This window comes from Triturus cristatus, chromosome 4_2 (genome assembly GCF_964204655.1).
Source record: "Triturus cristatus chromosome 4_2, aTriCri1.1, whole genome shotgun sequence".
Classification (NCBI taxonomy): domain Eukaryota; kingdom Metazoa; phylum Chordata; class Amphibia; order Caudata; family Salamandridae; genus Triturus; species Triturus cristatus.
The window spans coordinates 812,811,880-813,388,595 of NC_140586.1; the positions used below are offsets into that span (position 1 = coordinate 812,811,880).

General features: G+C 45.0%; 1 protein-coding gene across 2 annotated transcripts; it reads left to right on the forward strand.

Moving 5' to 3' along the window:
- Positions 1-39,051: 39,051 nt before the first annotated feature.
- PIK3R3 (phosphoinositide-3-kinase regulatory subunit 3) lies at positions 39,052-450,140 on the forward strand. 2 transcript variants are annotated; one of them, XM_085602758.1, is made up of 11 exons: positions 39,052-39,109; positions 178,332-178,503; positions 424,214-424,322; positions 425,491-425,589; positions 427,197-427,377; positions 429,337-429,462; positions 432,482-432,624; positions 433,095-433,271; positions 435,069-435,143; positions 436,696-436,866; positions 440,704-450,140. In XM_085602758.1, exons 1-11 carry the CDS (start codon positions 39,065-39,067, stop codon positions 440,900-440,902), a joined length of 1,497 nt encoding a protein of 498 aa, XP_085458884.1. In that variant the 5' UTR covers positions 39,052-39,064; the 3' UTR covers positions 440,903-450,140. The 2 variants fall into 2 exon arrangements, with proteins under 2 accessions (XP_085458884.1, XP_085458885.1); XM_085602759.1 differs by lacking the exons at positions 39,052-39,109; positions 178,332-178,503 and adding an exon at positions 407,285-407,951.
- The last annotated feature ends 126,576 nt before the right edge of the window (positions 450,141-576,716 follow it).

The following is a 576,716-nucleotide window of genomic DNA, read 5'->3' on the forward strand; positions in this document are numbered from 1 at the left end:
ATTAGAAATTAATCAAACTCACGTGGCAAATTTGCTCCACTCGAAGAAATTTTAATGGACAAAATTTGCATACAGACATTTATTTATCAGCTTTAGCAACATGCTTATTATACGTGGTAATTTCTAGTTGGGACGAACATAATGAAAATATTTGGGGCTCTACCCAACGTTTCCTACAGTACATGAAGTGCACTCAGCAATGCCTCCTTCCAGCACGTTTTAGAGCTGTTTAAACATCTCCAACGAAGTAGCAGCGCTACCTGGAGTACGACTTCCACCTTAGTGCTGTGGTTAGTTTATCAAAAAAAGTTAAACCGTGCTGTGGGAAAAACACAGAAAAGTGGCTATGAATATTTCATGCTCGTGGTTAAGTGTATGCTCAAAAACAGTCACACTCGTGCATAAACTGTGTGGGCAAACGGTTTAATTACAACTGTGTAGTGTGGTTAATTTGCAGAATTTCTCACTTTGTGAAGAAGTATGTACTTCCCAAATTTGACCAAAGAGGACTTAGTTTCCATTTGTGTCCACAAAATAAGCTCCCAGAGAATTTTGCATTTTTTGGAGATATGTGATGTATCCCATAACCACTGTTACCGTCAACATGTTTCTGCTTTGTGGCTCGATTGAGTCCGTGGCTTTCATCAGGACGGGCATACGGAATCCTAATGAGGCAATGTGCTTTGCCTCCAAACCAGAGTGACCTAACTAATCTCGCTTTCCAATATCTGTGGATAGACAAGAATATCCTTACCATTCCATATTCTACATGTAGGGAATGCATCACAATGCTTGCATATTTGAAAGCATGCAAAACTCGCATGCTTCATGGTTTTGTGGCACTTCACACGTGAGGTAAAATCATGTCATAATTACAGTTGTGAGACCAGCTCACAAACTCACCTCAATGATGGTTCTTCTACGCCCCATGGAAGAAGGGCACGGGGACCCTTGTAGTCACACTCTAAAACGGAATGAAAAGGAGGGGTAAAGCTTTTAGTGTGTAGCATACACGTTCATCCACATTCATACATATCCAGGGATATTATGTCCCTCTGATCAATCAACCCCTTACTTCGTCCCTTACGATAAGCCTAGATGCATCTGCTCCTTCCTCCCGATGTATGTGGAGTGGAGCGGAGAGAGCGTTTTTATGCTGACAGAGACTCACAATCAGCAGGGAATTGGTTGCACCTGCAAGGGGAAGAGCTGTCATTCCTAAAACCGGAGCTATCTCCATAAGGGGTGGTCACTGTGTCACTATGTCATGTGACTCAAGGGCACTTCCTGGTGAAGGTTCATGGGAGTTGTAGTTTTGGGTATCGTAGTGGATACCCAACATCCAGAATTGTGCTAAATCTCGGTGCAATTGGTCTGAAAAGGCGAGTACCCAAAGGGGTCGTACATTAGATGCACATTCGCCGTACTTGTGTAATGTAAATTAATAATTTACAAATTGATGGGGTAATACCATAACGCCCGATCTAGAACGAAATATACCAGTAAGTGGCTGATCTCAGGGGCTGGCAAGTTTTTAATAATTATATTTCAGTCACTTTATATATATATATTATATATGAGGCACAATAACCTTTGTTTTGAATTAATATATCAGACCTACGTGTGTGAAGTCTGGGCGTGTTATAAGTGTGTACACACACACATATATTGAGATGAGTCATGTGAGCTGTAACCATGGAATCTCATTGATTAATCTCTTTTCTCATGATCTCAGGCGATACATCCATCTTTGCTCGCGAATCAGAAGTTTCTTCTGGAGGTCAGGGGTGTTGGTGCTTACTTTTTCTAAGACCACCCATGTGAGGTCCATATCTCTGTGTTTTAACTCGAGGTAATGGCGTGTCAGTTTAGTGTTAGTTCGTTTGCAGTGTATTGTATTCCTTTGTTCATTAATGCACGTGTGGTCATTCCAACTATAAAATAAGACACATAGACAGGTAATCAAATAGACAACATGTTCGCTGTTGCAATTGGTCAATTGTTTTAGAACCCATGGTCTTCCTGTCTTTATATCCACCTCTTTGGTTATTTTAGTGAGCTGGCATGACACACAGTTATCGCATGGATAGTGACCCACAGGTGCTTGTGTATCCCACAGTGTTGTTTGTGAAGGGTCTTGTGACGGTGGTGTCTTAGTGTGTACCAGTTCAGCTCAGAATTTGGTATTTCTCATAAATGCAAATGGGAGGAGACCATTGTTTATTTCCAACATTTAATATCTTTCAGTTCTTCTGATAATGGCTTGGACTTTATTCGAGATAGGAGTGTATGTGGTCACACACACCACTCTATCTGTATTTGGTTATATATGACTTTCCAACAGTACTTCCCTATTGTTATTCCATGCTACCTTCTTAGCTTTTCTCACCGCCTTTCTTGGGTAGTGACTGGCTACTAGTTTTTGTTCCAAAGTATTGGCCTGTGTGTCAAACGTCTCCAATGAGGAGCAAATTTGTCTGACTCTTAAAAATTGACCCACAAGTAAGTGTTGACGTAATGCTCTCAGATTGAAACTCTCATACACGAGTAGGCTCTTCGTATCTGTTGTCTTATTGTGGACCTTAGTTCTAATGCCTCCCTGATCAATAGTTATTACCAGATCCAGAAACACTGCTTCTTTCTTACACACAGTGTGTGTGAATTTCAAGTGTCTGTCTCTGGTATGGACTCATTCTGCAAATTCAACGGCTAGTTGTTCACTGCCATACCGTATTATTAATACAACATGGATGTATCTACGCCACAATTTAATGTGGTCTTTGTATGGATTTTCCTCAGTGAATATATGGTCTGACTCAAAATGATGTACACACAGGCAAGCCATACTGGGGGCGAAGGTACACCCCATCGAAGTTTCTCGTACTTGGTGATAAATCACCCCCTCAAATTCAAAGAAGCTCTAGGTTGGTGCCAATTCCACACATTCCATGATGAAGTGTCTAGGGGTCAGGAAGTCCCCCTCATTTCCTGCTAGACTGTGTTCCACTAATTCGAGAGTGCGGTTTTGGGGAATACTTGTATACAATGATTAGATGTCCATCATGATCATCAAGTCATCGGGGTGGGGAGCTCCATGTCTTGGATAAGACATAGGACGTCCATAGTATCTTGCAGGTATGAAATGGACGTTTTTACTAATGGTTTCAGAAACCAGTCAAAGAATTGTGATAAAGGTTCTAGGAGTGACCAAATTCCTGATATTATCAGTCTGCTAGGTGGTGACAGTCTATTCTTATGGATCTTTGGAAGCGTATAAAACCTTGGAGTTCTTATTTTTTCCGCAATCAAGAATTCTGCTACATGTTTGGTAATCAAGTCCTGGATCAGTGCTTCTTCTACTATGGATTTTATTTTATTAGTAAGTCTTGGAGTGGGGTCAAACGGGAGAATCTCATAGCTCTCCCCATCTGATAGTAAAAGAAGGCATTGGGTGTTGTACATGGTTTTGCTCTTTTCCACTATCGCACCCCCTTTGTCAGCTGGCATTATAACCCGTCAGTATTCTTTTCAAGAGATTCTAGGGCATATTTTTCATTCTTGCTAAGGTTCTGGAATATCCTCTGGTTGTGGCACTCAATTCAGTCTGCTTTTTTCAGTACTGCTTGTTCAAATGCCAGTATTTCACAGGATATGGCCTGTGTGGGTGGTACAAATGTCGATTTCCTCCTTCATCCAAAGTTTTTTTCTTTTTCCACAGTATCATCATGATTTTCAAAGTGCTGTAATTTGAAATGTATGAAGAATTGGGCCAACTCTGTGGGTAGGGTGAATAAATCACTCTCTGGGGTTGGAACAAAGCCTAACCCTTTAGAAAGTACTTCCATCTCCATATCTGTTAACCCGTTCGACGCTTGTGATGGAGCGGTTCCGTCACGTGCGTCGGTTGCGCTGTGCGCATGACGGAACCGCTCCGTCATGGCCCCGCCCGCGCACGGAATCTTCAGCGCGGCACGGAAATCCGCGCCGCGCTGAAGGGGTTAAGGTTGTGTTGCTTAGATTTACTATAATGGAGGGTCTCTGCTCGTGGATGGGGTTGTCTCCTTCCCTTTGCTCCTTGTGGCCATCTGGGTTGGTTGCTGGTCCCCCACTGTATCCTGGGGGCCTGTCTGTTTCGTTTTTGTCTTCCTCTTCCTCAGCCTCTGTATAAAAAAGGAGGGCCTTGGTGAAAGGGAAACCCCTGGGGATTCGTTGGAAAGGATTGGGGCCATTACCCATAGGGTACCATTGGTAGGTTCGTAGGGGGGTCTGGGTAATATGTTCTAGGTGGCCCACTATGTCCTCCTTCATGGCTGCTATTACTACTCCTATCATCCCCTGAGCTAAAGGTCCAATCCAATGGTGTAGGTCTATATTTGGACTCACGTCTCTAGGGGAGTGGGGACTGAGGTTTTTCATAGTGTTCCTCAGTCCCATACGAGAATACTTTCTCGAGCCTGAATTTCTGCACATCCTTTTTGAGTTCATCAATTTGGATTGTGTCAAATATTCTCTGTATTGGGAGCGGTCTGCATTTATTTCTTCTAGTTTTTCGTAAATACAGAGATGTGAACTGCAGTCTTTAGTTTATTCTCACTGGTCTGTATTTAAATTAGCAGTAAGTCTGCTAGTTTCTTCGCCGTGCTGATAATCAACACCAGTCAGTCTTTTGTACACTTCCATGCAATGAACAACCAGTTTTTTCTGAACTCTTTGTTTTTCAGAAAAATACGTGGTTCGTTTGTGACTATGAGCCCTCTAAGGGCGCTGTTCTTCCTTAGGTACTCATAAATGCACGGTGTAGTGTGGCTCGGATTTGTTCCTTCTTAATTGTGGTCAGTGTTTCCCATTCATCAGAACTCATCAAGGTTTGCGTGACCACTGAATCGGATAGCAGGGAAGGCGCTTTTCGAATCTCTGCTATCGCTGATTCATCGAATGATAATTCATTGGCTTCCTCCATAGTGACTAAAATCTCTAATGTCCCCAGAATTCGGGAATATCAACTAATGATGGGGTGAATATATTCTGACCTTTCAGACTCGCCTGGATTCTTAACACTATCGTTTTGCTTAGAATTCCCCAATTTCTGTTCCTACAGCCATCAGCTGTACTATCAAATAAGCACACTCCCTTTCAATTTGCCCATCCAAGCAATGGAGACTGTCCCATTCAACATGGATGGGAAATTAGGCTGTAGAGGCTTGCCTTACCCTGCTGTCGTGGCAGTGGCAGTGGCGAAACGCAATGGCAGCTGCTCAGCTGCATCATCTTCATTCCCTGCTGCCAGAAGTCCCTTCCTCAAACTTCCGGCAGTGGGGAACCACGAACAGAGTGGGTCGAATCAGAAAGACTAGCAAGGCAGGGCTTCTTGTTAAAATCTTATTTTAACTTCAGGTTTGTTTTATTTTTTAAACGACACCAGCTTCACAGTTCTAGAAGCTGGCAAAGTTTATAAACAATTTTGGAAAGTTACAAGATTGCCAACTTTTGCACAAGAATATTAATCCACTGTGTCATTGTTTTTTTAATTTACAGAGCATTGCAGCTACAAGTGTGGCTCCACACAGCTAGTAATTTGCCCTTGAAGGATGCCCGATGCCGGCTTGTGTCCCAATGAGTAGGATGTTGGTTGGTGCTAACATATATGCGAGCAGCCATGTTGTTTGTAGATTGCCTTCCTCACCTGTTTTACTCGTCCCAGTCCTCACAGCACGAGCTCCGTGTGAACACGGTATAGAATCCAACTATACTGCTAAATTTAAATTTAGTCCTTGCCAACATGGCTGCCACAGCCACTTTCTGGGCTGTGATCTATAAAGGAGAGGCACTTCCGGGTAGCCAAGCATAATAAAGACTAGATATTTTCGTTTTTGCTAGATGAATGTATACATACTGCAGGAGGGAGGGAATTTTAGATATGCGAGGAAGACTAGGACTCGGAGTGATGAAGATTAACAGTAAATGATCCCAGCACTAATGGAGAAATATTCCAGCTGTATCACTAAGATAGTCTAGTGGGATAATGGCACAAACATGTGTCATGGAAACAATATAGAGAGGTTGCGTAGCTGTGTGGAGTCATCAGGAGGTTGTTGGAGCATAAGTGCTTTATCAAAAACTTGGCTTTGCGTGTGTGTGAGATGGCACAATTAAAGTGGGCTGATGCTCTTGTACTGGTGGTGGATTACCACATAGCCACCAGGATATCCAGCTAATGTATCTAATAGGACAGAAAATAACACATGTTCAATAGTCTGTAGATCATTGTTACAAAAGGTGCATATTCTTTCCTTTCAAACTACATTCTACCATGCATCCATCACAGTTACCAGCACACATCTACGTAGCATTATAAAACTTACCACCCTGTGTTCCAGGTGCCAATTCAAATTCACTTAAGGAGCTGCTGCCTGACATGATTGAATAACACAATGAAAATAAGATTTTGCCCTATATATATCTAATTCTCCATGGAGCAATTTTTAATGGTATGTTTATGAAACCCACCTCGCTATATAGTGCACCACAATGGGGGTACACTGTGCAGAGCGGTTAAATAGACCCTTATTGGTTTACAGAGGCTAAAGTAGATAATACTAACGCTCTATTTTGTGGCGGTGTGGGCGAGCAGTGAGGCTTATCAGAGGGTAGTGCTAAGCATTTGATGTGCTCACAGACGCAATAAATGGAACATACACTCAATAATAAAGTCATGACTAAGGGTGGGCGTAGTGGGCGTAGTGGGGCTACGTGAAGCAGCGCGTAGTGTGCCCAAATCTACGCACACTACATGCTTCGCGTAGCCCCCACTACGCGCCACCCGCCTCCCGCCTGCCCTCCCGCCTCCCACCTGCCCTCCTTTTAAATCAAACCTGCATTTTAAAATAAATACCAAGTAAAGAAACTTACCCGGAGCGCCGCGTCTCCAGGGCTCCCTCTTCATTATTTCCGACGTCTTCTAACAAATGCACATGCGCGAACGCCCGCGCATGCGCATTTCTCAAAAGAAATGTGCATGCGCGGGCATCCGCGCATGCGCATTTGTTAGAAGACGTCGGAAATAATGAAGAGGGAGCCCTGGAGACGCGGCGCTCCAGGTAAGTTTCTTTACTTGGTATTTATTTTAAAATGCAGGTTTGATTTAAAAGGCGGGAGGCGGGTGGCGGCGGCAGGCAGCTACGCTTCGCCCTGGGTGTGCGTAGCGCTAGCCTGCTTCGCCTACTTCGAAAACTGCGATGCAGGCAGCGCTACGTACACTACGTGGGCGAAGCGTAGTGTCTCGCCCAGGGTTAGTCATGACCGATTTATAGAAAAATAGCAAGTGTTTTTATATTTATTTTGAACCAGGAACTTCAGTTACAGGTAAGCATGTAGTAATGTTTCAGCAATACGCAAGGTAAGTACAAGCAATATGCAGTTGTGCGCAATTAAGCACAATGTTATCCTTTGGAGAAAGCATAGGATTCTCTGGCATGGCAGGCGGTGGCGATCCGCCAGACATCATAATAGACCCCTATGTATTCTTGCATTGTGTGCTAGTAATGTTATTTATCTTAGGTTTAGAAAAAGAGCCACTATCTCCTTATACTTTTCTAAAAGTCTTTTGGATTTTTACATTTTACTGCATCAGTTATTTTTACCCAGATATTATCAGAGATACATTTTTTTGGGATTCTTGCCGACCTAGTTCTTCTTCTTTTTAAGCGAGAGATCCATTTATTACGTTCCCTAGAATAAAAGGTGAATTGCCTACTTTGAGTGTGGTTAATACGCTTATTAAAACACTCAATTTATTAAACTTATTAGACTGCCTTATGGGTTTTTGCACAGGCTACCTGCCAAATTCAGGGTTACCCTCACAAATGTTCCCATTCGCTCCTCAAATACATATATGGATAACCAATCCAGTCTTGCATGGGACCATCCACTATTTACCTGAGACCACTGATTATGAAAGAGGGGATGCTATTGCATTTCTTGGTCAGGTGTGTTGAGGAGTCTGTATCTAAGTGGCTCCAGGCCTCCCAGAAGGAGCTGAGGACTGCCTGGTTCAATCTGCATCTATAGAGGACATGAAGCTGGAGATTTCAGATAGGGCGGAGTCAACATCGTTTGATGTGCAGGAGGAATAGTCCTAAGGAAATAGCTCACCATATAGTTACTTTTATAACTAATAAAAATGTGGTGAGAGAGTGATGTTGCCTCCTAACTTATGTCTTGATATCAAAGAGTGCTGTATTTACCATCACCAACTTAGACTGAAAAACTGGAAGAAAGGTGGTTATGGTTAAGAAGACCACCTGCAACTCCCACAGTTTGAGGCGGTGGGCCACATATGCTCTGTCCCATCAAGTACTTATGGTACAATTCCTAGACTCCCTAAAATCTGTAGTCAGATAAGTTGCTCCCGATTGAATCTTGTGAATTAGGGCGGAGATATGGCTTAGTCACTAGAACTGCTGACTTGGAAACCTCTGGCCCCAGGTTCAAATCCCAGCCTTGGCGCTTAGCTCAACATCGTGTAATTTTGGGCAAATTACTTCATCTCCCTGTATGTGAAATGTATTTGTGTAATCCCCACTTAATGGACCTAATCTTGTAGCTCATTTCCCAAACCCCATTTATGCACATCGCTTTGTTGCTTCCCAGCTAGGTTTGTGCTACATAGATACCAATGCACAACACGCAGCATCGGAAAAAACACACTGATCATCCTGTTAGGAGCTTTTGACCATCAAGGTTGTTAGTACCACAAAATCTTTGTCAGAATAATGTTTGACATAATTATTCAGCCCTGAATATCATCTACCAAAACATTGCAAGTTTGGGGTTAGTGATATAAAATCTACTGACAATGTAAATTATATTTAGGAGAAATTACTTATGTTAGACACCATTCCTGTATGAATATTCTTTCCTCAAGAGATGTTAACAGGTGGGAAGGCCATGATACACTTGGATGGATAGTCCCGCATCTGATTACAGCGCTCTGTAAGGTGAAACTACAGGAATCACATGTGAGTCTTGACATGTGGAAACAGGCCTACGTGGAATTCATTTATATATTTAAAGATTTCCATAGCACGGTCCTTGTTGACATCAGGGCACTTTACACTTCACTACAGTTAATACTCAATATTGAGTGAAAACAAGACTTACAAACACCGGGCGGCATCATGTTGTTGGTGTAGTGATAATAGTGGTTTCATATAGGAGTGTTCTGTAAATACGACATAGGGAGTGGTTTTCTCTCCTGCATAAATACAATTAATAGGGGATAATATGAGTCTCTTTAGAAGGATCTTATCAGATGGCGATTGTCCTACTGTTTGTTAAACTTTACTTCTAAGGGTTCAGCAAGATAATGCCCTGACACAGGACTTAGTGGGGAGGGGATACAAGAACAGATGTAATTGTATTTACAATGCAGTGTAGATGTGGCATTTTCTTAAATCCTTGTGGAATTCGGAGTTGTTGTAGTTAAGACTAGTATATGTGAAGTGCCTAGAGGCAAGGCACAGGATAGTCATAGTGTTTTTCATGTGTAAGATCCCTCAGACATCTGGGGGTCTGCAGCTATTGGGCAAGTTTTGATGGACAAGTGTCTGTTTAGGAAGTATTTATCCAATCCCTAAAGTATGAAGGAGATTTCCTGAGCTGCTGTTCCATATTCTTCCTGTGCGCCAGAGAAGGGTTGGCACAGTATTTATTTGGTTATAAAATTTCAGGAATTCTAGCAAGAGGTTGTCTTTGTTTCTTGAGTTTCTTTGCTCTCCTGGGAGTGTGGGTTTATGCACGAGTACTGAGAGTTTGGATGCAGAGTTTTGATTGTGGTGCAAAAGCTTTTTAGTAAGCGTCCCCTTTTCATTGGTGTCTGTTTAAGGACTCTGTTGGTGCAGGTGGTGTCCTCTGTCCCTTTTCTGCTGGAGACTAGTCTAAGCATCCCCTTCCCTTGGTAGCAGTTTTAGTGGTCTGTGGTGCAGGTGGTGTCCTCTGTCCCTTTGCTGTTGGAGACTAGTCTAAGCGTCCCCTTCCCTTGGTAGCTGTTTTAGTGCTCTGTGGTGTGTGGTGTCCTCTGTCCCTTTGCTGTTGGAGACTAGTCTAAGCGTCCCCTTCCCTTGGTAGCTGTTTTAGTGCTCTGTGGTGCATGTGGTGTCCTCAGTCCCTTTGCTGTTGGAGACTAGTCTAAGCGTCCCCTTTCGCTGGCAGCTTTTCAAGTGGTCCGTGGGGGTGGGTTGTGTCCTCTGTCCCTTTGCTACTAGAGACAAGTCTAAGCGTCCCCTTCTATTGGTGTTTGTTTTAGCACTCTGTGGGGGCAGGTGGCATCCTCTGTCCTTTTTGTTGGAGACTAGTTTAAGCATCCCTTTCCATTAATGTCTGTTTTCGAGCTCTGTTGGTGCAGGTGGTGTCCTCTGTCCCTTTGCTGTTGGTGTCTAGTCTAAGCGTCATCATTCCATTGGTGTCTGTTTTAGTGCTCAGTGGTGTGGGTAGTGTCCTCTGCCTCGTTGCTGTAGGAGATTAGTCTAAGCATCATCTTTCCATTGGTAGCTGTTTTAGTGGTCTATGGGTGCAGGTGGTGTCCTCTGTCCCTTTGCTGCTGGAGACTAGTCGAAGCGTCCCCTTCCATTGGTAGCTGTTTTAGTGCTCTGTGGTGTGGGTGGTGTCCTCTGTCCCTTTGCTGCTAGAGACTAGTCGAAGCGTCCCCTTCCATTGGTAGCTGTTTTAGTGCTCTGTGGTGTGGGTGGTGTCCTCTGTCCCTTTGCTGCTGGAGACTAGTCTAAGCGTCCCCTTCGATTGGTAGCTGGTTTAGTGCTCTGTGGTGTGTGGTGTCCTCTGTTCCTTTGCTGTTGGAGACTAGTCTTAGCATCATCTTTCCATTGGTAGCAGTTTTAGTGGTCTGTGGGTGCAGGTGGTGTCCTCTGTCCCTTTGCTACTGGAGACTAGTCTAAGCGTCCCCTTTCGCTGGTAGATTTTCTAGTGGTCTGTGGGTGGTGTCCTCTGTCCCTTTGCTACTGGAGACAAGTCTAAGCATCCCCTTCTATTGGTGTTTGTTTTAGCACTCTGTGGGGTCAGGTGGTGTCCTCTGTCCTTTTTGTTGGAGACTAGTTTAAGCGGCCCTTTCCATTAATGTCTGTTTTCGAGCTCTGTTGGTGCAGGTGGTGTCCTTTGCTGTTGGAGTCTAGTCTAAGCGTCATCATTCCATTGGTGTCTGTTTTAGTGCTCTGTGGTGTGGGTGGTGTCCTCTGCCCCGTTGCTGTAGGAGATTAGGCTAAGCATCATCTTTCCATTGGTAGCTGTTTTAGTGGTCTGTGGGTGCAGGTGGTGTCTTCTGTCCCTTTGCTGCTGGAGACTAGTCTAAGCGTCCCCTTCCATTGGTAACTGTTTTAGTGCTGTGTGGTGTGGGTGGTGCCCTCTGTCCCTTTGCTGCTGGAGACTAGTCTAAACATCCCCTTCCATTGGTAGCTGTTTTAGTGCTCTGTGGTGCAGGTGGTGTCCTCTGTCCCTTTTCTGCTGGAGACTAGTATAACCGTCCCCTTTCACTGCTAGCTGTTTTAGTGCTCTGTGGTGTGTGGTGTCCTCTGTCCCTTTGCTGTAGGAGTCAAGTCTAAGCATCATCATTCCATTGGTAGCTGTTTTAGTGCTCTGTGGTACAGGTGGTGTCCTCCGGCCTTATTGCTGTTGGAGACTAATCTAACCGTCACCTTTCACTGCTAGCTGTTTTAGTGCTCTGTGGTGTGGGTGGTGTCCTCTGTCCCTTTGCTGCTAGAGACTAGTCTATGCGTCATCTTTCCTTTGGTAGCTGTTTTAATGCTCTTTGTGTGGAAGGTGTGCTCTGTTGGGTGGTGTGCTTTATCCCTTTGCTGTTGGAGACTATTCTAGCTGCTGGCTCGGACTACCTTCAGGGGTAAGGTTTTATTTCAGTAAGCCCGTGGATCGGGCAAACCCAGAGAATACAAAGAATTTATTAATCTTTCAATTATTTTAGATTACCAATGGAGTTGTTGCTATGGAGAATTTGTCACTAAGTAATACATGTGACATTTTATTGAGATTTGAGCCCCAAAGATGACCCCAGCAACTTCACTTTGTATACAGTAGTGGATGGGCCCAAGTGGGGTTGAGTTATAGACCCGGTTATAGGCTGGCGGGGTGTTTGTAGTGGGGGTAATGAGTATGGCTTCCGGATACCTAGGGTTGAGTGAGAGCAAGTGATTAGAGCCTCTTGTCTGATGTTTCCAGGCCTTTCTTTCAGGCCACGGTCCTAATGTTTTGGAAAGAATTTTAGACTAAGCTGAGTGGTGTCTTCATATTGGTAATCGATTCAGCTCTTTGTTTAGGGGTTCAACATCCAGATTCAAAAGTGAAGGGGCCAGGGTGGGAGCCTGGGGTACTCCATGGGCAGCATGTTTGGGAGAGGAAGGGATTTCCCCAATCTGCACTGTGTTGGTGCTAACCTTAAGGTGAGATCTGCACCAATTTAATGACAAGTCACATCTGCGCCCTTAGTGAGCCCTGGTCAAGCAAAGAACTGGACATCGAAGCTCTATGGGACCCTCTATTTCTGTCAGTCACCGGCTGAAGTAAAAAAAACTACCTTCCTATCGACCACAGACTCGAACTGCAAAACAATGTCACCAGAAGTCCCTTTGGTGACACAGGGACCAAGAGACTGGTGCACAACTGATGTTTGCCATTGGTGTTCTGGGTCTAAATGATTTATTTTATTTCAGCGGAATAACTAATGCATTTCCACGTACTTTTAAAATTACATTGTCGGTTTTTTATTGCTTTTTCCCTGAATAAAAGTGCAATATAAACTGTTGGATAAAATACCCTGTTGATTTTTATTATGCTCTGTCCAGTGAGATCCCACACCTGTTTAACGACCTCTGCAGCCTTTTCCATGGCACTTAGAGACAGATTTTCAAAAAAAGGCACGCAATGTAGCGCAGCCCCCAAAGAGACTGTGTCGCGTGACAGGGAGGAAGCAGGAGAGTGCCATATCTGCAGAGATTCGGCTCTCTCCTTCCCTCCCCCTAACGCTGGCGCTGATTTCATCTGCCGTGCACCAGGCACACACCTTAGTGCCACAGCGCTAGAGTGTTTGCCCGAGTCTAGGAGACGTTTGGTTCAGGAAGGATACAAACTACCATACCTAGACAAGTTCAAACACGTTTCCCACTGTGCAAGAGTGCTGCACAGTGCAGCACGAACATTTATCCTCTTAACGCGTTTTCAGATGGCGTTAACTTTTGGCGCTAAACCCGGTCTGCAAGGGGTTTTGCGTCAAAAAGCATTGGTGGGAGCGTGGGAACACCCATGTACCACCCATGCAACACCCCTTTGGCGCCAAGTAACGCAAAGCAATGCTTCACGCTGGTTTGCGTTACTTTTAGGGTACTTTCCATCGCAAAACTTGCGCTGGAATGTAAATTGGTAAAAAAACATTTTGTGCTGGTCAGCGTCAATTTTGTTATGCTAACCCAGCGCAAAATGTTAGAAAATCTTCCCCTTAGAGCCCTGGTGCCATTGAACCTTAGATGGGTTGTGGATGTGGAGAGTCTGGTGCTCTCAAAGCCTGCGACGTGACCAGCCTTGGCTGCACCTACCGCGAGAGGCTCCACAGTGGGAACACAGGTTTGACCCTACTGCTTGTTATCCCACACATGCGTGTGCGTGCACACACACACCTGCACCTCCCCCACACACAGACACGCTCTCACATTTGCACACACTCAAACACACACGCGTGCACACACGTGCACATACACACACGCACACATACAGACGGACACAAAACACATTTTTTATGAGTAATCACTGCAGAAGTGCATCACCAGCCCTCTAACCACACTATGGACGCTGTGCCAGGACCCCACGCATCCTGTTTACATCTTCTACAACACACACAGCTTCCGTGCTGTGCCTCTGCTGCTCCAAGATACAGCTGGGCCACACACTGGCACATCCTCAATGCCCTCACCAGCCAACGTCATCTCACCTACACACATCCCCACAGCCCCCCATGTATGCTTCCGCGAGTACGACCGCAGCCCCGATGTATGCTTCCGCGAGTAGGTAAGGAGTGGTCCCAGACCACATCAGTGCTAGTCAGGGCATTAAGTGGGCCGGGTCTCACCGGGTCTGAGCACCGGCAGTTTCTTTAAGCGGGCCTCGAAACGGGTCTCTATCGGGCTCTGTTTAGAGCCCTGGCACCTGAGGTCCGTTTTCTTTTTCCCGGACTGCATTGACAGCAGGACATCGATGTGCGCGTGGTGGGCGTTGCAGGGGAAGGGAAATCCTTTAAAGAGTAATTTTCTCTCTGGATTTCCCTTCTCTTCTTGAAACTGGGGAGCAGCAACATTGTCGGGGTGTCACCAGGGCTTTAAGTGGAAGTTTTTTCAGTATTATATACAAGCCATAGTTGCTGCTTATTTATCTTATGCAACTAGCAACCATTGACAATGCCAATAGTCCTGACTTGTTGAAGGTATGATGTGACTTGCTGTATCATATATCTGGACGCAATGACAGGAACAGCAAATACAAAGGCACACTGTGCTAAACACCGATTTGTAGCTTACGTGTTTTAAGCCACGCCCATAATTACATTGACCACGCCCCTTTGAGAGACCCCCCCAGTTTGTTCATCCCACTAGCCCTCGTGCTAGTAATTAATAAATCCTATCATTGACACTACTTTGTGGCTGTCAGCCGAGCAGTCACCTAGGGTAAGATAGATGCCTCACCTACGAGAAGCGACATACCCCGCAGAATACACTTTAAAGCAGGGCTTTAAGTGGGCCGGGTCTGTCCGGGTCTGAGCACCGGCAGTTTTTTTTTGGGGCCCTCGAAACGGGTCTCTATCGGGCTCTATTTTCGTGGCTACTAAAGGTAGTCCGTTCTTTATTTTTTATTTTTTTCGGACCCGTTTTGAGGGCCCAAAAAAAAAACTGCCGGTGCTCAGACTCTGCCCACTGTTGCTGCACTCATGGGCGTAGGAAGTGTGGGGGACGCGGGGGGGATATATCCCCCCCAGATTTTGGAGTGGGGGGGACACGGGGGACAAGGGTGGGGGGGACGAGGGGGACAAAGGAATTTCCCCTCTCCCTTCTGTTATCACAGGGCCATTAGCACGTGAAAGCACTACCTAATGGCCCTGCACTTGACCTGCCTGGAGTCAGAGGCCACCCGCCCTCTGCCTTTTGTTATGCTGCAGGAAGGCTCAGCCGTTCTGGGAAGGGCAGAGAACGGAGAAAAAATAAACGCTGTCTCTTTTCCTTCATGGCAAGGACCGTGTCCACTACTCCTGACCTGCCTCTGGCGGCTGCCCTCCTCTCTTTATTCCTCCATCTCTTTCTGTCTCTGTCTCGCTCCTGCTTACGTGCTGATTTCAAGAGGCAGCTCTTAAGGTACTCTCTCTTGCCTCTCCTTTTCTTTATTTGTTCCCCTGTGAAATTGATCCAAAAAAGGCTGAACACTTTGGCTGTAAATGTCCTCATTTTCTGACCGTTTTCGATTTAAAAGAAAAACCTCGGAATGGAGAGAAAAAATAGTTAAATACCTAAATAAAGCAATACAGAGTGGACAGCAGACAGGCCAGACTGTTATTTACACCCACACACATTAGCGCCACTTTACAGAGTTTGCCAGTGAAAGCGCTAGTTTCTTTTTATCTTCTTTCTTTGAACAACATTGTTTTCCCAGGGTGGGTAAATGCGCCATTCCTAAAGGGACTGCAATACCTGGTTGATGGGTAGAGTGGAAACGTTTAATATGATCGTTTCCAACTTTTTAATTATTTTAGCTTATAAAATGCGGCTCTGTGTTTGGGGATGTGGTCTTTTTTAAACCAAACTGCATACATTTTGAAAGGATATAAGCAATGGACATTGAAAGGGGTCCCTTCCTGGTCCAGTAGCCATGTCTTGAACTTTTCAGGCAAAATCACTTACTGATTTCTGAATAATGAGTTTAAAACCGTTAATGTAACCATGTTTTTTTTCTGATTACAGTTCGCATGCTTTGCTTATTCATGCATTCCCTATGAGTGTTTGCTTTTTCCAGGGTGTTATTCCTTTTTTTTCAGGCAGCATTTTACTGTTGCTTAGTGCATAATTTGAATTTAGTCGCAGCACAATTGAGTTGTGCTGAAGGCAGTGCGAGTTTCTCTCGGTGGGGCAGTATGGTGTTCAGTGTGGGAGAGAATGTGGCACTCTGGCCAGAGCTGCTGAATTTGGAACTGGAGAACCATGTTCAGACATTCATGACCAGTTCACCATACCACACTCCTGACAGAGCTTATTCCGATGCTACACCTTAGAAGGCCCGATAGACCTTAGAAACCCAGGTGTCTTAGCACCCGCAGGTGGACCTGTCCACCACAATCCATACTGCAGTTCAATTCCATGTATTCTTTACATGTTTTTTAAAGTGTTTGGTATTTTTATGGGTTATACTTAATAAATATCCCTTTTTGCCTATTTTATTATCCTTTGCTGGATGCGACTTCATGATTTTCTTAAGCACACAGTGCTAGTTATTTTGATTTAGACCACGCCCCTACTCGGATAGGCCACGCCCCTTCAAGACATTAACCACGCCCCTTTTAGAGCACCCCCAGGTTTTTTTTCCCACTTAAAGCACTGCTTTAAAGTATTTGGCTGCATTCCCCCCCCCCCCCTCCCCCACACCACCACCCCTCTGCAAGGAGGATGACACCTGGCACCTGCCTCGTTCGACACAACGTGTTGCATCTGGAATTCACTCTTTCTTCTTCCTCCTTGTATGCCCTCCCTAAGCGGCCCGAGGTGACCCTGGGTGGAATGCAGCGCTTTACAAGAAAACATAAATAAGTAAACAGGCACTTAAAATGTGTTCCACGCGGGAAGGGGTGGGCGAGGTGGGGCAAGGAAGGGGCAGTGGAGCAAAGAACTGCGAGCAAGAAAATCACATTACCAGATTCATCAGGGCACGCTGCAAAAAGTGAGCACAACTTCGCTCGGCTTGAAGTTCGACGCGGAGGCTTTGATGTGGCAGCGCGCGCCGCTCAGGAGAATATTGCCTGGTAACTTTTGGCGGTTCTTTTGTTAATTGGGCACTCGGTATTCAGCCGGGGATAGCTTTCCAAAAACATTTCTAGGAACTGCTACATAACATAGTAGCTAATCTTAGAAGTGTTTCTTCGCTGACAGCATCTGCAACACTTCATTACCGAATTACAAAGAAGGCTTGTTTTTAACTATGATTTTGAATGGTTTTTTGTGCGGCCAGCACGCTCCTCTCTGGCTGTGTTCCAAAGAGAGCTCTGGTGGGAGGCGGGCCCTCGCTTTTCTTGCGGCCCCATCGCTTGCACTTCGCATGCCTTCTGCACTTTCAGTCCGTTTTAGGAGTGACCTTTTCTTACGCATATACATGGGTTGCATTGCGAGAGGGGTAATGCACGCACTCGTGACACCCATCATTAATTGAACCTGGAAGGGAGTCTGCACTTCAACAAACACACAAAAAAGGGGGGAGGGGGGTCTGAGAATAGGTGTTGTGTACAGGGGCAGGCTTAAGCCAAGCCTGTAGTGGGCAACGAAGAGAGCTGCATTTAGTCATCTATTTAAATGTGTTTTTTTCCTTCGTATTTGGTGTCTTACGTGAAATGGCACCCTAGGCGGCCGCCTTCTTCATCCACCCCTTCTTGAGCATAGGTCAAGAAGCCGGTGACGTCCTGATGGTTACTGTTACTCAATTTACTGAGTTTGGAAGGGTGAAAAGCGGAGTCTGCCTTGTCAGAATTCAAACTTGTGACCTTCGGATCACTACATGTGTCAGCAGCGAGGGTTACGTCCACCCCGTATTGGTGTCTCAGGTGTCGTTATCTCCCTGTTCTAGTGTCTGGGCCTCCATGTTCCGGCATCTGTCTACCATGTTCTTGCTGGGTGTGTTATTGGTCACATGTGCAGGTGCCAGGGGGTGTAGATGAACCTGGGTGCAGGTGTCAGTATGTGGGGTTGCCACTCTCTGCTGATGATGTGCAGGTCCCCGAGTGTGGTAGTGCCACTTGGTTAGGTGCCAGTAATGCCAAAGGGGAAAGCGAGGTGCACAGGGGATCAGAGATCACCACCAGAGCCGCCCCAAAGAACAAACAATAAAGGAAAGGGAAGGCTTTTCATTACCTAACCAGGGCTCTCTGAGAATGCAGTCACATGACCATGACTGGCCAATCGATGGCCTCCAATAGCAAAGGGAGCTCAGAGTGGTGAGAGGAGCAGAAGGGGCAAAAGAGTAAGGCAAAGAGATCCAGGGGTCAGAGGTCACCATCAGGGGTTTCGCTTAGAACAGGAAGAGAAGACAGTGTTTTAAATCTAGACCGTGACAAGTACCCCCCAAAACCCCTATAGCTGTCTTCTGAGACGCGCTAAAAGCAGTGGTAAGAGGAGAATTCATAGCAATTGCAGCCTCAAATAATAAGATGTGCAGGGAGGAGGGAGAGCTCCTGACGCAACAGTCACAGGAGCTAGAACGCATACCCCAGAGAACTGGGGCCCGAGAGTCTGGAGTCAACTTGAAGCCGTGCATTCCCAGTTAGCAGCGCTAAACATTGATAGAGCAGAGTACGCGGCGCTCAATCTACGACACAATTTCAATACAGGCGGGGACAGAGCTGGGAGGTTATTGTCTCATAGACTAAGAACACAGAGGCAGGCATCCACTATCGCCTCCACTGGAGAGGAGATGGTTACAGCCCAGTAAATCGCCAAAACATTCCACCAATATTATGCAGAACTTTATCCAGCACAAGATCTTTCCCCGCAAGCCCAGGCTCAGTATCTTCAGGGAATCCCCACCTTCACAATCACTGCCGACCAAGCTGAGGACATCGATTTCCCTATTAGAATTGAGAGGTAATTTCAGCCATTTCCAAGCTTAAACCACTGAAATCCCCAGGTCCAGATAAGTTTTCCGGATTGTTTTACAAAACCTTCTGCCCCATACTGGCCCCTATCCTCCGTAGAGTTCACAGTGCTATAGGGACATCATCTGTCCTCCCTAAATCGATGCTAGGTGCTTCAGTGATTGTAATACCCCAAGATGGGAAAGAGAAGTGGCAATGTACTTCGCATAGGCCCATCTCCATCCTTAATGTCGATTTAAAGTTATTCATGGGCATCCTAGCATCTCGCTTGTCGCCTCTCCTGCCCGGATTGATCGACTCCAACCAAGCAGGTTTTGTCCCCAACCACCAATGCGCGGACAACACCAAGCGCATACTCCGCATAATCGATAAAGCCCAACCTTTCGACACTGAACGTATGCTTCTGTCAATAGACGCTGAGAAAGCGTTCAACAGGGTCAACTGGACATATTTAAAGGCGATGCTGCAGCACTTTGGGTTCCCCGAGAGATTCATAGCTTGGGTTTTCAGCAGATACCCTAGTCCAGATGCCACTGTCCGGGTAAATGGTCATACCTCCTCCCACGTTTCTTATATGGAGAGGCACACACCAGGGCTGCCCCCTCTCCCACCTGCTCTTTGCCAGTTACATGGAGCCAATGGCTCAACGAATCTGTGATAACCCGCTCGTCTCAGGTATTCACACTGGTGGGGGATACACACACGCTTAGTCTCTATGCAGATGGTGTAATAGTGACATTAGAAAACCCTCAGGCCTCCCTCCAGGCTATGTTGTCTGAATTGGAACGATTCACCCAAGCAGCTGGTTTACTATTGGATGGCCGGCATCAAGGGCTTTGTGGAATGGTCGCACTCAGCTTTTCATAGACAGGGCGCTGGCAGGGCAGTCGCTATGGCAGATACCTTTCCTGCCGAAGTGGCTAGGTCAAGGAATCTGTATCTCTCGTTTGTAACGCGAGCCCCTCTAAAGGCTTGGGATAGAATAGCAGAGAAACTGAATCTCACCCCCTTCCCATCCCCCTTGACTCCTATTGTAGAAAACACTTCCTTCCCCCGGGGATGGATGCAAAGGCCTTTACATGGTGGACAAGGGAGGGAAGTAGATCGATTGGACACCTCTTCGATGAAAAGGGCCCGCTTGGTTTTGAAGATCTCCGAAACCAACAGGGTCTCCCTGAATCAGAACGATTTCGCTATCAACAAATAAGACACTGGGTCATGCACTCTAGTATCCGCCTGCTGACACAGCAACACCTTACCGCATTTGAGAAGTGGCTATTATCCAGATCTAACAATGCCCACCTTAAATCGCAGAAATACCGCTTAATTAGACAGGCCCCAACATCTCATAAGTCGCCGAGACAAAAGAGATGGAAACTAGAATTAGAACGTATACTTACCCAACGAGAATGGGAGGACATCTACAGCAGAGCTATGCACACTGTGCTTAACTTGGCCAGTGTAGAGACCGCCACTAAGATAACAACTTATTGGTACTTCACTCCTGTCAGACTCCACAAAGGCAACCCAACAAAAGACCCCGTGTGCTGGCGTAGATGTGGCTTACCTGGCACTCTGACACACATATTGTAGGATTGCCCTCAATTAAAGCCCTACCTGGTGCAGGTACTCCAGGAGATAGATACTCACTTCGACACTGAACTGCCCCAGTTCCCAGCATACATCCTCCTAGGCTTACCGAACGCCCTCATGTTCCCTCTTATATCATGCAGGGGGCGTCAAATAGCACTGGCCTTGTGGACGTCCCTCCAAAACATCCTCACACATTAGCCGTCTGCCCACCCACATGGGATGGTTGCATCGGATGTGGCACATTCTTGGCATGGAGCAGATTACTTTCACTTACTGATAAGAGTGCCTCATTCCCTGCCCTTTGGAATACCTTTTTATGGCTACTCTCCTCTGAATTAAAGGAATTCACTAGCCCTAAATATTTGAGACTACTGAGCCTCACTGACCAGATGCAGACGGTCCCTCAGGATGCGACATAACAGGTCCAGCGGCTATACAGCCAGGGGGAGGGGGAGAGAGGAGGGGAGGGATTTTGGGGAGGGGGGAAGATTTGGGGGTTGTTCAGTAAATAAGCTTTACCGCCTCTTCCACGTTGTGGATGTAACAATGCAGACTTTAGCATTGAGGTGATATTTGTTGAAAGCATAAATTCAATAAAGAAATTTTAAACATAAACAGCTTGTCTGAGGCACAGACGTGCTTCACGGCAAGGCCGCAGGGAGGGCGGGCTGTTGAGCAGAACAAAACAAGTAGTGTGCGACACTAACCTATATGGTCCATTGTGAAATAATGCAGTTAACATGTGTAGTCTCCTGGGTGTGACCAAACCAGCAAAAGGATGGACAAATGTAAGCTATAAGCCAATGAAAACAAAGGTCTTTTGAAAAGCACATGAATGAGCCAATCAAAAGCGATGGGCATGCTGAAAGCCCATACACTGGATATAGCATACCTCCCAGAGCAGCGCATGTGCATTGCTAGGCTTGATCTAAAAACATAGTATGCGGGCATTGTTGTCACCCCATCCTTTAAAGGAACAAATATCATAATGCCACAGATGGTGCCCTGTAATTTTGATCTCAGGGAGTGTATGAAATGATCCGTTGGACCATTGCTTTTCGAGTTTCCAATGTTTCCAGCATGCAAAAGCTATCAAATGTGGAAACCTGGCATGTGCGCAATTCTTATCACCTGCCTTCTGAAGATATTGACTTATCTCCGCTTTGTGACCGTAAAATGCTCAAAAGATCTTTGTGCACTTCATTGCACATCGCCAGGGACGGGTATTCCTTTTCCCATTTGAAGAGTTCCTTCGCAAAATCAAAACTTGTTAGGCGTGGTCTTCAGGAGCTTCTTTGGGAATCCCAGGGTGGAAAATCCTTCTTAGGGTTCACACGGTGTGCTGGGGTAAATGACATAATGACACGAGCAGACACATATGTACTTAAACTATTTCCCCAGGGCAGTGTAATGTACCACCCCAAGATAATGACGGGGTGGTATAGTTGTTGGCACCCACCTGCGTTCGATTTTTGGTTTGTCCCAGCGCAACGCGCATGCCGCGGATAAAAGCACTGGGCAGTGACTGAACAAGTCAGTTACACGCCAGCAACAAACCATATTGGTGTCCTGTCTGCAATTATTTAGTGGAACACATGTTGGCCTAGAGGCAGACACAATACAACACTGACGATGAGGCTGGTACTCATCCTGCGCCCTGCTCACTATGCGGCATGTGATCGCAGCTACACGACAACCCGCCGGCAGCTTCCAGTGATGATGGTGCTGAGGCCTGATGCGTGACCGCCTCCCCCGCTAAAGAATCAACCAACAGTGCACAGTAAGTGTGGCACCGGTGCTCAACGGCACACTCTAACACATGTAGGGGAATTCAAATAAATAAAACAAAATTAAATAAAACAAAAAAACAATTAACGCCGCGAAAGAAGGACCCTCTCATAAAGGAGCATTTCCTGACTTCACACTCTTACATGGAGCATTGCCTGATTTCAATCCACCATCAGCCCAGTATGTAGCTCCAGGGCTATAGTAATTCTCAGGCCTGAAACATATGAGAAGGGGAAGTGACCTTCCAACTACACAACAAAGTGTGCACACCACGCTAGATCACTCCACGAATCAGACAGTGCCACAAGGGAAACTAGGCCGTACATGCCAATGAAAGACTGGCCGGCTGCAACACTCTAGTGAATCCAGTGGCAAGACGCTAGAATGGGTTTACACAATCACCAGGACTGCATACCATCCCTCGGCCAGGTGGCTGTACCACACACCCCTGAGGTGACAGGGTGACAGTGCTTGTCCCGCAAGCCATGCACACTCGCCCCAACAGCAAATCACACAAGAGCCAACCATGAATCAGCACGCATCAGTGACATCATGGCCACAATCCCTGCCATAGAGCCATTTGTCATTGAAGGTGTACCCTCATCACAGGTGCCCCAGTGTAAAGACTGGGTGGAACACCTCCAGTTCTACTTCGAACATGCCAATATAGCAGTTGGGCAGCGTCATGCATTCCTGCTACATTTAGGGGTCAAATGCATCCACTGAATTTATAAAGCCCTGGTAGAGGCGAACTCCAAATCGCACGCAACGCTGATCAGAGCTCTGAATGCACATTTTGAGCCCATGGAAAATAGGGACTACGAAAGGTTTTTCTTTAGACAAGCCCGCAAGAGCCCAAAGAATAGCTTGATACTTTCCATGGCGGGCTCAAAGAACTTGTGAACACGTGCTGCTTTCACGACAAGCAAGAAGAAATACGAGTCCAAATAATCCAACGAAGCTCATCGGCCAGACTCCATAAGTCCGGGAAATCGCTCCAAGGTGTTCTGACCCTTGAAAGATCAAAAGAACTATCCAAAGCAGGAGCATCTCATAGAGGCTGCCTACCACAGGACTGTTAAGACTGAACCTGTTAATGTCATCCAATAGCGCAGCAACACGGAGACCCAGAAACGACTGCCGGAAGCTAAAAAATAATATGGATATTGTGGAGGACCATCCCACAGGCCGAATAAGTGCCTCCGACAAAGGCAGGCAGTGCACAGCCTGTGGCACATACAACCATTTGCCAAAGTCTGCAGGTCTTTGAAAACAAAAGCCCTTGAAGGAAACCGTTCAAGCTGTAACAGAGACCCAGAGCCAGCCAAAGGACATGGACGATGACATGGCAAAATACACAGTCCACTCTGTCTTTGCATTCAGGCTGGCCCGCTCTACGAGCTGCCCGCTTCCTCAGTACCAGATACAAGTAGGACCTCACACAGTCACCACAACAAGCAACTCAGGAGCCTCTCTGGACCTCATGTCTGCCGATACCTTCCATGCATTGGCAAAACCCCCCGTCTGGAGAAGGCCAAAATAAAAGTACTTGCGTACAACTAGTTGCCCCCCTGTCCCATGCTTGGGAGTTTCAAGTTGTCGTGCTTCACGGAGAAGTGAGCATAGGCACCACCATTCACGTGACAGATGGAGGACATGCCATGCAAGTCAACGGTCACAAAGCAGAAACTCTGGAATTAATCTGGACTTAATCTCTTGTGCATTCGGAGTGCAATCGAAGAGTTGTCGAACATCGTCGAGGAGTATGCAGGAGTGTATCAAGGGATCAGTTGCTTAAAAGGCAAATAGGTGTGACAGTCCATTCAACCAGTGGCTCTGCGTCACAGTTACATAGCTTTCCATCTCAGACCGCAAGTAGAGGAAGAACTGAAAAAGCTTGAACGAGCAGGCATCATCGAGAAGGTGAACATCCCCACATCGTAGGTATCCCCAATCGTCAAGAAGCAAAAACAACCTGGGGAGGTCCACATCCCTGTGGATATTTGGCTCCTAATTGTTGCAATCGAACAGGGACGCCATCTGGCACCCACGGTTGACGATATCATTGGAGAACTCAATGGAGCGAAGTGCTTCTCAAAGGTCGACCTTTGCTCTAGATACCCCATCTACCGCTGCAACCAGAATCAAGCCACATAATGACATTCTCAACCCATGTCGTCCTCAGGAGATACCGTTGCCTCAATTTTGGGATATCCAGTGCTGCTGAGGTATTTTCTAAATACCATTCAGGAAAGGCTCACCGGTCTGCCAGGGGTTATCAATGTCAGCGATGAATTCTTGATTTTCGACAGTTCCAATGAGAGAACACCATGCATACCTGCGAGGCGTCCTCTGAATAATCCAACTCTGAAGAATCCAAGACTCAGGGCTAATTTTCCATCGGGAGAAGCGTACGTTTTTAAAACAAAAGATCAGTTTCCTCAGCTATACATTCTCAGCTGATGGAGTGGTGCCTCACCCAGAGAAAGTATGTGATGTGCAGGAGGCCCAAACCCCACCAATATGTCTGAGGTATGAAGTTTTCTGGGAATGGTGAACTATTGTGTGAGGTTCATACCTGACGTCACAGGCCTTACCCAGCTCCTATGGTAAGTCACAAAGACCACAACCCTGTGGAAGTGGGGTACTGCAAGGAAGAAGCCTTTCAACAGACAAAGGGAGCTCTGTCATCGGACACCACGCTGTCCTATTTCGATCCACTGAAACCGACGAACATTGCATTTGACCCGAGCCCAAAAGGTGCTGGAGCCGTTCTCACCCAACAGCAAGGTGCCTGGACCACCGTAGCTATGCCAGAAGGTCTCTCATTACAACAGCACAACAACATTCGCAGATTGAGCGGGAAGCCTTCGCCATACATTGGGCCTTCAGGCATTTTCACTTATACGTCTGGTGGCCACAGAAGGGTGTCTATACTGACCACAAACCCCTCATACCTCTGTTCTAGGGCTCAGCATCCAAATCACCACCTTGCATTGAGAAATAGATGCTTCAATAACCAGATTACGATTACTGCTGGGATACACGAAGCCCCTTCAAAAGAAGGTTCGCAAGTTGGTTGCCATGGGTCTACTTCTGGTGAAACGTAGACGGATGCGGTGCCCTGTACCCACTATTGTAGAAAGGAAAGTGATATGGTCTATTGCAACACCCAGTCAGATGTTTATAATGAATTGCTTCCACCTCGTAGCCGTCCGAAAAGTTTCTGGGGCCTCTTTACACACTACCAACAAACACGTCAGGAACCGGCTGTTGATTAGATCTGAGGCTCAATGCACTGCTACTGTTGTTTGCTAGGGGTCCGCCTAGGCACACTATAGGAGTGATGACACTGCCTGACGCAGATTAGGGTTCGCCTCTCGAAATACTTCTCTGCAATTGCCTGCAAATTCTACACGCACTGTTCAGTATTTTATGTTTATGCACTTTGTTTTATGCTATTGCTTCTCAATGTCCAATCTACCTATGGTGATTTATGACAATGGTGATCTGTTTCCTTTTTTTTCTTTCTTTATTGTTAGGATTGTTTTTTCTTTCATTGTTTGAATAATCAATAAAAACATTAAAAAAAAAAAAAAAACTGAGTACGATTTCTGGGATGAATACCAGCCGGGTGCAAACAATCCAGCAGACTACCTCGCCCATCACCCCCGCGCTGCCACTCAGTAGGAAGCCGAAGAGGCAGAGGGAAACTGAAGACTACGTCTGTTATAGTGCAGAGAAGTCAAGGCCACTCCTGCTGTTCTACGATGTAATACTTCTGACCACCAAGACCCACCAATGTCTACAGCTGGCCACAGCAACGACTCAATCGGGGAGATGGCACATGCTAAAGGAACACCTATCCCAGAGGACCTGTAAGGCAAAAGTGATTTTAGAATCCCTGTTCAATGTACACCTCAAACTAACGACTGACACCAGTGGCTGCCTGCGAAGAGGACCCTGCCTAGTAATACCATCCAGCCTAACAGACCAAGTTATGCAACTTGCCCACAATGACCACCAAGGCATAGTCAAGACCAAGAACAGGCTCTGAACTGAAGTCTGGTTCCCCGGTATGGATGAGATGGTGGAGGAAGCAGTGCGGTCTTACCAAAGGTGCCAAGTTTCTGGATCTCCCGAAGCACCAGCGCCAATCCTCACAGAGTCTGGCCGCCAGCAGCCCTGGGAGTGGGCCATTTTGGATTTTGGTCTTCTCCCTTATTATAGATTTGTTAGCCGCATGAATCATCCCTGATGGGATCTCCTAGCGCTTTGACGGGTGATATGCCTTAGTCTTAATCAAAGACCACACCGTATATCCGGAGATTGAACTTGTGGAGTCCCAAACAGTCTCTGATATCTCAAAATAGGAGAAGATGATTGACACCCAGGGCCTCATGAAAGAATTAAAGTCAGACAATGGGCCTCCATTTCAAAGCCAAGAATTTGCCGATTACATCCCGTTATGTGGTACCCACCACTGCAAGATAACTCCCTTCTGGCCACAAGCCAGGGGAGAAGTGGAGCGCTTTATGCACACATTGAACACAGTGATCTACATTGACTATGCTGATCAATAACCCATGAAAAGAATATTGACAGACCCCACACTTCACCACTGGCCAAGCCCCAGGACACGCCAGCATGGGACAGGTAGTGACCGACACCATCCCTCACCACCACCCAGGGTGGACGCCCGACCCCATCAACGATGCTAGGGTTCCTCACAGAAGGAGAGAAATAAACAATCGACCTCTAATATCCAGCCTGGTGACTTGGTATTTATAAATGACCAATATCCAGGAATCACGTTCAGACTGCCTTTAGAGTATCACCCTTGGGTCATCATCAGGCGAAGAGGCACTATGATCACATCCCGTAGACGAGGTGAAGAAATCACCCGTAACATCTCTTTCTTCAAAAAAACCATAGGAGAATTCCAGAAGGCCACCTCCTCCACCGGTCATACCCCAATGACAAAGGACGATGCATGGGTAACCTCATCACACCCAAGCAGATGACTCCGACAGTCCAGACAGAGCAAGATCGAGTCCGATTACTTCAGAGGAGTCACTGAGGGCAACTCTGCAGCAACTCAGAACTCATCAAGCCGAAGTGACCATGTGGGACACCACCTAAGAGACAATCCGGTGCCCTCTGCCCGTTTGAAGGATTTCCTAGTGTGAACACTCGATGGTCTAGGAGCCATCCTTAGAAGAATGACACACTATCTCAATCTGGTAAACTATTTGCAATGTGTTTGTGGTGGGGAAACACCACCCTGTTCCAAAGTTGTTGTTTGTTGTGTTTTATTAAAGTTGGGGAGGAATGTAATGTACCACCTCCGAGATTATGACGGAATGTTCTAGTTGTTGGCACCTGCGGTTTTTGGTATGTCTCAGCGCGTGCCACGAATGAAAGCACAGGGGCATGGCTGAACAAGTCAGTCGTACACCAGCATCAAACCATATCGGTATCCCGTCTGCAATTATTTAGTTTAACACGTGTTGACCTAGAGTCAGGCACAACAGGACACGCAGCACCTGTACATGTTTGAGCACTTCATACACTAACGAGCAGACAGTAGACAACTATGGCAGGGGCTGAATATACACACAAGTACACCGTGGACCAGTTCCTGAACTAAGTACACAAGCAAGCACATGCTGCACTAATTCCGAAGATGAGGAGCACCCACACTTGTACAAAGCGGGACATTTCACAAGGTAAGTGCTACTCACAAGTACAGTTTGGAAACTAAGTTAGCAGAAAACACAGAGTGCAGGTCTTGTAGCTTCCTGAGCTAAGATCTTGGTCAAGAAAGACTTCCTTGAATGCCACTTCGTCTTACATTCTCGAATATTTCAGAGATTTATTGTGGAATCTTGATTTGTTTTGGGAGAGGACGTTCCAGGGGTTTACAAAAAATTCAGTTTTTTTCCGGGTAAAATCATTTTAACACTACATGTGACAAAATGAATGTACAGTTGATAAGCCAAAATAAAAACTCTTTGTAGCAAAAATGTAAGTGATAAGGCCGTAAGGGCAGAGCGCGTAACTAGCAGGCGATGTAGCCAGCCTCTTGCACTGAGTACTCACTCTGGTGAGTGCATGAGCAGCTCTCAAGAGGCAGACCCTATTGTATTGTATTCCAGGCCACTGGAATTATTCACGTGGCAAGAAAAGGCAAATTATGCAACATAATGTGGCACATTTTGTGATTGTATAACTTCAAAATGTTGTACTTTTTCACGTTAACACTGCTTGGCCACGTCATTAGCACTAGTTTAGCATCTGAATACAGCAAAGACAGCAAAGAACTCTTCAGCATCATCAAGGAGTTCGCCCAACCCACCAGCGAGTCTACTGACATTCCTCCCTCACAAGACCTCTGCAACAAACTCAGCACCTTCTTCCACCACTAAATCAAGAACATCTACATCAACTTCGACGAAGACAACAAACACACTGAACCCTCACCAACCACCCCTGACACCCTGAAGCCAACGACTGACAGCTGGACAGCCCTCACCACCAAAGACACACTGAAGACGATGAAGTCAATCCACCCCGGGGCCCCCATGGACCCCTGCCCCCACCACATCTTCAACACAGCCGCCGACACCATCCCACTCATGCTTCTCTACACCATCAATCGCTCCCTGACAAACGCCTCCTTCTCCAACGACTGGAAACAAGCCGAGATCAACCCTCTCCTGAAGAAGCCCTCGGCGGACCCCACAGACCCCAAAAACTACAGACCCATCTCCCTGCTCCCGTTCCCAGTGAAAGTCATTGAGAAAGCCATCAAGAGCCAACTCGCCACCTTCATCGAAGAGCACAACATCCTCGACTCCTCCCAATCCGGCTTCAAAAAAAACCACAACACAGAAACCGCCCTCCTCGCCGCAACAGATGACATCCGTTCCCTCCTGGACAGAGGAGAAACAGTAGCCCTCATCCTACTCTACCTCTCAGCGGCCTTCGACATAGTCTCCCACTGCACCCTAACACGCAGACTCCATGATGCAGGGATCCGGACAAGGCCCCCGACTGGATCCACACTTTCCTCTCCGGCAGAACGCAGCGGGTCAGACTCCCTCGTTTCCTCTCGGACCTTACACCAACCACCTGCGGAGTCTCCCAGGGATCCTCCCTCAGCCCCACACTCTTCAACGTCAACATGGCTCCGCTGGCCCCCATCTTCAGGACCCACGGACTCAACATTGTTTCATACGCAGATGACTACCAACTCACAATCTCCCTATCCAACGATCCCAACGCAGCAAAACACAATTTTCAAAAAGGCATGGAAGCCGTCGCCAAATGGATGAAAAGCATCTCCCTACAACTCAACACTGACAAAACAGAAGTGCTCATTATGGGCCCACACCCTGATGCCTGGAACGACACCTGGTGGCCCCCCGCCCTCAGAAGCCCACCCACCCCCATGGACCACGCACTCAAACTTGGAATCATCCTGGACTCCGAGCTCAAAATGGACCACCAGATCAACTCTGTTGCATCCTCCTGCTTCCGCTCCTTCCGCCTCCTACGTAAGACCTTCAAATGGATCCTCCTCGAGCACAGAAAGACCATCACTCACTCCCTCGTCACCAGCAGACTAGACTACGGCAACGCACTCTACGGCAGTATAAACAAAACCGTCACCCGCAAGCTACAAAACATCCAGAACGCTGCCGCAAGACTGGTCCTCAACCTGCCAAGACACTGCCATATCTCCCAGCATCTGCGCACACTCCACTGGCTCCCCATCAAGGCTAGAATCACCTTCAAGATTCTCACGCACGCACACAATGCCCTCCAAAACACCGGTTCGGCATACCTGAACAGCCGACTCAAATTCCACGCACCCCAAAGGACCCTACGATCAGTCCAGCTCTCCTACTCCGTGGTCCCCCAAGCCAGAAAGACCAGATCGGGAGGCTGTCGGGAGGCCGCTCCTTCTCCTTCCTCGTGGCCAGAGCATGGAATGCCCTGTCGCTCCACCTCAAACAGACATCACTCCCCATCTTCACGAGAAACCTCAAAACTTGGCTCTTCGACAGACCCCCTCCTTGATGGACTGGAACCTGCACCTCCCCTCTTCCCCAGCGCCTTGAGACCCTTACGGGTGAGTAGTCACGCATAACTAAACACATGATTGATTGATTGACTTCCACTGCAGCACACAGGTTGCTGCGATTTTAGTAATTTCTGATCTGTTTGACCTAGAATTATTTTTTGTTGTTAAAATCTGCACTTTCGGCAACAGATGATGGATTATGTGATAAATGCAGCAAATCAATGATAATGCTGAAAACACCACAGCCACAGAATAGCAAAACTCCAGTGGCCTTGATCATATTGTACTGTAGCACATGTTTAGATTTTCATACCTGTGGTGTACTCCACCCCACTGCCAAGGTCAGTCAGGGAAGAGGCTACCTAGTGCATGGTTGAGAGCGTGGCCTAAGTGAAAAGTGGTGAGTGTCATGCGGGAAGGTTGGAAGGATGTTCCAGTCTTGGGGCCCCTAGTGTCAGTCGGTCCGGTGGCTATGCGGAAACTAGAGCAGTGCTTGGTGATACACACCATCTCTTGTTTGTCCGAAGATACACGTTTGGAGCCAGCTTCTTGCATGAACCTGTGTCGGAAAACTTGCGTAGATGACAGGGTCTGCTGCTTGTAAACAGCCATCTTCTTAAAACTGTCTAGAATTCCAGATGTTGTGAAAGTTGCTTTAGAACCTGGGATAGAGTTGTAGAGACCCGCTGTGTGCACCACAAAGGTTACACCATCGATGTAGGACTTACCGAAGCTAGCGATAATGGGAAGTGGACCAGTCTGGATCTGGGGTTCATTCATGGTGCTGGCTGCTGAGTTTGTGATGTAAGAAAACTGATCTAGCACAATGGATGGCCCAGTGACACAGAACACCTTGAAGGAAATATGCTGGACCACATGCAGCCGACGGAAGTCTTGAAGGCGGTGGCAATGTGACGTGAAGTGATCCTCTGGGTGGAGGTGTGCAGCTTAAGGCCGTGTCCCTGACTCCAGATTCATGTAGACGAATCTGAATGGCATCATTCATGATGGTATGAGAAGCAGCAGGCTGGTCCAGGAATATTAGAGCTGTTCTTCGGCCTTTATTGAGAATCCAGCATCACTGGACCACCGCACCAAGGAAGCTGATTCCGTTCTGTGCAAGGGCCTGCAGCCCATTTGGGCAGGGTGAAGAACTGACTGATGACATACTTCCAAAATCTTTTGAGTCGAAATCAAAGTAGTGAATTTGACCTGTAATCAGTGCTTTAAATGGGCAGGTACTATCAGCATTTGCAAGGGATATAGTCCCCGCACCTCTCAGCACTCCTCCAGTGCTTTTAATGCACTTCTCAGCATCAAACAGTACTCTGGGACAAGGAGTACCTGCACTTTTATATTCGCATTTTAAGTGCTGCCTGTAATTACTGAAAGTGTGTGGGCTCTCCAGAAGCTTTTCTGGGTCGGGGATAACCACTTACATGCTTCAAGTTGATGGAACACAAGCTTAGAAACTGCTGACTAGCTTATAAGATTCACTGGACAGGGGAGTACATAAATGAAACATAACACAGATCACGTTAGAAATTCAATTTGACCACTTACAAACTGTTGCTGCTGGGCCCTGTGGTGGGCAGTAGCGCCTGCTACCGGACAGGGGTGGTGGGGTGAAAATTGCAAGGTGGGGGGGGGGGGGGAGAGGAATGTAATAAAAAGAAACAGGACTTACCTTTAACGGCTGGCCGCTGCCTCTCCTCCATCCTCTTCTTCTTCCTGTACCGGCGGGCGGAAGCAGGAAGCACCCGAGCAGACAGGCTCCCCTGAACCAATCGCTGCAATGCTACGTTGTGTTTGGTCTGAGCGCTGTGGATCAGCGCTCAGACTAGAACAGGGAGCCTGTGCATGTTCCTAACCCAACTGTGTAATGCAGACTGGTAGGAACATGCAAAGTGTGCATGATCTGTATGGTCGGCCCAAGGGGGCCGGCCAAACAGTTCATGTGCACTTAGGGAGTGCACACCACTCCTCCCCTGCTCCAGCCAGCCTAGCCCCATCACTGACTGCAATAGGAAAAATAAAATGATAATAAAGATAAGCAGGGCTTTAAGTGGACCAGGTCTTGCCAGTGCTGAGCACGGGTAGTTCTGAAAAACAGGTGCTGTAGGCGGGTCCCTATCGGCCTCGCCATTTCTGCCTTCATCCTCAGGTTGCAAAAGAAAATCTTAACTCTGCAGCAGTACCACTGCTCAAAGACTTTGATGTTACTTCAAAGAGAATCGTTTTAGTTCTTTCACGGTCTCATCATTTCAGAACTGAAACATTTTCAATGCAATATACAAAAAAGCCATAGTTGTTGCTTATTTATTATATGCAACTAACAACCATTGACAAAGCAATAGCCCTTGCTTGTTGTAGGTGTAATGTTACTTGTATTTTATAACTGGATGCAATGACAGAGGCAGAAAAATACCAGTGGGACGGCACACTATGCGAAACACAGATTTTTCGTTTACGTGTTAAGCCACACCCTAAATTATATCGGCCACGCCCTTTGAGAGACTCCCAGTTTTTTCACCCCACTTAAAGCCCTGATGATACGCTATTATCATTTTATTTTTTCTTTTGAGCAGTGAGGCGACTCCATTGGTGGTGGGATATGGATTTTTGGACTAGGACCCCTGTCTATTTTGCAAAAACAAACAAGGAAGGATTCTACTGGTTGAATAAAAAATATCACACAAAACCAACAGACCCACTTGACACCTTCACAAACAACTTTCGACATATAAGAACCAGTTCCTGTGGTGTTGCGGTCTAGTTGACGGCACGCTAGGCGTGACGTCACCGGACTTCCGGCGGCGGCCATCTTAGGGTCGCATTAGCGCGCCGATTCAAACAGCGGACGGAGCTCCGTGCCGGCGCTCCTGCTGGAGTTGAGAAACGAGAGAATAAACCCCTCAACAATACTAACGGCCCTTGTCATTTGTGGGGGGACAACATTACATAAGGAAAGGGGCAACATTACAATGGCGACGAGGAGGTGAAACGGCCCAGTGCTGCCTCCAGGGTGAGTGCCTCGTGGTCTGCAAACCAACGACGCCCACAGTCTACACCCCTGACCAGCAGGAGCGCGGCAGTGTCGCGGAGAGAGGAGGAGAGAGCGCAGCCAGTCAGACGGACCACTCCTGAGCCCGATCCCGGACCGCGACAACCCTACAGCGTGGAACCGCACCGGGAAGAGTCCACGTGGTGAGGCGCTCGCACGCATCGTGGCGGGGGTCACAGGACGACACGCGAGCGGCGGCACCACAGACCGAGACGACGACCCGGACGCAGGGAGCCCCGACAGCACCCAGGGGTCGAGAGGCTCGAGTCCAAGACCGCGGCGGACGGCGGCAAGGGGTAAGATGAATGCCACATCGACTGGACTGCCGAACCCGATACCCTTCCTCACGAAAGCAGGGGTCCCGGACATGCCTTGGGAGGATTGGAAGCCGTACTTCTTGAATTTCTTGTTCGCTCTGGAGGAAGAAAGCGTCGCTGAGTTCTCGAGCACGCGCAGGAGGAGGATACTGCTACACCACTTGGGCCCTGCAGGTCAGAGGGTTTGCGACGATCTAGTGAAGGTGGTGCGGCCCGCGGCGGATGATGATGTGTTTCAGCACGCGATCGACGACATGGATGCTCATTATCGCCCGACCGTGTGTGTAGCCGTCGACAGGTACAACTTCTACCACAGAGCGCAACAAAAAGGAGAGACGATTGACCAGTATGTAGCGGCGTTACAGAAGCTGGCCCTAACGTGCAAATTCGGAGCCTTCCAGGAAGAGTTGATCAGGGACCAAATAGTAATGCACGCAGCGAACGCGTCCATCCAGGATAAGCTGTGGGCTAACGGAGACGAACCCCTCAATACGGTGGTAGCCATGGTGAAGAAGGCAGAAATGTCCAAGAGATGCGCGGAGACAGCAAAGAAGGACCGATACCCAGAACAAGCAGTGTGCAGGATAGAAGACCGGAAGGGCCACGAGAGACAGACGACGGCGGAACAACACAACACACGCCAACACAGGAAGCCCATGACCCGGGGCGCGAAACAGCAGACGCAGGGACAAGGGAGCACCAACGGGTGCTACAGATGCGGCAGTGAAAGGCATGCCGCCAACGACAAAGGGTGCCCAGCGTTCCGGGCTAAGTGCACGTACTGCGGGCTGATGGGGCATTATGAAAGAGTATGCCGGAGGAAGACGCCAAGGCAGCAAGTGAAGTACGTGGCGCAGGAGATGACCAAGGAGGAAGAGCAAGAAGGGCAGGAGGACGACGAAGAGATCCTGATGATAGATGACCAGATCTTGGGGATCGACGGCGCGGTCGACAAGAAACCGAGGTGCGCCATGACCATTGGGGGCGTAGGAGTCACCATGGTCGCTGACTCAGGCTCCCCCTACACGATCATAAAGAGGAAGATATGGGAGGAAGATTTTGCACCTGTCGTGACACACCGACTGCGCCCCATGGACATCCACCCGGTGACATTCACAGGGGAACCCATACCCATGGTAGGGTATTGCCCCCTAACGTTCGATTTCATGGGCAGGACGTGTGAAGGAAAACTGTACGTGGCGGAAAAGGGGCCATCTGTGTTAGGATGGAAGGATCAAGGGAAGCTGAGTATAAAGCTGAACCCAGGAGGCCGCATACAAGTGCTCATGATGGAGGACGACCCCAAAGTGGGAGCAAGGCAGTGGAAGGAGGAGTTCCCCGAAGTTTTCAGAGACGACATAGGGAGGCTAACAAAATTCACGCACAAAATAAACCTCAAAGAAGGAGCCCGACCGGTGTCCCACAAAGTGCGAAACATCCCGTTCCGCACCAGGGAGGCAGTACAAGAGGAACTGCAGAGGTTGGAGGACAACGGGATCATCGAAGCCATCGATAATGCGGAATGGTTGGCCCCCTTGGTCGTGGCGCAGAAGCCGAACGGGAAGGTGAGACTATGTGTGGACCTCAGGGAACTCAACAAGAACATTGTCGTGGACAAGTTCCCCCTTCCCCGCATCAATGAGATGTTAGCTAAGACCAAGGGCGCTAAGTGGTTCTCCACGGTGGACTTAACGTCTGCGTATCACCAGATCGCACTCCACAAATCGTGCAACCACCTCACATCATTCATTACACCTTTCGGGTGCTACAAGTTCCTACGGATGCCGTTCGGGCTCGCCTCGGCAGCGGCGGTCTTCCAAAAATTGATGTACCGTCTGTTCAACAAGATGGAAGGAATCCAGTTCTTCCAGGACGATATTTTGGTGATGGGCGCCTCTACGGACGAACACGACCGGAGACTAGCGGGTGTCTTGACAGTACTGGAACAAAACGGGCTTACGGCCCAGTGGGACAAGTGCAAGTTCGGGCTGGAGAAGGTCACGTACCTGGGGCACGAAATCAGTCAGGAGGGCATAAAACCCAAGGCATCCAACGTAGCAGCCATCAGAGATGCACCCACGCCCACCAGCAAGGAGGAGGTACGGACATTCCTAGGGATGGCTGAGTTCTACAGCAAGTTCGTATCCCACTTTGCGTCGAAGACACACCACCTGAGGTCGATCCTGAAGGAGAAGACGGCGTTCTCATGGAAGGAGGAACAAGAGAGAGAGTTCGAGGAGGTGAAGAGAGAAATTTGTGACGCCATACCCATCCAAGGGTTTGACCCAACGGCTCCCACGACCCTGACCACGGACGCAAGCGACCGAGGCCTTGGAGCAGTGCTTACTCAACAGTCGGCACGAGGAGTGACGGCGACAATCAGTTTCGCGTCCCGCACGCTGGCCGACAATGAACGCAAATTCAGCGTGATTGAAAAGGAAATGCTGGCGGTCGTGTGGGCAGTGGAAAGATTCCGGCAGTTCCTGTGGGGAGGACGGTTCCTCCTACGAATTGACCACAAACCCCTGGTTAAAGTGCTCACGTCCAACGGCCACGAGCACGCTACGCCAAGAATTGCTAAGATGACACTGCGACTCCTCGACTACGTGTACGACGTAGAGTACATTCCAGGCACCAGGAACCGTGTGGCGGACTACCTGAGCAGGGCGGCGGCAAAGGAACCGGCAGAGGCGCAAGACGCAGAGAATTGGGCCGAGTACGCAGTGGCGTTCATGAGCGATCACGAAAGAGCAATCAGCAAGCAGGAATGGGAAGAAGAATATGGGTCCGATGAGAAGGTGAAGGCAGTCAAAACATACGTGACACAAGGGTGGCCGGAGAAGAGGTTGCTCGGAGAAGAACTAAAACAGTACTGGGAAGTCAGGGAAGAACTGTCGCTTGGAGACAACCCGTGTTTCCTGTTTCGAGGCAACAAGGTAGTACCCCCGATGGCGCTGAGACCTAGAGTGGTAGCTCTTGCCCACGAAGGACATTTGGGCATCGTGAAAACGAAGGGAAGAGTGAAGGAGGACTATTGGTGGCCAGGGTTGGACCTCGCAGTGGAAAGACATGTCAGAACGTGTGAGCAATGCAACAACGCAGACAAGACGCAGAAAGTGCTACGCCCGCCGTTGGGATGTTTCGACTTCCCGGAAAACCCGTGGGAAGAGATTTCCATAGATGTTCTAGGTCCCATACAAGACGCCAATGGCAACCAGAAGTACATCACCGTGGTCGTGGACAGGTACTCGAAGTGGCCAGAAGTCCATGTAGATGAAAACGCGGAGACAGATACCATCCTGGGATTCCTCACGGAGGTGTTCATCAGAGAAGGGATCCCCAAAGGAATCCTCAGCGACAACGGCCCACAGTTCACATCTACAAAGTGGGAGGCCTTCATGGACAGGAACGGGATAACGGTCAGGCGCACGCCAGTCTACCACCCGGCTGGGAACGGAGCAGTCGAGAGATTCAACAGGGTGATAATGGGGTCAGTGCAAGCGGCAATCGGGCAGGGAGCAAGCTGGGAGAAAGAACTCAAGCGCATGCTATGGGCGTACCGGATAACTCCCTCGTCCACAGGCTACAGCCCGTTCCGCATTCTGAGAGGAAGAGAGCCGTTCACCCGAGACAATGTAGCCTGGAAGAGGCTCACGGTACAGAGTCATTGGTCACCGGCAGTGGTGCGCAGGAACTTGGAGAAAGCACAAGCCGTATACATGAACTACTATGACGCAAGGCATAACACCAAGGAAGCTGCCTTGGAGAGAGGAGAGTGGGTGAGGGTGAAACTGCCAACACCGGGGAGGAAAGGGGACAGCAAATTCACGCCCCCCTTCCAAGTGGTGGAACCCTATTCCACATCAGCCTTACTAAGTGATGGGAAGATTTGGGCACAAGACCGGATGGCAAGGTGCACCAGGACCAAGGAGACTGAGCTGGACAGCGAGGCAGGAGCCGGGGCCACACCGGCGGGGAAAGGCGAAAGTAGGAGTCCAGTGGGAGACGCGGGGAGCGTTCCCAAGGGGCCCTGGAGTCCGGGAGGAGGCGAAGTCGAGACTCCGGGACTGGGTGACCGGGAGACAGAGTTAGGAGGAGTTGCGCCCCAAGAAGCGAGTGGGACAGCGGATCCGAGTGGAGGGAGCAATACCCCTACCGCAGGCGCAGGGAGCAGGAGGACACGCTGCGGAAGAAGAATAATGCTCCCTCGAAGGTTCGAGGAGTTCAGCCTAGACCACAAATAAGACTGTTCTATTATTAGGAGGGACATTGACTGTTGTGTTATAAAGGAGGGAGATGTGGTGTTGCGGTCTAGTTGACGGCACGCTAGGCGTGACGTCACCGGACTTCCGGCGGCGGCCATCTTAGGGTCGCATTAGCGCGCCGATTCAAACAGCGGACGGAGCTCCGTGCCGGCGCTCCTGCTGGAGTTGAGAAACGAGAGAATAAACCCCTCAACAATACTAACGGCCCTTGTCATTTGTGGGGGGACAACATTACATAAGGAAAGGGGCAACATTACAGTTCCTACCTCCCACTAGATTTTCCTCCCTGGAACAGGGTTTTCTAATGGTAATCCTCGTCGCCGCCCCCTCTCGCGCAGACCCTGCAGTTCTCGCGTGGGTTGAACACAGTCATATTGTATCGAGTTCTCATATCCCTCCTCTATCACACCAACACCCGCTTCGGTCTGGTGCTTGCACCCGCTGGTATGTGTACCAAGGGACCTGCCATTGACTTCCATTAAGGGTTAATTTGCTAGTGGAGGGGGTCACCAGAAATGTTATTCACATACATACGGCGCACATCCCACGTACACACATGTACGTGCACACACGTGCATGCACAGAAATTAGCACACACGTCACGTGCATGCATGCATTCACACACATCCAAGAACACAAACACACAAACGTAAACATACACTCACGTGCACACAGATGCAGACACACAAAAGTACACATACACGTGCATGAACGCACACACAAGTACGCACACGAAGGCACGCACACACTCACACCCAAGCGCACGCTGTGCAGCGCGAGTTAATTTATAATTGGTGCATCTGAAGGAGCCTGGCGGCGCAAGGCAGCCGGTGTGTGATGTGGCTGCTGTAATAGCCCGGTGCTGTGTGCCTGCAGCCACACGGTAATGAACACTCTAGAGGAGAACTCGGTGCCCTCCGAAGGCTGGCAGCCGCCCTGACCACCAGCCGGCTCGTCCAAGGCCTGCACACACTCAAAGACAAATCTCGCACCTGTGGGGCACAGCGTGTACCGCGGATCGCGCCACGCCAGCAGGACGCCATGCTGTCATGCCTTCCTTCAGCAAATATCAAGCGTGTTGATCAGGTTGGTTGGTTGGTTCAAGTGACGCAGCCGCGCTCTCCAGCTCCCAGAATGCACTCTGCCGGTGAATGAAAGTCTAGAACCTTCTACTTGGCACCCTCCTGGGCCTGGCATGGGGTGATTGGCCTTCCCATAGCTGCGTGCGTGCACCTGCTTTTCAGCGTTACTAGTTTTCAGCTTTCTGCAGCACCCTGACGTCAGCAGCCGCTGGGATTGTGCTGAGACACTGAATTACCATGTCAGCCCTGTTTCATAATATTTGAGAAGATATACATTGTCTAAAAATAATCCAGGGAGGGGGGAACGGGAAATATATAGGCCACTTGGAAAATGCACTTTCCCAAATATTCTAGGGTTGGATTTAGAACAGTAAATACGCCTCCCTCCTATGCATCTGCAAAGCCTATGCTGTCCTAATACAGCTACTGAAAACAGCACTATTTTCCAGTCAACTGCACTCAGCATGCTGGGACTTGTAGTTTCAATGTTCAGCGAGTACCCGCACCGTAGTGGTACTCTTTGCCTGAAAGCCCAGACTCGCCTAAGGCACCCTCGTGGTTGGGGGCGGGAGAGATCTGTGGCGAACCCGTCAGCCTAGAAATCCAACCCTGGCGCTTCTTTGATGTCACTGCTGCAGGGGCGCGATATCTTCTTTGGCTCGAAGTCTGGTAAGATAAAATCAGTGGGTTGATGCAATGTTCGGAAATCTTCCTGTATTCTGCAGGTCACGTGTCTGAACAATTGCACGAGTGACTCAGCTTTTCTTCCCCTCCAGACTGATGATAGGTGTACTATTGAATTGGTTAATAATAGCATTTGTTTTTTCGGTTGTAGGAAGTGAGATCAGCGGGGTGCCCTATTTCAAAGGCCTACGAAATTATAATAATGGCTTTAAAGTGCACCTGATGCACCGCTTTGCACCTGGCAAGCAAATATAAATAGAATTTCCTCGTAGATGAAACTTTGTGGCTCCCACATTGGCAGGCAGCTTGTCATTTTAAGAGTTGTGCATGTGCGGGGTAGGAGGCCGAGCAGACTGGAGGAAGGGAAGTGATATGGCTGACTTAAGGTAGCCCCTCCTGTGACCAGTTCCAAATGGTTTCTGCTGGATCCGGTTACAGACATATGGAGTTTGAAACATCAACTGAACTTCTGGACAGAAAAAATGATTATAGTTACAACGTGCAATTGATTTTTAGTGCGAAATTCGTAAACATTCATTTTTGTACCAGTAGAATTCCCTCTATTAGGTCTCGCCTGGCGAAAGCAGCGCATGCCCTGCCCTCGCCATGCGAGAGCCTTTTGCAATAAATTCTCCCTAGGGCTTACATGCATGCGTCTGCATGGACAAAGATGGCTGCTCTCGCCATTTGTCCAAAGCAAACAGCATGCGCGTGTCCGTACGGACTGTGGACAGTCCAACGCCATCTTGAGAAGCTTTCGTTGTCATAGCAATGAAAATGCCGCTTCGCATATGCAGCTTGTTTTGGTTATCCATTTCTAATTTCGATCCCAATATGGCATTCTTCAGAAGACAGACACCATCAGGAGAAATTCAGAATAGACATCTACAAACACTACACCGAGCAATAGAATTAACACGTCCGGAGGACATCTAATGTGCATGCAAAGTTCCAAAGCACTTAAGAATAAGCAGCGAGTTAGTCCTCTTCTTCGTATGGATGTTGATACGTGTACACCCAACCTAACATGGATGATACCTGAGTTTGGAGCTCTTGTTTTGCATTCTAGCAGTTAGTCGTTCGGTCATATGTTCTCCTTGTGACGTAATCACGCCCCGTAACAGCTGGAACGATCAGTTCACTTAAAGAGATAGTGTGCTCTTTGTGTGGCTGTCGGCGCTCCAGTGACACGCTGCGGTGTGTTGTCCTTTTAACTCTCCCCTCCTGGTCCTGATCACTACAGTTGTGGGCTCCAGGCGTTGGGATCGTTGTATTCCTCCTTCTCGGAGGCGGCTGGGGTGGCGGCTGCTGCGTCACCGGTCCTGCCTGTCCCACTCTCTTAGCACTGCTGCTGGCAGCCATGCCGTCTGCCTGCCCTATGCGGGCAGTGGAGGAGCGACCGCCGGACTTGCTTCCTGGGCTCGGTCGCAGCCATGATCCGCAGCTTAGTAACTGGGCTGACCAGTGGCAACAGCAGTACAAGCAGCCTGAGCGCCAAAACACAAGCTGCCCCTGCCAACCGAGGATGCGGCAACCGAGCCCTGATGAACGACTTAGGTATATTCCTGCAGGGGCTTCTGGCCGTGGTGGCGTTCAGCACCCTCATGTGTAAGTATCTCATGGGTGTGAGTGAATGCTGGGAGCATAGGGAATGTCTGCTGGAAGGTACATTACCTCTAGGACAGTATTGACTGTGTGCCTTGGTGGCCAACACAATACACTTCATTGGCATGACAGGTCTACTTTATTGGCGTGGCAAGTCTTGCCATATTTACTATATAACAATGTATTAAGTCACATAGCATACCCAGCCCTCTAATATGAAAGCGTAGCATGCAAGAAGAAGCTCAGCATCCTTGTGTGAACACGGGGTGCATTTGAGTTTTATTGAATACATATGCTAGCAGAAATGCTTCACACCTCACTGTCACCTGAACAGTTTGGGGGGTTGCCTTTGTAGTAGTTTATGTAAATGTGCTTGGCGATTGTAGCAACAAGGCATACATATTACAGCTGTGTTATGCAAATGACATACTTGTATGCTGCTTATTCTCTGATGAGCAAAATGAACATGATTGTTTGCCAGAGAAAGTAAATGGAAGGAAACGGTCAGTTGTGGGATCTGATCATCATCGTGTCTGATTTCTTATCTAACTTGAAAGGAGAGAAGTGGTGTCGTGAAAGTTACCTCCTTTTTTTTTCCCCTTCACGTAAATAAGAATCTAATACAACCTGTATTGGTGGAAAATGTAGAACTCGGTCTAACTAATACCCTTTCTTTCATTGGTGCTCAAAAACCTACCCCGGTGTTTGTAAATCAAATTAGTGGTATCTGGCCCACAAGTAACCGACTGCTTGCATCGCACTATTAACTTGTTCTGGTCTGTGGGACTCAGCGCTTCTCTCTAGTAGTCTGGGCCTGATCCTCTCCCTCACCAAGAACCCCCTCACCGCCAAATCCAACCTCCACCAGGGAATGAAGGCCGTTGCAGACTGGATGGAGGACAGCCGCCTCAAACTGAACACAGTCAAGACGGAAATCCTCATCCTCGGGTCCAACCCCTCCGCTTGGGACGACTCTTGGTGGCCCACGTCACTGGGGTCCCCCCCGGCCCTCACCGACCACGCACGCAACCTGGGAGTCATCCTCGACTCGAAACTCTCCATGGCCAAACAAGTCAACGCAGTCTCCTCCACCTGTTTCAACACCCTCCGCATGCTCCGCAAGATCTACAGATGGATCCCGACAAACACGTGGAAAACAGTCACCCAGGCCCTAGTCAGCAACAGACTCGACTACGGAAACGCCCTCTACGCCGGAGCCTCGTACAAGCTCATCAACAGACTACAGAGAATCTAGAACGCCTCGTCACGCCTGATCCTCGACGTCCCACGCCACGACCACATCACCCCCCCACCTGAGGAGCCTGCACTGGCTCCCCGTCGACAAAAGATTCTCCTTCAAGCTCCTGATCCACGCACACAAGGCACTCCACAAAACCGGCCCAGCCTATCTCAACAGTCGACTCTCCTTCTTCTACGTACCCAACAGGAAACTCCGCTCCGCTGACTACGCCCTGGCCACGGTCAACCACACATCCGGAGAACTACTTCCGGAGGCAGATTCTTCTCCCATCGCGCCACCAAGACCTGGAACACCCTCCCCCTCTACCTACGACAAACCGAAGACCTGCTGACCTTCAGGAGACAACTAAAGACCTGGCTCTTCGACCAATAGCAGCAGCTCACCCCCCCGCCCCCCCCAGCGCCTTGAAACCCTCACGGGTATATTGTGCGCTTTACAAATTATGTGATTGATTGATTGATTGATTGATTGGGTCAAAAGGTATTAGTTGATTTATTTTCGGTTGTGCTGTCTTTTTCTTTTCGGGGTTTCTCTGGCTGGTAACCAGCCTCTCTCTTCACTTCTCATGTCCTCTGATTTTCTTCTGATCTGCTCAGCATCTCCGGTTCCTTGCTCGCATTTGTTGTTCGCCTGTTCTGCTGCACCTCCAATTCCTTTGACCCCTCCAGTGTTCTTTTTCTCGGCCATACTACCTTTGATCCGCGGCTCCTCTAATGCACAGTTCTAACTCTTTGCCCCCTCCAAAGTACTTATGCTCTGCCATGCCATGTTCTTCTCTGCCCTTTCTTTTCTGATTTGTTTTGGGTTCGAAATTCTTTACTCGCCTGGGCATAGTCCATCCCGTGTTATTGGTAGGATGCACACCTCATCCCATATGAGCAGAGGAGACTGTAGGAACAGGCCATGACCCGTTAAATTACCACCAACTAGCTCTTCCTAATAAAGTAGTGTATTGGTAAAGTTGCCCAAAAGTCACAACAGTGTGAATGTTCCTTCTTTCATCCTCACAATGCAGTGCTCCCCCTTTGAGCAGCTTTCAAAAAGAACAAGCATTGGCATAGCCAATAGGTCTCGCTTTTGGGACCTTATAAGCATTTAGTTATGCAGCACAATATCCTTGGTGCAACAACATCAACCGTTACATGGCTAAACACTTATAAGGTCTCCAAGGTGAGACCTATTGGCTATGCCAATGCTTGTTTTTCTTGCTGGTGGCGTGTCCATTGTCCAAACCCAGCATCTGTCAACCGGATCCCCTGAGAACTATTTGCCACTGGTGCATTGCAATATCCACCAAGAGGTGCCATTTCACCTCTCGGCAATACGTGCTTAGATTGTATTGTAGCATTAATATAGCGCTTTATATCCCTGTGTAGGGCACAGAAGCACATTTTCGCCAGCACACCACACTATGAGTAGCTATTGTATTAGCTGTGATGCTGTGTAGCAAAAGAAGCGTGTTGGTGTGATGCATGAGTGACCAGAGAGCTGATTTATCTTGTTTTGGAGCGCAGCGCCTAGAAGGTCATCAGGAAGGAGGTGTGAGAGATGTATGTACACATTACAAATATTGTTTGAACTACTAGAGGTGGGCGAGCCACTGAAAGCTCAAGCCAGTGTCGAGCCTGAAGCCTGGCTCTAGCTCAGCTCTAAGTCCTGCAGGAACATCGAGCCCATACAAGCCAAGCTCTGATATGGCTTCTGTCTGCCTCCCTCTACCCAGGATGTGGCGTTACAGCCAGAGCTGGCAACTTTGGAACTGGGGAACCAGGTTAGAGTCTTGGTTTGGGCTCAACATCCTGTGATTCGGGCAAATCAGTAAATCTTCCCATGTCCATAAATATGAATGTGTTTTTTGTGTAACCAGTGGCATAGCACAAAATAATTCCCCCCCCTCTCCCTGCAGAATGTGATGAAGGGCCCCCGAGTCTCCCCTATCTCACAGATATTCATTGGTCTTGGGCTGAAGGTTTCGGGGGCCCCCTGAAGAGTTGGGGGTCCCTCTGCAATGCTGAGGCTGCAGGGTCCTGCGTTACACACCTGGTAATGTAAATGGCGTTCCAAGTTTGTAAAAATGACAGAAAAATACACAGTGGTAAAAACAAGCCCTGACCTAAGAAAAAAACAGATAGATGCCCATTCACTGACTGATTTGCACAAAGAGGGTAAAACAAAGCGCTACCATATAAAAGGATAGAGAAGCAGATATCCATCTAGTGGCTGATTTGCAGCAGCGGCTCCTCCACTGAGGCGGAGGAGTTTCTCCCTACTGCTCTGGAGCAAGTGAAAAAGGAAAAATAAAATGATAACACATTGTTATAATAATTTTATTTTTCTATCTTTGCTCAGCTGGTTAGGGGCAGGGCGGGGCTGGCCTGTGTCAGAGGATCAGAGGGAGTAGTGGTGCCACTCTCCTAAGTGCACTTGAATGTTTGGCCAGCCATCTCGGGCCGGCCAAACCGTCATGCGCACTTTGCATGTTCTTCACCCAGGCTGCATGACAGCCTGGCTGGAGAATATGCCCAGGCTCCCACTCCATCTCTGAGCGCCGAGCCACGACGCTCTGACCAATCATAACGCTTCTATAAGCAGCGTCCTTATTGGCTAAGGGAGTCTGGAAGCCTGGGTGCCTCCTGTTCCTGCTTGCGACCCTAGAGTCCTGGAAGCAGGTGAAGAGGGCCGAGAGGCGGTGGCGATGGCACACAGGTGTTTTTTTTTTATTCTCTCCCCCAGTCCGCCATCCCCCCGCAACCCACCCCTCCACTGCCGTTAAGTAGTAGCAACCACTACTGCTGATTTGTACAGAGGAAACCAGAAAGCCTCCATAAATCGACATTTATCCTCTTAAACTGTGTGATTTTAGGCAAATATTTTATTTCACCAAAACTATTTTTCCTTCATTATTGCATATGAAAGCAAACATGTGTTCAGAATACCAGTTATATAAAAACTTTTAGTGTTTTATTTAATAGAACTGTAATATTGCTCTATATTAATCTGGGCCCGGTCCAGGGATTGCATGATAATTGTCTCCTAGTTCTCTAATGGTTCATGTTTAAAAACTATCCCTTTTAACAAGTACTTCTCAGTGCGGTGCTATAATGTGGCATATTAATGTCAGAGCTTCAACATTCGAGAGAATGCCACTTTTTTGAATATCTGGAGAGACTTTATCCTACTTTATGTGACGTTTGTTGTATGATTTACATAGCAAACATTATCAGCGCCTGGCTCATGCTGGGGCTTAAAGATCCAAACTAGACCCTTGGCTCGGCTCCCCACCTCTAATATCTACAGCAGCACATGGGCAGCTACACAGAACCAACTTAGCCAGCGGGCAGCAGGGTGCTGTATAGATAGCTCCTCTCAAGATCAGGGCCTTCGTGAAAAGCTATATTATGTTAATATGGGAATATGACACATTACAGTGCTACAGGGTCTGGGGGATTTTAGATTGTGAGTTGTGCTGTAACCTTGCGCTGCATGTGTTTTTTTCCCTACAAGTTCCTCAAGATGAAGCATTCAAAACGGTTTGGAGTGAGGGAAAGTGTGTGGAATTTCACTTGTGTTGCACAAGGTGGCCAGTTGTGAATTTTGTGCACGTACTTGCTCAAGTAGCAATTTTATGAGGGTCTGCGGAGGAGGGGTGTCGTTGTCTCGCTTGAGATGGGCGATTGAGCCCCTAAATGTCTACTTTCATTAAAGGTGTGTCAGGGACAAAAGTATGGAAAACATAACACTAATGTTCTGTGGTATATATGTTATTTTTTGGGTGGGCTCATGCCCTCACAGTGCAAGGAGTGGGGCTTTCGAAGGCGTTGGCGGGGACGGGGCTGGGTATGCTTTCGAAAGACTTCGGCCCTCATTTATCAGAGGGTTGCATCACGTTTACACCATGCAACGTGGTACATGCGTGACACAAACCTCTAAGTCAGATTTTTGAAGCCACGCAAAGCCACTTTGTGTGACACTGAGTGGCTTCAAATATCCGGAGTGACACAACACAGCTCAAATCGCTGCGTTGCGTTACTCTGCCCTGGGTAAGTGTTCCATGGGTGTTGTGGGGTGTTCCCACACAACTCCCATGGATTTTTGACGCATCCCTATATTTACAAAAACTTGTAAACCTGGGAATGCGCCAAAAGCTTACACCTTCCCAGAGGAGGCGTAACGAGGAGAAATATTCCTCCTCATTTCTTCCTCTCTGCAGCACGCATAGAAAGAGGAATAGGCCTCCCAGGATTGTTTTTGTGTAGGAAGGTGCCCTTTCCTGCACAAAAACAATCCTGCATGCAACGCAGGCACCGTTGCACCATAGTGCAAGAGTGCTTGCGTTAGCACTAGATTGCCAAAAGGGTGCCAGCGCAGGGAAAAGACAGGAATGCGTCATTTTGACTTAAATACTGCACATTCCCACTCCTGCCATTTCACTGTCACACAGTGCAGCGCAGCACGGTGACTCGCCGCGCTGCACTGTTTGACTTCCTCATAAATGAGGCCCCTCATTTGTAAATTGTTGCTGTAGCAGTGAGTTGCACAAAATGATGGAGTTCCTGCAGAATGTATTGACGGCCCCTAAGCCTCCCATATCTTATAGACATTCATTGGTCTTGGCCTGAATTAGGGACCCCTGAAGGGTGGGGGGGCGTGAGATTTGGTCCCCCCTCGAAAAGGGGCTGCAGTGGCTTCTGGGCTGTAGATTACTAACTGCATGCAGCAGGTGGTCTCTTCTGAGAATTGTTTCTAAGGAGAAATAATTGTTATTGTTGAAGCAGTTACAGCAGAGAGATAATCTTAGAAAAAAGCTGGACACATTCCACAGTTAAAATAGTCGGTCTGTCAATGTTCCTAGTGGTTAAACTGACAGCTATGGAATGTTTTGTCCCGGCTCCTCCGTTTGGCTAAAATCGGTGATGGTAGTCAAACCACTTTAGTGCTATATCATTAGAGACCATTCAGTATCTTTTCATGGAAATGTCTCATGTATTTTGTTCTGCACTTTAGAGAAAAAAAGTTTGCAGGGAAAAGAGCATTATGATCTCAGAAAAGGACAAAATATATAAATATGAACAGTCAATTAGAAGTACATTTAGACAAAAAGGCAGCTCTTACAAGAGCAAGATAAGAAACAAATTAGATGAGGAGAACTTTCCAGAGAAGAAGTAAGAGATGGCAGACATGATAAGAGATAAGAGAGACAACACAGGGTGGTACATAGGAAGACATCCTTTGACAAAGAGTGCACCACGTAACCCAAGAGCAGATACAAGATGTGATGGGAAGGGAAGCATGGAGACATTGGTGGGCCTGAGGAAGTCACACAAAAAGAAAAGATGGCTCTTAGAATACTAGAGGCGAACATACGAGTCAGACCTCGAGCCAGATCCTGGAAGTAAATAAGGGACACCAACAGCACCTGATGGAGGTACTGCATGTGCTCCCTGCTGACCTGGCTGAACAGAACTATGCAGAGGTTAGACAAAGACTGTGTAGCGTACGTGGCTCACTTATGGTAGTGGGGGTCGAGCTCATCTATGATAGCAAGGGTCGAGATCACCTATAGTAGCGGGGGTCAAGCTCACTTACAATAGTCGGGGTCGAGCTCATCTATAGTAGCGAGCGTCGAGATCACCTATGGTAGCGGGGATCAAGCTCGCCTCACATACGATAGTGGGGGTCGAGCTCATCTATGGTAGCTGTGGTCGAGCTCACCTATGGAAGCGGGAGTCAAGCTCACTTACAATAGTGGGGGTCGAGCTCACTTATGATAGTGGGGGTCGAGCTCATCTATGGTAGCTGTGGTCAAGCTCACTTATGGAAGCGGGGGTCAAGCTCACTTGTGATAGTGGGGGCCGAGCTTATCTATGGTAGTGGTGGTCAAGCTCACTTACAGTAGTGGAGGTCAAGCTCACACACGGTAGCTGGAGTCGAGCTCACCAATGGAAGTGGGGGTCGAGCTCATCTATGGTAGCGGGGGTCCAGCTCACTTACAGTAGGGGGTTTGAGCTCATGCTTGTAGCGGGGGGTCGAGCTCATCAATGGTACCAGAGGTTGAGTTCATCTATGGAAGTCGGGTCGAGCTCATGTATATAACGGGGGTCAAGCTCACCTACGGTAGTGGGGTCAGGCTCACCTAAGATAGCAGGGATCAAGCTTGTCTATAATAGTGGGGGTTGAGCTCGTCTATGGTAGCAGGGGTCGAGCTCACCTATGGTAGTGGGGGTCGAGCACCTCCAAGGCCTAAGCTCTCTAGCTGGTGGTCGAGGTTTGCAGCAGGCACAGTATAGGGCATTTGAATGTCCAGCCAGATAGTTTTCTTCACAAAAGAATGTGTCTATTAATACAGAACACAAACACTGTACAGTACAAAATAAGGCAAACAGATGGAAATCAGAAGTCTATAAGTATAACCGTTATTGAAATATGACCCCATCAGGAAACGAAAGGCTAGAAGCACATAGGCACCAATGGGCACAGTGTTATTTTGTGTGCACTATGCTTACTAATGGCAGTTCAACAGCACAACAGCAGGGGCAAAGTGCATGCTGAAATGAGGCAATGACATGCTGTCTTTTTGCAAGCTGGCGCTGAAGACATGTGTGCTTTGGGGCCCAAATGCAGCGTGTAGACGCATGAGTGAGGTTAGGCGCCTCACTACTGATTCCTCAGATAGACTATTGACATCATTGGAAGGGATGGACTATGTGCCCATCATAGTCCCATCTTCCAGCAGTGGAGAACACCAATGACGACAAACCCGGGACACTGCTAAAGTATATACAAGGATTCCCACAGCTGGCTCCAGGAGGTGTCACCCCATCTGATTGGCAGCCTAAGCTCCCAGGCTAAGGACAGAAGGAGGCAAGTCTTACACTAAGTGGGACTATTCCCCAGCTCAGAGTACACAAGTGAAGCAAGGTCCCTACAAAATAAATTTATATAAGGGGTACACAACATTCACCAAGGAAGAAAATATTGAGAACCCACATTCCAACCAGGACCTTTTGCTAGTTTGAAGGGGCTTGGAGGAGGCAATGACCCCATCTTGGGTAGCTGGTCCTCATGATTCTTGGTAGAGTGACACAGCTGTCTACTATACAGGCACACACAGGCTCCCCGGATTACACCGATGGTTAGCAGCAAATAGACAAGCAAGGAGGGCACCTTCTGCTGACCTAGCCAAGACTCCTCAATTCCTCCAGTACGAGACTTCACAGACCATGACAGAGCAGCCACCAACTTTACCACCGGCTATGGAACCCTGCGTCTGCCTGGACATAGACTTATGGGCAGGGTCGAACTGGGACAGAAAATTGGCCCGGGCACCAAAATAAAAGTGGCACTTTTAGTGAAGTAGAAAGCTAAAAAAGTGGCCCATGTTTTCAAATCGGGGCAGTTTTTAACTTATAAAGATGCTCTGTATAAGTGTTTTGCAAGGTCGCTGCATGGATTTGATCTTGCTGCAGGTAAAGTTTATTATAATACTAGAGAAATTAACAATAAAAACCATCCCAGCAGAAAATAAAACAATACACAAACAGCCAGAAAACAGGCCCATACACTAACCTGTCAGGCCAGCCTATCGTTCACTGCCCCATTGCCCTATAGGCCAGCCCGACCCTGCTGCTTGGTGCTTTACCCAAGTGATGGATACTGGGTCTGCCTTTCTGTGTCAGAACTTCTGCTTGGCAGCATCATACTGTCATTATTGTAATATCTTGTCGACTGAACTATTTACGATAAAAGGAGGCTTAACTCATAAAACATAAGCCTTTATGTATCCTCAAACTAAAATAACTCTATTTAGTATTAAGAAAATTATATTGCATGATCCTAACATCCAATATATAGGATTAAGAGCAGCTATTACATGCATCGCGTTTCAATGAAAAATAGATGGGGTAAAGTGAAAGAACTATGGATACACAAGACCACTTGACTACTTGTCTCATCAGCAGCGCAATATAAAATGATGAGGCTCCCCTACAGAATGTGAAGAGTGGCCCAAAGTCTCCCATATCTCACAGATACTCATTGGTCATAGGTGAATTGGGGCCCTCGCAAAGGGTTGGGGGACATCTGAAAGGTTTGGGACACCCCCCCCCCTGCATTGCACTGCACTCGTTAAAGCCCCTGTGTCTCTTCCACTCTGCCCATGTTAGTTACCACTGCCAGGTCACAGACTGTTTCTTGTCCTTGCCATATCAGAGATGATCAGATCCAACAAACCTGCTTAAGTTCTTGTCTGCTAATGTATCCCATAAGCCCTGCAACACTCAGCTTGCTCCTGAACTAGCTGTCAGCACACTACCAGAGGACAAGACCCGACCACGCTATGCCAGGCCCAGCAGCAGCTATTAAGCTTGAGTTGCATTGTCTCCGCCTTTCTGTCGCATCTCTACCAGTCTCCTCGTAAACTCATCGGGTCGATGTGAGTACTGAATATAGGACTCACTTGCATCCACTCTGGTCCCTCTTTAATACTGGAGCCGTGATTCCTGAGGTCAACCCATATTATGCTGTCGCTGCAGCTCTTCCGAACAGGCCATCCGGCAGCCAACCTCAGAAGATCCCCTATTACAGACAAGCAAGCCTACACAGACCCTACCTCTTAAGATTGGAATTAATCTGAACCCCTAAGTCCTTTTGGGATGTCAGCATCGGAGGAAAGTGATGAATAGCCAGTGTTGATTAACCAAGGACCAAGGTCCCCTAGCATACACCATTGAACACAAAGAGTGCTGGGCATAGCAGTGGAGTCTGAAATGAATGGATGTGGCCCTTGTTAGGTCCCCTGGAGTGGGGCTTCATGAATAAAACCCAAGAAGACAACCCCAACCCGGTCAACTGTAGATTTGCTTATATTTCAATTAAAAAACACTGACACTTCTTTATTTGTGTCAGGTGTATACCTATTGTAAAACTATAGTTCCTTTCTTTTACATCCGACATGAACTTCATCAACAGTCCCAACGAATATCACTTATTTCCAGCGGCGGCTCCTCAGCAATGGCAGAGGAGCGCCGCCCCACTCAGTGCCAGCAAATTTAAAACAAAACGATGTTCTTGCATCGTTTTATTTTGCATTTTCCGGCTCTTAGCTAACGGTGTAGGGAGGGGGCAGGGCTGTGGCATGAGACGAGGGAGGGGGAGTGCTACGAGCAATCCACTCCCTAATTGTTCATGTGTGTTTGGCCAGCCGTCTCAGGCCGACCAAAACACACATGCGCACTTAGGTTTCTCCAGTCTGACTGTATTGAGCAGCCAGGCTGGAGAAACCCCCACAGACTCCCTGGCCTGAGCGGAGCATCTTTCTAGCCTGCTCCAGCCAATCCCTGCACTGCTATGCAGCAGGGGGATTGGATGGGAGTCTTTCCCAGGGGCAGCTGGGATCCAGGAAGAGGAAAGACGGCGCGATGCGACACTGGAGGTGGACAGCAGCTAAAGGTAAGGTTTTTAAAAAATCAATTTTTTCTAAATTTCTAACACCTCCCTTATTTCCACATCTTAACATCACATAGGATACCGGGGGGCATTCTTTGATTACCTGTCAGAAAAAAAGTCAGGAAGTAGTTAATACAGCCGACCCACACAAATGAATTAAATAGATCTGAGGACTGTTCGCAACAAGGAAATATCCACAAATGTCAGTGAAGGTGGAAAGCATCTGCAGTGTGCATTGTTGGGAAGGAACAGATTAACATTGGAGCCACATTCGCCATGACTGAACAATTTGATGTGAAGCCGGTTTAAAATTAATAAAGGGGCCAATGTCCTGATGAAGATCTCATTAGAATGAACACCGCAACACAGATGTCGAAACGCAACGCGTCACAAAAAGAGATACAAAGCATATTTTGAGGAGTTTTTTTCTTGAATCAGGAGATAGTCAAATCTAACAGAAACTATTATAATACACATACAAGTGTAACAGACTCTTCTATAGATTGATACTTTCCTGTAGCCTCATGGGGATTGATTGATTGATTGATTGATTGACATCACATGTCTGCAAATACTGTGTTATCTAAATATGTTGTCACTGGAACCATCTCAGTAATGTTTCCTGTAATCTTATTAAAGTAAGGTTGAGTGAATAAGTGGTTTTCTTAGGTACTGTTGATGATTCTCGTGCTGATGTAGAAGAAAGCAAAATAGTCAATATTAAACAGATATGCACTTGACGCAAAAAACAAGTGTCAGGTGATTTTTTAAACTGAAACAGTCAAGAATCTATGGTTAACCGGGGGAGTTTATTTTCTTCGAGTCCATAGCAGAGGGGCATCCCCCCAAGATAGTGGCCACAGTTATCTTATTTAAGACCCTGATGTATGAACCCCAAATCAGATGAGATCACATTGTTTGACTGCTCCAACGAGAAGAGCAACTCATCACAACACTAGAGAAAACTGGCACTTGTCATGGAAGTCGAGATCCCACAAAGAAAGCACAATGACACACTTCACAAGCAAGTAAAATACTATTCAGACTTCATTAGAAAGAAGAGACTTGGGGGCATATTATCAAGAAACGGCGTTAAAATTATCGCCGCTTTAGCGGCAGAAAACTGCCGCTAAAGTGGCGATAATGAGCTTGATAATATGCCGCAGAGAATTCCAATAGAAGTCCATGTTCTGGTGTCAACATGGGCTTCAATGGGAATTCTCTGCGGCATATTATCAAGCCCATTATCGTCGCATAAGCTGCAGTTTTCTGACGCTAAAGCGGCGATAATTTTAACGCAGTGCTTGATAATATGCCCCTTGGTATCGACATGGCTGGCGCTCATCTGTCAGCACCACCACCACCACCACTAGACAGGTGGGATATCTGGCCACGGCCTGGCGTTCGCATCCCTGAAGCACTCGCCCATGTGCTCTATCGATCAGGCTGTGTGAGAACCACCAAATCAAGGCCTCCTGCCGGATCTCAAACGTGGCACAGCATCCCGCCTTATGAAAGTCATCAAAGGGTTGTGGTCCCCAGGCTAGATCTGCTTTATTTTATTTTTTTTAACGTTTTATATAGCGCTTGCTTGACCCGTGGGTATCAGTGTCACCCCGAGTGGGACGTGTATGCTCAGACATGAGTCCCGTGCTCGCCATGCCACTGGAATCAAGCTATCCTGGCTGAAGAGGGGTGAAACCCCAAGACCGGTCCTAGGATGCTTGGTTCCAGTCCAGGGAGGACCTGGCTTGGCAGTTCGGGCTGGACTGTTCCCATAGGGCACAGGGTCAAGACTGATTTGCATGTGGCTGGGTTCAAACTGGAATGGCATGGTGAGCAAAAAAACGATGGATTTAGGCCCAGATCTCTGTACTGGGGTGAATGTATGACATTGTTCTGCATTCTGTCCATCAACAGTTCTTTTTGCATTTGTCAGAGCACTTTACATACACAAAGGAAAGAAAATTGCATTACATAGCAGGACATAAGGAAGCATAAGGATATAAGCAAAACATAATAATCAGGTGTACAGTGAACGGGGGGGGGGGGAAATATGTAGGTGGTTGAAACAGTCAAATAACCACCTATCCTTGATGGTCAGGTGAGAGGGGAGTCAACTATTTTTCTTTAGCAGGTTATCTGCTAAACATGTGAGATGCTCTCCAGTGCCAGAGCAGTGTTGTCTCCTAGGCTAGGATGCTGATTCACATAGGCTACAAATAAACCACCGGGACACAGGAGACCACTGGATCTAGCTCACCTGGTTCTTTCATGAGACCTGTAGGAGTACAAAGCTCCAAGCAGTAGTTTTACTTTTCTCTGAAGTGGAAAAGGCTTAAAAAAAAGGTCTCAAATGTCAGCACTCAAAAGGGACCTTAAAATAAGGCCTCATTGAAAAGGGGAGATGTTTCCACAAGTCATGCATGCTGAAGCCCTATGCCAGACCCTTCCACACACTTGTTCAGAGGTCCAACCAGTGTGGTTTTTCCAAAGATTCTAGTGGCACTCTTGAGTTTAAGCACTGCAGCTGCATTCATGGTTATGACGTCACCTCTTCCCTCTGCAGCTAGAATATACGTTTGACAGCCAGACACAAGGGTCAGAGGTCAATCCATTGGAAGATTTCAAGCTTTCAGAAATGAAGCAGACACAAAACCTGGCCCATCTTGATAACATATGTAACAGCTTCTCAGCCCTTCAATGCTACTAGCCGCAGGGTGAGTGGACAGGTTCACACCTTCTACCCCTCCCCCTCCAAAATATTACCCCATGACCAAAAACCGAAGAAGGGACGAAGCCTGGGACACTCGCCACTAATGCCACATAGTTCCCGTAAAAGATTTACCAGCCTTTCTGGGAGAATGTAGTCTCGGGTCGAGGGGGGTATGCCAGGGGCTTGTGGGAGAGGGGCCCTAGCTTTGTTGGGGGTGGGGATGGAGGGGGGGCTAAGCGAGTACGGGGGATGCGACAGAAACATCATGAGATGGGCTGGCAGGTTTAAGGGATGCGGGCGGGTCACTTAAACCTGATCCGAGAGGGCAGTGTCTGGGTCACTGCCCACAGGCATTTCATTCATTGCCGCAGTGAGTCAGAACAGCTTCCAAGGCGGAGAGAGGGACTTTCCATTTCCACTCAGACGTGAACGGATGCATGTATGTCTTCTAAGTTAAAAAGAGGCCATGCGTAATGTAAACACTTTCCCACACGTCTAAATCATGACTTCCGCTGTAACAGAATGTGCACACCTGCTCATCCTCAGATCAGCCTATTTGCAAACGTGCTCGAATGCAAATATTAAACATATGCAGCGCATTGAAGGGTTAGTGAGCAACGCTGAGGAGTGAAACACTTGTGCGGCATTCTTTACCAACTTCACCGCATAACACTGGCTGCTGGTGCATCAGACTGGTGGAGGTCAGCCCCTCCCGTCAATCGCCTCACCGTGCATCACCCACAGCTCACAGTTTTGCACTATACACGACTGTCAGTTGCCTTTAGTGGCCACTGCGTGTGTGTGAAGTGAGACCAGGGACCTTTGACCTGACCGGGGTGTTTGTCAGTCCTCAAGGCACTGAGTCGTGAACCACGGCGCTGCTGCTCGCAGAGTGCGGAGCTGGACGCGGGGTGCCAGGTTTTAGCTGGACATAGAATCCGTCCAATGCTTGTTACTGACATCTCCCGCGTGGCCCCCATCAACCACTGACCACTGGGCCTTGCCCAGTTCGGTTCATCCTCACCCCCTCTTGTGCTGCAGTGTCCTCGGGGGCTTGACAGAAATCTGCAGGTCACAGGGTGTGGCGCGTGCATGTGCTCCAGGCCTCGTGCCCCGCTAGCGCCCACTCGGGGTACTGTGGCAGCTGCCCAGCACCCCCGGGGTAGAGAGGGAGGGCGCCGCCTTAGTACCGATATATGAGAGAGAGAGAGAGAGAGAGAGAGAGAGAGAGGCGTAGGGGCAAGCCTGGCATGTATGCGCATGCATGCATGCGTGGGTGTCTCTAGCCCTGCGCCCGGACATGTAATGTAGCCGTGTGAGTGGCTATCTGGGGATTACGTAGGAAGTCGCTAAAAATGAAAGGGTGAAGTTAGGGATACAACATTACCCTGGTGACCAGAAACGTGATAGACAAAATCGTATATTTTAATTAAAATGCCACTCGATATTTCGGGTCAAAATGCAATTACTTTCTGAGAATTGATATTGGAAGTCAAAAATAATCTATTTTCAGAGAAAGACAAGTTGTTGTTTGGTCTCAAATGAGCATTTGCTAAAAAATGAAAAGCTGTTATTTCGGAGTGAAAGCATGTATTTTCTGAACATTACAAGCGGAAATTTTGGGATAAAATCAGGGTATTTCCAAGATATTTCCAGCTGGTTTCCCAATAATTATTATGCTCGTAGGGGGGCACGCGCTGCTGATCTTTTTGGCATCAGTTCCTTTGTGCTTGTGCTTGGGGGCACAATCTTGCAGCTGTGGTATTTCTTTGAGTCTTTTTTCCTAAATAATGGAATACAGTTCCTATGTATACTGACATGTTTTATTATTGTACTTCTGCTGTAATTGTTCCGTTGACGCGTTTGTATGACTTTACCACGCATGCCTTTACCATACAGCCCTTACCATGCCTTTACCACGCAGATGTCTTCCTTACCTCTATGCCCCCTTTTTAATTTACTCCTAACCTTTCTTTACCACTACCAACCCCCAAACCCTAAAATTACCCTTACCACCCTTTACCATCACCCACCCTAACCCCTAAAACTACCATGAACACACTCTAACCACTACTGACCATACCCTAAAATTACCCTTACTGCCCCAAAACCATAAAATTACCCTTACCACCCTTTACCAGTATCCACTGCCAAACTCTCAAATTACCCTTACCACCCTTCACCACTACCATTGCCTAAGTCCTAAAATGACCCCTTACCATCTTTTACCACTATCCATTGCTAAACTCTAATTATTACCCTTACCATCCTATACCATCATCCTTGCCTAAGTCTTAAAATTACCCATACCACCGTTTATCTCTACCCACCACTAAACCCCCAAACCCTAATTTTGAAACCCTAAATATTGCCTTGCCATTTGCTGCGATTGTATGACTTTACAACACATGCCTTTATCACACATGCCTTTATCATGCAGTCTTTACCAAACATGCCTTTATCACACAGCCTTTAGCACACGTCTTTATCACGCAGCCTGTACCACACATGCCTTTATCACGCAGCCTTTACCACACATGCCTTTAACACGCAGCCTTTACTATGCATGCCTTCACCATGCCCCCTTTTAATATAGTCCTAACTTTTCTTTAACACTTCCCACCCCAAACCCTCACTGAGCTGACACCGTGGAATTATGCCACTGTAGTTTATTCTTCAAAAACAAAAACCTTTGAGGCGATTCGGCGGCAAGCCATCTTGTTCACAATAGCGGGCCCCATTGAATGTGATCATTAAATGCATAGTCGCCACTAGCGGTTGTCACAGCAACCGTTTGTCATAATGAAAATAAAAGTTTAGCCAGCTCAAAACCACATGTCAATAAACAATACAATCAAATACGTTGATAAATTCTCAGCGTATGAAAAATAAATAAAAATTATAATAGCAAAATATTCCAAAGGTAAAAAAGAGAGAAGAGAAGAAAGAAAGACTTAGTGACAGTCGGCTCTTGCCGTACGTAGCCCCTGTGGGTGAGGGGTAATTAGGTGAGCCGAGTATCTACAGAGTACTTGAAAAGGTGAAGCAGCTTGAAAAAGCCCTACTTTATTAGCGTTATAATATTGCTTGGGCCAGCTCACAAGTTCCAAAAAGTGAAAATAATAGGGAGAGGTCAATTCCCCTGGGCGCGTGTTGCAAATGCTAGTGAAATAGTTAAGATAGGCCATGATATAGCGCTTACGAGGGTAGGGCCATGCAGTGAAGTCCCAGTGGGCTAATATGACTAATCACTATATACAAATGTTATATTAATATAACAGGAGGATGCCAAAACTCTTACGAGCGCATTATAAATGCTCATAAAATGGTTAGGGTAAACCAAAGTGTAGCGCATGCGAGGGAAGGAGCCACGGAATACAGACCAAGTGGGCAAAAAAGGCTGACACCTAGATATATCTCATAGATAATTCTAGAAATATAAAAAATATACATACTCTCGACCCACAAATGATTACCAAAGGAATTCAAAGAAAATCTATTGTGTGACTAAAAGAGGGGATGTGCACTATTTACAAAGCCCGGAGTGGTCCAGAGAGCGAAAAAGAGTGTGCAAAACGAAATTACAGATGCACTGATAGCGCTTCATCTGCATTCATCCTAAATGGAATCTTTGAGTTCATCATCAGAATGTGTCTGGATTCAAGTCTCCTAAGCGACAATTGTCTGTTTCCACCCCTCGGGTTCTTAGGGATGGAGTCAATTCCAAAATACGCGAAATTCTTCACATTACCACCATGGCAGGAGTTGATGTGTCTAGCGACAGGATAACTAGGGTCATCGTTGGTGATTGCACGTAGGTGTTGTAAGATTCTTACGTGTACAGGGTGTATGGTACTATCTACGTAACTTTTATTGCAGGTGCATTGTAAAATGTACACCGCCAAGTCACTCCTGCAGGTAAAGCTGCCACGGATTACAAAAGGTACTTTAAGCCAGTCAGTCTCTTTCTTCACCTTTGGTGCATTGCGGACAAGTTCGCTGCACATTGACTTGGCTCTTCTAAATGTGATTGGTGGAACTCTCGCTATTTTAGAGCCAATCACTGGGTCGCTTTTAATGATTTTCCAATTCTTGTAGAGAAGTTTACGCAAATTAGTGTAATATATAGAATAGCTTGTAATGAGCCTAGGCGTGCCAATCTGTGGTGCTCTTTGTTTCTTTTTCTTGTTGATGATACTAAAGAGCATATCTTCTCTCTTTGTTTGTGAAGTTTTAGGCTGAGCTTTAACGAGTGTTTCCTGACTGTACCCACGTGCTCTAAGCCTTTTAAATAAATCATTCTGGGCATCACTCAGACTCTCTGCAGTGCTACAGTTACGCTTCATATGGAGGCATTCCGCATATGGAATGCTCTCCTTCAGTATTGTCGGATGGAAGCTGCTTGAATGGAAAATCAAATTTCCCGACATTGGCTTCCTATAGGTTCTGGAGTGTAACTGTTTGTCTTACACAAATATTTCCAAATCAAGAAAATGTACGGATTGCGCGCTCAAAGTACAGGTAAATGATAGGTTCAAACTGTTTTCATTTAGCTCTAATGCAAATCTGTATGCTGATTCCTGAGACCCCTGCCACAGAATAAACAAACCGTCGATGTATCTGATATACAGAATAACATTTTCAAGCATTTCTCAGCTGTGTTTAGTTATGAGCACCTGCTCCTCCCACCAGCCCATATGCAGATTTGCATAGCTCGGGGCGAAGCAGGTGCCTGTGGCTGTGCCTTGTAGCTGTTTACATGTCAATTGATCAAAAATTAAAATATTGTTATCAAGGCATCACTCCGCCATTTGCAGTAACATGTTTGTTTGTTGATGCAGGGTCATCATTGGTCTTTTACCCAAGTAATGTGCTAATGCTCTCAGGCCATCTGCGTGTTTGATGCTAGTATACAATGCGCTAACATCAAGTCATGAGCACAAATTGATCTTCCCATGTAATGTTGTAAATCTTCCTCCGGAAATCCCCAGTGTCCCTGATGTATGAGAGTTCCAGACCTACTCCTGAAGGAAATATATACACTTACCATGAGTGATAAACGAATCTGTGTGGTAATGGCACACATGGTAAAGACTGCATTGCAAAGCCATTGCTTGGTAAAGGCTGTTTCCCACTGATGCTCTAAGTTTGTAAGATCAGCGTCCCTCTCTGGTCTGGAACCTTAAGCCCCTAGTTATCTGGATTGCAAAAGTCTTCCGTAAAAATAGGAGAAAACATGGCAAAAGGGAAGAACAAAATTGATGGAGCACTTAAATATCTCCAACATGTCTGTCAGCATCAGCAAAACCTACACAGTCCTTCCATAGTGGGCACATCTTTAGGCTTTTTCTGCAAAATAGCAATTATAGATTCATGATGATTTATTTTGCTCTTTGTTCAGACAAAAGAGAATTAACACTGCCATTTTTCGGTGTGGTAGCCAAAACAGCAGTCGTGGCTGGCATGGCTCGTGGGTGGGAGTAGGGGGGAGTTGCGTGGGGAGGGGGGATTACGCTGGAGTTTAATTTAATTTTAAAAAAGTAGACTTACCTTTCCGCTGGCCAGGTCCCACATCATCTTGCCTCCTGCTTCTGCCGGAGGCAGGAAAGCAGGAACAGTAAGCAGGCAGCCAGGCTTCCTCTGGACCCTCCCCTAAGCCAATCACAATGCTTTAAGCAGCGTTGTGATTGGTGGGGACGCCCCCCCAGCCAGGGCTTACAGGGAGGCCATGTTCTCCATGCAGCCTGCATGGAGAAGATTAGAGTGTTCATGTCTGGTTTGGGCAGCCCCAGAGGGCCGACCAAACAGTCATTGCTCCCTCAGGAGTGGGCACAACACTCCTCCCCTGCCCTGGCTGCTCGCAGAGCAAATCTGCCCACCTACCCGCAACCAAACATAAAATGGTAATAACTGAAAGTTATTACCATTTTATGTTTCTGCTTCTCGCACTGCGAGAAAGCAGTGGGGCGACACTCCTCCGCCCTAGTGGAGGAGCCGCCCCTGCAAAACAGCAAGAAGACAAGGACAAATATTTTGCTATGAAAGTGCATTATTTTTGCTATGGCCTATTTATTGTTCACATTCCAGTTCTGCTCATTGACATGTTCTCTCGTGTGGTATCCTGATTCGTGGCCTCGGCTGAGCATGAGCCTGGTGGGGTCCATTGGTCTATGATAACTAATGGCTTGTGCTTAATAAACCTTTACTCAGTGACTGCAAGGAGTAATTTCCTAGGGACACACGCCCTGATGTATGCACAACACGCTGGCATGTTAGTATGATTATGTTTTTACATGTTGTTTGAATCAAAACATCTGTATATTTCAAGATCAATTCATTAGGCAACAAAAGGAACTGCAATGGGGACCTGCTCTGCCTACAGCTTTGCAACCTTTTCACAGGCTGTTGGAAGGAGCAGGTGACCTGGTTCACCACCTTTGATGAGCACCCCAGTCAGATGGTTTTATGAGTCCATTTAATCGATTGCCTTTTTGTTATTGTGGATGGCAGTGAAACTTCTGCATTAAGATTTGTACATTGTTTAAATACCAGTAATTTTAACTTGATACTTGTGAGAAGTTGGCCTGGTATGTGCTCTTCACTAGTTAAAGTGACCACCTGGTACCAGGCCAAGCAACCCTTATGGTGTGGTTGTAAGTCAACCTTTTCGGACTAGCTGCCCTAGTGGTAGCGTAGGCTAAGCAGTCTTTGAGGCTAAACTCGTTAAAGCGTGTTAAGCAAGCTGTTTTACCCTATGTAACCCCCCTTTATACCAATGAAAGGACACCACACAGATATATATTCAAAATATATATGTATTTATTACTCAAAGTATCCCCTAGACTCTTTATGAGCACAGGAGCACAAATCGTTAAACAAGACAGTGTTATAATATACAGAAGTTGCACTTTATATGGATAGGCCCTGGTGGCCGATCAAACCATATACTAAAATAGCGGTATAAGTACCACGAACAGGAAAGGGAAAAGGCCTAGGGCCTCTAGAATCGCTGGGCCTACAAGGAGCTAACTTCAGTTAGTGACCAGGAGGTCCACGGGTCGCGTGTGCAGTGAGGAAAGTTACACGCGTGCTCCCAAAGGTTTTCAATGGGTGCGTAAAAGTTCAAAAGTTACTTCTAGAAGGGTCTTCTGGATGGACTACGAACTTAAGACTTAAAACACAGACACTAGAGATGTTTCTCTACACTTGGGCACCGGAGTGCCAGCTTTACCTCCCCCACAGGAAGCGGGTGCATAGGTCTCGAAGTGCGTCGGGTTTCGTCTATCTGTTCAATGGAGCCTGATGACAAAGATGCTGCAGGCGGCCGGTCCAGAAGAGATGCGGTGGATCCAAGAGTGGATCGGAGTTGTAGAAGACCTGAAAGCAGAGGGGACAGTGTTCACAGTCACTAGCCAGTGACCGGCGTGGCACCAGGTAGGTACCAGGCGATGTCGGGTGCAAACAGGTGATGAGGTGTAGCTTGTCTCCGCAGCCACATGGTCCCTGAAGGTCAACGACGTCCAGGAGTCGGTTCACGAGCTGTCGCACGCAGGCTCTCGCTGTCGGCGGTGTCGGCGACTCGAAAGAAGCAAACAAGCCTTGGCAAAGGCAGGAGTCGTGGAAAGTAAAGACAGCTGATTGTTCTGACCCGCAAGGTCAGAGGGGCTGCTCCTTTGGAGAGCAGCTGGGGCCAGTCTGGAGCAACCAGACCAGTGTCGTTGATTTCAAGGTTCATCGCCAAAATGGCCACTAGCCAACGGGCCAGGGACCGGGCAGGCGCGTCGAGATGCAAAGTGCAGAGGGGCCCCACGCAGATCGTGGAGATGCTGGAGGGCTCACCTTTGGTGCAGATGCTGCTCGGATGTTGGGCTTCTCAGGACCCAAAGCACAACTTGGAAGGAGCCTCTGTTGTCGCGCTTGCAGCTTGTCGTGGGTCTTTCAAGATGGCTGGCTCCACGTGTCTCGGTGCCTCCACGGGTGTGGATCGGGCTGTGAGAGGTCTGGAGGTCCAGGTCTTGTCGGGCTCTGGGCTCGGGCTCCAGCGGGAGGCGGCGGCAAAGCAGACGTCGAATAGCTGGTTGGTGCTTGCGTTAGCAAGATGGTCACTCCCTGACCATAGGGGAGATTTCCTTCTGTCCTCTGTGCAGCAGAGCATCGAAGTTCCCGTCTTCTTCTTGTGGTTAAGTTGATTCCAGGATGTCTGAAGTCTTAGGACACAGCTCCTACCTTTAAGCAGATTCTAGGGGCCGGACTACCTGCTAGGTCCCTCCCTAAGGGTGGGACCAGGAAGGGGGGTGGTTACACCCCCAATCCTTTGTCCAGCTCGCCCCAGGTCCGGGGCTGGTGTGCCCCAGGACCGGTTTGAACTGGCATATGCACCGAGGCTCCTTGTGAGCCTCAGGCATGTCTGATTCCATTCAAGCCCTACCTGACCAATACACAAAATCCTGTCTGGGGTGGTGCACGCACCTCCCCTGGCAGGAAACCCTTTGTCCACGTCTCCCAAGCTGGAAGGACTCCCAGCAGCAGGAGGGCAGACTTGTGTCTGTGGCGGCAGCATCCATTTTGTGGAGCTGAGGCTATGTCTGATTTTACCCGGGTTTCAGGTACTGTACATGTCGTGTCCCTCTAGAAGGGTGGAATGCTAACCCCGTCGTCAGGATTGGCGAGGGGTTAGTATTCCAATTCGTATGACACCTTACTCGACATGTTTTGATAAAGCCAAACCAAAGATAGCATTTAACCGTGAGGTTCATAATGCACTTAAGAGTATATGGTATGACGATATCTGGAAACGGTAGAAGGAAGTTGTTCCAACCACTGCAGACAGGCTCAGCTCATGCCAGAGCACCATCTCACATGGAACCAAGCACTCTGCCTTCAGGATTGTTAAGGCCTGCCATAGGAGTGACTTATAGGTTAACATGTGTCCCATTTAAGGTTAGGTATAGGTATACTACACCTAAGTAAGAGGTGGTTACACCAACTTACCCCAGCTGAGTGATCAGCCAGTTGTGTCAAATTGCTAGGCCAGGCCAGGGGTGGCATAATACATGCTTCAGCCCCTGGTAGGCCTTAGATACACCAATGCCCTGGGTACCTAGTGTACACTGGTACAGGGGCTCACAGGGTGATCCAATCCCAATTGGTTATGTACCTAGGGTACATGGAGTCCATTTTAAAGAGAGAGCAGATAGGCTGAGATCCTGAATGGCAGGATCTCAGGCCAACTAAGTCGAAAAACCAGCTAGACACTAGGCAAAACATTGGGGGTAACCATAGTCAGATATCCACCTTCCTACAATACTGTTAACTAATATTCAAAGATCTAAGATTAAAAATCTAGACATAATAGGGAAAATACATAATGAGGAAATTGTGACATCATTATATCATGAAACCACCAGAGGTAACAGCTTCTTGAATGTATGTAATGGACATCAACCTACCCTTAAGTGGAGCATTCTATAGCAGAAACTCCTACGTGGGCCCAAAAACATTACCATTGATTAATCCTTTAGCAAAGAGAAACAGTTAATGTACACACGTTTTCATGAGAGGATACCCAAATAAAGTTCTGAACAAAGCATTAGCAAAGACTCAAGACACTACACAAGGCAGATTGCTATATAAACACAAATAACAGAAAGATACAGAGAATAAGGTGAAACTACGCAGTACACCTAATGTGAAATCTAGCACTACACAGACACTCCTAAGAAAACACTGAGATGTACTTAAGAGTGATCTAGTTATACATCCAGACCTACCCATTACTGCTTTGCCAACTAATCTTAAGGCAAAATCATCAAAAGACTATCTGGTACGAAATAAGTTATCAGATGAAGGAGACCCCTCTAGGGGTAATCAATGGCCAAGGTTTCTTTTTTTTTTGTTCTGCAGTTTTGTATAACACAAACTCGACCTGAAGGTATTAGAGTGCTTTACATGAGCATCAGTTACATTACAGACAGACAAATTCATTATTTTTTTTAGGCACAAGTCGATTAAGAGATTTGCCCAGAATCACAGGATGCCTGAGCCTCCTGCCAGACTCGAACTTGGTTCCCCAGCTTCAAAGTTGGCCGCTCTGGCCGTTAATCCACATCCTCTTGTAAAAACTGTAAAGCATGCAAACACAGTAAGGAGACAAAAGAGTTTCATTATCCAATGATTTGGGAGAAAAGACGATCAACAAATTCATAACGTACATCAGATTATACTTACCATGTTATGAGGATTTGTAGAGCACACTTAACACCCAAGGGGTATCCAGGTGCTACTACAATTTATGTGTTGACATGTCCCAGCCTTAAATTGGTATATTGGCAGCATTATATTTTCAGTAGAGCAAAATAAGAATTTTAGAATATTTGAGGGCTATAGCCTATTAGGAAGAAAGGCAGAAGCTGCCCAGTAGCCAGACATTTTGCCGACTACCATAGCAGCAATTCTGACCTTGCTGAGTGTTGTGGAACTGATAGGGTTGTACGTCAGTCAAGAGCTAGTGATAGAGTTTCCCAGGCATGGAAATTAGAGCCTAGATATGTTATTGATTTAAAGATCAAATTTCTAGGAGGTTTCAACCTCAATGAAGACTTAATTCTATATTTAGAATTGTTTATACTCTTGCCTCATAGAATCTAGCAAAATATTTTTATTGCTCTTAAATACTTCATCATTTTCACTGGGGGTAGGCAAAATGTTATTTCCACCCACGCAAATGACAGAATTTAGCGACTCCTCTTAACTATTGTAACGCGAAGTTCTGTCCAAATTCCAACAATCGCCGCGTGGCATAATTTTTACCCCCAAGGCACCAAATAAGGTAGCACGAGCAAGATTAAGCGTCCCCCCAACGCAATTTTCTAATGTGGGCTGTTGCGGTCATGGCACTTTCTTGAGGAGATTTACTGCCGCACAAGAAGATCGTCTACTCGAGTGGCAGCAAAATCAACTTGAATGGCCGCACGGTTTTGCGCACTGCTTGGTGCCGTTCGCGCTGATTTCTCAGCGCTGCTCGTGCTACTGGTACTAAATTGCAGCACAACATGCATATTTTCTGCCTGTTGGTGGAACTCTGTGGAACCTCGGGGAGTTTATATGTAACTCTGCGGAATTCCGTAGACTGAAACTCCACAAGTTCCATCCACCCCTAACTTTCACCTGTTTTTATTGGAGAGGGATCAATTGTGGAATTTAATTATCGCTACAGCTAAGATTTCAAGAGATTATATCATCTTATTGCTCCATGATAGTATAAGGCTATTTATGTTATTGAAATGTTGATAACATGCCCGCTGCCCAAAATCTATGATTATCTTCAGTTCTGCGCATGTTGTGGTCATTACTGTATAGTGTACTATTAAAATATGTCCAGGTGCGATCTAGACGAAAATGACTTTGCCTACTTGAGCTTTATTCAAACTTTAGAAAATCACCTAGGGTGATAAACTATTTCTCTCAATACCTACTAATGAACATTTGACCATTTTGCTGAAATTCAATAGTAAATACAATTAATGTTCCAGTAGATCTCTTTCTGTTGTGGATTATTTGCACTATTTGCCCTTTCTCTTGTCAATGTTGTTCATGACATATGAATGGCAATTAGGTATGTATTGACATATGATATGATGTCATATATAGAAGAAATTTACTGGTTGGTGAGTATGTGTGACCAATTAGATCGAGACATATTTGAATACTGGAATTTGCTAAGTGATTGAACTAGGAATACCCCGCTCAGTAAGCTTATGTTCAGCTAACGCCAAGACACCTATGGGTAGATGTGCGCTATATAAGTCTGTATAACATAACAATATTGTCCTGTAGCGCATGTTGGATTTAAGTATTTTGTCTATGTTTAATTATCTATTTAGCCCTTTCCATATAGTTGAACTTGAAATAGTAGCAGGACTAAAGTTTTGAGACCGTGCTAAAGGTTCTGATGGGAACCAAAATGCATTAGTATTGCCATCTGGACTTTGAAAATGAAGCATCACCTCAGGGTGCAACAGAAGGATTTGTTCTGCCCATGGATGTTGTAACTATTCGGGCACTTGCGCAATGCACCTACTCCATGAGGGACACCCGCCTTGAAGCAAATCTTCGGTATATCTTGATATATATTTGCATATATAATTATTTATGCTATGGCAGTGAAACTAAATCAGACCCAATAACAGGTTATTTAGAGCAACTTTACAAATAAACACACTTTGCTACATTTATTACTACAGTGGCATGGTCGAATTTGAATGTATTACCATAGTGCAGCAAAATTTACATTACAAAAAAAGCGTTCTACTACCTCGCAGATTTCATGTAACAATTACTTTACACATGAACCAGCATCTCATCAAAGTTATTTTATTATACTGCACAAATTTAACGCCTTGCATCCTGGTTTCCTTTAAATATTTTTGTTAAAATAGGTACTCATTAGGTCTCGCCTGACCCAGCGCATGCGCTGGCCTGGCGAGACATTTTGTGAGGGCTCCAAAAAGTGCTACCAGGCCAGCCTAGAGCTACAGTGCATGTGCGCGGGCGCGCGCGTCGCGCTTTACTGCGATTACTTTCACTTTTGCGGCCGCACAGCCGCTTTGATGTTCTCCGTGAGGCTTTAATAGATTGCAGCAGTTAAAACAAGCATTGGCATAGCCAATAGGTATCGCTTTTGGGACATTATAGGTGTTTAGATATGCAACTGTTGCATGGCTAAACACTTATAAGGTCCCAAAGGCGAGACCTATTGGCTATGCCAATGCTTGTTTTTTTTGGAGCCTAGGACATATTTGTAGTTATCAAACTGTGACCCAGAACAAGACAGAGAAAGGAAGCAAAGCAGGAAATGATGAGGGAGAGAAAGACAAAAAATAACTGTGACAGTAGGAGCAAGAAAGGATGATAAGGAACCTGCATGAGTAAGATACATTTGCAGCAAGAATGTGCTGGTGAAAGAAAGGAGCATGAGGTGGAACCACAAATATACACCCTTAGTATTTGGTAGTCCTGGCATGTAGCAGAGGCACCTGTGGGCTTCTGATAAAAATGTGGCCCCTGGCAGTTATTCTTTTAAAAATTAAGCACTGGTGATGCCTGCTCACTGCAATGCATTTAGCTGTCATACTGGGCACAGACCATATGTAACAGATCCAGAGGTCTCATCATTGTAGATGTGCAGCCACCCTGCCTTTCTGGAGCCCCACAGGTATCAGATAGTGATGTCTCCCCATTGGAAGGTGGAAAGCTGCTATACTTTACAGATAAGCACGTCTCTTGACTGCAGACTTGCAGCCGCCCTGCTATGGATGCCTCCCCACTGCAAGGCATGAAGCTGCCCTTGCTCCTCTGAAGCCTATAGGTACCATATAGAGATGTCTCCCCACTGTAAAGTGTGCAGTCACCCTGCTCCTCAGGAGCTCATAGGTACCAGATAGAGGCGTCTCACCGTTGCGAGGTGTGCATCTGTCCATAGGTACCAGATAGAGATGTCTCCCCACTGTAAAGTGTGCAGTCACCCTGCTCCTCAGGAGCTCATAGGTACCAGATAGAGGTGTCTCACAAGGTGTGCATTTGCCTTGCTCGTCTAGAGCCCATAGGAACCAGCTGGGGGTGCCATCCATTGCTAGATGGGCAGCTTCCATGCACCTCTAAAGCTCATAGCTACTGGATAAAGTGTCTCCCCAGTGCAGATGTACAGCTATCCTATTCTTCTAGTGCTCTTAGCTTTCAGAAAGGGATGTCTCTTTGCTGCAATGAAATGTAAAACAAAAGAGAGAGACTCCTCGCACCAAGGGACAGGGTTCCACTAACAAAAGAATCTAAAAGACTTCTCTCAGTATGAAAATCACACAAAACACTCAAACTTCACTGTACATACACCCAACATACAATTAAGTACACTACACCCAAATACGTTTAGAAAAATAAATATGGCTTTAATCCTTTCATAAATTAATTTCACGATAAATTTCAAAAAACATATTTATGACTGAACCACATATGCATAACATAAAATAAAAATACAAGAACATGAGGGAGAACAGCTCGGACAAAATGGTTAATCTTAAAAAAACAGCATATCTGCTTAGCGTCTCAACAGGTGTCCATGAATTAATTAGATCTCATATAAAGACCCCTGAGCACTGCAGATTCTGCTTTACTTATCCATCAACACGTTTCGGTGCACACTATGATCAACAAACACCTTCTTCAGGTCTACGAAAATCCCTCCTCCTCAATATTTTCGTATGCCATCTTTAAAAGGAAAACATCAATCAATTAAAAGACATAAAATAAACTGCCATATAATCTATACAAAACATCAAAACAAAATTCCACATTCATTGAAAAATATATACATAAAAACACAGAACACCACTTAGAAAATTATCTTCAAGCCCATAGTAACCAGATAGAGATGTTTTTCCATTGTAAGGCGGGCAGCTGTCAAAATGAGGAGATAAGGATGTTTCCTGACTGCAGGCCTACTGCCACCCTGCTACTGTGGAACCAGTGGGTACCAGATATCGATGCCTCCCCACTGCAACGTGTGAAGCTGCTCTTGCAACTCTGAAGCCTATAAGTACCAGTTAGAGATGTCTCCTCACTGCAAAGTGTGCATTCACCACGCTCCTCAGAGCCCATAGGTACCACATAGAGATGTCTGCCTATAGCATGGGGCGCAGTCACAATAGTTCTCTGTGTCCTATTGGTAACAGATAGGGATGCCTCCCACCACTGTAGGCGTGCAGGCACCCTGCTTCTCTGGAGCCCTAAGTTACCAGAAATAGATGTGTCCTCATTGCAAATTGTATAGATGGTGCCTTTCTCCTCTGGAACCCATAGGTGCCAGATGGAGACATCTCCCCATTGTTGGTTATACCAGTTAGAGATATCTCCCCGTTGTACAGTATACCAGATGGAGATGTATCCCCATTGTAGGTTATACCAGTTAGAGATGTCTCCCTGTTGTACGGTATAGCAGATGGAGATGTCTGGCCGTTGTAGGGTATACCAGTTGGAGATGTTTCCCCGTTGTAGGGTATACCAGATGGAGACGTCTCCCCATTGTAGGGTATACCAGATGGAGATGTCTCCCCGTTGTAGGGTATGCCAGATGGAGATGTCTCCCCATTGTAGGGTATACTAGATGGAGATGTCTCCCCGTTGTACAGTATACCAGATGAAGATGTATCCCCGCTGTAGAGTATACCAAATGGAGATGTCTCCCCATTGTACGTTATACCAGATAGAGCTGTATCCCCGTTGTAGAGTATATCAGATGGAGATATCTCCCTGTTGTATGGTATACCAGATGGAGATGTCTCCCCATTGTACAGTATACCAGATAAAGATGTATCCCCGTTGTAGAGTATATCAGATGGAGATGTCTCCCTGTTGTATGATATACCAGATGGAGATGTATCCCCGTTGTAGAGTATATCAGATGGAGATATCTCCCTGTTGTATGGTATACCAAATGGAGATGTCTCCCCATTTTACGGTATACCAGATAGAGATGTATCCCCGTTGTAGAGTATATCAGATGGAGATGTCTCCCTTTTGTATGGTATACCAGATGGAGATGTATCCCCTTTGTAGAGTATATCAGATGGAGATGTCTCCCTGTTGTATGGTATACCAGATGGAGATGTATCCCCGCTGTAGAGTATACCAAATTGAGATGTCTCCCCATTGTACGGTATACCAGATAGAGATGTATCCCCGTTGTAGAGTATATCAGATGGAGATGTCTCCCTGTTGTATGATATACCAGATGGAGATGTATCCCCTTTGTAGAGTATATCAGATGGAGATGTCTCCCTGTTGTATGGTATACCAGATGGAGATGTATACCCGCTGTAGAGTATACCAAATGGAGATGTCTCCCCATTGTACGGTATACCAGATAAAGATGTATCCCCGTTGTAGAGTATATCAGATGGAGATATCTCCCTGTTGTATGGTATACCAGATGGAGATGTCTCCCCATTGTACGGTATACCAGATAGAGATGTATCCCCGTTGTAGAGTATATCAGATGGAGATGTCTCCCTTTTGTATGGTATACCAGATGGAGATGTATCCCCGTTGTAGAGTATATCAGATGGAGATGTCTCCCTTTTGTATGGTATACCAAATGGAGATGTCTCCCCAATGTACGGTATACCAGATAGAGATGTATCCCCGTTGTAGAGTATATCAGATGGAGATGTCTCCCTTTTGTATGGTATACCAGATAGAGATGTATCCCCATTGTAGAGTATATCAGATGGAGATGTCTCCCTTTTGTATGGTATACCAAATGGAGACGTCTCCACATTGTACGGTATACCAGATAGAGATGTATCCCCGTTGTAGAGTATATCAGATGGAGATGTCTCCCTGTTGTATGGTATACCAGATGGAGATGTATCCCCGCTGTAGAGTATACCAAATGGAGATGTCTCCCCATTGTACGGTATACCAGATAGAGATGTATCCCCGTTGTAGAGTATATCAGATGGAGATGTCTCCCTGTTGTATGATATACCAGATGGAGATGTATCCCCATTGTAGAGTATATCAGATGGAGATGTCTCCCTGTTGTATGGTATACCAGATGGAGATGTATCCCCGCTGTAGAGTATACCAAATGGAGATGTCTCCCCATTGTATGGTATACCAGATGGAGATGTTTCCCCGTTGTAGAGTATATCAGATGGAGATGTATCCCCGTTGTAGAGTATATCAGATGGAGATATCTCCCTGTTGTATGGTATACGAAATGGAGATGTCTCCCCATTGTACGGTATACCAGATGGAGATGTATCCCCGTTGTAGAGTATATCAGATGGAGATGTCTCCCTGTTGTATGGTATGCCAGATGGAGATGTCTCCCCATTGTACGGAATACCAGATGGAGGTGTATCCCCGTTGTAGAGTATATCAGATGGAGATGTCTCCCTGGTGTACGGTATACCAGATGGAGATGTATCCCCGTTGTAGAGTATATCAGATGGAGATGTCTCCCTGTTGTACGGTATATCAGATGGAGATGTATCCCCATTGTAGAGTATATCAGATGGAGATGTCTCCCTGTTGTATGGTATACCAGATGGAGATGTTTCCCAAGTTGTGGGGTATACCAGATGGAGATGTCTCCCCGTTGTAAGGTATCATATGGGGATGCCTCCGAAATTGCAATGTGTGTAGATGGTGCCCGACTCCTTTGAAGTCAATAGATATCACAAAGGGATGATTCCCTGGTGCAAAGCGTGCAGCCGACCTTTTGCCTGGAGTCTGCAGGTACCATATTGGGATGTGTTCCATTGCAAGGTGTGCAGATGCCGCCCTGCTCCTCTGAAGCCCATATGTACCATATAGGGATGCCTCCCATTGCAAGGTGTGCAGATGCCGCGCTGCTCCTCTGGAGCCCATAGGCACCATATAGGGATGCCTCCCATTGCAAGGTGTGCAGATGCCGCGCTGCTCCTCTGGAGCCCATAGGTACCATATAGGGATGCCTCCTTGTTGAAGGCGTGCAGGGTTGCTTAGATGTATTTGCAAATGTCTTACCCATAATTACACCAGCAGTGTTTGTGTCCCGGCTTTCGCTGCTTGCTCAGCTGATCCACCGGCCAAGAGAAACAAAAGGACCGCGAACCACATAAAGTGCTCAGTTCCACGCGAGGCAGTCCAGGAGGGATGGGATTTTCGGGGGAAAGTCAATCTTTGTTGAATTCGGCTGGTCCTATTTACACAGCTGGCCGCTAAGCTTTGCGCTTCACAAGATCAGCTAAATATGCCGTGTGAGGCTCATCTCTTCATACAAGAATGTAGGGACAATGTATCTCCATCCCCTACAGCCCGAGCTGCCCTTACTAACGCTCCCCACTCCCTGGATTCAGAGCAGGTTCAATAACAGGGACCCTGAGTCCCTCAAGGCAGGAAAGAACATGTGGACTTTGGGAAGGGCCTAGAATTACAGTCACCCCAATGCTATTAAGTTGCAACATATTCATGTTCACTCTATATTAAGAAAGAATAAGAAAAATGCCGCACATGATCCTATATGACTCATTAAGGAAAAGCAAAAATATTACAGGGAACAGGTAGGATAATTGGATGCTAAATCCCCGTTGGGAGTTTTCTACATGGGAGGTTGTCTAGTGGTGTCCCAGTGGTTGCCTTCATGCTTTGCTGTCTTGCTACTGACCAAATCACGACTGATTCTACCTCAAGGCGCTATCAGGGAGTCACCTAAGGCATCACCAGCAGGGGGTGCCAGGCTGCCTCTAGAGGCATTAAGTATGGTCCCATTACCAGTTGAGGGGGAGAAATCCTTCTGTGTGAGGAGCCGGGTGTGTGGTTGCCACATAGACTATGCTGTTCCTAGTCCTTCGTCAGTATTGTTTGCTGAGAATTACTGAGAGTTGTAATTTAGTTTTTTAGACTGGCATTCCTGATGACAATAATCACTGCTGCTTGACTGAGCGTCACACCAAACCCTGTTTATTCCCTTTCCGTGTACAGATTGTCTTCCAGTGAAAACATACCCGGCTGTCATTCCCACATTGGTAATAGTTTTGTCCATAACTTCTGCCCAGATTCTGCAGCCTCTTGCCCACATTTACACACCTCCTGCAGACTCCTCCACTTCGCCATCTTTGTGTTTGGTTCAGAACGTGACCAGAGGCAGTAGGAGTAAAACTGCAGCGAAACATGCCACATGATGAATTTGCCTTCAGATAGCTTTCACTCACGGATTCGCATTTTTTCACGTTATTTCCGCCAGGAAGAATTTTGTGGGTTTTCCAAAATGTTGAAGTCTCCTTGCACTCCCTCCAGAAGCGGCAGTAATTCGAGCAGGGGGGCAGGTGTTTCACACATGCACACTCCCTGACTCACGCACATCCATTTACATGCACACACTCACCCATTCACAGCACACACTCACAAATATACAAATATTCATACATGCACAGGCACACACCAAACACTTAAAACATGAAAAATTCCAGGCCTCTGGCAGGGACATTCGGTGGTGGCAGGGAAGCCTCGTAGATCCTAAAGATGGGGCTTCTGCTTCCTCTCATTGGCTCCCCTTGTTATTCTTAAGCCAATGAGAGGAGGCAGAATTTTCTCACTTGTCATGGAGTAGGATTGGGTGAGTGAGACTGCTGACCCCATCCCACTCCGTGACGAGGCCCTGGAAACTTCAGGGTTTAAAACAGAGGCTCCCAGGTCCGAAACTATCAGTGATGCCCCCCTCGTCATCAAGGCTGGGACCACCAAGCGTTTTTCCAGGGTGAGAAGGTCACTCCCACAGTGCTGTGACATCTTCAGCCCAGCAAAGTTCAGCTCAGTCTGCCAAGCGCTTGCACATTTACCGCATATACAGCTCCTGGTTGCTTCACCTGAACCAGAAAAGTGTCCGCCAGGCTGACCTTTGCTCAGCCTGGCAGACACTCTTGACGTCGGGGGGAAAAAGTGGGGGTGGTGAGGCCTCTCCCTCTTGAAGAATGGGCCGCCACTGTCTCCCTCTCCCCAACACATACTGGAGAAGCACCGTGTACTGATAGCATTATTTCTGCTTTTTGCTGATGAAAAAAATGTAGAAAAGGTGCTTTACCGCAATTTTTCATTTTCTACATTTTGCAAAACAAAAACATTGTGTAGGCATACTAACGCCATTACCCTACCTCCAACTTCACCTGTTTCCTCTCATTGGTATTTAAAGATTTGTTCCACAGATCTGCAGACTCTCAGATCCTTTTATGTTTCGGAAGACGGCCTGCCAGAACAGCGGAGGATTCCTGGCAGACAACTCCCGTCAACGTTGGGATCTCTCTACCTTCAAAGTAGCCAAGGCAGTGCCAGGTTTGTTGAGCTCGCTTGGCAACATTTTTTGTTTTTCAAGTGGGAGTTTGTTTCTGAGGAACAAAAAATCAATGACCATGACCTGCATGGAGTTTGCTCCCTGAGTGTTGTTTAGTGGCACAACCAAAAACTTGAAGGGGGCCCCCAGCAGAATGTGAAGGACCCCTGAGTTTCCCATATCCCACAGATATTCCTTGGCCTTTGACTGAAGGGGGCCCCCCTCACAGGTTAGGGGACCCATCAAGGTCTGAGGGCCCCCTGCACCGCACAGGCCTGCGTTACGCCCCTGGTGTTGTGGCTGTTGGTTGATTTCCCTAATAGGGACTGCCATGCCTTGTATAGCAGACCAGGGCAGGGAAATCCAGGGATGGTTGACCCTCCCTGAGCAGAGCGCGGAGATCCATTGGCGGAAGGGTCGTGAAGTCAGAAGTTTTCAGTCGTGGAGGCAGCTATGGCTCTGATGAAGGCAACCTTGTGATTCGCTCACCTCGAAATGGGGCTGAAGAACAACCAATTTGGCGAATGGGCATCTGCCTGTTTTTGGCCTTTGCCCAGCAATCGTTAAACCTATAATGACCCGCACTGTGTATTGGTTTGGTTTGGACAATAACAAAACAATTATTCATCTCCTCCCTCCACGATAATAAGAGTGTTTGATGCACCAATGGCAGGGCAGCCATCTACTCACTAACATCCTTCTCTTGATACAACAATAACAATCCACATTTGTAAAGCGCGAACAATCACCCGTAAGGTTCTCAAGGCGCTGGGGGGCCGTCAGGAAGATTAAGCAAGCGATTGCCCAGAGTCACATGGTGCTGGGCTAATCTGGCGATCGAACCGTGATCCCCAGATTCCGGAGTCAGTCATCCTGGCCGCGGCGCCGCACCTCTTGATGCCTCCAAGTTAGTTTCAAAAGTCCAGCCACAATGACACCACTTTTTACTTACATTATATTTTCTGTGGACGCGCACAGCCCTCTGGGTGCGCGTTCACCAGAACTCTGACTAATATTGTTGACCTCAGCAGCAAATAAGATGCTCCTGAGGCGTTGAGTGTAGACCAAGAAGTCAACCCTTGATCACTTGGAAGCAAACAGTGTTTTATTTCACTTCAGCTTTCCTATTCTGTTAAATTGTTGACTATGGGTAACTCAACTGCAAAGATTCAGCAATTGCAAGAAAAGTGAGTGATATAAAACTTGCAACGGATTTCACATCTACTCATAACGTAACTTTGTAATAGAGGCAGGTCAGCTACCAGGTAAAAACAGACAACGACCTTTATTGACTCCTGATTTCTCCTAAAGGGAAGCATTGCATTTCAACTGTACTATTAATGTAACTTTATAGAAGAGGTAACTCAGCTACCAGGTAACAAAGAAAGTGCCCTTTTTTTCATTCTTGACTTCCTTTTATGAGAACCCCTAAAGATATTTTCAGAGGCGCTTTGAGAACTCCTCCCAGGGTCGGTTTGAGTGCGGTCTTTACAAATAACTTATCGGTTTAAAAGCACCTACTGCTGAGTTCCTTTTTTGTCCAGCAGTTTTCAGGCAACAATACAAATGTTAAGATAACTCTTATGATTAAGGTTCATGCTGGAGAAAGATCTTTTGTATACTCATCATAAAGTAGTGCAGATGAGTAATATGCCTGCTGCAAAGATTGTGTACCATGCAGATCACAGAACTGTATTTTATGTGGATGGCTCAGTGGGTTACTGCTTTTGTCACAGAAATCCTTTTGTTACTTGCAGTTCATAAGTTCCAATCCTAATACAGCGCAGTGATCTGTGAACTGTCACTAAGGCGCTGCAAGCATACTGCATGGTATAGGTTAGAACATTATGTTTCCCCCCAGTCGTTCATTATCCTAATGATGCTAAAAAGGGTTCATTTGAGTAGAAATCAGTGCTTAATTTGAGCTAGAGGTTTCCAGTGCTCAGCACCGGCACTTAATTGTCAACACTGTCTCTTATAACAGTCTGCCACATAGTGGCGCTGTTTGTTGAATTTAGAGACAAGCACAACAGTTGTTTATTACTTCTTTGTACATTTTAAATTACTAATACCTGCCACCTAAGCAGTTCTTTTAGGTTTGGAGGCTGAAATGATCTGGACTGTCAAACTTTTAGGAATCTCATAGTATTTGTTTTGGTGCCAACATTCAATCAATCAATCAATCAATCAGGGGATTGTATAGCGCTGCTACTCACCCTTGAGGGCTGCACTATTGTGGGTAATGGGTGTTGAAAGCAGCAGTAGCCTCTTGGCAAGAGTTCTAGCATTTATTTTTTTTACAAATTAAGCGCTGGTAGAAATACATTCTTGTTAGTAGAGCCAACAACATTGGTACGTATTAAATCCTGAGTTTGTGCTTCTCCAGACCAAGCACTCTTAAAACATACTACCTACACGTATGGAAGATGTGATTCCTTCACCTTCTAATTCTCATTATCTGGGCAAAATGTTCTATACACTGATTTATAAAGGTATGCATACGTAAGCAGAAGATCCCTTAGGAAAACCAGAGGACAAGAAAGGTAGTGGCTGTGAAGTGAAACATTAAAAAAAAGACTTTTAGATTCGACCACACCCATATGTGATTTTGAAATTGGTAGCCAATATCTTAGGTCATATCTTTCCCTTCAATAGCCAACATAGACGATTCCCCCAATCTTATACATGTACCTTGGGTCCACTCATGCAATTGATCGGTGGCAGCAGGAAAATGTGGTTAAACATCTTTTTCTGCAATGAAGATGAGGTTTGATGCCTTTGTGAGAAGGCTATGCCTCTATGACATCTAGTGGCGAATGCCATCTACTCAAGGCATCAAAAACCATTGCTCCTTGCATTTCTTCTACAAGACCTCAATATATGGACCACCAATGAGGTGACTCCCAAACTAAGACTGAGACCAAACCAAACAATTGGCTTTGATGTTGTTTTAATGTAAATCATTTCCTAAACCAATTGTTATTAACACAGCACATGTTCTGCAATCAAGCAGATGGAATTTCCAGCCAACTGTGGTCTCCTTTAGTAAGACGGGCTTGATCCCATGAGTAGGGAGGTTTACCAAGAGCAGGGTAGATACCGGGGACTGGTCTCATACAAGAGAGAAAAGATGGCCACATATCTACAAGGTACTGACTTTACCATAGATTCGGCAAGAACAGTGGCTAAACTTTCAGAAACAGACAAGGGCGGAAGATAGCAGACTTTTGGCGAAAGAAAGGGACAAATAGGTATATTTTTTGTAAGGTAAACCTTCCCACTCTTAGGACACCGCTAAAGAGACCATTCGGGTAGCCTGGGCAGATAAAAGAAAGCAGATTAGATACTTTTGTAGAGCACATCTGGAAATGAGTGACTACTTAGCAGTAATGTTCATTAGCCCAAGTCCTATGTTTCTTATCACCGCCCTGTTACACTGATAGGATGACTGGGATGAGGAAATGTGGCAGGCAAGTAACTACCATTACTCCAAGCCTTACTCGTCGCATTCTTCTTACTCATTGTAATGGAAGGATCCGTTTGAGAAGAGAGACAAGGGGGAAGGAATATTTGAAGACCATGTGAAGGTGGCTAATGCTGTTGATGTGACTATGTCTCATTACAAAGTGACTTATGCAAATATAGCACCTGCCTTCTTTTTTTTTCTCCAACTCTCCTGTCCTAACAGACATTGATCACATTTTCTATATTTGGCCTGTGGATTGTTCTCTGCAGGCTTAATTGTTTGCTTTGTCAGCAAAGATCTGAAAGTCTGAGGTGCAAGATGCAAAACGCTAAGCTGCAGGGTATTGAGATATTTGCCTACGTATCCTTCACTCCTATACCATTGTATCAGGAGAATTCGACAGAAATGGCAGTGAAACCAGCTCAGACCTGTTTCAAGGCTTTGCAGAAATGCTGGGATGTCTCATTGCTTCATCTGCAGTTTTGCATGTAAAACTGTAAGAGGGTAATTCAGAACCTGTTCAGCAGGTTTCCAAAAGGCTTGGGCAGTGGAAGCACCACTAGACATTTCCCGCATTCACAGTACCTGAGGTCCAGGACAGGGAAATTATTTATGTCTTGTTGAAACTTTAATTACATCAGTAGAGTGCCCGAATTTTTCATTATGCTAAATTCATGACATTTCCTCAAAATTGCGCAATATGAAATTTTGCGAAATTCTTTCTTTGCTAGCGTGCATCTTGCTTTAAAAAAGTATTGCAAGATCCTAGCAGAGGAGCAGTAGTGCGTTACCTGTTTTCCTTCGACTGGCCACTTTTCAGGTCCTACTTTTCTCTTTTTGTTTAAACACTCTACGAGAGTGTGTTTGTTTTTTGCAGCTGTCTCCCTGTGTACTTCTTCCCTCTCCATGGTCCTCTTTCTCGCACTCTCTAGGTTGCTGCTCTTGCTTCCTCTCCAGCCACCCTTCCCTGCCCTTTTTGCTTCCCCTCCACCCCATTGTCCATTTGTTCCTTCAGCCCTGCTCTCCCACCGTCCATTGTCTGTTTGCTGCTTCCCCATCCACACTTGCCAACGATTTTCTGTGTGCTTTCCCAACCTCTCCTGCCCCCCCTCCAATGTCCGTGTTCTTCCCCATCCCCTCCCACCTTCTGCTGTCCATGTGCTTCTTCAGCCCCTCCTGCCAAGCCTCTATTGTCTGTGTGCTTCCCCATCTCCTCCTACTGGCCCATTGTTGTCAGTGTGCTTCCCCAGCCCCTCCTGCCCACCCTCCATTGTGTGCGTGCTTCCTCATCCCCCCCACCGTCCACTGTCCATGTGCTTCCCCAGCCCCTCCTGCCCACCCTCCATTGTCTGTGTGCTCCCTCATCCGCTCCCACTGTCCAGGTGCTTGCCCAGCCTCTCCTGTCCATCGTCTATTGTTTGTGTTCTTCCCTATCCCCTCCTACTGGCCCTTCATTGTCTGTGTGCTTCCCTAGTTCCTCTTACTGGCCCTTTGTTGTCTGTGTGCTTCCCCAGCCCCTCCAGCCCACCCTCCATTGCAGCTTGCTTCTTCATCTTCTGCCACCCACCCTCTATTGTCAGCTGGCTTTCCCAACCCTTGGGCTTGTTCTTCATTGTCAGATTGCCTCCCTAGCCCCTCCCGCCCATCTTCTGCTGTCCATTTCCTTCAGATCTCTACTGTCCGTTTGCTTTCCTTGCACCCCTCACCCACTCTCCAATTCCCGTTTCCTTCTCCAGCCCCCCACCCATCCACCATTTTCATCCCCAGACTCTCCCGTCCACTCTCCGCTAGCGTTTGTCTCGTCAGCCCCTCCCGCCACCCTCTGGTGTCCATGTGCTTCCCCATTGTCTCTCATGTGTCCTCTCACCCGCCTGCATCCTGCTCTAGCCCTGTTTCCACCTGGCCCAACTCACTCACCAATTTGCCTGTTTCTTTTTGTACAAAAGAAGGGCAGGGCACTAGCACTGGCCATGACATAGCACATTTTCCAAATAATGTTTAGCCATGCTGCACAGTAGCCTCGCCACTGTACAGCATGGCTAAAAAAAACATTGCCCATAACAATAACGATCATAGGCGAGAGCTATTGGCTTTGCCAGGGCTTGTTAAGCAATGCAAGGTACCATATATACTTAAAATGCTCGCTTTCCCACTAATTTCCCTGAGTAATTCCTTGTTTAAGAACCAGTGTGGGCACCCAGATTTTAATTAGAGACTTACAAAAGCTTCTGAGTAGCCTTTCTCCATTCCAAGTATCTCTTTTCCTTATAGGCCTTTTATATGCATAATTTTCAACTCTAGAAAACCAAAGATGGCAGAAAGTCTGTGGACCTTGTGCAGTATCATACCACATGGCAAACACTGCCTTAAGTATGTATAATTTTTATAAGACTGATTTATGTGTACAGGGACCCAATCCACGAAGCACAGGAGAGCTAAAGTGGTCGCTGCTGCAGGTGTCACAAAGCTCACTCTTGAGCTTGGTCTGGCTTATCAAATGCTGAGGAGTGCTAGAATTTTCTGCTTTGTAGGTAATACAACGTGCTTTGAGAGCAGCCCTCGGTGTGAAATCCCGTTCCGCTTGCGGAGTTTATGGAGTTGCTGCACTGAGTTCCGAAAAAAACTAAAGAGCGGAACAGAGTTTTTCCCCGCTCACGCTTGCGAGCGAGGATAATCTTACTCCAGACCACCTCCTGGCGATATTTCTCATTGCGGGTGGTCGCGAATAGTCACTACTGCAAACGTTGAGAAACTTTCCGTTCGCGTTGTGGAAGATGCCGCTCGAGTAGAACTTCTACTCGAGCGGCAGAAAGAAGCAGTACCCTCTTGTACTGTTCTTAGTTCTATTTGTGCTTATTTTACAGCGTGGGACAAACGCCCGGCGCTAAAAATTAGCGTGAACGGCATGATGTAACGTACTCTGTCGCTTGCAGAACTCTGTATAGTGTGGCGTAATTTTTGGGTCACTTCGCAGAGTGGAGCTCCGCCCGTGGCCTATTTGAGAGTGATCCCGGCTGGGAACATTTCTACCTTATCACATTATCCGAGCACTCCTTCCTCCCAGCTCCCACCAGCGAGTTCCACGTCAGTATCTGAGGAGGATCACTGCATGCTCACTTAGACAAAACTGGTTATTTGCTGCCACATAAGATTTCGCCATGACTGTTGGCCAGAGTCATGGGCACTTGAATTACCCAATTCTGAAGCTGTCCTTTCCGCATAATCATTGCGTCACCGCAGTTGCTGCTTAATCCACCATCTGCTGTATTATTTGCTGATTCAACAGAAACAATATTTATAGCTCAAACGTTTCAAAAGTTACTTAAAGCAGCGCAACACGTAGTTGCCGTGCAGTGGAAAGCCTTTGTAAAGGTTGACCTTTGAGTTGCTAGTTGCTCTTTTCGGGTGTTGGGTGCTAATGAGGTGAAGCTTTTGCCCAGACGATCGTAACGTGTGCTGAAAAGATAGAAATAAATAAAAAAATATATTGCCACAGAATCTGCCGGAATATGCCGTATGATTAATTTGCCTTTTCTCGCTCCATATTTTAATCATCCCTGAGGCATAATTTGGTGCTCCATGGTTCTACCATCGCGTGACTATAGCAAATCCAAGATGGCGTACCTAGTAGATTCCCCAGGGGCTGCGTCACTTGCCTACCCAGAAACAATCTTTGCAAGTGCTCCAAGAATCAGTTCTTATTGGTGATGGTCCTTCGGATCATGCCACTCACGTCCGAGGACTTGGTTGCCATTCATGAAGCCGTTGGCTACATTGTCAGAGGCGGATTACGCAGCTAGCGGCCCTCTCTACCTTGGGCTTCGATGCAGGTGATGACGCGGCTGCTTCCATCTTCCTCCCTCTGCTGTTGCAGCCCTTTTAATGTCTGCGGTGAGGTGAGTGGTACCCACGGGGGCGCCATTTTGAGGCGCTCACCGACATAAAGCTGCCTTGCCCTCCCAGGTTAATCCGCGCGCAGTGAAATAGCCCCAGCAGCAGGGAAAGGCTGCAGAGCTTCTCAAGTGTGTAATGGGATGGTAAGCGACCGAGGCAATGGATGTTCAGAAGGAGAAAAGCAATGCCTAAACAACATCAATCACCTGGGCCAATCACATCCTTCCAGTGGGCAATATTTCAAGCGCTCGGATCAGTCTATAAAGCAATAAGACTGCAGGCACGGCGTTATTGTGAGATATTGCCTCACCTGGAGCATGCAGCCACGAGGCCAATCCAGGCACCGCAGTTAATCATGGCGGCAGAAGCCGGGGAGGGAAAAGAGTTTTCAGCACCGCCATAGATCAGTTGCATTAGTTCCTTTAGCAGCGCATTCTGCCTGCTTTAATGTATTTGTGGCTCAGGAGCCAACAGTTCACTCCGAGTTTTAGTCGCATCTCTTCCTCATTGTACCGTTGTGTAGTTGTGGATTGTATCGCTGCTGAGTGCATGCTCACATTCTTGTGTTTGGTTGCTCCTCTGAAGTTTAGTGTGTGTTTGTATGTGTGTGTGTGTGTGTCTGTCTATCAATCTCTATGTCTGTGTCTGTCACAATTGGGTTAGGTTGTTGTGTTTCTGGACTTCAGACTTTCAGACTTTATGTGAACCAGCTGTGGAATAACTACTCTCTCAGAGGTTCATATCCAGGGCCGTCTTAACAGCATTAGAGGCCCCGGGCAAAGCAGTGCACTGGGCCCTGCCGACACAACCACTCACAGGAATAAAGGTGTTTAACAGAAAATTAGTGTTACATTCTGGTCTGCGTTGGGCCCCTATGCTCGTGGGCCCCCCGGGCAACTGCCCAGCATTTCCATGTGTTAAGACGGCACTGCATATAACCCATAGATCAGCCATCTCTGAGTTCAGTGTGTCTGTGGGTTGCCTGACTGTGCAGCTGCTGCCGAGGTGGCTTTTTAACATGCATTCTGTTTGCATTTGAGCTAGTGATGCAGCTGTGGTTAACAGGTCTATCTGAGTTGCTGTGTGCATGTAGGCAACATGTGTAGTATAAGTTGATCTGCCTCTCTAAGATCAGTGAACCTGCTGGTTGCCTTGTTGTGCTGCTTTGGGTAAGCTCCCTCTTTCACATTAATTGTGTTTGCATATGGCGCACTCACGTTTTGATGGTTTAACTAGCTCTTTAAGATGCAGTGCATGTGTACATAGTTGGTCAAGTTACGATGGTGGAGCCATGGTATGCTTGCACGTGGTCATGTGCTTTGCAACTTCTCTTATGGATCAGTGTTATTGCATTTCACTTAGTTTTGCAGTAGTGACTGAGTTGACTCTCTAAGGCCAGTGCTCTCGCAGGTCATTTAGTTGTGTAGCTGTGGTTAAGCTGTCTCTTTGACGTTTATTGTGTTTGCATACGGTCCAGTTGTGCAGTTACGTGATCTTTTTCTTTGTGGCGGTGTGTTTGCGTGTGAACCAGTTGTGCGGAGGCAGTTGAGCTGTCCCTCGGAACGCAGCGTGTTTGCAGGTTGCCTAGCTGTACAGTTGTAGTTAAGTAGTCTCTTTTAGATTCCTTTGGTTGCATATAGTTCAGTCCTGCTTTGCTGGTTGTTTTGTCTCTTTGAAGCAGAGCAGTTTGTACATTGCACCATTGTAGTGCATCTGTTCCTCTGAATACTGGTTTGCTTACCTGTGGTGTAGTTGCTATTGATGTGTCACTTTGGGATCAGGGTGTTCACACATGACCCAGCTGGGTCGTTATTGTTGCACTGTCTTTGAGATCGATGCTTGATTATGGGTGAGTTTTACAGCGGTGGTTGTGTTGTATACCTGAGGCTCAGTGCACGTTCATGTGCCCCTTGTTCAGTATTTGTTGGTCTGTCTCTATGACCTCAATGTGTTTGAACATGGTCCAGTCGTACAGTATTTGAGATCTCTTTGAGAGCCTGCATGTTTCCACAGGGTCTTGTTTTGCAGTTGTGGTTCAACTGTCCCTCTGATGCCCAATGGGAATTAATGTATGTCTATATAGCATTGTTTTGTGATTGCTTTTTAACTGTCTCTTGAAAGTCAATGCTTTCTTCCGACCAAGTGTGCAAGAGTGACCAAGCTGTCTCTCTGAATATCCTCGTGTATGTAACCCAGAAGTTCTGAATGAGTTTGTATGTGTTCCAGATGTGCAGATGTTGAGCCATTTCTCTGACGGCAGTGGATACGAAGTGCAATAGACATTCAGTTAATCTGATTTTCATGGACTTTGCACATGGCCCACTATTGCCGTTGTGGCTTGGCTGTCTTTTTCAGTGCTTCTGTACGTGGTCTACTGGCACAGGTAACCTCTGTGATTCAGGGATTCTATTTTCAAGTAGCCCAGTTGTGCCCTAGTAGTTGCACTCTGAATTTGCATGTGGTGCAGTGTTTGCTCAACTACCTACGAGGCTAATGTGTTTGCATGTGACCCAGTTTGTTGGTGAACTAGCTTTCCAGTGTGGTATTGTGTGGTCCACTTTTTTAGCACTAGTTATCTGAGATGAGTATGTTTGCATTTGGTCAAATATTAATTGAGCTAGTTCACTGAGGTTAAAATATTTAGGCATGGTCAAGTTTTTGTGGAGCTTACTCTCTGAGGTTAGTTTGTTTGTATATAGCCCTGTTTGTTCAGTTAGCTCGCTGAGCCTTATTCGTTCGCAAGTGGCCCAGTTTTTGTTGAGCTAGCTCTTTGACATTTACATATTTACAAGTGGCACAGTTGTTTTGAACTAGGGCTCCAGGGTTGGTGTGTGCATGTGACTCCGTTTTTGTTGATGTTGATCTAACTCTATCACGTCAATGTGTTTTCATGTGGCCCAGTTTTTGTTGAACTAGCTGTCCGAGGTAAGTGTGGTTGAATGTGGGCAGTTTTTGTGGGACCAGCTGTCTGAGGTCAGTGTGTTTGCACGTGGCCTGGTTTTTGTTGAGCTAGCTCTCTGAGATCCATCTGTTTTCCTGTTGCATGGTTTTTGTTGAGCTAGCTCTCTGAGATCCGTCTGTTTTCATGTGGCCCCGTTTTTGTTGAGCTAGCTCTCTGAGGTCAGAGTGTTTGCATGTAGCCAGTTTTTGTTGAGTTCAGCTCTCTGAGGTCAGTGTGTTTGCATATAGCTCAGTTTTTATTGAGCTAGCTTTCTGAGGTCAGTGTGTTTGCATGCAGCCTAGTTTTTGTTGAGCTAGCTCTCTGAATTCAGCGTGTTTGCATGTAGCCCCGTTTTTGTTGAGCTAGCTCTCTGAGGACAGTGTGTTTGCCTGTAGCCCAGTTTTTTTGAGCTATCTCGCTGATGTCTGTGTGTTTACATGTAGCCTAGTGTTTGATGAGCTTAGCTCTCTGAGGTCAGTTGTTTGCATATAGCCCAGTTTAAATGAGGACAGTGTGTATGCATGTAGCCCTTCTTTTGTGTGTGTGTTTGCATGTTGCACAGTTTTTGTTAAGCTTGCTCTATGTGGTCAGTGTGTTTGCATGTATCCTAGTTTTGGTTGAGCTAGCTCTCTGAGATCCATCTGCTTTCATATAGCTCAGTTTTTGTTGGGCTAGCTTTCTGAGACACATCTGTTTTCATGTGCCCCGTTTTTGTTGTGCTTGCTGTTAGAGGTCAGTGTGCTTGCATGTAGCTCAGTGTTTGTTGAGCGTAGCTCCCTGAGGACAGTGTGTTTGCATGTTGCCCAGTGTTTGTTAAGCTAGCTGTCTGAGGTCAGAGAGTTTGCTTGTAGCCCAGTTTTTGTTGAGCTTAGCTCTCTGACGTCAGTGTGTTTGCATGTAACTTAGTTTTTGTTGAGATAGCTCCCTGTGAACAGTGTGTTTGTTTGTAGCCCAGTTTCTGTTAAGCTAGCTCTGTGAAGCCAGTGTGTTTGCATGTAGCAGTTTTTGTTGAGTTTATCTCTCTGAGGTCAATGTGTTTGGATGTAGGCCAGTGTCTGCTGAGCTAGCGCTCTGAGGTCAGTGTATTTGCATGTAGCCCAGGTTTGTTGAGTTTAGCTCTCTGATGTCAGCGTGTTTGCACGTAGCTCAGTTTTTGTTGAGCTAGCTCTCTGAGCTCATTGCATTTGCATGCAGTTCAGATTTTGATGAGCTAGCTCTTTGAGGTCAGTTTGTTTGCATGTTGCCCAGTTTTTGTTGTGCCTATCTCTCTGAGTTCAGTGTTTGCATGTAGCCCAGTTTGTGTTGAGCTAGTCCCCTGAAGACATTGTGTTTGCATGTTGCCAAGTTTTTGTTGCGCCTATCTCTCTGAGGTCAGTGTGTTTGCATGTAGCCCAGCTTTTGTTGAGCTAGCTCCCTGAAGACATTGTGTTTGCATGTTGCCCAGTTTTTGTTGTGCCCATCTCTTTGAGTTCAGTGTGTTTGCATGTAGCCCAGTTTTTGTTGAGCGTAGATCCCTGAGTTCAGTGTGTTTGCAATGCATGTAGCCCAGTTGTTGTTGAGCGTAGATCCCTGATTTCAGTGTGTTTGCATGTCGCCCAGTTTATGTTTAGCTAGCTCTTTGAGGTCAGTTTGCTTGCATGTTGCCCAGTTTTTGTTGCGCCTATCTCTCTGAGGTTAGTGTGTTTGCATGTAGCCCAGTTTCTGTTGCGCCTGTCTCTCTGAGTTCAGTGTGTTTGCATGTAGCCCAGTTGTTGTTGAGCCTATCTCTCTGAGGTCAGTGTGTTTGCATGTAGCCCAGTTTTTGTTGAGCTACCTTCCTGAAGACATTGTGTTTGCATGTTGCCCAGTTTCTGTTTTGCCTATCTCTCTGAGGTCAGTGTGTTTGCATGTAGCCCAGCTTTTGTTGAGCTAGCTCCCTGTAGACATTGTGTTTGCATGTTGCCCAGTTTTTGTTGTGCCCATCTCTTTGAGTTCAGTGTGTTTGCATGTAGCCCAGTTTTTGTTGAGCGTAGATCCCTGAGTTCAGTGTGTTTGCAATGCATGTAGCCCAGTTGTTGTTGAGCGTAGATCCCTGAGTTCAGTGTGTTTGCATGTCGCCCAGTTTATGTTTAGCTAGCTCTTTGAGGTCAGTTTGCTTGCATGTTGCCCAGTTTTTGTTGCGCCTATCTCTCTGAGGTTAGTGTGTTTGCATGTAGCCCAGTTTCTGTGGCGCCTGTCTGTCTGAGTTCAGTGTGTTTGCATGTAGCCCAGTTTTTGTTGAGCCTATCTCTCTGAGGTCAGTGTGTTTGCATGTAGCCCAGTTTTTGTTGAGCTACCTTCCTGAAGACATTGTGTTTGCATGTTGCCCAGTTTCTGTTTTGCCTATCTCTCTGAGGTCAGTGTGTTTGCATGTAGCCCAGCTTTTGTTGAGCTAGCTCCCTGTAGACATTGTGTTTGCATGTTGCTCCGTTTTTGTTGCGCCTATCTCTCTGAGATCAGTTTTTTTGCATGTTGACCAGTTTTTGTTCAGCTAGCTCCCTGAAGACATTGCGTTTGCATGTAGCAGTTTTAGATGAGCTAGCTCTCTGAGGTCAGTGTCTTTGCATGTATCTCAGTTTCAGTTGAACGTAGCTCTCTGAGGTTCGTGTGTTAGTATGTAGCCTAGTTGTTGTTGCGCCTATCTCTCTGAGGTTAGTGTGGTTGCATGTAGCCCAGTTTTTGATGAGCTAGCTCTCTGAGGTCGGTGTGTTTGCATGTAGCCTTGTTGTTGTTGCGCCTATCTCTTTGAGGTCAGTGTGTTTGCATGTAGCCCAGTGTTTGTTGAGCTAGCTCCCTGAAGACATTGTGTTTGTATGTAGTAGTTTTAGATGAGCTATCTCTCTGAGGTCAGTGTGTTTGCATGTAGCCCAGTTTTTGATGAGCTAGCTCTCTGAGGTCAGTGTGTTTGTATGTAGCCTAGTTGTTGTTGCGCCTATCTCTTTGAGGTCAGTGTGTTTGCATGTAGCCCAGTTTTGTTGAGCTAGCTCTCTGAGGTCAGTGTGTTTGCATGTAGCCCAATTTTGGATGAGTTTAACTCCCTGAGGAGTGTGTTTGCATGTGGCTTCAGATGCTGCTATACTGACTCTTTGTATACTGACCTAATCAGTGTGTTAGCATGTAGTTCTCTTTCTGAGGTTAGTATATGATTTTGTGACCCAGATCTCCGAATATATTTAGTTTTTGTTATCCCTAGCGTTGCATGTGGCCAGTTGCAACTGAAGTTATCGTATTTATGTGTGGCCTGGTTGAATGTAAATGATGCTGAGGATTTTCCCACTGACCCATAAACATCCATCACTTTTTAATGCACTATGCTTACTCAGCCATTTTTGGAATCTATCTGTATACAGGTCAACCCAGACAAATGGTACTCCTTCCTCTCGAAGTTTTCTCAAATACTTTTTTGCACGTAGGATCTTTAATGGGCACTGATATGCCACACTAACCTCAAGCTGAATTTAGTGCCTGCCAGAGCCACACACAAATCAGACTGAGAGAGGCACCCTCTGGTAAGCAAGAGTCTGCACAGAAAGTTAACTCAATTAAAATGAATGCTGTGCCATGTGGACGTCATGTGCAAAAATTGTCCCTATGCTCCTCAGAATCCTAGCTTTCAGATGAGCCATCTTGTGGCCCTCTGATAAATCAACAGGCTGAGCATGAATAGACTGCAAGGACTCAGACGGGGTTCGGTCCGCAACACAGCACTGAAACCGCACTCCTGACAGTAACTGAGGAGCTTAAGATGCTGCTGGACAAGTGAGGGTCAGCCGCCATCATTCTCCTCGATCTTAATGCGGCGTTTGATACAGTAGATCACAGAATCCTTATTTAAAGAATTTGTGAAGCTGGAATAAAAGATGATGCTCTGAATTGGCTCACTTCATTTTTAGAGGACAGGACGTTTCAGGTTTGTGAAAAAAAACCTGTTATCCGGACACTTTCCCCCTGAAGTGCTCTGCACTAAGTCCCACAGTTTTTCACCTTCACATGCGTCCGCTGGTGGAGATTTTCCTTGAATTGGAGCAGTCAATTGTTTCCTAGGCAGACGACACACACCTGGTTTTCTCCCTCTCACACGGGCAGGGACCACAATCTCAACAACTTGGTACTTGCTCGTAAAAAGTTGCTGGTTGGATGGCGAGCTGCTGCCTAAAGCTCAATTTGGACAAGATGGAGGACATGTTACTGAGCAACAATATGAATTTCAAGACAATGCTAGGATGTCTGGACTGTCTAGGTACAGCACCAGCCTAGAATACCCCCATAAAAAGCTTAGGGATGTGGCTTGAAAAAGGATGCTTAATGGAAGAACAAGCTTAGTCTGGGCGGCGAACTACGCTCCACTCACGGCATTTGCGGAGTTTTCCGCACTTCGCATTTCGCTGAGCTCGCGGAGTTCTGAAAAACTCTGCTTCTCGTAGTGGAGTTTTTTTCCATGCTCACGTTCGTCAACGTCATGTTGGCGAGCACGAGCAAGGAAGATCCACCTCCCGGCGAGATCTTTCCTCGTTTGCGATCATCAACATCAAGTTGGCGAGCGTGGAAAATCAACCTCCTGGCGAGATTTTTCAAACCAGGCAGTCAGATTTCTCATTGGGAGTGGTCGCGTATGCTCCGCTCAGGCTTAGTACAATTATGAAAATTTACCGCCAGCTGCTGGGGTCTTCTTAGAATACTCTGGAAAATTATAGATATGCTTCCCCTTCTCTCTAGAAGGATTGTGGTTCAGACTTTAATACTTTCACACCTGGACTATGGGAACTCCTTATACCTAGGGGCTCCACGATATGTGACCAGGGGGAAATAACCTTTACATTGCAGTCATTACATCACACTACCTTTACAACGCAGTCATTACAACGCAACATCCTTTACATCGCATGTCATTACAACGCAGCCATTACATCGCAAGTCACTTCAACGCATGTCATTACAATGCATGTCACTACAACGCATGCCATTACAACGCAATGTAAGGTAAGTAATGGGGAATAGTAATTTGTACCCCTACACTATCCAACACTTACCCTACTGTTGACCTAAAAGTTATATGCGTTGTAATGGTATGCGTTGTAATGGTATGCGTTGTAATGGAATGCGTTGTAAATGTAGTTTCTAAAAATGCATTGTGATGGAATGCGATGTAAAATCATGCATTGTAATGGATGTTACGATTTAAAAACTGCGTTGTAAAGGCATGCGTTGTAACGTCATACATTTGTGACCAGGTTACAAGTCATCCAAAATGTGACAGCTTGGCTTCTGTTTAATGTTCCAAGACATATCGAAGCTGAGAATTCCCTGGCTTCCCATTGAGCAGTGGGTGAAGTTCAAGGTTCTATGTTCATTGTTCATAGTAGAGTGCAGTGGCGCAGAGTGGAGTAGCCCAAAGTGGAGTGGCCAGAGTGGAGTGGCGCAGAGTGGAGTGGCGCAGAGTGGAGTGGCGCAGAGTGGAGTGGTGCAGAGTGGAGTGGCACAGAGTGGAGTGGCACTAAGTAGAGTGGCATAGAGTAGTGTAGAGTGCAGTGGCATAGAGTGCAGTGCCGTAGAGTGGCATAGAGTCGTGCATAGTGGAGTGGTGTAGAGTTGAGTGATACAGAGGGCAGTGGTGCAGAGTAGAGTCGAGTGGCATAGAGTGCAGAGTAGAGTTGAGTGGTATTACAGTGCAGTGGCATAGTGTGGTGCAGAGTAGAGTATATGTAGTAACCAAGCTGATCAGTGTTGAGTTAAGTGGTTTATTTAGGGCTACATGGTAGAAAGAGATGGACAGGACCGACTCAAACAACAGCTCCAATACAACTGAATACTCCTAGCAGGGTTGCTAGGAGCAGCATAACATTCTAAGAACAATGAGTAACATAACATTCCCAACAGAGATATCACAGAAGATATTACATACCTTCCTTTCTTCTAACAAAAAAATAAATACAACAACCCCCCACAAAAATTAAGATCTATACCTGCCAGGTTTAACAATTGACCTAGAGCTCCGTGTAACCTCGATCTGGTCACTATGAGAAGCTTTAGAACACTCACCAGAACGAGATGAGACTTTGGAACGAACCTTGACATCTCTGTTGAGGTTCCACCAATGACCACTTTTGACTTTAACAGCATTTCCAACAATTTTGAGAACTTCGACGGGCTCACTGAATTTACTGTCACCCTTTCTAATGTGGACAGGAGATTTCACTTTGACCATGTCACCAACATTAAGAGAAGAAAACTTCCCAGCCTTCTTTGCATCGTACCACATTTTTTGTTTGGATTGAGTTACAGACATATTTTCCATAAAAGTAGACATTAATCTCAACATATCAGAATCAGATTTCACCCATTTAGTCATCCAACCAGGCCTGAAATTGGTGCTGGCCTTTCTTCCCCATAGCAATTGAAATGGACAAATCTTTGTGGAACTGTGAGGTATAGTTCTATAGAACCAAATGATACTGTCAAGAGCCCTTTGAACAGCGTAGTTTCGTGCCCTTGCCCATCTGACACACTCTCCAATCACCGAGTCATCCTTTCCACAATCCCATTGGACTGGGGATGGTATAAAGACATTTTTTTGTGCTTAACCCCAGATTCCAAAAGAAAAGTTTGAAATTCATGACTGACAAATTGTGTTCCATTATCTGAGACCAGAATTACTGGGCAACATTCTCTCAGCCACACTTCCGTCAAGAATTGGATAATGCACTTGGTGCGGGCTTCTTTAACAAGCTTCACTTCGGGCCATTTAGACGCATAGTACATGAGGACTAAAATGAAACAGAAACCACCTTGAAGACAATCCTAAGGCCCCATGATATCTATACCCAGTTTCACCCAGGGCCCCTTTGGACACTCAATAGCTAACATCGGAGGGACAGACACCTTGAGACATTTATCAGCCGCACCACGAATACAGCAACCCAAAACAACATCTTCAATTTCAGAGTCCATTCTAGGCCACCAGTAAGTATCACAAATTCGGTGCTTTGTGAGAGTACATCTAAGATCACCCTCGTGAGCCCTTTGTATTATCTCATTACGGAAATGATGAGGTGGTACAAACTTATCACCCCTAAGGAGAAAGTTTGTCTTGTACCTTCCAGAACTGCTGAACTAGGGATGACACAGACTTTTTACCAGGCCAGCCATTAATCACATGACAGCAAACTTCTTGAAGTATACAGTCAACCTCCATAGCTCGCATCCATTCATTCTCTGAGCACAGATTCTTGCTGGGTATTTCCATCGCTGCCACCAAGCAATCATCGCAATCTTCACTAGAAAAATCATGCAAATTAACATCTTCAAGATGCTCAGACTTGGCAGGGAACCGGGCCAAAAAATCAGCTCGTCCATTGCTACCCCCTGAGATATGTTTGACGTCAAATTGATACTGAAGAAGCTTCTAAACCATCTGCAAAATCCTAGGAGTGGAGCATTTACTCATGCCACCCCCAAGGATGTTGACCAAAGGTTTACGGTCAGTCTGTAACAGAAAACGTTTTCCCCAAATGTAAGATCGAAACTTTTTGATGGCCCATGTACAAGCCAACAGCTCTCTTTCTATGACAGAGTACTGAACCTCTGCCGACCTCAGAACTCTAGATGCAAAACGCACTGTATTTTCTAAACCATTATCTGACTGGGTCAACATGGCACCAAACCCTACTTGGCTGGCGTCTACTGTGACACAACAGGGTAAGGTGGTATCAAAGGGCTTAATTGCAGAAACTCATCTCAAAGCATTTTTGATGACATCAAAAGCAGCATCACAGTCACCACACCATTCAAACTTCACTCCTTTTTTAAGAAGGTTGCTTATTGGCCTCACGATAGAGGCAACATTAGAGACAAATCTCGAATAATATTCACACAAGCCTAGCAGAGATTTGACCCTTGACTTATCCACAGGTGCCGGGGCATCCATGATAGCTGTCAACAAACCAGGTTTAGGGCTAATACCATCACTTGAAATCACATGACCTAAATATTCAACTTTGGGGCGTAATAATTCATGTTTCTTCCTTTAGCAGTACCCCATATTTTCTAAATAGAGAAAGAACTTTATCCAGGATTGCATTGTGAGAATCAATGTCTTTACCAAAAATCAAAACGTCGTCTTGAAAGATCAAAACCCCGTCCACTTCTTTGAGAATGTTAGCCATTATCCTTTGAAAAACTGAGGCCTCCGATCCAAGCCCAAAAGGCATGTGGCAATAGCGGAAAGTGCCTAAGGGAGAGATAAAGGCAGTCAAGTGTCGAGATTCGGGATCCAGCTCCACCTGGTGGTATGCACTGGCCAAGTCTGACTTCGTGAAATAGCAAGTACCTTTGGTAGAAGCGAGCAAGTCACTTATTTTAGGCAAGGGGTGTGAGTCTATCCAGATTTCCTTATTTAAGGATCTCAAATCCACACAGACTCAAAGCCCCCCCCCCCCACTCCCCTTTATCTTGCGACGATCAAAGGGGAAAGCCACAGAGAGGACTCTGTAGGTACAATAATTCCCTTAGAGCAGAGCCTTTTGAGTTCTTTGTCTAGATCATGTATAACACTAAATGGTACTCCTCTGATCTTGTGTTTGATTGGCATAGCCCCATCCTTCACAATTATTTTATGCTTCAAACCTTTTATTTTGCCTAGAACTTTTCCAAAAACATCAGGGAATTTGTCTTTCCAAACTTGACTCAACTCCTCATTCCCAACCACTAAGACCTGTTCTTTGGCCCCAAGTTTGAGGATCATGCCGAAGAGGCCTTGGTGAAACCACCCCAAAATGTTAAGATCTTTAACAGCAACGTATACTTTACCCCTGATCCTACTATCCTTAAGTTTAAGTTCTTCCTCAAATAAACCTAATAATTCAATTCTTCGTCCTTCATATGCCACAGGTGACCTATCAGGAGAAAACAGAATCTGCGAACCCTTCCAAACTTCCTCAAATAACTTCTGTGTAATCATCGTTATTTTAGCTCCAGAGTCTACTAATAATTTGATGGTATGATGACCCACACCAATATCAACAATAGGATCCACGCAGGATGAAGGATTCCCCTCAATCACACCTTGAGAACAACATGTGGTGTCATACTTATCATCAGTGACAACAGAAATAATTTCGGAATCTGAGTCATCCTCAGATTCAATAGTGCAGACTGCTGTTTTTTTTAAATACTTCTTCTTGAGACAAATGTTGGCAAAATATCCCATTTTCTTGCAGTAATTGCACATCACTTAAAAAGCAGGACATTTTGATCCTCTGAGATGCCAGGGATTACCACATCTCAAACACATATTATTACCATTACCTCTATTGGCACTAGCATTTTGAGGTTTGAGCTTTGAAGAGACGTTTGAATTGACAATGGGGTTCACCCGTTACTTGGAATTATTAACATTGACCACATTTACCACATAATTAAGCTTTTCATCTAGTTCTTTCAAATAAACCATGGAGATCTCTATGCTCTTGGCAATCTTAATGGTTTCATCTAAAGAAGGGTCACCCATGCTCAAGAGCTTTTGCCTAATGTTCTTGTCTTTGCATTGGCAGACAAATTGGTCCCTGATCAACTTGTCAGAAAAATTCTCAAATTTGCAATCAGCTGCAAGTCTGCGTAAAACTGAGATATAGGAATCAACATCTTCGGATTCAGTTTGCTTCCTTTTAAAGAATTTGTGTCTTAAAACCATTAGACTTGGCTGTTTGTCGAATCTATGTTTTAATTTCAACACCGCCTGTTGATATTCGTCGACATCTTCAGATTCTTCTTGTGTCAAGGGTGGCAAATGTTTGAAGATTGACCTTCCTATAAATCCCAAAGAATGTAGTAAAATAAATTTTTTCGTTTCTGCCGCATAACGAGAAGCACCCATGGTGCTTAAGTATGTCTCAAAAGCATCAAGCCAAATTTCCCAACGAACTGTGGGCTCACCTGGAGAATCTAAATATGCAGATGGAGGATTGATGGATTGCATGATGCACATTGTTGCTTATTTTTGTGTACAAGAAGTGTATCACTAAGGATGTGACAAAAAAATGAGATGGTGTACACACATCAACTTAGAAGAAAGTAGAATGGTGTGTGCATCACCGTGATGAACATGAAAACTGTTGAGTTGAGTAACAATAAAGTTTTTTTGAGTTTTTTTAACAACAAAAAATAAAATTGTAGAAGATTGTTTAAACTGGGCAAGAAGAGATTTAAAGTACTGTTGCAGCAGGACGCTGTTTGAACGGGTGTGTATCACTGCGTGACACACAATACAGAAGACGTTAATATACAGAAAAAGTGAAAACAAGGATGTTATAACCCATGTGTGTGTATCACTGTTGTAGTGGCAGTGTGCGCAACACCTCCAAACTTGTGAGCAAGGTGTGTGTCTCACCAATATACATGGGCTACACACAATGCTTAAAACATGTGCATAGAAACTGTCGAGTAGTGGAACAATAAAGTGTTCTTTTGTTTTAAATTTGTTGAAAACAAAGTTAAAGTGCAGCAGAAACGAAGATGTGCAGAAACGATGCAGCCGAATGCTGTATGAAAAGACAAGAGGTGTGTGTATCACCGCGTGACACACTGTAGCAGAGAACCCCAAGCAAGTTGAAGTGAAGAAATTGGACCCAAACCAAGATGGCCGCTGAGGCGTAGCGTAGCGTGGGTACGTCGTCAGTACGCTACCAACACCACGTCAGGCAGACTGAAGAGGAGAATAGTCGCGCGGAGAAATGCTCTTGATGGCGAAAAGGAACGTCAGGGCAGGACAACATGCTAGGTGAGGATGCGTTGAGTGTGCATGAGCTCGTGCTCGTAGAAGGTAATATTTTCTTTTGAAAAGAAAAATGCCGGTAGAGTGGCAAGTGCGGGGCAAGGCCGGGAGCAAGCGGAAAACACAAAAATAGAGCGTAGGGCGTGGGACCAGTATCAAGGAAAGAAAGCAACCGCCCTACCTTGTCAGATGGCACACACAAGGGAAAATCGGGGTTCTCTGCTCTCCACTTTGGGTGATTGCACCAGGAGTTCGCATGTAAGGAGAAGACCAAATCTGTTGCTTCACACTCAGGACACCTGTAATCCACCTTTGGATATATTGGTTGAAGAGACTTGCTTGTAGAAAGAGTTGTTTCTTGAGAAAGCACGCAAAGGTAGAATGACCATGTAGCCTTCACTCGTCGCCAATAAATCTGTAGTAACCACGCTGGTCAGTGTTGAGTTAAGTGGTTTATTTAAGGCTACATGGTAGAAAGAGATGGACAGGACCGACTCAAACAGCAGCTCCAATACAACTGAATACTCCTAGCAGGGTTGCTAGGAGCAGCATAACATTCTAAGAACAATGAGTAACACAACATTCCCAACAGAGATATCACAGATATCACAGAAGATATTACAGTATAGTGCCGTAGAGTGCAGTGGCGTAGAGTGGAGCAACATAGAGTGGAGTAGAGCAGAGTAGAGTGGCGTAGAATTCAGGGGCGGAGAGTGCAGTGTTGCAGGGTAGAGTGTCAGAGTGCAGTTGTGTAGAGTGGAGTAGAGTGGTGAAGAGAGCAGTGGCATAGAGTACAGTGATGCAGAATATAGTGCAGTGGCATAGAGTGCATTGGAGTAGCGTGCAGTGGTTAGGAGTGGAGTAGTGTGGCGTAGAGTGCAGTGGTATAGAGTAGATTGTTTCAGAGTAGAGTGGAGTGATGCAGGGTAGAGTGCAGTTGCCTCGTGTGGCATAGGGTGTAATGGCATAGAGTGGATTTGTGTAGAGTAAAAGAGCATAGAGTTGAGTGTTACAGAGTAAAGTGCATTGGCTAGAGTGCTGTATTGCAGAGTGGTGTAGATCGGAGGTATGCAGATTAGAGTGGTGTGGCCTAGACTGGACTTGAGCGGTGTAGCGTGCAGGGGCTATGAGTGCAGAGGTGTAGAATAGAGTAGTGAAGAGTGGCTTGGCATAGACTAGAGTAGTACAGGGTAGAGAAGAGAGGCATAGAGTGCAGTGGTGTAGAGTGCAGTGGAGTGGTGCAGAGTCCAGTGGTGCAGAGTAGAGTACAGTAGTGTGGAGTGGTGCGGAGTAGAGTGGAGTGGAGTGGCGTAGTGTGGAGTATTCATGGAGTGGTAACAGACTGCCATTACAGACTAAACATTTTTTATTGAAATGACAATTACATTTTCACATACATACAGTTTTACTAATAAAACTATACAGTATACATACAAAAATGTGTGGCAATTGCTTCGCCTAGTGCAATGATGTGTTTTGATCATAGTAAAGTATTTGTTTCCATCACACTCAAGAAATAGCAAAAATGTGCTTCTTACTGATATATTCTGAAATACTTACACAGTTCATTTTAATGTTGTTGTGTGCAAGAAAAAAACTCTTTACTGCCCCATTATGTAGAAAGATTGTCACATACATGCTCTCACTTTGAAGTCAGAGAAAAAAAGAGTAAACACGCGCCCTCGGAAGACAGCGTCTGACATTTGACCTCGGTCTTTGAATGCAGAGCAAATGTGACGAGATAAGAACAAGATTTACAGGCCTGTTTACAGAAAGGGAGCACTTGGAGGGATACTGTAAATAATGTTTGGGCAAGGGAATGGATGACCTCAAGTTGGACAGCCTAAAACTAGCAAGAAAGTAAGAAAGTGAGAGTTACAAACCACAAAGCCAATGCCAATGGCAAGCAATGGGCAGAATGCATTCCTAGGTCAACTTTCTGAATGTCTCCAAGATGTCTTTAGCAAACCAGGCAGCTATGCTGTCTGGTAGGCTGTGGCCTAATAAGTGGGCGGGCCCCAGCTATTTTACACCAGTCCACTGCAGCTTGCACCACTCACTTGTCTCCTTAGGCTGAAGGTTTGAGTTGTAGTATTATAATTTCTTTAAGGTACTTTCACTAGCTAAATACACCACTAACGAACTCTTCAAAAAGATATATACATAGCACCACCATGTGGTGGATTCTCATAAACGCATGTTGGTGTTGGCAAATAAGTGGCGGTGCCGACCACCAAACACCGGGAACAAATTAATCATTGACAGAGGAATAGCAGTTTCCCTATTAGGGTCTTCTTTCTAGGGCTGACCTTTTCTCGGACAGTGGCCCGGGCAAATCTACATCAGGTGCCCGGTTAAATCATCCACCACCACTCCTTCCCCATCTGCCCCTCCCATGGGTGATCCTAGTGGGGGGGCTTTTGTGCTCACAGGCCATGTCCTAGCTGAATACCTCAGAGCAGTGACACTCCCATGAACACACATTTGTACCCGGTCACCTCACCTCAATCACCTATTCAGTTGTTAAACTGGAGGTGAGAGTCCCTGGAAAGGGGCTGTAGGAGAAGGAAGCGGGGACTGGTGGTCTCTAATAAAACATTTATTCGAGGCAGCTCACAGCTCAGAAGGTCAGCTACCTGTGCGCCCCTAGAACTGTAGAAGCCATGGGCCTGGGCCCAGCTTGCCCATGCCAAAAGCCTTCCTTCCATGCTTTGACTCTGACTTGGAGAGACAGTATATCATTTTTTACACATCAGGCACTCACCTCCAGTCTGCCAATGAAGCAATGCACTGGAGCAATGCAGGATTCAGAAGAGTGTGCCCATTTGATCATCAGCGCCCTGATGCTCTTGCAGACAGAGATGGGGATTTACTGGGCGATTAATAGAGCAAGTGCAGGACAAATCTGTGGCAGAAGTAAAGCCAAAGAATGCCTTGTTCTTAGTTCAGTTCATTTGGCCACAATTCTGGGGTCGAATAAGGATCAACTCTTGGTTTCACTGGTAGGCAAAAAATCACCACTATTGATACCGAATCCAAGGGGGTGCTAGAAGGCACACATTTATACTTCATGGTAAGGAATGCTTTATTTTTTGAAGATAATACTCAGAAGCCATAGGTGAGGCGATGGATTCCAGGAGATCATAGGTAAGATTATTGCAACCTCAGAGATAGAGCTTTTCAAGTTAGCTGCTGAATCAGGGGCTGTCAGCTTTCAATGGTCTTGTGGAACAGATGCATTTTAAATCTCTCCTGGATTTCACAGTAGTCATTTTTGAAGAGGAGTACAGGGTGAAACTTCCAGAAGGAGGGGTCTGCTGTACATAGTGTCCCGCCCCCCAAAAATAGTATTTTGCTAGGAGGACAAAGAGTCTGTTTTTAAAGGTGACCTTAGACATCATGAGACATCATGGCCATCTCTATGGTGTCAACAGGCTCAGAGGTAGGACTATGCATATTCATGGAGAACCTTGTGCTGAAAGCAGAGGCACTTGACCTTAACCAACTCTTCACCCACCAGCCAGAGAAGGGGCATCAGTGCCAGTAGGATGTGGTATACACCATTTGAACTGATGATGTGGCTGGTGGTATAGTATTGTGCACTGACAAGCTGGCTACTGCTATGACAGGGGTGAGCCATTGAAGCAGGCGTGACTGAGCTAGAATTTGCAGGGAGAAGGAGGTGGCTTTTGGCAGTGTGGGTAGCATTTTACTGTACTGATACTTTTTTTATGTCTGTGAATTTCTGTGATGAGTTATCCATACATTATCTCTAATGGTTGACAGTTTCTACAGGCATTATGAAATGTTTCAGGACAGAAAATTCTTTTACCGCCCACCTGCTCTAATCTCTTCATCGTTCCAGCTCAATATCAATCCAAGGGTCTCATGTAAAAGGTGTTTTGCTGTTGCACAGCCTGCAGGTCTAAAACATAAATGGTTTACAGTGTTCCAAAGCCCTTTTATGAGTAAAAAAAAGTTTTCCCATCTTATAAAATTGCTTTTTCAACCCATTATGAATCATAAATAGGCAGAGGCGTGAAAGGGGTGTTCCTCGTTTGACAGTCGCAATGAAAAGTACTAATACTGTGCCACTGCAATTGCAGTTGAAAACACTTACTAATGTGATGGTATCTGATTTACAAAGAAGAAGCTGTCCCTATGGGACATATTCTTCACATTAGGAGTCATGTTGGCAGTGTCCGGCGAGAGCAGACAGTTGTCCACAGGACCACTGAACGCTCCTCACAAGTGTTTCCAAACAGGAAAGCTATATTTTTAAAAGCAGCCCTTGTCCCTTCAATGGACACAGGCTTTTTTAAAAAATGTTTTCCATTTGGGAAAACAAGGGCAAGGTTGGTAGTTTCTGGTTCCTGTAGGACACCATCCCTGCATTTGCATCCATTAGCAAGAGATGCAAATTATGGGCTGCCTAATTAATATATTCATCAGGCAGGCCATTTTGCAACCGTCTCCGACTCGACTTATTGTAATGCAACCTATAAATATATAGGTTGCATCACAAAATGACAGGTAAGTTATAATAGGTTTGTGTAGTTTACTCCCACTGTTTGCTAACTAACTGTAGATCCATCTTAGACGACATCTTCCAGACCATTGAATAAGATGACCCTGGCCTCCTGATATTACTGGACCTCTTAGTTGTCTTTGACACGATCATTCACTCCACCCTCATCCTGAAGTCTGAAAAGGGATTTACTGACAATTTCCTTCACTGATTCTCCTCCTGCTTATCTTGCCCACACAAGTCTGTTCACATGGGCACCTCCTGGTCCCAGAATTGTTTTATCACCTGTGGAGATCCTGAAGGTTCCACCTGATCCCCCCCCTTCATCTTCATCATCTGAATGAAGGCTTTTGGTGAGCTGCTTTCAGATAACATCAACATTTACCAAAACAATGACATACAGTTCCACTTGAGGAACTTCTACTTCAGACATCCAATGCCTCAAATACTGCCTGCACCTGACCTACATCTGGATGTCCAGATCCTCCCTGAAGCTGACCTCACCAAAATAAATTCCATGCAATTTGCAGAGAGCAACACACAAACATTAGTCAAACCTGGCTCAACAGCATAAACCTGTATAGACTCAAACCCCAACTTTTACCCAACGCCAAGTCCCTAGGATTCAACCTGGACATTGATCTTGCATTCAAGAAACCCACCTCCAAGAAAACTCTGTTGGCCTGATATCTGCTCTCCATTTCTCCATTAAAGCAATTCATGAACTGCTGTCCAGGCCCTTGTGCACTTGCATCTGGATCTACAACCAGACTGCGCACTCCCCCTTTAATATCTATATTACTCAGCAAGCCAATATTTTGAAGAAATAGGATCAAATCACTTCCAAACTGATTGGCACCTCACCGGCTCCCATTGCCGGCCACACTATCTTCAAAACGAGCTGCATCATTTACAAAGCTGACACAACCAGCACCCTACTTACCTTGAAGACAAGCTCTCCACCTGTGGTGGCTTTTGTCGCAACCACAGCTAGGACACCATCAGACTGAAGAAAAGAAGTGTAACAAAGAAAAAAGAAGGCAGCAGGCCTTTTCTGTCTATGCACCCAGGATCTGGGAAGGAATCCATGTATTCCTCAGGAGTGCCACAACCCTGCTCCATTTTAGGAAAGTGCTGTAGTCGCACCCTTTTAAAGAACACTACATCGTGATGCAGTAATCGTACACTGTCGGTCTTAGAAAAGAGGTACCTCTCCAATCACACATCGACTGTGTCTTCGCTTTTGTCCCTTTATAGCGCTTTCCCTTGTTGTCTAATTTCAAAGAGCCTGCCTTTCTATCTCTACCTCTCTAAGTCTTCCTTCTTTTTACATCTGCCTTCTTCCATCAGGAGAGGGGGGAATTTACAAGTTTTATGTGCATTGTGTAGTGAGTATCCATTCCAGCATGATAGAGAGAAGATGTGTAGATGCACACTCAGGTAAATATAGTAAATGCTTGTAACACAATACCACACAAATTAAACTATGGCCAACCCTGTCCTTATTTTGTCTTAGGAAAACCCTGAACTATGGCACAGCTCACTCTGTGATACACTGTTTCTTTCAACACATGTAGACAGGGTGGGCTTTCATGAACCACACGCTTTTCCGGGAGTTAACAAAAGATGGCCTTATGGCTCAGGGGTACCAACCTGTAACCACCCCTCTTTGGGTACACTTGCCCCCTCTGAGGTTAAAGCATGGAGTACAAAGCGTCTCGGGATTTGAACAATGGCGCGTATAACGTGAGAGAATGATGTCACCTTCTATAGCCTTCGCTGGCCTAAGGAAATGCTGGAGTAACAAAGCACAACGGACCTATCAGCTGGGGGCCCGTTGGGATCGGGTTGTAATAGGCATTCATTGGCTTTGCCAAGCAGATGGCAGCCTACAGTCTCAGAAAAACTTACGGCTGGTCAGGCAGTCTCCATTAGTGTAGCAGCAGCACAAGTAGGACCCAAGTCAGAGTGGAACATCAGCAGCAGATCAGCACTTTGCAAAGATCCTCTCAGAAACCCCTGGCAGTACTGTCCGAAGGCAGTCCTGACCGAAGGCTCCGATAAGCCCTCTCCTTCACGAAGGAGGTCCATCCTGGAGAAAGAGAGCTGATCCAAAGGACATAATAGTGGCATCACGTAGCACGCTGGGTGTGCCTCACTGGCTCTCTTCAGTAAAGATCTCCTGGACCTTTCTGATGTGCATATGGGTGAGGGGCTGTGCTGACTCCTCAACTGACCTCATGCTAGGAGGTCAGTTGTGCTGCTCTCTGTGACGCCAGCATGTCCTTGTGGCCAGGGGCAGCGGTAGGCTATTGGAGGTCTGTATCGGAGGATGCAGCATGGGGCATTGCCCAACGCTTGGTGCCCTGGGCGCTCTAAGCCCTACCAGGCAGCCTCACCTGCAAATAATCTGCATGAGCAAGCAGTTGAGTTGGCAACCTTATGGTTGGATGCAAACTGCTAGCCCAGGCGGTTACAGAGGTCGCAGTGGCTGCAGGGTGGTGTAGTACCCTGCAAGAGAGAAAATATCCATTCTGGCTTGGTGCACCCGTATAGACGAATGAATCCCAAAAGACCAGACATAGAACTTTGAAACCTTTATTTGCAATTCTGACAGAGTCTTAGCAGCTTATCCTCTGGAGGCTAGAAATATAAAAAATCCTACCCTATTGCTAAACAATGTTAGTACAGCAAATCTTGTCTCCAAGAATGCTTTTAGCTGAGCCACCAAAACATACTAGACGCATAGTTCTACCTTTTTTGTGTTGGGTAGTCCACGTGAAGACCAGCGTGCCATTTATCTGCCCCCATTAACTTTAAGCATGATTTCCTCTGCTCTGTGGTGGTCTGGCAGCAGGCATGTTAGAGACATTGCGTCCATGGTGGCTCTTCTCAATTCAGTTTCTCAGCCACGTCCTGTGGGCTCCTTCTTCTCTGACATATTGTAGTTCCATATCAGCCCACTTCCTTTTGTTTGTTATTGCCATTGATGTTGGGTTGTGTTTGTGGTCACATGTTGTATTAGTTTCTGTGCCCCTTATTCCTTCATCACTTCTCATCCTTTACCCGCCACCCCACTACGTAGTCAGTGTCGCTGCCTCTTGGTGAGCACAGCATTTTTTCTGTGCTCCTTGACTCCCCTGTCGCCGACCATCATACACTCTGCATGTCGGCTGTACTTCCTATGCTGCAGGCACTATGTTGTATCAGTGGTTGAACGTTGTTATGTTTTGAAGGAAGGTGCTCATTTCCCTACTGCTCTCCTGTCACCCCACAACATCCATAACAAACTTGAGGGATGATTTATATTTTGACAGCTGGTTTTTACTCCATTCAGAGTCATTTTGTTACATGGCCCGAGGGAGTAACCGCCTGATAAATTTTGAGGTGTCCATCAGCCCAATGGACATTTCAACCGTTGACAGGAAATGTCATCAAGGTGGTTCCTGCCAATGTATTAGAACTTTGCTGTACAGCTCCGTTGAATATGATGGAGCCATACAGCAAAGTTTCAAAAGTGTTTTTATTTTCAAAAACAAAAACCCAAAGTAGGTTTTGTTTTGGAAAATTAAAAAATCAATTCCAACCTCGCTGTGGGAGTCATCTTACATGGCGAGGGGGGCATTTTTAGTTTTTGGATGCCACTTAACGCTAGCGTTTTCCTGGCGGTGATGTGCAAAAAGAAATATGCTGTATGGGAGGGTGGATTATAGCCATTTCTCAGACGGTTCCTTCTCCATTGAGCTGTCGAAGAGACTTGGCAACAGAAGAGACGGAGTAGTCTCCACCATTGCCAAACTGACCCACCCGCATCTAAACTCAGTGGGTAGCCCATTATGTTGGTGGTAGGCATACTCTGTCACCGTTGCGATGGAATATGCTTACGACCAACATAAATCAGGCTCTTAACTTCTGGGAAACAAAGTGGCATAACGGCCAGTGCTGTCGACTTTGGCACTGGGAAACCAGGTTCAAGTCTCAGTGTCAGCCCAACATCCTGAGATTCCGGGCAATCTCCATGTGCCTACAAACAAACAAATAAAATGTGTCCTCATGTAAAGTGAGATACCGTCGCGCTCATACTATTAGACCTCAGCGCGGCGTTCAACACAATTTCCCATCCCATACTAATCAACACACTGAGGTCTCTGGGCATTTGTGGCTCAGCCTTGGATTGGATTATCTCCTTTTTGGACGACCGTACATTTCAGATCTTCTCTGCCATGGATAGTTCCAACACCCACCCATCACCCTATGGGGTAGCCCAGGGCTCCATACTCAGTCTGTTGCTTTTTAACTTGTATATCAGACCTTTAGCTGACATAACCGAACAGGCTGGCCTGACTCTTTTTACCTACGCTGACGATTCTCAGATCATTTTCTCTCTTTCACACAATGACCCTTGCTCAACATCCTGCCTTAAATTGGGTCTTAGGAGAATTGCAACATGGATGAACCAAAACCACCTGAAACTTAACGGTGATAAAACAGAGGTCTTAATCCTTGGTAAGGAGAAAGATCTCTGGGGCCTGCTTCATTGGCCTGCCGAGATGGGTGCCCTCCCGCGGCCTTCCAGCCATGTCCGAAACTTGGGCGTGTATATTGATGATTCTTTGACCATGCATCATCAAGCAGTCAAGGTCACAGCCGTGTGTTTCACAAACCTAAAATGGCTTAGGAAGATCATCTGGATGTTGCCAAATGCCACCCAAAAAACAGTGGTCCATGCCCTCATCACCTCACGGTTGGACTATGGAAATGTCCTTTTTCTAGGCGCAAATAGGGCTGTGACCCGCAGACTACAGCTGGTACAGAACTCTCTAGCAAGACTACTGTGCAGGGTTCCCTACTACTTCCCTACTACTGTGCCACTCCCATTTGTGGCTATCTCCGGGACCTACATTGGTTCAGGGTTGAAAACCGCATAAAGTTCAAAGCCCTGAGCTATATGTTTAAGATCAAAAGGGGTTCAGCACCACAATATCTGCAATCTCTTGTTTGCCCATATGTTCCCACTCGTCATCTTCGATCTACAACTCTTGAAAAATTCACGGTGCCCAGGTTCAAACTCACGAGGATGGGTGGAAGGTCCTTTTCGCAACTTGGCCCGACCCTCTGAAATACTCTTCCTTTCACTATCCGCAAAGAAACCATTTATACCAGCTTCCGCAGATCTCTGAAGACCTGGTTATTCAACCAGTAATCTCATCTCACCACCATTTTTGCACCCAGTCCGTCCAGGCACCGGGAAACCCTTTTTGGGTAGCTGTTGCGCCCTACAAATTCAACGAATAAATAAATAATAAATAAAGTGCTACTATACCTTCGGGTCAAGTACGTGCGCTTAAAAACTGCAAAAACGCTGCCCATCTACAGCCCACCGACTGTTTAACTGGCAGTTCAGAGAAGATAGAGATTGAGGACAGCCTACTTCTTTCAAAGCCCGAAAACAAGTCTTTGTGGAGGTTTTTGTTAGTTTAATCTGTTCACCAAGGGATTCTCCTTTCGGTCCTCCCCGCTGTGTCCCCTTGCTGCCGCTTTTCGTTTGCCCTATGTTTCCCCATTGTCGGTTTTCAGTTTTTTCCTTCTTTACTCCCCTAGTGTCTCACCCCAGTCCTCTCGCTCTATATTCCTCACCTCACTGCCTTGCACAGTCTCTTTACTTCTTCTCACATCCTGTAATCAACCATTCTCCCTGCTTGACCCTAGGCAAGGTCTCAGCACAGATCTCAAAGTCAAGAATTTGCAGGAGTGTTTGGTCCAACACCCACTGGTTCACGCAAGTAAAGTCAATGTGACCATTGAGACTAGCCAGAGTAAGACTGTGTTCCAAAAAGGGAAACTCACTCTCAACCAATGAGAAAGTACTTCAAGGAGTGGGATTCCCATCTAGTAATTGTAAATGTATTTATATAGCGATTACTACCCCATACGAGGTGTTGAAGGGGTGTGGGTTTGCACCAAGTAAAGGACTTATACAAAATGGGTAAGACCAAGGAGTCAGGCCCTCAGCCAAAGAGTGAGAGTGCTCCAAGAAAAAAGACACACTCAGTAAGTGACATTGTGCTCCAAGAGGTGAAACTCAAACTTAGGGCCTCATTACGATGTTGGCCTAAAAGCTTCCGCCTGACAGTCTGAATGTCCTAGACTCGATTGGTTTACAATCCTCCCAAACGATTGCGATGTTCGCGGTCAGATTATGAACAAAAGTAACCGTACGGCTGACCAATGTTGAGCACATCAAATCCAATCAGTATACAAATTCGTAGTAGGTGCAAGAGCACGTCCAGAGCAAGCCGTACTTGTGCTCTACTGGAAACCAGATATACAAACTTTAAAACAAAAGGACGGTGCACCAAAGAAAAGTCTTTTCAGATATTCCAATTGTTGTTCTTTTATTCTTATTCAACTCTTAGATACATCAGACTCAGCCAACGCGTTTCGTTCTTTACGAACTTCATCAGGGCTGTGAATAAACATAAATACAAACATATATATGTATAAAACACGTTAAATACAACATAAAACACAACATACTTCTAATACATAAACAATGACGTTACTATATTTTTATAAACAAATAATAAAACTAAGGAAAAAGCAACATAGAACATATGACATAAGTTTCACATATAAGTACATTACAGACAATATAATCAATATTTCGACATATTAGTCAAATTAACATACATAACAAAAGTTAAAACTTTCAAAAGACCACATGTATATCCTGCCTGAGTATATATGCAGTCCGATACCCTGGGCAGAAAGTTCATTTTAATATTAATATGTTAAGGAACCTCATCTATAAATGAGATATTAAATTTCTAATAGACAAAATCTTTTATAGGCACTAAATATCTAAAATTAATATGATTAACACCCGTATTAGGAAAAGTTTTTTTAAAATATATTGCAATTGTTACCATGGATAGTTTTTTTATATATAAAACGTCGACCTTCCGGAATTTCAAAAAACGGTCAACTTTCAATTGGTATGCTTTTTCATAAGGAATGTCATGTGAACTGGTAAGGGTGAATTATAAAATTATTATAGCCTCTTTTGGGCATGAGAGATTACAATAAAAGGAAAAACACGGATAGCAGGATGTTTCCATAGAAAAACGAGAATCACCTTACCTCTCCAGGTAGTTGAAAGGTATATATCTATGTAAACCACCGATTATTTCAATTAGAAATCGGACTCTTAATTTGGTCCATAGACTGCATGAGTAAAATTGAATCAACACTGTTGTTGTATATTTAAGACCATTGTGTAGGCTCCATTTTTCTAAAAACCAAACGAAAAATATCATAAACACCTATTCTTAATCTCATATCATTTCAAGAACACCCATTCTTAAAATAAAATTCCTAAACTTAGCATTCTGACCCACTATTAATAGATTAATCACGTAACGGTAGTAAAATACCACATATTAGTGACATTACAGGGGGCTATTAATTACGACAACCTATATCATCCACCATGTGTTTATCTACAGCCTAAAAACAAATACTATTGTATAACGTATATGTCTGTTAGGACCAGCAAAGGCAAAAACCATGTTCCTAATATTTAGCAAAACAGTAGTGTGCGACATATTATAGGCTGTAAGTATTCCTATTCGCTTATTCCATCTTTTTAGGATTTTTCTGAAATTATACTTAGAGGTAGAAAAGTCATCGGTTATTCCTAATGCTAGTTTTATAGCCAAACTGGAGTGTTATTTATCAGAAGTGTGCAATGAGTAAATTCACCCCATATTAACTCCAAGAAGTCCTCTAATTCCCGCCAAAACAACCAAAAATATCTATGAGCGGTACCTATCATGTAAAGAGACGTGACCCCAATAATATACACAGAACACCTATCTTAACCATTTTGCATAGTCCCAGGGATATCACTGTAGCTTGTTATTTTCTAAGCAAACTGCCTCCTTCTCGTCATACCTTGCAAACGGGCGCTTCCTCAAGTTAGCGGCGAAACCATGTCTCATTGGTCCAGCCTCTTAAATAAGCACACCCCTCATATCACGTGAGGGAACCCGGAAGAATTTGGAACCATTGAACAATGTTAAAACACACTCTACAAATGTATGGGCGCCATTATGGAGTGGTATACGGGTTTGGTTAACCAATAAAGCTTTATAACAAACAGAATGAGCATAACGTACTATCTAGGTTTAAGGGTAGGCCCATTTTTTTTAAAGTTTATAAAGAGTGTATAGGGTAAAATTATTTCGAGAGGAATTGAGTGGACGCCTCGGAAATATTTAGAGCGACGTTGCGATATTAAGACGGGGTTCCCAAAAACATATGCGCCATTTTGGTATAAAAGGTTTAGTAAACAAATAGATTTTCCAATAAATAAGAGGGCATGCCGTTTTATCTATACTAAAACTGAGGCCCATTTTTTATTAATTACAAAAGGAGTAATGTGGACGCCTCGGAAATATTTAGGATGATGTTACAATATTAAGACGGGGTTCCTGAACATATAAACGCCATTTTAGAATGGTATAAAGGTTTGGTATAAAGGTTTGGTAAACCGATAGGTTTTCCAATAAACAAATGGGCATACCGTTTTATCTATGCTAGAACTAAGGCCCATTTTTAATTAATTACAAAAGGAGTAATGTAGATGCCTCGCAAATATTCAGGATGATGTCACAGTATTAAGACGGGGTTCCTGAACATATAAGCGCCATTTTGAAATGGTGTAAAGGTTTGGTAAACCGATAAAACTTTCTAATAACCATATGGGCATACCGTTCTATCTATGTTGAAGGTGAGGCCCATTTTTAATTAATTACAAAAGGTGTAAGAGGTAAAATTAATTCAAAAAAATTATTGTAAATGCCTCTCATAATAAATGGGCGACATTTGTGAGCAGAAACCACCATATGATAATTATTAATGTTGGTATGATTTCATACCTGGTACAAACCGATATTAGATTAAAAAAATCAATTTCATAAAAAGTAATCATATGTTTGATATGAGAATTTTTGCCATAGATGTTCAGTACAAAGGGGGGGGGAGAGAGAAGGGGAGAAAAAACAGATATATTAAGATCAAAAATCAGCCAAACATAAAGAAACGAGTGGAATATGCAAATGCATGTAGTCATTCATTCAGCGCTTTCTTTAGTCAGGCCATATAAAAAAAGTTTTTTTAGGACGAGTTAGTAAGCCAAACAGACCTATGATACAATGAAAGCCAGTGATACTGAGATTTGCTCGAATCTGAAATATTGAAGACCAGCCATATAGGGCAGACAAGTCTAGTGATACAAGAGGATTTGAAGAACTTTATATTGACCAACGTAAAGTGCAGTATGGTATCAAAAACACATAAATATTGTATATCACATTGCCATAGATGTTCAACGCATTGTTAGCAAGGATATTATACATCCCGAAATTAGAAACAAAAATCCAAAAGACTTTTTTAAGGGGACCTAGTAGGTTATTCATTATAACCCCCCAGGTGTCATCAGCTATAGGAAGTAATGCATTTCCCCATCTGTGTTATGTCCCAGACTGGTAGCTCTTAAACGACAGATCCATTTCGATTCTTTCTGTCTAAGCAACAGATCCCTGTTGCCACCTCTCTTAGGTGCCGGAACATGTTCGATAGCATGAAACCAAAAGCTTATATCCTCGGGATGTTCCCTGGCATAGTGGTTGGTAATCGGGTATCTGGTGTCATTGGCTTTTATTGCCCTTCTATATTCTTGAATTCTGAGCTTTAGGCTACGGATGGTACTACCAACATAAATCATGCCGCATCTACATCGCAGAACGTACACCACATGGGTCGTATTGCAGTTTATGAAGTTCTCAATCATAAACTGTCTCGAACTATTGAAGCAAAAAGTAAGAGTTTTATTTTTCCCCAACGGACAGACATTATACATTCCGCAGGTGAAAAATCCTTTAGGCTTGTTTGGCAACCAAGTTTGCATTTTTTGGGGAGTAGTTACGTAGCTGGGACATAGTGTTCTTTTTAGAGACGTACCCTTTCTATATGTAATAGACGGTTTCTTATCAATCACATCTCTCAAGCCTGGGACTCCCATCAAAAGGTGCCAATGTTTTCTAAAGATGTTGAAGATAGTGCTGCTATAGGAAGTATACTGAGTTATAAACCTGGCTCTGGTATTGATGACAGGCCTTTTTTGTTTCTCCTGGAGTGTGATGTCCCTCCTCATCTTGTTGATCCTTAGTTCAGCTTTGTTCAAAATAGTCTGATCATATCCCCTTTTAGAGAATCTATTCTTAATATCACTGATATGTGTATGGAACATCTCTTCCTCGCTGCAATTCCGCCTAACCCGTACCATTTAGCCAAAAGGGATATTGTTCTTGACAGAATGGGGGTGTGCACTGGTTGCATGTAACACGGCGTTACATGCAGTCTCCTTCCTGTATAATGTACTATGTATCTGTCCTTGTTTAATATAAAATTGAACGTCTAGAAAATTAATGCGTTCTTTATGATACATCATGGTGAATTTGACATTATACATGTTGGTATTCAAAAAAGATACATATTGATTAAGTTGGTCAATGGAACCAGACCAGAGGCAGATCACGTCATCAATATACCTCCCCCAGTACACGATGTCGTTGGTCCAGGGGGAGGCATCTCTGCTCCAGGCATGCTCCCTCTCGAACCAACCCATGAAAAGGCAGGCGTAAGAGGGAGCAAACCTGGAACCCATCGCCGTACCGTGTATTTGCTGGAACCATTTACCATCAAAAAGAAAAAAGTTATTGTCAAGAATGATGTTGATCATTGAGACAATCATCTCATTATAGTCGTAGAAATTTGCATCGTCTCTATCCAGGAAGGATTGGATGGCTTTAATACCAAAGGTCTTATTTATGCAGGTATAAAGACTCTCTACGTCTAGAGTTACAAACATCAGATCCTCAGACCAGTCAAAATCTTTAAATTTCATTAGAATGTCCTTGCTGTCCCTTACATATGATGGTAAATTAGGGACATATTTTTGTAGCTTCAGGTCAACAAATTCTGACATTTTCTCCGTCGGTGAGCACACCCCGGAGATAATTGGTCTACCCGGTGGGAATTGCCCCCCCTTATGCACCTTTGGCAATACATAGATGCATGGAAAATTTGGGCAATTGACCCACATAAATCGGCATTCATCCTCACTGAGGAGACCAGATTCCCTCCATTCCAATAGTTTAGCATTGATCTTCATTGTACTATGGGGAATAGGATTGTCATTAATCTTTCGATAGTGTACCTCATTACCAAGTTGTCTAGCTATCTCCTGCATGTAGTCTTCATGATTCATAAGAACAATGATCCCGCCTTTATCGGCTTCCCTTATAACAATACTGGTGTCCTTATTCAACCTCATAAGGGCTGATCTTTCTGCCGCTGTAATGTTGTTAGCTGACTTGGGAGTAAATCTTTGAGGAGTTTACATATTGTACAACTCCTCTGTAACCTTATCATGAAAGTCATCGATGTTGTGATGATAGGAGTGTGTGGGTATAAATTTCGATTTGGGACGTAGTCCACTATCAATACTTGCGTTGTGACAAATGTCAAGATCCTCAAAGACCGTGGTGATATTTACCTCATTCTCTGGATTCAGAGAAAGAAGACAGTGTATGTCACGCACTTCTCGTATGGTGTGTGTACCCCCACTTTGAATATCCATATCACCCCCCGGCTCATGAGGTCTTGTCGCAAAGAAATCCTTAAGTTTTAGTGTCCTAGTGAATTTAAAAAGATCAATGTGTAGGTTTGCAAAGTCACCACCTTGTGTAGGACAGAAATTAAGACCCTTACTCAATACGTTTTTTTCATCATCATCCAAGATTTTATTTGAGAGATTTATGATTTTCAAATCAGTATTCACATTTTGACAGGTCATGGGATCCCCTGTAGTTTCAAGTCCACCCCTGGCTACTTCTTCAATTTGGGCACTGCACCTGATTTGTTTGTCAAGCCTCCCCTTTTGGCTATTCTTTGATTGCCTCCCTCCCCGCCTCTTTTTGTTAGGTCTCTTTTTTGTTGGAGGCCGTTGCTTATCCTGAGGTTGGCCAATTCTTTTTGGAAGGACAAGGCCCCTTCTTCTAAAGGGACATCAGGTAATACATGGCTTGATGTAAAACTACCTAGTGAAGATAGAGATAGGTTGCTGTTAGAGCCTGTTTCCTCACTTATATCTCTATCATCCCTTGTTCTTTTTTTGATCATATCCTCAGTTCCTTGTAACCCATCAAACTTTTTGGCAAAAGTGTATATTCTGCCATTTTGGTAGTCCTTATCATCCCTTCTTATTTTACTTAGTTTTTTGTTCTTCAGATATAATTGGTGATCATCCATCACTTGTTTTAATATCAAGTAATTTTTGCCAATCAGGTCTTTCTCAGTCATATTGTTAATTTCCTTTTCCAAAATCTCGATCTCTGCCTGTAACTTCTCCCCTTTCTCTGCAGCGTGTCTCACCAATATTTTCATCATCGTTGTAGATGCACCCTCCAGATTACATTCCCATTCCTTAAGTAAATCTCCGCTTAGATCTTCAAAGGTCGGGAAAATTAGGATACGGAGTCCCCTTGGAATTTTACCATTCTTCATGTACTGTTCCAAGGTGACTCCGTCCCACCATCTGCTTAACTCTTGCTTACGTAATTTCTCTAATTTTACAAACAGTGCTTTAAGGCTCACAGTGACTGTATTAGTTACAGTTGTTGTGTTTTTAGAGACACTAGTCCCAAAGAGATCCAGAGCTAACTCCTCACGTCCATCCTGAAATCTAGGCATGATATCTAAGGGTATAAAGCCCTCAACTTTGATTAGTATTAATGAAATAACAAACGGAAAAGAGTGCAAAACGGTCAATCAAATAGAATATGAAGAAAAGTAACCGTACGGCTGACCAATGTTGAGCACATCAAATCCAATCAGTATACAAATTCGTAGTAGGTGCAAGAGCACGTCCAGAGCAAGCCGTACTTGTGCTCTACTGGAAACCAGATATACAAACTTTAAAACAAAAGGACGGTGCACCAAAGAAAAGTCTTTTCAGATATTCCAATTGTTGTTCTTTTATTCTTATTCAACTCTTAGATACATCAGACTCAGCCAACGCGTTTCGTTCTTTACGAACTTCGTCAGGGCTGTGAATAAATATAAATACAAACATATATATGTATAAAACACGTTAAATACAACATAAAACACAACATACTTCTAATACATAAACAATGACGTTACTATATTTTTATAAACAAATAATAAAACTAAGGAAAAAGCAACATAGAACATATGACATAAGTTTCACATATAAGTACATTACAGACAATATAATCAATATTTCGACATATTAGTCAAATTCACATACATAACAAAAGTTAAAACTTTCAAAAGACCACATGTATATCCTGCCTGAGTATATATGCAGTCCGATACCCTGGGCAGAAAGTTCATTTTAATATTAATATGTTAAGGAACCTCATCTATAAATGAGATATTAAATTTCTAATAGACAAAATCTTTCATAGGCACTAACTATCTAAAATTAATATGATTAACACCCGTATTAGGAAAACTTTTTTAAAAATATATTGCAATTCTTACCATGGATAGTTTTTTTATATATAAAACGTCGACCTTCCGGAATTTCAAAAAACGGTCAACTTTCAATTGGTATGCTTTTTCATAAGGAATGTCATGTGACCTGGTAAGGGTGAATTATAAAATTATTATAGCCTCTTTTGGGCATGAGAGATTACAATAAAAGGAAAAACACGGATAGCAGGATGTTTCCATAGAAAAACGAGAATCACCTTACCTCTCCAGGTAGTTGAAAGGTATATATCTATGTAAACCACCGATTATTTCAATTAGAAATTGGACTCTTAATTTGGTCCATAGACTGCATGAGTAAAATTGAATCAACACTGTTGTTGTATATTTAAGACCATTGTGTAGGCTCCATTTTTCTAAAAACCAAACGAAAAATATCATAAACACCTATTCTTAATCTCATATCATTTCAAGAACACCCATTCTTAAAATAAAATTCCTAAACTTAGCATTCTGACCCACTATTAATAGATTAATCACGTAACGGTAGTAAAATACCACATATTAGTGACATTACAGGGGGCTATTAATTACGACAACCTATATCATCCACCATGTGTTTATCTACAGCCTAAAAACAAATACTATTGTATAACGTATATGTCTGTTAGGACCAGCAAAGGCAAAAACCATGTTCCTAATATTTAGCAAAACAGTAGTGTGCGACATATTATAGGCTGTAAGTATTCCTATTCGCTTATTCCATCTTTTTAGGATTTTTCTGAAATTATACTTAGAGGTAGAAAAGTCATCGGTTATTCCTAATGCTAGTTTTATAGCCAAACTGGAGTGTTATTTATCAGAAGTGTGCAATGAGTAAATTCACCCCATATTAACTCCAAGAAGTCCTCTAATTCCCACCAAAACAACCAAAAATATCTATGAGCAGTACCTATCATGTAAAGAGACGTGACCCCAATAATATACACAGAACACCTATCTTAACCATTTTGCATAGTCCCAGGGATATCACTGTAGCTTGTTATTTTCTAAGCAAACTGCCTCCTTCTCGTCATACCTTGCAAACGGGCGCTTCCTCAAGTTAGCGGCGAAACCATGTCTCATTGGTCCAGCCTCTTAAATAAGCACACCCCTCATATCACGTGAGGGAACCCGGAAGAATTTGGAACCATTGAACAATGTTAAAACACACTCTACAAATGAATGGGCGCCATTATGGAGTGGTATACGGGTTTGGTTAACCAATAAAGCTTTATAACAAACAGAATGAGCATAACGTACTATCTAGGTTTAAGGGTAGGCCCATTTTTTAAAAAGTTTATAAAGAGTGTATAGGGTAAAATTATTTCGAGAGGAATTGAGTGGACGCCTCGGAAATATTTAGAGCGACGTTGCGATATTAAGACGGGGTTCCCGAAAACATATGCGCCATTTTGGTATAAAAGGTTTAGTAAACCAATAGATTTTCCAATAAATTAGAGGGCATGCCGTTTTATCTATACTAAAACTGAGGCCCATTTTTTATTAATTACAAAAGGAGTAATGTGGACGCCTCGGAAATATTTAGGATGATGTTACAATATTAAGACGGGGTTCCTGAACATATAAACGCCATTTTAGAATGGTATAAAGGTTTGGTATAAAGGTTTGGTAAACCGATAGGTTTTCCAATAAACAAATGGGCATACCGTTTTATCTATGCTAGAACTAAGGCCCATTTTTAATTAATTACAAAAGGAGTAATGTAGATGCCTCGCAAATATTTAGGATGATGTCACAGTATTAAGACGGGGTTCCTGAACATATAAGCGCCATTTTGAAATGGTGTAAAGGTTTGGTAAACCGATAGAACTTTCTAATAACCAGATCAGCATACCGTTCTATCTATGTTGAAGGTGAGGTCCATTTTTAATTAATTACAAAAGGTGTAAGAGGTAAAATTAATTCAAAAAAATTATTGTAAATGCCTCTCATAATAAATGGGCGACATTTGTGAGCAGAAACCACCATATGATAATTATTAATGTTGGTATGATTTCATACCTGGTACAAACCGATATTAGATTAAAAAAATCAATTTCATAAAAAGTAATCATATGTTTGATATGAGAATTTTTGCCATAGATGTTCAGTACAAAGGGGGGGGGGGGAGAGAAGGGGAGAAAAAACAGACATATTAAGATCAAAAATCAGCCAAACATAAAGAAACGAGTGGAATATGCAAATGCATGTAGTCATTCATTCAGCGCTTTCTTTAGTCAGGCCATATAAAAAAAGTTTTTTTAGGACGAGTTAGTAAGCCAAACAGACCTATGATACAATGAAAGCCAGTGATACTGAGATTTGCTCGAATCTGAAATATTGAAGACCAGCCATATAGGGCAGACAAGTCTAGTGATACAAGAGGATTTGTAGAACTTTATATTGACCAATGTAAAGTGCAGTATGGTTTCAAAAACTCATAAATATTGTATATCACATTGCCATAGATGTTCAACGCATTGTTAGCAAGGATATTATACATCCCGAAATTAGAAACAAAAATCCAAAAGACTTTTAAGGGGACCTAGTAGGTTATTCATTATAACCCCCCAGGTGTCATCAGCTATAGGAAGTAATGCATTTCCCCATCTGTGTTATGTCCCAGACTGGTAGCTCTTAAACGACAGATCCATTTCGATTCTTTCTGTCTAAGCAACAGATCCCTGTTGCCACCTCTCTTAGGTGCCGGAACATGTTCGATAGCATGAAACCAAAAGCTTATATCCTCGGGATGTTCCCTGGCATAGTGGTTGGTAATCGGGTATCTGGTGTCATTGGTTTTTATTGCCCTTCTATGTTCTTGAATTCTGAGCTTTAGGCTACGGATGGTACTACCAACATAAATCATGCCGCATCTACATCCCAGAACGTACACCACATGGGTCGTATTGCAGTTTATGAAGTTCTCAATCATAAACTGTCTCGAACTATTGAAGCAAAAAGTAAGAGTTTTATTTTTCCCCAACGGACAGACATTACACATTCCGCAGGTGAAAAATCCTTTAGGCTTGTTTGGCAACCAAGTTTGCATTTTTTGGGGAGTAGTTACGTAGCTGGGACATAGTGTTCTTTTTAGAGACGTACCCTTTCTATATGTAATAGACGGTTTCTTATCAATCACATCTCTCAAGCCTGGGACTCCCATCAAAAGGTGCCAATGTTTTCTAAAGATGTTGAAGATAGTGCTGCTATAGGAAGTATACTGAGTTATAAACCTGGCTCTGGTATTGATGACAGGCCTTTTTTGTTTCTCCTGGAGTGTGATGTCCCTACTCATCTTGTTGATCCTTAGTTCAGCTTTGTTCAAAATAGTCTGATCATATCCCCTTTTAGAGAATCTATTCTTAATATCACTGATATGTGTATGGAACATCTCTTCCTCGCTGCAATTCCGCCTAACCCGTACCATTTCGCCAAAAGGGATATTGTTCTTGACAGAATGGGGGTGTGCACTGGTTGCATGTAACACGGCGTTACATGCAGTCTCCTTCCTGTATAATGTACTATGTATCTGTCCTTGTTTAATATAAAATTGAACGTCTAGAAAATTAATGCGTTCTTTATGATACATCATGGTGAATTTGACATTATACATGTTGGTATTCAAAAAAGATACATATTGATTAAGTTGGTCAATGGAACCAGACCAGAGGCAGATCACGTCATCAATATACCTCCCCCAGTACACGATGTCGTTGGTCCAGGGGGAGGCATCTCTGCTCCAGGCATGCTCCCTCTCGAACCAACCCATGAAAAGGCAGGCGTAAGAGGGAGCAAACCTGGAACCCATCGCCGTACCGTGTGTATTTGCTGGAACCATTTACCATCAAAAAGAAAAAAGTTATTGTCAAGAATGATGTTGATCATTGAGACAATCATCTCATTATAGTCGTAGAAATTTGCATCGTCTCTATCCAGGAAGGATTGGATGGCTTTAATACCAAAGGTCTTATTTATGCAGGTATAAAGACTCTCTACGTCTAGAGTTACAAACATCAGATCCTCAGACCAGTCAAAATCTTTAAATTTCATTAGAATGTCCTTGCTGTCCCTTACATATGATGGTAAATTAGGGACATATTTTTGTAGCTTCAGGTCAACAAATTCTGACATTTTCTCCGTCGGTGAGCCCACCCCGGAGATAATTGGTCTACCCGGTGGGAATTGCCCCCCCTTATGCACCTTTGGCAATACATAGATGCATGGAAAATTTGGGCAATTGACCCACATAAATCGGCATTCATCCTCACTGAGGAGACCAGATTCCCTCCATTCCAATAGTTTGGCATTGATCTTCATTGTACTATGGGGAATAGGATTGTCATTAATCTTTCGATAGTGTACCTCATTACCAAGTTGTCTAGCTATCTCCTGCATGTAGTCTTCATGATTCATAAGAACAATGTTCCCGCCTTTATCGGCTTCCCTTATAACAATACTGGTGTCCTTATTCAACCTCATAAGGGCTGATCTTTCTGCCGCTGTAATGTTGTTAGCTGACTTGGGAGTAAATCTTTGAGGAGTTTCCATATTTTACAACTCCTCTGTAACCTTATCATGAAAGTCATCGATGTTGTGATGATAGGAGTGTGTGGGTATAAATTTCGATTTGGGACGTAGTCCACTATCAATACTTGCGTTGTGACAAATGTCAAGATCCTCAAAGACCGTGGTGATATTTACCTCATTCTCTGGATTCAGAGAAAGAAGACAGTGTATGTCACGCACTTCTCGTATGGTGTGTGTACCCCCACTTTGAATATCCATATCACCCCCCGGCTCATGAGGTCTTGTCGCAAAGAAATCCTTAAGTTTTAGTGTCCTAGTGAATTTAAAAAGATCAATGTGTAGGTTTGCAAAGTCACCACCTTGTGTAGGACAGAAATTAAGACCCTTACTCAATACGTTTTTTTCATCATCATCCAAGATTTTATTTGAGAGATTTATGATTTTCAAATCAGTATTCACATTTTGACAGGTCATGGGATCCCCTGTAGTTTCAAGTCCACCCCAGGCTACTTCTTCAATTTGGGCACTGCACCTGATTTGTTTGTCAAGCCTCCCCTTTTGGCTATTCTTTGATCACCTCCCTCCCCGCCTCTTTTTGTTAGGTCTCTTTTTTGTTGGAGGCGGTTGCTTATCCTGAGGTTGGCCAATTCTTTTTGGAAGGACGAGGCCCCTTCTTCTAAAGGGACATCAGGTAATACATGGCTTGATGTAGAACTACCTAGTGAAGATAGAGATAGGTTGCTGTTAGAGCCTGTTTCCTCACTTATATCTCTTTCATCCCTTGTTCTTTTTTTGATCATATCCTCAGTTCCTTGTAACCCATCAAACTTTTTGGCAAAAGTGTATATTCTGCCATTTTGGTAGTCCTTATCATCCCTTCTTATTTTACTTAGTTTTTTGTTCTTCAGATATAATTGGTGATCATCCATCACTTTTTTTAATATCAAGTAATTTTTCTCAATCAATCCGAATTGGTTCCCACTGGCTCTCGGAGAAGTCATGTCAGTCGGAACCACATCGTGCAGCTCTACAGACAGCGTTTCCGACTGACCGATTATGATGTCTATTTCCAACAGCCTTTCCGAGTCGGCCTGTGTGACACGAAAGGGCTGTCAGAAAGTGACTATGGGGGCCTCTAGCACGGCGCCCTTCATCCTCGGCCTCCGGTTGGGGGCCGAGGGGGTACCTAAGGGGCCCCCCCCCCTGTAAATCCCTGCACTGTGTGACTGGCACCGTTGGGTGCCTGCCACAGGGTGCAGGGTTTTACACACACTCTCATTTCCTCATAGGAGCCAGTGTTGTTGTTGGTAGCACGGGCTCCCATAGGGAACAATGGGACTCTGACCGAACAGTGTTCGGTTTCATCGTAATCAGCTGGGCAGAACCGCCGACCGCAAGTTGGTTGGTTCCCAAATCTTAGACGATGTCGAGCGGCTGCTTCCTCAACGTGAATAAAAGTTTCTCAACATGAGCGGTAGCGACCACCCGCGTTGAGAAATCTTGCCGGGAGGTGGTCTGGAGAAAGATTTTTCTTGCTCATGCTCACCAACTCAAAGTCGGCGGGCGAGTAAATAACTAAGCTCCGCTGAGTTTTTAGGAGCTCCATGCGCTATAAGGAGCACGGAGTGGGAAAAACTCTGCAAGTGGATCGGAATTTCACACCCAGGCTAAATAAAAAATAAGTGCAATGTGCTTATAAAAGGGAGACTCATAGCCGTAAGTATGACTGGGCCTGAAGGGGAGGGACTTGTATCCAATTAGTGAGGCTGTATCTGTTCACATCTGGTGTCTCTCGGTCCCTCGCACAATCTCTGTGTCCCCTCTCCCTTTGGTATCTGCTGCTTGCATCTGTGCTAACTTGTTACCCTGTACTGTGGCTTTCCTCTCTGGGCAGCCCTTGCAGGTTCTCATTGTGTCAGCTTCTGCTTCCACAGGCAGGGTTTGGGAGCACCGGAAATAGATGCAGTACCATAAGTAGCAGAAGAATTTAATATCATTTTATTTTACATGGCTTTCCCAACCTCTGTCAGCATGAACTCTCTCTTTTATAGTCTTCATTGTCTTTAGCTTTCTCTTCTAATTTATTTGAAGGTTTTTTTACATTTATTTTGTTGTTATAGTGCTTTTATTTTCCTAATTTCAATATGATATCATTATTGTGCCGTGCCCTATCACTCCTTAGTGATCTTAGGGTTCTATTGAATGAAACGCTTCCTCCTCCATGCACATGAGAATTCACAGCCAGATTCCAAAGAGAGTTCTCTCAAAAACAGACACATCGGTGACAGCATCAAAAAGTCCATCTAATCTCATCTGCGAGGACTGGACTCGTGCCAGGTTTTCAAGATAACCCCTGGAAATGGGCATTCGATAAGATTCAGTGTTTGTCAGTTTATCTCATGTGGATATCGATCATGAAAATCAGGCAGAGGGCCAGCCCCTGCTGGACCGTGGGTGGACAGCACTGATTTAAGGTCGGTAGGCGCCAAAATCCCCATGAGAAGGCTCATCTTTTAGGCGCCTATTTGAAACATTTGTTGTGGTGTTTTCTGATCAGTTAAAAGGGCTGTCGACCTGTCTCGAATACCCATGCCAGGGGTTTAGCTAGACCTTTTGAAGCCCGTGGCCGTCCCAGCCTTTGCCACCCCGCAGCGGCCATAAGAGCGGAGGGGCTGATGGCTAAATGAATCCTGTGTTTGCTGCCCCACGCGGCCACAGGTAAGAGCAGGGGGGAGGCTGCCGTCCCCCAAAACTTGTGCCTGCCCGGGGCAGACCGCCCCCCCTTGCTACACCACTGGCCTACGCCTTAGCCAATCGTCTTAGTCAGTCAGCAGTGGGAAGACAGCCCTGCCACTCGCTCCCTGGACGTGTTTTGTGTTAGATCTTCATGTCCTGGAGGCAAACAGAAACATTTGGTTCCTGGCAGTCCCCAAAGTTCTAACTTGGGCATCTCGGGTGGGGCATGAGAGTCCAGGACCACCAGCAGGTCAGTACCCATCCCGCCAGCCCAGTGTCTCCATGAATGCAATCTCTTCCGCTGTTATAAGAAAAAGGGCCCCGCCCCGAAGTGCGGGTGACGCCAAAACAGGAGCCCTGGAAAGCAGCACTCTGATTTTCTTTAGTTATATTTTGTGTAGATATAATTTGGCCATAAAGAGTATTCTCGTGTTAGATGTTGAGGGATGTGCTCCATTGCTGCATGTCTGCTCTTACCAAAGAACTCCGCCCTTGCGGGCATTTAAACACGCGTGGGGAGATCATGAATTACCCCACTTCAGTTGAGAGTACCTCATCCCCTCCTCTTGTTGTCTTCAGAGCCTGGCACTTGTCTTGCAAATACAGTCAAGGTCAATGATGTCATGTAGTTCCATATGAATTTGCTACATCTGTCACATAATTCATCATCTTATATATACTCTGGTGAGATCTACAAAACAGCAAAGGGGTCGCATATTGCAAAGAATAATATGTGTAGAATGAAATGCATCTCCTGACACTTCCCAAAGGAGAATATGTAACATTTAACCTAATAAGCCCTGTATGCACACATCATACCTGGGTATGTTTCCCTGAAAGCTCTGACATCCCTAACAGATGGAGGGAGGGAATTGTTATCGTCATCAACATGAAGCAAAAACCTACACATTTAAATATATTTCCAACTTGGAAACAAATAATGACCTCTTTGTCATTAAGGGCCTGGTTTCATAGCTGAAGACTGCAAATTGTTTTCTTTGCTCACAAGAACACTGCCACCTACTTTCCTCACTCCCCCAGTTAAACAATGATTGCCAATGCACTGTGTACATGGCCACCCAAAAATGTTTATTGTCATGCAAATTTCACATTGCCCCCATAATGCAAATATTGCAACACCCTATTCCCATTGGTCCTTGAAGTTTGGCATACCAGGGTCGACAATGCAATGTTTGTTTCCATTAACATGACAGTTATGCACACATTGTTCTGACACTTTCTATATTGCGCATTGATAATTTTTTTGCCAGTCTAATGTTGTCTTTCTATTGTATACATTACAAGCCAGCTTCTATATTACTCACAGAGATTGCCCTTATCAGACTTACACTGGCACCCGCACGCAAAGTATCGCAAGCTATAGACCGCCATCAAATGCCATGCACTGCTATGAATTGCAAGGATTGCCATCACATTGCACCTATTGCCATCTTATTCCAGGAGCTGCCATCATATGCACAGTTAGTTACCATCACACACCATATACTGCATCATATACCAGGTAATTCCCATCACCTACTGAATTTTTCCAGCCTGTTTCCGGGAGAGCACCACTTTTCATGGCTTCATTTTATTTTTAAGTTTTCTATCGGGCACTATCAATCAATCAATCAGCATTTTTAAATCGCGTCACTATCACCCCTATGGGTATCTGGGCACTGAGGCGGCTGCATTTGCATCAAAGAGCCAGGTCTTGAGTCTCTTTCTGCAACCCACCAGGGAGTGGACCGTGCGGATGTGGCGGTCATTCCAGGCTTTGGCGGCGGTGTAGGAGATGGAGCGGCCCCTGCAGCGGGCACGACGAACGGGGCAACTATCAACAGAAAGCATATGAGCGCTGTTCAAGTTAACAATTATTACACGCAACATCAGGGAAATCCTCATTCTTCAGTGAATAAGGAAAACCCACATCAAAAAATGGCAGGTGTTCCTATTATAGATCAGATATTGCAATTAAAGTCCAGGTATTGCATTCCTATTTGAGGTATTCTTATCTTAAGCGCAGAAAAACACCCATTCTAACATACAAAGTATTCCTAGCTTTCGCAAACAATTGCTATCATATGTATAGTATCGCTGTTGTATGGCTGGTATCATACAGCAGGAATCTGCCTCACACGGTAGGTGTCTGCCTCTTAAATTACATATTTCCATCATAATCCTGCATACTTCAAACATGCACATGCAGACTTAAACACACATACAGTTATCACACAGAGTTACATAAAGACAAGATCAAGGACACATACACACATGTACATACCCATGCTTGCCCATGTATACACACACACAAGCACACAAGATCATGAAAACACACACACACTTAAATACAGAGACAACCACACCACCATGCTTGCCCACAAATTCACCTCCTTCTTCATCAGTCACATGATGTCGCCGAAGGATGCTCTTCTTCTGCCAGTGCACTTCTCTTCTGTTATCTAGAGATGTGATGGGGCGTCTTATTGGTGAGACCAGGATTTCTAATCAGGAACATATTCTCCTACGCTAACAAAAAACAACTCATACTCTCCCTCCCAGACAACACGCCCACATAAGAAACAAGTTCACTTCCTGCATGACCGAAGTTGCTAACTGGATGAAAGCCAACTGCCTGAAGCAGAAAACCAACAAAAAAAAGTAGTGATCTTTGGAAAGAACACTTTGCCATGGGACTCCAACTAGTGGCTGACGAAACTTGGACCTACTCCCCCACCCACCACCAATACCACTGACTGGGGAATTATCATTGACAGCAAACTGGACATGAACACACAAGACAACTCCATCAATGTATCCTGTTTCCACACCGTAAAGATGCTGAGGAAGATCTTCAAATGGCTCCCAAACAACATTAGAAAACCCGTCACTCACGCCCTAGTCACCAGCCGGTTGGACTAGAGGAACACCCTATATAATGGGATCATCAAGCAACTCGCCAGAAGACTACAAACCATCCAGAACCTGGAAGCCAGATTCATCCTCAACATCCCACACAGAACTAACATCACACAACACCTCAGGGATGACAACTGACTCTCAATACACAAATGTGCTTGTTTCAAACACCTCACCCCCATATCCAAGGTAGGCCACAGCTTAGGCCCTCTTACCTGCACAGTTGCATCTCCTTTTAGCAACCACCCAGGCACCTCCTTTCCACAGGACTCCTACTCGCAGACATCCCACGCGTCCATAGAACCAGATCAGGAGGAGGAGCATTCTCTTACATCACTCCTAGGGTGTGGGACGACTTCCCACTTCACATCAGAGCCTCCTCCTTCTTCCTGAAACATCCACAGGATTCGAAACAAATCTATACAGGAAAAGTACTGATAGGAATAATACTCTTCACTATCAAAGCTTTCATCCTCCACCTCTCAAGCAACATCTTCCTTATTCACAAATGCTCCGAATAAAGAGAATTGTATCCAACCCGGACAAATCCATTCATCAACTCAACCAACTCGTACAAAGATTCAAATCCCGTGGCTACCCTGATCAAGTACTACAAAAGGCTCAAGAAAGATCAACCAGTAAAAATCGTGATGAACTTCTTGCCATTCAACCCAAACCCATCAAAAATCAAATCACGGTAGTATCCAAATATTCTACCGTTAGTCTCAACTACAAACGAATCATAAAAAAGCATTGGCAATTACTTAAATTGGAGCAGGAGTTCAACCACATTTTCGACCAAGAACCAATTTTTGCTTACACAAGAAATAAAAACATAGGTGAAATACTCAATCAACCAAACCAACCCTTTTCAAATTCATCATTCAAAGGAACCATTCCTTGTTTAAACTGCAACAGCTGCAACAATGTCATGAAAGGTGATTATATCACTCACCCAATGAAAGGGCACAAAATCAGAATCAAAACCACGGCGACCTGCGACACCTCTAATGTTGTATATATGCTCAAATGCCCTTGCGGCAAAGTATACGTCGGGCAGACCGAAAGGAAGATCAAAATCAGACTGAATGAACATAAGTCTAATATCAGGACCAAACAACAAAAATCATCGGTTGCACAACACTTTTTGGAAGCCGGGCATAACATCAGCCAATTGAAATTTTGTATTCTAGAGACTGTTGCTAAAATTCAAGGAAGAGACAATCACAACTTTCTTCTTAACCCCTTGCATGCCCGCCCCTTTCCCCGCCCAGTGCCGCGCCTTCCATTAGCGGGCGGAGTTCATGACGAGCTGGACTCGTCATGGGCACAGCGCCACCGCAGCCCATGACGAGTCCAGCTCGTCATGGGCACTGAAGGGGTTAAAAGAGAGAACCATTGGATATATTTGTTGAACTCGATGAAACCTGATGGTTTAAATGACCGCACAGAATTTTTATGTTACCTGTAATTGTTCTAAGTACCATTGATCTTTAATGTCGTTTACATTTTTTGTATAGTCACCAATTGCCTTGCTTCTAACATGCAGTTTTTTCATATTCTCTTTATATTATTGTATATAGAATTATCCTTAACATCATCTATATTGACGTTTCTGTTCTCTCATGTTAACATGTGAAAATGTGTTGAAATACCTTAACATAGTATTAACATGCATTCCAATATCATTTTTGAGGTCCCTTAGACTTGCGTTTAATAACTCCTCACTGTGATCACTAACCCTTCTCAGTTCGTTAGATTAGTCCTTCTTTGGTTGCCTGCAATCCAACATCCGTCCTATTTCTATGTGCACTTTTTTCATCACGTCACACGCCGTTAGCTTTTTAACTTCCGCCTCAAATTCTGATTCACAACCACCACCACGTTCGTGATCGAACGCGAGAGCACGCACCTTCGTTTTCCACACTGGGTAAGAATAACTTTTATCACCATTTTAGAATGCTTTCACGCTTCTTACTAACTTCATCACCGTACGTAAACTTTGATATAAACCACACCGCCGTTACCGATAAAATCGTTTCCACTTGAAATCACGTTTAAATCCTCCAATAGTCGTAATATCACGTTGATTTAATCGTTGTCATTTACTTTTGGCTGCTGAAACAGCTCCCCATAATCCTCACGAGCATGGAATCGCTTGCGCATAATTTTTTTTACTTTAACTACACCCATACACGTTACATCTTATCGGTTTTTAATTACTTTTTTTCACTTTTGTCCGTCTTTTTAACACACGAGTAACTAGTAGACCTCATACATAGCGCTTATCGTCATCTTTATTGTTTTTCTAGAGTTCCCCTGATGAAGGCTTATGCCGAAATGCATTGGGATTATATAATTAATGCCATAATCTTCGTAATGCGTTTGAAGTGAAAAAAAACGCTCATGATGAATTTCAAATAACAAATAAAGTTTTTCAACACTTAACATTGAAGAATCAAGTACAATCTTTCGAAACCCATTTTTGAGGACAAGTTACGCGCCTGGGGGACACACCCCATGTTGTTGGGGGGTGCTTTTCTACACACACACAAGCACACAAGATCATGAAAACACACACACACTTAAATACAGAGACAACCACACCACCATGCTTGCCCACAAATTCACCTCCTTCTTCATCAGTCACATGATGTCGCCGAAGGATGCTCTTCTTCTGCCAGTGCACTTCTCTTCTGTTATCTAGAGATGTGATGGGGCGTCTTATTGGTGAGACCAGGATTTCTAATCAGGAACATATTCTCCTACGCTAACAAAAAACAACTCATACTCTCCCTCCCAGACAACACGCCCACATAAGAAACAAGTTCACCTCCTGCATGACCGAAGTTGCTAACTGGATGAAAGCCAACTGTCTGAAGCAGAAAACCAACAAAAAAAAGTAGTGACCTTTGGAAAGAACACTTTGCCATGGGACTCCAACTAGTGGCTGACGAAACTTGGACCTACTCCCCCACCCACCACCAATACCACTGACTGGGGAATTATCATTGACAGCAAACTGGACATGAACACACAAGACAACTCCATCAATGTATCCTGTTTCCACACCGTAAAGATGCTGAGGAAGATCTTCAAATGGCTCCCAAACAACATTAGAAAACCCGTCACTCACGCCCTAGTCACCAGCCGGTTGGACTAGAGGAACACCCTATATAATGGGATCATCAAGCAACTCGCCAGAAGACTACAAACCATCCAGAACCTGGAAGCCAGATTCATCCTCAACATCCCACACAGAACTAACATCACACAACACCTCAGGGATGACAACTGACTCTCAATACACAAATGTGCTTGTTTCAAACACCTCACCCCCATATCCAAGGTACGCCACAGCTTAGGCCCTCTTACCTGCACAGTTGCATCTCCTTTTAGCAACCACCCAGGCACCTCCTTTCCACAGGACTCCTACTCGCAGACATCCCACGCGTCCATAGAACCAGATCAGGAGGAGGAGCATTCTCTTACATCACTCCTAGGGTGTGGGACGACTTCCCACTTCACATCAGAGCCTCCTCCTTCTTCCTGAATTCCACAAGAGGCTGAAGACCTGGCTTTTTAATTACTAAGCTACTTTTGGAAGGGTCAGGAACCCACACCGGCGCAGCACCAGCACAGGTGATAGTGACCTTTACAAATACATATAACCTAACATAACACCTGCTGTACTTCTCCTCACTTGTTTCTGAGCCCAGGAAAAGGCAGTACCATGACGGACATGGGATACACAACCGTTCCGCTGAACCTAACAAAGCCACTGCGATTCTCCTGCTTGGCCATGCTTGGGAGCAGCTGGAAAGGCAGCACAGCAACTCTAGGTCCCCTCCACATACAAACTTTAGTAAATCCTAATCCACAATCTATAATTCATCGGTGCTATTAGTCCATCATGTGCCCTGTTTAAAATGCATAGTTGGTTGCTGACACCTTATGCCATTAGGTGTGATCACATATGAAAACCACAATGTTCCTTGTCGCTTTTATAGAAATGATGAAAGAAGCCATGTATATGTTCTTCAAGATAAGTATTTACTGGGCACAAACGTCTTCAGGGCTAATATTGCGCTACAAAGATGTTTATCTTGACAGACTCATTTGCAATGTCACACCCTGCCTTGTATTTCCTTACTCCTTACTCTATCATTAAATATTAAATATGTTTTCTCAAACACAACACCCCATTACAGGTCCAATTCTTAATTGTTTGGTCCCATTTTTAAAAAATAATTTTCTTCAAGATGTTTAAAAAAAAAAGAATCATTGTTTTTCCTGCCAAACTTTCCCCGAATTTCAAACATCAAACTAGGGGGCATATCAGCAACAAACGGCGAAAATTATCGCTAAGCGCACCTAGCGCTATAATAATTATCGCCGGCTAGCGTGGATTTTTATCGCTGAGATAGCGTGCTATTAGCAACACATCTCAAAAACGATAAAAATCCTAGCGCTAACTGCCTAACGTGAGATTATCGCTGGAAACCCAGCGATAATCTCACAAAATGTGGCGTTAGCTTGTTGATAGGGCCCCACAAACTTAGCCATGATATCCACCTTCCATAGGATATCATGGCTAAGTCAGTCCTGTAGCAGGCGTAAGGAAAGTAGCGATAACAGAGGTTATCGCTACTTTTCTTGCCGCTATGCTTCATAGCGTGGGGCTTGATGATAGGAGAATTGTCGCTTAGCGACATTTCTCCTGTCATGTCAGGTCAGGAACGCCCACTTTACATCTCATTAGAGATGCAAAGCTGGGCGTTAAGATTTCGTGCGCTAATGCAAGGTTTCACGCGTTATCGTGACCTTGCTAATTAGGCGATAAAATTATCGCCGCTTTTCGGCCAAAAACGGCCGCAAAAGCGTCGATAATTTTCTATCACCGCCTTGTAAATATGCCCCTTGAATAGCTGACAGCTTGCATTAACCTTTTTTTGACAGTGTCAGAGAGGATTAGGAGGATTTTAGTTTCGCATTTGTTCATCCAGAACAAGTTTGCACCCTTACACTTTCTGATCCAATCCTTGAAGAACATGTGTAGAAGAGCACAGCATTCATCTGAGATACCATAATTTGGGGGGTGCATAGAGCTTAAATTGAGGGGTGCTTGGCAGTGGGGATCACAAGCACTCATTTTGGGGGGGGGCAGCACTTATTTTTCCGCATCAGCCATTTGCCGAGAGCAAGAGAGGGAAAAACACACAAAGCAGAAATACGGAGGAACAGAAAGACGGACAGCCGCTACAAAGAGAAGGCAGGGACCGCAAGAGTGAGATAAAGGGTCAGGGAGTGTCTGGTAGTTGATCAGAAAGGCATGAGGTGGATTTAGGACTACGCAGCCTTGGCATTGCACCATCTGCAGGCTTCCGAGCTGAGCTTTGGGCATGGCACTCATCCTTTTACAAAGTAAACACTGGGGCATTGACTTCCTTTAGAATTTCAAAGTTTTGTATATTTCCCTTGTGGAATAATCAGCTCTTTCTATTCTATTCGAGAGGCAACCCTCTTCAAATATCGATTTTTTTTTACTCCCTCGCGTCATTTTGTAAGTAAAGCAAGTGCGCATTTGATTGATTTCTTGGCACATTCGTTGCAGTTTTCTTAAATTCCCTTTCATGTGTCATTGAGTACTATTTATTCTGCTTGTTTTTACTTTTTTGTCAATTTTCATGATTTTAGGGGCGTATTAATCCGCAAAGTTAGAAATAACATTTTTGTGCTTTTTTTCTATTTTGTATGGCTCTTTAACTCGATCAAGACGGTTCTCTCTCGGGAATTCCTTAGTTTCTGCGGGGTTCTTTTTTACATTTTTATCCATATTGCTTTCCTATTCGATTTTGGACTATTTTTCTGGCTCACAAGATGAGCCTAAAATGTGCTGCTTTGTGGTGGGGCAGGATGCTGCTCTGCCCCTTGTGTGCTTCTTTCTTTTCCATTATGTGCTATTAGTCAATCCAGGATGTGTCCTTTTCTGTGTGTGTACGTGACAGATAGAAGCCCATTTCCTGTAATCTCTTCCACATGTTGGTTACTCAATGGTCACCAATATCACAAAACCTCCTATTGAATCACCCAGGACTAGCTGATCATGGGGCATCCAGGCATTACTCTACCTCACATTGTTTAACCCTTTGTTGGCCAATGTATTTATTTATTTGCAGAGTTGTATATAGCGCTGGCTAGACCCGGAGGTATCAGAGCGCTTTACATAGAGGTGAGCAAAAGTTACAATAGTTACATATGAGTATAAAAAATAAATAGGAAAGGGTGGAATACAAGACAACAGCAAATGATTAGCCAGTGATGGTTAATATATAAAGGACAATAGTAAAGAAGTGGTAAAATAAATGCAGGAAAACGGTGTACAAAGGGGTGGAGGGGGAAGGGGAAAGAGGTTGAAGAAGGCATTAACTCAAAAAGAGTCCCGCAAAACCTGTAATTAAAAAGGAGAATATCAGGGTCCCAATCAGGTCATGTGGGTAGAGCCTTGATCAGGTCGGGATCACGGCAGCGCAGCATCAAGGGCCGGCAACCCTCACCGAGAAGGAGAGACCAGGCTGCAGAGAGGGACAGTAGATGGTGAACAAAATGGCTGTCACATACCAAACTATCCCCACCGATACGATGTCTGCGATGTTCAAGATAGGAGTTCACCATAAGGCACAAAATTAGGTTGCCGGGCGAGTCCGAGGCCAGGTTTGCGGTGATCTAGAGAATGCTCGCCATCGCCGAGATGTATGAAAACAGCTGACCAGGATTGAGTTAGGATCTCATAAGGCTTGACCAACACATGTTCAAACGAGTGTATCCTTCATGAGTTACATTTATGAAGGACCAAACTGGACTTCTGCCTAGGCCAGAAAGAGACTAACCTCATGGGCTTCGGGGTATACCTAAAGACGGAACTCTTTGAGCTGAAATCAGGCAGAAAATGTGCAATGCCGTAGATGCTGGGTGAGAAAGATGCTCATATTAGCTGATTGGACTCGAATGATCTCTGAGACTTTCATCTTGCCGTAGATGTTTAGTGCTCTATTTTGTGGTCCCACGGTGATATGAAGTGTCCAAAATAGAAGCATGAAATTATAACAACCGTTGTAGACATATGGCCCTACCAGACACAAACATCTGGATTAGTCATTTGAAGATAAGTGCGGCAAATGTCCTCTCTAAGAAGAGTGAGGAACTCCACGTGTAGCTGAATAGAAGGATGGATCAGTGACTAAGTCACAGTTACCCCGTGGGCACATCAGATGCCAACCCCATCAGTTCTGGCTTGAATGGGGTGCATAGGACAACACACTCAATTGGGTACAGGCTAAAGACAACAAGCATTAGCAGTGTCCATAGGCCTGGTCATAACTGAAAGTGTGACTGCTGACTTTAGACACTCAATAAGCCATCATACATGCACTTTATCATTCATTCCTTGTATTCATGCATCCATTCATCCACCTTCTGATGTCTTCTTGCATTCACTCACTTCCCCAGCCATAATAACTCAAACACACAGATTTCACAAGCAAATGCAAGATACATTTAAAAAAGAAAAGAAAAAAAACATGCTGCTCTTAAATGTGTCAGATGCATGCCTGCAATACAAAATAAAATGCAACATAGCAGCAGGTGTTTGTCTTGTAATGGTATTGTACATAGCGATCATTGTTTCAAGGTTACAAGGCCGCCTCATTTACAGGCAATGTGTGGGCTATCTTGGAACCACAAAACAATGATACATTATAGACAATACCATTCCAAGATGGACACCCAGATTAGAAGCTGTAGCTGTGTTGGCTGCGGCACACAGCAGCTGAAAGGAATATTATGCAGGTGGCTTGGTAGTGCTCTACGGGGAACCGAATTATGCCCCCAAAAACACAAACAAAATAATAAAGGAAAAGGAAAGAATTTTAAGGGGACCTATATAAGGAGAACATGCAAATGTAGAGGACTGGCTCAACAGGCCTAGTTCTGAAGCATACTCATTTTTTCATGGATGTGCACATGCGATCAGGGAAAATGCAATAACTCACAGGCCAAAAGAGCCAATAGCTGAAGTGGGCTGAACCATTGCACCATGCTCTATACTGTCAGGGATGGAAGGAGAGTGTGAATGATATTCAAACAGACCAATAGTAGAAGAGGGCTGTGCTGAAGCCCCTCTATGTATGTACATATAGAAAGTAGATAGCTAAAATTGTCAGGACTCCCTAGGAGGGTCTAACATGGATTATCAGAATGCAATTCATTACATTTCCCCCCTCACCATCTCCCCCACCACCCAGGATTCGTCAAAGGGGGAAATCAACAACAAAATCCTTGCCTACTAAGGTAATTTCAGTTGTTAATTAATTGGGAGGAAGTGAATTATTAGTTGGGGTGGATAGTAGTCCATCATAAATAATAAAGTCACTAACTTGTTAGGTCTGGTCAAATATTTCAGTAATTTAAACTGAAGCTCAACCCCTAGTAGCTATGTAGGCAGGCTTAACTTAACAACAATTAGTAAGGCCTCTCAAATTACCAAAACAGTTTCAAAAAGTTAAAAACATAACTCAATAAAAATCCCACTCTGACTTATAAAAATAGAGAGCATTTTAATTAACAGAATGACATAAAAATGACAAGAATCCAATAGGGAGAGCTGGCGATCTGATTTTTCTTTAAGATTCAAGAGACAACAGTGAAGAACCAATGGTAGTCAATGGTCACAGTAGATCGGGACATAGGCACGATTTGAGGCCCACCACAATTGAGCGTTTTATGTTATGTTACTTACTTATTAAGCGCACGTCTACCCTGGGGTGTCTTGGCGCTGACTTCGACTGAGCATGAAAGGGAGCCTAATTGTTAAAAAGCCAAGTTTTGAGCTCCTTCTTGAAGGAGAACAACATGGGCATAGCTCTGATGTGAGGGGTTTTCCAAAGCTTGGCAGTTCCTGTAATAAAGCTTCTTCCTCCCCAGTTCACTTTACGGAATCTGGGAACCATCATTAGTTTGTTCCCTGAGGAACACAGCTGTCTGCTGGGGAAATACCACTCAAAGAAAGACTTCAAGAAAACAGGGCAAATATTGTGTAGAGCTTTGTAAGCAGTGCAGAAAACCTTAGATTTGATACAGCTTCTCATTGGAAGCCAATGAAATTGCTGAATTTCCTTGGAAACAGATTAAAGTTTTTGGGATACCTTAGGGAACGTGGGTCGGATACACCAAGTAGATTGGCCCTGCTATGCCCTGGAAGTAGGGAAGTTCAAAAACATTTCTAAGTTCCAAACTTTGTCAAATTTATTTTTGTTTAAATCGTTTTTATTAACCTTTTTTTGTGTGTTTGTTTTGCACATGGATCAGTAAAACATTACAGTCAAAGCAGCACTCATGTAGTAGCGGGAAAGAAAGGGGGGGGGAGTGAGAATTAATTGCCAGTAGTAAGGTACACTTAGGCTAGCAATGACATGACAAATCAAATTCCGGGTGTGTTAATACAACCAAGCTTATGGCCATCTCTCGAGAAAGAACAAAGCGGTGATGCTAATTCTATACATCAGGTGGTACGTGAGTAGTACAGGAACAGTGCAGTTCAAACATAAACTGGTACATAGGGTACAACAAAATGAGGACAACAAAAGCAAAGGAAGGGTAGGGAAGAGTCATGTAAGACCTGCCGCCATATCTAAATTCGCTAGGGGGCCTCAGACACCTCCAAGACACAGTAGTAGCAGGAATCCGTGGCACAGAGGCGGTGACTGTCTGAGTGCCAGTGTTATGCCATATTTATGTCAGTGGGGGGGAGAGGAAAAGGGGGGGCTACTCTGTGTGATGCTCCTCTGTGAAGCAATTGGGGATCCCGTGCCCGTGTCTTCCCCCGAAAGTTTGGAAACCATCGCATCCCATTGAGGAGTCAGAGGGAACATACGAATGCCAAGCAAGTCCTCCCTGTGCAGTACCGCACCCTCCACCCTCGCCCAGTTGAGTAGGGACCTGCGCCAAGCAAGGGGATGCGGCGGTAGGGGGGACTTCCACCGCCTGGTAAGCAAGCCTTTGGCCGTTACCAGACCAAGGTCTAAAAACCGTGTGGCCGCTCTGTATTTCTTGTTTCTGCTGAAGAGATGTAACACATGTGCTTCCCAGGTCGGGGGAACGGTGCGGGAGGTGCAGCTGATGAGAGTAGTGGTCACAGTAGTCCAATAGACAGCCAGGACTGGGCACCCCTAAAGCATATGTACTAGGTCAGCATCCGATTGCCGGCAGCGGGGACAAGCCGCATCTGTGCGGAGGAAATACCTGTTGATGCAGGCAGGGGTAAGGTAGGCCTGATGGAGTATGAAAAATTGTATCTGTCGAAATCGTTGATTCCAGGGAATGCGGGCCGGACCGCCACGAGCAGCCAGCCATTCCTTATCCGTAAACGCAACCCAATGCCCCCTCCCAGTGGAGTCGAAGTCGGGTGAGATCTGCTTCCGTGTGCTGTCGAAGTGAAGATGTGAACCAGCGCGTAAGATGTTTCCCTCTTCCCATCACATGAAGATACTGCAGTGTGTGATGTATGGGAGGTTACTGAGCCAGCACACCCTATTTGGACGTTAACGTAGCTATGAGTGTTCTGTGTAGTAAGAACTGCCCAGGATGTATATTCTCCCCTGCTACAAGTTCCTGGAAGGGAATGAGGGCGCCCTCTTGAAAGAGGTCCCCCACATCCTGTATCCCCTCCGAGGTCCAGTGATGTAACTCCGCCGCCGTCATGTAGGTGTCCTCCTGTGGAGTTCCCAATAGCAGGATGGCGGGTGCGTATGGGATGGTGGTCCTAGTGAGGAATAGACACCTACAGAAACATTTGTACGCTATAGTGAGGAGAAAAGTATCTGGGGGTCTAAGTGTGGAGCAAGGGTGAAAAATCTGGAGGAGGGTTTTCAGTGATAGCGGCGGTTGTATAGAGGCCGTATCTAGCAGGTAACGGGAGGACATCCACCTGGCAATCCATTGCAGCTGGTAGGCCAAGTAGTAGTGTTCGAAATTGGGCACCGCAAGGCCGCCCAACTCAGTAGGTAGGTAAAGTTTTCCCATGGATAATCTATGGCGTGAGGCTCCCCATATAAAATCCCGCACTACACTTTCCGATTGCGTAAAGAAGGGGGGCGAGATGATGAGGGGCATGGTGGCAAAGTAATAGAGAAGACGGGGGAGAACCACCAACTTAACCAAGGCAATTCTGCCAGAGATTGCCAGAACCCCATCTGAGACCGAATCGCCGTGGTAGCGCGGACAACGTTTCCATCAAAGAGGTCATCCTTGGCTCGATAAACCTGGACCCCTAGGTAACGAAAAGGATCAGTGCACCAGGCCACTGGTGCCCCCCCGTGTGGGTAGCCCGGATCAGGGCCGTTCCCTAAGAACGGGGAGAGTATGGACTTTGTCGGGTTGATGTGTAGTCCGGAGGCTCGCGCAGAAAGGCTAAGGGCTCGATCAAGGGAAGGGGGAATAGCATGAAGGTCCCTGGCATATATTTCGCTGTATGTCATCCGCGTACAGCTAAATGGTGTGCATGCCATCTCCTAGTTCGATCCACATATATAAGTGCGTGTGGACATGAGCCGCCAGCGGCTCCACCGCTAATGCAAAAAGAAGCAGGGACAACGGGCATCCCTGCCGTGTCCCACTTCGTACCCGGACCGGATCTAAAATATATGTGCCTGTCCGAACCCGGACCGAAGGATTATTGTATAACAACTGTATTAAGCCGAGGAGGTAGGGACCAACTCCAAAACGTGTCAGGGCACCAAATAGGAAATTCCAGGCCAGGGAGTCGAAGGCCTTCTCAAGGTCTAACACCATGCAACTGGAGCGTGGCCAGACGGTTGGGGCATATTCCGCGACCCGAAAGTAGAGGTGTAGGTTCAGGGCTGTACTACGCTGTGGAACAAATCCATTCTGGTCAGAATGTACCAGTTCAGGGACTAGTGGAGCTAGCTGGTTGGCCAAGACCTTCGCCAGGATCTTATAAACCGAATTCAATATAGCAATCGGCCGTTAGGAGCCAGGAGACGTGGGGTCCTTACCAGGTTTCAATAAGGACACCACATTAGCCGTACTCATGGATGGGGGCAACGTCCCTTCCGAGACTGCCTCCAGGAATACCGAGTGCAGTTGCGGTACCAAATGTTCCATGTAAGTTTTGAAAAATTCAGTTGGGAGTTCGTCTGGTCCCGGAGTTTTACCCGAGGACAAGGCACGCAATGCGTCCCGTATTTCTTCCTCTGCTATAGAAGCGTCCAGTTCCAGGGTCTGGTCCAATGTCAGAGTAGGTAACTCCACAGTGTGCAGGAAGGAACCCACGTCGCAAGCGTTACCTGTCAGGAGGGTGTCGTAGAGGCGGGTGTAGTGTTCAGTCATAAGTGCCTGAATGTCTACCTGAGTGTTGCGTTCTCAGCCGAGGTCATCAAGGAGGAAATGTATGGGCCGCTGGGGATGTTCCTGTCTAATCAAGTAGGCCAGTAGTCTCCCGGCTTTATCTGCGGTCGAATGGGAGCGGGTCGAGTGTGCCAAATAGTTATGGCAGCGCAGGCGGTCTAGAAGTGTCTCCCGCTCGGCGTGGGCAGCATCGAGGTGCTGCTGTCGTGTCGGGTCGATGACAACTTGCGACTCGAGCTGGAGCAACCAGTCCTCAATGCGGGTCAGTGACGTGTCCAACTGCCTTTCGAATGCTCCAAGTCTGACCCAGACAATGGCCCCTGACCACCACTTTAAAAGCCTCCCACTCAGTGAGGATCGAGTCTGTGGAACTGGTGTTAAGTGCAAAGTAGTTGGCTATTGTAGACTCCAGTGAGCCTCGGAAGGGGGGGTCCTCCAAAGCTGCAGTCTGTAGGCGCCAGGTCGGAACCGGAGGAGGTGACGCTCCCAGACCAGGCGCATCAACAAGGGATTATGATCGGAGTGTTTCCGACCAAGATAGTCCGTCGCTTGTATCAAGGGGAGGAGGGCTGCGGATGCGAGTACACGGTCAAGGCGCACATGTAGCTTATGGACTGGGGAATAAAATGAGTATACTCTGGGGTGAGGATGTCGTTCCCGCCAAACATCGGAAAGGGCCCAATTACCTAACCATGTGTTTAAAAGGCGAGCATTGGAGGAGGCTGTAGTACTTGTGAGGGGGGGGGAAGGAGCGACCAAGGGAGACATTGAGTACTGCATTAAAAACCCCCCAGGAGCCACGGCATGTCTCTCCATCGGAGCAAAATCTCTGAGAGATCACTCAGGAAGGTGCCCTGGGCAACATTGGGGGCATATAGGGAACCCAATAATATCGGTTGGCCGTTCAGTCTGCCGCTTATCAGGACATATTGCCCCATTGGGTCTGTCAGAACCTCCTTTCCTTCCCATGGAACCCCTGCCTTAACCCATATCATCACCCCTCTTGCCATGGATGAGTAATTGGTGCTGCATATCTGGCCTGCCAGCGTCGGCGTAATTGGTGCTGTATATCTGGCCACGCCAGCGTCGGCGCAGGTGGGCAGCTTCCAAGGCTGCCAGATGTGTCTCCTGCAAAAATGCAATACTCGTCTTATGATGCTGCAAATAGGCATAAATGGCGTATCGCTTAGAAGGTGTCTGGATGCCCTTGACATTCCAAGTAAGGACGTTAAGGTCTGTCATCAAGGCAACTAACGTTAATGCGCCCAATCTGGATACTGCGGGGCCCCCCACGAGGGGAGCTCCCGTGGATGGGGAGGACGGGGAGGCGGCAGGTCTGTGGGGCTGGCAACTCATACAGGGGAAGAAAAACAATAAGATGAGGTCGTAAGCAACCTTGCAACAGTAAAAGAGCGGAACCCCAACATGAGGAACTGCCCAAACAATCATGCCAAGTCATGGCTACGGAACTGTCGTCGTTGATTGACTTTGGGGGGGGAGAGGAGAGTGCGACCAACGAACGAGAAGAATCAGTGTAAGGACCATCCCCTGTAAATTACCTCAGTGGAGCAGGATACGAGGCATCGTAGAAATACCATGGTGTTTTAACAAGCCTAGAGGTCAAAATTCAATTTAATGTCAGGATGTCGGGGAGAGAAGGGAACCTGTAGAAGGAAGTAAACATTGCATAATCTGTCCCCTTCAAATATCCCCAGAAAGCATGCGAAAAATGGGGAGGGGCATCATATAAAATGCAAGTAACAAACAAATTGGTCATGGATTCCTGCGGCAGTCTTATCGGAATGTAAATCAAATGTCAAATAATGCCATCCGAAGTCTGTAGGGTGACACCCTGGAGCGGGGGAAAATCTGCATCTAAGGACCACTCCGGTGTGGAATCGGGAGCTCCGGACCTGGGCGGAGGTGTAGCAGAGCCGACCGGAGACGGAGATCTGGAGGGCCGGAGGGCTGCCATCGCTCGCAGGGCTCCTTGACGTTCCAATCTGATTTGGTCGGGACTGGGGGTGGTCAATGCATGTCCCATGGTCTTGGCCTTGCCCCCTCTGCGTCGACCTCCTCAAGGACGTTCGCGAGGCCGAGACTCATCAGATGATTTGGGTGCCGACGCCAGGCCCTGTTCCTCAAGCCAGTCCCATGTTTCAGCGGGAGAGTCAAAGTATTTTGTAGAGCCATCCTTGACAACGTGCAGACGGGCCGGGAAGAGCAAGGAGTAGCGAAGATCCAGGTCACGAAGCTGCTTTTTGACGGCAGGGAAGGTGGCTCGTCTCTTTTGTACCTGTGCCGTATAATCAGGAAAGAGAGAGACTGAGATGTTTTTCACCTTAGGGCCGGGGTATTTGCTTAGCTCTCGTAGTATAGCGTCTCTGTTCCTGAAGTTCATGACTCAGAATAGGAAGGGCCGAGGGCAGGCCGCAGGAGGGAGCCTGCGAGCAGGTATGCGGTGGGCACGCTCCACCATGAATTGTGGAGAGAGTGAACCGGGAGGCATGAGCTCCTTCATCCAGGTCTCTGTGAGGGTCTCTGGGTCCTGCCCCTCCGTCCCTTCAGGAAGATTAACTGCGCGCACATTATTTCGACGTGAGTGACCTTCCGCATCATCCACCTTGTCCTCCAGGGTGCAAACTCGGTCCAATAGATCTTGGAGTGCAGACGAGCAATTCTGAGACCGGGGCCAGAGATCTGCTAGTGCAGTTTCCGCCTCGCGAAGTCGGTCTGAAAGTTTATGTTGGTCGGCCCGAAGGAGTGTGAAATCTGAGGTGATAGTGTCCATGCCGCCTTCCAAGGATGAGCGGGTCAGATCCAGGGCACTGCCAATGCGCTCCACTGCTGCCAGTACAGAGTCCAGTTTGGTGGCAATGTCAGGTGGATTAATCGCAGTCGTCGATCCGGAGATCGCGGGTGACGCCCTAGTCTGGCTCCCAGGATGCACATCACGAGAGGGGTTGTTGCGTAGGCGGCCCATAACAATCTGCTGCGTGCTCTTCATAGGAAATGAGGCTGGGCCGCTAGGTCTCCGCGATGTCCTCAAGTCAGAAGCTTCGCCTGGGACCAAGAGTAGACTCTTCAAAATGCTTGTCTCCCACCAACGCGCAATGTGCCCCTCCGCACGGTCAGTGACCACAGGAGCCCTCCAGAAGACAAAGCTCCCTCCACAGTAGACCCAGCAGAGGAGCAGCCCTGTGAAGAGCGTATGTGTCTGCGTGCGCCGGGCGACGCCCCGGCCGATAGCTAGCAAACAGTGGTGGGTAAGATGTCTTCAGTCTCAGACCCGTCTCCATGGTCCCCGCTCACGATACGGGACCCTCCATTGGCAGTACGCAGCAGGCCGCCACCACCACCACGTGTCAGGTGGAATAGCCGGAGAAGTTAGGGCTCCCACAGGTATGACCAGCGCCGGACTCCACCACTTTCCAGCGCACCCTCAGGTGCACACCTTAAAGGCCAGACCTGGCGTACTGCGGGCGTCTAGCACACCGAAGAGGGACTCACAATGGGTGAACCAACCCGCGGCAGCAAGAAGCCCGCGATTCCAGGGTAACAAAGGGCCCCAAATCTGACCGGCCCCCGAGGCTTCCCACAACAAGGCCAGCTCCCCAGCAATTCCCACGCAGACACTCCGTCATGGAGAGCGCACTGCTGGGTGTGGACCCAGAAATGAAGGATGGCTTGCCACAGGGCCACGTCCCCCTTCAGTTCACCGCCGGAACGCGGAAGGGGCCACCGCCAGCCACACAGGAGGGTGCGATCACTCCAGGGGGGGAAGGGTAGTGTTGGGTGCCAATAACAGTATCGGGCGCAGCAGGGGTATGAGTGAGGCCGCCTCCCTGGGCCCGCAGCAAGTGCAGTGCCACAGTCCCAGCCCCGAGCAGATGAGGGCCCCTGGGTCCAATCGACCCCCGTGGACCCCGAACCCATGTAGCCGCCGCAACTTAATGGCATCCAATGGGGCCATTGCTCGCTCCCAGGCAGCAGGGTCACTCCGTGTAAGCAGACCTTGCAGGGGCCTCAGGCCCGATCGGCCTCCGGGGCCCGCACCACCCACCAGGCGTACAGGGACAGCAGCGATACGAACTAGCAGGGGTCCCTAGGCCCGACAAACCCCCGTGGCCCCCTACCTCCACCAGCAGGCACCTCTTTTCACCCCTCGTAGGCCTATCTTGGCTGGGAAGGCCCCACCGGCTGGTTCCAGCGTTGTGTCAGTGGCCTCTGCTGCAGCAGCTCACGCCGCCGGATCCGGGCTCCCCACACAGCCAGCTCTCGAGCAGCTACCCTCGGCCAGAAGAAATCGCAGTGCGCCCCCCGCGGCACCACCAGGGTAGAAGGCGGCAGCACCAGGCAGTCACGGGAGCATTGCAGGGGCACCTCTTACTCGGAGGCAGTAGAACCATCAGGCGTGGGTCAGCTGCGCGGCCACGCGACCAGGCCCAGGCCTCCGCAGCTCCCAGGGCCGTCGAGAGGCGATTTCAGGGCTCGGGGAACCCTCCTTTGGCGGCGTGCTCTCAAGCAGGCATGACAGGTAAGCACAGGGGTCGGATAGAGCCCCAAGACAGCAGGATGCCCAGGATAATCAGGGAATGAGGCGTGGAACGTTAGCAGGACACGTCCGCCATCTTCAGCGCCTGGCCACGACCCCCAATCTATGTCAATTTTCAAAATAATTCTCTGCACAGGACAAACCTGACATTAAATGTAATGACATTGGGTGTTGGTCAGATACTTTTTGAATTCAGTCCCCTTGGGGCTCTGGAGCTCCGGAACAAAAGTGTTGAAAAAGTGTACAAACTTATTTTGGTGCCCAAACAACCACAGAAGCACACTTCCAAGGCTCACAGAACCTCAGGGGAGAACGTAGAGACTCTCTGAGTGTTAGGCAGAGGGCAACAGCAAAATCCAGTCCAGGTCCAGTTGCTTCTGTCAGCTGGGATTCTTTACAGGAATGTCCTCTTCAGATTTTAATGTTCCTAAAGCCAGCTTTGTGATCCATTAAGATCTTTCCATTCTTGAATTTCAAGTGAAAGGGGCTCTGTCCTTCTCAAGTCCATTTCATTGGTCACAGATGACAAGTTCAGCAACTTCTGTCCACCTGGTAACCTTTCACAAGCTCAGTAGTGTTCTAATGGGATACCTTGAGGTGCCACATTTATGCCTGTTACTAGCTAGTGGGTGGGGATAACTCCAGGGCACTTCCTAACCAATGAAGTAAAACTTCCTGAGGGCAACCATGCCAACTTTTTTAGTAGTTGCCTTACTGCAAACAGTCCCATAATGCCAAGTGCATTTTGAAGATGGCGAAAGTCTTCAGACACACTAAATGTGTGCTCTTAAGGTGTGTATGGGAGTATAGTAGGGAAATCAACACTGTTCTCCAAAAACTAACACTGAAATTCAGTTTGAAGCAGTCACTGTACCTTCAACAAACCCAGCGACAGAAAGCTGGTGGAAAAAAAGCAGTGTCCTTCAGCAACCAGAAAGGGAAAACACAAGAATTTTCTTGGCATTCTGGTCTCTCTTTTTCAAGTGTGCCCCAAGTCTTACATGTGGTTTAACAGACCTGCCAAGCTGATTTGAAAGTGTGCTGTTCGTAGGATGCCCACAGCTCCCACTATTAATATCCAATCAAGTTGAGATGAGTCATGTCTGCCCATTCAGGTTACCCTCTTTTGTGCTCTTAGGAGGCATTACATGCCTCTTTCACACCTATTTTCGAGTTGTGATTGGAACAGGCTTATGCTAATTAGACTTCTGACAGTTCAGTATGGTAAAGGGTAACTTTCTAAAAGTAACTTTTCCTTAATATTCATATAAAAATAATATTATACATAATAAAAAATTCACTTCACAGTTGAATTGGATCATTAATGATTATTAAGATAGTGGTTTAATTACTTTTCCAGTTTGTTCATATTTTAATCATTAATCTTTTTTTCTCCATGGGACTCCTAGGCCTGCCACAGTGAAAATAGCCGTTAGGACCTTGTTACTGTAGGGACATAGTAACATTAATTTTTTACATGTCCCACTTTCAAATACCATGCAGCCCACCCTGCAAGGCTTACATAAGGCTGACTTATTAATATTTAATAGGGATGTTTTCCACTGTTAACTTGGGTTATATTTAAAATGTCACTCTGCAGGTTTTACACTGCAGAAGTCCGCTACAATGGTAGGCCTGAAGCCATGCTTTCCTTTGCTACACTAGTGGATGACACAATAAGTGCTGCAGTTCACAAGTGCCATTTAGCTTTATATGCCATGGGCGCTGTTTCTACACCATCTATCATAGCCTTATAGGAGGGTTAAATAGATCAGGCAGGGATTAGCACCTTTCTATATGTTTTAGGGGTTAGTATAAAGTGCTATATTCACCAATCAGTTATCTTGGCAGTAAGAAGCATGACTAAGAAAACAGTGTGGTTTGGAAGGAAACCATCAGGTTGTCACAGACTTCTTGAAATATAAGTTGTAAGGTTAAAGTGGATACACGTCCCTAGGGAGTGGTCTGCACAGCTGGCTACCTGAACTGAGAAAGCTTCTCTATGAGTAATACATTCCTTGTTGTGAGAAATATCAACTGCAGGTCTGAATCAGAACACAAATTTTGGCCAGTTTGTCGACTTTCATCTTTTTTCTAAGAATAAGGAAATGACTAAGCCAGCCATATTACCGGTTGGTAAATTGAATACCATTACATTCAGTAATAGTGGCATCTGTTGTTTGTAGTACTTAAAAACAGCAAGAGTGTAGTATTATGAGCTGTAAAAAATGACATATTATTTATATCTGGAATGGATTCATATATAAAATTACTATAATCCTTAGAGCACAGAAGGGCTCATGAGTTCAATGGTCTCATTGCAGAAAGCGAGTGCCTAAAATATTTGTAGAATACTGGAATCAGCAGAGTAATGTGTTTCAAAGAAGAAAGAAAGCAAATTTATTCACTATCTCAGGTACTGCACTTAGAAAAATCTCGATCAAACCTAATACATGGTGAGCGACTGGGAGCAGACAATGTGCTTGCAATAAATCCTTTGAGGCAGGAAAAAAAGAGCGCCTTGAAGCAGCTATAGCAGGGGGTGTTGTGCTACATACAAACAAAATAAAGTATAAATGGGTTTTATGAGTATGTAGCTCAGATAAAGCTTAATGTATTACAGGCATACCTTACATGGCCCAAATGTCTATATATATATATTTATATATATATATATATATTATCTACTGGCGGTCGCCGGTAGATAGTTATAGTTAGGACCGTGTATCCATAGGAAATCCGCAACATTCTATTTGGAATAACTTTGGCGCCGGTTGACGAATCCTCGCGAAATTTTCAAAATAGGTGGGGCGCTCCGCTCCGCTCCTACCCTGAAAGTCTCGGGGGGATTCGTCAAGCGGGGGCTGAGAAAAAAGGGGGTTCCAAAACGCATTTTCCCCATGCAATTTTCCATAGGGACCTTTAGTCCAAGGTACAGCCCGAACGGCTGAACAGAATTACTTGAAATTTGGCAGAGAGGTAGTCCTCAGGTCAGGGATGTGCCTTTTGCAGGTCTGGTGTCAATCTGTTCAGTAGTTCCTGAGAAAATCAAAAGTAAAATCATATATATATGTGGGCGGAGCCTAACCACACATCTCATCCTGAGATCTGATTGGCTGTCAGCACTTCATCCAAGAAGTGTTGGCAGCCATCTTGGGACCAATATACATGATAGCACCTCATTAAAAAGCATTGCAGTTAATATAAGGTTTTAAGACTTTAGTTACATTATAAATCATTTGTTGATGGTACCATACTCATTTTAGGAATTGTGGTATGTTCTTAGGTGATTTCACCATGTGAAAAAGCCTTCTGCTGGGATATCATGATTGAGAGAAAAATATTTTCTCATGCTTTTCCCACAGAGGTTTGGAAGGTGATCTATAAGCTAAACTGAGAGCTTATTTTCTGTAAATTCACATTATCTTTCTCAGTCATGTGAGAATGAAGTCTGACATTCTCAGTAAAACATGTACATCCAACAAGGGCAGAGACTGTCAGTTGATTCCTTTGTGTTCTACTGCAGCTTCCCAGAGTGTTCCAAAGAACAACTAGAGCGCTAACAGTCCTACTTATGATAAACGTATGGCACACCTGAAGCCATCTTGCTTGGATTAAAGTGGTAACTCTTAAAACATTTAATTTAAAAAGGAACAAAATGAGGGGGTTCATTTTTCCATAAAAAGTATGATTAGTGCTGCAGAAAGAAAAATTAGGGCACATTTTGAGTGACTTCTCAAATCCTCTTCTATTTCATTAAAAAATTCTGACATGCAGACTGAAACATGCACTTTCAATACCAGCAGCAGTTTTCCCTGGTGAGCAGTAGCTTTACTACAGTGATCTAATGAGCAAAAAGAGTGCTAACATTCTGAATTTATGGCAAATGTGTGACACATCTGAATGCCTTTGGAATCAAAGTAAAAAACGGAAAGTATTTCCTACTGAGGAGACTGCAGTAAATGAGGAAATTAGGAAACTTCATAACAAATAAGTCTGCCAAGATGGCCACCAGAGACGAAAGAGCCCAAATGTAGCCCAAATATCACCCAGATGTAGCCCAAGTATAGCCCAATGACAGAATGTCCCAGAGTGTTCTTAAAAACAACTAGAGCGCTTACTGTCTTCATTATGACAAAAGTATGGCACACCTGAAGCCATCTTGATTGGAATAAACTGGTAACACTTAAAACATTTAATTTAAAAAGGAACACAATGAGGGGGTTCATTTTGCCATAGAAATTATGATTAATGCTGAAGAAAGAAAATGAGGGCACATTTTGAGTGACTTCTCAAATCCTCTTCTATTTCATTAAAAAATTCTGACATGCAGACTGAAACATGCACTTTTAATACCAGGAGCAGACTTCCATGGTGAACAGTAGTTTTACTACAGTGATCTAATGAGCAACTAGAGTGCTAACATTCTGAATTTATGGCAAATGTGTGACACATCTGAATGCCTTTGGAATCAAAGTAAAAAACGGAAAGTATTTCCTACTGAGGAGACTGCAGTAAATGAGGAAATTAGGAAACTTCATAACAAATAAGTCTGCCAAGATGGCCACCAGAGACAAAAGAGCCCAAATGTAGCCCAAATATCACCCAGATGTAGCCCAAGTATAGCCCAATGACAGAATGTCCCAGAGTGTTCTTAAAAACAACTAGAGCGCTTACTGTCTTCATTATGACAAAAGTATGGCACACCTGAAGCCATCTTGATTGGAATAAACTGGTAACACTTAAAACATTTAATTTAAAAAGGAACACAATGAGGGGGTTCATTTTGCCATAGAAATTATGATTAATGCTGAAGAAAGAAAATGAGGGCACATTTTGAGTGACTTCTAAAATCCTCTTCTATTTCATTAAAAAATTCTGACATGCAGACTGAAACATGCACTTTCAATACCAGCAGCAGTTTTCCCTGGTGAGCAGTAGCTTTACTACAGTGATCTAATGAGCAAAAAGAGTGCTAACATTCTGAATTTATGGCAAATGTGTGACACATCTGAATGCCTTTGGAATCAAAGTAAAAAACGGAAAGTATTTCCTACTGAGGAGACTGCAGTAAATGAGGAAATTAGGAAATTTCATAACAAATAAGTCTGCCAAGATGGCCACCAGAGACAAAAGAGCCCAAATGTAGCCCAAATATCACCCAGATGTAGCCCAAGTATAGCCCAATGACAGAATGTCCCAGAGTGTTCTTAAAAACAACTAGAGCGCTTACTGTCTTCATTATGACAAAAGTATGGCACACCTGAAGCCATCTTGATTGGAATAAACTGGTAACACTTAAAACATTTAATTTAAAAAGGAACACAATGAGGGGGTTCATTTTGCCATAGAAATTATGATTAATGCTGAAGAAAGAAAATGAGGGCACATTTTGAGTGACTTCTCAAATCCTCTTCTATTTCATTAAAAAATTCTGACATGCAGACTGAAACATGCACTTTTAATACCAGGAGCAGACTTCCATGGTGAACAGTAGTTTTACTACAGTGATCTAATGAGCAACTAGAGTGCTAACATTCAGAATTTATGGCAAATGTGTGACATATCTGAATACCTTCATGATGGAATCAAAGTAAACAACTGAAAGCATTTCCTACTGAGGAGACTGCAGTACATGAGGAAATTAGGAAACTTCATAACAAATAAATCTCCCAAGATGGCCACCGGAGACAAAAGAGCCCAAATGTAGCCCAAAATCACCCAGATGTAGCCCAAATATAGCCCAATGACAGAAGTGTGCAAAACACTTATTATTTTGTGTTTTTGCAGTGTTATATAGTGCAGACTTGTCAGGTATTGGAGTGCTTTACATGAGCATTGGTTACATCACACAAGAACAAATTCATTTTGGTTGTAGACATGGGGAGACTAAGTGATTTGACCAGAATCACAGAATGTCGAGCTGAAGCAGAAACTCCAACCTGGTTCCCCAGTTGCAAAGTCTGCAGTTCTGTGCAACATTTAATCAAGTGGTCAACTGGATAAAAAAACATAAAGGTAACAAATAATTTAAAAGTGCTTTCTCGCTATTTGAAAACTCAGAAAATATGTCCTTATTTTAGTCTTTTAGAGCACTAACCATAATTTTGATGCCAATAAGACCCTCTCATATATGTAATTTCTAAAGGAAATGCTCTAGGTATTACAGTTTTGATTACATCAAGATGACGTCAGGCGTTCCACACTTTTGTAATAAATATAGAATGTTAGCAATCTATTTGTTCATTAGGATACTGTTGAGAGGCAGAGGCCAGGGGCACGGACTCTGAAAATTGAAGGCAGGTAGGAGGGTGCAAAGGCAACAATTTAACCACACTGAGCAGGCAGGAAGGGCCGTGGCAGCACAACAGACTATGGAGGGCAGTGGAAAGGGGGGCAGGGGCAACAAACCAACAATACAGGACTTGCAAGAGAGGCTGTGGCAATGTAATAGACCATTGTGGACAGAAGGAAGAGGCAATGGTAGTACAACCATACATGCCAACAGACCCGATTCAGCCAGGAAACGTCCAATGTTTTTAAGCTCAAATGGGCTTTATTTTATCTGTCTCCTGTCTACAATCTCCTCTTTTTCAATGTAACTCAAAGGGGAAAATCAATACCCCAGTTTTTTTTCAAAATTTGCCTCTTACCAAGTTCAAAATGTTCGCAAGTATGGTACATTGGATCATGGAAGGAAATGGGGTAGGGACATGGACTTGGATAACAGAGGACAGGAGGGACATGGAGAGGTGCACCAAACTGACCCTGCAGGGCAGGCATCAGGGTTTGCAGCAGCACAATACACCACACAGGGCATGCGGGACGGGAGTGCAGCACAACAATCCATAGAAAGCAAGAGGGAGGGGACAGGACCATGCACATGGACAACAGAGAACAGAGGGGCAAGAGGTAGGACCATAATGGAAAGACAGGAGAGAAAGCTGCAGCATAACAGACCATAAAGGGCAGGAGGGATGGATCAGGGGCATTACAATGGAACAGACAAGCCAGGAGGAAGGGAGTAGGGGTCTGCACATGTAAACAGAGGACTGGGGGCAAGGGGGCAGGGCAGGAGCAGCAAGATAGCCATGGAGGTCAGGCAGGATGGGCACTAGAAGCAAGACACACCATGAAGAGCAACAGTGAGACTGTGATGGCATACACACAGACCATGCAGGGAAGGTGGGAGGGGTTCAGGGGCAGCTAACTGACCACACAGGGAAGGTGGGAGGAGCCATGGCAGCACAGAAGACCATGCATGGCAAGTGGGAGGGTTAGTGGTAGCACAATGGCTATGATGGGCAAGAAGGAGGGTGCAGGGACATGCACAAAGGACGATGGAGGATAGAAGGGAGGGTCAGGACCTGTGCACAGACAAGAAAGTTGAGGGGAAGGGGCCTTACAACAGACCGCATGGGGCAGGCAGGAGGAGCAGTTGCAGCACAACAGACCAGGGAGGGCAGAAGGGTGTGGCAGTACAATGGACCATGTAGGACAGGAGGAAGAGGATAGGGGCATGGCATGTGGACAGGCAGGGTGGAGGTGGCAGGGACAGGTTACAGTCATCTGACAATGCTAGGCAGGTGGAAGGGGAGTGGCAGCTCAACAGAACACTCAGAGTAGATAGGAGTGGCAGGTCCATGGAACATGGTGGGCAAAAAGGATGGAGCAGGGGCATACACAAAGACATCGGAGGGCAGGGGGAAGGAGAATAGGGGCAGCAAGCTAAGCACAGAGTTTAAGCAGGAGGTCAATGATGGGGCATAGAATTGGGCAATGGAGGGCAGGAGGAGTGGACTGGTACATCATACTAAATTGAGGACAGTGGCAGCACATCAGACCATGCATGGCAGGAGGGAGGAGGCTAGTCCATGGATTCACACAACAGAGGATAGGGAGGAGGGGGATGGGGCAGCAAGCTAACTGTTCAGAGAAGGCGGGTATTAGGAACTTTATTGTTTTTAAAACGTGTGTCTGTGCGAACTACTTAAAATATGAACAAGTATGCAGCATAATCTCACTTTTATTCAGGAAGAAGAGGACGTTTGTGACTGTGACTCCGGGCTCACTTGGCAGAAACACCCCCTGACCCTCCACCCCCATCGCAAAATGTAATGCCCGTGAAAAGGGTAGGTGAACACAGTGTTATATAGAACATAGTCCTGAGAGCACGATTGAAAATGAAAACTAGATATAGTGTATGGTATAAACTATGCACCAAAAAGTGTGATATAAGATGAACCGGGCGTGAAATATAATATGCAATACATTGTGCGCAATGACAGATTCAATGGAGAGCGTGAGATAGCACAGGCACTAGTGCGTGCTATGCGAAATGCGCCTTGGAGTGTAATATGCACAGGGCAGTGTTGTGTAACCTAACTAGTCTCTAAAGTTGTAATATAATGTGCTGGGGAGTGTAACGTTGCATATGCACTGTGACAAAGATATGGATCCCAGATTGTAATATGTATGGCATAGCACTGTGCGTTATAACATAGGCATCGAGGAAGGCACGTTAGGTGGGGCAATATAACCCGTGCGAAGACAAGTGTGGCATGACATATTCACGGGGTGGTGTTACAGTGCACATGAGCTAGAGAGTGTCATAGCATATACACTAGCTAGTGGAATACAACACAGAGGTGTGTGGCACTCAGCAGGCAATGGTGGGTGTAACACAGCATTAGGCTCTGCCAGGAGCGCGCTGTGACTCTCAAGTGATGTTCGTCCCCTTTCCAGAGAGTAAAATACAAAATATTACACATCCGGCAGTGGATGTGTGTTTTATTAACCGTGAGGGGGGTTTCTTGCATAGTTTTGGTCGAATTTTTGTCGAATCCCCTTTGAATGGCTTAGTGTGCATGTGTATTAAATGTGCCCGTCAATAGCTACCCATGTTTGTATAAATAAACGACAAGGGTGTCTACCGGGATTAGGCACGGTAGGGCATCAGACATGTCAGAGCTTCACTAGTGGTGTAAATACATTCCACGTGGATTCATTGTATGCATAGTCGCCTTTTAATGAATATCATGCAAATCGTCATGGTGATGGGTACGTACGGTTTGTCCAGCATGTCCTAGGTGTGTCTATAAATATATATTTTTTAAAAATAATAAAAAACAGTGGCCGGCCCTTGGGATTGGGGTCAAAAAAATATAATTAGGAGACAGGCCCTGGGGGATGGGGTCATCAGGGCCAATAAATTAGAATAAGAAGAGGAACCACACAGCCCCCCTTCTTAAAAAATTAAAATAAATAAAAGACTGGCATCGTGCCGGAGGCCACGCCCCCTCCTTGCAGCACTCTGCAAACGCGCCCCCTGGCGAGTTGTAAGTTGGGGAATTAATTCCTCTTCAATACTGAGGGTCCCTGAGGGCCAACTAGCCCAACAGGCATCTCCAGTATGCACCAGGGAGCTGCGCTGCAGACAGGTGTTCTGAGGCCAAGCCCCTTTTTACACCTCTCTGCAACGCAGATCTGTGGCGCTTACTGGAGGTACCTAGTGGTCTAGTTTGACCCTAGGGACCCTTAGGATTCAAGGGGACTTAATCTCTCAACTTAGAACAGCCACAGGGTGCGTTTACACAGTGGTGAAGGAAGGGGACGGGGCCTGAGGTGACGTGTGCAAACACGCACTATGGCACGTTTTAAATTGGGGATATAATTTTCCTTCAATACTGAGGGCCCCTGGGGGCTAACTAGCCCACCAAGTGCTTCCAGTAAGCGCCACTGAGCTGCATTGCAGAGAGGTGGTCCAGGCCGTGCCACTTTTTACACCTCTCTGCAACGCAGCTCTGTGGCACTTACTGGAGGTACCTAGTTGGCTAGTTGGACCCTAGGGACCCTCAGAATTCCAGTGAACTTAATCTCCCAACAAAAAACGGACACAGGGCGTGTTTACACAGTGGTGAAGGGAGGGGACGGGGCCTGAGTTAACGTGTGCAAAAACGCCCTGTGGCCTGTTTTAAGAGGTAGTTTTAATCCCCCTGCCCTATTATATACTAGGGGCTTACAGAGGAGGTCATGCTAATCACAGGGGGACCCCAACGCATAATGTTCCCTAGTGTATGTAGGTGTTTTCACTGTATTCTAAGTGTCTTTTAACATAGCACTGGCTCTAGGACTGGTTAGTCAGACTCAGTTACCACCAGTAGCCGTCTGAAAAAGTTGAGGTTACAGGATGATTTTGCAACAAGGCTTCTTTCTGCTCTTCTTTTTGTTCTTTCTGCACGTTATCCTTCTTCCTGCACTTTTCTTCGTCTTTGAGGACTTCTGGTGCTTCTTTCTGCCCTTCTTTTTTTTCTTTCTGTGCATTTTTTCTTCTTTCTTCACATGTCCTATCTCTGTAGGCATAGTTACAAATTAGCATTTAAAAAACCTTTGAAATTCACAGAAAAAACCATAGGTTTCAGGCACGTTATAGTTAGGAATTAGCATTTAAAAAACCTCAGAAATTCACTGAAAAAACCATAGGTTTCAGGGGTGTTATAGTTAGCTGGACTTTTCACTTGTACAAAACCATTGAAATTCCCCCGTTATAGTTAGTTCAGCTAACTATAACTCGCGCGCCCGCAATGCACTGCTGATGACGTCACGTTTTACATCACTCATGACATGGTCAGTGACATCACTCATGACATCACTGATGACATCTCAAATGACATCACTGATGACATCACTGATGACATCATCCTTGTGATAGAGTGGCAGACCTCCTCTCACCCTAATATAACCTTTGATACACACATTCAAAAATAGAGACTACACTTTTCAAAACAATGGACATACCAATACCAGTTACAACAACCTCTTCAGTAATTCTAAGATCCACATACACATCCACTCATTCACCAACAGTCCTATACAGTCACTCATACATGTATTCACTCATCATATGTACTCATACACCTATACATCCTGTTACACAATGCCACTCATCCATAGAGTTACTCACACACATAGTCACTCATGCTAATAAAGAATCAAACATCCATTTACTTGCATATACAGTTATACACACACCAGCACACTTACTTTTACAGAAACTTACACATACTTAGTCTTTTTAACAATCACTTATAGAAACACATACTTATTCATACAGGAACTCTTTCAATCTCTCACTCTCACATATACTCACTTATATACACCAATAGTCACATATACTAGTTTAAAACATATGTAGTTACTCATAAAGACACTATTGAGACAGTCATTCACTCACTAACACACCCATACACACACTCATCCACCCATACAGTCCTACACACATGCTGTCTTCAACACATACAAAGAGTGAGTCACTCATTCATGCACCTATGCACTACGTAATACCCCCCACCGAACCATGCAGACACTCAGACTGATACTCAAAAAACCAACTAATAACCTATATAGACACCCATGTAGCTACTCACCAACCCATGCAGCCACTTATACACAAAGTGAGAGGCTGATACAGATATTTACACATTTAAACATTACTCACTAAGCCATGTATTCACTATGATACACTTAATCAGTCAGTTACACAATCAATTTTTCAAAAACAAATCATCCATTTAGACACTTATATACCCATTTATTCTTCCATCGACCTTGAGATATACATATATAAAACATATTTAATTTTCAGAAAAACACACATTCACTGGATGATGTCATCAGTGATGTCATTTGAGATGTCATCAGTGATGTCATGAGTGATGTCACTGACCATGTCATGAGTGATGTAATATGTGACGTCATCAGCAGTGCATTGCGGGCGCGCGAGTTATAGTTAGCTGAACCAACTATAACGGGGGAATTTCAATGGTTTTGTACAAGTGAAAAGTCCAGCTAACTATAACACCCCAGAAACCTATGGTTTTTTCAGTGAATATATATATATATATATATATATATATATATATATATATATATATATATATATATATATATATATATATATATGTGTGTGTATTCCTTTTCACATATAAGCACACAAGTGCATGTAATTAATGCCTATAAGAAAGTTCAACGAGTTAAGCAGTTACTGCCAAGATCTGTTTTCAATCTTCAGATACAGGCACAGATCCCATCTGGGCTGGCTCAGCATTTCCTCCTCCTAAGGTCAACAAGTGGAGTATCATTAACTGGGACAACAGCAACACCAGTTGTTTACAGCATTATACAATGCCAAAACACTGCTATATCAAATCCCTTAGAGTATATACAATAGGGCCTGTACATGTTCATCAATGCAACAGACTGCTGAAGGCCTGGTTTGTCCACTGTTGATGTGGAAGCCATGAGGTTTCCTTCTCCAGTGGCCCCCAGTGGTGCAGCCTCTCCACTTCTCTATCTTTGAGAAGGGCCCCATGATGGAGCCTTTCTGTTCCAGTGTTACCGGGAGTGTGAAACCTCCTTCGTCCTCTCCTTCGGTGTGAAAGGCAATGGACAATGGTTTCTCCTCTCCAGCACACTAGCAATAGGAAGCCCCAGCCACCAATCTACCTTAGCTCTGAAATCAGAAGGCCAGGGTGATAGGATGCATCCACCACACTGCACAGCTTCTTTGGAGACCAGACAGAGCTGTACGAACAAATGAACATACCCCATCTTCCAACAGTTCTCATTAATAGCACTGCACATTCATTTGGCCTTCATTAGGCACTTTGGGTCACATGCATCATGCATTTTAGCCGTCGCAAAGGATCGGGCTGTTTGCAACCGGTAAAATGCATTTTGGTATGTATGAATTCCAATTTGTGATTCAGTAATCGTAATTTGGAATTGTGAAGACATACTGATTCGGTATTAGGTAGGGGCGTGTTTAGGGCGTCCCTTCCTAATACCAAATCGCACCCGTATGTAGGAATGTTTTGTGACTGAAATGTGGTAGCAAAACATTGGCATTTACCACCTGCTTCAAGTTGGTGGTAACACATTCGCAAATGGAAAGGGATCCCCCAGGGATCTCTTCCGCTATGGGAATGGTAGCAAAAACGTTTTTTCAGAGCTGGCAGTGGTTCCACTGACCACTGCCTGCTCTTAAAAAATGAAAAGAAAACTTTTCATTTTTCTTTTTTAAATACAACCAGTTTTTCTTTAAGGAAAACAGGCTGCATTAAAAAAAAATGATTGCTTTATTTAAAAGCAATCACCGACATGGTGGTCTACTAATCCTAGCCAACCACCATCCCTGTGATTTTAGCGATTCCCAATGGTTTGCAAATTGCGACTTACCTCATTATTATTCATGAGGTTGGTCGATTTGCGACCCACTATGAATCATTAAGCGACACTCATGGAGTTTCATACATTAGGAATAGCAGTTACCTATTTGCGATTCACAGAAAATCGCAATTAGGTGATCGCTTTTTCCAATATTCGTACATGTGGTCCTGAGTTATGAACCTAGAGCAGAGGTCTTCAATCTGTGGGGCGCGACCCGCAGGGGGGCCCTGGAGTCCACATTCCCCAGCTTCACTTGTCCCTGCAATCCAAAAGGTTTGCTTTCCTTTTGTAAAAAGACAGCTGTCCTGGGACAGCACATTTAGATCATTATCAGCTGCTTGCCTGAATGAAATGCAAATCAGTTAATCTGCAAGTGTAAAAGATGAACAGTTCCGGCTTTGATTGATCAAAAACGCCAAGGTTTGTGATGACAAAAAAACAAATCTTTGAGTGGAAGTGGAAAGAGTTAATTAGGCTGGGAAGTGCTTGCTTGTCATTTGAACTGAATTTACACAGCCCTTAATACCCCTAAAGATGTGTTGAAGGGACCGTTATGTTAAAAATAAAACTGCATTACATACGCTCTAGTATTACTAAAAGCTACATTTTGGAAGCACCATTTTATAGTAAAACTACTTGCCCTTTTTGCAGCGTTCTAGCTGATTCTGTGTGTAATGCAAGAATAAAACAATGACTTGCATATTCACAGTGCTTTCTGTCACAGGCTGGGACCTCGTTGCACTGAAAATACACATCACTATTCTCCACTGTGCCAATCCAGATATAATTCCTTGGCTCTCTCAATGTACTGCAGTTCATTTCCCACTGAGTAACAACTTTTTTATTTACTTTTCATTTACGCTTCCCATTATTTTATATGTAGATAGCTGATGGTGAAAGACCTAAAATACCTACAGAATATTGTGGTGCTTATTTATGAGAGGCTTACATCGCCAGAGCATCACTTTTTTTGATGGTCCCATGGCGCAAGCGTCCCAACCATACCTATGAGGCGGGGCAAAGTCACCCTGCATGGCTGTGCATGGCCTCATTGATATAGAGTAAGACAAAACAGAGCAAGTCACTGCGTTGCTGTCAAGGAGGTGTTCCACAGGCTGTGCGTTGGCTTCCCACGCAACACCCATGGATTTTGATGCTACCCCATATTTCCAAAATCACGTAAACCTGAGGCAGCTCCAAAAACAGTCTCCTCCCCAGGGGAGGCATAATGAGGAGAAATGTTTTCCTTTCTCCTCCTTTTCTTCTTTCCGTGTGTGCTGCATTCTGCAGCTCACATAGAAAGAGGAAAATGTCTCTTGGGATTGTTTTTGTGACGAAAGGTGCCCCTTCCTGTACAGAAACAACCCTGCCTATGTTGGTGCTAGGAAGCAATTTGTGCACCAACGCAAGGGAAAAGGATAAGAATGCACCGTATTTCATAAATACGATGCATTCCTGCCCTTTCACATTGGCATAGGGCAGCGCAGCAAGAAGACTTACGGCACTGCCCTACGCCAATTCCTAATAAAGGAGACCATTTGTTTTTAGCTGCACCCCCACGCTCACTGACCTTTGATTTGCTAAACACTGTTTAATATTATTTCCCCACCGTAAAAAGTACTTGCTGGGGGGATTGGGGGCTTCCATGGTTGTCGGTGATGAGGAGTACCAGGTTCTAGAAAAAAAATTCAGAACGGGGTCCTTACATCTAAAAACGTTTGACAAGGGAGTCTCTGCATCACAACGTTTGAAGACCTCTGACCTAGAGTAACACTGCAGAGCATACAGTTCAACAACATGAATGAAAAAGTGTCCTTGATAAAATACAGAGCCCAGGAAGGATAACAGCACAAACACTCAACATTGATTAGTGCTACATAGCTTTTGATATGTCTAACGTTTGTGATTTCATTTCTTCTACCCGTGAGCATAACTCTTCTAAATCCGTATGAGAAGGGATTCAAATGTGTAGAACAAAAGATTTTCTCACCTAAGACAGCAACAAGGTACCCAGGCCTATTAATGGGAGCGCTCGCCACGCCCACGACTGAGGCACAGAGCGGGAACCAGAGAAGCCATCTCTGAAAGATGGCTTCCCTACTGAAATCTACACAACAGTCTTACTTGGGGTGTAAGCTATATATGTATGTAATTGTAAACGCATGCTAATGTGTGTCAAAAAGGTACTTTTGTAATATAGTAGTTTATTTCTTTCACTACTGATGGAGCACTCATTTTACACAAAAAGAAATTCTGTCGACATAAAAAAAAGAACCGACTAATATTACAGTGTATTTATACACCTATTCAGATAGTATTCTAAGTAAGCATTTTGATATCCGGCAGAATGCGTTACCCTTTGGAGGGGAGCCTTTGTTTCAAGATGGCTTCTGTGTTCACCAAATAAATAGTCCCTGCTAGATTCTGAAAACAATGTACTCCACCCATTGCAACAGAAGCACTCCCTCCGACGAGGAGCAAAACACTCGTCAGTGAGAAAACAATACTTCACAGGGCTGATCCAGGAGGTGGTTGATCCAGAGTCCACGCAAAGGCTGAAGACAGCTGAGCCAATACAGTCAATGGCCGAACAGAATTTACCAAAGCCCAGTCTCTGGGTTTTTCTAAAGCAAAATGTCTTGGGTGTGCCAGACCTAAAATGTTACTGATTAGTTCTGCAAGAAAAATGATACAGTTGCGAAACCCGGTCTGTACTGGATTCGCAACGGGGGTTGGGACCTAGGGTTTCCACTTAGCTCTGTGTTTTCAGTATACCATTTATTTCTTGTTCTCTGCTCTTCTGTGACAAATTGTTGTAATGAAGTGTGTGAGTTCAAGACAACAATTCTCAGAACACCTGAGGTTGTCAGGAACAGCACATGGTCTCTTCGTGACATGGACTTAGCTTGCAACCCTAAAAGGCCGGGTGGGGGTGGGGGGAGGAGAATTGTTACCTGTCCACATGGAAGGAGCCCAGATTGAGTGCCTTGGTCTTAAATAAACTGATATTGATGATTGATAACAAACTGCTACTTCCATGAGTTTCATGTAGCCTGTGAGAGTCCATGTGTGCTGCGTTCATTAGGGACTGTGGTAAGGGGCCACTCACTATGATTAGTGCCCTGTGCATTAAAATTAGCCTTTTCTGAAGTGTGTTACTGGATTTGCCCTACCAATGCTGTCGAAAGGTGCATACATATATAAATGTTGGAATTATTGCTTACATACGTATGCGCAACTAACCATAAATAACTTTATGTTAATCATGAGCCTCCCTCTGCCCTCTGCGTGTGTCTTATCTCATGACCTCTTCTCTAGACCAATTCGGAAACATGTCCACCTCTTCCACTGTACATTGGTCCAACAACGCCATCAGCTGCTTCCAGTGACATAGTAAACCACAAGGCAGAGTGCAAAGTATGTGTGACGATCACCGAAAGTCTAAGATGACTTCGTGGAGACATAATGCTTGTCACCTTTTATCTAGCATTTTATTTTGGTACAGCTAGCATGAAATAGATCGTTTTTCGAAAAGGAACATGTTTTTTGAGAGCAATAATGGCATAATGGTAGTAAAAAGAGAAAATAATTGATTGGTCTGTTGCCTATGCTGGGTTGCAGTGAAGACATGTTTAGTTGTGTTAAAGAAGCACATTTTGCCCGTGTAAGAGGGTTTTGAAGCTACTTTCTGCAAGGTGCAGCTAAAAGTGGGCCTTCTTTTAATTAGAAAGCCCAGGTTGCATTTTCCTTTCATGACTAGGGTGCTAATTAAACAAAGAGCCAGGGTAAAGAACCGTAATTTACTGTCAAACGTAGAGACTAATTTAGCTGGTTTCATCGGACCGGGCCGAGACTAGCACCCCATAGGATAAAACTCATTATTAACAGAATTATGTAGTTTCTGCAAATTAGGAAATTGCATAAGTGACACCTGTCTCTTTAAATATGGACTTCGAAGTCACTGTCCTGTGCATGAAAACAACCCAAACTTGCAATATAATGGGACGTATACATTCAGGGGCCGCATGCTGCCCTCCTGACCTTTACATGGCCGCCTGGTCAACAGCAGAACTGGGCTGCTGTCCACTCCTCTCAGCACTAACTTTCACAAGATGGTAAATAAACAGGCAAGCATTTATTCAAAGGTTAATGGAAGGAAACACAGTAACTGGGGTCTCCTGCATCGCTTAACTTTAGGAGCACCTGCATTTTAAAAGATATTTTGCGGCAAAAGTGTTAAAGTTCAAAGCCTAATCGAAAGTCATATAGTGTTTTTCATTAACATGCAGAGCTGTTTCAATTTAGTACATCAGATTATATCAGTGAATTGAAAAGTCTTTTTTCAAACATGAATTCAGAAACATTCATCCCCCCCATCCCTCGCCCCTCCCGCCACCTCCTCCCTGGCAATAATAGTTTATTAGTCAAACACAGGAGAAGGTTTTGTGCAGCGCACATCCTGAAGTCATGGATTTCAAGGTCCTCATATGTGATAATGAATAAAAGTAGGGGAAGTGAAATAACCAAATTGTGTGATCCTAGGCAATTGTTGTAAGTGGAGAAGCCGGGGTGAATCCCACGTTTTAGGTTTCATATTGTGGGATTCAGTGGCTGGATGTATGTGCCTCGCTTCCGTTACACCCACCTTACCACCAACCCCTCCCCAACCTCGACCGCCACTCTGCTTGTATCAATGCAACCCTCGGTCACATCACACACCAAACTTTGTTTTTTAAAACAGTCATTTTATTGAAACAAAAACAAGCTTCATCATGGTTACTTGAGGTAGGTACAGAATCGGAGAGGCAGGCAGTGCAAAAGTTACATAGCGCTGCGTATATGTCCACAAAGACAATTCATATCACAATTACCCTCCCAGGAAACCCTACATAACAATCATATCCCACCCCCAGAATACACCCCCCCCCCCAGCCTCTAGTTGAGCCCCCTGTATTTAACCCAACGCGTCCCAAATCTTCGCTCCTTTCCGAGGGCAACTCCGACTCTGGTAGATCACACGCTCTACCCCATAGCAGCGGTCTAGGTCCTTCTTCCAAACCGCGACTATAGGAGGTGCGCACGCCCCACACACCAAACTTTTAAGCCCCTGGAAAAAAAAATGCGAGTACCCATGACGTATCTCATGAGTAGCATTGGGCTGAAAGATGAGGAAACTAATTCATTCATTACTTTCTTGATGTAGTTCCCATAACCTTTGCTTATGCACATATTTTGCAGTAGGACCTGGTTCAGTGAGCCATCGAATAGTAAAATTAATTAAGATTTGCGGGATTTGCGCAATTAATTTGTATGAGTATGATTTACATGTAATGGGGGCCAGTGGAAATCATCCCAATGCCTGTTGGTCATTCTCCCCCCCCCCCCCCCCCCCAGGCTAGATTCCAATGATCAGTGTCTCCATGAGGCCAATCCCGATAGACAGCCTCAGAAGGGCGGCCCTTAAAATTGCAATAGGAGAGGTTCATGTGAGTATGCAACTTGGTGATTTGATAACATAGGTTTAGAGCCTATAGGGCCAGTGGGTCGATGTTTGCATGTAAGGAAGCAAAGCGCGCGACTGAAGGTTTTTATATATAGCCGCGTCCTCTTTAAATTGAGTCTGCATAAAAATGGCTGATTTTGGGATTTTTTTTCACGCCATCAGGAAAGTTGTCTGAGAGTAAGAAAAAAATATCTGCTGACGGTTAGAATCTCCCAAGAAAAAGTGCAGCAAAGCAGGCACAGGGGAGTCGGATTTCCCCCCAAACCCTGGAAACCTTTGACTGAGCAAAATCTCAGCTGTAAATATATTTAGATTCCATCTCCCCAGACTGCACCCCTGGACCCCCGTCCTCATTTCTGTCTCTATGCAACAAAAGGTGATGTTCAGGCGTGCAGATGCCACCTGCCTGCCATGCGGGGATTCCGGGCACCGATGCATCGTGCCATCAGACCTCGAGTTTGCACCTTGCAGGCAGGCTCTGCAGCGAGTGAAGATCACTTAAGAGGCCCAAAACTCCTCAATGTGTCGGTCATAGGAACACCACATGCCACCTTTCAGGAACCTGCACCAGTCACAGATCCACATGCCACTTCAGATTCTGTGATCATTGGAACAATAATAAACGCCTAGACTAGACTGCTCGGGCACAGAGCGGTGTGGATTCTGCATGGGCTAGCCATGAAACTCAAGCTATGGTGTTGCATTGTGGACTTCATATGGTGCTTCTTATAGGGCCATGATGCACTCCCTTTCACTTCGGATTCTTCGTGCCTTTTGTAATGTAAGGTTGAAAGGGCGTGCGTTGCAATTTGGCTATTGTGGAGATATTGTGTGGTGTGTTAGGTTCACACATTTGCTCCAACATGGTGTGGCAAACTGGTAGCTGCGTGTATTTTTTGAGAAGTGTAAGATGAGATGGAATTGCTCACGTGGGAGCACAATATATTTTTTTCTTTTAAAGGTCTCTATTTTGGTAGTGTGTGGAAGGGAAGTGACAGTTTATTAGCGCTCTCCAAAATGAAAGGGACTTGTAATTTCTTCTGATGGTGGCAGACATGGAGTTCCACTACTTTGCTTTCTGAACAGAGGTGAGTCAGCAAGTTCAAGACTTTTTGGAGAAAGAAATGGTCAAATGTGGGGCTATCCTAGAACATAGCAATCCTGCTTGGCGATGGGTGTGGAGAACATGTTGAAGGAGGAGTCCAGTGTCACCAGTGTCATGGATAGTTCGATGCGAGATGCGCAGTGCTTGAAGGGGGTGTGGGTCTGGTTGGGTAGAAGCTGTCTGGGACCTGAGCTCTAGGTTCTCTGTAGCAGGTCTTCCTCAGTGTCCGTCACTTGGCATAATCGAAAGGAGATAGTACTAAGATGATGGCCACTTGAACTGTCTGTGCCAAAAGTAGGTAAGAGGAAAACTCGGCACAGGCATCTCATGGTGCCGACGCTTTATCTGGAAGCTTGGTAGGATGTGAAACAAGTGTTAGCTGGTAAAACAAGGAAGATAATCTGCAAATGCTCGGCAGCGCCACCCCAGGAAGACCCCGCTTGGTGGTTTTAGCTCCCTATCCAAGGTCCCTGGGGTCTCCAGCAGCGACAGCACAGCGGCACTTTCTGGGCAGCAAGTGAAGGGTGGAGAAAGACACTTGAAGACATGGTGCCTGGGGTGAGCAGAGAAACAACGTAGTAGAGATGGCTCTGGTAACTGGAAAACATTGAGTGATAGTGTCTGCCTAGGATAGATGTCGCAGAACAAACTCCATACACCGTGACCCATCCATTACCTGGCTGGGTGCCCTTGGAAACGTTGCACTATTTGCAGCAGATCACACCATTTATAGAGCTGCACAAATAATATGCTTCATGCCCCAACATACTACCTAGAGGCATATCACTTCATGCATACCAACTAGACTGCTCACGGCATGAAGACCACGCCCCTTCCAACCGTTGAATACTATGTCACGTCCCCTGGTTGACATCTCCAATCTTACTCAGCAGGCCTGACTATTGAACATTCTCTCTCGTGATCACTGTCAATACCCGCATTCATTTATCATCACTTTCCTATTACAGCATACGCCTTTTTGACGAAAATCCTCAGATTCTTGGACCTTGTGTTTTCAGCACTGGAACAGCCCACGCCATTATGAGCAAACCACCAGTGAGATGCACCCTCTAGCAAGTGTCTCGCTGCAGTTGGGTGACGTCATGCAGGATGCATATTGGTCGGCCATCTTGTTTTTTTTAATGACTTTTAGTCAGGCTACAAAATATGTATTCATTGTGTCTAATAGCTAAGTCAAACTCATCAAACATAATTGATAAATGTCCAGAAAATAAATGAAAGTGTAAAATAATCATGCCTTGACCGTCCTGAAATGCAACTGTAATCACAGGCATGCTGAAAGGGAACCACTGTGAATGACGTCAGAAGACAGCGACAAACGCTGCTATCAAAATAGCCACTATTAATAATGGTTCCCAGATCTACCCACAGACAATGCACTGAGGGTCCAGGCCTGCGGGAGGTCCACGACGAATGTCGGTCTTGGCTGGGTCCAGGGGAAATCTACCTGCATAATGCCCAAGAAGCAGCCAGAAGCATACCACCGGGTTTGATCTATAGAGCAGCAAAATTGAACGCAATCATTTTCCATGCGCACACACACAGAAAGTTAAATAATATCTCACAATACATCAGCCTTACTCCTTCAGTAGTTCTGGAAGGATCTATGGACACATCTCTGCAAGGAGCATCGTATCCACAAATAAGGGCTGCCCATCGCCTCGCCTGTGGTGCCGCAGCTGTTCCCTATCCTGTGTGCAGTCTCACACTTTATTGACCCCACATATACAGTCCTGTAGTGCTCCCCAGCTAAGGGCATTATTCAAAGTTTGGTCGTTATAGATATTCTGTCGCGAGAAGATCTATACCGCCAAGACTGTGGTCCGCCCACCAAATTTATATGCGGGTGGTCCTTAGGTTTATTTATGGCGTAGACTACTACGTTTCAGCCGTGATTAAACCTCTCCAGTGGCCCAACGGTAGAACTTTAATTCCACCCACCTAATTCAGATGGCACGAATTAGAGGTTAGTAGTCATTGCCCGTCACCGACATGAAAACCATGGTGGCAAGGGATAGTGAAAACTGCTAAATCCTCCCCTCGCCACCCATGGCGAGGAGAGCATTTTCTTTTTCATTTTCAAAAAGAAAATCCTACTTGGGGATTTTTTTAAAATTTAAAAAGAAAAGAGCGTGGTGCACTCATCTGTATTGTTGGCGGAGCTGTTGGCGGAGCTGTACACCATAAACAGCATTGGCAGGAAACGTGTCCGGGGCGCCTGCCGATGCGTGGCGGTCATTTCTACATTTGGCGGACGGCACCTCTGTGAGGGCGATGGAGTAATTTACTGATGGAGAAACAGCCTGCCAACCAAAAAACAAATCAGGCCCTGAGTTTTTCTTTATAAATAGCCAGACATGCATACATATCCCTCGACAGGACTTTATTTGTAAAAATATAAGTACCAGGGCCCAAAGTATTCTCCCAGCCGGCACCACCTGCAGCTGCTGCCAGTGCTGACAAATGGCATGTCCAGCCTTACCTGCTATCACACTTACACAGTGGGACATTTTGGCTATCACACGTCACCCCAAGTTGTAGGGATGGACTGTAAGGTTGTAAAGTATTGCTTTTGAATACATTGAATTGATAAACACTTGTGCTGTCACATACACAGAGAGCAGCAACATATGGTGCACTCACCTGAATGGGTACCGGTGTCTAAAAATAAGTGCAGGTGCCGAGCACCGAAAATCCCCGGCACTGCCTTCGATTCTCGCAGCTTCCAAAGGGTCTGTTCTTACCTATTGTGGTGGCTCCATTGTGCAGACTGACAAACGGTGCCTAATGCGGAGGGAGTTTTCTCACAGTGAATCAGGGCTATTTTTTATTTTATTTTCCAGGAAAAATCTTATGCCTTACATAGGGAAGTGGGATCACTGGTGCCGCATACAGGACTCTGGATCTAAGGTTTCAGATGGCGGGAACGGCCAAGGCTGCACCGTTGGAAATCTGGCACTTTTTTGCTCTCTAAATCGGGCAGGAGAAGTGTGAGTTTGCTGCTGCAGGCACATCCACCAGGTGGGCCCATACCAGTGAATATCTACCCATCCATTTACTCTTTGCTGCTACTTAGCTTCTTGCAGGTAGGCTATGGGTCTTGCAGCCCCGGGTCTTTGCTGGTCAGCATTACTACTCTCCAATTTTAAGGGCTACACATTTTTCACAGCGTGGGTAACCTTTTACCACCCAGCCCACCCATTGCCAATAGCTGACTTCAGGGACATGAAACTTGACCCTGATAGCATGTGATGTTCCTCCTTCGATTAAGCCACCTTTTGCTGGCGACCTTGCAGTTTATGAAGTTGCTACTTTTACCTGGGGCTCAGTTGTGCAAGGTACCATAGCGGGTTGCCTTTAAGCCCTGGAGGTAAAATATGCAAGTTAGCCAAATGAGAGGTCCTTAAGCTTTGAAAGTAGGGCAAGGTCAAACTGCAAGATGCCTTTACTCCCTGGGGGTAAGTTGTGCAACACAGAAGAGTAAGAAGCTTTTTGTCTATGAAGGTAAAATGTACAAGGTAATAGAGTGAGATGTCTTTAGGCCCTGGGGGTAAAATGTGAAAGATACCTGAGAGATGTCTTTAGGCCCAAAGGTTAAAACGTGTACGGTAACTGAATGAGATTCTACTAACTCCCAGCGGTCGGGTGCGCAAGGCACCAGCGAGAGATGTGTTCGGGCCCTTAGGGTAAAACGTGTAAGGTAACTGAATGAGATTCCATTAACCCCCAGTGGTAGGGTGTGCAAGGCACCAGCGAGAGATGTGTTCGGGCCCTTAGGGTAAAACGTGTAAGGTAACTGAATGAGATTCCATTAACCTCCAGTGGTAGTGTGTGCAAGGCACCAGCGAGAGATGTGTTCGGGCCCTTAGGGTAAAACGTGTAAGGTAACTCAATGAGATTCTACTAACTCCCAGTGGTAGGGTGTGCAAGGCACCAGCGAGAGATGTGTTCGGGCCCTTAGGGTAAAACGTGTAAGGTAACTCAATGAGATTCTCATACTAACTCCCAGTGGTAGGGTGCGCAAGGCACCAGCGAGAGATGTCTTCGGGCCCTTAGGGTGAAACGTGTAAGGTAACTCAATGAGATTCCACTAACTCCCAGTGGTAAGGTGCGCAAGGCACCAGCGAGAGATGTCTTCGGGCCCTAAAGGTAGAATGTGAAAGATGACAAAGAGAGAGGCCTTTAGGCACTGGAGGTAAGACGTGAAAGTGCTGTGCTTTTGATCAGACGTGAAAGTGGTGTACTTTTGATCAGACGTGAAAGTGCTGTGCTTTGGAACGTGCCCTCGGGGTCCCCCCGATGGTTATATTCTCACAATCCCTGCGCCTTTCCATAGATTAAGAACGTCAGCACCACGGACAGCTACAAGTCAATCGTGGTGCGGGAAGTATTTAGGGCAACCGTGGGACATAACAGAGCGTTGCGCCGTCCTTTTCTACAGAGGAGCCAGGCTATAAGGATCACCAACACTACCTATAAAGAAGCACTGGTCCATATAGGATGGGCTGTTCCTTTTGGTGAGCTTCAGAGGAGCGGTGCCATTAATCTAAAGTGTAATAAAAGGTATGAACATTTGCTGTCCAGCCATTGAAGTCCATCTATAGAGTCCTGGGCTAGCTGGCATGAAACGCAGAACGACCTGTGGGGCTGGTGGGTGTTCTTAGCAGCCTAAAGCATCTGTTGAAAAAAGCGTACTAACACTCACTCAATAGGGAATGGGGAGGACTTTCCTTCTCTTTGGGCTAGCCCGTAGCTGTGAGGGACACAGTCAAACTCGTATTTGATTGGTAGAGACTAAGGCTGATGCTTACTGGCTGGTCTGCTGCCCCTGCTTAGTAAAAAGCCCAAGAGCCGTTGTAATAAGGGACTGACCACAGCGCTGACCTTGTGATCCAACCTCAACTGTGACAAAGCGTCACACATCAATAAGACAACCTAAACAGCGACTAAAAAACTCAAAGTGAATGTGGAGTAATGAGGCTATCGCCTCGGTATCCAAAAACTCACCACTGTCAGATGGAATCTGACAGACGAAAACAAGACACACGGATGGAATAAGGGACTGTTCTGGTGATCAGAAAAGGTCTAAAGGTTCCACAAGGCCCAGTGTGCACTTAGACGGATTGATTACAGACGGATGGTGCCAGGTTGAATATCCGAAGGTCGGGCAGGAGCAGGGATGAAAGTTCTTGCATAGCAAGGAAAGCTGTGCCATACTGATATGTTCAAATTTACCTGGCGTGCCACGTGTTGTCGTTTCAGTAAACTCGACAATCTTCTATGAAAATACTGCATGTTCTCATCATCATCATCATCATCATCATCATCAGGCTTGGGCAATACATTTGCAATATTGCCTAAAATTCTGCATTACTCAGCAAGAGACATTTTCTGCTTGAACCAGTCGCCTTATGATATCTCATGTAATTTATTTTATGCAAGATTTTTCCTAAAATGGAAAAATCAAGTGAGATGTCAACAAAAATATAATTTTTCAAAGTCCATAAAGTTTTGGGAAATTTTCATGAACAAAATTACATAATTTCACACACTAATAATCCTCATAAATTGATTTCCGACAAATCCCAGAAAACCAATTGTCATGCTACAACAATGCAAAACACAACACAAGATGCAATAAAAATACGCATTAAAATACAAACCGTCTGTCTTAATGAAATATAAATATACAGAGCCGCGGCCCATGCAAGTAAGAGCGTTGGGGCGGTGGGGCCGGGTGGGGGTGATTTTGACAGACTACGACAAGGGAAAATTAATTATTTATTTAATTTCCCCTCCTGGTCGTCTGTCAAAATCCGCCCTACCGCTCTTACCTGCACAGGCCGCGGCTGAATATACATACCTTTTCCTATAACGGAGTTAATAGGTACCAACTGAAATTCCAGTAAGGTGTCTCACAAAATGCAAATGCAACTAGCAAGTAAATAATACAATAGGATATACATTCATAAAGCAGTGCGCATCCGTTAACAAGAGCAACAACTTGCCACAATTTCAACTCAGTGCTTTTCTTCGTCATGTTGCCAATACAGTAAATACCTACTGCTGACTTCACTGCTCTAACGCCAAGCTGTTGGTAAATTGATACGATCTATTTGCGGCTGGGATTTAGATATGCTGAATGTTAGATCTGGCATCCAAGGCGTGGTTTCCCCCTACTTTTTGCCTTCAGACCTCCTGTTTTTGCTACCTTTGTTTTAGTTGGCCTTAGGACTCTGTGCACTTTACCACTGCTAACCATGCTAAAGTGCTTGTGTTGTCCCCTTAAAACATGGCTACATGTGCCCAGGGCCTGTAAATTAAATGCTTCTAGTGGGTCTGCAGCGCTGATTGTGCCACCCACTTAAGTGGCCCTTCAAACATGTCTCAGGCCTGCCATTACAGAGCCTGTGTGGGCAGTTTTAAGCTGCTATTTCGACCTGACTAAATAAACCTTTTGCCTGGCCCAAACCTTCCTTTTTAACACATATGAGTCACCCCTAGGGTAGGCCTTGCTCTTCGCACCACGCCGACTACCACCTGCGACACTCTCCTTGCGTTTAACGACCCTTTAACGCAAACAAGACTTAAGGTAGAAAAACTAAGAATGTAAAACTTCAGCGGGACTAATCTGGGACTGTATATGATCCATCGTGGTTGGCCTGAACTTTTGACTTTGACCCTGTCCACAACAACCAGATAGCTGCAGTTGGCGCTTTCTGCTTTTAGGTGCTATTTTACAGTTTATTCTTTAAAAATTCATTACTCCAGTTCTACTGATTGGATTTTTGTAGTTTTAGTCTTGTTTTATGTATTAAATTCGGATCTGTTTTTCTAATCTGGTTTGGGATATTTTTTGTACAGTGTTTTCGCTGTTTTACTGTATGAAGTGTTGCACATACTTTACACATTGCCTCTAAGTTAAGCCTGACTGGTCTGTGCCAAGCTACCAGGGGTTGAGCACCGTTTAGCATGCGGTTTGCTTGTGCCTTACTCTGACTAGTATTGTGGTTGCTGCTTGAAAGGGGCTCACACCACAAACAACCAGTAACACAATTTGAACCATTAATGATCAGTGGTGAGGAGTAGCCTAGTGCCATACAATGATATGATGTACACGAACATTCCATATCTAACACACAGTCTCGTTTTTTGGCGTTTTTGGTTTTAAATTCATTCCTACTCACCTGACTGGTTGTGTCTGTGACCTCACCTGCAAAGATGGAGTTTGAACTTGCCATCCTGCTGAGTTACACTGTGGCTCAGCTCAAGGAGTTTTACCAGGAGAGGGGGCTGCCCGCTAAAAGGAACACCAAGAAGGTGGAGCTCCAAAGGACCTTGAGGGCATGGCCAGAGGTCTACCAGTTGCTGGAAATGGCCCTTTTTGCAGGGTCATCCCTGAACTTTTTGCCTTCCTCCTAGTCTTTTTTCTGACATGGTGTTGGTGGTTTTAGGACTCTGGGCACTTTAGCACTGCTGTCCAGTGGTAAGTGTGTGTGCTCTCTGTGGTAAACATGGTAGGATTGGTCTACACCTGTTTGGCTAATTTAATTCACCTATTAGTCCCCAGTAATGTGGTATTGCATATACCCGGGGCCAGTGAATTAAATGCTACTGGTAGGCTTGCAGTGCTGATTGCGCCACCCACCAAAGTAGCCTTTCAAATCTGTCTCAGGCCACTGCCATTGCAGGGCCTCCGCGTGCAGTTTACTGCCGCTGTGACGTGGCACAAAAAGTGGGTACCACATCTGTGACTCCCCTTTTACTACATATCAGTCACCCATAAGGTAGGCCCTAGCTAGCCCCATGGGCAGGGTGCAATATAGGTAAAAGGTAGGACATGTGCCTTAACTGTGTGGCATGTCCTGGTAGTGACAAATAGCCATTTTGGTTTCTCACTACTATGAGGCTGCCCTCTCATAGGAATGCATTGGGGATTCCCTGATAAATTGTTCAGTGGTAATTCCTGATCTGAGAGGAGTAGAGTGGTCAAGTTTGGTATGTTTGGAATAGTGGTAAAAAAGGCTGTGCAATGGCGTTCGCAGATTTATTATCACTATTTTAGAAATGCCACTTTTAGAAGTGGGCATTTCTGTGTGCTATGTGTCTTTGTACCTGCCTGATGTGTATTGCATGTCTGGCTCTGGAGTGGTAGGGGCTGGGTGAGTCATCACTAGGCTGAATAGGCCAATCTGCATTGGGAGTGGTGGGAGGAGTAGCCCCTGGGACTGAATGGGACTATGCCTGCCTTCCACAATGCTGGCTCTGCCCTCCTGTGGTGTGTCTAGGGCCAGGGCCTACACTGACCAAGGGGGGGGGTGCTGCACCTTTAGAGGAAGGTGTGAGTGCCCCCAGAACTTGCGCAGAGCCCTGTGGCAGGGGGAGAACAAAGACACTAAGGGGTACAAGTATTGGGGCTGTGACCCCATGAAAAGTTGCTGTTGGGAACTTGCTTGGAACAGAAGACTGCGTGGGACCAGGAGGAACTGCCATGGAACTGGGCTGCAGGATGTGCTGACCTGCTGCCTTTCTGTGGTCAGGGGGAACCTACCACTCTGCCTAAAGAAATCTGTGTGCCGGCCTCCTGGGGACACTTTGCTGGTGTGCCCCTGTGGTCCCCCATGACTTTGTGGCTTGCCCTACATGATTGGTGACAGCGCATGGGGAGCGCTGGTATGCTCCTCCTTTCATCTTTAAACAAATTGTCTGTAGAGCGCTTTATTTTAAAGAGGTGTGGAGCGCTTTTCTGGAGGAGCTGAGGAGTGCCCTATCTTTTCGCCCAGCGCCTCTCATACAGTCTGGCGCATGAGGAGTGCTGTATTTCCTCCGATGGTGGAGAGGAGGGCTGCCCAGTGTACGTGTTGGCACATCCCCCTGCTCAGGCCGAGAAGGGAGGACAGAAGTCCGACAGAGACTTCGCTCTGTGAAGCAGAGCATTAAGCCGGCGGAAGTCAGGCGACTGTGGCCTGACTGCAGGTGGGGCATCATGCCCCGGGAAAGGAAGCCAGGCAGTTGAAGCCTGATTGAGGGCGGGGCCAAAGAAGGCAGAGCCAACAGGAGACTTCGCTCCGTACTCTGCCGGGCCGTAGCATTTGAAACGGAGAGAGCAGAGGGACCGGCGAAGGCAGGGAAGTCTCTGCGACTAGAGGACACCCCCTCCAAGAGAGAGAAAGCCTGGTGGGGAGGTGAGTTCCCCAGAGAAGAAGCCTCGTCGACGAGACTCCGCCCGTGTTTGCAGCACCAAGGAGGCTGATGGAGTCCTTTCCCCTGACGGCGTCCTTCGATTGGTGTGGACCACCCATTGGGAGACAGAGTTAGTCCTCTCCCTCATTTTTGGAGAAGGGGGGGCGCCATTCCGTGCACGGGTGGCCAGACGCAGGGAAAGCCTCAACAGAGGTCCCGGCCCAGCTGGGCCGGGGCAGTCTCCAGCGAGGGAGATAGGGTGAGCGGTACTTATTAGTGGCGTTGGGAAGGTGCGTGTTGTTCCCCCCGCACCAGCTGGCTGCCTTGGTAACCTAGCATGTGGGTACAGGTCGCATGCCCCCGCAAGGGACAGAGGGGAGACCGAATTGCGGTCCAGGTGCCTGTTTAGTTGAGGCAATGGCCTGGTGGGGGCACAAAAATGTCCAACTCAGTACAGGTGACATGGGCTTTTCTAGACACCCTACTGGAGGGGTGTAATAGGTTATACTGCTATAGTTCATGCCCTAATGTGATTAGGTTTTGATATTACGTTGCCAATAAGGATTACAAATGTGTGCACCCTACAAGTATTCATTCTGGTGCGCTGTTGATGTGATGTGGTGTGCTACAGTGCACAGTTGATAATGCTGGTTGCTCCTAACAGGTGGTTCTAAGTGTATCGTTACCAGTAATTTCTGGTCGGCCTAATGATTTATGCACAATGTGGTTATCCTGAATGTGATGCATAATGTGTTAACGCCTAATGCCTTAGAATCGCTTATGAGATGTATACTGTGACCAGTATTCACTATGGTGTCCTGTTGCAGATTATGTTTTGCATAATAATGTGCTAAGTGCAATGTTGCCAGTAGTTACTGGTCATTTTCACTAATTCTGTGAGTTGTGATGGTTTTGACAGAGGCCCAATTGGCACTGTCATGTATATAATCCCCTGTAAAGTACTACCTAGTGCCAGTTGGCACAGTGTATATATGTGATTGTGTTCTAATGTGTCTTGGATAATACAAAGGCTGTTTTGATATAACCTTGTGTGGAGTTTCTTTGTGGTGTGCCTAGTGTGTCGCTGCTGTTGTGTGTGTGTGTTGCGCAAACGCTTTACACATTGCCTATGGTATAAGCCTGACTGCTCGTGCCAAGCTACCAAGGGGGTGAGCAGGGGCTATGTTCGGTGTGTAACTTCCTTGCCCTGACTAGAGTGGTGGTTTTTGCCTGACTTAGGCGCAAGCCATAGCCAACCAGAATTCCCCATTTCTAACACCAGTCACAACAGATGACCAGGAGGAAGAGGAAGATGAGGAAGGATCAGAGCGGAACGCAGCCTGTTGAGCAAGGGGTAACCTACTTCCGGGATTGAAAATCGCCTCCCGTGCTGGGTATGTTCTATTGCAACCTGTCCCAGATGGAGGAAAAGAGACTGGTCGTGGAGGCAGAACTAAAGAGATTGGCCATGGCCATGAACACAGGGAACTGGCCTTGGAGGAAAGAATTACCTTGGAGAGTTTGGCTCATGAGAGGAGTCTTGGAGATAAACATCAAGGCCCGACAGGCAGAGTCCAGCAGTGATGGTGGCAGCATTTCTTCAGTGCCCTCTGGAGACAAAAGGGTCCATATTCTTAAAGGTCTGATGCCTGATTTTGTGGTGGGAGATGATATTGACAAGTGGTTTGAGGCTTATGAGATTGTCTTACAGCTGCACAAGATCCCTGAAGAGAACTGGGGGGGCTAGTCTGTGGAGGCATATCCAAGCAAGGGGTGGAACACTCTACTGGTCCATGAGAAGAAAGGCAGGACGAGGTATCCCTCCTGAAGGATGCCCTAATAAGGAAATATATTCTTACCCCAGAGAAGTACAGGAAGAAGTTCAGGGACAGCCAGAAGCTGCCCCAGCAGTCCTGGGTGGATTTTGTAGATTCATTTTGCAAGACACTGGATGGTTGGGTGGAGGGCAGTGAGGTTAATGATTAGAAAGGGCAGGATGATCTGTCTGCAGAACAGCACATGTTCAGTAATTGTTTTCCGGAGCAGCCCCCAACACTTGATTGATAGTAAGCTCACTTACCCCAGGCAGCTAGCTAAGGAGGCAGACTGCTGGTTCAGCACCAGGGTCCATAAGAAGGTATCCGGGGGGTCACCACAAGGGTGGACAGGGTCCCCATTAGAAGAAGGGAGAGGGGGGACAGACATAAAAGCAAGGAGTTCTCTAAAGGGCTCCAAACTAATTCCATGGGTCAGGATTTTCATCCCCCATCTGAGAAAAAAAGAGATGGTTTCTTGATAGTAAGTCTTCAAGGAAGGAACCCCCTAAGTGCTATAAGTGCCAACAGGAAGGGCACTTCAAGGGGGGTGCCAAGTGTCCCAAGCGGGCACAGCCCCGACTGATGCACATTCACTTGGGTTGGCTAGTGTAGCCCTTAGGGAGGAGACTGTCTCAGTTAGTGGGGCGGGGGGCAAATTTATCTGTGGCCAGCTTCATCCTGAACTCAATAATAGCTGCCAGATCTGGGATCTACCTGGATCCCCCATATTTCCATCACTGGGCTCGGCTCACTTTCGACTTGGGAGTCCAGGAGGACGTCGGACCGAGCCAAAGCTAGGTATATGCCTTGAGCCAGGTTCCACTCTTGGCTCACGCCCTTCTAACAGAACCCCACATTCCTGTCCACAACCCTCACCTGTGCCACAGCAAGTGCAGGATAGCCCTACTCTGCAGCCTTGGGAGCCACTGGGAGGCATTGTGTCCTAGTGGCCCAGCGCCCTAAAGAAGCCGTACAGAGCCCGACTAGCAGGAATGAGTCTTATGTGCTTCGATCAAAAACATCAGATATAATGATGTAATGCAAAATTTCAATAATGCTGACTGCCACAGGTTTGCAGCTTCGAATGACTGCAACTAACAGGTGTAAAGATTATTCCAACTTAATAGTACTGCTCTTTTACTTCTCGGAAAGATGAAAGGCTGCGCAGGCCCTGTCAGCATTCGAACTTGTATATGCCAATTGCCTACATTTCAGCAGTGTTCAACTCGCTGAGCTACACCTCCCTCCGCAACCAACTACAGGGTGGCAGTGAAACTAGATCTCAGGATGACTTGTTTTCTATTCGAACCTGGATCAGAAATAATATACCCAAGACTAGAAACAGCAATGCGTCACATACCACTCTCCGGGCCTGCGCACAAGTGCAGGTGGTATTTGCTGCACCGCTTTAGAATTCTCATGACGAAGATTCCACCCCGAGTGCAGAGACTCCACACTGCTTCAAAATTCTCATTGCGAAGATTCCACCCCAAGTGCACAGACTCCACCACGGCTGGGGGGGCCTCTGCCACCTGCGCACGAGGCCCTTTGGGAATCAGGCCCTGAATATTTTCCCTTCAATGGGGAATAACATGCAGATTTTTGGTGTTTAGGACAACAAACTCGGTAAGTAAATAGTGTGCCTTTTTTCTCCATAAATGTAGGCAGGGTTAACCCACAGAAATGTCACGGAGGGTAGGCACTTTATTGCACCCAGTAATTAGCAGTGTGATAAACTTCGCACCACCCTGCGCATACAGGTGTTTGGCCAAGGATCACAGTTTACCAGGGCTCAAGCATTCATGCCCTCAGAAGCACCGCCATGCACCTACCCAGGTCGTTTGGCAGGGCATGGAATCCATCGCCCACTCATGTCAACAATGCACCACTTAGGAGGTGATGCAGTCTCACTCGTGTGAGTCAGGCCGGAGGGTAGTGCGCGAAAACACCGTCACTGTGAAAACCTACACTTCCCTCCCTCAGGAGGAAGTCGGAGGCCTCCCAACCCTCCCTCCCACCTATCCTCCTCCTTGTAGCCCGAGAACTGCAGGTATGTGTCTGTCCACTCGAAGGTAAAGCGCCAAGAAGCCAAATAATTGCTGAACGATGCTGTGTGCAGAAAAGTTTATAACAAAACATAGCAAGGGAGCAGATGGAGAAGAAAAGGCGCCCTGGGCATCTCGGATAAGCCCACATTTTTTTTTTATTTAATCGGAAAAGGCTGTTATCCACGGCAGAGCCGCGCTTTGGGGCGCAGATACAGACGGCTGCCTGTGGAGATGCGCCGGCGCAGCAGGCGGTTCGCTGCGCCCCAGACATCAATACACAAGACAGCCAGGAGCTACATTGCCTCATTAAGGGAATTTTACAGCGCGCGGGGAGGGGAGGTCGCATTGCAGCTAAGGGATGACATCATCTCTGTCGCTGGCAAAAAAAAAAGATAAGGAACCGAAATAGCACTCTCCATCTCCAGGAATCACGTGACGGCAGGAGGAGGGGGCCTTGCCGCCTCCTCCCTCGCCTCCGTGCATTAGCTAATGGAGCCCGCGCGCACCGTGTAACCTGCTCGCGCCAGGGCCCGGCGCATTCACCCAGACAGGCAGCAGACTTACTGCTACTGCCGGGGCGGGCTGGGTTCGGGAAAGTAGGCCTGCGGCTGAGGTGGGCTGAGAAGGGGGCGGGGGCAAGCCGACCTGCTATGAGCACCTTTCAAAGCAGGAAGTGGGCGTAGAACATACGCTTTGGGGCACAATGTTAATTTGAGAGAAGATGGGATTCAACTCTATTCCTAGCAACCTGACACGTGACTGACATTGTGTGACCCTGGGCAAATACACCTCACCTGCGTGTGCGCTTCGACCCTTATCAGTCCCAAGGTGGGTGCTCAGCACAGGCAACATGTTGGCTCTGAAATAACACGACCAGCGGCCCTGAGCAGCCACTAGGGATCGTGAGCGGAGGCAGTTTGGTATGGTTTTTGTACATGCGCCACTCTCCTCGCTCAATCGTTCACCCTCAGTCAGTGCATGGCAAATCAAGTAATGATAGTGAGCATTTATACAACTCACTTCACAAACTTTCCGGCTTTTGCTATTATTATTTGCCCAACTCTTTGTAACTCATTTTATCGACATTGATAAGGATAAAATGCTGAGTCACCGATTGCATTTGAAACTGGTGCATTCCGATTCCTGCAGCATGTGGGCAATGCCCTGAGCTACAAGTTGCCTTTTCTTCCCTTCTGGTAAGATTTTCTTTGCATTATTCCTACTGAAGTAGTAGATGAAAGTAGTTCAGTTTGTAGCGTTTGCATGCCAAGCAGCCAAGCATACGAAGGCTTGTGTCACCAGATAAAATCCATGTCACCCTGGTGCAGACTCCAATCACGGATCTTTCTTCAACAAGATACCACCGTCACACCTGAAAACAACTCCTTGCTAACGATCAAGGCCAGAGGCAGTGGTGTCGTAGTGATGTGGAGCCATGCTACCCCTAACAGCCAGAACTTTAAGTGGGATGGAAAAAACGGGGGGAGGTGTGGGTCCCTCAAAGGGGCGTGGTCAGTGTGAGTAAGGGCGTGGCTTAAAGACACATAAACTAAAAATCTGTGTTTAGCATAGTGTGCCACCCGACTTGTATTTTGCTGTTCCTGTCATTGTGTCCAGATATATGATACAACAAGGCACGTCATACCTACAAGTCAGGCCTATAGGCTTTGTCAATGGATGCTAGTTGCATAAGATAAATAAACAGCAACTATGGCTTGTATATAATATTGAAAAAACTTCCACTTAAAGCCCTGGTGACACCAGGACAATGTTGCTGCTCCTGAGTTTCAAGAAGAGAAGGGAAATCCAGAGAGAAAATGACTCTCTTTAAAGGATTTCTCTTCCTTTTCAACGCCCATCGATGTGCCTGCAGTAAAAAAAAAAAAAAAACGGACCGCCCGTGCCAGGGCACAAAACCGAGCCCGATAGAGACGAGACCCCTTTCAAGGCCCTCTTAAAAAACACTGCCGGTGCTCAGACCCGTTGAGACCCGGCCCACTTAAAGCCCTGCTAACAGCAACATGGCCTCCAAGGTCAGGTGACTTCATCTAAATGCACACCCACTGCTTCTTGTCCTTTTCTCTTTCGGTTTGATTACATATTTGACTGACATAAGACTGAGGGCTTGTTTGCCCAATACATGTTATGTGTGAGTGGAAAGTGTTTTTCCAATTTACTCCAACCACATGTGGGAGCTCAGGCACTATTTAAAAAAATTATTTTTATAGCAGCTTTAGACGTGTTAAACATGGAAAGCCCAATATTGCTGGAAAAAGACCATGAAGCCAGTTGTACCTGCGTCTAATCCTGCTTAGGCCCGCAGTGCACCAGAGATGGTGGAGCCGGGTCTCACCTACAGCGGAAGGGTCAGGGAGAGGGGTCTCATGCCTCACTGTGAAGATGAAACTCATAGCAGCCCTGTGCAACTTACCCATCGGGCTATGCAGTATTTACTGTGAGGCGAAGGTACTTTCTCTTCCCATAAAAGGTAAGCATTGATCCGGACGTTACATCATTGCATCTGTTGGTTGGCTTTTGCATTCTGGGTCTTGCCCCACACATTACATCTCTGTGAAGCCTCTGACTGCTCACCCTCGCCTGAGTCCATGCTGGAAAGAGTTGTACTTGGTCCAGAGCCACAGTGGGACGGATCCCAGGACACCAGTGGGAAATGACCACAGTCACCACGGCTCTGTCTGCCCCGAGGCCTCCTGAAGGGATCTAAGAGCATCTTTTCAATGTAGCCGCAATAACACAACACAGCTAGAAAACCGTGTGGATTTTCTACAGTCTCTGAATTGACATGACTTATTTTTGTATAGCTCTTAATACCAAATATTTACAATTTGTTAATGACCAATGTTACTAGTACATAATTTAATGGCACTCAATTTATCAACCTCAAGTTTGTAAGGTTGGAAGACTCAGTTGCGCTCGACAGGTTTTTAACACGTGACCTGCAAGTCCAGGCAGATCTCTGAAGCGATATCTGGGAGAATATATCATTTAAAAAAAAAAATGTGTTGCAGTTTTATATAGTCGACCTTGACCCGAATCCAATGAGGTATCAGAGCGCTTTTACATAGCACCAGTTACGTTACACGAGGACACAGATTTATTTTTTGTTAGGCACAGGGAGATTAAGTGCTTTGCCCAGAATCACAGGATGTTCAGTGTCATTGCCAAGACTCGAACCCAGTTCCCCAGGTATGAGGTCGAGCACCCTAGCCCTTAGGCCAACTCCTCTCCCCTAATTGGCATTGTATTCCAGCAATATATTAATATAATATTAATTCTATAAAACAGCTATCTTGTTCACATTTTAAAAGGAGCCAGGAAGTACTGAATAGTCATACATCACTGTAATTTCTGCTAAAGATTGTATGGTGGCTTTCTACATTCTCCTCTTTCCTGATGAAGGCCATGCCAGTGGTTTGATATGGGGGCCGAAACGAATGTCATCTTTTGTATGCAAATTTAACCTGCATATGTAAGGAAGAAAAATGCATGATGTAACTATTTTGCTGCTTTTGTGAACTGATCCAACAGCCATCTGTTCTCGATAAGCATTTCAGGTTCATGTTTCTCCAAAGCAGCTCTTTCTGTTGGCTCACTTTGTAGTTTTTACCACCACTGTACTTTGCGCTTGATAACTTTTAGGTTTATGTTTCACCAAAGCTTTTTGTTGCACTGTATTTCACATTAAATGTATTTTAATGGATTACCTATTATTATGGGTTAATTAAAAAAAAATCCTTTTAGAGATAGTCTACTTGGATCATTCACGGCTGCACAATTGACGGGAACTTCCAAATGTGTCCAGGAGTTGTTGAAAGTCTTTATGCATTGATTAATTTTACGGACATTCTTTGATTCAGGGCATATCACTTTATCTCCCTGTGCCTTAAAAAAGAGAACAAAAGGAATGTGTCCTGGTGTGGTGTCATTGGTGCTCATGTAAAGCGCTCCAGTACCTTCAGGTTGGGTTCACACTATATAAAACTGCAAGAAAAAACCCCACACACTCCCTACCCATACAAGTTTATTGATTATCAGCACTGCATGGTGTCCTAGAAGCTGCCTTAGAAGGGTTGCCCCCAGCTGCCATGCACAGACACATCTGGGGTGTGCATGAGGACACCCTGCACATAAATGCTGTACGTGCCCGCAGGCCCCACACCGTCCCGCCTTGATTCTGTGCAGCACAGTGTTTCCCGGGGACAACAGTATACAACTCAACTCTGTGGGGGTGCAAGTGATTCACAACTGTGCTTGCACTCAGTGGGATGGAGTGTTCCATGCTACCTTCTGTGCTTTTATTGTTGTCCCTCCTTGCTTTCCCAGCTCCTGATTCTGTGGCGGGCATGTCGAGTATTCATGGACAAACTTCTGCGGCTGCTGTTCTTTCTGCTTGCCCACTTCTTTTGGACTCTTTGCTCAGTTCAAGCGTTTGCGAATCTATCTACACACCGGCTACAAGTCAGTGCCTCTTGTGACTCGGAAAACGTCAACGCAGGTCAGTGTTTTGTATATATGGAGACGTGTGTAGACACAGCAGGCATGCATCCCCCCCACGTGCACACATAAAGAAGTTTGTCCTCACTTTAAACAGTTAAACCCATTGAGCCCTGAACTGGGACATGTGCATGCATGTTTAGAGTGTTGGTCAAAAGGGCATTTCTGGTTTGTAGAGGTATTGTTTTTTTTTTTTTTACTTTCCAGTTCTCGGTCAGTGTCCCTCACCTTTATTCACTCACTAGAGTAGACACCATTAAAAAGTCATAAAATGTGGCCCTCGGCTCATCACAGAGTAGCTATGTCAGGGAGTCTTGGGTACTGCCTTACCATCATGCGGCCTATAGGACCATCACAAGACAAGATTTTTTGAGGGGGAGAGGAGGTAGCCTTACGGCTAGAACGCTCGACTTCGAAGTTGGGGAACCAGGTTCGAGTCTCGGCAATAACGCTCAACAACCTGTGATTCTGGCAAATCATTTGATCTCCCCGTGCCTCACAAAAATGAATGTGTCCATCTGTAACGAAACTGGTGCTCCCCGATGTCTCGGGTCTAGTTCGCGTTAAATGAGTATAGGTAGGTAGTGGAAGGTGGCGGAGCAGTTGTTGGTACCGCCTCCCCTGAAGTTACCATGTGCCACTCACGTGCCCTGTACCTAGGCACTGTTCTTTGCCCTTCATATCCTCTTTGGGTGTAACAGGGTGAATAACATAGCAGGGTCTGCCAACTATAAGAAACCACAATGGCGACAAGACGGAAGCAGCGTCCCTGATACTGGAAAGAGTCGCAGCTCCGGTGCTGTCCCCCATCTGGATGAAGTATAAGTAGAGTTGCTGGCCAGAATCTTGGGAGCGGGCTAAATGGGGGCTCTATCTTCATTTCTAGCAGATAGAGGAGTTTGTGGTGTACCCCAATACTCCTTCTATCACACCCCCTTAATTAAAACAGAAAGGCATCATTACAGTGCTTGAAACACAGGGCACCACTCCCAAGGGGAACTGGGATGGTGGGATGCTGATCTGCCCGTACTGCGTGGATCGTGAGATCTTCTGCGTCCGACGGCAGATTCCACTAACACTAGATCCTAAAAGCGTGTTAAATGATATGAAGAAGATGAAATAAGCTGAAAAGAAGGAACTGGAAATTAAAATTCCATTCATGTCCAAACGTTCCACTTCTCTCAAAGGCTCCACAACGGTTTTTGTTTTCATTCTGGAATTTGCAGTCGTGATGTTATAATGGGATCAAAGGAACTATAAATCCCAGAATGCAAAGGAAAAACAAAATCCTGGACTGCAAGAGCTACTAACTCATGGAACAGGGAAACTTCAGAGCTCTAATGGTGTCTTTTTCAAGGACGCGCTGCACACAATACAGAGTGGTGGATGCAAACACCTGTCAGGGGCAACACCTTTGCGGCTTGACTGTACTTGGAACAGCCCCTAGCACGTGCCCTTCAAAGATCCTGTACAAGTGTCTGGAGTGCATTCTACAGTCACCAGAGACCTGTTTGGAAGCAAAATACTAACCAAACCTGTTTAAGCTGCTTGGGCTTCTAGCATCCCTAGGCCTGTCCAACACAAGGTTACCTCTGCTTGGCATGTCGGAAGGTGTGTAGTTCATCACAGATCACTGTGCTCTTTTGTGTCCTCGCAGCTGTGTTGATGAGTCACTCATTCAGAAAGCTTCCACTAAGTGTCTCCTCCAAGAATCACATTTGACGTCCATCCCATCCTGTAACAAGCATTGGCATAGCCATTAGGTCTCACCTTTGGGTCCTTATAAGTGTTTAGCCATGCAACAGTTGCATAACTAAATACTTATAAGGTCCAAAAAGCGAGACCTATTGGCTATGCCAAGCGGCCGTGTGGCCGCGAAAGTGATCGCGATCAAACATCAAAGCGGCCGTGCGGCCGCAAAAGTGAAAGTAATCGCGGCGCCCACGCCCGCGCACTGTAGCTCTAGGCTGGCCTGGTAGCACTCTTTGGAGCCCTCTCAATAAGTCTCGCCAGACCAGCGCATGCGCTGGGTCAGGCGAGACCTAAAAAGGGGCCTTGGAATGGCATTTTGAAGACGACGTACCTTGTAATCAGTCATGACTTGCCTCCTGTATCTCCGAGATGTAGCCCTTCAGAGCCAGTTCCTTGTACTTGCATTGGGCTCAAACTAAGCCTTGCAGTCTAGCCCAAGGAAAGATTGTGACCAGAACCAGGACTTCAGGATGCTGTTCCTCTCATGGCTGGTAAGGAGCCTGGGATGTACCGAAGCCTGCTGCTGTCCTGCCTGGAAGACTGGGAGTTCAGGTGCCCTGGAGAGAAAAGGACCGGCCCTGACGCGGAGCCCAAGAAGAAGGCCCAGGAAACGGAAGCCAGGATGGTGGGCGCCTCAGGAGGAAGAGCCATCCCTGGACCCAAGAGGTCCTACAGCACAGCTGGACTGACCCGAACCCAAAAGACAGTTCATGACAACGGCCAAGGTGTTATTTGAGAGAGAAAGTTTGAATGACAAATATTGGGAACTAAATTTAATTTACAAAAATGAAATAATGTCCCACTGGATCCAGATTTTCTGTTTTTAACCCAAATGGTGCAACATTTTTGGCACAGTATTTATGACACAATATTTTTGGCAGACAATATTCTGGTACCAAATCATCAGCAATTTGAGACCACCTTGTGGAAGCCTGTATCACCCTTTCCCATCCTGAGAGGGGCTCGGTAGTTTTTCCTTTTCACCTTAAGTCATGTTGTCCTGAAGGTGGCTTGTCACATTGATCCCTGAACCATATGAAGCACCTGCGACCTGTGCTTCCAGAGATGCTCTGTTTGAAGGTGCAGCTGGACCCTAACTCCAAACCAGTGCTTCTCCCAGGTACCTGTAGAGCCACAGTTTTTACTGCCCTCCCTTAGTGAAAAAGTCTGACTGTTCACTAAGGGAGACACAGGTCCCTAAAGCTTGCAACCCCCAGGGAGGCTACCTTAGGCACCCTTTCAGCAGCAGGAGCTCCACATATGAACATTGACGTTTGGAACAAGTTACAATTGTAAAAGATCTCCCCAAAACTGAGTTGTTGCCCCTGTCACTGATCAGTGGTGGAACTCTGACAGGCCAGTTGACTTTGGGCTAGTTTCTTTTGCTTGCCAAAATTCTCAGTTTTGTGAACTGGGAAACCAAGTTTACTTCTTTCTGGTCAGATCTGGGGTGTTTGAGAGGTTTTACTGATTCTCACCTGTCTACGCTCACAACCACTGAGTTGTCCCACCATGAAGCCTGGGCTGACAAGAAATTATCAAGAAGTGGCCACATATAGCACCCTTTATACATTTGTAATATGTCTAGCGCCTAGAAAAATTGCTAACTATGGACAAAGTAAATAACGGAGACCAGAAGATGTCCAGAGACTGCAGACACCTGGTGATCTTCAGCCCGTAGACGTACATTGCTCACGCGCCCCAGTGTTAAGCACATTGCAATGCCCTGCTACATAGGCCCTGTTAGTACAAATGGTGCTGTATTTTTACCCACGAGGAGCCAGAGTTGCTATTTTCAGGGTCTATCATGTATTTTACTGTTGAGCATTTTCTTGCCGTAAATTAAGATCTACACCCCTTAAAAGATATATCTGCAACTCGACGATGACCTTCAGTGAGTGTTTTTACTTTGCATGACACGGTATCTGAGAGGGTAAGAATCAGCTCCTTGATTAAACCTCAAATGCTTGACCACCCTACCCCGTGGAGAACCAAGACTCGAATAAAACTCCTGGCTCACCGTGAACTGTGAAAGAGCCAAGGACCCTCAACACTTAATGAAAATGCCGGTTCCTCACCCGAGAACTGCTCAATACCTATGAACTGCCCCAGGACCTCTAGAACAGGCCTGACACTGGTGGAAGACAGACAGGAAGTCGATTTACTAACTATCCTCTCAATATTTTTGAAGGCGCCCTTTTGGCTGCCAGAATCATAATGGATAAGGGCCCAAGAGTAGTCGACCCGCCGCCACAACAGTACGGTCCAGGGTCCCACATACCTCTGTCTTGATGTTCCTCTACCACAGGTGGCCCATCCAGAAATGTATTAGTTGCCAGTGGCTCATTAAGGCTATTGGAGATGGCTACCTTCATGACAGCGCCGCAACTGGGTACCAAATTGCCTCAAATGGCCTTGTTGCGTGGGGTAAAGAGAGCACTCAAAAAGCACGCTGCCATTTTTCAATTTTGGTTTCCAAAACCTTTGCACTGCAAGTCTTGCTTATACTGCTGCCCTACCGGAGCACGACGCTAGTCACGCTTAATCCTACGAATGCACCATTAAAGTGACAATACCAATGGGAACAGTTTGTCGAAACTGGTTTTTGGTGGTTAAAGAGGGCACCAACCAGGCCGGTGTGCAATTGCTGCCTTGATGTTTGAACTCCACACTTTAAGCACTTTACCGTCCATCAAAATGTTATTATGTTATGTTATATTGATTTGTGTAGCGCAACTATCACCCGAGAGAATATCCAGGCACTTAGGCAGGTGTGTAGGTTTGTGGTCCCCAAAACTGGGGTGCTATGCAATTGAGGGGAACACTTTTCTATGTGAATCAACGGATCATCTATTCTGATCCCATTAGGGTTGGATCACTTCTTTGTGACAGGAGGATGACCGCTGAAGACTACTGCCTGGTGGCTCTGTGGATGATGACTTGTTTAAGTCCTTATGAGTGTATGAGGATGCTTCTATGAGTAATCTCAATCCCGCTCAGGCCCCCTCTCTACACCGCTCACAGACGAATCCCACAACCCATTCACTAATGATACCTTTGACTCTCACTGCCTGTGGTCTTGATGTGGGGCCCATTTTCATCTACCTTGCTGCCTCTATGAGTGCAGGTCCCCTATCACAAGAAAAAGCACCTCCCATGCTTTCTCCCTGGACCGTGTGGGAACATGTATAAGAATAATGAGATCCAGCATGTCTAATGCCCTGGAGCCAGGGGCAGCATAATAATGTTATATCTATTAAGGACAGAAGGCGCTCAGAGCCATTGCATGATCACAATGTCCCCCACACCTCCCTCTGGGTACAAACGGTGTCTATGCGGTAGCAGACTTGTCATGTTACATAGTTTCTACAAGTTTCCCTATATATGGAGTAGGAAGTAGGCAGTAAATGACATCAAAGGCAAAGAGGTTGACACCATCTTGGATTGGGAGTATCAAGCAACAAACACCAGGAATATGACTATCTTGGAAAGAAATAGCTTTAAGACTAGCCATGTCCACTGCTCCAGGAGAATGGTATTTTCCAGATTTAGTGAGCATGTTTGGCAAACTTCCTTACCCCCATGCTTCCAGGCTTCACCAGTCATTTCCTTACCATAACACTGCACACTATACACGGGTCAACTCTCTGGTTGACTGTGGCTATGGAAAGGCTTCCATTATCTGGTCAGAAGGAAAGAAGACTTTTCATCACCCATGGAGTGCAAGGGCCTAAAACACGCAGACTTCTCTAACATGGACGCAAGGCCAAGCAAGCACTCTTGAGTCGAGCCCCAGATGTAACGCATATTGATTTACTTTGTAAGGATGGACCCTTAATGTTGGCGGCCAGTGTTGTGGACGAATGGCGGGCGGGGGAGGGCAAAGGAGTCGCGGGACCGCAAAATAATATTTTTTTTAAAAGCCGGAACTGCAGCTGGCCGTGTCACGCTCTTCTGCTCCTCTTCTTGCAGGCACAGGCTCCCCGACTGCCCTGCGGCCAATCCTGACGCTGCTCTCATTCATGAGAGCTGCTTCAGGATTGGCCTGAGCACCCTTGATTTGCGCTCCCAGACAGAATGGGAGCCGGTGCCTGCTCTCTCCAAACCAGCAACGCAGCTGGGTTGGAGAGAGCTTGAATGTGCATGACGGTTTGCCCGGCTGCGCACTGACGACCGTGCACTCCCACACCTCCTGTCATGCCCTTGGCCCCGCCCCCCAGACCCGTCAGAAAAGGAAAAATAAAATGATAATAAAACATGTTGACAGGAGGAGCCGCTGCTGACCCTTAAAAAACGTACTCAGCAATAAAGAGCAAAACTGCAATTTTGGCCAGAGGGGTAAAGCTTGGGTGAAACTATTTCCAGTTAGGGTCAGGTGTAACATACGTGCTTATTGATGCAGGAGAGCTGTCTTGCCCGCTGAAGAGAGCCACTGGTGTTCTCCCGGGGGATTGTGGAGGACGATTGAAATACTATGATACTTTGCTGACAAAAGTGAGAATGATAAGGAGTGGATTTCCTGGGTGATAAATTCCAAAAGGACAGAAATGTATTAAGCTAAAATATAGCTATGAGAACTACCATACGGAGGGCCTAAACTGAATGTTCCTCAACTAATAAAAGGCAGAGCAGGTGAGACTGTGAAATGGTATAAAAATAGTGTAAGTTAATAATCAGCTCCAAAAACCAAACAAGGATCCATTGGAAATGGGCTCCTATTGCATATCATTCTTGATAAATATAAACTATAAAATTCTAGTCAGGGTACTGGTAATGATAATATCGAGCGTCCTACCTGACTTGATCCATCATCTATCCGGACCAGTCGGGGTTTGTACCTGGCAGAAACACCTCGCCTAATATCAGGTGGTTATACTAGCTAATAAACAACTAATTACTGAAGTGAAGTCAATCAGCTGTAGCCTCCATAGATATGGAAAAGGACTTTGTCACTCTTGGATGAAATAATTTATTATTTCTATTGGAAGAAATAGGATTTAGAGGCCGATTCCGATCCGGGTCGGAAGGGCACCAAACGCGATCCGGACAGAAAAACTACGAGCCGTATGCGTGTTTTCCGGCCGACTCGTACAGCTGTACGAGCGAGCAAGTACGATGTGAGCTACATGAAATTCACAGACCGAGTCGTTTCCGGGTCCAAACCGCTTCGTACGTCTCGGTCGTAAGCTAATCGTGGCGTGCAATGGATGCGATTCACGACCGAGCCAGTACGATGCACTCATCGGACAGCCTGTGCGAGCCGGAGTGTCCGGCTCGCAAATCTTCCGGGTGGTTGCCTTTGGGGGTCCGCATCGGACCCCCTGTCACCCGCAGCCCTACGACTCGGACACAGGGGGAGACCCATGGGTCTCCCCAACACAGACATGTACGGTGCGGATGGCACCGACGCGTACCCACTGTAGGGGGCGCACTTGTCTGCGACGGACCCATTCAGTGAATGGAAGCCCATGTACGCGTCGTTGACTTCTATGGGAGTCTGACTGAACCGAGTCCGGCAGCATACAGCTGCTTCGTACTCGCTCGGTCGGACTGCAGGACTCCGTCTCGGTCGGAAAACACTCCGGATCCGGCTCGGTCGGAGTGCTTTAAAACCCGGATCGTAATCAGCACCTTAGTGGTGAAATTGCCACACTGATAAAGCAGCTGTACGCTGAACTGACGGTGCATGTCTCTAATGGCAAAATAATATCAGAGGCACAGGGGTGCATAGAGGAACTAGATAGGGATACCCACTCTCTCCCCTGCTTTTTAGGTCTCACCTAGGCAAGTTCTTCCACCCTCTATTGACCACCCACCCTATGTATAAAGTATGCACAATTACTTGACTATAAAAAGCGCGTGTGAGTCCACAGACCTCGGTCCTGTGCCCACACTCTTCCCGGCAGCTCTGCTGTGCTCTGCGCCCCTTCTGAGGCCAGCCCCCTCCGTTGCAGGGTTCAAAGCTACCCTGATTCAGGTTTTTCGCTGTTGTGCACTATGTGGCTTATTTTAAGTTTATTTTAGGCTGATTGTGCCTGCTGCTGTTTGTTTTCATTTTGCTTGCTCTGTCCATTGCTGTGTACTGTTTTCTGGCTTACTGGTTTCCCTCCGCTCCCGCCGCAGACACGTGACCCCTCCCCCTACATCCCGATTCCGCCTCCCAGCTCCACGTCTCTTGCCCCTCCCCTTCATAATGGCGGCCACTGCGCAGTTGCGCAGCGGACGATGCACAGCCAGCGCGTCGCAGGTGCGCCTAAGGCAAGCCCATCTGCGCCCGTCCGCGACCCGGCAGCGACCAGCGCCAGGACCCCTGGTTCTCCTAGACCCCACCGCTATGACGCAACTGCCCTCCACGCACTCAACCCCAGAAGACATGCCGACTGCGCGAGATCCTCGCCGAGCACCACCCACGGGCAGTTCTCGTGCAGACCCTGCTGCAGATCCTTCACCATCGACAACGCTCCCACGACTGCCGAGGGAACGCCCGATGCACACACCACCGAAACCCTGACTTGCATCCTTCTCAACGTGCGCTCCCTGCACCGACACGCCGTAGAGATTTGGGACCTGATCGATACCCTCTCGCCCGATGTCACCTTTTTCACGGAAACCTGGACCAACGCTGTAGGAAGGTGGAATCTGACTGCTTGGTTATCCCCACTTTTTGCCTGGTGTTTTGCTGGTTTCGACTCAGTTTGACTGGGGTCCTGCTAATCAAGACCCCAGTCTATCTGCTTTCCCCCTAAAATGGATTGCATGTACTTTAGGTACACCACAGATTGGATTCTGGGGTACCCTTATAAGTCCCTAGTATATGGTATACTATGTACCTAGGGCATAGGTACCCCAGAGGCCTCTCGGGCTGCAGAATCTATTATGCCACCCCTGGGAGACCATTTAAAATGACACAACAGGTCTGCTACAGCAGCCTGTGTAAGGTGGTGAATGCACCCCTCACTTAGATATAGGTTCCCTATATCTATCCATATCACTGCACATCTAAACCTATCAGTCTCCCCTATGGCAGGCCTTATCAATTCTGAAGGCAGGGTGCTGGGTTTTATGTGAGAGGGGTGCCCATGCATGAGCAGAGCCCCTCTGCAGCCCTCGGAACATTTATTCCGGGTTTGTTTGTGATGCAGACAAACCATATACTCTTAAATGCATTCTAACCTCGCGGTAAATGCTAGCTTTGGAATGGCTGCATGGAAACATGTCATGTTTGGTGTCAAACACCTTGGATTCATACCTCCACACCAGTAACTGGTGTGGGAGGTATGTTTCCACCCTACTAGAGGGAGAACCATGACTTCACCGGTACACCCGGTACCAGCTTCACAGACCCTGGCATCACAAAATGGATGCTGCCAGCCACAGACACGAGTCTGCCCTCCTGCTGCTGGATGAAACTCCGGCAGGGGAGGCCTGGACAATAGGGTTCCTGTCACAGGGAGGTGTGACCACCTCCCAGACAGGCTTTAGTGTATTGGGGCTGGGTGGGTGCATTGATGTCTGCACTGGGGGCACATTTGGTGTCCCTGTGCATAGTCCAGCTCAAACCGGTTGTAGAGGCTACCAGCCCTTGCTCTGGAGTGAAAGTGGACAAAGGATATGGGTGTAGCCACCCCTCTGTCCTGACCCTCCCATAGGTGGGTCCCCAGAGTTTGTTCCACCCCTTCCTTGGGTATAAAGTAGGAACCCCTGACTGCAGGACTTTAGATTTACCTGGACGAAACTCTGCTACAGAATCCCAGAACTTCTACTATCTACACGACGTTGGATGACCGAAGAATCTCCCTTGAAGTAAAGGTGTTACTCCCCTGCAAGGCAGGCACCAAAGACGCATCTGTCCAGTTTGCAACTACGCAGCTCCTGAAGGACTCCGAAGACTTTGTAACACACAAGGTAGATTTCCAAGCTTCCCTGAGGCCGATCCGTGCTCTCAGTAATCTTGAGATCCAAAGCCCTTGTGGGGACCGTGAAACTCGAACCCCTGGACACCATGCACATTTGCAGCAGCATATGCTTCTTGACAATCCCTGAGGCTGTGCTTTGGGCTGCTTGTAGTCCAGACCCCGAGCAGTGATTCCACCAAAGATTACTGGCCTTCACTCCTTGAGTGACCCGTGGGCTGGTATTTAGTGATTCCTCTCGAGGTCCCTTCGCGATCCCTTGTCCATCAACTTGTGGGTCCCTGGGAAGGGTACTTTGACTTTCAATGGGCTTTCCTGGTTGCCCCAGACGTGCCCTGACTCTCCATCGCTTGGGGAATCCACAGGACCTTGCTGGTCTACACCGAAGCCATTTAATTCTCACCGCGTGGGTTGCCGTTACCAAGGCTTGTTGGTCTCCAATCCGGACACCGACCCCCCAGCACTCTACATCCTTCATGGCAGAGCTTGCCTGCAGACTGTGGTCATCGTCGACGCCTCCTGGTCTCCGTGGCAGTGGAATCAAGCTTCACCTAATCGCACATGAAACACCCGACATCGGTGGGCATTCGTCTATCGTGCTCCTGGTCACTGGCAAGTGACCCAGACTCTGTCCCCTCTCCTTTCAGGTTCTTCACATCTTCGATCCAGGCTTGGATCACACCAGACACTTTTCCTTTCCACGGCAGCAGCACTTTGTCGCAACTCTCCATTGAAGACAGCGAAGATTCCGGACACCATTTGACATCTATGCACCCGGCTCGCCTGGGTTAGGTAATACGAGTACTCCAGTGCTCACGTGGGTGCTGGCCTTAGAACCTTCTAAGTCTGAAAGGGTTTGCTCCAAGTCCTCTCCTAAGTGTCCTTAATCTCTAAAATTCCAACCGCTACTTTCCCATAGGATTGTACGGAGCTCGAGGCTGTGTTTTCACACTGCACGCGTCCCCGTGGGTCCCCTGTGTAACTACCTTGGGTGGTTCCTTGGGGTCCCAGCGATTCTACGTGCTCTAGGCACTGTGTCTAGTCAAGTCATAGTTCTTATACCACTTTCTTAATATATGGTTTGGTCTCTCCCTGGGGCCCATTGTATATTGTGCCATTTACTGTCGTTTAAGAACTGTATTATTGTGTGCCTTGCTCTCTCATCTCATAAATAGGTTAGTAGAGAGTGTTTAGTAATAACTACATATATTTTATATATATATATATATATACCTTGTGTGGATCTCCTTTCATTTAGTAATTCAAGAGGTTATAATCTGGTAAACCAAGCTGCTTTACATTCCTCCAAGACTTAGCCTGAAGGCTGCTCTCCATAGCTACCACTAGGATAGCTTTCAAAAAAGGTGGTCTTTAAACCTTTCATCAATAAGGGTTGTTTAGACTGGTGCAAGGTGCCCACTATAACTAGTGGACAGCATATACCAGGCCAACTTCTCACAAACACCACCTCCGGTCCCGACATCGCCACCGCCATCCCAGATGGCTACAAGATCCAGAGAAGGGACCGCCCGCACCGCCCAGGAGGAGGACTTGCCATCGTACACAAGACCCCCCTCCGACTCTCCACATCCAGCACGAGTGATCCCCACTCCAACACAGAACACCTCCACTTCAGATCCAAACAAGCCCCAGGACCTCGCGACACGGCACCCTCATCTACAGACCACCAGAACCTCGTACCCACCTCTCATCTATCATCGCCGAGCATCTCACACCATCACCTCCACGGACTACATTCTACTCGGGGACCTGAACTTCCACCTCGACAACGGCAACGACCTTGACTTCACCACTCTGCTCGCCAACCTAGGGTTGAAGCAGCTGGTCAACACGCCCACCCACATATCAGGCCACACCCTCGACCCCATCTTCGCAAGAGGAACAAAAATCAGCTTCTGCCACACCACCCAGCACCTCTGGACTGACCACCACTGCATCCACTTCACTTTCAACACCACCATCACACCCAAACCCACCCTGCGCCCGCCAAGACGGAACTGGAGAAAGCTCACAGAGGAGCACCTCAACACCACCCTCTGTCAAAACCCCCCCATCGCCACGACCAACGCCAACTCCGCAGCTAGGAAATTTCACTGCTGGGTCTCCTGCTGCGTAGACAAGCTTGCACCGCTCCGCCCCCCGCCCAACAACACCCGCTGAAAGCCGCCTGGTTCACCGCTGAACTTCAAGAAGCCAGACGCTCCTGCATACACCTTGAGAAAACCTGGCGAAACCTGAAAACCACAGAAGCACAGAACAACCACGAGCGCCCTGAAGGAATACCACCAGCGCATAACGGACACAAAATTAATCTTCATAAGAGACAAAGTCCAGACCAACATGACCAATGCCAAGGAACTGTTCAACATCATACAGCAGTTCGCAAAGCCCACCTGCGAAGCCACAGACGTCACACCTTCCCAGGAACTCTGCGACAAACTCAGCTCCTACTTCCATTTGAAGATCAAGGCCCTCTACGACAACTTCAGCGAATCAACTACGAACACCACCACCCCACCCACCGCCGCCGACAAGCCGACCATACGTCTTGGGATCCCGCTACCGTCGAACTCATCACCGTGACCATGAAGAAAACACACTCAAGAGCCTCTACGTACCCCTGCCCTCTGCACATCTTCCACAGGGCCGCCACCGCCATCGCACCCGTACTAGGACGCACTGTCAACGCCTCCCTCAGATCAGGCATCTGTCCAGACGACTGGAAACGGACGGAGGTGAAACCCCTCCTCAAGAAACCAACGGCCGATCCAACAGACCTGAAGAACTACCGGCCCATCTCTCTCCTTCCCTTTGCGGCCAAAGTCACAGAGAGACTCGTGAAAGCCCAGCTGACTGCCTTCATAGAAGAGAACTCCATCCTGGACACCTCCCAGTCTGCATTTCGCAGCAACCACAGCACAGAGACCCCCCTCCTCGCTGCCACCACCAACATCCCCATGCTGCTAGATCAAGGACACACAGCTACCCTCATCTTTCCAGACCTTTCCACAGCTTTCGACACAGTCTCACACCAAACTCTCGCAGCCAGACTACACGACGCGGGAATACAAGGAGCCGCCTTCCAATAGATCCAATCCTTCCTCTCCGGCAGAACCCAGAGGATCCGACTCCCTCCCTTCCTCTCCAAACAGACGAAAAATCAACTGCGGAGTACCCCAAAGGTCTTCACTCACCCCCACGCTCTTCAACATCTACACGGCTCCCCTCGCCGCCATCGTCAGACAGCATGGGCTCAGCATCATATCCTACGCCGATGACACCCAGCTCATCCTCTTACCCACGAAGAATCCTGAAGACACCAGACTCTGCTTCCAGGAAGGAATGAAGAACGTGGCGACCTGGAGGAAGGACAGCTGCTTGAAACTAAAGTCAGAAAAGAGACCGAGGTCCTCATCCTCGGCCCCTGCACCTCTACCTGGAACAACACCTGGTGGCCCTCGGGAGCCCACCCACCCCTATAGACCACGCTCGGAACCTCGGCATCATCCTTGACTACTCCCTCTCCATGAACCGCCAGATCAACGCCGTCGCCTCCAACAGTTTCAACTGCCTTCGCATCCTCTGTAAGATCTTCAAATGGATCCCCCCCGACTGCAGAAGGACCGTCACCCATGCACTCATTACAAGCAGACTAGACTACGGCAATGCCCTCTACACCGGAATCAACAACACTCTTCTACACAAACTCCAAACCATCCAGAACTCTGCAGCCAGACTCGTCCTCGGGACAACGTGCCACGAGCACATGACACAACACCTACGAGGCCTCCACTGGCTCCCCTTCGAGAAGAGGGTTACCTTTAAACTACTCACCCACTCCTACAAATCCCTCAACATCGGACCCAAATACCTCAACGAGAGAGTATCCCTCCATATACCCAAGAGGAACCTCCGCTCCGCCGACCTCGCCCTAGCAGAGATCCCCCGCATCCGCAGAAACAGAACCGGCGGAAGAGCTTTCTCCTGCATCGCAGCAAAAACCTGGAACGAGCTCCCGTTGAACATAAGACGCTCCCCGACCCTGCACACGTTCAGGAAGGACCTCAAGACCTGGCTCTTCGACTGATCCAGAGCCGCCATCCCCCCCCCCCCAGTGCTTGAGACCCTCATGGGTGAGTAGCGTGCTTTATAAACCCTTAATTGATTGATTGATTGATTGATTGCTAAAATGAAATATGTTGATAATGCTTAACATTCCTGAATTCATGTTATGTACCTCAGGAGGATGAAGGTCTGATTTGCCTCATTCGGGATAAGAATGTTATCTGCAGGCTTTAAAGTGATCTCCGCAGTGTAAACTTAACCCCTTGGGCTATCTAGTGAGCTGTAAAGCCACAGCTGTGGTCGAAGAGTGTACAGGTTGAGTGGTGCAAGAAAGTCCTTCTATGAAACGCTGTTATTGGCAGTATGCCCTGTAGAGGCTAGGAAGAGGCCTGCCACCCAGACAGAAGCAGAGAGAGGAATGTTTTGAGTTACCAGAATCGGGGAGTGCTTTTGTAGAGGGCTGTCTTACTAGAATGCCTTAGTATTATTCGTTTGTGGGTTTGGAAACGCAGACATGACCGAGGGGTTCCAGAACGCCTTCCGTAGGCTGGGAGTTCGCATGAATGAAGGGGCGGTTACCACTGATCTCCATTTGTTTACAATTCATTCCAGGTTTGGGCCTAGCCCTCAACTTCCAGCCCTCTCTGATCATGTTGAACCGATACTTCGACAAGCGTCGCCCCTTGGCCAACGGGCTTGCGGTGGCCGGCAGCCTCGTGTTCCCCTGCACCCTGTCACCACTGGGACAGCTGCTCGAGTACCACTACAAAACACACAAGATGATGGACGGATTGTTGCACATTGGCAAAACATTCACCCCCAGTCACAGATCTAGGTTTAATCCATCGTTATTTTGCTCACCACGCCACCCCAGTTCAGACATGGCCCCATGCAAATCAGTCTTGACCCTGTGCCTCATGGGAACAGTCCAGCCCGAACTGCCAAGCCATCTCTTCACTGGACCGGAATCAAGCATCCTAGGACCAGTTTCGGGGTTTCACCCCTCTTCAGCCAGGATAGCTTGACTCCAGTGGCGTAGTGAGCACGGGACCCACGTCTGGGCATACCCTTCCCACATAGGGCGAACAGCAAAACACACAAGATGATGGACGGAATGTTGCACATTGGCAAAACATTCACCCCCCGTCACTGATCTGGGTTTAATCCATCATTATTTTGCTATATTTGTTATATTTGTTAAACACCGAAACCGGTCCTAGGATGCTTGGTTCCAGTCCAGGGAGGACCTGACTTGGCAGTTCGGACTGGACTGTTCCCATGAGGCACATGGTCAAGACTGATTTGCATATGGCTGGGTTCAAACTGGAATGGCATGGTGAGCAAAAAAACGATGGATATGGGCCAGATCTCTGTACTGGGGTGAATGTATGACATTGTACTGCATTCTGTCCATCAACTGTTGTTTTTGCATTTGTCACCCCGAGTGGGACGGGTATGCTCAGACGTGAGTCCCGTGCTCTCCATGCCACTGGAATCAAGTTAGATTGGCTGAAGAGGGGTGAAACCCCGAAACCGGTCTTAGGATGCTTGGTTCCAGTGCAGGGAGGACCTGGCTTGGCACTTCGGGCTGGACTGTTCCCATGAGACACAGGGTCCAGACTGATTTGCATATGGCTAGGTTCAAACTGGATTGGCATGGTGAGCAAAAAGACGATGGATTTGGCCCAGATCTCTGTACTTGGGTGAGTGTATGACATTGTTCTGCATTCTGTCAATCAACTGTTGTTTTTGCATTTGTCACCCCGAGTGGGACGGGTATGCTCAGACGTGAGACCTGTGCTCTCTATGCCACTGGAATCAAGCTATCCTGGCTGAAGAGTGGTGAAACCCTGTAGGAGAGTAGGGTCTGCTATCCTATGGTCACCCCACATTTTTGCTTTTTGCTTCACTGGTTTTTGACATATTGAGGCTGTGGGCCTGCTAATCAGACCCCCAGCCCGCTGTTCTCTCTACTAAATTGACACTATGCACTCTAGGTGCATAACCAATTGGAACTAGATCACCCTGTGAGCCCCCTGTACCAGTGCACACTAGGTACCCAGGGCATTGGTATATCTAAGGCCTACCAGGGGCTGAAGCATGTATTATGCCACCCCTGGCCTGGACTAACAATTTGACACAACTGGCTGATCACTCAGCTGGGGTAAGTTGGTGTAACCACCTCTTACTGCATTATGAACCTCGTGGTTAAATGCTATCTTTGGTTTGGCTTTATCAAAACATGTCGAGTAAGGTGTCATACGAATTGGAATACTAACCCCTCGCCAATTCTGGCGACGGGGTTAGCATTCCACCCTTCTAGAGGGACACGACATGTACAGCACCTGAAACCCGGGTAAAATCAGACATAGCCTCAGCTCCACAAAATGGACGCTGCCACCACAGACACAAGTCTGCCCTCCTGCTGCTGGGAGTCCTTCCAGCTTGGGAGACGTGGACAAAGGGTTTCCTGCCAGGGGAGGTGCGTGCACCACCCCAGACAGGATTTTGTGTATTGGTCAGGTAGGGCTTGAATAGAATCAGACATGCCTGAGGCTCACAAGGAGCGTCGGTGCATATGCCAGTTCAAACCGGTCCTGGGGCACACCAGCCCTGGACCTGGGGCGAGCTGGACAAAGGATTGGGGGTGTAACCACCCCCCTTCCTGGTCCCACCCTTAGGGAGAGACCTAGCAGGTAGTCCGGCCCCTAGAATCCGCTTAAAGGTAGGAGCTGTGTCCTAAGACTTCAGACATCCTGGAATCAACTTACAACAAAGAAGAAGACGGGAACTTCGACGCTCTTCTGCACAGAGGACAGAAGGAAATCTCCCCTATGGTCAGGGAGTCACCATCTTGCTAACGCAAGCACCATCCAGCAACTCGACGTCTGCTTTGCCGCCGCCTCCTGCCGGAGCCCGAGCCCAGAGCCCGACAAGACCTGGACCTCCAGACCTCTCACAGCCCGATCCACAGTCCCTGCAAAGAAGGAACCCGTGGAGGCACCGAGACACGTGGAGCCAGCCATTTTGAAAGCTCCACGACAAGCTGCAAGCGCGACAACAGAGGCTCCCTCCAAGTTGTGCTTTTGGTCCTGAGAAGCCCAACATCCGAGCAGCATCTACACCAAAGGTGAGCCCTCCAGCATCTCCACGATCTGCGTGGGGCCCCTCTGCACTTTGCATCTCGACGCGCCTGCCCGGTCCCTGGCCCGTTGGCTAGTGGCCATTTTGGCGACCTACTTTGAAAACTACGATGCTGGTCTGGTTGCTCCAGACTGGCCCCTGCTGCCCTCCAAAGGAGCAGCCCCTCTGACCTTGCTGGTCAGAACCACAAGCTTTCTTCGATTCCTACGACTCCTGCTTTTGCCAAGGCTTGTTTGCTTCCTTCGAGTCGCCGACACCGCCGACAGTGAGAGCCTGCGTGGGACAGCTCGTGAACCGACTCCTGGACGTCGTCAACCTTCAGGGACCACGTGGCTGCAGAGACAAGCTACACCTCTTTGCCTGTTTGCACCCGACATCGCCTGGTACCTACCTGGTGCCACGCCGGTCACTGGCTAGTGACTGTGAACACTGTCCCCTCTGCTTACAGGTCTTCTACAACTCCGATCCACCCTTGAATCCACTGCATCTCTTCTGGACCGACCGCCTGCAGCATCTTTGTCATCAGGCTCCATTGAACAGATAGACGAAACCCGACGCACTTCGAGACCTATGCACCCGCTTCCTGTGGGCGAGGTAAAGCTGGCACTCCGGTGCCCAAGTGTAGAGAAACATCTCTAGTGTCTGTGTTTTAAGTCTTAAGTTCGTAGTCCATCCAGAAGACCCCTTTAGCAGTAACTTTTGAACTTTTACGCACCCATTGAAAACCTATGGGAGCCCGCGTGTAACTTTCCTCACTGCACACGCGACCCGTGGACCTCCTGGTCACTAACTGAAGTTAGCTCCTTGTAGGCCCAGCGATTCTAGAGGCCCTAGGCCTTTTCCCTTTCCTGTTCGTGGTACTTATACCACTATTTTAGTATATGGTTCGAGCGGCCACCAGGGCCTATCCATATAAAGTGCAACTTCTGTATATTGTAATACTTTCTTGTTTAACGATTTGTGCTCCTGTGCTCATAAAGAGTCTAGGGGATACTCTGAGTAATAAATACATATATATTTTGAATATATATCTGTGTGGTGTCCTTTCATTGGTATAAAGGGGGTTACATATGTAAAACAGCTTGCTTTACTTGCCAAAACGAGTTTAGCCTGAAAGACTGCTTAGCCTACGCTACCACTAGGGCAGCTGGTCCGAAAAGGTTGACTTACAACCACACCATAAGGGTTGCTTGGCATGGTACAAGGTGGTCACTTTAACTAGTGAACAGCATATACCAGGCCAACTTCTCACAAACCCCGAAACCGGTCCTAGGATGCTTGGTTCCAGTCCAGGGAGGACCTGGCTTGGCAGTTCGGGCTGGACGGTTTCCATGAGGCACAGGGTCAAGACTGATTTGCATATGGCTGGGTTCAAACTGGAATGGCATGGTGAGCAAAAAAAAGATGGATTTGGCCCAGATCTCTGTACTGGGGTGAATGTATGACATTGTTCTGCATTATGTCCATCAACTGTTGTTTTTGCGAATACCACTACGGCTGGCGGGTGGCTTTCTAATCCTCGGGAGCTGCTGCTCAACTGCTATGTGTTGTCTTTCCCAATCCGCTGACTAACTCCTGGGTATTGAAAACATGTTATCTGCCATAGATTTTGGAGAGAAGTGGCTGCGCACGTGCATTAGCATGCACGTCACATACGTTCAATGCCAGCATACCACGCTGCCTACAATATGCCAGGAATTATTATCTGTAGGCCTACACCTGCATTATGCTACGGTGGGCACAACCACCATGGGTGATCATGTGGGAGCCAAGGATGTCTCTAATACGTCAAGAAGTAACGAAGTGGTGCAAAAGATGCCTACAATATCTATGAATGGTCGCATTTATGCCAGGGTGAACCACATGCCACAGTTTGGCACCATGGCGTAATGGATGCCAACAATATGCCAGTAATTAGCTCCATACTGCCACAATTAGCATTATGTCCTAGGTGGGCACACAGGATGCACATGACACATCACAAATGATCTCCATTCTGTAAGGGCCATTGTTACTCAGAAATAGGAACTACCACCATTGTGTCAGACAACAATGTTACCAGGGACGAGCAATGGGCCGCTTCCCGCTTACTCTCACTGACTCTCTGGCTGACTGACCATTGGGACAGGTAGATAGAAGTTGCCAGCATTAAAAGGACAAAAAAAAACTCAAGACATTATTTATTGTTAATACTTTTTGAATATGGTCGTTCAGTTGTACATAATGCTTTCTTGGTCATATATAAGGTAACAAAAATGCTTCTGACACTTCTTTATTATAACTTTTCAGCATGCTGCAGTCTTCTGTACAGCACAGCTTAAAGACACAGGCAAAGTCAGTATCTCTGGCTAAACACTTATAAGGTCCCAAAGGCGAGACATTTTGGCTATGCCGATGCTTGTTGCACCGGTCGTGGAGCCCTTGGCTGTCACTCAGAGAAGACAAGAGATGTGTGTCCTCCTGTCCCTTAAAAACCTGAATGATGACCTGCTCACGCTTCTTGGGCAGCTGGACTGTTTTGTTTTGCTCTCTAGATTTAAAGTTGTCTATTCCCTCGAAATAACTGGGCATTGTCCTGCCTGTTACCTGGTCTGCCCCTGCTGTGGGCCGACAGAACCGTTAGATGTTTAGGGCTACAGATATTTCATGAAACGAAGACATGATAGAAGGCAAGGTACTCAAACTCATAGGCGCTGCTGGGGCATCCCTACAGTTTTGGAACAAGTTACCACTTTCTACAACTGGCAGAGTTGCACTTTTAAAGATGAATATTCTGTCCTGACTCCTATATTTTTATTTGCAAACATGCCAGTAATAATATGCAAGGACTTATTCAGTATTATTGTTAGAACTGGCATGGGGTGGCAGTAGAAATATAACAGTGCTCCCGAAACTACAGCTGCCCATACAGAAGGGAGGTCCCAACAATCCAGATCTTGAGAACTCCTATATAGCCTCGCAGCTGCACTGGGTGGCTCCATGACACAATGGCCCTACGGCAGGAGAACCTGAAGTTATAAGTGGCACTGATCAGAATGGGTATGTCATGCCAGCAGCATTGAGAAGTGGCACTTCTGACCAAACCCAACCTAAAGGTATGGCAGTAGCTCAACCAAGCACAGAAATCTCCTTGGTACCCTGAATTTAGCAGACTTGGACCGGTAATCAATACAGCAATCTGGCTCAGAGCCGCCATAATTAACATCAGAGATCTGTTTGCGGAACAGAAACTTCAAAGAAGCTATCTGGAAATGCGGCAATGCAGAGCTGATACAACACAAAGCACTGCAAATAGTGCTGACACCAGAAGACATAACCATGTTATACTGCACCATCACTTGACAAACTAAAGCCAACATTTACATGCTGCAAGAGAGGTGGGTACCAGACATGAATATTTACTGACAATGCGTGTGCATCGATCTTCGAATACACCCAAAAAAACTCTAGGAACACGAGGTTCAAGCTTCAGGGGTCACATCCAACACCACGCAGTCTGCAGAAAGTATATTTAGATGTGGCACACCATAGATTGCGAAAACACAAAACTAGAGGCCAGATTCATAGAGCTAGTGTTACTGATAGCCAAGCGTCAAATCTTCAGGGCCAGAAAATGTCCACACGCACCCCAGCTGGGCACCTGGCCGACAGAAGTAAAAGCGACGCTCCAACAACCACAAAAAGCAAGCACAGAGACCAACAGATATGGGATGAAGCGTTGCTAGCTCTGTAAAGCAAGAGCAACGGAGGGCTCCAGAGCACCAGTAGAAGCCAAACCCGCCTCATTCAACAAGAGTCCTTACCCTGCACAACCACGTCAACCACAAGGTACAAAATGTCCATGGTGGAGATCCGGTGACCATGGAACTCACGCTGGACCACACCGACTGTCCTACACATTCACATACGTATGTGACGTCGACCAGCTCAGCACAGGCGAGCGAAGCAAAATGCACTAAAGATGACCTCTGTGGACTAACAGTTGTGAGGTCTGTTTATTGTTTAGGCAAGTTTTATATTCCAAACTAAGAGCGCCGTTGTACTGAAACACACAAGACCAAGAGTGCGCCAAATGGAACAGGGTTGCTGATGTTCGCAGAATGAATAAAGAACAAAATAGTGCAAATTAGGAACCACTTAGGATTGCAAAATTGGGCCAATCCCTGGGGACCGACCGCCCCTCACAGTACCTGCTGATATTTTCCACCATGGACACTTGGTAGGTAGTGTAGGACATCTTCGTAGCTGGACTTTTGGCGGTTTTTACCAAAGGCTGAGTTACGAATGACATTGTCTGATATGGCTCCAGCATTTACACTGGCACTGATCCCACTGTTGATATATTTGAGATATTTTCTGGAATCAGTGGACTTTACGTTACTACCCCAAATCAGGCCTAAAATGTAAAAGTTGATTGTACCTTTAATGTAAGCTAATGTAAGCGATAGTCTTTCTTGCAGATTATGGCTATTTCTAATTGTACAGTCCAAACCTTTGAGATTTAATCATTTGTATGTCACTAGCATGTTTTAGTTGCAGAATTTTCAGTGGGTTCCGTTTTGTTGGGGTTGAGGACAGACTCTTTAAAAAAGGCCTAATTGGGTGTGGCGAGGCCGGATCCCACTGGGAGCTGCCCACACCAATGCTCCACCTCACAAACACCTTCTTATAGATTTTACGAAAGGGGTGATTCTTAGGTGAATCTTGTAAATTCCCTTGAGCACGCGGTCAAGCTGGCAGTTTGCAATCTGGCTACGTCGTCATTGAGGCTGGGTGTAAGTTGAACACCTTCCCGGCCAATGGAAGTTGCTTTAGTTCCTTTGGTGGCAAAGTCCAACAATGCAAGAGCTGCTAGCCTGTAATGGGAAAATAGAGCTTTTCACAAAGACTCCTGTGGAGTACTTGCACTCCGCGAGCACTGAGCCTCAAAAACTACAAATATCTGTTACAGCTCATGGTGCCACCACCCTGTGCATACTGAAGCCATAAACACAAGCCTACGGCATTAATATTGGGGGAGGGAATGTGGCCTAATGGCTAGAGCGGTAGACCTCGAAGCTGGGGGACCAGGTTCAAGTCTCAGCAGGGACGCTCAACATAATATGATTCTGGGCAAATCATTTAATCTCCCTGTGCCTAACAGAAATAAATATGTCCATTGGTAACGCAACTGGTGCTCATGTAAATCGCTCTGATACCTTCAGGTAGAGTTTGCACTTTATAAAACTCCCCCCCCCCCCCCCCCCCCCAAAAAAAAAGTAATGCAGTGGATGTGTCCAGGCGAGACTCGCTTCTCCCTTATTGTGGTGCCCTTGTTACAGTAGAAAGCTGGTACTTCTTGGCACCAGAGAAGGTGCAACTATCACCCAGTAGTCACATCAGTGTGTCTGCTCCTGCAGCACTGTAGGCAAGGTGCCTCAACATCTTCAGTCACCCTTACAAGGACTGTTCCACTCTTGAGCCAAGGTATGGCCTCAGAAACATTTCCGACCGACTAATTACGATAGAACGTAACCGTTCGGTCTTTCTGACTCGATTACGACCGGCATTCAGAGACTCCGAGTCGGTCAGAGCCAAATCATACAGGTCTATGGACCACGTTTCCGACCAATGCATTACGATGTCGGATTCGGATTCGGACAGCCTTTCAAAATCGGTCAGTCCGACACGAAACAGCTGTCAGAAACTGACTTCTGGGGCCCATAGCAGGCCTCCCTTCACCCAGCGGCATCTGGTTGGGGCCCTTGGGGGTACCCATGGGACCCCTCTTTCCAACCATGCACAGTGTGGCAGGCACCATGAGGTGCCTGGGACAGGGTGCAAGGTTTTCCGCAACCACCCCAGTTTTCATTGGGAGCCTGTGTTGTCGGTCAGAACACAGGCTCCCATTGAAGTCAATGGGAGCCCGACCGAACGGTGTTCGGAAACATCGTAATCGGTCAGTGTGACTCGCCGAACCCGAGTCGGTCAGAACTGATTCCCACGCGGAGTCGGCCAGAATGCTTTCCGACCGACATTGTAATGATGCCCTTTTGTGTAGTCTAGTCCAGGGCTTTTTTAGTTATTGGATTTGGACCTCTCAATTTGAGAGGCAATCCCACCTGTTGCATAAAGTTTTTTTTATGTTATTCCTAAGCTTCACTTTGATGAGTATTTTGTCACAAGCCCTTGTTTAAGCCCCACCTGTCTCCTGGGGTATGTCTGCTCTTGCATCGATAGATATGAAGCTGTCCCACTTCCATTGCCTCCATTCTTCGAGATAACCTGGGTGTAAATTCTTGGCCTCCATGAATATTATGTACGCTACAAGCCTTACTCATCTGGCTAGGCTGTCTTCACACTGTTTCTGATCGATCTTAAAACATCTTGGCCTCAAGAATTAGACACAATGCTCCAATTTGCCACCTCACCAGTGATTTAATAGAGGTAACAAAAGCTTCTATTTCGGCAAGTCCCAGATAGCCCTTTGCACCTAATCTTATGCTAGCTCTTCTCACTGCCTTGCCCCTCTCTGAGAAGAATGTACTACAGAGGAGAGCAGTCCAGGGGACAGCAAATGTTTCTATAAGATATACCACCCACCTGCGTTCGCATTTTTGCATCTTCATGGCAGTAAGCCACGGGCAGAGAGGGATCACACCATTAATCCAGAGCCACATTGGTGGACATTACAGCAGACATTTTAGCCTGTTTCCAACAACCCAAATCACTTCTCCTTGGTGCTATGTGGGAGGGGCTGTGCGGTGCCCTTCTGTGTTCCTTGAGCAGGTGGCAAGAGAGAGTCTCTGGGTCCTTTGTGGCCCGAGTGTGACTTTCAGAGGCTTCCTGGGTAACACTGCAAAATCAACCAAGAGATGGAAAAAAGATGGTTCTTCTATATTACAGACTTCATAATGTCAGTATGGCATTTGGCACTGATAGAGGAAGGAACCTGGTCATATTTTCATAGAATACCCACCAACACACATACAGTGTTGTACGTTGCACTCCACTTGAGCAGTATGTTAATGTTAATGTTAATTGCATTTGTAGAGCGCTACTGTTACCCGCAGGTGTCCATGGCGCTGAAGTGAAGAACCTACCGGAGGAACACAGATTGTGCATTAAGCGACCTAATTTATAAAGAGCCACGTTTTTAAGACCTTCCTAAAGGCCATCAAGTTAGTCATGTGTCTCAGATAAGGTGGGAGGGTGTTCCAAGCCATAGGTGCCTTGGCAACACAACTTCTGCTGCCCCAGTTAGCTTTTTTCATCCGGGGCATTATCACTAATTTGGCATCAGATGATCGGAGTGCTCTTTTTGGCGAGTACCAACGGAAGTGTTGTTTTAAAAATTCAGGTCCTGTTCCCTGCAGCACCTTGAAGGCCAGGCACAGGGCCTTGAAGTGGGTGCGCTTCCTGACAGGCAGCCAATGAAGGTTTTTGATTGAGCCTGTGATTGATGCATATTTAGGAGTTCCTGTAAGGAGTCTGGCGTCTGCGTTCTGCAGAATTTGTAGTTTATTCATTGATCCTTCTTGTAGCTTGAGATAAAGACTGTTGCAATAGTCTAGTCTGGACATTACTAATGCAGTGACCACCGTTTGTTGAGCATCTTTGGGAAGTAGAGGCATTCTTTTTTTTACAAGATCTGAGGGTGAAAGACACGGAGGATGCCACTGAATTCACCTGGTCCTTGAAACTAAGTACGTCATCAATCCAGATTGTATGCACTGCCGCTGGGATTTTCCGTTAAAGGAACATGATGATTGGACTTCTGTAATAGCTGTCAACTGGCAATGAATGGTCACCTTGGCGACCACCCAATGGGGTCCTACCACTCATTCTATAATATGAGAGCATGCTTTCAGTATCACCGTTTGGATATAAACTGCTTCATTTGTAGGAATACCGCACATTTGATGTTCTTGTACTCTTCATTTTCATCAGGGCAAGTGACAAACCACCATACATAGGAAATGAAAATACCGATTAGTCATAAATGTGCCCATTAATATATTTGGGGCAGTTTCTGATCAACGGGCTACGTTTCTCAAACCGAGGTTTCCTCTGACCAGAACAAATGAGTCCAAATAGGAAATACTGGCTCACACTCAAGCTACCTGTCTTTTTTTTAAGATTAATAGGATTTTATTGAGGTTAAATACAATGAACTAAATATTAAAGTATCAACATAGAATTGCTGTCACAAAATGACAATTATTAATTCTGATTTCAGGAAAATTATAATATTATAAGCAAATTAGGTTTCTATAAAATAAAAATCCTAATTGTTGTCAACATTATTTCTTGTCTTAGACAGATGGTCTAAAACAAGAAATTATTTTGAAATATTTGATCTTTGGATGTTGTGGAATTTTCTTTTCCTTCCCTGCTCGATCGAACAAGTCCTTTCATTGTCTCCTTGATATTCGCTGTAGTTTCTGTCCCATTTCTGCTGGTGAGTTTGTTTCATTAGCGGGATCCTCTGCTACGCGTGTATCGCTCTCGCACACTGGTACTTTCGTGTGCTGATAAGGCGGGATTGTATGTCAAATGTCCAATCCTGCGCCCTTGCACCGGAGGAGTTATCTTTCTAAAACACCCTGCACCTCCCAGGCCACGCTCGTCCCCGGTGGCTTCCATCCGCCTCTCGCCTTCTCGAACCTTCGTCTAAGATTACCGCGACAGCGCGAGGTCACGGTGGCCTTCAGCCCTCCGAGACCTTTGAGGGCTTCTGGAACAATCAGCAGTGAAACCAGACCAAAACCCCGGCAGCCCTTCCAGGGCCGGAGCCAGCCCGGCGTGGAGGGGGTGCCAGGGAGGCTTGTGTGTCGCTCCTTGGCGGAAGGCCACGGCTTGGATGTGCGCAGCAGCCGTCCAGCTCGGAGGTTCCTATGGTTTCTGGGACAAAACCCAAAGAATGGAAACAAAGGGACATTTTTCACTGGACCCAAAATTTATGCAAAAAAAAAATGCTTGCTGTGTTTCTGGTTGTTTTTCTTTTTGTGTTGGCGCTTATTATGTTGCTATAACGCAAGGCGGGTTAGCATCTGCGTTTCTTGTTGCATTTTTCGGACTTTTACCAGCGTGCAGCTCTTGGGGTGGGAGGTGGGGTGATGCTTTCAGTGCACTATCTTGCATCTTATATTTTGTTTAAAATATATCAACTTACACCAATTAGTTTCCTGTTAACATTCTTTTAATACATATTTGGAGGTATACTGTATTACTTTTGCTGTCATACCAACAAAATAACACACCCACAAAAGGCGAGATGATAACATTATGAATTCAGTTAGATTGTAAAAGGGCCCAACTAGCTGCCAAACTTTGGGAGTGGGACACGTGAAAGTACGGACCCCACTCGGGTCCCAGTCACCACTTGGGTGGGAAGACCCACTTTAGCCAGATGGCTCCTTATAGAAAGGGCCAGTGGAATTATGCTGCAGGTGAGAAACAAATGATGTGACAGGATTCACTAAATTATGCTGCAAGAATAGGCAAAGTATATGGCATGATGTGGCACATGTTGTGATAGTATTACTTTAATATTTTATCATTTTTAAGTCTCGCCTATGCAGTGCTTGCGCTGTCTCTTCGACACATGCTGTATTCAACATATGGGCATAAAGCTACGCCCACTTTCTGCCCATCTCCTTAATTGGCTCCTGTCACTGCCCTTTGTAAATAGTGGCTTTTCATTGGTCAATAGGCTTAATAGTCCCTCCTTAGTACCGCCTTATATCTTCTTGCAACCTACCATGAGGACACAACCCCCTATGTGTTGTTACTCCCTAGGTTTTAATTACTGCCTCAGATCACTATTTTCTCACAGGGCTTCAGGCAGCACACAGGCTTAGTCCTAATCAAGGCTGGCAGTGATTACTTTACTCACTAGCACATCTCACGTTTATATGAGACCTTTTATAAATTACCCTTCATCAGCTCCACACAGAGTATAACGTAATCCGGAAGTAATATAATCATTATTTTGTCACATTTCAAAGCCACTAACTGTATGTATGGACATAGCTATTTGAATGTACTCTTGGTACTGTCTTGAATGCAATGCATTATGGGTAGGGTGGATTTACCATATCTTCTGCAGAGTACAGTGCCATGTGTGACCAAAAGAGGGCCCATGAGACCGCTTTTGGCCACATATGGTACTGCACCCTGCAACATGGCTTAATAAAAAACACTGTAATTTATAATGCCAATAACTCCATATCAGGCAGATCAAAATTATTTACTAACAATGCAGCAACACGTATCGCGCAGTGGAAGACCCTTTGCAAAGGTTGGCCCGTTACCTTTAAGTTGCTTGTTGCTATATTTGGGGGTCAGTAATGCAGGCCTCGCTATCTACGCTATCTTTCTTGAAAAGAGAAAGAAAAGGAAGCTGAAGAGCTGATCTGGTAGCAGGCATTGTGACGTCACAACTCAAATGTAATAAACTATTCCAGTAGAGTAGTGGTGTCATCCTCTTTTTACAGGTGAGTTGTGAGGTCACAACTAGACTGTAATGATGAAGTTAGAGGCAGGATTTATGGGAGGTTTCCAGGCTTCCTAGAACTGTATATAAAATAGCTTAAGGTACCTGTAACTAGGTGTAGTAGGGCTCATTGAAACAAAAGAGTGCACAATAGGTGCGTGCACTTCTTGGATCTTCTAAAGTGGCTTGTTACGCAGTTTTATAAATCATATTGTGGTCTGCTTAAAACCCCAGAAGTTCCGTATCATCCTATCCACAGAAGTGTTCTAACATTTGAGTCACTCCTCGTGTATAGCCCAATTTCCTTTAGTCTAGTAATCCCTCTGGCCCCGGTTTAAATCTTTTAAAATTTATTTTTCAACTATTTCTTCCCCCAAAAAAGAGCCAACCAAGGGGCTAAACCCATCAGTTCCAGGTGATTACAGTAAGTTACAGTTGACGCACTGTGCAGGACTTTCAGTGGGCGCTTTACCTGCAGCTCATGGGGCGGAGGCAGATAGGACTGCACCAGGGATCCGATTCTGACCAGGTTGCCCAAGGACATCTGCTAGAGAGGCTGGCAGAGGGGCTCTCAATGCAGGAACAACTTCTGTCATGGATTTTGTGGGTCCACTTTTACTGTAGAACCGGCCACCAGGGTCAGACCGGGTTGAAAAAGAGGGCTGGGTACCAAAATATAAGGGGCTTCCATTAGTTAATCAGACAGCTAAAAAAGTGGCCCAAGTTTGCAAATTGGCGCAGTTTTGAACGTGTAAAGACACTGTATGTATGGTACAAGGTATGGGAGACTGCATGCATTTGTGCTTGCTGCAGGCAATGTTTGTGGTAATGTCTGGGAAATCAACTGTAAACCTGGCCGAGCAGACCATAAAATAGGCAAACAAACAGCCAAAAAATCGGTCCACACACTGACCTGTCAGACCAGCCAATCGGACACTGCCTGATTGCCCGGTAGAGTAGTTGAATCCACAGAATAGGGATGTGGGCAGCACAAATATGATGGGTTTTTATATCCTAAAGTTTAAGCAGGTTGGCACTTCTTGGCCTACTAGCTGATGTAATAGGGATAGGTTAGGGGGATAAGATGGTTCCGACCATGACTCTAAAAATGTGTACCCTGCATTGATGTAAACAACTGTAAACATTTACGAGTTGAAAATAATGTGTGTTGAGTTAACAATATTGTGTGTTGAAAAGATAATTAAAGTAATTTTTGTTCAAAGTTGTTTGGTAATTAAAAACGACCTGAGATTGTGACTCTCTAAACCACACATCCTTGTCTATGATACAGGCGTGGCCAGCGTCGGATTGGTAACACGGGCAGTGCCCGAGGGGCCGGAGTTCGAGTTACAGCTGTGGGCTGCTTTTTTGAGTAGTCTGGGGTCCGACTTGGGCGGTGTCTCTGTTGTTCAGATACAGCCAGCGGCCCAGTGGTTGAGTGGCCTTCCTGGAAGCAGATGGGTGCTCATCACCTCCCTTGTATCAACAGGCAGATGTGTCACTCCCTTATTCTTGCTGGGCCGGCTCATTAATGTATGCATACTGAGCGGGGCAGGGGGCCTGAACAAAAGTGGCCTCACTTGTTTTCAGGTGTGTTTCACCAGTGTAAACTAATCCGTGCATTTTTTTTTTACCCTCCCCCTTTTTAAAAAAAAAACAAATTTCGCCGAAGCAGTGTTTTTAGGAAAGGCAATATGCAAATGTGGGCCACTTTTTTTTGCGTGACCAGGCCGATTTCTAATCCCAATCCAACCCTGGGCGTGGCTTCCAACCATTGATACCCGCCCCTGCTTTGTAACCTTCAGATCACCAGTTTAAATCGTGACTAATTATTCTTCAAGCGCCAAGACACAGTTCTTCTTGGTGGAGTGTGGTTCTTTAATGGTTGACATGTTTCAACTATATTTGCTTAATCAGTTCTTATTCACAGGCAGAGAGATTTGGAACCCTCCACATGTCCCTTATGAGAATAAAGTCAACATTGTAACACATAATTGTGTAGCGAGCCACATCTTCGTAATAAACTAAGGGCCTGTGAAAAGGATCCACTATGTGAGGTTTTAAGTGGCCCAGTAAAGCAAGGGTGTCCATTTTAGGTCCAAACAAGTCAAGTCCATGCCAGATTTTGAGGATGAATTTACAGAAAATACATGCATCCTATAATCTCTGTATAAAATCCCATCTCCAATTTTCTTATTAAAGGCGAGTTATCACACATTTAATTGCTGGTAATAAGGGAATGGTGCAGCCACTCAATTGTAAGAGTTCTGACTTCACAAAGCCTGCTGCCAGGAACAGCAACAAAGGTGAAAGGCAGGTCCTGGATCATAATTGCAGTCACAAATTAAACAAGGAAACCTGTAAATGGCTTTTCTTTCTTCCCATACCTTTTGATAAAATGAAAAGCGGTCAGCAGAAAGGAGATATTTTTGGCAACCGGTTTATTTTTTTCCACGCCACCACCCCATGTTTCAATGCACCATTTTTTAAAATCTGATTTTCATGAAACTGATCCTGACATCTTTTGGTAGAAAAACACTAACTAACCACCTTTTGGTGTGTTAAGTTTCTCAGAACCTGCTTTTATTCTTTGTGTCTGAAATGAACATCAAAGAGCAAGACACCAAGGATTGAAACAGTTTGTAGGCAGGGTGAGGGTTTCACCATATATTATAAGAAATAAAATACCCTCTGCTATACATTAGAAAATATATTGCATGTCATCTCAGAGTAGCATGACTTTAGAAAGGAAAACTTCCTTCTCCCTCCTTCCTGCATATGGTTGTGGTACTCCTCAGTGACTTGCATTAATTATCCTTCGATGTATGATAAGGGGTACATTATCCCATATATAAAGAATCAAAATAAGATTCATGTACATGGTAAGTTGTTAGCCTGGAAATCTGGCATAAAGCCAGGCCTCCTGGTCCTGTGCTACAAAACCGTACTATAGAGTGACAAAGCTAAAGGATGAGTTCAAGTAAAACATCACAGAGCTCTGTCTTGCAGTAGTAGGTGGAACTCTGTCTCTTATTATACATGATCTCTTTCATTTCCCATTTCAATGCCTGCTATCATTCTCACTCTGAGACCACTTATATTCCATTTGGCAGATGTTAAAAATACAAGTGCAGTCTGTACCTGGAAATGAAACAAACCAAAAAGCACCCTGGGTTTTGCAGCAAGAACATTCATAAAGCAGTTTCCCATAGATGCTTTCAATGGCCGGCTTCAAAATGCCAGGAACCTCCAGCAGTGTACCTTTAGGTGAAAACAAATACAAAAAACACAACCATTGTTCCTTAAATGTTTCCTTATTAGCTAATGACTATGAGCCGTCAAAAAAAGGTCACATAAAGGAACCTGAAAACTGAGTGCTCCAGTGATTACCTGCTTATGTGACAGCAGCTATTGTTCACAGTGCCAGCTTTGACAGAGGGATTGTGGTGCTGGAACTCACTTTAAAAGGTTATACAGGCTACCTCTGATGTCACAAGTAGCGTGAATAAATGAAAGAATATTAAGGAAATGTGATGCCTATGTCAGTACTCTGAGGGGCCTATTAAGGGAAGTTTGGAGTACTTGAAAGAGTAATCCTGGAATACTACTTTAAATGCCTTTGTGAATTGGCCTCAAAATATACAAAATGGGGAAAATCGGAATATTCATGCACTATTATTACAAGTAGAAAGGACTGTGCACTCTTTGTACTTTTACTGATAGGAAGTTGGATGTTTTGGGCTGATTCACAAAGTTGTGTATGACTACGTCAAAGAGTACAACTGTAGTGCTACTTTTTGTACTCCTAAATCGTTTTGTGAATCAGCCCTTATGGATTTTATAACTATTACCTTAACATTAAGGGACTATATACAAAAATAAACTTACACGTGAGTAAATCTACACATGAAAGTTTACTTTTACACTTTTGAGTAACTTCACTACTTTTGGCTATACACCATCTACCTGTGTAAAGTTTCACAAAAGTGTAGACTTACATGTCTCGACCTCCTAAAACTGGGGATGAAGTCAGATTTCCAAGGGTGAGATACTACAGAAAAAGGGAGCAGTAGTTAGCCCAGCAGTACACATGGCCAACCACTAATAATACAAAACCCTCCCTTAGAGAATAATAGAGAAAATAGAACCCCAAAGGAAATAATGTTAAATTAAAATAATTTATTTTGACTTTTTAAAAATATATAAAACTTAAATTGAATGTAAAATCAATATATCTATGTATACCTATACATACATATATTTATTTTTATATATAGATACATTAAAAATAAATATTTTAATAATATTTTTAAATAATTTTTATAATTTAAAATAAATGTCATGTTCATTTTTTAATTAAAAAAAAAGTCCTGAATTTCTATCAATTTGATACATTAACTGTAATTTTTAATGCATACAAAGTAAATACATATTGTACTTTAGACAGAATGTTTCCAAATAAATCTTTAAAAACAAATTTCTACATAACCTAATATATTTAAAATAATGTAATAACTATGTAAACATTAAGATAATACTTTAATGTTATTACGTGTAACTTTTCACATGTAGGCAGAGGATTTTGGCACCCGGGACGGAGATCTCCACTCCACATGCGAAGGTACAGTGAAAACTGTAAAAGTTTAATGAACTTTAAAACTAATAGACAACATATTTTATTTTAAATACTATTTTTAGATAACTGTATATGTATATTTCAATTGTAGATGAATATAAATGGTTACAGCATTAATAATTTAATTAAAATGTAAAATATAAATATTTTGAATAGATTAAATTAAAATTATGTTTTGAAGTTTAATTTATAAAACAAATCCAAATTAAACTAAGCAAATATTTTTCTATTATGCATTAAAAAAATTAAAATTGATGTTTAGAATTAACTGGAAGTATTATAATCGGATTGTAACGAAAATTACTTTTACATACAATTTTAAATGTACAAAATAAACTATGTTAAATTTAAATAAAAAATATGTTTTATTTTTAGATTCTTTAACACTTAATTAAATGTATTTATATTTTAAACTAGATTAAATATTTTAGTTTAATTTAACACTGTTGTCTATTGAGTTTTATTTTAAGTTCCTTCCTCCATTATATTCTATGGGAGTGTGCTGCATTACCAATGGTTGGCCATATGTGGCACTGTAGTTACACCCGGTCTGTGCTGGAGTACATTCATGCCTGCTTTGGGTCCTTTTTTGGCTGCCAGACACAGAAAAAGATAGGCAAGACGAAGCAAGAACCTCCCCACGCAGGTTTGGGAATAGCATTTTGTAGTACGTGAGTGGTACTGTTTTAATGCTACTAACATACTACCAAATGCAGTTTGTTAATAGGCTCCTAAATCTTACCATCTCTCTGTTTGGAAGTGCTGAACATTTTGATCAAACAATGGCTGAACATTGTGTTCTGGTCTGTGAAAGCAAATGACTGACACCAATGTGGCCTGCTAGCGATGTTGCCTTGCCTGACGGACTGCATGCTGGAGCTTGGAAGTAAGTTCCTAATAATTGCGAGTATATGTGCATGTATGGCAGGTGGACATTATCCTACTTGGTGAGATTTAGGTGTGAAGGCCAGAGATGTGCTTCTCTATCACTGTGAACCTGATAGTGACTAAATGTGCTGGGGTCACAGTGAGGTGCAATAAATTGTACAGTTGTTGCACACATGTCATTTAACTCCTCTTAGGTCAAACTTTAGGAATGACCATATATTTAAGGCTCCCCGTTTTCCGCTTTTACTGATTTTTACAGATGAATTCGGACAGAAAAGAATGTGTTTTTTGTCTGCAAACTGTATCTGTTGTGATAAGTTATACAAAAATAGAAACATTAAAAGAGGTGACTGTGTTCATTTTAAGATCTGATCTATTTCTAAAAACTGCTTTTCTAAAGAGGATTGAACGTATTAGGTTCAGGTGGGTGTGATGGCTCTGATTCTAAGTCCTACTCGAATTTTGGTGCCAAATTGCCCATTATGGTCTGCATGATTTGCAAGCAGCTTTTGATTCCACAAGGCCACTGTATATCTTCTCACCCTTTCCTCTGGACTTGGGTTGCTTGCTGGCGAGATAGTTTAAATATTTATGGGCACATGAACAGAAAATCAGCTCTCAGCCAATGAAATGGATCTTCAAATCTACCAGAGCCCGAAGTAACATGGGTTACCATACTTTCTGTTATCTGAAATAGTGATATGCCTTTAAGCAATACCAGTAATTACTATTGCCAGACTTTTGTTTTGCCACCAAATTAGATCTCACTTGCAGTGCCATATGTTCTTCATGCAGTGAGAACTTAGGGCCATATGTACAAAGCATTTTTCCGGTCGCAAAGCGGGCGATTCCCAGAATCACCCTTTGTGAAATGCTATTTGCAATATAGAAAGCCCAAAATGCGATTCGGTAACTTGTTACCGAATCGCAATCTGGGTTTTGGGATTTGATGTTTGTAAGGGGTATGTTTAGGGCGTCCCTTCCAAATACAGAATCAAAATTGGTATGTACAAATGTTTTGGGACTGAAATGCGTTCACAAAAGATTTGCACTTTACCACCAACTCACAGTTGGTTGTAATGCATTCGCAAATTTGAAGAGGTCCCCACGGGACCTCTTCCCCTTTGTGAATGTCGGGAAAATGTTTTGAAAGAGCAGGCAGTGGTCTCTCGGACCACTACCTGTTCTTTAAAAATGAAAATAAAGTGTTTCTTTTTTTATTGTTGAAACGCATCCCGTTTTCCTTTAAGGAAAACAGGTTGCAGTTCCACAAAAAAAAGCCTTTATTAAAACGCAATCACAGACATGGTGGTCTACTGACGCCATCAGGCCACCATCCCTGTGATGGCTGCGATTCCTCAGGGCTGCAAATTGCAAGCTACCTCATCAATATTCATGAGGTAGGTTAATTTGCAACCCAATAGGAATCACAAGTATGAAACAAAAAGTGTCATACATAAGGAATAGCGATTCGGATGAAATCACTGTGTGGAAATCTCTATTACAATTTTTTGTACTTATTGCCCTTAATTCCCCACCAACCCTTAGATAACAGCTAATGCTGGTCCATTTACCCACTATGAATTTCAAATTTTACTCCCTAATCCCAGCTCCCTGATCTACCCGCATTAAAAATTGTAGTCTAGAGATTTTCATTTTTTAATTTTTGTTCTTGGATCATTAGAGAAGTAGGTTAGCTAGGGTAGACCTTGCTGATCCGGGCCGATTTTATCTGAACGGCATTTAAAAAAATAGCGGATGTGTTGCAGTGATGATGTAATATTTCAGGAACCATGACACATATATACTTCATTTTGGTGTCAAAACATAGGATTGGGGGTCAAGTAATCTTATAGAGACAGAAGAAAATACCTCCTCAGAGCATTCCTTCTGCCATTTTCCAAAATGGCGGCTATAATCGAAGAAGACGAGACATATATAGAAATGAAACAAATAATAATGGTTTTGAATCCTTTCATGCATACCCCAAACAATTTTTATCCTCTTCCATGCTCATGACGTCTCCCGGCCGTCATGAGTCACGATGGGCGTGTGCGGACGACGGCCGGGAGATGTCATGACCACGCCCAGGAATGGAATGTCCAGCACTGCGGCAGCGCTGCGGCGGAATTTGCGCCGCAGCGAAGAGGTTAAGAGTTGAATATGAAGAAAAAAAATAATGTTTAGCACTCTTGTTTTAGGCACATTTTCACAATTCACTTTATTTATTTGTTTTGGCAATTGCTCGTGGCACATTTGCAGAATGTTAAACATTTAAGAAAAGCATATCTTTCTGTAGCAAAGGTTTTGCACATAGATGTATGTGTAAGTTCTATGGGTAGAGGCTTTAGAAATGTCATAGGTTTTAACACCCCATCAATATCTTCCCTACCGAATTCACACGGCTCTATCTCTACATATACATGATCCAAAACATTTAGACATCTTCTGATCAAGTAGAATGCTCTTATAATGTGTCCACTCACAGAATATGATGTCAGTGGAAGGTCACTTAGCGGGACTGTACTCTTGAACTCAGCATACCAAAGATCATCAAATGTGTGACAGTCAGAACTTGTTTTACACAAACATACAAGGTATTTTTTTTCTATGCTTTTAAAGTCACATTCATATTCTGTCTCAGCAAATTCTTTTAGAAACTTCACAGGTTTAGCAGTGAGAGATTCAAGATTTGTTCCAATTTTGCTTATAGTGTCAGCACCCGTGAGAATATGTGCCATGATAAGAACACTGGGCATCTCTGGGTCAAGCTTCTTGTACAGTATATGAAGCACGATTAACTGTCTTCTCTCTCCTGTTTCATAACATATCCATAACTCTGACAATCCTTGGCTTATGAACATTGCAACAAATCTAAGTAGCATGATAATACCATCTGTGCCATTTGACAGTACAATGACTCGATTGGAACCATTTCGTACAGCCCACTCAACATGTGGCACAACACGAAGGCGAGCCTCCCCTAATTTGCTGTTAAGTTCTTGAACAATAAGGCTCGTACCTTTTGAATATATCTCTCATTCCACTTGAAATAATTGAAAATTCAGTGTTCACTAAACCATCAGCAATTTTTGGAAAGTTAACATCTCCAAGTACTTTGTTTGATGTTGATTACCAGAATTCATCAAGTTGCACAGATATAGGTGTCGCATTTGTGATACACGCAAGGTCAATTGTTTCACTTGTAGACATTAGTCTGATTCTCTCACATTCTTTTACAGATGGTTCAAGAAAACTGTCAAAGATAATGTACAGTTCTTGCAAGGTACACACTGACTTTGATATCTGTAGAACAGCCTAAACGACTTCTCCGAAGTTTGGCATGGATGAAATCTTGACCATTCGCAATTGTGACATATAGTCCAGCAGTTTTCAATGAGGACACTTTTTTCGAATTTAAATTCTTCAGGTGAAAGGTTTTTTTGAGCTCTTGTACAAGGACATCTAGTAGATGTGTCTTTATATCGTTATCGACCTATTGTTTGGTCACGTGTAGTAGCACAGGCTTAGTCATTTCAAAAGGAAAGGGGTTTCCTTGCTGCTGCATGGAATGAAGAAGGCTGTCAATATGTTTATTAAAATGTTACCCTCTCTTTCCCACAATTTCATGGTGAGGAACAGTTTCATGACGGTCCTTTATTATGAATTTGTCATCACTATGAAAACATTGCGAATAGAAAGGACTTCATGGTAAACTAGTTCCATTGAGCAATATATTCACTTTAACGAGTTTGACCGACAATTCCCTTGCAGCTTTTTTGTGATCTCTGGATCAATTGTTTCAGTTTCAAAGATGGAGCCACGCATTGATGCTTTCCTCTCTGTCTTTCACCACAAAATGTCTGTGGATGAATTTTCTGTAGAGGTATGGTTTTTCCACCATTAGCTTCTTCACGCTTTCCAAATACCAGGACCCATATCTGAGGTACTTTATGCAATCGAATTCGCAAAACACAGTAATCAGCCTTCGCATGCTGCTCCCAATCACCTTCCCAATCAGCATGTGCCAAGTTTTTCACTACAGCTATCTTGTGTAAAACATATCCCCAGTACTTGCAAAGTTTAGATTTTTCTTCACATTCTTTGACAAACTCTATGAACTTGGTTTTCAGGTTTTCTGATTTTGAACTGAGTGTATTGAACATTGTCCGGCTTTGTATTATATCTTTTGAATGAAGTGCACCATGTGACTTGTTCACTTCTAAAATAAGATATACAAAACCTAATTTGTCATTCATCTTCCAGAAAGCATTCCAACACAATGTTTCTACAGCCTCAGATATGATGAGTGTTGGAAATGGCCCTTTTTGCAGGGTTAGCCCCAAACTTTTTGCTTCTTCCTCCTATTTTTTCCTGACCTGTTTGTGTTGGTTTTAGAACTCTGGGCACTTTACCACTGCTAATCAGTGCTAAAGTGCATATGCTCTCTGTGTAAATTGTGTTATGGATTGGTGTTTCCATGATTGGATATTTTATTTACTTGTTAGTCCCTAGTAAAGTGCACTGAGTGTGCCAGGGCATCATCAATGTTATCACCTTCTGTTCCAAACTCAAGAACTTTATATTGTAACAGTTTTGCTTTGCTGATATTAAACAATGATGTAAAAAATGTTAAGGCGACACCAGGCAGTCTTGTTGACTCCCATGATTTGTGTAGCTCTGGGGCATCACAAAATTTGTCATTAAGTCATTGGGGAGAGGAGTTGGCCTAACGGCTAGGGCGGTCGACCTCGGAATTGGGGAACCGAGTTCGAGTCTCAGCAGGGACACGCAACATCCTGTGATTCTGGACAAATCACGTAATCTCCCCGTGCCTAACAAAAATGAATGTGTCCTCATGTAACGCAACTGGTACTCGTGTAAAGCGCTCTGATACCCGATACTTTTGGGTCAGGTTCTTGCAATATAAAGCTCCGTTAAAAAAAAATGTCCAAAATCTAAATCTTTCAGGACGTTTCTTAAAATGGTTCCTGCTGATTTTACTGCATCCTTTGATGTTATTTTGGCAGCAAGAACATTTAGGAGTCGAATCAGCTGAGAACACCGTAAGTGGCGCATTCTTTTAGTTAGAATGACAAAAACGAATTCTGTCATTTTACATTCTCACCAGAAAAATCTTAATTTTATTATTATGGATCAATGCAGTTTCATCAATACATTATTTCTCGGCTCTCACTGAGTGTTAACCTTTAGCCAACTCTCAAGCTTGGCTTTAAAACTTAATTTGCGTTTTCAAAAAGTACAAACGTAACTGAAGGCTGGCGTTTATGTTGCTGCTAGGAGCTCATTGTACATTCATATTTTCGAAAGTATGCACTCGTGCAGTTCGGGTGGGCACACAAATCCACAGCAAATACATTCACCTCCCTGTTTAGATCAGCTACTTGGTTGAAAACTTCATCTTGAAAGAAACTAGCTGCAGATAAAAACATGTTTGTCCTTTGAGGCTCACATACCCTGTACTTTGTTGTTTCGTTAATCCCTTTGGCCATTGTTCTGGCAAAACCAGAGATACACATTGAAGATTCTCTGCTTTCTGATTAGTTGCTGGAGGTGGACGAGGGGTAGCCATCGATCTTCTAAGTGGAAAGGCATTGGGATTGGTTATTGTTGCCTTCTCAGAAGACTCGGATCCTTGTTGTGATTCACTGGTTTCTGCTATTTTTTGACACATTTTACATTGTATACTACTTGTAGCACTTGTTATTACAATGCTAAAATATTTGGTCCTCTTCACCTATCAGTTTTAATCTTTGTGATCTTCGTATTGACGTATTTCTGCAGCATCTCGAACTCTCCTTTGTCCAGCCGCAGTTGATGTTAGCTTTTCTTTCGGATTAGTTTGGCATATGACACATTTTTCTTTGGTGAACGAGTCCTCAGATTTTGTAGTTAGCAACACTCAGTCAGGAGGTAAAGATCCTCTGCTGCCGCCTGCTTCGCTCATGTTTATGAATTTGAATCAACAGAAAACCTGAAACAAAAACAATATTAAAATAAATTACCAATAGATGGCTAAAACACGTTATTATAGAGCCGCCATTTTGAAACATGGCGAAAGGGTTGCTCTGAGAAGTTATTATTGTCCATATAAGACTACCTGACCCCCAAAATTAAGTGAATAGGTCTCATGGTTCCTGAAATATTAAATCATCAGTGCAAAACATCCGCCATTTCGATAATGTTGTCTAGAAAAATTTGGCCCGCATTAACAATGTCTACCCAAGCTAAATTACTTCTCTAATGATATAAAAAACAAATCAGAATGAAAATCTCTGTACAACAATGTTTTTATGGAGGAATGTCAAGGGACCAGGACTATCAACGTCAAAGTGAAACTTTAAGTTGGCAGTTGTGGTGTGTGCAGCATTGCGGTGCCTCTTGTCAGGTGTAGAAGGGATGTAATCCGACGTGTTGACAACTGTCACATTTGACAACATATGTGGTGCTAAATGCAATGCATAAGGCGACCTTTGCCATGCATGTTGTAAAGTTACCATATGCTGACCAATGCCTATATTGAAAGGTAGTTAAGGCAGCCAACAGATGCAGCGGCGGTCGGCACAGGTAAATGCGGTGAGGCTGTGGGGCGGGGCGGGGTGAGAGGGGGGAAGTCGACAGAAGATGGAATAGGTATAATTAAATAAATAAATAATACCTATTTCGTCGTCTGTCAGCTTCCCCCCTACAGTGCCGTGCCCTACCCTGCCCCACTGTGCTTACCTGTGCCGGCCTCCATTGAACAGATGGCCACTGACATGAATGATAAAAGGTTGCTTGATGGCTGGTTCACCAACTGTTGCACTATCACAGTGACTTTCAGTCACCTTACAGAGAAGACAGTGCACTTTGGAAGGCCTGTTATTTGTCTTAACATGCATGATATAGGGCCATTTATTGTCCAAACACTAGATGCCTATTCTGCGTTGTTTTATCTATATGGGATCCTGGGGCAGGACCGCCTTGCTGCCAAGTGAGTCTAGGAAGAGGAGCCTGTTGCATCAGAAATGCCTGCAGTGGTCAAACAGGTCAGAAAGTACAGGAGAGCATTTGCTACCCACCTGTCCCCAGGTGGACACGGTCCTCATCCTCCCTACTCGTCAGATGTAAGAGTCATTGGTACCAGCACCTGGAAGCATCAGAGGAGATGGAGCTCAAAAGAGGGTGAAAGGGTCCAGAAGGGGGTGGGTAAATGGAATTCATTGACGCCCATTCGGCAACCCTGGCATATATTTGAGCTGATACTCTTCCCAGCTACCTGCAAATTCGAGCGGCACAGAGATATATTGCTAGTACCTTAGCATTTAATCACGAAAAAGAAGCAGGCAAATGAGTGACAAGGAAAGCCTTCCAATAGTAAAGAATAGGATGGGCTCCTAGCCAGTCTATGTTCTTGGTAAGCTAAAATATGGCTTTCTACATAGAGCACATGTGCTGTATAGAAGACTCAACCTAAAAATGAAAGTCAAATTCGGTGTTACTTAATGTTAAAGGTGGTTGCACATAGCACAATAATCAGTTTGTGCAGCTTTATAGCACTATTGACAGTTCGGGTGCCTTTAACACAGATCAGAGTTTTCCACCGCAGACCAGAGGGTTATGTGCATGTGATTAGGGGTGGAAGAAGTCACAGAATTTGACTCAGCAGAATTCGTGGAGTTACATAAAAACTCTGTAAGATTCCACTGACTTTCGCCAGGTGGCAGAAATAGGCAAGTCATTCAAGTTGATTTTGTTGCTGCTCAAGTAGATTTTCCACTCGAGCGGCAGGCTGATATCTGTGAATGGTCACAACTGCCCCAGTTACCAGATGGCCTTCTAGTGACCGTAAATCCCTCAAGACGATGCCAAATTTCACTTGTCAACTTAACATTCTGGAGCAACAAATAAGAAATAAATTCAGCCATGCAGCGATTGGCGGAATTTGGTCGCATCTCTGTGATACAAGAGTAGCACCAAGTTGCCAAAATTCCACCAATTCCGCTGGCGGAACTAAATATTTCGGCCTCCCCTACATGTGATGACTTCCTATCAGTATTTTGTTTAGATTAATTTATCAGCTGTGTAGTAGTGTCCTATTCAACTGTTGGTGTATTCTCATTCTATTTGTTTGGATTCAAAGTTGTAAAATGTATTATGCTGTAATGCAAGTGTTAACCGTACATAGATAGAGGGTTCCCTTCATTCTGCGATCAATACCTATTGTGTAGAGCTATTTTCAGCTTCTACTGTGCTGTGGTCACTGGCGGCCCTCAACATTTTGAACAGGTGCAGCACTGAGGCTGAGACTTGCGCAGCACCTGATGTGCATGCATTCAAAACCTTTTTAAAGAGGCTGCCACCTGTGCGCCTGTATATAGAGCAATGTTACTTAGGCTGTGGTTGGGCTGCTCCAAATCATTATGACCTACTTTTCTATATGTGGAAAACCTGAGACTTTCAAGAAGGTGACATGGAATATCACCTTAGTGAGAATAGTGTCAGCACTCACAATACACTCACCCATCCACCTATTGAGTCTCCTCAGTGAAATAAGCACCCGCTCCAGGAGTTACATAAAAACTCACCCATCTACCTATTGAGTCCCCTCGGTGAATTTAGCACCCGCTCCAGAGATCTGTCTCTAACCTGCATTCACACATCCCTTAATTGTACATGTTCAGTGAGTGATGAAAGCTTATACTAGTCTGCCCTGCTGAATCTGTCCTACTGAGAATCGAAAGCATAATTTGCTGCTGCCGTCCTGTACCAATTCTACGAGGAAGCAAAACGTGCACTGCTGCCGCCTGCTTTGTACTGTCCTGTGATGGGGAAAGCTTGCATTGCTTGCAATACCTATATTTGTCCTCTGCAGGAGGAAAGCTTAGACCATTTCTGACCATGGGGTACCTGTTTTGTGAAGAAGGGATGTTTCCACTGTTGAATGAAGGTGCTTCCATTCCTTATGAAGGAAAAAAGGATATATAGCATGCATTTTCGTAGCATGCTGTATGAACAGGGACTTTTCAACAATTATTGTAATTGTATTTGGATTGAAAAGGATAGAGGAGGGATAGAAGAGGGAAGGGTTTGCATTTATATAGTGCTTGCTACCCCCTGATAAGGTGTTGAAGCGCTTCTCTGTGAGCAGCACGCTACTCCGGAACCAAAAAAGGATTAGTGGGAATTAGTATAGGGAAATGTGCAATTAATTGAGCGGTGCGCATGTTAGTCTGTTATTTGGATTGAAATAGAAAAGTGTAGGGATAGAAGAGGGAATGGTCTAGGAAGTTTTTGGGGGAAGTTCATAGCAGTAGACGGAGGTTTGAGATGAGTATAGCAGAGGTGGAGGCGGTTGTGTCTGAGAGAAGGTTTAGAAAGGCTTGTTTGGGAGATCTGAATAGTAAAAGAGGTATGAAATGATGCACGGAGGGGTAGAGGAGGGAAGAGTCTAGAAAGTTTTTTTTTTGAGGATCAAAGTAGTAGAATGGGGTTTGGGATGAATGAGAGAGTGGAGGTAGAGGATATATTGAGAGAGGTATAGGGTTAGAAATAGGGTAGTGCATTGGAAAGAATAGTAGAATGAGGCTTGAGATGAGTCAGAGAGTTGAGAGGTATAGAGTGAGAAATAGGGTAGTACATTGGAGAGAGTAATAGAATGAGGTTTGAGATGAGTCAGAGTGGAGGTAGAGGATATATTGCAAGAGGTATAGGTTGAGGTACAGGGTAGTGCATTGGAGATGCTCAATTAGAAGCAATTTAATAAATATAAAGATACATAAGTACATGGAAGGTATATATGTCTAGGGAAGGTAATATATGTAGATTTAAGTTGTATTTAATAAACTCAGACTTTCCAGTGTTGCTGGACTTTACGTAATTCTTTTTTTGTTGTTGTAATTCAATAGTGAAGCAATTGTAGATAAGTAGTGATGATAAAAGATATTGGGCCAGATGTACAATCGTTTTTTGTGGTCTCAAGCAGGAAATCGGTCCGTTTGCGACCACAAAATTGTGTCTAGATCTGTACTGGATGTTAGCTGTGTTTTTAAGTTTCACAAATTGAGTTTGTTCCATGGTCGATAGGTGTATGCACATTTGGTGGATTAGGTGTTTTGCTTTGTGTTGTTTTATGTTGGAATGCAAGGAAATGGTGGTTTGACCATGTGACTGGAGTCATTGTTTGAAAGATAACTAGTTCTGTATATGCAAATATGACATATAGGATGTGTCCAGTGAAGTGTGCGGGTTTGTGAACGATCTAGGCCAGTGATGATTGTTTTCAGATAGGGCATATTAGGTTTGTCAAACCAAATGTTTAGGTCACCCAAAATGCATAAGTTGGAGTGTAGTATTATAAGGTTTGAAACTGTTTCTAGAAGTGTGTCTGGGAATGTTGCAGCTAGGTAGAGGGCTGTAAAGGAGCAGGAAGTTACAGGAAGAAGATCGTGTAGGGTTGCATCTGGTGAAGAGGGCCTCGCAACCTTGTTTAAAGACGTCGTCCACTTTAGTGATATTTAATGTTTGCTTGAACACAGCAGCTAGACCCCCTCCTCTTTTGTCTATACGATTTTGGGTGATAGTTTGATAGCCTAGAGAAACAGCTTCATGCAAGACTGGAGCCATATTATTTTCCAACCATGATTCAGTTATGAAGAGTAAGTCAGATTATGTGTCAGTGAGAAGGTCGTAGATCTCATGCTTGTTTTTTTAGAGTGATTGAACATTTATTAGTAGACAGTTTAGAGAATGTGCTTTGGTGATAGTGTGACTTTGTTTCATAGTAGAGTGAGCAGTATTTTGTGGGCTTGCAGCAGGTGTGTCCTTAGTGGTGGTATTACTTGTATGAGGATAGCAATAGTGTAGCTGTTCTGTAACGTTTTCCTCATCTAGCAGACTAAGAAGGCATTTTGATGGGCCTGCATGGGTAGGTGGTGGAGATTGAGTTTAGGGGTGATTTGGTGAGCTGTGTTGTTTTTGTAGAGTAGCCTTGTTGTGCAGTAAACATGGAGTTGTGAGGTGTATCATGTTGCTTATTTTGTTTGCGTCTGTTTAGGTCAAAAGGTGTATGAGTTAGGAGGTGGTGGTGCAGCATGTGGGCCAAGTTGCAAGGTTCTAAATTGTCCAATGGATGAGAGGTGGTTAAAAGAGAGTTTCAGTGTTGCAGTATATTTCTTAGGTGTGGAGGAAGAGAGAAAGCTTGGCATTGGAGTTTTTTATGGTGTGTATTATTTGTGCAGTCAGGTACATGGGAGTGGGTATATGTTTCTAATTTGTGATGGAAAGTATTATGAGGTACTGTGTGTGAGATATTTTGTTGTGCTGGGGTGTGTGCTATGTTTTGTTTTTGTGAAGTAGTGAAAGGAGGCGATGATGTATTTGTTTTCTGAGATGGATTTGTATGTAAGGTATTGTTGGTGAGTGTAAGCTGCAAGGTATAGGGGGTGGTGATGTGTTTTGGAAAAGAGTGTATGTGGTGTGTGAGGGGTGATGAACAAGAGTTAATATTGTTTGTTTTAGATGTGATTTCTAAAAGAGGTAATATGTGTGGTTCATAGGAGTGTTAGTGTCGTTTGGTTGTGTTATTGTGGTAAAAAGAAGATGAGGGTGTTGGTAGATTTTTGGCTCTCCTTTTCTGGTCGATTAGAGACAATGGATGCCTGAGGAGATGTCTCCGTCCCTTTCAGACCAGTCGGCGGTCAAAAACCTTGGCATCCACATTGATAGCGCCCTCTCTATGAGGCCCCAAGTCCAGTCCTTAGTGGGCATTTGTTTTAGCTAAGAGTTCCTTCCTCTTCTTTCATTCAGTGCCAGGAAAACAGTGGTCCAGGCTCTTGTGACTTCCAGACTAGACTACGCAAACATGTTGTACCTGGGCCTTCCAGGCTATCTCCTCTAGCGCCTTCAAGTGGTTCAGAATGTTGCGGTCAGATTGGTCCTTAAACCCTGGGCGCACATTGCCCCCCATCTTAAAGCATTACACTGGCTCCCGATGAATATGAGGGTCAAGTTTAAGGCCCTGGTTACGTTCTTCAAAGCTCTCCACGGTAAGAGAGCGGCTATCTCAGAGCAAAAGTCAGTCACTACATGCCTGCAGATCCCTGATGTCCTCCTCCTTGGGCTTGGCTTGCATCCCCAGAGTACGCCTGACCCGAATAGGGGGCAGATCTTCCGGGTTTTTGGGAGCTCAAGCATGGAATCAATTACTGGCTGCTCTCAGATCCACAGCGGACCTGACAGGTTTTAAGAAACATTTTAAAACCTGGCTTTTCCAGGGCTAGGCATGCTTGTTAGGTCCTGTTGGCATCAGTTGATCAGCGCCGGGACAGTCTTGTTGAGTAGCTGTGCGCTCTATAAATGCGTTTCATTCATTCATTCATTCATAAAAAGATGGAAAGCTGAGTATAGGTTTGTTGGTGACAAAAAGGGGTCTGTTAGGAGTAATTAGAGCAGAGAGTGTGTATCTGTATGGGATATAGTTAGGTATTGTGTGGATTTGGGTTATCTTCGTGATGAGTGGATTAGTTAGTGATATAGGATAGAGTGGTGATTTGTGTGTAAGTGAAGGTGCAAATGTGTGTTAGTTGTGGTAGAAGGGTGTAAAGGTGTGGTTTGTAGGGTTTTGTAGTGGGTGCTGAGACAATGAAATGTGTGTAGGGTCAGTTTGTAGTAAATGAGTAGAGTGCATTTGCTGTGAGTGTGTTAATCTGGTTGTGGATGGGGTAGGGTGGGTGCTTATGAATGTGAAAATGGGCAGTATCTTTTGTCCTAGGCCCAACCAGTCCCAAACAAGCAGCTGCCCTTTCCTCTCCGCCCTTAGTCTCGACCCTGACCTTAAATAGCCCTAGTGGTCAGGTGACTCCTTCGGCCAATGAGAACCCTAACCAATCACGCAACTAGCCCTAGGACCAATAGGAGAACAGGCCTTTACTGCTAATCACAGCCCTAGTCATAATAGCCAATCAGAAACCAAACCCTAAGCCCTAGTTGCAATCGAAACCATAGCCCAGGCACCAAACTAAACACCCTAAACCTATCCACCAATCAGACCTCCAACCCTAATCCCTACATCCATTAGAATCACTGACCCAGGGACCAATCAGACCCCTAGACTTATTATCCAATCAGAGCACTAACCTTAGGCCCAATAGAAAAAACAGATGCAGTCACCAATCAGTGCACAGATGTAACATCCAATAGCAGCTTACATAGGGGTGTGTGTGACCTCAAGCACAGGCTGCTGGGCAGGGGCCTGGGAGCTGCTCCTCAATTCAGAATCTTCTTGGAGACACACAGGCTCAATCCACACTCTGGAGTTCTGTGGGTAAGGGCCTAAACTAGGCCTCTAACAATACTGCTTTTCCAACACAAACAACTCACTCTCCTAGCCAAAACCTGAGTGCTACAACCACTTTTCAAACACAGTTTAAACACTAAGAGCAGATTACTGCAGTCTCAGAGCACACTCTGTTTAGCCTCTGAGGTATACTACATCTGTTTCTTGAGGAGGGTTTAATTATGTTTCACTCACTTGCTGAGACAAAAGGGAGCTGGGGTGGATTGCTTACACACGGGTCTGAGCACAAATTAGGAGAGAAACTAGGATGGAAAATCAGGCAGTCACAGGCAAGTGAAAATCAACAGATTTTGAACTAAAAGAGCCCACACACAAGTGAAATTTAAGCAGTAACGGGCAGGTGCAAAACAACAGATTTTGAAACTACACAGCTCACTCTCCCTAGTAGGCGATACCTAAAAATCTATTTTACTAACATGGATAATTACAATTTTTGGGTGAGAGGTATGAGGAAAAAAGGTAGCCAGTGTGATGAAACCAATTGGGCTCCATCTTATTCACATGAATAACCAATCACATTGTGCATAGGGAAGTGTATGGCAAATGTGAAAGTACCACAGTAACACTTAAAGGTGATATCAACAATTCAGTAGGATGGGTGGAGTCCTGGTAGGCGGCAGGGGTAAACACACTGGGTGCACCGTTTCAAGACGGGATACCTACATGAAGAGAATGGGCTCCCAGCAGGGCAATTTTCAGCTCATGTTAGTTTACTGGCTGCCCTAGAGATTTTGTGGAGCATAACAGTCACTAAACTTGATGAGCATCCCCTGATCCATACCCTATTTATAATAGGTAGTGGGCGCAAACTCATCACATGATTCGGTCATGCCTTGGTGTATGCCACACATTGTGGAATGCAAAGTTCAAGTATATTCAGCATAATATCCTTCACAGGGCTTACCTCACCCCAGAGATGTTACATCAAATGTTTGGGTCATCCTCTAACTGTCCCAGTTGTCAACAATAGAGGACAGACATTGTGCATATGTTCTGGGGATGCCCAGGGGTGCAACACCATGGGAAGCAGTCTCTGCGGTACTGTTGGAGGTGACCAGTCACTAAGACGTGTGCACCCTAGAAGGCTCTCTTTTGGGACTGTTTAAGCGCTCAAAAGCTATACAAGCGACAAACAAGTTAATAGATCTAGCACTGCTAATAAACGTAGACTCATTGCTATGTATTGGAAAGCCAAGATGTTGGCCAGTAAACACTCACTGGTGTGGGGCAACATAAGTGGGGACGTGCAGAGAGTGTGGCTTTTAGAAGGGTACAAAATTGTGGTTTGCAGAAATATCCCATAGTGGCAGATTGGGAAGTGCTCTTAACAGACTTTCAAGCCTACAGCAAAGATTTTGAGTAGTTGGAACTGACCTTCATAGTTACAAGTACACACTCCTCCCTATGGGGTCTTCATGACCATGCTCCTCTCCAACTAATACTGGGTTATACTTCTATGGGTGTGGTTGTCCTTCCATTGTACGTCATGATGCTCTTGCGAGTGGTCGAAGGAGTGCTCGCTGACACCCCCAGTTCTATGACTAAGCTTTAAGAGTAACACTATACCTGTGGGTGGGGAGAGACTTTATATCAATGATTGTGTATGCCTGTAATGAGCTGCTGTCACTGCTTTTCCTTTTCTTGGTTTCTTGTTTTTTTTCTTCTGTTTTTCTCAACTGTATAATACACGAGCTAACGAGTCCTCACAATCTCTGTGCTGTGTAATGTCAATATCAGTCATGGGAAGAACACTCTCTACATGTACATTTATTCTGTTGTTGATATGCTACATCTGATGGTGCTGTTGAAAAATGCAAATACAAAATTGGTTTTAAAAAAAAGGTGATACCAACAATCCCAAACAAAGTGCTCATTTCAAACATCTTACACATGTCTCAGGTAAACAAGCATTGGCATAGCCAATAGGTCTTGCTTTTGGGACCTTATAAGTGTTTAACCATGCAGCACTTGATGTTGTTGCACCAAGGATATTGTGCTGGATAACTAAACACTTATGAGGTCCCAAAGGCGAGACCTATTGGCTATGCCAATGATTGTTTACACTTCTTCTGGCAACACTGCCTGATTCACTGAGGTGTCTGCTGCTTGTATTCTTGCATAGAACGGTAAAAATCAGTTTGATATAATTAAGATGTAAATGGGAGGGCTGCATCCTATCTCCATAAACCAGCAGATCGCTGCTTCGAGTTTCAGCTAAGCATTTTATCTGGTACAGTTTCATATGTTCAGGACCAAGAAGATGGGTAATATATTTGTCAAGTGTCTCATTAAAACTTTGGATGTCCCAGTAAGGCATCAGCGTCAACGACTTTTGTTCCACCTAGGGAATGCATCATTAAATAAATAAATAAACTTTCCCATCTATGGCTGGGCGGCCTGCCCTAAATGGTTGGACTGAAAGCTGTGGAACTGTGAGACATGATTTCTGCTCCAGCGTCCTCTCTCGAACCGGCACCATACATGTCAAAGTTGGAAGCACATATTCTCAAAACGAGAGTATAGCGCTATACAGGGCACTCTGCGCCTTGACGCACGGAGGACTGAGCGCTTTACAGATACCCACCTCGGGCACTCCCGGTTTTACAATAGTTAAGCACTGCATGCTATGGGAAATATCACTCTTCTCCAGTGATGCTAAGTGGTTTGAGGGAGGGAGTTGTGGGGGCAGGTTGAAGTTAGGGAGAAGAGGGAGATAAGAGATTGTAGGGAAAGGAGATGAACCGAAGAGATAAAGAGTGTGGACAATGCAGAGACAATGGAAGGATGGAGGGAAAAAGATGCCAGATGAGAGAGTGTCAGATAGATATCGGAGAAGTGACGGAGACAGGGGAGGAGGGGCCAATGCACAGGAGACAGGAGATGGACAAGAGGCACCTGGTCAGAGTGGGAGAAACAAAGAAAACGATACAGAGGGTGCAGGAGAGAGAGCGGAAGGAGAAGTAACAAGTCGGATAGACAGAGAGAGGTGGCAATGCGGAGGGATGGAGAGAAGAGGACGACAGAGCAGAATCCAAAGAGAAAGGGATAGAGAAGGTGCGAAGACACTGCGAAGACACTGCGGAGAGCGGTGGACAGGGTGAGAAAGGGGCAAAACGACAGGGGGAGAGCAAAGCCACGGAGATATCAAGGCAGAGCACGATATGGGGAGAGTGAGAAGACATTGACAGAGAATAAGGCAGAAGAAAGAGGGAGCAACGCAGGTGAAATATGCAAGACACACGGATGAGAAGCACCGGAGCAGACAAAATAAAAGAGGCAGGAAGAGACAAAGACGGCAAGTGATGGGTGGACATCGGTACGAGAAGAGAGAGATGAATATACAGAACTAGCAGGAAGGACAGGCAGAAGAGAGGACGCGAACGAGGGAAACAAAGATAGAGAGAGCACGGACACTATGGCCGTAGCAAAACTGTAATGCATGTTAGGGGTAGAGGGCTGGAAGTAAACCTAGAGTTACAGATCTGTCTTATAATTCACATTTATAGGGGCAATGATCATCAGCCGTTTTGCTTACCTCCTCCAGAACGTGATGGTAGGTCCGCCCTAAAGGGAAGGAGTCTAGGAGGCTGAGCACACACCCATGGAAAGAGGTGGGGTCTCATGGAGAAGGGAAGTCGCACAAGTTGGTCGTTTTGTAAAGCAGCGACCAATGTGTTCCGCCCTTACCTCACGTTCTGTGCGTGAAACCTCTTCTGGTACGCTGACGTCGCGTGTTGGCGTCACTATTTTTATTTCTGTGACGTGACGCTCAGGGTTTTAATGGCGGGAGTATATGACCGAGGTGCACTTATTTTGCTGGAAAGCGTGGATCGTGCTGGCAAGAGCACCCAGTGCCGCCGGCTGGTAGAGGCGCTGGTTTCTGTGGGAAGGAGCACTGATTTACATTTCCTATATAAAATCAATTATAACGTATGTTTAATTTAAAAAAAAAAACACTTAAAAAATGTAAACAACTTATGGCAGATATATTCCTTGGGTGACGATCTTAAGGGAGAGATAAAAGAGAGGGGAGACTTGGCGAGATGGACATACGCAGAGAAAAAAGACAAGTGGAAGACAAATGCCCCGCTTGAAAGTGGTGCGCGCGAGTGCCCGCCGCGGCAAAAGTGAAAGCAGCGCGTTTGAACATATTTGAACATATGTTTCCAATTAACGCGAGACGTGGTGGGAGAGGGGCGGAGAAGTGTTCAGAGAGCAAGCGAAAGGAAAGCCAGATGGCGCCTGATCGGGCGCTGAAAGCTGGCGGCTGTGTGCGTGCATGCGCGCGTAACCGCAAGCGCTAGGCCAGCAAAAGCATGTGGTAGCACTTTTAAAAGCCCACACACTAAATGTCTCGCAGAGCAGCGCATGCGCTGGCTCAGGCGAGACCTAAAAATGGTAGGTCTTCCATCACACTGCCAGTGTATGGGGAAGCAGTGAATGGTGCCGCTGTGACAGGCAAACTGACCTATGGTGCAGCGCAGATCCGGGTGCTTGTAGTCCTGAGGAACGTCTATCCCAAAAGGGCAATATTTGAAAGTGTTGATGGAAAAGAGAAGCAGGGACCATTGTTCTATTTCTTTTTAATCTTGTGGCAGGGAGACACTAGTAAAACATTTTTATCTCTCTTGCACACAATCTTAATGTAAGTGTGGGAGTAAGGCAACTTAAAAACTAGAGAAACCATAACTAGAAGACTATACAACTAGGGGGCATTAGTTCTTTTGAATGTTTGCAGTGATAGTTGTGGAACCCACTGATAAACCATACAAAACAAGGGAGGTGGGATCCATAATCCTATAGGAGTGAATGAATGTAAGGTAATTCTCTCTATTGGAGGTTTGGCTCTTTCATTCCAGGTGCTTTGTGCTTCCTGTTTGTTTGTGTGTTTATTGAGAGTGTGCAACAGTCCTTTAACTCCTCTCACTGACTCTTTAGTGTGTTAGCACCTATCCTGTAGGAGTTGGGAGACTCGTGTGATGCTCCTCCTGCCACAGACACCTGCCCATTACATATTCTTGTGTTATGGAATGCTTTGCTGCTACTCTCCATGTTTTTCCTTTATTGTGTCCTGAAACTTGGTATAAAACTTTCCACTTCACAGTTCTCATTTTAATGCATGATGTGAATGAAAGAGTGACCCCAACAAAATATGTAAGCAGACTTTAGTTTTGGTTTTATGATACAAGCCATTTGGGTAGATGACTTTGTAACATTTTAAAACATACCTGACAAGTGGCTCCATTTCATGTATGACACCGTCTGCCAGTTTTGGCATTTTAGCCAACATCACTTTGCATTCTGGGGCTCTGAACCTGTAAGGTGTTAAGGCAAAAATACAAGCCCCAACAGTGCAATCTGCTGCTGGCTGAAAAGTGAGTAATGGCGGAAATGTCACAGTGCACTACACAGACTTTGAAAATGCAAAATAAAATCTAGTTTCTGACTCACTGCCTTTTTTCCTTGAGAGTTACACAGCCCAGAGGTGAGAAGGCAGTCATGGCCTTTGGAATGTAAATAGGAACAGCTCATTGCTAAAGGGCTAACATTAACACTCCTTGGCGGGGTGGTGGTGCGGGTGCGGGGAAGGGGGGGAAATGGCATGCTAAAAAGACATTGTTTCCTAGAACAATGCGATCAGCAGAGACAGTAGGAAAAGGAAAACAGCGCGCTGGCATCTCTTCCCGAGCGCTGTCTGTGACCCCATCTTGAAATGGTGCAGCACGTGCTACAGGTGCTGTCCTGCGAGGACCACCACTGGCTGCAGCTGTGCTCCTTTCTATTAATGCATGTCTTGTTATCAGCATCCTTTCATGTTTGGCCCTTTGCCTCAATGCGCTACGTCACAAACCGAGCAGGCTCAAATCATGTTGGTAAGGAATGCGCTTCCCCTATACTTCTTGTATCTCTTGCTGTTCCCTCTCTGACAAGGAGGGCACTGTAGGACATTTGCATTTGATATATGTACATATTTGTCAATATGCTCTTTGAACATTTTGATTCACCAGTCTCCGTGCCGGTACCTATAGGATAGTTTCGGATCTCAAGCATGTTGTGTTGTTTTTTCTCAGACCTGACAACGTTTCTGCCATTGCTCCTACTCAGTTGTTGTACCCAGAAAATTCTCCTAGTATTTGTGAAATGCATATTGTTGTGCGTTCCCATAGCTCTCACAAATATACACCGGGCAGAACTCAAATCTCATTCATGAACTCTTTATGTAATACATTGCTCACATTCAGTCGTCGCTCAGGGAACCACTTTTTTATGATGTCTTGCTGTTCACCTTGCTAGTATCAAGAGAATGGCCTGTTCTGTTTTGCCTTCTAATATAAGTCTCATAAACCTGGGTTTCACATTGTCTCTGTTGTGAGAGGCAGTGCTTTCTGGATAATCCCTGTGGCTCCTAATTGTTATACTCATGGGTTTGTTGTCGGTGCCTCATCAATTCCCTGCACCATTGCTGACATACAAGCATTTTGTTTATTTAATCCAAGAGCACATGAAAGTGTAATACAACTCTTAATTCATGATTTTTTTTCTGAAAAGATACTTTTTGACTACTATAGAAAGCAGCATGATATATGGGGCCTCATGTAGGTAAATACATTTTACCGGTTCTTAAATACCGAGCCGTACCGAATCGGTAAATTAGAACCGGTAAGTTATATGTAGGTAAAAATTCGGTAACAGTTACCGATTCGGTAACAGTCGGTAAATACGAATCGGAATTCACCGATTCGGTAAATACCGAGGTGAAAATTACCGAATCGGAAAATACCGAGGTGGTATCTACCGAATCGGAAAATACCGAGGTGGTATCTACCGAATCGGAAAATACCGAATCGGTACGTACGGATTCGGTAAATAACATCACATGACTTGACGAAACAGCTAATCCTGTGCAACGACAGCCCACCCAACCAGGAACTGCCCACACCCAGGCAGGTGTACACAATTAGCCGAAGTGGCCACACCCAGGCAGGTGTACATAATTAGCCGACCCTGGAGAGGCTTGGAGTGCAGAGGAGAGGCAGGGAGCAGTTGCATGTGCGAGCGGGAAACGAACAGCATGTCCAGCCAGAGCACACAGAAAGACGGAGGGGAAAGGAGGAGGAAGCTCAAATTCAGCCCCAAGGAACTCCAGGTGCTGGTGGAGGAGGTGGTGAAGCAGCACCAGAAGCTGTTTGGGAGGCAATCCCTGCAAGTGCCTGAGGCCGAAAAGCGCAACATATGGCTGGCCATCCAGGCGCAGGTCAATGCTGTGGGAGTGACCCACAGGGAAATTGAGGTCCTCAAAAAGCGCTGGTATGACCTGAGGATTGTGACCAAGAGGAAGATGGGCGACATCCAGAAGGAGGCCAGCCAGACCGGAGGTGGAACCAACAGGGCACCTGCCCTCACCGAACTGGAGGAGCTGGTGGCGGCCACACTCGAGCAAGAGAGCGTCGTGGGTCTTGGGGACGCCGACAGCTCTGCCAGAGCCGCAACACACCAAGGTAAGACGAAAGCACAGCAATGTAGCCGCCCCTACCCCTATCCCACATCCCCCATTGTGAAACGAGAATCACACTGCAGTCCACACGTGTCAGTGCAGACAGGCAATGCATTCCGGGAGATGTAGTCAGGGCAACACTAACCATGACGTAAATGTCACAGGGCAACAAGGCATGTCACGCACTCGAGGCACAAGGAGACAGAGGACAGATTGGAATGTGAAATGATTTATTGTGACGCTTGCAATGCAGCCCTTCGGGGACACTGAGCCAATGTTGTTTTTCTGTCCACAGATGTGACATCATGCAGTACAGGGCATGCTGCAGGGGAGACGGCACACCGGCCACAAAAATCACCGCTAGCCAGCACGAGTGCAGACCAGGGAGCAGGCCCACTTGCAGCCGCACCACCTACGCAGCCAGCCTCGCCGCACACAGAGCCAGCATCACCTCACCGAGAGCCAGCATCACCACCACCAGAGCCAGCATCGCCACTCATGTTCGATTCACCGGCCACATCTCCGCTTGCAGGTGTGAGAATGAGGAGGCGTCCAGCAGCCAGGCTACGAGCCTTAGACACCTCGTCAGACGACAGCATGGGCCCAGAAGACCGCACCGGGCCCCAGGAAGGGAGCCATCCCACTGTGCCCCACACCTCACAGGCAGCACAGACGGGAGCAAGAGGGCGCCGCAGGTCGCGTGTCCAGAGTCCACCAGCACCCACTGACGGCCATGGTGTCTTCTTGGGGCTCGAGGGCCAAATGTTGAAGCAACAGCGCCTGCAATCAAAGGCAGTAATGTCAGTCCAGAGGCACATGCGGGTGATGAGGACAAGCTTAGTCAACATGGACACAAACATTGGCGGCATGGCTGCGGGCATTCGGGACATGTCCCAGTCAATCCAGCAGTTGTGCAGCAAATTAGATGCTGACATCGAAGCACGGCGCCGGGAACGCCAGAGAAGGGACACTACCAGCAGGGCACTCAACCGTCTGGCAACTGCGACTTCCCTACTTTGCCGGCGCTCTGTGACGATGCAGGAGGGCCTAACACAGTGCTGCAGCGACCTGTCACGGGGGATGGTGCAGGTGACAAGTGCACTAGGGGTGCTATTGACAAGTCAGGCGTCGACAACTGCTGCAGGGGATGCTGCGGAGAGCATCGACACCAGCAGCAGCATCACACCCCCCGTCCCAGAAGCACGCAGGAGCAGCAGGCGGCTTGGGGTTGGCTCTAGTGAGGATGCACAGGCCGTGCAATCCACCACTGCAGCGCGTATGCGCAAACATTGATGTGGCCCTGCTTATCCACTTGCCATTGGGTGACGTAACCCTGGACATACTCATTGTATAGATGGCATATTGCCAGATTGGCCTGTTCATGTGTTCATGGCGTGGTGCCACATTAAACTACGTCATGACTTCTCACGACTCGCTGTGTCCCCTCACTTACTCAGAAATAGTTGCATGTGATCTCTGCCCGTCTCTCTCTCCCATCGATTGCAGTTGGCACTCTAGCTGCGCTGCCCTCTGGCTGGCCTGACTCATCCTCGTTGTCCTCAAAATATGTTAGTTCCACATCTGTACCTTTTTTCGTGGCAAGGTTGTGCAGCATTGCACAAGTGGCAATTATCTTGCAGCAGGTGATGGGCTTGTACTGGCGTGCGCCTCCGCTCTTGTGGAGGCAGCGGAACCTGCTCTTCAGCAGTCCAAACGTGCGCTCCACCACATTGCGTGTAGATTTGTGGGCCACGTTGTATCGTCTCTCACTCTGGGTTGCTGGGTGTAGGTAGGGAGTGAGGATGAATGACCGGCATGCATATGCACTGTCGCCTGGATGAGTAAAAGGGAACCATCAGTTACATGCCTCTATACACTCTGATTTGCAGGTTTCAAGGGGCGTCACTGTTACTTACCCAGCAGGTATCCCTCTCCGAATTCTCCGGCTCTCAGTCGTGTGTAGATCCCACTATTCTGGAAGATGTAAGAGTCGTGGGTGCTCCCAGGAAACTTTGCAACAATATCTGTGATGATGTTCCCTGCATCACAGATCACCTGCACATTGATGGAGTGGGTGGACTTCCTGTTCCTGTAGATGTGCTCTGTGTCAGCTGGAGGACAGATTGGGATGTGTGTACCATCAATACAGCCGATGACATGGGGGAACTGTGCCATGTGATAAAAGTCTGTTTTTGTTTTCTGCAGTGCAGCCTGTGTGTTTGGGAAGCTGATGTAGTGGTGCATTCTCTGCATCATGGCATCCAGGAACTTCCTGAAGAAACGTGACAGGCAACTCTGGGATACCCCACCCACCGCAGCTATCACCACCTGATAACTGCCGGATGCCAACAGATGTAGGCTGCAGAGCACCTGCACATGTGGGGGTATGGCGTGCGCCCTTCTTATTGGCTGGTCCAGGAGTGGGTGAAGGTCCCTGATTAAGTCCATGATGGTTTCGGGGTGTAGCCTGTACCTCTCATGTATCTCTGCATCAGTCAGCTGGAATAGTGTGATGCGCTGTCTGTAGATTTGTTCCTCCCGTGGCCAAACCCTCAGTCCTGCTGCCTGTAGACGTAGGCGCCTTGCAATGACGTACATGGCGGCCATGTTGTCCACGCTGTTGCATTTTGGGATTGCTTATGTGCATTGTTGATGGTTACCACCTGCTTTCCATCCGTGTTAATTACCGACTCTTATTTACCGATTTTCCTGGATTTCTTAATTACCGACTGCTCCTACATGTCATTTTAAATTTTTACCACTTCATATTTACCACTTCATATTTACCGATTCGTTAATGATGTATTCGGTAAATATGAATCGGTATTTTAGAATTTGGTAACTATGAATCGGTATTTACCGCCTCATATTTACCGAAAAGTGGTTTTTGGACTCCTACATCTCACTTGTCTGAATACCGGTCGGTAACGGCATATTTACCGAAAATCGGCCGTTACCGACCGGTATTTGGCTACCTACATGAGGCCCATGGTTCGGTAAAGACGTATTATATAAGTAGCCTCTCTTAGCTCAATTCATGGATATTGATTCACCAAAATGCCAGGGCCAGTGAAAGTGACATCATACACCCTTTGACCTTATTGACATCATAGGAAGTGACACATTAGTTCTGGCCCTGAGTGTTCCCAGGAAGTGGTCACATCACCATAACATTGATGACATCACAATAATAAACGTCACAGAAGTTCCATAACAACTGCATGATTAGTGTAACAACACCCTACAAGCAAACCATCTGTTTTAGATACCGCCCATATTAGGGGGCAGAGATGGTCTTTGAAAGTGGTGGGGCATAATACTTTCCCTAAATTGTAGGGAGCAAGAGAAGCAAGTGAGCAGTCCTCTTTTTTGGAGGGTTACAGGAGCATTGTCCTCCCAAGAAAAGTTAAAAACACTGGGGTCAAATATTGCATACATTTGTTTGTTAAAAAGGTGTAGGCTCTTAAAGGGCACTCATTAAATATTCATGTCTTTTCATGGTGTGCCAAGTCAATGAAACCTGATGCCCCACAAGAGTTTTTGGTACAAGTGATTCTTTATTTACCCTTTCTCATTTTACACAGGTTTACAATACAAGCAAAATGTACAAAGGATCCGGGGCACCCGGCTGGTGCACGCTTTTTACAACCTCGGGGTACACTAGCAACTGCAACATCATCATAGTCATAGAACATCATCATAGTCGTACTATTGGCATACATCTGTTGTGTGCCATGCCCTCATGCCACTTGCGGCTTCTGTGCCCATATGCCAGTTATCTATAACTGTGTGTCATGGGAAGATGTATAAATGAGAAACAGTAAAGAAAATAAACAATAAACCCAAAAATGTCCAACTGGGGCTTACATTTCCCAATGATACTCTGTGGAGGCTGCCTGACAGTTTATGACACTTTTTGGAGTACCAGCATCAGAACATCGTTGCACTCTACAATTAATTAAGGAAGCTGGGTGCAGATGTGATGACTAGTGAGAGTATGAGAACTTTGCGGGCATGGACTTGCAACCTGGGAGTCGAGGGGGAGCGGGAAGTCCATAGACACAGTCCCATGTGCATTACATATGTGGGTGGGGGGGTCCTGCGCTGTGATATATGTGTTCAGTGGTATCTATAGAGTGTGATGGTTCTCATGGGCTTATCGTCTGTCTTGGCTGCCAGCATTTCTAACTACGCTTCCCAGGCTTTCCATTGTGGGTGGTCCCTCAACTGTCTCGGCAGCGTGTGCCACGTCGTGACATCCGCCGTCACCCATTTAAAAAGAGCCCATAGCCATGCCTGCATGGGTGGATCTTCTGGAGACTTTCAGGTCATGGCAATGCGGTGTTTCGTTAGCACATACGCAAGGTCTATAAATCGTAGGGCTCACCTGCTCTTACACACAAGCATGGAAATCCCCAAGAGGTACATTAACGGGTCAACCGGTTGAAATCCCTTAGAGGCCCATTAAAGGGTCAACGGATATTGGGCACCCCACTGTGTCCGAAAACACCTCAGCTATCGTCACACAGAAGCATCCTATACTGGAGCAGGACTATACCATTTGTTAGAAGTCTGCCTCCAAAGCAGAGCAGCGAGGGCACCCTGGGACCACAGTTGGGACCATATGGTGGATGTGTTGTACGGTTCCTACTGATTCAGTAAGACTGTACGTTTGGGCAACATAAGCGTCAAAACTATGGGGGGCCGGGTCCACTAATACCCTGAGAATATGTCAAGCTAGTTCCTGGCTAGCTCACAGCGCGCCTCTAAACCTAACAGGGTACCAGATGGTGTCTGCAACCTCAGAATATGACGACCCTGACTCCCTCAAAGAAATCGTAGAAATAGATCTACCCTTTCATTGTTAACTCATGTATGCCCAAAGGCAGACACAAGAAATACACAAATTGGCATTTTAAACATTTATTAAAGCAAGTGGATTGTTGTGTAAAACACAAATGATGCAATTATGAGTAGAGTAAAGCAGAGCATAGTAGCCAGCATTACGAGGATGGTGAAACAGATAAACAATTCAACCATTGTGAGAGCTGAATGCACAAGCAGAGAAGGGAGACTTGCAGAGGGGAGAGCTAGAGACTGCGGGGGCGATCAGGAGGTTTCAGAGGGGAGAACAGGGGCTGCAGGTGCGCCAGCGCCCACTGTGAGTACCGCTGGGTCTACCCCCTCCACTACCTCTTTCAAATATGGGCGACTTGTGTGTGTGTTTACTCAGTCGTCATGTTTAGATTGGTTGCATGGGACTCATACATAATTGCACATGGATTTGTGAGCATTGTCTGCCAATTGCATGGTGTGTGTGTTTAGGGGCTGTCATATATAGAAGTTTGATTGGGAATGGAATGTCATGTATAAGCGTAGTTGTGTGTGTGTTCATAGACTGTAGAGTATAGGTGTAGTAGGTAAAGCTGTCAAGCGTAGGTGTGTATGTGTGTGGACTGACATAGGTGTGTGTAAAGAGTTCATACATATGTTACATATGGACTGTTGTGTGATTGTAGATGCTGTCATATACATGCTCTTGTGGGTGTACGGTATTCACATACATGTGTGTTTGTGTCAGAGAGACTAAACAGGCACTGCTGTATTGAGGTTGGGTGTGATTTGAGTATGAAGGTTGTCATGATCAGGTGTGCATGTGCACTGGGACTGCTGCATGTGTGTACGTCTGTAGGAGGTGTCATGTAAAGCTTGTACTAATCTCATGTGTATGTGTGTAGAGATCACCACATAGGTGTGTATGTATGTGTGGGCCTGACTACTTTGCTTAGGTGTGTGCCGGAACTCCCATGTATAGATGTGTGAATAAATGAAAGTTAGACTGGTCTGCCATTTATTGTGTGAGAGAGTAAGAGAGATGAGGTGGGGGTTATCTAAAGAAAACTTTCTGTTTTCCAAAAACATGAAGTGAAAAGAAAGTCTCAAGAGAAAGACTGGCTCTCTTTGTTTACGGTGCATTTCAATATAAGGACGAGTCCTTTTGTCTATCTCCTCGACCTCCCCTTTTTGATTTACATGTAATTCATGGTATGCCTGTTTGAGGGCCTGCTATACAGCCCTGTGTATGTATTGATGTGTAAATTGTATTTATATAGCGCTTATTTGTGAGTATAGTGTGTGCCATGTAAAGCAGGTGTATGTGTTTGTGTGTAAGGGACTGTCATGTGTTGTGTGTTTATATGCATGGGCTTTGTTGTGTGTGGGAGTGTGGCAGTGGCCATGCATAGGTGTCTTTCTGTGTGTGTTTGCAGGGACTGACATTTTTTAGGTCCCTGTGTAGGAACTTTCATGTATAGTGAGAGAGAGAGGTGAATTGCATGTGCTGTGTGTGGGAGGGAGCAAGAGTTAAGCAGAGAAGTGTCTGGTGTCTGAGGTAAAGAAAGAGAAATCGATGTATAGTGTGTGAGTGTGCGTACATGTCTTCAGGAACTGCCATGCAAAAGTGTGTGTGTAAGCAGCAGTGTCTCATTCCTATGTTGTAATGCTTCTATCATGAAATATGCGCTGTGCAAAAACCTGTAACTAGTGGAGGAGTTCGTGAGCCATACACTTTTGGTGGCATGCAACCATATGATGTAAGCCAGTGCAACATGGCAGGGCAACAAACAAAACAAGCATTGGCATAGCCAATAGGTCTCACTTTTGGAACCTTATAAGTATTTAGTTATGCAGCACAATATCCTTGGTGCAAAAACATCAACTGTTGCATGGGTAAACACTTATAAGGTCCCAAAAGCGAGACCTATTGGCTACGCCAGTGCTTGTTACTTGAGATCTTTGTACAGCATTTCCCAAACTAGGGCCTGTGCCCATGTCTCCTTTCTGTCGAATCAGCACATGCAGAATCCGAATGTGCTAGAGAGCCAGCTTTGTTATGTGCACATGTTGTGAAAGTGATAGTTTATTCTCTGCAGGCCATGATACATTATTATGGTATTCGGTATTTGCATAATACATTGCTTGAAATTTCCATGGCCTCTTGCTGTTGTTATATAGTTGAATATACTTAATTGACAACAATCCTTTAAATGAATGAAGAAAGCCTGACAAAACTAACCCAACAAAAGTTTATTTTGAGGAGCTGTCAGGATGACAAAATTACTTTGTCCATGAAGATCCAATGATTTTTGCGGAAAAAACATACCGGACCCAGGTTGGAATGCCAAATACGAGATATAAATGTGTGTGTGTGTAAGAAAAAGAACACTTCTCATAATTCCTAGAAAGTAAGGAACTGTAAGAATAAAGAGCAAAAACTGTTACAGAAAAGAGCAATGGGAAACAAGTAAACAACAGGCTGCGGCAGTGGAGATTGAAATGAAGATAAGTTGGAACAAGCGGCCGTGCGGCCGCGAAAGTGATCGCGATCAAACATCAAAGCGGCCGCGAAAGTAATCGGGGTCAAGCGCGGCGCGCGCGCCCGCGCACTTGCACTGTAGCTCTAGGCTGGCCTGGTAGCACTTTTTGGAGCCCTCTCAAAAAGTCTCGCCAGACCAGCGCATGCGCTGGGTCAGGCGAGACCTAAAAAGGGCATCACGACAGGGATAACAATACAGAGTAACTGAATAATAATAATAATAATAATAATAATCCACATTTGTAAAGCGCGAACAATCACCCGTAAGGGTCTCTAGGCGCTGGGGCCGTCGGGAAGATTAAGCAAGCTATTGCCCAGAGTCACATGGTGCTGGGCTAATCTGCCGCCGGCGATCAAACCGTGATCCCCAGATTCCGGAGTCAGTCGCCCTGGCCGCGGCGCCACACCTCTTCCACACGAATTACATCGACACAACCAGGGTTGCATTTCTAACCAGTGCACTACTCTGTCTCACCCTAAACCTCTCTCAATACCCCCACTCTCTGACTCCTCCCAAACCTCATTCTACTACTATGATGTCCAAAATAACCTTTCTAGACAATTCCCCAATCTATCCTTCCTTGGCTCACGCGAACCCTCATTTCAAAACTATGATTTTCCTAATCACTTTGTAGAGACTCTTCCCTTCTCCATCTCTCCATCTACTCATCCCAAGCTTCATCCTACTACGATGATTTAACACTTTCTAGACAATTCCCTCTTCCATCCCTCAATTATCCAGTTTAACAGACACACATGTCCACAGCTCAAATTAGCACATATTTCCCTATATTAACCCACTACGAATCCTCTTTGGTTTCTGAACAGCATGCTACTCGCCAAAAATCACTGACGCCTCAGCAGGGGTCTTACTACTATGATCTCCCAAATAACACCTTCTAGACTCTTCCCTCTTCTATCCCTCTATTATTTTTTTCAGTCCAACTAACAGACTCACATGTCCACCAGTCAAATTAACACATATTTCCATATACTAACCCACCACTAATCCGTTTTGGGTTCCGGAGTAGCGTGCTACTCGCTGAAAAGCGCTTTGATACCTCATCAGGGGTAGTAAGTGCTATAGAAATACAATTTTGATATAATAGTAGTAACTCAGAGAGTATTTTATTTTCTTACAAAAGTATTCTTTGAATTATTCATATCTTGAGGATATTCACTAGCGCAGGAATACGAAGGGTGGTACAGCTCACCGGGCAGTGTTGAACTGTATTTCATTTCTCCTGTAACAGGTTTTATGGAGGAGAGTTTTTCTTCTGCATACAATGCATCACTCTATTTGCCTCACAAAGGAATGTTTCTAGAGTGCTCTGTTTGCTTCACACAAGAATTTTCCTGGGGTGAATCCTTTATATTTACCAGTGCATAGACGTCCGGTGGGTCCATAAATGCATTTTTCGCTGTAGCGGAATAAAGCTCCATGGGACATTGCAGACTGTAAATCACTGAAATGTTTCACAAACTTCCTTCAGCCTTCAAACCCATCTCTTTTCAACAATTGTTGTTTTAAACAAATGTACATTAAAATACACCATTTTGAAAATGTTTGAAGAGTTCCTGAGGGTTGCTTAACCTCAACTTCAACAAGGAGTTGGCAGCATCGCAACCCACAGTTGCTTTAAAAGGCTTTGCACTTTTAAAGGGACACTCCAAACTGAGGGCATAACTCTCAAAAACAAGCTTTGGCAAAGCCAATAGGTCGCGTCTAATCCAAGATTTATTGGATTTGTCAATGTTTTTTGACATGTTGCACAGCAGCTCAAGGTACTGTGCAACATGGCTTCAAGTCAAGAAAAACAGCGCTATGATGTGACCAATGTTGACTGCGTGATAGTGCTTTTTTTAACCCCTATGCACATTAGCCCTCGCTGCTGTGGAATATGTTTAAAAAAAACGTAGGGGGTAGGAAGAAACACGAAGAAGGCATGGGGAAAAGGGAGAGAGCACCAGCATCATTGACAAAGGATGGGTGGAGGGGAAAGAAGAAATAGTACCTCAATCACAGTGCGATCAGCAGACGGGCACTCATTAAATTGATTTAGTCTGTACTTGGTCCATGCGACACAGAAAGGAACCAAAGTGATGAATGGCCAGTGCTGCCCAATGAGGATGCAGCACATAAGAGAGACACTGAAGCCAACAAATGGTAAGCAATGGGCGTGCTCCAAGCACTTTATTGTAAACAATAACATCTTGCAAACGCATGCAGGGTATGTACTGTCCCTGCCTCGACCTAATGACCTCAACGTAAACAGCGGATGGCTGTGCTTAGCTTTCCTTCCTGAAGGGCTAAATACATTTTGATAAGGGACTGCGAATTGTAAATGTGCTTTGGAGGTTTAATTTCTTTAACACTCGGGGGAAGCTGGGAAAGGTTGCTAATGAGCCAAGTATATTTTTGGGGCACCGGGGTATAAACACGGGTGGACGGCATGTGACCGGAGGAACAACCTACTTTTTTACGGCACTGACGGCTGCCATAGAACACTTCTTGTCACTTATTTCAATCATAACTCTGAGGTAAAATATTTCGTGTTTTTCATTTTTATCTATATAAAATTCTATGCATTAAGAATCCTATGATTGTCTTGTTTATTGTTAGTACTGTTATTATTAGGATGATCATCATTGGTATTATTATGGCTGCTGTTGTTTTGTTGTTGCTGTTATTATTAGTAGTATAGTTGCTGCAGTTATTAATATTGGTAATAATAATAACAACAACAATAATAATCATAATAATAATGATCATAATCATCATAATAATCATGCTCCAATTTATGCCCATGTTGTCTAAGCAGAGAGGGCAAGTTTCAGGTTTTAAATATTTAAGAATGGAACCTGAATTACTATGTAGCTTCCTTGATGGCGGTCCTACCTGGGATACGGCAAGCCCAACGGGTCAGGGCAGCGTGGAGGGAAATACGCCACCTCGAAGCGCTTAAAATAGACTCAGAGATGAGATCAAAATACAGCTAAACCTAGAAGCCTTCCTTGCTCCAGGGCTTAATCAGATATTGTACCTTTTAGAAGTGCGCGCTCTGCGGTTCCAGCTCAGTTGGGTAAAAGTTAAATCTATCGATCTGCGATGTGCTAGTAGATTTTTCAGTATATTAAAAGTGCAGATTATAATTACCTGGTTTATTTCCCCGGAGGACGCCGAGGCCACTTGCAAAGAAGATGCAGTTGATGGCAGCGTCCTCGCAGAGGGAGGATATCGACAGTGTGGACGCAGGTTTTGTAAACAACTTGCTTGTGAGCAGACAAGCCAGGCACTAGAGCGGCCTCCGCAGAGACGGCTGGGAGAGAGGATGCTTGTGTCTGCAGTGACAAGGTGCATCCTTTGGGAGGCAACACAGAAGAAGACCTTTTAGAAATCCAGACAACTGTTAAATGAACTTCAATAAAGCATTAGCCTGTCTTACTTTGTCAAGGGCCTCAATCCTGGCTTTCCCTATAGAGCTATATGATGTGTACGCAGTGACGTGGCTGGTATCTGACCATGCACCTAGTGTCTCTGGCTTAGGTCTCCTGTTGGGTACATTTATGCACATATCAACAGATAGTTGTAATCCCCTGAAATCGGGTTGTTCTCAAGATAATTACATCAACCCTTGACCCTGTTATAAAGAATACAGTGCGACAATTCTTCTACCAATATAAGCACGGTCGAGAACCTGTGGAACTTTAGTGGCAATTGGATGCCATCATACTAGCAGGCCTAAATAGACACTCAGTACTAATCAGGCAGGTCTGCAGAGATGAAAGAGATCTGCCATAAATTGCTGGTCAATGAAGGACTCCAACATAGTCCACCCTGCAGGTCCCAAATAGTCAAACACCATGTGCACTGACATCCTTTTGTGACAAGGATGACAATAACACAGTTCATCTAGCCGAAACCTTTCAATTGACATCTGATAATGGCAATGTTGGGACGGACCTTCTGATCAAGTCTGTGCAGTCTTCCATGCCTCTGGTCCTGTTGCCTTTGTCTCACTGATGTGTGTTTGAGAGCCCGTGAGTGTACTGGGGAAGGATGGTTAGTTGAGCCATTGGGTGTAATGTGAGCTGTTCTGCTGGCCATTCCAGCTCCCCTGTGTCCCTCCCTATTCCTTGGAGAAGCCTGGTGCACTGAAAGTCGACACTCACTCTTATCTGTGTTTAGCTGCACTAACTCTGCTAGGAGGGACCCTTTCTGTTGGGTGATGGTCAGCCCTCCCCTCAGGGCCGGCGCTAGGCATGGGCAGTGTGGGCAGCTGCCCAGGGCCTCGTGCTCAGCTAAAAAACAGGGGGCCCGCTTCACTGTGAAAGGCCACACTTTCACAGTTAGCCCACCTGCTCCTCCAGAGCCCCCTGCACACAATTGCATTACAAATGCGAGATATCTTGACCTTGCTGGTCAGGGCGTGGTGGCATTCCAGGGGGTGTAGGGGTGGGAGGAAGGAACAAACAGATTGGGGCCTCTGTTAAGTACTGGCCATTAAAGGCATTTTGTTGCTCGGTGGCAGAAGGCCCCTTTGTTTCCAGGACCCGCCGGACACAGGTAAGGAGAGGAGGGTGAGGAGTGAAGGGAGCAGCCAGATCAACTGGCTTTTGTTAACCTTTGCATCACCCATGTGAATCTGCATTTCAAATGTATGTAGAACTGCCGGGCAGTGTTTTGCTAAAGGACTCCTTACTGCTTCGAGGCCCAGGGGAGAGGCCCCCCTTCCCTGGTCCTCGAAGCACTGGAGCAGGCTGCAAGATCCAGATGTGGGGCCCCCCTCCCCTAGGCCTTGTAGCCATCACTCCCTCTTTCCTGTCCTTTCGTTCATTTGTTCCTCCATGGAATTAACTGATCCAAAATAGAAAAACACTTTTGCTGGAAATGTCTTGGGTAGACATTTTTCTATTCCAAAGTGCAGCCTCGGGATGGAGACAAATAAAAATAACTAAGTAAAGCAAGACAGAGTCGGTCGCAAAGTGGCCAGGTGTATTGTATTCACACCCAAAACACATTAGCGCCACTTTCCAGTGGCTGCCAGTGAAGCACTACTTTTGTTATCTCGTCTTTGTTTGAACAACATTATTTCCCTGGGTAGGGGACTGCAATATCGATGTACTGCAATACTTGGTTGATGGGTGGATGGGAAATTAAAAGGCGTACCGTGGCTCTGTGTTCATGAATGCGGTCTTTTTAAACCATACTGCTTACGTTTTGTAAGGATATAAGTAATGGTCATTAAAACGTGTCCCTTCTGGGCCCTGTAGTCATGTCCTTAACTTTTCAGGCAAAAGCACTCACTGATTTCTGAATAATAAGTGCAAAAGCGTTAAGGTAACCAAGTTGTTCCTTCTAACATTTCACATGCGTTACTTAATCTTGCATTCCCTTGAGTGTCTGCTTTCTCCACAATGTTGTTACTATTTTTTTAGGCAGCATATTACTCTGGTCTAGTGGGTAATTTGAACTGAGTCGCATCCAGGTGTTTTTTAGCAGGGCACAATTGGGTTGTATTTGAAGGCAGTGCGAGTTTCTCTCAGTGGGATGTGGCACCATCGTCAGAGCTGACGAATTTGGGACTGGGGAACCAGGATCAGCCCACTTGACCACTCTTCTGAGGAAGCACATTCCATGCTAGACCTTAGAAGGCCCCGTAAGACTTTAGAAGCCCTGGTGTCTTAGCACCAGCAGGTGGACCCTAGCAGTGGCAAGTGTGGGTTAATCTTGAAGGCCTGTCCACCACAATCCATACTGACGTTTACCTCCAGTCTTGCGGGCAGGCCTATGAAACAGCACACCCTAGCTAGAGCAGCAGTGACCGTGTCACAGAGGGCACAGGACCCTTGAACAGAGAGGCACTAGGGTGGTGCGACTGGTGAGATTGCACCGAGCGCTGACTTCAGGTGGGGGCGTCATGATTTCAAGTATATTATGTTTTTTAAAGCATTTGTTGCCTCCTTCCTAACCTCCAGCAATTTGCGCCAACAATAAAAATGTCATGATAACTCCGGAAATTGATGTTCTTCCTAGAAAGAGATGGAGTTTGTCAGGTGGAATTTTTGACTCGTGAAAAGGTAGCCTAGAGGGTTAATGTGCCTGCTGCGAAAGACATGTACCATGCAGATCAAAAAGTGCACATAATGTTAATAGCTCAGTGGGTTACTGATTTTGTCAGTGAGATCCTTTTGTTACTTACATTTTATAAGTCAAAATCCTAACATAGAACAGTGAGCTATTAACTTTCATCTTAGAGCTGTAGGAAAACTGCAAGGTATAAATTATAGCATTATCTTTATTTCCCCAGTCTTTGATTAATTTAATGTTGCAAAAAGGGATCTTTTAGATAGAAATCAATTCTGGTTATTAAAGAGAACCCCCAACCATGGTATTACGTTCTATATTTAGAGTTTGTGTTTCTCCAGCATAATCACTATTAAACTATACTGCCTACTAGTATGATTGTCATGTGACTCCTACACATTGTAGTCCTCTGTAAAATTTCCTATTCAGGGATTTACACAGGTATGATTGCATGTTTCTGTGTAATGTGTGTGAAATGAAGTGTTCTGACACCCTACACTGGTATGAGCGGCGCTGTAAATCAAATTAAATGCATCTGAGAGAGTGTGTAGTTATGGAGACTTAAGGAGCCCTGTTAAAGAGTGGTAGTGAGGGAATCTGTGGCAGAGATGGTCATTGGGGGCACCAACAAACATTGTCGCATAGGACTCCACCAGCGCTAAAGCCGGTCACTACCGCTTCCTACAGTTCTAACACCAAATCAAAAACGTTAATTTGAAAAACTCTTGAATCTGCAGCATACCTTCAAGTTGATATATGATTTAGTAGTGGTCTCCGTTGTTCTAAGTCTTTTTTTTATTTATGAACAGTCTTTATTTGTTTGCAATGGTGTCTTGTATTTTTGTATTATATGTGTTGTGTGTTTTAACGTAACATAATTCTGGCGAGTAAAGAGCCCACACACAAAAAAGATTGTCCTACGAGTCTTAGCATGTGTGTGTGGGATACTGGTGAGAGGACTTACGTTAAAACAAATGACTAAGTATTAATGTCATCCTAAGGTGGCACAATAATGGCACGGAAAGATAACAGAGCCTTTTCAAATTTGCGATTATATCCATTGGGTGAGGGGTTCTCTCTTGTTTAATTTTATATTTTGAATGATCCCACCCCTTATTACCTCAACAGGATCTCTCCCCTTTATGACACGGAACTGGAATGTTTATCATGCACGCAGCTGAAAACAATCAGTTAACATGGTGTAAAAAATATGCATCTTTGTGAGACCTGCACCTATCTTTTTCATCCAATGTGACAAATGTTTTAAAATATATGGAATTATTTCACTTGCATATTTCTTTTTGTCCATGTTACTGATATCCACATTAGGTCTCTTCAGTGATGCCAAATAAGATCAATAGTCCTGCGATGTCACTTTATGTGATGTCACTTCTTGTGATGTTACATGCAAATTAGAGGGGCCTCACATCTTCCTTTTCGCCCGGGTCCCAGAATTTCTAGGACCGGCCCTGCCTCCCGTGGTTTGGAGTTACTTAACATTCCTCTCTGGGGAATAGCCTGGGATGGCACTAAGGGCATGTCCGGGAAGACAGTAAGTTATCCTTTGCAGGCTTTGGACACCCAGTGAACATGCCGTAAATGTGCCTCGGGATTGGAGGGGCAACCAGGATTCAGAAGTAGCAGACCCTCTGATTAGATCAGCCTATCGATCAGAGGTCATAAAAATCTGCCTTTAGCAGTCAGTTGTTGTTCAAGACTGGTCTATGATTCTATCAAGGTGGCCCGCACCGGTTGGTCCAAGGAGGCCAATTACGACCCACGGTGTAAAGGCAAGATAAGAGGCTTGCTCACCGTGTCTCTGCACACCCTTGGATGGGGATTAACTTGAGGAAGTTTTCTCTGTGACTGATGGATTATGCTGCAAGTTGCCAGTTTGGGGAGGAGCAAGGGCATCCGCAGCATCGGTCTGAGAACCAGCTGTTCCAGTGATGCTTGCGGAGCTGGTGCTTTGAACAAGGACATTGCAGACAGCTGCTCAAGATAAGGAAGCTTGCAGCACATCAATGGAGTCAGAGGGAGACGGGGAAACTTGATCCCAGTCCTTGAAGTCATTATGCCCAGACCCCTCCCTTGTGCTCTGGGAGGCTGTGTGGTACTTCCAGCTTAGTGCTAGAGAGGAGTACTTGGTCATCCAGCTTTGGGTCCACTAGTACTGAGGCCCCAGGACACCTGCGGGGAACACTCCAGTTTAAGCGATTGGAGCACAGTAACCCCTGAGTGCCCCAGTGCCCGGTAAGCCAGGTCTAACAGGCATTCAAATAAAGAAGGACTGTAATGTAGCCTATGCAGGCAAATCTTTGATCCGCCCCTCACTCTTTATCGAGGCCTCTTACCTCTTGCAGACTCATAGGATCACAGAGTGGATGACTTTGCGCCTCATCCAGCATAAGAGATTGGATCAATAACATAAAAGATAAACCATCAACACAACAAAGGGGTCTGCAGCATAAAACATAGTTCAGAAATGCATGTCTGTCTCTCACACTTCCTCATCCATCACACTCCTAAGCGCTGTGCCTCTTAACACGATAACTGCATCTCAGTGGTGCTCAAGCACAACATGGAAACACAATTCACATAGGCTCAAATCAAAGCCATAATCTTCCAACCACATGTCCAGAGAGTACAGGGTGCCACAGTGTGGACAAGTGCTTCAGTGCCCCCCAGAAGGACAGTAAGCACTATACAAATAACATCATATCATTTAAGACAATACAGTGGGTCATGGCATACAGACATGGATGTAGACAACAGCAGGGATGGTGTTGGCTACTAAAGGTACCCAGTGCTTAATTTGTGAAAGAAAAAGTGCTGGTGCCCGACGTTCTACTCAGAAGCCGGCAGACAGTAAATTAAATGTCGTCACACCAATTACCAAGACAGGAAGTCTTTAATCCAATATCAGACAATCCGTGCCCCTTTTTCTTGCTCTTGCATGTTCTGCTCTATGTTTGTGCTGGTGTTGTCTTGTTTTTCTTCTTCTGTCTTTCCTATCTGTGTGTTTTTCCCTCTCTTGCACTCGGTAAAGTTCTGATAGAAAAACAGAGCTGATATCCCACACTGGCACCCACCGACTCAAACTAAGCCTGCTGGTGCCACTGCTTACCAGTTCTGTAGCCAACGGTAGAATTGGGCACCGTTTTGTACTGCATGTGCCATGACAATGCATTTGATTTACTGAAATTCTGTAAAACTGTTTTATAGGTTCCTCTGTGTGCTCAGACTCAGGCCAGACTCGGGGTATGTGTATGTCCTCTTGCAGCGTATCATGACTAACGCTCTATTTCTTTAGCTACCTATCTTCATCTTGCCTTCAGCATTGTTTTCAAACTTGTGCCTTCAGACTTGTTTGCAAACTTTTCCCTACAGTTTTCAAACTTTTTCTTCAACATTGTTTGGGTGTGTCTTCAACCTTGCACTAGATGTGCATTTTCAGCCTTGCGCTAGGTCTGCCCCTTGAGTGTTGTGATCATTTCAGAGTAGAGAGTCAGTGCACTCTGGTCTTTTGTCATGTTTCAGACTATTGCCTTCAGCCCTGCTAAAGTTCTCCTCTTCTAGCCATGCCTCGGCATTTACATTCTGGCTCTCTTCAAACTTTCGATCTCAGTCTTTCTTCAGATGTTCTCCTGCCACTTTGATGTGGGGCGTCACCTCCACCCTAGATGGAGATCTTGGGTTTTAATGTTGTCTTGGCTAGTCCCATGCCTTTGCTGTTCACGTGCTGCTTTTATTTCTGTGTTTGCCTTCAGCCTTGTATTGGGCTTCTTTCACCTACATTGCATGGACTCCTTACCTCCTGCAGCCTGGCCTCGGTATCCGGCTCCCCCGTCTCTCTCAAAAGTGTTCGCATCCCCTAAGATTGACATTATCGCATCTCAACTGTTTGCTATGTTGATGGAAGAGATCCCAGACAATACCAATTCGATTTTCTCATGGAAGTATACCCAAACATGTATTCCAGGAGTTGTCTTTGTTCAGCTCTCAATCTCACCTATAAATAGCAATACTCTTAAAGGCAACACTCCCCAGTCAACTGTACCTGATCTCGCCCTCACTCTGGTGCCACCTCAGTGATGCCAATAAGAGATACTGCCAGCTCTGACCACATTCAAGGTCTGGATGACTTCCAACATAGAAGTCGCACAGACGTTCCGAAAACCATCCAACATTACTTCTAAGTATTGCACTTCTGACACCACTAATGGTGGAGATGCATTTACCATGTGTATGAGGGGGTGAGATATTACATGAGAACTGTGGGGTGATCACTCCATGGATTCTCTCACTGCTTAGAAACTGCAGCCATAATATCCACTTTCCAGGAGTGTCCTCTAAATTCACTCTATGCCGTCCAAAGGATAACTTTGAACCCGCAGTCTTACTACTGATAGATCGGCATTCGTGGAGAACATCTCAAAGTTCTGATTTTCAGTCTATGCATGGCAGCTTTCTTTCACTCAAAAAAATCAGGATGTTGAAGATAGTCCTATATTTTATTTGATTGATGAATGAGTGTGAAGAGGTTGTTGTACATAAGCTAATAGGACCTCACAGGCCTCTTCTTAAGAGGAGAACAGTAATAACGTATGAAGCAATATTACATGCATTTAATATGCAGACATCCAGGACATTTTGTGCATTTTAAGAAACGTTATAGTAAAATGGTTTGCAGATGTGCGTCTTTCCCATGTAAAACAACACTGTGCCAGAGATAACCCTTCCCTTAATCCAAGCTATAGCACATCTGATGACTAAAAATAACAATGTCAGATCATCAAACACAGTATTTTGTTTATTGCCAAATTTGAAGGCTATATATATTTTTCAAATTCATTTGAGAGCATAGGTTCTTGATCATTTTGCTCAATACATTTCAGGCTCAGTGACCCTTCTTCAGGAGGATAAAATCTGCAAGACATAACAGATAAGACATGAAAGAATGAAATTAACGTACCTTACTTCCATAATATAATGATAGAGTAATAAAGTCTCGGATTAATGTGCAATCAGTCTCAGAGTGCAGCAACATTCTCTCATTAAAATGATGAAACAAAACCATAAACACAACTAAACAGTATTGGAATCAACCCCAGCAAACCTTCATTTCACTTCTGAAGAGCTGCTTTTCTGTAGTGGTTCTTCTGTGTTTATTTACTACGAGTCTTCCATCTATATTCACTTCACATGAGTCTTTACCCTGTGACCACTGTAACTCCTAATGGTAGCCAACATAATCTAACCATTTGTTTAACCCATGTAATCAGATTACAATTAAATAGTACTCTTGGCTTCCTGACTTCTGCAAAAATTGTGAAAACACCTTATTTCCTTTAATTACTGTTTTATCTTTGATTTCAATACTCCAATGCTACAGGAAGCATCCCCATGTCTATTATCTATGCTCTCAAAATATATGCCCAAATCTTTTGTGCGTCACTCCGACTGCCAAATGGCTTGAGCCAGGCTTTAAGAAACTGTACCAATAAAAACCAAGGAATAAAAGCTAAATCACACAGGCCTGCTAATCACAGCTCCCAAATGGGAGGCACATTCATGCCATTCAATTTTTCAATCTGGAAGGACTTGTTCAAGTGGCTGGATGAAGAGGCACGCTGCCTACTGGTATGTTTGCACAGGTTAGCATCCTTCAACTCTTTGAACCACCAAACTTCAAAAAGTTCACGCAGTGGGTACGGCCGGCCACTCACACAAAGTGGTTTAACTCCTTTCTAAGCCAACAAACTCAGAGGGCCCTTCTAAACTCTGTTCTTATTATAACAGTTTTGTATAACGTTTATATGGCTCCTTACTTTCAGCTGCCTGCTGACTCAGAAATAAAAGTACTCTCCTATGTGGATGGCACACAAGTGTACATCTTGGTATCTAAAATCTCCAGTTCCCTATTGTCATTGTAGGGAGCTTCGAATTACCATCACGAGTTGAATGTGCAAGAGTTGGCATCAACTGAAGGATTCTAAAAGAGAATTTAGCATCCCTGGGGATAAAGCCCTGGTAGACCCGAGATGTTCCCATCTCGCTATCATAATGGATCAACTCCCAACCTTACCCATTTGGGTTATAAACCTGGGTCTTATGTTTTACTGAAAGATGGCCCTGGAGCACAAGATAGGCAAGGGGATAGACAGTGATTTCAATAGCTGTGAGGATCATAACATATCCTCCATTTATTATCTTTAAAGGCTAAACCCTTGGTAGTAAGGGCGAAGATCAGTTCCAGGCTAGGTTACTGTAATGGCCTGTACACAGGTCACCCTGGCATGACTGCAGGGGTCCAAAATGCTGCAGTCCATGCTGCGGTAGGGCTCAGAAGGAAGGGTCACGTCATCATGTTTTGCAAGGAAGGTAAGAGGTCTTTGCACTTGCAGACAGGCACTGACCAGATCCGCTTCAAATTGGCCTGTTTCATGTCCAGCAGTGTCAGGGCCAGGTGCAGTCTTAATACTACGGACTTTATTCAGACATCAGCGAGCAGGTTACTCCTTCACAAATATGATGGATATCCTATCCATCGTATTACAAGTGCATCATGTATTGTGGCACTTTTAATACAGTGGACGGGATATCCGTCACATTTGTGACAGAGTAACCCATCAGGGAAACTCTAAACCGGGCAAAAGCCTTTTTAGTGGCACTGCAGTCCTGTTCACTTTCACAACAGCTCAGACCAGTACTCTTTTTGTGCAACTTTTGAGAAAATTTGAAAACCTATCTTTTCCAGATCTCTAAGACCAGTGCGGAGAGCCCTCATTTAAGGTAGTATTCACCTTATTAATGTAATCATCCATCAATCCATCCATCCTGTGCCAAACTGATAGATGAATCATTCTTCCAAAGCAGTGAAAGTGGTCTTTAATCTCCACCAATTTGCAACAGCTATCTGATAAGGTTTACAATCTTTACCTATAATTTAAATTATAACTTTGTAGATAATAAACATTTCAAAACACCATAATATATTTTGTTGCACATTTCTCAACCATTGTCTTCACAAATTCATATAAATGGCTACTCTTAATGCCATACATAGGCAAATGACAAATCGGTATTTAACCTATGTGTAATTTTATATATTTTTCGCCCATTGCAGAGAATTTTTTTTTTATCTCCCCAAAACAACACTCTGTGACTCATCAGACTCCTCTTTCAAAATATCCCCTACAGCCACTCTCTGGCTCACCCCTAAACCCCTAACCTCTTTTACTACTATATATAGTCTTCCAAATAACCCTTTCTAAACTTTTCCTTCCGCTATCTATCCTATCATATTCATCCAACTAACAGGCTCACATGTCCACCACTCCCGATAACAATTTATATTTATTTTTAAATAGTAGTGTGCTACTCGCCGAAAAGAGCTTCGAAGTCTCGTTAGGAGTAATAAGCACTATAAAAATCCAATCACAGTTTTAAATTACATTTGTTAAAGCTTAAATGCTACATTTTACCTGCCATTAAGATATTATGCAATCACGTGAAAATTAAAGTAAAATTGATTTAACGCCATTTTTGTTGCATTTAGATGTACTCATCGCCTAACAAGTTAAAAAGAACGTCACCCAAAAGTAATTGCTGTGGTGCTTTACATTGTTAAACTGATTAAACATTTCCTTTATAGCGTTTGTTTGCAGGCGTAATTCTCCAAGTCCACCATGTACTTTCCGATATTCAAGAAAAAAAATATAAACGTCTCACATTTAATAAATGTTCTTCGGATAAATATAATTTATCTGAAAAACAAGTAAATTGACACGACATTCCTTGAATGTTTTGGTATTCTCACATTTACTGGTTACTACGGTAGAACGTGGTTAACCCGGCAAAAAAACGAGAAGAAGCTCTGGGCTGACGAGTTTAACTTTAAGAAGTAAATGAAAAATCTTACAAACTTCTCAGAAATCCAAATGTGAAATTTATTGAACAGAAAACAAGTCTTGCAACATGAATAAGTAGTCTAAATGGACAGAAAAAACACAAAACACAATGCAGTAGAAGTCTTTGCCCTTTTCAGCTTGGGAGACTTTTTCTATTTCTATTGCAGAAAGGAGTTCGAAGGCACAGGACATTAATATAGCATCAAGTAAAATAATGGCCCTAGACACTCTGGGTAAGCACTGTAGTGCCAAACCCAAAAGGCAGGCACTGGGGAGGAGTAGATTGGCAAGCAGTAGTGTACCGAAGCCGCGACTCTTGGGCACCTGCTCTGGCCGCCCAGTAACAGGCAAATCCACTTCCCGGCTCTATGTTTAGTCCACAGAGTATTTCTTCTATGGGCCCTGTATCTGTCTTCCTTACAGTACCCTTCCCTCCATATACCCATCCAAGGGTTAATTGTCACTATATTGCAGAAGGAAATATTGAACTCAAAAGAAATGACATCCACAAGATTGACCACAAACATAAAACAGGCAGTAAGTCGATATTGTGGATTTATATTTTTGTAGTTGGATATTTTGACCACGATATAGCGAGCCACCGCCCTCCTGGAACAAACTATCCGCTTCTGATTGAGCCCACATCTGGAAAATAAGGTACATTGCTGGATCCGCTTTATTGGCACAGCCAGACTGTGGACTACACTGCACCTCCGGGCAGCAAAGGATGACCCTGCGACCTGGTCATCAACAGCGAAAAGCAGAGCTTATGGTCATGGAAGGCCCCAGACTACAAATCATTGGGCTACCTACATACATTGCACCCCAAATCATGTGCAGAGCACTATTGATATATTGGTGTTTGTATGGAATTCGCATTCACTGCGCACTGATGCACTCTGGCCCACTTGTGTGCTAGTTAGATGCGCGTGCACATAAGCGCAGGAAAAGCATTGAACACTATTTCCTAGTACACACAAAGTAATGTTTTGGGGGTGTTCATCTCAGTTGCATTGCATTTCTTTGACCGCTCCTCTATACTCTCATAGGAGCCCCCATTATTCTCATGTATTTCATAACGTTTTTGTAGATGTCCTACATTTACCTACTTCCACATCACAAAATCAAATGGGTGGGAGGGTTGATTGGCTGGGGTCCATCCTGAGAGTTTTCTTTGCCAGGATGCTTACATCTGTTAGCTGGTTAGGTGGAATGATTTGGTCTTTATATTGCTACAGAGGAACCCCTGGATCGTCCTATAGCACCCCAGTTGCACCCCATATCCTACATAATGATCGAGGCACAGACCTGGCAAGGTGGGGGGCGGAAGAGGAAATATAGTCAAGGTAGGACCATCCAATTTGAGCCTGTGATGACGCTTCTCTTTTAGGGCGCCACACTCGTCTCCATGCAGGCACGTTCTCAGCACAAAGGCCTACTCTGATGTTTCCTCTAAGGTGTTGCAAATTTGCTCTTTTTTAGCTTTGAAGTTCAGGGAAAGCTACAGTGGCAGTTTTGCAGAAGCACAAATAAGTGTTGCCGCGCCCCTGCGGACAGGGTGGTCTGCAGTGAGGTGTCGCTGCGATGCAGGATGATCATCTGGCAGAGTGAGGCGAGCCACATGTGACACCAAAATGTCAGCGGCACTTACCTCACTGACAGCACTGACGCGCCTGCTGAAACGAAGGACATCAGTAATCAGGTGTCGGGAGGGCTTGGACAGGTGACGGTCGCACGTGCCAGAGCCCGCGCAATGTCCTCCATGCTTACACCTCAGTGTCCATAACAACGCGGACCGTGGGCCACAAGCCGCCTCTACCACCCACCCCTGACTATGTGAAGTGGTAAGGAGCAGAGACTGTGACATCACACTGTAGTGATGTGTCAGCGTGGCTGCCAGCTCTGGGTACACAGGGATGTCTATGGCCGAGTCACTGGGATGTTGCAGTGTGTGATCCATGATGTCCTGTGTGATGGGACCAGTGGTGTTGGATGTGACCAGCCAGTAATTCCATTTGTAATAGAATGTGGTAAGTTCTCATCGTCGCACTTTGCATAAACTAACGACAGATACAGTTGGCAATTGTGGGCGCCAGCCTCATACTATGGAGCAGTTTCAATCCATTGAGGCTGGGTGCCTCGCTCATGTATGGACTGCGCTATATGCGTAAAACGTTTGCCTGGAGTTGCTGTTATTTAATGGACATTTTACTCTCTCAAATGTTCTAATACTCTGCCTGGTACTGTAATTCTTTGAGGCATTTTCTGGCTTGCTGTAAATATCATTCAACGAATCCAAGGCTTAAAACCTTTGCCAGAAAACAGCAATTTGAGCAGGTGAACTAGAGAGCAGCTTGCTGGTTGATCATTTTCACTAAGAGTTCTATATTTATGTCGCTTTATTTATCCATTTACTGATCTATCGATCCCCTCTTTGGGTATTTATATATCTAGGTGCAACATTTCCAGTTTGGTCAATTTATACACTTGCTTCTAAGCGGTTGGGTGCATTTAATTAGTGAAGAGGACAGCAGATATATTTTTCTAGAACTTTGAAAAGTTTCTGATGAGTTTCACTTGCTCCAAAGAGACTACAAAACTATTCAAGACATCAATAAAGTCATGCAGTCGGATGAAGTGCTATTGAGTGACATCAAATATGAGTCTTTGGTGGTCCACAGCAAATTCGCTTCGATATATAATGTAAATGTATATTTGTTTCAACTATATGTGCTTTGCATGGCAGGCATGAGCAGCGAAAATGATTTGGCAATCACCCTGCCCTCAAGAGGACGCAGCGGCGGCTCCTCCACAATGGCGGAGGAACGTCGCCCCACTGGCTCAGGGACAGCAGCTGGAAAATCAAACAATATTTATTATTGTTTTAATTTTCAGCTGCTGGCTGAGCCAGCGTGTGTAGGGAGGGGTGGGCCGGGCCATGGGAGGGAGGAGGAATGGAGTGATATGTGCACTTCTAAGTCGGCCAAACAGACATGCGCAGTTAGGTTTCTCCAACCCAGCTGTATTGCACAGCCTGGTTGGAGAAACAGCACAGACTCCCTGTGCCTGAGGGAGCATTAAAAGCAGCACACTCTGGCCAATCCCTGAACTGCTCTCATGCTTAATAGCATGAGAGCAGCACCGGGATTGCAAAGGGAGTCTCTGATGCTGTCCCAGTGTCTGCTGGGACCAGCAAGCAGAGGAACACCGAGGAGCGAGGTGCCCAGCAACTTCAGGTAAGTCTTTTTTTAAATTATTATTAAACCCCCACCCCGCGCTCCCCCAACCAGGTTTCTCCCTGCACTCACTCCACCGGCCACACCACTCTTTGTTTGTGTCAGCCGCCACTGAGAGGGCGTGATGATCATTATTGGGACTTGCAGCCCCTTGGCAGATAGGCCTCCTTGGAAGAGGTTGGAGCCAATGCAGGCTGCACTGGTATAACACAGAGCCTCGCCTGCATCTAAATAGGGGGTGGGGGGAGTGCATGCATTCTTTTGGCCAGGACTCTGGCCACTGCGAGGTGATGGCAGCCTGCTCTTGGAAGTCATGATATAAATGTTTGCTTGTAACCTGAGCCCTAGAGTGATGGAAGCCATAGGCACTGGAAGTAGGGGTGAGCGGGATACTGCAGGGCACCCAAAATAACCATGCTTGAGTTCAGAAGGTGAATGAGCAATAAAGATGCCTTTAAATTTAGTTTTTATCTTGTCACATTTGCTGTGTGTTCCAAGAACAGAAGTCAAGTGCCAGGCTATCTCGTCTGACAAATTGTTGCTTATTTGTTAATAAGGAGTTTGGTGTTTACTTTTCTTTCTCTACCTGCAAATTGAGAGGCTTTTTGTAAGCTGAACTATGTGGTAAATCTTGCTGGGGTACAGGGAGCATGAAAGGATAGGCTGTCAGATGGCAATCTTTTAGCACCCAACAACATTTAAATATATGTAAATGAACTGTACAAATATTTCAAAACACGTCGGCAGTTATGTAAGCACAAATAAAACATTTTGTAAATAGGATCGAAACAAATCAAGACATTTTACGTAGCGATGTGCAAATATTAAATATTACACATTATCGTCTGTGTAATATGTAGTTTTATCAGCAAAACTACATGAGAGAGCGAATTTTGTGGTCATTTCAATGGAAAATGTGCTGTCTGTAAATGACATTGTGCTACCACACCCAGCCTTAGTTATATACATGCAACAGTGTACTCTGTTAGGCTAGAACAGGGGGTCCCTCAGGGATCCATTCTGAGCCCTACGCTCTTTAATCTTTATCTTGCTCCCATGACAGAGAGTATCAAAAAGTTTGGTGTTAATATCGTGTCTTATGCAGATGACACACAACTTGTTGTATCTTTGTCCCAATCCCGTGATGAGGACGCCTCCAACTTCTCACTGTGCCTTCAAGAACTGGCCAGTTGGATGGCTAACAACTGTCTCAAATTGAACGGTGATAAAACCGAGGTAATGATTGTAGGTAGAAACACCAACCTATGGTCTTCCAAGTGGTGGCCTCAGACCCTTGGCCCCACTCCTACCCCGAGGGAGCAAGTGAAGAATCTGGGTATCTGGTTGGACCCTAAACTGTCATTTGACCATCAATCTAGGACAGTGGCCGGTAGGTGCTTCGGCATTATGAAGAGCCTCCGGAAAGTCCTGGATGTGCTCCCTGTAGCGGCCAGGAAAACCTTAGTCCACGCACTTGTCACCTCACACCTGGACTATGGGAATGTCCTCTACTTGGGTGCCAACAAAAAGAGCACGCAAAGGATGCAATATATCCAGAATGCTGCGGCTCGATTGGTCCTAATGCTGCCTAGGAGGGCTTCAACAAAATATGCCTTGTCCACCTTACACTGGTTGCCAGTAAAAGAACGAGTCTCCTTTAAGGCCCTTTGCATATGCCACCGAATTCTCCATGGCAGAGCGCCGTCCTATCTTAGGGACTTGTTGTCTCCCTATTTTCCCTCCAGGACCCTGCGGTCCTCGGGTACAGGACGCGTTCTCATTCCTGTCGTAAAAAAAGCTAGAATGGGGGTTCGCTCCTTCCGTTACCTAGCGGCCAAACAGTGGAACGAACTACCTGTGGAAATGCGTCTGGAGCAGTCCAAAAGCATTTTTCGGAAGAACTTGAAAACCTGGCTGTTCACGATAGAGTAGATGACCTATCTCTCTCTCCTTGGTTTAGAATGACTTATTGCCCTACACGATCTGTCCTTTTGCACCGCAGCGCGGGGACATACTAGTTAGTATAACCAAGCGCTATATAAACTTCTTTATTATTATTATTATTACTCCACAATCCACCACCAAATAACATTCCACACCCTTACCACTCTCCTGGATGGGTGCGGTCCATCAACTACACCTGTTCTTTGTTTGGCACTTAGATTTTTCACAATCCCTATGCCTTCAGAGATGGAACATTGAGGGTAGCACTCTCACTGTGAAAATTGTCCCAACACCAGTGATGACAGCGTGTTAAAAAATCAAAGTGTGGTTTCTACACTTTTTTTCGCAGCTTTATTGTAAAAGTCCAAAATGTGGTCTAGGGCTAAGCAGGTACTTTAACAAGTAGACCATGCAGTGTCTTACCTTCATATGCTGAACACCTTTCAGGCTTCCCTTTTTTGTTTTCATTACATCTTCTAAAATAAAATATAAAGCGGTATAGATGAAAATAACATAATCATGTTATGACTTGTGATTTGATTTGTATGTGCAACAATTCATATTTGTTTTAAAGTGGACTTCTCAACATTAGTAAAAAGACAAAGATGTGATGTAAACAAAGTAACTGAAGAGCTTCCAACACCTTTGACATGCGCTGTCTCTCAAAAATATTTTATTAAACGTGTGATAATGCCTTTTAGTTTTATGTTCCTTGAATATCCAAGTCAATATGACCATGAAGTGTGTTTTTGCTTTCTTTAAAAATATAAAACATCGAGGGAATATTTAATAGTTTTGTCATAGCCAAATGAAAGTTTGTGGCAAATTTTAAGAACCTTGTTAGACTTTGAGCAATGTTATGAACAGCTAGAGAGTGGTGTTAGCGCTGTGAGTAATTTGGAATTAGCTCTCTCTCTTTCTCTTTCAAACTCCCTTTTTTCTCTCTCACATATTCTCTAATTCTCTAACTCTGTCATTCTGTGAACAGAACACACGCATATGCACAGAGCAATATTTCGGTATATTGTAGGAAATCTTCATAAAATATTCTGAAAAAAAATGCTCCGACAGCAAAAATGGCAGAAAAACCTGTCCTCTTGGTGTAGAAAATTGATCAGGCAATATAAAAAAATTGTTTTTTTATAAAAATAGCAAAAACTAATATGGTAGTTTTCAAACATTGTTGTATGGGTCAGGAGTACTAACATTTGAATTGTATCCCTAGTGACCTGAGATACATTAGTGATCTTGTGCACACCAATGAAAAACTCCCATTACTTTTTCTCACTGCTGTGCTCAGTGTGTAGCAGTGACCGGCGGCCATTTTGTAAGTCTAACTTGAATGAGAAGAAATCCCTGCGACTCTGAGCTTGATAGTGTTCTAAGTTTGATGGTGTTTGCATTGTATATGTTTTTCAGCTTTTCACACCATCTGCACCTTTTTACCATGTTCATTCCTTATTACATTGCTCCAATGCCTGAAAAATGTATATAAAAATAAATACGAAATCAGTGTACAGGTACTGTCTGGGGGGGAAACTTGCCGACTGTGAATTTAAAAGAAGTAACGTGTGTTTACTGTTTTCCCAGTTGATGAAATTTCATGATCTTGACTAAATAACTTAATTTCTCATCCTCTCCCTGTTCATGTATGTAATAATTGAGAGCACTAATAACAAACCACCCTCGAGAGTCAGCAATACATAGAGAAAAATGAACATTTGCACCTGCTTTCTCTTTGTAGAGGTACCATTCTGAGTTTGTGCAATGGTTGCAAATCTTAGTTTTATCATAGAACCTTGGAATAAAAATACAGTTATTGATTAGATCTATACTTCTTTTCACTGTTTAGTAGTTTTGGCAATTAGTAGCGGTGTACCTGCAAACAGCACTTCTCCTTCTGACGCCCAGCGTCTGACACCCCCATGAGTGCGCTTCTTAATGAATTATGCATTTGTTAAAATGTGCTCCATTAAAAAACATCACATGGATTTTCTTTCCAGGGACAAGACATCAGTGGCGTTGTTGTGAAGAAAAGATTAGTAAATGTGATGATTGTGTACTTTGCTTGGTTCTTGGCTCGTGGCATTTATATAGTCTTCTTTTAGTTGTGTATATACAGTTTGGTGTTTGCATTTAAGTTTCATATGTCGGCAATAGAAGCTGCACCTTTTATTTTAATCAGAGGATACAATCTTAAATCATCTGTGATATCTAGTATTGTATTGTTTAATAGATTTAGACTCTAGGTCCCAGTCTGCTGGTGGCACAGTTCTAAGACATTAAACAGACCAACACCCATAAATCTACACTGTCCATATGTAGTTCAAAGGAAGACTGAGTTCAGGGGAAGAACCGTCCACCATGTTTAAGGTCTCTATCGGCACAAAAGGATCACACCGTGGGATTAGCAGGGAAGGCAACCGGTGTACGGATCGAAGGGCTATATCCCTGTGATTTTCGGTACGTCCGGTTATATGAAATATGACCTTTCAGGATTTGTTGTCTTGTGACATAGCTCTTCTGCTGTGGACCCTGGGGAACTAAAGCTCCTTCTAGGTGCTCCTTCTAGGTAGGAGGGAGTTAAGAAGTGATGGGACCAATACTAGTGAGAAAGTATGAGAGGATTGTGCTGTATTCTATGGTATGGTTGTGCGACCTTACTGTGTAATACACTCGCAAGACTGTCATGGGTCCAGTCAGGTTCATTTGTAAAAGTTCTACCTCAACCCTGGTTAGCTGTGGCTTCGAGCAGCAAGGCTTAAACAAAAGAGCTAGTGTACATCATTTTGAAGCACCAAACAACAAAATAAGAAAGTCATACAACACAAAAGAAATCCAACAGCAATTTATAAAAATAGATTATATTTTTATGAATTTTTAGACACCCAGATGAACGAAATCCACCAGAGGGTTCCGGGGATATAGATTTTAATGTAAAACATAAATCTCAGCTTTTTAGTAAAGCGCAAACAGGCATTGGTAAGTGTACAGTTTAGAAACGTTTGAAAAATTTGAAAGAGTTGTGTTTGACTACTAATGCCCGAGTTCGGCTAACAAATCCAGCAAGAAGAAGGTCAAGGTTGCCACTAAGGAATATCTGGACATTTATCTGGTCATGAAAGCAGTCTCAAGTCCAGTCTCACGCTTTACATCAAAACCGCCATAGACTTTAATAGAGTGGTCCTGATGCTGAGGATGCTCTGGGTGCTGTGCTGTCAACAAGGTTGTCCCTGTGATTATTCCTCTGTCCACGGATGAAGTTGGGCGACTTTAGCCCCACAGAGGTCAGGGTCCCTCAAGGTTCTCTTTAAGGCAGTAGAAGGCCAGCTGCTGCTATGCTACCAGTCTCTGTACACAGCGGGTCCAGCGGTATCCTTTGGTGTAGGCTTTTGCCCCTAGGGGGTGACCAACCCAGACTCAGACCACACTCCCGGGTCCAGCACATTCATGTTCAACTTTTGACCATTGAGGATTAGTTTCTTTGGGTGCCCAACGGCAGTTGACGATGATTCCTGGAATGTGGCTACAAACTTGCCAGATGGGACTTCTTCTGCTGTGATGGCCATGGTGCTAGCTCAGGAGGTCAGCTGTCGACCCTTTGAGTCACTTCTTTGGTCTGGGGGTCGGAAACGACTTTCCATTGAGCCAGGAGCTACACGCACAGTCCTCTCTTTGCTAGGACAAGGTGCAGCAGGGGCACGCCAGCAGACGGTGGTGCAGCCTCTCTTGCCAGGTCTAGGGATCAGCAGGGCAGTCCTTCTTTGGACCTCTCTCCAGTTCTCTGAGGTTTGGGGGCCATATTTAGGCCCAGAAAGTGCCCTGAGGATGATGCAGTCCGTAACCAATAGGCTACCAGAATTCCTCCCTCCATGTGACGACTTCTAGCTATGTGTGGCATCAAGCAATTTCAGAGTGCACTATTCTGCCCACTCTCAAGATGTCTGAACTCTCCCTTAGTTGTTAGGAGCTCGGTTGCCTCCTCTAAAGTTGTGGCTTCCTGTGGGCTACACGCCCACAGGAAAACCGTTTTACGTACTGGCTTCCCATCTCTCTTCCCCCGCCAGCCAGTCTACCTGAAAAAAAGGGCAGCAGCTTTGCCTTTGAAGCCTGCCTTTTGGGCCAACAGCCTAGGTAGCTTCCTGGAAGGGGGAGGTAGCACCTCCCTCTGTAGAAGGCTACTATTGTGGCTACTATTGTTCCTGAGCCTGGGAGTCGTTCACACTACTCCCCGAGAAGGCAGAAGACTGTCTGGTGGTCAGCGAACGTGTGAGACAACTGGATAAGCTGTACTACAGAGTGGCAACTTACTAAAAGTTGCTTTTTCATAAAAGTGACATTAAATTCGACTTGGGCATTTAGTCGGGTTTAGTGCCATGATTCATATGATATCTTGAAGTATCCATTTCAGTAGTCCCATTAAGAAATTAGCCGGGCTGAGTAATCAGCTGGTAACTCTGTGTTAGCCAATGGGACTAGTAACCATTCCATTGCAAAAATAACAATTTGAAAGTTTTGCTATTTGGACATATAGAAAGTATATATCCTACCTAATAATAGACAGCTCCCTGCCTCAGGGCTCAATATGCCTTTCTTAGGGGAGACTTACACATATTGTTTGGGGAAGTGGGGGCTTTGACATTGGTTTAAATGGCTGAGTCAAACTAGCAGTTTAAAACTGCTCTTCTAGGTTGCAGTGCCAGGCTGGGAGTCATTTTGTACTTGGTCACGCAAAGGGGGTCATAATCAGTGCTGCTGCCCTGGGAGCATTCTGTCTTGCATGCCCTGGGTACCCTTGCTACCAGTGTGCAGCTGGCATTGTAAAAATATGGGTGGGCACGATGCCACAAAACTCACCACAAGGCTGAGTCCTTTCCGGTGTGTCTCTGACGGGAATCGATGAGCAGCTGCAGGAAAGGAAAGGAAAAGACTTCCTTCTTGTCTAGTGGACGCAAATCCAACCAATCCTGAAACTGCTCTCATGCTGAAAACAGCATGAGAGCAGTTTCAGGATAGGTTAGAGCAGGCTAACCCAGCGCTCATTTTAAGGCTGGGGACCTTAGCCAGCAATCCCCTGGTTGTTTCACACCTCTGGGATCACTGGGTCTGCAGTGCGCATGCCGGGCTGGCTATCGCAAGACAGCGGGCCCATACGACATGTGTACTGCAGGGGTAGTAGGCATCCTACAGTTGCAGGAAGTAGCTGCACCCCGTGCCGTCAAGCTTGCACTGTACACAGCGCGAGTTGAAGGCAAATAAAATGGCTTGGCAGTGCCATTTTATTTATTTGTTTTTACCTGCTGCTCTCGCAGCAGGCGGGGCGAAGCTCCTCCATCCCTTAGGAGGAACCGCCCCTGCTTGCTACGATATACTAGTGACTTATAAGTAAGTCAGCTTATGCTAAAGGGGGTAGGCAAATTAATACACACTATGTAAGGGGTTAGAACACTGGCACTGAGGTCTGGTTAGCAGGCCTCAGTGCACTTTCAGAGTGAAAAAACAGGCAGCATCAGTCCAAACCTTTGTGGGTGATCACGCAAAAAGAGACATTTCCTTACAAAACAGATGAAAGGTGTTATTTAAAGTACTTCTCTGGGTGTGGATGGATGGGTCTGGGGGCCTTGTGTTCCACCATTACTGTGCCAATTTCTGCTGAACAATGTATGGCCAAGGCAGGCAACCTCTTAAACTCCCCCTTCCCCATCCCTCCGTACTTGGATATCAGAACATTTGGGCTGTCGTGGTGCATTGGAAAATGCAGGCTGTGGCTGTGTTCTATTTTATTTACATTAGCGAGAGCTTTATGGACAATTGTGGAACGGACCAGAAGCCAATGCAAGGATGTTAGGAGAAGAGTAATCCTGTCTCATTTGGAGATGCTCGTGAAAAGCTGAGTAGCAACATTTTTGACTAATTTGACATTCTTCCACTTGAAACTACCAGGAAACAATTGGTGCTAGTCTTGTGGTTTCAGAAAAAGGATACATTCCTGAACACCGAAGAAGGTTTGCACTTACTCTGAGGCCTTCATAACAAATTTGCTGGAGTTTGGTGTGTGTGTATACCAGAGAGACAGAAAATCTGACTGCTGCACCAAATGTTGGTTATTCCAGCTTTTTCCCCAGAATGACAAATAACTACGCAGATTTGGGAGTACTGTGTCCTTTTGGGTGTGTCTTTCCTTAAATTTGGGGACAAATATGCTGATATTTTTCACCTCCTCAGAGCTGGTAGAAAATGGCAGAAGAAGGACCACTTGGGTTCTGGGGTGGGAGCGGGCAGGACAGGATAGGAGCAGTCCAGAGGGCAGAGCTGTCCCTAGACAGTGGGGAATAGGGCCAATCAGCCCAAGTCAGAGCCTTGGGCTGACTTTGGATGGCATAGTGTAGTCTATATCCCACCCTGTGCTGCAGGGGTCAGTGGGAGAGTGGCTCCACTCCTTCGCCCAGACACTTACCCTACAGCGTTTTCACTGGGTGCATATGCCCATCTGCTGAAACAGGGCCCAGTGTCTCCAGGCCCAGAAATATCGGGCGCAGCTCGGGACTACAAGAGCCGGAGACACCGGGCCACTCAGAATAGTAAGTGGCGGTAGTGGAATACCACAACTCATAATGAGTAATTGGGGTCTTTAACTTCTTAAAAACACTATTAATATACAATGCCTTCCTATCAATTTTAAAGGCTGATTTGACTGACTGTCCTGTGGACAATTAAAAAAAGGCCTGAAGAGAAAAGATTTATAACAAAACATCTTGGTTGCCCTCAAACCAATTGTCACTAGTCGACCTGAACCGCTACACTGAGACCCAGGCGATATTTCCAGAGATATCCCTGTGCTGTCACTCAAAGAAGACAAAGGGCACATCAATGTTCATGATTTGTGTCCACACGGACAATGATTTTCATGTAGTGGCCAGGGCACATAAAGCATAAAGTATAGTTATGTAGTTACATCAGAAGCATTTATTACTGAATTCAAATGCAAAAGATAATTCAATGTAAAAATGCACTGGGGTTAAAGCTTGATGCAAGATACAAACCTTGTCCCCAACTGGGGTACCTCTCAAAGCAGCTAATTAAAAACAAAGAGAATTTATTCTGTCAAAATTCTAATGTAGCAAAGGTTAAAAAATCTAACCTATTTAAATGTGATTACATTTAAGAGTGTGGGGTTAGGCTCATGGTCAGGGCAAGGGTTTAGGGTTAGAATTGAGGGCCTGATTCCCAAAGGGTATCCACACTTGTGGCGGAGGCCCCGTAGTCGTAGGAGAGTCCGTGCACTCGGGACGGAGGCCCCAAAGTCGTGGGAGAGTCCGTGCACTCGGGACGGAATCTTCAGGAGGAGAATTCTCATTGTGAGGATTCCGCCCCGAGTGCGGAGACCTCCACGACTGTGGGGCCTTCGCCACAGGTGCAAATGTCCTTCGCTACTCTGGTCCTAGTAGTTTAATTGGCATACTTCTTTTTGCTTTTTTTCTATGTTTTAAAGTAGGAGATGTTGCAACTTGTAAAATGGCAGTCCTAGTGGTAGTGGTGCTATTGCCCGCATAAGCCCAGCGAGACATCTCCTGCCTCTGCCTCCATTTTGAGCATGTTCTAATTGCACTGGAGAAGTGTTGTCTTGAGGCCCAGTCCTACTCTTCGCAGCAATCTCGCTCACCGCCAAGTCCACACATTCCAGATGTGCATGTTAGATCTGTAGTTACCACAAATCACAGCATCCTTCTCTCCTTGTGAGAGACTCAGCTTGTCATGGCCCATGCTGGGTTCAAAAGTGGAAGGTTTTCCCACACCAAATAATCCCAGAAAACAAGACAAGCTTCCGTATCACAGGCATCTCTTGCTGCCGCCATCAGATTGTCTGCTGAGAACCATGTGGTGGGCATGATGGCTGTTCCATTGAAGGATCAGCCCTACATTTCACAGTATCTGCTCCTCACTACAAAACAGGGTTTCTTTAGCATTACTGGACCTTCTTTGTTGTACTACTCTAAACTTTTCAGAGTCAGCTTTTTACACGCCCACAGATATGCAACGATTTCCAGGAAATAGGATCTACTCCACTCCACTCAACAAAATGTTTCTTGTCTGACATCGAGGTCAATAAGGGCTGACCAGGTTACGCAGCTGCTAACCAAGGCTCAACTTTTGGTATCCCTGAAACTGCCCAGGTAACTCTAGTCCTAGGGACCAAAAAATGGTGCAGTACCAGAATATCATAGTAATTTGTCTGGCATAAATAGTATATCCTAAATATTCTTTGCAAAAATATCACCCCGCAGGAGTTCGTTTCGGTTCATAAAACTTTATTCGGCTAGTTAGAACAGTCATTAAAGTGCGTGGAACGTATAATAAATATAGTAAAAATATCGTAATAACCACATAAAAACCATTATCTCCATATATCCTTAACATAATGTACATGATTTTGTGTAATTTGAAGTCAGGGACCTGCTAATACATAAAAATTTTCCTGACATTGATAGCTTTCAGAATAAAAAGAGTAACATTAAGACACAGAGGGTTCATTTAGTTCAAGAATTAATAATAGAAAATTTGTATAAATAATGGGGTTGACCAATTTCTTTCTACCTCAGTTGTGAGGTGTTTGTGCATTATTTAGGACAACCTCCAAAGCATGTGTCATTTGGATGTTAAAGGTCTGGTGTCCCTGACTCTCCGGAGTTTTCTTTTCGTAGGGTTTCTGCACATTGAAGCGGAGAACGGGAACTCAGTTTGACTTAAAACACTCCATACCAACTCCTCCATTTTGGTTAACTCGCGCCTCTGGCTCGGCATGGCACGTTGACTCCACCCTTGTTTATGACTCGCCGGCTACGATCGTGTTTTGATTAGCCCTGGAGGTGGGTCCTCCCTCTACTGGGGACTTACCACATCTTGTACTGGTTGCAATTATGTTGTCGTTTGCTCTACGTTTCCCATCTTCTGATCATTTGTAAAGCGCTCTGATACCCTCATGGGTCATGTTCACGCTATAGAATTTTTTTAAAATAAATACATATGATATTACAGACAGCCCTCTACCCCTGCTGGTGTTGCTGCCTCAAACCTTGTGCAAGTGCTCTAAGTCTCTGTCCTGTCTCATCACAGTGTGTCCCAAGTTGGAACATTTGAAGGAGTGCGTTAATTTATGTTACACCAGAATTCAGGGGCTACACAGTCCTTAGACTCCTTATTTAGCATTCGACGATTACAAATGTCGTACCAAACTGTGTTGTTTGTGATGTCTGACGAATAACAACGTATAATGACTGTAACAATTGTGATGTAACATGAATGTCCCTTTTGGTTATGATGAAAAATGATAAAAAGTGTTTAATAAGTATGGTGCACTAGAATATTGAAACTTAAACTTGTTTCGTTTACAAAAAATGACATGACTGTGAACCCACTGGTCAGTGATGAAAGTGCGTTTCTTGGTGCGTGTGTACGGAGTCTGTCCTGTTTCTGCACCAGTCGGTTACTATAAATGACACTGTCGCATTTAGTAATAACTATGCACTTTTTTAGATTGAAACATATATCCTGCATTTCGTGTAATTCACTCTTTACACAGAACATAAGAATATCTTTTTATTTTATTTTCTCTTTTTTAATCTCACATCACTTGAACTGTCATCCAGGGGACAGCTTCAGAATTTCACAGTGTGTTAAACAAATTGAATGGCCGTGGACAAAAAAAAAATATCCCCCAAAATTGAGATATTTTTTTTCCTTTGTAGAAGGATTATGGGGATGCGGCGGAGTGACCTGCATGACTCATTCTGAAATTAAATACATCTTGCGCTGACCTTTGGTGTTCATTAACACCGCGCCACACAGACGTGCCTCACAAATTCAGTCTGTCACGAAAACAAATTCCAAGGCTGCTTCTTATGTTGGCCCGGACCGTGCCATTTTGTCACTCCTTTCTCAGTTTCTGTAAAAGTAACCACAAGGCCTCTGCCTTCGTGCCAGCACATCTCGATAGAGCAATCGAAAGGCCGGAATTAATGAAAAAATGGAACTCTGGCCTTTTGTAGGCTGGAGGGGGCCAAAGTGCAAGCCAGAGAGAAGACGGATTGTTACCCCATATGTTAGGGACCATTGACGCCGGGGGCACGGGGCTGGCATGACTCACGCTGCGATTCTTAAAAATAGATTCAGTATCTGCCTGTGCTCCCAGCAGCAACAGTGAAGGCTGCGGCTGTTTACAGGCGCCAGGCCACTCCAAGATGGCGCTTCCAACCTGCCGTCCTTATAGTGACGTGGGTGGGCTGTACCACCCGGAGAGCTGAGAACTCCGACAGAGACAAACATGAATGAGTTCAAAGTAGTCAGCGAAACCTTGACAAGCTAGAAGAAACCCTGGGAAGAGCTACCTTGAAACTCTAAAACTTCCATATCCTGTTGGCTCTCTGTCTCTAGTGACCAACTAGTGGGAACTGCTACCCCCTTCTGGTGGGATTGGAAGGCGCTGTCGTGTCTACTCACTCACAATGACGACAGACACGGAGGGTTCTCTATTCATGTGCTTTATTGCGTTCCTTACACCAGCATGTCTTTCCCTCAACTGCTGACCTGACCTCCCCACTCCGCCTCTTCCTGTCACCCCAGTCCTCCCCTATCTCCGCCCATACTGCTCCGCCCACACAGCCACTAGACCCCTCATCTCTACATCTCCCCCTTTGTTAGCAACGAACGGGGTCACCAAGAGTTACATCTCCTCAATCAGCCGCTTGGGCTGACGGATAGTTTGTCGTGGACGGAGTGTGCGGCCTTCAGGCACTGTATCTGATTCGGTTCCGGGTGCCTGCCCCACTGGACTGTCACCCTTGCTCTGTGCCTCGGGTTGCAGAGTTTTTGAAGGTGCAGGTTGCGACTCTAGAGTCTCTTGCAGAGCCGGGCTGCACTTCTGAAAGTGAGACACATTCCGGGTTACACGCCTGGTGTCTGACTCTGCTGTCAGCATGGTGCCTTTCTGACGAGTGACCGTCAGAGGTTCCGCTCTGAACCTGCTGTCTGTCTTCTTGGATTGTTCTTGCTTGACAATCACGCAGTCCCCTTCGTGGAACGAGAGAGAGCGAGCCCGCCGTCTGCCATCTGCGTACGCTTTCATGCTTTCTTTGCGAGCTTTGTCGGTGGCTTCAACCTCCCGATGAATACGGTTGGGAGAAATGGGTCGCAGCGCTCCCTCCCAAGTGGGTATCCGGGTCCTGACCGGGCGCCCCAACATAAGTGTAGCAGGGCATTTGCCTGTGGTGGCATGCGGCGTCGTCCGGTAGGCTCGGAGTACATCATTGAGGGCTGCCTGCGGGTCTCTTTTGTCCAGAGCGGCCTGTTGGAATGTCCTTTTTAAAGTGGCCAAGAACCTCTCCGCTGTGCCGTTGGCCTGCGGCCATAGTGGTGTGACCCGTCGGTGTCGCACATTCATGAGCGTCAGGAAATCACTGAATTCCCGGCCATTGAACGGAGGCCCATTGTCTGTTTTCACCTCCGCGGGTAGGCCCCAGGCTGCAAAGACTTCATCCAGGACGGTGAGCGTGGCAGCTGCGTTGGTGGATGGGACGAACCGGGCGATGGGGAACCTTGAGTACTCATCTATTATAACTAACACATACTTGCCCGATGACATGGGGCCGTAGAAGTCCATGGCCAGTTCTTGCCATACCCCTGGTGGCAGGGGCGTCATCTGGAGTGGAGCGGGTGGGTCTCCTTGCCTTACCACTTGGCACTGCAGACAGTCTTTTAGGGTGTGCTCTACTATTTTGTCTAGGAAGGGGAACCAGACACGTTCACGAAGCGCTCTTTTCGTCGTGACTACTCCTCGATGACTTTCGTGTGCCAGGTTGACGACTCCCTGTCTCAGTTGTTGGGGTATTACAATTCGAATGTCTCGCAGCAGTAGGCCATCAGGTGTGACGGATAGTTCTTCGCACACGTTCCGGAATGCTTGCCACTCCTGACGCCTTGTGGTATCACCCTTTTCGTCCTCCGACTCTTCGTGCCGCCACCTGTTCGTTCGGACCCTTCGGATCACCTGCTGCAGCATGGTGTCTTGCTGGGTGGCGTCCAAGATGGCCTCTAGGAGGACCGCCGGTGGCCGCGCTTGGTCCACCACAAAATGGACATACTCGTCTGCCATGGACGGTGTGTGTCGCTGTGAGTCTTCCGGGTGGCGCGACATATAGTCAGCCGGGTTGGCAGCCTTCCCTGGCTTGTGCACGATTGTGAATGTGTATTCTTGCAGACGGAGTCCCCACCTCTCGATGCGGGGTGGCATCTTGGACCGGGGGTTGCCATAGATGGTGACGAGGGCTTGGTGGTCTGTTACCATGGTGAAATGCTTCCCGTAGATGAACACGTGGAAATGCTCACACGCCCACACCACCGCAAGGCTCTCCTTTTCCGGTTGGGAGTAGGCTTTCTCCGTGTCGGAAAGGCTCCGGCTGGCGTGCGCCACAATGTGGCGGTGGTCCGTGTCCTTGTCATATTGAGCCAGGATGGCTCCTAGCCCGACGGGGCTTGCGTCCACTGTTATTTCTGTCTTGCGATCTGGGCTGAAATATGCCAGGCTTTCCACCGAGCCCACCGCTCTCTTTATGTCCTGGAAAGCCTGCTCGCATTCGGGAGTCCACTCAAAGGCCTGTCCTTGCTTGGTGAGCGTGCGAAGTGGGTGACTTATTGTGGCATAGTCCTTGATATACCTTGAACAGTAACTCGCCATGCCAAGGAAGGATCGCACATCACTGACGTCAAGTGGACTCTTGGTGCTGTTCAGAGTACTCACTTTGGCAGGGTCTGGTTGCATTCCGGCTCCTGAAAAGATGTGGCCAAAGAATTTCAGTTGCGACTGATGGAACTCGCATTTCTCCTTATTGAGCGTGAGGTTAGCCTCCAGGAGAGCATGGCAAACCCTATCTAGGGCCGTGTCGTGGACCTGGAGCGTCGCCCCGTAGACTAGAATGTCATCGCTGTAGTTCAGCGTATTTGGGATGTGATGTATCGTTTGCCGGATAGCTTCTTGGAATATTTCAGCGGCTGATGAAATGCCAAAATTCAGTCTCTTGTATCTGAACAACCCTAGGTGCGTTGCAAATGTTGTGATATAGCGGGAGCTCTCGTGTAGTTCCAGCTGATGATAGCCTTTGTTTAGGTCCAATTTAGAAAACACCCTCGCCCCATTGAGGGCGGCAATCATGTCACTTAAATGAGGTCCGGGATGACGCTCTCTCTCAATGGCGGTGTTGGGCATTCTCATGTCCACACAGAGCCGCACTTTCCCGGGTGTGCCTTTCTTTGGTACGATCACGACGGGAGATACCCACGGTGTGGCGCCCTCCGTCCGTTCGATGATGTCGGCGTCCAGCAGGTCTTGTAGCTCATCCTCCACCGCTTGCTGGAGGTGGAACGGAACTTTCCGCGGGTGTTGGGCAACCGGGCGGACCTGGTCATTTATGTGAAGGCGGATCTGGCCTCTGTTCATTTTCCCGAGTCCAGAAAACAGCTTTGGGAACTTGTGCACGGTGTCATTTTCACCAGTGACGCGGTACAGGATTTCCACCAGTTTCAACCGTTCAGCGGTTGGCAGACTGAGGAGACAGTCAGCTTCCGGTCCCTCGATGACGTGAATCACGGCCGGAATAGATGTTGTTCGATGCCTTAGTGTCGTTGAAAACTTCCCCAAGCATGGGAGCGGCTTCCTGGACATCCAGGTGTAGACACGCACATGTGCGGGGTCGAGCCGAGGCCGAGGGTTCATTTTCTGGTATTCGGTCACTGGGATGTAGTTGAGGGATGCCCCGCTGTCCATCACGAACTTTGTGGGATGCGTGCCAACGCAAATGTCCAACCGAGGGTATTTTTTGAGCTGATCGGGATCGGCAATCATGTTTGCATATTCTACAGAGTATTCGTGTTCACTCGAAGGTGATTCGGAGTCTCTTGATGGTGATCTTCTAGACCATCTTGAAGACCGTGACTCCCTGCTGGACTGGGAGGATTTGGAGGAGGACTTCCGGCGGTCACGTACCGCTCGCGCGTGGTGGCGGCGTGTCTCACCTCTTGGTGACCTCGTGGAGGCTTTTTCTTTCTCCCGGCGGTAGTCTCCGCACATGGTCTCAAAGTGATTGTTGCGACCACACTTGTGGCACTTCTGTCCCAGGGCCGGGCACGCTCCGATGTGTGGGAAGTCGTACCCGCATCGGTAACATCTTCTCAATGGCGCCTTCTTCCCATGATCCTGGCGCCTGCTTCTCTTCCCCGAATCAGGCCGTCGATGACCGGGGCGACGGTGGTGTCTCGATGGCGGCCGAGCTTGTCGTTCCCGTTCTCTCGACCACCGGCGAGGGCGGTCGGTGCGTACTTGACAGACTACCTCCTTGCGGTCCACGCGTCCTGCCTCCATTGTCTTGGCTTGCTCTTCAGTCTGATCATGGAGCCTCGTGATCTCTTCTATTTCATCCAGCGTGTGACTCTTTTTTAGTAACTTCCTGCGTAGCGTCTCCGACTGGCAGCCGTCGATCACCCGTAGGCGAATGGCGTCGTCCGTCGAGAACTCGTCGAACTCACAGTGGCGCGCCAGGCGCCGCAACCTTGTGATGTATGAGCCCATGACTTCATCTTTTTCTTGTCGCGCTCTTTGGAATACATATCGTTCATAATCTACATTCTTCTTGTGCACAAACTTCCGATCCAGGGCTGCGCGCACATTCGCATATGTTCCCGCGTCCGCGGCGGGGAGTTCCTTTATCATCTTGCTGACATCCTTGCCCACGAGGTTTCGAAGTGCGATCAGTTGATCCTCGTCCCCTGTCACCTTCGAGCCCTTAATGTAGTCCTCAAAGTCTTCAATCCACTCTTCCCAGCGAGGGCCCATGCTGCTCCCAACCACGAGCGCTAGGGGTTCTGGGGGGCGCAGGTGCGACAGCCCCATGATGATTGGCTTCGCATCTTGGCGCGCTGGAGAATGGGCTGGGGACCCATGATTCGACATCGCGGTGTGCGTGTGAAGCGCGCAGCGGCAGCGCAGAGCAGGCCCAGGGAATCCCTCGTGGAGTCTTGCGCTGTATTTAGGTAGGTCCCCACGTTCTTTTTTTTTTTTTTTTTTTTGTATTTGCCTGTGCTTGATGAAATTTCAATGTTGCCTGACTTCAAAATGGCCGCCCGGGCCTATTTGCATGGGGCGTCTGAGAGTCCGCCTGACTTTAAGATGGCCGCCGGCTGGGGAGCGTGTGTAGACGTCCCACGTGGTGCCGGGCTCTCGAGTCATTCATTCCGGGGGCAGCGCGCTGCTTGGACTGCCCCTCTCATGGTCAGTTTCATTTATTATTATTCCTTTTCACTCACGGCTTCACAGGCGGGCGGGCGGGCGGAGTCCTCACATTCACTGCTCCGATCCGGCCTGGGAGACACGCGCGTCGGCGCTTTCACTTTTCTCTTGCCTGTCACGGCGGCGGTCCTCTCCACCGCAGAGCGCTCGCTCTTTCAGCCGCAGGCTCTTCACACGCTGTCACGGGTGGCGGCGCTTTCGCTGGTTCCTTGCTACCAGCCCCTCGCCAGCTTACTCGGCGTGCTGGTGTTTCGGGAGAGCATCCAGCTCCATCCCACCCTCGTCGCCAGCTGTCGTGTCTACTCACTCACAATGACGACAGACACGGAGGGTTCTCTATTCATGTGCTTTATTGCGTTCCTTACACCAGCATGTCTTTCCCTCAACTGCTGACCTGACCTCCCCACTCCGCCTCTTCCTGTCACCCCAGTCCTCCCCTATCTCCGCCCATACTGCTCCGCCCACACAGCCACTAGACCCCTCATCTCTACAGGCGCTTCTGTTGAACTGTCACAGTTGGATTTTTTTTTCCTGTGGAGAATGTGACACACTCCTTGCCTCTTTCTTACAGTAGAGAGTCCCTTTTATGGTGGTTTTGGAAATTTCTTCTGTTGAACTGCTACATTCTTACTTTTTCTGTGGCAGAAGTGAAATATATTGGCTACTACGCCTTCCGGCACAAGGGATAGCTGTACGCCTCCCCTCAGATATTTTTGTGGTGGAAGTCAGTAGACCTGATATTGAAGCCAAGCCATGAGGAAGTGTCATTATTGGTAGAATAAGGGAATTTACAAGTGAGGTATTACATGTTTTTTTTCTTTCCAAACTTGTTTACCCAGCTCTCTACCATTCCCAGCTACTGCCAATCAATTACTAAAATTATGGCACCAAAGGTGATGTAATTGCGCAGTTTCAGGTATCTCTGCTGGTCAAAGCAGGCAGGTCGCTAGAGGTGGGCGAGCCAACAAATTAGCAAGGAGAGCCAGGCCAAGGGTCTGGCTCGGATCTTGGAGCCTGTGTACGAGCCAAACCTTGAAAATATGTGCTATGTCAATCGTACAGCAAACTACATAAAATATGGTAAAGTCTCATTAAAATGCAAAAAAGTATATTTCTTTAAAATGTGCAAGCTTTAACATTAATAAGTCTCATTATTGCACTGCAATGAGAAGTATTTATTAAAATTGATAGTTTTATACAACCGGTAGTCTGTACATTTGAAAGTACTTACAGACGAGATAATGAAGAATAAACTAGTTTAGGTGAAATAAAGAATTTGATTAAGATCACACAGTTTAAGCAGGGAAACCGCGATTTATTCCGTGTTTTTCTGGTTTCACTTTGTCCAAATCAGCCAGGATATGGGTCTCTATTTTTCTTTCCTTATATTAAGACTTTGTTTTTAACTCTTAGCACGTTTTCTGAAGTTTTTAAATACAGCGCAAACTCGACCTGAAGTGTGAGCGCTTTACATGAGCACTAGTTGCATTACACAAGGTCACATGCATTGTTTATAGGTATAGGAAGATTAAGTGATTTGCCCAGAATCAAAGGATGCTGAGCTGACGCCGAGATTCGAACCTTGAAATAGTATATATGTTGCTAAAGGTCAGTTGGTGTCAAATCTTAATGGGTGGTCCTTTGTTGTTGGAACCCCTGTCTGATAGAGGCAAAAAATGTCTGTGTCTCAAACCATCTAAGAGTACCTTGGGCAAAAAAAACTCTGCAACATTCTTAGCAGTGGTGGATTTTCCAGAGTGTTAGGCTGCAAAAGATGGCAATGTGGCGGGATTCAGCAGCCGTGCCTTAGATTCAGGATGGTCCCTTTGCCCTAGGAGTCCAATGAGAGCCAATTACAAAGCAGCTGCAAATTAAGTTCTGAGCAAGGTCTCACTTACTGACCCTGTTTATTTTTCCTGGCACCCTACCTTGTTACCCCAACATATAATAATAACGCCATTTCTAATTATAACTGTGTCAATAGACAGCGGGTGCTAACATAACCCAGTTTAACGGCAATCAATTTTTTTTAATGATGCATCCTCTAAGTGAGGACGAAGAAGTTGAAAAATGCAAGAAGGATAGAATGCTCAACCACGGGGTTTTCAGAAGGACTCAAATATTTTTAAATATCCAAGTGTTCTTAGAAGGACTCAGAATATTTTCAAGTATCCAATCTATCAGGAATTCCCAGGAAAGAAGGAAACCCATTTCCTCTACCTCTAACCTCAAACGCAAGTTCACTTCTATTCACAGAACAATATCTTATCCTATTTGCACTTAAAAATGAAATGAAAAAGAATTTACAAAGCACACTAAAACCGAGGGTGTCAAAGAGCTAGGCCAGTCAAGGACGGGGATTCTCATCGACCCAGAGAACTAGACGAAGAAGACCCAGGTTTTGAGGTGTTTTCGGAAAGTCGACAATATCCCTGTTTCAGAAATGTGAGCAGGTGAGGTGTTCCACAGTTTCAGAAAGATCGTCCTCCCCATCTGGCTTTGCGAATCTTCGTGACCCCCACCATCCTACTAGATACCGACACACTTGCAAGCATAATGCCCCAAATAGTAATTTCAAATGCAGACATCCTGCTACAGGACAAGTCTGTTCCATTCACCAGCAGACCATCAGCTACTGAGCATCTAATGATGCCAGGAGTCACGCTTTGTCCTTCCTAACTCGGCTGAAACTGGTCTGGGATTGCTTGTGCTCAAGTTCAGAGGAAACTAGGACCATGGCCTATTCCCAGATTGCCTGCTCCTGTCTGAGGTGACATGGTGGGCAAAAAAAGATGGACTGGCATGTGGCCCGAGTAATTACCAGTAGTAGAGATTACTTCACGCATTCCACCCATTGTTTTTTTGTTTTCCTTTGTTGTCATAGAAACAAAGACATAAACTGAATGCAACACCATTGGTATTGCAAAAACCTTGTAGCACTTAACCCTCTAATGTGAAATGAGAATGTAGCAAGGAAGTTCATAATTTCCTTCACAGTTATTTCAATAATCCAGCCTTACCCATCTATTAAATAACAACTTTCAGTGGAGGTAATTCTAGCCCTATGTCAAGTGTAGGAGAGAGGCATCAACCCAGTTTAATTGAGTCATGGGGCTCAGGTAAGGCATCTCCCACTGATCAGGGTGCAGGCCTGGAACAGCCCAAGTTCAATCTGGCCTTTATCTTTTAAGTCAGGTACCACAGCCCAGCTAAAACCTCCAGTATTGTATTTTATACAAACACTGTTTATTGGGAAACAAAACTGAACAAATCACTGTAACATCTTAACCGTTATCGACTCTGAAATGAAAAATAGCACTAACAAACTAATTATAAAACCCCAAAACAAACATCAAAAGCCTGATATAACTAGTATGCAGCCTAACACATAGGGCAGAGTTTATAATTTGGCGGGTGGCACGCCATCCATCATTGCGGCAGGGGACATTACATCTGCCACCGTGATGGACTACTGCCGGCCATATTGTGAGATCACCGTCAGCCCAGCGATGATCTCTGTGCCTCTAAGGAAGCGGCCAGCATGGCGGGTCCTATGAAAGCACATACATTTTGATGACTGGCCGCCATGTTTTAGGCGGTCACACGCCAAACAATTTTGTTTTTCCAAAACACGCTCCCAAAGGGAGAGTTTGTTTTAAAAAAAAACTAAAAATAAATGCCCTTGACATCCTGGGAGTTTCTCCCAGGGTATGGGGGTCATCTTTCCTTTTATTGAGTTCAGGTTGCCAGGATTTGTAAGGTATTCTTAGAGTTTAAAAAAAAATATCATACTGTCCTCTATACAGAGGGTCGGGGGTCAGATGGACCTACACTGACGGCCCCAACTCCATCAGGCTGTCGGCATAGGGTTTTTGACAGTCGAGCCAGTGGGGGCACTGCAGTCAATTAAATGACGGTGCACCCGACTCTCAAAACAGCGTGCAGACCATCAGTTTGGTGACAGGGTAAAATGCCACAAACATAGCCCTCAAACTGCATTTAAAGTTTCAAAATAAATTCTACAATTCCACTATAAGAGGGAGGAAGAAAGATAATGTTTCAAAAAAGAGCACGAGAGAGTAAGGAGTGAAGACAGGCCTGCGTAGCACAAGCCCCCAACAAGACACACAATAAAAGACAACATTAGAAAACATACATATGCACAAAACCATTTAAGCATGCACCTCTTTAATGGCAGCCTGCGCTTCCTCACATATTTTCCTATTCATTTAACTATAAAACATAATCTTTCATACATTGAGCCAACAATGAAACTATCCATTCGTCAACAGTTTTCAGATTTTCTTCTTTGCTTATGAGAATGCTGTTTGACGCCACCTTCTCTTTCAGATTTCAAAACAGAGGGATGCAGTAGGCACTGTAAGACAGCTAAGACAGGAGACATTAGAACACAGATGTCAAGGCCAAATATATATGTGGAAAAAATCTGATCAGAGGTTTTTAATCCCTAGTGCCAAGTCATTTGATGTGCTTTCAATTTTTCTAGTTGCCCGGGCTGAAGGGGTCATGATTTACATATCCTTTTGTAATCTCAGGAACAAAAACCTTTAGTTTAAGTATTAAGAAAACTATTTTGTAAGAATGTCGACATAGAATTAGGATCAACTGCCCTAGGTTTGTAGGTTTCAGTGTTTGGGCCACTTAGGCATCAACATGTGATCTGTATTATCAATAACATGTTCACTTCGAGGCATCCCCAGTTTCTCCACGAGTACATCCAATCTTTGCCAAATCCTTTTTTCAAAGAAAGCCTTTCTATGCGAAACTCTGAGCTATGAATTCCTTGTAAATACCCCTCAATTATCTGCCATTTACACTGGGCATCTTAATCTCTTCTACTACTTAAAATCATGCGTTAAAAAAAATTCTCAAGCAGGGTTGGAAGCAAAACTGTTCACTTTTGTACACTTCTATTTCTGCTTCACTTCCTAATTTCTCCATTTGACAATATGGCTGCAAAATCCACATTGAAAGACTATCTCCTTTTTCTGTTCCATTGTTGATTTTAATTCCGCTTTACTCCCACTTTAAACATGGATCATCTTTCTTTCATAACCCTCTTTATAAAATCATTTAGGTGTCTGGGGTATTACACATCTCATATATAATGAAGGGTATGGTTAACTTCATGTAGTATTTTACACTTTAGCAATTGGTGATTGGATCGACAAATCCTACTGTTTCCACATGGAAGTATTAGATATGTAAAAGTTCCTAATAGTAAGTGTTTTAGTTTTACAAAATAATTTATCTAAAATAACACTGCATCAATTACCCAAAGAATATTGCTTTAGAGTAACAGCTTCTTACACTCCACCAGCAGTGATTAAGATAAACATATTATTTGAGGTATTAAAAGTAATTAACCAAATCTCTCCATATAACTAAAAACACCCCATACATGCACAAACAAATTAAAAAATAACTCTGTCTTTGTTTCAGCTTCCCATTCCCCAAGGCGTCACATGGATCCATGTAGCTTTTACACATAGAACCCATAGATGCTTGCATAGCATAAAAAAATATTTCAATGGTAATTGACAATTTTCTTTACCATCCAATATAAAAAAGAAACATTGTATGGAGTGCAAGAACCTATGTATATTAAAAATTGGAAGTTCTTATTTGGAGCCGCTTTGGAGAATGGGTCCTCTCAATTGCTTTGCAACCAACAGATTATTGCTCCTATATAACGTGTGCAGTAAAACTATTTAATATTAATTGGGTGTGGATTTAGGCTATCTTAGTTACCCATAGTTCCTTCTCAATATACATATAATTCATTCATACAACCGTTTAGCAAAAACACTATCACAATCCTAGATTTACATGAACAGCTATGAAACACTATAGCTTGTTAAAGTTTAAGTTAAGGCGCGGATAGCAATTTTTACTCTGAACTCTTAAATGCCCCTCAGCTTCAACCAGCCCTAAAAGTCCAAGTGATTCACATTTACTCCTTCTCCCTTTTGCTCTTCACCACTGGCATTCTTCCTCTTCAGTTTTCCTTACTTACTTTAATGGTCACTTCTAAGAATAGGGGTCTTTGGCATCTTTTGAGGTCTCGCCTAGGCAGGACTTGCGCTGTCTCTTCAAGACATGCTGTATTCAGGCTATAGGCTTTAAGCTTCACCCATTATCCACCCATGTTTTTAACTGGCTCCTTTGACTGTTGTTTGTATATGCTACTTTTTCACTGGTTAATTTCTTAAGTAGTCTCTCCCTGGTCCCTCATTTTCTACTGTTGTAGCCTCCCATAAGGACTACCTCTTTTACATGTGACTTTGCTCAGGACGTTTTAACGTTACAGGCACAACAGCTAAGTACTTCCCCAACCCCATTAACACATGTTGTTCTTCTAAGGGGCCGATTACAATCTGGTCCGGAAAGCATTCTGACCAATTTGGTTCCGGAATGCTTTCCGAATGACTCGGATCCGGGTAGTCCGACCGAGCGACTTTGATGCATTCGGATGCTTCTGAATACGATTTGGTTGGACTCCCATTGACGTCAATGGGAGACTGTGTTCCGAACGAGAACACAGGCTCCCATTGATAAAAGGGGTGGTAGGGGAAAACCTTGCACTCTGTGGCGGGCACCCCATGGTGCCTGCCACACTGCATGCATGGGCGGGGGGGACCCATGGGTACCCCCATGGGCCCAATTCGGAGGGCCCCTGGTGAAGGGAGCCTTCTACAGCCCCCCAAACTCAGATTCCAACAGCCGATTAGTTTCGGAACAACCGATTTGGAAAGGCTGGTTCGAATCTGACATCCTAATCCCTCTGCTGGAAACACGCTCTGTGGACTGCTACGATTCGGCTCCGAATGATTCGATTACCCACAATGCCTTTCTGAACCGATTCGGACAGTTTGAATGATTCCCAGCCATCGTAATCGCACGTTGGGAAACATGTCCAAGTCGGTCCGAAAGGTGGGTTCCGTATCGGATTCGGATAAATTGAATGTCGTTTGGAGCCTTTCCGGACGACATTGTAATCGACCCCTAAGTGTTCTACGCTCAACTCGTTATTTTCCCCAACATCTTAAACAATGGCGACCGCGCATTTTATTGTGCGCAGCTCGCCCAACTTTTTTTTTCTTAACATCATAAACAATGGCAGCCGCACTTCTTGTTGTGCGCAGCTCGCCCAAATTGTTTTTTCTTAACATCTTAAACAATGGCGGCTGCGTGTCTTATTGTGCGCGGCTCACCCAATTCAATGTTTTTTTTTGCCATCTTAAACATTGGGGGTGCCTCTGCAGTGCCCTTGGCTGACTCTGTGACCCACACACCATCAGGTGCCCAGTATATCTAAGTTAGCTGCGGCGCCTCTCTCTTCCTACCCTCCCATTATGGGCGCTTCCCTAAAATAATTCACAAGAGCACTGATTTCTGCTGTGGCTCCTGCCTGTCTCCCGAGATCCTTCCTTTCACCCTACGGTGTCCGTGCAGCTCCACTTTCCGTACCTTGGCAGCCTCAGAGCCCACGGGGCTCCATTCGGCTACGGCTCCTCTTTAAACACCGTTTTGGTTGCCCCCATCTTCCTGGGGGGCTCCCCTTATCCCAACAGTGCTTTCCCCTCCTTTAACTCCACCCCCTTTCGACTGGCATGCCAGCAACTATGGTGTTGCTCCCCTCTGTGCTTTCTCACCTGGAGCCTTTCTTACCTGCTTTGCGGTTCAAACGTCAGGGTTTTATCTGGGTTCGCTTTTTCCACGGAGACGATGACGTGGCGTTTGCACGATTACATCGCCTGTTTCTTTGCTTGTGCAGCCCGTGGAAGGTTTATGATAGCGTTGTAATTGATCCATCTCGTTGAAGTGATTACTAAACCGAGTCGACTACATAGTGCCTCCTTTATTTTATTATGGGTTTTAATTTTTTTAGCAGGGGCGTTCGACTGAAGGGTTGGGTTTTGCAATAAATACAATCTGGTGTTATACGTAGGATATGACAATTTACTGACAGTCAAGTTATTGAAAAGATGGATCGGCGTTCATGCACATATGCAAGGCATGATTCTGCCCTACCTCAAAGCTCCAAAAATGTAGAGTGTGTTTGCTCACCATGGGTCGAACGGCTAAGGTGCCTTGCTCAAAAAAGCAAGTCAGGACATTTTGTTCGGTAATATGGCCTTGATTAAGTCAGTGGAGGTCTCACCTAATCCATACAATGATCACACTTCTTCCAGACATAAAAAAACGTGCATTGGGTCTGTGGGTTGCCAAACACCACTTAGGTAGGCCACCCACCTTTGGATTTCTGGTGCCGACAAGAGCTTGCTCCCTCTGCTCCAATATCAGCTTTTGAAATAAATGTTAATACAGTGCACCATGTATATGTTGGTAATTAGCAGGCCTGGATAGGTTCCTTATATGGTTCCCTCTTTGTCAAACCCCCAAATTTTAAATTAATGAGACAGAAATAGGAGCTTAATCGAAAGCTGACTTGAGACATCTGCGATGTACCGCAGGAAGCACTTAATTTTCCATAGGCTGTCAACCAGCTGCCAGAGGACATTTACATTAAGTCTGACATAGAAGCTACTTGGAGAGTGCGCAGTGTTTCAGTTCTATAATTCGGATGATGCTTTAAGATCCCTGTAGTTGCTGAAGTTAGAATTTTATATTTGTTTGCCATCAAAGGTGTTTTCTTAATAGGTGATGTCTTAACTAACAAGCAAAACAAATGCATTATTAGATCTTGATTAACATCGTATGTCTTTTGTCGACCGATTGTTACGAATTAGGTCTGGCTTAATAGCACAGCTGTCAGCTAGACTTCATGTTACCAATTCTTTCAATAGTTACATAGAATGGACTTTGTAAAGCCCCCCCCCCCTCCCACAAGGGAGTAGTTGTCTCGTTGTTATTGGCTGTTTGGAGTATTATTCTACCTTGTAGAAAGTAGTGTCACTGAAATACATCTCTAGAGTACTCATATTGTAAAGTTACCTTACATGGAAGGCCAGCTCTCAAGATGCAACCATCTTCAGATAACTGAACAGCCTCTATCTGCACCCAAGCACCACACCCACTAGACCCCAACCGCTAAACTTCACCGCCAGCACTGTATGCTGTTTGTTTCTGCTTTGCTCACTAAAAAAGTTGGCATTCTTATATGTTCTAGTTTAAAGTTCATTGCAACGTTCAATAGTATACATTGCAATCAGTTTATGTGCAGATCTGCATTTTAATATCCACAAGACATCTTTGGGGTTTGTTAACGCCGCCGTCGCTACAAATGTTTGGTTTGCATGGTTTGTTTAAGTAGTTCAGGGCTTGGTTAATTCAGAGTCATGAAGGCAGAATACCTCAGCATTTGTATTATGTAACTTCTGGTTCACCTAATTTGTATTTTTATTTCCATATTCGAATTACCGTGACTCTTAATTGATGTGTATGCTTTCAGTTCATAGCAGCGGGTAAATAAAAGCGATGTGTATATCCATCTTATTGAATGCATACTAGTAAACTTCAAAGAAACATGCCATTCTATAACTAGATGCATTCTCCCTGACATGCTATTTTCTTTGAATTTTTCATATTCACTGTGATCTTCTGTGGTTTCATAGTTTATTTATTGTGACTGATATAGCCACCTTTGTTGGAAGTATAATCAGTGTGGTCATTAGCTTGCATGACCATACCGTTGATAGTGAATGTCTCTCTGACAGATGTTGGCAGCTGTGAGATGAGAGTCTTGTATAATGAGCAATGTAGCCTCCAATAACTTGCAATTATGCACGTTAGTAAGCGACTACTTGTACGTTTGCAGTCATAGCTGCACTCTGCTTTTGCCTTTCATCCATATGTGGTCACTGGTGTGCAGTTTAATATATAGTACTACCATGGTCTCTGTAAAGATACCAATCCACAACACAAAATACCATTCAACATAATTACACCCATACATAACACACAAACCCACTGCACATTATTCCACTCAATACAGCATAATTACTATCCAAATAATTCCACAGCACACCATGCTACATAATTCCACCACACAAATCCACTCTACACCACACAATTCCATGCCACATAATTCCACAACTAACTAATTCAATACATCCCACATAATTCCACTACACACCACATACATACACTCCATAACACTTCGGTAAAACACATTGTTTTTTACAAGGTCAATAGCTCTAACTCAATCTAATGTGAGACCTATTGCATTTTCAACGCCCCTGTGCGGTATTTTGAATTATACTGTCTTCTCATTCTGGGTTTTTCTGCAAACTTCTTCTCCCTAGCCTACAGCATTTAGTAGTTAAGGAGCAAAATGGGAAACTCAACCATATTGTGAAAACACGCAAAGGTACATATCAGAGTAAATTTAAAACCTTCATAAAGCTCATTGAGCGAAACACATGTCGTCAGTCTGAGTACAGCATAAACCATCAGACATGGAAAGAAAGAATCCAGTTATACACTAACAATATTTGTGCCCACACAATTGCTTAGCTTGCAATTTTGTTATGAACCGTAGGGACCACTTGGATCCCCTGGGTACACTTTATAAGCTTTTTATAAGAAAATGGGTAATGAACACCAATTCTCTACTTCACGGTCTGATGTTTATTTTGATTATTACACTTTTGATCATTACCAATAAAAATTTGTGTTCTGTTACAAAAAGTTTCAAATGTCACATTAAATGTCCCTACAGGATCGCGGAGGCGGAGAGTAATCTCACCAGGTTAGACACAACAGGATTGCATGAGCAACGACGTCCCCGACCCGCCCCCAGTCTACATCCCCACGGCGTATACTAACACGACCTACCTCGGCACGCATACCCTGGCACACACTTCACGGTTTGTGGTTTCCCCCTCCCTAGTTCTGTCTCTGTTAAATGATTATATCAGAAGAAAAACCTAAAAAAAACGAGATCTAAGTCACCCTGTGTCGTTACCGCTGCCCCACCCTGACGCGGCCGGCCCCACATGGGGTTGTAGGTGGCTTGCTGTGTATTTTGCCCCGCCCCCCCTACGTGCCACCTAGCACTGTTACTTTGGCCCTGCCGGCCCGAAGGGATGTAGGCAGGGGTTGAGCTGTACGACTGATGATACCAATAAAGATCTTGTTTGTTAAAAAAAAGAAAAAAATGTCCCTACAGGATTATTTTATCTTAGTTGTTCAAATATTCCAGGTAAGAGTGCCACTTTTTATGTTTGAGCTTTTTTATATCTGAAATCAATATATACACTCTACTGATTTCCTGCCATAATTCATATATAGTATAGGATTATTTAACCACTTAACATTCCATAATGCTATTTTTAAAATGTGCAATAGGCTCCAGCGGTGGGGTTTTTACATTCCCCAGTCAGATTCACAAGCAATCTGAATCTAATATATGATAATTTTTAAATAATTGTTCTTGTATCTTTTTGTATGTTACACATGAAAGAACTATTAATTGTTCACTGGAAAGTGGTTCTCTTTCTGTGGGAGGTCCAAGTGTCAGATGTTTGTCAGTTTCCCCTGAAAGGAGCTCACGCCAGTTATACATCCATTTTATCCAATGCATGTGCCGGAGCTATATCTTTTGTTATCTGACCATCTGTGTTCCTGAATAAGTGAAGACATGTATCTAAACAAGACTAATGAAATCTGTCAATGCAAAAGCACAGAGCTGGTCTTTGCTGAGAGGGCCTTGTCCTCTGTGAAGAGGTTTAACTTTATAGTGCACTGCCAATACATGTGACTTCTGACTACTAGGTCAAATAACCCATGCCTACTATGGATCAGCAAGAAAACTAGAGTATTTTTTATTTTTTACAAAAAACAAATAACTCCCATTTTCTCTTAATCGAAGAGGAATGATGTTCTAAGACATGGCTGTGATACGCGAGAACTCTCTTTGTCCAAACCTGAATATCTTAGGTTCTTTTAGACTGCAGGAGACACTCTATAATCTATGATTTATTTTAAGTTGATGCTAAACCAGGCAGTAGATCAAGAATTCCGCTGGGTAGGCATACGCATTAAATAAAAGTGGTCTTAAAGGAGACTTTGTAGATAAGAGGATGTGCCTCTTAATAGAAAGGAGAAAAGGCCACTAGGCTACTTCTAGAGAAGAGAAAAGAATACATCTGAGACAAAGTCAGACCGTCAATATCTAGATCTTCAAACAGCTTCACCAAGATCCTGTGATCCACATGACCAAATGCTGCTGGTGGAGTAAGTAGCACCGAAACACTGAGTCCATTTTCCTCACCTGTTGGATGTGGGCTGTCGGAAGATTTATTGTTGTAGTGAGGTCTAAATCTGCTTCAGGGTTTTGCAGTTTATTGTGGGCCTCAAGGTAACCCTGGCATTGAATAGTAACTACTTTCACTAGTTGTTTTCAAAGAAATTGCAAATTAGGGATTTGATGATACCTACTGTATTCTAAAGGATTCAGGGAAGGTTTTTCAGTGGAGGTGGAATGGTTCATAGGCGATTTCACCTAAGATGAAGGCGTAGTTAATATCCTATGCTTGTATATTGTTGCAGGTAGTAAAAACATGTTCTTTATTCTTTTTACATATCTCTGTGGTCAGCCGCCACTGGTAGAGACAAAGCATTTGCTGTGTGTATAGGAGTTATGGTTTCTTTGGTTGCCTGTGGAGTCAGGGCAATCAGGAGGGTGAGTGTAGACTGTTGTCGTGCAACAAGAAGAACTAAATTCCTTGAGTGAATGGTCTTCCTACACTTGCTTTTGCCATACTTTTTTGCCATATGTGTCACCTGCTTATGTAGACATCATAAAGGCCCCAAATAAAAGGAAAGCATTTCTGCTTATTAGGTTTGGTCATGTACCTGTGTTTGAGTTAGCATCAACTTTGTTCTAGGGTATGTAACAAAATATTGAATTTATACATAAGATATAACTAATTTGTGCTTTAATGGTCTTTCTATGTGACAAATATGTAACCCATTTTGTGAATAATAAATGTAATGCTGTTATGACAAGGAACTTTAGGAAATGTAGAACGTATTTATGAAGTAATTGGAATTTTTTTTAATGATTTATCTGGAAAGAGTAATTAAAAATGTATCTAATAATTATTATGGCTTTCAAACAATAGAAAAATGTAACTATAAAAAAGAAACAAAATACCAGCATGTCCCGAAATTCCCTGCACTTTCTAAACTAACATGAAAAGTGAGAATCCAATGGCTGAGTCTAAGGGCTTTACTTAGCCATTGGTGGTTCAGCCATCAAGCCGATGACGTAGCTGAGCCCCTCCTTTTCCTTCCCATCAGAAGCCAGCCAACCATATTTTGAATTCCACACTGCATGGGATGCGATTCTTTACCACAAGTGATCCTGCAGACATGCAATGAGCACTTTCGGTGACCCAACCCCAACCGGTCTATCAAGTCTTGCAGCTTGAGTGGCATTTTTTTTTCAGATACAAATACCAAATATGGGCATTTCTTTTTGCAAAACAAAACATCTTTGTCCCTACAGTGCTGGGTGTTTTCTCCTGGTGTGTTGGTGTCTTTATAACATTTTTCCTTTTTTTAAAACACAATGCCTTAGATGGTGGTCTTAACAGAAAAAAGGAACATTGGAGGACCTGTCCGACATAGGGGGGTATTCCAATGATGTGAGCCGATGGCCCAGTGGCTGACGGTAGGGGTGGGCAAAATATTCTGTTCTGCCCGTAGAATTGGTGGAATTTCGGCCACTCTGCATTGCTCTTTAACACAGAGTTCTGGCCAAATTTCGCCAATTGCTTCATGGCTGAATGTTTCTCCCACAACGCTCCAAAATATGCAAGCGCAAGCAAGATTTGAAATCCTTCTAATGCAGGCGGTCACAGGCGTTCGCGACCAGTCGGGGGTCAGAGGGCTGCCTTTCAAGTACATTTACTGCCACTCTAATAGATTTTCTATTTGAGCGGCAGCAAAACCAACTCTTGCGCAACACATGGCGCCATTCGTGCTGCATATTTTCCGCCCATTGGTGGAATTCTCCAGAATCTCGCAGAGTTTTTCTGTAATTACACGGAGTGAAACTTCGCGAGTTCCGCCCACCTCTGATGAGGCCGAGAAAGTAGAGCCAGCTGAGGTTCCACCATTGGAAATGAAGCAATTCACCCAGCTTGAAATGTGGCAAGTTGATTGATTAGACGGAAGGCCCACTACTGCTAATCTCTGATGACCCCCGAAAGATTTTGACTGGTCATTTCTACTCTTTACGCTACGCTACTCTTGAAACGTAGCAAGGAAATGTTTAGGTAGGGAGTTGCACAAGACGTCCTACTGCCCAATCACCTGTTGGCAGGGACCCCTGAAAAATGTCATTGCGCGGCCACTGCCTTTTTCACATACAAAATAATTTGCCTCACTTGCCACACGATCTGCTGCAGAACTTGGAGGTTTTTAACAAAAAAACTGTTTTCAGTTCAAGCACATCAAATGTTATTAAACTGACTACACAGCTACGCCAGACACTTTACAAAACTTAACTGGTCACCCTCACTTGCTAATTACTGCAATTAGCCACTTAAAGAAGTAACAATGTTGCCCAAATGCTGTAAAAATTCCCATTGGGTGGCCTGTACAAAAGGTGCAGCAAAAACACAAAATCCTGAAATACTTAAAGGAAATTCAAGACGGTCAGGTAAAATGATTCCTCCATTGTCGTGTTTTCTCTTTATTCCACTACTAACGCAAATGTATGTTTGCATCACAGATACTGTTCACAAAGTTACAATTATTTCTGCAGAACAGTCACACTTTAGAATAATAATAAATATGTTACTTCTTTTTAAGTTCCCCTTCCTTGAACCTTAAAGTCCCGTTTCATGCGACACGTACATTACAAATGTAACATGTACTAGACTGTTCTGTAGAGCTGGTTTTTCAATGGAAAGAGGCACCACATAATTGCTGACTAATTTGCCTTTCCTTGACATATAATCTAGACGAAACTGACGCATAATTTGGTCCTCTAGTGCTGCATAATTGTAGTAGCCCTCTATATGACATAGGATTATTTTGAGAGCATGTTGTTGCTTCTTGGTAACGATCATCTCTAGTAGTACTGTAGACTTTTCTTGGTCTTCTAGGGTTCTGGTATCACTTCTAGAGTTGCCCACAAACGTCCCTAGGGTGAGAATCATTCCAAGGGGGTTATTTTCAGCAATTTAATTGGTTTTGGCTGTATGGCCAGGATCCCATTGAGGCCTAAAGGTGTGTGCAGCTCTGATATGGAGGTAATCATGGGGATGGCCTACAACTGGTTAGACTTGATTAAAGATAGACTTGGCCTCAACATCTCAGAGCTTTACTACTGACCACGAGTCTAAGGGATCAGGAGACTAGGGTCATCCACTGCAGTCCGAGGGGTCCCCTGGTGCATTTCGGGTGTGGGTTCAGCCTCTTTATCACAACTGCACCATATTTAGTTATTTATTTATGTTTGCTATTTCATGTAACATGAACAAGATCCAAATGGGTATCTGAGTGCCTAATATAAGAACGTTTACCATTGCTCGCATCCACATTACAAACAAAGTGTTATGTATGTAAACAGTTCACAACGTTTCGTACTTTTGAACATGCATCACAAAATCCAACACAAAAATTATAGTCATGTAGATGTGTGATAAATATCAGACAAAAAAATTAGAAAAAAATAGAGAAGCAGGTACTATTTATTCATCCAACATGGCCAACGTGGCACCACCAGGATAACATGGCTAATAATGCAGAGGGTTAGCAGTCTAGTTGTCAGGGTGAGAGGCCTAAACATGGATGCTTCCAGGTGCAGTGGAGATGGGTTTATGGGAATATAGGGTGACTGTAGTATGCTTATATAATCTCCTATGTGTTCTTGTGAGTCTAGACCTCCGCCCTTATGTAACTTCAGGGTGTCTATGGCATAAATAATTGTTCTGAGTAAATGTTAGTGGTTTTGCTATAATTAACTCTAAGGTTTCCTCAATGTATGTGAGACACGAATACAGTTTGTTTAAGGTGTCAGCTTGACTCTATGGCCAAAGCTCCCAAGTGGCACCATCTCCAAGTTAATTTTCTTACATTGTTACTGGATGGTTGGAGAACACGTCTCTTCAGAAAATGTGTCTGGAAACTGTGTTCCATGAGATCTGGTCTAGATGTTTGTCATTGGTATAGTAATTACTTTAGTATCCAGTAATCCAATTAACCAGAACTATGACAAATATATAATTCTTCGAAAAGTCTAATTTCGTTGGCAGTCATATAAATAACTATAGGTACGCTCTTTTCCTGCCATTACTTCTCTTTGTTACTATTGTCTGTACTTTGTCAGACTCATGGGCTTTGTCAGTCATATTATAGATTGCTACCCGTTTCTTGTCCTGATGAAGACTCTTCCCAATTGATGTTGTGGGTCGAAACTTCGACGGACTGTTTACCCTTGGTCACATATGAAGTGTATATGAACTGTATATAGCATATCCCTAAAGTGGTATTGAGTCAGTGTTATAAGGACTGCTGAAAGTCACCATTGTGTATTTGTCCTTGTGACCTGTTCACTCTCTCACTCAGCACCTGCACTACACCTTCACCAGGAGCACCTTTGCATTTTTAATGTTTGTTGACTTACAGAATTTTGCCCATAATATATGTGTTTTTCAAATGTATTCTATGTTAGTTATGAACTGTAATATATGTTTTTCAAATGTATTATATGTTAGTTATTAACTGTAATAAAAAATATGTCAACATTCACATGGCCTCCAGAAAACTATTTATGTGTTTTAATGAATCCCAGGGAACAATGTGTGCTATTATATTATTCAGTTATTCTGTTCACAGGAATCGTGGGTTTACCCCTGTTCTTTATGTGTAAAAGCAGCAGCAATTCTGTTCAAGGCGGGTGTCGTTGCAGATCATGGCAACTATAGGCAGGGCCTCTGGAATTATGCAACTGTGCGGCAACTTTTGCATACTTATAGATTTGCCGCATTTGCCACATACTCCATCATGTGCCACATAATCTGCAGATTTTAACAAAAAAATTGTTTTTAGCTTAAACGGTTCCAAAGTTACTAGAAATTCAGCGACTCGTGTTGCCATGCAGTGGAGGCCCTTTGCAAAGCTGGACTGGTCACCTCTCTGTTGCCTATGGCTATATTTAGTGATTAAACTTGTACTAATGAGGTGCAACCAATGCCCATACAGTGTTCTCAAGTAAAAAATGACAAAATAATAAACAAATACTATTACAAAATGTGCCACATTATGCTGCTTAATTTTTCTTTTCTTGCCACATAGTTTACTCAACCATGCCTCATAATTTGGCCATCTCCTGCCACATAATTCCAGTAGCCCTGGATATAGCCTTCACCTGGGGTGCAAGACGGCCCTGGGTGTAGAGATATAAGGGCTTTAACGCACCAGCCAGATGTGCTTGCCTGGGACTGAAGACGTAGTAGCAGAGTGGGAAAGCACAAGGTATCTCCTGCTTAGGTCATCACTATCAGTCCAGGGAACTGGGTGGCAGCAGCACAGTGCGAAGACACACAACCCTGACTCTCAGGACAGCACGTTTGAAGGGAACACAAAGATGAAGCAGCAAGGTGTGGAGATACAGGCAGGGTCGAACTTGCCTATCGGGCATTCAGGCAGTGACCGATGGGCTGGTATGACAGATCAGTATGTGGGCTGTTTTTTTAGCAGGCAGCGGGCCGATTTTATAGCCAGGTGGGCCGGTTTTTACTATTGATTTCCCTGATATTACCAAAAACATTGCCTGCAGCAAATACAAATGCATGCAGTCTCCCATACCTTGCAAAATACCCATACAGAATGAGTTTACTAGTTGAAAACTTGCTCAAAGTGCAAATATGGGCCATTTTTTAGCTCTCTGGTTTTCTAATGGGGGCCTCTTTTATTTTGGTTCTTGAGTATATTTTTTGCACCAGTCCACCCCTGGGCACAGAGGCCATCACACTCAGATCAGAGCCACTCGAAGCTCTGTGGTTGGGCTGGCAGAAGCCATGGGCCTCTGATCTTGGCCATATTGGCCCCTCCAAACTCTTCATGGCAGCAATCGAAATCACTGAAGTCTGGTTCAAGCCTGAAGGGGGGTAGACCAGGCAGTCTATCTCCTGCTCATCTTCAGGCTGCAATAATACAGTCTTTTCCTCACACTAAGGGTACATCCCGCAAGCTCCATGGGAAGCAGTCCATGGCTCCCGCCTCCGCTCTCTCCTTTCTCCGTGCAATCGTAGAGAGCTATTCCTAGTGATAAGTCAATGACAGGCAGACTCCAGCAAACTGACCACTCCTTCACAGTTGGCTATAACTATACAGAGGGAGCAAATAATGTATAATATTCATTCCCATCAGCCATGACACAGAGTCATGGGAACCATCTGCCAAGGTGAGCTGACATTCTGATTTGAGGTAGGTGACCTCTGTCCAATCAGGAACTGTGGGTGCTGGTGTCTTGGACAGAGACTGTGGGGGACAGGAGCCAGCCCATCTCTTTGAGCAACTTTGGCCATGCCCTGCCCCACAGTGATCATTTGGGCATTGCTTTTCTTCTGGTTCCCCTTCTGGAAGGGGTTTGGCCTAGGGAAGGTGACCATAAAATGTCCTTCCCGCGCCATTGAAGGCAGTGTGAATTGCTACCACACACATTCTCTGGGCTTTACAGTGATATATGCAAGGAAGGGGAAAGGCTCAGTGGCATGGAAAGAGATGACAGCACAGTAAACATTTTAACTTGCAGAGTGGACCTGTGTAACCCTCTGCAAGTTAAAAGGCTACTTAAATATAGGGGGACCCCACGCTAAGGGCAACCCATAACTCACCACCTCTCATATTCCCAAGCACTCTACAGACACGCCACTTACAATCAGGGTGAATCAGAGGTCCCACTCATGGCAGACTACATGCATGTGGACAGGACAAGCGTGTAGGCAGTCTCCACGCTGGGATACATATGGAAAGGCCTGTGGCCCTAGCCGCTGTGAGTTGTTAGTTATGGCCCAGCCTGGGCATGAGTTTGGTACACCCAGGATAGTTTGATTCCAGTGGCATGGAGAGCACGGGACCCACGTCTGGGCATACCCTTCCCACTCGGGGTGGCAATTGAGACGCTATTTTCTTTGCAATCTACATAAAGCGGCCGTTCTTGTAAGTAAATGGTATTGATACAGAGGTCTTTTTACGCAGTAGAAGCCAAACTGGAAAACAAATCCCAATAAAAACACGCAGAGCATCTCCAATGCTCCAGAGTTAAAAGAAAGAACCGAAGCCTTTGAAGTAAACATAGTTAAGTGATGGAGGCGCCGAAAGTACAGCTGCGGTGCTGTGACTTCACCCAGGCAAGCAAAGTCAGGCCCGCTGCGTCTCCAGAGCGGAGCCGCTGACATCATCCCCTGTGGGGCACAAAGCTACCGAGGCCGCAGGGACGCCGTTACCAAGCGGCGGTGCCTCGGGAGCAAAGGGGCATTTTTCTAAAGCAAAGAAGAAAAAGATGAAACTTGCAAGACGTTGAACGGTCCTTGGTGTAAAGATGTATGCCGGAGGGAGCGGCGCGAAACAGAGGCCTCTGGAAGGGGCGGGGGGGGGGGGGAGGGGGTGGTATCTGATCACCTGTCTGTCATCGAGGGCTGCGGTATATATACACAGTAGTGTCCAGGTTTAAGGCCCCTGTTACTGCACGAGTAACAGTGTGAACACTCGGGATCATTGTTAGCAATGTCGGAAGGCTGAATGGCTGAGTCCACCCTGCACGGATCTGAATAGTAGCTTGCAGGGTCTCAGAAGAAAACACTTATAAAGGGCCAGATGTGCAAAAAAGACAGTTTGCAATTTCCGAATTAGGAAATCACAAACACCCATGTACAAATGTGTCTTGCACACATTTTGCGATTCCCAGTGGGTCGCAAAATAGACCTAACTCATTAATATTCATGAGGTAGGTCACGCTTTATGACCCATTGGGAATGCATTCACAGGGATGGTGGCCTGCTGGGGACAGCAGACCACCATGTCTGTGATGGCTTTTTAAATAAAGCCATTGTTTTGTAATGCGGCCCGTTTTTATGAAAGGAAAACAGGATGTTTTTAAAAAATAAAAATGAAAAGCTACCTTTTACTTTTTGAAGAGGATGCAATGGTCCGGACCACTGCATGCTCCTAAAAAACGTTGGCGCCGTCAATCACAAAGGGGAAGGGCGTCCCCTGGGGGCCCGTTCTAGTTTGCGAATGGCAATTGCAAATGTTTTCCGATCGCATTTCCTGTCGCAAAAAAATCCTACATACCAGGGCGGGTCGCTATTAGGAAGGGACACCCTTAACATGCCCCTTCCTAACTGCAACTCGCAAACCCTATTTTGCGAGTTGGTAATAGGTTACGGACTCGCAAAGTAGGGTTGCTACATCACCAAAATCATTTTACCAGTCTCAAACAGCCAAAATGCTTCATACATCTGTCCCTGTGTGAGACAGGAGCGTATATCCACCCCCTCTCCACCCGGATTTTGGAGTTGGGGGGGTGCAGGGACAATATCCGCCCTTCCATATTTTTAAGTGAAACATTATAAACAGTGGCAGACGTCTCTGTTAAGCAATGCTGCACAGCGCCTAAGTCTCATTAAAGCGCTATTACTGAACTACTTTACCAGCAGGTTGTATTTACAGCACAGGGCAGCAAGAAGCAAGAACGTGTTGTAGAAAAATGCCTACAATACCTGCAAACCAGATGTTTTCTTACCACGCTTCATACTATAACCTGCACCTTTCTGGCTTTGTGTGAAGAAGGGGAACTTCGAGTGCATGCCCATTAAAGTCGCTGGCCTCTCTGCTGAGATTGTCAATAATTGTGCTTGTGATAATAAATGAGAATAATGCATGCCAATGGTGCTAACACTCATTTGGTGCACGTTGTTACCACAATCTTTCTTTCACCAATACCACCAGAGAAAAGCTCAAATACAATTACATAGGTACAATTTTGCACTCATCTTCTACTCTAGAAGTGCAAAAAAATGAACACGTTTTGTAATGATTGCCAGGGTCTAAAAAACACCATCTTTGTGAGTATTTCTCCCTTCCTTTAAGGATACGCACCCTAAGACAACACCCTTCCAATCCATGTAGGCTAGTGCTTCAGAGGCCCTCATATGGGAAGTAAGCGCTATATAAATGTCGCTATACAACACAATACAATGTAAGGGCTCCAAGAACTAGGAGTGAGGCTTAAATTAACAGTAACTGAATACAAATAATTTCTTAAAGTTTCCAAACGGCTCACCGTTCGAAGACGGTGGCCCAAGAGCAAGACTTTTCTGAAGAAGAGTAGAAATACAGGGAAGCACTCAAAATTATAAATACAAATCTAGAAGATTTACATATAAAAATGAAAAAGGGATTTATCCATGACAAGCACCCAATGAAATGATGATGATACGGGCTCAATATGATCAGATTCGAGAGAGTAAAACACTTTCCAAATGATTCAACAGAAATTGTGGTGAAATCACAAAGAATCATAAAAATGTTATATTTTGGGGCCTATTCAATAAAGCATTTTGGAGTGCATAAAGTAGTACTCCAGTAGTACTCTTTTACAAGCCTTCGAAAAGTGGCACAAAAACATCTAAAATGGGAATATTCAGGGAATAGTCAACAAAGGACTTTACCCATTTTGCACTTTTTATGGATGGATAGTTTAGGGCCAATACACAAAGCCATGCCAGAGTATGTAAAAGAGTACTCCTGTAATACTGCTTCCTGTACTCATACATGCTTTTCTGAATCTGGCCCTTTGCCTTGTGTGAGATGTAGCGCCTACATATACAAGTGGGTGCACTCAACTGTGCAGAAGGAGTTGGGATTCTGAATCTTGTCATAGAATTCCACTGCCCCCCTTGGTAGATTTTCAGTTTTGGTGGGCACAGGTGTGCATGTGCGATGTAGTGTCTTGATTGACTACGCGGTGCTGCTCCGTACTGCAGAAATCCGTGCTATATTCGAGCCCATAGCAGAGGTGTGCTAATGAAGCCTGATTCCACCAGGATCCTGTCTGTGGTTACTTTTTGTGTTGTGGTGTATATGTAGGTATTCCATGTAGCAATAGACTTGATGGAATTGTGCTAAAGCTGCATGAGGTGTAGAGAAAAGAGACAGTTCTCTTTCTCCAGTCCTGCATCTCTAATAATCACCACCCATAGGCATTCTAGATTGTTGCTTTGTTTGCAAATGTCAGCTGGGGTTTGATTTGGATTGCGATATTATTCACTGGATCGCCCCTTTGAAGCAAACCTTCCTCACGGTTCGAGGTTTTTTTAAATATAGTCACTAATTTTCAGAAATAATTTAACCAGCCCCATAGGAATTCCAAAGATTGAACATCTGTCTTCTAGATGTGTTGCAGAAAGGGCCTTCTGCTGTGGCTCCATTGAGGAACAGGATCAGGGGACGTATTCTTGAGTCTTTCTGGAGGAGTCATTGGTTGGAGTCGAACCGTCTCATTATAAATCATAAGGGGATCACCCACGTTGTGGAGATCAAATGAAATAGGGTGATTCAGAAATCTGGTGGCTCGAGGAGAGGTTCTGTTCACCCTGGATTTGGAAGATGTGTATCACTGTATCGCCTTCCACCGGGATCAATGGAGCTATCGGAGCTTTGCTGTCACTCTCTTTAGTCCTTAGTTCCGGGCATTGCCCTTCGGTCTGAAATCTGCCCAGAAGATTGTCATAAACCTGCTGTCTCCACTACTGGGCCTCCTTCACAATAAAGGGACTGCGATGCAAACTCGTCTAAACGATAGAGTTGGTCATGCATGCTGTCTGGCATTGGCCTTTCCTCACATCCTCCTGTCAGTTAGACTCTGCTGGACTTTGTTCAACTACCTGAAGCCCCACCTGGGTCCTTGCCAGGACTTGCAGTTCATTGGCTACAGATTTCAGGCCAGGTAGGAAATGTCTCCTAAAATGTAATCTGTCTTGTATTCTGCGCCTCCCAGCATCCATGTGATAATGGTTGCGGGATCAGGGCCGATGGGGAGCATCTACTGTAGACCTTTTGTGGCTTTGGGTATCGCTCTGAGGGCTCGTCTAGGGTCTTTGATGCTGTTACTTTCCTTTGTTTTACATCCAAAAGGGGTGTTTGCCGTCATCTATGTATGTATGTATGTATGTATGTATGTATGTATATGGCATTTCTATATTGCAAACATAGCCAAAAGGCAGCGGAGTGCTGTACAAGGTCAAAGGTAAGTTTAAAGTTGGTGAGTATTAGGAGAGGAGGTTGCGTTCTTGATGGCTAATGCACTGTAATGTAGTGTTCTTTGAAGAGATGAGTCTTCAGTTCTTTCCTACATTGTAGCAGCGTTGGGGCACTCCTGTTGGATACAGGGATATTGTTTCAGACCCTGGGTGCCTAGATAGATATGGCCTGTTATCTTTTTCATTTTGTTTTACTTATGCTTGTCTGTGGTTGCTCCTACTGAGCGAACGGTGGAGTTTGACCTGCAGTTCACCTTTCAAATTCTGGTGATGGTGAGGACTCAGGCAGAGTTCCCCACCATTCCTGAGACATGAAGCAGGGAGGTTGCCATTTCTACCTTCTGTTTTCTTCGTCCCAGCGACAGGTACGTCCACTAACAGACGTGCTGCTCTGGACTGCGCCTTGATCTAGAAGATGCTCTTGACAATGCAGCTGAAAATCAAGGTGTCCAAATCTGCTGTCAAGGAACAAGTAGTGTTGAATCAAAGGGACAAGGCTATGATTTTCTTATGTCAGAAGCCAGGGGAGATCATTCACACATTGACATGGCCATCCAAAAAGTGCTGCGAGTGAAGGGTCATCTGCTCTCCCCAGCTGTCCGTATCAGGGGAATGAAATATGTGGTGATGGACGGCTTGAGTAAGGTGCTTCTCCTCTCCATGTGTTCCTGGAGACAATGGATGTGTTCAGATGCCTATATTGGACGGTAAGGGCTCCAGTCTTCTACCTGCTTGCTTCTATAGTGAACGATTTCTTTTTTTGACCTGTCCCCAACAAAACGTGTATGATGAGGACATTATTTCCTTTGCCCCTGGTCTCAGGGGCCTTTCTATGTGTTTCCATTGTTGCTTATCCCGAGATTCTCTTCAAAGACCAGAAGGAAAGGGCTGTGGTGGTGGCAGGTCTGCCTTTCTGGTGACATGTATCTTAGTTTGCTTTTCTGCAGCACTTAGGTGTGGCATCAGCGTGTCCGCTACCGGTCTCTCCCTCAGCTTTTCACCTCTCCAGATGTTTTAGGCAGGGATAAGCTCCTAAAGTGGCTATGGAGTGATTAGGCTTGGAGATGCCTGGCCTCCCTAGAGCAGCGGTTCTTAACCTGTGGTCTGGGATCCCTGGAGGTCCGCAACGCCTACTCAGGGGGTCCACAACTGCTTAGAAAATAAAATGATATTAACAGATTAATAAAGTGTTCATCAATAAAGAAGCAAAACTGGAAACTGAATATTTAAAATCATTCTGTTAATATGAAGGAATTTGAAATAGGAGGCTAAAATGTAAGTTGGTATCCTCAGATTGATATGTGGGAGCAGTGCAAGTGCATCAAACAATATACAGTATGGATGATGGGGGCCTCAATTGAATTTGGAAAAGCTCCAGCCTTCCCATTAAAATTAACATGTAGATTTTTTAACATATTTGTTTATGAATTAAAAAATATTTTTTCATTTGTGTGTTTATTTGATGAATGATTGTTTCCATAACGTTGTACATTGTTTCGCGGTTCAAATCTTTCAAAATTGCTTACAGTGGGGTCCCCAGATTCCAATAAGGATTCAGTGTGGATCCCCAGATTCCAATAATGATTCAGTGGGGCTCCCTATGTTCCAATAACGATTATGTAAAGTCCACAGAAGTCAAATGCTTAAGAACCACTGCCCATGGCATAGGATTCTTGGTTTCCCTCCAACAAAAAAGGGCTCTTTTCAAAGGTGGTGGTGCAGAGAGCAAGGTTTTTCAGCCTGGAGATGGTGGTGGGGTCAATGGGTCATGTAGGGTGGGTTCCATTTGGTGCTTTCGGTTTCCCTCCTGGTTCCGTTGGCAGTCATCATAGGCTTTATGGAGTGCTTGAGGAATCTTTGGGGCTTTTTGCTTCTGGCCTCTTGAACGGTGAGGGGATTTTCCTCTGAACTGCTGATCGTCTCTTTACTTGGACCTGCCTATATATTGGTGCAAGTGACTTAAGAGATAGTTTTTCTTGTGACAATCAACTTGGCTTGCATTTGGGGGACTTAAGCTCACTGAAGACCGTCCCCCTAATTTTTGCATTGATCGCATTGTGCTGAATTTGGGTCTGTGTTTTTTGCTAAGATTTGCTTCAAGGTTCTCAGGGAGGAGTTGAGTTCTTGTCTGTTTTTCCTGACCCCCCTGCCCTGGGGGTGATGTCCCGCTGCTTCTCCTTTAAGTCGTTTGGAAACTATTTTGTCACTTTAGAGCTGTGTTGGCAAGTGTTCTCAGAGCTTTTTCTGTGACTAGTAAGGCATATTCACTGGCTGGCAGAGAGTCCCACTAGTGTAGGGTCACTCAGCCAGAGGGATGCTTGCCTCCTGTTCTCGGGAGCGGGGAGCTTCTATAGAGATGATCTACAGGACTGCAACATGGTCATGCAATTCAATATTTGCCACCCATTACAGTCTGTTACTGGGAACCTCAGAGAGGTGGTGTTGTTGAACAGGATTTTGTCTGCCATCTCCCATGATTGATGGATGAGTAAATGTCTCTGGTGTCTGTTGTGCTGCAGTTGTTTTAAAAAGGGCCGTGGCTATGCTGGATTCTCAGTTAAGTAAGGATTGGGACAAAGGGAGGATAAGGAGCGGAAGGCCTGATTACTTACTGGTTCTCTCATTACCCTTATTCTTTGCCTTGACCCAGAATATATTGCCTGCCTCCGTCTCCGGCGCATGCCCACCTTCACCTATGAGTCAAATTTTACTGACTGGTATCAATTGCACAATCGATACAAAACAATTGGTGTAAAACCAGTTATTCATGCAACAGTACGCGCCGTTCTTGTCTGCCGATGCAATGCATCATTTGACGTGGTGAGTCTGTGTTTTCTGACCTGAAAGGTTGTTGGAATCCTGACTGTGCAGGACCTCATGCAGAAGTAGTGGATTCACAGCCATGGTTGTTACCATTCCCTTGTCCTGATGAAGGGCCAGATGAGGTGTTTGCAGGAGGTCGAAACATCTACGCATTAAACTGTTGACTGTCATTAATTATGGATATATGTACAGTACACTCAACATGTGAGTTCTAAATGGTTACAGCTGAACTACCAAACAGTTGACAGTTTTAAATTCTCTGTTGATATCACATGCACACCATTAATGATCCTTGTCACAATTCACCTGTACTGCAACATTTTTTGTCAGCATCTAAATGTGATTTATTCTTTTATGTTAGTTAAAATATACCTTAAAGCAAAAACAAATATGTGTATTTGATCCCTCAAAATTGCTTTGGTCTGCCACGGGAGCTTAGGTCTAAGCCTTTCTTTGAGGGAACCATTGTTTCATGTTTTGCATCGGTCTCCCAGATTCCCAGGAATACAGGGTTGCCCCTTATTTGGCCTTTGATATGAACTGTAGGCAGGAGAGCAGGGCCATTTTAGAGCTTTGATTTTATTAGAGTGGGGTGTCCAAGCAGCCTTACTAACAAAGGCTCAGAACTTCCAATGCAAGACACCACAGAGCTATAAACGACAAGACATACATAGATCCCATCGGCATGTGTTGGTGATGACCACACTTAAGAAACAGGGAACAGAAGCCCTTTAACACCAACCATTTCTTCCTTCATGGAGCCCACTAGCATTTCACTTCACATTCATCTGAGATCTAGATCAGTTTCGCAGTCTACTGACAATAGGCCTATTGTATGTGATAATCATGTCATTATCAAAGTTTCAGTGGCTAAATATTGAACTTGTATTAATTACATCTCGGGATGAGAGATGCTGTGGGACACATTTAGCATCTAGCATGTAATAGATGACCTTGATGAGACAATCAGTCAAGGAGGCCACCATCTTTAATGCAGCATTCTTGAAATCTTCTTCTGGGGATAATGTGCTATTTTATAGAAAATCTTGTCAACTACTACAGCGCTATCAATAAATGAATTCTAATTTTGGAGGTGATGTGTGCCATAGGTTTGGAACAATGATACACAGCAACCGTGGTCCAAACGGAACAGTACACTATTTTAGTAAGGTTCAAATGAGTCCACTTATCACAATTTCTCAATAAGCTCAAACCGTATAATTCAAGGATGGGGATACATTATTTTGAAAACATCGAGGGAGAATCTGTTATATTATTGTCAACGTTTTTAATCACACACCAAGAAAAAAACACATTGGAATGTTACAATTTTTATATTTTGAAAAATAATAAGTATGAATACATTATATACATATATGGTTTCGCCACAGAAATACCTGAAGGGGTGCTCAAGAAAAAAGTGCTCGTGCGTGGAGTAATTTAGTGAAGAAAGAGGAAAGGAGATGTACTCATTACATCTGTCATCCTATTTGTACAGTAGCGTGTCCGTATAGACTTATTATAAAACATAAGTATAGTCACATCTGAAAATGACAACCCATGCTCCAGAAAGTGTTGTGACACTTTCTGCAGCCTGTATTGTCATTTGGTTACACAAACGGGCAATTTAGAATAATACACTCATACAATTAATTCTCTATTGATGTGACTATACTTACATTGTATAATAAGTAAGTATACAGCATATGTATAGTCACATCAATATAGAGGTAATTGTTGATATTCTAAATTGCCCCTTTTTGTAACCAAATGACAATCCAGGCTGTAGAAAGTGTCACAACACTTTCTGCAGCCTGGATTGTCACTGTCTGATGTGACTATACTTATAGCTGTATAATAGGTATATACGAACACGCTACTGTACAAATAGGATGACAGATGTAAGGAGTCCTCTTTCTTCTCTAAATTACTCCACGCACGAGCACTTTTTTCATGAGCACCTCTTCAGGTATTTCTTTGGGGCAACCATATATGTATATAATGTATTCATACTTATTATTTTTCAAACTATAAAACATTGTTACATTTAAATATGTTGTTTCTTGGTGTGTGATTAAAACGTCGACAATAATAGAAAAAATTCTCCCTCGTTGTTTTGAAAAGTACTTACCCCCATCCTTGAAATATACAGTTTGGGCTTATTGAGAAATTGTTTATAAGTGGTCTCTTTGAACCTTACCAAAATAGTGTTTGGTCCACTGTTGTTGTGTATCATAAACAACCCATGTCCTTCCGATTATTTCTGGGTTAACCCTTTGTTTTGTAATGGAAAGATTTGGAACAAGTCATACTACATTGATATTGAGCAGGGTTGGAGTTAATTAGTGAAAACAATTTTAGAGGAAGTATTGGGTTATTTTCACAGTTTCTGCCACTCTTTAAAATATTTCATGAAGATATATTAGCATATTAATGAATTAAATTACTTTTTTTCGAAATAAAACATTAAGATTAAAAAACTCACGTAAAAATAATTGAAAGAACCAAAACATTGAAGGTAAAAAACAGGACACCATTCAGGTAAATATTGGAGTAGTGGTTACATAACAGTTTAGAATAAGGTGTAGTTTAAAGTTAAAGTTAGGAAAGGGGAAATAGTTAGGGACAGGAATTAAATAAAGTGAGATTTACGAATAATGGAGGGCAAGGGCTTTGGGTAGGATCAACATTAATATTGTAAGAGATGGATTAAGGTAAAAAGTAAAGTAAAGGCGAAACCAGCAGTTAAAAAGAAAAATTCTGTGTAACCCTGGATTTTATGGACACGTAATGGCAAAACCAATAGGTCTGGCCATTGCTTTATTAAATGCATATGCTACCCAAAAAGAAAACGTTGCCTAAATGCAGAGGCCATTGCTTGAAATAAAACTTTTAAAGTTAAAAAAAAAATAAGCATTGCATTAAATTAAGTAGAATTGGGCCCCGACACCTGGGGGGTAAGCAGGGCAGAGAGAGACGACTGAGGCCTGGTGACAGCAGGGGAGCCGGGCCCTCGAGTGATTGAAAGGCCGCCCGCGGCGGGGTGGACGCACCTCTCCGACCCTACGGACTTCTCCGACACACGCAGACCCATGGCCTGAGACGCTGCCTCGTGGGGGGCCGCTGCGGTCGGCGAGGGCAGCGTCCCACATCCGTGTGCAGCACTGAACCGTTGTTGCTACAGGCAGGCTAGAAGGCTTGCTTGTGCACCGAACGATTTAAATCCTCGGGGCGCTGGTGCGGCCCTACAGAGGGAGCAACGACCAGACGTCCCGAGGTGAGCATTGCGGGGGCCCCCTTTGCTGACAACTTCGGGAAATTGGCGGAGTGAAAGTCCCCCCAGACAACAGGGCGTGCTGCACGCACAAGTATATATCTATCTGCATAGCTCATTACCAGCCCCGCGGCCTACGCATCTGCCCATGGCCTGGTGCCTTACACACTCTGATCCCCTGGTAGACAGTGGATGAATACAGGACAGGTCTATACCGGCCTCACCCCCTTTTCAACTCAGGCTGCAGTGACACGCTGATGTATGCACGGTGACATCTTCAAGAGGGACCAATAAAACTTGGCGGCACTCCACACCGGGAGGAAACTACAGGGAGCGGAAAACCCGAAAGGCCGAGCGTGGACAGTGTCCCCGCGGCAGGCAGCGGTGATTACTGACCCCCCCCCCCCGTCTTCCCACAGCTGAGGTGCCCGTAGATACCTGGAGCAACATGGGGGGCCGAGGACAACTCGCAACGCCTGGAAACAAACTGGAAAATATGCATATCAAAAGGATCAGACAGACACCCAACAATTGCCCGCCCAGAGCGACAAAAATCGTCCCACTGAACAGACCAAGGAGGTCACACTTCAGGACGTAATGGCGGCCTTGCTCCAAATGCAAACATCGATAGGGACGATCTCCACTGATATCATGCTACTAAGAGCAGACGTCTCCAAAATAAGCACGCGGCTCACCGAAGTTGAAACTACAACGAAGGCGCTCTCCATAGATACGGCGGCAATGCAGAAACAGAAGTTGGAATTGGCACAGAAACAGATAGCAGAGAAACTGGATGACCAGGAAGGATGCTCACGGAGGAATAACATACTCCTGGTCGGAGTTCCGGAAAGCATCAAAGGACCGGCCCTGGACCTCTTCGTGGAAGACCTCATTAAAACTCCAGCCGCGCGGACTCTCCAGCTTCTTTTCTGTGGTGCGAGCTCACCGAGTGCCGGGGGGTAAACCCCGACCGGGGCCCCCCCCAGACCAATCCTAGCCCGCATGTTTAACTTCCGAGACGTGACACTATCTTACAAGCAGCACGCATAGCACCCCCTCTACAGGTGGACAACAGTATGGTGTCCATATTTCCAGATTATACAGCAACAGTGACCAAACAACGCCGCAGCTTCCTGGAGATCAAAAAAGAACTAAAAAATAGAGAACTTAATTATGCAATGCTATACCCTGCAAAATTGCGAGTTGAAGCGGAGGGTAAGACATGGTTCTTTGCAACGCCAACTGAAGCGGCTGACTGGCTGGAGTGCTGGCGGCCCGCTGGAGGCCCTAAGAGACAGGGATCTACACAACGACAACAGTTGCCAGTTACAGAACGCCAGGAAAGCTGGCGAGTGGCCGCGGTGTATGAAATTTGCAGCAATCCATGCGGAAACTCCCGTCAGGTGCCGGTACAGACTTCTGCAATAATCTACCAGACACTGAGTGAGGCAATATGATCGCAGTGGACTATGCCTAATGGGGGTCCCTATGAAGGACGCTGAGCAACTCCCCCCCCCCCTTACGCAAGTAGAAGTTAATGGGGGAAAAAGCACGCTAAGTTGGGGTGGCGGGTAGTTTCAAATCTGCAGTGCAGGGAGGCAGGGAGGGGGTGGGGGGTGGAAACAGTTTTATGGGTTGTTGTTCAGTTTGGTATTGATCTATTATACACTGTTTCAGTACAAGCATGGCACTGATTTCCTGGATGCGTTACAGACAATCTTTCACCCTAATATAGATGGACACCTCACCACTTAGCATTGACTTGCCACCTGACGTCTTAGAGAAACAGACGATGACAGCCCACTTGTCAAATCTTACCTTTGGGGTGTTGTCCTGGAATGTGAATGGTCTTGGAGACAAAATAAAACGAGGTCTGGTTCTCCAATACCTCAAGCGAAAAGGTCCTGCCGTAGTATTGCTGTAGGAATCACACCTGATGGGCTCCGCATGTAAGGCCCTAGATTGAGGTGGTTTCAAAATGGTTACACACTCTGCCAATACGTCCGGGTCTCGTGGGGTGGGGATTTTAGTCAATAAACGCTTCCCACTGATAGTAACCGGATCCTGGACAGATGACCTTGGGCGTTTTGCTGCTATAGCGTGCCAATGGGAAGGGCGACCTTACATTCTAGTGACAGTTTACATCCCTCCAGCGCTACATCAAGCGACCTTGTCAGCTCTGGGAAAGTTTCTTTTAACCCTCCCGCAAGGTAACCTAATCATAGGGGGAGATTTCAACGCCACAATGGACCCATCCTTAGATAGAAATCCACCCAGAAACCCCAATAGCACACATCTTAGATTAGTAGAATTCACCGAAGCCCTTGGCCTCGTAAACATATGGAGGACCAGGAACCCAACAGACCGACAATTCACATTCCACTCAGGTGTTCATAATAGTTTCTCGAGATTGGACTATATATTCACATTGGCGGACGGTTTGACACGAATCTCGGAAATCTCACACCTGCCCAGGGGCATGTCAGATCACTCTCCGGTGCCCCTTACATAAACGTCCACCCTCCCGGCTCGACGCCGTCTCTTTCCGATTTATCCCGGCTATATCAAGCACCGAAGAGTCGGAGGAGGCCTCCTACTGGAGATAGAGCACTATTTTGCTGACAATCAACACTCAGTTTCGTCTCCCTCAACGTTATGGGAAGCGTATAAAACTGTGCTTTGTGGGCAGGCCATTTCCCTAATTACGGGACATAAGCGAACTCAGCGACAGGAGACTGACAGCTTAGAACAGGGAGTGGCCTTGGCGGAAGCTGCTCACGCCACGGACACAAGTGAGGAATCACAACATAAAGCATACTAGCACAACAAGAATATAAGGCTTACGCATGGCAGGAGGCTAAAACTAAACTCACCAAAACACAGCACATGAGCTGGGTGACAAGGCAGGCAAGCTCCTAGCATGGCTCGATGAACGAGAGCAGGCTAGTAAGTGGGTGGCGCAGATCCAATTAGAAGATGGTACCACTATGGTGGAGCCCCATCAAATAGCAGAGGCATTCGCAGCCCACTATAAAAGAGTGTACACGCCTACAGCCACCAATGCGGTCTTAGAGAATCTTGACTTCCTTCGGGATATAAAGATGCCTGCATTGTCCCAGGATCAATCTGAAACTCTTGACAGCGACTTGCTCTAGCAATCCGCCCACTTCACACAGGCAGGGCGTTGGGACTGAATGGGATCACTGTGGAATTGTTTAAGAAGGCCTCATCCCAATTGGTGCCCCACTTGCTCACATGTACACTGATAGCCTGGAGAAAAGGATCCTACCAAGGGACCAACGCCTAGTGACAATAGTGACGATTCACAAGGCAGGCAAGCCACCGCAGGACTGTATGTCTTATAGTCCAATCTCTCTCATAATTGCAGAACCTAAAATACTTGTGAAGCTTTTGCCCATGAGACTACAACCATATCTCACTGCACTGACTCATCCAGGCCAGTCTGGCTTTATGCCTAACCGTAACACTGCACTTAATTTAAGGAGACTGCATAGTGTCATCGCGCGCAAACCAACTGTTGAGGAAGACGCAGACATCCTATCACTAGACGCACGCATGGCGTTCGACTTTGTCGAATGGCCATTCCTATTTGCAGTTCTCCAACGCTTGGGATTCGGTCCCAAGTTTTGCGCTAGGGTACAGCTACTTTACACACAGCCCTTAGCACATGTTGCTGTAAACGGCCATATCTCAACTGACTTCCTGCTGGGCAGAGGGACGAGACAGGGCTGCCCTTTGTCCCCGCTGCTTTTTGCGCTAGTACTAGAGCCATTAGCGGCGTGGGTATGCCAGGATCTAGTTATTCGTGGCATGAGATGGACGCATGGATGGGAAGACCGCATCTCTCTCTATGCAGATGATATATTGTTGTACCTCACATCCCCGGCACGCTCCATTAACTGCTTGCTAGATATTTTTACCTCATATGGGCGAGTATCTGGGTACACCATAAATTGGGGGAAGCCACTCCTCTATTTACTGCACGGTCCCCCACAACGGCTCCCACGGGGCTGCGAAATTTAAATTACAAACACAGGCTTCAAATATTTGGGAATTTACGTAACGCACGACACCACACAGTTCACAGCCAAGAATCTCACACAGCCACTATTGTGATTTAAACGCAACGTCAAATAGTGGCACTCCCTACCACTTACATTGCTGGGAAGAGCAGCCCTCTTCAAAATGATGGCACTCCCCAGATTCCTCTACGCTCTCCAGAATACGCCATTCCCGGCCCCCTTGTTATACTTCACGGCAATAAATGCGGAAGTGACCGCTCTACTGTGGGACGGAAAGGCGACCCGGATTGCGACGAATAAACTAATGCAGAGTTGATATGATGGAGGTATCGCCCTCCCAATATAAAAATCTACTATTGGGCCTCCGAGCTAACAGTCATTAATCAATGGCTTCATGCACCCCAAGACGATCCCGCCTACCGCATGGATAGACACATGTTGGAGCCCGCTGGGATCATGGGAACACTCTATAATAAGGCCAAACGGCCCAACGGCGCAAACGGTACAGGTGTGGTTCGAGGTGCAGAAGGCACTGGGCTGGGAGGGGGTCATTACACAAGCCACGCCACTATGGGACATAAAGCCATGCTACGAAACACTAAAGGTTTTAAACAGTGGGATCTGATAGGCATCTCAAAAGTGGGAGACCTGTGGAAAAAAGGCGAAGTAATTCCATTTGACCAACTGCAGCGCATTTACAGTCTAGCGCACACGGAAATGTTCCGCTACATGCAGATAAGACAAGCACTCACTGAGAAAGTCACACTAGGCACACAGCTAGCGGAGGCGTCACCGTTAGAGGATAGACTCCTGACTGACCATCTGACAAAAAAGGCCATCTCCCTCACCTACCGAAAAATAATTAATAATCAACCAGACACCGTCATAGCCCTAAAGACGAAGTGGGAATCGGAGCTAGGTGACCTAGATGATTCGGACTGGTGGGAGGTGTTCGCATCCCCCAAGGAGGTTGCAATATCCTCCAAATTCAAATTAGTACAGTTGAAAATTTTACATCGTACGTACTACACGCGCATGCTCCTACATAAGATTGGTAGATGTGATACGCCACTCTGCACCGTCAATGTGGCGAAACAGGCACATTTTTACATACGATCTGGCATTTTCCGAAGATAGTAAGATATGGGGAGGCGGTTATGCGTAAAATCTCACAAGTTACAGAAGTCACGGTTCCCCCGTAACCAAAGAGATGCATTCTCAATATTTGGGAACCCACAGACCTCAACCGCGTGACTTAGGAATGGGTGACACTCGGAATAACGGTGGCGAAGCAAAACATAGCACAACACTGGGGATCCTGACAGATCCCTGCCCTTTCTCAGTGGTGTCGTGACATGGATGGTATAATGGTTGTTGAAAAATCGGTGTACATCCACAGAGGGTGCTCCAAAAAATTTACTCGAATATGGGGCAGGTGGAATGCTTACCCTGGGCATATCTGTGAACCCCCATGATCAGACTCACACTCGGAGACAAGTGATTGATGTAGTCAACAAAACGATATGTACAAGAGGTGGGATCTCCTGTTGTCATCCAGGGATATTCACTAAATATTGTATTTACTGTTTTGACTGTATCGTGCTGAAAAGTACTGAAAAGAAACAGGACATATGTACACATGTTAACCAGATCCAAAAAAAACAAAAAAATGGAAAAGCAAAAGCAAAAGCAAAGCCAAAGTAAAATATTGTCCCACCAGTCCTGGTAATAAAATACACTTCATTTCAGGCAGAAATGCACATGAGAAAATGCCATCACTCACAGTGCAAGACAGCTAAAGTCTGAAGTGTGCTGACCCATTGTTCAATGCTGTATGCTGCGTTGGGTGGCAGCAATATGCGGATAAGAGCTAAACAGACCAGAAGATGCACAAAGATGACCCAAAGCTCCTCTGAGGGGGTATATTACATAACTATATATTTGTAATATTTTTTATTACGAGTCTAGCTAAAACCTAAATCTGTCTCTAGGCCAGACCAAAAAAAACAATAATGCATACAGAGACTAAAGAGTGATCATCCGTGATTAATCTCAAAGTGATAGTCTCTCCAGAAAAGATCACATAGACCTTTCTCGAATGAGAGCCAGTCATGAGCCGAGCTTTAAGTGCAAAGAACATTTTTCATGACTAGATTAGCCTGGGACAAGAGACCGCGTGATCAATCAAAACACAGAGGTCTGTCACCGCAGAGAAAAAGGAAGACAATCACTTGAGACATCTGGCCAAAAATCAGTATCTCATCAGTTCTCAAGAACATAATCTCTATTTTATCTCCATTCAGAGGAAAGTATTTAGCCTGCATACAGCACGCGAAGCAGGCAGGAAGCTGAGACTGTTAGACTGAAATCTGAATGAAGTCTGAAAAAAAATATTTCGTAAATCAGTAGGGAGCTGGAATCCATTGAATATCATTTTGGTTTTTTAATTTGTTGTGAATTTAGATTTCAAGTAGGCATAAAATGCAAAATGTTCTTCATAGAATCTCAATACAGAAGAAGAAGCAGGTGACGCAAGCGACCATATCAGTGGATGGTCACAGACAGATGGTTGGTGGAGTCAGAAATTATTGTAATGAGGCAGAAATGGGCGTAAAAGTTGGGAGGTTTTACGTTTAGCTAAAGATGGGGGGCCTCATTTATGAAAAGTGACGCATCGCTGTGTGAAAACAGCGATGCGTCACTTTTCATTGCGCCCTCCTTGCGACATGCTGGAAGTGTCATATTTACAGTATGACGCATCATGTCGCAAGGAGTTACAAATACGGCAGTATTTCTGACGTATCTGTAGGCACAAAAATGACGCATTGCTGGAGTGTGTCACGAAAGTGATGCAACTCCATCAATGGGATTTCACATGGGCAAGTCCCATTTCAAATGTGCCTGCGTCAGTCTTACGCCTGCTGTGAGGCAGGTGTAACATATTGACGCATTTGCGTCCGGTGACGCCGTGAAATCTCATAGATTTCACTGCATCACTTCTACGAGGCTTACTTGCGTCAGAACACCCACCCTGCATACATTATACCTGGCGCAGGTATAATGTGGTGCAGGGGTTTACAAAGTGACACATCTACCTAGATGCCTCACTTTGTAAATATGACGCAAATTGGCACATTTTTTACCCTGCTGGTGCGTCACATAAAGTGACGCACCGGAAGCTCAAAAGTGACGTAAGGGCTCATAAATAAGCCCCGGGGTGTCTTGTGGTTCCCATTGAAGGCAGGGCGAGAGACTGATTCCCTGGGGAGTAGGTGAGGGTTTTCCAGTGGCCTGACTTGTAGGAAGCAAATAACCTGAATTTGGAAGGGCACCGAGTGTGCAGTGGCAAAACAAGACTTGCGGGGGCCCCCCCTGCAAAGTACATGGAGGGGCCCACCGCTGGACTCACTCAGGAGTGCTTGGGCCAAAGTATTGTGCTGAGGGGGCTCCCTGGAGCTCGCCCTCCCTGAACAGCGGGGGCCTTTGTTACGCCACTGAGAGTGAAGAGGTGGATGGAGCATGGATGCCATGTTCAATCAATCAGTAGATTTGTAGAGCGCTACTTGCCACCCGTGAGGGTATCCAGGCACTGTTGAGGTGCACAGTAGTATCAACTGATTGCACTGAACTAGAAGTTCGTACCCCTGATGCTGCACCTGGTGTCAGGTGCCATGAAGACTGCAACAGGAAGAGAAAGTGAAGAGGGCCGTTACAGCCCCATTCACTTTCTGCATGTACCACGCCCTGCCCTTCCAACAGCAGCAAATGAAAGGGGCTGTTGAGGGGCTTAGGGCGGGGCAAGGGGTGAAACCTGTGACGTCATTGGAGCTCTGAGTGGTTTCGCTTCCACTCCCCCTGGCATTTTGGTGAATTAACATTCATTGGGGCAAAGAAAAAGATTTAGGGGTGGCAAGACAGTGAAAGCGGTTAGTAGTGAGGGGGTCAGCCAAGGGTGCACCAACCAATTCTGTCAGCAAGATAGGGCGCGAAAAAGATATGAACAGGCTTGAAACGCAAAGTCTGGTATTTGCATAGGCGTCTGTGGCAGACATGATACAAGGCCAAGCTAAAGAAGAAAAATGTCAGAGCTTGTTGGTGATGCGACCTGTGGAGCTATAAAGCCGTGGCAGTATGTGTGAAAATAGAGCAGTGAAATAACATCGCAGTACAAACGTGCATGTAGGCATGTTACAATGCGTCCTCCTGCTGCGAGACGTGTGGCATGGTGACGACAGCAGGATGTCGGGCTAGAGTACAGGAAGTTGCGTAGCAGGTAGAGAAATGACTGGCTTTTTGATGGGGTAGGAAGGAGTTAACTGGGAGGTAACGGAGAGGCCTGGTACAATAGTTATTTGCTTGACTGTTTTGTTATCGTTTATTCTTCGTGCTATTACCCAACAATTGCTCAGCAGTCATAATTACTAAACATATAATACGTTTATGTGTCTTGTTTTGACAGCTTTATATAATGCTTTACGAGCACCAGATTACACTACACATTTTTTAGGCATGGAGAGATGAAGTTATTTTGTCCAGACCCACTGGATTCGAACCTCGCTCCCCGCTATCTAAGTCGCCAATTCTGACCAGCAGGCCCCATCGCAGCCATTCCAAGTCAGTTTCTGGCGGGTTGTAATGAACACTGAAGGTTCATTTTTGTCACTGAATACCAAAATAATTTTATTTTTAATATTTATCGCCCCGACTAAAAGTGATTGACTCTAGAGATAACGCTATTGCCAATGAGCCACATTTAATAAATAAATAAAATAACATTCCAACCATGCGTGCCCTGCCCTGTCCGAATTCTGCACGCACCCGTGTGTGCGTGCGCCGGCGCGCGCGTCGGCAGTGATGACGCAACTTTGGGACACGGAGTAACTGCAGCACGCATACAGGTATTACATCAGAAGAACCGAGGTCAGGGAATGCGTTTGGTGTATTTAACAATATGTCATTGACAACTGTTGGACTCCCTCATCCAGACAGACACGCGCAGTGTTCGCTAATGCAGTGTTTGGTGGTTTGTCACGTTTACATGCCTGGTAGATTTTATTCTTTGACTGAGTACTGACTGAGTCATCGCCCTGGCGGACGTTCTCATCCATCCTGCATTTTTTCTTCCATTCCAATTCCCGTACTACGATTGCTCAAGCGTGGTCAAGCGATGCTGTAGTTAAGTGAAAATGTCAATTTGAACATAACATTTTAAACTAAAAAAACACTGAAATTCTGCCGTTATAGTTATTTCAAAGAACAATAACTTGCGCCCCAGCCATGCTCAGTGTAGTCCTCAATTGTCCAATTTCAGACGTGCTATTGATGTCGGCCCTCCTCCCCAAGCCTTCATGAGGACAGGGGGGGGGTGGGGGGGGGGCTAGAAAGCATCCAGTATGGGGGGGCTTAAGTACTGATACGAGGATGGGTAATTGGAGAAATGAAGATTACCAGTAAGTGATCTGTGCATTACCACCTCAACCCGTCCTTGAAGCAGTCCTTGCTTACATGGTGATGTGCCAGATCCGTAAGCCCTGAGTGGATCCCCTCTGAAGGACAGGAACCCCTGAAGCAATCCAAGACACCTTTGGAAGACAAGCATTCTCAAAGCCAATATGTATCTCCCATGCAAGAGCTATTGGCTTTGCCAATTTGTTTTAGCCATGTTGTACACCACTGTGACTGTTGTTCAGCATGGCTAAAATTTAGTGGCGTGGGGTGGGGTAGCTTGGGGTAGAGTGGAGGGTAAGTTTGGCGTAGAGTTGAGTGGGGATACAGTGGGGTAGAATGGAATAGGGTGGAATGGGGTAGATTGGGGTGGAGTGAGGTAGATTGGGTTGGGGGAATTGGGTAGATTAGCGTGGTAGATTGGAGTGGGGTAGATGGAATTGGGGAAGATTAGGGTGGAGTGGGGTACCTTGCAATGGAATTGATCGGGTGGATTAAAGTGGGGTAGATAGGAGTAGGGTAGGTCGGGGTAGATTGGAGTTGAGTGGAGTGGGATATATTATGGCAATTTGGAGTGCAGTAGATTGGAGAAGAGTGGACTTGGGTGGATTGGGGTAGACTGGATGGAGTCAGGTAGTTTAGAGTGAAATGGGGTAGATTGGAGTATGGCAGATTTGGTGGATTATAGTAGGGTAGAATGAAATAAGGCGGGGTAGATTGGGGTAGTTTGGAGTGTGCTAGATTGGAGTACATTGGAGTGGAGTGGGGTAGATTGGGATGGGGTGGGTAGGGTAGATTGGGGTAGAGTGGGGTAGACTGGAGTGAAGCGGAGTAGATTGGAACAGACGAGTGGGTAGATTGGGGTGGAGTGGAGTAGATTGGGTGGAGTGAGGTAGATAGGAATGGAGTGGGGTAGACTGAAGTGCAGTAGGGCAGACTGAAGTGGATTGGGGTAGATTGGAGTGGAGTGAGGTAGATTGGAGTAGGATATTTGGGATATACTGGAGTGGGGTAGATGCTGGAATAGTGGAGTGTTGTAGATTGGAGTAGATTGGTGTAGACTGGAGAGGAGTAGATTGGAGTGGAGTGGGATAGAGTAGGGTGGTGAGGAATAGATTATATACATATAGATTATAGGCATATAGATTCCCTTAGCCTGTAGGTTTATCTCATGTTACCAAAGCAACATGGGAGGCTAGCTGCAGCGCGGGGGACATACTAGTTAGTATAACCAGGAGCTTTAGAAACTCATTTATTATTATTAATATTTTTATTATTATTAATATTATTAATATTATTATTATTATGTGGGTTATAGTAAGGTAGATTTTAGTGAAATGGGGTAGATTGGAGTGACATAGATAAGAGTGCTGTAGTTTGGAGTGGGACAGATTGGATGGAATGGGGTAGATTGGAGGGGAGTTGGATAGAGTGGTGTGGGGTAGACTGGGAGAGGGTGGGGTAGATTGGAAGGGGTAGATTGGGTTAGGGTAGGGTAGATTGGATTGGGTTAGATTGGAGTGGGTGGATTGGATGAGGTAGATTGGATTAGGGTAGTTTGAGGTGGAGTAGGGTAGGGTAGATTGGACTGGAGTGGAGTAGATTTCAGTGGTGTGTGGTAGTATGGAGTGACGTGGAGTAAGTTTGGTTGGGTAGAGTAGAATGCAGTGTGGTAGACTGGTTGGTAGAGCGGTGTAGATTGGGTGGTTAGAGTAGAGGGGTAGATTAGAGTGGAGTGAGGTTGAATAGATTGGAGTGGAGTTGAGATTGAAGTGGAGTGAGATTGATTGGGGAAGAGTGGAGTGAAGTGGGGTAGATTAGGGTGGAGTGGGATAGATTGGGTGGATTACAACTTGGTTGGTAGAATGGAGAGGGATAGGTTGGAGTGGGGTTGTTTTGAGTGGATAGATTGGAGTGGGGTCAAGTGAGGTAAAGTAGACCAATGAGGTGGTGTGGAGTGGGGTGACTGGGGTAGATTTTAGTGGAGTAGATTGTAGTGAAGTAGATGGGGTAGTTTGGAGTGGAGTAGATTGGGGTGGGGTAGATTGGAGTGGAGTGAGTTAGAATGGAGTGAACTGGGGTAGATTTGAGTAGAGTGTGGTATATTAAATGGGGTAGATTGGAGTGGAGTGGATTGGGGTACATTTGGGTAGAGTGGAGTGCAGTGTGGTAGAGTGAAGTGGGGTAGATAGGGTAGATTGGAGTGTGCTAGATTGGAGTGGAGTGGGGTAGATTGGAGTGGTATACATTGTGGTAGATTGGAGTGGGGTTGATTGTTTTGGATTGCGGTAGATTAGAGTGGAGAGGAGTTGGATAAATTGCACTGAAGTTTGAAGTCAAGTGGGGTACACTGGAATTTGAGCTGAATAAATTGGACTGGTGTGGATTGGAGTAGAGTGGAGTGGGGTAGATTGGAGTGTAGTCAGTACATTGGAGTGGGGTGGATTGGGGTAGATTGGAATGGAGTGGGGTAGAAGGAGTAGATTGGAGCAGAGCGGGCAGATTAGAGTGGGTGGGGTCGATTGGGTCAGACTGAGTGGAATGGGGTAGACTGCAGTGGAGTGGGCTAGATTGCAGTGGAGTGGGGTGGAGTGGAGTAGATTGGGTTAGAGTGGGGTAGGTTAGAGTGGTGTGGGGTAGGTTGGGGTGTGTAAGTTGCAGTGGCGTAGATTGTAGTGAAGAGGGGTGGATTGGATCGTAGTGGAGTGGATTGGGGTAGATTGGGTTATATTAGGGTAGATTGAAGTGCGATAGAATGGAGTGGGGGGGAAATTGGGGTGGGGTAGATTGGGTGGAGTGGAGTGAGGTAGATTGGAGTGAAGCAGATTGGGGTAGATTATAGCGAAGTGGGGTGAGGTAGATCAGAGTACATTCGAGTGGACTGGGATAGATTGGAGTGGGGTAGAGTGAGTGAAGGGGCCTAAAGTGGAGTGGTGTGTTGTATTGTGGAGTAAGTGGTGTAGATTAGAATGGCGTGGAGTCGAGTGGTTTGGGGTGTTGCAGAAGAGTGGAGGGGCATAGGGTAGAGTGGTATGTCGCAGAAAGGAATGGCGTGGCATAGAGTGGAGTGGCATAGTGTGGAATATGCATGGTGAGGGAGCGCACTGCCATTATAGACAACACATTTTCAACAGATATGACCATTATATTTGCACCAAAATACAATTTTACTGCGCACAAACTATAATGTGTGCAAATGTCATCATCTAGTGTACTGATGTATTTTTATCATATTCAAATATTTGTTTTCACCACACTTCAGAATTACAAAAAAAATGTACTTCATTTGTACTAATTCTGAAATATTCTGAAACATCAGCACAGTTAATCTTTTGTTGTTGTGTGCTATAAAAAACACACTACACCCTCTCCTCTCACATGGGTACCCAGCAGGATTGTCACATAAATTCTCTCACTTTAAAGTCAGAGAAAGAAAAATGAACACCAGGATATGAGCTCTGTCTTTGAATGCACAGCAAATGTGACAAGATAAGAACAAGATTTAAAGGCCAGTTTACAGAAAGCGAGTTTGTGGAAGAATGCAGTAAATAAGGTTTGGTCAATGAGAGGGACAGACTCAAACTGGACAGCCTAAACCAAATAAATCCAGCAAATAGAAAACTAGAAAATGTGAGTTACAAACCACAAAGCCAATGGTAAGCAAAGGGCAGAATGCATTCCTAGGTAAACTTTCTGAAAGCCCCAAGAATTCTTTAGCAAACAAGACAGCTGTGCTGTCTGGTAGACTGTGACCTAAAAATGCACAGCATCATAGGAGAAAGTTCAGGTGCGAAGAACAGTCAGATTCACTCCTGATGTCAACATGCTGTTGGACTTCCTTTGTTGTCGCTGCCGTACTATCACCGTGTCTCCTTCCTTTAGGTCTGACGAGCTGGCGTGTCGCTTGGCGTCTGCATATCTTTTCTTTTTTTTTCCGCCTCTCTGTCTTTTGCTGCAATGTTGCTGTGATCTTTTGCCATAGTTACTTCTACTTGTGGTAGCCTCGTTCTGCTTGTTCTTCCCAGTACTAGCACTGTTGGGCATCTTCCTGTGGAGTTGTGGGGTGTGTTTCTCTAGTCACGTAATACCTGGCACAGAGCTTGGCCAAGTGATATCTGCGCTAGTTTTGCCATTTGAACTGCCTTTTTGATGTTCCCCATGAACCTCTCCACCATTCCATTCACTGGATGCCACAGCGGAGTTATCTTCCTGTGGTTTATCCCTAGATAGGCCATACATCTACGGAAGTCTTCCCCTGAGAATGGAGGACCATTGTCTGTTTTTGTGTTTCTGGTGAACCCCATGCTGCAAATATGTCATCTAGTATCGGTAGTGTTGCTGTCGCTGATGTCGATGGGACGTGTCGTACTATTGGAAACCGAGAGTATTCGTCGATGACCACGAGCAGGTAGTTTCCCGTGTCCAGGGGCCCGAAGAAATCAGCTGCTAATGTTGTCCACACTGCTCTTGGAAGTTCGGACATTTGTAGTGGTTCATGCCTGGCCGGTGGTCCTGTCACTTGACAGAGGTGGCATGTCGTTATGGTGTCTTCTACCATGCGATCTAGGCCAGGGAGCCATACTTTCTCTCTTAGTAGTTTCTTCGTTGCTACTATGCCTCGGTGTGACTCATGAGCCAGATTTACCAATTTCCTCCGGAGTGAGCTTGGTATCACGATTCTCGTCCCTCTCATCATTATCCCTGTGTCTGTTTCGGACAGTTCATCATGGATCTTCTTGAGAGCTAGTACTTCTTCCTTGCATACTCCTGTTCCCCAGGTGCAATTATTGTTAACGTGCCTCCATCTCTGCTTTCTCGTTATCTCCATGGCCATTTGCAGCGTGGCATCGCCCTTGCTCTCTCTTGCTAGCTCTGCTAGTGTTATCGGCACTGGGGTGTTTTGTTTCAGTACGAAATTGAGGTATTCTTCTGCCATCGATGTCGTCTCTTGGACCTGCAGTAATAGGTGCCTCGACATGTAGACTGCCGGATTGTGTTCTTTCCCTGGCTTGTGCACAATCGTGAAGTCATAGTCCATCAGCCTCATGCCCCAGCGTTCAATCCTGGGTGGCATTTTGGCTGACGGGCTGCCATAGATCGTCACTAGCGCCTGGTGGTCAGTTATGATGGTGAATGACTTCCCATAGATAAACATGTGGTAGTGTTCACATGCCCACACCACTGCTAGGCTCTCCTTTTCTGGTTGCGAGTATGCCTTTTCAATGTTAGTTAAGCTTTTGCTTGCATGCGCAACAATTTTTCTTTGTTAATCTATCTCTGGCAGATGCTGCGCTAGAATTGCTCCTAGTCCTACTGGGCTGGCATCGACAGTCAGTTCAGTGCAGAGTAGGGGGTCAAAGTAGGCCAGATGTTCCACAGTCCCCACTGCTTGTCTTATTTCCTCGAATGCCTTGTTGCATTCCTGAGACCAGATGAACTTCTGTCCTTGTTTGGTCAGTTCTCTTAGAAGTGTGCTCACTGTGGCGAAGTCCTGTATGTACCGTGCACAGTAGCTAGGGAGGCCCAGGAATGATCTCACTTCCGCAACATCCATCGGGGGATTTGCGTTCTTCGTGTTTCAACTTTGCTGGGATCTGGCCTCATCCCTTGTTTCGAGAAAATGTGTCCGAAGAACACTAGTTCCCCTCTCCCCAGCTCGCATTTCTCTCCATTTAATGTTAGGCCTGCTTGCTCCAGTTGTGTGCACACATGACACAATGCTGCGTCATGTTCTTTGTCTGTTTTTCCAAATACCAAAATGTCATCACTGTAGTTTAGGCTGTTCCGTACCGGCCTTATCACTTGCTGTATTGTTTCCTGGAATATCTCAGCTGCCGACGAGATTCCGAAGCTTAGTCGCTTGTATCTGAACAGACCCAGGTGTGTGGAGAATGTTGTGATGTATTTGGACTGGTGATCCAGTTCTAACTGATGGCACCCTTTGCACAAGTACAGCTTCGAGAATCGTCAGGCTCCATTGACGCAGCTGATCATGTCATTTAGGTGTGGCCCCGGGTGACGTTCCCTTGCGATTGCGGCATTTGGGATCCTCATGTCCACGCAGATGCGGATCTTTGAGGTGTTCTTCTTAGGAACTGCCACAATCGGAGACAACCAAGGCGTTGGTCCTTCAGCAGGTTCAATTATGTCTAGTGCCAGTAAGCTAGTTATTTCCTCTTCAACTTGTGGTTGGAGATGGATTGGTACTCGTCTATGATGCTGAGCCACCGGCTTGATTGCTTCATTGATGTGTAATGTTATTTGTTTTCCTTTCAGCTTACCAAGACCTTTCAGTATAGAAGGGTATTCTTGTAGGATGTTTCCCGTTTCCGACATGTGGTATGTCATTGCTAGTAGCCCCATCACCTGTGCCGTCACGTTGCTTAGCAGGCATGGTGCTGGGATGTCCCCCTTGAGCACATGTATTTCTTCTTGGTGGTACCTGCCTTTGTATGTTAAAGTCTCCGTGAATTTTCCCATATTTTCTACTGGCCTTTTGGAACACCACGTGAACACATCCACGGTCGACGGTGATAGCTGTGGTTTCACTCTCTTTTTCTGGTATTCTGAAATGCACATGATGTTGCATGTGGCTCCACTGTCAAGCACAAACTTAGCTTGGTGGCTCCCTACGCCGATGTCCACAGTGGCTTCTTTATTTGTTGTTTTTCCACGAGATGAACGTGCTCTGTCTCTTTGGCTTCTCTTGGTGCGTCTGACATTAGATATAGTCTCGCTTCCGTCACAGGTGCTGCCGTTTCTTCAGCTTCGTCGGAGTAGCTGCGATTGGCCGTTTCCATATGTTGTGCGTACCTGTTGCTTGTCATCCTTGGTCTCATTGTTCTGCCTCTTTCACTTCTGAATTGTCTGTTCATGCACGTGCTTGAAAAATTATTGTCCCTGTTGCACTTCCTGCATTTCTGACCCATTTCTGGGCAGGCACCGACGTGTGGGAATTCGAGACCACAGTCGCAGCATATTTGTTCGCCCTTCTTTGGTATGATCGGCGTCTGGAATTCTTTCTTTTTTAAATTCCCAGTGACGCGATGTGCTAGTGCCACTCTCTTCTCTTTTCCCAACTCCATCTGCTTGGCGTGCTCTGTGGCCCTTGCTTCCGTGCGAGCCATCGTCAATATTTTTTCCAGCACCATTGGCTCCTTCAGAATGCGTGCTCGGAACTCCACTGATTGACAACCTTCGATGATGCGCAGTCTTATGGCTTGCTCATTGTCGAATTTTTCAAACTCGCAGTATGTGACCAGTTTTCTTAGTCTCGTCGCAAAATCGTCCAGGCTCTCTTCTCCTTGCTGGCATGCAGTGTTGAATGTATATCTTTCGAAGAAAACGTTTCATTGGGGGTCGAATTTCTGTGTGAGACATTGTATCACTCCTTTGTAATCCGCTGTTTGACAGGCGGGGAATGTTAGCCGTATGCCCGCTTGTGGCTCCGATAGGCTCAATGGTAAAGGCCTGCGGAAGATTGCTTGTGTGCGCTGCTTCTCATCATTGTCGCTCATTTTCCGTCCTTGGTACTCCTCTGCTCGTCTTCCTCTTCTATTTGCTTTATTTCTTTATTTTTTCCTTTGTTCCCGCTTTTTTTTCTTTATTTCCCTTGTTTTCTTCTTCCTTTTGCCTCTTTTTGCTCTTTTTTTTCGTTTTCCTATCTATTTCAATTGCCGCCTGACTTCAAAATGGCTGCCGTTTGTTCCTGGCTTCTGATTGGCTCAATTTGCCTGACTCCAGAATGGATGCCGTAGTCTCGCGACGTTTCCTTGTCCCTCTCGCTTTGCCTGACCTCTTAAAATGGCCGCCGCTTGTTCCTGGCTTCTGATTGGCCTGATCGGCCGCCGTAGTCTGGCGATAGTTTGGTTAAACTAACGCGCGTCTTTCTCCTTTAGTTTCCAACGAGCACTCTCGGGTGCTGATGATTGTATGCTCGCTGGCAGACGCTTTATTTATTTCTTCCTGCGCACAGCTTCAACAGCGCTCCTACCGATGTTTCTTCGGCCGGGGTGGGCTCCCGCGTTGCTGTTTCCTTGGCTGCCACTCAGCACGGTGTTCTTCGCGTTGATCAGCGGACCAGGGTTGGCTCCTGGTTCCGTCGCTTTTCTTATCAGGGACACAACGATCCGCTCTGCTTCTGCACTTCAGATCCCACCTTCGTTCGCCAGTTGTGTCTTCACATGCAGAAAGTCACAGTAGACAGGTAAGGATCTTTAACTCTTTATTTCGTTACACAATGTTCTGCTGGGCCCACGCACGCCTGCCCACCTCTTGCCCTCGCTCTGCAATGCCCCCTCCCACACCCTTGACCGGATGTGGTGTCCGGTTCCTTCAGTGTCCTCTCACACCATTGCAGGGTCCTAGTGCCCTGCCCCCAGGTCACTACAGCAGACATAAGTCATTCTTATGAAAGTAAAAGCCGAAAACACTGTCAAGCGGCTCTGACCCCCCCCCCCCAACCCACCCAGTGCCCCAGCAGGAAACAGTTCAATAATATATCTTGTTTGCTATCAGTCCTGAACCAGGGTTGTAGTACTGACAATACGACAAATATTGAAAGGTACGTGCATAATGGGACATATAGATTTACTATTCCTAAGTCCACATATGCGTACCTTGCAGCTATATGTACATTATAAGTACACATATGAGGAGTAGGTTATTGAAAATCTACACTTACTTGCTTGTTAATATTTTGTCTTCAATATTTTGCCCTCAATATTGTGGGTTTGTAATTTAGGGGGCACACCCTGAACCAGCACTGCCATAGGTAAGACTTGCAGAAAAGATACACCGAAACAAAAGTGTCAGCAAGGTAACAGAGACGAAACCTCAGCAACACCTCCTGCATCACAAGGCCGAAAACCACCAAGCTGCCAGATTCTATCAGGCCCCAGTAAGAGAGCAGCCCATACTTCCACAGACCCACAGCATCCGAGTAGAGACCCTGGAAGCCTGGAAAGACAAACACGGCTGAAGAGCAGCAAAGAGCTGGGTAAAAACACAATGTGACCCTGCACCCGGTGAAGTGATGTGCGCAGAAATGAAGACAAAAGAACAGAACTTGGCTCTGGGGTTCTGGTGCTATATCAATCAATCAATCAATCAATCAGTCTAGTAGAGTGCGACTTTTCACCCCGGCACTGAGGTTCTGTGAGCCTTTGGTCAAAAAGCCATGTCTTGAATATGGTGCATTCTCTGGTGAGCATCCTGGGAGGAAGTTCAGAGGATGGGTAGTAGGGTAGTTAGTCTTTTATTAAGAAAACACTGGGAAGATGAGAGATTGAGCTAAGCAAGGCATAGCACGGCCTCCTGTAATCACCAATAGCTTTTTCTTAAATGATATAGACTTGTAGTCTTGTAGGAGTAGAGGAATTGTGTTCTTGTGCCTAAGGAATGCCTCAGAGCACTGCAGTGCACCAATAAATGTTTGTATTTATGGAAACTGAGGAGTGCAATCATAAGTTAAGCTTCATGGTGATATAGTGCCTCATTACGAGAACATACATACTTATTCTGACAGAGCAGGAAACAAAAGTTACTGGCCCTATTGGAATTATGAGATCTGCGAAACACTGCTGACCCTGTTTGCTTCAGCAATGGAGCAGCTAAAATCTAGGGGTGAAACTCCAGGGAGAAATGTGGAATTACCAGAGGAATAGGACCTGGAATTACCAATCCCTTATTTCTAGGATGACTGTTGGGGGCACCTACAATATTGGTAAGTCTGGGGAGAAGTTACTGTCCTCGCAACTGACTCCTTGCTTAGAAGTGCATAAAGTTGACAGAGGAACATGTCAAGAGATGGACAGTGAGCGTAAAGGCACAGTTTTACTGCTTTCCTATACTTAGAACTGATTAGTTACCAATACAGAAATCATTGTACAGGTGAGCAGCATCGGAGTGCAATACGCTGTCGCCTCTTTGCCTATTTGAACCTTCATATTCAAATCACCTTGCGCATGGAAGATTCAGAGCACAATAATTCAGATTTTCACAAAAAAAGAAGGAAGATGGCTGCCTGGTTGTAGATTATATCATGGACTAGAATGTTGGCAAAAAGATTCCAATTCTAAGTTGTAAGTAATGTTAAGTTGCAGCTGTGAGCGGCAAAAAAGAGGACTTTGCATTATATTGGCCTCCGTGCCTTGCCATAAAACTAGATGGGCTGATGAATTTATTGGGGAGGAAACCTGGAGGAGAGTGATATTCTGCTTTATGCACCACATATAATAATTTGTTCTTATATTCATTGAGTGGAGCTTACAGAATAGCAAGGGCTGGTCCAGCACAGGCTTTTAACAGCAGAGCTACCGAATTCTGACTGAGCAGCAGTGTCTGAAGGAGAGTATTGGGGAGACCGAAGTACAGACCTTCACAGTAGTAAAGCCTGGAAGAAATAAAGATGTTGACTATCGAGAACCTAAGTGGGAATAGGAAAAACTTTAGAAGTCTTTTTAGAGCTGTCAGAAAAAAAGTGGTGGAATCAATAGCAGAGTTTTATCTGGGGAACTTTTTATTTTAGAATCATACTAGACCCAGGGCCACTGGAATTATATGGCATAATGCAGCACATTTTGTGTTAGTATTATTACCTCATTATTTTGGCATTATTTTTGACATAAACACTTTTTGACAAAGGTTTCATCTCATTAGGGCCTCTTTAACACCCAAATGCAGAAATAAGCAACCGAAAGGTGATCAGTCAACTTTTGCAAAGGGCCTTCCTCTGCACAAGAACATGTGTTGCCATTTTTTTAGTAACTTTAGATCTATTTGAGCTAGATACAAGTTTCTTTTTCTTTTGCTGAAATCTGCAGATTGAGCGGCAGATGATGGATTGTGTGGCAAATGTGGAAAGTGTATATTTATGTGGAGAATGCTAAGGCTGCAAATTCACATAATTCCAGTGGCTGTGACTATACCCCCATGTTTTACACCTGATGCTGGGACGGGGGAGAGCCCTGCACTGTTTTGCCAGACGTTATGTGACTTACGAGGTGCCTCGTTGAATGGGGCTAAGATTTCTGTTTCAGCCTGTTTCTCACTCTAAGAGTCTGCTGCCACAAAGAAGTCTAAGCAAGCCCCCATATTGACTGAAAGATCACTTTTAACTGTCAGAATGATCTGGGTGTCTTCAGCATACTGATAAAAGAGGAGCCAGGAATATTGTACCAGTTGAGCAAGAGGAAAGACATACATATTCAACAAGAGAGAACACAGCGATGCGGCACTCTGCACATCAGCGCTTTCCTGGAACAGATGTAGGGGGGCATAATTACCTGTTCCCATCATTCTGACAAGAACAAGCTTAATTGTGTTTTTTAAAGTGGCACGTTTGAAAATTTTAGTGTTTGGTTTATACAGAAAAAGGGATAGACAGTGATTCTATATAGTCCAATGCACTACCCTATATCTCACCTTATACCTCTCTCAATATATCCTCTAACTCCCCTCTCTGACTCATCCCAAACCCCATTCTTGTACGGTGATCCCCAAAATAACCCTTTCTAGACTCTTCCCTCTTCTACCCCTCCTTGCATCATCTCAAACCACTTTTACTATTGAGATCTCCCTAACAAGCCTTTCTGAACCTTTCTCTCTGACTCTTACCCCCTCCAGCACCCCTTTACTCATCCCAAACCTCCTCCTACTGCTATGAGCTAAACAAATCAAAAAGAATATAGACCCTTCTCTCTTCTATCCTTCCACTATCCTTTTCAATCAAACTCACACGTCCAAAGCTCAAATTAATGTATATTTCCCTATACTAATTCACCACTAATCCTTTTTGGCTTTTGGAGTAGCGTGCTACTCGCCGAAAAGCGCTTCGACACCTCGTCAGGGGTAGTAAACGCTATATAAATGCAATTACAATTACGTACTACATAGGAATAATCACTCACTCATACATATATATTAAACAGGCATTATATGAGATGCAGCAAGTGCAAGAAAGTGCATTTTAGCTCATGGTGTCCCCTTTGCATGCCCCAGCAAAAAGACTTTTGCAGCTCCCAGCTCTTTGTTGACTCCTGCTGGTGACACATTAAGGCAGCAGCCTTACAACTCCTCATGTATGAACTAGCCCTGGTGAAATCTCCTGAGTCCTGTTGGGAAAAGGAGCAAATGTTACAGGCAACCTCAGTAACTGCAAGCCCAGTAGTCTGCATGCATCCCAAGATGGACATTACATCTTTAACACAAATAGTAGCACCTTGGTCGCAAAGTTCGATATTGTTTAGTGCGGTGGTAGGAATTATTTTCAGTATATAGTGCAGTGCCACCCTAATCCATTTTCCTTTCAGTTTTGGACAATAACAAATGTGTTTATTGTGAAACCAATTTATCTTTTTTTTTTACTGCAGAAATATGTATCGCTGCCAGGAAGGGTTTACTTGCAGTCGCCAGAGGGCATTCATGGTTACCATTTTATTCTTTTTTTATTAGTGATTGTTAGGTAACATAGTTTATTTTGTCTTCCACTACAGACACTACACTGTATTATTTTTGGAGTTGTTTTTCAACTGAAAATGGCCCAGTTAGCAGCACTTCTAAACAAGCATTGGCAAAGCCAACAGGTATCGACTTTGCAAGAGCTATTGGCTTTGCCAGTGTATTTTAGCCATGTTGTATAATGTTGCTGTGTAGCACAGCTAAAAGTTATTTAAAAAGTGCTATAAGGTGACCAGCGCCTGCTGCATCCTAGCACTTTTTATTTGTATTGGCAGGTGGGGGTGGGCAACACAAATAACATCAGGATGGGGGGTGGGAGGGGAAGAAGCATTACTGACGTGGGGTGGGAGGAGGAAGAAGCAACATGGACAAAGGGGAGGGGGAGGGTGAAGAAGCAATACAGACAAGGTGGAGTGGGAGGGTGAATAAGCAATACAGACAAGGTGGAGTGGAAGGAAGAAGAAGCAACACATCCACTGGGGAGTGGGAGGGTGAAGAAGTAATAAAGACAAGGTGGAGTGGGAGGAGGAGGAAGCAACAAGGACAAGTGGGAGTGGGAGGGTGAAGAAGCAATACAGACAAGGTAGGGTGGAAGGAGGAAGAAGCAACATGGACAAAGTGGAGTGGAAGGGTGAAGAAGCAATACAGACACGGTGAAGTGGGAGGAGGAAGAAGCAACACGTGCAAGGGGGAGTGGGAGGGTGAAGAAGCAATACAGACAAGGGGGATTGGGAGGAGGAAAGAGCAACACGGGCAAAGGGCAGCTTGAGGGGGAAGAATCAACATGGACAATAGGGGCTGTGGGGTCGGAGGGGAAGAAGCAGCATAGACAAGGGGAGGGGAAGAAGCAACACGCACAAGGGGGAGAGGGAGGGTGAAGAAGCAATACAGACCAGCTGGAGTTAGAGGAGGAAGAAGCAACATGGACAAGGGGCAGCTGGGTTGAGTTGTCAGAGCATCAGCGATGGTTGTTGCCTGATGCGTATGTACTTCCAGTGGTTACGATGGCACATGGAATGGCCCATATCAGTGTGAAAGGGATTTGTAAGATGTTGGCCCCAGTATGGCAAAATGCTGGAATTCCTAAGTGTGCAGAGAATTTGGTCAAGAACTGTATGGTTTGTTTGATGTACAATCCTGGTAAGGGAACTCCAACTCCAGCTGGTCATTTTGCTCCTCCCACGTATCCGTTTGAGGCTTTACAGCTAGATTTCATCCACATGGAGAGGTGCAACAACCTGAAGTATGTCTTAGTGGTTGTTTGCTCTTTTTCTAGATGGGTGGAAGCCTACCCTTTGACGGACAATACTGCCTTGTCCACAGCTAAAGCCCTTATTAAGGAATTTTTCCCTAGGTATGGGTTGCCGAGGATGGTCTGGAGTGACAATGGGAGCGAATTTGTGGGTCAAGTGATGAAGAGAGTGTGTGATGGGTTAGGAATCCGGCAGAAGTTCCTCACTGCCAATCATCCCCAGTCAGCTGGTCTAGTTGAGTGCTACAATGGCACGTTAAAATTGAAATTGGCCAAAATTCAAGCGAGCTCTGGTCTACAATGGCCTGATGCTTTGCCGTTAGCCCTTCTGTCCACAAGAATGACTGTGCATTCGCAAATGGGTCTGAGTCCTTATGAGGTTGTGTTTGGTCGCCCGGCAAATATTTGGGGAGTGCCGCGGCCGACAAAATTTAGTGAGATAGAACACCCTGTATTGCTTGACTACCTGTACGAATTGACGGCTAAATTGCGTGTTCTGCATCAACAGGTTCATGATACTTTGCCACAGGTTTCTGAAGATCCAGGGCACACCAATGAACCTGGCGCGTGGGTGCTCGTGATGAATTTTCAGCGAACCAAGAACGAGCAGCCCCGCTGGACAGGACCGTACCTAGTGTTATTGTCTACCCGTTCTGCGGTACGAGTGCACGGTAAAAAGAACTGCATTCACGGCGTACATTGTAAGAGGGCCCCTTTGCCTCTGCTGTACGACCGGTGGGTCCAAAAAGGACTTCCTGCTTCTGAGACTGAGACCGTGCCTCGTTTTCTGCCTTTCAGCGATGCCCGTTTGATTGGAACAAACACTGAGCCAGAAAGCGATAATCTTCTTCAAGAAGCTGTGCATCCATCGAACCGTTTGAACACTGTTAAACCTGAGCTACTTTTCCGAGAACAGACATTGCCTGGCAAAGAGCGTTATGATTTGCGACCAAGAGTCGCGGGACAAATAACAAATTAAGTTCCTTCTTTGCTATTTTTTTTAAGGTTAGCTCCCCTCCGAGAAACTATTTTGATTTTTGTTTTTCGAACCACCATCCGGGTTCAGCTGTAGGGTCGCGGTGCCAAGTCCTTGGAGTGCAAGCCGAAGACGTTAGGTCGACGGTTCTGGTTGGTCTAAGGGCGTTCCCTGGACCGACAGGCGCATTCCTTAGCACGGAACACCCATCCGCCGCGAGCAGCACGGTTAGAGGATGGAGTTTTTCGGGATGGAGAGACCTACTAAAGGAATGAGCTTCAAGAACGAAATGTGTATAATAATGAGTAGAAAACGATTTTTAATATTATGTCTGTTTATACTGTTTAGTTTAATGATGTTTTTAATCGGATATGTGACATTCTCTATTCAAGTAACATTTATGCCCACTGCACAACCCATGCCTCCTCCTACTGTTTCTTCGCATTCTTTTCACCCTCTGCCCGAACATGAGTCCATTGGGAGAATGGAATTCGCTAATAATTCCTTTCTTCAGCTTCTGCACCAACACCAGCTAGTAGTAAACACAACTAATTATTGGGTGTGTGGCCTTATGCCCCATACTACCGATAAAGGTATTCCTTACCTGATCCTGCCATTTAGCTACAATGGTTCTGTGTGGGCATACAGAACAATGTTCATTTATGCCCGTGAAGTTAACCCCCTACGTTCTGTGAAGGATAATCTGAAGAATAGTGCTCTGGTCAAGGGAATAGTCGACATGATTAGAGGAATAGGTTCTTATGAGACTATCCCGAGAGATGAGACGCTAGCGTATATTGGATGGAACGTTACTGGATATGGAGCTAGTCTGAGTGGGAACCAGCGAGCGAAGAGATCCTCCCCAATTTGGATAGTACCCCATCAGGGTCATTACTGTCTGCAAGGTAATGGCAAGAATCCTAGAGCTCAGTTAGGGAAGAGTGTTTGCATTGAGACATATGTTTTTGCATCCCAGACTTCCCCACCGTTTCTAGCAGCTAAGGGTACCTACTTCATTTGCCATGACAGAGCGTATACATGGTTGCCCCCTGATTTCTCGGGCACATGTTTTGTCTTGTTCTTGTTACCCCCTACATTTACAGCTGTGGCAGATTACCACAAGACGAGAGTCGTTAGAGGTGTCTTCAGAAAGGAAGATACCGCAGGACAAGAATTGGGAGATTTCTCGAAGGGTTTTCTGCCGTTTAGGGGACCTATGGTTAACAGCAGGAACATACGGCAATTGACGAGAGTAGTTGAGTCCACCCTAGTCGAGACTGCCGGCGCCCTTACTAACTTGACTGCTGAGCTCCAGTTGGATTATGACTCTTCAGAACAGAGTTGCGTTAGATGTCATACTTGCAGATAGAGGTGGGGTCTGTAAATTGATCCAATCAAGCTGTTGTGTTTTCATTCCAGACAACGCTCCAACAGTTTTCCAAGCCATCTCCAAGCTACATAAGCTCTCCGAGTCCGTACATGTGGACGAAGGAGATTGGTCGTTAATGGGATGGTTCTGGGGATTGTTATCCACCTGGGGATGGAAGATTCTGATGGTCATTGGGATGGTATTAGCTATCCTTTTCCTGTTCTGTCTTTGTATACAGTGTGCTCCTGCTATCTGTGGCCTTTTTGCTACCTCGTGTTCGAGGAGACCTGTCCAGAGAGAGTTACTAAGTACCAGGATGATGCTACAGCAACATCTCAATGATCTGATGAATATAGACCTGGACTCAGATTGACGTGAGTTTAGGTTATTGCCTATGTAAGGGCAAAAGGAGGGTCTGTGGTTCCGTGAATTCTGAACCCATTCAATGAAGGTTGTCGTATCGTGATGATTTTGATATCAGCGAACCGCGACTGACAAGTGCGGTATGCGTAAGCGTTTTCGTCATGCTACACCGATGGATTCGCTGTGTATTTGACTAGTCTGCACCCTTGGGTTTCATTTTGTGCATAACCGCCATTTTGTGGTTGCCCTCACATAGGCTAATGACTACAGGATGACTGTGGCCAAGCGAGCCTCTAAGGACGCGTACACCTTAGCTTGAGTTCGTGTTGACTCCTGTTTGACCTGAGTCAACTGACCCTGTTGCCCGAGGCTAAACTTGTTGAGCCAGTACCTTGTTAAGCAGCTGGTCAGATAGAGATCAAAGAGCAGGACATTATTGATTCTATGGCACACGCACACACCCCTCTATCTTTCTCCTAATCTGTTTCTGCTCCTTCCTTTTATGGCCTTATGGCCTAATTATTGATTTGGTTTGAGGTCTTTTATGATGGGCCCGTCCGGCCTGTTCGAACAAGAATGCTGGATTTTTGCCTTGTCATTGGCGATGGGTTGGATAACTGAAAGTGGGTTTGTCGTTATGTGATGCCTCTGTAAATATCATCCTCTGATTGGTCAGATTTGTGAGTAATTGATGCTAGCCAGGAACGTGGTTTTTGGCATAAAAGACGATGCTCCGCTCTATTATGTTGAGCAGTCTCCTGAGAACATACACCGTGTTGTACTTCTAGGACCTCTGTTACTGGCTGCAGCTAATAAAATTGATCTTTGAAGTCAACAGAAGAATCCCGTGTCTCTGTACTCTAAGACAGGTGAACCCGAAGACTTCGGGCGTGTCCCCTGCGCCGCTGGGTTTAAATCCCGGTTCTTCAGGACAGCAATCAAGCTGAGTAATTAGTACTTCGTACATGCTCCATCCAAAAAAAGAGGAAGTGAAGTTGGAATGCACTAGTCAATTAGAAGGAATAAGAGAGACAATGAAGCCAACAAAGGCTAAGCAATGGGTGGGCTGCAAACTCCTTGTTGTATACAATACCTCTCACAAATGCGAGTGCATGCAGCGTATGGGCTGTCGCAGGTGAGACCTTACAACAAGAGAACTACCCTATACTTAGACGGGACCATGTGTAAGTACAATATTAGAGCAACAGTGTTTTCCTAGAATGTGTCTGAGAAGCTACTAGATAGTAGGGATTGCATTAAAATTGTCACATCTAGAAAGCACACTAGTTGTCATAAGTAACCTTGTTCTGATCCTCAGAGTGTGCGTCTGTGACAAATAATAGCATAATGCCCACCTCAACGTTAAAACTGTCCAAGTATGGTCACACTGACAGAAAATAAAATGGCTGTTCAAGAGAAAATATCACTTATTTTAAGCCCTCAAAGGGCCCATCTAGTGAATGATGTCACAACAGATGTCAATACCCATGCATGCGTATCCAAACAAAGGAACATTCTGGAATGCCTATTGTTGGTAATTGGTGGCCATGCAGGACAGTGTAAAGAGAGTAGACGTCTTTCTTGTACCGCTGAGGGTTCCTTTAAACCTCGCGGCTCGATTTATAAAACCTGATGCTTTTTTTGTTGACATCAGCTGTTGAGCTGTATGAGTTACAAGTGGAGCAGGTTGTGACCAGAGGCAGCTCCTCCGCTATAGCGGAGGAGCGTCGCCCGCTTTCCCGCAGACAAGGTAATCAGAAAATACTTACCTTTGACCTGAGATTTGCGAATGCTCCTCAGAAGGAGCGGGCCATTTTCATGTCGCTATCCTGTCTTGGGGGTGTGGCCACAGCACTGCAGCAGGGGGAGGGGGAGTGGTGGGCACTGCTGTCAGTGTACAAGGCGGATGGCCGGCCGTCTTAGGGCGGCAAACCATCATGCGCACTGACACCTCTCCAACCCAGCTGTGTTGCTGGGTGGAGAGACCAGCAGCCACAGGCTTCCAGCTCAAAACAAGCCCGCTCCACCCAGTCCTGGCACTGCGCTCATGGGTATGACAGCAGCGTCTGGATTGGCCGTGGGGGAGTTTGCGAGCTTCAGCCTAGGCCCAGAGGAGCAGAAGAGCGGGCAGAGCTGTGACCACAAGACCGGCAGGCAATTTTTTCTTTTTATTGTTGTTTGTTACGGTACGCTCCCCTCCCCCCCCCCCCCCGCACTACCTAACCACATTTCCCTGCTGCAACTGGTCCTGAGGTGTTCTGCCGAAGTCTACATGCTTGTATTCAAGTGAGAAACACACAAGGCACTGGAAAAAAGTAATTCATTAAAAAGTAGGCAAACTAACCACACGACATACTCAATTAAATTCCTTTTGTAAAGTACGTACACAGAAATATTGACGGTATTTCCATCACTCCGGGCCAAACTGCATTGATAACAATGTGACTATAGTATGGTGAAAAAGGATATAATTAGTCTGCCCAGTATAAACAAAATATGGTCAGACAAAAAAAGTGGAAAAGACATAATTGCAAACAAAATATGGCCAGAAAAAAGTAGAAAAGGCATCATTGCAAAAATTTAAAGCAAAGAAAAGTGGCCTTCTGATAGAAATAAAGTGAAGAATTCCAAAGACAACTATAAAAAAAAAAAACCCGAGGCAAAGCAGCAGAAACTTGAATTAAAGCTCAGATCTGCGCCCAAAGTTTGCCTCTTCCCAAGTTAAAAGCAGCATTTTGATGGATGCCCAACTTCACTCCACGGGAAAGCAGGGGATCGATATCCTCTATATTATGGGGATGACGGAGGAAATGCCAAGGACACTCAAAAGATAGCAGTTCAGGAAACGCAAATAGAAGAGGAAGGATAGGATGAAATCAGTCTGTGCTACTGGCAGGGCCCCCTGTCCTCCCTGTGCTGAGGATCCAATGTCTTCCCTCCATAGTGTTTTCTCCTTCAGTCCAACTCTAACATGCTCCCAGGTTTTAGGTTTTATTACATTGTTTGCATTGTTGTTATATCAGGGTGAAGTTCATTCGAAGGGGCATATGACGTCATCATGCACTGTACAAGTACTAAAAACAATATCAGTGCCAATGTGCAACTCTGTTAGAAAATGGTCCCGGTGACGCCTAAAGGAGGTGATGGCAATTTGCCATTAAGCGGAAGAGCACAAAGAGCTCACAACGAACCAGCCAGAGCACCGAGGTGTAACAACAATGGGCAGCAGTGAGTTAAGTGAGGCAGAGGGAACATTGGTCATAGTTAATTACGGCCTACCTCCAGGAACCGCGCAGGAAGCAGAGGTGTTCAAGAAGGTAGCCGAGCTCTTAAAATTCTTACGCGACTTGTCATCGACAAATTGTGTAATAATAACTTGTGATTTCAGTGCACGGTGTAGTAGGGAGGAGATGGCGGAGGGAGGATAGCGTACCAGCCTATAGTCATTCGTGGGCTATTAGAAGCCTGATATTAGGTAACAAGAAGTGTGATGACAGTCTCTCACTATTAGAAGTCACTTGTTTAACAATATTTGGGATATTGCCCTGGCAAAGACTCCTGAGAAGCCGCTAATACAGCATCAGTTCATTATGTTTTTTTATAAGTGGTGACTACTCGGCCTCTGTAGGATGGGAGACATTGCAGCCCCAGTGTGTGGCCTGTAAAGGCTCTAAGAAAGTAACTATACTCTGCAGAGAGTTTTTCTCCATCACCAGGGCACAAAGGTGGAATGAACGCTGACTAGAGAGTCTGGTAAATGTACCGCTGAAGGTAAATACTTTAACCAGAATTTATGAGAGATGGATGAAGAAGAAAGAGACATAGCACCATGAAGAATCAATGGTCACTATAACCAGGGTGATAATACTACTTTGTAGGAGGTATTGTGTCATTATGGAGCACATACACAGAAACAAAAACTATCCAGTGGGTAACTAGTAAATCATGGAACTACTCATATTAGGAGTGATGAACTAACATGGCAATCAAGGCGTATTCATCTTAGTTAGGGTAGTAACTAGAACTAAAGTAATGCCAGAAGAATTAATATTTATTGCCTTGTATGAAAAGGGTATCCCCAGCGAGTCAGGAAAATACCAGCTAATTAACTTTCATAAAAGCCTTTTTGCTCGTATAGAAGAATGGGCTGGGTCAGTGGGAAGAAAAACTAAAACTTAGACAAGCTCTTTCAAAGCACTATAAAAGATGCACAGTATAGTACCTCTAGGCCCACTGTAAACTAACCACAAGTCCCTCAACCGACAGTGAGCCCTAAATAAACTGCATCTTTAGACAACAATCCAGCCTACTTCCTTGGAGGCTATCAGCCCTCAAACTAACCCACATGCTTTAAACTCCAACCACCTTCTTCCAAAGATCTTTGGAACCGTGGACCAAGCTACCTCTGCACCAGAATCAACTCTCTTAAGAAAATAATTATCACTCATCCACCTTGCCTCTTCCACTTGGAATAGGGTGACCAGATTCTCAAAACAAAAAACCGGGACAGATGCCATAGACATAGAAGTAGAACTGACAGAAGTACCCATGCTTTTAAGTGGGATGGAAAAAGGGGGGGGGGTCTCGCAAGGGCCGTGGCCGATGTAATTAAGGACGTGGCTTAAAACACATAAGCTAAAAAAATCTGTACTTAGCATAGCGTCCCGCCCAGAAAATGTGCTGCTTCTGTCATTGTATCCAGATAAATAATATAATGAGTAACATCACACCTAGAACAAGACAGGACTAATGGTTGTTAGCTACATAAAAGAAATAAGCAACAACTTTGGCTTCGCTGTACATAACATTGAAAATGCCTCAGTTCTGGAACGAAGAGACTGTGAAAGAACTATGACGGGTCTCCTTGAAAGCAGTGAAGGGTGGTACTGCTGCAGCAGTAAGCTTTTTTTTCCCGTGAGGGCAAAAATGGAGAGCCCAATAGAGCCCCGTCTCAGGCTGAGAGAAGTAAAGCAAGCGCACCGAGACCCTATTTAAAAACGGGAACATTTAACCCAGGCACTAAGCAAAAAACGGAACATTTCTTTAATTTGGAGCAAAGTGTTGGGATACTGGGACACTGCTCCAAAAACCGGGACCGTCCGGGGAAAACCGGGGCGTCTGGTCACCCTAACTTGGAATGCACCTCATCTGACCACATCCAGTTTTACAAAATTATCTCCCACACATATGCTTGAGATTCTAACAGTGATCAAAGGAACCCGTCCCTTCACTGCAAACCTATACCTGGGGAGTTCCCTTGCTGTCTTGACCCCATATTAGATTCTTCAACCACTCTATGAAAATGTATCCTTTGTTTAAGAACTGTTCTCACCACCTCAGTGTGACCAGGTATGTCACATCTCTTTTTTTCAGTCCTACCACTTTGCTGACATCATTCAGGTCATAATTCTTTCAGGACAGGGTTATGCTAACACCTCGCCCATCAGGATTCCATTACTTCTCAACCGCAAGCATCAACACACCTAGATCAAAGCAACGGGCGTGGTATATAAAGTTATGCTGGAATAAGAGTATGTGCTCTGGCTACTGCTGCCTGCACACATACACCCAAGCACAATATCTAATCTGTTTAAAGTCTGTATTACCACTAGCACCAACATTCTGCAGTCAACATGCTCCAGACACATTCACACCATCCAAGCACAGCTCTGTAGAACGTTTTGTAGCTTCTGCTAAAGCAAGAATCACATTTGCAGACATTCCTGAGGAATTGAAAGACATACCCTTAGTCTCTCTTCTTTAACTAACTCTCCTACGGGCCCTTCATAGCTCTGTCAATCCGATTATCAATTCTTTACTTTGTGGCACTTTATTTTCAGACCCTTGTCTGTCCCACAACCCTGTCTGTCCTCGACCATTCCGCACTCTTAACCAGTCCTATGAATTACATGTAACCCTTTACAATTGTCTAGTAATTCAACAAACAGCTGCCGAAACATGAAGTTACGTTGCTGTTATACATATTACTCATTCCCTGTTCTGGAGGTCACATCTCTAGAAAGATGTAGAGAGTTCGAGCAAGTCTGGACTGGCCGTACCGGGCATCGGGCGTTTCCTCGAGAGGCTGGAGGGGTGGGAGGCTAGTTTTGTTACCGAGGGCCGGTTATGCAGCAGTCTGCAATATCAACCCCCACCCAGTAACAAAATCAATAGGATTGTCCAGTATAATAACTCACTTCTTACTCTCACTGCAGAGTTCCTTGTATATCAAGCAGTTTTCAGGCAACAATATAAATGTCACGATTTATATCTCTGGTGGTTTATCTTCCTGCTGGAGAGAGATCAGAGTTTTGTCTACTGGTAGTTTTGACTCATCTAATGTAGTATAGAGGGTTAATGTACCTGCTGCAAAGAACGTGTACAATACAGGTCACATAACTGTATTGAATGTGCATAGCTCAGTGGGTTACAGCTGTTGTCACTGAGATAATTTAGTTTCTTGCAATTCATGATTTGCAATCGTAATAAATATAGCACATTGAACTATGAACTGCCATCAAAGAGCTGCATGCAAACTGCATGGTACAATTTTGAAAGTTATGTTTTTTCCTCAGTCTTTCTTTATACTAATGTTGATAAAATGGGTTTGTTTGGGTAGAAATACATCTTTTTTTTTTCAAACAGTTTTAAATAGCGCAAACTTGATAGCACCAGTTGCATTACATGAGGACACATTCATTTTTGTTAGGCACGGGGAGATTAAGTGATTTGCCCAGAATCACAGGATGTTCAGCGTCATTGCGGAGACTCAAACCCAGTTCCCCAGATTCGAGGTCATTCTTATTATTAAATTCAACCACTGTGTTACCTTTTGAATCCTGAGTTTGTGTTTCTCCAGACCAGATACTCTTAAAAAATGCCTACCAGTATGGATGACATGTAAATCCTACACCTTGTATTCCCTTTTGTCTTATCTAACATTTACCAAACACTGATTTACACACATATTATTCATTGTCTCTGTATGTGTGCATGATGTAAAGTGCTCCTATACCCTACACTGGTATGAGAGGTGCTATGAATCAAATGAAATACGTGTGAGAGGGTCTATGGAGAGATGAGTGGCACTGTTGTAAGGTGATAGTGAGGGAATTATTGACTGTCCCCAACAAGATTGTCGTATCCTGGTGCACTTTAAGGTCACCTTTTTCCGTGCTCTAAAAGCTAATGCAATTGAGTATATAATGAAAACATGTTGTAGAATGCACCAGTTTTGTAATTTGTTTCCAAGATTTTCTTGGGGCGACAATCCCCCAATCTGCCTTTGTAGAGGTGAGGCACGCTTGCTATGCTCGCTCGCTACACACCGTATAGGGGCTGGTTTGGCAAAATCTGCCAGGGCTGCTTTGAGTCCCTAGTCTGGCCCTGAGTTGAAGGTCACAGCTCTAAGAAAGGGGGTGATGGTTGAGAGACTAAGTGCCAAAACAATGCTCTGCTCATTCCACCAGTCCTTAGAGCCAACTCTTTGGTATTAAAATGTGTACAATAGAACAATATGCAAAGTCAATTTAACATCTGTAAAAAACCTATAGATGGTACCAATGGTATACACAAGAATCGAGGAACTTCTCCAATAGGTCTTTCTATCTGTGGCATGAGATTAATGACAGAGCCTGTGATACAATGTTGTCACGGCCGGTGCAGGTAAGAGCGTTGGGGCAGAGGTGGGACGAGGCGGGTGAGGTGGGAGAGTCGACAGACGACGAGGGGGAAACAAAAAAAAGAAAACCACTTACCTTGCACTCTGCGATGCCTATAAGTTTCCACTATAGGACGTACTTTAGATCAATACTGTAAAATAATTCCAAGCCCATAGACTTGCTATACCTCCAAGCCCCAGGAGTAGGTGTAAGTCGAGGACATCATCATTGTTAACAATCTGACTTGTAAGCCCCTTTTGGAGTAACCAAAATACTGAATGGCGAGCTACTTGGATTTGGACAGTGTAGTAAACAGTAGCCAAAGCCTTTGGCACCCTGGTACTCTAAAGACCTAGTTGACAATAAATGATTGATCCGCATACAGGAAAGACAATGGAAGAAAAACTGACCTCCAGGTAACCTCATGCAATCAGCAAACAGCTCCTCACATAAGCTATAGCAAAGTACTATACCAACATCATCAAGGAATCCACAAACACGAGCAGAGCACTTTTTAAGACAGTCAAGCACTGCATAACCACACTGCCGAACCCACCTATTCTTCACTCCACAGGAAAAGTGCAATGCCACCAACCCCTTCTTCAGTGAAAAGTATCTGACAGCACGTCAACAACTTCCAGCCTGCTTTATCTCTTATGCTGACGCCTTCCCATAGAAACCCGCAACAATCATGCTTCAAAATATCTATTGGAGATCTTGTCGACATACTCAACTCCCTCAAAGCCATAAAGATGAAGTCTTACCTTCTTCTTCCTCCTCCAAACTCTCCTTGAGGATGCTCTCCGGCCATTACCTCTCTCACTCAAGGTATCTTCGCAGAAGCTCCCAAGACAGGCCACATCCTCCCACCTCTAAAAAACCTAGACTTGACTCTGATGACTTCACCAACTACTGGCCCATCACTTAGCTACCAATCATTGAAAAGATCATTGAAAAAGCAGTCTGTGTTCAACTCCAGGAATTGCAAGGCAATGTCCTTCACTGGTTCCCCTCAATCCTTTGCAACTGATCCCAGTTTGTTGACGTGGGCACCTCGAGGTGCCAAACGATCCCTTTCACCTACAGAGTCCCTGAGGGTTCCATACTGCACCCTCTCATCTTCAAAATCTATATAGAGCTGCTTGGAGCTGTACTCACAGATAACAGCATCTTGATTCACCAATATGCCCTAGATACCCAACTCTACTTGAAACTCACCTCTGCCTCAGCTATCCAACACCTCAAACAATGCCTGTGCATCGTCCAGACCTGGAGGTTCAGTGCCTATCTGAAACTCAACCGAACCAAGACCCAAATTCCTGTCATTTACCAAGAACAACAAACAAGAAACAGTACAAACTTGGCTCAGTGAGATGAACCTTGAAGGTTCCTAAAACGTACTTTTACTGAATGCCAAATTACTTGGATTCACCATGGACATCAACTTCTCCTTCAAGAAACACATTGCCACAAACACAAAGACAGCCTCGTGCCAGCTGTCTCTTCTAAAGAAAGTGAAGCCATTTTTTCCATAAAGCGACTTCGGAGCTGCTGTTCAACCCACATCTGGATGGTGGAAACGCCCTGCTCCAAGGCTTCCCAGGCTCCATGTGGCCCCCTTAAAGGCATCATAGAGGCAGGAACACACCTCATCCAGGACTTAAAGAAATATGATCACATTACCCCCATACTGTGGAACTCCATTGCTTTCTCTTGCCGCCCGCACTATTTTCAGATCCAGCTGCATCATTTACAAAACGATCACAACCAGCATCCCTCTTTTCTTGCAGACAAACTCACCATCTCTGGTGGCTTTCAGCACACACGAAGCCAGGACACCATCAGACTGCAGACTAAGAATGTCTTTTCTATCCCTGCACCTAGAATCTGGAATAACATCCCCATACCCATCAGGACCTCGCCAGCACCCCCGCGAATTTAAAAAAAGAGTTAAAGACATGCCTCTTTAAATAACACTACTTCGCAATGCACTAACAGTCCTTAAACAGATAAGCCCCTATCACCCATTGACTTTATACATGTCTTTGACCCTGTCAAGTCGTCTGCTGCCTTCTGACTAGGTTTGCGCTAGATAAATAACACATACATACATATTGTATGGCAGTAAGCCTGTCAAACTTCATTTCAGGACATATGCATTAACATTTATTCTCACCAATCTGTAGATCACTGGCACAGTCACATAATGCTATTGTTCTGTTAGATAAAGTAGAAGGCATGGTGTGGCACGTAGTGTTAGTCTTCTATGATTAATACCACCTAAGATGGCTCGTAGCACAAAAAAGATAAACGTCGGCACAGTATTAATGTTTCTTTTGAATCTTACCAATGTGGAAGAGTGACACCTTGCCAAGGTTCTTATCCATTGAAACAAGGAACTGATGCGACCATCAGCAGTGGTAGGTGTATGGAAGAGGGCAAGTGCGCTCGATGTTTATTATGAGCTGATGGATATAGAAACAGCCAAGCGAGCTTTCAAAAGTCTCCTTGAAGAATGTGTTCCTGCTTCGTTTTCAATTACAAGTGTCTCTTGATAACAGACCTGCCAACTTTGAAATCAGTTCTACTGTGTTAGAGGGGGCAGGGCCTTGAAAGAGGGGCATCTGGCATGGGATGGGTCTTTGAGCCCATCACCACCTGGCCAACCATGGAGTGGGCAGCGTATAAAGCCCAACACTGCCCGAGCAGATGCTCCCACAGAAACAAATAAAGGCTTCTAAGGCTGGTGACATCCTGGTGAGGTTGTAAAATCTCTGATGAGCATTGGCTAAAAAACAACTCTTTTCAGGAGTTTCCAGCTCTCTTTTTGCAACTGTGTAATATCGGCTCTTCACCGGGTCAGTGTTTGAAGAGAGCCAATATCGTGTGACACCCAGTGGCACTGTGTGAGTTGGCACGTTTGTGTTAAGTATCTGTCTGCCATAGGCCAACTGGGTAAAACATACCATGTTGGAAAGGTCCTTGAAATATTCAATTAAAACTGTAAGTTAAACGTTGATGAATAGAATACCCTGTTATTGTTAATTAGCACTTCTGTAGTTTGCACTGCCTTTCGTTAGTCCAGGTTTAACCAACGGCTCACCTACATTGGGTCACTGGATGAAAACGCGGAAAGAGAGCTGTAAATGGAGGTTTTGTGCAGAATGTCTTGACATTCTCAATCATGTAATATGCTGCTGCAGGAATATGTCGCAAGTTCATTGTTTTAAAGGAATTATGTTGAATTATGAACTTGTTCCTTCCCTCCAAAAGAAGTTGGCAATATTAATGGATTCAACTGGGTTCAATTCTATTAAAAGCTCTGCTTGACCCTCAAAGTATGGAAGGAGAGAATCTCAAATGTGTGGCCATTATCCCATTCAGTTCACTTCTAGTAAAGAAGACTGTGATCTTATGGTCCTATAGCCCACTGCCGATGGCTTTACCAGTCGCAGAAGGTCCTCCAGCCAGAGGTGCCAGTGAGGACCTTTAACGAGGGTGAAGGCGTTTAAAAACGGTATAGCAAAGGGCAGAAGAGCTACAATGCTATTAGAACATTCCACTCCCTGAGGGTACAACTGACTAAAGACAGGGCAACACTTAAAGAATGGTGGAACATGTTAGAAATGGGGGCTCTAGTTGCCAGTGGCTTGCACCCTGTCCAAGTAGGGACCCTTATTCTAGGCAGAGTAAGAGGATTGCACAGCTAAGATAACCCCTGCTCACCCCTTGATAGCTTGGCATGAGCAGTCAGGCTTATCTCAGAGGCAATTTGTTTCAACGCATACAGTAACAGAGTGAAAACACTACTAATGGAAACCACAGCATTTTGGAAAAATAACCAATCTTTATCTTGATTAATAAAAACAAGACCAAAGCGACAAAAATCCAACATACACAAGTAAAGATTTGAAATTTGCAAGACTAAATTAAAAATATATTTCCTTGAAGTCGATAGCGCCAACTGGGGCTATCGCGGCATCATGACCAACAAATCCAAAAGTTCAGTCTGACCTCAATGGACTTGAGGGCCGGCTATGGCAGCGGGACGCCAATACAAACAGTACCTTGGAGTTGAAGAGGTCTGGAGGACCTTGCAGTGAAGTGCAGAAGTGAGGCATCGGTGCTGCAAGTCGGTGTAGAAGTTGGGGAGTCGTGATTAAACTCTGTGAGATCGAAGTCAGGAGCGCTAACATCAGCATTGCTGGGGCTCTGGTGTCATCGCAGGTGGTGCGTCGTGCACTTCATGATGTGGTGTCCATGGTTTTGGTGCAGGCAGAGGCGTGGCATCGGTGCGGAGCGCAGGCTTTAGAGTCGACGAGACGTCGTCAGCAGCCCGAGGCTGCTGTGTCGTCAGGGGCGGTCCGGCAAGGTGGTGACCATGGCTGCGGTGCGAGCAGTTGAGTCAGTGATGGTGCTTAAGTGTCATTGTCGGTAAGACCAACATTGCAGTGTGGTCGAAGTGGGTGCGAGAAGGCCGGCCCATGGTACAGGCAGCGGTGTCGATGTCAGTGAGAAGTGACGTGGTCAATGAGATCAGGGCTGTGGTGTTGTCGAGGTGGGTGCTGCGCTCACCCAGCGAGTGGTGACCACGGTGTCGGTGCAGGCAGCAATGCCGTTGATGGCATTGGAGATGCTTTTCTTGCAGGTTACAGCTTAGCATACACATCCAAGGGCCCAGAACTGGAATTGGCACCACTTGGCAGGTCAGGACTCCTAGCAGTGGAGTTCGGGTGCTGTAGATAAAGTCTTTGATGGCCATGAGACTTCAAACAGTAGGCAAGCACACACAACCCCTAGAAGAAACTTGGAAAGCAGGAATTCAGAAAGCCCAGTTCTTTCACTGCTCACAGACAGAAGCACCTACTGCAGGCCAGCCCCGCAAAAGAACACAGCAAAGGGGGAGTACTCCTCCTGGCAGCTCTTCAGCTCTTCTTCTTGGCAGAGTCCTATGTCCAGAAGTGTTCTAAAAATGTGGGGTTACAGGTCCAATATTTATACCCCTTTCTGCCTTTGAAGTAGGCATACTTCAAAGGAAAGTCTTTGTAGTGCACAGACCCTGTCTTGCCCTGACCTGGCTCCAGACCCACTACACAGGGCAGAGACAGCATTGTGAGAGGACAGGGACAACTCTTCCCACCACTCTAGCTCAGCAAGGCCAATCGGCCTGGTGATGGGCCATCGGAATGTAGGGCACACCTCAGCTCCATTTGCGTGACTGTCATAGTGAATGCACAAGAGCCCAACTGTCAATCTAAACCGGACGTGGATTGCACAGGCAGGCGGAGGCACGGAATGGCAAAGCAGGAAAATGCCCACTTTCTAAAAGTGGCATTTCCGAACATGCAATTTAGAAACCAACTTCACCAAATGATGTACTTATAATTTGTAAGTTCAGGGACCCCTAACTCCAAATCTCTATCTCTTTCCAATTGGAAGCTACACTTGTTAGATGTTAAAAGGCAGCTCCAATGATAACCTATGGGAGAGATAGTCCTTGCAATAGTGCAAAAGGACATTGGCAGTATTTCACTATGTAAAACACACCAACACATGTCCTGCCTTTCACATACACTGCACCCTGCCCATCGGGCTACGTTGGGCCTACATTTGGGGTGCCTTACATGTAGTAAAATGGACGGTTTGGGCCTGGCAAGTGGGTGCACTTGCGAAGTCAATAGACAGACACTGCAGTGGCAGGCTAGAGACAGGTTTGCAGGGTTACTGGTCTGGGTGAACAACCAGTGCTGCAGGCCCACTAGTAGCATTTGAATTACAGGCCTTGGGCACACACTGTTTATTAGGGACTTACCAGTAAATCAAATATGCCAATCATGGATCACCAATCCTAATCACAATGTACACAGGGAGCACTTGCACTTTAGCACTGGTCAGCAGTGGTAAAGTGCCCAGCATTTAAAAAACAGCAAAAATGAAATGCAGCACACAGTAAGAAACAGGTGATCAGAAGCAAAAAATAGGGGAAAACATGCTAGATGCCAGATTTAACAGAGCAGAAGATTTATACCAGCCATTGTTGCCTGTTTCCCACACTGTTGCTATGGTGGAGCTCCCAATACTGGACTACTGCAATGCTTCATTCATCAATTTTCAGGAAAAGCTCCTAAGCAAGCGGCAGATCTGATAGAACACGGCAACCCGTCTGCTATTAGGGATCCCCAGGCAGCAATCTGCATCACCAGCCCTGATCAAACGTCATTGGCTCCCCGTGAGGAAGTGCATTGATTTTAAAGCCTTCTGCATCGCTTTCAAAGCTCTGCGGGATTCTGGGCCCCCCTACTTGAAGCAAAGCTTCCGATGGGACACCCCTCCCAGGTCCCTACGCGCATCTGCAGCCCATAACGTAACTGCTCAGAAAGGTAGAAAATCAAACTGGGGTGGCAGAAGTTTTGTCACCTTCACCTCTAAACTTTGGAACACTCTTCCCCCTGACGTCAAGAAAATGACAGGACCGCTGCCTTTTAGAAAAGCTCTGAAAACACGCTTCTTCAATCAATACGCTTCCTTACTCCGCACAATAGAATAATTCCGTTCAGTTTACTTCCTTCAGTTGGTTAGCGCCTAGACACTGCCGGGCAGTAGCGAGCTTTATGAATGTGATTTTCATTTCAATATTTTGTGGCCTAATTAAGAGTCATTGTCTGCACCACTGGTCTGTCACTTGACCATGGGTGTAACTAGCAGCCATTATTGCCCTACTGATAAGTGCAATAGGACTATTAGTACCCCAAGCCAAAACAGGGAGGTGTGACGAGAGCGTGAGCTGCCTCTCAGCTTAAACATAGGAATACAAATCTTCTTTGCCCTTCGTTGCGCCTCCTGCCGAAGCCATTTCTCTGTCCATGTTGAAACCTCTTTTTGGGATGACATGAGCACTCTCGTACATCTGAGCAGTCAAACCAGACATACAAATGTAGAGATATCACTCACCCCTTGTATTTTTGGATGGGATTTGAATTCTCTTAATGCACATCAATGTGTACCACAGATCTCTTCCCAGCTGGTGGGGGATCTAAACCTGTAAAGCCAGGTAAAGGCATAACATAAAAAAGACATCTTTCTCTCTCTTTTTCCTTGGTCTCTCTTGCACCCTTTTTTTTCACTTTCTCCCTTTTTCTTTTTTGCCATCTCTCTCTTTCTTGCTCTTATTCTCTCCAACTCTTTTCTCTTTCTGTCTCTCTGTCCGTGTCTTTCTTTCGCCCTTTCTTTCCCTCCCTTTTATGTCAAGTTCCTCCTCCTTTCTAGCTCTTTTTTCTTACTGTCTCTCTCTCTCTCTCCTTCTCTTCCCACCCATATTCATTCTCTTTCTCTCTCTCTTCCTCCCAATACTAACTGTCCAAATTGTCCAACCGTACCTGTCTAAAGTACAAAGTGTCACCTCCACATCTCTGCCTCCGCGTTTTTCTATCCACAGCATATCGACCGAGCTCTGAAGTTAACGGGAAGGTGACACGGGGTGTTCTACAAAACTTTCAAATGACTTTTAAATTAATAAATATCTATCAGCAACAGAAATGAAATGAATGCCAGATGCTCTGGGGGCCACGCGAGGCACAGAGTCGTCAGCTCAGAAGACCATCGTGAGAGGATACTTCTCACCCCGAGCGAGAACAGCCAATCGGGGATTTAGAGGGTACGCTTTAGTCGTGTGACCTTGCGCACATACCGTGTTAGTACATTGGACATTGCCTTCAGGCGTTCCCTGTTTTCGACCCCAGGAGCCACGCTGGGCTGCTCGTCACTGTTGTTTGAAGAAACGAGGACAGGTTTCAGACTTTATGTTCGTCGTGCATGGCAGACCACCTCACACATTTCAGCCCTGCTACTTCCTGCTTTGTTGGAAACATTCCGCCATCCTTAGATAACCTCAATTACAATATGTTCATCCGTCTCCCTCTCTCCGCTCAGCAAGCAAGCATGCCTCCCAAAAGGCCGTCTGCAGGACACTCTGTTCCTCTTTGGGGAATTTAACTTTTTGGGTCTATTTTTCACTGTGTCCGCCAAATAACATTGCTCCAAATATTGGTGCAATAGAACATGTGCTTAAAGTATAGATGTCACCTTTCCAGAGATCGTTTCGAGGACATTTTGGGAAGGCGCATTATTCGTGTAAGTATGTGAGGCGGTCTCAATAAAGCAGAAAAGCAAGGGGGCCGGAATACTACGTCATCAAGAGGATGTGATCTCACTATGTAATGGCTGTGGTTAGTGAGTGGTGGCTCCTGTCCACGTCCTTCAGGAATGGCACAACATTGCTTTACAGACAAGCAGTGTAAAGCCAACAGCTTAGTGCTTGCTTTTGAAAGACACGTACGCTTGGCTTTGCCAATGTTTTTTTTTCATTGTTTGATGTCATGCTGGCCAAAAACTCAAGGGACCAGTGTATGAAAAGTGTTCTCCTTCTCAAAGCCCGTGTAAAACAAAGTCTGAGCCTTTGTGTGCAAGAAAAACAAAAACACTGCAAGGTGTAAATGTCTACGTAACTTGCTATGTAGAATGACAATTTATCTTGAATTGCATGGGAAGGTGGACGGATAGAAGGTGTCCCATGCTTTCGATGTGAATCCCACGTAAATGAAAGATCACCAGCTTTCCCTCTCACTTGGTAACCAGCCACACTTGGAAGATGACATGGTTTACAGACATCTGCTATATGTATTAGAAGTGTAGTGCTAAGTTGCACTGGGCCTTAGGGCTAGAATGTGGTGATGTCAACTCAGTGTAGGCTCTAGAATGTGAGGTTCTCTTCCAGGCATTCAGTGAGTGGACATCGGTTAGATCTGTTTTGGCTGGCGCTGTCCTGGTTTAATTGGTCGGAGCATAAATCTTCAATCCTTCACCTCTTCTTTTAGTCTGAGTTTAATCTTCTTGAAGTTCTTAACACAACAGTTTTGGCAACGAGTTGATACAGAAGCCACCAACCTTCAACACCTTTTCTACACTTCGAGGATCAGCCTGATTATTGCAGAAGTAGGCATACAGTGAATTTGATGGGAACTTATTTATATGTAATTTCGTCTTTTCACATCTGGAGGTATTTGACTTGAACTTTATTTAACTACAGTTTAGCTGTATCAACTCGCGTCGTTTTGAATTTATTAGTTTGGCAGTTGGTGCTGTGAGAACATTGTTTACCTCTTAACTTTACACTCACGTTCCTTTGTGAGAGCAAGGCTGTGAGCGTGTGCACCAAAAGTAGCATGCCCAACTTCCTGAGGAAATTTACGGTCTGCACATCAGCAACCATCTTAAAAGTAGTGTATTCTCTAGACACACTCTATGTCGAAGGACAGTTTACTGGACAAATAAACAAGCTCTATCTCCCGTGGAAAAGATGCTAATCGACATTGGTGCCCATTTTATATTGGAGTGACTTATGGAGGAGTTATCAAGCTCTATTTCTCGTGGAAAAGATGCACATCGACAAAACTCGACATTGGCGGAAATTTTTATTGGGATTACTCCAAGTTAAGCCCAACTTCCTGTGTGAAAACGACGCAAATTGACGTTACAGGCCTTTTTGTGTTGAGACTACTGCCTGAAAGGTCGACACCAAGATTTAGAAGGATAACACTAGACTCCAAGATTTATGAGGATAACACTACATCCCTACTTTGAGGGCTGTTTTTAATTCAAGCCAATGTTAGATGCTGGGCTTCTCTGAGTCTGAAGTCATTTTGGAGATGCCACTTGCTCTGTTTTAAATATGGCGTTCCTAAAGAAATTAAGATTTGCCTACCATCGTCAATTTATTGGTAACATCTTGACTATTTGACTATTTATGCTTGCTTTATATATTATGGCCTCTGATAGTATTGTAGTGCAACCTCCGCCTTATCTTCAGAATCCAGGCAACCCACTGATTCCATCGAAAAAAATGACAGAGTATTTTAGAATTATATGGTGGCAATTGATGCAACTGAATTTTTTGCATTGAGACAAATTGCTTTGCTATTTAATCACTTGGGTGGTACAGGGCAGAAGGTATATGATAACTTACCTGAGGCGGATTCTGCCATTGCAGACTTTTTCTGAAGCTATAACTTGCATGGCTAAACAATATGCTGATGAACCTTTGGTTATGCTCAAAAGACAATTTCTTCAAAAGAAAACAGAATGTTAATGGAAGTGTGGAGGACTGTCTGGCAACTTTGAGACTGTTAGCTGCGAAATGTGAATTGCCAGCAATCTAGACATTTATCTGCGTAACCAATTTGTTTTCAATTGTAGTTAAAAAAAAAACAGAGGAGGATTTTGAGTTGTAAGAATCCTACTCTTTATGATGATATAACCGAAGTGATGATATAACCGAAATATTGAGAGAGTGATGTTATCTAGTAAGGTTTTAGTGGATGATTCGAAGCGGGCATGTCTGTGTGTATCATAAGTGAATCACATGATATGTATTTGTATGTGGTAACCCGGAAAAATACATTTACTAAAAATCCCAGTACAAAAAATGCAGTGAAGAGGAACACCAACTCATGTTACAGATGGGGTTCAAAGTTTCACATGGCAAACAGTATGTCATGCCCTGCTATAGGAAGAAAAAAGGAGTAATGGTTGTGAAACAAATTGGGTATTTTCAGGCCGTGTTTAAAAATGTAAAATGAAATGTTAGTGTTAATTAGAGCGATTCAGCCATACAGGAAATCAGAAATGTTCTACTAAGGGGCCGATTCCGATCCGGGTCGGAAGGGCACCGAGCGCGATCCGGATGGAAAAACTACGAGCCGTATGCGTGTTTTCCGGCCGACTCGTACAGCTGTACGAGCGAGCAAGTACGATGCGAGCTACATGAAATTCACCGACCGAGTCGTTTCCGGGTCTGAACCGCTCTGTACATCTCGGTCGTAAGCTAACCGTGGCGAGCAATGTATGCGATTCACGACCGAGCCAGTACGATGCACGCGTCGGACAGCCTGTGCGAGCCAGAATGTCCGGCTCGCAAATCGTCCGGGTGGTTGCCTTTGGGGGTCCGTGTCGGACCCCCTGTCACCCGCAGCCCTACGACTCGGACACAGGGGGAGACCCATGGGTCTCCCCAACACAGGCATGTACGGTGCGGATGGCACGACGCGTACCCACTGTAGGGGGCGCACTTGTCCGCGACGTACCCATTCAGTCAATGGGAGCCCATGTACGCATCGTACGCCCGGCTCCCATTGACATCTATGGGTGTCCGACCGAACCGAGTCCGGCAGCATACGGCCGCATCGTACTCGCTCGGTCGGACTGCAGGACTCGGGCTCAGTTGGAAAACACTCCGGATCCGGCTCGGTCGGAGTGCTTTCCGACCCGGATCGGAATCGGCCCATAAATGTTGTTTTTATCTATTAAGGTTGTTATGGTTAATTCTCAGAAGATGTTCAAACGAGCCACATGTGATGTGAGTATAGGTGTAGTAAACATCTGTGATGTTCACCTGTCATTATACTGTCCGATGTTCCTTTTTTTAAATTTTAGATAAAGAAAATTATAAAGCCAACTGACATCAATCTGAAAGTGTTTGGAGAATTTTATATCACAATCTTAGGATACTTTCAGGATGTTTTAAGTTTCAAAGGACGAGAGAATTTATAAAAAATATATGTATCAGAAAAAGGGCATGACTTCGTGGGTTGGCAAGATCAAGGAAATTTAGGAATATTGTTGAAGCCTGCCTGAAAAGATCCAGTTGTTCTGGGCGAAATTCCAATTTAAGTGTGAATGTAGAAGTTGAGGAGAATGATACGGAAAAGCTTCTTATTAAGTATGATAAAGGTTTTGAGGACAAAGTGTGTCTTATTTGAGGTTTTGAACAAAGGAATAAATTAGAAATAAATGCCAAGCTAGTTGTTCAAAAGGTTAGACCAGTGTCTTTTCTGTTATCCCTGAATTGAAGAATGTATTAAACAAGATTTGGGCATAAGGTATAATTAAGCCATTAGAGTTCTTTGAATGGATTTCGGCAGCTGTAATTGCAAGGAGATAAACAGGTCAGATTCGTGTGTGTGCAGATCTCCATGCTATAAATAGAAACATAATTGTAGACTATCGCCCTCTTCCTTGTATTCAAGATATGCTGGCAAATACTGGTGGAAGAAAATATTTTTCTACAATAGATCTGGGGTCATCATATTATCAAATTCCTCTCGCCAAGTAATCTCATCCTTTAACAACCTGCTTTACGCCTTTTGGGGCACATATATATTTGCAGACAGCATTTGGTTATCATCTGCAGCACGTTTATTCTTAGAGGATGATGGACATATTATTTGGTACTGAAAGTGGTATTCAGACTTTCAAAGATGATATTTTGGGATTTGCAGAGAGTGTGGAATAGCATAACAAAAAATTAGAAGTTGTTTTGAAAACATGTTTACAACATAGTATAACTATAAATAAAGAGAGGAAGATGGGGAGAGGATGTAGCCTTACGGCTAGAGCGGGCTACCTCGATGCTGGGGAACCGGGTTCAAGTCTCGGCAACAACGCTCAACATCCTGTAATTCTGGGGCAATCACTTAATCTCCCCGTGACAAATTAAATGAAAGTGTCCATCTGTAACTAAACTGGTGCTCATGTAAAGCGATCTGATACCCAATTTCTCAGGTCTAGTTTGCGCTATATAAAACTCTAAAAAAAATAAAAAGACACATATACATTTTCTGACAACACAGGTTGACTGTCTGGGCCACAATATAACACAGGACGGTATTCAGCCAAAGTTGTCTTTAATTAATGCTATTCAAGAGGTTCCTGTTCCTAAAAACAAGGATGCACTTATGTCCTTTTTGGGTGTGAGTGAAATCACACATATTTGTTTAAAGTTGAAGTGCAACCATTACCCAAACTCTTAAAGAAAGGGACTAAATATGAGTAGGCTGATGATGACGGTGAGGTGTTTGAGAAAACGAAAAAGTTGATTGTTAATGCACCAGCTATTAAACCATTTAACCATGATCACGAGGGCATTATTACTGTTGATTCCAGTGCATGTGGTCCGGGGCAGTTCTTAGCCAAATGTGTAACGGATGTGAACATACGGTTGCATTTGTGTCCCGTATGTTGAGTGAAACAGAGTGCAAGTACAGCACCACCGAAGAGACACATATTAGCATGCTTATGGTTAACTGAAAATATTTAAATGTATATTTAGGGCACGACATACGATTTATACACTGATCATAAACCCTTAATTTACATGTTAAGAAGCAGGCAATCCAATATAGCCTTTTCAGGGTTGATTAGGTTATTATCTCACTTACAGGAGTTCAATTTTGACATTAGGTTTTTGCCTGGTGGGAAGAATGTAAGGGCAGACTGTCCTTCTCGTTGGCCTATCAAGGACAACCATTGCAAAGGATTTTTTTTAATGAGGATGAATGTGTTATTGCAGCGGCCAATGCCACATGTAGTTCTAAAATAACAGAGGAAGGATGGATCGAACGTTAGAAAAAAGATCCCACAGTTAAGGATTATATTATTAAAGACTGACCACGTGGGCGGGTTTTAGATGATAAGTTAAAGTTTTTGCTCAAGTTGCATCAGAGGTGACTAATGTCAGTGATCGGGTGCTTAAACAGGACGTGTTGGTACCACCATTATGTTTGTGGGACAGGATCATTCAGTTCAATCATGAAGGACATATGAGAATTTCAGCAATCTGTGTGCAAGAATAAACAGTATTATTGGTGACCTGGCATTGAGAGTCAACTCTGAGTGTTTGTTGATGGCTGTAAGGAAGGTTTACTACCCTATAAACATTTGTAGTTGTCTACGAGTCCATTGAATCCTACAGATTGAGATGCCAAGGGAAATATTAGGTTTGGATTTTGCTGATCCTTACAATATTTTGACCAATGTTTGCAAATACCTTGTGGGAACCGTTTAATATTATTCACAATGGATGTATTATTCTTTTGTTTATGGAGCGGACACTAGCAGTGTTAAAACATTTTTAGAGCAATTGGTTCATGTTGAAGGGGTTCCAAAAACTATTGTTACAGATAATGGATCACATTTTGTGTCTTTTGAACTGCCACAGTTCTTTGGCAGGCATGCCACAAAACATATTAAGGTACCTCTTTATAATCCAAATTCAAAGGGATTAGTTGAGATAATAAATCGTTTTTTGGAGGAAGGTGTGCAAACTGCAGTAGCTAATAGACTATGTCAAGGTTTTTTGAAAGAGAAGGTTTGGGGTTACACATCCACACCCCACAGTACCACAGGAGTTTCACCTTTTGTGTTGTTAAGGGGTAGGACGCTGGTTTCTACCTTAAATCCAGCATGGATGATGGGGAGAGTTGAGTTTTCAGTTGTTAAGGTGGATGTATCTAAGATTCATGAGGAGGCTTTTTCCAAACAAAAAATCAAGTAAGGAGTATTTTGATTAAAAAAAAGAGAGTATGAATATTGGAGAGGAATATTGGGTCTTGATTAAGAAACATTTTAAGGTTCTTAAAGGTGATTCTACGTTTTTAAGTCCAATCCGAGTTCTGGGAGTGTCTAGATCTGCAGTTTTGTTGCAGGATAAAGGATGGTGGAATAAGAACACAGTAATGGTGTTGAATGGTTTGATTTGGATTCTGTGATAAGCAAAGTATGTGATCAATCTCTGGAAGTAGATGGTGAAGGCAAATTGTGCCATAACTGTTCCAGTGATGGGTCTGTTCTGTTGTCCAGGAATTATGGTGATTCTCAAAATATAAATAAGAACATCAAATAAGGAAAAAAGAGTAGCAGATAGAGATCTAATCCTGTGAAGTTACAGGATTATTTCAGCTTTGATTCATAGTTTAATAATGTGTTAAAAATATACATATTATATGCTTTATTTTAGTGATATCCATTTCTGTGAAGTTACAGGATTATGTAATATACTGAAAATGTATTTTGTTCAGAGTTCTAGCGACATCTTTGATTCTTAGTTTGTGAATATGTTAAAAATATGATTTGCTTTATTTCTTATTTTTCGTTTGATTTTGTTTTTATTTATATTTTTTTATTCTCAACAAACATGTATAATTTTTACATATGTGGCGTAGCAATTTGATTACAGGAGATTTATATTTTTATATTTACATTTTTGTTCTATGCTATTTTTCCATTCGTATTGTTATTGGAAAAGAGACATTGTTATATGTATTAGAAGTGTAGTGCGAAGTAACACTGGGCCCGTGTGCCTAGAATGTGGTCATGTCAACTCAGTGGAGGTTCTGGAATATGAGGTTCTGTTCCAACCATTCAGGGAGTGGACATCGATTGGAGATGTTGTGGTTGGATCTGTCCTGGGTTAACTGGTTGGAGAAGAAATCTTCAATCCTGCACCTCCTCTTTTCGACGGAGATTCTTCTACTTGAAGTTCTCAACAGAACAACCACCAAACTTTAAGAAAATGTTGGCGAAGTGAAAGGAGAAGAGATCCTGGGAGGGGTGGGCCTTGTTAGCCCCTCGCCAAGAAGCTTTGGAGGTCGAGTGGTCATGAAAAGGGGATGGGGCTTTGTGACGGACGCTGCCGAGCAGCCACCACTGCCCTCCTCTAGAATACAAACCAAGGCTTCTGACACTACCTGTTGTGTCCTGGGGAGTTTTCAAAGCCTCTAATGGCGTTCAGACCTTCCACACACAAGCTGGAAACCTACCTAGGAGTTTCCAGCTCAGCTTATGTTTGCTGGGTGATATCAGCTCTTGACAGGGCGACCATGTGAAGAGTGCTGACACCACCAGAACTTGCATACCTGGGTTTATCCTATGTCTACCCAGGTGAGTAGCAGGGATGATATGCTTTCAAGCAATCACGAACCAGCTCCATGTGGATTTTTGAGAATAGTTGGTTTGCTATGGTCAGATCGTTGGAAGGAGTATGGTCAGTGCTTAATTTGAGTCAGTGCTTTCCAGTGCTCAGCACCAGCACTTAATCATCAACACCAGAGCTTTTCATGAGCACCAGTTAAGGACTCATTCATTTACGGTAGGCACAGGAAGATTAAGTGATTTGCCCAGAATTACAGGATGAAGAGCCAATGCAAATACTCGAACCTGGTTCCCCAGCTCTAAAGTTGGCAGCTCTGGCCATTATGCCACATCCATTTCCCACTTTCATGGGTAGTAGTTGGTTCTGTTTAATGCGGGGCTAACAGGAGAAATGGGCTGGTGCAAGCTGCATCCTGCCGAGAGCCCCGGCACTACTTTTTTCCCAAGTTAACCACTGAGTATGGTGTCACATTAGCAGGCACACTTTTTAGGTCTCGCCTGACCCAGCGCATGCGCTGGTCTGGCGAGACTTATTGAGAGGGCTCCAAAAAGTGCTACCAGGCCAGCCTAGAGCTACAGTGCATGTGCGCGGGCGCGCGCGCCGCGCTTTACCGCGATTACTTTCACTTTCGCAGCCACACGGCCGCTTTGATGTTTGATTGTGATCGCGATTGCGATCACTTTCCCTGCCGCACAGCCGCTTTGCATAGCCAATAGGTCTCGCTTTTGGGACCTTATAAGTATTTAGTTATGCCACTGTTGCATGGCTAAACACTTATAAAGTCCCAAAGGCGAGACCTATTGGCTATGCCAATGCTTGTTTTTTTTTGCGAAAGGAAGAGGCTTTCACTAGAGACTGCAGGAAGATAATTAAAGGCGATTGCCTCCAAATAACTGAACAAGTACAACAAGGGTAAGGACTTGTTGTCTGCCGAGTTGACAAAATATCTATCCTGCATGATTTCGGAAAGCTGAAGAAGTAGACAAGCTTATTCAAGAGTTTTTGCAAAGGAAGTATTTCAGTGTGCCTGCAGGCAGCAAGGGATCCTGCTATGGTTCTAAAGAGTGCTGTTTAGGAACGCCTAACCAGGGCTTTTTGGCATTGTGTTTTTTTGTATTTACAATGGGGAAGCTCAAACCTGTATGGTTATCAGTGGGAAACTGTTCGATAGACTGGCTTGTGGACACGCATTTGTTGTACGATTGGCTGTCTCTGAGATAGATAGTCCATCCTGTGAGAAGCAAACTTTTTTTTAGGTCTGTAAGCAATAGTCCACCCTTGCGTCCTACGGTTGAAGTTGCACCTGTGTGTCTGGATGAATCATTTAAGGCCAGGTGCAAGCTAGCTTTATTTGTGGCCTTCTTCACCAACATTTTTATTTTGCGGTGTTTATGTACCTGGAAAACGGAGGTTTTTCTACTCACCCCCACTGGTGTGCAGAACCAGGATATTTTTGGTAATAACCTGAGACAGCAGTATTTCCAGAAGGGCAGTAAGTTACAGCCGCTGGCAATTCATCATTTACCACTGACGATATAACGTGTGCCCTTTTTGGAATAAGTCCCACGGTCCCATTGGCAGACACAAGGCAGCCACTATGTTTGTTTGCCGTACTCATGCGGTGAACACTACATCACTTTATGCGTGTAGGTTTGCATAGGGAATCACCCTTATTAATCCACAGTAAGGTGCTGCTGCACACCAAGGATACCCTGGCACAAAGGGATTAGTACTTTGGAGTTTTAAGGCAACAGGCTCTTTTGGGGGTAATTTAGAGCTCTGGCCTACAGTAGCTGGATTACCTAACTGGATGAGAAGGACAAAGAGCAATTGTAGCAACTAGTTTAACAGAAGAGCAAGGGTTCAAAGCTTAAGCGTACTCTTAAGCCAATGGCGTGGGCAGGCAGGACTGAGACTTCAAATCATTCAGAACATGGCAGCTAGACTGGTTTGTTGTCTCCCCAGGGGCCAGCTTTTAGACCTTTACTTATACTCATTCACTGCCTACTCATATGAGAGAGATTCTTTTTTTAACCTACACCATTATGTCTAATACCTGCTAACTAACACCGTGCCACGGCGTGACACACAAAATAGGCTCCCAGAACACGGTCTCCCAGTGAGGAGCCAATATCACACTGTGGCAGTAAATAGTGGTTTTCCAGCTCGTTTTCATAAGGCTTTGAAATGCCGATGTCACCCCAGGACATCAGCCAGCTTTTTGGGGTGGAGGGGAGGAATGGGATTGGGGAGGGCGGGATGGAGTTCAAAAGTGCCTCGTAGGTACTTCTCTGCACAAGGCCCTGCCCGTTTCAAGGCCCCACCCCCTCCTCACACTATGAGATTGTTCTTCAAGTTGGCAGGTATGATGTCTGCAGCGCATATGCAAGGGCAGCCCTTGTTATCTTCGCTCCCGGGTTAGCTTCTCCCAACCATACAGGCCTCTTAGATCTGCTGACCTTGCTCTGTCCAACACTCATAGAATTCACAGAGCTAGGAGTGATGATTGCTCTTTCAGATTCTTGGACCCTTGGTACTGGAACAAACTTCCATTAACTATCCATCCGTTCCTGCACGAAAATAGACACTTTTAGAAAACTGAATATTGATATATTTATTTATTCATTTGTTTTGGAGTTTTATAAAGTGCTACATGTCACCACCGCTAAAAACCATTTGCAATATCAAGTCTTTGACAGTATCCTTTAGCCATGCCGTCTAGCATCCCCGATGCTGTGCAGCATGGCTAAATAAGACGCATCATTTTGTAGACATGCTCACAGCGCATGCACACAGATACAAAATGACACAGTTGCTTTTTTTTTTTTATTATTTGCTGATCCAGCTCAGATTGGCAAATAATAATAAGAAAAAAAACACAAAAGTGTTTTTTTGGAGTGTGGGGGTGGCAGGCGAAGACACAGAAGCAACACGGGGCAAAGCAGATGGAGGGGGATCGACACCGTGGGGCAGAAGCAACACAGAAGGTGCAGGTGAGGGGGAAGCAGATCTAAGGTGTGGGGGAGCAACTGAGCTAGACACCTGGAGGGCAGCGGAGAAAAAACAAATGGGCGAGAAAGAAAGATAGCAAAATGTAGCTCGGAGACGGGAGAAGCACAGGGGAGGCGCGAGCGCATCACGGAGGGGGGTGGCCAGGGAGAGGAGCACGAGAGGGCAAGAGAAGTACACTACAGAGACAACCTTAAAACACTTGTGCTATCATGTCCCTCACATCTAACATGGGCTTCAATTGGAATTCTATAGAGCATATTATCAAGCCCATTATCGCCGTTTTAGCGGCAGAAAACTGCCGCTAAAGCGGCGATAATTTTATCGTCTGTCTTGATGTTATGCCCCTTAGTGCCTGAAAAAGCAAACATTGTAGGCTAACAAACACATCTCACACCAGTCAGCACATGCACTGTCGAGTATGTGATACCTAAAAAAAAGCATGCAGGGAAAGTTCATAAAACACAGTTTGAATTTAATCCAAGTGAGGGACGTACAGCACGTTACAAATAGCTACATAAATGCGCAAATAAATAAATATATAAAAATAAACTATCCTCCTCATCTGCCAGAGATTTTGGGTGTCAAAGCACTTCTTTCCCAATTTATATGCCAAAATATCGTAGGCTATATAGCAGACCCGGTTCTAGAGGGTGGGCCGGGTGTGCCAGGCCCACCCAAATATGAGCCTTAGCCCTCGCAGTGAGGACATGGGGCCAATAGAAAATAGCCACTATCATTTAAAACGTTCCGCCGAACGTTGCTTTTCTTCATATTCTGGGAGATGCGTTATTGGCCTGGGCTCTTTCTCGCTGCCAACCCCAATCACCCAACTCCTTTTAGAAAGGTGGGCAGTGTCGTGCAAGTACAATAGGGGCACGGCGAAAGGAACAAATTCTTTATTTGACACCGAGTAACTTTTGACTACCAGCCTGTGTGGATATTTCCATTTCTGTTCAGTATTGGAGAAAATAAGTTTGTTTATTCTGATTCACCTTTCCTGACTCCTTCAGCTGCTAATCAGATCAGACTTTGACACAAGGAGTAGGTAAGAGAATGTGTTACTATTTGTTTTTATTTTAAACATCTGCACAGGCCTAGCAAGTCACATACTTTGTGTATGCTTCATTTAAATTGTTTTTATCATTATCATGGCCATGGATGCAAGACAACAATAAAAAAATGTCCAGAGAACTGGTGATTAATGATCCTGCTGGAGAGCAGTCCTTTGCCTGTTGGTAAGCTGTATTTTATTTGGATAGCTCAGTGGGTTACTGCCTTTGTCACAGAGATTCTTGTGTTACTTGCAGTTCAGAAGTTACAATCCTAACATAAGACAGAGACCTATGAACTGTCATGAAAGAACTGCATAGAAACATGAATGGTATAGATAGAACGTCACTTTTTTTGTTTTACTATATAGTTAGAAGTTCCCCAGTCTTTCATTATTTTAATGTTGCTAAAAAGAGTTTGGGCCGATATACATTTTTATTAGTAAAGCCAACCTCCAACCACTCGGCTATGCTTTACATCCTGAGTTTGTGCTCCCGCAGTCCAAAACCTTTTAAAATATACTGCCCAACAGTATGGATGACATGTAATTCCTACACCTTGTAATCCTCATTGGCTTATGTGACATTCCCTATAGACTGATTTACAATCTTGTATGATTAATTGTCTCAGAATAATGTGTAAGTGGTGTAAAGTACTGACACTCTACACTGATATGAGTAGCACTATACAACAAATGAGATGCATATAAGAGAAGGGCTGTGGAGAGATGAAGGGCACTGTTGGAGGATGGTAGTAATGGTATCTGCGGAGAAAGAGGTCATTGGTGGGGTGCCAAAAAAGACTTTCGCACCAGCGCTAAAGCCGGCCCTGTCATGGCCTTTCGGTTTTATTCAGGTCATTAGGGCAACTGTGGAACATATTTTAAAGTGCGTGCTAATTATATTTACTGCTATATTCAAAGTTTTAAGTTTGAAGGGGATTTTACTAATGTTTTTAACAGGAATAATGAAAGTGGAGCTGGATGCTGGCTGTAGGAGAGTAGGATCTGCACTTATGTTACCCCCACTTTTTTTCTGATGTTAACACTGGTTTCTGGCTATAGTCTGGCTGGGACCCTGCTAATCAGGGCCCCAGCCTCTCTGTTCTCTCTCTTAACAACTTGGAGTGCATATTAGATGCACTAGTGATTGGATACTGTGGTGCCTTATGAGCCCCTAGTATATGGCACCAAGGGCATAGTTACTTCACAGGTCTACCAGGGGCTGAAGCATGTATTATGCCACCCCTGGGAAGCAGACTAAATCTGACACCACAGGCCTGCTACAGCAGCCTGGGTGAGGTAGTGTTAGCACTCCTCATTGAGATATAGGATCCCTATATCTCTCCTTACCACACATATAAACCTATCAGTCACCCCTAAGGCAGGCCCTAACAATCCTGAGGGCAGGGTGCTTGGTTTTCATGTGACGGGGTGCCTCTGCCTGAGCAGGGCCCCTCTGCAGCTCTCAGAGTCCATTCTCTGTGGCTGTTTGTGGATGCGGTTAAACCATATACTCTTAAGTGCATTATAACCTAGCGGTAAATGCTAACTTTGGAATGGCTGCATCAAAACATGTCGTGTTTGGTGTCAAACGCTTTGGAGTCATACCCCCACACCAGTAACTGGTGTGGGAGTATGAGCCCACCCTTCTAGAGGGATAGACATGTACCCACTGTGGAAACACGGTAGAATCCTGAAGAGCCCTGGCATCACAAAATGGATGCCACCAGTCACAGACACTGGGTTGCCATCCTGCTGCTGACTGAAACTCGCAGTGGAGGAGGCCCAACAATAGGCATCCTGTCACAGGGAGGTGTGGTCACCTCCTAGACAGGATTTAGTGTATTGGGGCTGGGTGGGTGCACTCCTAGAGTGCTTTGAAGTCCTGCACTGGGGGAGAAGTAGGCTCCTCTGTGCATATGCCAGCTCAAACCGGTTCAGGGGCTACCAGCCCCTGCTCTGGCGTGAAACTGGACAAAGGGAAGTGGGTGTAGCCACCCACTCCCCTGACCCTCTCATAGGTGGGGTCATAGAGCTAGTCCCTCCCTTCCTTGTAGTATAAGTTAGGGAACCCTTGCCATTGCAAACTAGATATCCCTGGACGATGCTCTGGAGAAGAATCCTGCACCTTCGACGTTCCACTACCTCTGGAAGACTGAAGAATCTCCCTTGGAGTCAAGGGGTGACTCCCCTGCTTGGCAGGCACCCAATCTTGCAATCAATGGTCGCAAACTTTCCCGCTCCTGCCGGAGTTCGAAGTCCCTGCATCCTAGGAAGAGGATTTCCTGACTTCTCCAAGGCCATCGTGAGTCCCCAGCGACGCTGAGGCAAGTGGACCCCACAAGTGATGAGGAACCGCAATCCCTGGGTACCGTGCACTATTTTCAAGTGCAACCCCTTCACGACGTTCTACGAACCTGTGCTTTGGACCACGTGTGGCCCAAGCCTCCAGCAGGATTTCTACCGAAGATCAGAGGCCTACCCCATCCCGCGTGACCGTGGGCCCCTGTTTAGTGAATCCTCCCAAGGCATCTTCGCGATCCCTTGCCGGTTGGCTTGTGGGTCCCCAGAATACTTTTCTACAAAACCAAAGGGCTCCCCTGGTTGCTCCAGGCCTGCCCTGACTTACCCTCAGACCTTGCTGGTCTGCACCGCTGACTTTTTACAAGACTTGCTGTTGCCAAGGCTTGTTGGCTCCAATCTGGTCGCCAACACCTCAGTAAGCTGCAGACTTTGTGGGACACACCGAATCCAGCTCCTGGTCATCGTCGACACCTCCTGGACCTCGTGGCTGAAGAGTCAAGACACCCGTGATCACCTGAAATCACCCGATGACTGGGCATCCGTCTTCCTTGCCCCGGGTCACTGCCAAGTGACTTTGAGCACTGTCCCCTCTGCTTTCAGGTCTTCCTTCTTCTGAATCCAGCCTTGGATTCCACCGGACACTTCTTCTGTCTTCACAAGCAGCAAGTCTTCTTTGGCTCCCATTGAAAACGACGCCGCAGCCCAACACCAAAAGACACCTATGCACCCGGCTTCCCTGGGTGAGGTAACTCCAGCACTACGGTGCTCCTGTGTGTGTTGGCTCTATAACTACTTACCCTGTAAGTGACTTGCTTGTAGACTCTCCCGAAGTATCCGAAAACTTTAAAATTCCAACCGCGACTTGCTCCATTGAAGTCAATTGGGATCCGCGGCTGTGTTCTCACACTGCAAGCGTCTCCCGTGGGTCCTTTACTTACCTGCCTTGGGTGGATTAGTGAGGCCCCAGCGCTTCTGAAGAGCCTAGGCCTTGTCCCCTCGCAAGTCGATATTCCTAAGTCTCTTTTTTAGTATATGGTCGGGTACGCACCTAGGGCCCCAGCCATATTTGTGCTTAACTTTTTGTGAAATGTTGATTTGTGCATATGTCCTTGACTTCTAATCTCATAAAGAGATTAGTAGAGTGTGTCTAGTAATAAATACATATATATTTTAAATATATACCTGTGTGGTGTCCTTTCATTTAGTAATTCAAGAGATTATAAGGTAAAACAAGCTGCTTTACATTCCTCAGAGACTTAGCCTGAAGGCTGCTCTCCACAGCTACCACTAGGATAGCTTTCTTTAAAAGGTTGTCTTAAACCTACTACCATAAGAGTCGAATTGTACTGGTGCAAGGTGGCCACTTTAACTAGTGACCAGCATATACCAGGCCAACTTCTCACAGTGGCTGATATGGGGCTGTGGCCCAAGGTCAGCTGTGAGACAAGGTGCACAGGAGAGGGATTGTAGAAAAGTGGATAATCGGGCCTGGTGTGTTGAAATTTGAGGGTTTGCACTTAGGTCCAGACATTGCTCTTACTTTCAAATAACTCACAACATGCTCTGTATACACACAGATGATCCGTTGTATCATGGTGACTATTTGCAAGTATATATGATGTAATCTAGGGTTTGTAGGCTACCACAAGAAGCGACATATTGGTGCCTGCAGTGGCCCACCCAAATACACCCTTGCCCCACCCAACTAAAAATTCCTGGAGCCGGGCCTGCTATATAGGCAGTTTCAAGGAAGACAGTTGCGGCTTGCTGAGGGAGTGCTGCAAGGCGGTGAGGCAGGGCGAGGGAGGGCAGGGGGGGTGGGGGGCAGTGGACTCAGACATACAACGGACAGAAGTAAGTAATTAAATAAATAAAACTATTTACCTTGCGCTCGCTGCATCGCCGAGGCCACTACTCCCCCTCCCCCCCTGCCTTTACCCAACGCCGCAGCGCTGCCTCGGTGAGCCCCCACTGAAGCAAGAACTCATGACATGTTTCAGCACTTCAGAGTCTAACACAGTCACCGTCTCCTCAGCAGCAAATCACGTACATATCTATAAGAAATTCATGTACCCATCTCCTGGGACCAGACTGCTGAGGGCCCAAAAATGATTTCACCCTCAAAAGCATCCCCGACAATGAAGCTACCAGTCCGGTCCGAACAGGCCATAGCGGGCACTGAGCATTTCACAGTGGGCTGGAAGGGTGGGTTTTGTGCCGGTAGAGGTCGGTTTTTCGGCCCCCTGTGACAAAGGTGGGAATGGTGCCTCTTTATAGCACACCCCTACATCCCCCCCCCCCCCTTCCCCCCCAGAAGCAATCTGCCAGGGCTGGTTGCTGTTCCCAGTCCGCGCTGCTACCAGGGGCTTTCCCGTCTGTCCTGTGAGGCTAGTCAAGCCCCGCCTATGACTGGTGTGGAAAGACGTTCTGACATCATACTCATGTAATAATTAAATGGCCAAACCGCTCGTTGGGCTACGTGTCTAGAATGCCACTCAAATCTGTTGCACGACCTCGTGGCTTTCTGAGGGCAGTGTGCAACAACAGCAGCGAGGGCGCCGCCGATCGGCAGAAGACCTCCATGCATCCGTGAGGTGTCCAGCCTGATTCCAGTGTCAGCAGAGACCCCCACTAAATGGTGACAGGAGAGACGGTATTTTGACCGGGGCCTGCAGCACGTGCCTCATAAATTAGACCAGGCAGCTATCCCCTCGTTTGAACTTCCAGGTGGCAGAGGGGGCGCGTGACCCAGCAGCAGACAACTTCAGCAGTGTGTCTGCTCGTCTAGCGATGCTTCTTATTTTTAAACGGGCGCAGGCTCCCGGCTCGCTGCACGGCGGCCCACCTCAGACACACAGGCACGAGAACTGTCTGACATGTGTCCCACTTGAGCTATTTTCTGCTCTGTCTGGAGCGTTTCTCCTCGCTGGTGCTTCCTTCTCACAAGTATGCTTTCCTCCCTCCGCCCCAGCAGACACACTACAGCTGCTGCCTTCACGAAAACACGAACGCTCTCCTGAACAGGTTTATGGAAAACAAACACTGAGAACAGTTTTAACCCAGTTTTAACCCAGTGGATTAAGGAGCTGGGATTTAACATTTTTAACAAACTGACTTTTGTTTCAACTTTTCCTTATTTCTAAATAGTTTATACTTTTCAGGTGTGCCCAGGTAAATGTGTGGCACCCAAGGGTTTTACTGGACCTCAGACGCGGTAGTAATTAAAAACAGGCATTGAAACTGGCCCCTATCGAGACCTATATCTCGCCCTTAACTTTAATTGCAAATACATGGATCGATTTCAGAACAATGGACCTATAGAAGATTAAAATAATCCATGTCAGTGATATAGTTCCTGTTAATTTTCATGTTTTATTTAATCTTGCATTCCCTAAGTGTGTTGGCTATTCCCAGATGTTGTGTTTCTGTATTTTTTTCGTGCAGCGTTTTACTTTCGTATGGTGCATACTTTGAACTGAGTTGCCTCCAGGTGTTTAGAACGGGCCCGGATTGCGAGCTCTGGGGTTGATGCTAAAGGCAGTGTGCAGTGCCTGGCAGTGGTTCAAACAGGTGAGCTGAATACATGGTCATCCAATTATTGGCCTCTCTTTGCAGAGCGAACAGAGCAGTGGTCATGTATTGCAGGGACAATTGTGATTCAGTGTGAAGGAGGAATACAGTTGAAGTAAAAGAAAATGCAATGCTTACAGGTGAGTGGAGGTCACAGAAACGTAGTTTAATGTTTAAACCACACACTCATAGGCAATGCCGCTTTTAGAGAATCGGCTCACTTTTATCATCCCACTTAAAGGCCTGGTGACACCTTTAGTAAATCTTGGCTGTTAAGCCAACAGCAAATTGCATTCTGGGAATTGCAGTTTCGGTTATATCATTGTTGGTATTGGTTCAGGAAGCCCAGCATGTTAAAAGCTGTTGGTTAAAAAGGTAGGTAAGGTTCTAGGTGTCATGCTGGACATGGCTTCAATTGGCAGGTGTGAAGTATTTCAGCACACATTGGCTCACAAGTAGAGATGCATATTTCGTAGGCCAAAGTGTGAGTAGCTTATCCACTCTGGATCTTTTTCATTAAATCCTGTTACTTGTTGCTCTGATTATTGGATGGGATAAAAAGCCCTAGAATCCAAAGAAAAAACCTGTGCCATCCACCCTTTCACCTTTCCACCCAGTCGTCCTTTTATGGTTCCGTCCATCCACCAATCATTCCACCTGTTCACCCTTCCAAATCCACCCACCCATTTATCTTTCCACCCAGGCATCTATCCGTCCAGTCATTCACACTCCTCCCATCATTCACCCTTTCATCAATCTATCATTTTTCCCATCCATTCTCTTATCCTTCCCTCGATCTGTTCAACCTTTCACCTTTCCATCCCTCGATCTACCAACCCAGCCACACTTTCTCCTTCCCAGCCACCCACCCATCCTCCCATCAACCCTTCCAAGTCTACTTTCTTCCAATCACAAATGTTTTCACCAATCCATTCATGTATCCTTCACCAAACTATCCTTTCATGCTTCCGTCCATCATTCCACTCAGCCGCACATTCACCATTTCACCTATCAATTTACCCTTCCGTCTCTCATCCATCATCAATCCAAGCACCCTTCCAGCAGGGCATCGTTTCACTTCTCTAAACTGACTGCCCAGCTTTCTTTCTTTTCTCCCCTTATTCTTTTCTTTGACACCATTCTCTGTTCTCTTTTCTTCACAATCATAGCATCTCTTTCCCTCTCTTTCTTGACTGGGCTAGTTTGTTAGCCCTCCGTCCACACCCTCACCTCTGTCCTGGGCTTCAATCACGGCGTTAATTAGGAGCATTTGTCTGCAGACCTGTGGACAGATGAGGCCGAGGAAGAACTATTCAAGCTGCTACTAGACATAGTTCACCAACCCATTGGGCTCAAAAGTGACCCCTCTTTAGTTCCAACATTCGGGGTGGGTGGGGTTGATGGGCTTATGAGATTACTGGGTCTAGCCCCCAACTACTTTCCTGCTATCCTAACTCTATGCATATCTACTCAGAATCAAAGATGGACACACTATAAACCTCTAGTCGCGCCACAGCCACCTTGCACTGCCTCACAATTCCGGTCCTTTTAACTTGTAGCCCCCCTACTGCCAGACATCTGTGCAACCTCCTGTCTTTTAGACTTCAAAGGAGCCTTACAAAACACCCACTGTAACTCAAAAGACCACAGTGATCACTCCCCTGCCACAAAAAAGGTATTTCCCGCCGTTTTTTGTTCTATCAGAGGAAAAACAATTGTCTTAGATATGTTTGTCTTCGTCGGTCGAGTCCATACAACTGGCACAAATATCCATGCTTGAACCGTTCTTTAATACAAAACATGTTAACCACTTCACCCTCACTGATGTGATGGTCACACTTCTCACTGAAATGTTAATGGTGTTAAATAAAATAAATTACTACACCCAGCACATCTGCTTTAACTACCATCACGGAAGCTGACCATCCATATTGTATTGTCTGCTCATAAGTAGCAGAAGCACTACAGATTCGCCAGCTGCAGGTGGTGAGTGGCTGCTTTATTCTTGATGTTAATGGGACTGGGTTTTTGTATTAGTTGCTTTTCGAAAGACCTCCCTCAAGGGGTCTATTAGAGAGATCACATACTGAGGTACCTACCTACACGTCTTCTGAGCACAATCACCAGTGCAAGAGACTGATGTGGCATTGTTCCCTGTGTATATAGTGCACTTATTGTAAAGACTGCCTTAGGGATCGGAGCATTTCTCAGTTTGTATGAAACGTCTTTGCCAGACAGCGGTGCCGCGACCAGTTGTGCTGTTTGTCCATCTATGAACATACAGAAGTCCCTGCTGAAAGTTAATTAGCTGGAATGATGGACCTTCTTGGGGAGAAGCTTTATACACTAGGCATAATGTCTTAAACTTGATGATTTTAGTTTTGGCTGGACGGTTCCTACTGGAGCAGAACCAGGGCCAATTTGCATATTGTTGGTCCCTGTCTGAAGAGGCATAGTGGGGAAAAATAATGGACGGGCAGGCAGCCCAAGTAATTAATAGTGGATGAGAGAAAATCAAGCATCCCACTTCTCAAATTTTTGTTTTCCTCTATGCGCCACCCTACGTATGGCAGGTATGCTCAGACATGGGTCCGACCCTCGCTGTGCCAGAGGAATCAAGTTAGACCCTGCTGACTAGGCACAAACAGCCCAAAACTGGCTTGGGGTTGCCTTTGTTCCCGTTCAGAGAGTGACCTGACCTGGCAGTTTGGGTGGGCTACTGGAGCAAGGCCAGGGCAGACTAGCATATGGCTGATCCCTGTCTGAGGAGGTCTGGTGGACAAAAAAACGATGAACTGGAATACAGACAAGTAGTTACTAGTGGATTGGATTTAATTCATGCATTGCAAGTTTGAATTCTTATGCAACTAAAATGTGGTTATTTTCTCAATCGTAATGGTGCATCTCACCAGTTCTTTCCGGTGCTAGAACTTAGACGCTTTGTGGCTTAACATGCTTTATAAATTCAAATTCATTCCACCCATCCTTTTTAGGTCGAGGACCGTCCGGTCTGCCGAAGGCAGAACCGGAAGTCGGAGATTTAATGTTTCTGAGAGTGGCTCCTTAGCCCACCTCTCTTTTTGCCTCTCCTCCATTGGCTGGCTTCCTAAACGGAGGCCAGCCATTGGAGGAGAGAGCCGTCCCTCCAAATAGACTCCGTCTTTTTCAGATTCGGGGGCGTGTTCCTTGCTGTTCTTTCCACTTTTTAGCCACGCCCTTTTTCGAACAGCAGGAACACGCCCCCGAATCCGAAAAAGTTTCGAAGCTTCCATCCGCCATTTATTAGCGGTGAGACATAAAACACGCTCGCTCCTTCACGCGCTCCTACTCCCGGGCTTCGCACTCATTTCAGCGTTCACACTCGCGGAGGTACACCCCCGCGACCTGCACCACTTCCTCCTCGCAGGAGTGATGTCGCCCTCTCCTTCCCTTTATAGTGCGTGATTCATCTCCTCCACTGAGCCGGCGATCTTACTGATCCCCAGGCACAGGATGGAGGGGCAGGAAGTAAGCACATTGTCTCGCTACCGAAATGCCCCGCTATACTCCGCAGCCCCCACTCAGCAAATTATAGTTTTAAAGGACGGACTCCACAGTTATTCCTACAATAGGTTAGGAAGGGGGCCCTGTGGACTAAAGAGGCAGAGCCCTACACAGATCTGTGCTTGAATCCATGATACCGCGCCTTTCGTTCTCCCAGCACAGTACAAGCAGTACCAATAGGCGAAATAGCAATGAAAATCTGTTCTCGTAAATGCGCATGCGCCATGTAAGTTCAGGGGCTGTTATTTTTTACACGTCCCTTTACATGTCCCTTTGTTTTTATTGATAGTTGTCACATTATTTAACCTCAGCAAACACAGGGGGGGCGCAATTCTCCATGCTCGCAATACTCCATGCGCTCCGGTGCATGGTCCGAAAGGCGGCACTCTGTCCCAGCCGCACCCCACCGCGGAGCTGCATGCCACACCTGCCCAACTGTCCCAACTCTTCCCAATGCCCCCCGCATCCCACACCACCAAAACACATGTATTTGGTGCTCCCTGCCGTGCCTGGTGGAGCAGCCCCCACCCACCCCGTTCCGACTAAATTTGCCGGACCACCCCATAGGCCATAGCCGGCCCTCCCTGTTCTCCTTATCTGAGAAATTCCTCTCCTCGGACGGCCCCTTCCCTCCTTTCACCCTGTGACTGAACCCAACGCTGCCTTTTCCCTAGCTGCCTAAGTTAGTGCCCCATAACCCCCACCACTGCTGATCCCGATGGCGCTTATTTTTTCTCCTTCCAACCTTACTTCCGTCATGCTGCGACTTCACCAGAGACAAGGTACCACCAAATCCCCGTTACCCCAGCAATCTTTCACCGAGGCGGAGGCTAAACACTTCTGTTAAAAGCACCCACTGTCCAATGATGAACTGCACACTCCCCAAACTAAATTCCTTCATTTGGACGGCCTTGCCCCCTCCCAACCCACATTAACCCTGTAACCAGACCCCTCGCTACCTCTTCCTTAGCTGCCTAAATTACTGCTCCCCCTGGCGCGCTTTTGCCTCCGTAGAAACCCTAATCAGTATCCTCTATCATGACTCCTGATCCTCCCAGCGCTCCCCCTCCCCCGTATGCTGTCCTACTCGCGTGGCTTCTACCCGTCCACTGGCCACCGCTATTGTATAGGGCCCTAAACTCTGCGTATCTTTAACACCATTTTATTGTGACCTACCCATAAACCGACACACATCTCCTTAGCTACTAATGAAAGAACGCGCTCTTCCCCACTTGGATCTCCTGTCACCTCATCCGCCCCTGGAGCCCGGCATGTCACTAACTTGCAAATCCTCAAACCACCATTGTGCCAGACCCAGAATAAACACCTCAAGAGCGTCATTCCTGCCCCCTATTGTCCTGTGCAAGCGAAGGCACTCTGAGCCATCCATTACACTTATCGCCCAACTGTACCTGGACCCCACCCACGTTCCCGTGAGAGCCGTCCGCGGCACAAGGTCACACCGCTGGTCTGCTGTGCACACGTTTCCAAAGCGGTGGGGCCCTCTGGGGCCCGGGCATAGGGGTGCCCTTACTCTCCTGATCCACCTGTCCGAGCTCCTTCCGCCACGTTTCATGCTCTCCCACTTTAGAAGGTGACGCTCTGCTCTACACCCCACCCGCTGACCTCACTGATTGAACCCTCTGCAGCACCTCCAATTCCTCACAGATGGCCACATGCTAGTGGGCAGAGCCCGGCAACCACATCTATCCTCTCTGAATGGCACCCCAAATTGCCGCTCTGGCATCTCCCAGCACTCGTGCATACCTGACTGCCAAAAACAACCGCCCACCCTTAACACTCCAAAGGCGCCCCCCCCCCGATTGTGCCCACCCCGAGCGCCCGCAGGCACCGCGGCTGACAATGAACTGCCACTGATCCAACTGGCCTCAGAAGGGCGAGAGGGCAGGGCATGAAGACTGTGCCCAAACCTAGGACACTGTGCAGATCATTCGTGACAGGGAGACTGGAGTAGACAAGGGCTTTGGATATGTGGCGTTGCTGGTGTTAGTACTTTGTTCCTGTAAGTACGAGTATGACATTATTTAACTCTGTTTGTACTTCCGTGGTTTTCACTCACTGGTGCGCTCGGTCTCTGACCATGGGAACATATTTGAATTTCTCTAATTAGGTTTGTTGGGTTTTTTATTTGATCAGAAAATGCTTTAGTTTATCGACTGAGTTTGATGTGCCTCTTATAATACATAATGCAGTAATTTATGGTACAGAGTGGGAGTTCTGGTTCAATCCGCCTTACTATGTTTTTCTGGGTCATACATATGCCCAGATGACACAAGAACAGTTCAAGGTAAAAAAAGAAAGCACCGTAATGTTTTTTTTATTTTACACTGCTGCATAGGCCACAACCCAGGCAGTCTGTATCTATTTGAGCCACCAGGGTACTCTGGTGCCCATGCCTCGATTCCAGCTGATAGGGCAAAGCATTTTCTGTTTTGCATGTGCCTTGGATTAAGCGGCACATGGCTATTGGTGGGTAGACCAGATCTACACTGGAGATGACTGGGTCAGTGTGGATTGGTCTTTGATCCCCGTCTGATTTCAGTAGGTGAATGTAAAGAGTGAATCAGAGAACCAGTGAGGAGTAAGTTGTGCGCCCTCATCCATTGCTTCATCAGACTTCTACATTGGAGATTTTCCATGGATTCCATCACTCCTGCCCTCAGTGCGTAAACCTGTGGCGGTGTGCAGCCAGCACTATTGTGGAAGTGAGTTTTGCGTCTGCCCGTGTTGTCTTTTACCTGCTTTCTTCTTTGGTTCTGTTTTGCAGAAGGTGGGCATTGGAGGGTCATCCACTTCAGTCTGCTGATTCAACTATGTATTCCAGAGTGATTAAGCTATTGACATTGTAAATAACAATACCGTTTCTTTAAATGTTTAAAAAAAATAATAATAATAATGTTATGAGCAATGCCAATAGCTCTAACTTTAACAATGCCGAGACCATTGCATTGTAAATGCTTGTTAACAATAGGAGGGCAGCTGTGGAAGCTTAGTGCTGGTGCAGTGTTCGTTCTGGAGTTTCTGCAGGCTTTATAACATTAGCAACAATAAAACAAATATTTCCCACATGTAGATAACATTAGCATAGTTCCAGTGGGCAGAGACAAAGGCTGTCACTCCTGATTATGATGAGAGCATAAGGCAGAGTTGGATCTTCCTTACATTCTTTACTCAGAAAAAGGGCCTAAGAATCCAGTCTCAATCTGAAATGTCAGATAGCTTACTGGGGGCATAGATTGGGGAGTTTCCAGAATCAGCCAAAGATTCAGAGTCAGGTATATCTCAGTTTTTGGGTGTTAAGGTTAGGCCAATTCTGGCTCCCATGATCAATGACTGGCTCTAGACAGGTTCTGAACATTATCTGTTCTAGTCCGCTCCATACCTTAGAATGAGTGAGGTCGGAATCTCTTTCCGAGTCTCGATCTCTAACACCCTGCAAGGGGAGTCAGAAACACTGGAGCTGGATTCTCTGCGAGGAGGATGACACCGTTTGGTCAGTGCGTCAGGTGGGGACTTGACTTCCTTACGAACATGCCGTGGTGAGCCGCGTTGTGCAAGTAGGCAGCCGAACCGTGGTTTGCCATGGTAAGTGAAGGTATATTTATACCTTGAAGGTGTTTAGAAATGCCAGTATTGACGTAAAAGTTGGGCAGAAGAACGTCATGAATGAACCCCTAAGGAATAGATGTTCATACATAATAAATTAGTTCTGGGAGAAATCAATATCCAAGCAAGGGGAAGTCCTAAAGACTTAAGAGACTGGTTTTCCAAGAACTCGTTGTGACGTAGATGAACGTATGTAGATGGCCATGTCTGTATTTGGTTAGCATGGCTAATGCCTAAATAAGGGTAGAATTTCTATTCCTAAATAGGGGCAATGCAAATTGTGCCTATATAAGGACATAAATCAGGAAACCTATATACGGTATCTAAATCGACACACAACACACACTCCACTTTTGTATGAACGACATTACTAAATTCTAAACATGCTAAACATATCTAAAATATAGCTACATATGGACGGCTAAGAACATGTCTAAAAATACATTGTAAAATGCATAAAAACTGTTGCCATGCATAAAAATGCACTGGTGCTGTACATATTAAAGCAATGTTTCATTCTAAGCATATATCTACATTGAATGCTAAATGAATGAACATACATATATATACACATATGAAATGGCTCATAAATACAGAAGAAAAAAGGCCAAAACCATTTCATGTCAAGTTACATAAACCAATTGGTATTGACAAGGTGACATATTATCTCTGAAAGTGTATCAAAGAAATCTGTTCTCTATGAATAGTTCTACTATAAGCAGATTACTGTGCCATAAAAAGAAAAACTAAAATTTGGAGGAGAAAAAATTAATCAGAGGAAAAAGTTCCAAATGTAGTCTTTGTTGTGAAAAATGAAGGCCAAATTCAGAGTCTTCCCGGTACACTGTGTGCTGAATCAAAAGCAGTGTATGGGGATGGAGAAAAGATTCAGGGCCTCATGTAGGTGGGTTTGCATTTACCACTTCATAAATACCGAATCATACCGATTCGGTATTTATGAAGTGGTAAATGCAATGTAGGTAATGAGTCGGTAAATATTACCGATTCGGAAAAATTCGGTAATTAACGAATCGGTATTTACCGATTCGGTAATGAGGCATACCTTCCCATTGATGGGAAGGTATGCCTCATTACCGAATCGGTAAATACCGATTCGGTAATGGGGGAGCACATGCAAGGGTGGCAGGGTGTCACATTGACACCCTGTTGCACCCCTGATTCGGCCATGTGTGCACATGTGGCACACATACATGCCCTAAGGGCATGTATGTCTGCCACATTGCACACTTCTAAGCGCTATAAAATGCGTTTACACATCCATTCATTATTTACCACCAACTATTAGTTGGTGGTAAATACCGACTCCAAACAACACCCACACACTCCCCCTACATCTCATTTCTGTATTCGGAATTTACCGAATCGGTAAAATTACCGATTCGGTAATTTTACCGATTCGGTAAATTACCGAATACAGAAATGAGCCCCCTACATGTCACAAGCCTAAATACCGGTCGGTAACGGTATAATTACCGAAAATCGTCCGTTACCGACCGGTATTCGGCTACGTACATGAGGCCCGAAATCTTCTAACCCTGTAGACAAAAAGTCGTCTACGGTTGTAGGTGAAAGTTGGATTACCTTGTTTAGAAGTCTAACCGCACATAGATGAGAAGCATTGCCGTCAGCATTGGTCTCATCAGCAATGTTCATATCGGATGTTACCTGCGTGCCTGTGCCTGTTGTTTCCTCTCGTACCTCAGCAGTAGCAATTTGCGTCTGAGAGATCTCAATGAATGCCGTCATCAGGACTGGTAGCCGCTGGGGACAACACACAGCATGGGCCGTTACAGGGTCCAGCAGAGTATCGATATCCGTAGGCATGACTGATGGGAGTGTTAGACAGAATGTCTAGCACGCATTCTTCACCGCAAAACAGGCAGCGTAGAACAGGTAAGATGCAATCTTGCCAGATTGGTCTGAATGACAGAAACCATGTGGTATTTAATTCTCATAGATGAGGTAAACCTAAAATTCTGGACGATGCACGTACGACACTTCATCTCCTTTAGAGCTCTCTCTATGGTGCTTGGAGTGACGCTGGTGATTTGGCTTGCCATATCGGAGCAGTTGGAGCAAAAATAGGATCCCTGCAACGACTCCAAAAAGTAGTGGCAGTACGCCAAATACATAGTGCACGAAGTTGGGAATTATTTCTAGGACTGCTTGAAAAGGTGCTAACAGTCCTGAACACACGGTCTTAAATACATGTACAATCCCGCTCGTATCAGACATGTTTAAGATACGTTCCAACATTTCTGAGTATAGGGCAGTTTGTATTCAAAAGGGCATGTATCTCGGCAGAAGTCCATGCGACTTGTAGATCATTAGTCTCTTTGACTGAGGTCAGTGGCACAGTTTGTTGTAAAAGAATTGCTTTCATTCTGCTTAGAGTATCAATTCGTATAGAAGAGATGTTCAGTGAAGGCCATAGAGGCGACTCCCTGACTGTCTCTATTTGTGAAAACACAACTTGCATACAGCAAGTGACCCTGGATGTAACCGTTACTAGATATGGGATACCTGGCAACATGCCACAGCAGCTGTGATCATTCAACATGAGGTAACTTCCATTTGAAAGTAGTCCAAAAATTGGATTAATCACTGCAGCTGGTGAGCCTTGCAGGTGACAGGATAAGTTTGTAGTGGAACCGTCGCAGGCCCCGTTTAAATTAATACCCTGATAAAGGAGAGAACCGCTTAGTGCGTTTTCACAGTTTGTACCGCTAAGAAACACTTCACTCCCCCCACTCCAACATCTATGTGTGTAAGGTAAATGCCAAGATGTCTTGATGTATTCTTTACCCAACCTTTCATATTTGCCTGCTGGTATATGTTTTAGGCAATACTGAAAATTGAAAGTTGTAACAGGCAGAGTCATTTTACCATGTATGACACACTCAGTAGCTGGTTTTTCTGCCACCGTGAATGGTCATTTTTCCACTTATTCAATGCTCAGCACCGTATAGTTTGCTCCCCTTTGTGCCAGTCTGATCTGTTTATCAGTGAGATTTAATTCTGAAAACAGTGACGTAGAGTTGATTAAACGCCAAGGCACATAGCCTGAACGCAAGTTTTGAGGCGTCCAGCCTAATAGCATTATAGAAAGTAAATGAGACTGACCATGTTGCAGCATGACCAAGCCCTGTTCCATGATGTCTATGGCAGAAGACACAATGCTGTGCAATGAATATATCCTGGATGACAGAGTCGTTAACCCATTGTTACTACAGAGAGAGATTTCTCTAAATGAATACGATCAATTTCTCGTATTCTTTCTGCAGTCTCTGCTTGGGTAATCTTCCATATTTCATTATAAGCAGCGTAGATACCGGCATATATGAAACGTTTTTGACGCAGTTTTCTTGGTCCTAGCAAGAATTCCCTAAGGTCTGCGCCTTCTTTAAGTAAAGATAAGTGTTGTTTTACATCCTGCAGTGTAGCTTTCTGTAGCCAATCAAGGCAGAGTTTCCCTACACTGTATGTTGTTACTACCCCTGGATGCTGTCTGTGAACATAGCGTGGGTCTGGCCAGTTGATAGCGAAACCTTGTGTTTTGTTCAGGAATCGATCTTGACAGTTGTTTGTGTCTGTGGGCCAGAGCAACCATTTTTTCCATTCTGGATCTGATCTGTTGTGATGCAAAATATTATGTACGTCGACCTCCCCCCCGTGTAGTGCTATTACTTGCAGGTATAGGTATGGTCGGTGTGTCGGCTTCTACCCCCTGCACTTGCCAATCTTTTGTACCCCAGACAGATTTTGTCTCGATGTTGTCTTTCCAAAAGTCGAAACCCTGTCTAGACAGTTGGGCATTAAAGGCTGCAGAATAAATCTGTTTCGTATTGGCTAATATATTTTTCGTTCCTGTCTTGTTCGTATTCTTAAAATAAAACGATTCTAGATTTGATAAGTTGAACCCTGAAAAAATGGAAATTTCATTGCAAAAGTTTTGAGCTACCCTTTGGAGGTGTAGGACAATGTTCCCATTGGTTATACCTAAATACATTTCTAGGTGATGCAGTTTTATGCAAGAAATTATGACCATAGTGGTTATAACAATACATTTGTTCATAATCTGATGAACCCTCTAAATATTCATGATTTGTGACTACTGCAGACATTTCTAGATCAGACATCATGTTATTAACAGTCTCGAAGTCCCAATCATCAGAAAAGGTACTAGAGGTAATAAAGTCACTTAATGAAATTTTAAATGAGTGTGGAATCTTCAGATGTTCCGACGGGCCAAAAATGTCATATTCAGTTCTGTTCCAAACTATACCATCTGGTATAGGAACGGCTGTGATGTTCACTGTTGACAAGTCTCTTGCTTCACAATGGGATGATTTGTGTGGCTGGAGAAGTAAGTTAACTCTTTTACTTGCTGTCTCCATTTGAATATATCTTCCATTTATCAGCATACCCAGAGTTATTACCAGAGCTAACCAAAGTAGAAAGAAGAATATTCCCAAAACAATCCATAGTTCAATCCATGGTGAAACCAGATAAGTCTTTTTCAGGAGATGAAAAAAGTCTGTTGCTTGTTCTTTGAAAGTTCTTTGTGCTGGCGTCGTTTCAGGTTCGCTGGGATCCTCAGAAAACGTATCAAAGTTAATGAAATAGCCTGAGGCATTTCTGTCCATGGTTGGAATTGCATCAGGATTCGTTGAATTCGCTGGAACCAGTTGATCACTTGTTACTTCGTTGTAGACAGGTGTATCAGGACGAACTGTTATTTGGGTCTCAAGAGGGACGAGCTCCATAGCTTTGTTGCTTAGTCCTTTATTTCTCACTGTAGAATCTTCAAAGGTGATGAGTCTCTCAGTTTGAACCTCTTGAATTGTAGCTAGCGCAGTGCGCCTGCTACATTGTCGGAGTCTACTTGGCCTACTGCTTAGTATCGGCCACATAATGTGGTTTGATCAGGTCGATGGACACAAATCTTTTCTCCTTTTTACCAGCAAGGGGCGGCAGTAGTAATGTTCTTGATCCGTGGATTGCTAGGACAGGTACTGGTTGTCTGTAAGAAGACCCAAATTCCTTCCTGTTTGCGATCTTTTCTTTGACTAGATCACCAAGCTTTGGGATCCAGACAGGCCTTGCTGGGACGGTTGGTTTTTCCCCAGTGGTGGTTGGCTTCAGGAACACGTTGCTTTGTTTCGATCTTAGTTCATTTAAGTCTTGTAAAACAGTCAAACGATCTTTGATATCAAACTTTTTATTTTCCACCACTGTGCCTTTCATGTCAAGGTCCGGAATCAACATTCTAGTTCCAAATAGGACTTCATATTGAGTGACACCCCCTAGAGAACTTCTTGGCATGAGCGTTGGACCCCATAAAGATGTTTGACCCACCCATCACCCGAACCTAATACCCTAGCTGTTATAGACTGCTTTATGTCCCGGTTTTTTCTCTCCACAACAGAATTTCCCTCAGGATGGAATGGAGAAAAATACCGCAATGCTACGCCCAAACTGGCCCTGGCTTCTTTGTAAGCTCGAGAGCTAAACGCAGGACCCTGGTCAGATTGTATTGTGCCAATTGCATATGTGCCGATAACGACTTGCAAATCTTTTATAACAATTCGAGCATCAGCCGAGCGCTGAGGCCACAGCCAAAGGAACCTTGATTTAGTGTTTGTGGGACTACATTCGGCCACAGGGATGGCTGCATGTAGATAGTCTAATGCTGTCTAACAATGGTGTCTGTACTGGGCTGGCTATGTTGTAGACAGGTGCCTGGTGGCGTTCTGTACTGCGATCTCTATTGCAGTCTATGCATTCATTGATAAAAGTGTGAATCAGTATATTCATTCCTAGCCACCTGCACCTCTCTTTTAGTTTTAAAATTGTTTTAGAGATCCCCTGATGTGTCAGACCCTCTCCCAGATGTGCTTCACAAATCAAAGCTGCTCTTCGGTCCATGTTTGGTATTACCCTATCCCCCACTCCAGGGATTCGAGCAAACGGAACATTGTTTGCATCAATTATATATGAGTATTTGAGTGGAAGCCTTTTAGGTAACGCTACACCGCTGCCTTTGCTTGAAGCATTGACAGCCAGTATTATTTCACTGTCTATTTTTGTTTTTGAACGAGTGATTGCAGCTACGGAAGCCGTTTGCACAGCCCCTTTCGTGGCTTCATCAGCCAATGAATTCCCTTCTACGTGAACGCCATCACATTGATGACTCAGCGTGTGTATCACATGAGTGTTTTGTAGTCCGTTTCGCAACTGAACTACTTGTTCCCAAAGCGTTTTATGCTTGATTGTGCCACCTTTTGCATCTTTGAAACCATTTTGAAGCCAATTCTGTCAATATTCATTGTATGATTGAACACAATAAAAAGAATAGCACACTATGAGTGTGGGGAATTCACGATCCGTATTTTCAAGTGCCATTTTAAATGCTTGTAGTTCAGCTCGCTGAGCTGTAAAATCTCCAAGACATTGCGTTTTTGTGACCATTGGTCTAAATTTGCCATCGAGCATATGACCTTTAACGATCGCGCATGCTGCACTATAAGCTTGCTTACCCTCCGTAGCGGGTTGTGCAGATCAGTTAGTATAAATTATAAATTTGTACTGGTCAAGAGGGAGAATTTCAGAAGGCAGAGGAAATATGTGTTCGTATTGCAGGAATGCTTGTGTTTTTAAATAAGGATCAAAAACATATTCAACATCAGTTGCAGCAAGAGAATTAACCCACTGTATCCATCGTGGATGTAAAGCTTTTACATTCGGAATACTTGCTTTTGTAACTGCCTCTAAGGCTGGTACAGGGGTTACGACCATAATGCGTTTCCCCTGTGCTAGGGCTCTTTCTTTTGCTACAGCGGTTTGAACTGCTGTCAGAATCTTTTCTGTAGAAGTGAATTTCATTTCTGCTTGTGTATACAAGTGTGATTTGTATGCAATGGGTACTTTTTCACCTTCGTTAAAAGTTAAGTAGGTGAATCCGCATTGACCCAGAATGATTCGGATCACTAAGTTGCGTACGTTTATGCGTGTTTGTAAGTGAGTTGTTGCCAACATGTCAGCTTGAAGTGAACGCAGGATATCTGTGTGTTCCTGTGTCCAATGTGTGATTTTAAAATCAGGTTTGATTAATTCGTAGAGCGGTTTAACCCTTTCTGCGTAGTTTAGAATGTATGTTCTTCCAAAATTTAGGAAACCTAGAATCAACGGTAAGTTTTTCATTGTTTTTGGAGGTTGGGGCAGCGCACACTTTTCTAAAAGGTTGGCTGCCAGGTTTTTTCCTTCACTTGATAGTTCATATCCTAGGAAAAGGACATTGAGATGGGCAATTCTCGATTTTTTTAAATTGAATTTATAACCTTCAGAGGTGAAGCCCAGTATAATGGTATTCACCCTGTTCAAGTGCCTGTTCAGGTCATCGTCTGTCAGATAGATATCATGTTTCAATCACCCCTTGGTTTTTAAGTTGATCTAAGATCTCCCTGACCTGTTTTTAGCTTCTTGCTTAATTGGATACTGCCTTAGTGCAGTTGGTTGATTTTTTAACTGGATCTTGTGGTTAGGTGAGTCCTCATCCCATCCTACAAGATTTTTGTATAATGCTGGGGCTTGGGCCACTGCCCATTTCCTGGCATAAGTATATTTTAAATGTACTGGAACATGGTTAAAGAAGGCTGGCATAATGAGGTCTTCGCCATGTGGGCACTCTCTGACAAATTCTGGTGGCCAGTCCCGTTCTGCTAGAAGTAACCCTTTGAAAGTCGCTCCCAAAAGAGTGCTTTCACTTTTCTTGGTATGTCTCCCTCCATTACGGAGTGTTATTTCATATAACCTGTGAGGAGAACTAACCCTGGTATCTACAGTTTCAACCTGAATAACCTCATTCAAGTCCACTGTCTCCAGAAGTCCCTTCAGGTTCTGGCGAGCTATTGTTACTTCTGTTGCGCTGTCCAACATTGTCTGAGCCCATTCTCCGTTCTTGAGTTGTGTTCTCAGAATCCTCGGCATGTCTGATCTTCAGACCTGCTACTTTCTTCTTGGAGAATTGAGGTTTTGGTTTGTTTTTCTGAATGTGTTGATCGTCTTTGGACTTCACGCGTTCTTCTTTTTGATCTGACCGTCCTCTTCTTTCGGATGTCTGTGACGATATCTGAAATGTACGAGAGGAACGTGTATCAGTATCTTGATACCTGTCAGGTTTTCTCAAATTATCCCTATTCCTAAGGTTATACCTCCTTTCAGAGGACTCCTTTTGAGGAGATCTACCTCGGGATTGAGAATCTTTCTCTTTTGAATGTTGTTTGTTATTTTCCCACCTCTTTTTAGAAGAGGTAGGATTGTTTTTAGTAAAGGCCTTTTCAGGACTTTCAGACAGTTGTGGTTTAACTGGTTTCCCTCCCAAACTGTCTTGGCCTAATTCTTCATAGGATTTTTCAATTATTCTGGCTAGTTCTTGTGGTTGTTCTGTTACATCAAATTCCTGGCGGATTGCCACTGATGCTGTTTCTCCTTTAATATTAGATAATATTATTGTTGAGACCTGGTTGAAATTTTTCAGTAACCTCATACCTAAATTCAGAGCAGGCTCTGCCCCGTATTCGTTTTGAATTTGTTTCAGGACATCAGGTATTACCGCCATAGAAGGAACACCATGTGTTTTAGTGTAGATAGCAGCAAAGACTGTGCCCCAAGTGGTGCAGTCTTCCAGATGTGGTGTTATCCCCATTGGTAAACAGATTGTTAGAATTCTATGTTTCTCATAAGGGCTGGTATTAGGAAATACTGCTTCGATTTGAGTAATTTTTTTAGCTATCCAGAACGGAATTTGTTGACGTTTTCTGGGCATTTTACCCATGACTGCATATAAAGTCTGTGGTGTGATTTTTAGCGCATTCACCTGGTGAGAGGTTTGTCTTGGAATGGCTATTGTTGGTTGGACTGTGAAAGTCCGCATGACACATTGAACCAATTGTCTATATATTTTGTTTAACTCCTTGAGTTGAGCAAATAATTCTACGTCCGACATTTCTTCAATGTCAGGATGAGGTGTGCAGCCGGCTAAAATCGCCCATGTTGCTCCTGGTCTACCTAGTGGACCAAGCCTGGTAATGTGATTGTAATGTTTTAGGGCGCCTTTAAACCAGAGATCATGCTCCTGGTATGTGAGTGGAAATTCAATATCCTCGAAAGGAATATATTCCTCAGGTGGTTCATCTTCTTTGTAGAATTGAAACGTTTTCGTTTCTGGATTTGATTCTGGGAATATTATCCATGAATAGAATACCTCTGTCTGGTGAGATTCATGTGCCTCTATCACAAAAACTGCTCTACCACCTCTTGGAGGCCATGTTGAATAAGTTTTAGGGTGATGGCTCTCCTTAAATTTGGAGCGATGATTTTCGCGTTTTCATCGGTTTAATTAAAACCTGTATAATCAAAAGCTGCTGCGATTTTGTCTGGTACAGCTCCACCGGTTCCGGTGTTATTATCCTCGTTTAGGGACATTGTTTAATGAAATTTGCAGAGCAAGTTTCAAGGGAACAAAGATAAGGGGCACAATATTTTGGAACACTGTATCCTTCAACGTTGAACAAACCAAACAGCTAAAACATAGGATTTTTGTCCTACTCAGCTATGGCGGATATTATCCTTACCCACTCCAGACGTCTTATGGAGTATTATGAGTTGGGGTCTCTGAGAAAAGCATGACTGAGTTACTTCAGTATCTAGCGTTAAATTAGTGCCTTACCAAACCGTTGGGTGCCATTTAGTGTAGTTCCTAAATCCCTGATAGGCTCTGCGCATTGGAATAACATACACTATAGTTTTGACATAGGACTGAGGTCAGTATGTCTCTATCGAGTACATTAAACTTAATTACTTGTGTGTGCCAGCTAACTCAGAGATCACTAGAAACATCTCGAATAAACAAGAAGGGATTAGTTTCTGACATCCGCATAAACATGACAACTTTGTTTCCCTTAGAATCGGAACAATCTCAGAATGTGGAAACAATATATAACAGTTTCACTAAGTCAATCGTGCATGCTTCGTTTCTACAGAGTTACACAGAAATAGATAGACGGGCGTTTCAATAAAAAGGGTTTATTGAACGGTCTTATTTCTCGTGCAAGAGATATGAATTACTACAATCGTAAGACTAAATAAGGGTAGGATTTCTATGCCTAAATATGGGCAATGCGAATTATGCCTATATAAGGACATAAATCGGGAAACCTATATACGGTATCTAAATCAACAAACAGCAGCCCAGTTTAGACCCAAGGAATCCTAACAGCTATCGTCTTATTTCTAGACTCCTTTTCCCCGTGAAAATCATTGAAGAGGTCTTGAATAATCAATTGGCTAGCTTTATTCAGCAGCAGGAACTCCTGGACCATACTCAATTGGGCTTCAGGAGCTGTCACAGAACTGAAACCACACGGATAATGGTCACAGAGAAAAATTGATGCATTCTGGACAATGGTGGGCGTTCCGCTCTTATACTTTTGGACTTATCAGCGGCATTCGATACGGTCTACCATGCACTTTTGGTTTATCATCTTGATCGTATCAGAATTAGTGAAATGGCCCTGTCCCTTCTGAGGTCCTTTTTGAGTGAGAACAGAGGGTCTTGAAGGAGTTTGAATCTAAACCATTTGCCCTGCCTTTTAGAGTCATGCAGAGGACTTCATTGAGCCCGAAACTTTTTAACATTTATGTTGCGCCCCTTGCAGCTTTGATTAAATCATTTGGGTTTTCTTTAGCATCATATGCCGATGACACTCAAATTATGGTTTCCTTTTCTGACTCTTCCAACAGCACCAGTCATAGGTTTCACAACTGTATGCTAACTATTGGTAACTGTAAGGATAAAAACTGTCAAAACTAAATTCCAGCAAGACGGAGTTTCTTCTTTTTGGAAAAGATACCTCATTTTGGACACCAACCTGCTGGTCACTTGATCTAGGTCCGCTACCCTCACCAGCCAAGAAGGTAAAGAATCTAGGTTTCCTTATGGATAATAAGCTTGTGTTTGGGGATCAAGGGCACGACATTATCTCCGCTTCTTTCTATACACTCAAAATTGTGAAAAGATTCTTCCTTATATTCCCCCATCTGTGCAAAAAACAGTGGCGCAAGCCGTAGTGCTGTCAAAAATGGGTTACTGCAATGGGCTTTATATCAACATGCAATTGCAGTTTGTGAACAAGCTCCAGTCACCTCAAAATGCTTCTGCAAGGCTTTAGTTTGGACTTCCTAAGTTTCAGTCAGCCAAACTTGCCTTACGGAAGGTCCATTGACTTCCAATCAAACAAGTTAGCTTAAAAGCCCTGTGCATTACCTTTAGGGCTTTGCATGATTTGGGCCGAAATTCCTTAAAGACAGGTTTAAGTGGTATCATCCAGATAGGCTTCTTCACTCAAGGGCGGCCAAGTACATTGTTCCTAACTTCAAGCGCTCCTCCTGGGGCCATAGGAGTTTTGTGGCAGGGACCTTGAAACTGTGGAATAATCTTCCCCTGCACATCATGTCAATGCCTGAAATCTGTCTTTTTGAAAGACACTGAAGACGTGGCTTTTCAATCTTTAGTTCAGCTGACTTTTCTTTGCATCACAGCAGTGCCTAGAGGACTCACGGTAATTGTTCTCACTTTACAAAAGTATTTAACATAACATAAGGGCTAGTTCACAACAAAAGAGGACAAGCCATTTTTTCACTGGTCAGCTTTAAAACTATTTTCTTTTCCAGTTGCAACTCATTGGATTTTCACTGTCTTTTTAAAAAAATTTTTTTAACAAAAACAAATTACAAAGTACGCGGAAGCCAACATTTTGAAAAAAAACACACGCTGAAAACTTCAAGAGCTACATAAAGGAATCGTGGTATATGCATGAATTAACGAAGGTGAAGCAAAATAAAGTTTGTAATTACCGACTAACCTGCTATCCCTCAAGCATCCCTGTTATCTCCTCCACTTGATCTTATCCTCTTCCCCCCAAACAAGTTACCATTGACTGTGCACTCTATGAGGTCTCATTTTAAAGAGTATGGCTCTTGCCCTATTCATAGCAAACTTGCATCAGCCCTTAGCTTATTTTGTCTTGGAACCTTCAGCTACTGGCTTGCAACACTGTCAACTACATCTTGGATCAGCCCACAGGAGTATTATGGCATAATGTTTTTCTATTGGTTGTCAAAATAAATTGCCTTACAAAACCCTGTTTTAAAGTTTTCGAGTGGCCCTCAAGTAATGGGAATCAAGTCTGAAAAAATAAATACTACAGAAAAAAGGCTTGTCTTTAATATCTATATTTAAGATGTTTTTGTTAGTCTTCACTTGCCAGTGCTGCTGCTTCACCGCTTGACCTCTGTTCATGAAAAAGGCTGCCATGTTGGAACAGTAAAACAACACTAGAGTGTGTAGAATCCTGCTCCGAGGTGGTCACAAAATGTATCAGTCATACATTGGCAATGACAAAAGCATATATAGAAATATGGGATCTACATGCAAAAGTAACCCATTTCTCTATAGCTTCCTTTTTCAGATGGTTTAGTAATAATTACGGTGGAATAACGCAAATGTGAAGACGTTTCATTCCAGAAGGTCCCCAGGCGCAGCAGGAAGTGCCCATCATCTCGCCCTGCACCCAATAGCAAACTCGAACTTCGAATCTCAGTTAAAGCATACCCTAACACCAAGAGGTCAGCACGAGACACAAGCAGGTGAGCACAACACTCCAGTCACGAGACTCTAGCAGATAGAAAACACAAGGGTGGACAGGAAAGGCCAAGTATTGATCACAGGACATAAGGAACAAGAAACAAACTCTATAAATGCAGTTACCACAGATGCTTCCCAGAAAAGAAACAGGCATAGGCAAAGCCAATAGCATGACGCGCAAACAAAGTCAAATTACTTTTCCTCTTAGTGGCTGTTACAAATCTACACTTACGCTGCTGACTGGCTCTCTACATCACTCCAGAGCCTCTCGTTGGCTGCCGATGGCACCCCTATCCGCCGCTGTGTCTCCTTCTTTACTTTATAAAGTGCAGGTATAACCAAAAGCTTCATGGCAGATTGGAAAACTGAGAACGCATTCTAGCCCATTAGCAGTCATGAGTTCACTATTTTTCTGAATGCCAGATGATTGTTCTATGACCGAAGTGAAGAAGTTTGGAGCAAGCAATTGCTGAATGGAGATATAGTGAGGGTACATAGTGTAGACTGAATTGAGATTTAGTGAGCTACAAAGGGTTGACTGAATTGAGACTTAATGAGGCTACATAGGGTTGACTTAATGGAGATTTAGTGAGGCTGCAAAGGGTTAGTCAGAATGCCAGGGTCCTAAGGCCTGCCTCATGTACAAACCATAAGGCCATCAAGTTGAGGCACTGGTGTAAAGGCACTCACCAAAGTTGTAAAAGCAATTGTTTTATAAATTCACAGGAATCATTATTTCTTGATAGCAGGTAGTAGCCTTAGGAAGGACAAGTAGAAGCCACTGCAATGGTCTAGCCTAGATCAATCCAAGTGATTCAGCTAGCATGCTATGTTTCCTTCTGGGATGATCGAAGTAAGTAGTAGATATGTATTCCTTCTCCAATTTGAGGTTCAAAGGATAGATTATTATCAGTCAAAATACTGAGGTTCTTTACATATGAGGTGGTGTGCAAGCAGGCACCAACTATTCCTGGTCATAACACCAAAGTTAAAATGAATTTATCATCAGATACTAAACCAGGAATTCTGTGTTACTGCCAAGTAGGACTTAACAAAGCAATGTGAAGAAATATTTGACTGTTATTTGAATATGTAAAAAATATGCCTACTTGACCTCAACTCATGCAGTGGAAGTAGAAGACAAGTTTAGAGCCATTACTCTGGGTTGCTATAATTTTTTGGATTGCTTTTTAGCTTGTGCGATTGTTTAGAGTGTAGTTTTTCACTTGGGATTTATTGTGCGGAGTACTTTAATTCAACATATAAATTTTTGGATTTCCAACTCGTTATGGGATCTCAAAAATGTATTGACACACCTCAGCATGACCTGACAATGATTTAAGATAAGGGGAGCCGGCAACTGAATGCTTCTCTTACATAAAGCCTTAGGCCTACAAGGAAAGTTTTATAGTATAGGTCTAGACGTTGATTTACCTGGCGAGGCTAACAGCAGCATTACCACTTATTATTAATACGGTTATTACTTTTCATGTATTTTTATTTACCCTGATCTGAAACTGGGGCTTGATGTGATCAAACCTCCTACGTCCAGTCACTGGGCACACAGATGCATTATGAAAACCCTGTGTAGGTGTAATGATGCTCTAGGTGAATCAACCAATAGTCAAACCTGGGTTTTGTAGCAGCTTTTTTATGTTCACATTAATTTTATTAAAACGTTAATGTGAACAATACCTAAAATATACGAAATACAAAGTAAATGAGGTTTGTAATATGTATAAACAATCCAAATGAACAATTAATCATCTCAAAGAGGTGATTCTACATTAATAAAACAATAAAACAAAGAAATAAAGTCATTTAAAATCAAATAGATAAAGAAACCATAGCTGCTTATATAGTACATTGATCATATTAATAAATAAACTAATATCCAGGCATTAGTATAAGAACATGACAATATATTAATGTATCAATAAAGTCTTCAATTGGTTACCAAAATAGGTTGCACGAGTCCTATAATAGAAACTTTTACCGCTTGTCTTGTAAACGTTATCCTTGACCACCATCTATGTACTGAAAGGTGATTTATAGCTTTCCAATAGGAAATGATTAACGGCTGAGGATATCAAATCCTTACTGGTGGTCAATATAAAGCATTTACAAATAATTACCTTAAAAGACAAACCTTCGTTAATATAAAGAACCTTTGTAACAATATTCCAAACATCCAACCAAACTTTTGAGATATGAAGAGAGTCAAATAATACATTTTAACAAAGCTTAAGTTGATTTGCAAAGCGAATAAAGAGCAGATTCCATCAATTTGGCTTTAAATAATGTGTGAGGTATTCATAAACCATTCTGTAAAACATAACGTTTGGTTTGATATAAAATGCCAGTTAATGAGCTTCAAGTACTAGACAATCATATTTTTTGCAAAATAGCCTCCGAAAGAGATAGAGATAGCTCACTGTTGCAGAACATTCCAATTACAGATAAATTAGACCGTTCAGTGTTGTTATTCTTTTACATGTTTTAGATACTGCAAGCCCAGTACTAGTAAAACATTCAAATGTGATTCCATACTTGATGTTTTGGCTATTGCCAAGGTGTTCAAAATACAATTTAAACTTGTGTTACATAATCATTTTTATTATAATCTGAGAGTGGAAAACGAAATATATGTTGCAACTCTGGAAAGGATAAAAATATCTCTCATTGGAATATATTATGTAAGTAGATATTTCCAACGTCAATTCATGAACATCAAAATGTAATATTATGCAATTTTCTTAAAGGTTTATACCACGAAGAAATATGTTGCGAAACTTGAATAGTGTCTAGAATCTAGGTGTAAAAGTGCAATTTTGGTTGATTTATCATAGAAGAGGATTTAATAAATGCATTTGAGGTGTTCATAGACAAAAGAGTGAGTAACTAAATCGGATTAATAATAGTTTGGTCAAGTGCAACCAAATCAAGCAAGCAGGTTTAGTTAGGCCACTGAAACCATAGCGAGCCCTGTTTAATAAGAAAGACTGTGTTGTAATTGAAAAAAAAACTTGCTACACCAATACCACCATTCATCTTAAATGTTTTACATTTATTGTATTTAATTCTATGAGTTTTATTGCTCCACATTTATTTAGAAATAATTCTATCTAAGGTATTTTAAAAAGTAACAGCAAATTGATTTGGAAGCATGGAATGTGTTAGAAATTGGGTATCTAGTTGGCAGAGGTTTGCACCCTGTCCAAGTAGGGACCCCAATACAAGTAAGGATACGTCAGATATACAACATAAATGAACCTGTGCTCCCCCTCTGGTAGCTTGGCACACAGCAGCCAGGCTTAACTTAAGAGGCAATGTATAAAGTATTAGTGCAACACTTAAATAACAGTAACACAGTGAAAACAACACAAAAAGACGCCACACCAGTTTAGAAAGTCAGAGAATATGTTTATGAGTAAAACAAGACCAAAACGACAGAAATACAATAAGTAGAGCTTGAGATATGAATTTTAAAGAATAAACTGCAATATTGTGCTTCAAAACAGATAGTGCTTAGGGGGTACTCCAGGTCGCGCTGGACCGGTGTAAATCAAAAGTTCAGGCCGACTGCAATGGAGGGCAGGCCGGCTACAGGACCCATGCGGGCCCCGCTGATAAAGTACCTTGGATAAAGCAATTGTTGGCAATAAAAATTTGATGTGTTGGTTCTGATCCATGCAGTCGGGTAAATACGTCATCAAACCCCTTACAATGCAGGTGCTGTGCTTTCGTCGAACCTCGCAGTTGGGTCCTGAGTCGTCATCGAGCCGTGCAGGGATGTCCTCAAAGAGGCGCTTCATGTGCATCGAAGGTCACTGCATCGGTTCCGATCTGCCCAAAGTTGTCACTGTGTCACTTTTTGTAGAAAAACAGCTACAGAACCCACTTCCAAGGCCCAGGGCTGGATTGGCACTTCTTGACAGGGCAAGACTCACAGTTGGCAGAGTCCAGCAGCTGAAGAAGAGTTGAAGGAAGTCTTTGATGGCCCTCAGACTTCAAAACAGGAGGCAAGCCGGCAAGCCCTTTGAGTCACTTAAGTTTTCAGAGGATGTAGAGATGCAGGATACAGTCCTTCTCACTCCCAGGCAAAGGGCAGCAGGCCAATACAGCAAAGCAGTTCAGCAGAGTGGTAGTCCCTCCTGGCAGTACATCAGTTCTTCTTCCTGGCAGAATGTCCTCAGATCCAGATGTGTACTGAATTGGTGGTGTCAGGGGCCCCCCACTTATACCCAGTTGAGACTTTGAAGTAGGGGAGACTTCAAAGAGGCCTTTGAAGTACACAAGGTCCCTGCCTTTGCTGCCCTGACTCCAGACTCACTGCAGGGAGGTTTGAAGCTCTTTGTGTGGGGGCAGGCACAGCTCTATGCAGGTGCAAGTGTCAGCTCCTCCCTCCCAATCTAGCTCAGGTAGGCCCATCAGCCTTGTCATGGGCCTCCAAGGAGTGAGTGTCACACCCCAGCCCCCTTTGTGTGTGACTGTGTAGAGGAAATGCACAAAGCACAGCTGTCACCCACCCCAGATGTGTATTCAGAGACAGGCAAAGGCTCAAAATGGTCAATGTAAGAAAATTGCATTTTCAGGCTTACAATTTTAAAATCAGACTTCACCATAAGTTGTGATTTTAAATTGGGAGTCCAGAGACACAAACTCTAAATGTCTATTGTTTCCCAATTGGAAATTACGCTTCGAAATTGTAACAAGATAATCTCAATGTTAACCTATGGGAGAGATAGGCTTGCAGTAGTGAAAAGCTAATGTAATCATTTTTTACTACCAGGACATGTAAAACTCAAAAGTACATGTCCTATCTTTTAAAAACAATGCACCCGGCCCATAGGACTGCCTAGAGGTTTGGGCCTGGCATGTAGGTTAACTTGCCATGTCCGAATGGCAATTTAAATCTGCAGACACAAGCTCTGCAGTGGCAGGCCTGAGACATGTTTAAAGGGCTACTGGAGTGTGTGGCACAACCAGTGCTGCAGGTCCACTCGCAGCATTTAATTTACAGACCCTGGGTACACATAGTGCACTTTGCTAGGGACGATAAGTAAATTATATATGCAAACTGGGGATAAGCCAACAATACCATCTTTAAAGTACAGGGCACAGGCACTTCAGCACTGGCTAGCAGTGGAAAAGTGCCCAGAATCCTAAAGCCAGAAAATATGAAGTCAGCAAAACAGGAGATCAGAAGGCAAAGGGTCAGGGGAAACCACACCAGGTCTAACAGAACGCATATGTACTATTTGTGGGGTCAATTACCCTTTTAATGGCTTCTATTTATCCAGCCAATTTAGATAGAGGGAAACTGTAAGGGTCTCGTTTACTCAATTTGTATAAAAACAATAGCACGGTATTTTATTTTCCCTTTACATAAAAAAATAATGGATTGGCTAAATAAGTCTGGTTTACAGTAAACATTTAATGGGAAGAATTTTGTTTTACTGATGTTAAGAGAGTAACCCGATACAACAGCATAACTATTTATGAGCTTTAATATAACTGGGATGGAACATTCTGGATAACTTACCAATAGCTAAGTGTCATCAGCATAGGCGTAAGTATTAAGGTAAATATCTCTAATACATATATCCTTGTTTTCTTCTGAATTTCTAATATAACAAAAGAGAGGTTTAATAGTTAGCAAAAATAATACAGGGGATAGTGGGCAAACTTGTCTGGTACCTCCATATTGTTGACTTGCTTGTGAGAAAAAGCCATTCACAAATGATTTGTCAGATGATTGGACAAATGAAATTGTAATCATCTTTCTAAAATTATTACCAAATTAAAAAATGCTTATCACATGAAACAAAAATTGCCAGTTAACTTTATCAAATGCTCTTTCAGCATCGAAAGCAGGGTTCTCCAATGTCGGTCCTGCAGGGCCAGATCTATGCCAGTTTTTCAAGATAATTACATTTATCTAAATGTGGATATGCTAAAAATCTGGTATGAATCCAGCCCTCCAGGACCGACATTGGAGAACCATGACTAAAGCAAAAAGACCTACAGGGTCCTGTATACAAGAGATATTCTCTAATACTTGACATATGAGCTTAGTATTATTGTGAATCTGCCTTTCACGAAAACAATCCGGTAAGTACTGCTGGTACTATGAAATACTTTAACAAGTTAGCAAGTTGAAGATTTGATTTCTCAAATAGAGATCTGTCGACCAGCACATTTGTTAAGCAATGAATTGTATTCATAACTGAGCTTTTATAACTTCAGCTTATATAGATTATTACTGGAAGTAATAATTATTCAGCTTTGACAGTTTCTTTTTCGAAGCGTGTTAATTTCACAATTGTCTATTTTCAAACCCCATCATCAAAACTGTTATACCTCTAATGTAGGTTTTAAAAGCATCTCAGAAAATTACTGTTGAGGAGGCACATATTTTATTACAAATAAAACCATTCTCAATAGAGGACAACATATTTGACTAATTATTATCATTTAAAAAGACGTCTACTTTCATTCTCCATTTAGAGAAGAGGCTGAGAAAATTTTAATTAGTGATACCATAGCGTGGTCAGAGACATCTTTTTGCTCACTTTTAGGTTGTGAAATAGATGAACATAAGTCCTTTTATGACAGTAAATAATCAATTTGAGAGTGGGATAAATGGGATTTAAAGAATGTCAATTCTTTATGTGGTGTAAAATGAAGCCTCCTGTGACCAATGAACTTAGTGTTTTTAAAAAGGCCTTAAATATCTGGGAGGATTTTAGAGGTCCATATTTAACAGTAGATAATTTATCAAATAAAGGGCTGTTTATTAAATTAAAGTTGCCACCTACAATTAAAGGAACATTACCAAGACTAATGACCTATGTGGTGATTCTTCCAGAATAGTCATCTACCATTGGACCATTTATATTAAGTAGGTGTACCATAACATTAGAAATTTTTATTTAGCTTAAACATATCTAGCATCTTCATCAGGTCTTTGTCTAAGATCTGTAAATGAATCTTTTCAGAAAACAAGAGCACTACACCAAAGTTTCTCCAAATAGATTTAGAGAAAACAATGTCCTCTAACCAATCCTTATTCATACACCCTGAAATCTTAACATTAATGAGTCTCATGCAATAAATATGTATTGATTTTCTGTTTATCTAGACGATCTAAAATCTGTCTAAATTTAACAGGATGCCTTAATCCATTGACATTTTAAGAAATATTTTTACCATTATATGAACCTTTCATTGATAATGAAAGAATAAATAGAAAAGTAAGTCATACAATTGAACCTAACATAAAATATAAGTAACAAATGGAAAAGAAGGGAGGCTAGCTTGTTTTAATAAATAAAGAAGAGACAAACACACATATACAGACACACAGTAAACATACAGATCCCCAACTATTTCTAATTAGGGAAAGAGAGTATCAGTGGTTTATGACAGCAATTGCAATTTTAAACCAATGAGTTGTCAACCTCGAGATGGGTTGGTAACTGATTAACAAAGAGAAGGGGGTCCAGTTAGGAGCCTTCCACTTTGGGAATTGTGTAAGCAGCTCCCCCTAAACTTTTCCAAAATGGAAAAAAGCAGCAGTGGTTCTTTTAAAGATCATTGGGGTTCCATTTCTTTTTCATTAAAAAAAGGCTTTCCGTTTTGCAAAGCAGTTATAGAGCTGGTGATCTGCTATCTCTTGCAGTCGGTCACAGGGGGTCGCAGGTTGTAACCTGCCCAGTGAATATAAATTAAGCATGCTGTTCTGTGATCCCCTGCAGCTTGTTATTTTCTGAACCGACCTATTATGCGGTGGTCAATTCGTCCAAAAAATATTTAATCTGCAAAGTCTGTGCACAATTTGTGAGCACTTTTTGCAAATGGAATAATAGTATGAGGCCCTTAGTTTCTGTTGATCCATTCTCTCAAATATTTCACTTTATCCTTTTTCAGCATTGTATTTATAAAAGCTCTTTGCAGTTGGTCCATCTACATGTCAATGTGCTTCTAAAATATAAAATTGTGCATGGCTCTGCCTTCTTTGAAATAAGCAGGTAATTTCACATATCTAAACGTACCTTGCTGACTCTTTTGCACGTCTAAGACAGTCTCCAGAGTAGTACATAGTTGTGAAATTTGCACATGAGAGGGTGGGTGAGACCCGGTCTGTTTTCCCAGCCTTGCATCCACAGGCTTGCCATCAGACTCCAACGGGCAGGAGTAATTTAGCCAGTGAGGAGGAAAGGGGCAGAAGGTGATAGTAAGGAGGAACACAAATATTTTGGCTTGTGTCAGAACTATGTACCTCTCGTTTAGTCATGGAGCTAAGAGCCCGGGGCCTAATGGGGAGAGGACTGCACATCCACAGTCATGTAGTGTGTGGAATTATCTACCATTCTGTTGGAAATTTGTGCACGGTCACCCTGGAAATGTATTGCCTTTTTCCTGAACCCTGTGTTTGCTGGCTGTAGAACTCTGTGCACTTTAACCCTGCTAACCATTGTTAAAATGCTTGTTACAACTTTTGATATGGTAGCATTGGTATACCAATGACAGGTTTATGTAATGTATCTATAAGTCCTGAGTATATGGTATCAACGTATGCCTACGGCCTGTAAGTTCTATGTATAAGGCGCCCAGTTTTTCATTTCTACAGATAAATACGGGCAGAAAACAATGTGTTTCCAGTCTGTACTTATTTTAAAAACGGAAAATACAGAAAATTTAGCATCTTTTTAATAACTCTTCTTGTTGTTATTCATGAATTCCCAGCAAATAGTCGTTCAGATTGAGAGCATGTGGAGTCAAAAAACACATTACATTTCCCTCAATAACTACATATCTTAACTCATTAACTGGTTACATCATGGTGGAAACTAGAACGTGGGAGAAAGTTCTAGATTTCCACGTACAACAGAGGCAGGACAGCGATCACAACGCTTTGATTGTAATCCTGAAGCTGGGGAATTTGGGTGCATCTACCACTCGTCCCTACATAGCAACCGGGTCTAGTGCTTTAAAAACCACCAACAATAGAAGGAAAGTTAGATGGAGCAGCATTCAACACCCTCCCCCCAAATTGGCTAAAGTCTACCAGCTTGCAATACCCCTGATAGCCAGAATGTGGGAGCTGGGGCAAGTGGAGTTACTTGCAGGGGATAGAGACCAGGCCAAAAAAATCCACGAGGAGCTAATTGTTAACCTGACTGATGTAGTTTATCCGGTAACATCAACGAGGGAAATAAATCGACCCAAATGCTCCTGGTACAACAACAAGTGCCGTAAAGCAAAACAGGAGCTTGTGCAAGCGGTCAAGGCTAAAGACAGGCCAAGAATCAAACTAACCAGAACCAGGCACAGGAAGATTATGCAGCAGGAAAAGAAAGGATGGGAAACAGAAAGGTGGCATGCCCTCAGGATTGCCCTGAAGGATAATGACTTGAAATTGTTTTGGAGGCTAGTGAGCTCAGGAGAGGGGGAAGGACGTGCGGCTATAGAGCCAAATATAGCGCCCGAAGCTTGGGAGGCACACTTTGGGTCCCTGTATGATTGTGAGGTGGAAGGTTCCACAAGCCCAGATATTCCAAGTAAAACCTTGGAGTATTGCCAGGAGGAGGGCTGGGATATCTCGTTGATGGAGGTCCGAAATGCTATTATCAGCCTACCCCCCCAACAAAGCCCCCAGTCTTGACAAACTCCCGGGGGACCTCTTTCGGGAGGAACCCAATATCTGGGCTCCATACTTGTGTGCCCTTTTTAATGCTATTCTGAAGGGCATGAATCCCCCCGATACTTGGAATGGTGCGGAGATAGTACCTATATTCAACAAGCATTTGCAATGCAACAGGTCTCGCATTTACAAGAGTTTGAGCTGTTAGCACTGTAAATAACAATGCCTTTTATTTGTTTTGAAAACCTGCAAGCGGTGCGTTAACGCGCACTTTGGGCTTATAGTCCTTGCTTACGAGAAGCAAGGCTGGCAGTAAAAGAGGCGCAGTTACTGCCAGCCTTGCTTCTCATAAGTAATGACTAGAAGTACAAAGTGTGTGCGTATGCTACGCTTGCAGGTTTTCAAAACACATTAATAAAAGGCATTGTCATTTATAATGCCAATAGCTCAAACTCTAGCAAATGCGAGACCTATTGCATTGCAAATGCTTGTTCCCTTTGCTATTGCTGGTTTGTTCTCAAAACTCTGCTCGAGAGCAACTGCAGGATAAGAAGGGCTTTGTTGCTTCTGTTCACCTATGCATTTGTCTGTAGAGCAGGGAGAGTTGAAGACAGAGAGAGCATGGGAAGTGCTACCCACTCATTCCTTTAACGGGTTTTGCCTTCTGGAACACTAAAGACAAAATGGTTCGGCCACAGGAAAGGGGGTTACGCTTAAGACCCTGGCAAACTCCTGTCCCAGGGCAGCAGGGTCTAGGCTGCCAGTGGGCTGTTCCTCATCCAGGCATGCCACGTGACTTCTCCATTGAGTCCATGCCTGACAAGGGTTGGGCATGTGCTAGAGACATGATGGATGGAGGGTGTTAAAAAAAATCACTTACCTGCCGGCCGGCCGCCCCCGCGCCTCCTTCCTCTTCCTGGCTTCTTCTGTGCAAATAGGAAGCACCCAGGGTCCCCATAGCCAATCACAATGCTGCAGTGCAGCGTTGTGATTAGTTTGAGGGCTGTAGTTCGGCGCTCAGCCAAGGCATGGAAGCATGGGCATTGGCATATTCTCCACCCAGACTGTAATGTAGTAAGGGTGGAGAACATGCAAAGTGCGCATGACAGTTTGGCCGCCCGAGAGGAATTGCCAATCAGTCATTGCTCACTCACAGAGTGCCAACCACTCCTCCCCCCTGTTCTGAGAGCAGAGCAAATTTGCCCCGCCCCTACAATACACAGCAGCAGGAAGAAATAATATGATAACGTCAAGTTATTATCATTTTTTTTTTACACTGCAAAAAGCAGTGGGGCCACTGGAAACTTCATCAAGTAGGACTCAGTGGAAATGGGTAAATTATTGTTTAAGAAGCAGAAATCTGTTAATTCACAGACTACAAAGTCTGTTTTCCAGATCAAAACAAAAGGATGAATGAAGCACTTCTATGTTACAGACAGAGAGATATTCTGTAGCAGCCTCGCAACACAGGCTCAGGCACAGAAAGACCAATACAGTATACCAATATTGGTGACATTAAATTAAGGTAATGTCAGAATGTAAGCCAGAACATTAATGTTGACTGAGAAAGCACTGAATGCACACAATACAGCAAATTCTAAGCCCAACCCATCTGATAATAAAATAAACATTGTAAAAACCAATAGGTTTTGCTTATGCGAGATCTATTGATTTTTCCTGTGTTTTTTAATACATGTGGCACAGCAGCACAAGCTGTGCAACATGGGTTAAAGTTTTAAAAAGTGCAATGATGTGGCCAGCGTTGACTGCATCATAGTGGTTTTCCCCCTGTAAGCCATGTTGTACAGCAACCTACACTGCTGTGAAATATGGGTAAAAACAGTGCGGGCCAATCAACACGAGGGAGGTGCGAGCGAGGGAGCTTGAACCATGTACAGTGGGAGGAGGGTGAGGGGCAGGAAAGAAACAACGGACAGTGAGAGGAGGGCGGGGGTGTTAAAGACACAACAGACACTAGGAGGAGGGTGCTAAAGAGACAAAGTACAGCGGGAGGGAGAAACAACGACCAGCAGGAGGAGGGCGTGGGGAAACACGAGGGAGGTAGAAGCAACAGCGGGATGAGAGCGGAGTGAGGGACTGCAGACACATGCACTCTATAAGAGTGCATGTAAAAAAGTTTGTAAAATCAAGGGAGCTTGAACCATGTACAGCGGGAGGAGGGTGAGGGGCGGGAAAAAACAACAGACAGTGAGAGGAGGGCGGGGGTGTTAAAGAAACAACAGACACTAGGAGGAGGGCGGAGGGTGCTAAAGAGACAAAGGACAGTGGGAGGGAGAAACACGGGGAACGGGGAAACAACACGAGGGAGGTAGAAGCAACAGCGGGACGAGAGCGGAGTGAGGGACTGCAGACACATGCACTCTATAAGAGTGCATATTATCGTAAGGTGCGATATTATCGTAAGGTGCGATATTATCGTAAGCACTCAGTGTTAGTCAAAAGCACATCGTTATCCAGGATGGGCCAATGTTAGTCAAAAGCACATTGTTATCCTCGATGGGACCAATGTTAGTCATTGTTATTCCAGTCAAAGGCACAATGTTGCCCTATGAGGGTCATTGTTAGTCAATGGTACAGTATTATCGTATGGCAATCAATGATAGCCAACTGCACAATATTACCCTAAGTGGACAATATTAGTTGAAAGCTTAGTACTGTCCTAAGGGGATCAATGTTATCGAAAAGCACAGCGTTATTCTAGTCAAGGGACAATGTTAACCCTTGGCAGTCAAAGTTAGAGTCAGTGGTACAATAGTAAGTCACAAAAACCAGCCCTTGCCATACAGGAACTTCTGAGGTGAAAACTCACAACTAGAACACGGTAATCACTAGGGCAGAACACACGTGATGATGAAATGCTAGAATACTTGGACACCTAAGAAGGCTTAAACAACAGTCACAAAAATTATAAATAAGTCTACTAGGGGCAAATCTCGCAGGACCAGACAGCACGGTCCAACTTGGGGTAAGAAGACCCAAACACAGCTGACGGTTAGTGCCATGGGGCCCAATGCCACCACAGGAGCAGCCTCCTTTTCGGCTACGTCATAACCTTTAATCTTTAAACACCAATCAGGTCCGATGGAACCCTCGGAAGGCTCCTGAGCTCGAGCCATGCCTGGCTTCAACCGCCGGGGCTGCTGTTGTTCTAGAGGCATTCCTTCCAAATCCTGGGCACATGTGTGAATCCCCGCCATGTGGCGCGGTTTAACGCAAAGGCCAAATTTCAGAGGTCCCTGGAGGAAGCCCGCCATTCTTTCCAGGAAACCACAGGGAGCCCATAAGCCACGGGCGCCGCTTGCGTCAGGCTCGCCCTAGGCCGGAATGGCTTTGAACACAACGCGGGCCCGTCGCGGAAGGTACTAGAAGGTTCCAACGCACATGGCCTTTTTTATGCTGCCCCTTACTCTGGAAGCTTGAAATTCCACCCTCCCCTATATAATTTCATTTCATGCAAATTTACCTGCCAACTGTCGCTTTATATACGAGACAGCCTGGCTTTCGAGGACAGGAAAGTGTGCTCTTTTACAGTAACATATCTCAGAGGGTTATTGCACCTGCTGTACGGCCACTGTGTGCAAATCAGGAGTCACACGTAGAGGTAGCGCGCAACAGAAAGCTCGAGCCAGATGCCTTTACCCTGGACAGCTCGAGGTCCTCTTATCCTTGAACCAAAATCCGGCGCTCGCCATGACGTTTCCGTTTGGCTTTTTCTGCCGTGGCCTCGCCTTAAAAAAGGTTTCTTTTCTTTATGGGGCCATGTGTTTGGCCCCATAAAGATAAGAAACCTTTTGCATCAGAAGGAAGGCAGGCAAGGCCGTCCAAATGGAACGGCTCGAAAAGCCAAGCGAAAACGTCACCAGCTCCTCTTTCCCAATGGCTGGCCGCCATTTACCATAAACGGTGACGCCGGCAAATGGGAAAGAGGCGCGGGGCTTAATGCCCCTTACTGAAAATACCGTTAACACTAAATCTCGCCAGCGAGACTGCGCATGCGCGCAGCCTTACGCTAGCGAGACCTAAAAAGGGCTGCCCTCTAACTATAGACCTATCAGTTTAATCGACAACACTCAAAAACTGATGGGCAGGGTCCTATTGGCCCGTATACAGGGGTGGACGGAGGAGCAGGGAATCTTGAGTCCATACCAGGCTGGCTTCAGATCATACATGTCAACCGTGGACCAGATATTCAGATTACAGCTATTATTCTGGAAGACGGTGAAGATGGAGGGTGGCAGCCTCTATCTTATATTTGTTGATCTGAAGTCGGCCTTTGATCTTGTACCCAGGAAGAAGCTCTGGGAAGTGCTTTGTGATCTTGGGATTCCTCCTTATCTCCTCAATGTGTTAGTGAGGCTACACACTGACAATTATGCACAAGTTAGATGTGGAAAATATGGGGAACTCTTCACGCTTTCCTGTCATAAAGGGGGTGAGACAGGGATGCGTTTTAGCCCCCACATTATTTTGTCTCTATATTAATGGGCGCATTGCTTTTTTAAACAACTTAAAAGACACTGATGCCCCAAAGCTTGCTACAGGGAAAATACCCGCGTTGATGTTTGCGGATGATACTTTGTTATTGTCCAAGTCACCTCTAGGTATCCTACGCCTCTTGGATGGGTTTGCACAGTTTTGCAATATGAGAGGTTTTGAGATTAATTTATCTAAGACCAAATTTATGGTCTTCAACCCTCCAAAGAGCACGCGCCCAAACCCCTCTCTTAATGGTACCCTCCTTGAGAAAGTGAGGATATTTGATTATCTGGGTATTACACTGTCTGAGCAATTTGGGTGGAGCCCACAGGTGGCCAAAGCAAGGCTCAGGCTCACCCATACAACGGGTGGGATCATGAAACTGTTTAGAACATCTGTATTCAAGCCAGCAGCTCCTGTAGTGGAGATATTTAAGGCCCAAGCAAGAGGGGCTACATTATATGGGGCGGAGCTTTGGGGGCATACTTCTATTGTGGACCTCGTGAAGCTAGAAAATAAATTTATGAGACAGCTTATAGGCCTTCCACGCAGCACCCCATTAGTTCCCCTCCGTATGAGGCCAATTGATGAAGAGATTGCCCTTAGGCCTTTGACATTTTGGCGGCGGATATAGGTAACGCCTGAGCTGTCCTCCTACAAAGAAGAGTTAAAGGAGCTCCTCCCTAGACTTAACCCTAGTAAAATACCGTGGCTGGTCCACATCAGGAACCTTTCAACTAGGCTTGGTAGGACAGACTTATGGTCATCTCCAGAGCTATCCTGTGCTATGATATCCAGGTCGGATCTTGTAAAACATTATAGGCAATCCAACCTGGTGTCACTCCAGGAAAGTGCTAAAGAGGGTAGGTTGACGATGGAGTTCCTACAGATAAAAGAGGTGTATATGAAGGAACCCTTTCTGAATGTAATCCACCCTCCTATGGCCAGGAAATTGTATTTGCAATTTAGATTGGGGAATTTACCATTGGCAGCGCACACTAGCTCATGGGCTCCCGAGAATTCAAGTGTGTGCCCCACTTGTAATTCAATGGCTGAATCTGAAATTCATGTGTTGTTCTTTTGCCTTGCTTATGTTTCACCTCGTAAACGCTGGATAATCCAATTATGTAAAAACTTAGGGTTTGTCCGTTGTGCAGATGCTTTTAGAGTTTTAAAATATGACACTGGTCCTCCAATTGTATTTGCGGTGTCTCTTTTTTAAACGCTATGTGGCACATCAGGAGAGGGCTTTTAAAGCAATTATAGGGGAGGACTAATTGGAAAAATGTAATACCATCTTTTGTAGCGATTGTTTTTTATATAAATCTGAATCCGTTATGTGGCGGTCAGAGGTTTTAACTGTACATAAATCATGGGAGTGTAATTATTGAAAAATTCTGTGTAAATGTTTGAAGATTTTCTTATGCACTTTTATGGCCCAAGTGACCGAAATAAAGTTTTTAACAACAACAACATATCTTAACATATTTGTGCTAATATGCAAATATTTTCATGTGGCTTTATAGTTTTATAATATTTGGCTACTAAATGTGCTTGAATCGGACAGGCGTCAAAGTATGATTGCACATTTATTGGTTTAATAAATGTGGAAATATACGAGTTACTACTTCATTTATTCCCAAAACACAAAAATAAATATGGATAAGTACAGACAAAATGGTCCAAAAATAAATATGGATGAATACAGAAGGCAATGTAAAAAAATGAAATACCATAAAACAGGAAGCCCTAGTTGAATGTATGCCTTTACAATGCAGTTTTTACATCGCAACATCCTTTACAACGCATTCTTTTACATCGCATGCCATTACATCGCATTTTCAGAAACTACCTTTACAGCTCATTCCATTACATCGCATTATACCTAAGGCTCCCTGTTTTCCGTTTTTACTGATTTTTACAGATAAATACAGACAGAAACAATGTGTTTCCTGTCTGCATTTATTTTTAAAAGTGGATAAATACAGAAAATTGTGCTTCTTTTGAGTGACTCTCCGTGCTGTCTTTCATAAATGATAGGCCAGCAGCTGAGCAGATGGACAGCATGGGAAAGTAAAAAACATGCTGTTATTAAAAGAAATGTCATCCTATGTCAACCCACATTTATGGTATAATGCTAGTATTTACCAGTGGATGTATTTTTATGTAATATTTGGCAGCTTAAATAGCTAAAACACAACAGACATCTAAGTATGAGTGCGCATCTATGAGTTAAATAGATATGGAAATGTACAGTTGTACAACTTCATTTATAAGCAAAACTCAAAATAAATATGGATTAATACATACGGAAATGAGCACAAAAAAAATATGGATAAATACAGACGTAAATGGCCAGAAAATAAATACCATAAAACCGGGAGCCCTAATTATACCTTTACAACGCATTCCATTACAATGCATACCATTACGTCGCATTTAAGTTTAGTGTTGGATAGTATAGGGGTAATAATTACTATTCTAACTCCAGTGAGTGCAACAGTAGGGTAAGTGTTGGATAGTGTAGGAGTAAAAATTACTATTCTAACTCCAGTGAGTGCAACAGTAGGGTAAGTGTTGGATAGTGTAGGGGTAAAAATTACTATTCTAACTCCAGCGAGTGTAACAGTAGGGTAAGTGTTAAGGGTAATATGCGTTGTAATGTTATGCATTGTAATGACTTGCAATGTAATGCCTGCGTTGTAGTGACATGTGTTGTAATGACTTGCATTGTAGTAACATGCGATGTAATGGCTGCGTTGTAATGACATGCGATGTAAAGGATGTTGCGATGTAATGACTGCTATGTAAAGGTAGTGCGATGTAATGACTGCATGTAAAGGTTATTTTCCGCCGTAGTTATATGTCACGAGTGGATTGCATCACCCATTGTGCATTTCACTACAGTGACAATGTAAACATGACTGCAGGGCCGTCACTAGTAGCCTAGCTATGCATGTTTAACTGCAAATTTGACCTGTTAAAATAACCCCTTTTGGCAGGCCTAAACCTTCCTTTGAAATAGTTATGTCACCTGTAAAAAGGTATTATTCCCCATTAGGCAGGGTGCATGGTATCAAAAAGTAGGGCGAGTAGAAGGCTAATATTAAACATGTGCTTACATTGAAAAAGAAATCCCTAAAAGGTATTTTCATTGTAGCAGTGTTTCTTTTCCATAGCAAAGCAGTGAGGTCCAATACTAATTACTAATGCTGTATCTCAGGAATGGAACTAGCTATAAAAATAATTAAACAACTGTCAGAACCCCTTTCAGGGGGCCTCCGTACAAGCAGGAGTTACTGGGCCCCCCTGTGGTGGCTGAGGCCTTCTACTTCTTATGTCCCTGGACTGACTCACTATGGATCCTGCTCAACTGGGCCAGGCACTCGTTCGGACCTGACTGTCTCTCAGTTAGGTAGCTTTGTACGAGTAGTCCAGGCTCCTTCGGGGGAAGTGCACATGCAGATAAGTGAACACGACTCATAACTTAACGTACAAGCGGAATGAACAATAAATTAATGCCCAGTCAAATACTTGTTTTTATATTAAATAAGTATTTTAATTCTAATTCTACACATGCCAAAGTAAACAACATTCAAAGGCAATCCCTCTTGTCAGGGATTTAGTAGTTGTCAGGCTACTCCCTGCCCCACTAACTTTAGTGCAACAGGTTCAGTGTTGTTCTCCATTCACTGCTGGCCACATCCAGGGAATGTAAACTATTAGGCTGAACTCAAGAGTTCTCCCCTCCGACTCCTTGTAGAAGTTCAGTCACGAGAGTCTACGGGGTCACAGCACCGATCGCAGTATGTCCCCTGGAGCCCCCAAAGTCCAATTCTGTGCTTGAAATCCCTCAGAAGTGCAGCAAAGTACTGATCCAGTTCTGCAAAGTTGGGCTGCCTGCGGTCACAAGTGGCAGCAGCCACACTACTGGCTGGTTCTAGCTATCAGGCCTGTTCCTACTCTGATCACACAGTAAGTTTCACTTCCATTTGTGGGGGGTAGAGGGGAGGAGTTCATCTCCTTGCTCCAACGGGGCTTTGACAATGTCCTTTGATCTTCTGGCTTCCTACAGTGCAGCTCGCAGTATGCAAGCTGGACCCACCTTAGTCACAGCAGCAGTTTTTCGGTGTTGGTCGATGGCCCAAATCTTTGGCCTCAAAGTCTCTGGCAGTCCCTCCTGGCATACAGGGTCGCTACTGTGGCACTCAAGAGTCCAGACACGCTGACCTGCAATTGATGTTCACAGTGGCCCCCTCTCTGGCACACTGAGTGACTCACCTCAGGTTGTGCAAGCCTGGCACCCTGCACACAACTTTCACTCCTCGGCTCAGTCCAAGGCAGCCTCTCCTGGCACACGAGGGTCGCTGAGCTACGGCCCGTTTGGTGCAAGAACGGATTTCTCACACCTCTCACAGGGTGTCCTCATGATAGGGCTCCACTCTGGACCTTGCTCCTTCCAACACTCTTCATCAAAGGGTACACTAGTCATTGGGCAGGGTTAATCCTGGGAACTTTTACACCATTTGTTAGAGCATACCCAGGGGTAATTCCCACCGACTACCTCATACCACGCATAAATGTGGCGTCTACAAGCACCCACTTCAGACCTGTGGGAGAGCAGAAGAGCATTGAAACTGCTGCCTGAGAGCCAAGAAGAGCCTAGATGACTGAATCTGCACTCCCTCGTCCCCAGGACAAAGAAGTAGACTCCAAGGGTTAAACATAAGGCTGATCCATTCAAGCTACAGGGACACAACGAGCTACAAGAGGCCTTTGCTGCAAATAGTCAGATGACCAGTGGGAACTAGACCTGAAATGGAATCTACTGTTGGCCTCTGCCTGCCACACGGGGAGCCTCCAAGTGCCTCCCATGAGGTGCTGGGGTGACTTAAAAGTGTACTCATGGAGTGGATTGAGACTTAAAGGACTAAAGTCAAACTGTAAAATCTTTGACCTGAACAAACTGGGTTACTGTCTCTGAACGACGCTCCATCGCGGTCAGAGTGAAATTGTGCCTAGATCCTGTTCTACTGTGACCATTGACTATCATTGGCAGTCTATGCTTCTGGGTGCTGTTCCTACTTAAATTTTTAAAAATGCATATATCTGGTCCCCTTATTTGATTTTGACATTTTATTAAATTGTATTCAATGTATCTAATTAGTTTAGAGATTTTTGTTTTGCATTTTAACTTTATTACTATTTTGATACTGCATAAATACTCTCCACATTCTCTCTGCTCTTTTCCATAGCTACCAGATGGTTGTGTTCAGGTTAATTTAGAGACTTTGAGGGTTCACCTTGACAAGGATTGAGATTATTACTTGAGGTGGGTTTCTAACCCCATCAACTAATAATCCATTACACATTCTTTAAGTAAGAGAAATCAGTGTGGGCCATACCAACGCTAAGTAATACTTGCAAAAGGGCCCCTGTGGGCTTTCTCTTGAGATGGTGTCAGGATAGGAACTCCGGGACCTCATTTCAACTGAAGAATATCCATGAGAATTGGTTGCAACTTGTAAGAGCTCTAGGATGCCCCATTACAACCTTTACTAAAAAACTAAGGGACTTATGTACAAGCCCCTTGCGCCTCCGTTATGCCACTTTTTCCCATACTAAAAGTGACACACCAGCAGCTCAAGGGGCTTGTAAATAAGCCTCTTAGTGGGGTAATGCGATATATGACCCACCCCCTCAAATGCAGAAAGGTCAGTCAGAATGCATGAGTATCCCATCAGTGGCCACAGCACTTTGTCTGCATAAGGATGTATATGAAATGACCAATTAGAAACTGCTTGATCAGAAATGAACAAAAACAGTCTCTCATTTTAATTAATCCAAATAAACATTCAATTTTGTTTTGTTGTTTTGTTAAGGGAGATAAATCCCATGCCCCTTTCTTCTTGGTACCTCTAAGTGTGTTTCCATATTTTTCTTTTGATGGGAGAGAGAAACAACTGTGACTCCATTTTAATATTTTAGCTTTGCACTCTCAGTCTACCTGCCTTCAACAATTGCTAAGAAGTGGAAAGATTTCCTTGGTCACTCCTGATCTCAAGAGTCCATGTAACCCTACACTGCCTGTTCCACTTACCCACTTTTCATAGTCCCCTTCTTTCCAGTGAAATATCGACTTGCTGTGTATTTCAGAGGCTTCTTCTCAAAAACCTACCACCACTTCCTCTTCTATACCACCCCCTCCAACATATTCCTTGTACACCAGAAACAGGCGCTGTGAAAAAACGTCCCTACCCTTGGCTACACTGTGCATCGACAGGGAACCTTTCTACAGTTTTTGCGGTTTAACTTTTAGGGCTGGGTTTTGACACTACCGTGAAGCTGTGTACAGACTTATTGCTAAAAATATATTGAGTGGGCTTTGGATCAGCCTCTACTACCAACTGGATTTTTTTGACCGGTATCTTGACTTGAGACTTTGTCAATCGCATCTTAGCTCAACCCAGTAGAGTATTCATCCTTTACCTAATGCTATTGACTGTCTGAAGGCATCCTTCAACCTCCACTACAATGCTTGCATTAAATTACGAGGGACAACTTTTAAACCACAGTCCTCTCCTGCTAGCTCCACCCTTGTATCTTGCTCTGTTATAACACTGCATGAGGTAGAAAATTAAACTCAGACCTATTGTTTTGCTATTGATTGTTAGTTATGTCTTTTAAATACTCACCTGTTTTTTGCTAATAATTGACCAGAACAGTTTTCTGACATCTATGCCCTCAGTGTTTTTCTGTTAGATCACTGGCTTGTGTCACATCTGTTTACTAAACCTCTTTATTTATGCCTTGTCTCTTTGTAGGATACCTCACCTTCACTTACTCCAGACATCCCCATTAAGTTGGGAACAGATGTTATTTACAGCACTTATATATATGCTAACTTCATTGGCACCTGGTGCTATAGGAAAACAAGTCACCTGCAGTCTCTATTTTTTCTGTTGATTGTGTGTATCTACTGTTGTTTTCCTGTTACGTCTCATTTTCTCGTCTTGTCTATGGAGATGCCTCTCTTCACTTTTATATCACCTATGGTCTTACTTCGCTGCTTGTCATATTGATCTCTTGCCCCATGTTTCTCTTTTCTGACACATCTTATCCTGACTGTTAGTTGGCCCTGTGACCTCTACTCGTCCTGCTCTTTGCCCTGCCAAGTATAACGCATTAGGGGTTAAACTGACGCAAATTAAGACATTTTCCTGCATCACTGCATGTGCCCAAATTGTCATGCATGTTGCAGCTGCTTTCCTCTCGCTCAGATGATTGCAGACAGCACTACTAAAGATCAGCGACGCGCCCTACCCAGCAGGCCCAGATTGGAAACCGAATGCAGCAATGGCAATTTAATTGGACCAGCACCCCGAAAGGGGGTGGGGGGATGCAAGTTTGAAGTCCTGCTGCTTTTGTTACTGGGGGCCGATATTGCAGCACTGCTGCAAAACTGCCCCCGTAACAAAACCATCCCCCCACCCTTCCCAGGCTCCTGGGGAAATGTCTAATGCCCACTACAGCCAGTCTGGCCCTGCTATTCAGTTAAATTATTCCAGAAGCTAAAATTACTCTGCTAGCATTCCACTGCTGCTCAGAGACCACGGAGAGGTGTGGCCATGGTCACAGGCTCCCAAACTCCAAATTTCTCTGCTTGAAGAGACACTTTAAGCTCACAGACCATCCCACTGAACACAGTTTATCTGAAGTGTATGGGATACACTATGTGGCAGACAATGGCCAGATATGTGTTCTAAAAACAGGGGATAGAGAGAGTGACTTCTAATCATGCCATGTTCTGTTCCTGCAAGCTGTTTTAGGGTTGAATTAACATTTTCTGTCTGAAAAAGCTAATTATAACCCACATTTCTACTACCATTGAGAGCTTGCCTAAACATTCTGCGCTCTGCGGCATTATGTTGGTCATTTCCGAAATGTACTGTATATAAGCATATCTGCTTCGTTCTATCAATAAACTGTCACTCACATTGTCGCACATAAAATGTCATACATAAGCACACTAAACAATAGAAATGCCATACATAAGCAATCTGTAAACTTGGCAGTCATGCTTTCTTATGACCGCTAAGAAAGAGGAACGACGTGCTGTGTTCAAGCTTTACACCCCGAAATGTCTACTGTCGAGGTCTAGTTTCTTCCTCCCTAAGCAGAAACAAGATGAGCTACACCGGAGGTTGTGCCGGTGTGTGCCAGTCTACACCTCGCTGCACACCCACCGATTCTTGACGCCGCACAGAAAAAGACCTGGCCTGTTGCCTGGCGGCGTCAGGTAAGTTCTGCTGCTACGAGGGCTGAACTTGTCTGAGCAGCACTAGGCCGTCCCGGACTCAGAATAGCTGAGCAACCTCCCATTGGTAGACGTTATCCAGAGTGGGCGGAGAGTAAGTCGGGGGTGGACAATGGCATTTGATGTGCAGCTGAAGGATCCGATGTAGGAGTCGAGCTGCTGACAGCATGCGTCTCGCTCCATGAGGGGCGGATAATACATCGCTTCTCAGTAGTGGGAACTGGGATACATTATAATGTTTCCTTCAAAATGACACGCAAGTTGCAAATGCATGGCTTGAAGTAAGGCCAACTGTAAAGTCTCACAGTCTGAGGGTCAGTCGTGAGGATTCCGTTACTTTAAATACTAAGCGTCAAGGCGCTATTGACAGTTGATACTCTGAAGATTTAGTTTATTTAAGTTTGACGTATATATAGGACAGCTAGGCGCAGCTTCAAAGGAATTGTCTCAAAATACAACCGGCAAGTTACGTACGACTCGTTCACTTCATATCTAGCAGTCTAAAATACGAGATGCGTGTTTTGCTATGATGGTGTTTTTCGGCAAGTTATCATCGTTTCACAGTTAATACAGGAGCAAGTTTTACAAGACCCTACGGTACATGATAGTCCCACTTGAAGATTTGAAGCATGAGTTTACAAAGCGTTATCGAGTTGTATCCAGAGTATTATTTTTACATCGCATATGTAACATTTATTTCAGTCACTTTTACCACAGAAACTCATGCCGCGAAAAGTATTATACAGTTGAAAACAGCAGTATCTAGAAACCAGCATGTTCAATCTTTATTTTACTGGAAACAAACGTGAAAGGTTAAAAGCAACGACACACCAACCTCCTGTTCTCCCGGTCGTTCCATAAACCATATCAAACTTAAACGACTTTATGCACACCCCCACAAAATACCTTTACGCTTTCTAATCTATGGCGTACATTTTTTATAACATCTATGAAATGAAAAGCGTTAACCATAATCTAGCAAAACTGCCAACATACCCTTCCTCTCGACGATGCTTTCCCGTTCGGTTAAAAAGTGAGAATTACATCTGCTTCTCTGGCTGCTTTGCCTAATTCCTTAAATCGGTTTTACTTATTCTGTATGATATTCCTTAAATCGGTTTCAGAGATCGCCCGATAACCCGTTGAGATTTCAGCATTTTATTTTACACCAGAATAGTTTTCCTTAATCTGATATAAAAAGGAAAATGCACCAAATACGACGTGGGTTCCTCAGTCGGTGAGTTTCTTAATCTCCCACTAACATGCATTGCCAAAACATGCCAATTTCAAAAGAAACGTTGAAACCGGATCCCACTAAAAGGAGAAAAGGTTAGTATGTTATAACGCTGAGAACTCTCCCATCAACGGAAAAGCATGACAAGGCTTATCACGAACAGGATATACATTTAACAAATGTCGTACAGCGCGAGTTATAATCACGAGTTAGCAAGGCTGTCTTTTTCTATTCTGCGAAACGCAACGAGTGGTTGCATCACCTCCTTCAGCATCTGTGCCTCTTTTGACAGGCTTTGTCAAGCTCGAGCGAAAAAAAAGATAGAGAAAGAGAGGCCCCTTCTGTCAGAAAAATGCTTTTCTCGCTCAACCATCCCCTTTTCCATCCACCTCCTCCCTGCTCAATACGCCATTTTCTTTTTTCCTTTTCTTCCCTTTGTCCCCCGTAGAAACAGCTTCCGCCAACCAGCGTCGAGCCGGTACTCCTCGGCTCTCTTGGATTCGACCGCTTACATGACCAATCAGCTACTCTGCACGGAGACAAAAGACTGAAGAAGTAATCTCCTCATTCCTCCGCCCCTGCCCCTCCAGCTGGCTCGTGCGTTGGTACGCACCAACGAGCGGAGCGCGAGCCCCCCTTAAAGGGGTGGGGAAAAAAGCCGCTGTGGAACGTACCATCTTGTAAGTTCTACCTGCTTGTTGGAGGGGGGGGGTACAGGTCTATGGGTGAGTTTCGCGCAACCGACCGCGCGATTCTAAACAAAATTATTGTTGGCGAACAACTATGAATATTTACAGTAAGACTGATAACTAACATAGACTGTGGCAGCACTAAGGAGTGCCTTTGTGAAAATGTTGTGATACCACATCTCCCCTATTGCGAAAATGGTCTGGCCCGAGGAGTTTTGACGGTTAGTTCATCGACCTCTTAAAATGACTTCTAGTCAGGAGAGGGCCTGAGAAGGGAGTAGGGAGTAGAGCTGGCATCTACTCTGCAGCTGACTGAATGCCCCCTGACAAGAAGAAGCTACACAAATATATGCATAGATATATATACATTGCCGCGCGTCGACGACGAGACTGTTTTGTAATATTTACATTTTTAGGTCAGAATTTGTTTTTAAAAAGACTTTTTGTTATCTTCTCCGATAGCTTCCTTTTCTGTGTCGGATTATTTAATCATATATTTCCATATTGTGGAGTCGCTGGTTAGCGGCTATGCAATAGAAAGCACATATATATTATATATATATATATAGTTACAGATACATTTAAGAACAAAAGCGGAGGTCCGAAGCAGTTTATTTTTTGCCGAGGATTCTCCCCCCGCTCCTCCCCAAGACTGTTAACCAAGTCCTCGGAGCAGAGTTTTGAAAGCACAAGAGGAGCCGCCGAGGCCAGATATATGCCACACGTCGTGCGGGCAGAGGAAGGACTGCCCTACCTACGGCTGCGGCAGGGCTGGCAAGCCGGGCAGATGTACAACACCGTCTGGAACATGGAGCAGGAGGACGCCGACTGGAGGGAGCTGATGCTGCCCTACTCCACCGAGCTCATCTTCTACATCGAGATGGACCCTCCAGGTACTGCCTCCCGTGTGCATGGACGTCCCAGCGGGTCTTCCCCCCCCTGTCCTCTTGCCCTTTTGTGTTGGGGCGCTTTTCAGTAGGGTGCTGGAAATGCAATGCCGGGAAGAGAACTGCATGCGTATGTGTGTGTATATATATATATATATATATATATATATATATATAGAGAGAGAGAGAGATAAATCAGCAACTAACTTAACATTTGAAAGGGGATTTTCAAATTTGATAGTGCACATTTGTCAAAGAGCATAAAAGTTATTATCTAGATTTCTATAAAACGTAGCCCGCCAGTCATGAGAACTTTTATTGCTGATGTGGCCATAAAGAGACTGCACTGTCTTACGAAGCAAATCCTTTTTTTGTTGTTGTTAATTTAAAAATGGTTATACCCTTTTCTTTATTCACCGTCGCCGGTTAAGTAACTTTCTGCTAATTTTCTTCTGAGAAGGGCCCCATTTTCTGACAACCCCGTCAGTCTATATCACCACTTTGTACTGTATGTTACGAATATAGGGTACGTTCTGTAAGTAACCCTCGACAGAATTAAACCTAATGTGACGTAGTGTTCATTTTTCCGGGAAGAGCATACTGGCTTTCTGCTGAGCAATAATTCTAATTCTCCCTACCCCGTTATGCTGACAATACAAAAAGAGTCCCTTTCGCTGTTCGGATTGGAACGCATACTCTGTACTGTTAATGTGGTTCAAAGATCTGATCGGTGCTGAGAATTTTGCAGGCCCCCTATCCCTTGAAGAAATAGAATAGTAGTTTGTTCTTTATGCCTGTGCCTTCGGTAGGGGCATCTTTTGCAGAAAATGTTAAGAATGCTATACATATCCAAAGCTCAACTTGCCATCCTAACATATGTAACTAAGAGCAAAATGTGTGTTTTTAGTCACTTATCCCTAGCCAAAGACAAATCTCCCCTAGTATGAATGAAAAGTGTCAGTGTACCCCTACACAGTTTCTGTTCCTTCAGACGCCCTTTGAAGAAAAGTGCTAGGAATGACAGGGCAGTGAATGAGTTGATGGATTAATGCACCTACAATGCAAAGCATAGTTTCGAATTTGGTAATGCTAGCTACCAATAATGCTCTCTGGTCACCTGTATATTTGAATAAACATAAGATCGTGTAGGGGTGGTCGTTAAAAAACGCATCCGTTTTGGTTGAAAAGCTAATAAGCACTGCTGCTTCCCCATACCCGCGTCCCAATGGAAGATGTATTTTTGCACCGTATCTGAGCCCCTTGCCACCCACTTGCTTGGCTGTGAGCCAGTGCGCTCCACCTGTTTCTACTCTGCATTGTGCGTTCTTAGAAACTCGCTGTGCATGATTTTACACTATCGTGTGCCCAGACTTTTTTTGCTGTGCGTGGCTAGTGATAGCTGCACTTTTTAAACATTTGTTCGGGTCCTTTTTGTTTCGTTGCATGGGGCTGGAGGAGCTGAGCGGGTGTTAGAAATCTTTATTTAATGAGAGCATCCATCATATATGCCTGCCTTGATGAGCCTTAGAAGTCTTGGACATGGTCCAGTGCCCTTACTGGAAGGGGGCGGGGGAAGGAGTCTTGAAAGTGCTCTGCACCCTCCATCTTTTGTCACCACTGCTCACATCCTCCGACCCTGCAGACTGGAGAGGCTGCTGAGATGCTCTGGTGAGATGTCCTTCTTTCTGCAAGAGCTTAATGAGGCAGTTTAATCCTAGAACCCTGGGCTTGGGATCTGGAAATAGATGACCCCCCTTTCTCTTCGATTAGGTTTGAGTGAACTATTTCTATTTCACTTAATGTAATTTAAATCATGGTGCATTTTTGGAGATTGTCACCCACTTGTCGGCTTTCCGCCTCCATTCAACCTTGTACACTTTGCGGAATGTTTGTGGATTTTATATAGTTAGTTTTCGCTTTCTATTGTACACGTGGTATACCTTGGGTTGTTTGATTCTTTGGATCATGGACGCAGTAAAAGTAAGATGCTTTTCTGGCTTTTTGAGCGTGCGTTGGTGTTTCTAGGACCTGCTCAGCTGAGAGCTGCCTTCCCTCCTAGAAATAGGAACCGGCGCAGGTGAACAAACAGTGCCTTTCCTGTTGGCACTGCCTGCTTGGAGCTGCTCCTTGAATCGCCCAGTGTGTGGACTCTGCAGGCGCAGGAAGGGGTAATACTGCTCCAAGTATGAAGGCAGAGCTGAACTTGGCAGATGTTGCAGAGTATTTCAGCCCCAGAGTTGGACATTTCAGACAGTGCACTTGGAAATGCCTTTAACTTAGCCGTGGTACTGCATATTTATTTAATAAGGCTTGCATTCGTGGTGCTTTTAGGAGTGGCATCTTTTCCTACTTCGACTACATTTCCTATTCAATCCATTGAGCGGAAGAACGGACAAGGTACTTTGACTGCCACTTTCTGATGTTTTTTCCTTAAAGTAATTATTAAGCTTGAAATTATAATGTATTAAACGGGTCCGTCTTTACTGTCTTCCTAAATAAGATATATATACGTCTTTCGGTTTTGTCCTACATGCTGCCCAGAAGCCAGTGCTAAGCGCTGCCCTCCGTTCAGTATATGCCAGGGCAAAGCGCGGCCAAGTTTTCAATATATGCCAGGGCAAAGCGCTGCCAAGCGTTTAAAGCGTTGCCAAGCGTTCAGTATATGCCAGGGCAAAGCGCTGCCAAGTTTTCAGTATATGCCAGTGCAAAGCGATGCCCTGCGTGAAGTATGCCAGTGCAAAGCGTTGCTAAGTGTTCAGTATGTCAGTGCCAAGCTTCAATATATGCCAGTGCAAAGCGCAGCCAAGCGTTTAAAGCTCTGCCAAGCGTTCAGTATATTGCGTTGCCAAGCTTTCAGTATATGCCAGTGCAAAGCGTTGCCAAGCTTTCGGTATATGCCAGTGCAAAGCGTTGCCAAGCTTTCAGTATATGCCAGTGCAAAGCGTTGCCAAGCTTTCAGTATGCCAGTGCAAAGCGTTGCCAAGCTTTCAGTATGCCAGTGCAAAGCGTTGCCAAGCTTTCAGTATGCCAGTGCAAAGCGTTGCCAAGCTTTCAGTATGCCAGTGCAAAGCGTTGCCAAGCTTTCAGTATGCCAGTGCAAAGCGTTGCCAAGCTTTCAGTATGCCAGTGCAAAGCGTTGCCAAGCTTTCAGTATGCCAGTGCAAAGCGTTGCCAAGCTTTCAGTATATGCCAGTGCAAAGCGTTGCCAAGCTTTCAGTATATGCCAGTGCAAAGCGCTGCCAAGCTTTCAGTATATGCCAGTGCAAAGCGCTGCCAAGCTTTCAGTATATGCCAGTGCAAAGCGCTGCCAAGCGTTCAGTATATGCCAGTGCTAAGCGCTGCCAAGCGTTCAAAGCGTTGCCAAGCTTTCAGTATATGACCGTGCTAAAGCGGTGCCAAGCGTTCAAAGTGTTGCCAAGCGTTCAGTATATGCCAGTACAAAGCGCTGCCAAGTGGTAGGCAAGGATGCTCTCTTAAAATGGAGTAGAATACTAAGAGGGTTTTTATCATTTGGAATAGAATAAGATTGGTAAGGTGGTTCTTTTGTAAAGACCGTGCTCTCCCAGCTCAGAGCTACTAGACCTGTGCAGTGTCACATTGTACAAAAATAAATGGGCGTGATCAACCCAAGTATTCCGGTATTTGTCTTTCTGAGTAGCCAGGGTAACAGTACAGTTCCCCTCTTTGCTTTTTATTGCACTGTAGAAAGTATAGATAGGCCAAAGGCTGTGCATATCTTAGTCCTGGTAACGGCCGAGTTTTAACGAAGGGTGTGCTTAGAAGGCCGTGCCTGCCCCATAAGTGCTGGGGGCAGTACATCGAGCGCAGGCTAGCACAAAGATGCTTTATTTTATTTCAAGCCCACTGGCAGCGAGGGTGCTTTCTAAAATGAGATGTGCCTTTTTCTCGCTTTGTGTATCTCTAAATAGCTTTTCTTCAGAGGCACTTAATTTTCTGAGAGTGCTCATTTTTGTTAAGCGCTGCGGATAATGGGACCTTTCTTTAATAACTTGTGGAAAATCCACGTTCTGCAGACTATGGGCTTTTATAGCGTCTCTTACAGAAATCGTTTCAAAATGCAGAGATCAATAAATACCCATATGTGTTAGTTCTGTGGGTTTTATCAGCATTCAGAGACGTTTGACGGTGATTGACGAGGACACGAACCATGCCAGATTACCCAGGCGAGTTAAGTTCGCAGCTGTATCTGTCACCTGCCTCAACGTTTGATGGGCTAGCAGTGTTGAAAAGGGATGGAGTCTGTTGTGGTGTGTGTAGATAGCCTCCTCTTCTGGGACACCCTAGGCCCGCCCCTACACTTACCCGATGGGGCAGTTTTGATGAGTAGAAACTGCAATACAAATTGTATTGTAACCCTCTGATACATTATTGCTTTGTGCGGCACACTTTCGCAGAGGTATGCTGGACACTTCCTGTCTGCGCTTCCATGTATTTATGCTACTGACTGGCGCTTGTCACTACTCGCCAGCCCCTGTCAGCACTTCGAAGTGGAAGCAGCCCGAAGGCTGATGCCGGCTCCAACAACCTGAATCTATTTTTACACTCATTCTTTATGCCCAGCAGATGAGCATGGCTCTAATAAAATCCGTCTTCATAGCCCCTAATAGCATTACCACAGGCATTTACAATCAATTAAGTGCCATCAATCAAAGCACAAAGGGGCTATCTCGAGTCTGACTTCTTGTGCACGGTCTGCCGGCACGAGAGTGCCCTATCAGAATCTGTGCTGGAGAATGTGTGAATTGGTGACTCATTGTGTAATGCAATCTTTCTAGTAGTCAGATAAAGCTGATCTTTCTTTTCCAGCTGTAGTTCTTGTATCGCTGAAACGCGCTTTCATGTTCACATGCATCAGTCGAAGCACACAGTGAAGAAACTGTATGATGTAATTAGCTTAGTGAAGTATATGGGCACCGACTGGTCACTAAGATACTCTTGGAAAGACGCCTTGTTCTTGTATATCCGGTAACGTATTCTCGAAAACTAATGAATGCAAGAGATTGGCATTAACGTGCATACGTGTACGTTTTACTTATTCTGCCTGAATTACCGTGGGATCTATTACAGTCGTGCTTTCCTACGGCTTGCAAGACATTACATCATTAGAAATACGGATCAGAAGGTGCGCGTGGAAGCAGGTTTGACAAAAACCGTATAAGACCTTATTGCATTACGAGAAATGCAGATCTGAGGGTACATGTAATCTGTGGGCCCTAATTTAAGACATTAGGCCACTGAAAATCCCGATAGCAAGGTTGTAAAAGTAGATATGACAACAATGGTGTATAACCTTACTTTCTTAAAAATAAATACAGATCTGAAGATAGATGAGGTAGGTTTGTGATTGGAAGCAGAAGATATTGTCATTGAAAATACAGATCTAAGGTTTATTTGACTCCAGAGGTGTAAACCAAGTCAGACTATACAGACATCAATTTACGCATAGCAGTAGGTTTGTTCATTGTGTGTTAAGACCATGGATATATGAATTTTAATGTATGTGTACAGTAGATTCTAGTACAGTGGTGTAAGGCATTACATCATTGGACGTACAGATCTGGAAGGTACAAACAACGTATATTTGACTACAGCGGTGTTAAAAGTAACATTACTGGATATACTGTTCTGAAGGCACATGAGCTAGGCTGACCACAGTGGTGCAAGACGGTATGTCTCTGGATATACGGATCCAAAAGTAGATGTGTGGGTGTAACTACAGTGGTGTAAGCCGTGATGTCTACAGATTTATAGATCGAATGGTACATGCAGCTGTGTGTTTGATTGCAGTGGTACAAGGGATTACGTCATTGGCAATATTGCTCAAGTTTCGTATGGCAAAGTCTTACCTAGAGGTGTAAGACATGTTTGGTATGCAGAACTCAAACATATGCAGAAAAGTAGAATTGCATGCAGTGGTGTGAGACCTTATGCTATATATATATATATAGAGAGAGAGATCCCAAGGTACATATGGCAGGGACGTTTGACTAAAGTGGTGTAAGGTTGTATGTCATTCGAAATACAAATTAAGATGCACAGGGTTGATTTGAATATAATGGTGAAAACAAATAATATGACCTATAGATTTCAAAGTACGTGAGGCAGGAAAGTTGATTACAGTGGTGTAAGACATTATTCCACATACTTTGAAATCTATATGTGGAGGCAGGGATGGATAGTGCTGCAAGATATTACAACCTTTGATATCCGATTTCAAGGTCCACATGAGTTCTTGAAGTCTTCTTTTGAGTGGTGTGTTCCCCAGCAGACATCAGCGTTCCTCAGCGGCCAAACTAATGATGGTTCCCAGATTCCATAAAGTGAACTGGGGACACAAGTTTTATTACAGGAACTTCTACGTTTTGAAATAGCCTACCCCCTCACATCAGAGCTATGCCCATGTTGTACTCCTTCAAGGAGTTGCTCAAAACGTGGCTTTTAAACAAGTGGGCTCCCTTTCATACTCCGTTGAAGTCAGCGCCAAGACATCCCAAGGTAGACGTGCGCTCAATCAGTTGCTAGAACATAAAACAGAGGCCGGATTGACTAGTGCTGGCGGGAAGATATTATAACATTGGATATCCAGAAGTCAAGGTCCCCATAGAGGAAGGATTGGCTAGTGCTGGAGGGATGATATTACAACATTGGATACCCAGATCTCAAGTTCCCCATGGAGGTAGGATTGACTAGTGCTGGAGGGAAGATATTACAACATTGTATATCCAAATCTGACAGTAGGTTGGATTTAGAGGGACGCAAACAGGACAGTCATGAGACATGCAGATCTGAAGGTGGATGTTTGCCTATGTTTGACTTGGTGTGTACGTTATTGTATTTACAGATCTGAAGGCACATTTTGAGGATTTTCTTTCATGGTGTATGATAACGTCCTTAGAAATGCAGATCTCGAGGGACGTGCAAGTAGGCTTAAATTCTATTGCAGTAACATTATTGTACCATCGTCTGTAACCCATCTATACCTGCATTTGAGATTTACCGTCTTGTCCCAATATCTACCAATTCCCCTATTAGCCAGTCTTCTTCCGTATTGTTGCACTTTTTTTTTCGCCGTTCATCTGACTGTACCTTTCCAAGCACCCATCCAGAAGCAGTCAGTAAAGCGCAAGGAGTTTAAACCAGTAGCTAACATATCCCTCACGGTTATGTGTAATCTAGGCCTTACTGTGTCCATCTTGTCTGTTCTCTACTATAGTTAAGATATTCTGCCGTTAAAAAATATTATCACTCGCTATACCCGGCGAAAGCATGCAGTGTTTATAGTGTGAAGTTTATATGCATCTCCATCACCAAGTGATGTCAATGGTAGGTAGGCCACGGAACTAGGCACCTGCCTCTCTAGGTGAGCTATGAGCGGGTACCGAGGAGGTGATGCTCCTCAGCTCTTGCCTCTCGAGGGAGCCTAAGGGCAGCAGATAGGGTAGAGGCTGAGGCTGCATAGAGGGCAGGGTGACACCCTGTCTCATGATGTGAGCGCTGCGCCGGTAGAGGGTGAGGGCAGCCTATAGGGCTTGCTCCTCTATGCCTCGTTATGAGTGTGGGAGTTCTGTGGCAGTAGCGGCTGAGGTCAATCCCTCAGGGTGTCCCTGCACCAGTAAAGGCTGGGTGTGTGCATACAGGGTAGGTAGTGGGCAGGTCCGCGCTTCATTGTGGCCCTGCACCAGTAAAGGCTGGGTGTGTGCATACAGGGTAGGTAGTGGCCAGGTCCGCGCTTCATTGTGGCCCTGCACCAGTAAAGGCTGGGTGGGTGCATACAGGGTAGGTAGTGGGCAGGTCCGCACCTCATTGTGGCCCTGCACCAGTAAAGGCTGGGTGTGTGCATACAGGGTAGGTAGTGGGCAGTGGGCAGGTCCGTGCCTCATTGTGGCCCTGCACCAGTAAAGGCTGGGTGTGTGCACACAGGGTAGGTAGTGGGCAGGTCCGTGCCTCATTGTGGCCCTGCACCAGTAAAGGCTGGGTGTGTGCATACAGGGTAGGTAGTGGGCAGGTCCGCGCTTCATTGTGGCCCTGCACCAGTAAAGGCTGGGTGTGTGCATACAGGGTAGGTAGTGGGCAGGTCCGCACCTCATTGTGGCCCTGCACCAGTAAAGGCTGGGTGTGTGCATACAGGGCAGGTCCGCTCCTCATTGTGGCCCTGCACCAGTACAGGCTGGGTGTGTGCATACAGGGTAGGTAGTGGGCAGGTCCGCGCCTCATTGTGGCCCTGCACCAGTAAAGGCTGGGTGTGTGCATACAGGGCAGGTCCGCTCCTCATTGTGGCCCTGCACCAGTACAGGCTGGGTGTGTGCATACAGGGTAGGTAGCGGGCAGGTCCGCGCCTCGTTTTGGCCCTGCACCAGTAAAGGCTGGGTGTGTGCATACAGGGTAGGTAGCGGGCAGGTCCGCGCCTCATTGTGGCCCTGCACCAGTAAAGGCTGGGTGTGTGCTTACAAGGCAGGTCCGCGCCTCATTGTGGCCCTGCACCAGTAAAGGCTGGGTGTGTGCATACAGGGTAGGTAGCGGCCAGGTCCGCGCCTCATTGTGGCCCTGCACCAGTAAAGGCTGGGTGTGTGCTTACAGGGCAGGTCCGCGCCTCATTGTGGCCCTGCACCAGTAAAGGCTGGGTGTGTGCATACAGGGTAGGTAGCGGGCAGGTCCGCGCCTCATTGTGGCCCTGCACCAGTAAAGGCTGGGTGTGTGCTTACAGGGCAGGTCCGCGCCTCATTGTGGCCCTGCACCAGTAAAGGCTGGGTGTGTGCATACAGGGTAGGTAGCGGGCAGGTCCGCGCCTCGTTGTGGCCCTGCACCAGTAAAGGCTGGGTGTGAGCAGACAATGTAGGTAGTGGGCAAGTCCGCGCCTCATTGTGGCCCTGCACCAGTAAAGGTTGGGTGTGTGCATACAGGGTAGGTAGCGGGCAGGTCCGCGCCTCATTGTGGCCCTGCACCAGTAAAGGCTGGGTGTGTGCATACAGGGTAGGTAGCGGGCAGGTCGGCGCCTCATTGTGGCCCTGCACCAGTAAAGGCTGGGTATGTGCATACAGGGTAGGTAGTGGGCAGATCCGTGGCTCACTGTGTCCCTGCACCAGTAAAGGCTGGGTGTGTGCATACAGGGTAGGTAGCGGGCAGGTCGGCGCCTCATTGTGTCCCTGCACCAGTAAAGGCTGGGTGTGTGCATACAGGGTAGGTAGCGGGCAGGTCGGCGCCTCATTGTCTCCCTGCACCAGTAAAGGCTGGGTGTGTGCTTACAGGGTAGGTAGCGGGCAGGTCGGCGCCTCATTGTGTCCCTGCACCAGTAAAGGCTGGGTGTGTGCATACAGGGTAGGTAGCGGGCAGGTCGGCGCCTCATTGTGTCCCTGCACCAGTAAAGGCTGGGTGTGTGCATACAGGGTAGGTAGCGGGCAGGTCGGCGCCTCATTGTCTCCCTGCACCAGTAAAGGCTGGGTGTGTGCTTACAGGGTAGGTAGCGGGCAGGTCGGCGCCTCATTGTGTCCCTGCACCAGTAAAGGCTGGGTGTGTGCATACAGGGTAGGTAGCGGGCAGGTCCGCGCCTCGTTGTGGCCCTGCACCAGTAAAGGCTGGGTGTGAGCAGACAATGTAGGTAGTGGGCAAGTCCGCGCCTCATTGTGGCCCTGCACCAGTAAAGGCTGGGTGTGTGCATACAGGGTAGGTAGCGGGCAGGTCCGCGCCTCATTGTGGCCCTGCACCAGTAAAGGCTGGGTGTGTGCATACAGGGTAGGTAGCGGGCAGGTCCGCGCCTCATTGTGGCCCTGCACCAGTAAAGGCTGGGTGTGTGCTTACAGGGTAGGTAGCGGGCAGGTCCGCGCCTCATTGTGGCCCTGCACCAGTAAAGGCTGGGTGTGTGCTTACAGGGCAGGTCCGCGCCTCATTGTGGCCCTGCACCAGTAAAGGCTGGGTGTGTGCATACAGGGTAGGTAGCGGGCAGGTCCGCGCCTCGTTGTGGCCCTGCACCAGTAAAGGCTGGGTGTGTGCATACAGGGTAGGTAGCGGGCAGGTCCGCGCCTCATTGTGGCCCTGCACCAGTAAAGACTGGGTGTGTGCTTACAGGGCAGGTCCGCGCCTCATTGTGGCCCTGCACCAGTAAAGGCTGGGTGTGTGCATACAGGGTAGGTAGCGGGCAGGTCCGCGCCTCGTTGTGGCCCTGCACCAGTAAAGGCAGGGTGTGTGCATACAGGGCAGGTCCGCGCCTCATTGTGGCCCTGCACCAGTAAAGGCTGGGTGTGTGCATACAGGGTAGGTAGCGGGCAGGTCCGCGCCTCGTTGTGGCCCTGCACCAGTAAAGGCTGGGTGTGTGCATACAGGGTAGGTAGCGGGCAGGTCCGCGCCTCATTGTGGCCCTGCACCAGTAAAGGCTGGGTGTGTGCATACAGGGTAGGTAGCGGGCAGGTCCGCGCCTCGTTGTGGCCCTGCACCAGTAAAGGCTGGGTATGTGCATACAGGGTAGGTAGTGGGCAGATCCGTGGCTCATTGTGTCCCTGCACCAGTAAAGGCTGGGTGTGTGCATACAGGGTAGGTAGCGGGCAGGTCGGCGCCTCATTGTGTCCCTGCACCAGTAAAGGCTGGGTGTGTGCATACAGGGTAGGTAGCGGGCAGGTCGGCGCCTCATTGTCTCCCTGCACCAGTAAAGGCTGGGTGTGTGCTTACAGGGTAGGTAGCGGGCAGGTCGGCGCCTCATTGTGTCCCTGCACCAGTAAAGGCTGGGTGTGTGCATACAGGGTAGGTAGCGGGCAGGTCGGCGCCTCATTGTGTCCCTGCACCAGTAAAGGCTGGGTGTGTGCATACAGGGTAGGTAGCGGGCAGGTCCGCGCCTCGTTGTGGCCCTGCACCAGTAAAGGCTGGGTGTGTGCATACAGGGCAGGTCCGCGCCTCATTGTGGCCTTGCACCAGTACAGGCTGGGTGTGTGCATACAGGGCAGGTCCGCGCCTCATTGTGGCCTTGCACCAGTACAGGCTGGGTGTGTGCATACAGGGCAGGTCCGCGCCTCGTTGTGGCCCTGCACCAGTAAAGGCTGGGTGTGTGCATACAGGGTAGGTAGTGGGCAGGTCCGCGCCTCGTTGTGGCCCTGCACCAGTAAAGGCTGGGTGTGTGCATACAGGGTAGGTAGCGGGCAGGTCCGCGCCTCATTGTGGCCCTGCACCAGTAAAGGCTGGGTGTGTGCATACAGGGTAGGTAGCGGGCAGGTCCGCGCCTCGTTGTGGCCCTGCACCAGTAAAGGCTGGGTGTGAGCAGACAATGTAGGTAGTGGGCCGAGGTCCATGCCTCATGGTGGCCCTGCGCCGGTAGAGGCATTCAGGGGAGGCGAGGAGCAGTGCCACCTGCCCTTGTCTAGTACAGTTCAGCACTGAGGCGCCGAGGGCAGCATACAGGGCCGGCTCCTCTGCCTCGTTATGTGTGTGAGCTCTGTCCTGGTACAGGCGGATGGGCCTCGGGGTGGCCCTGCGCTGCGCTGGTAGAGACTGATCGCAGCATACATGCTGGCAGTCGGCCCAGGTTCATTCTAGAGTTGGAGGTACAGACTGGAGGTGGAGATCTGTGCTGAGCTCAGCATTGGTAGAGGCTGAGGTCGTGGCCGTGCTACAGTACAGGCAGAGGGCAGTTTACCGGGCCGGCCTCTGGGTGCACCCGCGGCGAGAGAGGTCGAGTTCCGCACGCTAGGCCGGAGCCGCTGCGACTCCGGCTTCACCTCACAGCTCTGCCCGCAGAGGGAGGCTGGGCCGCAGCTACCTGCTGCTCTCCGCGCTGCGTCAGGAACAGGCCATGCGAGCGGCGCGCGCTGATTGGCTGCCTGGCTGTCTCCATTCAGAGATTACTTTAGCCAACGACATCTGATTTGGGTTTGGGATTTGGCTCAGAGAGCAAGTTGGCGGTGGGGCGGGGCGAACGAGGTTACTAACGAGCAAAGCCTCGAGCCGGCGCTGCGCATGCGCTGGCCGAGCTTGCTATTGTGTCCGCATAGAGGTCTATCTGACGCTGACTTACGCAGTGAGCACTGGAAGGAATATGGTCTCAATGGTTTGTCTTTTGTTTAGGGCGGCGGTGTAAGAAACCGGCTTTGAGTAATCTCCGGGACCTAAGCGCTTTCACGATAATTCGAATAACTACATGTTAATTAAACAACCTTTAACACTATAGTTTTGTAGCTTTTAAGAGGTAAAGTCTTGGCCACTGAAATTATGCGGGAGGTCTGACTAATGTGCGACTAGAAAAGGCAAATTATGCGACAAATTACTTTATTATTTTGTCATTTTTAGGTCGAACCTGGGCAGCGCATCCGCTGCTCTGCGAGCCATGCTGTATTGGAGTATGTTCTTGAAGCCCCACCCACTCTCCGCCCATATTTGTCATTGGCTTGTGTCATTGTCTTTCATGAATGCTGGCTTCTGATTCGGTATTAGGCTTGTTATTCCCTCCATAGTACTGCCTTGTCTTCATTCGTAACCTCCCCTGAGGACTGGCCCAGTTTACTTAATGTTGTTAAACGGTACCTCTTCTTTAGTCTATAAGCACTATTTTCTTTAATGAGTTTCTCTTACTGCAGGAGGGTCTCTCGTGGGCAGTTGTGACCACTGGCTTGTTTATTTAACTCTTAGCAAATGGGGGAGCTCTTCAGGGGCCATGGGTGACAGAAGGGGACAACTCGGCGAGACCTTCAAACATTTGGAATGCAATAGGTCCCCAATTTGCAAGAGTTTAAGCTAGTGTCATTGTAAATTACAATGCCTTTTATTTATGTTTAAAAAAACAAAACATAAATAAAGCATTCATTTACAATGCCAATAACTCCAACTCTGGTAAATGCATGACCTATTGCATTGCAGATGCTTGTTACACAACTGGCAGTGCAAATATTTCACTTTATTAGTACCAATTTAAACCAAAATAGAGCAATGACAGGTCTAGCTAGCGCAGTTGATGGATCACCAGTCAACCTTTTGCAAAGGGCTTTCCACTATGCATAAACATGAGTTGAGACGCTTTTAATAACTTTTGATATGTTTACGTTAGAAACTTTTTTTTATGTTAAAATCTGCAAATTATGCAGTAAATGATGGTATATGTGACTGATGCGGGAAATCCATAATTATGCACAAAAAACCCACTGCAACTGCAGAATCACTTGATTCCAGTGACCCCGGCTTAAAGTAAAGCATTCTGTAATGTCAGTCCAGCATAGTATGCTTTAAGACATATCCTTGTTTGATATTAGGATTACAGAATCTTCCAAGAAGACAAAAAAAAATGAAATAACACTCAAGTGGGAATTGCATTTACTTAAGGTGCATTTTGCTTGTCAAGGGGTCCCCATTTAAAGCTCCAGTCTGATATTTGCATAAGAAAAGCACCAGTGCACTGCAGGTATGTTGAGTACATGTTTTCAGACCATTTTAGCCCCCCTCCTCTTCCATACACCTTTTGATGTTTTTTTTAAGTATCCTCATATGATTTGGTTTTGGATATACTGTGCATCTATGGCAGCTCCCGGATGCGCTCAGTATGCTCCCTATCGAAGTCTGTGTAACCCAGGGCTTTAAGTGGGCTGGGTCTTGTCGGTGCTCAGCACCGGCAGTTCTTAAAAGCAGGTGCTGAGACGAGTCTTTATTGGGCTCTCTATTTTTACCCTCGGATGGTAGAAAGAAAAAAAAAATAACTCTTCAATAGTAGCACGGGTCACTGCTATAGATATAACTTCTAAGAGACTCGCTTTTCAGTTTTATGTAGCGCAAACTTGGAGCACTTTACATGAGCACCAGTTACATTACACAAGCACAGATTTATTTTTTGAATCACCAGATGTTGATTCGACGTCTGACTCAAACCTGCTTTCTCAGCTCGTAAGTTGGCAGCTCTAGCCTTAGGCCACATCCTCGCTCACAAAAATGGCAGCATTTTCAGTATTGTATACAATGAAAACATAAGTTGGTTCTTATTTATCTTATGCAACTTGCAACCATTGACAAAGCCAATGGTCCTGGCTTGTTGTAGGTGTAATGTCCCTTGTATTATGTATCTGGAGGCAATGACAGAAGAAGCATACTAGTCAGAGGGCACACTATGTTAAGTGCAGATTTTTTGCTTTAGTGTTTTAAGCCATACCCATAATTACATCGGCCACGCCCCTATGAGAGCCCCCCCCAGTTTTTTCATCATATATAAAGCCCAGGTGTAACCTTATATTGAGGGATATATGCCTACAACGGTTACATTCTGTGCAAGCACACACATTTGTTATCAATGAATTCCAGTGTATAAAATACATTCTCAGTATACTGAAGTTAGTTTAAATTGTTTTTTAAATAACACTTAGTGGTACAGTCTTAATGGTTTGCAGTGCTTTACATAAAGCTACAAAGCCGAAGATGTGGTAGATGTAGATTATACTTAAATATGGTATTTTTAGTGGAAACTTAAAAGGAAAGCAAAATACCTAAATTCTAGTCATTTGTCACGTTATAGTTTTTCTTTTTTCATGCCCTCACTTATACGTTTGCTTCTGTTTTTTACAAACTATTTTGTCAACAAAAATCTGCAAGCTTTCGTAATGGCACAATTGCCTTTTTTGCCCTTTAATTGTTTGATCGTCTAAACCTGGTTTTTGTTTGGCGATTGCAGTTGATCCATAGTATGCACAGATGCTTTGTTTCCACTTCGGTTAGAGCTTGCCGGCTGCTATCATGACTCCTGTCTGAAGTGACCATTTAGAATTTCGTACACTGCCATAGTAGCTCCTTCACATTGAATCCCAATGCAGTATCTGTAAGAACAGAGGGCCTGACATATATTTGCTAGTCACTATTGGTTTGATCAAGGCTTTGGGTTATTTTGAATAATTATAACATAACGCGTATAGCAACACATATACCAACAGGTATCTGTCTGTTCATGTTAGTAGATCTTGACCCGAATTTCCATCAGAATCCATTATTAAACTAATTTTACTGGTCTCGCGCTTTACTCCCAAGCCTATGTCCCACCGCACCTTGAGTGGTTCCTTAAGGCTATTCTCAGTTTCCTCACTACTACCTCCCTCACTGGCATTCCTATGCCAGGCTAGCATTAGATGGACTGTATTTCGTAGCACAGACCTTATTAAATGGTATCGTAACTTAGAGATTTTAGTCAGATGTATAATTTGGGAGCGTCATACTCTTATATCCGTGATTCCCATGATCTACTGCTAAACCTAAGAGAAATAGTACAATAATTTGAAGTAGAGGTTGGCACAGATGAGTGAGCAAGCTGATTGTTAAACAGAGAGTGATTATGGATGCCAATAGGATGTTATGTAGATTTGTTTGGCGCAGCTTGTCACCCGTGAGGGTATCCAGGCGCAGGAGCATAAGTTTTGAGGTGCTCTTAGTTGAGCATCCAGGTCTTCAGCTTCTTGCAGAAGTTTAGGAGTGGAGTGCGGTCCAGGTATGTAGAGGAAGTTCGTTTCAGCTTTTGGGTAGGGCGTAGGAGAAAGCGTGGCCTCCTGTCTACCTTGTGTGGATGCGGGGGGATTGTGTGAAGTTGAGATCAGATGTCTGATGGTTGATAGAGTTGGTAGCATCCGCTATATCATGAAGTGTGCGGTCCGACTGGATGCCCTCACCCTCCTGTTATTACATTGTTTAACCGGAATCTGCAGGTTGATAGTTTGTGTAAATAAGTTTGCTGGTCTGTTGTGTACTCTATGTCTTTGGGTAATTAATTAAGCTGCTGTAGTGACCATTATGCACTCCATAGGCGAGGTCTATTTTGTTATTAGGGGCAGAAGGAGATTAGGTTATTTAGAGACTAATATTGTATGATTACTGTAAGCAATATCATTTAGTGAAAATCGGCATGTGGTAAGTTTTCTTTGGTATAAGATATCAGTCGTGGATGTACTTTCTGAATATAAATTCCAGTGACTTAGGAAACCCCAGTGAGTGCCTGATGCCAGCAGATAATTGGCAGACAAAATATTATATTTAGTTAGTGCCGGTTTAAAATTTTCATTTTGCCAAAAATAGAAGTAAGTCCCCCCCCCCCCCCCCAAAAAAAAGATTTCTAGCACTGGTTTCCTCTTAATGCAAGAGACCGCAAATATGGTTGTAACCAAGTTCAGTGTCTGTGATGTTAGCAGTACCTTTTATGGGAGCGAGGGTCTTGTGCATGGTTAAATCTTTGCTAGATTACAGAGCTAAGAAGCAGTTTGCACAAACATTTTAGCGAGATTAAGACAGATTTATACTGTTTTGTTTTGCAGCTCTTCCTCCTAAACCTTCCAAATCAACGATGCCAGCAAACACAAATGAACTGAAGGACAGCCCCACTTCTCTCCAAGAGGCAGAGTGGTACTGGGGTGATATTTCAAGGTAAGAGTACAGGGGTATGCACTGAACTGCATTCAGCATAGACCTAAATCGATATTTGATTTCCTTTTAGACAGTTTTATCTAGCTTTTCTCCTAGTTTTTGAAATGGCGCAGTTATGTATTTACTAATTTACACCGTGGGGCAAGCGAGTGTAGCATACCTTTAAACCTATAATGGAGCAGGCTCGGTGCTTTTAAAGGATCTGGTAATCGGAGTCTGTTTACTGCGTTTGCAAGCACTGCCTTTCACCGAGGCAAGTACTTTGTGCATCGCAATCAACCCCCCCCCCCCCCTCCCTCCCAATCCTGCATGAAAACCTGAAGTATATACACATTTAGTGATCTCCATGTTGGTGCTACAATACACTGTGCGGCTAACTGCATCATGCCAGTCTGTTGCCTTCACTGGCACAGATTACACCACAGAACAAGCTGCACGTCCACAGAACAAGCTGCACGTCCACGTGTGACCTATTGTACAGTAAATGGTCACATTTAAACCTGATCTCACCTTTGTTGCCTTTTTGTGCTATAGAAGCTGTGCGCCCTGAATATTTATTTGGGGATTTAATTAATAGTTGGAGCACCGGCAGATAGAAGGGTGGAAAATGTATTTTTTAGTAAATGCTTATTTATGTAGCTGAAATGCTCATCTGCCTCCTAGTGATTTGTGAGCCACTAAAAGGCACCGGGCAGTTTAATGTATAGGTTCAGACAGGCCAGGTGGCTTAAAGGGGTCTGCCTCGTCCTTCCCCATTAAAGGCCGCCTGTGTTGGTCTGACTCGGACCTAAACACATCAGTGAAAGAAGGTTGTGATCTCCATGATTTCCCCGATCACACAGCTGCTACTGTTACCTGGCCTAAATGCAACCTGTTTTTTTCTAAATCTTAAAGTATAGACTTTTTTTTTTCTAAACTGAAGATGTTCAGATTTGGCCAAAGAAACCTTCGTTCCTCAATAGCTACGCCCTCTCGCTAATCCCCATCATACTTAACCGTGTGACTGGAGAACAGTCACACTTACATTACTGTCTCTTTAGCTCTCTTTTACCTGAAATAAAGCCGCGGTAACTAGTACACTTCAGTTTTAATGTTTTTAAGCATGTATGGGGGTTGGGCAGATTCTTGCGCGTGCTCACATAAGTCACTTACTCTCTTCTTCCTCCAGGGAAGAGGTAAATGATAAATTGCGGGACATGCCTGATGGAACATTTCTGGTGCGTGACGCATCAACCAAGATGCATGGAGACTTTACGTTAACGTTGAGGTACGTACAGTTGAGATTTCTCACTGGTGTCTATTTCACGAGGTTCTCTGTCATTTGATGCATGAAACCGTTAAACCTGCTTTTAGTTACAATAATGTGATATAGGTATACACGACACCCACTGAGCGTTTGTAATGAAAACTGTTGGTCGGGGTATAGATTTTGAGCTGTTTGACATTGCTAGTCGGTGATGCTAATTCCATATTCCCAGTCGGTGATGCTAATTCCATATTCCCTGTAAGTGAGAAAGTAAAGTTGTTCTCCTTAAGCATTGCTTTAACCACATATAAAAGAATCTGTTTCTAAACATGTTTTAGAGTCTAGACAGTTTTTACGTTTGAGTCCAGCATTCGTGACTACATTGTGTTTGGGTTAACAGTGGCTAAAATGAAGATCTAAAACCTCTTTGAAGATTGCTGTTCTCCTCCACATTCTTTTATGGATTTGATTTTCTTATTTCCACTTTTTTTTAACTTGTTTTAATTTATGCAGTACTCTGCAACTGCTCTGTATGTTACTTTGCAAAAATGGCGCTTCTCTGGGAAAATTAATTTGGAAGAAAAACTAAGACCTTTAGAAGGCAAACTTGAGGAAAAAAAGAACAGATGGAGTGACTTTCTTAGGAAAGGCTTCCACTTTGTAGGCTTGCTGAGGGCACAGTCAGTAAAGGCACGTGCTGCACTAGGAGTTTGAATTGGCACGAAGAAGAATCCGAAGGAAGAATGTAGCTCTTGAGATGAAGAATGGAGCACAGGGGATAAGAATGATTGCGGGAGCGAGGAGCAGACACATGTCAGCAGGTCCTAGAAAATGAAACTGGAATGCAGAGGAAATTATTTTAGAGCAGCTTCGTGTGCGGTGGGGTCCTGAGAGGGAGTAAGGTAAAGAAAGGCACAGGGAAGCTGGAAAGGAAATAAAGTAAACTTTTCACAGTGGGCTAGTTTAGAGCGAGAGACCAACGAAACGCAAAGAACAATTGTCAAAGCAAAAATAAAGTAGTAAATTAGTGTGAAATAAAACATTTCTTGCCCCGAAAAATATTGTATAGTCTGTGTACTGTGACAATACGCTGGCCAGGGACGAGTATTTATTGCACAACCATTAAAACTAAGGGCTTGGTTAATGTGACAAACTGAAAGATCGAAGTGGAAATTACAGAAAATGACATGGATATTAGAATATAGTTATTTTCGCCAATACAGTGCTCTACTTTCTTTTTGGGTCATTTAAACGAACAAGCATAATTTAACAGAGCTCATGAACTCAAAATGCTCTTGCTTCCCGAAACCCCTTGAAAAAGAAGACGTTTACTCTGCTGTTACTTTAGCTGATGCATTTTGAGTTGTCATCAGTCCATTTACCAGCCAACACATCCGTTTTCCGTCGGGCATCTCCACCCAAAGAGCTGTAATACTCTGTGCAGTGTCCGCATTGAGAGATGATTTGGTGATCCTAATGCTGGTAGTTTTAAGTGTATGTATCAGCATACGCTTATTGTATGACGTGCACAGCGCGCTTTTATAACTGGGTTTGTTATGCTTACACAAGCTGTAATGAAATGTACAGCACAGGCTCTAAAGTTGGCATTTTTTTTTTTTTTTTTGCAGAAAGGGTGGCAATAATAAGCTAATCAAGATTTATCATCGAGATGGCAAATACGGTTTTTCAGAGCCGCTGACCTTTAGTTCTGTTGTGGAGCTGGTTAACCACTACCGTCATGAGTCCCTTGCCCAGTATAATCCGAAGCTGGACTTGAAGCTGCTGTATCCAGTGTCCAGGTTCCAACAGGTAAGATACTAAAAGATTCCACAGTAAGCGTGCCACGTACCATTCATCCTTTCAGGTCCAACCACTGCAATGTGTGTAGAGGAGGGTGCACTAACCTTCAGATTCATGCTGTTGGTGTACATATGGATTAGCATACTTTTTTTTTTTTTTTGGAGTGTGTTGATTTGGCTGCTTTACGTCCTTCCAAGAGGTGTTATATATGTTGGACCTAGATACAAGTCTAGAGACAATTGGTCTAACAGTAAAGACCTTTTATCCAACATACTCGACTGTCTGAACCAGGTTAAAGTTGGTCGGAGAAAGGGGATATATTTATCACCAGAACCTGTCACTTTCCTTGGGAATTAAAACACGTTGCGTTTACAGGCACAGCCTGCCCTGCATTTTACCAAAAGTGAATGTTCCACCTTTTGAGGACCCAATACAAGGGGCCAGTTGCTGTAAAAACACACAAGCTCTTTGGAGGCTACGAAGGGCCGTTGGACTGATCACTGCCCCGGTCTGCCACATAATCTTCAGAAACAAATTCATTTCATTCAAGGAACACATTCCAAATAATGTCAAAATGTCCCCTCAGCGCTGTGTGTGGTCTGGTTAAAGTATCAGGCTACATGCAACAGTTACTGCTTACTGACCTGTCTGGTTTTGATTTATTGCTCTGCAGCCACACCCAATACCCCCGCCTTTCTACCCTCAACCCACCATGATCTGCTCATTTCACCTCGGGGCATAGTGGTTTCCAAGTACCAAGCTCTGGCTGGATGACCAATTTTGATTTGTTAAGGTCTTCTGTAGGTTTTAATATGTGACCTGGCTAAGCCTTTTTTTCTGCCTTTTTGTCGTTGTGGGTGTCAAGTTTTGCCTCCTGCTTCAGGGCATCACTTAATTTCCTTTCCCTAGACTAGAGAGGTTGGCAGACTGTGACATGAGGCTTTCTTTGCAGAGCACAATAAAATTGGTTATGTTTGGACCTTTTTTTTGTACTTAAGCATATTGGCCTCTTTTAGGCATACGCCTTTGCCACTTAAAGTCATAAACATGTAGTCAAATCTGCGCCTGATAAGTCACAGTATAGCTTTCAACATTGTATATTAAATGGCATGCCACACAGTGTTCATTAAAACTAAAGCATTAGTTAATTCTGCTGAACTTTAATTAAAAGGTTTCTTAATGATAGTTGCAGCTGTGTCTTTTGTAATCTGACCGAGGGACCCACCAAATAATCCAAGTTGATTAAACTGGTTTGGTGGATATGCTCTAAGATTCTACCTTCTGTCACCAGCTACAGCGGAAGAGCGAATGTCCCTAGAAATCTCCACACATTTTTTCTGATCCTCAAGGAATTTTGACATAGATTTTCAAACATTATTGGTGTGGGAGCAGGTACCGGTTCAACAGTGTACCATATTTTTAATGGCTTCAAAATAGCCAATATTAAAAGAACCACCAATGAAATGGAGGGCCTCGCCTTCTCTGCAGAACTCCCTCTCCTCCCTCCCCAAAAATGCAATTGTCAGTGCACGCCTTTGTTGCAAGTCTTGAACACGCTTAAACATTTTTTTGGACGCTACGACATACCTGGAATCGCCCAAAATTCAGATAATTGGAGTTTTGCGGTATTTCGGTCCCTTGTGCGAATCTCTCCTTTTAGCAGCTTACTTTTGATGCCTCGCCCTAATGCATACGACTGTTTTTAAGGCTGTTCTACTAGTTTGCAGCCCTGTCTCCTCGCATAGGGGTTTAGTGGGCTCTACTAATTATTCATCAGAGCATTCTAGCAGTTGTCAAGAGGGTGATTTACCCAACAAAGTGCGCTTTTGCTCGCTTGCGTTCTACAAATGTTGCTTCATTCTTTTTGGTTTAATGTTGTTTGAGCTGTACTTTAAACCATTTGAACACTTTTTGTGCCTTCTCCTTATTATTTCATATCTGTGCTCAAATAATGTTGTTCTCTTTCAGGATCAGCTGATAAAAGAAGATAACATAGATGCAGTTGGTAAAAAGCTACAGGAATATCATTGCCAATATCAGGAGAAGAGCAAAAACTATGATGGGCTCTACGAGGAATACACCAGAACATCACAGGTTAGTTAAGTGTAGAAGACTTTCCGATATATCAGTCAGCCCCCGCTGAATATTTGTTAAAAGGATCCCACTACTGTCTGCTTGGTCCTCGTGACTTGCCTACTGTCTGATCAGACAGCAGTTATCTTTTCCATGTCCACATGTTCCTGTCCTTTTTGTGATGCACTGCTTAACCTCACGTGAGCATGGAAAAGGCTGACCAATATTGGGTTGGTGCGAAATCTAATAGTCTTTAATGCTTTGCATGCCATTCTTGCACTATATTGCTACCAATTTTCAAAGCTTGCTGGTCAACCCTAGGAACAAGGCTAGCAGAACGTGTAATCACTGGCTTTTTTAAACTGATACTGTGGCATATGTTGCTTTATTCGCAGTCCTACTTACTGGTTTTCTGAAACTCTTAAGACCCATTTTAAACATTGAAAGTACATGTATTTCAGGGAACCCAGTACAGCCACCGTACATTTCCTTCCCCTCTGGTGCTCACACGGACAGTCGCCCAGTCACAATGTGGTTTTGGGTGTTCAGTTCTTCATCACACACATTTTATTATGTTTACTTTGCACCATATACTAAATTGTATGTCTCGTCGCCAATATGGCTGTTACATGTTATTGATTTTTCCTTCTGTTTCATACATTGCTCACTGTTGCTTCAAGTTTCTCTATCGAATGCTGACTTAACTTGGATTGGCATGCAGCACATAGTAAACTATGTTGCTTCATATCAGAAAGGGCCAGTCCTGACCTTTTAATGCAAATAGTACTGTAAACCATGGAGTGCTTGAGCACGTGCGCTCGATGGCGCATTTTATTTGTGGTTGAACATGAGCGATTGAGAAGCCACCTATTAATACTTGACTTGCGTAAATAGATCACATTTTGTTTATTTGAAAGTATGCCACAATTATTGGAATAATTTAGTTGTTATTTGTGCTTCGTGAACCTCTTTCGGAATGGATTCAATTTCCTGTTGTCTTGTTTATCAGCATCAACTTTTTAGAAACTCCAGCCCTCTAGTGGTAGGACAAACTGTTTTGTGGGTAATGCTGTGAAACCCAATAATTGTGGCACCAGTGCTTCCTTCCCTGGTAGATTCCGTACATCCTGCAGTGGCGGCAAATCCCACAGCATTCATGACTAGTTACCATTTGTATACGTGGTATTGGAAGGACTGATATATAGAATTCCTCCATGTTGACGCACATTTAATTGTTTTTGAATGGCTTTAGGTAACTTAAAATTAGCTAATAATGACATGGGGCCTTGCTGAAGCAGCTAGCTACAGCGTTTATTTTGTGTCCACATTTTGCTTAAGAGACTGAGGTCTTTGATACTCACTTTCGTATTTGAGTTTAATGGTCTTCTACCACAGATTACATCCTTGACCATTGGAAAATAGGCGCCATGACCCCATCACCTCTTATTCTTTGCTTCAGGGCGACTTATCCTTGTCTCAGTATAATTGCTGCTCTAATTTGGAAGGGATAATACCGGCACTTCTCAGCACTCCTCTAGTGCTTTTAATGGGAGAGTGCCTGCACTTTTGAGCCGCAAACAGGTACTCTGGGACATGGAGCACCTGCACTTCTACATTTCTATTTCAAGCACTGCACAGAAGTAAACCATGTGTAAGCAGACAGAAGGCCTGACTACATTTTTCACAAAAATATCTTCCTCAGTTTGCCTTCCTAAGAATGTTCCACTTTATGGTGACATTCACTACTAGAAAGAATTATAAATGGCCCTACTTTGTGTCCAGCTTCGTTGTGGCTCCTCCAAAGGGCAAATTTGGTGGCCCATTCTTTCTATGTCCATGCTTTGGAGTTCAACAGTTCAAAAGCAGTAATAAATAATTCCCCAATTCTTTTAGCTCCTGCGTGGCAATGCCAGTTCTAGCTCCTAGAATGTCTGATTTGATCGAAGTGAAGTATCTTGGAGTTTTTTTTAGATACAAGATGCCTTCTCAGAAGATGGAAAAACCTCTACCGCTCTCTTTGCGGCATTCTTAAGCTTGATTTTTGCCTTACCAAACCTCCACGTTCCTCGTATCCCTTTTACACTTCTTTCCCTCCCTCTGGTTTTTTAGGTCTCGCCTGACCCAGCGCATGCGCTGGTCTGGCGAGACTTATTGAGAGGGCTCCAAAAAGTGCTACCAGGCCAGCCTAGAGCTACAGTGCGCGGGCGCGCGCCGCACATTACCTAGATTACTTTCACTTTCGGCCGCACGGCCGCTTTGATGTTTGATCGCGATCACTTTCGCGGCCGCTTGGCATTGCCAATAGGTCGCTCTTTTGGGACCTTATAAGTATTTAGTTACGCAACTGTTGCATGGCTAAACACTTGTATGGTCCCAAAGGCGAGACCTATTGGCTATGCCAATGCTTGTTTCTCTTGCATTCAGTCCCTTTCCCATCTGTTTGTCATTGCTTTGACCTTCATGTTTTGCACTTTTTTCTACTAGTTCTATACTGCAAAAACTGTAAATTGACCATTTTCCAACTCTAGTATAATTCAGTCAGTGCTTATTAGGTCTGTATTATGTATAGCTTTAAATTGAAGTGCACTTCTACGTGGGCAGAGCATTGGTTAAAGGCATTGTGCACATAAAATCAACAGTTAGTTGACCCAAGCAGGGAACTGTCCAAAAGCCAGCCATGAGCTCAAGGACAACTTGTATAATAACACCTGTATTCTTGGGCAATGTTTATCATATGCCCAGGAGGCCAGATTCATACCAGACTTTCAGCATAGCCACTGACTATACAAGTGATTTCTAATTCTGTCTGTTACATGCACATTTATACTTTGCTGATATAACCAGTCTTGCCTGGATCCCGCTCCCCACCTTTGTCCATTACCAGCTCAGGATTTTCCCTGAGTTGGTATTGGGTGAGAAAATGAAGGATACCACAGTCCGCATGGAGGAAGCTTTGGTGTTTTGGTCAATGAAGGTTATTCTCATCGAAAATATTTACTGTATTAGTCATTTTCATTGACCCTCCCGTGTCTCCATTCAGGAAATTCAGATGAAGAGGACTGCGATCGAAGCCTTTAATGAAACAATTAAAATATTCGAGGAGCAGTGTAACACTCAGGAACGATACAGCAAGGAGTACACTGAACGATCACTCAAGGATGGAACAGACATTGAAATTGAACGGTAGGCTTCACAGATTCTTTTCTGCACCTCATTAATACATCTTGGTTGTATTTTATTTTTGGACTTGGTGACCTAATTTAGAATTTTCTGTAAGCAGTACGTTTTGGCCTTCTGCGACCAGAATGCCCCAAAAAGCATGCAAATCCTTAGACGATTCTCCTCACAGAACCATTGTTTCAGCATTTTTTTTTCTTCAATAACTAGAGGGGATAAATGTATATCATGAGCTATGTTATCGTTCCCTGCTGTGTTACTAGAAACTAGTTTCTGATAGTTTCATGTAAATACCTGTAGCTTCTATTTCAGATTCTCAAACCCTGCTCTTTCTATGTAAAGTTCTTTCAGGTCCACTTACCTGATCAATGTAATTGAAGTTCAGCCCATAAATAATGTAGCTGAATGTCTGTGCAATGCAGTTCAACGTGCAGTACTATTTTCTTTCCTAAATGATTATTTTTAATTTCCTTTAGAATTATGCTCAATTTTGAGAAGCTGAAGTCGCGACTTTGTGAGATCCATGATAGCAAAATGCGGCTGGAGTTGGACTTAAAGAAGCAAGCTTTGGACAACCGAGAAATAGACAAAAAAATGAACAGTATCAAACCTGACCTGATTCAGTTGCGCAAGATCCGAGATCAGTACCTGGTGTAAGTATGTGCACCAACCAGTCAAATTGCCATGGCTAAACACACCACTTGTTGCATTGCAGGTTCTAATCTAAGCTATGTAGATTTGCAGTATTTGTCAGAGTTGGCCAAAGGTGGTTTGTAGTTCTCTTTTAAATTGGGTTGTCCATAGGAAAACTTCACGTTTGGTTGATCTTTAAAGTTTTGTTGAGATTTTTCAAGTAAGGTGCTGGGAATACACGGCAGGGTTCCAAAAGTTGTACTTCGCACAGAGACGTTTTAGTGGTGACTGCAGAAAAGTGCTTTAGAGAACACCACCAAACGTGGCACTAAGATAGAGGCCACTACCATCCGTGTACTATTTATGATTTGTTGTAAAATTGAAAAACAACTTTTGGTAACATTTCCCAAAAAACGAAGGCTTTTTTTTATTTTTTTTTAAAGTCGGCGATATATTGATATTTAAGATACGAGTTTGAGAATTTTACGATTTTAACTCAAACTAGTAGGCTGTAAAAAGCTGATAATTTAGTTCTGTTTTGTATTATTAGGGGGCCTCTGACTTGCAGTCGAGGGTCCAGAATTTGGGGATTGTAAATGTAAACTCAGTAACTATGATGAGGTCTGTACTGTAGGACCACAAAGTCACTAATCCCTTTTGTGAAAACATTTGTGTGGCGGTCATATGCTAGCTCGGGTATGGTGATTCATAGAAGGATGGAAATGCCCATTCCCTAGGCATATTTCCGTGGGGTCTGCGGATCCAATATGCACATTTTCAGGTCCATCTCACTCTGAGTGAGACGAGAGCTTATTTTGTATCCCCTTTGCCCGTGTTCTATTATTCCTGCACTGCGGCCAGCATATTCTGTGCACAGGGCACGGCAGGCAGTTAACTGTTTCTAGTACTAGTTGGCAAGGCTACGTGAACTGGTCCTGGCACATCAGTTGGGGGGAAAAAACATTGTATTGCTTACAACTTTAGCATTATTGCACGAATCGGAACAAAACACTCTGAAAACAGTATACACCCGCACATGTTTTATCTTGGAAAGTTTTATTCAGACTGGTCAAGGCAGGAGTCTAGAAAGTTAAACGTGAGTCCAAAATTTGCGTTTCGAATATCTTCCCAACTGAAATACTGTGAAGTAAGAATGCGAAGATCACTGCCCATAGACCAAATTCTCTGGACCGGTGTCTTGAGCATTTCATGTTATGGACAGTGTACTGGGGAATGTTGTCTTGGAGTAGTCCTTCAATTTTGGATCTTAACCATAACGGCGTTCAATTGAAGTTTTTAAACGGATATTTTTGTAACTTATATCTGCTTGTGACATTACTAGACATTTTATTGAACTTGTTTTTGCCATCTTCAAAGTTGCAGTCGGGAACTCTAAAATGTATACCGCTGCATTTTCTATGTAGCCACATGTGTCCTACATATTTCAGACTTGTTTAATACATATACATTCTCTGTCATGAGGAAAACATGCAGAATTTACAGGGAATTATTTGAAATGTGGTCCTTCCACAAATTGTACCTTGTATGGAATACTGCCAAAATGTCAATTTTTCTATCCTATTCGTACATCTTTACACAAATTTTATGATTATGCAAGTATTATTTTAACAGGAAAAATTAGCTCCAATTTTTTTTTTTCCTTCAGTTTTATCGATTGTGCAACATTCTTACTGGTCTTGTTTCTCTTGGTCCTGCCCACAAGTTAACAAGATATAACATTTAGTGCAATCTGAGTGATTTGTATCCAAGCTGTTCATGAAACTCTTGAAGTAATCGGTTTTCTTCTCTTGTGGCAGGTGGCTTAATCATAAGGGAGTGAGGCAGAAGCGGATAAATGACTGGCTGGGCATCAGCAACGAGACTATTGATGAGTGAGTACATTTACTCTCGTGCTTTACATTCATGTATGGATTTATATAAATGTTTTATATAGCACATGAACACCAAAAGTATAGTCTGCCTTTACATAGTAACAGTAACTACGACGCAACGGCTCAGTCGCATAAACGTGAACGAACAAAGGGCATATGGTGATAGTGAGGAAAAGTGGAAGTACAGTGAATGATTGGTATGGGGAGAATTGGGGAGTGACAACGGGAAGGAAGGTGGGAGTAAAAGAGAAGGGACCGCATGAAAGGGTATGTAGAAGGGACCTCATGGAAGGCTATGAATAACAAGGGAAGGAAGGAGTGAGCAAAGGTTGGGCAGGGCATGGAAGGGGCAGTCGAGGAAATGGAGTAAGATCTGGGAAAGAGTGTAGGGCACGAGATGGAGGGGAGGAGTGGGGAGTTAGATCCGAGGAGGAGAGTAGCGAGTGAAAAAGGAAGAGCAGAGGAAGGCGGATAGAGGTGGTGAAGATAGCAGAATAGAAGGAAGTAAAGGAAGGGAGATGCAGCAGGGGTAAGGGAGCATGAGGAAGGGAGATGCAGCAGGGATAAGGGAGCATGGAAGGGAACACGTTGATGAAGAGAAGGGTGTACAAAAGAAAAGGTCTGGGAATGTAGATCATCTGCATTCTTGTAATTTTGCAACCTTGCAGGAGTACAACAGAAATTATGTACATCTTATGTAGCCCACGGTTGTAGTTCTTCTTTAGCATTGATTGGATCTTTCATAAAACTCGTCCCGGAATCATTCCCATGAGGACTTCGACCCTGAGTCAGACATGTGAATTTGTTAAAGATCTAGTGTTGGGAAACCACAGTTACAGGCAATTAACTTAATTCTTACTTTTTGCCTGTTTCATCCAGACTTCTTTTATCATTTCCAACAGTCCCCTTCTTTTCATGTATAATCTCCTTTAAGAATGCTTTTCTTTTCATTACTCCAGTCAAAATGCAAATTAGGAGCATTCGCTTTCTTGCTATTTTGTGAGTTTACTTGCCTAATAAGATAATTTGTTTGATAGGTAAATTTCTAAATTTTAATCTTGCTAAATTTTGATCTCCACTGAATATGCACTTAACATAAGCTGCATGCAAAGCACAGGGCGCCTAGAACGTCTAATTTATGGTTCCGAAGTCTGCAAATAACGTTCAAATTTAGTTTGCTCAGTGAAGCTATTGATATGCAAATTAAAAAAACGCGTAGTTGGCCAAATGAAAAACTTCTGCCGAATATTTGTACACTTGTAGCACACATTTTTCTTCATCAGCACATCTTTCATGGCAGCGAGCAGTATTTTCCTACTGGTTTTTGTTTTCTGAATAAAGAGCCGTGTAGTGCTCAAAGGCCCGTAAGATGACGAGGGAAGATTGGAGCCAGTCTTTGCATTTTTTTGTAAGATCATTGGAGCTGGCTGTTCATTTGCACAGGTTTATATTGGTAATTTTTGTGGTTTTTAAACTGTTCTCAATATATGTTCTCAATATATGAGTGATGTGCTTTTCAAATGCTTTGAGACTATTGCTCTTTCTTTTGCAGTACCTATATTATAAACGAGGAAGAAGAAAATATCCCACATTACGATGAAAAAACATGGTTTGTTGGAGACCTCAATCGCACACAAGCAGAAGACTTGCTTCAGGGAAAACCAGATGGGGCGTTTTTAATACGAGAAAGTAGCAAAAAAGGATGTTATGCCTGCTCTGTGGTGTAAGTACATATCCTATTGTAACCTCGTGTTTTAACTTAATAGCTTGACCCTCACTGCTTTTGCGTTTTTGTTACTGTTTTCAAGCACCCGCTGTTCTCTCATCTCAGGCCAAGAGACACTGCGTGCACCCACCATTACCCAGTGCACATACTTGCTCCCTAATCTGCTGAGCACGCCACTTCTCAACTCGGTCACTCTATAAATGCCAGTTCTAACAAGACACTTCCAAGCTCCACTAACTGTTCCTTATCCTCCAACATTATTACCATGAGCAATCTATGACCATTGGGTCACGATTTGTGCTGCAAACCTGAAATATTTCACCTTTGGTTGGGGGAGAACAGAAATTATGCTGATTTCCGGGAGCTATTTGATTCCTTGGTTGTTTCAAAACCTGTTTTGTCTTCCGTATTTTCCACCTCTGACCGTCCTCGTAGCATAAAAGTGAATTAGTCCATTATTTCCCACCTAATTGTCCACGATCCAATAACACTCATGCAAGTTGACAGCTTTTTAAAACTAGATGATGTAACTGAAGAGGTTATACTCCCCAAAACTAGCCTACACACCATTGAGTAACCAGCATTGGCAAAGCAAGAGGTATTGGCTTTTGCAATGTGTTTTAGCCATGTTGTACACCACTGTGGATGCTGTTCAGCATGGCTAAAAGTTAGTGGAGTGGTGTGGGGTAGGTTTGTGTATAGTGGAGTAGATTATAGTGGGGTAGATTGGGTTAGAGTTAAGTAGGGTGGAGTGGAGTGGGGTGGATTGGAGTTCAGTGGAGTAGATGTGAATGAGTTAGATTGGGGTGGAGTGGGGTAGATTTATGGGGTGGAGTGGGGTAGATTTATGGGGTGGAGTGGGGTAGATTGGCTTGGAGTGGATTGGGTAGGTTGGAGTGGAGTGAGATAGATTAAGGGTGGATTAGAGTAGAGTGCGTTGGATTGAAGTAGGATAGCATGGAGTGGGGTGAATTAGGGTATAAGGGGCAGATTGGGTGGGTTAGAGTGGGGGTGGATTGGAGTGGGGAGGAGTAGGGTTTATTGGATTCTAGTGGTTTGGGGTAGATGTGGGTGGGGTAGAGTGGGTGGATTCGGTTGGATTGGTTTAGATTGTAGTGAAGTGGAATGGGGTAGATTTAGGTAGAAAAGAGTTGATAGGGGTAGACTGAAGAGGCGTGCGATAGATTGGAGGGGCATGGAGTGGCATAGATTAGAGTGGCTTGTGCTGTGGTGTCATGGCGTCGTCAACTTCTTTTTAATATATATATATATATATATATATATATATAATCAAACACCGCAATAGTAGCGTAAAACGCTACTTTTAGCCTTCCCCTACTCACTTTTGACGGTGGTCCGCGGCGAGGTGGCAAACCTCCAAGTATTCCAACAACGCTGTAATTCCTCCTTCCTTGAATCCTCAGCAACCACGGACACCAAATGAGCTTCAAAACGGTCTTTTAATTAGAGCAAAAAGGCAAAACCACTTACTCTACGCGTTTCGGGATAACACTCGTGATCAAGGGAGTGTTATCCCGAAACGCGTAGAGTAAGTTGTTTTGCCTTTTTGCTCTAATTAAAAGACCGTTTTGAAGCTCATTTGGTGTCCGTGGTTGCTGAGGATTCAAGGAAGGAGGAATTACAGCGTTGTTGGAAAATATATATATATATAATTTTTTTTTTTTTTTTTTTTTTTTTGTAAAGAGTGGAGGTTAGTAGAGTACAGTGGAAGGGCATAGAGTGGACTTGAGTGATGTGTAGTATGCATTATGGGGTAGTGCACTGCCATTACAAACACATTTTCAATTGAAATGACCATTATATTTACACATAGTTTTACTGCACGCAAACGATAAAATGCGATAATGTAATTGCCTAATGTATTAATGTTTTAATTGTATACAAATATTTGTTTCCACCACACGTCAGAATTTCAAAAAGATTTGCTTCATTTATAGGTTTGTAATTCTGATATATTCTGAAATATCAGCACAGTTAATTTCTGCTATGTGCTAGAAAAAATAACATGCTACACCCTCTCTTCTCACATGGCTACTCAGCAGGATTGTCACAAATTCTCTCACTTTGAAGTCCGAGAAAGAAAAGTAAACACCAAGCTCCCTCAGAAGACGGAGTCTGAAATTTGACCGCTGTCTTTTAAGGCACAGCAAATGTGACAAGACCAGAACAAGATTTAAAGGCCTGTTTACAGAAAATGAATACTCTGAAGGATAGAGTAAATAAGGATTCTCTTAGAAGGGATGAACTCAAGCTGGAAGGCCTAAAGCGAATAATGATAGCAAATAGAATGACAGGAACTGAGTTACAAAGCCATTAGTAAGCAATGGGAGAAATACATTCCCAGGGAAGTTTTCTGAATGCCTACGAGAAGTTGTAAGCAAACTAGACAGTTGCACTGTCTCGTAGGCTTTGACGTAAAACGGATCACAACTCTGACTTGTGTAAATAGCCTAAAGGGCACCTGTGAAAACCACTCTTTACCACACTTACCGAAGTGTTCAGTTCCTACCTATAAAAAGCATTACAAAGGAATGCATTTCAAATTAACTGTACAGCGAAAAGCATTATAAGCCAGATAATCGAACAATGGCAATCTGCATGTGGATCGGTTTTTCCCAAAACTATTTTTAATTTTTGGATGAGAGGGAAAGCTTCAGTTTTGCCCTACGTAATGTCTCAAACATTTTAATGATTTTTGGAACCTAATCATTGCAGACAATCGCAAACCTCTAGAAGAATATGCATACTACTTTCCAGATGTATTTTGTGATGTTGCTTCCTTCCTTAAACTGGCTGTAATATTTCAACGAGTAGAAAAAAACATTGTAGGCATCCCTATTTCAGCGTTATGCGAATCACAACCGCATTCTTGCGGGGGCAAAATCAATTTGCTCGTTAGTATCAAACCACGAACAGAAATACACGTTAGTGAACCAGTCTAGAAATAAGAAACAACCAGAGAACGACATCCGATGTAGTGGAATATCCAGGCTTTGCAGACGGGCACTTTTCCCCTTGAAGCTTTTGACACTAATAGCTATAAAGGCTCGATCTTTGGTTCTCTAAACTTCCTTCCTCCTTGCACCCTCAGTATGGCAAGATGTCAGACAAAAACTTGGAATCCCCAGGTGGACTGAACATTTATCCAGTATTGGGGTATCTTTCATAGATTCACATGCCTGAATGACGGGTAATGATTCAGGCATGTGAATGTATGAAAGCTGCCAATACTGGATAACTGTAGTTACAGGTAAGTACCTTGTTTTTTTATTTCCGCAACTTTTGAAGTATGCCCACACCCACTGATATGATGATCGGGCTTCTTTTTCTATTGCATGAAATTGGGAAAATGTAGCTTTATACTAACAATAACATATCTGTGCTACTCGTCATTTTCGGTCAGAATGTGATGTTTACTTGCTAGTTAAAATTTTAATGAGACCTTTACTAGAAGTTTTCGTTCGTTTTTTTGCTGTGCTGTACTCTTGTGGCTGGAAATAAAATAAAAATACATGAAGCAGAAACATAACTGGAATAAGAGCAGGGAATACATTTCACACACACTCCAAGTCTATTTCGCACCATGCTCTTGAAGTTCTTAAACTATTGTGTTGCCAGAACAAAACAGTGACTATTAAATCGTACCATTGATATAATGAACTGGATTCTCAGAGGCATTATTTGTTGCTTGTTTTATTCACTGCCTAATTGAAGTGGTTTTTGTTTGTTTGTCACGTGTGACTTTAAATGAGGTGTTCTGATTATGTTCCACCCAGATGTTACTCATACTTTCTTCTCGTTTGCTTTGTGCAGGGCTGATGGGGAGGTCAAGCACTGTGTAATCTACAGCACTACACGGGGATATGGATTTGCTGAACCCTATAACCTGTACAGCACACTTAAGGAGTTAGTCCTTCACTACCAGCATACGTCGCTTGTCCAACATAACGATTCCTTAAACGTCAGGCTCGCCTATCCTGTCTACGCACAGATGCCCTCACTCTGCAGATAAATTTGGGACGGCAAAATGTGTTGGCTGACCTTTTCTACAGTTTTTATTAGAACATGAGGGCATTCTTTCTACTTAGACTGCTTGTTTTGCACAAGACGTGATATTGTGAATGTGAATCTTAAGAGGCCTAGCAGCAACAAGACGACAAGTTGGGTGTAGGTGTCCTGGTGCTACCTATTGTTCCACCATGTGCTCTTACACTGACGCTTGTGTTTCCTTGTCGGGAAATGAAAGCAAACTGGAAGCATATGTAAGAAATTTCCGAGGGGCACCTACAGCAAAGCTCTGAAAGATCTGGGATTTGTTTCTCCCGAATCTTGTAGAGACCGTTTGAAGCTACTCCCGAAGGTGTCCGTAATATTGTCTGAGTCTTAAAGCTCCACGGAACTAAATAAAAGAAGAAGAAAAACTATGCCGCAGACATTTCTCGCTAAGATTAGCATCTTCACTGAAATTCAGCAGAACTTCCAAACAAGGAGTGTGTGTGTGGGTGTGTGTGTGTGTGTGTGTGTGTGTGTGTGTGTATGTAATGTGCGTTGGCACAGAATTTGGTGACCAGGACGACCAAAGGAAATATGGGAAAGCTTCAACATGTTTTTTAAAAATATTATTTGAGAAGCAGTGACTCTCCAGATGAAGTTGATTTTCATTTTTCCAACAGTAGACGGCAGTTTGGTTTCAACAGCACTATGAATCGTCACCTAAATAATATTGTTTTGAACCAAATTGAATTCACCAAAACTTTGTTGCTGGACTAAGCACTTATGAAAAAAAGATTGCATTCGCATCTGCACATATTCTTACACCAAAACTTGAAAGAAATAAAAAAGATACTGAAACTTTGGGTGTTTTGAAATCGACACCAACCTGTCCGTTTAACAACCTTTTTGTTTATTTTGTATTTTTTTTATTTTAATTTTTGACCGTGTTTTCTTCTTTCCAAAGTTGAATTTACAAATGGACATTTTGGCTTTGGAATGTAAATTGAAATTGTTCAGGTGCTCTAATGAGTTCCTTGAGTTTTTAAGAAAGTGAAATAGATCTGTTGAAACCCGTGTCACTTTGTATTAAACGTCCAAAAAGGGTGCAATCCAATGCTTCTAGATGGCTTGTTATACCAAAAAAAAAAGAAATTAAACTGATAATTTTTCATAAATCTTGTTTTCCAGAACAATTATTTGTTCGCTATTCTTCCAGTTCTCTCTAGTGCTATGATGAAAGAGAAAGCAGACAAACCAAATGAAGAATGATTGCAGAGGAGCGCTGTCCCACACCAATGCGCATATATGCTTTCCTTGCTCCCTTTTTAGTGTTAAAGCTTGGCAGTTGGGACGGTTAAAGGACCCCTTAACAGCCTGGGTTATCTTGCTTTTGCTGCCATTGGCGGGTAGGATAGTCGCATCGGCAGTCGATTTTAAATCTGTGTAATTGATCAAGAAGTGCCACCCTCATTAAAGTGCATTCTCTCCACCGTAGAGCTGTAAAATACTTGATTTTTACTCTGAAGATGAAGTTTCTGAAGAAAAGTACTAATAGGAACGCATATATGATCTATGACAATCTTGACAATGCCATTCTTATTATATAGGTCAAACGAATACCATTCTAGTTTTGGTGGTTGTGACAGAAGCTACATTTCTCTATTCGTCTCTAAAACACGAGCTCCAAAGCTGCTTCATGAAATCTTGCCATCGCGTTTGCCTTCACCAGGGTTGTCCCTGGTTGTATTTTAATCCCTGCCTTCTCAGCTGCATTCAGCTAAAATTGCCTTGTGAGCAGGAAATGTTAGGATGAAAATATAGCAATAGTGACTGTTGTGATCTAGCAAACTCTTCTGTTCAGCAAATCCACAATGGTGCTTCTGAAAGTAGGCAGATTCCAGAATTATAAACATGCGGATTTATAAAATAGAGAACTATTTTCCAGATCGCTTGTATGTAAATTGCAGTTGTCTTTTCTTTGTTTAATGAGATTAATCGGAAGACAAACTTTTGTTGTGCAACACATTTTAGACCCTATTGTCATAAGTATATTATTCTGTTACATTTTAAGTGCTTATCATTCTCTTTGTTTTGGAGCCTACTGTAAGATAAGCAATAGCTAGTTATACACTGTACTAGTACAGTGAGCCTTGTGTGGTGAATGACCCGTCTAGCAGCAAGTATTGAGGAGCCTACAGAAATGAAAAAATGGGATTCTCTTGGCCAACCCATGTATGTTTTTAGAAGCTAAAGACTTATTAATAATGTTGTGACTTGCAATACGCATTTCCAACTTTATTTCCTTTTATTTTGTCTGCCACTTTAGTAATTTGTCTGAAAGCTCTTCTGTTTGAGCAGGTTTTTGTTACATGAGATTTGCTTGGTACAGTCACAAAGTAACATGCAGCATAGAAGTGAAAGAATTAGCATTGCACCAATTTAAAAGTGCAAAGGGCTGCTACAAAGTAGAGACTCGTATGCAAATATAAGAATCCCATTAGTTGGGTAGGTGTAACCCTGGATAAAGTCAAATCCACTTGTATAACAAAGTTTTCTGAATCACGTCCTTTGTGTTTTTTTTATCGTGAATTAAGTTCATTGGAAGGGGTAGGTCATTCTATTATCACTCTGAATCTCGCCCGCATCATTTACATGCGTAGAATGTCAATGTCGACATCCTATCGTCCACCCTCAAGTAGAAATGTCTTAAGAGAATTGTTAGAATGGGAGTCAAGACAAGTTTTTTTTTATTTTTTTTATTGTGCTTAATTATGGAGGTTGACACTCCATATACTAGTGTCTAGCACCAAGGAAAACAACCTTTTTCAATGCTGCCAGACAGGCAAGGCCTCATTTGCACACTACCAACTCTAAGCGAACCTCTTCCATTTAGTAGAGTCCCGTTTTTAACTGGATTAACTTAAAGCCATCTAGAAGCATTTATATACTGCAGTGTTTGATTTTTATGGTTGAAAATAATTTTTGGACATAGACTTTGCTCCCAACTGCTTCTGTTTTGCTTTGAAATTGAACTGCACTTGGTTTTGTTTTAAGATCCCAACGGCCCATTTTGCACTCTCTGGCCATTGCACACCTTTTATTCACCGTTTTTGCACTCATCCGACCAGAGGTGGGAAATGGGTTCGAGGCGAGATGTACAAAGCTGGTCGGAGCAAATGCACTAGTACTCCTAAAAACCAGCTGTAAATAAGCCTAAGACAAATGCAAAACAGATCATGCAAATTATGAATGGGAAATGCTGAGGTTGCAGAGTGTATACTGAGTGAATGCTAAAACGAAATCTGATTCCACGGGTCAGAACAGAATGGATATGTCACTTTATCTAAGCAGATGTTTTTCTGACTGTAGCTAGAGTTGCTGCTACATTGCGACTCGTGTTGTATAAATACAAGTAGACTTGCCTAAAAAAAGCATTTGGGACTGATGGAGAAGTCTAGTATCACTTGAAACACGAACTTCTTTCCAGTCTCGACTGTACTTTCAGGGAGCAAGTCGGTATTACTTTGTTTTCTGTGCAAGCCAGAATTGTCTAAATCTACTTCCACAGTCTGTCGGACTTTTTTTACATTCTCCACTGCTTCCAAGGACTGAGTAGATCTATCGGCCTCAGCTTCACCAGCTTTGCCCGACCAAGAATTGATGGATTCCCATTTTGGCAAAAATAGTTGATCTTTCAACTCAATAGCAAAGCAATCAGTTTTTCAAATACGCTCCTCCTCAAACATTTATGGATTTGCGTAGGTGAATATCTTTTGATTTCCCCCCCTTCCCCAACAGCGTTAAGGTTTACAGCACTTAATTTTGGCTAAAACATCAATATGTATTTATGATTGGTCTACTCGGCAATGAATTATCAAGATGGAATTTCACATTTTGAGGTGGGACCGGTCATTAAAACATTTTCCCGTAAACTCCTCTATATAAAGCTTGATTAAAGGCAGACTATGCTGAATAACCTAATTGTCCAAATTGCAATATCTGTGTGATCACTCAAGTGATGTGGTCTTTGTGGTCTTTAAGTGATTAGGCTTAGAAGGAGTTTGTTTGCCTAAAATCGAACTTTCCATGCGTTACAGCACCTGTCATGTAAACTACAGCAATAACGCTTTGGCAAGTGGGTAAATATCTCAACTTAAGTACTTGCCATAATATTTTTTCTGATTTGAATTAAATGAAGTGAGAACTGAAAAATCAAACTCACTATGTAATGTTGGCATTTGAGTAGGGGGGTCCATTGAGACTGTGGACGTTAATTTAGGCTTTTCTGTTGCTTTTGTTTCAAGGGAATAAAGTATAGATGTCCATGCCTGCTGGCTCAGAAACTGAGGTCAGTTGCTTGTCCAGAAACTTTAACTGCAGTGACTTTTTAAAGGGGCAGCACCGCCAGATTAGTGTTGTGTTGGAAATATTTTATAAGCCCCTTGTCTTGTACTTGAACATGTAATTGTCTGAATGTGTCTTTTTTTGCAACTGTGGGTAAAGTTTTTTAAATGTTAGGCTTTCTATAATGTTGCCAATGTGTGCGTGTTTTTTAAAATGGTTGTTTCAAGGTGTTTTTATTTTTTTATTTTGTACAATACACTAATGGAACCTGTTTCATTAAAGAGGGAGCTGCAATTTTGTTTTTAATTAAGCTTTTCCTCAAACTTAAAAAAAAAAAATTGATTTATTGCAACCACGACAAACATTTCAGGAGAGTTTTTAAGGCATAACATTATTGCTTTTTAACGATTCAAGAAAATATAGCAAGTTCATTCTTAAATTGTTAATTTTACTTCAAGAACGAGTGCTTCGCCCTTCAGAAGCGAATAAATGTTATTTTCAGTTGCAGAACAGAGGAAGCACAGCAATATATGGTGGCAGGTTTCTTTAGGACTGAATAGGTTAAGTTAGATTTCCCTTAAGGTCTCAATTTTAATTCAGTGATGTATGGAAAACAAGTGTTTCGCTGTAGTGCAATTAAATAGTAGTCCATCAGAAAGAAGTCTCAGTGAAGCTCCCATATATGGCTATTAATGAATCTCAAACTGCTCAAGTGTGTTCTTGTCATGCAGAATGCGTTGGAATTGATTTTATTCCTTAATTACTCAAGCATTTTAAGATTAATGAACCGGAGCATCCCCTGCAGTATCTAGGATCAACCCAGCAGCAGTCGGAATGCAAACTTTTCAGGACTATAGTAGTCCAGATATCCATAGACTCTGAAAGCAAAAGGCCATGGGATGACACAATTACTGACTTTGCACGATCATAAAAACGCTGTAGACCTAAGCTTGAATCTGTTGTTTTCTTTGATACTCTTTGTAAGGGATATATAAGCAAGTTTTTAATCGTAAGTTGTATTTTAAATTCTTGATTATTTTACAATGTTGTCATCTTGTTGCCATTCGGGCCCAGCAGAATCGACTGAATATGTGATTCTGTGAAAAAGTTTACATCGTGACAAAGGACCGAAGCTTTTCATCCTTTTCTGAACTGCTGGTCTTTTAGCGATAATTGATTGTAATGGGGATGCCCAATAAGCTATGTGTTCCTTTAAGATGCTGAACATTTTTCAAAACATGTAGTGCATGTTTTCCTTCACAAATGGTAGAAGAACTCGCCTAGGTATATATAATTTTTTTTTTAAGGATAGTGTCTACAGACTGGTTTCTGTGTTTACCTTAGTGTGTTCTTAAACCTATCATTTACAGTGCTGTTTGACGTGCAAGTCATTATCTTGTACTCTTTTGTAATGTAGGTGTCTACATGCTGATCTGGAATGTTTGTAATAGTGGTTCAGACAACCTAGAACGAGTATGTCTCATTCAATACCAAGCTCATCGTTGGGCATCGATGATCGTTCTCTCTCACTGCGCCAGATGGGGAAGAGTGCGGTCTCAATAATGCTTGCATGCTTTAGAGCAGTACATTAGGAATAGTTGTGGACTGGCCTAGAAACCCACAAGAAGGCAAGCTGAATCCAAATGTCCTGTTGGCAGAGTACTGTTACTTGCAAGTTACATTCAGTACTTAGTCTTCAATTCATCTTGGCTCAGACTTTTGAATTCATAGCTTCCTTCGACACAAAGGTGATGTTTGAGCCCTGTTCTAGACCTCTGGGTTTCAGCAAATAGAAGTGAACAAAGAAGCTGTGTGCTTTGCATTTAATAGATGTGTCGCCATTCAAGACTTGATGTTGCAATGATTCGTTATTTACCCACATATTTAACTTTATTAGTTGCAAAGGTCTATCCTTTCACCTTAGTGAGTAATTTATACCAAGTGGCCACAGTTGGACCCTAGTTGACCTTAATCTGACCCCCCTGACCTGCATTAGCTCTTTAGTTCCCGGTGACTTAAACCAATATGTGCATTTGTCAGTTAAAAATAATTAAAATACTTACGTTCTGTAGACCGTTAGTTATGAATGGTGCAATGTGAACCTCCGAAGATTGAAAGTCTGATTCAGTGTGGCTGAGATTATGAAATGTAATGATGTGATTCATAATTTCTTCCTTTGTTGCCTTAGCCACCTGGAATGCACAATCAGATTTTCAGCTATTTCGCAGCCTACCACCTGGGTCTTAGAAAATACAACCATGCCTCTGTGGTGCTGACTTCTATTGGCTCTCAAGTTGCTTTGTATAAACCTCTAGGTGATTTGATAACTTGAGGCCTGTACCTCCTTAACTTCCAGCCATATTGACCTGATCCTTGATTGGTGTGTCCTTGATGAACACATCTGCTTAATGCTCATAAGGTTAGGCCACTTATGTGGGTAAAATGTCTTCTCATTTTTTTTCCCATTCATTTATTCCGGTTAAAAATAACCATAAAAGATTTCACAAACTAGTACAATTAATTCCACAATACAGCATATGGAAAATACAATGCTGCATATTTCGTTATAAAAGTCAACCTAAATTGTTTTCTGTGTATTTGGCACTGGCCTTTAAATTTTCTCCCAGTCCTTTCCTCTCTTTAAGATAATCGGCCAAGAAGAAATAAATCTTCTCACGTATCACCTCTGAAATAAGAGCTTTATGTTCTTGCATCAGTTTGTAAAGTTGTCTTGTCCCCATGCTGCATGGCCTACTTCAGTTTCAACCACGTTAAGGAGAAAGTGATGCATTAATCACATTCAAAATGTAAATCACATAACCAAGAACTCTTCACATTACACAATGTTTTCATTTTCGCCTTCTTTGCACTCCAACCATTCCTAAACACTTCTACTTAATGCAAGTTCGCATTTGCATTTAAATCGTTGTATTTTACAAAGACTAAAGTTAATGTGTAAATTAACCCTTATCAAATTGCGTACATTATATGCCAATGGCAAAGCAAATTTGAAAAAAGTAATGTAATTTCCCCCCCCTGTCGGCATTCTTTTGTTTGCTTGTATCCCATGTGCACTTAACTGTCGGTTGCCCACAAAATAGCCTGAACATAATCGACGTTCCCATGGCTTAAGATTTTTCAGAACTATTTAATTGCTCAACAAGATGCATTTGCTTGTTTTGCGTTCTTTAGCAGCATAATGCTTCGTGTGTGACTCCGTGCCCTTTGCTTATTTGGTTTTGCATGCTTCTAATGTCTGGCCGAACCATGGTGACGTTTTGCTTCACCTTTAAACAAAGGTATGAGTATGTACGCGATTGTACACACCTGCCATTTTTTCCGTCAGAAATCCAACCATGACACTGCCCCTTTAAAATGTTTTCTTGCACTTGTTTTTACATATACTTTCTTGCGGAGTTATATGGTTTTATTCTAGTTAAAAATGTTTATCTGCATCTTGAAACTGTCCTTAACCAAGGATTTTTTTTTTAAAGTGACTTAAGTTTTATTCTGCGGGTCGGAAGGCATTAAAATGTGTCTAAAGCACAGGTGAATCGATTGGAAAGATGCAGTAAGCTATTGCACTCTTCTGAAGAAAGCGAACTTCACTTTGCTGCAAAAAGATCAACAAAATGAAGTGGACTTTGATTTAAGGAGCTCAAAAGCGCCGCTCAATACAATGTCCTCTGGTACTCATCACACTTTCATTGATCTGAACCTTTCTTTGTTGGGTAGCATATCTCTCATAAAAATCTGGTTCTCAAGATATTTCCTTTTTAGGGTTTTTGAGAACCCCAGCATGTAACTTTGGTACTCTTAAACTGTAATCTGTGTAAACCATGTTCTTCTGTCTTTCAGTGTAGTAAAAAAAAAAAGAATTCATGTAGCTAACAATAAGATCTGCTTCATACGGAAACTAAAGTTGTGCATTAATGTTTCAGACAAATCATACTGTAGATTTTAGACCAGTTAATCACAAAGTGATACTTGTCACCAGATGTTTTTTGAACGTATGAGTGGTTTGATGGGAAACCACGGGAATATGCTTACACGCTTGCAAATCTAGCAATTAGCACATAAATAAAATGGAATAAACCTGCAATAAAATACATCGAATAGGTTATGCTTTGGGAGAATGTAATAACACCTCTCCAGTGGATTTAGAAAGCATGCATACTTAGGTTTAATTATTTCTTTAATTTGTAGCCCATCAAGAAGAGCTTTATATTGTATCAATATGTACTCCAGTCATAGGCTTAAATGAACATGTTGTATTGCTTCAAAAGGAGATGCATGGAGCTAAAAGAAAGTATCTATTCATGCTTACCTAATTTCAGGCAGAATTGTTCGACATACAGCAATTTCTCAATATTTTTTTCCTCATTTCTTAAAAAAAATTAAAACGAGGAAAATATTTTTACAAGTAATCGACTTTACCATAATCCTTGTATGACTGGTGTTTGAGTGGCCATTAAGGCCTTCAATTGTTCTCTCCATTTCATACGCCCCTGTGCTGAAACTGAGGTCAAAATATAAAATACTCTGGAATTGCTAATAATTTTCGTGATGGAACCCAAAATCGTTTATTTTGAAATCGTGTCAAGAATAACGTTTTATTAGTTATAAATTAAATCCGTTGGTGCGGGTCACAGGGAATTATTGTCCTGTTCTCTTGAGAGAAAAGGGTTGGCTCAAATGCACACCTGTTGACAAGTAATCTTGGTGACTACAGATTTTTCAATAACTGCTATCAGCTTGGTATTATGGTTCACTATTGTTGCAGGTGCAGTCGCATCCAGTTCAATAATGATTTGTAGCGACTGTGTGGCTTCCATTATATGGAGACCAGTGTATGTACAGTTTTCATGACTCCATACTTGTCTGTCTTGAAGAATTAAACCATATTTTCTTGATCTTGGTGTGTGATACTTTATCTAAAATAAAGTTATGTGACAATACCATGACCGGAACCTCAAACGGTTTTCTCCATGTTGTTACCTTTTCTTCTCAGATTCTCAAATGTTTATTTGTCCTGTCCGTACTGGAACGTGTGCTTTAGCCCAAAATTAGTAGACTGCTGTTTTGCACTAGTTGGTATTTTCGTGCGCATTGATCTTATTGGAAACAAACAGTCCAGTACCACACCGTGCTACCATTTTCACTTTTAAATTGTTTCCCCATCCTCAATCACTTTTATTTAACCTAACTAAAAATATCATTACATTGATTGATGATATGCTGCCATGCATTTCCCTAGGGCTTAAAAAAAAAAAAAAACTCTCACTTGCACATATTAAAACCTTAAGGAGTTTTTCAAGCGATTCACTTCAAGCTATATTTTGGTTATATGGAATCTTCTATAGTAAAAGTTTTAGAACCTTTAAACAATGTTTAGGGTTGTGGTGGAAATTTTGAAGCACTTTTAACAGCTTTTTGGTTGTTGCACTGCTTGTCCGGTCCCAAGCACTTCACCCTCTGGCATCAGATTGTAAAGGTCCTGACGTCACTAAAGTCTGAGTGTCCTGAAAGCCTTGTGTGTTTCTACTCTGACTTCACATTGTCTAGAATAGTTTTGAACATTTGTTTTCTTTGCTGAAGTTGTATGTTCGGCTACACTTGTTCCTCGCTCTATCTGTGGAAATGGCACCTCCAGAATTGCATAATATGCTTTATGAAAATTAAGATTTCACACTGAAGGATATCCTAGCCCTGAGCTGGTGTCACACTATCCAAAGCTATGGCCTAGTGGGATTACTCAAAGCCAAGTGTTCAGCTTATTGTGTAGCTCAAGAAATGAGGTGTAGGAGAAGGCTTGACCAGCAGATCTGGTTCTCCATATGTGTGGGATGAATGCAGGTAGGAGTCAAGACGACCAGAGGTGTCCAGAAGATTTGGGAAAGATGATGCAATTGAGGTTTGATGGACCAGTGTTATGTAGAGCCTTGAAAGTGTGGGTAAGGAGTTTGGGTTGTGCTTGTTTGTGTATATGGATCTAGTAGAGCTCCTTTAATTGTGGTGGAGTGTAACAGACATGGAAGGTTGAGAGAGATTCTGGCTGCCAAGTTCTGAATGGTCTGCAGCCTTTTGAGTTTTTTTCCGTTGTACCCGGCATAGTGTATGTTCCTGTAGTCTAGCTTGCTGGAGACCAACCTAGGCGTAAGGTTTTTCCATATGCTGAATGAGAGCCATTTGAAAATCTCACTCCGCATCTTCAGAGTATGGAAGCACGAGACAGTGACTGCATTGACTTTGGCAGCCCTGTCGAGTTTGCTTTCTATGACCATCCCGAGGTTATTGGCTTGGGTAGAGGGAGTCTGGTGGGTGTCTGTCCCAGCTCTGATGGCTATGTGATAGAGCCCCATGGTGAAGTGCTCTTCCCAAAGATTTCAATTTTGGCATTCTGTGCTCAGCTTTACACAGCTGGTCTTCATCCAGTGGGAAATTTCAATCATGCATGCATTGCTTTGGACTTTATCTGGGTACTTGATGTATTGTTCGTGAGGTAGAGTTGGGTGTTGTCAGCGGAGAAGATGACATTGCAGTGGGAGAAGATGATGCTGGATAGAGGTATCATGTATGCATTGAAGAGGGTTGGGCTCCGGGAGGTTCGTTGCGAATCTTCGCAGATGAGTTTGCAGGCATCCAAAGTGTATGGTGCCAGGCTGACTGACTGGTCTTTTCAGTCAGTGAGGAGAAGCTCAATTGGATTGCATTTCTTTCAATTCTGATGTTGTGTAGGTGTATTAGGATGGGGTGGCAGACCATGTCAAGTGCTGCGGAGAGGTCCAGAAGGATGAGGGCTGCTGTCTCCTCCATCCATAGACATGTCGATGTCATCCGTAGCGTTGATTAGGACATTTTTCGTGCTATGGTTGGGTCTTAAACCCGACCTAGTGGTTTTGAGGAGTTGATAGTCGTTGAGGTATTTGGTAAGGTGTCTGTTGATTTTCTCAATGAACTTGGCTAGGAACAGTAGCAGGTGGATTGATCTGTAGTTGGCGAGTGTATAATGGGCCGCATGGGATTTCTTCAGCAATGGGAGGACAGTTGTGTGTTACCAAGCATCTGGGAAGGATGCAGAACAGATGGAGGCCTTCAGAATGGGTGTGAGCAAGGCACTGAAGGGTTACGGTCTTCTGGAGTAGGCATGGTGGGGGCAGTGGTCTAATTGAGCACCTGAGTGAATGGACTGCATGGTGATGGAGTTGTCTTTTAGGGTGATGGTGCATGTGGTTACCATTGGTTTGAAAAGATCAGGGGGACTTTGGTGTGATCTTTTGGATCCAGTTGTGGGGTGAAGTTGCTCTAAATGGTGGTGATTATGTTGCTGAAAAATTGAGTGATTGTTGCAGAGGTCATGTGAGGGGGTCATTGTGTTGGAGGGAGGCTGATGGTGATGTGAAATCCTTCACAATAGTGAAGATTTATTTGCTTCTGTTGCTGCCATTAATGCGGTCTGAATCATTTGATGGTAGCATCTCATGGCAGATTTGTACTTGTTCCTGTCTGCGTTGTCCTGGCTCATTCGCCATTATTTACGATCTAGTTGTTTATAGTGGCATTTCATCACAGAGTTCCTCAGTGTACAAACTGGCTGGGCATAGATATTGCTGTGTTTGAGAAGGGGCTAGGAAGTCTGCCCAGGTAGTGATCCAGTTATTGATACTCTTGATGGCTTTAGGAAGGCTGTTTCTGTGGTCGGGTCTGTGGGTGCTGAGAGCAGTGCTCTAGTTCATGTCATTCCTGCTGTTCCAATTTCGGTGCGCTGATCTGTCAGTGGTATTTGGCATTGATCGGGATGGAGATGCTGAACCCGACGGACGTGGTCTGTCCAAAAGACTGGTGTGGGTTTGTTTACTTGGATGCTGTCAAAGGTAGTGGAAATGGGGTCCAGCATGTCTGCTGACGTGGGTAGGCCCATTTACTCACTGGGTGAGGGCCAAGCCTCCAAGATCTTCAATGAATGCTTTTGAGTCTGGGTCAGTGTGGTCTTCCAGGTCAAAGTTCTGAGTAGGATGTAACTGCTAGCATCGGGGTAGTGGTGCGACGTAGTCTGTGATGGTGTTGCTGAAGTTGGTGCACGGTCCTGGTGGGCTGTAGATAAAAGTGACACTTGGGGTGAATTCTGTGACATGGAGCTTGAATGACCCAAGTACCATGTTGGAAGATGGCTGTACGGTGTGCAGGTGATGGCAATTCTGCCTCCTTGCTTAAAGTCTGTTTTTCCTGGCGATTTTTGTATGCCAGGTGGATGGCTGTGGCAATGTTGGGTACCAATGCAGAGTTCAGCCAGGTTTCTAGGAAGGAAAGTTGGTCTGCGTTGTTGTGCAGCAGGTCCCAGACATCTGTGGTGTGATTGGTGAGTATGTGGGTGTTGAGCATACATTCAAGCATGGAGTGCTGTGTGGGCTGTCACAGGACTGTGTGGGGTGTTGTGTGCTGTCGGGGGTAGGTGCAGTGAGTGTTGGGTGTGGGCAAGTGCAAGAAAACTTGCAGGGTGCACAGAATAACAATGGATGTGGTGTGGCAGCAGCAAGTGTAGTGGCGGTTATGGTTGAAGGCACAGAGGGTTGCAGCGGGGTAGTGGATGGAGTTGGGAGGACCAGGGTTTCTGGTGTTGGGCGCAGACAGGCTTGCCTTCTGTGCGTGTCTGCACTATGGCCGCCATAAAGTCAGTCTTGGCATAGGTAGAAGTATTGTCTCTTCCTGTGCAGGTGGATGATAGGAAATTCAGTGATGTCACTTCCTGTGCAAATGGTTGATGGAAACGAGTCCCCTTGCTTGACAATTTTTTTATTTTTATGACAGTTTTATTGTGCAACTGAACTTCATTGTCACATCCAAGACAAAAGTGACATTTGATTTTCTTGAGAGAAACACGTGTGTATAAGTTAAAGCTACACTTAAACTTTCTATCTCCTGAGGAGATTATGAATGAAAGTCCCCTTACTCAGTCCAAATTGTGCTCTCCACTATTGGAAGTAGACCCAATGTGCATTGTATTATATCGCAGTGAAATAATAGAAGTCTGCAAATTCTGTATTGCGTGGCTCTTCTGTATTAATGCAGTCATGCTCTTGTGCTTATTTGTATTGGCATTTATAAGGCGCATAAATCACCCGTAGGTTTCATAGCGCCCGCAGAAAACTCCTATAATAAACAGATGGTCAAGTGGAATCAGAATAACCAGGTTTTCAGAAGTTTACGAAACTTTAGGTGGTTAGATTCAAGTCTCATAGGGAGAGGGAGAGAGTTCCAGATCAGAGGGGCTATTTTAGAAAAGGATCTGTCTCCATTTCTGACCGTCCGAACTTTGGGGACGGAGAGGAACTGCTTGCAGGATGATCTGAGAGTTCTAGTCGAGTGATAGGCTATGAGCTTGTTGGCAAGATATAAAGGGCCTTTGCCGTTTAAAGTTTTGTGAACCAGGCAACAAAGTTTGAATTCAATGCGCTTTTTTATCGGAAGCCAATGTAACGACTTCAAACTGGGGGCCGAGGGAGTGCGAGAGGGGAGATTGAGGACCATCCTAGCCGCAGTGTTTTGCAGGACCTGTAGCTTGTTCAGTAGATTTTCATTAATGGAAGCAAATAACGCATTACCATAGTCCAGGTGGCTGATAATTAGTCCCTGGACTAGGGGCAGACGGGAGGGAAGAGGGATCCATTTGAAAATTTTCTTCAGGTTGCGCATAAGCCCGAAACTGGAACGTACAATGCTATTTATATGGTCAGACATAGATAGTTTGTTGTCCAACACTATCCCCAGATTTCGGGCTGACGTTTTGGGAGGGGGACATGGGCCTAAGGATGGGGGCCACCAGTCGTTGCTCCAGAATTTGTGAGCATTTCCGAAAAGGAGAATCTCTGTTTTGTCTGCGTTAAGTAACAGATAATTATTAGACATCCATTCTTTTACTGTACTCATACATTGTTGAAATCTGAGTTTGACATTGCTGGGATCGGTTCCAAAGGTGATGAGAATTTGTGTATCATCGGCATAGGACACAGTTTCAAAACCGTGCGCTTTAATTAGTCTAGCCAATGGGGACACATAAAGATTAAAAAGCGTGGGGCTTAATATGGAGCCCTGTGGCACGCCCTTGTCTACTTCCTGGTCAGAGGAGTAGAATTTATCGATTTGAACTTTAGAGCTCCGTCCAGTCAGGAAACTTTTGATCCACCTTAAAGCTGAGCCTTCGACACCCGCCTCCCCAAGGCGTTTCAAAAGAATACTGTGTGAGATGGTGTCGAAGGCAGCAGACAGATCGAGTAAAACCAGGATAGAGGGCTATTTTACATCGAGGGCAAGTCTTATGTTATTCACCATTTCAATTAGAGCGGTTTCGGTGCTGTGAAATGCTCTGAATCCAGACTGGGAGGGATCCAACAGTTTGTTGGTTTCTAGGTGTCTAGTGAGTTGAGAGTTAATCAGAGATTCCAGGACCTTTCCAAACAAGGGAAGGAGGGAGATAGGACAGTAGTTTAGAGGCAGAGTTGGGTCAGCAGATGGTTTTTTCAGAATGGGTCTGATGATGGCTTTCTTCCAATGAGAGGGCACAGTCGATCGGAGGAGTGTAAGATTAAGGGTTCTGGTCAAGTAAGGAATTATTTCCATTGAGACATATTTTGAGTTAGACAATCTATGCCAATCCCCGTCCTAGATTTCTTCTATATTGCCATGACCCATGCATTCTACTTCTATGTGGAGCCCTTGGTACTAACGTTAGGCTATTGGGTGTAAATTCCAGCCATGATGTGAAAAGAAGTATTTTAACATAGCAAAGAAGGAAAAATATTGACATACCAAAGCACTTCAGATTCCACATGTCCCCACACCCTGCTTTTCGTGTGTGTTGCTTGCATGTCTCCACTTCACTAGCTGAAACTCTTACCCATTTCAATAGATACGTGGGGAAAATTATGACCACGCACACAAGCTTATGATGCAGACCTTGGAAGAATGAGGACTTTAGGAAAGTGGTTGCCTGACCTGTAGCCTCAACCAGACTCCTCAAATATAGTCCGAAAAGAAAATCGAATTTTTAAATGAGGAAATGTATAACATTTCAGCTTCTATTATACAGTAAATATTATCATGAAGCTTTTTTCTGCTGGGAGTCCTCAAATCAAAGCTGTTGCTTATAGCAGATTTCGATAGTTCACTTAGTCTGAAAACCAACTTTAAAAAAAGCTGCTCCGTTTTTAGCAGGAGGCTGGCCACAAGGATGCCTTGTCAGAGATGAGTTGGAGGAAGCTGGATTCTCCAGTATTTGGGGTGTCTTTCATAGATTCACATGCTTGAATATTCCCCGTCGTCGAAGTGGGAGTCCCACGGTATATATAAAAAGCAATAAGTATTATGTATATATACGTATACACATACCTAACCACATAAGAGTATATACATACCCAAATAAACATCTATATATAGTTCAAATAACATATCAAGTTAAAAATACCATAGGATAGCATTGAGACATAGGAAAGCATTGAGAAAAAGAATCACTTTGCTAACATATCACTGTCACTTTATAGTCCAAACTCCAGCCAATCAGGCGCTAGCACCCTCTAGAACCTTCTCCTCAGAGGCTCAGGCCCTCAGATTTTCTACCGCACGTCGTGTGAAGGGAGTCTCCCTGAGCTCTGCTCAGTTCTTCTTCTGGTTTGAGGTTTTTTATCTCTCATCATGTCTGCAAGTAAGAAATCTCTTTTCCGTCCTTGTTCATCTTGCGGAAAGTCAAGACTTTTCTCTGAGGATCCCCATGAGAAATGTATTTATTGTCTGTATCCTGATCACAAGGTGGCTAATTGTAAGATCTGCAGAACTTTCTCTCACAAAACTTTGAAAGATAGAGAAGGTCGCCTTTTGATATGGCTTCAAAAACTAAAGGACACAGACAACCCACTTTCTGAGGTGGAAAGTGTAGCCTCTGTCAAAACAGGAGTCTCCTCAAAGCGTGGAAGTGTCCAGGACTTGCCATCTCCTTTTCTGAAAAAGAAGAGACTTCACCTTGAGGAAGTGTCTACAGGCAAGGTCTCTGTCTCCACGTCTGCGCCCCCGAGACGTAGCTCTCAGGCGCCTGTGACTCCGTCAGCACATGTTTCCAGTCAGAAACTTTCAAAACAGTCGACGGGCCCGTCGACGGCCCCTCCGTCGACGAGATCGGCTACTTCATCAGCCTCGTCGTCGTCGACGACGGTGACGACGGTATCGAGTAGATATCCTTCGTCGACGACACTGACTTCGTCGACGTCTTCTCCGTCGACGATAGTCTGTGTATCACTTAGAACTGTCTCGTCGACGATACCACTCACTTCTTCGTCGACGACTGGGAAGCTGGCGCTTCCGTCGACGTCCACAACTCCGTCGACGATGGGTAAAAAGAAGAAGAGGAAATCTTCCTCGTCGACGACAGCCTCGTCGACGACAGCCTCGTCGACGACAGCCACACCGTCGACGACAGCCATTCCGTCGACGACAGCCATTCCGTCGACGACAGCCATTCCGTCGACGACAGCCATTCCGTCGACGGCAGCCACCCCGTCGACGGCAGCCACCCCGTCGACGGCAGCCACCCCGTCGACGACAGCCACCCCGTCGACGACAGTCCCGTCGACGGCAACAACCTCGTCGACGGCAGCTCCGTCGACGATTGCTTCGTCGACGGTCGCCTCGACGACGGTAGGGTCAAATTTTGCGACAATGCCATTGGTGCCAATGTCAACACCAGCACCGGGGTCTGTGGACAGCTCCTTAATGCTTCGTCGTAAGGCCATGCTAGACCCAGTGATGTTACCACCTGGACCACGGCCACCTCGTCAACTATTTCCCTCAGGGGATGAGGACGATTCGGATGAAGGCGATCAGTCTCTTTTTCGGGATGCTCATAGTCCTTCGGAGCTCCATATAAAATGCCAAGAGTCTGAGGAGGATGAATTTTATGAACAGGAAGAAGAGCAAAATACCTCTGCTCCGGTTCCTATGATGCAGCTTCCTGTGCAGCTTGTTTCCAACCTCCAATATATGTTGGAGGACTATAATCGTCGTTTTCCAGCATCCCCTCAAAATACTCCACGTGAAGCGCCATCTGAGGTTCCACCTCCTATATTGCCAACGATACCCACGCCCTCCACACCTGCACTGCCTTTCAATGCAGAGGATGATAATATGGACAATCCGGATACGGAAGAGGGCGAGCTCCCAGAAGACGACACTATGGCGGACTGGGATGATTACCAAATCAATTCGCCCGCATCACCGCCAAGGTCACCAGTCAACTCGCCACCTGTGGACATAACAGGGTTCCATCAGCTGATGGAGAGAGCAGCACAACGCTTTCACCTTCCCATGGTGGTCAGGGAAGAGGACTGTTTCTTATATGACTTCAAGTCCCAACCTCAGAAACAAGTACGAGCTGTGCCAATCATAGACTTCATATGGAATGAAGGCCTAAAATTAATGAAGACACCTAATTCTATTCCGGCGGTGCTCCCACGCCTGGAGAAAAAATATAAAGCTCCGGATTCTTCCCCAGCCTGCTTGGTGTCTCAACCTAAGCCGGACTCAGTGATCACACAAGCGGCACAGCGCCGCTCCAAGAATCCATCATCTCCAATGTCGGCGCCTCCGGACCGCGACGGCCGTCGCCTGGATGCTATAGGCAAGAAGTTTTCAACCATGGCGTCAACAACGGTCCGGGCTGCGAATTCCTTGGCTATCCTCGGCCGTTATGATAGACAGATGTGGTCGGACATGGCTGCATTGGTCAAACTTATACCGGAGGATTCAAGAGCGGAAGCTCAGAAAATCCTGCAAGAGGGAGAAAGGGCGTCATCCGAGATCATTGACTGCTCTGTTGACATCGCATCCACCGGTTTTCGCCAATTGGCGGGAGCAGCCGTCCTAAGAAGACAGGGCTGGCTTCGGTCAACCTCTTTTCGGCAAGAGGTCCAGGCTAAGATTTTGGACATGCCATATGACGGGGAGTCATTATTCGGCCAGCATGTAGAAGATGCCTTGCAAACCATTAAAAAGGATACGGATACGGCTCGTTCCCTCGGCACTCTACAGTTTAAGAAGCAGCCCTTTCGAGGTGCGCGCGGCCGCGGCACCTCCTCATCATCATCCTTTCGTGGCTCCTCGTCCCAATACCGCTCGTACAATCAGGGGCAACAGCGGTACTATTCACAACCGCAGCAGTCCTACAGACAGCAAAATAGCAAGTCATACAGAGGAAAGTCGAATTGCAGAGGAAATTCAACCAAGAAGCAGTGACTCTGTACGGAAAGTACTTCCTTTTCCCAGTTGTCCTCTAGTTCTTGTTGGAGGAAAAATCTCCCAGTTCTTTTCAACCTGGTCCTTAATCACTTCGGACCGCTGGGTCCTGGATATAATTTCAAGGGGCCACGCCCTAGAGTTTGTGAAGGTTCCTCCACGCACACCGCCATCCGGGCCACCACCCGCCCATCTCAGAGAACTTTTCAAACAAATCCAAATAATGTTAAACAAGGGTGCCATCGAAGTGGTTCCGAAATATCAAAGAGGGTTGGGATTCTATTCCCGTTTTTTCCTCATACTAAAGAAATCAGGGGAATGGCGTCCGATCCTCGATCTCAGATTGCTCAACAAATTTCTCAAGACTCAGTCCTTTCGGATGCTCACATTGAAGGACATCCTCCAATTCTTTTCTCAGGAGGATTACATGACAACGATCGATCTGCAGGACGCATATTTCCATGTGCCCATTCTACCACGCCACAGGAAATACCTACGGTTTCGAGTGGGCCACAGGGACTACCAATTCAAAGTCCTACCCTTCGGACTCTGCTCAGCCCCGCGGGTCTTTACAAAATTCCTAGCCCCGGTGGTGGCTCACTTACGACAAGAGGGTATTCAGATATACCCCTACCTGGACGATTGCCTCATCAAAGCTCAATCCTCTCACCAGGCGGCCCTCGATACCCAGCGCTGTCTCGATCTGTTTCAGTCCCTGGGGTTGTCGATCAATGTGCAAAAATCTCAACTCACGCCGACTACGTGCAAGACTTTTCTCGGCGCTTGTATCAATACGAGCACAACCATGGCCTTCGCTTCAGCAGAACGTCAGGAACGGATTCAACAGCTTGCAAGCTCCATCGCAGCAAAGCAGTCAGTTTCAGTCCGCATATTAAAATCCTTTCTGGGAATGGCGTCCTCCTGCATCGCTTTGATCCCTCTCTGCAGACTAAAAAGTCGCATCATCCAAGAGGAGTTAGACAAGCAGTGGCGCCAGGTTTCCGGTTCCTTCAACGATCAGGTCGTGGTGTCACCCCGCATGGCTCAAGCGCTGCATTGGTGGACTTGTCCTGCCAACATCGCAGCAGGAACATCCTTTCTGTCGTCAACCCCAGAACTCGTCCTTACCACGGACGCATCCATGGAGGGTTGGGGCGCACATTTTCAAGATCTATCCGTCAAGGGCCTATGGTCAGCGGCTCAGCGTTGCTGGCACATCAACAGACTGGAACTGATGGCCATTTTCTTGGCGTTGAAATCCTTCCGCCTGCAGTTCCAAGGGAAGTCAGTCCTCATTCAGACGGACAACACCACGTGCATGCACTACCTGAACAAACAGGGCGGGACGAGATCTCCACTGCTCTCCCGTCTGGCGCAGAGGATTTGGAGTTGGGCCATACTCCATCAGATGACGATACAAGCAATTCATCTGCCCGGCATTTCCAATACTCTGGCGGATGCACTCAGTCGGTCAGCATCATCTACCCACGAGTGGGAGTTACATCAACCGACGCTGGAATTCGTCTTCGACCTTTGGGGTCACCCGACAATCGACCTCTTCGCAACCCCGCAGAATGCAAAATGCCAGTCCTACGCAAGCTGGTTTCCCCACGAAGGGTCGTGCGGAAATGCCCTTTCGATCAATTGGTACGGGATATTTGCGTACGCTTTTCCGCCGATTCCGTTGATTCCACGAGTGCTGCGGAAGATGAGACAACAACCGTGCCATGTACTTCTAATAGCTCCACGGTGGCCTCGGCAGGCATGGTTTCCGGAGTTGCTTCTCCTATCCCAACGCGAGCCCATCCTTCTCCACCTGAAGCCGGATCTGCTCACAATGAACGATGGTCGGATATGCCATCCGAATCCCAGATCTCTCAGCTTGTCGGCTTGGAACCTGAGCACCTTGAATTTGCTCATTTGAACATTCCTCCAGCCTGCAGGGAGGTGTTAGCTAAGGCAAGAGCTCCATCCACAGTGAAAACGTATAAGCTCAAATGGAAGCGATTTTGTCATTGGTGTGCTTCCGCCCACATTCATCCTGTGCACGCTCCTCCAGAACACATTCTGCCGTTCTTCCTACAACTAGCGCAGTCTGGATTATCACACTCTACCTTAAAGGTATTTCTAGCGGCAATATCTCGCTACCGACAAGATGGCTCGTCCTCTCTCTATTCATCCAGAGTCATACAACAATTTTTCAAGGGTCTCTTCCGCATGTTCCCGCCCATTCGGCGTCCTCCACCCACGTGGCGCCTGAACATCGTGCTGGCTCAGCTTATGAAGGCGCCCTTCGAACCTATCCACTCAGCGGATGTCAAATTTTTAACTTGGAAAGTGGCCCTCCTCCTTGCTCTGACCTCTTCCCGCAGAGTCAGTGACATTCACGCTTTTACAATAAAGCCTCCGTTCCTTCAATTCAGATCGGATTGTGTCATCCTCTGCACTAATCCGGTTTTTATACCTAAAGTGCCATCCGATTTCCATCTTAACGAACCAGTGCTCTTAAAGACTTTTTTCCCGCATCCACAAACCCCGGCGGAGCAAAGCTTACATTCTCTGGACTTGAAGAGATGTCTAAAATTCTACATTAGCAGGACTCAATCCTTTCGCAAATCTGACCAGTTGTTTGTGGCCTACGGGCGTGCTTGCAAAGGACAGTCTGTCACCAAACCTACTATTGCCCGTTGGGTTTCATCAGCAATCTTTTTGCCATCAAAAGGCTGGTAAGCCTCTGTCTTCGGGAGTGAGAGCCCTTCAACGAGGGCTATGTCATCTTCCACTGCCCTGTTCGCTGGTGTGCCCATCCATCAAATATGCCGGGCAGCTACGTGGTCCAGCAGGCACACGTTTACGAAGCACTACTGTCTGGAATCCATTAACGAAGCAGACACGGCTGTGGGACAGGCAGTTCTACGAAATCTGTTTAAATAAGGTGAGCCTCTGCTACTTCCCTCCTCCTGGGGTATTATTATTATTATTATTGCGTTTTAAATACATTGTTTGTATTACATGCAATATCAATACGGCTTGGTCAGCCGAATACGGTTTACTGCTTACTATTCTATTCAAGCATGTGAATCTATGAAAGACACCCCAAATACTGGAGAAGAACAAATGTTACTTACCTGTAAACTGTGGTTCTCCAGTATTGGTGTCTTTCATAGATTCACATGCGACCCACCCTCCTCCCCTCAGAGGCTCTCTTCTCCTCTTTCAGCTCTATGGTCACTCTCGTGCTCGAAAATCTGAGGGCCTGAGCCTCTGAGGAGAAGGTTCTAGAGGGTGCTAGCGCCTGATTGGCTGGAGTTTGGACTATAAAGTGACAGTGATATGTTAGCAAAGTGATTCTTTTTCTCAATGCTTTCCTATGTCTCAATGCTATCCTATGGTATTTTTAACTTGATATGTTATTTGAACTATATATAGATGTTTATTTGGGTATGTATATACTCTTATGTGGTTAGGTATGTGTATACGTATATATACATAATACTTATTGCTTTTTATATATACCGTGGGACTCCCACTTCGACGACGGGGAATATTCAAGCATGTGAATCTATGAAAGACACCAATACTGGAGAACCACAGTTTACAGGTAAGTAACATTTGTTCTTTCATCCAACGTGCTACTGTAGAGAAGGTGCACAAATTGGATTGTGCTGAAACATGGTAGTCTTGAAGAGCGCTGAACGTCTATTCTCAAAGGCTATGGGAGAGAGTCCAAAGCATCGCCTAAGCAGTGCCAATGGGGTTTTGTAGCTATTAAACAAGTTGGGACTAAAATCCTTGAAGGAGAGTTCTAGAAGAGAAGCAGAGAGGAGGGGGGTGCGCAGTTTTGACCTGTTTGCAAGAAAAGATACAAACCAGGCGAGAGCTTGCGTCTAAATACCAAATTAAACCAGGCACTGAATGAGGATACAAAGGGACACTGCATCAAAGGTTGCCGACAGATCTGGAAGGACCATGATGGCAGTGCCTCCCCGATCCATGTACTGTCTTGGCTCATCAGACACTGCCAGTAAAATAGTCTCTGCCATGTAAATGGTGGAAGCTGGATTGCACAAAATCAAGTGGATAATTGGGTGGAACCAAGGCATTTTTCCGGAACCTAGACAGGACGGACTGACAGATGTGTTATAGAAGGTACGCATAGGTTTCATGGAATCGGGACAGAAGACCAGGATAAGTGCCTTGCACTAATCAAAAGGTTGTCTAGATTTAGTAGACCAGGCCAGAGAACATGTGGTTTGAAACGGGGAGGAATACATCCATGCATAAGAGGGAATGTGATGGCAACACCTATAGGAGAAACTCCAGAAGTAAAAGTTGAAAGGCAAGTCTTTTTGATCTGATTTAAAAAAAAAAAAATCCCAAGGGAATTATAAGGATCAGCTTAGGGGGAAATGGCAGTGGAGCGAGCAGGAGTCTGTTGAACAATTTTCAGGAGGAGTTGCATGCTGGAAGGATACTAGTGGCAAAATAGGAAGAGGGAGTGGGTTTTGTTAGCCATAAGGGACATGAAAGAGTGATTTCGTGGAGATTATTTACTGACGCTTACTGCAGCACGTTTAACCAAAGTGGTTTGCAAAATGTATTGAAATGGTATAATATTAGAAAGACATCGAAGTGAAGAAAATAGAAGATAAATAAGAATATAAAAGATATATGGAGACAATCCCAGGTGGAAAGGAGAGAGAAACATTGCTTGAATAACAATATACCAAAAGTATAAAAAAAAAAGTAGGCCAAAGGGAATCTAGGGTTCAGTAAAGTTAGAGGAGGGCATTTATGACCAGCCTCAGCCTTGATTCATTATATTTGGAGGGAGGACGGCAGGCCTAGAAGGAAGGCAAATAGAAGTATAGGAGGTGCCAATATGGTTGCTACATGTAAAGGGAATAGGTTGTAAAGTAATCTGCAGTTCATCACACTGGGCTGAGGGGCTATGAATTTTGGCAAGTTTTAAATATAAATTAGAAGGTCCATGGGGAGAAACATGCACCCGAGAGTGAAGGTGTCATGCAGAATCTGAAAATCTGTACTACATCAAATGAGGTCATGTTATACTAAATAACGTTAACAAACATTGAATTATCCTGCCACCTGGCTTGCTAGTGCAGTGAAGATGTAGGATTTTGAAGCCAGCTGGAACAGTCAGTGTAATATCGTGTCCCGAGGAGCCATTCAAATAAATTCCAGTACGAAAAAGAATATTGCGATGCAACAAGAGCATCTGAAGAAATTTTGGATGGATACCTCATCCTCCATATACCGCCCCACATGATTTATTCTTCCAGGCTTCAAACTGGTTCTAAATAGTTTCCCCCAGCAAAATACCTGCAGTTGTGCAAGGTGGTGACATCTGGCTTCCACCACAAATCCACCACCAGACATTATTGATATTCGGTGCTAATCGGCACCCTAGTGTCAATTCCTGTTTATCCGCACCTCGATGTGGGTTTTGAGGTTTCAGTGCTTCAGCAAAGAAATCCCTCAGCATTTAGGAACTACTAGGTCAAATGTCTACTCCAAAATTTTTAAGATTTAAGCCATGTGGCAGGAGCAAGCAAGATGTCCCTGCCAGACACACGTTGTCTGCATGGAACACAACAATGTGGCTTGAGGTGCTTGTGCCTCTGTGCAACCAAGGCCATCAAGGAGACAGTGGGCAAGTTGTTTTTGGCCTGGCCTGCAGTGAGATGCCAAAACAATCTCATCCCCAGGTAAGTAATCTGTTATGGAACAATCTTCTAAGAGATCTTTCCATAAAAAGTATTCTGCACCATAGGAAGGCTCTTTGCTCAAAGAAACACTCCTGCTCCCGAGACCATTCTGAGCCTTGGTGCTATTTCTTGACACCAGACTCTTTATCATTACCAGCTAAGATCCTCATGCTGAAAAGGATGAGGCTGATTTTCTAGATCCATCAGCCAACACTTTGTAGTTCAGGGCCTTCCGGCTGATTATTTTAGATCTGTTTCAGACAGCTGTTTGGGGGGGGGGGGGCGGGGGGGGAGGGAGTCAATTTCTGTCGGCTTGGTGACTCCAGTGGCCAGACCCCTCCCAATGCCACACCTCTATGACCTTCCAAGAACAAGTCGAAGCCTGCCATGGTGCCGTCCCAGTTCAGTCAGAACCTCCATTGGTACCAAACACCACGCAGAGAGCCTATTATAACTCCACTATGAAAGCCTTAGGGTTGGTGTTGGAAGGACTTGTTTATGTAGTAAGATAGAAAGTTAAGGTAAACTTCAGTGATGTTCTCTTGGCGGAGCACCTTTGTAGGGCTCTGTGATTTGCCCGAATAGATAATGACTGCAACACAAAAAGATGGATGAAATGTTGAACATTGTCAAACATTCACCCCCCGTCACAGATTTGGGTTTAATTGATCGTTTTTTTGCTCACCTTGCCATTTCAGTTTGGACCCAGCCATATGCGAATCAGTATTGGCCCTGTTCTCCATGGGAACAGTCCAGCCTGAATTGCCAAGCCAGGTCCTCCCTGGACCAGAAAACAAGCATCCTGGGACCAGTGTCGGGGCATCACCCCTCATCAGCCAGGCTAGCTTGAAACCGGTGGCGTAGCAAGCACAAGACCCACATCTGGGCATACCCTTCCCACTTAGGGTTAAAATAAAACACAAAAAGATGATGGACGGAATGTTGAACATGAGGAACAGGGTCAAGACTGATTTGCATATGGCTAGGTCTGAACTGGGGTGGCCAAGTGAACAAATGAACGATGATGGATTCAATGCAGGTCTAATAGTGACGGGCAGTGAGTGTCTGAAAAGTTTCAACGCTTCGTCCATCATCTTATTGTGTTTGCAAAGACTATGACTGCACAGGTAATGATTCGGACACTGGCAACCTCACCACTCCAGCCACACCCAACCTCCACTGTAATACCGATGCTTGTATCTAGACTTATAAAATGCAAGTGGAGTGGACTCTTTACCAGTAGGGGACATCCTCTACCCCTCTGCTCCAGCTTCATAAGAAGTTTCATCATTTACAACTGTGCTATGAAAAGCCGTTGATGGCTTGGAATTGGCCTTGCCCCCACTGAGTCAAAATCTAGCATGTTCATGTATTTCTATACTTGGATGACTGATTAGTGAAAGCAAAGTCATGTAACACCTTCAATGGAGAATGACTTTCCTCCACAACATGCTTTTCTACTGATTACCAAAAGTCTTACTTCTACCATAGAGACTGTCCTTTATAGGGATGGAACTGGACTTGTCCTTTATGAAGCCCGTTCATCCTTCTCTTAAGAGGGTCACAGATCTTCTGGAGATGATTCTGAAGTTCCTGCTCCAGACTTGATCACAGTTCTTGCATTTGAAGTGCAGCAGGTGCTTCATGCTGGTTGCCTGTCAGATCTAGAGGACTTTAAAAAAGGAGCACTGAGCCTTTGGTTACCACATGCCTCAGCTAAGAATGTAAGAGATCTTGGCTCTCCCATCTCCTTTTCTGTCCAAGTCAAGCAGGTTTCCTCTTCCAGTTTTTACACTCTATGTAGGCTTTGCAAAATCATTCTTTTTCTGGTGGACACTTCCTCACCTTACAAACATGCTGAGGCGACAGACTGGATGTGAACACAGTTTTGCTAGTAGTAGCGCTCCAGCACCACCAGTTGGTGCCTCGCGACCCCAGCCCCACAGGAAGTGACAACACAGGCCCCTAGAAGGCACCGCCTGACATTAGTTCTGTTTTTCCATGCCTTTCCAAAGCGAGTTTCCACCAAATTCTTCTTGATTCGAACCTTTGTGCACTAGACTAGGTCTAATATCATCTCCTGAGGAATTTCAGCATTTTTGTAAACAGATGTCCTTGTCTCATTCTAACAACATCTGCATGTTCTGCCTGAGCCTAATCACAATCCTTTGATATGTGATTTCTGTGCCTCCATGCATCCAAAGCCCTTTGGAGAATGGAGGGCTAAATTATTCAATCAATAAAAAAAAATTATTGTTCAGATAATTAAAACCATAACTATCATTTATTGCAATAAAATATGGTAAAACGGAATTCATTATCGAGAGAAGCTTAACAATATTAAAACCATGTGCGGGGGGTAGTCCTGACAATATGCTCGATTATTCTTGCCGGCGGCCTGTAAAGAGACCCCTAAAAGCCCCTTCTCGCCCTTCAGGTAAGACTCTTGATAGAAGGTGGACTTCCAAAGCGTCCTCTCACAAGATGCATAAGAAGCATCTTAAAAAGACAAGTTGATTCTGGTTCTCATACGTTTTGGCCGGAGTTCCCGGGCTCCTCTGCCGATCCATCTCAGGCTGAGCCATGTTGGACCTTTTATGGGCTGCAGCACCTCCTTCCTCTACCCTCAGGGTCCAGCAATGCTAGCAGCTCCTGTCCCAAGGCCGACTGACTTCAAGCCTTCAGCTGCCTGACTCCAAGACTCAATAGACTTAGCATCGCTTCTACTGAGACTGGCATCTATGCAACGTTTGATTTTATCCTGATACCTCTCTCAGGGTGCATCCACCACTGCCTAACCCTCGAATTGGAGGACATCCTTTGAGTGGAAAGAGCAGATTTCAAAACATCCTTTGAGGATCAGCCACCTGCTGACCCTCTATCCAGAGCACAGAGATTCGTTTGCATTGAAGAACTCTTTGGCTCATATTCTGATGCAAAACTTGGCATGTGACTTTCAAAAAAACAAATCTTGTGGGGTGGCGTTTGATAACTCCCTCCACCTGTTTCATATTGATGCTGGGCTTTACCTAGGCCTTTGCCAGTGACATTGAGGTGTAGCCAGAGAGGGCTATTTCATATCCGTTGTGTGCTTCAGCAGAGAAAGTTGAGCTGAATGCCCATGTCTACATGTGTGCTGCATAACTGGTCGAGATCAGTCTCTCCAATTGTCTCTTAGGCGGCCTTGGTTCCAGCATCAGGAGAGCCTCTCTGATTGTTTGGAGATCTTGGGATCAGTCTTTCTGAATCATAGTGGATGTGTCCCTCCAGTGTGACGGTGGGCCACTCCCCTGCACTCTGCAGTCACAGGCCACTGTTGTTAGAAACTTCTCCTGACCGGCATGGGACACTCACCAGAGGGGAGAAGATGGTGCAGCACCTTTTGTCAGGTGCAGAACACCCACTACACATCAATGTGGATGAGCTTTGGGCTACTCGTGTTGTGAGGGTGCAGCTTTGGGCCGCTCATGTTGTGAGGGTGGAGCTTTGGGCCGCTCATGTTGTTAGGGTGGAGCTGTGGGCCGCTCATGTTGTGAGGGTGGAGCTTTGGGCTGCTCATGTTGTGAGGGTGAGGCTTTGGGCCGCTCATGTTGTGAGGGTGGAGCTTTGGGCCGCTCATGTTGTGAGGGTGCAGCTTTGGGCCGCTCATGTTGTGAGGGTGCAGCTTTGGGCCGCTCACGTTGTGAGGGTGGAGCTTTGGGCCGCTCATGTTGTGAGGGTGGAGCTTTGGGCCGCTCATGTTGTGAGGGTGCAGCTTTGGGCCGCTCACGTTGTGAGGGTGCAGCTTTGGGCCGCTCACGTTGTGAGGGTGCAGCTTTGGGCCGCTCACGTTGTGAGGGTGGAGCTTTGGGCCGCTCATGTTGTGAGGGTGGAGCTTTGGGCCGCTCATGTTGTGAGGGTGGAGCTTTGGGCCGCTCATGTTGTGAGGGTGGAGCTTTGGGCTGCTCATGTTTAGAGGGCGGGTGCTTCAGTGCCCTGTGCCCAAAAACCGCAAATAGGAACACCAGCTGAATGTAGAAGGTGTGGGGATCTCCCAGCTGGGACTACCCTGTATCTGTAAGAAACCAGAATTTTTATCTGTCCTGTGCCCTGCTCTTCTCACCATGTGGCTTCCTGTCCGATGCCTCGTGCTGGAGTTTTTCAAAGGTCATGCTTTTTGTGGTCTCCCTGATTGTGCAAATCCCGAGGATTCTGTAGAACGGGCCAGAAGATTTTGTTCAGCCAATCCTTATTGCTCCCAAGTGGTCAGAGCGGAGTTGGTGAGCTGATCTATTAAAACTCCATGTTTCTTGTTCAGAAAAGACCCATCTGCTTTTGCTGCAGGATGGTTATTTTCCCCACAAATCCTCACTTGCTTTGTCGCTGGGCCATGAGATTGAGCAATGCCAATTAGAGGCTTTTAGTCTTCCAACAGAGATGCTGAAAACCGACCACTAAGTCTGTTTACGATGGGTGCCGGGGCAAGTTTGCCTCTTGGTGCCAGGCTGCAGGCTTAAATCAATTTAAAGCTTGTCTGTCAGATGTTCTGCTCTTTGTGCTCTACTTTTCTGTATAGAGTTTAACGGTCTGTACTGTGAAAGGGTACTTGGTTGTATTGTGTGCATTATTGTGTCATTGTGACCAGCTTTCTTTGTTCAAGTTCTCCCTAGTATTTATTTTATTATTTATTTATACATTTATAGAGCGCTTGGTTACACCATCGGAGTGTCCCCGCGCTAGAGAACTCTCTAGAGGATGTGGCTGCGTTTATAATGTCAGTGACCAGGCCTCTCCCTGCTGTGGTTGTACGAATAGCCAGGTCTTTAGTAGCTTGCAAAATCTCCTTTCGCATGGCTCTCTTCTTAATTCCAACGGAAGACTATTACAAATTTTTGCAGCTCGGTACCTGAAGGATCGTTCCCCCATTCTGGCTCTGAAAACTCTTGGCACCTTCACCAGGTCCTTGTCTAGTGATCTCCGGCTACGTCCTGGTATGTATCTAGTAATTAGAGGTAACCGTTACCATGGGCCTTTCTTTAGTAGGATGCAGTGGCAGTGGCACATTGCCTTAAACATGTGGAGAGCAGTCAAGGTCTGTTTCGTGTTGGCTCTTCTTGGCAGGTCAAGTACTAGACGTGCCGCCAGATTTTGTACTCTCTGCAATTTGGATAGACCTCTTTTTGTAGTACCCAGATATAGTATGTTACCATAGTCCAGTTCTGAGGTTATTACTGAGTGTACAATGGTTTTCCTGGCATTGGAAGGCAGGAGATCTAAAACTTTCCTCAAAGTTTTCATAGCATAATAGCATTTCCCAGCTGCCTTCCGGATTTGGCTCTCAAAGGTCAATTCGGAGTCAAACCAGACCCCCAGATTTTTAACTTCTGCTTTAGGGTTCGGTAGTTGGCCTAAAGAGTCAGGCCACCACGCGGTAGACCAGATTGAAGGCACCTTGCCAACAATCAGCACCTCAGTTTAATTTCCGTTTAATTTGAGGCAGTGATTGGACATCCATTGGGCTACTTCTTTTAGACAATTGGAGAAACGTGCCGCAGCTTGGTCCTTGTTCTGTGATAGCAGCACAATAAGCTGTGTGTCGTCCGCATAAGATACAATTGACACCTCATGTTTCTCTACACTCTCCGCCAGTGGTCCAACATAAATATTAAATAGAGTGGGGCTCAAACTTGATCCCTGTGGTACCCCTTGGGGTAGGGGGATGTTATCAGATATATATCTTTGTTGTGAGACTTGGAAACTTCGTGAGGAGAGAAACTATGTCAACCAGCTTAGAGCCGTGTGCCTAACGCCGCATGTCTCTAGCCTATGGAGGAGCAGTTTGTGGGAGACGGTATCAAACGCCGCACTGAGATCCAGAAGGACCAGTATGGCTGTCTGTCCTTCGTCTGCATGCATTCTCGGGGTTTCAGAGACCATGAGCAATGCTGACTCGGTGGAGTGAGCCCTTCTAAAGCCTGATTGGGACGGATGGAGTAGGTCATTCCTATCTATGTGTTCCACCAGCTGTTTGTTTATTGCTTTCTCCGCAATCTTTGCCACAAATGGCAGTAACGAGCTAGGGTGGAGATTTTCTAACATGGCTTGGTCTAGTGATGTTATCTTTTTAAGTGTCTTAACAATGGCCTGCTTCCATTTAGTAGGGACATTGCCAGTTTGGAATGAGCGAGAAATAAGCTCCGATATATATGGCATAATTGCCTCGGCTCCTTCCATTATTATTTCAGGTCGGGCTGGATCCCGAGGAGAGCTGGATTTGATTCCTTTTGATATGGCTGTGAGCTCTTCTTCTTCTGGGATCTTAAAGCTTGTTTTTTCAGAAGTTTGTTGTAGATGTTTCCAGCCATGCCTTGTGTTCCACAGTGGGACTTAACTCTTGTCTCCTGACTTACCTTATGGAACAACTGTTTAAGCTAGTGCACTGCTGTTCTATTCATCTTTTGACTTTCAACACTGTCATTTTGGTGGCAATTGTTATCCAGTATTAGGGGTGTCTTTCATAGATTCACATGCCTGAATCATTCCCCGTCGTCGAGACGGGAGCCTCCGGTACATAAAAAAGTAATGTCCTATAGACATACATAGAGAAAAATAGGCCTAAGGGCCTCCCCCTTAGCAGCCTATCCTAGTCCTTATGTAAAAAGGACCAAACTCTTAGAGTCAGCCAATCAGCTATCACCTCCCTCTAGAACCTTCCTGGCAGGAGCCTCAGTCCCTCAGATTTTCTACCGCACGTTGTGCTAGGGAGTCTCCAACCTGAGTTCTCCTCAGGATTTCTTTCAAGCCAGATTGTTCACGTTTTTGGTGACTTTCTTCTTCAAGGACTTCAACGCTGACTACTTCAGGCCTCTTCTTGCTGCAGTGAGTGTTTAATTAATCTACAACTCCTGGCATGTCTGAATCCCAGAAGAAAGCCCTTTTCAGGGCTTGCTCTTCATGTGGGAAGAAGAGGCTTCATGTGGACGACAAGCATGAACTATGCTTGTATTGCCTTTATCCGGACCACGTCCCTAAGGACTGTAAAATATGTAGGTCTTTCCCACATAAGACCTTGAGAGACAGGGAGGGCCGCCTGCTTATCTGGCTGGACAGGCTCAAGGACAGAGACAGTGTGGTTTCCTCAGAGGCGAGCTTCTCCGGAACCTCTGAAGTCTCCCTGAAGAGGCCGAGAATGACATCTCCTGGCCCCTCAGACGCTCCTCCTATGAAGACACACAAGAAGTCTTCAGAGGCAAGATCTTCAAAATCTTCAGTGTCTGACAAAGTCTCTCTCACTTTCAAGAAGCCTACTCTGTCGGCCACAAAAATTGCGACACCATCCTCGGCGCAAAAAAGGCCATCAGGACATGTCTCCACAGCGACGACGACCGTGTCCACATCCACAGCGGCGTCGGTCCTCTCGTCGACGACGACGACCCCTTCATCATCGTCAGCAGGTACCCCTATCTCGTCCATTATACTGTTAAAGCCGTCGTCTAAAACATCGTCGACGACGAAGATGGTCCCGTCGACGACGACCTCGTCGATGAGGAGCCCTCCGTCAACGGAAGAGTCGATGACGAGGATGTCGATGACGAGCGCGTCGACGACGAAGGCATCGTCGACGAAGATGTCGACGAAGATGTCGACGAAGATGTCGACAACCAAGGCATCGTCGACGAAGGCGTCGACGACGACTGAATCGTCTACGACCGCATCGTCGACGAAGACTTCGTCGACGAGGAAAATATCGTCGATGGGAACACCGTTGGTGACAGCCATACCGTCGACGACGGAGCCGTCGACGGGAACGTCGTCGTCGTCCATGGGACGGAGAACCGCGGAGGTTTCTGTGCAAGGATCTGCCCCTGGCAAACTGTCCAGACCACAGATTACACCGGAAACGACATCTCCAAGCAAGGTTCAAACCAATTTGCCTATGGAGATTCTGCAGAGTGAAGAGTCTGAAGAGGAGCTCTTTGAACAGGCTACTTCCCCTTCTGAACTGTATGTCAAATGCCAAAGCACGGACGAGGAGCAGGAAGATACAAGCGCGCAGGAGCGCCCCGTCCAGGAGCAGGTTCGCACGGAGGTCACTCCAATGGTATGCCTTCCTCTGGCAATAGTTAAGGACCTCAAGTTCCTTATCAGGGACTACAAACAACGTTTCCCGGGAACCACCAAGGCTGGATACAGGGGTCCCAGTGCCAACTACAAACCCACCAACGACAGCCCCAAGGCAATCACGGCCGGTTACGCAGGTCTGCCACGAGACACCGCCACCTCAGGTGATAGAGTCATCGGATGAGGAGGCTGAGGAGATAGAGGAAGGAGAGGTCCAGGGAGACCAATCGGACCAGGATGAGGAGGAGGAGGAGTATGTAGCATCTTCACCACCTTCCCCACAACCGCGCCAAGCTGAATCACCGCCAGTGGATATTGGTGGTTTTCATAAGGTAGTTGAACGGGCTGCGGCGCGGTTCCATATGGTCATGGAGTCGGCGGAGACGGAGTGCTTCCTCCATGACTTTAAGGAGCAGACGAAGAAGACGACCAAATCGATCCCTATCATCGACTTTCTCTGGGAACAGGGAAAGAAGCTAATGCTGACGCCGGCTTCTGTTCCTGCGGTTGTTCCACGCCTGGATAAGAAGTATAAAGCTCCGTCCACGGCACCAGCTTGCCTGACTGGCCACCCGAAGCCGGATTCGGTCGTGACCCAAGCGGCCCAGAAAAATTCTCGAAATCCCTCCTCGCCTCTGTCAGCACCACCGGACAAGGAGGGCAGAAAATTAGACACTATAGGCAAAAGGTTTTCGACCACTTCGGCAATGACCATCAAGGTGGCCAATTCCATAGCCCTTTTAGGGCGTTATAACCGCCAACTTTGGGAGGATATAGCCCCATATTTAGCAGAACTTCCGAGCGCGGTTTAGGACGAGGTGAAGGCACTACTTTCCGAGGGCCAGACCTCTGCGGCCGAGATCATCGACTGCGCCATAGACGTGGCCATGACAGGCTTTCGTCAACTGGCTGGGGCTGCAGTCCTGCGCCGCCAAGGATGGCTCAAGGCGACATCGTTCAGGCAGGAAGTGCAGACGAAGGTGCTGGATATGCCCTTCGACGGACAGCATCTATTTGGAGATAAAATTGACGAGGCGCTCCAAGCCATTAAAAAGGACACTGACACGGCTAGAGCGCTTGGAACCTTGCAGGCAAGGAATCAGTCCTTTCGGGGCAACAAATCTAGAGGCCAGTCCTCCTACAGAGGATCCTTCCAGAATAGGTCCTCGTATTCCTTCCAGAATAAGACCCAGTACCAGCAAAAGCAACAACAGGGTCGACAGTCATCTTACGGAAGATCTAACTTCAAGGGTAAGAACCAAAAGAGGGGCACTGGCGGACGCCAGTGACCGCTTACTCCAGCCAGTCCAGCTACCATCTCCTTCTTCACAAATTGGAGGAAAATTGACCCATTTCCTGAAAAATTGGCGTATCATCACCTCAGATCGTTGGGTGCTCCAACTCCTCAGATTCGGCCATTCCCTAGAATTTACCACCATTCCCGCCTGCAACCCCTCCCTGCAGGTTTCCACACAGGCATCTGCGGCTGCTGCTCCGAGAAATATCGGAGATGTTGAGGAAAGGAGCGATCGAGCGAGTTCCATCGGCTCAGAGGGAGAAAGGATTCTACTCCCGCTTCTTTCTGATACGCAAGAAAGAAAAGAAGTGGAGGCCCATTCTAGATCTCAGGGCACTCAACTCTTTCCTGAAGAGTCAGTCGTTCAGGATGGTGACGCTCCAAGAAATCCTAGGCATTCTAGAGGAAGGAGATTTCATGACATCCTTGGACCTTCAGGATGCCTACTATCACATCCCGATACTCAGGGGGCACAGAAAGTTTCTACGTTTCGAGGTGGCAGGACAGCACTACCAATTCAAGGTCCTTCCATTTGGCCTCAAATCCGCTCCGCGGATTTTCACCAAGTGCCTTTCTCCTGTGGCAGCTTTCCTACGTCAAATGGGTCACTAAGTTTTCCCCTACCTAGACGACTGGCTGGTCAAGACGCCCACGGCTGTAGGCGCAACCAAATCCTCCAACGCTTGTACCAATCTTTTCCAACATCTAGGATTGACTCTCAATCTTCAAAAATCACATATGTCCCCAACAAGAAGCATCACCTTCCTCGGGGCGACCTTGAATACGGAATGCGCAAGAGCATTTCCTTCAGACGAAAGAAAAAACAGGATCATATCGCTGGCCACGGCGGTGGCATCAAGGAAGTCCCTAAGAGTTCGCACCTTCAAATCACTCCTGGGAATGATGTCTTCTTGTATACTACTCATCCCTCACTGCAGGCTGCGGATGCGTCCATTGCAGGAAGCTCTCACGAACCAGTGGACTCAGAGTACAGGTTCGTTCGAGGACATTATGAGCCTAACACCGCAAATATCCAAAAGCCTCGAGTGGTGGAAGGATGGCAGAAACCTGTCGAGGGGACTACCGTTCCTGCTTCCAGCAGCGCCACTGGTGATCACCACCGATGCATCTCTAGCGGGCTGGGGAGCTGTCCTTCAGGACCTCAGAGTAAGTGGCAAATGGTCAGATCAGGAGCAACACCTCCATATCAATCTGCTGGAGTTGAGGGCTGTGTACCTAGCGCTGCAAGCCTTTTTACCACGCATCCAGAACTCCCATGTGCTCGTCAGAACGGACAACACCACGACGATGCACTATCTGAACAAGCAGGGAGGAACGCGTTCGCTCACTCTATCGTGCGAATCGCAAAAGATCTGGAACTGGCTTGTTCTCCAGGGCATCACCCTCAGGGCGGACTACGACCCGGGAAAGGACAACACCATTGCGGACGCCCTAAGCAGGCAGAAATCCCTCTCCCACGAATGGGAGCTCAACGAGAGTGCACTAACACACGTATTCTCGGAATGGGGGGTCCCAGGAATTGACTTGTTCGCCACCAGGGAGAACGCCAAATGCCCAAGCTACGCAAGCTGGCATCCCCAACCGGAGTCGCTCGGAAATGCCTTTTCCATAGGCTGGTTCAGCGTATTTGCGTACGCTTTTCCACCGTTCCCGATGATTCCCAGGGTCCTCAGGAAGATGAAGGCGGAGCCCTGTACCCTAATCCTGATTGCCCCGTACTGGCCGAGGCAGCACTGGTTCTCGGACCTTCATCGCCTCTCCATCAGGACACCGATTCGTCTAACACAGCACCCGAACCTGCTGACAATGTCCAACGGGCAGGTGCAATTCCCGAACCTGCAATCGCTCAGGTTATCGGCCTGGCTCCTGAGCACAGAGAGTTCTGCCATTTGAACATCCCGCAGGAATGCAGGGACGTGCTCGCAAGAGCAAGGGCGGACAGTACCAACAAAACCTACTCTCTCAAATGGAAGCGCTTCTGCGTATGGTGCTCGGAGAAGGGCCTGAGACCACTTCATATCACGCCTGAACAGATATTGCCATATCTCCTGCTCTTGGCACAGTCCGGATTAGCGCATGCATCCATAAAGGTGCATCTGGCGGCAATTTCACGTTTTACCAGGACTTTCAAAGGCCCGTCTCTCTGGTCCAGTAGACTTATTAAACAGTTCCTTAAGGGTCTTTATAGGTCCTTTCCAAGACCTCGACGGGTCCCGCCGACATGGCACCTAAACTTGGTCCTTAACCAACTCATGAAGCACCCCTTTGAGCCCATTCACCGAGCTTCCATCAAGTACATCTCATGGAAAACGGCTCTGTTACTCGCTCTAACATCTGCCAGGAGGGTCAGCGAGTTGCAAGCTCTCTCCATTCAGGAACCCTTCATGCAGTTCAAACAGGACAGGGTGGTGCTGAGGACAAATCCCAAGTTCATACCGAAAGTGCCTTCAGACTTTCATCCTCAACGAGCCGGTGGTTCTACGTTCCTTCTTCGCTAACCCTACCACGGCAGCAGAAAGGACGCTCCACTCTCTGGATCTCAAACGGTGTCTTAAGTTTTATATAGACAAGACAAAAACCTTCAGAAAGTCATCGCAGTTATTTGTGGCCTACAGCAGGCCAAGGTTGGGTATGCCTCTAACAAAACAGAGCATTTCAAGGTGGATCTCTTCTGCAATAGCATTCTGCCATGAAGGGGCCGGACGGCCTTTGCGAGACAGGGTGGAAGCACACTCCACCAGAGCGATGTCCACATCAGCAGCGCTGTTCGCTGGAGTGCCGATTTTGGACATCTGTAGAGCGGCGACGTGGAAGTCACCGCATACCTTCTCCAGACACTACTGCCTGGATGCCGAACTTACGAAGGATGCGGCAGTGGGCCAGGCGGTGCTTCGCCATCTGTTCCAGTGAGGTGAGCCTTCCAACATCCCGCCATCCTGGTATGCACATTCTTTACTGTTTTACTGTTTTGATGTATGCCAATGTTTCGAACTGTTATGATAATACTGTATTATCTCCAATACCTTTATGGCATGTTACATCAGAAATGTGCATAATGTTTTGCTAACTACTCTGATTCAGGCATGTGAATCTATGAAAGACACCCCTAATACTAGATAAGAAACGCGTTACTTACCTGTAACAGCAGTTATCCAGTATTGGTGTCTTTCATAGATTCACATGCAACCGTCCCGCCTCCCCTGGAAGGACTCACGCCTCTCTCTAACTATATTACGCCTACCTAGCTTGGTGCGTACGAAAATCTGAGGGACTGAGGCTCCTGCCAGGAAGGTTCTAGAGGGAGGTGATAGCTGATTGGCTGACTCTAAGAGTTTGGTCCTTTTTACATAAGGACTAGGATAGGCTGCTAAGGGGGAGGCCCTTAGGCCTATTTTTCTCTATGTATGTCTATAGGACATTACTTTTTTATGTACCGGAGGCTCCCGTCTCGACGACGGGGAATGATTCAGGCATGTGAATCTATGAAAGACACCAATACTGGATAACTGCTGTTACAGGTAAGTAACGCGTTTCTTTTGGCACATTGAGTTGGAGAGTTGCACTCCCTGTTGGCAGGGGCGGCTCCTCCATGTGGGCAAAGGAGCGTCGCCCCACTGCTTTCTCGCAGTGCGAGATGCAGTAACATAAAATGGTCTGAATACCATTTCATGTTACTGCTTCTTGCACTGCGAGAAGGCAGAAGATGGGTTTGGTTGGGGGTGGGCGGGTAGATGGTCCTGCTCCAGGGCAGGGGGGAGTGGCTTGCCCAATGTTGTGGGCGCTAACTGTTTGGTTGGCCTCAGGGCCGACATTCATACGCACTCCCCGTTTTCTCCATGTATGTTGCATGTCCCTGTTTCTGCACAGGTGGTGGTGTTCAATCCCACCCTTACAAGGAAGATGAGCAGTTGCACAACCTCCAGTTAGCATTCGTACACACTCTCTGAGGGCAATGGAGGCTTCTACTGTCCTTGCCGAGACATTCCTTCGGCTGCGCCTGGTTCGTTTTCTCTGCATACCTTTGCCATTTATTATTGCCTGATGGCTCAGGTGGGAAGTGATGGCTAATTTGCTAGAGCAGTTCGGGGGTGATTTCTTGGTTAATCAGCCCTATTGAGTCCCGCCTCATAGTGCGTACTACTTTGGTACTCTTTCGAAAGGTGAGGATTTTGAGGAAAGAAGATTCCATCAGAAGCAAAAATTACCTCTAGTAATGGTATTTCTGGCAGTACTATATCTTCCTGCAGGTTTCTCACCACCCTCACTCCCCTTCTGGAGTAGTGCGGGTCCTAATAAGATTGCAAGTATCTAATTGACATATTGGTGTCTTTAATGGGCTGTTCTTGGGCTCCTGGAAGAAAGTAAGGACTTGAAACCAGCACATTAGGTGTTGCTGTTTATAGTTTAAAAAATAAAATACACCACATCAGAGTCCAATTAGCGTTTAATACAACATACCAGCAGCACAGTAAAATGATTGTAGACAATTGTAAGCTCAACTGACCCAGGCACTTGCTAGAAAAAGGTCAGTTGAAGCATAATGCTAACAATACATGACACTTATACCAGTGTGTGTGTATGCATCGTGTGTATATATATATATATATTACCTACTGGCGGTCGCCAGTTGGTAGTTATAGTTAGGACCCAGTTTCCATAGGAAATCCGCAACATTCTATTTGGAATAACTTTGGCGCCGGTCGACAAATCCTTGCGAAATTTTCAAAATAGGTGGGGCGCTACGCTCCGCTCCTACCCTGAAAGTCTCGGGGGGGATTTGTCAAGTGGGGGCTGAGAAAAAAGGGGGGTCCCAAAACGCGTTTTTCCCATGCATTTTTCCATAGGACCTTTAGACACAGCTACAGCCCGAATGGCTGAATAGAATTACTTGAAATTTGGCAGAGAGGTAGTCCTCAGGTCAAGGAAGTGCCTTTGGTAGGTCTGGTGTAAATCTGTTCAGTAGGTCCTGAGAAAATAGCATTTAAATCAATATATATATCTGTGGCAGTTTACGGTGTGCTCACCGTGCGCTTACGGTAAGCTTACCGTACGCGTACGGTGCCGAGCGCGAATCTGATTGGCTGTTAGATCTTAGTAAACATTCGAATCAGTTGAAAACAGGAAGCGGCGGCCGCCATTTTCTCTCTCGCACTCTGAGGGGGGGGTGGCAAACCAAAGGAAAAAAACATGTAAAGGGGCTGTTTAGACACCTCCTAACCACCTAGCCTTGATGAAGGTGTCCCCCAAGACCAAAAAGTCAATTTTAATTTTTTTTAAAAATTCGCCGATTATGCTTACCGTACGCGTACGGTAAAAATTTATAAAAAAAAAAAAATTATCCATACTCTCCCCACCCCGTGTGCAAACGGTGCCCGTACGGCACCATATGTGCATGGCATTTTGCTTACGAATGGAAATTTAAAAGTTTACCTTTCACAACGAAGCGCATAATATGTCCTCCATGTGCGCACGGTGCGCGAAGCGCATCGTGCGTACATGGCCCATCCACCGTAACATGGGCACGCGGTGCGCGTAGCGCACTGCGTGCCTACCGTGCGTGCACGGCACTAACTGCGTAAAGTGGGCGCGCGGTGCGCGCACGGAACGAACTGCGTTAAGTGGGCGCGCACGCCACGAATGGCGTAAAGTAACTTAGCATTTAAAAAACCGTACAAATTCACTGAAAAAACCATAGGTTTCACACACGTTATAGTTAGGAATTAGCATTTAAAAAACCGTACAAATTCACTGAAAAAACCATAGGTTTCATACACGTTATAGTTAGGAATTAGCATTTAAAAAAACCTTGCAAATTCACTGAAAAAACCATAGGTTTCACACATGTTATAGTTAGCTGGACATTTTACTGATAAAAAACCATTTTCAAAATAGGTGGAGCGCTACGCTCCGCTCCTACCCTGAAAGTCTCGGGGGGATTCGTCAAGCGGGGGCTGAGAAAAAAGGAGGGTCCCAAAACGCGTTTTTCCCATGCATTTTTCCATAGGACCTTTAGACACAGCTACAGCCCGAATGGCTGAATAGAATTACTTGAAATTTGGCAGAGAGGTAGTCCTCAGGTCAAGGAAGTGCCTTTTGTAGGTCTGGTGTAAATCTGTTCAGTAGGTCCTGAGAAAATAGCATTTAAATCAATATATATATCTATAGGCGCGCTCCGTGCGCTTACCGTAAGCTTACCGTACGCGCACGGTGCCGTGCGCGAGCGCGATTCTGATTGGTTGTTAGATCTTAGTAAACATTCGAATCGGTCGAAATCAGGAAGTGGCGGCCGCCATTTTGTCTCTCGCAGTCTGAGGGGGTGTAAAACAAAGGTGGATAACGTGAAAAGGGGGCAGGCTGGACAGTTCCTGACCCCCTAGCCTTTGTCAGGGGGTCTTAGAAGGACCCCCAAGGGCAAAAAATGAATTTAATTTTTTTTTTTAAAAACCGCCGAATGCGCGCAGCGTATGCGCACGGCGTAAACGGAGAAATTCCGCGAAATTACGCGTACCGTGCGCGCACGGTAAAAAAAAAATTTCAAAAAGGAAAGCTTAAAAAAAAAAAAAAAATTGTGAGGTAAGGTTGGCTCTTAAAAGAGCCGTTGGGTTCATAGAGGGATGGAGGAAAGAAAGAATGGGAATATTACGAGCGTCTACAAACGTGCTGGTCTATCTTATTGTTAATAAGGGGAACACTGGTCTCCCCAAAAACAATAAGACCAGAACATGTTATACACCTCATTACAACCCTCCCAAATCGAGGGTTAACATCCAGAGGGGCAGAAGAAGGTGATGCTCCCACCTTAGAGGAAGGGCTCAGCTGAGCTGCCGATGATGTACTCGGCTGAGCTTCTGAGGCTGGGCTCTGGTGACTTACTGAAGAGTTTTCTCCAGTATGTCGAGCAAAGGTCCCGGGATGTCTATCCCTAAGGTGTCTCATCATAGAGTGATTTCCAAAGGAATACTTTTTCCTAGGATTTCCTCTTGATAAAACACGGTCACAAAGTGTGCAAGTGACCAGTGGAGCATTGACCTTTTTCTCCCTCTCTGGAAAAGTAAAATACTCCCATATAAAAGAATTCTTCTGTTTCCTCCTTCTCTGGATGATGGTGGTGCTGCTAGCCTCACTCTCAGAAGAGGTCTGCTGTTCTGCCATTGTATCCCAAAGACAATTCAGCTCCTGCTCCTAGAGAATCACAAGCAGTAATGAGGGGAATGGGTGTGGTGTGGGAAGTTTCTGGAACTGAAAGTAGTTTCAACCAATGAAAAGTGTTCTTTCAAGCAGTAATGAGGGGAATGGGTGTGTTGTGGGAAGTTTCTGGAACTGAAAGTAGTTTCAACCAATGAAAAGTGTTCTTTCAAGCAGTAATGAGGGGAATGGGTGTGTTGTGGGAAGTTTCTGGAACTGAAAGTAATTTCAACCAATGAAGTGTTCTTTGTGGATCACATGACCTACCGTGCGCGCTCCGTAAACTTACGGTACGCGCTCGTAAACAAGTACGCATGCGCAAACGTGACGCTTACGGAGCGCGTACGTAAGATGCACTCGCGCATGCGCATTACACGCCCCTGTGTAACCGCGACGTTGCTTCCGCGTGTACGCGTACGTCGCGCACATATCACGTAAGCGTCAGCTTACCGTACGCATATCCTATTACGTACGCGCACCGTACTTATGACGTACGGAGCGCGTACCGTCATCTTACCGTACGCGCACGGAAAAAATGCAAAAAAAAAAAAAAACCTTTCTATAATGCAGGATATAGTACATATATTATTTTAAACATAGATTTAAAAAAAATCACAAAAAAAAATTTGCATTTAAAAAACCGTACAAATTCACTGAAAAAAACATGGGTTTCACACACGTTATAGTTAGGAATTAGCATTTAAAAAACCTTGCAAATTCACTGAAAAAACCATAGGTTTCACACATGTTATAGTTAGCTGGACATTTTACTGATAAAAAACCATTGAAATTCCCCCGTTATAGTTAGTTCAGGCAACTATAACTCACGCGACCGCAGTCCTCTGCTGATGACATATGTGTCTTTATGAAAAAAAAATATTTGTAATATATGTATAGCTAAAATTTAATGGAAGAAGACATGGGCAAATAAGTGTCTAAATACTGTATTTATCAGTAAAATGTCCAGCTAACTATAACATGTGTGAAACCTATGTTTTTTTAAGTGAATATATATATATATATATATATATATATTCACTTAAAAAACCATAGGTTTCATACATGTTATAGTTAGGTGGATATTTCACTCGTAAAAAACCAATGAAATTCCCCCGTTATAGTTAGTTGAGATAACTATAACTCGCGCGCCCGCAATCCTCTGCTCATGACGTCACATATTACATCACTCATGAGATGGTCAGTGGCATCACTCATGACATCACTGATGACATCATCCTTGTGATAGAGTGGCGGTCGCGCGAGTTATAGTTATCTCAACTAACTATAACGGGGGAATTTCATTGGTTTTTTACGAGTGAAATATCCACCTAACTATAACATGTGTGAAACCTATGGTTTTTTCAGTGAATATATATATATATATATATATATTCACTGAAAAAACCATAGGTTTCACACATGTTATAATTAGCTGGACATTTTACTGATAAATACAGTATTTAGACACTTATTTGCCCATGTCTTCTTCCATTAAATTTTAGCTATACATATATTACAAATATTTTTTTTTCATAAAGACACATATGTCATCAGCAGAGGACTGCGGTTGCGTGAGTTATAGTTGCCTGCACTAACTATAACGGGGGAATTTCAATGGTTTTTTATCAGTAAAATGTCCAGCTAACTATAACATGTGTGAAACCTATGGTTTTTTCAGTGAATTTGCAAGGTTTTTTAAATGCTAATTCCTAACTATAACGTGTGTGAAACCCATGGTTTTTTCAGTGAATATATATATACATATAGACATACACGCTTTTGCCACTGCAAGACTTTGGAACCTATTCAGGTGAGAGAAAGTTGATACTTTCAGAAAAAATGTTTATAATGAGCAGGTGTCAGGGTCTTCTCTCCAAGGAGGCTCAAGACATCCTTGAGAAGGAGATATAATTCATAAATACAGTACTGGGCTCATTAGAGTCCTAAAATCTTGCTTGCGTTTGCACGGTTTGAAAAAGAGGTTACGGTTCTTGGAAATGTGCAAATGTACCTCCAGGAATAACATGGCTTCGCGCCTTACTCTAACATGGAAATTTGCAAAAATACTCGGAACCTATGGGTGTTTTAAACAACATCAATATTCGATTGTAAAATACATATACATTCTTTGTTATATATGTAAAAATAACAGTACTGCAATGCAAAGGAATATAGGAGTGTGATACAATAATATGGCCTTCAGAATGGGTCTTTGTCATGACTTCTTGATTTGGTGGAGCTGAGGCTGAAGTCGTTTGGGGCCTCTGGCAGTTACATTTTCATGCTTGCTTATAGGCCACTTTAAACCAAGCACAACAACGGCATGCATAAGCCCATCTCCCCCCCCCCCTCCCTCCAATCTTAAAACAGGTTTAAGCATGGTTGCATGTATGCAAGATCATGAGGGGTGCACCCATACAGACCTCGTACACAACGACAACCCTTTTTAGTACCTTGCTACTCATTCAGCAAGATGCACTTTGCAGCCTCAGCGTGGGTATGAGTCTCTATACATATGTAGGTACCATATAATACAGTAAGATACAACCCCTCAAAGATGTACAGTGGTCAAATAATATGGCTCTGCTCTACTGACTGCTGGTACATGGACTTAGGGTGAAGCAGCAAGGTTTCCTTCAGGACCAGGGGGCATGAACTGCAGGTCTGCTGTGAATTTGAGTTTTGTAGACACGTCCTTGTGAAGGACCCTACTGAACTTGCTCCAAAAGGTCTTCCAAACTGGTGCATGAAGAAGGCCCACGTATTAAGAAGTTCCTTTTGAGGTCCTTCTTGAAAGCACCATGGCCTGCTATAGTTGAAGGTAGGAACTGGTCAGGCGGAACAGAGTGGGCAGACTTCGTATGGAGTCTACCCAAAATGCAACTTGACAGGGTCTGGATAGAAGTTTCTTCTGATACCAATGGAATTTCCAGTTATTGAAGCATCTTTCAACATAAAATTAACCAAACCATGTTCTTCACCCTATTCACCCACTGGTCCTAAAGCAGCCCTCTAATCTACGAAAATGTTTGTTTTCTTTAGACTTAGATGTGTAAATATGACCGGAAATAAAAATTAGGAATACAATATCGTCAACTACAGACAATACAATGACCACCACAACTACAGGACTTAATATTGTTAACTAAAAAATGACAGGTATTTAGTGGGAATTTAACAGCGACTGTTTGTGTTAGTGCACATAAAATACACCGTGGCACACAACTTTAATATTTGATACTGAAACTCTCACATGAGTCTGTCACTTGGCAAATAAAGAGATTAATACAATTCACATCTATATTCTCAGAATAAAATACACATACATTTCAGCAAATGTAATCTAGAAGCTGAGATACCTTTGTGGTGCAATACAACATGATATCTAATATCACTTTGTCCATAAACATCTAAAATCCTAGCAATTTAGCATAATATCTTCAATCAGTGCCATGGGCAATAAAAGCCACATTGTATCCAGCCAATGTCAACATTCCTTTTGTTGAATTAAGAGTTAAAAAATAACGTTTGACTGATTAAATGTCTCTAGTGTGTAGAATTCATGATTCTTGGAAGCATGCAAATAACTGAGCCTATGTTATGAAATCATATTCCCAGACTGCGGTCACCCGAAAACCTCTATGCGTTAAATATAGGCCTATTTACATCGACTATTGAGCAGACCCTGCAGCTACTATGGCAGAACTTACCGTCACTGGAGAGCATAGTTTATCTTTGTTTTTTGGGTCATTCCTATAAAGAGGTGTTTGGATTGTTGTGCATCGTGGTTAACCCCTCCGTTGCGCCCGTCGGCCAATGGCCGTCGTGAGCACTACCTCGGTAGTGCTACGCACGTCCGTTGGCCGATGCTGCTCCGCCCACATAATGGAACTCCCCGCACCGAGGCGGAATTACCGCTGTGGTAAACGGGTTAATTCCAATTGCTATAATCCAAGAATAGCGCATACCAACAAACATAGGGACATATGTACAGAAAATCTGAATTGCTATTTCCTAATTGCGATTCTTACCAAATCGCTATTACGAAATTGCAATTTCTAATGCACACAATAAAGATTTCCAAAATTGCGATTCATGAATATTAATAAGGTAGGTCGCAATTTGTGGCCCATTAGGAATCACAGCCATCACAGAGATAGTGGCCTGCTGAGGTCAGCTGGCCACCATATCTGTGATTGCTTTTTAATAAAGCAATCTTTTTTAACTTGTTTATTTTAAATACAGCTCGTTTGCCATGGAGGAAAATGGGATGCATTCAAAAAAGAGAAAATTAAACTTTTAGGTTTCATTTTTTTAAGAGTAGTTGGTGACCTATCGGCCTGCTCTTAAAAAATATTTGTTTCAGCATTCACAAAGGGGAAGGGGTCTCTTGGGGACCCCTTCCCATTTGCGAATGGCTACCAGAACCTTTGAAGTATCAATAAAAAAAATGAATATTTTGCGACCGTAATTCGATTGCAAAACATTCATACATAACACTATGATTCTCTATTTGGAAGGGACACCCTTAACAGGATCCCTTCAAATACCGATTCACAAACACAAATTGCGATTCGGTAATGTGTCACTAAATTCCAATTTGTGATTTGTACACATGTAAAAGCATTTTTACGGTCGGAAAACAGCCCAATTCTGCGAACTGGGCTGTTTCCATCTGCAAAAATGATTTGTACAGATGACCCATAGTGTACTGAAGGTCTGTGGTACATACATTGTATACACATGATGGGCAAAATGTGCCCTCAAGTAAATTTTTTGCACTACTTAGGCCTAAAGGGTCCTACATCTCACATATATATCTTAAGGCACTTTAAGATTTTTCATATGTCCCTAGCTTAGCTCAGAATCAGATTCCAGGCCTTCGTCCCTTCTACTGGACCAAGTTAATTACTCTGCTCCCCAGCAGAGGGATATAAGGCCTCCCCACATAATAGAGCAATTGAAAGCGCTTGACCTAGTTTCTGGGAAAGGAAGAGTAGCGAGGACATCTGCATCTGATAACTAACATGTCTTAATGTACCTAAGCTGGGACAGCCCAGATCCACTGGCACAAAGGGAGGAAGGCTTGACCTCTGGAGCCAACACAGGAGAGGCTTGTCTTCGAACTTTTGGTGGGGAAGGATCGGGCAGCTGTGTCTATCTAGGGGTTGATCTGAGGCTCTCAGCGGAGATCTTTGCACAGACACTTGAGATCGCCATATTGGTTTGTTAGAGAACGCAGAGCAGGACTGTTGGGACAGGGGTGTAGGAATGATGTGGCATTTTAGGATTGGCCAGGTATGCCAGGCTCCTAGAACTTTCCACCCCCAATCAAAAGTTCCTGCACAAGGGAGAAACAGTTGAGAAGTCCTGGACCTAAAAGCCACATCAGTGAAAGGATGCCCAGCTGGAATAAGAAGACACCTGATTGCCTGCAAGGATGTACCAAAGGACTTTGACTCCATCTGACCCCCCCCCCAGGACTAGGATGGATCTCTCCAGGGCCAGTGGGGCTGGGCCCTACTGGGGAACCCTGGATGGTTCCCGTGGAGACTTCTGTCGACTGATCCTGTACTCCGCAGGCTTATGGGTGCATTTAAAGAAGCCAAGAGGCTTCTTCTACAGAGCGCAGCAGGGATGGTGTTCTGCTGGCTGGCTGTGGTGGGGCAATGCAAGATGCCCCACCAAGCAGGAAAAGAGGACCAGAAGCCAAGCAGAGGACACGTGTGGCACAGGGAGCCCTTAAAAACCCACCTTCCTGCAAAACGTGCTTTTAGAGGCATGAAGAGATTGCTCCAGGTGGCGAACGTTGACCAACAGGAGCAAACTAAGAACATGTTTTTCAAAATGTGCCCAACTGGGGCAAAGAAACAGGTTTGACGCCCAGGGGAAAAGAAATGGAGAAATCAAGCATTTTTCGCCTTGCCTGAGGCCCCTAAAATTGCACCCGGAGTGGGCCAAGGCTAGGGGGTAAGTGCATTGATGTTATTTTAAATTCACTGGTGAGGAGTGTGCATGCTTATTCAATGCCCCTAGCCACCATTTCCCTGGGGTGCCGGTGCACTAAAAGGACTACCCTGGGGACTGCATCGCCCCGTGACAAAGAAGACTTCACAAACTGTTTGCCAGTTAGGGTGCAATGCCCACCCACCCGTGCCTGTGTCTAGGCGGTGTGGGGGGTGTGCTGGCCTTCTGCCTCCCTGCCAACACTATTGGCTTCTGTGATGTGCCAGGAGGGAGAGGGACACCACCAGTGTTATTGAAGCATGTTTTGGGGGCTGAAAAAGGCCTGCAGCCCTCACCCAAAGAAATGTCAAACAAAAACATCAGGAATAGTTTCCCTGGGGCCTTCAAATAATGACCCCGAGAGAGGCCTACCATTTATGTGAAGTGCTCCGAGAGCTGTAGCTTATGCTCTTGAGCTCTGCAGTGTCCGTCTAATAGTAGTAAAGGAAAGAACCTGGCGCTCCTGTTTTGGATTGAAATGCTTCATAGATAATGTTGGTGATGAACAATACAATGTTTACCATTATAATAAGTGCATTTGAATATGGTTAGAGTCCCCATTGATTTTAATGGTAGCACAATGTTGAATTATACCATGTTGCTGCTTTTTCTAACGTGGTGACACCCTGACAAAGCAAGTAGGCCTGTCTTATTGATAATGACATCCTCTTATAAGTTGATCCTGCATCGTATAGGTGGGTGGTATTGGTTCAAAACCCACTATTGGAGTAATGTGATGAGGGTGGCACCAAAGGTATTCTCATCTAGCTAAATGTACATATTTGTAATTTAATGCATAGTATTTAGTACTGTGTGCGTAATAAAAGTATGTTTCCTTTTTAAGGGAAAAGGCACTGACTGGACACTGGTTTATTGAATGTTGTTGTGTACCAAACAGCAGGAGGTAATAGCCCACACCGCCTCCCCTGAGTAGGCCTTGGACTGCTCTGCTTTGTTTCAGTGAGAGAGTCAAGTGCTACAACAAGGTACTTGGTTCCCACTAAAATGACAATTATGGTCTTATTACTCAGGACTCCGGTCATACGCAACTAATAACCCAATCTCTTACAGTTTGGGAAAAATAATCCTAACAAAGGGGACGTTCTTTTCAGATGCATCACAAACCCATGGCGACGGGTCACAGAGGAGCTGCCACGCTCAGGTGTATGTTGCCCTCCGGAGAACTCTCTGGCCAATCAGGTGCTGTTTCTGCACTCTTCTCACTCTAGTGACACAGAGCACATGTGGCTCATCTTTTTTGTATGAAGTGTCGAGACTTGCACTTCAGTCTTGTAGCCTGCTGTAACTTGCGTGGTGGAGACCTACTGACCAATAAACCTTCCTTCGTGCTCCTTTCTCTTTGATACAATTTAAAAAAGCAACAGTTGCACTTGGCTTTACAAAGGAGTCTACAGAATGGGGCCACAATAAATCCCAAAGGTGCCCCCCTACAACTGTGGAGGCACATACATGCAGAGGGGAAGAAGAAGGCTTAAACACATTGATACTCAAACTCAAGTACCCAAGCCCTTTCATACACACAACATACAATCCTGTGAAGTCATGTTTACCAAGCATTGTACACTATACAAAATTACCAGTGAGACCCATTAGCTAGTCAACTCATTATGGTTTGATGAAAATACATGTGCAACTCCACTACAATCATCTACCACCAACCATTAATGTCTTGTTGAGGTGTTGTCATGGGAGCAATAGCCACCTACATCAAAAGGAGTACCACTTTGGAATGTACCCCTGTTGCCCAACAGAGTGTAGCACTAGTTCTCTGTTACAGATTATACTTTTTTTTTTTTTTACAGTTTTATATAGCACAAACTTGACCCGAATCGGGTATTAGAGCGCCTTATATAGTACCAGTTGCATTACACGAGGACACATTCATTTTTGTTAGGCACGGGGAGATTAAGTGATTTGCCCAGAATCACAGGTTGTTCAGGGTCATTGCCAACACTCAAACCCAGTTCCCCAGATTCGAAGTCGAACGCTCTAGCCGTTAGGCCAACTCCTCTCCTAATTGAGTTGGGGATTTTTCCGGTGACTCATGGCACGATTCATATAATGAGAAGGATGTCACACACACGCACTGGGGACTTTCAACCATACACAAAATGATAGGTATGCTGAAACAGAAAGACACAGACACCTGAAAGTTGAGATCTGGGCACCGCTACAGGGAGCCACAGACATTCCTAAAAGCATACATGAACATTAGAACAGGAAGACATGGACATAGAAACAAGGAAGAGGCACAGGAGCAGCAATGTACAAACAGTGGCGCACAAAACATGGATCCTCGGAAGGGAGTCACAAACAGTGGGATCAGAATTTCCAAACACTAGGTCTAGAAGACATAGCCCTGGGACAGGCAGTAACATGCACTGGGATATGGACACATGACACTGAGGAAGGCATGAATACTGAGACAGGCAGTAACAGGCACTGAAATAGGGGTACATGACTGAGACAGGACAACATGAATACTAGGACAGGCAGTAACAGGCACCGGTATATGGATACATGACACTGAGGAAGACATGGACACTGGGACAGGCAGTAACAGGCACTGAAATAGAGGTACATGACACTGAGACAGGACAACATGAATACTAGGACAGGCAGTAACAGGCACCGGGATATGGATACATGACACTGAGGAAGACATGGACACTGGAACAGGCAATAACAGGCACGGGGATATGGATACATGACACTTAGGAAGACATGGACACTGGGACATGCGGTAGCAGGCACTGGGATATGGATATATGGCACTGAGACATTAAGGTATGGACACTGCGACAGGCAGTAACAGGCACTGGGTTAGGGATACATGACACTGAAATAGAAGGCATGGACAGTGGGACAGGCAGTAACAGGCACTGGGATAGGGGTTCATGATATATGGATATGTGATACTGAGACAGAAGGCATGGACACTGGGACAGGGGTACATGAGAATGAGGCAGAAGGCATGAATACTGGGACAGGCAGTAACAGGCACTGAGATATGGGTACATGACACTGAGACAGCAAGGCATGGACACTGAGACAGGTAGGAACAGGCACCGGAATAGGGATACATGACACTGAGACAGAAGGCATGGACACTGGGACAGGCAGTAACAGACACTGGGATATGGATGCATCGATACTGAGAAAGGCAGGAACAGGCACTAGGATATGGATGCATGACACAGAGACAGAAGGCATGGACACTGGGACAGGCAATAACAGGCACTGAGCCAGAAGGCATGGACAATGGGACAGGCAGTAACAGGCACTGGGATAGGGAATCAATGTCATGGAGACAGAAGGCATGGGCATGGGACAGTCAGCGCTGACACTAGTGCAATCACGCACCAGGAAAGAAGGAAACTGAGAGAGGGATTGAGAGCGACAGGTACTTCAGTCTGCAGGACACCCCACAGGAGTGCAGCGATCACTCTAAAAAATATCCTAACTCTGCAGAAAGGATAAACTTCCAGAAGATGCTACTAGACTATTGAGCGAAACTAAAGTATGCACTGTAAAGAAGATGATAGGAAATGTATCTCATGGCCAGCCAATCCCATCTCACGGTTATAAACCACTCAGCCACTGGGCTCAGGGTTCATTATAACGCCGTCAGGACCCTTGATGACATCATTGCAGGAATACTCAGGCACAAGGTTCTGCGTCATCGACGGACATTTACTCGAGGGATAGGTGCCGCATGCAAATGAACTTGTCTGGAATGCACAGGGCATTAGCCAGAAATGACGAATCCATTCATTTACATTTTTCTTCGCTGACTCTATCACGGATTCCATTTGCAGGGCTGCCATCCTGTAGGAAACCCCCCTCCTTAAATGTTCCCCTCCACATTATGGTACATTTTCTGGAATCCCAGGGTATTTACCTCAAAATGCTCTTCCTGCCTTGCTTCTTGGTGTAAGCAGTTATGTGTCTAGTAAACTGCTTAAATCCCCAGAGGGGTATTTCTTAAAATGCATCCGGTGCTTCCCGCGCCTGTCTTCACAATCTAAGCCTCAGTTCCTTCACCCATAATGCTTCTGCTAAGCGCAAATGCACGCGATGAGTTGCGTCAGCTGCCTGTAATCTATACATAGGGTGTGTTCGTGTGTGCTTCTCACATTCCCATAATATCCCCCTCCAAAGTGTCTTTCCTTCTTACGTCTGCTTCCGCCGGAGAGAAACTGTTTGTGCCTCTTGCATTTGTCCATATTCTTAACTTTTTAAAGAAATCCTGTAGTCTGCAAAACAACGAAACCAATGCCCTTCAGTTCTTAAATGTGAATTCCACCCTTTTACTGCACCCTAGGAACAAACACAATATTAATCACATAGAAATGCATGTTGTAGGATTGGCCCAAAAAAATGACATGTGTTTTGTTTCTCCAAAAAACACTATCGGCACTCCGAAGGCCTGACTCTCTATTGTTATTAAATGTAGCTTATCACTCGAGAATATTAGCAATAATTACAGGGGCCAAACCCTGTGTACTGCGTGGATGGCTGAGCCGTCCTGGCTTTTTCTTTGACGTTCTGGATGACTTTGTGTTTATCCCCTAATGGATTTGACATCAGTGAGTCTGTTAGAGGGGCTCCATGCCACCCTTGAACCTGTTGGATGTAGCCCTTGACATCATTGAGCCTGTTGGATGTGCCCTTTGACATGAGTGAGCCTGTCGGATGTGCCCTGTAACATCATTGAGACTGTTGGAGGTGCCCCGTGACATCAGTGAGCCTGTTGGATGTACCCAGTGACATAATTGAGCCTGTTGGTTGGACCCCGTGACATCATTGAGCCTGTTGGATGTACCCAGTGACATCAGTGAGCCTGTTGGTTGTGCCCCCTGACAACAATGAGCCTGTCGGATGTGCCCCATGACATCAGTGAGCCTGTTGGTTGTGCCCCCTGACAACAATGAGCCTGTCGGATGTGCCCCATGACATCATTGAGCCTGTTGGATGTGCCCACTGACATCAGTGTGCCTGTTTGAGGTGCTCTGTGACATCAGAAATGTCTGTTGGAGGTGCCCTATGACATCAGTGAGCCTGTTGGAGGTGCCACGTGGTGTCCATGAGCCTGTTTAAGATGCCCCATAATGTTATCTGTGAACGTGTTGGAAGAGCTCCAACTGTCACCCTAAGAATGGGGCAGTTGCCAGATGACTTGACATATTTTATAGTTTACTCAATTAACAATCGCCGAATTGCATAAAAACCTTGCAATGTTTTCTGCTTTCGTTTTTTTTCTTCTTCTTTTGTTTCCTTTTTAACTTTGCTTGATTTACGCCATGTTTGGGGCCCTGAAGCTCAAACAAATACCCAATGAAATGTAGAACCTATAGGGTTGGACAGAAATAACTGACTTTAATAAAAAAACAAGGATTTCGAAGTTTGAAATTCTATGAAACAACCCAGATTGTGTCTCACTTCACAGCATACAAAGATGCCAGTACAGGCAAAAAGGACTGAAGACACATATCAGATGGAGAGTGGGACAGCGGAGATGAATCCACCTGAAAAACATACAGACAGAAAGAATTATCCCAGTGACCCGAAGATCAAAACATAGGATCTGAGGGGCATGACGTGTCCATATTTTTTTATTTTACTTTTTCGTGGAAAGAGAACCGTCCCGGGGCGGTCAATTTTGGCAGTTGAAATGCTTCAGCTGAAGGTAAGGTAAGGAGTCTCCTGTATTGTGAATCCGAGGGAGGGGCAGACAGCTAAACAAGGATTCTTATCAGGGTGCCTGATTGCCTGAAAGAAATGTAAATGAGCACAGCGGGTCAATCTGCAAATGTTAACGGGTGCTTGGCAGCAGGAATTGGCTTTAATTGCCAGATTCACTTGAACTGCCTGATGACACAGATTTATTCTTTTTCTTTGTTCAATAAATTGTATTGATTTTTATAATGAAAGCAATACAGGGAGAATGAAGAGGGAGAAGAAAAGATTCATCCTCCGACATCAGAATTGCACTATCTACAGTCTGGGTATTACTAAAATGTATATTTTGGAAGTACTTTTTTTTAATCTTAAACCTTTTTGCACCTTTTGTAGTAGCCTATATTATAAATTGGCCAAACGTGTTTCAGGCAGCACTCTGCCCTTGATCACTGGCAACAAAATTTTGACGGCACCCACTAGGGTTAAATACTGAGGAACTACAGGGACCATGAGGCTTTGTGGCCACGCCTATTGGGGCGGGACCTAGGAATATATCAGGTGTTCCTCATTGCAGCCGTGACTTTTGTTGCCAGTGATCAAGGGCAGAGTGCTGCCTGAAACACGTTTGGCCATTTGATGTGCACAAGAGGAGGAGAGCTGTTTCTGTGTGCCAACCTACAAAATAAAGGATTTAACGCTCTCTGGTGTGTGGCATTTCTACAGGGGCAACCTTTGTGACTGGATATATATATATATATATTCACTGAAAAAACCATAGGTTTCACACATGTTATAGTTAGCTGGACATTTCACTCGTAAAAAACCATTGAAATTCCCCCGTTATAGTTAGTTCAGCTAAATATAACTCGCGCGACCGCAATCCACTCCTGATGACGTCACATATTACATCACTGTATTCACTAAGATACTGTTAATAAGTCAGTTATACAATTAATTTTACACAAAAAAAATCAATTTAGACACTTATTTACCCATTTATTCTTCCATTAACCTTTAGATATACATATCTAAAAAATATTTTTTTTCCAGAAAGACACATATTCACTGGATGATGTCATCAGTGATGTCATCAGTGATGTCATTTGAGATGTCATCAGTGATGTCATGAGTGATTTCACTGACCATGTCATGAGTGATGTAATATGTGACGTCATCAGCAGTGAATTGCAGTCTCGCGAGTTATATTTAGCTGAACTAACTATACCGGGGGAATTTCAATGGTTTTTTACGAGTGAAATGTCCAGCTAACTATAACATGTGTGAAACCTATGGTTTTTTCAGTGAATTTGCAAGGTTTTTTAAATGCTAATTCCTAACTATAACGTGTGTGAAACCTATGGTTTTTTAAGTGAATTTGCAAGGTTTTTTAAATTATAATTTCTAACTATAGTGTGTGAAACCTATGGTTTTTTTAGTGAATTTGTAAGGTTTTTTAAATGCTAATTGATGTATGTATTATTATATTTTTTATATATTTATTTTACAATAAACTACCTATGTATATAGTTATAGATTGACTGTATCCTGTAATATGGAATGGCTCGTTTAAAATGTTTTTTTTTTTTAAGGGTTTTTCACCGTGCGCACCCCGCGATTTTTTGAAAAAAAATAAAATGTTTTTTTCACCCTTCGGAGTCCTTCAGGGACCCCCTGACAAAGGCTAGGGGGTCAGGAACTCTCTACCCTGCCCCCTTTTCACGTTCTCCAACTTTCTTTTTTACTGCCACACACAAAATGGCGTCCGACACTTCCTGATTTCGACTGATTCGAATGTTGACTGACATCTAACCACCAATCAGAATTACGCTCGCGCACGGCACGGTGCGCGCATATAGATATTTATGTACTTTTAACTGCAATTTTCTCAGGAACTACTGAACAGATTGACACCATATATGCAAAAGGCACATCCCTGACCTGAGGACTACCTCTTTGCCACATTTCAAGTAATTCTGTTCAGCCGTTCGAGCTGTACCTTCGACTAAAGGTCCTATGGGAAAATGCATGGGGAAAACGCGTTTTGGGACCCCCCTTTTTTCTCAGCCCCCGCTTGACGAATCACCCCGAGACTTTCAGGGTAGGAGCTGAGCGGAGCGCCCCATTAGTTTTGAAAATTTCACAAAGATAAGCCAACCGGCGCCAAAGTTATTCAAAATAGAATTTTCAGAGTTCCTATGGGAATTCGGTCCTAACTATAACTATCTACTGACGACGGCCAGTAGTTAATAATATATATATATATATATATATATATATATATATATATATATATATATATATATCAAAGCTCTTGAGGTTTGCCACACGAGTAGGAATCACTCGAACAACAGGTAAGGTTCACCTCACAACCTTTAATCTTCGGTACAGACGAACTTTGCAGGCGAGCAAACAAACAGTCTCAACGCTTTGCCTGACGCGTTTCGAGTATCATCTCTTCTTCAGAGGCTGGACGTTGAAGTTTGCAGTTACGGACACTCTCCCTCCATGATATCGGCATTATGACACGCCCCTCGATGGGCCGCCCAGATGGGTTCAATGCTTGCTGCCTTATGGGAAAGAGAGTCCACTTATTTTGCCGTGAATCGGTGCTACTTATCTGTTGTTCTTAGAGGCTCTGGATGCGCCCCTCGCTTGCCAGTTCGTCCTTATCCACAGCCTGTTGCCCCACACGAGGACGGGTGAAGCCAGGTCCCCAGCGGCCCCTAATCTTCGTAGGGTGGTGCATTCCCAGCGGCTGGGCTGCCGCTTGTAAATCAAAACTCTTGAGGTTTGCCACACGAGTAGGAATCACTCGAACAACAGGTAAGGTTCACCTCACAACCTTTAATCTTCGGTACAGACGAACTTTGCAGGCGAGCAAACAAACAGCCTCAACGCTTTGCCTGACGCGTTTCGAGTATCATCTCTTCTTCAGAGGCTGGACGTTGAAGTTTGCAGTTACGGACACTCTCCCTCCATGATATCGGCATTATGACACGCCCCTCGATGGGCCGCCCAGATGGGTTCAATGCTTGCTGCCTTATGGGAAAGAGAGTCCACTTATTTTGCCGTGAATCGGTGCTACTTATCTGTTGTTCTTAGAGGCTCTGGATGCGCCCCTCGCTTGCCAGTTCGTCCTTATCCACAGCCTGTTGCCCCACACGAGGACGGGTGAAGCCAGGTCCCCAGCGGCCCCTAATCTTCGTAGGGTGGTGCATTCCCAGCGGCTGGGCTGCCGCTTGTAAATCAAAGCTCTTGAGGTTTGCCACACGAGTAGGAATCACTCGAACAACAGGTAAGGTTCACCTCACAACCTTTAATCTTCGTACAGACGAACTTTGCAGGCGAGCAAACAAACAGTCTCAACGCTTTGCCTGACGCGTTTCGAGTATCATCTCTTCTTCAGAGGCTGGACGTTGAAGTTTGCAGTTACGGACACTCTCCCTCCATGATATCGGCATTATGACACGCCCCTCGATGGGCCGCCCAGATGGGTTCAATGCTTGCTGCCTTATGGGAAAGAGAGTCCACTTATTTTGCCGTGAATCGGTGCTACTTATCTGTTGTTCTTAGAGGCTCTGGATGCGCCCCTCGCTTGCCAGTTCGTCCTTATCCACTGCCTGTTGCCCCACACGAGGACGGGTGAAGCCAGGTCCCCAGCGGCCCCTAATCTTCGTAGGGTGGTGCATTCCCAGCGGCTGGGCTGTCGCTTGTAAATCAAAGCTCTTGAGGTTTGCCACACGAGTAGGAATCACTCGAACAACAGGTAAGGTTCACCTCACAACCTTTAATCTTCGGTACAGACGAACTTTGCAGGCGAGCAAACAAACAGTCTCAACGCTTTGCCTGACGCGTTTCGAGTATCATCTCTTCTTCAGAGGCTGGACGTTGAAGTTTGCAGTTACGGACACTCTCCCTCCATGATATCGGCATTATGACACGCCCCTCGATGGGCCGCCCAGATGGGTTCAATGCTTGCTGCCTTATGGGAAAGAGAGTCCACTTATTTTGCCGTGAATCGGTGCTACTTATCTGTTGTTCTTAGAGGCTCTGGATGCGCCCCTCGCTTGCCAGTTCGTCCTTATCCACAGCCTTTTGCCCCACACGAGGACGGGTAAAGCCAGGTCCCCAACGGCCCCTAATCTTCGTAGGGTGGTGCATTCCCAGCGGCTGGGCTGCCGTTTGTAAATCAAAGCTCTTGAGGTTTGCCACACGAGTAGGAATCACTCGAACAACAGGTAAGGTTCACCTCACAACCTTTAATCTTCGGTACAGACGAACTTTGCAGGCGAGCAAACAAACAGTCTCAACGCTTTGCCTGACGCGTTTCGAGTATCATCTCTTCTTCAGAGGCTGGACGTTGAAGTTTGCAGTTACGGACACTCTCCCTCCATGATATCGGCATTATGACACGCCCCTCGATGGGCCGCCGAGATGGGTTCAATGCTTGCTGCCTTATGGGAAAGAGAGTCCACTTATTTTGCCGTGAATCGGTGCTACTTATCTGTTGTTCTTAGAGGCTCTGGATGCGCCCCTCGCTTGCCAGTTCGTCCTTATCCACAGCCTGTTGCCCCACACGAGGACGGGTGAAGCCAGGTCCCCAGCGGCCCCTAATCTTCGTAGCGTGGTGCATTCCCATCGGCTGGGCTGCCGCTTGTAAATCAAAGCTCTTGAGGTTTGCCACACGAGTAGGAATCACTCGAACAACAGGTAAGGTTCACCTCACAACCTTTAATCTTCGGTACAGACGAACTTTGCAGGCGAGCAAACAAACAGTCTCAACGCTTTGCCTGACGCGTTTCGAGTATCATCTCTTCTTCAGAGGCTGGACGTTTAAGTTTGCAGTTACGGACACTCTCCCTCCATGATATCGGCATTATGACACGCCACTCGATGGGCCGCCCAGATGGGTTCAATGCTTGCTGCCTTATGGGAAAGAGAGTCCACTTATTTTGCCGTGAATCGGTGCTACTTATCTGTTGTTCTTAGAGGCTCTGGATGCGCCCCTCGCTTGCCAGTTCGTCCTTATCCACAGCCTGTTGCCCCATACGAGGACGGGTGAAGCCAGGTCCCCAGCGGCCCCTAATCTTCGTAGGGTGGTGCATTCCCAGCGGCTGGGCTGCCGCTTGTAAATCAAAGCTCTTGAGGTTTGCCACACGAGTAGGAATCACTCGAACAACAGGTAAGGTTCACCTCACAACCTTTAATCTTCGGTACAGACGAACTTTGCAGGCGAGCAAACAAACAGTCTCAACGCTTTGCCTGACGCGTTTCGAGTATCATCTCTTCTTCAGAGGCTGGACGTTGAAGTTTGCAGTTACGGACACTCTCCCTCCATGATATCGGCATTATGACACGCCCCTCGATGGGCCGCCCAGATGGGTTCAATGCTTGCTGCCTTATGGGAAAGAGAGTCCACTTATTTTGCCGTGAATCGGTGCTACTTATCTGTTGTTCTTAGAGGCTCTGGATGCGCCCCTCGCTTGCCAGTTCGTCCTTATCCACAGCCTGTTGCCCCACACGAGGACGGGTGAAGCCAGGTCCCCAGCGGCCCCTAATCTTCGTAGGGGGGTGCATTCCCAGCGGCTGGGCTGCCGCTTGTAAATCAAAGCTCTTGAGGTTTGCCACACGAGTAGGAATCACTCGAACAACAGGTAAGGTCCACCTCACAACCTTTAATCTTCGGTACATACGAACTTTGCAGGCGAGCAAACAAACAGTCTCAACGCTTTGCCTGACGCGTTTCGAGTATCATCTCTTCTTCAGAGGCTGGACGTTGAAGTTTGCAGTTACGGACACTCTCCCTCCATGATATCGGCATTATGACACGCCCCTCGATGGGCCGCCCAGATGGGTTGAATGCTTGCTGCCTTATGGGAAAGAGAGTCCACTTATTTTGCCGTGAATCGGTGCTACTTATCTGTTGTTCTTAGAGGCTCTGGATGCGCCCCTCGCTTGCCAGTTCGTCCTTATCCACAGCCTGTTGCCCCACACGAGGACGGGTGAAGCCAGGTCCCCAGCGGCCCCTAATCTTCGTAGGGTGGTGCATTCCCAGCGGCTGGGCTGCCGCTTGTAAATCAAAGCTCTTGAGGTTTGCCACACGAGTAGGAATCACTCGAACAACAGGTAAGGTTCACCTCACAACCTTTAATCTTCGGTACAGACGAACTTTGCAGGCGAGCAAACAAACAGTCTCAACGCTTTGCCTGACGCGTTTCGAGTATCATCTCTTCTTCAGAGGCTGGACGTTGAAGTTTGCAGTTACGGACACTCTCCCTCCATGATATCGGCATTATGACACGCCCCTCGATGGGCCGCCCAGATGGGTTCAATGCTTGCTGCCTTATGGGAAAGAGAGTCCACTTATTTTGCCGTGAATCGGTGCTACTTATCTGTTGTTCTTAGAGGCTCTGGATGCGCCCCTCGCTTGCCAGTTCGTCCTTATCCACAGCCTGTTGCCCCACACGAGGACGGGTGAAGCCAGGTCCCCAGCGGCCCCTAATCTTCGTAGGGTGGTGCATTCCCAGCGGCTGGGCTGCCGCTTGTAAATCAAAGCTCTTGAGGTTTGCCACACGAGTAGGAATCACTCAAACAACAGGTAAGGTTCACCTCACAACCTTTAATCTTCGGTACAGACGAACTTTGCAGGCGAGCAAACAAACAGTCTCAACGCTTTGCCTGACGCGTTTCGAGTATCATCTCTTCTTCAGAGGCTGGACGTTAAAGTTTGCAGTTACGGACACTCTCCCTCCATGATATCGGCATTATGACACGCCCCTCGATGGGCCGCCCAGATGGGTTCAATGCTTGCTGCCTTATGGGAAAGAGAGTCCACTTATTTTGCCGTGAATCGGTGCTACTTATCTGTTGTTCTTAGAGGCTCTGGATGCGCCCCTCGCTTGCCAGTTCGTCCTTATCCACAGCCTGTTGCCCCACACGAGGACGGGTGAAGCCAGGTCCCCAGCGGCCCCTAATCTTCGTAGGGTGGTGCATTCCCAGCGGCTGGGCTGCCGCTTGTAAATCAAAGCTCTTGAGGTTTGCCACACGAGTAGGAATCACTCGAACAACAGGTAAGGTTCACCTCACAACCTTTAATCTTCGGTACAGACGAACTTTGCAGGCGAGCAAACAAACAGTCTCAACGCTTTGCCTGACGCGTTTCGAGTATCATCTCTTCTTCAGAGGCTGGACGTTGAAGTTTGCAGTTACGGACACTCTCCCTCCATGATATCGGCATTATGACACGCCCCTCGATGGGCCGTCCAGATGGGTTCAATGCTTGCTGCCTTATGGGAAAGAGAGTCCACTTATTTTGCCGTGAATCGGTGCTACTTATCTGTTGTTCTTAGAGGCTCTGGATGCGCCCCTCGCTTGCCAGTTCGTCCTTATCCACAGCCTGTTGCCCCACACGAGGACGGGTGAAGCCAGGTCCCCAGCGGCCCCTAATCTTCGTAGGGTGGTGCATTCCCAGCGGCTGGGCTGCCGCTTGTAAGGTTTTTTAAATGCTAATTCCTAACTATAACGTGTGTGAAACCTATGGTTTTTTCAGTGAATTTGTACGGTTTTTTAAATGCTAAGTTACTTTACGCCATTCGTGGCGTGGGCGCCCACTTAACGCAGTTCGTTCCGTGCGCGCACGGTGCGCTTCGCGCACCGTGTGCGCACAGTAAGCACGCGGTGCTTACTGTGCTTACGGTGCTTATAAGCCATGCACAAATGGTGCCCTTCGGGCACCATTTGCACACGGGGTGGAGAGAGTGTGGATAATTTTTTCTTTGATTATTTTTGTTAAAAATATTGTGGTTATTTAACACTACTGATAAGCCCTGCACATTTGGTGGCCTGCGGCCATCAAAAGCACAGGGGGTGGGGAGAGTGTGGATAGTGGTTTTTTTTTAACATTTTTTACCGTACGCGTACGGTAAGCGTAATCGGCGAATTTAGCGAAAAAATAAAAATGGGTTTTTTGGCCTTGGGGGGTCTTGGGGGACTCCCTCATCATGGCTATGTGTGTGTGAGCTGTCAAAACAGCTCCTTTACATGTGTATTGGTTTTATTTAACAACCTAACTCTCAGTGCGAGAGAGAAAATGGCGGCCGCCGCTTCCTGGTTTCGGCCGATTCGAATGTTTACTAAGATCTAAGAGCCAATCAGAATCGCGCTCGCGCACGCCACCGTACGCGTACGGTAAGCTTACGGTAAGCGTACCGTAAGCTGGCTCAGATATATATATTGATTTAAAGGCTATTTTCTCAGAATCTACTGAACAGATTTACACCAAACCTACAAAAGGCACTTCCTTGACCTGAGGACTACCTCTCTGCCAAATTTCAAGTAACTCTGTTCAGCCGTTCGGGCTGTAGCCCTGTCTAAAGGTCCTATGGAAAAATGCATGGGAAAAACGCGTTTTGGGACCCCCCTTTTATCTCAGCCCCCGCTTGACTAATCCTCCCGAGACTTTCAGGGTAGGAGCGGAGCGTAGCGCCCCACCTATTTTGAGAAATTCGCGAGGATTCGTCGACCGGCGCCAAAGTTATTCAAAATAGAATGTTGCGGATTTCCTATGGAAAAGGGGTCCTAACTATAACTACCTACTGGCGACCGCCAGTAGGTAATATATATATATATATATATTCACTTAAAAAACCATAGGTTTCACACATGTTATAGTTAGCTGGACATTTCACTCGTGAAGAACCATTGAAATTCCCCCGTTATAGTTGGTGCGGGCAACTATAACTCACGCGACCGCAATCCTCTGCTGATGACGTCAGATATTACATCACTGTATTTAGACACTTATTTACCCATGTCTTCTTCCATTAATTTTTAGCTATACATATATTACAAATATTTTTTTTTCAGAAAGACACATATGTCATCAGTGATGTAATATCTGACGTCATCAGCAGAGGATTGCGGTCGCGTGAGTTATAGTTGCCTGCACTAACTATGACGGGGGAATTTCAATGGTTTTTCACGAGTGAAATGTCCAGCTAACTATAACATGTGTGAAACCTATGGTTTTTTAAGTGAGTTTGCAAGGTTTTTTAAATGCTAATTCCTAACTATAACATGTGTGAAACCTAAGGTTTTTTCAGTGAATTTGTACGGTTTTTGATATGCTAAGTTATGAGGCAGAACTCTCTGCAGTTTAATAGCTCTAAAACAGAGGTATTGCACTGCTCGCTGGACCGCGTCCCTCGGCCACTGCCTCCTGATTTTTGGCCTACCTCTTTTCAGGAAGCTCCTTTGCCAGCAGCATCCGCCAGAAATTTGGGCGTTGTGCTTGGGCCCAACCTTCAACTGGACCTTTTCGTTAATAAAACTGTGACCACCTGCATGATGCTGCTCCGCATGCTGTGGAAGATTCTTCCACTGCTGCCGGCTCATGTTCGACCAGAAGTGGTGCGCGGCACCATATTGAGCAGGCTGGCTTATTGCAACGCACTACTTCTGGGAGCTCCAAATGATTTGATGGCCAAGTTACAACGCGTGCAGAATATGGCGGCCAAGCTGGCTCTGTCCCGTCGCCGATCTGACTCTTCCTCCACGGCGATAGCCGATCTTCATTGGTTGCCTGTCTCACAGCGAGTTATCTTTAAAGCACTCTGTTTAGTGTTTAAAGGACTTCATGGGCAAGGACCTGCTCCACTGCAGGAATTGTTCCAGTGGTATTTGCCCACTCGCTCCCTTAGGTCGCTGTCAGCACACTTTGTGGTAGTCCCAAAGATACTGAGGGCTCGGATGGGCGGCCGAGCCTTTAGTTTCGTGGCAGCTAAACATTGGAATAATCTTCCTCTGCTGTTGAGAAGTTCTGGGGAGTTTTCCTCTTTTAGAAAGGAATTAAAAACATTTCTCTTTCCTAGGCATGATTAATTTCCTCCGAATGTTTTGTGTGGTGTAGGTATAACTGTCTAAAAGCGCCAGGATACCCTTCGGGTGACAGTCTGCGCTATACAAATACGCCATACATACATACATGTATTTTTTATTTTTTTTAAGGTTTTTCACGGTGCGCGTACCGTACGCACACGGTGCGCTTCGCGCACCGTGCGCGCTCTGTGGGCGCGCGGTGCGCTTCACGCACCGCGCGCCTATGTTACGCAGTTCGTGGAATTTTTCCGTTTCTACCGTACGCGCACGCTACGCGTACTCCGCGATTTTTCGCGAAACAATTAAAGGAAATTTTGGCCCTTGGGGGTCCTTCTGGGACCCCCTGACAAAGGCTAGGGGGTCAGGAACTGTCCACCCTGCCCCCTTTTCACGTTCTCCACCTTTGTTTTTCACCCCCTCAGACTGCGAGAGACAAAATGGCGGCCGACACTTCCTGGTTTCGACCGATTCGAATGTTTACTAAGATCTAACAACCAATCAGAATCGCGCTCGCGCACTGCAGCGTGCGCGTACGGTAAGTTTTACCGTACGCGCTTACAGATATATATATATGCTTTTAAATGCTATTTTCTCAGGAAATACTGAACAGATTTACACCAGACCTGCAAAAGGCACATCCCTGACCTGCGGACTACCTCTCTGCCAAATTTCAAGTAATTCTGTTCAGCCGGTTGGGCTGTAGCTTGGACTAAAGGTCCTATGGAAAAATGCATGGGGAAAACACGTTTTGGGACCCCCCCTTTTTCTCAGCCCCCGCTTGACGAATCCCCCCGAGACTTTCAGGGAAGGAGCGGAGCGGAGCGCCCCACCTATTTTGAAATTTCGCGAGGATTCGTCAATCGGCGCCAAAGTTATTCCAAATAGAATGTTGCAGATTTCCTATGGAAACACGATCCTAACTATAACTATCTACTGGCGACCGCCAGTAGATAATATATATATATATATATATATCAAACCAAGCACTCACCTTTGAAGTTAAGCAAGCGGGACACAGCTCCGGGCACAAACAAAGAATTTATTGCAGAGAATTCACAGAATTCACAGCGCAGACCTTGCATTGCATGTCCCATTCAGGCAGACGCGTTTCTGGCCTCATTGGCCGTCATCAGTGCCGATCTCACAAGTTGAAAGGAATGTCTTGGGTTTGACTCGGAGACCACTCCCTCTAAAGCAGTCTCTCAACTCCTCCTCCTTAATGCAGGTGTGTTGCTTCTGCTTCTGCTTGTGATTGTTAGGTGAACTGCATGGTGGTTATCGTGGTCCATCGTGGTGCCTCATTAAGTAATGAGAGACTCCATACATCAGGTGATGCCCCAATTTACTGGCGTTAGACTATATTCCACCTCACAGCTCACAGGTAAGTTGTTCCAACTCTCTGAATATTACTTTGTTTGTGCCCTTGTCAGGCAGCCCGTGCTGCCTCCTCTCTCCCCTTGCTGCAAATAAACACCAGATGGCGATGACTTCGCTCGGGGGGGCGCCGCGTATGTACTCCTCGTACTGGAACCAAACTGTTGCTGATAATCGCGGTGCTCCAGACCGAGAGGGCGTGTCCCCGTCGGTTTCAGCGTACCCGACTATACATCAAACCAAGCGCTCACCTTTGAAGTTAAGCAAGCGGGACACAGCTCCGGGCACAAACAAAGAATTTATTGCAGAGAATTCACAGAATTCACAGCGCAGACCTTGCATTGCATGTCCCATTCAGGCAGACGCGTTTCTGGCCTCATTGGCCGTCATCAGTGCCGATCTCACAAGTTGAAAGGAATGTCTTGGGTTTGACTCGGAGACCACTCCCTCTAAAGCAGTCTCTCAACTCCTACTCCTTAATGCAGGTGTGTTGCTTCTGCTTGTGGTATATATATATATATACATATATATATATATTTTCATATTCATATAACACATATATGTATGTGATGAAGACCATTACAGGTCGAGACACGTTATATTGACCAACTAAATTGAATCTACAAACCACAAACTGGAGTGGCTCTTTCTTTCACCAGGAATTGGTGAGGATCTTTTGTTATATATAATACGATGCACGTCGGCCCATTCTGATATGGAGCATGAAATTGTGTAAGGCCTGATATATGGAGAACATGAGGATAATGAAAATGAGAATAAAGAACTAAAGATATTACCTGGACAGGTGTTGTTGTCTTTTGGCCGTGTGCTGCTGCATGTGGTGGTCGTAAGTGGAACACCCAAGGGAGTATATATACATCTTGTGATCAAGGTCAGTGTTGTGTGGAAATATGGATTTTTCTGATCAGTTATGTCCCCTATCTTGGACCCCAACGGTTTCATGTATGAATCACAAGTACATGTATGTTCCCTCCAGTTCCAGTTATGAAGACGCTAACACATGTGCGTCCACCGTCAACATGTCCTCTTTCAGATCAGCCATGAATAGGCCGGATATTCCATTCCTAAGTATGAAAGGCCACCGGCTTTATATGGTTCACTTATGCCATTTTACAGTCCAGGCAAGTAGGCCCTGATTCTGTCATCAAGCTTTTCTTGCTTTCTGTCTCTGAAGCTCCAGTCTGAGCCTGCATCTGTGACCATGAACTTTGTCTCATTCCCTGCGCGGCTCACGAAGCCTGACATCAGCTTGCTGCCTGCCAAAAACTGTATTTCACCTTCGAAATTATCTGCTCCGCTCCCTGCCCAATGCATTCCTGTCTAGTAGTTTAAGTAAACATTCTTCCAGCTACCGAGCAAAGGCCCGGCTTCTCTGTCTTTATGCAAGTAATTCATAGCCTTATTATTATGGAAGACTTCTGCCCTCGCATCTAGTGTAGACACTTAGACGCTTGTACACGCACTAACAGTCAGTATAGGCAGTATAGAATAAGATTCTACTTTAAGAGACCTCTCTTTTGGATAACATAGTTCTTTAAACATAGGATGTTAGATATGATTTGGGATTAGGTTGACTTGACCTTCCAGACATCTGTCGCCACATGTAGAGCTAAATGTCAAGTCCCCTTCACCCCCTAGTTGCACGTCAATCACACGTCATGCTGCTGCGCGCGCATTTCTGCCAAGTAATTCTGCTAACGTTGCGAAATTCTTTCATGGAACCACCCTATTATGACATCATACTTAATGACGTTCTTTAGTCACACCCAGTTACACCTACTTTTGCTACGTATGTATGTTTTATCTACACTATCAATTGTTACGCCTCTTGTATTTGCTTCACTGTAATGCCTATTGTATAAAAGTGATTAATTATCAATAATGTATGTACTTCACTTCCTGAACCTTCGTGGTGATGGAACTTGGAGCAACCGATTCGAATCGTCCATTGGAATAAAGCCCATTCCGAACCTCTAATACCACGGATTCTGCCTCTTATTTATTGAGCTATTTTTATTATGTTTCTGTATCAAATTAAGACCCGGTAATTAAATTATTTACCACAAGAATGGCGCCCGAACAGGGACACTTTCTCATCTCACGCGCCGGCGGTGCGTTGCAGGCCCGGTCTCCTGCCACAGCTGGACGGACAACAACGCGTACCAGCAGGATTTCCTGTATCTCCCTCCGGTCAAGCGGGGGCGACTGAGGCTGCGATCAACACCCAGACGAGGCGGTGAGAAGTGCGAAGTATCCCGACCAGAGCCTAGCTGAGAGAGCAAGATCCGAGGTATACAGAGGCCCACCAGGTTTCCGAAGCTCAGAAGTGTCCGAAGTTGTCGAGTCGAGTCCAGTCCGGTCCAGTTCCGTTCCGTTCCGAGGCCTTCCGTTCCGAGCTACCCGGTGAGTACCATTACTGGGGAGGCGTTCTGACGTGCACATAGGTTGTGCCGGTCAAGACGGGTTTGGGTACACAAATCCGGTCTGCACTGTTTCAGCAGTGTATCTGTACTGTTTAGCAGTATATCTAGTATATCAAGTATATAAATTCAGAATAATTCAGTTAATGCCGAGTATTATGTTTAGTGATTAAGTTTTCCTTAGAATCGTCATCATCATTGTTGCTCATTTAAATGTTATGTGTTCATACGTTCTGCATATTGTGGTATGAATGACTGTTCATTATCGTGTTTATTGTATTAAGTTTGTTCAAGATCAAGTATCAGACCAGTTCTCAATATGCCGCTCTTTTCGAAATTAAGACAGTTCACAACTAGAAAAGGGGTACTCGAAGAAGCTGTTCCTATTCCTCCTAGGGACACTCCAGGGTACTTCATGTATCATAAGCACGGCTTAGACGCTATACTATTTCTTGATTTGTGGGTAGACTACACCAAGGAATTACCAGAAAGTCAGAGGTGGCCCGCAGCTGGGACCTGGGATGCAGAGTGCATCATGAAAGTAGAGGAAGAGTTATGGAAAAGGAAAGCCAGACAGTCACAGAAAGACGCCGTTGAGTTATGGCGCAAAGAATCTCATAGACGTACAGAAAAAGCACTCCGACAGGAAGAGAAAAATAAAGAGAACTCAAATAAAGTCCGAGAAAATCTATTAATTGAAGAAGGTACACGAGTGAAATCAGAACAAGTAGACAGACAAAGAAATGCCCTTATGAAGGGTATGTATCCCCTTCTGGCCGAGGGATTACCTAAGGCTACTCCGGGGATACCAAAAGACTTGCCACCCCCATTATTTCCAATAAAAGTACATCCTAAGGGGCATCCTAGAACCGCAGAAGATGTTTTTCTTTCCTCATATTTAGATGACGCAGCTCCCGAGTATGCTAACCCCGCCCCACATAGACCGTCGGCCGGGGAGGTTCAACGCCAAGATCCTGTATCTGTATCTCTACAACAACAAATCCTGACACAAGTTCCGGCAAGCACATCTGTTTCCACATCTGTTCCTACAGCTACTTCTATAGCTGTGTCCACACCTATAGTTGCTGTATCGCGTTCTACGAATCCTTTCACGCCCGATACCCCAGACGGGGCTACCGGAGGTGCTACCAACATTTTTTCTACGCCACCCAGAATAAATAAACTTACTTTTCAAGAGTCAGCACATCCACGTACCCCCAAACTCATAAATGCCCGCACGCTTAAGGAACTTCTTATAGATTGTAGATATGACCCTGTGCCCGGCAAAGAGGACGAAATGATCATGGCATCATTACGTATCAGACGAGCCGCGGTGTATTTAGGGAAGTTACCAGGAATGACTGTGCATCTAGATAATGTATATCATTTTGTCCAAACAGGGCGAGATTCTGAATGTATTAACAGAGCTATGGAATACCAGAAAGTAGAGATACAGGGGGAACTGTTACGTTTCCTCATAAATTGTGTGATCAGAAATCAAGACCGACCGGGGGTAGACCCGGAAACAATGGAAACTCTTACCAGATGGAGCCAGAATATATCAGAAGGGAGACATGATAGGCAAAAATGTATAATAGCCATGTGCAGAAAGATCCGTAAAGAAATAGAACGCCTACACGAAGAGAGATTAGCGGTAGACCGGTTTGAACAAAACGAGGAGGAGGAAGGATCAGGACTGTCCACAGGACAGTCAGAAACCATAGCCTATGTAGGTAGAGGAAGATCTTGTAGTAGTACTAGATGTTTTACTGACCCGATACGTCCGATATGTCCAGATAATAACAGGAATTTCCAAACACCTATAATAAATATAAGGTCCCCCGAGCATTCGTTCCAAGCCGCTGACAAATTACTCCGAGAACGAAGGGGTTACCATTTTCTCGATTCTATGGATGAACAAGAATTAGCCAGGTCAGCCGTTCATTGGGTTGACAGTCCCGGAAAATATGGTGATGATACAGTAGCACACACATTTTTGAACCTCACCCCAGATGAACAGCGTTTAGCTGGGATTTATATGATTCAACAACTTCTTATACTATATAAAAGCCAACATTCAGATCCTGGTCCCTTACCTGATATATTGACTGAATTACTCACGAATAGATGGAGAGGTTCAGGTACTAAGCTAATTAAAGAAATACTAGAATCAAGAAAGCAGTACATTCTTTTTGTATGCCCAGAACATGTCTCACTGCCCATCAAGGAAAGACCGATGTATTACATGGACAGACAGAATCCCTTACGAGAAGTACACCCAATAAAGGGCGAGGACAATCAGTTTAAACGTGTATTTGTATATACGCCCATATCGAAAATAGAATTGTTAGAAATGAAGAAAGTGGTACCCAGTCATGACAAAGACCCAGCGGGTTTCCACCGAGAAATTAAAGACATGTTACTCATGGGAGAGTATACCTATCCCGACATTATGACAATATTAAAGGTATTAATGCCTGCTGGCATTTATGAAAAACTCAAGGAAAAAGAGTGGGAGGTGGGAGACCAAAAGATAGACTGGACAGCATTAGAAAATGAAGAAAAGGCCCGAGGTCCAGGTTCGGGGCTTGGGGACAAAACTAAAGCACTACCAGGTTTACTAGTACAGGTACTGCCGCGTTTATTAACTACGAAAAAGGAAGACTGGGGTGCAATCTCAGCTTGTAAACAAAAGCAAGATGAAGACACTAGTGATTTCTATGCCCGATTTGAAAAATGTTTTGGTATAAATAGTGGCATAAAAGCAAGTAGCGAATCATACCCACATCTGTTTGTGACAAAATTAGTTGAAAATTCCTTGCCCCAAGTGAAGAATAGAGTATTAAAATTCGAGAGTACCTGGCAAGGTAATACCCCATCACAAATGTTACAAATGTTACAGTACCATTACAATAGAATTAGAGAGGAACAAGAACATGAACAAAGACGCATGAAAGACACGAAAATGAAAATGCTAGTCTCCCAGACAGTTCCAGCTGAAGGACATAAAAAGGGTACGACACATTCCGGTGAGTCAGCAGGACCTGTAAAAGGGACATGCAACTATTGTAAACAGCCAGGACATTACATACACGATTGCCCAGTCCTGAAGCGTAATATCGCCACAGGTAAAACACAGGAAAGACCACGGCCACCTAGACAGGATCAGAATGAACAAGGAGCCCCGCAGCATGCACAGTCCATGCCAGCTCCACAACAGTCTATACAGTTTGTGCCAGCTGCACCAGCGCTGCCGGTTGCTGCCACACAAACCACGACACGACAGCTGTACCAGACCGCACAGTACGACTATCCTGATTATCAACGATATGCATGAACCAGCCTAGAGAGGGAAGTTGACTTACCCCTTATCGAGGTCCCTGTAGACCAAGAAGGACCTTATGTACATAGTGAATTATTAGGCCAAGATAAAAAAAATTTACTTGATACAGGGGCAAGTCGAACAACAATAAAACACAGTGAAGTTCCAGGGGCACCCCTCTCAGGCTCACAGAATATTTCCCTTGGTTTTTCAGGAAAACCTATTGTTAATGAAGTATCACAGCCTCTTCCACTTACGATAGGACCCTTGACCAGAACTACAGATTTATTGCTTACTAAATCATGTCCAGAAAACTTGTTAGGTATAAAAACACTGAAAGCTCTAGGAGCTATAATATGTTGTTCTCCGGAAGGAGTAAGATTGTTTTTACGTGATTTCAAAGGTCACTATGTGTCTCGAGACATGGATCCCCGACTGCAGACTTTACCTACACATTTATGGGCACAAGGCCCTACTGATGTTGGTTGCATGAATATTACACCATATCGAGTTACACTAAAGGCAGGAGTGGCACTACCACGAATGCGACAATACAAGTTACCACCAGATGCTGTAGTGGCTTTACTACAAATCATTGACGAGCTCATTGCCCAAGGAGTGGTTGTGGAAACAGACTCCAATGTATGTAATTCCCCGATAATTCCGATTCTTAAACGAACAGATCCAAAGGCCCCGCCAGTATATCGATTGGTTATTGATCTGCGCGAATTGAACAAATGCATTGTGCCACAATTCCCTGTGGTCCCAGATATCTCGTCATTACTGACAGCTATTGATTCTGAAGCAACATTCTTTACTGTAATTGATCTCAAGAATGCCTTTTTCAGCGTCCCTATAGATCCGGAAAGCCAATACTTGTTCGGATTTAGTTTAAATGGACGTAGCTTTAAATTCTCACGCGCACCTCAAGGATTTACAGAAAGCCCCAGCATCTATAGCCAAGCACTGAAACGAGAACTCAACAGTATCCACATGCCAGTAAACACTGCCCTGCTTCAATATGTCGATGATCTGCTGATCACCGCTAGAAGCGAACCTGAATGTGAGAAAGCATCACTGACAGTTTTACAATTTCTAGCCGAAAAAGGGCACAAGGTGTCCCCTTCTAAGCTGCAATTCTGTGTCCAGCGAGTTGTTTATCTTGGACACTCGCTGTCCAAGGAGGGAAGGCAGCTTACACCCGACCGCATTCAGTTAATAGCTAACATGCCAATACCCAAGACACAAAAGGAGGTGCGGGCTTTTATAGGCCTCACTTCATATTGTAGGCAGTGGATCCCTCAGTATGCATTTCTAGCAAAACCACTCATTCAATTGACAACACAGGAGGCAGCCACATCGACTGTTCTCCCTTGGACTCAGGAACATACACAAGCTTTTGAAAGCCTAAAGAAAGCCTTATGCCAAGCACCGGTTTTAGCAACACCATGTTACAATAAACAGTTTACACTCTTTGTTACAGAACGCGAAGGTACTGCCTTGTCAGTACTCACACAGGAACAGGCAGGATCCCACAAACCATGTGCTTATTTTTCTAGTACATTAGATCCCGTAGCTCAGGCTTTGCCTGCATGCCTGAAATCAGTGGCAGCAACAGCTTTAGCAATCAGACAAAGCGATGCCATAGTGTTAGGACATCCATTGACAGTTCAAGTACCACATGCAGTAGAGGTTCTCGTGAATCGAACGCAAACACAACACTTGACTATAGCGCGACTTACAGGGTATGAATTAACATTGTTCCAGCCACATATAGAAATCAGATGTTGTAACACATTGAATCCTGCCACACTTTTACCCGTAATCGGAACAGACCCACTAGCTCATGATTGTATTGAAGTTATTACAATCACGACGAAACCCAGACAAGACTTAACAGATGTCCCATTGTCAGACCCAGACCTGACGTTGTATGTAGATGGTTCATGTATGAGAACAAGTACAGGAGAGTTAGTGGCCGCTTACGCAGTCACAACAGACACTGAAATTATTGAAACAAATTGCATAAATACCTTGTCCGCTCAAGCAGCAGAGCTCGTCGCTCTGACACAAGCCTGTATTCAAGCCACAAATAAAAGAGTCAACATATACACTGATTCACGTTATGCATTCGGAGTTGTACATGACTTCGGCGTGCTGTGGCGAGAGAGAGGTTATTTCAATCAATCAATCAATATCAACTTTATTCGGTAGTTTTGAAAAAACACCATAAAAGTTCAAATAGAATAAAAACACAGTTACAATTGTATAAAAATAAAAAAAAAAAGGTTAAAAAGATTATTAAAATGTACATTTTTGGGCACCGCCAGCAATACATGGAAGTAAAAAGTGCATCACAATTTCATTAGGGCGAATTTTTCCAACATGTGCAAAGACGTACAGTTTTTCTATTATCTCAGTCCCTTCGTTAATATGTATAAGCGATGTTGTTCAAGGTTATAAATTTGTGCGGTGGCGTATACAAAATTTAAGGTAAGATACAATCGCTTTCGCATAGTTTTCATTTTCCAGAAATTGTAGTGCCAAATACGCTGGGCGACATTGACGGAAACCCCAGAACTTCAAAATAGGGAGTATCCAGCGCTTCCGGGGCTCGCTATAGAATTTGCAAAATAACATTGTGTGTATCGTTGATTGTGGCGATACCAAATCACAAGGGCACATAGAGGTGGTAGAAGTCCTGACATTTTGCTCAGGAAATAGAACTAGTAGATGGAACAAATCAAGTCTAAAGCGGGTAAGCAGCATTCTTTCAAACTGTGTTATTTTAAAATTTAGGTAAGGTTCAGCAGAAAACGCAGTCTGGACTAGCAGGGAATGTTGGACTGATGGCTTGTGGACCTCGGATAATAAACGTAGCTGACGTAAATGAGTTAAACACTCCCTTTTTAAGGTCTTTTTAGGGATTTCCTCTATCAGCGATGGATGGTCAAAGTATTTCCTATATCCAAGATCTGTCAATAACGCTTTGACGTACGACAGCCATTTGATTTTCTTAGCGTGGTCTAGCGTTAAAATATCTTGTATAATCGTCCTGGTCAAGTGGCATTGCTCGGTAGTCCATATTCTGCGCCACAGCATTATTGGTTGTAGTTTTATGATGTCAGTGATATAGTCAATGCCCAGCTCAGAGTGGCAGGCATAGGTGGAGCAGGTTTTGGGCACCGCCAGCAAATATCTAAGGAAGGAGTTCTCTATTGTTTGTATTGAGTCCACGTTTTTAAAACCCCAGATCCCCGCCCCATATGTTGCAGTGCTTACGCATTTTGCGTTATATATTTGCACTAGTTCTTTAATTTGTCTCTGCCCCAATCTCTGCGAGAAGGTTTTTAGTGATGATGTCTCTCGGAGGAAAATCAATTTTCTTGTATTAATGGCTGGAGTCCATTTGAATTTTTCGTCAATGACAATCCCTAAATAGGGATAGGTTTTAGTCCTATCCAGGTGTTCGCCCTGCGCCATTAACTTCCTGTGTTTTACGTTTCTTTGCTCCCCTGAGTGCATTGTGTACGTTTTTTTTGCGTTTAGTTTCAGGTTTAAACTTGCCATAAAATCACAATATCTGTTCAGGGCCATTTGTAATTCGTTTGATGTTCTTGCTAGGATAACAGCGTCGTCGGCATATAGAAGTGCTGCTATCTGCCGACGAACTGTTGCCGGGAGGTCCTTACTGCCTTGTAGCATGGCAACCTCTAGGCCATTCGTGTATAGGGTGAATAAGAAGGGGGCCAATATGCACCCCTGCCTGACCCCCTTTTCCACTCTGAAGAAGTTAGTGAGCTCGCCCTTTGTCCCAAATCTTACCCTGCCAGTAGTGCCTGTATATAGTTCGCGTAAGAAATCCACAATTGGCGTAGGAACGCCCATTTTCAAGATTGTATTCCACAGCATTGAGTGTGACACGCAGTCAAATGCTGCGGAAAGATCGACATAGGCCATGTGGAATGAGGACCCTTTGGCGTCCAGGTATTTACTCGCCAGTAGGGACAGATTTAGAGCTTGGTCAGTTGTTCCTAGTCCCTTCCGGAAGCCATATTGTAGATCGGAAATAATTTTGTGTTCTAAGGCCCACTCCTGGAGGCGGTCAAGTAATATTCGTCCTGCCATTTTGCCTAGGGAGTCCAGGAGGGAGATCGGCCTATAGCAAGTTGGACTATTTCGATCTCCTTTCTTGAAGATAGGTACCAAGATTGATGTTTTCCAGGATTCCAGGATACCTACTTCAGTGGTGGCGTTCAAGACGTTGGTTAGTAACGGGGTCCAAAGATCTGGAAGGTGTTTAAAAACGTCAACCGGAACGCCGTCCGGGCCTGGTGCTTTGGCTGTTTTTGAAGATTTTAAAGCTTTTTGGACCTCTTCATGGGAGAAGTGAAGATTTAACGGATAGACAATTTGTGGTAGAGGTTCAGGCTGATCTATGTCTTCGGTCGGGTCTATGGCAAAGACTTTAGTAAAATGGTTCACCCATTCGTGTTGGCTTATAGATACATCAATTGATGGAAGGTTGGATTTCTCTGTTAGGAGTGGGGAACGAACTATCTGCCAGAACAAAGCACTATCGTTAAGTTCCGAGCTTTGGATCAGTTTTGACCATAGTTCAGCTTTTACTTCCTTTTTCCTGTTTTTTAGTGCGGCTGTATACTCTTTTCTAAGTCTGATGATTTCGACTCTGTCCTTATGTTTACTGTTCAGAGCTTCCTTTAAGCGTGTAGATGCTTTAGTACATGCTGTATCAAACCACCCTTTCTTCAGTTGGGGCCTTTGTTTATGCTTTTTAGTCAATTCTTTTTGTATGGTTGTTGTAATTGATAGAAAGCTTACTATAGTTTCACTAGGGTGGGTGATGGAATCCAAGCAGTTAATAATATCCGTTTGGTTATTTGTGACAATTTTTTTTGTTGTGGCTTCTTTATCAATATTACCCCACTTCAATGTAAAGCCATTCAAAGAGCCTAGCTCTAGATCGCTTTGATTTAGAGCGGTCAGAATGTCATATGGCTTATTCTTTGTTCTTTCAGCGAGGACCATGATAATGGGGAAATGGTCACTTAAGGGGTTGTTAAAAACCTTAAAATCTTCTACGATGGATCCTATGGGTGATGAGATCAGTATAAAATCAATTATACTTGTTAAACCTCTTCCGTTGAATGTGGGCTGAAATTGAACAGGTGGATTCTTTGTTTCGTTAGCAAAGTTTAGTTCTAGTTCAGCCATGAGTTCATTCATTTTTTCCCCCCCATTAGAGTGTGTAAAATGCGTGAGGTTTGTATCAGACTCATCACTAATACCACATTTATTATTGTCACTATTACTGCATAGATGTAAGTTGAAATCTCCGCCCCAAATTGTTATGCATGCCTTTTTGATGTGAATAGTTCGTTGCTTTTGTATTATTGCGGAGATCTCTGGGAGTAGCGTGTTCATAGCAGAGTTGGAGAGGTTATTATAAAAGTTTATAATAAGGTAAAGTCTTTGTTTGGTGACCTTAACTGCTATGATCTGAAAATTTGTATCTAAACTTATGGGAATTATCTCATCCACGGAAAGGGTGTTTTTGATATAAATAACTAAGCCTCCGCTATTTCTGCCAGAAGTTGATTTCGTCGCAGGTGACCAAAAAGTTTTAAAGCCTAGTATATGTATAGGCCTTATGGCCCACGTCTCCTGAAGACAGATACAACCGCTCAAATTGATCTGGCTTAGGAAGGCGGGGTCGATTTTCTTTGCGGAGAGACCTGCGATATTCCAGTAGGTAAAATGAAACTGCAAAGTATCTAAGATAGAGTCAACTGGATTGCCTGCTTTAGCCCTCCGTTCGATGATTTCCTGATTAGTTTGGGTCGGTGTTGCAATTGTAATAACTTCATAATTGATTTTTGAGCACTCAGGTTTAATGAGAGGAAGAGGCAAATGCGTAGGAGTTATTGCAAAGGTGGGATATGAGTTAGATGATGAAGTTTGATTCGTTTTGGATGATTGTGAGAATTCCCCAATATTGTAAGGGTTGAAAAGTCAATCGTTAAAATCTAAACCAGAAAAGGCATTAAATCTGTTATATATTGGGATGTTAAAGGAAGTAGCTAGCGGGGGAACTGGTTGTCTCCATCGATTATCTCCATTCTCTTGATGGGGAGTATCAGAGAGATAAGGATGGATAGATGGGGGTATGGACGTTTGGCTCTGATGCCACTGGACCGAGCCTGTTGGGTATAGAAACTTAGAGTTCTGGTGAGGGATGGAAGGGTAAGAGGTAATAGGATAAGGTCTTTCTAAAAAAGGATTAGTAGGGGCAGACGGGATGTTGGTTGTTGTATTTAGTAAATGCCTGTAGAAATAACCTAATGGGAGAAGGGTTGTGTTGAATTCCCAAGTAGAGGGTGGTGGTGCTTTGGCTAGTGTCTTTTCGGCCCACTGGGGGTTTCTGAAAGTAATAACTACACAATCCCCCTCGAATTTTTTCCGTAAGGGGCCTATCCAACCTACTCTTTGCGTGTGGGAAATTTCCCCTACGCATTCTATTGGGAAGTTACAATTCAGGCTTAACCAATGAAGTATCTTATTTTTCAGGGATGTTGTTGTTTCACTCTGTTCTTGCTTAAGTGTTGGAACGTTTACCAATACAAGGACGTAGGCTCCGCATTCAGGTGGAAGGGTAATGCGTGCCGGTATCTGTCTAGGTTTATAAGGTTGTTCGTATGATATCTTTGGTTGCTGGGATTTTGCATTAAGCTGATTTAGTTGTGTAGGTTTCTGCGCTGGTTTCTGTGAACCTTTCTGGGATGGTATAGAGGTGCTTACCGTTTGTAAGTTGGCTGTTTGAGTGTTTAAATTAGTGATAAGTGATGTTATATTGGGCGTGGGAGGTTTACTTTCGGCAATTATACTGTTACTGTGAGAATTTTGTTTCGGGAGGGTTATTAACGTCGATATGGGTTTCTTGACTGTGACTGTCTTAGAATGGGTGGAAGTCGTGGGAGCCAGAGGAGCTAAGGTGGAAATGGGTGGCATAAGGTGACTAGTGTTGCTGATTAATCTTGCCATCTGTTTTTCGATATTATTTAAGGTTCGCTCTATTGGTGTTAGTTGAGTTTTTATAAGGTCCTTAATTACATCTAGTACTTGTGAGTTAAGCTCAAGATAGTTCGAGTTGGTAGCGCCATACCCCCTGTGATCGTCAGGCGGTACGGTTGCAACAGAGGGGTCGTCCGCGTTTCCCGATGGTGAATAGCTTGTGTTATTCCGGTTATTATTGCGGGTCGTCTTTTTGGACCTCAGGCGCCTTGGTGTATTTTTTTGCTTAATCTTGTTCTTGACTACTAATCTTGTACTATCTTCATTAGGAAAAGGACCCTCCCTTATCTCCTTATCAATTGTTGTTGGAGGAGCTACTATTAGAAGTGAGGGCTGGGTTAAGAATTGTGGCCCGATCGCAGTTGGTAGTTGACTTTGGGTGATTTGGGTGGGGCTAATCATCAAAGTTGGTGTTTTTTCGAGATCATCCAAGGTATCTTCTTCAAGTGATAAGTGGGTGACAGATAGATCAACGCTTGTTGGTATGGTATGAAGTTCAGCACGGGTTTCGCGCAGTAATGGAACATTTATTTCCTGCTGGGTGGGTGTTTTAGCTAGGGCCAAAAGGCCCATTGAGGATCTACGTGCTGCTGCGAGGTCCTGGGAGACGCGTCTCTCTAAGAGGACTATCCCCTGATTGATCGCGTCATTAGCTTTACTGATGAATTGATCGATCGGCCCGATTATGGGACCCGCTCCTTGTGCTGTTTTATTCCTCATTGCCCTAGTTGTCATAGTGGCAGCTATAATTATGGTTATTATGATCTTACCGGGGCCACGCTGCAGGATGGATAAAAATGGATTTAGTGGGGATGACAATGGTTTAGCCCAGACCAGACTTGCCCAGGCTTGAACAGGCCCGCCCTTGGCCCGGGCGTCGACCCGCGATGCGCGTTGGCAGCCTTGCTTAAGACTGTAAGTGGTGAAAGGGGGCAGGGCACTGGGAGGGGGCGCGGCCCGCGCGGGAAGAGAAAACAGCTGATGGTACTTTCGCTGTGGCTCGCAGTCCCGGGGCCGCGCCTCGCATCTCCTCTGCGGCCGCGCTGGTTGAACTCCTTCCTCCTTGGGCAGGTAAACAGATTTGTTGGTGGGCTACTCCTGTAGCGAGTTGTGGGCAAAGTCCAGAACAAATACACAGACCTCTATGCAACGACAGTCAAAGATTGCACGAATGACAATAGACTGGGAACTGTAACAGCAACAACTTACTTTTGGAACGTAATATCAAGGGGAGAGCCCAGCCCGGCCTGGTCGGCCCCGGACGGCCACAGACGGCCCGCCCTTTGTCCGGGCTTCGTCCGGCGCGTCCCGCTCGCGTCCCGCGTTGCGGGTGGCGCCTCCTCCTTTGTAGGACGTGGGACGTGGGAGGGCTAGGTCAGGTGGGCGGGGAAAGAGCACAGGTGCAGCCGAGCACGGGCTCCTGGGACACGGAGTCCTGCGTCGTGCCTCAAGCCCTCCTTGGCGCCGCTGAACACAACACAACAGCGGTAGCAAGCAGCCCCTCCTGAATGGCAGAGAGTGAAGACAGCACCTCAGGGACAGGTAAGACACCAGACTCAGCGGCAAAACTGCAAGCGATGCGGGACCCGCGCCAGCGGGTTCCGCGAGGTCTTAAGTGCAGTCCAGGTCAGGTGGGCGGGGAAAGAGCACAGGTGCAGCCGAGCACGGGCTCCTGGGACACGGAGTCCTGCGTCGTGCCTCAAGCCCTCCTTGGCGCCGCTGAACACAACACAACAGCGGTAGCAAGCAGCCCCTCCTGAATGGCAGAGAGTGAAGACAGCACCTCAGGGACAGGTAAGACACCAGACTCAGCGGCAAAACTGCAAGCGATGCGGGACTCGCGCCAGCGGGTTCCGCGAGGTCTTAAGTGCAGTCCAGGTCAGGTGGGCGGGGAAAGAGCACAGGTGCAGCCGAGCACGGGCTCCTGGGACACGGAGTCCTGCGTCGTGCCTCAAGCCCTCCTTGGCGCCGCTGAACACAACACAACAGCGGTAGCAAGCAGCCCCTCCTGAATGGCAGAGAGTGAAGACAGCACCTCAGGGACAGGTAAGACACCAGACTCAGCGGCAAAACTGCAAGCGATGCGGGACCCGCGCCAGCGGGTTCCGCGAGGTCTTAAGTGCAGTCCAGGTCAGGTGGGCGGGGAAAGAGCACAGGTGCAGCCGAGCACGGGCTCCTGGGACACGGAGTCCTGCGTCGTGCCTCAAGCCCTCCTTGGCGCCGCTGAACACAACACAACAGCGGTAGCAAGCAGCCCCTCCTGAATGGCAGAGAGTGAAGACAGCACCTCAGGGACAGGTAAGACACCAGACTCAGCGGCAAAACTGCAAGCGATGCGGGACCCGCGCCAGCGGGTTCCGCGAGGTCTTAAGTGCAGTCCAGGTCAGGTGGGCGGGGAAAGAGCACAGGTGCAGCCGAGCACGGGCTCCTGGGACACGGAGTCCTGCGTCGTGCCTCAAGCCCTCCTTGGCGCCGCTGAACACAACACAACAGCGGTAGCAAGCAGCCCCTCCTGAATGGCAGAGAGTGAAGACAGCACCTCAGGGACAGGTAAGACACCAGACTCAGCGGCAAAACTGCAAGCGATGCGGGACCCGCGCCAGCGGGTTCCGCGAGGTCTTAAGTGCAGTCCAGGTCAGGTGGGCGGGGAAAGAGCACAGGTGCAGCCGAGCACGGGCTCCTGGGACACGGAGTCCTGCGTCGTGCCTCAAGCCCTCCTTGGCGCCGCTGAACACAACACAACAGCGGTAGCAAGCAGCCCCTCCTGAATGGCAGAGAGTGAAGACAGCACCTCAGGGACAGGTAAGACACCAGACTCAGCGGCAAAACTGCAAGCGATGCGGTTGGTTATTTAACTTCTCACGGTGCCCACATTCAGCACGGACCCCTCATTCATGCCTTATTAGATGCAATACATCTACCCACTGCAATATCAATTATGAAATGTAAAGCTCATACGAAAGTTACTGATATCATTTCTCAAGGCAATGATCTAGCTGACAGAACAGCTAAACAGACTGCTCAAACCCAAACATCCGACATGACAAAGACAAAAGTCCCGACGCCAACACATTGTATGACGATTAAAGATCCCGCTCTTGACGTAATTGACATACAGACGCATGCTACACCAGACGAAATAAAGAAATGGACTGAATTAGGAGGGATCCAAACGGATCAAGGATGGATGACGAAGGAAAAATCTGTGTGGTTCCTTCCTGATTCAATGGTCCAAGTTATTATTAACACTATACATAGTCCAGCGCATCTAGGAGAGAAAGCTATGCTAGACAGCATTCAACACATTTGGTTCAATAAACATTTACGAGCAGCAGCCAAACAAAAAGTTCGTACCTGTATGATCTGTTGTCAGTTCAACCCAGGAAAAAGCATTCCCGTAGAACAGGGTGGATTTCAGCCTCCTGATCACCCTTTTGAAGTCCTCCAGATGGATTATATCCAGATGGAACGATGTCGAGGATTCAAATATGTTCTCGTAGTTGTCTGTGCTCTTTCCCGTTGGACAGAGGCATACCCGGTTTCAGATTACACTGCCCCGACTACTGCCAAACAGTTAGTTCGAGAATTCTTCCCACGATACGGTTTACCACGTGTTGTCTACTCAGATAACGGCCAGCCGTTCTCATCCGAACTAATGAAACACGTTTCACTTTTGTTAGGTTATCAGTGGAAGTTTCACTGTGTCCGACACCCCGAGGCAGCAGGTCTCGTAGAAAGACATAATCAGATCCTGAAAATTAGATTGTCCAAAATATGCAGAGAGAAAGGTGTCGACTGGGTAGTAGCATTACCAGTTGCACTCTTTTACATGAGAATGGTAGCACACTCTCGAACAGGGCTATCCCCGTATGAGGTGATCTTTGGCAGACCACCAAATATGTGGGGGACGCCTATACCACGTAAAATAACTGATATTGACTGTAATATGCTGACAGATTATTTGGCTTCCTTGATGTCTGCACTACAATCTTGTCGTTCACAGGTAGCTGCAGCTTTTCCTGACAACACTGAGGTGAAACCCCATGACGTAGTTCCGGGGGACCTGGTCTTGGTGAGGAACTTTGATCGAAAGACTCAGCTGGATCCTAGGTGGAGGTCGCCGCAACTGGTCTTGCTCACCACAAGGACAGCCGTGAAGATCGAAGGCAGGAAAGGCTGGATACATTCAAGTCATATCAAGAAATTTCATGGACTACCATCGGATGTAAATACCACACCTCGTGTGTCTTCACCCATTGACTCAAAGCTTCCTTTGGTTGAATCAAGTAGTCACGAACAATATAAACTAAAACTCAGATCTAACCAGTCGGGCAATTTGATTGTTTAAGTCCTCTCCAAGGTGAAGCGGTTGAATTTGTCTCTGACATGTATCCCTTAGATCTGAATAGAGAAAACACCCGAAAAATGTTGAAACGACATGCATACTGTAAATCACTGCGTAGTCATTGCACAGTGACGTTATTAATTTTGTTTTTCTTAAGTCTTTTAATAATTACTGCAAGTATATTGTTGCACATATATTATCCTATTTCTAGACATGTTTATAATGTTACTGCTGAACATTCTTTTAGTGAATTACCTCCGCATGAGTTGTCTTATAGATTTGCGCTGCGCAATAATACGTTTATTAGTATGTTACATCATTCCCATCAGGTTAGCAATGCTACAAATTGTTGGATATGTGGCCGACTCCCTCCCTATCAGAATTATAAAGGAATTCTACCTCTCTTTCCATACCCGTTCACACACAACGGCTCCTGTGGAGCATGGTTTAGTTTAATTAATCCCCTAGATTCAAATTCTGCAGTTTATCAAGACAACTGGGTATGGGGAAATTTAAACTTAGTTTTACTTAAAGTCTGCTACCCTAACAAGGAGGGACTTCCCAAGAGAACAGGAACTGATCTAGAAAATGAAGTATATGGATTAGGTAATTTTACGCTTAATCTTATGATCCTAAATGTCGAATCCGAAGGTACCCCAATTTTGCCCGCCATGTCAGTATTTCCAGTAAAAGGTGAATTATGTGTAAGAAAGAATGGTTCCATACATATGGGCCATAGTAGATGCACCACTGTAATAGAATTCAGTGATCAAGGCAAGTCGACATTTAGAGCTTCCCGCCATTCCTATTTTATATGTGGTCAGACGGCATATGTACGTTTGCCTCTAGATTGGGATGGTACCTGCTACATTGGATTCCTTTTGCCACCTGTTTTCCTAGCTCCTCCCGATTATCACAGAAATACTCATTTAGTACACAATAGAGAAAGGAGAGATCTCCCAATTGTCGATTACACTGAAACAGCATGGGAAAAATACACAGATTTCAATAAAGGTCTCTTTCCCTATATAGGTACCGTTACTAATAGTAAGCTGATACGTAGATTAACTAGAACCCTTGAAGCAGTAGTGAACGAAACTATTTCCGCCTTAGGCAATTTAACAGAAGAACAGTCTGCTATGCGGATTGTTGTGCTTCAAAATCGTCTTGTCCTTGACGTCATCCTGGCCGATAGGGGCGGAGCTTGTAGGGTCATCGGATCAAGTTGTTGCATTTTCATACCAGAAAATTCGCCATCTGTATATAAAGCCATAACTCGCCTTCATAAGATTGTAAGCCAGATACACCAGAATCCAGGCACCTGGACTTGGTCCGGTTGGTTTTGGAGTGTATTATCTACCTTTGGATGGAAGGTCCTATCCTTCCTAGGTATTGGCTTTCTCATACTATTCAGTTGCTGTCTATGCCTACAATGTGGACCAGCGATTTGTGGTCTGTGTGCCACATCGTGTATTCCATCACCAAGATTTCATTCGTCCCAGAAGAAAAAAGAAGAACAAATGATGCTATATGAACAGATCAATGGATTGATGAAGATTGATATCTCTTGACGGGCAAGTAGGGGACAAGGAGGGAATGTGGAAATATGGATTTTTCTGATCAGTTATGTCCCCTATCTTGGACCCCAACGGTTTCATGTATGAATCACAAGTACATGTATGTTCCCTCCAGTTCCAGTTATGAAGACGCAAACACATGTGCGTCCACCGTCAACATGTCCTCTTTCAGATCAGCCATGAATAGGCCGGATATTCCATTCCTAAGTATGAAAGGCCACCGGCTTTATATGGTTCACTTATGCCATTTTACAGTCCAGGCAAGTAGGCCCTGATTCTGTCATCAAGCTTTTCTTGCTTTCTGTCTCTGAAGCTCCAGTCTGAGCCTGCATCTGTGACCATGAACTTTGTCTCATTCCCTGCGCGGCTCACGAAGCCTGACATCAGCTTGCTGCCTGCCAAAAACTGTATTTCACCTTCGAAATTATCTGCTCCGCTCCCTGCCCAATGCATTCCTGTCTAGTAGTTTAAGTAAACATTCTTCCAGCTACCGAGCAAAGGCCCGGCTTCTCTGTCTTTATGCAAGTAATTCATAGCCTTATTATTATGGAAGACTTCTGCCCTCGCATCTAGTGTAGACACTTAGACGCTTGTACACGCACTAACAGTCAGTATAGGCAGTATAGAATAAGATTCTACTTTAAGAGACCTCTCTTTTGGATAACATAGTTCTTTAAACATAGGATGTTAGATATGATTTGGGATTAGGTTGACTTGACCTTCCAGACATCTGTCGCCACATGTAGAGCTAAATGTCAAGTCCCCTTCACCCCCTAGTTGCACGTCAATCACACGTCATGCTGCTGCGCGCGCATTTCTGCCAAGTAATTCTGCTAACGTTGCGAAATTCTTTCATGGAACCACCCTATTATGACATCACACTTAATGACGTTCTTTAGCACCTCCTTGTGAGGTAGCTGTTCGCGCTCTACAAAATGCTGTATTATTATTTTAGTCACACCCAGTTACACCTACTTTTGCTACGTATGTATGTTTTATCTACACTATCAATTGTTACGCCTCTTGTATTTGCTTCACTGTAATGCCTATTGTATAAAAGTGATTAATTATCAATAATGTATGTACTTCACTTCCTGAACCTTCGTGGTGATGGAACTTGGAGCAACCGATTCGAATCGTCCATTGGAATAAAGCCCATTCCGAACCTCTAATACCACGGATTCTGCCTCTTATTTATTGAGCTATTTTTATTATGTTTCTGTATCAAATTAAGACCCGGTAATTAAATTATTTACCACAGTTGGGTGGACCGAAACGTGTTGGGCATGGCAGAACTTTGATTTGCATGAATAAATCGCCATAGAACTTGAAAACTTGAGCGTGTGCGGCTTTTATTACTGTAAGGTTCATAAATTACCGGCTTGACCCTGCCGGAAAGCAACACACCACCACCAAAATGAGCGCCGGCGTTCACATTGAGGGTTGCCACTTGGAGAAATATATATTTATATATATATATATTATATATATATATATATATATATATATATATATATATATTATCTACTGGCGGTCGCCAGTAGATAGTTATAGTTAGGACCGTGTTTCCATAGGAAATCTGAAAATTCTATTTTGAATAACTTTGGCGCCGGTTGACGAATCCTCGCAAATTTTTCAAAATAGGTGAGGCGCTCCGCTCTGCTCCTACCCTGAAAGTCTCGGGGTGATTAGTCAAGCGGGGGCCGAGAAAAAAGGGGGGTCCCAAAACGCATTTTTCCATAGGACCTTTAGTCAAAGGTACAGCCCGAACGGCTGAACAGAATTACGTGAAATTTGGCAGAGAGGTAGCCATAAGGTCAAGGAAGTGCCTTTTGAAGGTCTCGTGTAAATCTGTTCAGTATTTCCTGAGAAAATAGCATTTAAAACCATATCAATATCTATACGCGCGCACCGTGCACGCACTGTGCACACACCCTGCCGTGCGCGAGCGCAATACTGATTGGTTGTTAGATGTCAGTAAACATTCGAATCGGTCGAAATCAGGAAGCGGCGGCCGTCATTTTGTCTCTCGCAGTCTGAGGCAGTGAAAAACAAAGGTGGAGAACGTGAAAAGGGGGCAGGGTGGACAGTTCCTGACCCCCTAGCCTTTGTCAGGGGGTCACTGAAGGACCCCCAAGGGTGAAAAAAACATGTATTTTTTTGTCGAAAATGCGCGGGGTGCGCGCACGGAGCGCGCACGGTGCGCGCACGGCACGCACCACGCTTCGTGGGCGCTCGGTGCGCGAAGCGCACCGAGTGCCCACAGCGCGCAGACGGTGCGCGAAGCGCGCGGTGCGCGCACGGTGAAAAACCTGAAAAAATATATATATTAATAAATACATAACTTAGCATTTAAAAAACCGTACAAATTCACTTAAAAAACCATAGGTTTCACACACGTTATAGTTAGGAATTAGCATTTAAAAAACCTTGCAAATTCGCTTAAAAAACCATAGGTTTCACATATGTTATAGTTAGCTGGACATTTCCCTCGTAAAAAAACAATGAAATTCCCCCGTTATAGTTAGTGCAGGCAATTATAACTCACGCGACCGCAATCCTCTGCTGATGACGTCAGATATTACATCACTGATTACATACGTGTCTTTCTGAAAAATAAATATTTGTAATATATGTATAACTAAAGATTAATGGAAGAAGACATGGGTAAATAGGTGTCTAAATACAGTGATGTAATATCTGACGTCATCAGCAGAGGATTGCGGTCGCGTGAGTTATAGTTGCCTGCACTAACTATAACGGGGGAATTTCATTGTTTTTTTACGAGGGAAATGTCCAGCTAACTATAACATGTGTGAAACCTATGGTTTTGTAAGTGAATATATATATATATATATATATATATATATATATATATATATATATATATATATATATATATATGGTACTCCGTAGATGAGCCGCAGTTGTATCTTCACCACTGTAACAGCATACACAGACACGTACCAAATAAATAAGTGCCAATTATTTTATCTTGTGCAGTTTTGCCGCCATAACGTTTCGGCTCCTCCGAACCTTGATCACATATATATTTGCTGATTCTCCAGAGCATTGGCTGATAAAATAAACATGTTTTCTCTTTTTGCCGATTCATTAAACTACTCTGGCCTTTGCTTACACACCAAGGGTGACACAGCAAAGATGAACTGTGACTGTTTTACTGTCCAAGGACAATCCTGATCTTATTTACACTCTGGAATAACAAGGCCATCCAGAGAGCTAGGTCTATAGATGGGCTTCGTTCATGCAATATATCCTCTACCTCCACACTGACTCATCTAAAAACCTCATTCTACTACTCTCTCTAATGCACTAGTTTATTTCTCACCCTATAATGCCCTCAATATATCCTCTACCTAAACTCTCTCATTCATCCCAAACCCCATACCACTACAATGACCACCAAAATAACCCATTTTAGACTCTTCCCTCCTCTACCCCTCCTTGCATCATCTCATACCTCTTTTACTATTCATATCTCCCAAACAAGCCTTACTAAACCCTTCCCTCTTCCCCCTCCAGCACCACTTTACTCATCCCAAACCCCCTCCTACTGCTATAAACTGCCCCCCAAAAAATATCTTTTTACCCCTTCCCTCTTCTATCCTTCCACTATTTCTTTTCAATCCAAATAACTGATTAACATCCACCATTCAAATTTAATTTCATATTTCCCTATACTAATTCCCAACTAATTCTGTTTGGGTTGCAGAATAGCGTGCTACGCGCCAAAAAGCACTTCAACACCTCATCAAGGTAGCAAGCACTATATAAATGCAAATCCTCCCACTTCCATCCCTCCACTATTCTTTTCAATCCAAATAACAGACCAATAGAACCACAGCTCAAATGTTTTTCAGATTTCCCCAGACTAATTCACCACTCATCCTTTTCTGGCTCCGGAGTAGCGTGCTACTCGCCTAAAAGCTCCACAACACCTCATCAGGGGTAAGCGCTATATGCAAACCTTTTCCCTCTTCTATCTATCCACTATCCCTGTTAATCCAAATAACAGACAAACATATGCACCACTCTAATTAATTTCATATTTCGCTACACTAATTCAGCACAGCGTGCTGCTCGCCGAAAAAAGTGCTTCGACGCCTCATGAGGGGTAGTAAGCGCTATATAAATGCAGTCACAACACAATACACAAGTACAGGTAAATAGCTTATGCCCGAGTAATATTCATTGTACCATATTTAACCGAACAATAAAATGTCCAATGCAGAATGACTGGCTGATCGCGCCCTGCAGGTAGCAGAGACTGCCACAGGAGTTGGTCCCATCATCTCTGTGTGATGCACATTGGCGCTGTCACGATGCACCCACAGTGGGTTGTTACAGCCCGCCAGCCTCTCAGGCGGAAAGACAACGCCGCAGCTGGAAAAAGCGCTTTCCAAGAATAGAGATTAATTTGTTGGACGCTTGCAAAAAAGACTTTCTTAGAACATCATCCAAAAAGCCTGGGTACGTGACTGCACGCTGCTCTCAATGTCAATCCCAGGCCCGGCCCGGGCCCTGTTGCTAGGGAGCCTAATGGGTATCAGCCGAAGAGATTCCTCGGCACATAGCGACGGGTCACGTGCGTCCAATGGCGGCCGGTTGCTAAGCAGGTTCTTCCAGTGCAGTGAGTAAGCAGAGAGGCAGCTGAGCAAGTACATGCTGCGTCAGCGCCCCGCCCCCTTCCTTTCACTCGCCGCTGCCAGACTCCTCTGTTCTTTCATGCTTTCTTCTCTGTCTCCCACTCCTTCCCTCTCCAGACACCCTTCCCCCGCCCACCACCGTCTCACTTCACCCCATCTGCCTCTCTCTGTGACAACGAGCACTTGTTCTCTCTCGCTCCACAAGACTTCTCGTTTTCTGCCTCCTCTTTGCACTCTGTCCCTCTTTTCTTTTTCTCCCCCACAATCCTTTTTTTCCTGCTTCATACCAACCTGTCGGTAGCCCGCCTCGCGTGACACCTACGTAGAATTCTACCTAAGAGAATGCTGCATTCAGGGTCTTGCAGTTTAAAAAAAAAATAATTTTTATGGGTTAAAAACGCACGAAACGAGGTCGTCCCTTTAACTGAAAGCGCCTCTTCAGTCACTGGCTAGTTGAGACACCAGGACCTCATCATATATGTACCCTATCATACATGTGTGCACTCATGCATCCATTCATCCACCCAGTGACTCATTCGTGCATTCACAACTCACCTATCTGCAACAAAACGCATTCACAAACAACAAGCATATGCAAGCTAATTATGAGACGGAAAGTAGATGCCAGAGCCCTGTTCTGGGGGCCATGTTGGAGACAGGGACAATAGAGCGCTAGTCATGGCCTTTGAGATCATGTGTCACTGGTCTTCTGGGGTACATCTTGCAGTGGTGGCTGATAGGGAACTGGGGCGGGGAGCGGGGAGCTGGGAGTGGGTAGAAAATTTAAATTTAAAAAAAAGAAAGAAAACTTACCTGCGGTCGCAGCTGCTGCCCCGCCTCTGTTGCAGAAGCACCCGGCCTCCCCTAAGCCAATCACAACGCTGGAGCGTTGTGATTGGTCTGAGCGCCATAGTTCGGTGCTCAAATGGGGACAGGGAGCCAGTGCATGTTCCTCACCAGGCTGTGCATTGTAGCCTGGAGGGGGAGATGCAAAGTGCGCATGACTGTTTGGCCGGTCCAAGAGGGCCTACCAAACAGTCATCTGCATTTAAGGAGTGAAAACCACTCCTCCCCTCCCCCCCTCCCCAGGCCCCTGCTCTGGCCAGCCCCACCCCTCCCTGCACCTAGGAACAGAAAAATAAAATAATTTTATTTTTTCCTCTGCACTGCTCTCAAAGTAGTGGGGCAACGCTCCTTCGTCTCAGCAGATGAGCCGCCACTGACATCCTGATACTGCTTTGCAAACAGGGTCTAGTGCACCCTTTCCATACTTCACTCTCAGGGTAGTGAATGTGAACAGCCAAAGGCTTTTCTGTGAGGAAGAGTGGGGGGCAAGAGCTCAGAACTCGACAACCAACCTAGAGACACAATAACATATTGCATAGCCCTCTGCTTTTATTTTACTTAATAAATGTACTTTAATCTCACATCAAAACATAATACTACCCCGCTCAATAGGTTTCTCAGTTACAGGGTTGTAGTCTTATTTGTATTGTTGAGTGAGGCGCTACACCCCTTTCGGTACCCTCTCCCCAATATCTTAGTTTCTTCATATCCTCAGCCCCTGTGTATAGCATAGGTATAGGCATTTATTAGGGACAGGCAGCGTGAATTAAAAGAAGCCCTAATATCTATATGCACAAATCAGTACAAAATAGCTTTCACCAATTCAAGTTCACACAGCAAGTGTTAAGTTTATACAACAGAGTTCTGCGCTTACAGTTTTTTGGTCCTTTTATAGCTAGGCCCTGCTTTTACCCAAACACTATGGGTGCAGTTCTGATGGTGCGGACGGGCACATTGAGCGTTCCTGTTGTGATGGCTCTTGTAACCATAGAGGCCGCTTAAGTGTCCTCACTTGAAGCTCGGCAGCTTTGCGGAATCAGCGCAGTTGGCTTAAATAGCGGCACTCGTGTTAAAAAATACTCCTTACACGTTGACTGGTGGTCAAGATGTACATTTATTGAGGATAACGTCCGAGAAAGAGGGGCGCTCTCTCTGCCTCCACTTCAGCCGCCAACTGCTTTACTCAGAACCTCCCTTCCCCACCATTTCACTTTCTATGCTGCCAGACTCACATTCTACGTTCTTTTGTGGCAATGACACACATCTTCCACCTTTTATAACAACAAAAATTACAAAAATACAGTTAACAGTTCAATATAACCTCATAACATAATACCTTACATTGTTGAATGGACACTTACATTAATACAGAATACATTTGTACATCCTTACCCTTACATCAATATAGAATACATTTATGTAAATAACATTTACTACACTAGCTATACCATCCTAACTTCAATATCAGGACTTCTAGAACTACAATATATATATGATCTACCCCACAACATAACTCCTCAGATAAGACGGAACCCTCTTTCCCCTTTCACTACGCCTCAGCACATTACTTTGCTTCACCTGGAGAGCGTCATATTCTTCTCCTCTACACTCGAAATGGTCCTCTCGGATTTCTCCCAACCCCACACCACCGTCACTTCCCATCATGTCCGAAACACTTGCATGCCAAGGCCATGATCTGGCAATTGAATGTGAGATTTTTGTCAAACCAAATGCCTTGGTTCTTAACCTTAGGCTTTGGCAAAGGAAGAGACGCAAACAAGTGAGTCCACCAGACAGGAGACCAAATTGAGGACTGCTTGCCCATGATAAGTTCCTCTGTCTTACCTGCATTTAGCTTCAGGCAACTGAGGTCCATTCATTGGGCAACTTCCGACAAACTGGTCCTCAGAGAAGTGGCTGCAGTGGCTGAATTCTGTGACAGTGTGACAATAAGCTGAGTATCATCAGCATATGATATGATCTTAATACCTTGCAACTTGATGATATCAGCCAGGGGTCGCATATATACGTTGAATAGAGTAGGGCTCAACGATGAGTCCTGAGACACCCCCGCTGTAATGAAAGTACCTGGGATTTAAAGGGTTTCTGCAGCACCTGAAAAGTACGGCCCTGCAGAAAGGAAACCAACCATTTCAAGGTCTTATGACCGCCGCCGCCACTCCACAACCTCTTTAGTAAGAGTCTGTGGGATACGGTGTCGAAGGCCACACACTCAAATCCAACAGCAGCAGCGAACCAGTATTACCCCCATCCAGAATCTGCTGAATTGACCCTGAGGCAAGCAACAATGTCGATTTTGTGCTATAGTGGGGGTGAAAGTCCATGGAGAAGCTCCTTGGCTTCAATAAACCTCAAACGTTGTTGGTTGACATATTTTTCGGCAACTTTAGATGAAAGCAGGAGCTGCGATTTTGGCCGATAATTCTCACGGTTTAGTTGGATCAAGTGCTGTTTTTTTCAAAGGGGAACTACTGATGCGTGCTTCCAGTGCAGATGGACCTGTGCTATTGCAAAGGAACTATTCATCAATTCCCCAAGCACAGGTAAGATCTCTTCCACTCCTCGCTCCAGAATTGCAGGAGAGGCGGGGTCGAGTGGAGAACTAGATTTAACAGATGACGTGAGAAGGCATAGCTCTTCTTGTTCAATAGCTTGGAACTGAAGCAGCTTTGAAAGATCTCCTGAGCGTTCGAACCAAACATTAAGATGTGGGGCATGTTTTACAGCCTCTGGAAATGAAGAGTAAATGAAAACTAACTTACCAGCAAAGAACTTGGCCAGTGCATAACAGCTATCCTCAGAAGATGGAATGAGGGCTACAACTCGGTCTAGCGAGGATAAAGATGAGACAATCAAGAACACTTCTCGAGATTAATTTTGTGACGCCTCAATTTTACCAGCATAAATGTCGTAACAAACATGTCTGATGCGACCACGATAAGCCTTCAGAGCTGACCGATAAATTGTCTTGCCAGGAGTATAAAAAGTTCTGCGCCAGACGTGTTCTAAATGCTTATAGTTGTTTTAAGAATAAGTATTTCTTCATTAAATCAATCGGCCATAGGTTTAGTTTTATGTAACAGTTTATCTGCCAATGGTGCAATCCGCTCCAGTGCCCCAGATATCCAGTTATCCGCCTTCATATTAACTGAATTAACACATCCATCAAGACTGGGGTCATTTGCTGCCAGAGCCTGAGTCAAACTGGCAGAGGTTACCTTAGCCCATTTCCAAGTCCTGACCTCTTGTCCTGACACTGGGGCAGGTAAAGATTTAGAAACAGGAACTTGAAAAGGAATTGTCAGGTGATCAGACCATGGGGAGTTGGAGCAGAGAATCAACCACTACATTAGTTAGATTGGAATAACTTACTTATTCTTAAGAATTCTGTCCAACAAGGTTTCCCGTTCTCAACAAATCCTGGTCTCTCGATACAGACATACTGACCTTCCACTATCATAGGAACATGATTCCCATTACTATGGTATTTCCTTGTGTGCATTTGATACTGTTCCACGCTTTCTCTCATTTTTCTGTCCCATAGACTACAAATTTCTTACAGTTCTTCTCCATTAACCACCAAGGTACTAAGCTGGTGGTCGATTTCCTTCCTCTCAAGAGTTCAAAAGAAATGTTTACTGTCCTTTGTGCTATTTCTTCTTTATGATCTATTTGTTTTATATGGTTTTAAATTTGATCGCATCAATGCTGTGTTGAATTAACATCAACAGTGAAATATATATTCTTTGGCCCTGAGGAAGCGCCATATTGTTGGGAAACACGTGTTGGCCTATGGAAAAATCTTGAATCAACAGTAAATATAAAAAACTCATGACATTCATCATTTTGATTACAGAGTATCAATCTTTAAGCCATAAGACCACACAATGCAGTCTGTGTTTATCAAAACTTCAATTCTCCTGGCTGCATCCAAAACAGTTTTTAAACTCCCTTCACCAAGAGACCACATCTTCTCCTGTATTTTCTTAGACTTAGTCTTCATTAATGATTGGTCTCTCAAAACATGGTTGTAGGGCATATTCTCAAATGTACATTTGAAAGCTAATCCTCTATTTTTCCCTAAAAGGTACACACTTGTCTAATTCCGCTAAAATTTACAGAAATCAGTGCGCTGAAAGTGAGCGAATTTTCATAACCACCTGCCGACTGTAACCTTATTTAAGTCTTTATTTACATGTTCCATTCACCTGAATATAAAGAGCTGCAAAAGGTGTGCGAATAACCACGATCTGCGAATCACCGTAATTAGCCTGCAAATGTAAAGCACTTATCCTAACAAACTTTATTTTAGCTGAGATTGCACGTTTTGAGCACTTTGCCTCCTGCAGTAATCTTGGTGCAGAAATATGAATAAGGCTGGCTGAAAATAAACATGCACAATCTACAATTTTAAGGTGAACGGATTACCGTTTAACCACAATCCACTCATCAACGCTCAGGGATTGCATAATAGCGTGCATATCACAGTTGATCTGTGATGTTATCATCATCCTCATTAAACTTTATTCGATTTTGCAATAAAATCATAAAAGCACAATTAAATATGTAATTTCATCAAGTGCAAAAATCGATACAATGACAAAAGTAATCATACATTAAAGACATGAGACAAGGTTAAAATGAACCCGTCAATCATTTCGTGTTGTCATTCCCATGAATTTTAACAGGTCGAACGGAACCCAGATAAGTATTTAAAGTGCATGTGCAGAAACTAATTAAAAAAAGCTAACAAATCATAATAGATATATTTTCCTTAACCTCAAAGCCTGAATAATAAAATGTAAAACAGCAATACATATCATAGGTGTACCAAGACGCTGAAGGAAAATCAAACCCTCTTTATGAGACTTGAACGATTTCCCTCTAAGAATGGGGAAAAAAAATATGATCTATAAAAAGCATACAGTGGGCAAAATAACAAGAAATGCTTAGTGGTTTGACAAGAAGTCCCATCGCAAGCACAACTTGGCAATGAAGTAAACCATGATCCCGTAACTGGAAAGGCCCCTAAGTAATGAATCATATTAAGTTGCAACCGCAAAAGATAAAATCTGTGTTTCGGGGCTTTAATCCGCTAGGATAGGGTTCCATACCATTACTTGTGGCAAGCCAAGTATAGTGCTGGATTGATACCATATTAATCGCTCTCTCCAGCCATGTGTTTTCTCTTAATTCCAGGTACTGTAGCTTAACCGGAGCCTTGGAAGAGAAATTAATATGTGTGAGCGACTTTTTAACATAGTTTAGCCATGGAATAGACTGCACGTTGTTTTGCTTCAAACAATCTTCAATTATATTGCACGTAAACTTCAACTTTGGTACAGACCAGAATTTAACTCAAAGCAAGATAGGTGCCAAGAAATCCTAGCCCTACTTCATACTGAGGGATAAGGCTCAACATGGATTTTAGGAGTGCTAAAAGTCTAGCCCAGAATTTATTCTCCACCATCTGTAGCTGCTTCCCAGAAGCAGAACCCCATACTCCCGCTCCTTATGTGTCCATTATCTGACACTTTCTTTTGTAAATGAAATGAAATGAAGGGTATGTTTATATAGCGCAACTGTCACTCCGACTGGAGCCTCCTGGCGCTGCAGATAACCAAGCATACTGATACAAAGCAATCTAAATTAGAGCAAGAGAGCGGGCATCAGATAGACCAAATATCCAGGTCTTAAGGGCACATTTAAATGGATCTTGCTGTTGTATTGCCCTCAGTTCCCTAGGTAATTGATTCCATGCTTTAGCTCCAAGTATTGAGGCAGATTTTCCTCCCCTAGTTGACAGTTTGAACCTGCCCTCTGCCAAAAGATTCGCTGAGCTAGATCGTAAAGTTCTGGCAGTGGTATATGGTTTAAACCTGGCAGAGAGATAGGCGGGGCCAACTCCTCGAACAGCTCTAAAGGTTGTCAGAAGGAGTTTAAAAAGAATTATTTTAGGAATTGATAGCCAATGTAAAGTCTTCAATGCAGCTGAGGCCGATGATTTACGAGGAAGGCCCAGGGCCAGTCTGGCAGCTGCATGTTGGACAACCTGAAGCCGTCTTAAGGACGATTTATTGATCCCAACGAGAAGGCTGTTGCAGTAGTCCAACCGTGACAAAATCAGAGCTACTGTAACTGTTTTTCTTGCTGTTGCTGGAATGACATTGAAGAACTTTTTCAAAGTTCGAATGTGGCTAAAACAAATCCCTGTTAATTTTGATACATGCGGCTTAAATGAAAGTGAGGTGTCAAACAAAACTCCCAGATTTCTGGCAACCTCCACAATGGATGGAGGTGCTGCCGTATCCTCTGGCCACCAATCCTTGGGTTGGAATGTGTTGTTTTTGCCAATGGGAAGGATCTCTGTTTTATCGGTGTTACAACAGAGGTGGTTGTTAGTCATCCATTTAATGATCTCTGAGAAACAGGTTTTAAAATTCTCCTCTGCTGATGTTGTTTTATCCTCCAGAGACAAAATGAGTTGAGTGTCGTCAGCGTAGGATGTGGTCTCAATTCCAAAGGAAGAGATGAAAGAGGTCAGAGGGGCCATGTATATGTTAAACAGCAGGGGACTGATGGAGGCCCCCTGAGGAACACCCGTAGAGACAGTGCGTTCAGATGATACGCAAGATCCCAAGGAGATGACTTGTTTCCTGTTAGACAGAAATGATGATATCCATGCCAGGGCCAAGTTTGTAATGCCGCATGATCTTAATCTGGCTAACAGGATGTCATGGGAAATGGTATCGAACGCAGCAGACAAGTCTAACAAAATCAAGACTGCCTTCCTGCCACTGTCCAAGATGAATTTAAGGGTGTCCGTGATCTCGAGTAGCGCTGACTCCGTCGAGTGTCTGGGACGAAAACCCGATTGTCGAGGATGGAGGATGGACGCAGATTCAGTAAAGCTTGCCAATTGTTGACACACTATTTTCTCAGTGATCTTACCCAAGATGGGGAGAAGCGAAATGGGCCTGTAGTTGGATAATATTGAGGAATCTACGTTCTGTTTCTTTTTTAGAGGTTTGACAATCGCGAATTTCCAATCTGTGGGCACTTTACCCAAGGCAAGAGAGGAGTTCACTATGCCATTGATTACAGGATTAACCACATCAATAATATGATGTAAAAACGTCGGGGGCAGACGTCCAGTGGTGAACCAGATTTGCAAGCTAATATAGCCTCTTTAGTTTGAGCTAAAGTGGCCACTTGAAATGATGCCAGAACTGGAAGATTAGAACTGAGGTCTGGTTCATTTATATCGTTACAATCTTCCGCTTTCCAAGTCCTAAAGTTTCTTTGAATGTTTTTAATTTTGTCCTCGAAAAAACTTGCAATTTCATTGCAAAGTGCCACAGATGACGGTATGGTGGTGTGCAGGACCTTGGGATCAGTAAAAGATTTTACAATTTTAAATATTTCTTTAGAATTATTCTTGGCTATAGCGATTTTATTGCAAAAGTATTCCCTTTTTGCAGAATTAATGGCCGCCTTATATTTCTTCCTAAAGGCTTTGAAGATCAGCAGACTGGATACTACGTATCCCCTCCTCCATTTACGTTCCAGCTGCTTGCTCTGTAAATGGGGCTCCGCTAGATCCCTGGAGAACCAAGGGTCATTGTGGATCTTCCTTTTAGATGTTCTAATGGCTCTTCTATGGGGTTCCAGTTTATTCCCGATGGATATAATCCAATTATTCAGTCTGTCTGAATCCTCTTCAGGTTCCCCTATAAGTTCCGGAGCAGTATTTAAAGCCATGGCTGTCAAGAGGGGATTAGAAGCCAACAGATGCCACTTCCGCTTACTAGAATAGCTGTGGTCACTGTCGTTTATAACTGCACTAACGTTTTGGGGAATAGGAAAGTCAAAAGGAATAAAACTGTGGTCAGTCCAGGCCTGTGGTACTGGTTTGCCAGTCTGTAGGGACTCTAGGTTAGAACATACAATGTCCAAAGTATGTCCTCCACAGTGAGAAGGACCTTGGACCAACTGTTTGAGCCCCAGCATAGAGATAGTTTCTAGAAAGGAAGACACTCCCGGGCTATCCTCGCATTCTAAATGAAGATTAATATCCCCAAAAAGAGTAAAGTTCGCGTATCTGAGTACTGCCTCGCTGAGAGCTTCTCCCAGGGAATCTAAAAAAGTATTGCTATTGCCTGGTGGCCGATATAACAGTACTCCAGCAAAGGAAAAGGAGTTCTCCATAGCACAGCAGAATCCCATGTTTTCTGCTCCTGTAAGGCCTTGGAGGGAAAAAGTCTTCACCTGCAAAGATTCCCTGTGTATAATGGCTACACCCCCTCCCCTGCCCTCCTCTCTGTCCAACCTACACATGGTAAACTCTGGTGGCAGAGCGGTTACTATGTCTGGATTGCAGTCCTCCCTCAACCACGTTTCGGTGACAAATAGGAAATCTAATTTGTTCTCCACAATCAACTCCTTAATATCCAGGGCATGCTTTCTTAGAGAACGAGCATTTATTAGGCCTCCAAGGATGGGTACTGGAAGGGAGTGGGTGGTGTATGAGTCAGACGTTATATCCTGGTTAATTACATTGATTTGGGTCCGACATATGCGACAACTTAACAGACCCGAAATGCCATCAACCTCGAGCGAATGACCTCATTGATTACCTATATTTAATGCCTCCAATTGCTGGGCTGTCATGGTCTGGTGTGGAGGTAAACAGGCAGCATGGCTGGCGCTGGGCGCGTCATGGTCGCGGACGGGCGCAGACGGGCGCGCCTTGGGCGCGCCTTTGGCGCGCCGCCGGCGCGCCCGTTGCGCGTCAGCGCCATATCCTGTTTAAGTACTGTGTGCGAGGGAATGGGTCTGAGGACTAGACCGTAACCCTCTCAAGATGGCGGATATCGAGTGTCCCACCGGAAGTGAGGAAGACGAATGTAGCGTAGGCGTCCCTCCTCCACTAGCACCAGCTGTGGTGGACCGGGGAGCAAACGCAGGATCAAGACAGAAAACACAAATTCACAAGGTAAAATAACGTTTTTAAAATGATCACAGTGCGTAGAATAACGTTTTTAAAATGATCACAATGCGTTCACAACAACATGCAGTGCAGTGCAGTGAGGCACATATGTATCAGAGATGTTTGCTTTCGCCTCAAAATTAAAGAAAAGTTTCAACAGATTTTAAAAAGAAAGTCTTAAGCCCCCAAAACGAGCCTTGGTTGCAGCGTTTCACAGTCTACCCAGTTATCAAGTGCGCGTCAGCGCCATATCCTGTTTAAGTACTGTGTGCGAGGGAATGGGTCTGAGGACTAGACCATAACCCTCTCAAGATGGCGGATATCGAGTGTCCCACCGGAAGTGAGGAAGACGAATGTAGCGTAGGCGTCCCTCCACACAACCAGCACCAGCTGTGGTGGACCGGGGAGCAAACGCAGGATCAAGACAGAAAACACAAATTCACAAGGTAAAATAACGTTTTTTAAATGATCACAGTGCGTAGAATAACATTTTTAAAATGATCACAATGCGTTCACAACAACATGCAGTGCAGTGCAGTGAGGCACATATGTATCAGAGATGATTGCTTTCGCCTCAAAATTAAAGAAAAGTTTCAACAGATTTTAAAAAGAAAGTCTTAAGCCCCCAAAACGAGCCTTGGTTGCAGCGTTTCACAGTCTACCCAGTTATCAAGTGCACGTCAGCGCCATATCCTGTTTAAGTACTGTGTGCGAGGGAATGGGTCTGAGGACTAGACCGTAACCCTCTCAAGATGGCGGATATCGAGTGTCCCACCGGAAGTGAGGAAGACGAATGTAGCGTAGGCGTCCCTCCACACAACCAGCACCAGCTGTGGTGGACCGGGGAGCAAACGCAGGATCAAGACAGAAAACACAAATTCACAAGGTAAAATAACGTTTTTAAAATGATCACAGTGCGTAGAATAACGTTTTTAAAATGATCACAATGCGTTCACAACAACATGCAGTGCAGTGTAGTGAGGCACATATGTAAAGCATCACCATTTCCTTGGAAGGTTTGTGACCCAGTTTATCAGCAAACCTATAAACTGTTTCACATGCCGCTTCCATTTGCTGGGACCTCTGGGTTATAAGTCTGTTGCAACTCAAATTTGCAGGAAATAAAATACCCAAATAGCTAAAGTTTGGGACCTCCCACTCCCAGAGCATGTATTTTAGGGCCAATAGTCAAAATATATGATTTCTTATAATTTCTTATAATTAACCTTAAGTTTCAAGTCCATCATAAAAGAATGAAAACGGTCCAACAAAATTTGTAAATCATTTGCAGTTCGAGATAATAGCACTGTATCATCTGCGATGTCACTTTTAATCACTTTTATGACATTTTAAGTTGAGGGAATCACCATGGAGCCACTCAGTAATGGCGCCACAAGTAAAATGAACAATTATAGCGTCATGCATGTGCCCGATGGCTCAACCAGTCGCGCCCTGTAGCACGCACATCTCATCCCCCAAATACCTCACATCCTCCACTTTTACGAATGATCCTCAGTTGCAATAATTAAATCGATATCCCATCTGGTGAGGCATGAGGCAGACCAAATCGGGATGGCTGCATTCGGGATAAGGTTCCATGTAAGTGCGAATCTGTTCTGAAGCACCACTCCCTGGCAGAGATACTTCCTGCTTGATGCCATTGGTAAAATATACCCATTACGTGTTGACTGGTGGTCAGGATGTACATTTATTAAGGATAATGCCAGAGAAAGAGTGGCGCTCCTTCTGCCTCCAACTCCAGCTGCCAACTGCCTTTCTCAGAACCTCCTTTCCCCACCATTCCACATCCTATGCTGGCATGTGCCAGACTCACATTCTACGTTCCTTTGAGTCAATGCCACCACTCGTTTTTGGCAATAGCGGACTCCCAGCCTGAATTCAGAAAGGCACTTGGACACAGCAGTGGCGGTCTTTGGGTTGGTTGTCAGTTGGTGTGTGTCTTTGGCAGTTGATGCTTCCTGGCCGAACAGGCATTCTGCATCATCGATGGCGAGTGATATCCGGCTTCAGCAGTGACAGCACCAATCTCTCAACCACACTGCAGGATGCCGAAAGAAAGCATGATGTGTGGCACTTCAAAGTGTTGGCGCAGTTGCAGCAGGATTATCACTGGAAGATCAGGAGACCCTTTCACAACACAGGTAGCTCCTGGCTGTGCTCTCCTTTGGTAGTCCACATCATTTGGGTGTTCCTCATGCAAGGAACACTCTAGGTTACTCTACCTCTGCAGTCTCTCCACCTGTAGGGCCAGGCTCTCTCTCTCAATAGCTTCTAGGCCCTAGGTAGCCGCTCAGCTCCTCCAGCAGAATGTGCATAATTCAAGCAATATACCCTTACTCTGGGAAACTGACTGATATGCAGACACCGGATCTGGTCGTACAGCAGTCCTCCGAGTGCTCTTTGGAGCACTCCCTACCTTGGTCAAGAAGAACTTGAGGTGCTTTAGATCCCACTTTTATACTCATATTTGAAAAGGGGGATGTGGGCCCACCGTGTAAGGTTTTAAACTGGTTGGGTTGGTTCTTGGTTCGCTTTAAAATGTCACGTTATGGCTGTTTCTTAGACACAACCTTTGTGCAAGGTGATGGCTCTCACATCACACAGCAATAGGGCTGGCACCAAGCAGGAGCTTTCAACAGAAGGGCACAATGAAGTGTGACATCTCTGCACCTGGCTGTGATCAGCCTTTCTGAAGCAGTAATCGGGAACAGAAGAGAGGGCAGGCCCTTCCTAGAGCAACAGAGTGCAGTACCATCTCTTACTCCACCATCCACCAAATGCCAGTGCTCAGGAAGAACTGATTAGCAGCCGCCGCCAACAAGGACCTCCTTGAATTTCTAAGGTTAGCCCTTCTCCAGCCTCCCTCGCTGCGGTGTCTGGCTGTCCATTTTCCAGCTACATGAATGCAGCAAATACACCTCCACTGTCTAAGGGCCATCCAAAATGGACGCCAATGGTATCCATACCACACACAGAGCCAACGGGCATATATGTGCTACACACTCACACACAGAATATATTAAAAGCAGATATTTACAAAAAAGGGATCGGTAGACTGAGCTCTCTCCTGACACAGAGAAAAGTGTCTGGTCACACACATAAACATTCACAAAAACTCAGTAAGCTGCCACCACTGCTTTATGTGTCTCACCCAGATCATGGACAGTGGACTTACCCATGCCATGAGCGTAGGACCACGTGACCCTCCGAGTTACAGAACAGGTTCTGGACCTCATATTACCAGGTACAGGCATGGACCTCTGCGCACATGCTAGATTAAAGACAAACAAAAAACAGAATATCAGGCACTCAGTAATGTGGCTGTTTACCATGCCAATGTCATTCTTGTTCAATCAGTAGAAACAAGAAAAAATACTGCCACATAAATGTAGTGGGCATGTGTTGTAATGAAAATAAGTAAAAAATTAAACATACCAGCGGATGACCATCTTCAAATGACATTGTGAAAAGTTAATCATTGCTGTACCAATCGAAGATGGCCAACATGTTTCCAACACTTGAACTGCTAAAACATATTGAACCGGTAAAACGGTATGCTATTGGCAATATCATTCCCAGATGGCTGCCTCGAAGCTTAGGAAGCATGCCAGGGTGGGATGCCATGCAGTGCAGATGAAGTCGGTGGCAGCCGAGCAGCATTTTAGCACTGTCTGGAGATTTGTAAGGCACTCAAAAAACAAAATAAAACAAGAAGGAAAGTAAATGAAGGTGGTCCATAAAAAGAGAAAATGGAAACTAAAGCACAAGCGTCGGCCCTGAAGTTCTCTCAGTTTCAGGCAGATGGGCACTTGTGATTAGGTGAGCTGGCATCACTTATAGGGCAATAGTGTCATAGGGTGAAGCAGCTGACCCATTACACATGCTTTACGGGTAGAATTAGAATGTGAATGACACTCAAAGATGACACAAATGACACCCCACATGGCTAGGTCCAAACTGGGGTGGCATGGTGAGCAAAAGAACGATGGATTTAAGCCAGATCTCTCTACTGGTGGTGAGTGTTTGAAAAGTTTCAGCTCTCCGTCCATCATCGTGTTGTGTTTGCTATGTTCGCCATAATTGGCCAAGGGTATGCCCAGACATGGGTCCCTTGCTTGCTGTGCCACTGGATTCAAGTTAGCCTAGCTGATGACGGGTGATACCCCAAAACCGGGCCCAGGATGCTTGATTCCGGTCTAGGGAGGACCTGGCCTGGCAGTTTGAGCTGGACGGTTCTCATGAGGAGCAGGGTCCAGACTGATTTGCATATGGCTGGGTCTTAACTGGGGTGGCATGAGTAAAAGAACAATGGATTTAAGCCAGATCTTTTGACTTAGGGTGAGTGTTTGAATAGTTTTAGCACTCCGTCCATTATCTTGTTGTGTTTGCTGTAGATACAATTCTAGCCACGGTTGTGGAAAATTGATATTCTTCCGACCCAGGAAATCAGCTGAGAGTCTTACAAACACCTGTCCCTCCCAAGATGGTTAGCAGCAGGTTGAAACAAAGTCTGTCATATGTGAAACACACACCGCTAAATGTTTGCAGTGGTGTGCCAAGAACTAGATATTATCTTCTGCCTAGAATCCTGTCGATGATGAGATGAACAATTCCCTCCCCGACCCCATTTAATCCATCTCGTAGTCTGTCAAATTATTGTTGCAATGCTGCATCGCAGCACCTCAGCCCTAGGACCCCCAGCCTCTCTCACCAGGGGGGGGCCCAGCCGGTATCCCCTAGAGGCTGGGACCAGGACTCACACACCCTGCTGCCACTCTTTCTGTAGTTGTATGCTGTATTCAGCTACCAGGATGGGCCCAGCTGCTCCTGGCTCACTACCCACAATGTGTACGCACCATAGCAGTCATCTGCTCACTCAGCACGAGCACACTACTATTAGTTAGTGGGGAGGCGGTTGTCAATACCCCCCTCCTTAATCACCGCCACCACACTCCTCCTCACCGCAAACGCCCGGGTTATTCCATGGCTGCTTGGGTCCTCTGCTCATCTCCTGCAAGCCGTTGCCCATGGCAGTCCCCATGGATCGGGTGGTGCAAATGGCGCAGCGCTGTCCTCCAGGCATGTTCACTGCTGCCTCAGCTTATGCCAACTGCCCCTCCAGCTGCTGTTTATGTGTTGAGTACCCTCAAGCTGTATTCCGTCACCTCCGGGCCCCGTGAAGCAATCTGTCTCCCCCACTGCAGGCACTCCCTTGCAGAACGGTCCGTGTTGCTCCTCCTCCGCCCATGCTCCGATGCTCAAAGCCCATCCCCAAAGAGCGCTGCCATTCGTACATGCCTCTAGCAACCAGGCCCCATGTAAGCCGCAGCCCCCCTCTCGCCATGCAGAAAAGGGTTTCTTGATTCCCCTAGCACATTGGCTGAGGATTTCTTTACCAGGATTTTCCTGGATTAAATAGGATGGAACTGGAACTCCTCTGCCACACGTCTTTTCGGCCATGTTGCCGTAGCCACCCCATGTGTGTATTTTTAAAGGGTTTTTTTTCTTCTGATTACAGGAGCCTGGAAAACAGCAAAAGCTGTTAGGCCAGTATTTTAATTCACCCACAGATTGCAAAACTACATATAAGAGGGACTAGGGTGTTTAGGAAGGTCTCTTACAGTGGAAATCATCTCCTAAAATGGTTTGTCAGCGGGGGAGAACAAACTAGCAACACCCTTGCTGTTATGGTAATCTGTAATTCTGTTTAACAAAATACCTATCAGTGGCCTTCATTCCAGTGTAATAACAATTCTCTATTAAAGGGATTTTGGCTTTAATACATGCTTTTTAAAATAAATAAATCAAGCCCACTGCCTTTGTTTTAACTTTTTATCGTTAACATATCACACCCAAGGCATCTGACATTGGAAATCATTGTCTTGTCATCACAATCTTTTAAGGCCACTGTATTGAGCATGAACCTTTTGACAAAGCATAAAGTGAAACACAAGCAAGCAGGAGGAAACACTCATCTTCTGCCCGCTCAAATGCTATAGTTAAGGTATTATGTGTAGGTGTAGCTAAGGCTCCTCTCCAGTGGCGTAGCTAGACCTCTGGCCGCCGGGGTAGTCCCCGCTTTGCCGCCCCTTGGCGGGCGCATTGAAAAGCGGTAGGGGGGACTTGGCGGGGGTGCTGCGATTGACACCTCGAGGCGGCAGGTTAGAGCTGGGGGGAGGATGCCGCCTCCATAACCACGCCTCCTAACCCCCCCTTTGCTACGCCACTGCTCCTCTCTCAATAGCAATCCTTAAAGCTCATTTTTGTATTGATCACATACGATTCAACAACAGCTGTACTGTGAAGCCAGACCTAAAAATGGTGATAGAGGGGATCACGGTATTATGGAATGCCGTTCCAGTTCTTTTTGCATTTGTCGCCTCGAGTGGGACGGGTATGCTAAGAGGTGAGTCCCGTGCTCTCTATGCCACTGGAATCAAGCTATTCTGGCTGAAGAGGGGTGAAACCCCGAAACCGGTCCGAGGATGCTTGTTTCCAGTCCAGGGAGGACCTGGCCTGGCAGTTCAGGCTGGACTGTTCCCATTGGGCACAGGGTCAAGACTGATTTGCATATGGCTGCGTCCAAACTGGAATGGCATGGTGAGCAAGAAAACGATGGATTTAGGCCCAGATCACTGTACTGGGGTGAATGTATGACATTGTTCTGCGTTCTGTCCATCAATAGTTCTTTTTGCATTTGTCACCCTGAGTGGGACGGGTATGCCCAGACGTGAGTCCCGTGCTCTCTATGCCACTGGAATCAAGCTATCCTGGCTGAAGAGGGGTGAAACCCCAAAACCGGTCCTAGGATGCTTGTTTCCAGTCCAGGGAGGACCTGGCCTGGCAGTTCGGGCTGGACTGTTCCCATTGGGCACAGGGTCAAGACTGATTTGCATATGGCTGGGTCCAAACTGTAATGGCATGGTGAGCAAGAAAACGATGGATTTAGGCCCAGATCACTGTACTGGGGTGAATGTATGACATTGTTCTGCATTTTGTCCATCAATAGTTGTTTTTGCTGCAGCTGCAGTATCAGGATGGGAGGCCACACCCCTCTCTCGCAGCCTTCAGGGCTAAAATTAAAATCATAACAAAAATGGTTATTATCATTTTATTTTTTCCTGAAACCTTTGCTGGCTTTCAGCATTGGGGGGGGGTGGTTTGAAGGGGGATGCTCCTCTGTCATTGCGGAGGAGCCGCCCACGTATTTGTTTAATCCAAGGAAAGCGGCACCACAAGCTCTCAAAAGACTATAGCTGGGTCTACTAGCTATGAGTAATTGGCCAACCAGATGTTTCTGCTCTGTTATCAATGAATAAAACCATCCCAAGCGGATTCAATAGCTCTGTAACTCTGAAAAGGTAGTGCGGACATGATAGTTATACAGAGCTGTAACTGGTAAGCTTATTTAAATCGTTTATGCATAAATATGCACTACATAAAGTGTGTTAAGATTAGTTTTAAATAAAAGGATGACTGACCCCAAAAAAATAATACATTCCTTAACATACCTGCCATTATGACAAACTTATCATGCAAAACTATTTAGAGCTCACAAGCCCCAAAAAGTACAATACTTCTATATGTGGGTTTCAATCAAAGCAACTTGATTTACTGTCTCTAACTACCGCCTGGTGAGTGACCAAAAAGGTGAGAAACTAAAAATGTTGATTATGTGTGTTAGAATATGAATCGGTAGAACAAACTCTCTTCGTTTGTCCTTGAGTGAATGACATTAGATCCTATTATTCAAAGTGTGCTCTTAGATCAAACTTCATGAATTCAACTAGAGAGCCAGTTAAGATTCATGATACAACTAGCAGTATCAGTATCGTGCCTCTTGGTTTGTTTTTGAGTCTTGCCTAGTTGGAAAGGCCTATTGTGAGCTTTGCAAGAACTTAGAGTAGGTTTACAGGCCACCCATTGTTTCCCACTGGTTGGTGTTTATTGTCACTGTCATTTGCTAGCTTCTATATAATGGCTTTCCTTGTCCATCTGGTTCCATCTTGTGTTTGTCCCTCCTATGTAGTATAGCCTATTTATCATCCTGTGTCTTGGCTGACATGTATACTTCCACTGCTCACATTTAGGGAACTACTTTGTTCTTTTTGCTCAAGCACTTCACGAGAGTATGTGTGTTTTTCAGCTTTCGACCTTGTGTGCTTTTCCCTTTCCCTGAAACATAAACTCCATCACACTCGGTGCTGCTTTCTCCCTTGTGCTGCGAGCTCACTTTTGTGTGCTTCTCTTCCTGCAAAACTCCCTCATCCATTGTTGTTTTTTCACTTCTGTGTCTCCCCTTGTGTTGCTGTCCCACCTGTGATGCTTTCCCCTCCCCCGCCCACTGCTCGTTGCTTTTCCCTGTCACCGGTTTCTCCATTATGCTACCCTTCTGGTCTTTATGTTTAATATTATTTGTTTCATTTATTTATCTTTGGGAGGAGCAGGCAGCAAATTGCTGCTGGCCCTGCCACCTTAAAAAAGTACTTTTGTGCTACTTCCATTTCATATTTTTCTTTATCAATCCATCTTTGTAACTTCAATTGCCAACTTCACAACGAGGCTATAGTTTGGTAGATTGGTTCAGCAAAAATGTGCAGTTTACTACACGAATTAGCAAAACAGAATTACATTTGAAATTTGTGTAAATGTTCAATGATACTTAAGTTTTAGCGGCCTTCAAGCAAGTGCAAAACAAAAATTGTAATTTCATAGTAAATATATAAGCAATGTATAAGCATTAAGGCATATAGGCATATGAATTCACTTTCTCATTTTCTACCCTCTTTTAACCCACTCTCAGTTATTATGCATGTTATGTGAAATCACAAACCCACAAAGATTAGTTATGATTAAGGTCACTAGATAAATTAATGTCGCCAAGGACACAGTACTACTTTTCTGGGGTTTTCTTTTCCAGCAAATGCATTCTGGGAGTTGTGATGCTGGTTCACTTCAATTGCACCAACACACAAACTAAAACTCTGCACTTAAACATTGCATTGTTGGTGATATCATGTCATCTGACATGTATAGTGCCATATATTCAGAGCTTGAAGCGCAGGAACTGACCAACCAAGTGTTGACTATGCAGCCAATATTCCACAGTTATGTAGCAACATATTCTTAGTGCAGTGGAGCACATCAGACATCAACTACCAATGCGCAAACTGATACACCTTTTTTGAGAACTTGCATTATGGACCTTTTCAGGAAATGGACCCCAGTGGGATTTCCTGTCCAATTGGGCAGCTAAATTGCTGACATTGTTCTGGGAGCCTGCTATTTTGTGTAAAGTTATTTGGTCCTGAGTAGGCATGGTTGGAGAGAGAATTGAGGTGGGGATCTGCTGCTATGGGCTTTTGTGCTATCATCCCATACCTAAAATGTCATTGTGAGATGTAAGGAAGCAGTCTCTGTGTGGCTAGTTGAGACCTGCAGTGGTAAACTAGATTAGAGTCCTGCACTTGGATGTGACAGATCTCTTCAGTTGACCCATGCCTCTTTAGTTGGTGATGGCCGTTTTATTGGCTGACACCGTACTGAGTGATGAATAAGACCTATAGCAAATATATCTTGTGTGAGTTGACATCACGCTCTACCTCGTTCTCTTGCACGATTGAGGGACCGGCAAAGGTGTTAATCCCTGAAAGGATTTTGGTGCGCCTTGCTGAACCTGTTTCTCTATATACTACTCTAATTTACAAATTCAAATTAGGCACATACAACACATTTGGAGCTGCAAGAATGACAGACAGGGAAAGGTTGAATCTTAAAGGTTTGTATCCAGCTTATAACTCCAGATATATAGAAATCAAGCTAAACAGTCAAACTCAATTAATCAATAAATCAAAGAGCAAAGCTTGGTTAGAATACAGAATCAATGAAAGAACTCAGTAAAGTTCAGATCAGCAAAATACAGAGTGTAAAATGGGAGAACAATCCGACACTTAACGCCAGTGAAGAGGGGCTTCTAACATATTCATATAGGAGTCTGAAGAATAGATTTCACACATTCAATACAGTTATGCTATATGTTATGTTATAGGTTTGTAAAGTGCCTGGTTGCTCCAGTTGGGAGTGTCCCCACGCTAGATTCCAACTGAAAGCCTGGTGAGAGAGCCAGCTAGATGCAGACCGAAAGGATTGTCTGAACAACCAAGTTTTCATATGTTTCCTGAATAGAATTTCGGAAGGTTTTAGTCTGATATTTAGAGGTAGCAAATTCCAGAGTTTGGCAGCCAAGAAACTAAAAGAACTACCACCTAAACGTATTCTAAGAATTTCAGGGATCACTGTCAGGGCAGTCCCTGAAGATCTCGAACATCATCTTGGGAGATATGGTTTAATCAGGGGGAAGAGATAGCAAGGTCCTTTGTGATTGAGGAGTCTACAAACAAAGCATAAAGTTTGAAAGAAATTCTCTCCTCAACAAGAAGCCAATGAAGTTTATCAAGAGCTGAGCCAATAGACAAGCGTCTAGGAATGTTCAAAAGCAGACGTGCCACAGCATTTTACACACCTTGGAGCATTTTCAACCTTCCCTTGGAGCCCATAAGTAGAGCACGTTACAGTAATCAATATGTGATACCACGAGTGCTTGGGTTACAGTTTTTTTAGCAGAATCAGGCAGGTGCCCTAGGAATTTTGTATCATCTCTAGTGTTCCAAATGAGGTTCCAACAAGAGCAGAAGTCTGGCAATCAAAAGATAAGGTGGAGTAAAACCAGGTGCCAAAGTTTTTCACCTTTGGTTTAGGAATAGGCATAGGGCCTAGTTCGTTCGGCCACCAGGCAGTGGACCATAAAGAAGGTTGTTTTCCTACCACCAAGATTTCGGTTTTGCCTGCATTAAGTCTAAGGTAGCTGGAATCCATTCATTTGGCCAGGTCCGCCAGGCATGCTCTAAAATCATCTGCAGTTTTGCTGTTGTCCTGCGCCAAGGTTATAATCAATTGGGTGTCATCAGCGTAGGATTGCCATGGTGTTTTGACACCATGGCAATCAAATACCTCTGCAAGGGGGTGCATATACAAATTAAATATGGTTGGACTCAGGGCAGATCCCTGAGGCACTCCCTGCTGCAGAGGTAGTATCTTGGAAGTATAAGGCTGCTGAAGAACCTGAAACGTCTGACCTTGAAGAAAGTTCGCAATCCAACCCATTACACAGCCCACCACCCGAGTCTCAATAGCCGTTCTCAATACAGACCATGGGACACTGAGTCAAAGGCTGCGCTCAGGTCAAGGCAGCTGTCTTGCCCTCATTAGTAGAGAGACGCAATGACTCAGAAGCAAATAGGAAGGCAGATTCTGTGCTGAAGAGTGGTCTGAAACTGGACTGAAACTCATGTAGTAATGTCTTCTCTTCAACAAAATGTAGCAACTGCTGGTTGACGAGTTTTTCGGCAACCTTAGCAAAGAAAGGTAGCAGAGATATAAGTCTCACATTCTCAGGTTTGGAGGGATCTAATGAGGGTTTCTTTAAGAGGGGAACTACCATGGTGTGATTCCAATGGGATGGTACAAATCCAATGTAGAAGGACAAATTTAGTAGATTCCAAGCAGGGGGGCAATGACCTCCTCACCCCGTTCAAGTATATTTGGGGAGGCTGGATCGAGTAGAGATCAAGATATCGCTTTAGAGAGTAAAAGATGACTCTCGGCCACCAATATGGTTTTTAGACTAAGAAAGCCTCCAGATGAAATGGATGGAAATTGCCCAGATATGGGGAATTTGGAAGTTTCCAGCACTCTCAGGGAAAGACGCATAGATGGTATCTAGTTCCTCTAGAAAATAGAGCGCAACCTGATCACAGTAATCAGCCGAGGGAGAGATTGGAACAGAGATTCGTTCGGAAGAAGTCAACGACTTAACTATCTGAAAAAGCTTAGTGGAAGAGTTTTTTGACCTCTCAATCTTCTGGGCATAGAATTGGACTCGCGTATTTCTCCGTTGTTTATGATATTCTTTCAGGGCATTGAGGTAGGCATTTTTATCGACTTCATTATATTTAGAATTTGAGTTGTACTCAGTTCCAACAAAACGGGCCAATTGGAAATAGGCAGCGTGAAACATTTGCAAGTATATACATTTAGAAAGTCTCTCACAATTCTGCAACATGGAGTTTCTCATGGACGCCATTTGTAATAGAACAAACATTGCTACAATTTAATTCTACTAAGACTGCTAAGTGTAACCTTGGAGATGTATAATTCTACTGAAACAACATTTTAATATTCTTGTGAAGATCACTGTTTTGTCTATGAAAACTCATTCAAACGTTATTCTACTGAAACATGAAGATTCAAACTTGTCCACATTTGCAGTAAACGTCACAAACAAAATGGAGTGTGAGGCCTACAATTGCTAACTTAGCTAGAATTTGAGTTTTATTAGTGTAATGCATTCATGTTTAGAAAAACAAATCTAATAATTGTATGACGATTAACCTATAGTTTGCTGCTGACTGATGAGTATCATGGCATTAACATTAGTGAGGGCCAGAAGGGTTATATATAGATTTACATTATTGTGTAATACTCAGGCTAACTATAGGTCAGCCTTTAGTTTACCGGGACACTGAAAGTTGTGTCCTGGATGGGGTGTTCCATACCTGTGGGCTGTAAACTGTAGATTGTACTTGAAGGTGCGATTATCATCCTGGATTCTATTCCAGGGTTGTGGGATGGGTTAAGTATCTTATAAATAACCATATTTTCAGCTATTTTTTAAGCTTATGTGCTCCTGAATGCTTTGAATCTTAGCTCGTAGGCAGTGGTGCTGGAACTATTTTCAGAGTGGGAGTGCTGCCACTAATATTGTAACACTGAAGTCATAGGAATTGTGAAAAACTCAAGCATTACACAAAAAACGAGTGTAGCAAATGTGCCACACCCATTCAGTGGAAGAGTGGTATGGGTGTAGTGTATAGCTGGTGGCGTATTTTGGAGCACTGGTGTGGTAGTGCACTGTCATTTATATAGAGCATATTTTCCATTGAAAGGTCCACTAAATTAGCATGAACATACAGTTTTACTGGTAAAACGATATAGTCCGCAAATGATAATGTGTGAAAATCAGGTTTCAGCAAATATTTATCATTTACGCGTCACCAAGTAAAGTAGGTTGATTTGTTTTGATCCTATAAAAATCTTTGTTACCTTCACACTTCAGAATTACAGCAAAAATGGGCTTCATTTGTCATTTCCTTATTGCTGATAAATTTCGAAATATGTATATAGTTAATTTACAGGTATTTAAATGGTGTGTGTTAGTAAAAAAACGGAACTGACATTCTACAGTCTTTTGTTTCATTTCCTTTAACCCCACACTATTATCAACTAAGTCCTCTCTCCTTACAGTCAGAGAAAGAAAAATAAATACCAGTTTCCATAATAAGGAGCAATTTGTCAGAAGACATAGTTTGACATTTGACATTTGCCCTTGAAAGCGAAGCGAGGGAAGCAAATATGACAAGATAAGCACAAAGGTTAAAGGCATCTTTATTGCTCATTCAACTTCTGAACTCCAGAAAAGTTATTTTTTGGGGTACAGTGGCATACTTACTACCCTTATGCTCTTAGGGAGCTCCAGAGCTTGGTGGCTTGTACTGAGAAGCAGTGCCTCCTATGGGTTTATTATGGTAAGGTGGTATGATGATCCATGGTGCAAGCCTGAAGCTCAACGTCAGAGACTGTTGGGTTACATTCTTCTTGCTCCGCAGCTCATTCATTGCTTTGTGTTCAGTTATTCAGCTATTGTTATTCAATTAGGGTTAGCATACAGCATTTGATAAACACCTTTATCACACCTGGATTCAAATTGACTCTATGCATGCATATATACATTTGTGTAGTCCTAAGATTTTTAGTACTTCTTTCATCGGAATGTTTCCACGGACAATAAAGAACAAGCACAGCGAAAAAACATGTATTTCTGAAATTAGGCTGCACTTCGCAAGCATCTCCTTGAAGAGCTGTAATCCTAGAAGCACACTCGGTGGAGGGTCTGAAACCTCTTCATTTTTGCTAAATATTTAATTGCGGTCATTGATGTGTTGAGCCTCTCCTAAAATCTCAGGTCAGCCCAGCCAGTAGTAACATTAACATAAAATAGCAGCTCCTGCATTCCTTTACTCTGCTGACTCAGCTTGACAAACAGAATGATTTCAGGAAAGGATCAACACCTCAGTTAATAAAACAAAGACGTCATAGAGCCCTCCACAGAGATCGCTCCTCAGGTTACAGTGCTCTAAGGAGACATAGGCAAAGTGCAGCATGGTCTCAGAGAGACTTGTTCTGTCTGCCTCTTTTTAACTCCTTTAACTGCTGGGCCTTTCTATGCCCCTGCCCCACCCCTGCTCCTCCATCAAGTACTGAGCCCTTTTGTGGGTATTGGGATAGTTTTCGCTTATGGTTCAATAACTTTTTTTGCACATTAGGGTCAAGACTGATTTGCATATGGCTGGGTCCAAACTGGGGTGGTGTGGTGAACAAAACAATGATTGATTAAACCCAGATCCTTGTGACTGGGGGTGAATGTTTGCATTGTCCAGCATTCCGTCCATCATTTGTTTCTTTTGCATATGTTGCCCTAAGTAGGAAGGGTATGCCCAGACGTGGGCCTCGTGCTCACTACACCACTGGATTCAAGCTAGCCTGGCTGATGAAGGGTGATGCCCTGAAACCGGTCCCAGGATGCTTGTTTCTGGTCCAGGGACGACCTAGCTTGGCAGTTCAAGCTGGACTGTTCCCACAAGGAACAGTGTCAATACTGATTTGCATATGGCTGGGTCCAAACTGGGGTGGTGTGGTGAGCAAAGAAATTATGGCTTAAACCCAGATCCCTGTGAGTGGGGGTGAATGTTTGCATTATCCAGTATTCCGTCCATCATTTGTTTCTTTTGCAAATATTTAATTTGCTGTCACTGATGTGTTGAGCCTCTCTTAAAATCCCAGGTCAGCCCAGCCAGTAGTAACATTAACATAAAATAGCAGCTCCTGCCTTCCTTTACTCTGCTGACTCAGCTTGACAAACATAATGATGTCAGGAAAAGATTCAACACCTCAGTTAAAAAAAAAGAAGTGATAGAGCCCTCCACAGAGATTGCTCCTCAGGTTACAGTGCTCTAAAGAGACCTAGGCAAAGTGCAGCATGGTTTCAGAGAGACTTGCTCTGTCTGCCTCTTTTTAACCCCTTTAACTGCTGGGCCTTTCTATGCCCCTGCCCCACCCCTGCTCCTCCATCAAGTACTGAGCCTTTTTGTGGCTATTGGGGTAGTTTTCGCTTATGGCTCAATAACTTTTTTTGCACATTAAATATCCATTTCTAATTTGTGTTCTTTTTTTCCAACATCCTGGGTATTCCAAAGGTACCCAGGGTTTCTGGTTTTCCCTGGGGGGACCAAGAAAATAGGCAATATATAGCTGAAATGTGAGTTTTTGGGGAAAAATATTTAAAAAGTGCTCCGGATTGTTTCCTAAAAATGGTATCAACGAACTGTTTGATGTGCTAAAGTCACAATCTCCCCAGCTTTTAGAAACACGCAAAACTGAATTAAAAAAGCCAAACTTTTTTTAACCACAGTTTCAGCATTTTTTAAAGAAGTAACCCATATTAACTGTGTTTTTTGCTCTCAACCTACTTACAGTTTGTGGTGAAAACCAGTGTGAAATTCATGGGTATTCCAGGAAAGCTATAGATTTCTGAAAACGTAGACAAAATTCCAAATTCAGAAAGGGGTCATATGAGTAAATCCCTCAAGGTTTTCCCAAAGAAACAAACTGTTGAACTAAAGAAATGTTAAGAAAAAAACAACCATTTGTGACAATGTTTTAATCTGCAACTTTTTGTCACGATGGCCAATTTACAAAAGCAATATACGATTAGATCTGCTGGACCCTTCTGGGTTTCGGGGTTATACAGGGCTTGTAGGTTCTCCAAAAAGGCACCCAGAGCTAACAACTGGTTTTTAATTGTGTACAGAGTATAGACCAATTCATGTGGGGAAATATGTAGAGTGAAAATGGGCATCAAGGAAACCTATGTCTTTCTGAGATGGGCACAAGATATGGAGTTTTAAGAGCAGTGGTTATTTGTACATCTCTGAATTTGTGAGTACTAGTACTAGCATATGATTCTGAGGGTATTTTTCAAAATGTCTTCTTTCTTATATACTGGCTTATATTTAGAAGGCACAAATGCATTGAAATCCAATTGGTAATAACAAATATTCTACTATTTTGTGCTCCCATATGTCTTCCAATACAAATGGTACCTCACTTGTGTGGGTAGGCCTAGTGCCCACAACAGGAAATGCCCCCAAAATGCAACGTAAATACTTCAAATTTTTCCACTGAAAACGGACTCTTTTTTGTAAAATGGGAAGCTGTGGATTTTGGGCCCTAGCTCAGCACATATGGAAACCTAGCAAACATGCACATTTTTGAAAACTAGACACTTGGGGGAATGCAGGGTGGGGTGATTTGCATGGCTCTCACAAAGTTTTTTTTACCTAGAATCCCTTGCAAACCTTAAAAAATAACTAAAAAAGCATATTTTCCTCACATTTCTGTGATTGAAAGTTCTGGAATCTGCGGGCAGCCACAAATTTCCTTCCAATCAACAATCCCCCAAGTCTCTAGATAAAAATGGTACTTGTGTGGGTAGACCTAGTGCCAGCAACAGGAAATGGCCCTAAAACACATCACGTATACATCACATTTTTGCCACTCAAAACTGACCCTTGTTTAGCAAAGTGAGTTGCTGTGGGTTTTGTGCCCTTGTTCAGCCTGCACTTAGGGAAACCTAGCAAAATTGCACATTTTTGAAAACTAAACACCTGAAGGAATCCAGTGTGGGGTGGCTTGCGTGGCTATCACATTTTGTTTTACCCAGGATACCTTACAAACCTCAAACTTGGACTAAAAAACACATTTTTCTCACATTTCTGAGATGGAAAGTTCTGGAGTGTGTGGTCATCCACAAACTTCTTTCCAACCAGTAATCCTCCAAGTCTTGCGATAAAAATTGTATCTTACTTGTGTGGGTGAACCTAGTGCCCTCAACATGAAAAAGCCCAAAATGGAACATGGCTACATCACATTTTCCGCACCCAAACATGACCCTGTTTTTGCAATGTGGATACCTGTAGATATTGGACCCTCGCTCAGCCGGTACCTGTGGAAACCTAGCGAAATTGCACATTTTTGAAAACTAGACTCCTGGGGTAATCTAGGGTGAGGGGACTTGCATGGCTCTCACCAGATGTTTTTACTGTGAATAACTTGCAAACCTCAAACATTGTCAAAAACACATTTTCCTCATATTTCAGTGAAGAACATTTCTGGAATCTGCTGGAAGCCACACATTTCCTTCTACCCATCATTCCCCTAGGTCATTTTAGCCAGAAGCATTTGCAAATCTCAAACGTCTCCTAAAAACACAACTTTCTGTGAGGACAATGCCTGGAATTTGTAGGGTGCTACAAATATCCTACCAGCCAGCATTCCCCTAAAGTCTCCTGATAAAAAAAACGACCTGACTTGTGTGGGTAGGACTCCTGCCCATAACAGGAATGGGTCTAAAACACAACATAGGTACATCACATTTTTACGGTGAAAATGGACCCTTTTTTTGCAATGTGGGTTGCTTTGGATTTTGGACCATAGCTGAGCCAGCACCTAGGCAAACCTAGCAAACCAGAACATTTTTGAAAACTAGACAAACAGGGGAGTCCAGAGGTGTGTGAATTGTTTACAAAAAATTGGCCGTATCAACTTTACATCCAGTCTCGCAAGTGAATGGCGGAATTAGGGGCTAAGCTAAATTAGGGCACTGCCAAGAGGGCACTGCGCCTGTGCTTGCTGCTGCACGTGCCTGCTCTCTGGGTTGGTCTACCCTGCTATGGTCGATTCGCTGCACTACTGCCTGTTGGAATAAAAATGTTTTAGCTGAGTTATCCATGCATTGTATGTCTTAAGTTAGCATTCGCTGTTCCATTTTATATTCAGTAGCCATTTTGAGCCATGATTGAAACTAACTTCTGTCTCTCTCACTCTCTGTCCCAGCCTAAAGCAGCTGCGATAGTCTTCGCTTCTCCAAGGGTGAGCTTCGCTGTACTAATGAATACACTGTCCTTGTCTGTACATACCTTTCCCACTAGATAGGGCCGCTCCCACCCTTAGAGTGGCGGGTGCAGGCAGAGTGAACTTGGCGGTGAGATAGCATTGCCAGACCTCAGGATTCGAAACCCATCCTTCTGTATCTCCTTTGTTCACCAGCTACCAACTGGAAATTTCCAGTAAGGGTGTGTCTTTATTGGTTCTAAATTGTACATAATGTATCACAATGCTTGCTAAAGCCAGTCCCTCTGCAGCAGTCCCAGGAGGCTGGTCAGTCTGGACTCCACTCGAGTGTAATTGAATAAAATATACTTGTTTTGTATTATCTAATGTCTGACCGACTCTTTATTTGTATGGAAGGCTGAAAGATGGTCGCGAGTGACCCGGGTGGGCCTAATCTGGTAACTTCCTTCAGTTGGCGCCCAGACAGGGACCCCATCGGCTGACCCATCCTTGACCGCGGACGGGTGAGGAGGTCGGGGCCACGTCGGGTCAGATGGGTTGGACGGGCGGACCAGGGATCCCTGCATGAGAGAGTCCTGAACTTGCAGCTGCCCCGTCTGTCTGAATGGTCGGTGCTTCGCCCAGCGATCATCCCGACTGGAGTCCTGAACGGAGAAACCCTTGGATCGGACCGTTCGGTCCGAAGAATCGGCAGTGGAGAATACATTTGTTTGACCTGTGTGCTCCAGGTGAGTTTGTTTTGGTTCTTTGTGAATATGGTACCATTTCGGTTTGGATTTGGTGCGGTTTGAGGACAGCCTTTGGATTTGGTGCTTTTGCCACGAAGTGTCTGTGAACACTTTGCTGGGCAACATAACGAATTTGGTATATTTTGGAAAATGCCTGTGTGTAGTAAATTTAGGGTTTCCTGTTGTTGTTCTGCTGATGCTCGACTGGAAGAAATTCAGCCAGCGCCTCCGGAAGGCACCCCGAAATTTGACATGTATGTAAAACATGTCATTGGCCCTATTCTGTTTAGTACGTTATGGCACAAATATATGAGAGACAATGCCGAGTTGCAGTGGCCGTTGACAGGCACTTTTGATAAACAAAAAATTAGTTTTTTACAGAAGTTGTTTGTGAAAAGGAGTAGGCAGTCGATGTTTTATTCCCTCAGAACATGGCAAAAAGAGGCTAAACAGAGGCGAATGAAAGCAAAGAAAGAGGCCTGGAAGGGGAGGATGCAAACATTGACTCAGAAAGCTGTAGCGCATGATAGAGAGAAGCAGGAGATAGGAATTGAACGTGAAGATAAGACATTTCGACTGAATATTGATAAATCATATGTAAACCGAGAAGAAAATAACACTTCTGTAGAGGAACTGCTAGACGCTCGACCCCCACCTCCATATCCCCCACAGAGGGTATATCCCACCTTTCACCAACAGACCTAGCTACCCGGTTCTTCTGTCTCTGCTGTTTCTGCTTCTGTTACTGTTGATCAGACTGGCTTGGCCACGGCACCTCCTGTCCTTTCTTTGTCTTCGCCGTCAATGGCAACTGTGAATGTTAGTACTCCTGCAACGCCTATTGCTTCGGCGTCTCTCTCTCCAGCTCTTACACCCACGATGCAACTGACAATAACTTTAGTACCTGCACCCTCTGTTGTTGCCCCACAGTGTTCCTCCATTCCCCGACATCACTGAGACTGAGACACCGATGCGCTGCCCTGAGGATAGAGAGTGGATGAAATTTAAAGAGTGCATGGGGCGGAGAAACAGGTGGTGGCTAATCAGGCAGCACAGTGGGCTCGAACCCCCATTTATGGTGTGGCAGATGTGTGGAGTGTTATGTAAGATTATGAGCCTTTTGTACAACAACATGCCCTTAAGCACATGTCGGCTACTCTGATCAGGCTTTGGGAGCAGCATTTCAAGGGTGCGGCACCGCAGATTATATACGATATTAGGGATCATGTGTATGTTACTGATATGGAGCCCGCTCATGTCTTTGGTAATGTTGCAACATTGGTTGCTTATCGGGGAAGGCTACTGGAGAAGAGCTCCACCCTGGTGACTCAGTACCCGATGAGGGAGGTGCATCCCATATATCATCCTGAGATACCAGAGATATGGGATAAGCATGATCATGTGACTAGGCCAAGGTTAAAGGCCCATTTCCAGGAACAGTGGGTTTATACACCATGGAAAAGGAGTGAAGTCATGTCCCTTAAAACACAGTTACCTGACCCTAAGAACAATCCTACTGCATATTACAAGGAATTGACCGAGGCCGCTTCTTCGAATGTGATGACGCTCGCGAATATTGAAATGTTCTTTGGTTTGTTGGTTCCTGTTGATATTTGGAGACAGGTACATACACAGGATCACGTTGCCGGATTGGGTGGTACATGGACCAAATTAAGGTATGGGACCAGGAAAGGAAGCCTGGTGAGAAGCTTAAGGCAGAGATAATTGCTCTGTCTGGCTGTATTATCACTTATATGCATTCCCTTATCCCACTCCGAAAGATTGATTGGGACAAGCTATCGGCCTGTTGTCAGAAAAAAGATGAGAGTGTGTCTCATTTTTTCACTCGGTTTGAAAGTGTGTTTTGGGATTATAGTGGACAGGACTTGTCGATTGAAAGTGGTGTGGGTTTGTTTGTTTGTTAGTAGATTTGTTTCAAATTTACTCCCCGAGATCGCAACTCGATTACAGGCTTCCGAGAGCACATGATCCACCTCTTCTCCTTTGGTATCTTGAACATGGCGCAGTACTGTGAGCACAGGGAAAATGAGGATAAGGAAAAGATGGAGAAAAAGCATAAGGATTTGAAGACGAAGGTGTTGTTTCAGCAGGCTTCTTGAGGGAATGGTACAGAAATTGGTGGTCCGGCCCGGCAGCTTCCTCGTACTAGCAGGAATACTACGCCGGTAGGGCCGAATTAGTATGCATATTATAAGGAGGAGGGGCACTGGCGTAGCGAGTGTCCGGTGCTTTTGCAAAAGGTGGCGTTCCCAAGAGGACGGGGTTATCGAGGACGGATTTGTGGAGATGGTGGCTAGGACAGGGCTCAGACAGCTGAGACATCGCAGGGTCGTACTGATCAGAACTACTTTACGACCCTTGGGGACAGAATGAGGTACCAGATTTGATAACTGTAGACCAAAGAGGTCAGTACATGGTTCGACTAAGGGGTTTTTGGTGGATACAGGTGCGACAAACAGTTCTATTTCTCGTTCCTTGGTCCCTGAGGTGGCTCTGTCTGGCCATAATAATATTTAGGTAGGATTTTTAGGTGCACAGGTTGTGAGCCCCATTTTCAATTATCTTGCGTTGACTACTGGTCCTTTTACTGTGGATTCGTCATTTTTGTTGACGTCTAATTGTGGAGAAAATGTAATGGGTCTGGATCTATTGAAGAAATTGCATGCCACAATATATAGCTCCCCGGAGGGTGTCTATATGACAGTGGGTCCAAATGTTGTGTCCGCTACGCAGTGTCTGTCTAAAGATGTGTCTCTCCCTGCTGAATTTAAAGATGTGCCACCCACACTGTGGGCAACGGGTGACACAGATGAGGGTTTGTTGCAGATATCGCTTGTTTCGATTTGTGTCAAAGAAGGTGCTATTTTATCCCGTATTCATCAGTATAAGATACCGCAGGCAGGTGAGCGAACTTTGATAAAAATTGTGCAGGATTTTATTGAGAAAGGAGTGGTTGAGGAGACGACTGCTAATGTTTGTAATTTCCCTATTCTTCCCATTCCCAAACGGACACCTTCGGGTCCCTCTGAGTATCACAAAGATGTTTATCGCTTTGTGATTGATTTGCGTGAAGTTAACAAAACAGTGATTCCCCAGTTTCCAGTGGTTCCTGACATTACGACTCTCTTGACGATGATTCCTTCTTCTGCTAAATTCTTCTCTGTCATTGACTTGAAAAATGCCTTCTTCAGCATTTCCATTCATCCTGACAGCAGGTATCTGTTTGTGTTCACCCTAGCTGGTAGAAGCTTTAGATTCTGTCGCGCTCTTCAAGGCTATAGAGAAAGTTCGAGTATTTATAGTCAAGCATTGAAAAGTCAGTTGGATTCCTTGTCGCTCCCCACAGGTAGTGTATTACTCCAATATGTTGATGACCTGCTCATCGCCTCGGACACAGAAAAGGGTTGCAGAGACAGTACGGTTAAATTGTTGCTGCACTTAGCTGACCATGGTCACAAGGTATCCCTTTCTAAATTTCAGTATTGTCGACAGGAGGTCACCTATTTGGGTCACCTGATGTCGATGGAGGGTAGGAGATTGACCACTGAGCGGATCAGTACCATTGTGAAAAAGCCTGTTCCGCAAACTCAGAAAGATGTGCGTGTTTTCATAAGCATCTCTTCCTATTACAGGCAGTGGATACCTGGATACTCACTGCTTGTTAAGCCCCTGCATGCACTAACACTAAAAGATGTGCATGAGCCCTTACCTTGGACGCCAGAGTGTCAGCAGTCTTTTGAGCACTTGAAAACTGCACTTTGCTCGGCTCTAGTGTTTGGTAACCCTAACTATGTAAAATGCTTTGTGTTGTATGTCCATGAGCTGGGTGGTTGTGCGCTTTCTGGTTTAACACAAAGATTCGGGGATAAGCAACAACCGTACGCTTATTTCTCTGCTGTACTTGACCCTGTTGCGTGAGCCCTTCCAAACTGTCTGAGAGCCGTCACGGCCGCGGCTGTCTCAATACGACAATCGTCAGGACTCGTATTCGATACTGACATTACGGTTATGGTACCCCAGGCTGTGAATACAGTTTTGAATAAGATGAAGATGCAGCACCTCACCAGTACGTGTCCGACTGGTTATGAGCTGACGCTCTTTCAAAAGCACATTATGATCAAACGCTGTTCCACTCTGAATCCAGCCATGTTACTGCCCCTCCCTTCTGAGGATGAGGCGATAGACATACATGATTGTATCTTCAGAACGGAAGAGGAGAAGAAAGGATGGGAAGACCTGACTTATGTTCCCTTATCTGACCACCAATGGGAACTATACGTTGATGGCTCTCGTTTCAGATTAACAGATGGCATCACCACTACAGCATATGCAATCACTACGCTACGCATAGTAGTTGAGACTTCACGAGTTCCCTATCAGTCCACCCAAGCAGCTGAGTTAGTTGCCCTAATTCGACCCAGGAACTGGTTGTTACTATTCATACTGACAGCCAGTATGCCTTCGGGGTTGCCCATAATTTTGGGTGGCTCTGGGTAGAGAGAGGGTTCCTTACTTCCAATGGGACACGCATTCAACATGCTCCTCTCATATCAGCTTCTGTCTACCCTGACGCTCCCTAAGAAGTTGGCGATTGTGAAATGCAGCGCTCATAGGAAGGTTACTGACGGTGGGTGAGGGGAATGCTTTTGCAGATCAGGCAGCTAAGGAGACAGCCCAAACTAAAATGAAAAGAATGTTTGTAGCAGGTCCCGAGAGGTGGGTGCCCGAGTTCTCCATGTTTGAGGATACACTTGAAAATGTGAGGGAGATACAGAGCGAGGCCATGGTAGAGGAATTAGCAGTGTGGCAAGATAGTACAACAAACTTGAATGATGAGGGATGTTGGATTGATAAGTCAGGGAAGCAAAGATGGATTTTGACAGATGCATATATTCTTCCTGTAGTGACAATGACTAACGGCCCAGCCCATATCAATGGTAAGGGTATTTGCAAACTGTTAGACTCTGTATGGCAAAATGACAACATCTCCAAGACAGCTACACACCTAGTACAATACTGCATGGTTTGCATGATGCACAATCCCAGCAAGGGTACCCTTACACCACCCTGTAATTTCGCGCCTCCCACTTTCCCATTTGAGGTCTCCCTGATGGACTTTATCGAAATGGACAGGGTCAATAATTTGAATACACAATAATATAATAATTAAAGCAATACCACAACGACTATGCATTTCTTTACAATGATTCATTTTATCTTTACTTTCTCTTTTGCCTAATGTAGTCTCCATCTTTCTAAGTGGATGCTCACGGTAATCTTCCTCAATCACTTAATCACGATTGTCTGCCGTCCCATGACAATGCAAGTCCTGCAGGCCTATTGCCACTACTCAGGTCGCGACCAAGACTCCTACCGTGTCCCTGCAACCGGGACAGAATACTACATAGGAGAGAGAAATCTTAAGTGTTCTTTAGTCTAGACCTTAGGTTATAGTGTTCTTTATCAGGTACAGTTTGGTCTCGGAACAATGTTCGCGGATTGGTCGTATTCAAGGGACGATGTGGTGGTATTGCTTCCTGAAGAATGTCGTCGTCCTCTTTTTCAGACAATGTTCCACTCAGGTGTGCATCACTGAAAGGTACAAATCGTGAAACTTTTTCACTCTCAGAGTCACCAATACCCCTACGAACCCACTGATCGAACGGAAGAGGCAAAGGCACTTTCTTGCAATGCACACCGTGAATCCAATTTTTCTTTCCTTCGACTTTTACTGCTGGTCTCGTGGTGAGCAAAACCATTCGGGGCTCTCTCCACCTGGGTTCCAAATTTTTCGTCCTTTGGAAGTTCTTTGTGCAGACCCAGTCACCTGGTCGAATGAAATGACCTGGGTCTGTGGAAACCTCTGGCAAAGCACTCTGAACCTGTTGATGGAGAACACGCAATTTAGTCGTAAGGTCATGCAAGTAGTCAATTAACATTGGATATGGTAAGTCTGAGTATTTCTTAGGGCGAGGGACTCCCCATACATTAGCTGGGCGTCCAAAAACCACTTCGTAGGGGCTAAGTCCCAAACGAGAGTGTACTGCAGTTCTGGTGGACAGAAGAGCCAATGGTAAAGCATCGGGCCAACTAAGTCCTGTACTAGCCTGAACTTTCGCTAGTTTTAGCTTTAATGTACCGTTGTAACATTCTACTAAACCCGCTGACTGTGGATGATTTGCTGCATGGAACTTTTGCTTGATACCAAGACCCGCACAGACTTTTTGCATGACTTGGCCCACAAATTCGCTCCCATTGTCACTCCAGACAATGCGCGGCAAACCAAACCTAGGGAAAAATTATTTTAGTAGAACTTTAGCTGTGGATAAGGCTGTGTTGTCTTTTAGAGGGTATGCTTCTATCCATCTTGAAAAGGCGCATACTACCACCAGAACGTATTTGAGGTTGTAGCATCGCTCCATACGAATATAATCGATCTGCAACACCTCAAATGGATATGTCGGAGGAGCAAAGTGACCTGCTGGAGTTGGGGTTCCCTTTCCCGGATTATACATCAAACAAACAATACAATGTTTCACCACATTGTCTGCACACTTTGGGATTCCTTCATTCTGCCACACCGGAGCCAGAAGCTTGCATATACCTTTCACACTTAAGTGGGCTGGACCATGCGCCATAGTGACTACTGACAGCACATAGGCGTCTGGTAACAGCCAACGTTGATGCTCAGACAATTCCACCCAACATCCCATCTCATCCAACATTCCTGTACTTTCTTTCCACTTGCTCAATTCTTTCTCTGTAGCCTCTTTCTGAATCGATCTTACACTTTCCACTGTATCCTCATACATTCCTTTCTCTCTAACCCAATTCGCAGGACCCGCAACATACATTCGACTTGTAGCATCTCTCGCTGTCTTTTTCGCTACTTCATGTGCAAATGCATTTCCTCGACCAACATCGACAGTAATCTTCTTGTGTGCACTACACTTCACAATTGCTATTTGGGTAGGCAAAGAAAGTGACTCAAGAAGATCAGTCACTAACTGACCATGTTGTATTTTAGTGCCATGTGAAGTAAGGAATCCCCTCTACTTCCAAAGATGCCCAAAATTGAACGCCACACCAAAGGCGTATTGACTGTCAGTGTTCACATTCACTCTTTTTCCTTTTGACAACACACATGCTCTCGCCAAAGCTATCAGTTCTGCTGCTTGAGCTGAATTGTGTCTGATACGTGCTGTTTCCACAACTGTATGTAAAGTAGTAACAGCATAGGCTGAAACTGTATCTCCATTAGGAAGCTTGAAACAAGAACCATCCACCCATAGAATTCCATCCGGATTTTCTAGAGGTGTATCTTTCAAATCAATTCTTCCCTTTGTCCCTTCCTCTGTACGGATGAAACAATCATGTTGTTCTTGGTCATCTTTGTCTACTGGAAGAGGCAATAAAGTAGCTGGATTCAAAGTGTTACATCGTTTGATGTGCACGTGACTAGCCAAAAGTGTCAACTCATATCCAGACAAACGAGCACTCGTAAGATGTTGTGTTTTTGTTCGATTTAGTAAGGTATCTACTGCATGCGGCACCATAACAATAAGTGTGTTATCTAACACTACTCCAGCAGACTGTCGAATAGAAATTGCTGCTGCTGCTGTTGCTTTAAGACAACTAGGTAATGCTTTAGCTACCGGATCTAACGTAGCCGAAAAATATGCACATGGCCGCTGTTTATCTCCAAATCGTTGCGTTAAATCTGACAACGCACACCCTTTTCTTTCATAAACGTAGAGCGTGAAAGGCTTACTGTAATCGGGAGTACCCAATAGAGGAGCAAAACATAGCGCAGTACGCAAGCCAGTGAAACTCTTCTGACATTCGTCAGTCCATGGAAGGGGCTGTGGCGTATCTTTCAAAGTGAGTGCCAACATTTGCTTGGCCAACAGAGAGAAGTTAGGGATCCACTGCCTACAATAGGAAGTAATACCCAGAAAGCCACGTACCTCCCTTTGTGTGGATGGCACAGACATTTGTGCAATCGCCTGAATTCGTTCTGGGGTTAATCGTCGTCCCTCCTTTGATAGGAGATGACCCAAGTAGGTAACTTCTCGACGAACATATTGTAGTTTTGAAGGTGAAACCTTATGATTCAGATTAAACTGATGACGTAACTATGCAACAGTCACATCTTTGCAAATTTCTTCTGAATCAGCAGCAATCAACAAATCGTCCATGTATTGAATAAGAGCAGCACCAGACGGCAAATGAAAAGCATCAAGATGACATTTTAAAGCTTGACTGTAAATAGAAGGACTTTCACAATAGCCCTGAGGTGCGCGCTTAAACCGGAAGCTTCGACCTCCAAGAGAGAAGCCAAAAATATCCCTACTCTCTTCAGCAATGGGAATACTAAAGAAGGCATTCTTTAGATCGATAACAGAAAACCAAGTCACTGTGGGAGGTATCATCGTCAACAAAGCGATGATATCTGGGACTACAGGAAATTGTGGTACAACAATTTTGTTTACCTCCCGGAGATCAATTACGAAACGGTATACAGGAGGCTGAGAAGGATCAGTGCGTTTAAGAACAGGAAGAATAGGACTATTGCATATATTACCTCTCGTTTCCTCAACCACATCCTTCTGAATCAAATCATGAATGATTTCCAAAAGCGCTTTTTCACCTTCAGTAGAAATTCTATACTGCGGTACACGTGGCAATTCAACATTAGGCTTAAGAGTGACAACATAAGGTGGAATCTCCAGACAACCCACATCATTTGGACCCGTGGCCCAAAGCGTTGCCGGAGGAGAAAGCAATTCAGGTGGAAACTGATCTTTGGACAAATACATTGGAGAAATCAGTTTCTGTCCTAAAGTAAGATGTACACCAGAAGGAGAACAATATATCGTAGCATACATTCTTTTCAATAAGTCCAAACCCAACAGATTTTCACCGCAACCATTCGTCAAAAGAAGCGAAGCTTCCAAATCATAAGGGCCAATTGAAATAGGCAAGGGGCAAGAGACCGGATTACGAACAGGGGCGCCAGAAAATCCTACAGAAACATTCGTAAAGCCAGACAAAGGTGCCCCAGGGAGTTTGGAATGAATGATAGAACTTCTCATCGCACCAGTATCTAGGAGAAATGGCTCTGAAACACCCATTGTAGTGACATTAACATAGGGTCCATTCTGATCTACTGGAATCAACACAACTCCCTTGCTTTGTCCATGGCTGTCCTAGTTAGTGTGAAGACTTTCATTCTCGCCTTCGACATAACAATCCTCATTGTAATACTGTGTAGACCTAACATTTTGCTGATCAAAATAATTCACGGAATTAGAAGGAGGAAGGGAACGTTGTTCTTGAGTCGACATACCTCGACCTCTACCTCTGTTTGCTGACTGGAGGCCACCACGACCTCGTGGAGCAGATAATGCTCCATTGCGCTGCAATAAAACCGGACAACTACTTTTAAAATGACCTTCTTCTCTACAATAGGCACATTGATTAGGTCCCAACAAAGGTCGCGGAAGATATGGCTCAGGTTTTTGATACAACCTCTGAAACTGCGGAGGCTGTTGAAACTGAGGCTGAACATAGCGAGGAGGATAAGCTTGTTGCAAGAGAACCTTTTTTTTCAGTTCTTTCGTCTTTTTCTCTTGCTTTTCTCTTTCTTCTTTATCTCTATTTTCATAATATTGTGCAGTAGCCAATATCTGGGCAGAAGAAGAAACAGCTCATGAACTTTCAAAATCTTTCAATTTGTGTGACAACTCAGGAAGCAAATTAAATACAAATTTGTCCACAAATAGTCGCTGAACACCCTCTGTGGCCATATCTTGACCACTGTGATCAATAAATGTCTCCTCGAAACGAGTAAAGAAATCAGAGACACTCTCATCTTTCTTCTGTTTGCATGCTGCTAATTTGTCCCAGTTAACTCTCAAGGCAGGCATCATCGTTTTCATTAATGTAATAATCGTACCAGGGAGTTCTGAAATTAAAGCATCAGGCTTAGCACCACCCACTTGAGCTGCATCCGCGGCAATTATAGCAGCCCAATTACCACCTAATGTTTGAGCATGATCTTCTCTACGAATCTTAGCCCATAACGCTTGCGGAACGACATTTCCCATCAACATATCGATATCAGCTAGATTCATGATGCAAGCATCAACCGTCTGTGATAATTCTTTATAATAACCTGCAGGGTTCTTACGAGGATCCGGTAGAGTCTGTTTAAGAGCTAAAACTTCAGATCGTTTCCAAGGAACATGTACCCATATACGTTGAAAATGAGCAGGAATAGCTGGAATATTACCTTGAGCCGCAACTTCCTCCTTCCACACTGGAGGAACCTCTCTCATGGGATAATTTTTCAGTGTCAGTCTAATCAACGGATCGGAATCAAGGAAAGTCTGAGAGGACAACAAGGATCTAAAGGAAATAAGTGTCCTTACAGCTTTCTCAACCTTAGAACCCACCACAAGTCCTTTGTCGAAATCAGTCTGAACATCTAACAGATCTTGTGGAATCGAACTCGAATTCACATCCTCCCATTCTTTAATGAGAGTATCACACATTACATTAAAAACATATCTTTGCGTAGGCGCATTCCATTGTGAGAAAGTAGACATAATATCAAGCACACTATACTGAGGACCCCTCTTGATCCATTTATGTGCGAGAGAGTCCAACCTTTCTCGTTCTTCAGAATCTGGGAACTGACTACGAGATTGTCTTCGAGCAAAAGCCGGAGACACATTTAAAGCTTCAAAGAAAGGAGATAGAATACCAATGACGGTGTCCGTGAGACGCTTACGCACAGACAGAGAATTAGACATAAGAATAGGGGACAAGGTATTAGGCGAACTAGTGGAAGGAGAACCGGTAATTGCAGGAGGAGCAGAAGGCAAAGGAGATCGAAGATCAGGAGATGAGGGCAAAGAAGTTGAAGTTAAAGGCAAAACTGGTAGAGGCGGAGATACTAAAAGGGGCAAAGGTGGAAGAGCCGGAACAGGCGGAGGTACTGCTGGCAGCTGAACAGGCTGTAACAACTGGGGTGCATTAGTACCTTGTGCATAGGGTGGAGGCAACCTCAATAAATGGGACATTAGCGGATCTTCTTCTAAATCTTTCTTGTTATCAGAAGGGGAAACAGGCAACACTGGATAACATTTATCTATCGCCATACGATGCTGTCTTTCTGAGATTTCCATTGCATTATTAATTTCATCATCTTTGAATTGTTGGGCAGCCTGTATAATTGTCATACCCTGTGCTTTCCTATCTCGTTTTGCTTGTTTAATTTCTCTCTGTTTGGCTTCCTTACACCAAAGGCGGAAAGAGTCAAACATTGCCGGCCGGGCTTTTCTTTTGAATAGAACTGCTTCCAAATTATCTAGCACATCAGAATCGAAACTACCATTTTCTGGCCATTTTAAAACACCATCTTTCTTCGTGTATCGGGTTCATGCCTCGTTAAAGGCAATGGGGCCAACACCATGTTTAGAATAGAGCTCATATGTGGGAGTTCCAACCGAAGGAATCGGACAAGAGTCCTCAAGCCGGGAATCCCTATTACAACCAAAGCAACAAAGTTTTCCAAACTTAGTCAGACCAGGCATCTCGTGATTTCACCTGACTCTTCACAAACTTCAAGGGGGTAAAACTCAGTTTACGCAGCACAAATGCACTTACCCTCGGCTTCGGCTATTGCAATAGTCGAATCTAAGGACCAAAGATACTAAGGAACTAAGAACCAAAATTGTGGGCGCGACCCACGAAATACTTAACTAAGGACGTCTTCTAACACCAACAGAGGCCCGTCTATCGTCTCGCCTTACCATACATCACCAAAGGAAGGGCCAAGGCAGGGCGGCAGTCAGGGCAGCAGTCGTTAGTAGCCGTCAGGAAGGAGTAACCGCGCTGAAAAAGACCTTCGGACCACTTTCGACATACAGGGGTCGCTTGACGTGGCTCGCGATTCCTCCAGAATTTTCTTGCGGGGTTCCTCACGACCTTCGGGCAGAACCGGTACCACTGAAGCCGCCCCACGTTGGGCGCCAGTTGAAGAACCAGAACCTTTTGGACCTGGCGGCGTAGGGTACGCCTTAATCTCCTGGGTTCTCCTGCTTAGCTACACAGAGACACAGGGACACTCTGTTGGCGTAAAAGATTAGATTTATTAGCTGCAGCTAGTACAGTTGTCCTAGAAGTACACACTGTATGTTCTCAGGAGACTTCCACTTCACTCCGTGGCGCACAATCTTATATAGTATACATGTAAAATATACATTAACCAAATACACACCCAGAACATATAAGAAAGAGCCAACAAGAAAAGTTGGAAAACAGGACAGAACCAATAGAAAAGGTTTGAAAACAAAGTATCATTTGACTTGAAGAAGCCTCCCCTCTAACTGTGTTTGTCACCCCTCCCCACGAGCTAATTCATTAACTGACTTGTAGCTGTCTTGCAGGTGACAAGATACGTTTGTGTGTTTTGAAGGATAGTTGTGAAACAAGAGAATACGGGCAGAGTACAGCGAAGGCCAGACGATAAGATAAAATCAGAAGAGAATAGTGTGAACCAACAGATAGTTGAGACAGGGATTAGGAAAACAAGACAGGGATTAGTGTACTCGGCCAGTCTCCGACACCAGCTTTTGTAAACAGAGGCACAAGGTCTTTGACACACTATTGCAAGAAAAGCAGAAAAATACTTCGATCGTCGTGCTGCCTGAGTGAGGGCAACACAAAATGGCGGCGGAACACAAAATGGCGGGTCGATATGACCACGATCGAAAATCGAAGTTCCTCACCAGGACCATACCGTTTAATAAAGTGGAGAAGCTAAGATTGAAATCTAGGGCTCTTCTTATGGTAATTGTACAAAAACGGACATAAAATGTGCATGCAAATATTTGTGATATCACAGGACTTTTGCATATGTGAGTAACGCAATTATGCAGTTTTCGAGAGCCATTATATTGTAATTTGCAAATGAAAAGTTAGCGCATTCACAATTAGTGCTTGCACTAATTAAGTACGCACTGTATGCACATGCGTAGAGTATCCGAGATTTTAAAGCCAGTCTTGGCCTGCAACACCTACTGCACAAATAGCGGTTTGGATTTGGATTCCTGTGGCGAAGACCCCTACTCTTTTGACTCTCAATCAGAAGACAGCAGGCAGCCATTATAGAGCCACAGAATGAATTGCCAACTGCAATCCACAGCCATCCTCCTTCCCATTCTGCCATCCTGTAGAAACAACAGTACTCACCACCAGCCAGTGCTTCATTCATAAAACAAAATAGGTGCCAGGGACCTCCACAGGATGCCACTGCAGCTTGCACCACCCATCGCCCCCACCAGTGAAGCCAGTGCCTGTAATAACACAACTATTAGCCATTACACTCCTACAGGTTTGACAATTCAGACTATTCCAGGCCCCCAAAGCTATAAGTTTAGCTTGGGTGGCATGTATTAGTCATTTTAATGTATATTGAACTAATTAACAACTGTTGTTGTTCTCATGTCCAAACTACAGAAACAGCGCCATCATTAACCAAATACACACCCAGAACATATAAGAAAGAGCCAATAAGAAAAGTTGGAAAACAGGACAGAACCAATAGAAAAGGTTTGAAAACAAAGTATCATATGACTTGAAGAATCTCCCCTCTAACTGTGTTTGTCACCCCTCCCCACGAGCTAATTCATTAACTGACTTGTAGCTGTCTTGCAGGTGACAAGATACGTTTGTGTGTTTTGAAGGATAGTTGTGAAACAAGAGAATACGAGCAGAGTACAACGAAGGCCAGACGATAAGATAAAATCAGAAGAGAATAGTGTGAACCAACAGATAGTTGAGACAGGGATTAGGAAAACAAGACAGGGATTAGTGTACTCGGCCAGTCTCCGACACCAGCTTTTGTAAACAGAGGCACAAGGTCTTTGACACACTATTGCAAGAAAAGCAGAAAAAGACTTCGATCGTCGTGCTGCCTGAGTGAGGGCAACACAAAATGGCGGCGGAACACAAAATGGCAGGTCGATATGACCACGATCGAAAATCGAAGTTCCTCACCAGGACCATACCGTTTAATAAAGTGGAGAAGCTAAGATTGAAATCTAGGGCTCTTCTTATGGTAATTGTACAAAAACGGGCATAAAATGTGCATGCAAATATTTGTGATATCACAGGACTTTTGCATATGTGAGTAACGCAATTATGCAGTTTTCGAGAGCCATTATATTGTAATTTGCAAATGAAAAGTTAGCGCATTCACAATTAGTGCTTGCACTAATTAAGTACGCACTGTATGCACATGCGTAGAGTATCCGAGATTTTAAAGCCAGTCTTGGCCTGCAACACCTACTGCACAAATAGCTGTTTGGATTTGGATTCCTGTGGCGAAGACCCCTACTCTTTTGACTCTCAATCAGAAGACAGCAGGCAGCCATTATAGAGCCACAGAATGAATTGTCAACTGCAATCCACAGCCATCCTCCTTCCCATTCTGCCATCCTGTAGAAACAACAGTACTCACCACCAGCCAGTGCTTCATTCATAAAACAAAATAGGTGCCAGGGACCTCCACAGGATGCCACTGCAGCTTGCACCACCCATCGCCCCCACCAGTGAAGCCAGTGCCTGTAATAACACAACTATTAGCCATTACACTCCTACAGGTTTGACAATTCAGACTATTCCAGGCCCCCAAAGCTATAAGTTTAGCTTGGGTGTCATGTATTAGTCATTTTAATGTATATTGAACTAATTAACAACTGTTGTTGTTCTCATGTCCAAACTACAGAAACAGCGCCATCATGTGGCAGGCTGTCATTGGTGCTGGTGTTGACAATAAATGCAGGTGCTGAGCACCGGTAACCACTGCCTCAAATTAAGCACTGACACTAGCAATGCAGCAAGCAAACGTCTCTGCACACCTATGTGGCAGACACTAAGACAACAAACGCTCTGTGTTTCTTTTCATCTACCCACAGGACTTGAAAGACAGCAAAAAGGAATGGAATTTCCTTAATCGGAGGTTGAGTGAGACGTTCACGGCCATCCCATGGCCTGACCACTGCAGGAGGCCTTCCCTCAACAAACAACACCTCACTCCAGAGCAGTGCTTAATTTGAGCCGGTGGTTTTTAATTATCAGAACCAGCTCTAGTGACAGTCCACCACATGGTGGAGCTGTCTTATGAATTTTGAGTTGAGCACAACTGTGTTTATCAAGTCAATATACATTGAAAATGAATATTACCAGCTTCCCATGCCATTATTACAGCTTTGTGTGGCCTGAAATAGTCTGAATTTTCACCCTTGTAGGAGTATGATGGTTAGGTGTTTTGTTTGTGTTGCCATTGGCAGCGCTGGCAGGTTATTGGTGGTGTAGGCAGTGGCCTACTGAGAAGGGCCCTGGCACTTAATTTGCTTTAAGCATAGCTTCGGAGGAGGAAATCCTGAAGGTCATTGATATGACAGGAATAGAGTTGGCAGCAGAAGGTTTTGAGGTCAGATGAGCCTCACAGGTATGTGTACAATATACATCTGACTACAGTTATGAAATGAAAAAATACTAAGAGTAGAGGACCTGAATATCACTCATTGAGAGTGAGACTCACACATTTTGAGGTCTGGCTGCGCTCTCACTTGCAGTAGGCTAATTGGTGAGAAGAGTTAACTTGAACCCTAAATCTATCTTTATTCAGAGCACTACCATGTTTCAAAACATGAGACACCCTTGAGGGAAAAATGTGCAAAACTATTTTGTGTTTGCAAAGCCTGCAATTTGCTAAATCAAAGGCTTTGGAACCGCGAAACAGTGTGTCCCACTGTACAAACTGTGTTTTTGCAAGACAGAATTGTCCATCTTGCTACACTTTGCGATGCATACTGAATCATAAAAGAAAGAGGGGGCATTTAATGGGTGTTCCCCTCTCACAGCTTTGCAAGTCAGTATGCAATGTGTCAATGATTTGCAACCACAGTATCGGATGCAGCTCTTTCATGTTTTACAGAGACCTGGAAGGGCAAAGAAACACATTTGCAAATTGGAAGTCGTCCTTGAAGCAGAGCTTCCTTCTTGTGAATGGCGACTGCAAGGCCGGCTTTTGGCATGGGCAAGCTGGGCCCAGGCTCCAGGGCACCACTCTTCTGAGAGGCGACAACAACTGTCTGCTTAAACAGCAACACCCCTACCTTGGCTCTAGTGATTGCGTTTAAAGTGCTTCTGATTATTTTTAAGGTACTGCAGTTGCTCCTTTTAGCACACTATCAGCCCCCTAACTTGACCTCCCCTCTATCTCTCACCCCTTACCGCCACACCTCATCATCCCTCGCATTCCCAACAAACAACTTGGAACCAGTCTGAGGAAGCTAAGTTGTATTCGATTTAGGGGAGCTGGGGGAGGTGCGGAGATGGGTGTTCAGAGGCTAGTTGCTGCCTTGATGCAGCCAGCCAAGGACTGACCGGTGAAAAGGGGCTGCTACCTCATTTTATTCATCAGCACTGGCGATGACGGCACATTTATTGCCTTTCAGGGCGCTAGTTGAGCAATGGCTAGCTCTGGGTGGCCATTGGCATCATGGGGGAACAGACCGTGGTGCAGGGCCACCTGTGTGCCCGCCCGATTATGGCAACTTTTTTATTGTTTTGTTGGTAGCCTGGGTCCCTTATCTTGAAATCAGCCTCGGTATGGAGCCGGCTTTCCAAATAAAAGGTCTTGATGCAATGACTGGAAATGCAGTTAAAGAGGTCTGCAGGCCTCAAGCCCACCATTTGGAGCTATTTGCTAAAGGACGCCTGCCTCATAAATATTAATGAAGCAGGAGTTTTTGTGACTCCCTGCGAATGGGCATTTTGTAGTGCGTCTGATTAGTACATTGCAAAATTGTAAAATAAAAGTGGGGGCCACAAACCATTCGGTGTGTGCAAAAATTGACTGGTTTGTGACCCTGTCCTCATTCATCAGGCCTAAGTAAAAAACACAACACAGACCAGGAGACATAAGACTTATGGGGCAAAAAGATGGCAATGTGAGGGGTGGGAAGGGGGGGGATGGATAGAGTAGTTTAGCGGCCAGGCCCAGAGAGTGTGTTTTCAAGGAGCTAGGATGACAGCCAATGTTTCAGTAACAAACTTTGTGCTGTATAGAGGAAATGTAGGAATAGAAGTATCAGTATATCAGCATTTGGGTATTCCTGTGGGCATTTCAATAGGAACTGATGTTAAAATAGCATCTGTGAGACTGTTGAGATTGATAAATACGATAGCAATGTACACCCTGATGTATGCGCGCATAGCAACGGAACTACCAATAAACGCAATATCAATGTACACTGTATTCTATGCACAACCAATGATGTCACTACCAGTAAGGGAATGCAAATGTACGCTGTAATCTATGCACGCACAGTGATGTCAATATCGCTAAATCCAATGTTGATGTACACCATAACTTATGCCTGCATAATGACGTAAATCCCAGTGAATGCAATGTTGATGTGCGATGTAACAATGAAAATATTATTACACGTACTCACATTCACGCTCTAGCTCTCGTATCATCGCTGTCCGATTTACCTGAGATGACCTCTACATCAACCCCAAGTCAGAGATAAGTTGTCAGACAGGCCCTGCGACCCAAATCCAAGCCTATCGATTGACAGGTCACAGGTGGGCTTACACTTAACCCAAAGACAAATGCGCACCCAGGTAAAACCCTGATCGATCTCACAGATAGGTAGTCACATCACAAACAGGCTCTAACAGATTGACTCCAATAAAACACGATTGGCTACAGGCAACAGTTCCCAAACTATTACAAAAGTTAGATGCCACATTTAGTTAGGAACACTCAGGACACGACATCCACACCACATGAGGTGATCACACGCTCACCACGCCGGACATCTGGACACGCACACACTGGCCCACACTTAGCTCTCCTCAAGGTCGAGAGCCATCTGTGTACTTCTTATCTGATGTTTTTCTTGTTATTTATGACTATGATGCTTTTCAAAGAAGTCAAAGTGTTTTATTGTACCCACAAAATGTATAGGTATATATGTGTGGCCAAAACCTCTGTACTTTGAGACTGTCTTCAGATGCACCTCTTTCGAAACTCTCCTGGCCGTTGCATTTAATTAAACCAACTTACTCCTGTTTTACCAAAAGCCTCCTGTCTTTTCATATATTTATTAAAGGTAAAATCATATTAGAGCTACAAGACAGTGACAGTCAGCTGGACTGTGTGTGAATAAATGTTGAGTTACCAGGATGTAACGGTCACCTAATTTATGTGGAATAATTGCTATGCATGCGCACAGAATACAATGAATGTTTGTGAGTGGTACTCCCCTACTGCATCATCTTCTCTACATCGCATGACCATTAAATTGCCCCCACTACATTTACAGAGAACTACATTGTAGGTGACTGCATCCCTGACAGTTACACCACCAGATGTAAGTAAAATAATTTGTTGTGGGGTCTAGGTTGTTAATATAAATTGAATTTTTTTAAATATAATATATTAAATAAAGTAATTCATAAAAAAGGAGAGTTCACAGGGTTTCCCCAATGACATGCATAGATTACAGATATATAAATTATAAAAATAACTGTGTTACAATAACTTTAATACATAGCCTTAAAAATAAAACCTAAGAAGGCTCTTACCCCAGTCTGGGTCTTGGAGGGCTCGCAAGCCAAAATGGTGTCCATCTTAGGCTGTAAGGTTGCCACCTGGCCAGTTCCTACCTAGTGTCTTAAGTACACCACAGACTCTCGCCTTATATGGCACTTACTAGCCTTGATAGTGAGGCCTGCCTTCTGCAGAGGAGTTGCAAGGGTTCCTCCCAGTTGGAGCTTAACACTGTAGTGTCATCCAGGTAGGCAGCACTGAATTCCTCCAGCCTGGACAGTACCTGATTGATTAGTCTCTGGAACAGGGCTGATGCGTTCTTCAACCCAAAGGGCATGACACATAACTGGTAGTGCCTTTCTGATGTTGAGAACGCATCCCTCTCTTTAGGCCCTCCAGTTAAGGCAATTTGCCAGTACCCAGATGTTAGATCAAATGTGCTGAGGAATCGGGCACCTCCCAACTGATCAATGAGCTCATCATCTCTGGGAATGGGGTGTGCGTCAGTCCTGGTACCGGCATTGAGCCCACGGTAGTCATACAGAACCGCAGTTCAGGAGTGGCACTGGTGCAACAGCTTTCAGAACCAAGACCACTGGGAAAGTCCAGGGGCTGCTGTAGGGCTCTATCACTCCTAACGCCAACATCTTAGAATCTTCTTCCTTGATGCTAGCCCTGACCTTGTCCGTTAACCTGTAAATTTTGTGTTTTACAGGCAAACTGTTCTCAGTGTCCACATCATGGACAATCCAATTGGTGATTCCTAGGGTCAGGGAGAACAGGGAGGCGAACTGTTCCAGCACCTGGTGACAGTCCCCCTGCTGCTCTGGGGTCAGGGTGGGATAGAAGTTCACACCATCCACTGACCCATCATGTTACTGGGCAGAGAGGAGGTCAGAAAGAGGGCCGCTCTCCTATTCCATTCTATCATCTGTAGCCAGGAGCATAGTTACTTCAGACCTCTCAAAGTGAGGTTTGAGGCTGTTCACGAACAGGACCCTGAAAGGGTTCCTAGGAGGCTGCAAGTTCACCAAGTAGGTGACTTCACTCTTGCACTCATCACCTCAAATGGCCCAGTCCACTTGTCTTGGAACGCACAAGGCTCCACTGGTGCCATCACCCAC

What these genes read in the sequence shown, in the direction of transcription:
- PIK3R3 (XM_085602758.1), top strand. Translation starts at nt 39,065, where the DNA reads ATGCTGTCATGCCTTCCTTCAGCAAATATCAAGCGTGTTGATCAG. An exon ending in GACTTTACGTTAACGTTGAG is followed by an intron (nt 425,590 to 427,196) that starts GTACGTACAGTT and finishes TTTTTTTTGCAG; the next exon opens with AAAGGGTGGCAATAATAAGC. An exon ending in CAGTGTCCAGGTTCCAACAG is followed by an intron (nt 427,378 to 429,336) that starts GTAAGATACTAA and finishes GTTCTCTTTCAG; the next exon opens with GATCAGCTGATAAAAGAAGA.